The sequence below is a fragment of the Macaca mulatta genome, chromosome 10, assembly GCF_049350105.2.
Source record: "Macaca mulatta isolate MMU2019108-1 chromosome 10, T2T-MMU8v2.0, whole genome shotgun sequence".
NCBI lineage: Eukaryota > Metazoa > Chordata > Mammalia > Primates > Cercopithecidae > Macaca > Macaca mulatta.
This window is the reverse complement of record NC_133415.1, coordinates 86,224,332-86,742,882: the sequence shown is the minus strand read 5'-3', so window position 1 is coordinate 86,742,882 and position 518,551 is coordinate 86,224,332. Positions and strand designations below refer to the sequence as shown.

Below are 518,551 nucleotides of genomic sequence, written 5' to 3'. Positions count from 1 at the left end.
TTTACAGTGATTTAAACCGTAAGAACCCAATGTAATTATCTCATATAATTGAAAGTCTGCATGTTATGTTCCAGTTATCTATTGTGTATAACAAACCATCTCACTTAGTGATGTAAAACAAAAACAACTTTATTCTGGTCATAGATAATGAGGATCAGGAATTCACACAGGGCACCGTAGGGATAATTTATTTCTGCTCCATGATGTTTAGGGGCTTATTGAGGAAGACTCCTAGGGTTGAGGACTAGAATCATCTGAAGACTTCTGTGCTCACCTATCTGGTGCCTGGGCTGGGATGACTCAAAGGCTGGGCAGAGTGGGGACTGCAGATCACAATACCTACACATAGCTCCTCCATGTGGCTTGGGCTTCCTCCTAGCATGGCAGCCACAGGGTAGTTAAACTTACACAGTGGCTCAGGAACCTGTGAGTAAGTACTCCAGTGAACAAGGCAGCAGCTGCATGGTATTTTATGACTCAGCCTCTGAAATCACACTGCATCATTTCTGCTGTACTCTTTCTTGTTGTTGTTGCTGTACTCTTTCTTGTTGTTGTTGTTAATGAAGAAAATATTTATTTAGTAATTACTACCTGCCCAGAAATTGTTCTGTGAATTTCACATACAACTCATCTAATCTTCACAATGATCCTATGAGGTATTTATGATTATCCTCATTTTACAGAGGTGGAAAAGGAGGTATAGAGCCGTAAAGTTCATATTGTGCCACAGGTCACAATTAGCAAGTGGTAGAGAAAGGGTGCGAATATTAGGTAGGTGGGACTTCTGTTGTACTCTGTTGGTCAAAACAGAAGCCCATCCAGGTTCAAAAGGAGGGTACATGACACCACCCTTTTATGGGAAGTACATCAAAAAATTCACTGGGCTAGCAAAAACTTAAATTTCCAAAAGACCTGCAGGTGGTGGCTTTAAATATATCTTTTTTTTTGCCTCCACCCCCTGAGTAGCTGAGATTACAGGCACATGCCACCACACCAGGCAAATTTTTGTGTTTTTAGTAGAGATGGGGTTTCACCATGTTGGCCAGGCTGGTCTCAAACTCCTGACCTCAGGTGATCTGCCCTCCTCGGCCTCCCAAAGTGCTGGGATTACAGGTACGTGCTGCGCTCAGCTTTAAACACATCATTTTGAAAAAAAAGAAAGTAGAGATTTCTATACTTAAGATGCTCCCTGCTACCCTCACAAGTGTTCAGTAAACTTGCTTGTTATTATTACTTGACCCAAGTTTTTTTTTCTTACATATATACCAAACCTAGAGAGAGACACAAGTATCATTGCACACAGATGCAATATCATACATACAACGCTGTTTCTTTTAAAAATTACAACGTGGCTGTCTCTTCATATCTGTGTCTATAAAATTACTTCCTTTTAAAATATTTTTATTATGGAAAATTTCGAGTATATACAAAAGCAGAGCAAATAATATATCAAATTCCCATTTGCCCATCATCCAACTTCAGTGTTTATCAATTTATGGCTAGTCTGGTTTCTCTCTACCTACACCCATTTCTTTCTTCCCACATTATTTTGAAGTAGATCTCAGAAATTACATTGTTTCATTCATAAACATTTTAGTATGTGTAGAGCTATCTTTCTTTTTTTAATGACAAAAGCAATATCTGGTTGTTACTATAAAACACCAATGTTACAGACACAGATAACATGGAAAATAAATATTCCTTGCTATGGCTTGAATGTCCCTTCCAAAACTCATGTTGAAATTTATTTACCAATGTGATGGTATTGGGTAGTGAGGGCTTTAAGAGATGACTAGGTCATGAGGGCTTGAGGGAGTGGGTTAATTATCACGGGAGTGGGCTCCTGATAAAAGAAAGAGTTTAGCCCAATGTCCCCTCTCTGTCTTGTGCACTAGCTTCCACTTTCTGCCCTTCCACCATGGGAAGACCCTCACCAGATGCTAATGCAATGTTCTTGGACTTCCCAGTCTCCAGAACCATGAGCCAAATAAACTTCTGTTCTTTATATATTATCTAGCCTGTGGTGTTCTGCTATAGTAGCAGAAAGCAGACTAAGACATCTTTCATAGCCACAATCTCTAGACATTACTGCTTCCTTTCTTTCTCTTTTGAGACAGGATCTTGCTCTGTCACCTAGGCTGGAGTGCAGTAGTGTGATCAGGGCTTACTGCAGCCTCACCTGCCTGGACTCAAGCAATTCTCCCTCATCAGCCTCCCAAGTAGCTGAGATTGCAGGCACACACCACCATGCCCAGTTAATGTTTTTAAAAATTTTTTGTAGAGATAGAGTCTTTCTACATTGCCCAGGCTAGTCTCAGACTACTGAACTCAAGAAGTCCTCCCACTTTGGCCTCCCAAAATGCTGGGATTACAGGTGTGAGCCACTGCACCTGGCTCATAACTGCTTTTGACATCATCTTAACTAATATTCCTCTAGATCTCTTTTTCTATGCATGTACCAGCATATATTCATACTTTTCAAAACGTATTTTATTTTGAAATAAAAATAAAATAGTATTTAAAATAAAGTATTTTTATTCAAAATAAAAATACTTTTTTTTAAAAAAAAGTATTACTATAAGCCTATTTGGTACATTGTTTTGTAACAGGAATGTGTTATTTAGTGATATATCTTGGTCATAGATCTGTTGCACAAAGGGTCTGGATCTTTCTGGTAGATTCTCCCATTCCTGAGACCATGGAAAGGTTAAGCAAGCTCTGGCATGAAGATTTTAGCCAGAAGCCACAGTGCAAACCCAAGAAAGCCAGCATTATTATTTCCACCCTTCCTCTTCTCTCCTCGCTTCTCAGATATTTTATTTCATTGGTTCAGCCCAGTCTGGAAAAATTATGGTTGGATTTTGAGAAGCAGCTCTAAGCTGGCTATTTGAGAAGCAACAGTATTGGGGGGTGAAGCAGGCAGGCCCTCACCTCTTAGGCTGCATAGAACACTGCAAATGAACTTAGACTGGGATTCCAGACACCTTCGCTTCTTGTCTTGACTCTGCCCTTTGTATCTTTATTATGGTTAATTTGTTGAGGCTTTTTTTTTTCCAGATAGACTACTAAGGTAGGGAACTGAGGTCTCTTCTTATTAGGTCATCTTATTAGGCATTGATGTGGAAAAGAGGAAATAAATCTATCAGTATTTGGGGGAAAATATTATGTAACTGAAAACACCAAGAGAACTAATTGCAAAGCTGCTGACAACAATACATGAATTCCACGGAATAATATGGTAAATAATTAATAAACATCAACTGCTTTCATGTATGCAAACAATAGTCAACCAGAAGACACAAAGGAAGAAGATATTCCATTTGCAATAGCAACAAAAAAGATGCAGGGATTCAATTTATGAAGAAATTTAAACACTTCGTTACAAAGTACCTAGGAATAAAGGTGCGAGATTTATATGAAGAAAAGTTTAAAATATTACCAAAGGACATGTTGAACAATAGGAAAATGTGTCATGTTCCGGATAAGATGACTCAATAATAAAAAAAATATATATATGTATTTCTTTTTTAATATATAAGGCATAGGGAAAAAGATATATATATATGATAATTATACACAGTCCCTATGTGCTCTCTCTCTCTCTCCCTCTCCCTCTCTCTCTTTATATGTATATATGTACATATAAATAGTCATGCATCACTTAACCATGGGGATAAATATTGAGAAATGCTTCATTAGGTGATTTCATCCTTGTGCAAAGAACATCATAGAGTGCACTTATGTAAACCTAGATGGTATACCCTACTATACACCCTATTGCTATACCATAGACATATATATGGTAAGTGTGTGTGTAATTAAACATATCTAAGTTGGCTGGGCGTGGTGGCTCACACCTGTAATCCCAACACTTTAGGAGGCCAAGGCAGGTGTATCGCCTGAGTCAGGAGTTCAAACCAGCCTGGCCAACATGGCAAAACACCGTCTCTACTAAAAATATAAAAATTAGCCAGTGTGTAGTGGCATGCACCTGTAATCCCAGCTACTCGAGAGGCTGAGGCATGACAATCACTTGAACCCGGGAGGCAGAGGTTGCAGTGAGCCGAGATTGCGCCACTGCCCTCCAGCCTGGGCGACAGAGCAAGATCCTGTCTCCCAAATAAATAAATAATAAATAAACATATCTAAGCATAGAAAAGGTACAGTAAAAATATGGTATAAAGGATCATATTGTACACCTGTATAGGACACTTACCATGAATGGAGCTTGCAAGACTGAAGTTGCTCTGAGTGCATCAGTGGGTGAGTGGTGAGTGAATGTGAAGGCCTAGGACATTACTGTACACTACTGTCGACTTTATAAACACTGGGCACCAAGGCTGCACTAAATTTATGAAAAGTATCTTTTTTTCTTAAAAAATAAATTTAGTTCACTGTAACTTTTTTACTTTATAAACTTAAAAAATGTTAAAAACCTATTGACTGTTACACAGCTTAAAACACAAACACATTGTACAGCTCTACAAAACTATTTTCCTTCTTTATACGCGTATTCCATAAGCTTTTTTGATTCTGAAGGTTTTTGTTTTTATTTTTTAAACTTTTAAATTAAAAACCAGGGCACAAACACACACATTGGCCTAGGCCCACACAGGATCAGGATCACCAATATCATCATATTCCAGGTCCACCCACATCTCGTGCCACTGGAAGGTCTTCGGCAGCAAGACATGCATAGAGCTGTCAACTCCGATGACAACAATGCCTTCTTCAGGAATACCTCCTGAAGTTCCTGCCTGAGGATGTTTTAAAGTTAACTTTAAAAATGTAAATAAGAAGGCGAGGTATGGTGGCTCACATCTGTAGTCTTAGCACATTGGGAGGCTGAAGCCGGAGGATCCCTTGAGGCCAGTTCAAGAGCAACCTGGTCAAGAAAGCAAGACCCCCATCGCTACAAAAAAATTAAAAAAGAAGGCCGGGCACAGTGGCTCACGCCTGTAATACCAGTACTTTGGGAGGCTGAGGTGGACGGATCACCTGAGGTTGGGAGTTCGAGACCAGCCTGACCAACATGGAGGAACTCGATCTCTACAAAAAATACAAAATCAGCTGGGCATGGTGGTACATGCCTGTAATCCCAGCTACTCATGAGGCTGAGGCAGGAGAATCGCTTGAACCCGGGATTCGGAGGTTGTGGTGAACCGAGATGGTGCCATTACTCCAGCCTGGGCAACAAGAGTGAAACTGTGTCTCAAAAAAAGAGAAAGAAATAATAAAATAAATAAATAAGAAGAGAATGAGAGAGGACTACTGCTATCAAATATTCAATCTTTATAAATAATAATTACAGCAGTATAGTGTTGTTGTATGAATAGATAGACAACTAGCTGGATAGACTAGAAAGCCCAGAATACATCCAAAATACACACAAGAATTAAGTATATGATAATAGTGGCATCTTACACCAGAGGAGATAAGATAGACTATTCCAAGAGAGTTGATGGGAAAACTGGGTACCCATATGATAGAAAACAACAGCAACAAGTTAGATCTATTTCTCCCTCTCATCACCAGGTCATTTTTTTCTTTTTTAGTCTCTAGTTCCTGGTAATAAGATACGGGAACTTTTAAAAGATAGACAGGACTCTGGTGAAGCTGCCTGGCTAGATTCCAACTCCTGGGTTTAAGCAATCCTCTTGACTCAGCCTCCTTAGTAGCTGAAACTACAGGTACATGCCACCACATACAGCTCAGGATAATTTCTACCTGGATCAAAGATTCAAGTAAAAAAGTAAAGATGTTGGCTGGGCACAGTGGCTCATATCTGTAATCCCCGTACTTTGGGAGGCCCAAGCAGGCGGATCACCTGAGGTCAGGAGTTCGAGACCAGCCTGGCCAACATGGTGAAACCCCGTCTCTACTAAAAATATAAAAATTAGCCAGGCATGGTGGCATATGCCTGTAGCCCCAGTTACTCAGGAGGCTGAGGCAGGAGAATCGCTTGAACTTGGAAGTTGGAGGTTGCAGTCAGCCGAGATCACGCCACTGCATTCCAGCCTTGGCAACAGAGCAAAACTGTCTCAAAAAATAAAAAGTAAAGATACCAAAAGAAAACATAGGAAAATCCCTTTATTTTGAGGGTATGGAAAAGGCCTACCTATGACTCAAAACTCAGATAAACTTGACTTTTTTTTTACTATCAGATTAGCAAGACCCTAACATGATATCCATTGGCAGAGGGTCAGTGGAGGGGGCATGGCAGTCTCATGAAAATTGGGAATATAAGTTGGTGCAATGCCTATAGAAGACAATTTGGAAACATCAAAATTAAAAATACATGTGCTGTTTGTCCCAACAATTCCATTTCTGAGAATTTATAATGGCATCTTTACCTTTAAATATGAAATGACAAATGCATGAACTTATTAATTGTGGCATTGTTCACAATGACAAATAATTAGAAAGAATCTAAGTGTTAATCAGGAAATTGGTTTAATCCATTGCAGCACATCCATATAATAGTACATATGTTTAAAAAAAGAATGTGTGGGATTTCCAGTTCCACCAACATGGAATAGCTCCATTTCTCCCAGGACCTCTCTCTAACAACTAAAAATCCCTGGACATAACACAGCAAGCCTAGGAAGATTCTCAAGGGTGGAAAGAAGAAGGCACACTACAAACCAACAGCTCTCATGAACTTGGATGTAAAAGTCCTCAACAAAATATTAGCTAATCAAATCTAGCAACAGATAAAAAGAATTATACACCATGATCAAGTGAGATTTTGTTCAGGTATGCAAGGCTGGTTCAATATTCAAAATTCTTTTTTTTTTTTTTTTTTGAGACAGGGTCTCGCTCCATCGCCCAAGCTGGAATGCAGTGGCACCATCTCAGCTCACTGCAACCTCCGCCTCCTAGGCTCAAGTGATTCTCGTGCCTCAGCCTCTCAAGTGGCTGGGATTACAGGTGTGTGCCAACATGCCCAGTTAATTTTTGTATTTTCAGTAGGGACAGGGTTTCACCATTTTGCCCAGGCTGCTCTCGAACTCCTGGCTTCAAGTGATCCACCAGCCTTGGCCTCCCAAAGTGTTGGGATTCCAGGCGTGAGCCTCCGTGCCCGGCCTGACTATTTAAATTTAAGTTAATTAACATTAAATTAAATTAAAAATTCACATCTTTAGTCAAGCTAGCCATATTTCAATGTTAAATAGTCATCTGTGGCTAGTGGCTCGTGTATTGGACAGCACAGAATTACAAAACATTTACATCACAGAAAGTTCCATTGGACATCACTGACCTAGAGAGTTCCCCTTTACTGTGTGCTTACTATAAAATATAGCAGTCTGTTGAAGCATCTCAGTGGGTGTTCTCTGGGGCCAGATTGTCTAGGTATGAACCCCAGCTCTGCCAGTCACTAGCTGTGTGACCCCGAGCAAGTTACTTCACCTCTCTGTGCTTCATTTCTTCAACTGTAAATTAGGCATCACAATAGTATCTACATGAGGTTACTGTGAGGATTCAATGAGATAATACATGTCAAACACTTGTAACACTACGTTGACCCATAGTAAATGCTCAGCACCTGTTACTTTTATTTAAACCTCACAACAGCCCGGTTAGGTAGGCTCTATTATGGTTTTCATTGACGGAAGCAGAAATTGAGGCTCAGAGAGCTGGAATAACTTACTCAAAGTCACATGGCAATGAAGTGGCAGAGCTGGCTTTGAACTCCACAGCCCACAGTTTTCTAGACTTTAAGTTACTTCTGTCTCTGAGGGGTAGGATGCCTCTGCTTCTAGCCTCAGCTGGCACTTGGTCTAGCTCCACGATCTTCTTTGCCAAACGAGCTCCTGCCAACCCTACCAGGGGCTCCAAGTACTCATCCACGTCCCTATCGCCATCAGCAGGGGCCTCCACCATCCACTGGCACCTATGAGAAAGCCTTCCCCTTCCTGCTGCCCTAGGCGAGACGCTGGGCCCAGAGCACTGCACAAATAGAACATGAATTCTGCTGACAGAGTAATAATAAGGCCCCTAAATCAGCACTTGGACTTTTTGCTTTACATATATTACTCAAGTTACATGTCAGGAATTAATACACATTATAAACCAGATATGCCAGTTACATATTTCTCTCTGGAACATCTCTTGGATGCCTCCTGAAACTGCTACCCGTGTTAGTCACACATTCTTTCCACCGTACTCTGCCCTTTGTGGGACTGCACTGACAGCAGGAGGGTCAGGGAAGGGTCAGGAAGGATGGGTGGCCTAGAGGATCTGTAAGGAGCCAAAGCGCTGATTTTCTCACTTTGGAACCCGGCCCAGCTGTGTTGGGTTCCACAACAACTTCTGTATCTCTCTCTTTTTTTTTTGAGACAGAGTTCTGCTCATGTTGCCCAGGCTGGAGCGCAATGGTGCGATCTCGGCTCACCATAGTCTCCACCTCCTGGGTTCAAGTGATTCTCCTGCCTCAGCCTCTCGAGTAGCTGGGACCACAGGTGCAGACCACCATGCCTGGCTAATTTTTTGTATTTTTAGTAAAGACAGGGTTTCGCCATGTTGGACAGGCTGGTCTCAAACTCTTGGCCTCAGGTGATCTGCCTGCTTTGGCTTCCCAAAGTGCTGGGATTATAGGCTTGAGCCACTGCACCTGGCCCACTTCTGTGTCTTTCTGCTGTGCAGACTTTACTGTCAGCCTGGTATCTCAGTACTCGGCTGGGGTCTGGCACATGGTGCATATCCAGAGGAGGTGGCAGAGGCTGCTGATTTCCTACTCAAGGTCTATTCTCTCCTTGTTTCCAAAACAGGGTTTTAAAAAACCCTGATGTTCTTTGGGGCTGCAATGTACCAAGCTAAAAATACTCACCTTCATAATTTCCTTTGTCACTAGGTATGGGTATGGGAACTAGCTCTGGCCAATAAGATGAAAATATATACATATGCTGGGAATTTCTGAAAAGTCCTGACATAAGGGCCATTACTTACTCCTTCTCATTTCCTCTCCTTCTGCCTGGAATATAGTTGTGATGGTCAAAATTGCAGCCATCTTGCAACCATGAGGTGACAAGTATGAGGACAAAGGCCTACATGCCAGGACAGAGGTGTGAAAAGGTGGAAGTAGTCTGGAATCACATGGATATATCTGAGCCTTTGTGCTAGCCCTGTTATGCCCTACCACCAGACACATTGTTATTTAAATAAATAACAAGATAAACAAGCCCCTATCTTAACCTTGCAGTTATTGGGACTTACTGCATTCCTGATGCATTTGTTTTCAGTGCGCTGGCATTCATAGGAAAGCAACTCTCGGGGCACCCCTTTGGTCCTTGCCTCCTTCTCTAAAGTATGCCTGTCACTACATTCCTGCCCACACCCCATTGTCAGAGAGTGTCCACCACATTCCCCACTGGGTGAGTGGTGGACCATGGCCATACCTGATTGAGCCAATGAAATTAACCTGACCTAACCACTTTCCCTCCCTGACAATTTCAACTCAATCCAGAAATTTGCATTAGAACATAGAAATTAGTGTTTGCAGCCTGCTGTGGCCCCAGGGAGCTTTCCTTTGGCCAGGATAGTGCTTTTTTAGATTTTTGAAAAACATCAAGCTTCCCCCAGATAGCTGGATATCTGACCTCTCTTGAAATAGTGGAAAATCTGGCATCACTGGGCTCATATTCCACACGGCAATAAATGGCTGTTGCTGGCAAGTGGCTGCTCCCTCTAGACAGGCACATACTCACACACTTTCCATAGTCCCTTGGGAGAGCTTCCCTTGGGACTATGGAAAATGTGTGTGCCTGTGTTCATATACATGGCTCCTTTTCATCATCCCTGTTGGCTCCTGTAAGCATTTAAAGTTTAAGATGCCTGCTCTACGTAGTCTCTATAAGTCCCCAAACCATGCTGATAATAACGCTGATAATGAAGATAACAATAGCAACAATCACTGATGGTTCCCTAAGTAGTTTGGTGAGGGCTTTACACATGTTGTGTGATTTCATCCTCAAAACAGAAAAACCCTACTACTGTCCTCATTGTACAGATGAGGAAACGGAGCCCAAAGGGGATCAGTAACTTGACCAAAACCTTGTGGTTGGTGAACTGCACATCTGAGATTTGAATCTAGGCATTCTGACCTCCAAGTGGGTGCTTCCTAAACAATAAGCTATAATGTCTTTCCATGAATTAAGACAAAACCACAGCTGGAAAGAAGAATGTGGGAGTTGTATTGAGAGAGACAGAGAAAGAGATAGATAGGTAGAGAGAAATTAAGGCACCAAAGTGGGAGGCAGAGTGAGTAGCTGCATTGGCCCCAGTTTTCTATTTCCCTGTGAAGCCTAGTTGCAATCCACATTCGGGTTGCAGGCAAACCACCAGTTGGGATTCATAATGCAAGCAACAGAAACTGACTGTGGTAGATTTAAGCAGGAGAGGAATCCATAGAAAAGATACCAGAGAGTTTTTGGCATTGCTGGGAAGGCTGAAGAACCAGACCTGGACACCGCAATGGCAGAAACACAGGGCCCGTGAGGACCCTGCTGTCCCCAGTGCAGAGTACCAGACCCTTCCACTTGCCTCTCTGATTCTGCTAAAGCTCCACATCTGGATGCTAGGAACAGTCACTGGCCCTACTGCCTGGGCTGCCCCAGAGACAGGATATTGCTGCTTCTATGGCCACCACCACCAGACTTGGCCTCTCCACTGTCTCTATGTCTTTTTTTTTTTTTTTTTTTTTTTTTTTTTTTTAAGATTTAGGTGGAAGTTTTTGTTTTTTTGGTTTGGTCTGGGTTGGGTTGTTATTGTTGTGTTGTGTTGTGTGTTTTCTTTTGTTTAGAGACAGAGTCTTGGCAGGGCACAGTGGCTCACGCCTGTAATCCCAGCACTTTGGGAGGCCGAGGCGGGCGGATCACTTGAAGTCAGGAGTTCAAGACCAGCCTGGCCAACATGGAGAAACCTCGTCTCAACTAAAAATACAAAAAGTACCCAGGCATGGTGGTGTGTGCCTATAATCCCAGCTACTTAGGAGGCTGAGGCAGGAGAATTGCTTGAACCCAGGAGGCAGAGGTTGCAGTGAGCCAAGATTGTGCCACTGCACTCCAGCCTGGGTGACAGAGCAACACTCCATCACAAAAATAAATAAATAAATAAAATTTAAAAAATAAAAAAATAGAATCTTGCTCTGTTGCCCAGGCTGGAGTGCAGTAGCATTATCTTGGCTCACTGCAACCTCCACCTCCCAGGTTCAGGTGATTCTCCTGCCTCAGCTTCCCAAGTAGCTGGGACTATAGGGCGTGCCACCACACCTGGCTAGTTTTTTTTGTATTTTTTAGTAGAGATGGGATTTCGCTATATTGGCCAGGGTAGTCTCAAACTCCTGGCCTCAAGAAATCCACCTGCCTCAGCCTCCCAAAGTGCCAGGATTACAGGCACGAGCCACCATGCCCGATACTGTCCTTATGTCTTTACATCACCAACTTCTCATTCAAAGTTTAGTTTATGCCTCTGACTGGCTGAGCCTAGGTCACATGCCCAAGCCTTAGCTGCAAGGGAGGCTGAAAAGCAAATAGTTAGCACTTCCACATTCTATGTGGGGAAGTGAGCTCTACTTCCCACCAAGACTTATATGATGGGAAATTCTCCAGACGTGAGTATGCATTTCTGAGGCTGGACAGCCAAAAGGGACAATTATCCATAAAAATCCACGGTGTCTCCTTTTCAATAAGCTAGCTCCAGTGATTAGCATTTAGAATTGCATCAAAAAAGAGAGAACACTCAAGTGGAGTGATCAAGGAAAGTATTTGTTTATTTATTTTATTTTTTGAGACAAGGTCTCACTCTGTTTCCCAGGCTGGAGTGCAGTGGTGTGATCACAGCTCACTGCAGCCTTGACCTCCCAGACTCAAGCGATCCTCCTGCTTCAGCCTCCCAAAGTTCTGGGATTACAGGTGTGAGCCACCCTGCCTGGCCAGGAAAGTATTTATAAAGTTGTAAGAATGGTTAAGGGAAGCCAACAGGAATGGGGGAAGCACCCCATAGACTGCGACTGTTGAGGAGGGTACATTATGGGGCAGGGAGAAGGAGTGCTTCCATGAATGTGGAAAGAGCTGGAGTTGCGAAAAGGATCTTCCATGATGGTTCCAGTCCTTGGCCCCAGTGGAGGGGGATCTGGGTAAATAAATACCCTCATTTCTCTCTTCTTCCATCCTCTAGTATCCTCCATGTGTCTCCCATTGGGAAAACCCAATAGAAAGTCAGGGAGTAAAGAATCCTTTTGATATATTCCGTTAAAGTGAATATCTGGGGCACAGCACCACTGGTGGAGAAGGTGAAGGGTAGATCTAGAGGACTAAACAGAATAGCTAACAACACATGGCATGATCCTTGTCTTTCCATTGAGTCACTGTAAACTGGTTTTTCCACTTTAATTGAAAGACTCTGGCATTTTGTGGTTCTCCCAGAACTTTCCAACTGGCCACCTCTGTCATCTCCTCCTTTTTGGTCTGACCTGTTAGTTTGTTCCTATCTATAAGCCTGCATTTGAAGGTCACAGCCTTTGGTTTCTAAAAAGCAGAGGCTTTTCTATGTGGTCATAGGGAGTCTCCTTTGTTGCAGGTGAAATCAATTCTCCACCCAGGTCCCCAAATTCTGATTTGACAGCTCTCCTGGAATTTTGCCAAAACAACTTGCCTCTATAAGGCATAAAATGTCTTCCCACGTTTCAAGAGCTGCCCTCGTGGGGTTCTTTCTTTCTTGGAGACGGAGTCTCACTCGTCGCCCAGGCTGGAGTGCAATGGTGTGATCTCGGCTCATTGCAATCTCCCCCTCCCGGGTTCAAGAGATTCTCCTGCCTCAGCCTCCTGAGTAGCTGGGATTACAGGCACCTGCCACCACACCTGACTAATTTTTTTGTATTTTTAGTAGAGACAGGGTTTCACCCTGCTGGCCAGCCTGGTCTCGAACTCCTGACTTCAGGCGATCTGCCCGCCTCAGCCTCTGAAAATGCTGGGATTACAGGCATGAGCCACCACGCCCAGTCTGTTTCTTTATCTTTCAATGCCTCACTTGGTCTCTTTTTTCTCTCACGACCTGATTTGCCAGCCAAATTTTATCCTAGCTTTCCGCATTCCCTGTTGAGTGATCATCTCTCCATGACCCAGATCTCAGTCTTTCTCTCTCCAAAGAACTACAAAGAACATTGTGTCTATAACTTAACTGCAGTTTGGTGACTCTGTTGCCAGCATGGCTTGAAATGGTTCTTGCTTAGACTTTTTTTTTTTATGGTAATGCAATATTTTATTTATTCTGTTCATTAACAATACATGAGAGCACTTACAATATTCATTGAACATAATCTAAGAGAAGATCAACTTACATTTTTTACATCTCTATTAATAAGAAACGGTTGAATTAATTTATGGTCAAAATTATGATGGCAAAAACTTATAAATAAATAAATGCTTGGTGTCAGTGTGTCTGGAATTTATTTCTTCTAGTGGGTGCTTGGTCTCACTGACTTCAAGAATGAAGCCGAGGACCTTCACGGTGAATGTTACAGCTCTTAAGATCTTAAAGACGGTGTGTCCAGAGTTTGTTCCTTCAGATGTTCAGATGTGTCCAGAGTTTCTTCCTTCTGGTGGGTTCCCAGTCTCACTGACTTTAGGAGTGAAGCCGCAGACCTTCACAGTAAGTGTCACAGCTCATAAAGGTGGCGCATCTGGAGTTGTTTCTTTCTTCCCGTGGGTTCCTGGTCTGGCTGACTTCAGGAATGAAGCCGCAGAGCACAGCCTCATGGTGAGTGTTACAGCTCATAAAGGCAGTGCAGACCCAAACAGTGAGCAGCAGCAAGATTTATTGTGAAGGGCGAAAGAACTAAGCTTCCACAGTGTGGGAATGGGACCCCAGCGGGTTGCCACTTCTGCCTTCGGTGGCCAGCTTTTACTCCCTTATTTGGCCCCGTCCACATCCTGCTGATTGGTCCATTTTACAGAGTGCTGATTGGTCTGTTTTTACAGAGTGCTGATTGGTGCATTTTCAAACCTTTAGCTAGACACAGAGTGCTGATTGGTGTGTTTACAATCCTTTAGCTAGACAGAAAATTCTCCAAGTCCCCCCCGGACCCAGAAGCCCAGCCAGCTTCACCTCTCATTAGCATGGCCACATACATTTCAGTTTTTGGTGTAAAGGTCTTTGGCTGCAAGAAATAACATTTGGTTTACTTCACTAGCAGAAATAACTCTTAATGCTGGAATGGCCACCTCTTGGTATTTCTTCTGCTGTTGATTTTTAGCATAGTTGTCTGTGATTGTATGAATGGAGTTGAGTGAAGGGGTACTCATCATGTTAATCCCAAACAAGAGCACATAGCCAATTACTACAGTAATAAGGAGGTAGAGAGATAATGCAACTGTCCAATGTTTTTGAGGCCAATAGGTTAAACCTAAGGAGTTTAGCCAAGATTCAGGAATAAAAGCCCACACAAGGTAAAGTATGAAGCCAAATTGGGAGCTTAAGAGAATCACAAAGTCATAAATCGCTCTTCCTGGCAGCAGTGAATTTTCCACCATTTTTCCTGGGGCTTTAGACAGTCTCAGCGCTGAGTTCCCTGCAAAAGCGCCGACCAGGAAGCCCCAGTGCGGGAGTGGGGTGGGGGAGGGGTGGGTGAGGGGAAGAAGAAAAATTGAGGGAAAGGCCTAGGCGCGAAGGCTCCTCCCACTCAGGCACAGGCGCACGATGACCCTCCCCCTGGGTGGGAGCCAGCCAGCGGCTCTTCCCTAGGTTTCTGATGGAGAAGCTGTTTCTCCTCATCCCTTAAAGTTTCGAGTGGATGACCTAGATAAATGAGCAATGAAACTATGACGACTAAGTTCAAAGGAGTGACATTTAGCATTGTGATCTTCTAAAATCTGTACAAGTTAGGCGATGCATTTAGTAAGTGATTATAAATATTTAATGTATACATATATAGCAAGTGACAAGCGTTTTATCATAAGCATTAGCATTCTTAGGGAGAGGTGGCAGTCGAGTGGACTGTGATGTTTGGCACAGGCACCCCTCCTCCCCCACTGAGGAATGAAGGATTTATTCCACCAGCTACTGGGAGAAGTGTTGGCAGATGATTCTTGGCTGTAAGCCCTCTTTGGGAATTTCCTTGGCTGCTGCCTTTTCAGGGCAGTCTGCATAAATGATTGATCAGCTTGGGAGCTTAGAGGCCTGGTCCCCTTACCTCTACTCAGGACAACTTGGAAGACCTATTCCAGTTTCAGAGGTCTCCATGAGGTCAGTGGAAGTCTTTGTTCTGACATTGCACTTCAATTTCTCCCTCTGCTCCATCCTGCTTCCTTCTCTGCTCTTCTTCTGCTGTTGATCCCAAGAGTGCTCCCTGAGTAACTTCCTGCATGTTAATCTCAATCTCAGAGTCTGCTTCCCAGAGAATCCAACCCACAGTCCTCCCATCCTCCTTGTTTCCAGGCCCCTTGGAATGTGACTTTGCAGCTTCTCCAATCAAGAGATGGAGTTTATTTTTTGACATCTTGAATCTAAGCTGGCCTGTGACTTGCTCTGGTCAATAGAATGAGGCAGAGGTGACATCGTGCCAGTTCTGAGCCTGAACCTCCAGAAGCCTTGCATGCTGCTTCTGTCGCTCTTGGAGTCCTGCTGCTACTGTGAGAACAGGCCCTGGCTAGCCTGCAGGAGCAGGAGAGACGAGTGGTCAAGTCACTGCTGTTGTCCCAACTGACAGTCAACCAATCCCTGAAGCAGAGTCACCTGGCTAACCACAGTGCCTGAATGAACCTAGCCAAGACCAGAAATAATACCTAGCTGAGCCCAGCCGAAACTGCTGACCCAGAGATTCATGAGCTAATAAGTAGTATTGTTTTAAGACAGTTAAGTTTTGGGGTGGGCTTGCTACGTTGCAATCCTTAACTGACACAGGAAGGAACTGTGTTTGAGGAACCACAAACTGGAGGCAGGAGCACCAGGCCCCTAGTAACAGAAGATGTGATTAAGAGCTTTCCATGAGAAAATGGGAGGAATTTATTTTTTGCCCCTGCGAAGAAGGTAGAGAGAACAGAATGGAGGTAGGAGCATTAAAAGTAGGTAAGGAGGAGAAGGTTGCCAGCCAGAAGGTAAACGACTGGGAATAATACGAGTTGAAGCAGCAGGTGGAATTGCTTGGTGGGTCTATGTCCATGTAGTGAGGGCGGCAGAGAGACTTGTTTGTATTTCTTAGATATAATCTCTTCTCTGTTTATTTGCATCTCATTTCAATCTCCTTACAAAAACAGGAACCAGGCCAGGCACGGTGGCTCACACCTGTAATCCCAGCACTTTGGGAGGCTGAGGAGAGCAGATTGCCTGAGCTCAGGAGCTCAAGACCAACCCGGGCAACATGGTGAAACCTCGTTTCTACTAAAAATACAAAAAATTAGCGGGGTCATGGTGGCACATGCCTGTAATCCCAGCTACTTGGGAGGTTGAGGCAATAAAGTGAGACTCTTGTCTCAAAAACAAACAAACAAACAAAACCCACACATTATTGCATAAAAAAGCAACTTGCAGAAAATGGAATATAATAGCATTATAAAAGCACATAAGGCAAACATTTATGGATACATTTTATGTGTAAAAGTATAAAAACAAGATTTGGAAAGACAGACACCAAATTCCCTACGGTGGATTCCTCTGGGAAGGAAGACGTATGTAAGATAGGTCACTTTTAATCCTATTAGATTAAAAAAATCAAAAGCCAATCTTGTAAAATAATAACATTAAATTCAAAGAGTTGGAGGGCGTGGGTATTTGTTAGACAGCTCTCTGTTTCTTCTGTATTTAAGATTTTTACCAACTGAGAAAAAATCCAATTATACCCATGAATGCTTTTGGTTATTTGTCTGAGTGTGTGTGGCTGAGTTTCACAACTGGGTCATAGAGATTCATGCCAGAATCAGGACCCCAGAGGCAATGTTACCAAGCATGTGAGTCCCCTAGGGTCTCCAGACTCTTGGGAACGGCTCTGTGGACATATAGGCCATGGAAATGGAATCTGAGTCCATGTTACTGAGCTTACCTATGGTGAGAGACCCTGGGGAACATCTGGGTTACATGTATAATTGTTACAGGCACTGACACCACGGGTAAGCAGATACATATGTTAAACAAATGGTAAACAAAACAAAACAGAACCTCTTCTCTCTTTGCTAATTTCCCAGTGTCTATAATCAGGCTTGCGATGGATAGTTTTCCCTGATACTATATATGATCCCACACACAATTAAAGGAAAGTGTCTGGAAATGAGAGAGCTGTGAGTATTAGTTGATGAAAGAGGCAGATCTGAGCAGAGGAGCTGCTGATAAGAATGAAGAAAAGACCCACACTAAGAGGGTTCACTGATTCTCCCGGGTCTCAGCTCAGGACCCAAGCTCACTTTGGGTGCCTAATTCACACTCACCTACTGTCCCTCTGGCTACATGTTCTCTCCAAAAACTCTAAATGTAGCCATGCTTCCCTTAGATTCCTGTGCTAGGCACCATCTAGCCTAGACAAAGCTGACTTTGAGTCTCAAACTAGCTGTGTGATCTCTTTTTGAGATGCACTCTCACTCTGTGGCACAGGCTGGAGGGCAGTGGCACCATCTCTGCTCACTGCAACCTCTGCCCCCGGGTTCAAGCGATTCTCATGCCTCAGCCTCTCAAGTAGCTGGGACTACAGGCCTGTGCCACCACACTCAGCTAATTTTTTATATTTTTAGTAGAGATGGGGTTTCATCGTGTTGTCAAGGCTACTCTTGAATGGTCTTGAACTCCTAACCTCAAGTGTTCCACCAGCCTCGACCTCCCAAAGTGCTGAGGTTACAGGCATGAGCCACCACACCTGGCCTAGCTGTGTCATCTTGAACAAGTCACTGAACTCTGTTGAACCTCAGTTTTCTCACCCATAAAATACTGATTCTAATCCTTGCCTTCCCTCATAGGACTGTTTTAAAAGCATTCAATAAAATAATGGACATTACAGGGGACTTGCAACCTGTAAGTGTGTATATGGAACAGTTGTAAACTATTCCTCAACTGTAGATAGCAACTGCTATAGATTGTTTTATTTATTTATTTATTTATTTATTTTATTTATTTTGAGGTGGAGTCTCACTCTGTCACCAAGGCTGGAGCGCAGTGGCGTGATCTCAGCTCACTGCAACCTCTGCCTTTTGGGTTCAAGCAATTCTCCTGCCTCAGCCTTCCAAGTAGTTGGGATTACAGGCCCATGCCACCAAGGCCAGCCTTTTTTTTTTTTTTTTTTTACTAGAGATGGAGTTTTACCATGTTGGCCAAGCTGGTCTCAAACTCTTGACCTCAGGTGATCCACCCACCTTGGCCTCCCAAAGTGTTAGGATTACAGGCGTGAGCCACTGAGCCCAGCCATATTCTATTATTATTATTATTATTATTATTATTTTAATTCTATTTTTTGGAGACAGAGGCTCCCTCTCTCTCCAGCCCAGGCCAGGGTGCAGTGGCGCAATCTCAGCTCACTACAACCTCTGCCTCCTGAGGTTCAAGTGATTCTCGTGCCTCAGCCTCTCAGGGTAGCTGGGACTACAGGTGTGCACCACCACTCCCAGCTAATTTTTTATATTTTTAGTAAAGACAGGATTTCACCATGTTGCCCAGGATGGTCTCGAACTCCCCAGCTCAGGCAATCTGCCCACCTCAGCCTCCCAAAGTGCTAGGATCGCAGGCATGAGTCACCGCATCTGGCCCTCTTTTATTTCTTTAAATTAAATCCTAAAGCCATGGGAGCAACATTGGAGAGTCCAGGAGTGCTATTGTTGCCGAGTCACTTCCCGTCCAGTAGAAGCTGCTGTCACATGATGACCCTCCTACCTCCTTGAGTACTGCTGGTCTAGGCTGCAGCAATGTTTCCCTATTTCCAGGTCCCAGCATGGACCATTGTGGTCCTTTGACAGAGTTCCGCCACTGCTCTGGGGCCATGTTTAACACTAGGTGCAAGGCACAGCTCTTGTACCCTATCAGCCATTCTCTTCTGGAGTACAGATGCCCAGGAAGTTTTGTGCCAAAGCTATTTAGATATCTTTCCCTTATGAAAACCACAATTATTTTTTCCCTGTTTCCAGCCTAAAGGTTGGGTCAGTTTCCTCTGGGGATGGTGGGGGTAGCAATTTTAAAAATACAGAATAATGTGAAGAAAAAAATAATCTGTATTTCACCATGGCCTGTCTTGGCATGTTTTCTTCCAGTCATTTAGAACCTGAACTCTGTTGTTACAGGGAACTGATACAACATTATTATGAAGAATTCAAATAATAAAGGAAAGGGTGAAGGTGATAGTTGAAAAAAAATCATATTTTGTGGTCTAGAAATTACAAGAGATGTGCATTATTTGAAACGTCTTTGTGCCAATATAAAATTAGGAGGATGAGGCCGGGCGCGGTGGCTCAAGCCTGTAATCCCAGCACTTTGGGAGGCCGAGGCGGGCGGATCACGAGGTGAGGAGATCGAGACCATCCTGGCTAACACGGTGAAACCCCGTCTCTACTAAAAATACAAAAAGAAATTAGCCGGGCGTGGTGGCGGGCGCCTGTAGTCCCAGCTACTCCAGAGGCTGAGGCAGGAGAATGGCGTGAACCCGGGAGGCGGAGCTTGCAGTGAGCCGAGATCGTGCCACTGCACTCCAGTCTGGGCGACAGAGCGAGACTCCGTCTCAAAAAAAAAAAAAAAAAAAAAAAAATTAGGAGGATGAGATAGAAATATTTTATTAAAAGGAGATTATATTATAGGTTCAAATTTTAATTAAGAAATGTTACATTTTATTATAATTTACTAGACAAAAAAAGAACTGGAGGGAAACTAAAGGAATTGTTGAAAGTCAAACAAATATTTCTGTACTTCAAGAGATAACTTTTTGAAATATCCCTCTAAATTTATAAAGGAGAGATTACAAATACATTAAAGTTGTGGTCACTGTGCTTTTATTTTAAACCATGTGTTGCAGTTTTGTCTGTCTCCCCATTTTGAAAATGATGGCACTAGTACTCTCACCTCTCTTTTTACATCCCAGTTTTTGTTATTTATATATTTTTTTACATTTTTAAATTTTTCTCTGTTTTCTAATGAAGTATCATGGATTTTTTGCATGCATTTATTTTCATTGAGATACAATCTATATACCATAAAATTCACCACTTTAGATTGTACAATTGAGTAGCTTTAGTATATTCATAAGATTGTGTAACTATCACTATTATTTATTTGTTTGTTTGTTTGTTTGTTTACTCATTTTTGATATGGATTATCGCTCTGTCACCCAGGCTGGAGTGCAGTGGCACAATCTCAACTCACTGCAACCTCTGCTTCCCAGATTCAAGTGATTCTCCTGTATCTGCCTCCCCGGTAGCTGGGATTACAGGTGTGCACCACCATGTCCAGCTAATTTTTGTATTTTTAGTAGAGACGGGGTTTCACCATGTTGGCCAGCATGGCCTGGAACTTCTGACCTCAAGTGACCCGCCTGCCTCGGCCTCCCAGAGTGCTAGGATTACAGGCGTGAGCTACCGCGCCTGGCCTCTCAGAACTATTTTTTTTTAAGACAGGGTCACTCTGCCACCCAGGCTGGAGTGCGGTGGGCGATCTTGGCTCACTGCAACCTCTGCCTCCTGGGCTGAAGTGTTCTTTCCACCTCAGCTTCCCAGGTAGCTGGGACTACAGGCGCGCACCAACATGCCCAGGTAAGTTTTGTGTTCTTTGTAGAGACAAGGGAAGGGGAGAATGTCCCCCTATGTTGCCCAGGCTGGTCTCCAACTCCTGGACTCAAGTAATCCACCTGTCTCAGCCTCCCAAAGTGCTGGGATTATAGGTGTGAGCCACCTTGCCTGGCACATACAACGTTTTGTTTATGCATTCATCAGTTGGTGGACATTTGGGTCGTTTTCACTTTTTGGCTATTATGAATCATGTTGCCATAAACATTGGTGTATGAGTTTTACTATGAACATGTTTAACCTTTTGAGGAATTAACACACTGTTTTCTAAAGTGGCTATACCATTTTACCTTCACATCAGCAATGTATGTGGGTCCCAGTTTCTCCACATCCTCCCCAACGTTGTTGTTAGTTGATTTTTTTCTGTTTTGTTTTAATTTGCATTTCCCTAATGACTAATGATATTAAGAACCTTTTCATGTAGTTCTTGACTATTTTTTTTTTCTTTTCTTTTCTTTTTTGAGATGGAGTCTTGCTCTGTCGCCCAGACTGGAGTGCAGTGGCACCATCTCACTCACTGCAACCTCTACCTCCCAGGTTCAGGCGATTCTCTTGCCTCCGCCTGCCGGGTAGCTGGGACTAAAGATGTGTGCCACCCAGTCCTGATAATTTTTGTATTTTTAGTAGAGATGGGATTTCGCCATGTTGGCCAGGCTGGTCTTGAACTCCTGATCTCAGGTGATCTGCCTGCCTTGGCCTCCCAAAGTGCTGGGATTAGTAGGTGTGAACTACCACACCAGGCCTTCTTGGTAATTTTTATAGCCAATGTCTATTCAAATCATTGCCTATTTAAAAATTGGGTTATTTGTCTTTCTATTGTTGAGTTGTAAGAGATCTTTATATATTCTAGATACTAGACTCTTGCCAGATACATGATTTGGAGGCCAGGCACGGTGGTGGCTCATGCCCACAATCCCAGCACTTTGGGAGACTGAGACAGGAGGATCACTTGAGGCCAGGAGTTCAAGACCGGCCTGGGCAACATAGTGAGAAACCCCAACCTCTACCAAAACATATATTAAAAAATTAGCCAGGCATGGTGGTGTAAGCCCGTAGTCCCAACTACTTGGGAGGCTGAGGTGGGAGGATCTCTTGAGCTTAGAAGTTCAAGGCTGCAATGAGCTATGATCATTCCACTGCCCTGCAACCTGGGTTACAAAGTGAGACACTGTCTCTTTAAAAAAAAAAAAAAAAGGGGGGGGTATATGGTTTGGAAATATTTTCTTCCATTCTGTGGGTTATCTTTTCCCTATTGTAGCACAAAGGTTTTAAATTTTGGTAAAGTCCAATTTATCTGTTTTTTGGTTCATTTGTGCTTTTGATGTCATGTCTAAGAAACCATTGCCTAATCCAAAGTCACAAAGATTTTCACGTCTTTTTTTTTTTTTCTTTTTTGAGACTGAGTCTCACTCTGTTGCCTAGGCTGGAGTGCAATGGCATGATCTCGGTTCACTGCAACTTCTGCCTCCCAAGTTCAAGTGATTCTCCTGCCTCTGCCTCCCTAGTAGCTGGAATTACAGGCATGCACCACCACACCAGGCTAATTTTCGTATTTTTAGTAGAGACGAGGTTTCACCATGTTGACCAGGCTGGTCTCGAACTCCTGACCTCGTGATCCACCCTCCTCGGCCTCCCAAAGTAGTGGGATTACAGGTGTGAGCCACCACACCCGGCTGATTTTCACATCTTTTCCTTCTAAGAGTTTTATAGTTTTAGCTCTTACATTTAAGTGTTTGATTCTTTTTGAGTTAATTTTTAGGGTGCAAATAGGAATCCAACTTTATGTTACGTGTGGATAGTCAATTGTCCTAGTGCCATTTGTTTAAACTAAAATTCCTTCCTTTATTGAGTTATCTTGGCACTATTGTGGTAGATTATGTCTCTTTTTTGAGATAGGGTCTCACTCTGTCATCCAGGCTGGAGTGCAGTGGCTCCATCTCCACTCACTGCAACCTCTGCTTCCTGCGTTCAAGGAATTCTAGTGCCTCCGCCTCCTGAGTAGCTGGGACTACAGGTGTGCGCTACCACGCTCAGCTAATTTTTGTATCTTTTGTAGAGACAGGTTTCGCCATGTTGGCCAGGCTGGTCTCAAACTTCTGACCTCAGGTGATCCACCCGCCTCAGCCTTCCAAAGTGCTGGGATTACAGACATGAGCCACCGCGCCCACCTCAGTTGGCTTTCTTCACCTAGAACTCTCTTCAGTTTCCTTTGTGGCCCTTGAATCACAAAGGGTTTATTCTGTTTCTTTGGCTTCACTGTCTGTAGGAAGGACTCTACCTGCATGCTCCAGTTTGTAGCACTAGCCACACATGGCTATCGAGCATTCGAAATGTGGCTCATGTGAATGGAGATGTGCTGTAAGTTAAAATACATGGTGGGCTGCTCAAAAGGCTGAGATGCGAAGATCACTTGAGCCAAGGAGTTCGAGGTTGCAGTGAGCTGATGACTCCACTGCATTCTAGCCTGGGCAACACAGTGAGATCTGATCTCTTAAAAAAATGCACACTGGACTTCAAAGACTTAGTATAAGAAATAATGTATTTAGTACAAGAATTAGTGTATTCCAGAGGCCTGAAACAGATCCTTCTCTTATAGCCCTCAAATAATAAGAAATCATGTAAATAATATAAACAAAAAATTTTCAAATAATGTAAATTCTTTTACATTACATACATCGCATTTTACATTTGTTTACGTCCCATTAACAATGTTTATACTGATAACATGTTGAAATGATATTTTTGATATATTGGGTTAAATAAAATATAAAGTTTTTGTTTTTGTTTTGAGATGGGGCCTCACTCTGTCACTCAGGCCTGAGTGCAGTGGCTCTGTCACGTCTCACTGCAGCCTCAACCCCCTGGGCTCAGGTATCTTCCCACCTCAGCCTCCAGAGTAGCTGGAACTACAGGCATGCACCACCATACCCAGCTAATTTGTGTGTGTGTGTGTGTGTGTGTGTGCGTGCGTGTGTTTTGTGGAGATGCGGCCTCACTGTGTTGCCCAAGCCAGTCTTGAACTCCTGGGCTCAAGAGATCCACCCACCTTGGCCTCCCAAAGTGCTAGGATTACAGGCATGAGCCACTGTGCCTAGCCTATTATGAAGTTAATATCATCTTTTTGGTACGTTTTAAATATGGCTACCGGAAAATTTAAAATTACATATGTAACTTGCATTTGTGGCTCGTATTATATTTCCATCTATTTGATATATTTCTAGAAATATATTCTATATTTTCAGCGCTGACTTGGATTTTAAAAACCTAAAAGGTCTGATGCCTATCCTGGTAGTGGCAGTGGTTGGGGGTTACCCTGCACGTCCAGCCCAAGGACAGTGATTTACTAGTAACTATTTTATTGAGACAGAAAACACACAAGTTAAGTCTTTAACCATTAGAGACTTAAGTAACCATTTGGGTCATGGTGCTAGTCAAATCTTCAGGGGGCATCTCAGTATAAAGCTACCTGTTCGAGGTATTAATTATCATCACGACTTGGTGTGTTTCTTGCCTCTCTGGGTCTCACCTATCAGAACTCATTTCGGAGCCAAGCTCCCAAGCACTAGTACCTACCAGCTGGGTCTGCACCTTCATTCTGGGGTAGCCGGCATTTGAGTAATAATTTATTCTCTGAATTGGCCCTTCCCCAACCTTTGCAAAGAATCTAGCAAATTGCATCTCGAGATGAGGAGAGGCCCCTGCCCCCTTCTTCTTTCCCTTCTATCATTTTAGAATTTGTAAGACGGTATAAATTCCTCTTCATCTTGTCCAAGATAGAAGTGTGAATGAGTAATGCCTACCAAAAAATATAAACCTTGAGGAGCCCAAGCCATTTACATGAGGAAAACCTCAAATATCCATCCCAGATCACATGCAGGCCACCCAGAGGGAGGCATCCATTGTGAAATTCAATTACCAGACCTCATTCAGCTGCTCCCTGGAAGACCAATTAATTTCCCCCCTTTTCTGCATGTGGGACCTCTTTATAAAGCCGCAATTAAGGGGCTTCCAGAAGCAGAGCCTATTTTATACTTTAGGTGAATATAATGAGCAGGAAACAGACCCTTATTCTTCTTAGTTATGTATAGGGTGCCCAGGGGTTGGAGGGCAGCCCATGTCCCATGGACAGAGCCCTGTTCCAAGTCTATACCCTTTAGACTCCTGGGTCAGCCTGGGGCACATGGAAATCCAATGTAATTTCCTCTTCCACAGTTGTGGAGGATCTCTTCTGGGCCAGATGCTGGGGAAATCTGGGAGAACAAAGTCCCTGCTCGACCTGTGTCCAGTGGCCGCCAAACAAGAGCTGACAATGTAGCATCGTGAGGTGCTGGAAGGGACAGGGATAGGCTGTGCACAGCAATAGACACCACGTCTGATTGTCACTTTTTTGGAGCCTTATGTTATGTTATTTTATTTATGATGATGATGATGATTAGCTACAAAACCCTCTTAGTGAAACAGATCTCATGAGAGAGAAGCACAATATATACAACAGATAGAGGCCGGGCGTGGTGGCTCATGCCTGTAATTCCAGCATTTTGGCAGGCCAAGGTGGGCAGATCACTTGAGGTCAGGAGTTCGAGACCAGCCTGGCCAACTTGATGAGACCCTTGTCTCTACTAAAAATGTAAAAATTAGCCGGGCATGGTGGTGTGTGCCTGTAATCCCAGCTAATCAGGAGGCTGAGGCAGGAGAATCGCTGGAACCCAGGAGGTGGAAGTTGCAGTGACCTGAGATTGCGCCACCACACTCTAGCCTAGGTGACAGAGTGAGACTCCATCTCAAAAAAAAAAAGAATAAATAAATAAATAAATAATAAAACAGATATAAGTGAAACCGCTTCAGTTGAAGAGGGGGTGGAACAATGCCTCAAATAGAAGACCTTCCCTTTGCTACCTAAGGCAGCCCCTGACCTTCCATGAGGCACAGTTTAAAAGCCACCGGGTTGAAAAAGTATCCTCTTAATTCTACTAAAGCTCCCCGCCAGGCTGGAGCCAGTAGACAACCACTTTCCCATCCTGACATTGTCCAAATCTACAAGGTCAGCTTCGCAGTGACAATGTCAGTAGTAGCATCTACTGCATCAGGAGAATTCAGTGACATACTTAGCGTGTGACACACAGTGAGTGCACAATAAATGGCCATCGTTATTCTTGTTCTTATGATTCAATCTTGTGCTCTGAGACTCATCATCAAATTTGCCCCAATCTTGTGCCTACACTGTGATAAATGGTCTTGTGCTCTGCCCGTGTGTCTGGATTCCTGACCTTGTCATCTGCTCTGTCCTCAGCCTGTAAGGCCCAGGCCTGGCCTGGAGAACTTCTGGTCCCCATTTCACGGGGAAGAGTCCTTCCAGGCTCCAGCTTGGATTTGAATGGGTCTTTGTTCCCAATCACTGTTTCACGGAGCCCCAGGGCCACATCTCCTGACCTGCATGGGTATTAAAACCCTTGTCCTTTGTCCCTAAAGTCCAAGGATGTGCCCTGGGAGCTGCCACAACAGCAGGTGAGAGTTGACTGCTCTTGCTTGAAGATCACTCCTATTTTCAGGCTCTTGGAGATTTCGCTTTCCTCCTTCTCAACTCAGCTCTGTATTAAAAATATATGTTTTAGACCCAGCATGGCATCTCATGCCTGTAATCCCAGCACTTTGGGAGGCCAAGGCGGGAGGATCACTTGAGCGCAGGAGTTTGAGATCAACCTGGGCAACATGGCAAGACTCCACCTCTACAAAAAAATTTTTAAAAATTAGGCGGGGTTGGTGTCATGCGCCTGTAGTCCCAGGTACTTGGGAAGCTGAGGCAGGAGGATCCCTTTAGCCCAGGAGTTGGAGGTTGCAGTGAGCTATGATCCTGCCACTGCACTCTAGCCTGGGCAACAGAGTGAGACCCCAGCTCTGTTTCAAGACTTTTATTGAACATTTCCCTATGTTTGTAGCTGAAACAAGTATCCACATAAGCATGGTAGATCTCGTTGCCAAAATCAGAATTTTCTCTTTCAAATAACTGTGCAAAGATTTCATGTTCACTTTTACTCTCTTGCTCTGTTAGAAGCCTAATTTTCTTTTTTCTAAGAAGACCATCAACACTTTTTGAGCTATAGATGCCCATCTCATGTGGGGGTTATGTCCTAACTTCAACACTGTAAAGCGAAAATTACTGATTGTCAAAATTGTCCTAAGATTCTGTGTGAACTGCCTTTTAATCAGCAGGACCCGGATATTTGGAAATTAACTTCCTTGGTTTCTCTCCCTATTCTGCCGTGGCTCCCTTTCCCTGGAACAGTGAGAGCTGAGGTCTAGTGAGGAAGGGGGTGAGAAGGTAAAGGGGTAAATATAATATAATACATGTATATTTTAGCTAATAGTTGAACCTGTGTAATTTATACTCTATCTATGATAGTCTTTACACACCTGTAACAAGAGGTTACATGTATTTTTTGAGACAGGGTCTTGCTCTGTCACCCAGGCTGGAGTGCAGTGGTGTGATCTTAGCTCACTGCAGCCTTGACTTCCTTGGCTCAAGCAATCTTCCTGCCTCAGCCTCCCACGTAACTGGGGCTACAGGTATACTCCACTGTACCCAGCTAATTTTTTAATTTTTTTGTAGAAGCAGGGTCTCACTGTGTTGCCCAGGCTAGTCTTGAACTTCTAGACTCAAGCAATCCCACCTCAGCCTGGCCAAAGTGCTGGGACTATAGGCGTGAGCCGCTGTGCCCAGCCTCATTTCTTTTTATAACTCAAACTGCCTTCCAAGGAGGGTAGGGCCAGTTTAAATGGAAGGTCTTTCTTTCTATTTGTCCATTCTCACACTGCTATAAAGACGTACCTGAGACTGGGTCATTTATGAGGAAAAGTGGTTTAATTGACACAGTTCTGCAGGCTGTATAGGAAGCATGACTGGGGAGGCCTCAGGAACTTACAATCATGGCAGAAGAGTGAAGGGGAATCAAGCACCTTCTTCTTTTTCTTTCTTTTTTTTTCTTTTTTTGAGACGGAATCTCTGTCACCAGGCTAGAGTTCAGTGGTGCAATCTCGGCTCACTGCAAGCTCTGCCTCCCGGGTTCAAGCGATTCTCCTGCCTCAGTCTCCTAAGTAGCTGGGACTATAGGCATGTACCACCATGCCCAGCTAATTTTTGTATTTTTAGTAGAGACAGGGTTTCGCCATGTTGACCAGGCTCGTCTCGATCTCTTGACCTTGTGATCCACCTGCCTCGGCCTCCCAACATGCTAGGATTACAGACATGAGCCACCACGCCTGGCAGTGCCACACACATTCAAACAACCAGATCTCATGAGAGCTCACTTACTATCCCAAGAACAACAGTCACCCTCCATGATCCAGTTACCTCCCACAAGGCCCCACCTCCAACACTGAAGATCATAATTCAACATGAGATTTGGGTGGGAAAACAAAGCCAAACCATATCAGTCGTTGTGTTCTGCTGAGCACATGGGAGGTGGGGGTGGGTGTTGCACGTGCTTGTGCAGAAAGTTAGGGCTGGGGAGAGAAGAATTGCTTGGCATACTCAAGGGAGAAGAATTTGGATGGGATGATAAGAATGATCCAGGGTGGAGAGTTGAGGAGAAGAGATGGAGGTGGAGGGAGGGAGAAGCAAGGAACCATTGAGAAGGTGAGAGGATGGGGACCACATGGGGTGACATGGTGAGGGGCTGCCACAGATGGAGGCATGGCTGGAGTTTATGAATGGTCTACATTTCAACTTGAAGCAGTGTGTGAAACAAGCAGTAAATCCCTCCTTTACCCATTGCACGAACCCAAAGGTTTCTGTAAGCTCTAATATACTCACACACAAAAAAAATGTTTTTGAATTAGAGTTTGTGGGAATTAAGGAAGGGATGGAATTTCACATCTGGATCAACATTATGCAGGATAACTTTTATATAGTGCTATGTCTGTGCTGGGTACTTCACATACAGTGACTTATTTAATCTATATCACAGCCTTAAGAAGTTAAGTGTTACTAGCCAGGCATAGTAGCTCATGTCTGTAATCTCAGCACTTTGGGAGGCTGAAGAGGGAGGATTGCTTGAGCCCAGGAGTTCAAGACCAGCCCTAGCAACATAGCAAGATCCTATATGTCCACAAGAAAAAGAAGAAAGAAAATTAGCCAGGAGTGGTGGTGCACATCTGTAGTCCCGTCTACTTGGGAGGCTGAGGTGGGAGGATCACTTGAGCATGGGACGTCAAAGCTGCAGTGAGCCATGGTCGTTGTGTCGCTGCATTACAGCCTGGGTGACAGAACTGGACCCTGTCTCAAAAAAAAAAAAAAAAAAAAAGTAGGTATTACTATCATTTCCACTTTACAGATGAGGAAGCTGCAGCCCAGAGAGGTTCACTTGCCCGAGATCACATAAATAGTATTTATTAAATTACTGGGTCTAGAATCCACACTTTTTACCACTCAAGACGGACATTCCAGGCCAAGTGTGGTGGCTCACACCTGTCATACCAGCACTTTGGGAGGCTGAGGCAGGAGAATCATTTGAGTCCAGGAGTTCGAGACCAGACTAGGCAACATAGTAGGATCCCATCTCTAAAAAAGAAAAATAATTATGATCAAAGGCAAACATTCCAGAAGCCTGGAGTTGAAGACACACAAAAGTGATACATAAAATTCATAGGACTTTCTCTAGTGCTTTCTTTCTTTCTTTCTTTCTTTCTTTCTTTTTTTTTTTTTGAGACAAGGTCTTGCTCTGTCTGCCAGGCTGGAGTGCAGTGGCACAATCATAGCTCCCTGCAGCTTCGACCTCCTAGGATTAAGTGATCCGCCAGCCTAAACCTCCCAAAGTGCTGGTATGACAAGCGTGAATCATCATGCCCGGCTTCTCTAGTGCTTCCTAACAGGTACTATTTTGAGCCCTAACAAGCACTAACTTGCTTACAAGGGCAAGTGGGAGATTTGAACTCATGTTGTGCTGATCTCAAGGGGCTAACAGGCCCACTAAGCTATGAGTTGTGCACCTTGTCTCACTGACTCCTCATAGCAGCTTTCTGAAAAATGTAGAACTCCAGGATCAAGGAGATATTTCCTGCCCAAGATCACAAGAACATGAGAGATTCGCACCATAAATCTGGAAGTTGAATTCACCTCTGTCTACCTCCAAAGGCAGGCTCCACTGGCCTCCTAAAATTCAAAGTGTCCCAGAGGTGAGGAAGCTGCTGGTGCCTAATGTCAGAAAGAGGGAAGGAAGCAAGTTGTTTCCAACATTTGTCAGATTAATGAGGCAGTCACTGGCTCATCCAAGCGGCTAAATGGCATCTAAACATGTTTGAGAACCACTTAGCAGAGGCTCTGAAGATGGTCCCCCTGAGTCTAGGGCGTCTGCCTCCGTGAGGAGTAACAGGGAGTGACAGGGGGCAGTGAATCGGACATGGCACACAGCTTCCCAAACAGCGCACAAGGGCGAGTCCTCTGCTAAGTGTTGACAAATACAGGCATGGAAATGAAAGGGATGGGAGCTAGCTCAAAATGACACCCGCAGTTCCTTCCTAAGCTCAAAAGCTGCAGCCTATCATGAAATATTCAGGCTCTCAGCATGGGCTGCTGGAGAGACCAAGTGGGTGGTGGCCGCAGGCTATGCAATCCCCCTACACGACTGGCAATATAGGGAGCAGAATAAGCTCCTATCCCATTCAATGGGTGGGATAGGATGTAAGCTTCCTCTCAAAGCCACAGGCCCAGAAGGGGACCTGGCATGTGTAGCTGGGGAAACTGAGACAGAAGGACTGAGCCATGGTAGGAGAGTTGAGGCTGAAGTTTGGTGAGTGTCCCAGTTACTACTGCTGCATAACAAAACACTCTAAACTTAGTGGCATAAGACAGAGACCATTTATTTTCTCATGAGACTGCAGTCTGGGCAGGGTTCAGTGGGGACAGGTCATCTTTGTTAATGTAATGTCACCAGGGATGTCTCTACTGAAGCTGGAGGCTCTGATGCCAAGGTGGCTCACTCACATGGCTGGCAAGCTGGCACTGGCTGCTGTTTTCTCTCAGGTGGGCCTCTTCTCAAAGCAGCTTGGGCTTCCTCACAGAATGGCAGCTAGGTTTCAAGATGAATGTTTAAAGAGACAGAAAGAGGAAGTCGCCAGGTTCTTAAGGCCTGTTCCTGGAATCTGATAGAACATCATTTCTGCTGTTGTCTATTGGTCAAGCATTCGCAGAGCCCAGATTCAAGGGCAAGGGTCAGGGATCCCACCATTAAATAAGAGGAATGTCAAAGAATTTGGGCGCTATGTATTAAAACTGCCACAGTGAGAACCTTCCCTTGCATCCTGTTACCACAAAAGATTCCACTGTTGTTTGCCTCCTCCAATTCATTACAAGAGATGGCTGGACTTCTGCACTGAGGATTTAGAAACTGTCTCCAACCTCAGCAAGAAAGAACGATGTGATTGATTAGTGACCCTATGGACAAAGAAGTGGAGAGTAGAAGCATTTGTGTAACAAATATTGCCATCTCCCTCTCAAGAGGTGGGCTGAGATTCTGTCTCTGGAAACCACTTTCTCTGTCTTGTCTCCCCATTGCTTCAGACACTTTACTTCATTTATCATGCAGGCATGCATGCATTTCTTCATTCATTGATTTCAGCAATATTTATAAAGTACCTATTCTGGTACAAATTCAGTAGTGCTGAATAAAGCATACATAGGAACTGCACCCATGGAACTTACATCCTATAAGGGAGTCAGACAATAAGCAGGAAAACAAATATGTGATTGAATTTGGAATAAATGCTAAGACCAAGAGGGGGCACTACTGTGACTTGTGCAGGAACCCAGCAAGGACATCTGGCAGCAATGGACAAGCAACCATGAGACTATGCAGAATCAGTCTTCAACAGCGACACCCTGTGGCAGTGAGGAGAAATGACTATTGGTGGTGGACTGATAGACTAGTTCTCTCTGTAGGTGGCATTGGAACCATACTGATACCCTAAGCCCAAGTTATCCCCTAGACTTTGAAAATCCAGGGATCAGGGGATGCCTAAAGAGGGTGTTTTGGGACCTTGCATTAATAAAAGTATGTGAGAACTTGAATGAGTGGAAAATTGAAATAAAGGTGGCTATATTTGTACCCTCAAACTGGCAAGGTGCGCCATTCTGATTATTCTATTTTTAAGATCTTAGACACCATGACTTGAACTTAGACCTTAGAGTTTGGTGAGTGGGGAATACAGTTATAAATTGGAAAGGCTGGACAGGCTACGAAATGAGAGAGAAGGTCTCAACTGAGTCTGTACTGGGGCTGGAGTTATTGACTCCTCCAATTTAGGGCAGGATTTTTCCATGGTAATTGGAAAAGGGCTGAGTCTGCAGCAGATGTCAAGAGGCCTCAGTTGTGGGGCAGGGAGGAGGCAGAAATAGGAACCAGGGCCGGGTGCGGTGCCTCATGCCTGTAATCCTAACCCTTTGGGAGGCCAACGTGGGCAAATCACCTGAGGTCAGGAGTTTGAAGCCAGCCCAGCCAACACGGTGGTGAAATCCCATCTTTACTAAAAATACAAAAAAAATTAGCCGGGCGTGGTGGGGGGTGCCTGTAATCCCAGCTACTTGGGAGGCTGAGGCAGGAGGATTGTCTGAACCTGGGAGGTGGATGTTGCAGTGAGCCGAGGTCACGCCACTGCACTCCAGCCTGGATGACAGAGCAAGACTCCATCAAAAAAAGAAAGAAAGAAGGGAAGGGAAGGGAAGGGAAGGGAGGGGAGGGGAGGGGAGGGGAAGGGAGGGGAGGGGAGGGGAGGGGGAGGGGGAGGGGAGGGGAGGGGGAGGGGGAGGGGGAGGGGAGGGGGAGGGGGGAGGGGAGGGGGAGGGGGGAGGGGGGGAGGGGGAGGGGAGGGGGGAGGGGGAGGGGAGGGGGGGAGGGGGAGGGGAGGGGGAGGGGGAGGGAAAAAACCAGGCAGAGGTTAATGCATACTTCAGGACATCATTCTGTTAGACAGCCAAAAAAATCAGAATTGAGAAGGCATTCGTATATGGACGACAAAAGCATCTACACTCAGACATGATAATCCATTTGATTTAATCTGGTTGCACATAAGAAGAAATCCAACCAAAACTGATTCCGCATAAGGGGATGTTATTGGCTTATAGTCCACAGATGTCCTGGCTCCAGGTGCAGCTTGATCAGGAACACAGATGAGCTCACCAGATCCTAGCTCCCTTATCATGTCCCCACTTGCTTCTTCAGCTGCTGTTTGAGTTCTAGGCCTCATGTGACAACAAGATGGCAGGAACAGACCCAGCTCTTATGTGCTCTTAGGTTTCAGGTACAGCAGGAAAGAGAGTGTCCCTTTCCCAGAATCTCAAATAAAAGTTTCATTGCCTCTCATTGACTTTGATGGGGTCATATGCCCATTCCTGAACCAAGTGTTAGAACCAGAGGATGAGATATGCTGACTGGCTTAGGGCTAAGTCAGGACTTTTATCCCCAGAGTTGGTCAATTCTGCTTCATCAGATTCCATGCGGGCTGACTATGGGGTAGGGAGTGTTTTTTTCAGAGGAAAATGGGGGTATGGATACTGGAAGGAGGATAAATGGATGTGGGGCCCATGTGTGAGCTTCTGGAAGACATTGCATCTGACAGTGAAAACAGGGCTGTCCCTAAGGTGCATAGGACCCTGGAAAATATATTTTTGGAAGCCCTGCCTATATAAACAATTTGATTTTAAAATGTATTACAAAATTATTGAGCCCATGTGAGGAATGATGAGGTATTGATGAACATTGAGAGTTGTGAATACGGAAGAAGTACTTAGGTATTTGAGTATTTTTCAATTAGTGCATGTGAAGATTCTTTGCAGTATCTAGGCACCATCTCCTCCTGTTCTTTACTGTCAAATGTGCAGCCCTGGGCTAATGTCATATGTCCCACAACAAGGAAAAAGCACAAGAAAAAAAGCAGCAACATTGTTATTGCTCACAATGCCAGGCTCCTCAGGCTCCGTTTATATCGAAACAATAGAGATCTTCTTGCCTCTGCATTTCCCTGACAACATTTATTGAATGCTGGTTACTCATTAGGTTGCATCATCCGTTGTGCTACTGGGGAGTACTGGGCTTCCAATGACTTAAAGACAGTGCTTCATTGATGATGCCCACAAGGGAAGTCTTCCCCAGAGTCTGGAGAATATATGAACGATCATTTGTCTTGTGGTCATATTAAATTTACCATTTGGAATTTTACAGTGTGATATGGTTTGGATGTTTGTCCCCTCCAAAGTTCACGTTGAAGCATAATTCCCAGTATTGGAGGTGGGGCCTGGTGGGAGGTGATTGTATCACGGAGACGGGTCCCTCAGGAATGGCTTGGTGCCATCCCCATGGTAATGAGTGAGTTCTGGCTCTGATGGTTCATGCAAGAGCTGATTGTTTAGAGAGCCTGGCACATCTCCCCAGCTGTCTCTCACTCCGCTCTCACCACATGATGCACCTGCTCCTTTTGCCTTCCACCAGGACTGTAAGCTTCCTGAGGTCCACCCCAGGAGCAGATCCCAGCACCATACTTCCTGTACAGCCTGCAGAACCAGGAGCCAATTAAACCTCTCTTCTTTATACATTACCCAGTCTCAGGTATACCGTAACACAAAAGGACGAACACACCATGTAAATGTAGAACAGCGCTTTTCCCAACCATCTCTTCTCTTCAACTCTTTGTGCCACAATCACTGCATTCCTAAAACGCAATCTGTTTCAATGCTGACCTCACCCCCTGCCTTCCACACACCACTACCAGTGGGGAGCATAAGTGAGGGGCTAACAAATAGAGCAAGAACCGTACCATTCATGTGAGGAATGTTTGTTCCAATCCAGCACAGCTTAAGGCCAACCCAGAACAGCAGGACTTGTCATATCAATCAGAGGCAAGAAAGGGCATTGGTAGAAAGAGCCCATGGGTGCTGCAGAACAATGAGTGGTCCTAGCTGCACCAGAGGACTGTCTGACACATGGCTTGAAGCCTACAGAGGGGTGGGGCCCCAGCAGCAGAGAGTGCACAGAGTAAGGATGCCTGTTGCCACCCTGCAGCCATGAGTGCCACAGACCAGAGGTGGCATCACAGTCTGAATGCAAATGGGTGAGACCCAGTGCATAGGCCCTACCCAGGAGAGAAAAACTCAAGGGTCAGTGGTAGGCCAGGCCATTGATAGCCCAGAGCTCTGAACTATTCCTGGGTCTGATCCAAGAGTCACCCAAAATGTGTGTGTTGGGAGCATTCTAGAGACTCATTCATTCTGGCATGATCATATATACATGGACAACAGAGCAACTGAGACTCCATCTCTCTCAAAAAAAAAAAAAGAATAATGAATCTAATAGGATAGAAAAATATTCGCATGCCATGCCAAGGTTTCTTTTCTTTTTTTTTTTTTTCTTTTTTTTTTTTTGAGACAGAGTCTCACTCTGTTGCCCAGGCCGAAGTGCAGTGGTGCGATCTCTGCTCACTGCAACCTCCAAATCCTGGGTTCAAGCGATTCTCCCACCTCAGTCTCCTGAGTAGCTAGGATTAGAGATGTGCACCACCATGCCCAGCTAAATCTTGTATTTTTGATAGAGACAGAGTTTTGTCATGTTGCCCAGGCTGCTCTCGAACTCCTGGACTCAAGTGATTCTCCTACCTCAGCCTCCAAAGTGCTGAGATTGGGGGTATGAGCCACCATGCCCAGCCTCGGAGACCATTTCAAAGAGGAGAAATAGGAAAAGGAGCCCCTCTGGAGCCTAGTTCAGGTTCAGGGGACTCTGCCCACATGGCACTGCCAGTCCCAGCCCCCAGAGGGGTTTTTAGAAATTTTTGATGTAGGTGTTTCTGGCGACCTTGACTGAATACCTCATAGGGTACCAGGCTGGAATAGCATTGCCCACTCCACCCGGTCCCAGACACCAGAAAAAGACTTCCTTTGAGGAAGGCACTCCAAAGCATGGGCCCCCTGAGACCTGGGGCAGGGGTCCCCACTTGCCTGGGTCTCAGGACAGTACTGAGCGTGCGTGGCATGCCAGATTCACAGTTCAGCCTGACACATTTACTGAGCACCTGCTGAATGCCAGGTGCTGGGTCGAGACAAATGAGAAATCGGTGAGGCCACAGAACATTGCATATTGAGGTGTGGCCAGGGCAGTTACCTGCTGGTCACATCCCATCATCACTCCACTCCTCCAGTCCTTTCCAACAGATTCGAAATCCATTTTATGAAATGGAGAGCTACTCCATACATCCAGGGATCAGTTTACAAACCCTGCATCCACTATTTCATTCCATTCCAATAAATATTAAATAACGAGAAACACCAAGGTGTATTCTATGTATTGCAGGCATTTGTTAAGACCTGAGTTTCTGGACAGGGCTAGGAGGTGGAGGCTGGGGAGTGTGGAGAAAGTGAGAAGCCCAGAGAGCTACGTCCTAAGGAGCCTAACCCAGAGCTGGGGTTGTCAGTCTCAGTCAGGCGTGGTGTTTCCTGCCTATAATCCCAGCACTTTGCAAGGCTGAAGCAGGAGGATCACTTGGGCCCAGGAGTTTGAGACCAGCCTGGGCAACACTGCAAGCCCTCATCTCTACAAAAATAAAAAATAAAAAATTAGCTGGTGTGGTGGTGCACAACTGTGGTCCTAGCTACTTGAGGGGCTGGGGCAGAAAGATCGCTTGAACCTAGGAGTGTGAGGTTGCAGCAAGCCACGATCATGCCACTACACTCTAGCCTGGGTGATAGAGCCAGACCTTGTCTCAAAAAATTAAATAAGAAAAAGGAAACAATTCTGGTTCTATCCTCCTTCCACTTGGACTCCTTTCACCTCTCATGCCTTAGTAAAGAGTCTGCTGGTTAGAAGAAAAAAATACTCCAAAAATGAGGGTAGGCCAGGCACGGTGGCTAACTCCTGTAATACCAGCATTTTGGGAAGCCAAGGCAGGTGAATCACCTGAGGTCAGGAGTTTGAGACCAGTCTGGGCAACACGGTGAAACTCCATCTCTACTAAAAATACAAAAATGAGCTGGGCATGGTGACGGGTGCCTGTAATCTCAGTTACTTGGGAGGCTGAAGCAGGAGAATTGCTTGAACCCAGGAGGCAGAGGTTGTAGTGAGCTGAGATCGCGTCATTGCACTCCAGCCTGGGGAACAAAGGGAAACTCTGTCTCAAAAAAAAAAAAAAAAAATGAGGGTTCACATGAGAGGGTCAGAGATCATCACCAGCCAGGTGACCATGGGACTCTCATTCAGCCAAGAGGAGTAAGCAAGCTGAGGGCAGGGCCAAAGAGCTTGGAAAACAGGCGGACTTCAAAGAACTCCCAAGGGAGAAGAGAAAGAAAGACAGGGGAGCAGTGTGGGAGGTCCCTGGCATGTGCTGTGTATAACAGGCAACCCACCTTCTGTTTCCCATGAAATCTTCAGTAAAATGTATTTCTCACTAATGTCCATGGCAGCCTTCACCCAGCCTATTCCTGCACTCCCAAGGCTCCACTCACAGAAGGCCATCAGGGAGTGGATTAGTTTCCTAGGGCTGTCATATAGTTGGTGGCTTAAAATAACAGAAATGTGTTCTCTAACAGATCCCAGGCCAGAAGTCCCAAGTCAAGGTGTCGGCAGAGCCACGTTTCCTCCAAGGCTCCATAGGAGGATCATTCCTTGCCTCTTCCTGCTTCCAGTGACTCCGGGCATTCCTGGGCTTGTGGCTGTGTCACTCCAGTCTCTGCCTCCTCCTTCACATGGCCTTCTCCTTTTCTGTTTCTGATCCATATATATATCTATAGAAACAGGGTCTCACCAGGCTGAGCACAGTGGCTCAAGCCTATAATCCCAGCACTTTGGGAGGCTGAGGCAGGCAGATCACTTGAGGTCGGGAGTTCGAGACCAGCCTGGCCAACACTGTGAAACCCGTCTCTACTAAAAATACAAAAATTAGCCAGGTGTGGTGGCACACACCTGTGGTCCCAGCTACTCAGGAGGTTGAGGCAGGAGAATCGCTTGAACCTGGGAGGCAGAGGTTGCAGTGAGCTGATATCATGCCACTGCACTCCAGCCTGGGCAACAGAGTGAGACTGCATCTCAAAAAAAAAAAAAAAAAAGAAAGAAAGAAAAGAAAAGAAACAGGGTCTCACCATGTTGCCCAGTCTGGTCTAGAACTCCTGTACTCAAGTTATCCGCCTGCCTCAGCTTCCCAAAGTGCTGGGATTACAGCCATGAGCCACCGCACCCAGCCTCTTCTGTTGTTTATAAGGATGCTTGTCATTAGACTTAGGGCTCACCCAGATAATCCAGAATGATTTCATCTCAAGATCCTTAATTATACCCGTGAAAGTCTTTTTTTTTTTCCAGAAAAAAAGTCATATTCGCAGCTTCTGTGGATTTAGATGTGAACATATCTTTTTGGACCCACAATTCAACCCACCCCTAGAGTTACAACTGATCCTGAAGATTCGAGAACAAACACAAGGAGGTGTCACCACAGAATAAATCATCTCTTGAACTGAGTGTTAGACACTGCTGTAGCCAACATCCCCCACCTAGGAATGTCACTCCTTTCACCGTGGCCTGTTGCCAATCTCCCCTCTCTATGCATTTACAAAAATCAGTTAAAACAAAGTGCTAAATAAAGGTTAACAATAAAAAAAAAGAGCAAAGATACATGAGGCAAATGCCATAGACAGTACTTAAGTACTTAGGGAGAGCTGAAAATCCCGGTTCTTTAATCAAGCGCAGCAACACTGGCCCCCCTAGCAGGTGTCTCACCTGCTCCCCAGGCATTTCTTTGCATAATCAATAGGTCTCTTGAAATATTTTCCCAAGCCCAAGAGGAGTTCTTTCTCAAGGAAGAATTCTAACATCTGCCTATAGACAGTATTATGCGCACACTGCATATAAAATAACATGTTTTGGGCCAGGCGCGGTGGCTCAAGCCTATGTAATCCCAGCACTTTGGGAGGCCGAGACGGGCGGATCACGAGGTCAGGAGATCGAGACCATCCTGACTAACACGGTGAAACCCCGTCTCTACTAAAAAATACAAAAAATTAGCCAGGTGAGGCGGCGGGCGCCTGTAGTCCCAGCTGCTTAGGAGGCTGAGGCAGGAGAATGGCGTAAACCTGGGAGGCGGAGCTTGCAGTGAGCTGAGATCCGGCCACTACACTCCAGCCTGGGTGACAGAGGGAGACTCCGTCTCAAAAAATAATAATAATAAAAATAACATGTTTTGGCTGGGTGCAATGGCTCACGCCTGTAATCCCAGCACTTTGGGAGGCCGATGTGAGAGGATCGCTTGAACCCAGGAGTTTGAGAACAGCCTGGGCAACACAATGAAACTCCATCTCTACTAAAAATACAAAACTTAGCCCGGTGTGGTGGCAATCCTGCAGCTCCAGCGACTCAGGAGGCTGAAGTGGGAGCATCGCTTGAGCACAGGAAGTCGGGGCTGCAACCTGTGATTGTGCCACTGCACTCCAACCTGGGTAACAGTGAGAGAACTTGTCTCAAAAAATAAATAAATAAATAAATAAATAAATAAATAAATAAATAAATAAATAATAAATTAATAGGCCAGGTGCGGTGGCTCACACCTGTAATCCCAGCACTTTGGGAGGCTGAGGTGGGTGGACCACTTGAGGTCAGGAGTTTGAGACCAGCCTGGCCAACATGGTGAAACTCCGTCTCTACTAAAAATACAAAAATTAGCTGGGCATGGTGGCACACTCCTCTAATCCCAGTTACTCAGGAGCTGAAGCATGAGAATAGCTTGAACCTGGCAGGTGGAGGCTGCAGTGAGCCGAGATTGTGCCACTGTACTCCAGGCTGGGCAACCGAGCAGAACTCCATCTCAATAAATAAATAAATAAACAAAATTAAAAAATTAGCCAGGCACGGTGGCACGCACCTGTTGTCCCAGCTACTAGGGAGGCTGAGACATGAGAATCGCTTGAATCGGGGAGGCAGAGATCACAGTGAGCCAATATTGCACCACTGCACTTCAGCCTGGGCAATAGAGCAAGACTCCTTCTCAATAATAATAATAATAATAATAATAAATTTTAAAATTAAAATGAAATAACAAGTTTTCTCCTAGCATCAGTAAACTGATCCCTCTGGTTTCCTATGAATCTAGTTCAGTGTAGAGAACTTGGGCTTTCCTGTTCAGGAAAGGATTTTGCAGATACTGGGAGAATTCTCAGCCCAGGGAACATTCATTTAGGCTGTGCTCATTCTTGTTTTCTTTTTAGGCCTTCAAGTAAGACTTTCAAGCAGAAAAAGCAACTCTCGCCTATTTATATCTGTGATTTTTGAGGGTAGAGTTATGTGGGAAAGTGACATCCCCTCTCTGGGCAATTTTTCTGTCACCAGCATAGGAGAGGGTATATCCAGGACACCTGCAGAGAGGCCTCAGCTGTTGCTCTCTTTTATCTGTTTCAACATGGGGCTTCCACGTCAGATTTCATTGGTAATACACCTAAAGACTGGCAAACTCAATGACTTCCAAGAGCTCCATCTAGTTCTGCCCTTTGTTCAAGGTATTCAGTAAATATTTACCAAGCACCTGCTAGGGGCCATGTACTGTTCAAGGCACTGAGGACCCATCAGTGAACAAACAGGCCAAAAAAATCTCTTCCCCCAATGAGACCACATTCCTTTTAAAGTAAATTGCACATTCATCAGAAGGTGATGAGTGGTCTGGAGAAGACTCAAAGAGACAGGGGAGCTGCAATGTTTAAAAGGGTGATCAGGGGTCCAGGCGCGGTGGCTCACACCTGTAATCCCAGCACTTCGGGAGGCCAAGGTGGGAGGATCGCTTGAGCTCACGAGCTTGAGACCAGCCTGGAAAACATAGCAAGACCTCCTTTCTACTAAAAATCAAAAATTTAGTTTGGCATGGTGCTGCATGCCTGTAGTCCCAGCTACCTGAGAGGTTTGAGATGGGAGGATGGTTTGAGATGGAGACTGCAGTGATCTGTGATTATACCACTGCACTCCAGCCTGGATGCTAGAGCAAGACCCCAACTGAAAACAAACAAATTTAATTAGACAAGAAAATTAAAAAATGATCAGGGAAGGGTTCTGTGAGGGCGGCGTTTGAGCGCTCACAAGGAAAGCGAGGATCGAGCCAAGAGCCATCTCAGGGAGGAGCTTTGTAGCAAGTACTGCTCATGGGCACTCCGGATCCTCCCGGCCTCCCCTGGCTCCACAGATTTGGCCACTGGTTCCAGCTTAGTTGCCGCTACTCTGTGGCCAGCTCTGTGCGAGCTCTCACTGATCTCATGCCTGGGCCACCTGCCCTCGCCTCCTGCTCTGGAGATTCCCTATTGACGCTGAGGTTGGAGATGACATGGGACCTGCTGGGAGCCCGTGCCTGAGCTACTGGGAAAGTGAGGGGGTTAATACCAGTGTTAGTCTGTTTTCACACTGCTATAAAGAACTACCTAAGAATTTCTTCGTAATTCACTAAGAAAAGAGGTTTAATTGACTCACAATTCCACAGGCTTAACAGAAAGCATGACTGGAAGGCCTCAGGAAACTTACAATCATGGTGGAAGGGCGAAGGAGAAGCAAGGACCTTCCTCACATGGTGGCAGGAGACAGACAGTGAAGGGGGAAGCGTCACACATTTTTAAACCATCAGTTCTCACAGCGTCACACACTTAAATCATCAAATCTCACAATAACTCACTCTCATCATAACCATGATGAGAACAGCAAGGGAGAAATCTGCCCCCACAATCCAATCACCTCCCACCAGGTCCCTCCTCCAATTCAACATGAGGTTTGGGTGGGGACACAAATCCAAGCCATTATCAATGCTAGTGAACCTTTACCTAGTGGGAACAGAAGCAGGTGGATGAATTCCTTTCCCTTTGTTCCCTTGGGTGGATTGTCCTGAGCTGGCTTTATTCATGTGGTCTCACGGAAGACGTTTCCAGAAGATCGAGCAATCAGTCATGCTTGATACCAAGTGGTGACCTGGTTGGTGGTGCACCCTTGTATTGGCTCTTCCTCCTTCCTTGGGATTGCACTCCGAGTAAACACAGACATAATAAACATAAGCCGTCCCAGCGCAGTGGTTCATGCCTGTAATCCCGGCACTTCAGGAGGCTGAGGCAGGTGGATCACTTGACGTCAGGAGTTCAAGATCAGCCTGGCCAACATGGAGAAACCTTGTCTCTACTAAAAATACAGAAAGTACCCAGGCATGGTGGCATGCGCCTATAATCCCAGCTACTCAGGAGGCTGAGGCAGGAGAATTGCTTGAACCCACCCAGGAGGCAGAGGTTGCAGTGAGCCAAGATCACACCACTGCACTCCAGCCTGGGCAACACAGTGAGGCGCCATCTCAGAAAAAAAGAAAAAAGAAGAAACAAACCTTGAGCTTTCTTCTGGCTCTGCTTTCTGGGGAACCCAGGCTCTGGCAAGTGTTCTAGGCAGGGAAACAGGAAGTGCAAAAGCCCTGAGGTAGGAGCAAGATCGGTGTGGTAGAGGAACAGCAAGGTGGCTGAGGCAGAGAGAGAAGGACTGTGGTAGGTGAGGGGACCACTAAGGTGCCTCTGAAACTTTAATGTGTATTATGAATCACCCGGGGATCTTGTTAAAATGCAGGCTGTGATTCAGGTCTGGGGTGGGATCTGAGATTCTGCTTTTTTTTTTTTTTTTTTTTTAGAGATGGATCTCACCCTGTCACCCGGGCTGGGGTGCAGTGGTGCAATCATAGCTCACTGAAGCCTTGAACTCCTGGGCTCAGGCAATCCTCCTGCCTTAGCCTCCCAAGTAGCTGGGACTACAGGTGCATGCCACCATGCCCGGATACCGCATTCCTAACCAGGTCTCAGATGATATTGATACTGCTGGCCAATGGACCGCACTTTGAGTAGAAAACGTATCAGCTATAGTAGGTTCTATGGCTTTTACCCTGAATGAGATGAGAGCCAATGGAGGGTTTGGATGGAGAAATTACATGATCTGATGTACATTTTTAAAGGATACCAGGCCCGACGTTGTGGCAGACGTCTGTAATCCCAGCACTTTGGGAGGCTGAGGTGGGTGGATCACCTGAGGTCAGGAGTTCAAGACCAGGCTGACTAACATGGTGAAACCCCATCTCTACTAAATACAAAAAATTAGCCAGGTGTGGTGGCGCATGCCTGTAATCCCAGTGACTTGGGAGGTTGAGGCAGGAAAATTGCTTGAACCCAGGAGGTGGGGAGGTTGCAATGAGCCAAGATTGCGCCATTGCACTCCAGCCTGGGCAACAAGAGCAAAACTCCGTCTCAAAAAGAAAAAAAAAAAAAAAAAAAAAAGGGATACCATTGGCTGGGAGAAAAATAGGTGGGGAATCTGGGTGGTGAGCTTAGAAACAGGAAGGTCAGTTAGGAGGATCTGGCAATAATCCAGGTGAGAGATGCCCTAGGAGTCATTAAGATTTTATCTAAAAGTTTCAGTCTTTTCAATTTAGTATTTAGAACTATTTCCCAAAATACAGGACATACATCAGTGGTGGTATATGAGCTCATTTTAGGTAGGACACCAAGTAACCATGTTTTGTTTTTATGGTTATGTGTTTATTACAAGTATTTTTGCTTTTCTTTTTTAGCAATGATACACAGTTATCTTTTAAAATAAAGATTTTTAAGTTTATGAAATATATGTTGATTTGGAGTGAAATACTAAGTAAATGAACAGTGGTGATACAAACATGGCAAATGTGAAGGTGTCTCCCAAATGCCTGAGGTCTAGGAAACGCTGACTTTAAAATAAATAAAATTAGGCTGGGCGTGGTGGCTCACACCTGTAATCCCAGCACTTTGGGATGCTGAGGCAGGCAGATCACTTGAGGTCAGGAGTTCAAGACCAGCCTGACCAACATGGTGAAACCCCGTCTCTACTAAAATATGAAAATTAGCCAGGCATGGTGGTGTGCATCTGTAATCCCAGCTACTTGGGAGGCTCAGGCAGGAGAATCGATTGAACCCGGGAGGCAGAGGTTGCAGTGAGCCGAGATCTACAGCGGGGGTTGTAGTCCACTGCACTCCATCTTGGTCAACAGAGCAAGACTAACTCTCAAATAAATAAATAAAATAAAATACATAAAATTATTACTGGTTATTTATTAATTTCTTTTTTAAAAATTCATGATTCTGCTCCTTCTCTAAGGTGTTTATTTATTTTTTATTTATTTATTTTTTTTTTTTTTGAGACGGAGTCTGGCGCTGTCACCCAGGCTGGAGTGCAGTGGCCGGATCTCAGCTCACTGCAAGCTCCGCCTCCCGGGTTTACGCCATTCTCCGGCCTCAGCCTCCCGAGTAGCTGGGACTACAGGCGCCCGCCACCTCGCCCGGCTAGTTTTTTGTATTTCTTTTTTTTTTTTTTTTTTTTTTTGAGACGGAGTCTCGCTCTGTCGCCCAGGCTGGAGTGCAGTGGCGCGATCTCGGCTCACTGCAAGCTCCGCCTCCCGGGTTCACGCCATTCTCCTGCCTCAGCCTCCTGAGTAGCTGGGACTACAGGCGCCCGCCACCGCGCCCGGCTAATTTTTTGTATTTTTAGTAGAGACGGGGTTTCACCGTGGTCTCGATCTCCTGACCTTGTGATCCGCCCGCCTCGGCCTCCCAAAGTGCTGGGATTACAGGCGTGAGCCACCGCGCCCGGCCTAGTTTTTTGTATTTCTTAATAGAGACGGGGTTTCCCCGTGTTAGCCAGGATGGTCTCGATCTCCTGACCTCGTGATCCGCCCGTCTCGGCCTCCCAAAGTGCTGGGATTACAGGCTTGAGCCACCGCGCCCGGCCGGTGTTTATTTATTTCTTAGGGTAATTTTTTTTTTTTTTTTTGAAGAACCCATCTCGCATTCTCTAATAAAAAAGCACTGAGAAAATGGGAACTCAAATCTGAGACAGGGTTTGTGAGCCACCTTTTAAAAATGCACCCAAGTGTAATAAACACTTACTTCTCACAAAGTCATTGTCCAAAAGGATAGCCCTTCAGTAATGGGAGGCATGGTTGAAAGAGTCACCCCGTGGTGGTTGATCTGAGAGGAATGAGTTGGACTCCAGTTAAGGCAGTTGTCCTCAAGCCTGGCAGGGCACCACTTTAAAAAAAGAAAAAAAAAAAAAGCCCAGGCCCCACCCCAGGTCAATCATATCAGCATCTCTGAGGGCAGGATCTGGCACCTGTGTGCTTTGAAAGCTCCCAGGTGATTCCATGCCTGTCTGTCCTCTTGTTCCTCCTTGGTACAGGGGAAAGGGCATGGCTTTTGGGACAATACAGACCTGGGTTCAAATCTTTCCACTTGCATGCTGGGTGATCTTGAACTATTTATTTGACTGAATTTCTGAAATGTATGCAGCTCATCTGTACAATAAGAATCGTCATACCCCCCCCGCCTTAGGGTAGCTGTGACAATTCAATGACACAAGATTTGTCATGGGCCCACAAACAACATGCCAAACAACAGGGGTTCAGTACACTCTCGTCCCTTCCTTTCCTCAGTGACACTCCCGCCACCCAGACACTGGCACAGAATGAGTGCCTGGTAGTAGGACCTCAGCTTCCGCAAGGAATCAGAGGGTGAAGGTCTGAGCTGATTATTTTGGGGGATTAACAGTACCTACCTATGAGTCAAACCTTAATTCATTGTTTTCTATTTTTAATTAATATTTAATTACGTCAGTAAAATGGAACCATTCTTTAAAAAACGTTATAAATGGAGCACAAGTCTTCTTTGCCCACCTCCTGCAATCCTGGTCCACGGCCCTTTCCAAATATTGAACTTGGCAAGTGCCTTCCAGATCTTTCAAAAATATATTCACGCATTTTATAGGAACCCATAGAAAAAATATAATATTGTTTCGTATATTTTAGTAAATAAGTGGATTTTTTTTACCGTATATATCATTATGCAGCTTTTCTTTACGCAACAGTGTATTTGCAAGACTTACCCATGTGGTTACATACACCTGAGTTCATTCCTTTTAGCTCCTTGATAATGTTCTATTGTAAGAATTACCATAATTTATGTAATTATTTTCCTCTCGATAGATTCTTTCCAACTTCTTAACATCACAATCACAGCTCCCGAGGACATCCTTGTATTCACCGCTACATACTCATCTGTATTTTTAACCTTTAAAATTACTCTTTATTCGCTCGACAGTGGAATGAGCACTGGATTGGGAGTCCACACACTTTGACCTGGTTGCCAGGCTCCTCTGAATCCTAGGCTCTCCATTCTCAGCACAGATCTTTGCCCCTTTTCCACCATGATTCTCTTACCTTAACCACTGCACCTGCCTTGTCACCGAGCTCCCCATCTCTGGCCAAGTCTCTGGTTCCTCCCAATCCTCACCTAACATCAACCACCATGTCATTCTGCTTAAAATCCTCCATTGGCTGCAGAGCTTGGCTCCAGCGAGGGCAAAACCTGCCTGGGTAAAGCACAGAGGCCCAGGGCTGGGGAGCAGGGGGTCAGAGGGCAGGCAACGGCATTGAGAAGGGCCACAGGGGACAGCACAAAATCAGCCTGCCTGGAGAACTCCCTGCTGATCACTCAAATAACCCACCCCATGAAGCCTACTGGGGCATAGCTGCCACTCCCACCTCCTGAACTCGCCTGGGACTGTGTCCTGCTACTATTTCACGCTCTGCACGCTGACTTTTAGCATGTTATCTTCCTGCCTGACTCCCCTCGGGCCTGTGACCTCCTCAGAGGCCAGGAGTGTCTCTGAATCCTCAGCGGCCAATACTGGGCTTGGCTTAACTAGCAGGTGCAACTCCATGTTTGTTGAACAATGGCATGAGCTTCCGCTTGAAGCTTGGTGGGCAGAGCAGCCCTGACAGGTGGTCAGCAGCAGGAGACCCCACGTGACTGTCAATTGGGGATCCTGAAGTTGGCCAAGTATAGTTTGCAGCATGCAAAATGGCAGGGGGGAGCCAGACTCTAGTCCTAGCAGGGCTGGAGTCTCAGTTACTTATTGCTATTTAATATGCTACTCCACTGCAGACCTCAGTGGCTTAAAATGATGATGTGTTATTGTATTAGGGTTCTCTAGAGGGTCGGAATAAATGGGATATATATATATATATATATATATATATATAAAGGAGAGTTTATTAAGTATTAACTCACATGATCACAAGGTCCCACAATAGGCCGTCTGTAAGCTGGGGAGCAAGGAGAGCCAGTCCGAGTCCCAAAACTGAAGAATTTGGATGCTCAAGGGCAGGAAGCATCCAGCAGAGGAGAAAGGTGTAGGCTAGGAGGCTAGGCCCATCTCACTTTTTCGCATTTTTCTGCCTGCTTTATATTCTAGCCAAGCTGGCAGCTGATTAGATGTTATTCACCCAGATTGAGGGTGGGTCTGCCTTTCCCAGCCCACTGACTCAAATGTTAATCTCCTTTGGCAACACCCTCACAGGTACACTCAGGATAAATACTTTGTATCCTTCAATCCAACCGAGTTGACTCTCACTATTAACCACTGCACTTCCTTCCTTCCTTCCTTTCTTCTTTTTTTTTGCCCAGGCTGTAGGGCAATGGCGTGACCTCGGCTCACAGCAACCTCCGCCTCCCAGGTTCAAGCGATTCTCCCGCCTCAGGCTCCTGAGTAGCCAGGAAGCATGAGCCACCATATCCAGCTAATTTTGTATTTTTAATAGAGACTGGGTTTCTCCGTGTTGGTCAGGCTGGTCTCAACATCTCAACCTCAGGTGATCCACCTGCCTTGGCCTCCCAAAGTGCTGGGATTACAGGCATGAGCCACCATGCCCAGCCTCCGTTAGAGTTATTTTTTATGGTTCTAAGGGATGTCCAGACACAGATGGAAAGTTCTGCTCCACAAGATATTTTTGGGGATCACTCCCACATTCAGCTGGGGCTGGAACACTCAAGATACACATAGAAAGGTTCTGGCCCCTTCCCTATCCAGGGGCTCATCCCTGAACCTCAGCCTTAAACGGCTCTTCCCATTGTCCTGTCTCTGTGTTCCTTCCTCTACCCTGTCTTCGTGGCAGCCTTGGTTGTCAAGGGGTGGTTGGACCGGCTGGGCCCTGGCTGGGCCTCTCTCCAGAAGGTTAGTTGGATTTCCTTCTCAGTGGCTCAGGGCTTCAAGAGAACGGAAGCTGCTAGGCCTCTTACAAGCCAGGCATGGAACCAACACAAGTGAAAGCAGGTCACAAGGCCAGCCCAGATTCTAGGGAGGAGAAATAGTGCCACCTCTTGACGGGAGCCTGCGTGTCCAGGGACAGGAGGCATTTCGCTCAACAAGATGGAGTTTCGCTCTTGTTATCCAGGCTGGAGTGCAATGGCAGGATCTCGGCTCACGGCAACCTCTGCCTCCCGGGTTCAAGCGATTCTCTTGCCTCAGCCTTTGAAGTAGCTGGGATTACAGGCATGCACCACTACACCCGGCATTGTTGGTGGCCATCTTTGGAGGCATCTCCCTCAGCTGGGAAAGGAAGCCTGAACACTTGTTTTCCAGGTGCCAGCCTTTATCATCACCTTTATTTAAGTCTTAGGTGGGGTACTGGTAGGAGGAGGACAGGTGGTTGTTAATCCTGTGGGAGTGGCCCAGCATTTTTAGGGAAAAATCCAGAATGGTTAAGAATTGCCTAGGCCAATTGCGGTGGCTCACACCTGTAATCCCAACACTTTGGGAGGCCGAGGTGGGCGGATCACTTCAGGTCAGGAGTTTGAGACAAGCCTGGCCAACATGGTGAAATCCCATCTCTACTAAAAATACCAAAAAAAAAAAAAAAAATTAGCTGGGCGTGGTGGTGGGCGCCTGTAATCCCAGCTACTCGATTCTCTAGCTGATGCAGGAGAATCACTTGAACCCGGGAGGTGGAGGTTGCAGTGAGCCCAGGTTGCACCACTGCACTCCAGCCTGGACTACAGAATAAGACTCCAATCTCAAAAAAAAAAAAAAAGAATTGCCAAGGCCATCAAAAAGAGGAGGTAGATGAAGGGAACATAGAGGCAGGACAATGGTAGGTCAAGGCTGGGGTTCAGGGCTAAGCCTCTGGCTGGGGCAGGGGCCAGAATTCTCCTGCCGGTGTCGATGACCATCATGTCAGGCTGAACAACCGTAATCTGATTTCATCAAGAAGAGGGGAGAACCATCATCCAGATGTTGCCCACCTCTCTAATATGTCAGAGACCACAGGTCTTACCCCTCCCCACCCACCTGGGCTGGCACTGAACCCCTTACCCACTGGAATCATTCCTAAGCCCACCCCATCTCCACGCCCAGTTAAGGACCCGACAGTTTCCTTGTATTTCTTCTTTTTTTTATTATTATTATTATTTTTGAAACGGAGTTTCACTCTTGTTACCCAGACTGGAGTGCAATGGCAGGATCTCGGCTCACCACAACCTCTGCCTCCTGGGTTCAAGCTATTCTCCTGCCTCAGCCTCCTGAAGTAGCTGGGATTACAGGCGTGTACCACCACACCCAGCTAATTTTGCATTTTTGTAGAGACGGGGTTTCTCCATGTTGGTCAGGCTGGTCTTGAACTCCCGACCTCAGGCAATCCACCTGCCTTGGCCTCCCAAAGTGCTGGGACTACAGGCGTGAGCCACCGCGCCCAGCCCAGTTTCCTTGTATTTCAATTGCCCCCAGTAATAGACTAAGAATATCTGTCCAGTCTCTCCTGCTAATAAATATTTGAATAGCGGTTTGTTAATTTTTCTTACCCTTCAAGATGGAGATTAATTGCTATTTTACATTACACTCAACTTCTATTAGTTTGGGATTTACTTCTTCAGTGATACCATAAGCATTGGGCTTGAATAAAACATTTTAACCTAGACAAGCTCATTAAATTCTTGAAGGTGAATGGACAGAAACGGGGGAGAACTGGCCCTAGTTTTGCAGTTTTGAGGGCATCAATTTAAATGTATCAGGCAAGTGTCAAACAGGTTTGGAGTTGGGACATGCTCGGTGAGGAAGGATGGAGGTTACTGGAAGGACAGTCCTGTTTAGTCCTGCTGCGCCTCAGGCCACCAGAACCAGCCCTTCCCCAGAGCCAGCCCCACCCTACCTGGCTTCACCCTCAAGGTGTCCACAGCCTTGTGGCCAAAGAGTTCACCCTGACCCAAATAGGACTGTTGAATCCTCTTTTTTAGGGTCCAATTTTACTCCTTGGACCTGACAGTCCTGCTGAGAGGAATAAAGTTTTCTCACCTGTAAACAGGAGTGGTCATGCCCATTATCATGTTCACCATCATTATTGTCATAAATATCATGCTACCCCTAGACCCAAGGGTTGGACCCTGCTAATACCTGGGGTACACCCCCACTTTTGCCTATAGCACCCTATATTATTAAGAACCCCTCTAGTCTTGAAGCCAGCAAACCCAACCACTCCTCTCTGACTCCAGACTCGGCTGGCTCCATTGCTTTCTCTCTCTTGCCTACAGGGATTATGAGCGTACTGCAATACTTTTTTTTTTTTTTTTTTGAGGCAGAGTCTTGTTCTGTCACCCAGGCTGCAGTGCAGTGGCATGATCTCGACTCATTGTAACCTCCGCCTCCCGGGTTCAAGTGATTCTCATGCCTCAGCCTCCTGAGTAACTGGGATTACAGGCACCTGCCACCACGCCTGGCTAATTTTTGTATTTTTACTAGAGATGGGGTTTCGCCATGTTGGCCAGGCTGCTCTCAAACTCCTGACCTCAGGTAATCCACCCGCCTCACCCTCCCAAAATGCTGGAATTACAGGCGTGAGCCACTGCGCCTGGGCCAATCTATTTTAAGACCAAAAAATCTAAGAAGTTTCATAGAGTTATAGAATCAGGTGTCTATAAGTTGTTCTCAGCTTCCTGAAAGGCTCTTAACTTCTAGATCGGGGTGTCCAATCTTTTGGCTTCCCTGGGTCACATTGGAAGAATAAGAATTGTCTTGGGCCACACGTAAAATACACTAATGGTAGCTGAAGAGCTTATATAATATATATATATTTATATATTTATTTATATATTTATATATATCACAAAAAAAAGTCTCATAACATCTTAAGAAAGTTGGACCACATTCAAAGCTGTCCTGGGGTGCCTGCAGCCCACAGGTTGCACAAAATTGTTCTAGATATTAACCTCTGGTGTTAATCATTTGACGACTTTCAATTATGCTGGGAATGAGAAACATACTTGAAGTCACTACCAGAAGCAGCTCTGGAAGAGGTTCGTATTTAACCCTGGTCATTAGTGCAGACTCCCACAGGCATGGTTCTTTTCCCTGTGGGTCTTTACGTCATTTTTCCCTCCAGGGGCCTCGGTCGGGCTCATCACAATTAACCAGAAAGGTTGTGATCATGTTTTACCTCAAAAGAAAAGGGCATGTGGCCTCGATTCCTAACCTTCCAGGTAGCTCCTGGCCTGTATGCAAATTTGCCAATTTTCGCGCTACAAACCGTGGATTTATTTTGGGGGGCGTATTTACATAGCCACAGAATGTCTTTGGGGGTACCTTTCCCCCAGAGCAAGAGGCACCAACTTGCCTGATAATTCCATATTTGAGGGAAGAATCTGGAAGAGTCCGAGAGAATTTGCTGCATCTAGATAGAGAAGAGGTTAAACTATCTTAGGTTCCAGAACACGTAACATCCCACTTATGTAACTACTTGGAGAGCCACGAGGGAGAGGCACAGGGCAGTGCTCACAGGGACCAGGAACCCAGAAACCCTTTCACTCTCTTGGAGTCCACGTTTCCCTCTCTCCCCTCCCCCACCAGCGTCCTCTGCCCGTGCCCCCACATCATGTCCACATGCCACCTGTTTGGGTTCCCCCAGAAGCCAACCTTGAGACAGAGGTTCAAGGGCAAGTTATTTACTTGGGAGGTGATCCCAGGAAGTACCAGTAGGGGAGGGGCAAAGTGAGACAGAGAAAAGAAAGGTACATGATCAAGCCAGTTACCCCGTGGGCAGTGGGAGCTCAATCCCGCCAGGGGATGCTGGAGACAGTGTAGATCATGGAGGCAGAGTTGCCCCACAACAGGCAAGGGAGCTGTGTCTGTATCCCATCGGTCATTGGTGGAGGGCTCCTGGCCATTAACCCTCTAGCAGATTGGCTTTCCCTGCACGCAGGTGGACATGCCCTCAGCAGAAAGCAGCCAGATAAAAGCCCGCAGGTGGGAGGTGGCAGGTGTTTGTGATTATACCTTCAGGGGGTAGGGCTGAGGGTCTTGCAGACATAAGCAGGGCAGCAGCCATGGTGGCTCCCTTGCCCCAGCTCAGATGCCATGTGAATTTTCATCTCAAACCCTTTGTTATGGGCTGAATCGTGTCCCCTAAAATTCATATATTGAAGCCTTAATCCCCAGTACCTCCATATCCAAAGACAATATTTGGAGATAGAGCCTTTAAAGAGGGGATTGTATTAGCCAGGCATGGTGGCACCCACCTGTAATCCCAGCCACTCAGGAAGCTGAGGCAGGAGAATCGCTTGAACCTGGGAGGCGGAGGTTGCAGTCAGTGAGCTGAGATCGCACCACTGCACTCCAGCCTGGGCGACAAGAATGAAACTCCATCTCAAATAAAAAAATAAAAATAAAAAAAATAAGGGGCGGGGGGATTGAGTAAAATGAGGTCGTTAGGGTCAGCCATAATCAGAGCTTACTCCCCTTGTGAGAAGAGAAAATTTGGACACACGAGAGACACCAGGGATGTGCACCCAGAGGAAAGACCCCATGAGGACGCAGTGAGAAGGTGGCCATTTGCAAGCCAAGGAGGGATGCCTCAAGAGAGGCCATCCCTGGGCACAGTGGCTCACGCCTGTCTTCCCACCACTTTGGGAGGCCGAGGCGAGAGGATCGCTTGAGCCCAGGAGTTTGAGACAAGCCCAGGCAATACAGGGAGACCTCCGTCTCTACAAAACTAAAAAAATTAGCTGGGGCTGGGTGCAGTGGCTCATGCCTGTAGTCCCAGCACTTTGGGAGGCTGAGGCAGGTGGATCACTTGAGGTCAGGAGTTCAAGATCAGCCTGGTCAATACAGTGAAACCCCCATCTCTACTAAAAATACAAAAAAAAAAAATTAGCCAGGCCTGGTGGCAGGCACCTGTAATCCCAGCTACTCAGGAGGCTGAGGCAGGAGAATTGCTTGAACCCAGGAGGTGGAGGTTGTAGTGAGCCGAGATCATGCCACTGCACTCTAGCCTGGACAACAGAGCGAGACTCAGTCTCAAAAAAAAAAAAGAAAGAAAAATTAGCTGGGCATGGTGGCACATGCCTGTAGCCCCAGCTGCTTAGGAAGCTGAAGTGGGAGGATCACTTGAGCCCGACAAGGTTGAGTGGTGACAGAGCAGGACCCTACCTAAAAAAAAAGAGAGAAAAGGAGAGAGAAGCCAACCTTGCTGGCACTGTGATCTCAGACTTCTAGTGTCCAGAACTGCGAGAAATCCATTTCTATAGTTTAAGCCACCCGGTCTGTGGTATGTTGTGATGGCAGCCCTCATAAACGAAGACACTCTTTCCCAGTTCGAGTTCTCCATCTCCACTCCTGCCTCCGGTTGGCCCAGCCCCTCTTTCAAGCCAGGCTACAGGTCAGAGGTGACTGAGTCTTCTTTGGGTCAGGTGTCCATTTCAGTCCAATCAGCTGCTGTGGGAGAGCAGGGTGCCAGGGCCAGGGTTGTAAATGAGGACAGAGCTCTGGAAAGGGAGCCTTACTGGGGAAGGTCACCCAAAAGTGTCTGCACCGTGGCCTGGGAGCGTCCTGAGCTGAGGCATCCATGTAATCTGGGCTATTTCCAAGCCATCATGTCTTTGTTCTAGAAATAGATCATCCTGGGATATAAATCGGCACGACACTGAGCATCTAGACAGCGCTTCAGCAACCCACACCTTGGGCCTGTGTGAGCTGCTTTCCTGGCTCAGAGATTGTGACGATGACAGCCCCAAGCCTTGTCCACTGGGGCTGAATCGGAAGCTGAAAGGCACAGCTCGCTTCATCTGGAAACCAGCAGGATGTGAGGCTGACAGTTAATTAGATTAATAAGGAAGCCATGCCTTAAAATGTAATGCTGTTTTCATGAGCCTTTAAAGCCTATCAAAATGTTTGCCGAGCTTTATGGCTGGTAATTAACAACCTTGTAAAAATATACAAGGAAACAAGGAGATATCAGGGAGCTAATGAATGTGGCAGCTGCCAGACTCACAGACAGAGCCTGGCTCTGGCTTTCACATCACTGGGGTTTGGGTCCAGCTCTGCCTCTACTTGCTCAGACAAGTCCCTCACCCTCTATGATCTGTTTCCTCATCTGTCCCGTGGAAAGGCTGGATGACTGCTGAGCCCTGGACCAGCTGCATTTCTCAGTCTTCCACTTTCTTGTGCTTCAGAGCTCAATTCACCTGCAGGTTCCCCTGCTCGGAGGGCCATTCCATCATTAAGACTGACGTTTCCCCACAATAGGTAGGAATCCAGTATCTCAGTGAGATCCTCAACATCCCACTCCATGAAAGTGGACATAAGCAGCTTTTGTGGCCAAAGGACCATTCACCCTTTTTTTTTTTGAGACGGAATCTCGCTTTGTCACCCAGGCTGGAGTGCAGTGGCACAATCTCAGCTTACTGCAACTTCCACCTCCCAGGTTCAAGTGATTCTTCTGCCTCAGCCTCCCGAGTAACTGGGATTACAGGCGCACGCCACCATGCCCAGCTAATTTTTTGTATTTTTAGTAGAGATGGGGTTTCACCATGTTGGTCAGGCTGGTCTTGAACTCCTGACCTCAGGTGACCCACCCGCCTCGGCCTCCCAAAGTACTGGGATTACAGGTGTGAGCCACCGCACCTGGCCTTCTTTTTTACTTTTTTTGAGACAGGATCTTGCTCTGTTGCCAGGCTGGAGTGTAGTGGCACAATCAGCTCGCTGCAGCCTCAACCTCCTGGGCTCAAGCCATCCTCCCATCTCAGCCTCCCTAGTAGCTGGGACTACAGGCACACACCACTATGCCTGGCTAATTTTTAATTTTTTTTGTAGAAACAGGGTCTCCCTTTGTTGCCCAGCCTGGTCTTGAACTGCTGGCCTCAAGTGATCCTTCTGCTCAGCCTCCCAAAGTGCCGAGATTACAGGCATAAACCATGCACTTGGCCTCATCCTTCTTCAATAACAAATTTTTCCTTCAGCAGATCACTCTCTTCCAGTTCTCAATCCCTAGCTTTAGACAGAGGTGACTGTACCCCTGCTGGTAGGGGTTGGCACGTATCTCAGCTGTAACCCGTGAGAGCATCGCAAGAATGATCACCTGACCTAGTCAGAGCCAATGGGACACAATGGAGAGCGAGTCTCTCCATTCATTTCCATTGAGATGAAGACGACTTAGACCTGGAGTAGCCGGCAGCCATCCTGGCACCATGTGGAGTGTGAACGCTCATCCAGCACACAGCAAGGCCAAGCCAGATGGTGGAGAAAGATCAGGTCATGGTACTATTGTTTGGGCCCCTGAGTTTAGCCACATCTTAAATTTACCCTTGAACTTTGCAATTGCATGAGCCAATAAATTCCCTTTGTTGATTTAAGATATTTTTGAGGTGAGTTTTCTGTCACTTGCAAACAAGAATTCTAACAGTTACATGGTGTGTCTGTTAATGGGTGTAAGAGAGAGAGAGAGGAAAAGAAACAAAGTCATAAAAACAGAGAAAAAAGAAAAATTTTGTTTTACTGAAAGCACATGCTAGAGTTTGTACATGCTATTAATATTTCTCATTTGTAAAATGCCATTTGCTCTCTTTTTTCTCTCTGGAGATTCCTAGTCGTCTTCTCAAAGCCCATCTCAGTGGCTCCTCTTTCCCAGCTCTCCAGGCAAAGTGAGTCACTTCTTCTTCCTAGAAAGTCAGTCCTTCAAGACTTTTGACTTATGGCAGAAGTCATGTATATATTACTAAAAATAAACTACAGAGCGTTATAAGTGATACATCTATGTGTAAACTAAACATGTTAACAATTACAATTGTTGTCATTCATTGTTATGGTCATTATTGTGGGTTGACATGTGAGCTTGACTGATAGACTTTTTTCCACGTACCCTTTAACCCCAGGACCCTCCACATTATGACTGGAATGGATACATAGGGCTGACACGTGTACCGGGGTCACATGGTCAGAAAGGGACCCACGGAAAGAATCTTCAAATTTTCAACCTCTTTCTTTCCTTTTTCCTTTCCTTCCCTTCCCTTCCTTCTTTCCTTCCTTCCTTCCTTCCCTTGCTTTCTCACTCTTTCTTTCCTTTCTTTTCTTGTTAGAGACAGGTTCTCACTCTGTCATCCAGGCTGGAGTACAGTGGTGCAATCACAGCCCACTACAACCTCAAACTCCTGTGCTCAAGTGATTCTCTCGCCTCAGCCTTCTGAGTAGCTGGGACCACAGGTATGTGCCACCAAGCCTGGCTAATTTTTTAAGGTTATTTTGGAGAGATGGGTTCTCACTTTGTTGCCCAGGTTCATCTCAAACTCCTGGCCTCAAGCAATCCTCCTGCCTCGGCCTTCTGAAGTGCTGGGATTACAGGCGTGAATCACTGCACCCGGCCCAAATTTTCCATTTCTAAATTTGAGAGATAAAAATGCTTAGAAAAGAGATGAAAGTGGCCAGGCACAGTCGGGAGGCCAAGGCGGGCGGATTACGAGGTCAGGAGATTGAGACCATCCTGGCTAACACAGTGAAACCCCGTCTCTACTAAAAAAGACAAAAATATTAGCTGGGCGTGGTGGCGGGCGCCTGTAGTCCCAGCTACTCGGGAGGCTGAGGCACGAGAATGGCGTGAACCCAGGAGGCAGAGCTTGCAGTGAGCCGAGATCGCGCCACTGTACTCCAGCCTGGGCAACAGAGTGAGACTCCATCTCAAAAAAAAAAAAAAGAAAGAAAGAAAAAGAAAAGAGATGAAAGCAAAAAGAACCAGTTTTTGCCAGTTACTTACTTTAACCCATTCTGAATTTCCTCCATAGTAATAGAATTTAAACTGAACAAATGCTGATTCTCCAGCTAGTGACAACACATCCCAGGCTTCTTTGTGGCCATGTGACCACATGGCTAAGTTGTCACCAAGGGCATATGAACAGAAGGGATGGGGCACCTTTTTCCTAACATTCTTTCTCCTTCCCTGAACATAGATGTGCTGTGACCAAGTTCTGACAATGGAGATGAAGATAACACCATGAAGGATACAGAGAAACAAGATGAAAGGATCTTTAATACCTGAGTGATCATATGGAACAGAGCCATCTCCCCACCCTGCAATACTTACCTTGAGGCTGTTACATGAGAGTGGATAAACTTCTATTTTCTTCAAGCCACTGTATTTTGTGCCCTCTTTATTACAGCAGCTTAGGCTTGCTCAAATTAATGTATTCCCAAACACCTCTCCTCCAATGACTAGAAAATTCCTCCCAGTTAGGAATTTTGGAGAGAAAGAAGAGAGAAGGGTAGAGGCTATATAACCCCATGCCCCAACACAAACACACACACACACACATACCTTGCCCTTCCCCTAAGACAAGTCACAGATTTGATGGCAGGAAGAAAACAATAAAATTCTTTTGAAGTTTGGGAGATTAAAGAATAAAGACAGCGTGTAGCTTATTTCCATCTGGAATTTGTCCTTCGCGTTAGGATGTGAGCATCTTTTGTTTTGCCTTCCATCACTTACTTTCCCTTTTTCGGACAACAGTGTCCCAATATCCCTCTGGGAGTTCTGGGGATACCCTTAGCTGCCTCTTGTCACATCAGGCCTGTTTCGTACAGCCGCACAGTTTGTGCACTGCACAACACCAGGAAACTCATTTCACATAGACCATGACATAGATGTGTCGCCTGGAGTTGTGTAACAGGGCAGCCTTGTGGCCCTCCACATAGGCCACTAACTCTTGGTCTCCACGAGAGTGGCACCTGGCTGCTGTCGCTTCTCCAGGAGGCAGAGCCCAGTCTCAAACTGGATGGAATACTCCATGTATCAAAGGAGTGATAAATAATCAACATGACAATCTCCCCCACTCCATGCTTCCCACAGCACCGCTTATATCCTGGGAGTATAATGTTGACCTATGGCTTTGCTATAAAACTCTTACTGACAATATTCATTATGCAGTTGTCCCTCAGTATACACAGGAAATTGGTTCCAGGATACCTTCCCTCCCTTGTGCACAGCAAAATCCACACAATCTCATGTCCTGAAGTCAACCCTGAGGAACCCGCATAGGAAAAGTCAGCCCTGCATATATGCCTATTTGTCATCCTGCGAATACTGTATTTTCAATCTGCATTTGGTAGAAAAAAAATCCACATATAAGAGGCCCCATGCAGTTCAAACCTGTGTTGTTCAAGGGTCAGCTGTATTATTCAATACCTCCTTTGAAGAACTCACATGACAAGCTCCCAGGACGAGTTGGGGTGTCTTGAACAATTGGCAGATTTCCTTCAGGACAATAGTGAGAGTTATGGAATCCACTGACTTTCCCTTTTACTTTCACCATCAAGTGGCCCAAAGTGAGGTTAAATGTCCTCGTCAAGATCACCAATGACCTCCATGTTGCTAGAACCAATGGTCGGTCCTCAGTCCTCACCTTATTTAACCCATTTTCCGTACTTGACATATATAATGACATTCCCCCTCTTGAAACTCTTTCTTCATTTGGCTTCTAGGATCCTTTACTTTCTTGGTTTTACTCCTAGCTCACTGGCCTCTTCACATTCTTCTTCGTTGATTCTTCCTCATCTCTCTGAACTTTAAGCATAGGAACATCATGAGTCCAGTCCTTTTTCATGCTCTTCTCTGCCATACACTTCCACTGGCAATCTTATCTAGCTTCATGACTTTAAATACAGCATCTTTGATGATGATGCCTAAATTTATACCTCTAACCTGGGCCTTTCTCCTGAGCTCTAGACCTGTATGTCCAATTGCCAATTTGATGTCTCTTCTTAGATGTCCAACAGGTATCTCAGACAACACACATCCAAGACTCAACTCCTTATCATCAAAGCTTCTCTACCAGAGGCTCCTCATCTCAGAAAATGAAAACACTCATCTTTAGTTGCTCAAAACCCCGGAGACATCCACAACTCCTTTCCCTTTTTTTTTCACACCCCACTCCAATCCATCAGCAAATCCTATCACCTCAACCTTTAAAATATATCCTGGAGCTGGGGACGGTGGCACATGCCTGTAGTCCCAACTACTGGGGAGGCTGAAGTGGGAGGATAACTTGACCCCAGGAGTTTGAGGCTGCAGTGAGCCATGATCGTGCCACTGCACTCCAGCCTGAGTGATAGAGTGAGATTCTGTCTCTATTAAAATTTTAAAAAATAAAGTATATCCTGTCTCCAACCTCAGCTCCTCACTGCTTCCACTCTATTCCAAACTACCATCATCTCTTGTCCGGATTATAGCAATATTCTCCTAACTGGTTTTCCTAATTCTGCCCTTGTCACCCTTTAGTCTATTTTAATCACAGCCTCCAAAGAGATTTGTTTCATGCCATCCTCTGCGCCTCCAGTGGCACCAGGATTCTTGGAGTAAAAGCCACAGTTCATCCTGGCCTATAAGGCCCCAGAGGGTCTGACCCCCTGTTTACCGCTCTGACCATCTCTCCTACTGAGTGACTTCCCTCATGCAAAAGATATGACTGGTGGTCACAGGAGTGAGCGACAGCGTAAGGGAGCTGAGTGGAAAGGGAAGGGGAGGGGAAGGGAGAGAAGGGGAGTGGAGGTGAGGGAACCCAGGATAGAGTTAGACCAAAACATGAGGAGCCTGAGAAAGACAACCAGAGGTCAAGGAGAAGGACCAGCAGAAGGTGGGCCCACCAAAACCAAAGAGAGAGAATGTCTCGAGAAGACACAACCTCTCCTCACCGAGGGCCCACAGGCTGAACAAGCCATCTTCAATTTCCCTTTCATGCAGTTAAACTTTTTAAACCTTTTTAAATGATGAGCCATTTGTCAGGGATGCAGCATCTTGGCAGCCAAACTGGGTAAGGAGAAAAAATATGAGCATCTTTTGACTGGTCATTTTTTTCTCCCTTTCAGCCTAAGCAGGCCAGAACCAGTATTCATTATTAATAGACGCATGTTTTATTAAAGGTATAAAGACCAAAGATTTGTAACTTTAATAATCCAGATTTTTATTTTAAATTCTCCAACATTATTATTTATTGATCGGCTGGGGGATGTTTCTTTTGCAATCCCTGACCTGCCAGTTCCTGGAGGGGAAATAGAAATGGTGAAATTAGAGGAGTTAGCACTGACACTGATTTACTCCAAGGTGTACAAAACAACTCCCACAAAACGAGCACCTGCTTTGTGGCAGTCCCGGGGCCAGGCATGGCGCATCAGAGCCAGGAGGGCTAACGCACAACCCTCCCCTAATTGGGCAGGCAGAAAAACAAATAATTATACAGACAAGGCAATTATTCAGGTGTGTCGGGGAGCAGAACTGAGTAGTCAGAAGCTTTTCTCTAGAATTAGGAAGATTTAAGTCTCAGTGCCACAATTTACTAGCTGTGTGATCTCGGGCACGACACATTCCCTATCTGGACCTCTGTTTTCTCGTCTGTAAGATGGGGATGGTGTTGGTTTTCATGAAGATTAACTGAGCCACTGATGCATACAGCTTGTTTGGCATGGGACTCAGCATGTAGAAAGCCCCCATTCAACAGCGGTGGTGGTGGTGGTGGTGAGGTGAAAAGTTATAGGGGCTGGGCGCGGTGGCTCATGCCTGTAATCCCAGCACTTTGGGAGGCCAAGGTGGGTGGATCATGAGGTCAAGAGATCAAGACCATCCTGGCCAACATGGGAAACCCTTTCTCTACTAAAAATACAAAAATTAGCTGGGTGTGGTGGTACACACCTGTAGTCCCAGCTACTCGGGGGGCTGAGGCAGAAGAATCACTTGAACTCAGGAGTCAGAGGTTGCAGTGAGCCGAGATCGCACCACTGCATTCCAGCCTGGTGACACAGCAAGACTCTGTCTCCAAAAAAAAAAAAAAAAAAAAAAAAGTTATCGGGGGCTGGGCATGGTGGCTCATATCTATAACCAACACTTTGGGAGCCCGAAGTGGACAGATCTCTTCAGCCCAGGAGTTCGAGACCAGCCTGGACACCATGACAAAACCCCATCTATACTTAAAAATTTACAAAAATGTGCCGGGCATGATGATGCGTGCCTGTAGTCCCAGCTACTGGGGAGGCTGAGGTGGGAGAATCACTTGAGCCCTGGAGGTTGAGGCTGCAGTGAACCGTGATCACACCACTGCATTCCAGCCTGGGCAACGGAGTGAGACCCTGTCTCAAAAAGAAAAAAAAAGGAGGGGGCACACACTCTGGGCCTTAATTCTTCCTGAAGGAGAGGGTTAAGAGAAGGTGTTGGCCGGGCGCGGTGGCTCAAGCCTGTAATCCTAGCACTTTGGGAGGCCAAGACGGGCGGATCACAAGGTCAGCAGATCGAGACCATCCTGGTTAACACGGTGAAACCCCGTCTCTACTAAAAAATACAAAAAACTAGCCGGGCGAGGTGGCAGGCGCCTGTAGTCCCAGCTACTCGGGAGGCTGAGCCAGGAGAATGGCGTAAACCCGGGAGGCGGAGCTTGCAGTGAGCTGAGATCTGGCCACTGCACTCCAGCCTGGGCGACACAGCTAGACTCCGACTCAAAAAAAAAAAAAAAAAAAGAGAAGGTGTCACGGAGGAGAATACATTTGAACCGGTTCTTGAAGGATGATGAGAATTTCAAAAGGTTGACAAGTTGAGGGAAGCACATTCCAGATGGAAAGCTGCCACGGAGAAATTCACTGGTGAGTAAATGTGAGTCGTGTCAGGGAAAAGTTGAAGAGCTCCATGGGCTGAGGACATGGCAGCTTGAGGGGCCTGGTGGGAGGGTGGCAACAGTGCAGAGGGTCTCCAAGGCCAGGCAAGGGATCTGGGTTCGCCCTAAAGGCAATGGGGAGACTTTGAAGGTTTTTGGTTTTTTTTTTTTTTTTTAATTGTGGTAAAAAACATATAACAGGCTAGACACAGTGGCTCATGCCTGTAATCCCAGCACTTTGGGAGGCTGAGGCAGGTGGATCACCTGAGGTCAGGAGTTTGAGACCAGTTTGGCCAACATGGCGAAGCCCCATGTCTACCAAAAACATAAAAAATTAGCCAGGCGTGGTGGCACACGCCTGTAATACCAGCTACTAGGGAGGCTGAGGCATGAGAATCACTTGAACCTGGGAGGCAGAGTTTGCAGTGAGCCAAGATCCTGTGACTGCACTCCAGCCTGGGTGACAGAGCCAGACTCTGTCTCAAAAAACAAACAAACAAACAAACAAACAGGCTGGGCATGATGGCTTACATCTGTAATCCCAGCACTTTGGAAGGCCAAGGCAGGTGGATCACCTGAGGTCAGGAGTTCGAGACCAGGCTGACCAACATGGTGAAACCTCATCTCTGCTAAAAATACAAAAAAAAAGAAAGAAAGAAAAAAACATATAACATAAAATTTACCATCTTAACCATTCTTTAGTGTACGGTTCAGTAGCGTTAAGTATATTTACCTTTTTGCACAACAGATCTCTACAACTTTTTCATTTTGCAAAACTGAAACTCTCCCCCTTGAACAACTTCCCATTTCCCCCGTGCTGGGCAGCCACCACTCCGTTTTCTGTTTCTAGGAATTCGACTACTTTAGGTCCCTCATGTAGGTGGCTGGCTTATTCACTTAGCATGATGTCTTCAAGGTTCATCCACCTTGTGGCATAAGACAGGATCTCTTTCTTTTTAAAGGCTGAATAGTCAGGCATGGTGGCTCACACCTATGATCCTAGCACTTTGGGAAGCTGAGGCAGGAGGATCATTTGAGGCCAGGAGCTTGAGACAAGCCTGGGCAACATAGTGACACCCCCATCTCTACAAAAAAGTAAAAAATTAGCTGGGAGTGGTGGTGTGCACCTGTGGTGCCAGTCACTTGGGAGGCTGAGGTGGGGGGATCATTTGAACCCAGGAGGTCGAGGCTGCAGTGAACTATGATTGCACCACTACACACCAGCCTGGGTGCCAGAGTGAGACCCCGCCTCAAAGGAAAAGAAAAAAAGTAGGCCAGGTGTGGGGGCTCATGCCTATAATCCCAGTACTTTGGGAAGTCAGGGCAGGAGGATCACTTGAGCCCAGGAGTTCAAGACCAGCCTGAGCAATAGGTAAAAAACTGTCTCTACAAAAAAAATACAAAAACAAAAAATTAGTTGGGTTTGGTGGTGCATGCCTGTAGTCCCTACTACTCGGGAGGCTGAAGTGGGAGGATCACCTCAGCCCAGGAGGTCGAGGCTATAATGAGCTGGGATCATGCCACTGCACTCCAGCTTGGGTGTCAGAGGAAGACCGTGTCTCAAACTAAACTAAACTAAAATAAAATAAAAAAGACTGAATAATGTTCCATTTTATTTAGATATCACATTTTTATCCACTCATACATGAGGATTTTTTTTTTTTCTGAGACGGAGTCCTGCTCTGTCACCTAGGCTGGAGTGCAGTGGCATGATCTTGGCTCACCGCAAGCTCTGCCTCCCGGGTTCACACCATTCTCCTGCCTCAGCCTCCCAAGCAGCTGGGACTACAGGCGCCCGTCACCTCGCCCGGCTAATTTTTTTTTTTTTTTTTTTTTTTTTTGTATTTTTTAGTAGAGACGGGGTTTCATCGTGTTAGCCAGGATGTCTCGATCTCCTGACCTCATGATCCGCCCACCTTGGCCTCCAAAAGTGCTGGGATTACAGGCGTGAGCCACCGTGCCCGGCCCATGGGGGTGGTTTAAAAAACCTCTCCAAGGGGTGGTGAGGAGGGTGGTATGTAGAGTGAAGTGAAGCAGCCAGACTGGCAGCAGGGAGGCCAGGGAGGGGCTGGTGCAGCTGCCCAGGTGCACACGATGATGGTGGCCTGGCCGCAGGTATGGCAGAGGGCTTGGATACAAAAGACATTGTGGAGGTAGAATTGGTGGGATTTGATCATTGGCGACATGACATTTGTCCTAACCTCAGAAATCTAGAGGTGACTCAGGTCATTCCCGTCCTCCTACTCCAAAAGTGGGAAAGAGGACCTGGCTGGTCCCTTCAAGGGTGAGGAGGGGGATAGAGAATTGCTATGGTGGGCGAAAGGCAAATGCCAACACTTCCAGTTCTATTAGGTTGGTGCAAAAGTAATCACGGTTTTTGTTTTTGCCGTTACTTTTAATGACAAAAACCGTGATTACTTTTGCACCAACCTAATATAATCTTTCAGAAAGCCCCCACTCTGTAGACTATCTTCCCCACTCTGTCCTCCAGCATGTGACTGGGACGTTGGGCAGGATGGCTAGCCAGCCACACGGGTGAGAGAACACAGTCCCAAGGGGAGAGGGAGCTGGCCTTCTGGTCCCTGTGCCACCTGTGTCTTGCTGGGTGACTCTGGTTATGTCCACACGCGTCTGTGGTTCTCAGTTTCTGTGTGTAAAGCAGAAGTGTTGGTGAAGCATTAGCGCTGCCGGGGCTGACGATGCTGATGATGGCGGCGGTGGCCAACTCTCTTTGAGTGCTTACTCTGTGCCAGGTACTCTTCTAAGTGCTTTTCAAGCATAAATGCATTGATTCATTTTATTCTTCCAACACGATTATAATGCCCATTGTACAAATAAAGAAATGAAGGCAAGAGAAGCAAAGTTACTTGGCTGAGGTCACAGTGATAACAGGCAGAGCTGGAATTCAAATGCAAGCAGCCTGGCTCCAGGCCACTCCCTGGAATTACTTGGTGAGTTTGAAAATATCAGATTCCTGGATCCACCCCAGACCTGCTGGATCAGAGCCTCTTGCTAACAAGCTCTCAGGGCTGAAGGCCAGGATTGGAGCTGAGGGTTCCATGGGGACAGACATTGCCTAGGTCTAGCCCAAGAGACCGTGGACCCTGACTCTTCCCCCACCTGCCCCAGCACTGATGTTCCCTGGGTTTGGGGGTGACTGACCCTTTTGGAGACAACCTGCAGGGTGTACCCAGATTATTCCCACCCTCTCACACATGACCTGGAGGGAGCAGCCTCCAACTTCCTCACGCCCTCCCTGGAGAAAGGGTCCCAGCAGGACCTACCTGTTACACAGGTAACAAACAACCCTAAGAAAAGATACTAAACCTCTCTAGTAACCCAGTGTCAGTTCGTTTTCTCTTGCTTATCGCAGAGTACCTGAAACAGAGTAATTTGCAAAGGAAAGGGATTGACTTCTTATGGTTATGGAAGTTGAGTAGCCCAAGGTTAAGGGCTGCATCTACTGAGAACCTTCTTGCTGGTGGAGTGTCCCAAGGCAGTGCAGGGCATCACACATGGCGAGGGGGGAGTGAGCGTGCTAGCTTAAGTCTCTCTTCCTCTTCTTCTTCTTCTTTTTAAAAAAAATTAGAGATGAAGTCTCACTATGTTGCCCAGGCTGGTCTCAAACTCCTGGGCTCAAGCAATCCTCTATCCTCGGCGTCTTGAAGTGCTGGGATTATAGATGCAAGCCACCACACTCAACCCTCTCTTCCTCTTCTTATAAAGCCACCAGTCTTTCCCCCCTGATAACCCAGTAATCCACTAACCCATGAATCCAGGAATTATTCCAGATTAATCCATTCATAAGGGCAGAGCCCTCATGACCCAATCACCTCTTGAAGGCCCTACCTCTCAATATTGCCACACTGGAGATTAAATTTCAACATGAGTTTTGCAGGGGACAAATATTCAAATCACAGCACTCAGCAAATGGGAAGTAAAGCAATAAGAAAATGCCCTGGAAGGTTCTCAAGATGGGAGGGCTGTAGTCAGACACCTTCCTAATCAAATTCATCCCTGCTCCATTTGGAATTTGAAGGCACTCGAGTGCTCGCAGGAACTAAATTACTCTTTTTGTACATATGGTAATGACAGTATTAGACCCACAGATATCTTGGCATGTGGTTATTTTTTAAAAGGACAACATACTGTCAAGCTAGATACCAACAACCAGTAATCGCTCGAGTAATCGCTTTTTAAAACTTCAGTCTAAAAAGGAGTTCAAGAATTACTGCTATCTGCAACAAGAATGAATCTCATAGACTCAGTGAATGAGCAAAACAAGCCGGACACAGAAAGCTAGATACCAGATTATTCCATTTATATGAAATGCAAGAACAGACAAAATCAATCTATAGTGATAGAAGTCAGGATAATGGTTATTTTTGAGGAGTGCTGACTGGAAGGGAACCTTTTAGGGAGGTGGAATGACCTGTGTCTTGCCATGGGTTGGAATTACACGGGTGTACACAAAGTAAAGATTCACTGAGTTGTACATGTATAACTTATGCACTTTACTATGTGCAATTCATGCCTTAAAAATGTTTTTAAAGAGTTGGATTGTTTCTTTCTAGTTATCTATGTCCTTCATTAAGATCCAGATAGTGACTCAGAACTGACTGAGCGCTTACAATGTACACACCCACTCAAGGGGGGCAAGTGGCAGAAACAAGGGAAGGTTAGGCCTTGGCTTAGCCTGGCACTAGACTCTGGACTTACAAGGCTTACAGCTGGAGGGGCTACCAAGGGCAACTATGCCTGACGCCATTGAGACCCCACTCCCACACATAGCCCAGAAGAGCCAAGGGCAGGCCTGGGCTCCACTGGGGGAGTGGACCAATCAGAAGGCAGCTGGACGGACTGGGAAAAGGATAAGCTATTAGTCAGCAGCTATCCTGGCCACGGGGCTCTGCAGGATCAAAGATAAGAATTGATCGGACCCACAGGGCAAGGGGGAGGCCAGAGCCAGCAGGAAGGATAATTAGGAAAGACATCAGGCCAGGCTGGACAATGAAGGCTCAGAGATGTCAGGATTCTCACTCCCTGCTGGGATCACATGCCAGGAGGCGAGTGCGCCCCCAAGGGGCCAGGCAGGTAACAGACAATGGTCCCCAGATAAGAGACGAGAGACGTCCAGTTCTTGCCCAACATTACGCAGCAAGTCAGGGACTCAGCCAGGCCAAGACCCCATATATCCTGCACTCTACAGGCTTCTCCCCACCACCCCCGCAACACCCCAAGGTGATGTTTATTTCCTACCCTAAATGTTCCACATTCTACATTCCCTTCATTTTCAGGTTTTTTTTTTAAGACTTAATTCTTGATTATTTTGACAGCTTACATCATCCTGAAAGTAAAGTGAAAAAGCCACACCACACTACCCACTTTTAATACAGATCTTTGTAGATTGGGAAGCATAAACAAACCAAAAGAGTGATAATTAGTTCTGAATTCAAGCGAGGTTTATGGAATGTGAACCATTTGGGTAATCGGCTGGGGTGGTGCCATGAAGTGGTAATTAATTTGTTTTTTCCCTAAAATGTTTTACTTAATTAAGGGAGGTGTTGATTTATGTACACCCGTCCCCTGGGGATGGTTTGTAAGGCATGAGAAAATTCCAACTGTCTCCCTGCCACGTTTCTCATCGAATTATTTCATTACATTCAGATACACTTTTGCAACACTGATTGTGACAGATCCTGGAGTTATGAGCTCATAAATACTGGGGGGTTGGGGGGAAGCTGGAGATGCACACTTAATGGGAAATGTTCTCATAATCAAAAGAATATTTCAAGCTGTGACAATGCAGGCCAAGAGAGGGAGGGGGAGCCACTTCAAAGAATAACAGGATGCTGAATAACCCGGCACCTGCGGCTCTGCCTCCTTCTGAGTCAGCTGGGCTCTCAAATATCAGCTTGCGAAGGGCGAATGTCAGGAGGATTTGTAGCTAGTCCTGGGTTCTTTGTCACAACTTACTTGGAGCTGATAGTAGCTTAAGTTTGTTCATTTACTTAAATATTTATTAAGCAGCTACTATGTGCTGGACACTGTGCTATGCACTGGGAATACAATAGTGAACAAGACAAGCTTGTTTCCTACCTTCATGGAACTTATAGTCCAGGAGGAGAAAAAGAATATAAACAAGTAAAAGAAAAAATAGCCGATAAACATATGCCTACTCAATGATCTAGCAATTCTATTCTCAGGCATATATCCAAAATAAATGAGTGCATCTCTCCATGGAAAGACGTGTAAAAATGTTCACAGCAGCATTATTCAACAGCAACCAGTTAGGAGCAACCCACGGTCTGCCAGCAGAAGAATGAATAAACGAATTGTGTTATACTGACACAATTGAACACTGCTATGCAATGGAGTATTGCTATGCAGTACTCCATGGAACAGCAATACAAAAAGAACAAACTGCTGTTGCATTTATCCACACGCAAAAATGTGTCTGTATCTCACAGACAATGATGAAAGAAAGAATTTGGGCAAAAAGTGTCCAGATTATACGATTCCACTTACATGAAGCTCAAAGGCAGGCAAAACTCATCTATGATAGAAACCAAATAGAAAGTAGAATAGTGGCTACCTTTGGGAAGAGGAGGCATGAGTGAGCTTTCTAGGGTGTCTGGGAACCTTCTATGTCCAGATATGCGAAACGGTTACAAGCACATATATGTAAAAAGTCATCGAGGCCAGGTGCGGTGGCTCATGCCTGTAATCTCAGCACTTTGGGAGGCTGAGGCAGGTGGATCACCTGAGGTCAGGAGTTTGAAACCAGCCTGACCAACATGGTGAAACCCTATCTCTACTAAATACAAAAAATTAGCCTGGCATGGTGGCACATGTCTGTAATTCCAGCTACTTGGGAGGCTGAGGCAGGATGATCACTTGAACCTGGGAGGCAGAGACTGCAGTGAGCCAAGATTGCACCATTGCAGCCCAGCCTGGGCAACAAGAGCGAGACTTTCTCTCTCTCTCTCAAACAAAAAGTCATTGAGCTATATACTTAATATTATACTTCAATTAAAGCAAACGTTTTAATGAGATAAGAAAAAATTTTAAAATAATAAAGAGCTAAGGTAATTTCACATGGTGATGAAAGACATGAAGAAAATAAAACCATGCCACAGGATGGGGAGTTCCTTGCAGGTGGGGGTGGGGGTGCAGGCGGTATTAGATGGAGAAGCCAGCAAAGACCCTTCTGCAGAGATAGCTTTGAGATGCCACCTTTTCCGGAGGTGGCCCATGGGAAAACCTGAGGAATGAGCATTCCAGATAAGGAAGCTGCAAGGCCACTGGCTGCAAGGTGGGGCATCTGGGCATGTCTGAGCAACAGCATGGAGACCAGGATGGCTGGAGTGGGAGAGTAGAAGAGGCCAGTGGGGCTGTCAGGAGCTAGTCAACCCTATGGGCCACATAAGGATTCGGGTTTTATTCTAAGCATGATATAAGTCATTGGAAAGTGGAAGCAAAGAAGTGGCATGACCCAACTGACCTGATTTTTTTTTTTTTTTTTTTTTTTGAGATGGAGTCTTGCTCTGTCGCCCAGGCTGGAGTGCAGTGGCGCCATCTCGGCTCACTGCAAGCTCTGCCTCCCGGGTTCACGCCATTCTCCTGCCTCAGCCTCCCAAGTAGCTGGGACTACAGGCGCCCGCCACCACGCCCGGCTAATTTTTTGTATTTTTAGTAGAGACAGGGTTTCACCATGTTAGCCAGGATGGTCTCGATCTCCTGACCTCGTGATCCGCCCGCCTCGGCCTCCCAAAGTGCTGGGATTACAGGCGTGAGCCACCACGCCCGGCCCTGACCTGATTTTTTAAAACTGAGGACACCTATTGGAATACGGGGGGAAAAATTGACAGTAGGAGAAATGGCTACAGTGCTGAGTGGAGAGGCAGGACCTGGAGCACAAGCAGGGGCTGGGTGGGCACCGTGACTGGGATCGCCACCATTGAGGCAGTGAAGCGTAAGAGCCAGGTTCAGCAGCAGCAGGCAGATGATGCAGAGGAGAGAGCTGAGCACCTCCAGCAGGGAGTAGAGGGAGCAAGGCAGGCCTGGAACAAGCTGAGGCCAAGGTGGCCTCCTTGAACTGTAGGATCCAGCTGGTTGAAAAGGGGCTGGACTGTGCTCAGGCGCGCCTGGCCACTGCCCTGCAAAAGCTGGAAGAAGTGGTAAAAGCTGCTGATGAGAGTGGGAGAGGTAGGAAGGTTATTGAAAATCGAGCCTTAAAAGATGAAGAAAAGGCTGGACACAGTGGCTCACGCCTGTAATCCTAGCACTTTGGGAGGCTGAAGTGGGTGGATCACCTGAGGTCAGGAGTTCAAGACCAGCCTGGCCAACATGGTAAAACTCTACTAAAAATATAAAAATTAGCTGGATGTGGTGGTACACACCTGTAATCCCAGCTACCTGGCAGGCTGAGGCAGGAGAATCACTCAAACCCAAGAGGTGGAGGTTGCAGTGAGCTGAGATCACGCCACTGAACTCCAGCCTGGGTGACAGAGGGAGACTCTGTCTCAAAAAAAAAAAAAAAAAAAAAAAAAAAAAAAAGATGAAGGAAAGATGAAACTCAAGGAAATCCAACTCAAAGAAGCTAAGCACATTGCAGAAAACAGGCAGGAAGCATGAAGATGGGGCTCGGCTCATAAGTTGGTGGTTGTTGAAGGAAACTTGGGATGCAGAGAGGAACGAGCTGAGCTGGCAGAGTCCTGTGGCCGAGAGATGGATAAGCAGATCAGATCGATGGACCAGAACCTGAAGTGGCTGAGTGCTGCTGAAGGAAAGGACTCTCACAAAGAAGACAGATATGAAGAAGCAACCGAGATTCTTACTGATAAGTGCAAGGAGGCAGAGACCTGGGCTGAGTTTGCCAAGAGATCAGTAATCAAGCTGGAAGAGATGATTGATGACTTGGAAGATAAACTGAAATGCACCACAGAGGAGCACCTCTGCACACAAAGGATGCCGGACCAGACCTGCTTGACTGAATGAGATGCAGAGCACCCCAGTCCCACCTTGCCACTGCTCCTGCCTCTGACCCCAACTCCACCTAGGCCAGCCTGCCCAAAGCTGCCCTTACACTGAGAGCTGATCTTTAACTGGAAGGCTGCTTTCTCCTTTCACCGCCCCCACCTCCCCGATGTGTCTTTTTTGCCAAACTGTCTCTGCCTCTTCCCAGAGATTCCAGCTGGGCTAGAGGCTGAGCACCTTCGGGAACAACATTTAAGCGAATGTGAGTGCAACACATAATGTTTTTAAAAGCATGTTGTGTTGTACACATTTTGTAATTACCTTTTTTGTTATTTTGTAGCAACCATTTATAACACAGTCCAAATAGCTCCACAGCTCTGGAGCGGCAATCTAATCCCTTTCTCCCTTTTGGAAGGTGACTGTTCAGCTTACTGCATATTACTTCCTCTAGAGAAGAGGGAAAAAGGTATGAGCCTGCCTTACTGAGAACCAGACAGAGCCCAGGGAAGGACTCCACTCTGAGACATCACAGCTTTGCACAAAGTACCAGCCAAACCAGAAAGGTGATTCCAGGAGTTAGCCCAAAAACAACAGCAACAAAAAATGTGCTGTTCAGGTTTTCAGCTTTAAGATATCTTCGGACAAAGTTATTTTTATTTTTATTTTTTTCCCGCTAGAAGTGACCACATTAAGCCAGGCACGGTGGCTCACACCTGCAATCCCAGCACTTTGGGAGGCCGAGGGAGGCAGATCACTTAAGGTCAGGACTGCAAGACCAGCCTGGCCAACATGGTGAAACTCTGTCTCTACTAAACATACAAAAATTAGCCAGACATGGTGGTGTGCGTCTGTAGGCCCAGCTATTCGGGAGGCTGAGGCAGGGGAATCGCTTGAACCTGGGAGGCGGAGGTTGCAGTGAGCCAAGATCGCGCCACTGCACTCCAGGCTGGGCGACAGAGCGAGACTCCATTTTGGGGGGAAAAAAAAAAAAAAAGAAGTGACCAAATTAAGATGGTGAGACCTCTGAGACCAAATTTTTGTCCCATCTCCACCCCACTCCCAGCCGCTTACAGAGTGGCTAATGTGCCCCTTACATTGAGGTGACCACTTGATTGCTCTCCTGCCTCCTTGAAAGAAAGAAGATTATGTTTTTGCCACTGATTTAGCCACATGAAACTCATCTCATTACCCTTTTCTGGGTTTGAAGCTGTTGTCTCTAAAAGTGCCATCTCATTGTGCTTTGTATCAGTCAGTGAGAAATCTTGAATAGCTTGTGTACAAAACTTTTAAAATGTCGTATTATTTTGAAACTCTGCTTCTTTGGGTTTCTGGCACCCTGGCTACCCGCTCTGGCTGTGAGAGCTCTCTACAGTCTGTGGGCTGGCAGATTGCTGATCTTTTAAAGTTTCTTTCCCTACCTAATCCCCACTTTTTGGTAAACTCCCTAGGAGGTCTGTTAGGCGTACACACTGTAGCTTATTGGCTTACAATGTACTCTCCTTTGATGCCTCTTTGACGACAATTGGGATAAAGAGAAATCAATAATGCAACTGTTTTGATACTAAAGACTGATGAGTGTCTTTTTGAAATAAAGAACCAGGCCACGCATGGTCGCTCACGCCTGTAATCTCTGCACTTTGGGAGGCCAAGGCAGGTGGATCACTTGAGGCCAGGAGTTTGAGACCAGCCTGGCCAACATGGTGAAACCCCATCTCTACTAACCAAAATATAAAGAAATTGGCCAGGCATGGTGGCACATACCTGTAATCCCAGCTACTCAGGAGGCTGAGGCAGGAGAATTGCTTAAACCCAGGAGGCAGAGGTTACAGTGAGCCAAGACTGCACCACTGCCCTCCAGCCTGGGCGACAGAGCAAGACCCTGTCTCAAACCAAAAAAAAAAAAAAAAAGAAAGGAAGAAAAAGAAAGAAATAAAGAACCAGTCCCTCCAAAAAAAGACCCAAACAAACAAGCAAACAAACCCTGACTGTACAGCGCTGGTGAGGATGTTAAGCAATAGGAACTCTCACACGTTGCTGGTGGGAAGGCCAAATGGTTCAACTTCTCTGGAAAACACTTTGGCAGTTCCTTACAAAGATAAACATCCACTTAACAAACTACCCAGAAACCTCTTTGGCATTTATTCAAGTGAAACAAAACCCTATGCTGAACCAAAAAAAACATATTAAAATGTTCATATCAGCTTTAATTATAATAATGAAAAACTGGAAACCCCAAATATTTCCACACTGAGGAAGGATAAACTGTAGTTGAGCTGTTCAGTGGAACCCCATTCGGCAATAAAAAAAACGATGTCTACCTAAAGTAAACAGGAGACGTGCTCTCCAGAACAATTGCTCTCCAGGACAAGCAACTGATACATGTAAAAACTTGGATAAACTTCAAATACATTGTGTTACCTAAAACAGTTTATTTGGGAATAACAGGAGGGATATGCATGCTATAGTGAACCACAGGCATATGAGGTGCAACAGAGGGGTTTCGTTTTACAGTCAAAAGGAAAAGTTCACAAAAGCTGCTTTGAAACAAGGACCATTGGTTATAGGGGCCTGTTGCGATAGTTGGCGTCCACTCATTGGTGAAGGCAGCCATCGTTAGTCAAATGTTCTTGTGCAAGAGGCTTATCTGAAATTTTTGAAATTGTTGTGGTTTTCAGAGAGTCCTTACAATCATTCCAATCATAGGCATATGTGCATGAGAGCCCTTCCTTCATGGCCCATGGGCTCCATTTTGTTAGGGGTTAACATAAGTGACTCCATTTTGATTATTGAAGACGTCCACAGGGACAAGCAATGGATACATGCAAAAATGTGGCTGACTCTCAAAGATATTGTGTTACCTAAAAGAAGCCAAAGATACTGTGTGATTTCATTTATATGGCACTCTGGAAAAGGCAAAACTACAGTGATGAAGAACAGATCAGTGGTTGCCAGGGGATCAGGGTGAAGGGAAGGTTTGGCTTCAGAGGGCCCTGGCCACATGACAGAACTGGCTCTATATCTTTTTTTTTTTTTTTTTTTGAGACGGAGTGTCGCTCTGTCGCCCAGGCTGGAGTGCAGTGGCCCGATCTCAGCTCACTGCAAGCTCCGCCTCCCGGGTTTACACCATCCTCCTGCCTCAGCCTCCCGAGTAGCTGGGACTACAGGCGCCCGCCACCTCGCCCGGCTAGTTTTTTGTATTTTTTTTTAGTAGAGACGGAGTTTCACCATGTTAGCCAGGATGGTCTCGATCTCCTGACCTCGTGATCCACCCGTCTCGGCCTCCCAAAGTGCTGGGATTACAGGTTTGAGCCACCGCGCCCGGCCTGGCTCTATATCTTGACTGTGGTTGTGGTTTCTGATTCTACACATTTTTCAAAACTCACAGAACTACACACCAAAAAGAGTGACTCTCAGCTGCACGAGGTGGCACATGCCTGTATTCCCAACATTTTGGAAGGCTGAGGTGGGAGGATCGGGAGGATCTCTAGAGCCCAGGAGTTCGAGACCAGCCTGGGCGAAATAATGAGACTGCCTCGCTACAAAAAAATAAATTAGTCAGCCATGGTGGTGTGCGTCGGTAGTCCTAGCTACTCAGGAGGCTAAGGTGGGAGGATTGCTTAAGGCTGCAGTGAGCTGTGATCACGCCATTGCACTCCAGCCTGGGCAACAGAGCAAGACCCTGTCTCAAAAAAAAAAAAAAAAGTGACTCTGTCTCCAAGTAAGTTTAAAAATAATTTTTAAATGTAAAAAATAAAAAATAGGTTATCCTTTCCTACTGAAAATCAGACCACCTGCAAGGCTGGAGCATTGTTGATTTAGGGCATGCAAGGGTGCTGGTCCAGGCCCTCCCAAGCATGAGCTAGGGAAAGTGCCACTCACAGCCTGCTTTTCCTCTGGGCATTACTTTTGCAATAGCCTACTGATCCCCATCACAGGGGGACAGGCTTAGTAGCAACCCCAGAGACAAGGATTCCTGGGCAAGTGGTTTATCAAGTGCTCCTACGAGAAACTGGCAGGAGTGGGGAAGAAGATAGGAAAGAGAAAATGCCTAGCAAGGGTGCACTAGCAGAGAGCGTCCCAGCCTCAGTCTGATCCCACTGGGAGCAGAGGAATGTAAATTACAGCTCAGAGTTCACGCCTGGAGGTAAAGAAGCTAGACTCATACTTTTGTATATCTGTCCATCTATGGCCAAGGGCCACCCGGCGGGGAAATAAACTCACAGGCACTTCCAGGTCCTTGTGCTGTGCAGCGAGTGGCACTAGGAGCCCAAGGGCAATCCTCTGAAGAAAAATCTCACATGGAAGCTGTCAGATGAAAGCACCTGGAACCTGATCACACAGAAATGCTAAGAGGATCCGAAGGCAGCTGGGTAGAGCTCCAACAGTGTCCACTCCACCAACTGTGCCTCATCCGCTGGACATTTACTCCCAAAGCTCCTCCATGAGTCAAACCCAAGGGGCTGGGAAAGGTGGGCCCCTGCCCCAGCTCCTGCAGGAAACAGGAGATCAAGGGCATGAAGTCTTATCAGTAGTTGGATCCAAAGGGATGAAGTGGGAATTAGGTTAGAGGGTCTAAAGTATTTTCTGGAGACAGGCTTGGGGATCCCAGGAGCTTATCCTAACCTAACGCTGACCTCTCGGCCACATGAGGTTACACCGAATGGAACAGAGTTCCAGGTGGCAGCATGTCGCTCTTTGCCCCAGACATGAAGGCAGTTAACTTGGGACCATAGCCCCCTGTTTATCTTCTAAAAGTTGCATTCGTGGAAAGAGTGTACCCATGGGAGCAGGCAAAAGAAGAAGGTTTGAATCCCACGTATTGGTTCGTGGACTGGTGCCTGTGCCCATGGTCGCCAGCAAGGATGTCCTGAGGTGGCCAATTATCCGTCACAAGGAAGGCTGTCCTTTACTTTGGGATTATCTCTAACCTTTAGGTTTGAGGTGCAAGTTCCCTATGGTTTCTGAAATGGTGGTGATACTAAATGGGGATTATGTTGTTTGTTTGCTTAATATTATCTTGTTTTGGCAAAATAAAACAATAGCACCTCTGCTTTGGAACATTAAATATGGGATGAAGGAAATTCAACCACCCGTGGAATACAGAATTGGGTACCTCTGATGAGACAGGGATGTCAGTTTCTCTGCCTCACCTCAAGCTCCAGAGAGGGGCGTCCTGAGAACCACGTGACCTCCCACAGCCACCACCATTACAGTTGATAGAGCCGGAGATGATCACCTGACCAGACACAGTGAATTCATTGGTTGATCAACAACCAATTAGAGCTAGGCACGGTGGCTCATACCTGCAATCCCAGAACTTTGGGAGGTGGAGGTGGGCCGATCACTTGAGGTCAGGAGTTCAAGACCAGCCTGGCCAACCAGTTGAAACCACGTCTCTACTAAAAATACAAAAATTAGCCAGGTATGGTGGCACGCACCTGTTATCCCAGCTACTCAGGAGGCTGAGGCAGGAGAATCACTTGAACCCGGGAGGCAGAGGTTGCAGTGAGCCGAGATTGCACCACTGCACTCCAGCCCTGGTGACAGAGTAAGACTCCGTCTCAAAAAACAAACAAACAAAAACAAAAACAAAATAACCAATTGGATACTCTCAAAAAAAATTTTTTTAAGGTGAGGAGTATTCAAGTTGCAAAATCATAGAGACTGGCAGTTCCCCCAAATCCGGTAAGCACACTACTCCCAAATCTGTGTTTTGTACGTTTGTATGCAAACTAAGGGGCTGACATCCTGTGGGACCCTATGAAGCAGCCTAGCCTGTAGTCTGGAGAGAAAGGCAAGACAGTGACTTCCAGGGGCACTGAAGGGCCGGGCTGGCATTGGTCCTAAAGCCCCATGAACTGTGTTTTTCTATTTTGGTTTCTTCCTTTCCTTTCCTTTCTTTTCTTTTCTTTTTCTTTCTTTCTTTTTTTTTTTTTTTTTTTTTTTTTTCTGAGACAGGGTCTTGCTCTGTCACCCAAGCTGGAGTGCAATGGTGTGATCATAGTTCACTGCAGCCTCGAACTCTTGGGCTCAAGTGATCCTCTTGCCTCACCCTCTTGAGTATTTGAGAGTATAGTCACGCACCACCACACCCAGCTAATTTTTTAAAAACAATTTTTTGTAGAGACAGGGTCTTGCTATGCTGCCTAGGCTGGTCTTGAACTCCTGGCCACCAGTAATCCTCCTGCCTCAGCCTTCCAAAGTGCTGAGATTATAGGCATGAGTCACCACATCTGGCTCCACCCTGGTTTCCTTGACCTTAGTAAGCCCCTTCGTTTTAACCACTGAGTGGGAATGTGTACCTTGCAACAAGAAAACAAAACAAACCAGCCTAACCAAATTCATCCTAAAGGAAACCGGAGATGTGAAGATTGTTGCAACACCCAAAATATTTTCAGTGAAAATGTAAGATTTTGCTAACTTAAGAAAAACAAATTTGGCTGGGTGCGGTGGCTCACACCTGTAATCCCAGCACTTTGGGAGGCCAAGACGGGCAGAACACCTGAGGTCGGGAGTTCAAGACCAGCCTGGTCAACATGGTGAAACCCCGTCACTACTAAAAATACAAAAATTAGCCGGGCGTGGTGGTGGGCACCTGTCATCCCAGCTACTTGGGAGGCTGAGGCAGGAGAATTGCTTGAACCCAGGAGGTGAAGTTGCAACAAGCCGAGATCACACCACTGCACTCCAGCCTGGGCAACAGAGCCAGACTCTGTCTCAAAAATAAATAAATAAATAAAAACAAATTCACCAACTGGTTTGGCAGGTGTTTCCTCTGGGCTCAGGTTCCCAAGCCATTCTCTAGTGGCTGGGCTCTGGATGCTCCTCTCCCAGTAGAGAAGTCAGGTCGCTCTTCTGTAAAGAGAACCCAGAGCTAAATCAACTTGAAACCAATTCTAAATGCTGAGGCCCTGGGATATAGGATATAGTAATCAAACAATGTAGGTTCTAATTCCAGATCAGACTAGCTGTGTTACCTCGGGAAAGTTACTTTACATCTCTGAGCCTCAGCTTTCTCATCCATAAATGGGACTGACAGTCAATCTCCTTCTCAGGGTTGTTATAGGAAGGCTGAAACGAATCTAGCTTAGGCTTTCATTTAATTTTTTAAGAATTATTTATTCCTGTTCTGTTCCCCACACTTTAGGAAGGACGTGAAAGAATGAGAGCTTTTTCCATGGGTGATGAGGCTGGTGGGAGCACCCAAAACTATTTCGTGCATAATTGATTTACTATTTGGGGAAAGAAAAAAGAAGATCCACATAGATCCTCCCCTCAAAATGTATACAAAAATAAACTCCAGATGGAATCCAGTTAAATGTAAGCAAACATTTAAAACCTAGAAGAAAATAGTAACAGATATTCATCAAGTTGGGGAAGACTTCCTAAATTCCAAAGCAATGGAGAAGGCAGGGTGCAGTGGCTTACACCTGTAATCTCAGCACTTTGGGAGGCCAAGGCAGGCAAATCACTTGAGTCCAGGATTTCAAGACCAGCCTGGGCAACATGGCAAAACCCTGTCTCTACCAAAAATACAAAAAATCAGCCAGGGGTGGTGCTATGTACCTGTAGTCCTAGCTACTCAGGAGGCTGAGGTGGGAGAATCACCCGAGCCCAGGAAGTTGAGGCTGCAGTGAGCCATGAATGCACCATTGCACTCCAGCCTCAGCAATGGGAGTGAGATCCTGTCTTAAAAAAAAAAAAAAAAAGGAAAGGAGAAAAAAGAATCACAAAATAAAAGACTGATAGACAAAATTTAAATGATCTCTACAGAAACAACTCACAAATGAAACATACAGGCAAACAAGTTGAGATAATAGTTGGTTTCCAAAACATCCTTAATATGTAGAGAGTTCTTACAAATCAAAAAGTATAACACCTAGTAAGACTCCTAGCAGATAAAGAGACAAGTGACCTTGGCAGTTTGCACAAGAAGAAATACAAATGACCAATAAATATTAAAGTATTCCATATTACTAAAATTTAAAACATTTGAAGAAAATGAAAAATGTATTCATTTTTACCTATCAAATTAGCAAATATTGAAAAACAGTATTCAATGTTGGAAAAAGTACATATAATGGACACTCACATGATTTTAGCATGAGTAAAAATTGGTTTTAAAGTAATGAATTTGGCTGGGTGTAGTAGCTCACGTCTGTAACCCCAGCACTTTGGGAGGGGAGGAGTTTAAGAGCAGCCTGGTCGACATAGTGAGACCCTATCTCTACAAAAACTAAAACAAATTAGCCAGGCGTAGGGGCACACGCCTGTAGTCCTATCTGTTCAGGAGGCTGAAGTAGGAGAATCGCTTGAGCCCTCAAAGTGGAGGCTATAGTAAGCTGTGATGGAGCCACTGCCCTCTAGCCTGGGCCACAGAGTGAGACTCCGTCATGAAAAAAAAAATTTTTAATAATAATTTTAAAAAATTTTAATAATAATTTTTAAAAATTTTAATAATAAAATAAAATAATAAATTGCTCCTACAAGTCTTTTCTCAGCAGAATGCCATGGCTTTGCCTCTGTCCTCCTTGGAGCACCTCAGTCCCAGGCACTGTCCCTGGCATCTGTACTGCTGGTGTGTGAATGATAAGATGCAAATGACCAGTACAGTCAGACATCTTTATAAAATTGAAAACAAATGATAAAACTTTATAAAAGGATGTTGTGCACATTTTTACAGTCTGGCTATTGGTGTGACATCTTGTCACACAATATGTTTCCCAAGCTGTATTTATCGTCCCATTAAAGCTGTTAAAGACAAAACAGTTGGGAGAATGTCATCTTTAAAATACCTACAACCCTTGGGCCTAGTGGTAACACTTCTAGGATGTAAGTCTAAGGAAATAATTTGAAAGCGGTAAAATACTTTATATACAACTTTTTTTTTTAACTACAGCATTGTGACGTAATAGTTAAAAATTAAATATAACCCAAATGTCTAACAATTGGGAGCGATCAGTAAATTGTCTAGACAATGGTGTACTACATAATCATTAAAAATAAAAATCATGTTTGCAAAGAAATTTTAATGGTACAGTGAAATATTCCTGTAATAATGTCATGTGGAAAAAAGCAGAGCACCAAATTGTCTATGTACTATGCACTCAATTATGGGAAAAACGAACAGGAAGACAGAAGTAAAAGTTAATAGTGGTTGTTTCTGGGAGTTGGAATTATGGGTAATTTTAATCTTTCTACTTTGACATAAATTTCCCATATTTTCCACAATGCACATGGATTACTTTTCCACTTAAAAAAAGAAAGGCATATATTTAAAGAGAGAGGTGTTTTATTTTCTTAAAGAAATGATGGCTCGGCCATGGTGGCTCACACCTGCAATCCCAGTCATTTAGGAGGCCAAGGCGGGCAGATCACCTGAGGTCAGGAGTTTGAGACCAGCCTGGCCAACAAGGTGAAATCCTGTCTCTACTAAAAATACAAAAATAAGACAGGTGTGGTGGCACGTGCCTGTAGCCCCAGCTACTCCGGAGGCTGAGGCAGGAGAATCGCTTGAACCCAGGAGGTGAAGCTTGCAGTTAGCCGAGACTGCACCACTGCACTCCAGCCTGGGCGATAAAGTGAGACTCTGTCTGAGAAAAAAAAAAAAGAAATGATGGATTGATGGATAAACCTTGTCCTATAAGGAACATTTCATCCTTGTGGGGATGGGGATGTAGGCGGAGCAGACCACTTCTGGGTGGCCCCAGGGACAGACCTAGGACTGAGCGTGGGGGCCTGGGAGAGGCAGGCAGGAGCTGAATATAAGGAAGAACTGCACAGGAGATAGCTGGACTCTGCTGAAGGAGGCTGTCTCTGGAGGGAGGGAGATCCTCACTGCTAGGAGCATTCAAGTAGAGAGTGGACAACTCCTAGTTAATGGTATCATAGGAGAGAAACGGTGTCTGAAGGAAGATTAAAATAGATGAGGAATGTGCCAGCCTGAGATGCCAGGAAAGCATGAGTGACAATGGTGGTATCTTGGTCCATACAGCAAGGTGGTAGAGGAGAAGTTTTTGGTCAGAGATGAAACTTGGTTGCAGGATTGGGGTCTATAAGAGATAAGTGGGCCAGGCCTGGTGGCTCACACCTCTAATCCCAGCACTTTGGGAGGCCGAGGTGGGCAGATCACAAGGTCAGGAGTTCGAGACCAGCCTTGCCAACACGGTGAAACCCCATCTCTACTAAAAATACAAAAATTAGCCAGGCGTAGTGGCGCTTGCCTGTAATCCCAGCTACTCAGGAGGCTGAGGCAGAAGAATTACTTCAACCTGGGAGGCGGAGCTTGCAGTGAGCCGAGATCACACCATTGCACTCCGGCCTGGGTGACAGAGCGAGACTCCGTCTCAAAAAAAAAAAAAAAAAAAAAAAAGAGGTAAGTGGAGGCCGGGTTCAGTGGCTCACACATGTAATCCCAACCCTTTGGGAGGCTGAGGTGGGTAATTGCTTGACCTCAGGAGTTCATTGCAAAATCCTGTCTTTACAAAAAAAAAAATTAACCAGGCATGGTGGCATGTGCCTGTAGTCCCAGCTACTCAGGAGACTGAGGTGGGAGGATGGCTGGAGGCTGGGAGATAGAGGCTGCAGTGAGCCGAGATCGAGCCACTGCACTCCAGCCTGGGTGACAGAGCCAGACCCTGTCTCCAAAAAAAAAAAAAAAAAGAGAGAGAGAGGGAAAGAGGTAAGTGGAAAAAATCTTCTTCAACTTTCACACACCACACAACACAACACTTCTGACACCAGATGTGTGAGTGACAGGTTTTCCCCACACACCAAGCAGTTCTCCAGCAGACACCAACGGGGTGTCCTCTAATTCAATTCAATTCAGATGCATTCTGATGCTCTCTACCTGAAGACAGCGTCAGATCACACAGAGTCCCACAACTCTGCCCCCACTTCAGAGGCTAGTGGCAAGTAATAGGTCGTCACCACTGACTGATAGGCTGCAAACTAGGAATCCCACAACTCCCTCCTCGAGTCAGGTTAACTTGCTAGGACAGCTCACAGAACTCATGGAAGCACTTAATGTTTACAGGTTTGTTGCAAAGCATATTACACAGGACAGATGAACAGCCAGGTGAAGAAATGAACAGGGCAAGGCACATGGGAGTGAGGGAGCACAGAGCTTCCCCGCCCTCCGGGAGCACCACCCTCCAGCCACCTTCACGTGTTCTGTTACCCAGAAGCTCCCTGAACCCAATCCTTTTGGGTTTTGATGGAGGTTTCATTTCATAGGCTTGACTGATCACATCAGTGGCCACTGGTTACCCACTCAACCTGCGGCCCCCTCCCCTTCCTGGATATAGGGGGTGGGGCTGAAAGTTCCAGCTATCTAATCACATGGTTGGTTCCCTTGGCAACCAACCCCCATTCTGAGGCTGTCCAGGAGCCCCCCACCAAGAGTCACCTCGTAAGAACAAAAGAAGCTCCTGTCACCCGGGGAATCCTGAGGGATTCAGGAGCTGTGCCACGTGCTCCCGTTACTCAGGCAATTAAAAAGGTTTTTGGAGCTTTGTGTCAGGAACTGGGGTCAAAGACCAAATATCAGAACAAAAGATTCTCCTCACTCCCCTATTGCTCAGGAAATTACAAGGTCTTAGGAGCTCTATCTCAGGAACCATAGTCAGAGGCCAAATACGTATATATTCACTGTCGCCCAGGCTGGAGTGCAGTGGTATGACCTCAGCTCACTGCAGCCTCTACCTCCCGGGCTCAAGCAATCCTCCTGCCTCAGCCTCCCAAGTAACTGGGACTACAGGTGTGTGCCACCATGCCCAGCTAATTTTTTTTTTTTTTTTTTTGTAGAAACAGGATTTTGCCATGCTGCCCAGGCTGATCTCGAACTCTTGAGTTCAAGCAATCCGCTTGCCTCAGCCTCCCAAAGTGCCAGGATTACAGGCATGTATTTCTGATAATATTGCTTCACAGTGTCCTTCCAGTCTGGAGGCAGGAACGATCTGAGACGCCTGTGGTACTTCAGGTGTTTGTTTGTTTGTTTTTCTGAGATGGAGTTTCACTCTGTCGCCCAGGCTGGAGTGCAAAGGCACGATCTTGGCTCAATGCAACCTCCGCCTCCCAGGTTCAAGAGATTCTCCTACCTCAGCCCCCCAAGTAGCTGTGTTACAGGTGCCCGCCACCTCGCCCGGCTAATTTTTGTATTTTTAGTAGAGATGGGATTTCACCATGTTGGCCAGGCTGGTCTCGAACTCCTGACCTCAGGTGATCCTCCCGCCTCGGCCTCCCAAAGTGCTAGGATTACAGGCGTGAGCCACCATACCCGGCTGTACTTCAGATTTGTAATCCTGGAGTCTCAGCAGGTAGGGACAGGCTCTGCGTGTGGGCTCTTACACTTACACTACCTTCACCATCTTTAGGAGTGGGCCACTGGGCAATATGCCTCCATGTCAGCCCCCAGCCAGGCTTCTCCTTTGGCCAGGCAGAAGTTCTGTTTTAAAATTGAGCATCTACCATGCGCCAAGCACTTTACCTTCACGATCTTTTAGTCCTACAATAAGCCCAAGAGATCAGTAATACAGACAAGAAGCTGGGCCTCAGAGAGGTGGTGAGACTCACCCATGCTGGCAGAGCGAGGACTGCTACCCAGGTCCTCCTGCCTACCTGGGATGAGGAGCTACCTCCTACCTCACCTCAAGTGTCCCAACAACCAGAGATGAACCAAAGCCCGGCAGACAGACAGACAGATGAGACTGCATTGCCATTGCCATTGGCCTCAGCCTACGCTGTGAGAGCTGCACCTGGCGGCATGCAGGCTGACACAGGGCACACCCACTTCACCATACCGAGTTCATTTTGTCCTTATGAAACTGTATGAGAGTTGGGCACAGTGGCTCACACCTGTAATCCCAGCACTTTGGGCGGTCAAGGTGGGAGGTTCCCTTGAGCCCAGGAGTTTGAGACCATCCTAAGCATTTAGACACACCAAAGTTTTTTTAATTAGCTGTAGTCCCAGCTACTCAGGAGGCTGAGGTGGGAAGATTGCTTGAGCCCAGGAGTTCAAGGCTGCAGTGAGCTGTGATTGTGCCACTGCACTCCAGCCTGAGTGACAGAGCAAGACTCTCTCTTTAAAAAAAGAGAAAAAAAAACCCTCTATTTTGTACCCTTTTCACAGAAAAGGAAACTGAGAAAGAGGGGTTGGAAATGACTTGCCCCATTTACATGGTGTACAAGAACTTCCAAAGAAGCTTCAGGTGACCCTCAGGGTAGACTGAGGGGATACAAGCTGGGTGAGACCCTGGGCATCCCATGCTGGTCTTATCCATCCTCCTGTGAGATAGATACTTTTCCATCTTTCAGCAAGTCTACCATGGCATTAATTATAATATGCGCCATGATTTTATCAACACCAAGAAAGAAAAAATGCTACTGATTAGAAATACAGCATACCAGCAATTGTAAGATATAGCCTAATTTCAGAGATGTGACAGTGAAAAACTGTGCATCTTAGAATCAATACAATATGGGCTGGATGCGGTGGCTCACGCCTATAATCCCAGCACTTTGGGACACCGAGGCAGGTGGATCACCTGAGGTCAGGAGTTCGAGACCAGCTTGGCCAACATGGTGAAACTCCGTCTCTACTAAAAATACAAAAATTAGCCAGGCATGGTGGAGTGCACCTGTAATCCCAGCTACCCAGGGGGCTGAGGCAGGAGAATCGCTGGAACCTGGGAGGCAGAGGCTGCAGTGAGCCGAGATCACATCACTGTACTCCAGCCTGGCTGACAGAGCGAGACTCTGTCTCAAAAAAAACAAAACAAAACAAAACAAAAGAATCAATATGATATGGTGTACCCTCATTTTGCAGATGAAAACACCAAGGAAACAAGAATTAATGTTTTCTCTAAAGCTACATAGCTAATAAGCAGCAGAACCAGGATTCATATCTGGGTCCTTTTGACCCAAAGCCTGGCTCTCAACTTCCTGTAGCATAATTTGCAAAGTGATGCTGGACAGGTTGATTGCTGAACTGGGAATGGTGCCCCCTGGGATTTGTGCAGGGATCATCCTGAGCAACTGTCATTGTCAGTCCTGTATATTTGTTCCTCTGAGTCCAGCAAAGGTGGTAGAGTTAGGATGGTGAGGAACATTCCAGGAGGACTGGGGATATACCACAAACTAAGGCACTACAGTAGGAACAGTCATGGATTATTTGGCTAGAAACCAGCCTGACTGTGGCAGAGCTGTGTTCACACCACTCTCACTCAGAGAATGAGCAGGAACATCTTGATAAAGAGAGACTGCGCTGGGTGCAGTCATTCACGCCTGTAATCCCAACACTCTGGGAGGCCAAGGCGGGCAGATCACGAGGTCAGGAGATCGAGACCATCCTGGCTAATACAGTGAAACCCCATCTCTACTAAAAATATAAAAAATTAGCTGGGTGTGGTGGCCTTCATTTCTGTCTCAGTCCATTTATGCTGCTGGAACAAAAAACCTGAGACTAAGTAATTTATAAAAGACAAAAATATACTGTATTCCCAGCTACTCAGGAGGCTGAAACAGAAGAATCGCTTGAACCCAGGAGGCAGAGGTTGCAGTGAGCCAAGATCATGCCACTGCACTCCAGCCTGGTGACAGAGTGAGACTCCATCTCCAAAAAAAAAAAAAAAAAAAAGAGAGAGAGGCTGGGGGAACCACATTTCAGTTAGAGGAAACAGCAGAAACAAATTCTTGGTAAGAAATCTGGGGGCTGTCACAAGCTGGGTTCCCCGGGAAGCAGCCTTAGATGGAAATGAGTGTGCAGGATGTTTACGGGGTGTGCTGTTGGGCTCACACCTGTGGATGGGAGGGGACGGAGGCAGGATTGGGCAGAGGGAGCGGTGGGGCTGCAGTGTCTCATTGAAGGTTCAGCTGACTCTGGGAGGGGCTCTCCAGTTGGGATGGTCCTTTGGAGTTGACCTGAACTAGAGCAACTGGACCAGGTCTCTGTACCCCAGCTTTGGTCAGTCGCTGGATGAAGGCTGCCTCTGGAAGGAGGCCTGACCTTGGGATGAGACCGCTTTCTTCTCTTGAGACAATCTCCAAAGAAGGCTAATAGCTGAGGGCTGTCTTCTGGCAGCATTCCCAGAAGCCATGGGAATAAATCCTTCATTTCTGTCTCAGTCCATTTATGCTGCTGGAACAAAAAACCTGAGACTAAGTAATTTATAAAAGACAAAAATATACTTCTCATGTTCTGGAGGCTGAGAAGTCCAAGATCAAGGTGCCAGCAGATGCAGTGTCTGGTGAGGGCTGCTCTCTGCTTCCGAGATGGCACCTTGAATGTTGCATCCCCCAGAGGGGACAAACACCTTGTCCTCACATGGCAGAAGGAATGAATGGGGTGAACACACACGTCAAGCCTTTTTATAAAGCACTAATCCCATCCATGCAGGCAGAGCCCTCGTGGCCTAACCACCTCTTAAAGGCTCACCTCTTAATACTGTTGCATTGGTGATTAAGTTTCAACATAAATTTTGGAGGGGACGTGAACATTCAAACCATAGCGATTCCTAAAGGGGCCCTGGGGAGCACATTACAATGTCTGTCACAAAAGCGGTGATGGACTTGTAGATAAAAGGGCAGACTCTGAAATTGAGGACAATGATCTGGGTTCAATTTTGGGTTCTACCTCTGACTAGCTGTATGACCTTGGGCAAGTTATCTACCCATCTGAGTGTTGGTTCTTCCGCTGCACAATGAGGAGAGTCATGCTACTCAGGTGTGCTTGTACTTGACAGGTGCCTGGCACAAAGTAATTACCCAACACATATCCCTTCCATTCATGCCTACCCTGTAGTCCTGAATGACATCACAATTTCTTCCACGGTCCCTTCTCCTCCTTTGAACACCCCCATATCCTTGCCATCCCTCCCCTATAAAACCGTGCCTCCAGCTGTCTGTGACGTATCCCACAGAATTTCCATCAACTTATCCACAGCCCATCAGAAGAATGATGGTCTTGATCCCAAAAGCACTGGGGAGCCACTGAGGAGTTTTAAGAGAGTGACAAGATCAGATTTGCATTTAAATAATCACTCTGTCTGCAGTGTGGAGTTAGACTTGTAGAGAGAAAAGAGGGTGCAACCGGCACTTTGGGAGACCAAGGCGGGCAGATCACAAGGTCAGGAGATCGAGACCATACTGGCCAACATGGTGAAACCTCGTCTCTACTAAAAATACAAAAAACTAGCCAGGCGTGGCGGCGGGCACCTGTAGTCCCAGCTACTCAGGAGAGTGAGGCAGGAGAATTGCTTGAACCCAGGAGGCAGAGGTTGCAGTGAGCTGAGATTGCACCACTGCACTCCAGCCTAGTGACAGAGTGAGACTCCATCTAAAAAAAAAAAGAAAAGAAAAGAAAAGAAAAAGAAGGTACAAAAGGACCCAACAAGAGGCTCTTGGGAGAGACAGCATGGAAGTCCCCACCCTGTGTTTTCATTTAAGGTTTGAATTCCCAGGAGATGACATCTGATTGATTTATCTTGGGTAACAGTGCCTGCCCCGTTGGCCTGGGGCTGTGGGTCTGTGATTGACAGCCCTCTAGGATTATGTGGAGTATGGAAGGTGCATTTCTCTGGTGCAAACTATGCTAGGAAAACAAAAATAAGAAATGTTTCCAGGAGACCTGATGTCCTATCCTCAAGCCATTCCCATATTTCATGGCTCACAGAACTCAGTTGGTATGCAGGCAGCCATGTACTCTTTCAATTGTGTTCCTATGAAGGGAACTGCTTCAGTTAGGAAGGGTTCCACTGCAATAGCAGAATGCCTGACTAAAGTGCTTAAATTATGAGGCTTTGTTAATTTCACATGCCAAGGAAGCTGCTGGTGAGAGGTATCAGGATTGGTGCAATGGTTCAGTGAGGTCACCCAGACTCAGGCCCTTCACTCTGACTTCCATGGTGTGTGGGAAATGTCTCCTTCCTGCTCTCAAAATAGCTGCTGAAACTCCAAGCTTCACATCCCAACAAAGAAAGGAGAGGAGAAAGTGTTCCTTCTAATGTCTCCCTTATCAAGAAGGAGAATCTTTATTGGAGCCCCTAGTATACTTGCCCTTAAATGTCATTGACGGAATGAGGTCACACGCCCACCTCTAGACTGGTCACTAGCAAGGAGGAATGGAATAGTCATAATAATTTGGATCACCCATCATTCATCCCTTGCAGCTGGGCACATGATTGCCTGGACAAAAAAGGACCTAATTCCCCCAACTTTCAGGAGTGTTGGTTGTATCAATGGCTGGTTCATGCCTGGCCTCAATGGAAGACAACTCCAGAGAAGCCCGTAGGATTGACTGAGGAGGCCTCTGTTGCCCAACCTGGCTTTCTCACTCTCACAAATGTTCCTGAATGCACTCCGCAATACACTTCCTGCATGCAAATCCCCACCTCAGAGTCTGCTTCCCTGGAACCGACCTAAGACAGCTTACAAATATGGAGCAAATATGCCTCTTCCACTCCCTGCCTCCGTGGGGTACATCACGAATTGATCACAGAGCTCTTTCCTGCTGAACCTGGACAGAACCTCAGAATGCTTCTCAGCACGGCACTCCAGACTGCCATTCATCACAGGAGATGAAACCACCCAGCTACACCTTGGACCCAAAAGCAGTATCAGAGGAAGGGATCTTCTAGCTCACTCCAATCTCCTTTGAATCCACCAAAAGAACAGCAACTTTACAAAGGACCTTGTAGATAGATGACCAAATAATTTGTGACAAGGATTCCAGGATTTCCTCAAGTCCCTGAGGTTTTCCTCCCAGCCCTCAAACAAAGCTTGTACCCATCAGCTGTTCTCTGTCACAGGCTAGTTAATGATCACATCATGCACTAGATGGCTGCTGCCCTGGTGACGAGAGTTGGGCCCCACTGAGCAATCTTAGGATAGTCTGCATTCCCCTGTTGTGTGGGGGAATTGGAATGACTATTTGATGTGCCAGAACAGTTAAACAAAACTGTCATCACCTCCATTTGCTCACAACTGTCTTTGTCTGGGCCGTGACTGAGTGGGATGAAACTCCCTTCATTTTTCCAGAGAGGCACTGTGCTTCTCTGAATGTCTCTGTTATTATTATTGATCTCCCTGGATTTCTTAATGGCCAGAAATACAAAATCCGATTTGATTAGGAGCTGATTTGAACTCCAAGATAAGGTGTGTCAATACGCCAGCTAAGAATCAGCTTCCTCACAGCATGGCTATCTCGGAGTGACTGAACCTTTGACATAGTAGCTCAGAACTCCAGTGAGCACAGTGGAAGCTGCCTCGCCCTCTATGACACAACCTCAGAAGCGATGCAGAGTCACCTCCACTGCATTCAAGGAATGTGCGTGCGTGTTGCACACTGTCCCAGTTTCCTCCCCAGCCTCCTCTTAGGATGGAGAAAGCTGAAAAGAGTATCACATCCACTCTCACATCGAGAAAGGCCAGATAATCTACAATTTTATACCTTTTCTTATTTATTTATTTATTTTTATTTTATTTATTTATTTATTTATTTTTTGAGACAGGGTCTTGCTCTGTCACCCAGGCTGGAGTACAGTGGCACAATCACAGCTCACTACAGCTTCGACCTCCCTGGGTTCAGGTGATTCTCCCACCTCAGCCTGCCAAGTAGCTAGGACCACAGGTGCACACCACCATGCCTGGCTAATTTTTGTATTTTTTTGTAGAGAGGGGCTTTGCCGTGTTTCCCAGGCTCGTCTTGAACTCCTGGGCTAAGGCAAACCACCCGCCTCTGCCTCCCAAATTGCTAGGATTACAGGCATGAGCCACCGCACCCGGCCTTGTTTGTTGATTTCTTTGTCTCTTGACAGTCTGTTATTTTACCTTGCTTCTTTGTATGTCTTCTAATTTTTTGTTTACAGACATCTTGCATAGGATGGTAGAGATGAGGTAAATGGTATTTATGACTGGAAATGCGTATGCCTTTTCTTTTGCTAGGCCTTAAGTGTAGGGGACAAGAATGGAGCTGGGTTTGGCCTCTGTTGTTACTGGCTTACCATCAGTGCACTGTGGGCTTCAAATTCTTCTAGCATTCTTTTGTGTTTAAGGTAGAACCAGGTGCGTTTTTTACTCAATGATCTTATTCCACCCTCAGCTCCAGACTTTGTCTATGATCCTGCACCTCAGAGATCCTGCATCTCTATGTCTCGCAGGCTGGTCTTGAACTCCTGGGCTCAAGTGATCTGCATGCCTCAACCTTCCGAGTAGCTGGGACTGCAGGCATGTGCCGCCATGCCTGGCTTCTCTATGTGCTCTTGATCCTTCTCCAGCAGCAGACTACTACTTGTTACTTGATACTTGCTAGCCTGGGGCTGGAAGGTGTGCATGTACACTGTGTGGAGATTGTTCTCTGCTGTCTTGGTACTTCTTCAGTTTTAGGCAGGCACTGTGTCTCTGGGTGTTGTGGGTGGGGCCTTCTCACCCTTGCCCCTTGCCCACTGGGACAGGAATTTTCTTTTCACTTCTCCCGGCTGCAATGGGCACTGAGGGTAACAGGATTTGCCAACCTTTCCCAGTGTCTTATGGTTGCCGTAAACCAAGATCGCATCATTGCACTCCAGCCTGGAAGACAGAGCAAGACTCTGTCTCAAAAACAAAACAAAACAAAACAAAACAAACAAACAAAAGGATACCACTCAGATTGGATTAGGACCCAGCCCTACTGGCCTCATTTTAACTTATTCACCTCTTTAAAGACCTTATCTCCAAACACAGTGACATTCTGAGGTACTGGGGGTTAGGGCTTCAACCTATAAACTTTGGGAAGGACACAATTCAGCCCATAACTGCTAGGAAAGTTGGGGGGGGGCGCGGTTTTTTTAAGAAATGGGATCTCACTATGTTGCCCAGGCTGGTCTTGAACTCCTGGCCTCAACCTATCTTCCTGTCTTGGCTTCCCAAAGTTGGCAGGAGTGAGTAGGATATTTTAGTCAAGGTGGTCAGGGAAGGCCTCTCGGAGGAGGTGTAATTTGAGCTGAGGTCTATTCAGGAGATCTGGGGAAAAGAGAGTTCAAGCAGAAGAAAGTGTAAGAACAAAAGCCCCGAGGCGGGATCGAGTTTGAGGTATTTGAGGAACAAGAAGGCCACGCTGGCTGGACCGGAGGTTGGGGACGATGGCAGGGACAGGGTCAGCAGGGCTTTGTAGGCCACAGGAAGGAGTTTGGATTTTATACAATCCTTCTCCTGCTTCACTAGAGGCCATGGGATGTGACAAGAGGTGCTGGGACGTAGTGATGAGTCTGATGCCTCTTCCCCATTGCCCCCACCCCCAACAGCTCTGACCCCTGCCCAGCGCTCCCAGTCAGGCAGGCAGGTAAGGAGAGGATTGAATCCACTGTGATCATTCCTGATGCAGAGGAGGTATGGGAGACCCTGGGGCCCAAAGCGCCAGCCCTGTCTGAACTAGTTAGGTCAGTGTCTCTGGCCGCGCTGCTGGACTCTTGATTTGAGATGAAGAAGCAGAAGCATACGCCAGGCAGAGAGACCTGTATAGGCTAAAGCCTGGAGAAATGAAAGGGCTGCTGGTGAGCTCGGGTAGGTGGGAGATATGGGACAGGGCATCGCAGCACCTGCCACACAAACATCCACCCCCTGGGAGCTGGCTAAGGAAATGACGCTCAAGCTGTACCATAGAATGAAGCAGCCTTCTCTCTGCAGATTCGAAAAGATCTCCAAGATGTATTAAGTGCAAAAATCAAAATACAGAACCACGTTCCTGATAAGCTACCCTTTGTATAAAAAGCATGTGTAGGGATGGTAATAAGACTATGTTTTTGTCTTACTTATATTTGCATAAAGAAACTGGAAGGATACGCAAGGAACTAAGGCATGTGGCGGGTCATGGGGACTAGGCAGGTGAGGAAGATGCAGGAGTTAGACTTGTTTCACTGCGTGCCTTTTGAATGTTCTTTTGTTTTTGTTTTTGTTTTTTGAGACGGAGTCTTACTCTGTCACCCAGGCTGGAGTGCAGTGGCATGATCTTGGCTCACTGCAACCTCCGCCTCCCAAGTTCAAGTGATTCTCCTGCCTCAACCTCCTGAGTAGCTGGGATTACAGGTGTGCACCACCACGCCCTGCTAAGTTTTGTATTTTTAGTAGAGATGGAGTTTCACCATGTGGGCCAGACTGGTCTCGAACTCCTGACCTCAAGTGATCCACCCACCTCGGCCTCCCAAAGTACTGGGATTACAGGCATGAGCCACCACACGCAGTCCTTAATGTAATCTTTGAAACCCATAATCATGAAACTCATTCTTAAAAATTGAAGAGCAAGAGTACAGAGGATGCGGCGTGGGAGCTGAGGTCACCAGGGCTGAGGTTGCTTTCACCGTATAAAAAGAGACATACTGCCAACTATGAGATTAACAAGAGCCATAGGACCCACTTAAGCATCTCACAGGCCGGACACCAGGTGTCACTTAACAGTTAATGCAGACTGGCCCCAGGATTTCCAACCCTGGCCAGGGGATTTCCAGGAAACAAGACCACCCCAGCACAGATGCAACTTTCATAAACCTTGAAACAAAGCTTCCCCTTACAAGAATAGCTTGAACTTCTTTTTTGAAAGAAACACCTGGCAACGAACCTAGACTGAACCTAGGTCTAGGAAAGGGAGAAGGATCCCCCAAACTCTGAGGATGGTCTCTACACAGAGACCCTCCTGGTCAGCTGGTCCTCTGACCCCTTAAGTGTATCTGGCCCATGTCATTGATGTCTGTCTCGTAATAGCACAGCCAAAATAAATCACTTGAGGCCGGGCACAGTGGTTCGTGCCTGTAACTCAGAACTTTGGGAGGCCAAGGGAGGAAGATGGGTTGAGGTCAGGAGTTCAAGACCAGCCTGGGTAACATAGCATGATCCCATCTCTTTTAAAAAAAAAAAAAAAAAGGGGAAACCACTTAAGCATCAGGCAGTGTCTAAGACTCATCTTTGACACAAATCAAACCAAAGGGGAGAAATTGCCCCTGGGGAAGCTGGTCACCTAGGACCACCAAAAAACAACAGCTGCTTATGATTAGGGCAGTAGGGAGCCATGGAAGGATTTAAAGGTGGGGAGGATGTGTGTGATGTGATCAGACTTGTGAGCAGCCAGTGCGGAGAGTGGTTCAAGGGGGCAGCGTGGAGGAGGCAGGTGTGACCATCCAGCTAGTGCCTGGCCTCTGATCCAGGGCAGAGACAAGGAGGTGGGGCAGGGAGCAGAGCGTTGGAGGGGGAAGGGACAGTAGAAAGCAGAGCTAACGAGGCTCCACTGCCAGGCGGGGATGCCAACCGGCTCCTTCCCCTCGGAAGAGAGGTGGATGTCAAACCTCAAGCCTTGCCCAGCCACGCTGGCCCCTGATAAATCCCCGCCGGCCAGTCATTACTCTTTCTGCGTGCAGCCCCCTAATTGCCCAGAGATGAAGTGTCTGAGTCTGCCCTCTTGCCATGGCAGACAAATGCCTGTCTGAGCAAAAGCCGGAGGGAACAGGACAGATGGGGCCCTGTTCAGCTTCCCTGCTCCCAGATCCCGGGCCTCGCGGCTCCTGTGGGCTTTGGGAAACCAACAAGGGCTTGTGTTTAATGAGGTTGCCTGTTCATCCATCATGCAAGGCCAGTGCGCTGTGACGACAGCAACCGCCAAAGATGAGAGCCAGGCCAGGGTCCCTGAATCAGAGCAGGGTGAGGGTGGGGCAGGCTCAGTGCAATCGAATCCAGGCTGTGTAAATCACCACACCTCTCCAGGCTGTGATTTCCTCACCAAAATGGGGATCATGTTTTATGTGGCAGGCATTGCATGTTAACAGCTCCACACACACTTGCTCTACTTCTTTACGAGGAAAATCACATTTGTTTTCAGGATGGGGAGGAAAGGTACTCCCGAAAAAACTCACTCCTCCCGCTTCCTGTGGAGCAGGGGCCACTATGTGACAAGAGATAAGACGTAAGGCCAGGCGCGGTGGCTCATGTCTGTAATTTCAACACTTTGGTAGGCTGAGGCAGGAGAATTGCTTGAGCCCAGGAGTTTGAGACCAGCCTGGGCAACATAGTGTGACCTGTCTCTACAAAAGAAGAAGAAGAAAAAATCTCCGGGCGCGGTGGCTCATGCCTATAATCCCAGCACTTTGGGAGGCCGAGGTCAGCAAATAACCTGAGGTCAGGAGTTCAAGACCAGTCTGACCAACATGGTGAAACCCTGTCTTTACTAAAAATATAAAATTAGCTGGGCGTGCTGGTGCATGCCTGTAATCCCAGCTACTCGGGAGGCTGAGGCAGGAGAATCGCTTGAACCCAAGAGGCAGAGGTTGCAGCGAGCTGAGATTTCACCATTGTACTCCAGCCTGGACAACAAGAGTGAAACTCTGTCTCAAAAAAAAAAAAAGTGTTAAGTTAGCCAGGCGTGGTGGTGCACACCTGTAGTCCCAGCTACTCAGGAGGAAAGGTAGGAGGATCACTTGAGCCTGGGAGGTTGAGGCGGCAGTGAGCCGTAATCACACCACTGCACTCCAGCCTGGGTGATGGAGTGAGACCCCATCTCAAAACAAAGAAGCAAACAAAAGACAGAAGACATGGGACATTTGGAGATGAGACGCCTGGAAGTGCAATAAGAGGGTCAAAGCCGCACCCCAAGGGTGGTGAAATGTGAAGATCAAAGGTGTCCAAGTCCCTGGCAGCTTCATGGAGCCACTAAGTCACCTGGGCTGCCATATCCAGACTTCTGAATAGCGCTGGGGTCTGAATGCCTCTGTGAGGATGAAAGACAAGGCTCCCGGCCCTGTGAGAGCCCTCCAGCTGACACTAGGCTCCCTACATCAGGAAAAAGCTGGAAATCAGCTGTTTCTTCTTGGGACTGGAAAAACCGCCCAATAACCTTGGGCTGCAGCCTAGAAGTGGGTGTCTTGCCCTGGGCCATAGAAAGAAAAAAGTCACCAAAGATAAACTGAAAAAACAAAACAAACCAAAAAGAAAGACAGAAACTCAATAGGTGGGTTTGACAGTAGTCTGTCATATTCATTTACTGGCCCTGTCATAATAAAACACAGTAGAGTGGCTTAAGCAACAGCAATCTATTAACTCGCAGTTCTGGAGGCTGGAAGTCTCAGATCAAGATGCCGGTGTTTGGTTTTTTTGGAGATCTGGCTCTGTGGCTTTCAGATGGCCACCTCCTCACTGTGTCCTCACATGGTCTCCCCTGCGCATGCTCATCCTTCCTGCCCCTTGGTGCATCCACATTTCCTCCTATAGGGCCATGGGTCAGATTGCATTAGGGGCCACCGTGACAGCCTCATTTTAACTTAATCACCTCTTCAAAAGCCCTATCTCCAACATAATCATACTCAGAAGTATTGGGGGCTACAGAACACCTATCAGGGGTGTTCACCCAGAATACATCACACAGAGAGATAAAGAAATGTGAAACATAAAGGGGAAGTTAAGACGGAGGATGAAATGAAACAATCCATTATATGTCTAATAGGACGTACAACAGGAATAGGAATTCCAATAAGAGACAGTAAAGAGGATATGGAAAAAGCAATATATGAAACTATAATAGGGGCCAGGCACGGCCCAGAACTTTGGGAGGCTGAGACAGGCAGATCACTTGAGGTCAGGAGTTTGAGACCAGCCTGGTCAACATGGTGAAACCCAGTCTCTACTAAAAAATACAAAAATTAGCCAGGCATGGTGGCAGGCACCTGTAATCCCAGCTACTTGGGAGGCTGAGACAGGAGGCGGAGGGTGCAGTGAGCTGAGATTGCACCACTGCACTCCAGCCTGGGTGACAGAGTGAGACCCTGTCTCAAAAATAAATAAATAAATAAAATATAATATAGTTTAATATGATATATAAAAATTTTTCAGGCCGGGCGCGGTGGCTCACGCCTGTAATTCCAGCACTTTGGGAGGCCAAGGCGGGTGGATCACAAGGTCAGGAGATCGAGACCATCCTGGCTAACACGGTGAAACCCCGTCTCTAATAAAAAATAGAAAAAATCAGCCAGGTGTGGTGGCAGGCGCCTGCAGTCCCAGCTAGTCGGGAGGCTGAGGCAGGAGAATGGCATGAACCTGGGAGGCGAAGCTTGCAGTGAGCCGAGATCATGTCACTGCACTCCAGCCTGGGCAACAGAGCGAGACTCTGTCTCAAAAAAAAAAACAATTTTCCAGAATTGAAGAAAGCTCTGTCTTCACAGAGAAAAGCCATAGTTCAGAGTGGGATAAAAATAAATCTAGGCTGGGTGCAGTGCAGTGGCTCAAACACGTAATCTCAATGCCTTGGGAGGCCAAGGCAGGGGGATCCCTTGAATCCAGGAGCTCAAGACCAGCCTGACAATATAGGGAGACCCTGTCTCTACAAATAATTTTAAAATTAGCCGGGTGTGGTGGCGTGTGCCTGTGGTCCCAGCTACTTTGGAGGCTGAGGCAGGAGGATTACCCGAGTTCAGGAGGTAGAGGCTGCAGTGAACTATGATCATGCCACTGCAATCCAGTCTAGGTAACAGAGCCAGATCCTGTCTCAAAAACAAACAAATAAAATCTACGCTTAGGCATGTTTAATTGCAGTTGGACAAGTTTAAGGGTAAAGAGAAAACTTTTGAAGCTGCCAGACTGGTGGGAAAGACGGATTCCCTTCAAAGAAACAATTAGACTAAAAAATAGACTTCTAATTAGCAACAATAGGAGCCAGAAAAGAGTAGAATAATATCTCCAAACACAGTGAAAAAATACTTGTCAGCCTAGAATTCTACACCTAGCTAAACTGTCACTGAAGAGTGAGATCAAAACATATTTCCAGGCCGGGCGTGGTGGCTCACGCCTGTAATCTCAGCACTTTGGGAGGCTGAGGTGGGAGGATTACTTGAGGCCAGGAGTTCAAGACCAGCCTGGCCAATATGTTGAGACCCCATCTACACTAAAAATACAAAAATTAGCTGAGTGTGGTGGCGCACACCTGTAGTCCCAGCTACTCAGGAGGCTGAGGCACGAGAATAGCTTGAACCCAGGAGGTAGAGGTTGCAGTGAGCTGAGATTGCACCACTGCACTCCAGCCTGGACAACAAGGCAAGATTCTGTCTCAAAATATTTCCAGACATACATGATTTAGAGTTTACTACCCATAGGCCCTCACTGAAAGATTAAAGGATGCACTTCAACAAGAAGGAAAATGATTAAAGAGATGGAGAAGTGAATCCCATCTTGGTCATGTTATTTGAGCCTTTGATCAAGTTCAACCTGAAGATATTCCTGGACTTTTCAGTTTCAGGTGCCCACAAAGTTAGAATGTTCTCTCACTTTCAACCAAAAGAGCCCTCATTGACACCACAGCTTTCCCATGGATGCTAACTAAACCAATAAGATTGGTTCCCCCAGCTTGTTGTTTAGCAGAGGTAAATAAATATGTATTAAATAAACGAAACATGGTCCCTGTCTTTGTGAATCATGGAATCTCATAACTATTGACCAGGAGAGTTCTGAAGACATTGAATCCTGGAATCTGTCCCCACCTGTGGCATCCTAGTTTATCTGGTCTTTGGACCAAGACCCAGCCCATCTAATGAGATTACCTTCCTGTTTGTAATCCCCACACCACCACCACCACCACACACGCAAGCACGCATGCACGCACGCGCTCCTCCTATTAAGCTCACTCTCCCTGCCGAGGCTTGTGCCCACAACACCTTCACAACCCCTTCTCTGTTCCCTACCACCACCTTGAACACTTGCCAGGATACGGCTCGCAGCACTGCAGTGTGGTTGGTGAGCAGCAGCAGATCACCCACATGGCTTTTATTCCTTGAGCATCCCACTGATATGTGCCATTTAGTGTCAGATTTGGGGGTGATCTTAGGCAGGTGGAAGCCAGCTGGGAAAATGAGGTGGCTGAACTTGATCTCTATAAGGGTCTTACAGCCACAGAGAAGGGAGCCATCAAACAGCTGGATCTCCCAGTTCCCCGCCTCTAATAGAGTAGGTTCCTCATGATTTCTCTTATATACCTGGCTTTGATGTAAGATTTTCCTTGGAGAAGGGCTCTGTAACAAGTTTGGTTTTGGTTTTGTTTTTCTGAGACACGGTCTCACTCTGTCACCCAAGCTGGAGTACAGTGGTGCAATCACGGCTCACTGCAGCCTCAACCTCCCAGGCTCAAATGATCATGCCGCCCCAGCCTCCCGAGTAGCTGGGACTACAGGCGCCCACCACCATACCCAGCTAATGTTAGTTATTATTATTATTTTTTTTTTTTTTTTTGAAGAGACAGCGTTTTGCCATGTTGCCCAGGCTGGTCTCAAATTCCAGGGCTTAAACAATCTATCCACCTCGGCCTCCCAAAGCTCTGGGATTACAGGCATAAGTCATGGTGCCTGGCCTGTAACAGTTTAAACGTAAGTTTGGAGCCGGGTGTGGTGGCTCCAAAACTCATTCCCCCTCCCTCACTGAAGTGGGACTTTGTGGGCTTGTGAAACCGAAAAGTCCAGGAGTATCTTCAGGTTGAATTTGATCAAAGGCTCACACCTGTAGTCCCAGCTACTTGGGAGGCTGAGACAAGAGGATTATTTGAGACCAGGAGGTCCAGGCTGCAGTGAGCTATGATCAAACCACAGTGCTCCAGCCTGGTCAACAAGTGAGACCCATATCTTAAAAAAAAAAAAAAAAAAAAAAAAAAAGTTTTGAAAACTCCCAGAGCTGATGAAATATTAAGATCCCATCCAACTCAATGCTCTACAATACCTCTGAAAGCGTAGAGACCAGAGGGTGATGGCAGAGACCTTGGGCATCCCAGAGGCCCACCGCTCCCCGCGGAAGACTTCTTAGGAAGACCTCTTCTGCCCGCCTTGCTCCAAGCAGATTCACCCTGCGCCTTTGCAAGGGAAGAAGTCAGTGTAGCGTCCCGCTGCCTTCCCCACTGCGCTTCACGCTTCACGGGAGCATTCGGGCCCCGTCTTGGTGAGATGGCCTGGGACAGCTCATCGTGCCTGGGAGCCTCCATTTCCCCTAACGGGCTCATCGGCACAGGCTCCAGCACCATGTATCCTGTTGGCTGAATCAGGCAGTCAGTGTCCAGAGCCCTGAGCTCAGCAGTGGGTGGGGGCTGCGAATTAGGAGTCTAACCCAGAGGAGGTTGATGGACTCGTCGCCATTTGTAAGCCAGAGCACAGGGTGTTTGGTCCTTCCAGCGCCCCCACAACTGCCACTCCTGCGCTCAGACAGACGTCTTCTGGGAGGCAAGTCCAGCTGGTCCCTCGGTGAGAGTGCAGGAGAAGTAGACAGGCTCCTCCCTGGGAGAATGCCAGAGAAAGCCCGCAGGCATTTAAAGTCCCCACCTCTGCCGGGCACAGTGGCTCACGCCTGTAATCCCAGCACCTTTGGGAGGCCGAGGCGGGCTGATCACGAGGTCAGGAGATCGAGACCATCCTGGCTAACAAGGTGAAATCCCGTCTCTAATTTAAAAAATTAGCCAGGCGAGGTGGCGGGCGCCTGTAGTCCCAGCTACTCAGGAGGCTGAGGCAGGAGAATGGCGTGAACCCGGGAGACAGAGCTTGCAGTGAGCTGAGATCACACCACTGCACTCCAGCCTGGGTGACAGAGTGAGACTCTGTCTCAAAAAAAAAAAAAAAAAAAGAAGAAAAAAGAAAGTCCCCACCTCAAAGGCATGGCCCAAGGGCAAGTGGGCAGGGCCGTGGCAGTGTCCACCCAGTGATGGACAGATGAGGTGGTGGCCTCCCACTGTCAGGATCCCCTCTCCTCCCTCTTCTTTCTTTCCTCTGTATATTAGTGAGGGTTCTCCAGAGAAACAGAATCAATAGAAAACACAGAGAGGAGACAGCTAGATTTCTCTTAAGGAATTGGCTCACACAGTTGTGGGGTTTGCAAGTCTGAAATCGGAAGGGCAGGCCCCGGGCTGGAAACTCAGGCAGGATTTTATGCTGCAATCTTGAGGCAGAATTTCTTCTCTGGGGAAGCTGAATTGCTCTTGAGGCCTTTGAGTGATTGGATGAGGCCCACCTACATTACCGGGGATGATCTCCTTCACTTTAAGTCAATTGATTGCAGATGTTGAGCACAGCTACAAAACACCTGCACAGCAACACTGAGATTTGCGTTTAATTGAGTTATAGCCTCGCCAGGCTGATGGGATAGGAGCCTCACGCTCTGCCTCTCTTCATGTCCCTAGCCCTCCTCTCTTTGCACAGAAAGGCTTCTCCAGCGGGTGCGCGTGGGGGGCGTGGTGACCAGTAGCTCTGGGCTCCTGTCCTTCCGGCTACATGACCAGAGAGGAAGGGGTTCCTCTTCCCTGTCTCCAGTTTAAAAATTCCCAGCAAGGAGGGACCCAGGCGTCTGGGTATGAAACAAGATGATGGCATCGTCTGGATCCTAAAGCGGGTGAGCGGGTAGTAGGGGGTGGCCAGGGACAGTACCCCCAGAAGAGAGGAGTAACACACACTCCTGAAAGGAGGAAATGCCAGTGGCAAAGCAGGACCTGCCCCCACAGGTCTCCTCCTGCAGGCAGGTGAGGTTGCGCCTAGCCTTCCCCTAACTCTCTGCCTGCACCTGCCAGCCTAGACCCAGCTCCTCCCGGCCCCACCACAACCCCATCAAGGAACATGAAGAAGCCTGAAGGCTTCTCACTTCCTTTTTTTTTTTTTTTTTTTTTTTACAGACAGGGTCTCTGTCACCCAGGCTGTAGTGCAGTGGCACAATTATAATCACTGCAGCCTTGACTCCTGAACTCAAGCGATCCTCCCACCTCAGCCTCCCAAATTGTTAGGACTACAGGGGTGCACTACCATGCCCAGTTAATTTTTTTTTTTTATTTTGTAGGCCAGGCACAGTGGCTCACACCTGTAATCCCAGCAGTTTGGGAGGGCTAGGTGAATGGATCAACTTGAACTCAGGAGTTCAAGACCAGCCTGGGCAACGTGACAAAATCCCATCTCTACAAAAAAATAGAAAAAATTAGCCAGATGTGGTACATACGTGTGGTCCCTGCTACTTGAGAGGCTGAGGTGGGAGGATCGCTTGAGCATGGGAGGTGGAGATTGCAGTGAGCTGAGATCACATCATTGCACTCCAGCCTGGATGACAGAGTAAGGCCCTGTCTCCAAAAAAAAAAAAAAAAAAAAATTAGAGTAGGATTTCACTATGTTGCCCAGGCTGGTCTATGAACTCCTGGCCTCAAGTGATCCTCCTGACTCAGCCTCCCAGAGCACTAGAATTATAGGCATAAGTCACCGTGCTGGCCCTTTCCCGCCTCTTAAACACACTCCCCCATCATCATTATTTCCAGGGTATCTACTATGGCCTAGATGGTTGACGCCTATTTCTCCTTTAATCAATATCGCCTTAGTCAACAACCCTGGGGGCTTTTACAGAGGAGAAACCCAGAGAGGGGAAGGGACTTGCTCAAAGTCCCTCAGCTACTAAGTTGAGGATCCAAGACTTAGACCCGGAGACCCAGAGGAGGAATTTCTCACGTCTGTGCGAAGCCAAAGCCCAGGACAGAAACTTCTCGCAGAAGCGTGCTACTTCTTGCAAACAGCCTTTCTGGAAAAGCAATGAAGATTGGGGGGTTTTTATGATTTGGGCCAGACCTTGGCCCTCCCGGTTGGCTCAGAGGCGAGGCCTGACAGTGGGGAAGGTATTTGAGAGTGAAGGTGTTCGTGTCCTTCCTCTGCCGCGTCCTGGGCTCCCAGCTGCCGGCCACAGCTCCGACAGCAGAGTGGCCTAAACCCTCTCATCTAATTAAAAAATAAAATCAAAGAAAGAAAACTTTTTATTACACTCTCCTAATGGTAGAAAATAGTTTCAGGCATAAAAAGGCATTCACTGGCTACTTCCCAGGCGTCAAAAATTAACAGCCACTACATTTTATTCCGAGGAATTAATGGAAAATTTTACATGGTGGTGTAAAATGCAGGGGACAAGATGAAGGACATGATTCTTCATTGAACAGCTCAGTCCCTCGCTTGCAGCAAAGACACTGCTTTGGCCGCCTGCTCTGAGCAGGAACCATGGGTTCACAGGGGCCAAGTAGGTTATGTGAGGGATGGAAGGAAGAGGTGGGGGGAATTGGCTGCAGCCTCCAGGGAAGCTTCTGAACCCCCCAGTTGCACACACTTCTGAACCCTGGCCCCATCCAGTTGTCATCTTTCCTGCAAGATCCCTTCACCCTGAATGATTGCTGACGGTGAAAACTTCAGACTCAGGGGCAGTAGAACTCGGTTCTAGTCCTAATTCTGCCTCAGTCTCTCCATCTGTCAAATGGTCTCTAGAGCTCCGGATCCTGAATCTCTGAATCCTGATGTAAAACAAACTTGGTCTGTGTCTTCTCCTAAAAATATGAGCAAGAGCCTGGGCGAAGCTGGGCACACCTGGGTTTGAATCCAAGCTCGGCCACTCATCAGTGTCATGACCTTAGGAGAGTCACCTCTCTGAGCCTCAGTCGCCAACTCTGTAAAATGGGGACAATGGGACACCCCTCTGAGGAGGGCTGTGTGATGTAGACATCAGTTTGTCCCACCTTGTCTAGCTCCAGGGGCCCCCAAGTGAACTCCCAGTGACACAGGCCCAAGCTCCTTTTCTCCTTTTCTTGTTTCCACAAAAGAGTTTATCCTGAAACATGCCAGTGAGCAGTGAACACTACTGACACCTCCTGGGACTAGTGGAGGGGAGGGTTTACATCACTCACTTGACAGCAAACCCCTGACAAGCCCTTTGGACCACGCTGGAAAGAGAAATCAGTTACTCCCTGGGGAGTGGGATGGAGTGGGCAAGGAGCAGAGGGAACTTTTCAGAACATAATGTGAGCATATTTGGGAAAGGCAATGTGCAATTCACTGTTACGTCTGTGTTTTCTCTTTTACTTGCTTTTTTTTTTTTTTTTTTTTTTTTGAGACAGTCTTGCTGCATTGCCCAGGCTGGAGTGCAGTGACCCGATCTTGGCTCACTGCAAGCTCCGCCTCCCAGGTTCATGCCATTCTCTTGCCTCAACCTCCCGTTAGCTGGGACTACAGGTGCCCGCCACCTCACCCAGCTAATTTTTTGTATTTTTAGCAGAGATGGGGTTTCACCATGTTAGCCAAGATGGTCTCGATCTCCTGACTTCGTGATCCACCTGTCTCGGCCTCCCAAAGTGCTGGGATTACAGGCGTGAGCCACCACGCCTGGCCATCTGTGCTTTTTCTTTAAAATGTCTCTGAATCCAAACTTTAAGTTTTTAAATACATTTATTTTTAAATAAACATTTACATGTTTAATCATATTGGCAATTAAGTTATGCAAGGAGCTGTAAGCTTGGGGTGAAGTCCCCCTCCTCCTTGGCTTCTGTCCACTCCACGGGCTTGGGCGCCCCCTTGCCAGCCGTGTCCTTGCTCCTTCTCCAGCCTGGACCTTTCTCCAGATCACAGGGCCTCCTGGGCATCTCCCCCGATGCCCCATGTCCCACTCAGAGGGTCCAACATTGAGCACAGCTGCTCCCCACCCCCAACCCCACCCCCAACTCCTCCACTGTCTCCACCAGCTGCCCAGTTGTGAGCCAGGGTACTGGTCTCCATCCCGGCCACCCTCCTACTCCAATAATTGTCCCCATGGATTCCACCTCTAGGACCTCAGTTGAGTCTGTCACCTACTCTCCAGATCTGCCACGCCAACCCTAGTTACCATCTCTTGGCTTCCCGCCCCATGCCTGGAGCTTGGGCTCAGCCAGCAGTCTCACTGTTTGAGAGCCCCGAACACCAAGCTGTGTCCTGCCGCGGTGCCTCTGCTCACACCACACCCTCTCCCTAGCCTGCCCTTCCCTCTGTTTATTTATCCAGCTCGTGTGCCCTGCCTCATCTCAACCTCACACCTAACTCATTTCTAGACACTCTGTATATCACCTTCTAGCCTGGTTCAAGCAATCAACTGCCTTCAAAAGCACGTGATGAGCACCTTATGTGTGCTGGGGACACAGCGCCGAGTCCCTGCCCTCAGGGAGTGCCCGGTCTAATGAAAAAGACACAGACAACTAAAATCCTGTTTTGATGATGTGGGATGAAGGGTTCTTATAGGACTAGATAGAAGAACTCCCTGACACAGCTGGGAGATGAAGAACAGCTTCCTGGCCGGGCACGATGGCTCACACCTGTAATCCCAGCACTTTGGGAGGCTGAGGCAGGTGGATCACGAGGTCAGGAGATCGAGACCATCCTGGCTGACATGGTGAAACCCCGTCTCTACTAAAAAAGTACAAAAAATTAGCCAGGTGTGGTGGCGGGCACCTGTAGTCCCAGCGACTTGGGAGGCTGAGGCAGGAGAATGGCATGAACCCAGGAGGCGGAGCTTGCAGTGAGCGGAGATCGCGCCACTGCACTCCAGCCTGGGCGACAGAACGAGACTCCGTCTGAAAAAAAATTAATTAATTAAAATTAAAATTAAATTTTTAAAAAAAAGCTTCCTAGGGGAGATGGGGTTTCGGTCAGGCCTCATCAGAGGAGGATGTATTCAGCCCACACAGCTGGCAGAGAGCACAGCATTGGTAAAGGCCTGGGGTCACCTAACCAGCCTCAAGAAGTCCCCTCCTGGTGGCTCCTTTGCCATAAACCTAGCCTGGGAGCATTTCCAGTTCTTCGGAGCACTGCCCAGAGGAAAACTCTCTATGAGGATGAAGATGTATTTATTTGGTTGTAAAGTGAAAGCCAGACCAAGGCAGGGCATAAAGAGGAGGGATAATAAAGAGCTGGCAGAGGACGGCGCCCTGCAGCCCAGGGACCCTGAGCCCGCCCTCCCCTCCACAGAGGACAGTATTCTGCAGCCGGGGGACCCTGAGCCGACCTTCCCCTCAGCTCAGTGCTCCTCCAACAAAGGTCCTGTCACAAACACATAGCAAGCGCCTGCTGCTTACCAGCCCTGTGCCAGGCACGGGGGATACAGCAGCCAACGAGACAAAGCCCCTGCTATCAGCCAGAGATGGACATGGACCTGGCAGTGACAGGCCAGGGCTATGCTGAGGCAGCAGGAACCCTGGGGCCTCAAGAACCCAGAGGCAGCCCCTGGCCTGGCCTGGCAGGTGTAGAGGGTAAGAGAGGGTAGACAGAGACAGCATCCAGGAGCCAGGGCCAAGTGAAGGAGGAGGGTATGCAGATGCCCCCCAGCTGTGGTCTAGGGCCTCTGTGTCTGCAGGGGCCCTGACATGGGACCACCACCATGGCCCTGCTTCTCCCACCCCCTAACTCGCACCCCACGCAGCCACCCAGACCTCCTGCTGCCCTCCTCTTTTTTATTTTTTTGAGACAAAGTCTCACTTTGTCGTCCAGGCTGGAGTGTAGTGGTGCCATCTCGGCTCACTGCAACCTCCACCTCCTGGGTTCAAGCGATTCTGCTGCCTCAGCCTCCCAAGTAGATGGGATCACAGGCCATGCCACCATGCCAAGCTAGTTTCTGTATGTTTAGTAGAGACGGGGTTTCACTATGTTGGCCAGTCTGGCCTCGAACACCTGACCCATTGGCCCGCCTCAGCCTCCCAAAGTGCTGGAATTACAGGCATGAGGCACCATACCCAGCCTTCTGCTGCCCCTTGAGTCCTTGCCCTGGTAAACAGTCCCAGCCAGCCTTGTTCTCTGGGGTCGACTTGGCCACAGCCTCCTCCATGCATCCCCTGCCTGCCCACCCATACCTAGTCCAACCCCACAGAGGTCCCAGGGCAGAGGCTGGGCCACTGTCTAAGCAGACACACACCTTCCAACATGGCCCGAGATGCCTGTCTGCCCATCTAGTGGACACCTCCCATCTCTGCAAGGGGTCCCTTTAGAGAGCCCCTTTCCTCTCCCACAGGGAGGGGACAATAACTGACCCCCTCCCAGGGGTGACAACTTACTATCCAATAATTCCCCTCTCTCCGTCTCTTGTCAGTTTACTGCTTATGGAGCAGAACAAGGTGAGGAGCCAGGGGAGCCAGGAGACGCTGGGGATAACCGAACTGGCTAGACTGTATAAGCCGTGAAGGATGTGTCTGGGGGACTTGGCCAAGTGCGGTGGCTCACTCCTGTAATTCCAGCACTTTGGGAGGCAGGTAGGTCACTTGAGGTCAGGAGTTCGAGACCAGCCTGGCCAACATGGTGAAACCCCATGGCTGCTTAAAAAAAAAAAAAATTAGCCAGGCATGGTGGCACACACCTGTAATCCCAGCTACGCGGGAGGCTGAGGCAGGAGAATCACTTGAATCTGGGAGGTGGAGGTTGCAGTGAGCTGAGATGGAGCCACTGCGCTCCAACCTGAGTGACAAAGCAAGACTCTGTCTCAAAATACAATTAAATTAAAAAATAACGTGGCGTATTTGATGCCTTTGTCTGTAGCTTGGCCTCAGGCACCATTTCTGGGGCAACAGAAAACTTCATTCCATGCCTCACCTGGTATGCGTGCAAAAATGTTCATTGACTCATTACCTGCAACCATGAAAAACTGGAAACGACCCTCAGGCCTAATAGTAGGGGAGGATTATAAACTCTGCAAGAGCAGAAACAACATCTGCCTTGTTCGTTGTTAGGTCTGCAGTGCCCAGCGTGGTGCCCGGTACACAGTAGGTGCTCAGGAAACATCTGTGGAAGGAAGAGAATAAAGGAGGGAGGAAGGAAGGGAGGGGAAGAAAGGAAGAAGAAACTTCAAAAGTTCTTCCGGAATCCCAGAAAGCAAACCTTCCCTGCTCCCGCCGAGCTGGAGAGGACGCACCTTTTGGAGGGCTGTGACTGTTCATTTTTAAAACTTCCATCCAATGCCCCTAAAAACTTCATTTCATCTTGAGTGTTTTTCGTTTTTGATTTTCATCCTCCACCGTTTTTTTAATGCTCACAGTTGAATTTCTCGTTTGGAGAAGCTGATTGAATTGTGGCTCGGGGGACTCGAGACAGTCACTTTAGACATTTAGAGTTCCAATCATGCTGTCACCACCCCAATCCCCCACCCTTGGCACCAAGGAAACCATCTCTTATGAGAGCCGATTATCTTTACAGCCTAGAACGTCACACTCTAAAACACAGGCTCTGCAAATCAGAATTCTCCGTGACTAATGTACGTCCAGTGAAAATATCAAAATGCCTATTTAACAGGAGAGGGCTGATTGGAAAGCCCATCTGACCTGCTGGTGAAGTTCCGTGGCTGATGTCATTTGAGAGTCACCGTCTCCAAGCCTGGGGAAGGTTGTGAGATCACCTGTCTGGGGGCCACTCTGTCTCATCCCTCAGGGCCCAGGCAGTGCCCACAGTCCTCCCTCCAGAGACAGCGGCAGGAAGGGGAGGCCAGCGGATAGGGAGGCACGCACGTCAAGTGAGCGCCTACTGTGTGCCGAGCACTGTGCCAGGAAGGATCTCATGCAGTCTGAGAACAACCCTGCTGGCTGAGATTTATCACTCTTTTGCAGAGGGAGCTTCCTATGGGATCTCACAGGATAAAGAGGAGTTAGTTGGGGGAAGTGGAGAGGCCTGGAAAGGCATTCTATGAAGAGGGGACGTCATTGCAAAGGCAAGAGGCAATAAATAGAACAAAAGCAGTCTGGTGTTGCTGAAGCTTAAAGTGCCAGCAGGGAGAGAGAAGGACAAGGCTGGAGAGGTGGACAGGGAAGGAGCAGGGAGGCACAACTAGAAGCCTGGAGAAGCTGGAGTAGGCTGCCACTGTCATTCAGGGGAGAGATGGCGGAGGCTGTAGAGATGTGTGCTGGAGGCAAAGCCAGTAGGACTGTGTGACTGATTCAATGCCCATGGAGGCTGAGGGGCAGTGAGGACCCAAGGATGACACCCAGATTCCAGTCTCCAGAGCTGATGGCGGGGCTGCCTGTGATTCGGGGACTCAAGGGAGGCACCGATGGTGGAAAGATGCGGCATTGCCTCATGGGCATGCTGGGTTCATGGTGCTCGTGAGACATGGGCCCAGGATGACAGGGTCTGACTCATAGTGGGTCTAGACCCAAAATTGAGGCACAGATGTTGGTTGTGAGCTTGACAATGATCTCTACAGCCACAGATCAGAGGGGTGCACATGGAGCGTGGGGTAGGCTGCAGATGAGCACCCTGTTCATTCATCCTGCACACAAGTTCCATTTGGCCTGCAGTGTTTCAAAAATCTTTGAGCCAATGTTTAAAAATCAAGCATGCTCTCTTAAAAATACAAATCTTTGGTTTTTCTTAGAACTCAGAAGACCTGGCAACAGAGACTGGAAATCCCTCAAAGCAACCATCACCGAGGAGTGGTTGTCCCTTAGACAGGGGCACGCGATCTCCTGTTCACCACAGCCCCCACCCTTGTCTATTGCCTCCCAGAACCTGAGGCTAAGTAGTTCTTGTTGGTGATCACAGCACTTGTAATGATTCTTTGTCCCCTGTCTCTATCAAATGCAGGGAAACAGAGCAGTCTCAGAGAGTCAGATCCACGCGTTTAGGTAAAATAGGAGAGCATATATGTTTGCAGAGCCCAAGACAATTCCTTTGCCTTTGCCACACACAATGAGTCTGCATCAAAGGCCTAGCCCAGGCCAGACCTTCTTCTCTCATTCACGTGATCTACTGGTGTCCCCTGGTCTAGAGAGAGAAGAGAAGACACACAGGGAAGAGAAAGAGATCAAAGAAAGAGGATGACGTGGGAAATTGCCAGGGAAGAGACTCTCAGAGATGTTCAAGACTGCCTGGAAGTCAGATCGGGTAGGGCAGGAAGGATCTGTCCCAGGCAAGTGCACACAAGGCCACACATGCATCCACACACAAAGAAGAATTGCACAGACATGCACACAAACACGCATGTGCACACGCATATACCAGGACATCTCTAGGCCCGCTTACACTCATGTGTGCATGCCCCTCTACACACAGAGGCACATGTGTGCACACACAGAGAGCAGACCAATAAAGGGTACGCACACGCATAGGCAGGCAAACACCCACATGTAGGCACATGGTCACATATGCTCAGGCAAAAAGATATACGTGTCTGCACAGACACGGACATGCCCCTGTGCACAGAGCCACCCAAGCCTGTGCCCTCCCAGGGATCTGCGCTCCCACCTCACAAAGCCCTGCCAGTTCCAAACCAGCAACTTGTAACTAAATAAATATGATAAACAACTCCCCTCCAGATGGCTCCGCACACACCCCCACTCCTCTTGCTTAGAGGGATGGCACATTCTATGCCAATAAATCCTCCTGTTTGAAAACATTTGCCTTCTTAATTGGCCCGTTTATGGGTAAAATATGTTTCTGGGTAGTGCTCTGCCAGAATGGGATGCCGAGACGCAAGGCTGGCGGTGTGTGCTGCCGCCCCGGCCTGGAGGGGTCAGACTTGGCCCACCCCCAGAGACAAGGCCCAAAGCGGGGGTGAAGGGGTCTCAGCACTGCCAGGGCAAGCTCCCCCATGATCTTTTCCTCCCTGTGCTTGCATGTCTTTCTTGGGGTTCACATTTGTTGACTTTACTGTATGTGGCACTGTCCAAGGTCCTTAGAGGAATCCACTGGTCCTGACTTGCCTTTCTCTGAGAGCAAGCCTGTGAGGTGCAGCTGACTGTCATAGCCCCCAAAGATATGTCCACATCCAAATCCCTGGAACCTGTGAATATGACCTTATTTAGGGAAAGAGTCTTTGCAGATATAATTAAGTTAGGGATCTTAAGATGATATCATCCTGGATTACCCGAGTGGGCCCTAAATCCAATGACAAGTGTCGTTAGACAGGAGAAGACACACAGAGGAGACGTGAAGACAGAGCAGAGATTGGAGACCACAAGCCCAGGAACGCCAGGGATCGCCACATCTTTTCCAGAGAAGGCAGGGCAGGGTTCTCCCCCGGAGTGTCTGCGGGAGCGTGGCCCTGCTGACACCTTGATAAGAGACTGCCGGCCTGAGCTGTGAGCGAATGCGTGTCTTGTTTTCAGTCACTCAGTTCATGGTCATTTGTCACGGCAATACCAGGAGACTGATCCACCCCGTCGCGTATGGGAGGTGCCCCGACCACACACAGCCAGGCTCAAATCCATCCTCTGCTGCCTCACGGGCTCTGCAGGAGACCCATGCTGGAGGTGGGGAAACTGAGGCCCAGAGAGGGTCGAGGCACCAGTCAGTGGCCAGGCAAGGACTAGAACGCAGCACCTTGGCCCTCCTCATGTGGCACCCACCCCGGCAGTTTCCACATCAGGAGCAGGGAGGGGAGGATGCCCAGCCCAGGACAGCCCCAAGCGGAGGGTCCCCTTAGGGTCCCACTCCGAGATGCTCTGAGGAAGGACAGGAAAGAGACCTCCTTGGGGGATCAATTTTCCTTCATTCTAAGATGGCCCAAGGTGGGTAAAGCGTGAAGACCCCCCACAGCCACTCCAGCGAGTGTTCAGATACGCCATGTGCCAAGACAACCTCTCCTTCACGTGCCCCCACCCCACCCCCAACTGGGGAGGCAGTTTCTGACATCTCTGCTTCCCTTGCTCCAGGCAGGAGAGTGACGCTGGTGAGACCCCACATAGCTGGGTTACCAAACTGGTCGGCAACAGAGCCGGGATTCTAGCTCAGGCCCCTCTGCTTCCAGTGCCGCCTGCTATGCTGCCTCCCAGGTAAGAGTCAGGAGCACGTCCCAGGGTCGGGGGATGCAGCCAGGCCACCAGAAACAGCATGAGGCCCTGGTTCCTCTTTCCCCCTCATCTATAAACTACTGGTCTCTGGCTCCGCTGCCCATTGTGGGCCAGGGTGGGTCGGAAGTTTGGATCATCCACTGTGTGGCCTTGGTCAAGTCCTCTCCCTCTGTGGGCCTCCATTTTCTCATCTGTACAATGGGGAACATGGTAATAGCCATTCCTAAGAGTTGTAGTGAGGACCCATGGAAATAAAACCCCGGGAGCCCTTGGCAACATGCTGGCACCCAGCAAGCGCTCAATAAATGCTGGCGGGTGTTCAAGCAAGGTTAGAGGGCAGTGAGAGGGAGCACCTCACCCCCAGCCACAGAAGGTCACTTGACCAAAGTGGAGGGGAGTAGGGGAGGCTGGTTGTGCTGGCAGTGGGCGGGACTGCAGCCCTGCCTCTGTGCTCACCATTAGCACCCCTCCCCAAAGGACACCAAATCCTCTGCCCATGGCTCAGCCCAGCCGCTGTTCTCAGAGCCAAGCGATGGCCGAGTGATCCGCAGAAGGGGAGAGAGGAGCATCATCCTGTACGACAATGTGGCAGCTGAAGTTCCCAGTCCGGCTAATACGAACAGAAACCGGATCGTCAACGTCACCCAGGAGGGGTCGGCTAAGATTAAATGCAGGAAGAACAAAGGAAAGTGGCAATGTTGGCGCTGCCAAACCAGGTTCTGCAGAGGCAGTGGCTGCGTGGCCTCCGGAGTCAGGTGTCTGGTCCCTCCTCCCATCGCAGGCAAAGCAGCGGCCCTTTTCTGTTTCATGTCGTGGGCTTCCCTGTAAGATCTCATTTGATGAAATGAGTCTGTTGCCAGAAAACATTTGGAACAGCCCTATCCTGATCCAATTGTCTTTTTCATCAATTAATTCATTTGGTTCAACTTAGCACGTACTGAGTATCTACTAAGTGCAGGCCTGCAGTGGCGCTGAGCGCAGGACTATGCTGCTGATGGTATAAAGGGAGAGATCATACAAGGAAATGTAGTTTCCACAGGGAAGAGAGCCAGGCAGCATGTGTGCGGAGCTATAAGGATATGTAACTGGGGAGCCCAGGGTCTCAGAACCAGGCCAGGCAGTGGAGCTTTGCCCTTGCTCTCAAGGACAAGCGGCAGGTGTGGGAGTGACAAGATCCAGCCCAGAGACTAAGAGGTACCCCTGGCTGCTGAGTGGAGAATGGTTTGTAGGAGGTCAGGGAGACAGCAGGAAGGCCAGTGAGGAGGTCCTGGCAGGCAAGCCATCCTGGTGGTCTGGAACAGAGCCGGGGCAGGTTTCATGGATGTGCAACCTGAGCAACTACACAGGGCCCTCACTCAGAAGGGCTCCACACTTGGTTTAATAGTCTATTGTTGCTGTCTTGAAATTCTTAATAATTTTTGAGCAAGGGGCCCTGTATTTTCACTTTGCACTGGGCCCCTCAGTGATGTAGCCCATCCTGACCAAAGCAGGGCAGGGATCTTTCTGTAACAAGCAGAGTCCTAAACAGACCTTTCCCACTGTTGTGCTGGAGCTGGCTTGTACCAGGTCTGAGACCCTATGGTTCAACTTTTTCCCCCCACATATTCCAGGGAGCACAGGAATGGCCGAATGTGAAGGAACTTTTTGTCACGTTGGTAGCTTGAAGCTGGCCATGGTAAGAGAATTTACACGATGGAAATCAGCAAAGATTACAAATCAGGGTCTTTTTTTCTGAAGGCATTTCTTCCTCAGCGCTTCCCCAAGTGCATCCAAGGCCCTCCTTGGCAGTATGATAAAAACATGTCTTCTGGGCACCCCTCCCCAGGCCTCGCTAGGCACTGTGCAAGGTGAGGCTCAGCCCCATGAGATCCCCTCAGCCCCGAGGCCACACTGGGCCCACAAACCTCGCAGAAGGAGGAGGAGGCAGAGGAAACTGGTGGAGTGGGGTTGGAAAAGGAAATTTGCCTAAGGTATGGGGGTGGGGAGCTCACCAGGGAAGTAGAGGGCAGCGGTTTGGGTCTGTGCTCTTGAGAACCAGCTCCAGGGCAACAACTGAAGTCCCCAGCCTGGGACCCACTCCCACCCTCCCAGGAGCGGGTTGCCTTCCGGCTACACCAGATGCAGGACCTGAGGTGGGGGACACACATGTACCCATGTCCACAGAGCTGTCCTGCTTTGCTGGACTCCTGGGGCCAGCACAGGGACCTGGAACAGGGAGACCGCCTAGAAGATGAGCGAGCAGCTAGCAACTGCGGCCCCCCACCCCAGCACCGCAGAGTGGGCCTCCGTGCACAGTGACTATTGCTGTGATTGTTGTTACAATGGCCCCACCTCCTGGCTGGCTTGGCCCCCTTCTTCTACACGAGGGCTCTCGGCCTCCAGACCCTGGCAGGAGCTAGGACACAGCCCTCTCCCTACCCATGGGGGTGTCCCTGCGGGCAGGTGGGGGACGAAGGAGTGAGGGGGGGAGTGGGGACCTGAGAAGCATGGAGAGAGGGGAAAGCGAGGTAGGGCAAGGGAACAGCCCCCGATGCTAAGCAGACACCGCTCCCCGCCCCACTCCACCACCTCCTCTAGGCCCCTCCCTGCGCCCGGCGTAGACCAGCCGGGAGGAGCTCACTGTCTCCTCTCCCCTCAGTTTGGCGGGAGCGGGGTCTCACAGCCTGGGACATGGCGCCACCTGCAGGCCCCTGGGCGCGCTGCCACGTCGGCCCCTCAAATCCAGGAAGAGGGATGGGGAGGACCCCACACGCTCTAGGGCTCCCCCCACAGCGTTTCCCAAAAGATATTCGGCGGAACTCACACCCTGGTCAGGTAGTTTGGGAGATGTCCCTTGGAGATTCCCAATGCACATTTGACCCTGAAGTCTGGCTTGAGTGAACGCTTCCATTCCCTAAATAAACACAAGCCTCAGGGAAGTGAGCCTTTCTAGGCCTCAGTTTCCTCATCTGCAGAATGGGGATGACGGTGTTGCACTAGAAAAGATTATCTCACAGACCAGGTGGGATTTTCAAACTTGCTGCTTGGGACAATGCGGCAGCAGGCCAAGGGGCACCCAAGAATGCCAGGAGATACCAGAAGCCACAAGGGCCAAGGAGGATCCTTCTCCACCAGACACTCTGCTGATACCTAGATTTTGGAGTTCTGATCCCTTGAACTGTGAGAGAATATATTTCTGTTGTTTTAACTGAAGTTGGTGTGTCCATGTTACAGGCTGCTGATGTGGCCTGGCCACACGCCTGCCCAGTGTCGTCTCTACTTGGAGCAGTGGGGTTTGACTGTACAGGATCACAGCTGCTGCAAAGCTGTCTCCACATCACTGAGGGAAATGGAAGGCAACCTTAGAAGCTTCATCTCTATCCTCTCCTGGCCCCAAATTATTGCCTGAGAACCTAATTTTCTTTCTCCCTTTCTTCCTGTTTTCTGTTCCTTCTTTCCTTCCTCCTTGCCTTTCCTTCCATCCTTTCCTGCCTGCCTGCACTTGCCTTAGTCTCATGCCCTCCATCCCATCTAGCTCCAGCCTCCCTCTCCAGTTCTACCTCCCACTCACTCCAAGCAAGCCCCTTTCCCCAGCCAACTCCTCCTGAGGCAGCCCCTGGCCTCCCTGCCGTGTCTCCCTCATCAGGTTCCCTTGGTCTACAGTGTTCCACCCCTCACAGGCACACGTGGAAAATCTGCTCCTTCACGTGCAAGCTCAGATCCTGTCTCCTCCTGGCACACTCTGGCGACAGTACTTCCCTCTGACTTTCCACCACACCGGTGTTCACATAAACGTCTTTGTACCTGATCAGTACCAGGTGGACCTAGGGGCCAGGAAGTACAGCAACCTCAGCATCTGGTAAGGGAGTGGGAAATGATGAAGAGACAGCGTGGAGGGGTGGGCAGCAGAGGAGGAAGCCGAAGCTCCTGCAGGACAGGGAGGGCTGTATCCAGGAGGGGAGGGCCACAGGGCCAGAACACATGCTCCAGGAGACAGGGAAGTCTGGGTAACAGGATTTGGGGTTCAAAGGGAGATGAAAATGGGGGCCAGGTCATGACGCCAAGTTAGCCATTCTGAGGACTTGATCCTGTCGATCTTGAGTATTCAAGTGTGGGCTCCAGCCCACCTACATTAGAACTACCTCAGGAGTTTGTGAAAATGCAATTTTTTTTTTTGAGACAAGAGTCTCACTCTGTTGCCCAGGCTGGAGTGCAGTGGTGCAATCTCAGCTCACTGCAACCTCTGCTTCCGGGGTTCAAGCAATCCTCCTGCCTCAGCCTCCCAAGTAGCTGGGATTAGAGGCATGTACCACCACACCCAGCTAATTTTTGTATTGTTAGTAGAGACGAGGTTTCACCATGTTGGCCAGGCTGGTCTCAAACTCCTGGCCTCAAGTGATCCACCTGCGTCGGCCTCCCGAAGTGCTAGGATTACAGGCGTGAGCCACTGCACACCCAGCAGTGAAATCCAATTCTTGAGTCTCCACCCAGCTCTGGGGATTTTTCACAAGTTCCTTGGATAATGGTGACGCACCTTTAGTCTGCCCAGAACAGGAGAGGATAGAGGCAGACTGAGGGATTCGAAAGGACCAAGTGTCACGATCAGATCCACTTTTTGGAAGAAACTGGTAGCACCAACCACATATCTATCTTATGTTCTTGGTTCTGCCTCCATGGTGGATACTGTCGTTCCACCTACTCAGCAACTATCCCTCCTTCTTCCTTGCTGACAGAAGCCTAATTCCAGCCAGTATCAAGTAAGTGGGCAGTAATATATTCAGGGAAGGGAGGCTCCAGCCCTAGCCCTACGGGAGAGCCCTATTGGTCCCTTTCATCCGGTACAAACATTCCAGACTCCCTTGCAGCAAGAAGTGGCGATGTGACAGTTATGGTCCATGAGGCATAAGGGACAAGTTGTGAGATGACTCGGGAAGCCTGGCCTGTTAACGTAGGCTCAGGTGAAGGAAAAGCTGGCGGGTGCTGGGTCTGCTGCTTCCTGACACTGGGCATGTGAGGAAGGGCCATCTCACAACCAAGAGACGGCAAGCCTTCCAGCCAGGTGCGGTGGCTCACTCCTGTAAACCCAGCACCTTGGGAGGCCGAGGTGGGAGCATCGCTTGAGCCCAGGAGTCCAAGATCAGCCTGGGCAACATTGTGAGACTCCCTCTCTACAGAAAATTTAAAAATTAGCTAGGAGTTGTGGCGTGTGCCAGCTACTCAGGAGGCTGAGGTGGGAGGACTGCTTGAGCCCAGAAGTTTGAGGCTGCAGTAAGCCATGATTACAGCACTGTATCCAAGCCTGGGTGACAAAGTGAGACCCTGTCTCAAAAAAAAAAAAAAAAGGAAAAAGCCTCTATGTGTGCAGGGTGCCAGAGCAGAAGGATGCAAAGAATCTGGTTCTTGAGGACATGGTTGAGCCACTACCCCAAACCCAGAACCCCCGCCTCGCCCCACCACCAAGACTTCTTGTCCTAAAATTTTTAGACTGTAACCACCTTGAGGGCAGGGACTCTGATGCCTGTACTCCTGGCCCCTTGAACAGTACTTAGCACAGAGTAGGTGCTCAATAAATATTTGTTGAGTAAGTTTTCATAAGTAAGTAAATGTCTTCATTGCTTATACCAGTGGGTTGAGGCTTCTGTTGCTTGTAGCCAAGGAATCCTGACTCAGTAACTTCTCTGTGGCCCCAAGAACCTCCTGAGAACAGGAGAGTGGCTGGGTATTACTGAACACTGTACCCCACAGGCCCTGGCACAAGACCCACACCTAGTAGAAATAAGCAGCTATTGCTCAGAGGAGTCACAGGCCCTGCCCCGGACCTGGCTCCTGGATTCACGAGCTAGAGGACTGAGTCTGCAAGTTCCCCCCAAACAGGCCTAGGGCAAGACGCCCTGTAATAGCTGATGAGAATAGCCTAAGAAAGTCCACTGCGGGGCCAGGCGCGGTGGCTCACGCCTGTAATCCCAGCACTTTGGGAGGCTGAGGTGGGTGGATCATGAGGTGAGGAAATCGAGACCATCCTGACTAACAGAGTGAAACCCCATCTCTACTAAAAATACAAAAAATTAGCCGGGCCTGGTGGCAGGCGCCTGTGGTCCCAGCTACTCGGGAGGCTGAGGCAGGAGAATGGCGTGAACCCGGGAGGCGGAGCTTGCAGTCAGCCGAGATCGCGTCACTGCACTCCAGCCTGGGCAAGAGAGCGAGACTCCGTCTCAAAAAAAAAAAAAGTCCACTGGGTCTCCCACACCAGTGATACCCAGAGGCCACACCAACTGCAGGCTGAGGGGGTGGAAGCTGGCAGCAAGCACTGCCACTAGATTTGTTTTGAGGTGAAAGAACTTCTGAGACTAGCCAGACCCAACCTCCACAGAAGTCAGGAATTTTTAAGCCACTGTCTTCAAGTCCCAGTTCTAAGTGTGGCAGCCCTGGGATGATGCAATGAGGGGTGAGGGACAGGGCATGAGCCGCTCCACACAGGCAGGACCTCAGGACTGATCTGCTGCCATCCCCTTGCTTTCCAGGTGAGAACAGGAGCCCCAGGGAGGGTAGGCAACTTGCCCCAGGGCACCCGGTGAGCAATCATGGTGTCTCGTTATGAACTCAGGTTGGTTTTACTTTAAAAGGTTTGGGAGTGAGCACGGGGGATGGGGGTGTCCTCTCAATACTGCAAATTTGCATGCAAAATTAAGGATGAATATGTAGAGATCCACCTTTCAGAAGAGGTTCCACAGCATGCATCACATTCTCAAGGGGATACAAGACCAAAAGAAAAGGGGACAGAGTGGAAGGGGCTGGGCCAGAGTCGTATGTTGAGTCTCAGCAGTCCTGAGGTGACCTCTGTGTCCTAGATTCTCAGTCACTGCCCTACACTTCCTCCCCATGGGAAAGGCCATTTCTTCAATGTTCCCGATGAGCCTTGTCTGATGGGAGCATCATGGCTTCCAACAGGTAAGGCTCCTGCTGGCACCGCCCATGGACACTGGCAGAGAAGAAATAGGGAAGACCCTGGAGTGCCCAAGAACCAACTCACCCTGAACTGTACCCAGAGAGTCACCAGGCAAGGTGAGGGCCAATCTAGAACTTGAACAGACTTCCAGTGAGACAAGCTCTGCTCTTTGATTCAAACTGTTGATACATGTCATGGTTAAGTCTTCCATGTTTCCAGATTCCACTGTATACCCTGCTGGTCTGGAAAGGGTCAGATCCCGAGGCAAATGATAGATTAAACACAACAGCAAAGTATGAAAATTAATCGAGATATTTAATAGACAGTGCAAACCATAATTTCATCTGAATATAAATGTATGCACATGTTTCCAATGAGTTATCTATCAGTTATCACAAACAGCAACAAGGACCTTATAGCTATGTTAGAAAACTGTATAGCTGGAACTTAATTCTAACAATCTCACTTGCTCTCAAGAGAACACCATCCATTTCAAATCAATGTCACAAACTCCAAAAGACCAGGGGAGCAAGGGGGTGAGGGGTGGGCCAGAGTGGTAAACACAGGGCCAATACACAGGTGATGGACAGAAACACAGCTCTGGAGGAAATCAAAATCGGATGCATTATTACAGCTAAGGGCAAGGAAAAGCCTATGGCTTTTGAAAAATGACTTTTCTGCCAGTACCGTACAAGTACACAAAGAGATGTGCAGCAAGTCAACTGACTTACAAGGACAGAGGCTACATTTCAGGTCATTTCAACTGCAATCGGTCGACCCTTTCCATTGAGGATTCAGCAGTGGAGTCAGCGTAGTCCAGAAGCTCAATGTTGGATTTGCAAATACAGTTTATTTTACAGAAATTCAACAATATAAACAGCAGGCACTTCCCACCCCGCCCACCCCCCTCCCCCCGCCCGTCCCCCCAGGTGCAGACCATGCTATGCAGAGAGTGAGCAGCAACGCGGCCCTACTGCTTTGGAGTGAGTCGAGAGCGATGGAACCTGCCTGCACCACATCCTGCCTGCCCCGCACACGCACACGCCTGCTCGCTGCGCAGGTCACCACAGTCTGTCTGGGCCCAGCCCGCGCTGGACCCGTTACATGGATCCAGCCCAGTTCTCCAATTCCTTCATGTCGTCGTCTTCCTCTTCTTTCTTCTTGGCTGTGTGAAGACAGAAAAGGCTATTTAGGATGGCTGGTGCGTTCAACATGTTCTGGCCGGAAACGAGTGCTGCCTGTGCTCCATGGTGTCTGTCAAACAGCCCTGCCCTGTGGCCAGCCTCCTCTCCAGGCTGTAGGCAGACTGCTCCTTGGTGCCTAAAAGCTGCAACATACAACTCTGGAAAACCAAGCACACTTTGGCAGCACCCACCCTCCACCTCCAGCAGGCCCAGACAAAACAAGAGGGATTCTACACAGAGGCCCTCAGGATTCCCACGAGGCTTCGGTCCCAGAGCCTGCAAGGTGGGAGGAGAATGGGAAGAACCACACAAGAGATCAAATCCTTGCCAACCCCCAACTCCACCTCAAGTGGCTTGACCCATGGCCACACAGCTCCAGGAGGCTCGCTGGACAGCCTCTGCCCACACAGCTCCAGGAGGCTCGCTGGACAGCCTCTGCCCACACAGGACTCCAGGAGGCTCGCTGGACAGCCTCTGCCCACACAGGACTCCAGGAGGCTCGCTGGACAGCCTCTGCCCACACAGGACTCCAGGAGGCTCGCTGGACAGCCTCTGCCCGCACAGGACTCCAGGAGGCTCGCTGGACAGCCTCTGCCTACACAGGACTCCAGGCAGCTGACTCTACTTGAGGGGGCCGTTTCCTCTTTCTACACAGGAAAGGGAGGTGACCACAGCTGGTCAGGCACTGCCCCCAGGGCGCTCTCTCTCATGCCATATCAAATTGCCTCACTTTTTCTAGAAGTTCTGTGTGGATTACTTCTACCTGGGGGTGAAATATTGTGCAAGGGCATGGGGGAAGGGAAGAAGGAGGAAATGAAGGTTTTATAGAATCAGGTCTCCAAAGGAATCAAAGCTGTTTCCTTCCCCCAGGGGCGGCCTCTAGGGGCCAGGGCTTTTGCAGGTGTGCACAGCACAGGATACTAGAGAGGGGGCAAGAGCTGTCCTGGACTCATGTTCTCATACCTTCTCACAGTGCCTGGAACTTTCTCTTTAGTGAAATAGGAAAGATCATTCTAGAAAAGAGGCTCTCAACTGGGGGTGATCCAACCCCTACAAAGGGACATTTGGCCATGTGTGAAGACAGTTTTGGTTGACATAACTCAGGGCGGTTGCTACTGGCATCTAGTAGGCAGAGGCCAGGGATGGTGCTGAACACCCACAGTGCACCAGACAACCCCGCCCTCCATTCTCTCGACCCAGAGAGGTATCTGGCCATGTCCGTAGCGTCAAGATTAAGAAACCCTGTTCCAGAGAGAAACCAGAAAAAGCCAGGTGACATGGCCTCTGTAGCCACTACAATGGATCCTGTCTGGTTCTCAATCTTGGGCAAGCTCAGGACACAAACCAAAGCCAACCGACCACAAGATCACCCGCCACATGACCTCGTGGGTGTACCATGACTCTGGAAGCACTCACCGGGTTTTGATGGTAGGGCTATAGAGGGAACATTTGGTAGAGGGACTGTTTCGGGTCCACTGATTTCCAGCAAATTCTTGTCTAGTTCCTCCTGTTCTAGTTCTTCTAATTCTGCCATGAGCTCATCCTAGTAAAAGGAAACACAAAGTGAGTGCCCTCCCTGGGAATCCCAGCCCCCGCAGTCATGCCTCCTACCTAATTAATGCTCATGGAGACACACACCCCTCTGAGAAGGTCTGCGGGGAGGTGAACTCCAGGTTCCACACCCTGTGATTCAAATATCCTAAAGCAGCTTCTACTGGGGAACATATCACTGCTGCACATCACTGATGTAGACCTCGGTGTCCTGCACTACACTGTGAGCATCTGGGAGAGGGGATCGTATCTTTGCCTTCCTATTTCTTTGGCTCAGAGCTGGGCACACGAGTGAATGCTCAGAAATGTTTGCTGATTTGAAATGAATGAGATTCTTCCATCAAACTCCAGTGTGAAAACATGAAAACCCTGGTTTTGAGAGCCAAAGGTAAGAGCTGCAGGCTGTTTTCTCAGTTATACAGTGAGGGTCAGAAAGCACAAAGAAAGGTCGAGCAGAAAGGATCTGACCTTTAGGAGATTCAAATCTAACACAGTGGAGTACCTTCAACAGGGGCTGGCACCATTATTTTAAAAACCTAAGAGACTCAAGGTCCCAAATTGCTCAGCAGAAATTGGCAGGTGGCTCAGATCCAGACACATCCCCCGGGTCAGGGGTAAGTGCCCCCCACTCCTTGCTCTACCTTTCCCTCATGCTGGAGCTGTCTCAGGGCAAATCCTGTGAACTTCTCCAGGGCATGGTCATCTCTGCTGCCCAGCTCTGTGCCAGGGCCCACCCTGGAAAGGTGCAGGCTAGCTACTTGTTCAAATCAGTTAGTGACCTGAAGCCTGCTAAAGGGTTGTGATGAATGTTCCTTTACTCTACCTAAGCTTCTACCCCAAATAGGGAAAGTGTCCCTCAAAATGTAGAATTCAGGGAGGGTTAACACCATGTCCTGTCTCTGTCCAAGTCCAAATGCTCCCTGCCTGAGAGCCTTCAAGAGCACATCAAGGGGCAGCCTCAGGGTGTCATTTGTGAAGCTTATGGGATCTGTACAAAACTACTCACCTCGTCAAACTCTTCTCCAAACCCTACAGGTTTTGAAATTGCTGTTGAAATCTCCTCCGCAAGTTCTTGCTGGTCAGCAATGTCCTGCATTAACTCATCAACTTTATCGATATCCCTTCAAATGCAATGGACAGGTATCATATCAATTCGTTAGGCTGTGTAAAGAGGGCCTGCAAGGCAAGGCAGGAGCAGAAACTGGGCCCCACACAATCAACTTCCCAGCCACACCCCCTGCAATGACTCCCTGTTACTTGTTACTTGGCATTATTGCCTGCCTCCTCCCCTTTAAAATAGAGAAGCACAGACTCAAGGGGACAGGAATGTCTTCAAGACACTACCCAGTCCAACACCCTACAGGTGGCACTATCAAGGTCCTACATGCAAATTAGCAAAGGTGTCAGATAAGACCGCAGGGCTTTAACTCCTGGGCCAATAGCTCTTTTTCAAGTCCAAGGGTAACTCTGCACGGGGGAAGTAAAAGCACAATCACAGAAGACAGCCATGCCGTCTAATGGGCCTTCCATCTACTCAGTCCACCTATGGATCCTCTAGGACCCCAAAGGAAAGGCAAATTCTGAAAATATGCAGAATTTTCTTCTACACACTGACAATCATATAAACCTGTCTTTCCTCAAGCCAATATATGTACATATATGTCAACATTTGCACCGTATTTAATGAGCTGCACTCTGCTAGGTTTTTAGGAGAGCACAGAAATGAGGCATATATGGTTCTCATTCAAGCAGCTCAGTCCAATGAACATCTACCCTCAGACAAAACCTCACTTATTTGAAGGCTACTTCTCCTGTAACCTTACATTCCTACAGCAAGATCAGCGATCAGCAAGCTTTTTCTGCAAAGGACCAGATAGTAAATACTTTAGAATTTATGGCCAGACAGTCTCTATTGCAAATACTTAACCCTGCTGCGTAGCACAAAAGCTGCCACAGACAATATGTAAATTAAGGGGCATGACTGTATTTCAATAAAACTTTTAAGGCCAGGTACAGTGACTCACACCTGTAATCCCAAAACTTTGAGAGGCCCAGGAGAGAGGATCACTTGAGGCCAGGAGTTCGAGACCAGTCTGGGCAACACAGTGAGACCCCATCCCTACAAAAAATTTTAAAAATTAGCCAGGCATGATGTCACACACCTGTAGTCCTAGCTACTCAGGAGGCTGAAGTGGGAGGATGGTTTGAGCCAGGATTTTGAGAGTGCAGTGAGCTAGGATTGGGCCACAGTATTCCAGCCCAGGTGACGGGATACAGCAAAACCCTGTCTCAAATAATAAAAAAACTTTATTTACAAAAATAGATGGCAAGCCCATAGGGTGCATTTTCCCCACCCATTGGACAGCACAGCTGAGTACCCAAAAGGAAGCAAAAAAGGCTCCTGGCACCCCCAAATATATGCTGCCAAATCTAAGCACTACAACAAATGCAGATTTTTTATTTTTATTTTTATTTTTTTTTTAATTGAAATGGAGTCTCGCTCTGTCGCCCAGGTTGGAGTACAGTGGCACAATTTTGGCTCACTGCAACTTCCAATTCCTGGGTTCAAATAATTCTCCTGCCTCAGCCTCTAGTAGCTGGGATTACAGGCGCATGCCACGATACCCAGCTAATTTTTGTATTTTTAGTAGAGATGGGGTTTCAACCATGGTGGCCAGGCTGGTCTCGAACTCCTGACCTCAGGTGATCTGCCTGCCTCAGCCTCCCAAAGTGCTGGAATTATGGTGTGAGCCATCTCGTCCAGCCCAAATGAAGTTTTATTCATGAGAGAGGTCTTCATTTGGAGCCTCCTTACCTTGGCCTTTACCTTGGCTAGTTACAACTGTAACAAGCTTGGTTATCTAGTTTCTTAGGCCACTGCCATGAGAGGTAGCCATATAGGGGAAGAAGGAGTGCTGAGGGCAAGATCACTGTCAGTACGACAGCTACAGCTGGAGAGCAAGGGAGGAGGCAGAAAACGCCATCAAAAGCAGACACAGGAACAGAGAGATCCAAAGCTCTTGGATGAACCATACATTTCAGGGCCCCTGACAGCATCAGAAAAAATCATGGGCACCGATTCTAATCCCAGTTCTATCCAAGCTCCCATGTGACACAGGGCAAATCAGTTTCCCTCTCTGGGACACAGCTTCCCCACCTTCACATTCACAGGTCTGGACAACAGGACCTTCTAAAGGCCTTTCCACCTTGAAACTATGCTCATCACAATAACCCTGAATTACTCAGAAAGTATTTTTGCATGCCATGAGATCTGCTTCCAAAGGCACATCATCCATTTTCGGAGTTCCAAAAAAGAATGAGAATTCAAACAAACTCAGGTGCTCGAATAGGTAAGTCAAGGGATCCGTCTGCCCAAGGCCATGGCCTGGGTACGAGGCATTCCGGGACTGGCACTGCCCTGTGGCGCAGGGGCGGGTGGACACGTACATGTTGTCATGGGCCGCCTTCATGGCCTTGGCGGCATAGCCCATGTTCTTGAGCACCTCGGTGTTGGTGTTGGCATTCTCCAGGGCCTCCCGCTGGAACTCGATGGTTGATAATGTGCCGTCGATCTGCGCCAGCTGCTTCTCATACCTCTTCTTACGCTTCAGTGCCTGGAGGGCTGCTGCATTGGGGAGAAAACAGGGTTTTAGAGAGCCCAGGCACAGGGCGAGGTCTTAGTGTTCACTGAGTTCTTTCCCGAACTCTACTGGAAGCACCTCTGTTGTTGCTTCCACTATAGCAGAGGGTTCATAAATTCTACACAAAGAGCACGTTCAATTTTCTATAAAAACATAAAATTCACATACCTCAAAACACAGCCAGTAAACAAGCACACAAGCCAAAGTTCAACCCTCGGGTAATCACGCACACACACAAATCAAAGCATGGACAGCCACCTGAAGAAAAGGATGCTCTGGGGTCAAACTCCTTTAGGGTCAAAGTCCAGCTCACAGACTCAGGTGAGCTACTTGGCTTCCCAGATGGTGTCAGTGTGAGCAGCAAATGACATACTGTATGTGAACACCTGGCACATTCATCAGTGTGTACGCCCCTCAAAAAAAGCAGTTCTCATTATTATAAAGCAATTTAAAAGTACCATTTTATGCCAACTAAACTACAGAAATCATAAATATAATGACTATACCAAATACTAGATCCATTTGGGTTAAAAATGCTATTTTACTCATAGCCAACAACTCTGTAAATTGTTACAATGCTTCCGAAAAGTAACATGGCAACACACAGCAACAACCACCATGATGTTTTTACCCTCTGACCCAGTAATTTCCTTCTGGAAATGTATTCAAAAGCAAAAAGCCCCATGCCTGAAGATGGTTACTACAGCATCCTCCATCATCGAAAACACGACTAAACTAAAAAGCCAGACAGAACTCCCTGCCACGGCCAAACCTAGAGTCTGGCCATTTAGTTGGGTCAGTGGCATCATCTACCTTAGCATGCTGAGACTGTGGAGATCATCGCATGTTAAGGTCCAGTCATGGCAAGCAATCTGACCAAGGTGAATCTGTGGCAGAACTGGGACCAAAACCACATCTCCCAACTTGAAACCCAGATTTCCTTCCCCCTCACGGTCTCAGTTCCACTCTTCACACTGAAAAAATATCTTTAGCACACATCTTAGATGACGTTGGGGGTCAGGACACACCACCCCAAAATATGACTGTAGGAGACCAGAATATACCACCCCAAAAATATATTTCTTTGGCATATTTTGAGCTGGTTATTCTAAGAAACTAGAGTAGCTCAAAAAGCTGTCCTTTTGTTTAAAAAAAAAAAAAAAAAACAAAGTACATCTAAGAAGAAGATCTACATTACTAAAAGTATCTGTGTCAGGAAGGGGGCTGCTCTGAAAACTTTCATTACCTAAGAGACCTTCTGCATAACAACACATCCTTTACTCACCATACAGTAATTCTTCCCTCACCCTCCCGTAAGCTGTGTCCCCCCACAACAACCCCCAAGTCTTCACCATACAGTAATTCTTCCCTCACCCTCCGGTAAGCTGTGTCCCCCACCACAACCCCCAAGCCCCTATTCTTTTCTGTAGCTCAGGATACTATATAAGCTTCAAGCATCTGACTCTTCTTCAAGTCTCATATTTTGTGGGATTTCCACATGTACATATGTAACTAAATACGGTTTTTCTCTTGTTAATCTGTCTTATATCAATTTAGTTTGTAGCCCAGCCAAAGAACCTAGAAGGGAAGCTATTTTTTGCTCCCCTGCAATGGGCATCAAAACCCAGGAAGGAGGCTTAGCAGAGACTCCGTCAGAAGAAATGGCTGAGCTGGAGTGGGCTGGGTCGGGAGCACTAGCCTCACACACACGTGTACTCAGCGCTCTGCCATGTCCTGGAGTTCTGGACCACGGCCACCTCCTGCAGACTGGAGGTCAAAACCCCCTCCCCCATGGGGCTGTGGGTTCTCCATATGTCACATGAATAGGTCCCATGCTCCTTCCACTCACACCCCCTGCTGGCGTGGGATTCCGTCCTAAGGACCATTTGCCAAGGGAAAACAGCTTGGCCTTCGTATAGCACACAGTTCCTCCAAAAGCAGCAGAAAAATTCTCCCAGCCAGTCTTTCCAACCAATGCTGACCAAAATACATACATACGCACATAAAGAGAACTCGTAAAACATCTGAAAAACAATGAAATGTGCCCCATTAAATCTGAAAAGTCACTGAATCCGTAATCTCCCTTGATTCTGATGTAGGCCGGAATGGCCCAAGACTTCAAGAAACCCATCCTGCAGTCACGCCAGGGGATCCTCGAGACCCTTCACTCTCACCTTCTGGTAGCATAAGTCATGCTCACTTCATAAGGGCCTCAAAACAGCAACCCTTTAAGGTTAGAACGACCACCCCTTTTCGTTGATGAGGAAACTGAGGTTCAGAGACGTCCTGTGACAGCCCAGGTAACTGGCAGAGGGGACTTAAACCAGGTGTGGAACCCCAAAGTCCCTGCCCTGCCACTATGTTATGCCCCCCACTTAATGAAAAAGGTAGGATACTGCCCTGGAGGGATCGTCCAGTCCTGCAGGGAGTGACATGGGGACCATGGGAACACAGAAGAGGGAATGCAAATCCAACCATTCCTTTGCTGAAAAATCCTCAGTAGCTCCCTTTACCATATGGTTTGATATGGCCTGCAGCGTCCCGCAGAGGCAAGGCGTTAGAATTCTCTCCGCAAGCCCAAGACCTGGGAGCCCTAGCACAAGGTCTACAGAACCACCTTTCCCATGAGTAATGTCAGAGGGAAGAGGTCCTGGGGGAGTCCTGTAAGTGCCCCAGGGCTGGGATGGCTGGATTGCTTCCTGTGACTTCCTTGGTGTTGTGTTCCTTTTCCACAAAAGGCATACCCCAGACATACTCTAATCACCAAGTGACTGTGAATCCTTCCAAGATCAAGTGCCAATGGCCCACAGGTACCCCTTTCCCAAGTCCCCTCCAGTCAGCTCCATCACCCACAGGACAGCCCATCATTCAAGATTCACCAAGGCCTTCCAGAACGGGCGCAATGGCTCATGCCTGTAATCCCACCACTTTGGGAGGCCGAGGTGGGTGGATCACCTGAAGTCAGGAGTTCAAGACCAGCCTGGCCACCATGGTGAAACCCCACCTCTACTAAAAATACAAAAATTAGCTGGACATGGTGGCACACACCTGTAGTCCCAGCTACTCGAGAGGCTGAGGCAGGATAATTTCTTGAACCCAGGAGGTGGAGGCTGCAGTGAGCCAGGACTGTGCTACTGAACTCTAGCCTGGGCAACAGAGCAAGACTCCATCTCAGTGGGGGAAAAGAAAAGATTCACCAAGGCCTTCCAAGAGCCTGCTGTGTGATGGTGAACAAGCAACGGCAGTCTCATCCGCCTCCTATTTCATTTAATCATCCAGAGATCCCAAAGGAACAAGGAGACTGGGGATCAGAAAGGTGATGCAGCTCACCCAAGTCATCCTGCTGCCAAGTGAGGAGGGGAGTAGTCTGTGTAACTCCCAGCTCTATGCTCTTCCTCATGGACTCAGAACAACAGCAAGTGACTCTGAGACCGTTCATAAGAGCAAACACTCTTTGACAGAGCTGCCTTGCTTTTCAGTGTCCTGAGTGTAGCAGGAGCTTGGTAAAATGCTTATGAAACTGATTTTATACAGTCAGCTACATTCTTATATTTAAAACCAAAGTTACTTCCCTATTAACATCATAGATTTAGAACTGCTTTTTCTCCAATACATTTTCCATTGGCAGTGACTCCTTGTATGCCAATCCTAACTTCCTCTGACTTCCACCTCCCACTTCTAAAATCTCCCAAACAGTAAATTATCTGGAAGCAAAACCCAAATATACCAGGGAGGAAACCAACAGCCCATCCCCACCCCGAATGAAATAATGCTGATATTATTCATCTTTGTAGATCAGCAATCCAGCAAAATAACTGATACACAGTAAGTGCTTAGTATCTACTAAATTGAACCTCCAATTTCATTTGTCTTACAAGGTTTTCATGTATTCTATCCAGGGTTCTTCATGGGGGATCCACCCATATTTTATCTCCCATGCACCTCTGACCCAGAGAATTGACGTCTTACTGAAACACAGGCTAGAACAATCACTTGGCAGCATCCTTCCACTGCATTCCTCCTGGCCCACAAACAGGGACTTCCCGCAAGCACCTGGCTGTAAGGTGTGCTATCTCATACTGGGGATAGGACCTGAGCAAACAGTATGAGGGACAGTCCCGGGGAATCCCCCCAGGACTCCCCTTCCTGCCTGCAGGGTTCACACAGCCTCTTCCCCTCTAAGCAGTGAACTCTCCAGGAGGTTGATTTTTCTTATCTAGATCTATCTGCTGTCTGTGTTTCTCAGCTAGTTGAGAACTCCAAAGGGAAAGGCTACATTATTAATTTTCCCCCACAGAAACCCCCAAACATGCTTCATGAGTAAAGTAACCTTGAAAATTGACATGGGGTCAGCATCTGGGCTGCAGAAACAGACGTAGACAAATATTCACAGCACTTGAACCACCTCCTGTATCTTACAAATGCATGGCATCGGTGGTGAGGTGTAACAGGGCAAACTAAAGGCTCAGAGGTATTAGAGTGCTTCCACAAGTAAAATGCCAGTCTTCTTGAATACTATTACACTTAGTAAAACTTCCTCCATGCCAACCTTATTTCTGACTACAGAAATTCTATCTGTAACCAACCCAATGTTTTCATAAATATTAAATATATACTGGTTCTTAATGTCTTGCCTTAACTTCTCCAGATTCCTGATGGTTAGATTTAAAAACAAGTACTGAGTTAAAAAGAAGCTGTTCATCTAAATCAAATATTCAAGAAATCCATTTTCTGCCAGAGAACCCCCAGCGTCATTTATAAACACAATGGCTTTAACAATTGAAATCTAACCCAGGTCAATAGAAGTTTAAGAGGTTGCTTTTAGATGGGAAAAAAAACAGTCCTTGGAATCTCCATATTTAATTATGCCTTTGCCAGTTCCAAGAGAGTAATTACAGCAGCAATTACAGAATCTAATAACCAGCTTTATTGGCTCTGAAAGCTGAAGCAAAAACAACTCCAACCATGTTGAAATAAACATTGGTCTCCAGACAGTTGCTTCATTAGACCCTCCAAACAGCTATTTAGAGGAAAGATACAGAACAGATACCCTAAGAAGCAGAGACCAGTCAAAAAGACGTTTGCCCAGGATGGAAAACCTTCCTGCGAGGCAACAGTTAGTGATTACAGAAACCATTTTTAGAGAACACATCAGTTCGACACAACCAGACAGGACGTTCCTTTCTCCTAGTCAAACACCACTTCTCTGAAAAGCTGCTGAGGAGAGCAAGTTTGCCTGTCCCAGATCTAGGGGTGTTCAGTATAGGGGCAAATAGCCCAGGGCATCTCAATAGATGCCAAGAAGTCATAACTATACACTCATTACTAGTATAGAGAAATTCAGGCATGGAGGGAAAAACGGACCAATAATATGCTCTCACTAAATGAATGGCAGTGTCTACAGTCCTTTCGAAGACCCCAGAGTCTACATTTGAAGTCATCTAACAGAAGGTACGGGGCTGGGAGGGAAGAGGGCTGCTGCTTTCCCACTCTCAGTGTGAACGACGAAGCAAATGAACACACTCCTGAGGACACTTACACACAAATGCAACACCAGGACTCCAGCCTAAGTGGGTGTTCTGAAGAACCCTCAGCAGCCTGGTCCCAGTAGGACTACCGGCAAGCGGGGAGCCGAGGAGGGCTAAGGGAGCCCCACTCTGCCTGCCAGCAATCACTCAGATAGAGCCTCCTGGTTATTCTGCCAGTGAATAAACTCAGATATTCAGGGTGCCTTAGCCAGGAGAAGCATGCCTGGCCCTCAAGCCACTGGTTGCTTTGCTGGACAGAGGAAGTGATGGGTGTGTCATCTGTGATCTGTCATCTGCCCTGTGAGTATGGGCAAGAAAAGACCCAAAGTTAAGTCTACAGCCATGCCACCCTGAATATGCCCAATCTCGTCTGATCTCGGATGACCCAAAGTCAAAATAACACAGTTAACCACCAATGTCAAAGAAACCCATTCACCCGTAAACATGGTTATTAGTGACCATCCTTGCACCACACGGCATTAGAGATCCCACCAAACTTTGACTAAATAAGAGTTATAATCATGGCATCAAGAATAGAGGGAGCTTGAGGAGCTCTTGGAGATAATGAAGACCAACCCCTCATTAGATAACTGAGAAAAATGATGTCCAGAACAGGTGGCACAGCTTGCCAGGACCCCGCAGTGAGTCAGAGGAAGAACCAGGACTAGAACCCAGGTCTCCAGCCCAGGACTCTTTCCACCACCTCAAGTCTGTTGTTTCCAAATTTAGTTGCTACAAATAAATCAGCAGTTCCCTGTGCCATAAGGAAAACAGTCTGCCTAATGTTCTTTCATCCAGTTTCCAAACCCTGCCCTTGATAAACTCCATTTTAAAGCTCATGCTGACACATGAAAACCAAAAAGCTACCTAGTTTGCTCTCCTAGGTCCCTAGACAGCAGGGGGGGGGGGGGGAAAGAGGTGCTAATCAGGCTAGTTCAACAGTACCTTCCCCTAGTAAGTACTGTTGATGCACCTACAGTTTCAGAAGGCAGGGCAGGGTTAGGCTCTCATTTCTCTACCCTGGGTGAGGGTGCCTGGGACGGCATGGGCAAACAGAAAGTTATCAGAAACCAAAATGCACAAAATGCACCTTGGAAGCCCAGACAGAGGCTGTTTCATGTCGATTGTTGCTGAGACAGTGTTGCAGGCTCACCTGCAGGACGAGGGCCTCACCCTGCAAAAGCCTTGGAACGCTGTCCCTGACACTGCTGTATTTATTCCCACACAGCTGGAGAGTTCAGGCGAGAAGTGCAGACAGCTTTTTCCAGAGCAGCCTCCTTCCCTGTGATATATCTCCCTGTTCCTCTAATTTGCTCTCTGTGGCCTGGAGCTAATGCACTCCATTTAGAGATGGTAAAATAAGTACTTGTGTATGACCAGGAAATCGGAGTCTGAAGCCCTGCTGACTTCATCAGCAAACACATAGGGAGTACAGTACTCACTGCAAGGGAAAATTCTAGACAGAAAGAAAGAAGCCCCTTATCTGTTTGAAAGGGACAAAGATGAAAGAAATAAGCCCCACAACTAACAGCCTAACAGAATATCAAACGCTCTGAATCATTTAAACAGTACATACAAAGTGTGTTCCGTAAAAGGCATGATAAAACACACTCTGCCGTCAAACAACCTTAGGAAATGCTGGGTCACATCAAGTTACAATGGTCATTTAGGGAGTCCAGTTGTCCAGCTTCAAGTTTCACCTCCACCATCAAGTAAATTACTTAATCTCACTAATAACCCTCATGATAATAACACGCACCTCATAGGGTTATTGTGAGGATTAAAATGAAGTACATATGTAAAGCACCTGGCACAGGGCATGACAGGTAAATGTTGGTCACTGGTATTATTTACTGCAGGACTTCCCAGATCCTATTTTGATAGGAAGAAAACACTGACACCTAACTGGCTCACCAAAAAAAGAGAAAGACAAGAAAAACCAACAAGACACACACCGACATCTGTAAGACACGGCTTGGGAGAAACCAATTTAAAACCACCTGACCATTTGGCCAATGCCAGCTTCATCAACCCCTGCCCTTGGTTGATGCCGGCCAGCACTGGGGCACAAAGGAAAAAGAATATGAGGCTTGGTACCAGTAGACCAGGTCAGAATCCCAGCCCTGAAGGTGGCTGTCAGGTAAGTTATTTCACATCTCTGAGCATGTTTGTCAGATGCAAGATGGGGGTGAAACCACTACCCTAAGGACAGACGAGGACAGTCACTATGCAAACACTTGCTGAATGTAGGCATTCTCTCCGTCTTGCCTCTTTCCCCGCTGCCTCTCTTTCCTTGCCTGTGTCCAACATTGTCTCTGGGGATCTCTGCATCTTCCTGTCCCTGTCCCGTCTCCCACACATTTTTATTTTTATTTTTATTTTTTTGAGATGGAGTTTCACACTGTCACCCAGGCTAGAGTGCAAGAGGGTGATCTCCGCTCACTGCAACCTCCGCCTCCCAGGTTCCCTGCCTCAGCATCCCAAGGAGCTGAGATTACAGGAGCCGGCCACCATGCAGTGGTGTCCTATCCCCTTTCCCAGCCCAGTGTGTCTAAGAAAGAGTAGACAATTGCGGTATAGTGGAGAAAAAGATAATATATAACAATAGCTAACATTTATGAGAGGTTTCCTGGGTGCCATGATTGGTGCTTTCATGGGAATGAAAAATTGATACTATCCATGCTCACTAGTTCTTCCAGACAACCTATCTATGAGGTAGATACTGTTACTGTCCCACTTCAAAGATCAGGGTTTTGAGGCTCAAAGAGTTTATCACCTGCCCAAGTCATACAGTTAGGTAGTGACAGGCCTGGGATCAAAGTCAAGCTGCCTATCTGCAAAGGGCATGTTCTTTCTCTGCAGAAGAGCATCTACCCTGCACCAAGCAGGCAGCTGGGCCTGCTTCTGCCTGAGCCTGGGGATCTGAAAGCCCTGAAGGCCTTCCCCTCCCCATGGATCCCACAAGCTAGCAACAGTCTGGCACCAAGGGCATCCAGTGGGCTGCCTGTTCTGCCCACAAACTGTCCACTAGCGACAGTCCAGAGGGTATGCAGTAAAAACCTCTACCTGGAAAAAAAAATTTTTCTAGTAGATTTTAAATTGGTTAAAAGCACACAGGATAAAAACCCAACCATTATCATCCTCTCTACACTTAGGCCGATGACTCTACATAGCTGGAAAGTTTGCTGTGAGCTTTTTTTGTGTTTTAAAGAATAAATGTCTTCTTCCCTCATGTCTACCCTAAACCATAAGCTCCTCCAGGGTGGAACCTCCATCTTTGTGCCCCTAACAGCACTGAGACAGGGAGAAGGGAAGGGCACTCCATAATAGCCAATGTGACCCCGCCATTTCTTTACCCGTCAGTGCCCTCTGTCCTCTCACCCTACAATGGCTTCCAGATCTTTTCCCAGGTCCTAATATGGCCTTCCCTCCACATTCTGGAGGGCCCAGGGACCAAAGCTACAAGAACCTCTGTCACTTGTCCACTTTTTTCCTGTGTCAACCCACACTGGAATTGCTAGAACCCTAAAACAAAAGGGGTCAGAGGCTTATTATTAGGGGCAATGAGCCTAGGACCTCCCCTGTGACTATACCTGGAGGGAAGTAGCAGAGACCCAAAGTGAGCAGCGGATTATTCCAGACTGGGTCAGCAGGCATGGCCCAGGCCATAAGGAAGGAGAGAAATGGCCACGGCAGTCAGGGTCACCAAAGGAAACGGTTCAAGGCCTATCTGAGCTGCCTCCTCCTGCTCCCCAAAGGGCAGCTGATCAGGAAGAGAAGGGGTTTCACTTCCTAGATCCTGCAGGCAGCCCTGGAGTAGCTCTTGGTGATGAAGATAACTCAGGGCCAGGGTGGGGAAACCAGGATACTGGGAAGGAAGGTGACCTCCCCCTGGTTAGTGAGGGCCATAGTCATTCAGCCTGTGCCCTGGAATCCAAGGCCAAAGTTCTTTCCTATACACCAGCCAGGCTGCAGAACTGCTACCAGAGGCTAAAACTAAGCGCCCATGCAGTCCACAGATATGTCTTCATTTGTCCCATGTCTTAATTAAGTCGTATCTTAATACATAAATTTGAATATTACATATTTCACATAAAAATCCAGATTTTGGCTTCCTCTTGTAAAGACAGAGTATCTGGCAACACTGAGCCCACACTGCCACCTAGCAACAATCCACTAGAGCAGAGCAGCAGCCATCCCTTTTAGAAGGGACACATACTTTCCAGTCCATCTCAGAGCCCACCACTGCCCACCAACTTCTACCTGGACACATTACTCATTTACATGTCCTGACCGACAGTCCCTGTAACACCTGACACTAATCTTACACCCAGAGGAAACTGCTAGGAGTTATCTGATACAATCCCTTGCCTTCAGGCAGTTAAGGTTGTGTTCAAGTTAAAGATAGGCAACTGATGTCATAAAGGTTCAACAAGGTGCTCAAAGTAACAAAGGTAAAGGTACTTGACAAGGAGGAATCCAAGCCAGGTGCCCCGAACAGGAGACCTGTATCTAGACACAACCTGCAACACACGTCCTATGATCCTGAATCTGGCTTCTAGTTCCAACTCTGCCATGACTAAAGTATGTCACTGAGCAAGTCCCCTCATTCCTTAGTGCCTCACACTCCTCATCAAGGACACAAGAAGGGTGGATTAGGTGCTCTCTCCAGGTCTTCCTCCAGCTCTAACAATAGGTGAACCCATATAGTTCTGAGATTTCCAATAACAGGATTGAAACAAACACAAAAGCCTCTTTCTGGTTGATCTTGCGTGATCCAGAATATGTAATTAACATCCATATGCTCCAATTCCCGACTGCTTCACATAATCAAGTATTTCCTGCCCAATGAGCAGTCTTTCTTATTTTAACTGGCTTCACAAACTGAGTTAGAAAAATCAGAGACTCCCTTTAGCCTCTGAATTAAGCTGCTTCAACTGGGCAGAGGAAGTCAGCACTCAGATCCAATGTGAGCCACAAATGTCACTCAGGAAGCAAAGGTAACTATAGTTAGAATGTGAACACAGACATCTTCACCCTCCATCTCCTTACAAGTTCTGGCACTGCCTCCCTCCTCTCTCTGAAATTCCTCTCTCCTGTCAGCCTTGGGGGATCCCCTAGCCTGGTTCCCTTGCCCCAGAGGCCATTCCTTCTTGAGTTTTTGTTTTGTTTTGTTTTTCCTAGATCCTTTCCTCTTCTCAATTCCTAATGGTTGAAGCTCAAATCTTAAAAATCTTGATCCTGGGTTCTTCTGTTTTTTTGTTTTTGTGACAGAGGGTCTTGCTCTATTGCCCAGGCTGGAGTGCAGTGGCACAATCTTGGTGCACTGCAACCTCCACCTCCCAGGCTCAAGTGATCCTCCCACCTCAGCCTCCCAAATAGCTGTAGCCCAGGCTGGTCTCCAACTCCTGAGCTCAAGCAATCCAATCCACCTTGGCTTCCTAAAGTGCTGGGATAACAGAAGTGAGACACCATGCCCAGGCAGTTCTTCCTTTCTCACATGAAGTATCACCTATTCTGAGCCTCGTATTTTATTGTATTTAATCCTGACAATAAGGAATTCGTCTTACTAGCCAATTTTACAAAGAGATTTGAGGCCTGGAGAGATTATCTCAAAGCTTGTGAATAACAAACCAGCAGAGTCAGGATTCAAATCCAGACTCTTCCTTCTGCTTCTAGCCGAGACAGGATGGCAGGGACTAGATTTACCCCTAGCCCAAGAGAAATGAATCAACAGTTTTTGAGACACTGGACATCAAGCAAAAAAGGACAGTGATCCTTGAGAGCTCGGAAGTAAGCTGAACCTACGGTCACACCCAGTTGATCGCTGAGAGTTTCCAGGCCAAGGTGCAGGCAAGGAAAACCCAGACAGAGTCCAGCAACTTCCTGAATTAATGAGATAGAGCTGAGTGTCTGGGGAGACCAATGCAGCTGGAGTTCATGAGAGTATCTGAGGAGAGAGTTGCACGGAGAGAGAAAACCCCAGAGAGCCATGGAGGGTCCCCCTCAAGTATTCAGCAGAATACTGATCAGCACCCATGTGTGAAAAAGCTATCTAAGGCCAGGGAAAGAACCACTCAAAAGGATGACAGAGAATAAATAATATTAAGTACTCACATGGGGCCAGTCATATTGCCTCTTCCTCAGTTAGATTGGAAAAGCCTCATAATTCTTCTTGGAGGGCCTTCAGGAGGGCCTTGTCTTAATAGTAGGGATTAACTAGCCCTATACTAGATAAACACTGCTCTGAGCCTGTCTCACAATTCGTACACCTAAGACCTAAAAGGCAAACTGTTACCAAAAAATTCTGCCCCCAAAACATAAAGAATATTTATGGGAATACAGAAAGATTCAGTACCCAACAAGGCAAAATTTACATTTGACATCTAATCAAAATCTACAATTTATGCAAAGAAATGGGTAAATAACACCCATGATGCAGAGTAAAATCGACAAATTGCAAGTAACCCAAACTAACACAGATGTCAAAATTAGCAGAGATTAAAATAGTTATAACTATAGTCTATATGCTTAAAAAGCGAAGGAGAAACAGGGAAGGTATTTGCTATGGTTTGGATACTGTTTGGCCCGCCAAGTCTCATGTTGCTAACTGATCCCCCGTGTTGGGGGTGGGGCCTAGTGAGAGGCGTCTGGGTCATGGGGGCGGATCCCTCAGGAATGGCTTAAGGCCATTATCCAGGAGTGAGTGAGTTCTTAGTCAATTCTGGAAAGAGCTGGTTGTTAAAAAGAGCCTGGCACCTCCTCCTCTCTCACTCTCGCTGTGTGACCTGCACACATAAGCTCCCCTTCGCCTTCCACCATGAGAGGATGCAGCCTGAGTCCTCGTGAGCAGCAGATGCTGGCACCGTGCTTCTTTCTTTTTTTTTTTTTTTTTTTTTTGAGACGGAGTCTGGAGTCTCACTCTGTCGCCCGGGCTGGAGTGCAGTGGACGGATCTCAGCTCACTGCAAGCTCCGCCTCCCGGGTTTACGCCATTCTCCTGCCTCAGCCTCCCGAGTAGCTGGGACTACAGGCGCCTGCCACCTCGCCCGGCTAGTTTTTTGTATTTTTTAGTAGAGACAGGGTTTCACCGTGTTAGCCAGGATGGTCTCGATCTCCTGACAGCGTGATCCGCCTGTCTCGGCCTCCCAAAGTGCTGGGATTACAGGCTTGAGCCACCGCACCTGGCTGGCACCATGCTTCTTGTACAGCCTGCAGAACTGTGAGACAAATAAACCTCTTTTCTTTATACATATCCCAGCCTCTGGTATTTCTTTAATAGCAACACAAATAGACTAAGATAATTTTTTTTTTTTTTTTTTTGAGACGGAGTCTCGCTCTGCCGCCCAGGCTGGAGTGCAGTGGCCGGATCTCAGCTCACTGCAAGCTCCGCCTCCCGGGTTCACGCCATTCTCCTGCCTCAGCCTCCGGAGTAGCTGGGACTACAGGCGCCCGCCACCGCGCCCGGCTAGTTTTTTGTATTTTTTAGTAGAGACGGGGTTTCACCGTGTTAGCCAGGATGGTCTCGATCTCCTGACCTCGTGATCCGCCCATCTCGGCCTCCCACAGTGCTGGGATTACAGGCTTGAGCCACCGCGCCCGGCCTAAGATAATTTTTTTAAAAACCTAAATCGAGCTTCTAGAAATTAAAATTATTACATGGATTAACAACAGATCAGACATTTCATTGATGAAAAGATTTGTAAACTTAAATAGCAATAAAAACTATCCAAAATGAAATACAGAGAGAAAAAAGAATTTTAAACATCAGCAGAGCAGCAGTGAGGTGTGGGATAACTTCAGGTAACCTATATACATGTAACTGGAGTCCCCAAAGGAGGAGGGCAGGTGAATAAATATGTCAAGAAATAATGGCCAAAAAATTTCCACTTTGGGCCGGGCGCGGTGGCTCAAGCTTGTAATCCCAGCACTTTGGGAGGCCAAGACGGGCGGATCACGAGGTCAGGAGATCAAGACCATCCTGGCTAACACGGTGAAACCCCGTCTCTACCAAAAAAAGACAAAAAACTAGCCGGGCGAGGTGGCGGGCGCCTGTAGTCCCAGCTACTCGGGAGGCTGAGGCAGGAGAATGGCCGGAACCCAAGAGGCGGAGCTTGCAGTGAGCTGAGATCCGGCCACCACACTCCAGCCTGGGCGACAGAGCGAGACTCCGTCTCAAAAAAAAAAAAAAAAAATTTCCACTTTGACGAAAACTATAAACCCACAGATACAAGAAGCTCAATGACCCTGGAGCTTAAGAAACATGAAGAAGACCACATATACCAAAGCACATCATATTAAAAGTGCTCAAAATCAGTAATAAAAAGAAAATCTTAAGAGCAGCCAAATAAAAAAATACACATTACATATACTGAAATAAAGATGACAGAGATTTCTCATAGAAAACAATGCTAGCAAGGAGATGGTAGAGCAATATTTTTAAAGGATCTCATTAATTCTATCACCTGGCATGGAATTAAATTAGGAATTATAGGCCAGGTGCAATGGCTCACGCCTGTAATCCCAGCACTTTGCGAGGCCGAGGTTGGCAGATCCCTTGAGGTCAGGATGTCAAGACCAGTCTGGCCAACATGGTGAAACCTCATCTCTACTACAAAAATTAGCTGGGCGTCGTGGCAGGCGCCTGCAGTCCTAGCTACTCGGGAGGCTGAGGCAGGAGAATTGTTTGAACCCAGGAGGAGGTTGCAGTGAGCTGGGATCACGTCACTGCACCCCAGCTTAGGCAATAGAACAAGACTCCATCTCAAAAATAAAATGGAAATGGAAAAGGAAAGGGAACAAAAAAAACTGTTAATCTGGAATTCTAAACCCAGTGAAATATTTCAAAAACAAAGGCAAGGCCAGGTGTGGTGGCTCACGCCTGTAATCCCACCACTTTGGGAGGCCAAGCCAGGCGGATCATGAGGTCAAGAGATAGAGACCATTCTGGCCAACATGGTGAAACCCCATCTCTACTAAAAGTACAAAAAAAAATTAGCTGGGCATGGTGGCACTCGCCTGTAGTCCCAGCTACTTGGGAGGCTGAGGCAGAAGAATTGCTTGAACCTGGAAGGCAGAGGTTGCAGTGAGCCGAGATGGCGCCACTGCACTCCAGCCTGGCAACAGAGCAAGACTCTGTCTCAAAAAAAAAAAAAAAAAAAAAAAAGGCAAAATAAAGACTGTCAGACAAAGAAAAGCTGAAAGAATTTATCACCAGAAAATCTTCACTATAAAATTTTTTTTAAAGTCCCTCAGGCAGAAGGAAAATGATACCAGATACAAATATAGATCTACGCAGAGCTATGACAAGTACCAGAAAGGATAAACACATGGGTAAATACATAAGGCTTTAAAATTATTTAAATCTCGCCAGGTGTGGCTGCTCATGCCCAGGATCTCAGTACTTTGGGAGGCCAACGTGGGAAAATCCCAAGCCCAGGATGTCAAGGCTGCAGTGAGCTATGATTGCACCACTGCACTCCAGCCTAGGTGACAGAGTGAGACCTTATCTCTAAAAAAAAATAAATAAAATGTAAGTTATTTAAATATCTTTAAACAAAAACACAGTAATAGTGTAGTGTGGGGATTTATATGTAAAAGTAAAACATGGTAATTGCACACAGGCCAGGAAAAGCAAATGAGACTATACATACATGAGGTGTACTATACATGAGGTGATATTGTATATATCACTTGGGATGGAATTAAATTAGGAATCATAGGCCGGGTGCAGTGGCATGTAATCCCTGTAATCCCAGCACTTTGTGAGGGCCGAGGTGGGCAGATCCCTTGAGGTCAGGAATTCAAGACCAGCCTGGCCAACATGGTGAAACCTCGTCTCTACTACAAAATTTAGCCGGGCGTGGTGGTGTGTGCCTGTAGTCCCAGCTACACATGAGGCTAAGGCAGGAGAATCGCTTGAACCCAGGAGGTGGAGGTTGTTGCAGTGAGCTAAGATCACGTCACTGCACCCCAGCTTGGGCAACACAGTGAGACTCCATCTCAAAAAAATAAATAAATAAATAAATTAGGAATCACAAACAGAAAATCTGTTAAATCCCCACATCTTTAGAAACTAAATAATATACTTCTAAATAAGTCACAGGTCAAAGAAGAAATGAAATGGGAAATCCGAAAGTATTTTGAACTGAATGAAAATAAAAACACAACATATCAAAATATGTGGGATGCCACTAACGTGGTACCTTAAAGGAACTAAAAGCCTATACTAGAAAAGAACAATCTCAAATGGACCTCAGCTTCCACCTTAACAAGCTAGAAAAAGACCAGCTTGGGACTGAGCAACATGGCAAGACCTTATTTCTATTAAAAATTTTTTTCAAAAATTAGCTGGTGGCAGGCACCTGTACTGTCCCAGCCACTTGGGAAGCTGAGGCAAGGAGGATCGCTTGAGCCTAGGAGTTTGAGGCTTCAATGAGCTATGATTGTGCCGCTGTACTCCAGCCCAGGTGAGAGAGTGATAACCTGTCTCCAAAAAAAAATAAAAATAAAAATAAAGGGCAAACAAAATCCAAAGCAAGCAGAAGAAAGGGAATAAAGATTAAAATGAAAAATCAATAAAAGACAAAAAAGAAACAAAAGAGAAAGAAGGTCAATGAAATAAAATTCTGGCTCTTTGAGAAGTTCAACAAAATTGAACTTCTAGCCAGACTGAACAGGAAAAAAAGATTAGCGGTATCGAGAATGGCAGATGTGGTATCACTACAGACTCCACGAACATTAAAAGGATAAAAAGGGGATATTATGAACAACTTCATGACAATACTAGAAAAACTGAAGCAACGTCATACCAATACAAAAGATGCAACAGTTTAGATGAAACAGGCAATTCCTTTGCTCATTCTACTGTACCAGAATTACACTTTGCTCATGAAACCCTGCTAGGGAACTAGGGACACAAATTATACAGTCCCAAGGCTGAAGGAATTCACAGGCCAGCAGATATGGACAATGTAGTATGATGACAGAGGTCAGCACAGGACACTTACTGTGGATGCCTAAGGCAGGGAAACTAACTTTTGGGGTTATCATGCATTTTAAAGGATGGCAGGAGACAGCCCGGAGGAATGTATCCAAGCAGCAGGAAAAGAGAGGCATGAGAAAATAGGGGAGGGAGCAAGTAAAGATAAAAGTTAAAGAGAGAAACTCAAGGACAGACTTGGATGTCTTGTTAAGGAGCTGCTGGAATCTATCCCAGGGTTAGCAGGAAGCCATTGAAAGATTCAAAGCAGGACAGGAACGTGATCAGATTTACATTTCAGAAAGATCCCTCTAGCTGCTGTGGGGAGAAGGGGCTGGCAACCACTGCTGTAATCCAGAGGGTGTAGATTTCAAGGTCCTGAACTGAGGCCACAGCAGAGGGGCTACCCAGGAGAGGGTGAACTTGAGAGACACCAAGGGGGAGAACCATGGGCCTGTATCACCTGTTTGAATGTACAAGAGAAGGAAATGGAGACTGAGTCAGGAATAAGTTCCAAGTTCCTGGCTGGGGCAACCAGGTGGTGGAGATGCCATTTCTCAGAGAGACTAGTAACTCAGGGAAGAGAAGATAAGGCAGGGAGGGAGAAACCATTCTCCCAGGTGTTTCTGTGGGGCCATGGGCTTCAAAATTCAAGTTAGCACCTGACGTTTGAATTAACATTCTCTAAATCCATATGAGAAAGATGGAGTTCAGGGACTGCATGGTAGGTCAAATCGAAATCATTTCTGGCCGGCCGTGGTGGCTTACACCTACAATCCCAGCACTTTGGGAGGCCAAAGCAGGAGGTTCGATTGAGGCCAGGAGTTTGAGAACAGCCTAGGCAACATAGTAAGACCCCGTCTCTACAAAAAAAAAAAATTTTTTTAATTATCCGGGCATGGTGGTGCACACCTGTAGTCATAGCTATTTGGGAGGCTGAGGCGAGAGGATGCTTGAGCCCAGGAGTTTGAGGCTACAGTGAGCTATGATTGCTCCAATGCACTCCAGCCTGGGCAACAGAACGAGACCCTGTCTCTTTAAAAAAAAAAAAAAAAAAAAAGAAAAATCATTTATTGTAAAACTATAAAGAGCACAGGATTCAAAGGTAACCTAATTACTATCATTCATACATGGGCGTGTCTCAGGAGAATATACAGGTATAGTATATGCTTGTAATTGCAGAGACTATCTCAGGGCCTTGAAATTGGTCATTTCTGGGAAGGGCACACAGTGACTGAGGCAATGAAGGCACTTTTAAAATTATGTACAATTTACATGACTACCTAATCAAAACAAACAAAAACAACAGCCCATTTCTTCCTCATCCCCAGACATGGAAAGGCAGTTACATTTAAAGAAGCAAATCATTTACTAAGAACAACCTAACTATGACTGGCACTGGCGCTTTGGTCTGGCCCTCCGGGTGGAATGAAGGCACTGATTGAGCTCCTCCCCCACCCGCCAGGTCCTAGGCTGGATGCTCTTAGCCAGGCTTGCTCGAGGTGACCAGGTTCTTGGCTGGGACAGAGGGGAAACAGCCTGTTTTGGTTTTCCGTTCCCAGGCTGGGATGCACTCTTTCTTTTCCGACTGGCTTTTCTTCCTCTGCTTCCAGCTGAATCCATGCCAACAAGGGCCCCCTTCTGCCTGAGCAAGCATGAGAGCACCCTGGCAACCCAGATGACAGCGGAGGTCTGGGGGCTGGGGACATTTGTGGGGAAGTGGGGAAGAGAGTGAAATGCCGGCAGAAAAATACTTCCAATGTGCACGCTTGTTAGAAAAGCAAGGCAAGAGGGAAAACCCAACCAGCCTTTTATGCTTTTGGAATCAAAAGAGACATGATGAAGGGGTTGCAGACAAATGATTTTCCTTGCCCAAAGGCAGCAAGGGGCGAAGGGCACAGGAAGCTGATTCTCTTTTGGGAAAAGGTAGTCTTGCCTTGGTCCTTAAAAAATGGGGCACAGGTCAGACACGGTGGCTCACACCTGTAACATTATGTATACTTTACCACAATTAAAAAACAAAAACAGTCTGGTTCATGGGTTTGCTATCCGATCCCTGCTGAACACTGTCGCTTACAACTGTATATGTGAAAATAACAAAATTGGCCGGGCGCGGTGGCTCAAGCCTGTAATCCCAGCACTTTGGGAGGCCGAGACGGGCGGATCACGAGGTCAGGAGTTCGAGACCATCCTGGCTAACACGGTGAAACCCCGTCTCTACTAAAAAAATACAAAAAACTAGCCGGGCGAGGTGGTGGGCGCCTGTAGTCCCGGCTACTTGGGAGGCTGAGGCAGGAGAATGGCGTAAAAACCCGGGAGGCGGAGCTTGCAGTGAGCTGAGATCCGGCCACTGCACTCCACCCTGGGCGACATAGCGAGACTCCGTCTCAAAAAAAAAAAAGAAAATAACAAAATTAAAGAATGAACTCCAAACTGCACAGAATTACCAGACACTGAAACACTGACAGAACATAATCTCTGAGGCCAGGTGCAGTGGCTCATGCCTGTAATCCTAGCACTTTGGGAGGCCAAGGCAGGAGGATCACTTGAGGCCAGGAGTTCAAGACCAGCCTGGGCAACACAGCAAAACCTCATCTCCACAAAAATTTTTAAAACTTAGCTGAGAGGCTGGGCATGGTGGCTAACACCTGTAATCCCAGCACTTTGGGAGGCCAAGGCGGGTAGATCACAGGAGTTTAAGACCAGTCTGGCCAACATAGTGAAACCTCATCTCCACAGAAACTTTTAAAACTTAGCAGGGCGGCCAGGCACAGTGGCTCATGCCTGTAATCCTAGCACTTTGGTAGGCCGAGGTGGGCGGATCACTTAAGGTCAGGAGTTCGAGACCAGTCTGGCCAACATGGTGAAAACCCATCTCTACTAAAATTAGCCAGGCATGGTGGTACATGCCTGTAATCCCAGCTACTCGGGAGGTGAGGCAGGAGAATCACTTGAACCCAGGAGGCGGAGGTTGCAGTGAGCCAAGATTGCGCCACTGCACTCCAGCCTGGGCGACAGACGAAGACTCTGTCTGGAAAAAAAAAAAAAAAAAAAATGAGCTGGGCATAGGTAGTCTCAGCTACTTGGGAGGCTGAGGTGGGAGGATCCCTTGAGCTGTGGAGGTCCAGGCTGCAATGAGCCATTTTCATGCCAGTGTATTCCAGCCTGAGTGACACAGCAAGACCCTGTCTCAAAAAAATTTTAAAAAAATTAAAAAAAAAAAACAAACCTCTGTTCCTTTGAACAATTAATTCACAGTGCTAGATTATAATCTGATTGTTTAGAAAATAATATAAAGAAAGGAATGTCAGAAAGCAGCCTCCCTACCAAGAAAAACAATACCTCAAGGGTCCTAAAGTAGTCAATCAGAAAACAAAAAGCTAAGGAGTGCTATGGACTGACCTATATCCCCCAGAATTCATATGTTGAAGCCCTTGGCCCCAGTGTGGCTGCACTTGGAGATGGGGCCTCTTGGAGGTCATTAAGGCTAACTGATATCATAAGGATGGGACCCTAATCTGACAGGACTGTTAGCCTTATAGGAAGAGAGACACCCCCACTCCCTATCCACTCCCCGCGATGCACAACACATACTCTACGGGAAGGCCATGTGAGGCCAGAGCAAGTAGGCAGCTGTCTGCCAGTCAGGAAGAGAGCTCTCACCAGAAACAGAATTACCCAGCACCTTGACCACGGACTCTGAGTCTCCAGAACTGAGAAAATAAAGTTTTGTTGCTTAAACCACCCAGTCTATGGTATTTTGTTATGGCAGTCCAAGCTAACTAATACAAGGAAGATAAGCACTATAGATGCCCAAGCCATTCAAAATCTTTCAGCCTGGCCACGGTATCCCCCATACCCTCTTGCTGTAGGGCTCCCAGGTCCCTCCCCTGAGATGATTAACAACCTCAGTGTCTCTCCCACCTCGGCGCCTTGCTTTTCCTGGCTCCATATGCTGAGGGAACCATCAAATGCTTCTGCCACTCCTTTCATCCTCCTCTTCACCACCACCCTCTCCCAGCCAAGCTTCCTTCCACATCCTGCTGAGCACTCCACCAGAACGTCTTCATTCTCCACCACATGTGAGACCTGGTTATGGTTCCAGCTCTGCTGCCAGTCAGTTCTGGTCAAATCAAAGTCTGTTTCCTCATTTGTAAAATGGGAGTGCAGAAATGGGCCCAGATGATCTCTCAAGTCATTTCCAAGACCGACAACTCATCAGACCCTGAACAAGGTTCAGCCAGGCGGAGCCATCTGCCCTTCTTCCTTTCCTATCTACTGTCTACACATGTACCAAGATGTGGCTCTATAATGCTCAGATGTTCTATGGTGTTATCTCTTCAGGCTGACCCTACATTAGGCACTGGTCTTAAACCATCTCCGGAGACTCTCTCTAAAGAAAGGGGTCACCATGTGTCTACTCTGGATACAGCCTCCTCCTTTCTTCCAACCACAGAGCTATACGTGTGTATATCAGCCAGCAAGAAAATCTAAAACTTATTTCTCATATATGAAAATGATCAGGAAAGTCTTTCTGGGGTCTGGTTTCACATAAGAAATTGAAATTTTTAATTACTCAACCAAAGAGGGCAAAGAAAGAAATTCAGGCCAAAATTAATTCACAGATTTGTGGCCTTATAACCTTAAGACCCAAGACAGAAGGGAAATCAGTTCCTTAGAGCCTAGGGGCCAAAGAAAGGGAGGGAAGTGTCTCTTGTTCTTGCCTGAGTTTGTTTCTGCTTCCCAAGGGAAAGGCAAAGCTGAGCAAACACCACAGATGGGCATTCTCGGCTGGGCCTGCACCTCTCCAAGTACCCAACATGGTCTGAGAATGCAAAGAACTGACCGAGAAGGGGCTAAAGTTCATAATCTGGTCCCTTTCCTATGTTTACAAACAGAGAGAACTGGGGAAAATTCTGTGTCTACATAAATACCACACACCCTCCTCTCTCCCAGCAAGCAGCAGCCTCTCTCCTCCAAGCTTCCTCTCACAGCTCTTCTCGCTTTCTCCCTTGGATTCAAGTCATAATCCCTAATGGGCTGTGAGCCCAAGACAGAGGCCAACAATTCTTCATTTCTGTTCTCCCAGCAATACCTAGCACCGTGCCCAGTACTACAAGGTGTTTGGGAAACATGTTGAATGAGTAACAGAAGGATAAATGGCCTCTGAAATTCTAAAAGGGGCCAGAATAAACAAATATTGCTCTATTCTCAAGTCCTAAACTGCTATAAACCCTCCAGACTGCTGAGTGCTGGAATGTTCTCATACCTTGATCTGTGTGGTTGTTACATAAGTGTATACATTTTAAAAATTCATTCAGCTGTCACCTAAGACTTCTCTGCTTTACTATAAATAAATTATACCTCAACGAAAAAAAAAAAAACAAGCAGCACCAAAAATTACTATTTATATATCAACTTTTTCTTAGGTCTCTTTACAGACTTCCTAACCCTCCCCAGAGTCCTGTAAAACGAGCTGAAGGTAGAAATTATTCTGATGGCTTGCATGGAGGAAACTGATGCAGGGAGAGACTTGTTCAGCCTGGTCACACAGAGAGTCAGAAATGTAGGTGCAACAAGATCCTGTAGTTTATGATCCTCCACCACGGCTGTGCCCGCCCGCCTAACCACCGACCGCTAGTTATAACTCAAAAGAAAACAACCCCCTAAAATAGTAACTGTTTACTCCATCTCTCCTGTCAGCTGGCTTTCTGCATGGCACTTTAACTTTATTTTCAAAACTATTCTGGCAGGGTTGGCCACATTTACCACAGCGTCTGTTGAGAAGCAGATGAGGCCACAGCAGAATTCACTGGAATGAGGAGATAAGAGCCATGAGTTCCAGTCTCAGCTTTCCCTTCAATGAGCTGTATTACTCTTAATAGGTCACCTCACCTCTCTGGGCCTGGGATTTCCCTCTGTATGGACAAGATGAGCACTAAAGTTTGATCTTCCAGAACTGCTTAGGAGACAGCAATGTACTGGGCAGGTTAATAAAAGGGAGAGGGCTGTTTTAATGTCACTAGTGGAGACTTGAGGTTTTAAAGGGCCTAATTTAGAACCAGGTGGGTAAATGTTTACCATATTCCTAAGAGGCTTAGCTGCTCACGATGGAGCCAGGACTTACGCTAAGCACATGAGGCCTTTGCAGAAAAGCCCGTTGTTCCTTTTTTTTTTTTTTTTTCTTTTTTGAGACGGAGTCTCGCTCTGTCGCCCGGGCTGGAGTGCAGTGGCTGGATCTCGGCTCACTGCAAGCTCCGCCTCCCGGGTTCACGCCATTCTCCTGCCTCAGCCTCCTGTGTAGCTGGGACTACAGGCGCCCGCCACCTCGCCCGGCTAGTTTTTTGTATTTTTTAGTAGAGACAGGGTTTCACCGTGTTAGCCAGGATGGTCTTGATCTCCTGACCTCGTGATCCGCCCGTCTCGGCCTCCCAAAGTGCTGGGATTACAGGCTTGAGCCACCGCACCCGGCCCCGCTGTTCTTTCTGACACCGCCAGGATCACTGATTTTCTCTTCGATCGCCATCCTAAAAAGCAGATTGAATTAAAATGACTCAAGTCAGGCCAGCCCTTAGCAACTGGTTCCTTTCTTCACTATCCTTACACAGGAGACAAATCCCCTACATCCTGTGGCCCCAAAGGTGGGCAGGTGAGGAAGTCAAGTCCTATCACAAGTCTTACCCCAGTGTGCTTAACTGGTCACTGCTGGGGGTTTGTCCAGTAGGGCGTGAACCTGCCGAGCCCCAACAGAAATTTGTGCCTCTGATTTGCCAAAACACTGGCAGTAAAGTCAGAGGCAGGCTACTGATCCAAACAAGGCTCAGGTACCAGAAGAGATGCCCTCCAGCATCTGTGCTGCTTGCCTGGATGCAAGATCAGGGGAGCAGCTAAAAACCATTATTCAGTTCTGGCCTCTGATCGAAGGAATCAAAATAGAAAAATGTCCAGTACCTTCTACAAAAAAGCCTATGGCTGACCTCAACTTTTACAATAAGCAGGCATGTACCTAAGCTGTTAGTAGATAAGATGAAGGCTGAGTTACTCCATCTTTTTATGCAGTGAAACTGCTTAGAGCAACACCTGGCTGTCTGGAGGGTAAGGTTACTGTAATGTGGCACTTGTTGAATGTTACAGCAGAGAAATCTTAGCACTCATTTAATCCAGTTTCCCATTCTGTTGTTGACAAAACAAAGGCCCAGAGGTAGGAAGGCCCTTACCTGTCCAAAGTGTGCAGTGTCTCGAAGTCTTAGGTGTCTGCCAGACCAATCTGGGCAATGGAGGGAACACCCAGGGATAGGACAGCTAACAGGAGGCCAGGAACTCCGGAAACGGGGAAGAGGGGAAGAGTTCATTCTCAGAGTTTTGGGAATGGGATAGATCAAGCCTGGGCTGAACTGTATGGCCTGAAATGTATGGCCTCAGAAATACAGGTCACTGTCATCAACCAAAAAGAATAACTAGCTTTCTTTTGAACCAAAGATAAACATGAAAGGAAGATTAAACAATCCCAAAGATCACAACTAATTGAGTTAGCCAGCGAGCCAGCTGGGAGTGAAATGCGCAATATTAGCCAAGGACCTGATTAATAAATGAGGCTGGGTCAAGCTAGTTTAAGCAAAGAGGATTTGCCTGCTTACCTTTGGCATGCAACCTGAGATACTCTGAAAACAGAAAAATTGCTGTTCTGCCTCTACCAAGCTGCCCAGAATGGCTGGACTTCAAATAAAGCAGAAGGGGAACAGGGAGAACAAACAAGAGAAACGGTAGTGACTGATGGACTTCCTTATAAGGGAATAGCCCCCAGACACACCTTGTTCCCTCAGACAGTAATAGACAGACAGCCTACCAATGGGAAACTTCACCTGAGTGCTGTAGGGAGATGGCTGCTGGTCCCAGCAAACTGCTCTCTACAGACAGAAAGTGTCCATTTGGCATGTGCCTCACTAAATTCAGACTAACACAGATTCCTCAGCTTGGCATCCAGGGCTCCTCAGGGAGGCTGCAACCCACACTCTCACTCCACCTGAGCCACCACCAACCCTCATCTATACTCCATAACCCCTCAACCCTCCCACACACAAACACAGCACATGCTAATCTCTGTACCTTGGGTCCCACAGTCCCCTCTGCCTCAAATGGTCCTGCCGGCCTCCTCCTTCCCAAATCCCATTCATCAAGTCCCAGCTCAGAACCCCTGCCATCCCCCTGGCGCTACCCTAGAGTCTCCCAGCTGGAATTCACTTCTTCCTCCTTCCTTCTCCTACCATACTTTGACTAAATAGCAATGGTAGGCGTGCCTTATTTTACAGAGAGTTATGCACTGTCTTTCTCTACAGCCCTCACCAGATCGGGAGCTCCTAGAGGGTAAGAACTATGACCCACACCATCCCTTCAAATTGAGTCTTTCACAGTAAACACTCAAAATGTTTGCCAAACTGGGTGGAACTTAACAACCTTTCTTCCTTTTCCCACCATCACCTGATAAAAACAAACAGCTCCACCCTGTGATGCCAACCACCGGTCCATCTCCTAAACCTGGGAGGAGCTGGCTCTTTTTCAGGGACCCTTTGTGTGGCCTTGGCCTCTCTGCTTCTTACTTCTGAAATAAGAATAAAGGTTCTTGTCAGAGAAGCTCAGTGCTTTGAGATGAGAGGGTTTGCAAACACAGATTCCCAAGTTAAAGGCCATTATTTTAAACTCCCCTTAGACCCATGCACCATTTACCAACTAATGCTAGAAACTTAAAGCTTGTTTCCAGCCAAATGCCTCTTCTTTTATCACAAATGCCCTAGTGTATAGCTGCTGAGAGAGCAGCACTGAGCACTCTGGGTAGCCTGTCGGCTTTTCATTTCCAGAGTGTGGAGATTTCCATCTCAAGTGTGAAGACAGCTCATGGTTTCAGGAAAAGCCGAGTTTCAGGTCTGCTGTTCTCTCAAGTCTCCTAGTATAATACGTCAATAAGTTCCCAACCTATGGGTTGTGAGCTCATGGGGTTCACAGTGGTCACTCCAGCGCTCTGTGAATGTGCCCACCTGTGCCCTGCCTGAAACGAAATGATGAATGTATCACACAATAATAAAAACAACTACCATGTGTGTAAATTTACCACTTACACAGACACAGACATAGGGAAGAAAGACAGTGGCTATATACTGAATATCGGATGAAGGGAATTTTGTATTAATATCTGATCTTCGGAATTAACAGGTATTAAAAGTACAACCATTATCATACACCCATTCTCGATATTTTTTGAAACTAGAAAAGGGTTATTCAACCTGAAAAGACTAGGGACTATGGGTTGATCAAAGAGTCCTGGGTGGGAGGGATTCCCAGCCCTAGCCAGACTTCCAGAAAGCAGAGCCAGGTGGTCCTTGGCTAAGTTTCTAGATCTTGGTTTCCCGAGCAGAATAACAAAATGGTAGGGTGAAAAGTACCTAGTAGACTTCCCCCGGCCCTGCTCTTTATGACCCCTTATCCTTAGACCAGCCTCTGATACTCTAGAGCTCTATTTGCAGTGGCTTGACAAGCCCTAGAGCAATGGTTCTCAACCTAGGAGCTTCTGCCACCCTCCCCCCACCCTTTCGGGGACATTCAGCAATATTTGGAGACATTTTTATTGTCACAACTGGATAGGGAGGTATTAAGAACATCTAGTAGGTAGAGGCCAAAGCTACTGCTAAACATCCTACAATACACAAGACAGTCCCACACAACAAAAAAATTATCCAGTCCAAAATGTCAATAGTCAAGGTTGAGAAACCCTACTCTAGAGGCCACAGAGAAAATGAGCTTATTGTGGGAAAAGACGGAAACCTGACAGGGAAATGCACAATGTTGATGTTGTAGCAAACTGAATGAATGAAGACGAGTGAATAAAGGCTCTCAAACCATTCCAGAATGTAACAACAGTCTCCTCTTGGTCTTCTCCTTGGCACTAGTCCCGCTGTGTATAACACGGTCCAGTCACTCTTGAGGCCCCCACACCGCAACCCCAACCTTGTCCTCCTCAACCTGACTGACCACACCCACTACTGACACAGCCCTGCTGAAGCTGGGGGGAATCTGAAATGCAGCATTAACAGGAAGGAGCCAGGGTGGATGCACAGAGTGGCAGAAAGGCACTAGCCTTGGAGCCTCAAGAAGGGCTCTAGCCTTGACTCTGCCTCTAGGAACACCATTTAATTGTTTTGAGCCTTAGTTTCTTCCTTTCTTTAAAAGGAAAAAAAACGGGGCTAAAAATCATAATCTGCCCTACAGAAGGCTTCTCTGAGTTTCAAAACCAGATTATGTATGTGAAAGTTCTTTGGAAGCCATAAAACACTGTGAAGTACTCCTCTGCAGAATAAGGATAGGTGCTCACATTGTACAGGAAATATTATAAAAATTGATTTCCAATGACAAGATTCTGTCTATTGATAAATTACAAGCACTCAAGGATTATAGCAATCTGGGGTGGGTGTGGTTACTCATCCCTGTAATCCCAACTCTTTGGGAGGCCAAGGTGGGAAGATGCTTGAGCCCAGGAGTTCAAGAACAGCCTGGGCAATATAGTGAGACTCCCCTCTCTATAAAAAATAAAAAATTAGGCCGGGTGCAGTGGCTCACATCTGTAATCCCAGCACTTTAGGAAGCCGAGGCGGGTGGATCACCTGAGGTCAGCAGTTTGAGACCAGCCTGACCAATATGGTGAAACCCTGTCTCTACTAAAAATACAAAAATTAGCCGGGTGTGTTGGCACGCGCCTATAATCCCAGATACTCAGGAGGCTGAGATAAACGAATTGCTTGAATCTGGGAGGCGGAGGTTGCAATGAGCCTAGATCGTTCCACTGCACTCCAGCCTGGGCTACAGAGTGAGACCCTGTCAGAAAAATAAAATAAAATATAATATTAGCCAAGCTTGGTGGTGCATGCCTATAGTACCAGCTACTCAGGAGGCCGAGGTGGGAGGATCACTTGAGCTCAGGATGTCCAGGCTGCAGTGAGCCATGATCACGCCACTGCACTCCAACCTGGGCGACAGAGCTGAGATCCTACGGAATACCAAACACACCAGAAAATCCACTGTGATACAGCCCACCTCAGGATCCCCAAGTCACAGAGCTAGATCTGCCCAGTGACTCATATAATCTGAACCTCGACTTTCTCATCTCTAAAATGGAACAATACCACTCACACACGATGAAGTTTGTAAAGTACACGGCATTTCCCAGAGTTGGGGGAAATGTTTTCATTTCCTGAGGATACCTTTTCTGAAAAAAATTTTTTTTCTTTGAAATACAATGTTTTTAAGCACAATGAAAATTACTTAACTGGGCCGGGCGTGGTGGCTCACGCCTGTAATCCCAGCACTTTGGGAGGCCGAGGCGGGTGGATCATGAGGTCAGGAGATCGAGACCATCCTGGCTAACACAGTGAAACCCGTCTCTACTAAAAATACAAAAAATTAGCTGGGCATGGTGGTGGGCGCCTGTAGTCCCAGCTACTCAGGAGGCTGAGGCAGGAGAATGGCGTGAACCTGGGAGGTGGAGCTTGCAGTGAGCCCAGATTGCACTGCTGCACTCCAGCCTGGGTGACAGAGCGAGACTGCATCTCAAAAAAAAAGAAAAGAAAAAAGAAAGAAAATTACTTAACTGGGCCTATATTGCTGTGTCCTTTACACCTCCAAAATTACCTCTAAAATCTAACCATGAGGGCTGTCCGCAGCTGTAAGCCCTGCAGCCCTGTCAGCTAGGAGAAGCAAGCTGAATGCCAGGCTGATATCAGTTCCCTCCTTAGACAAGGCCACAGAAGGCTATCGGAGTCCATTACAAGTTGACGCCCAAAGTCCTAACTCCAGACTTGCCAAGCATCTGCAATGACACACTGCCTATGTGCAAAATTCTGAGAACATGCTTTGGAGAGATGAAAGCAACTAGTTTACCTGATAGAGAATTAAGAGAGTAGGCTGGGGGCGGTGGCTCACGCCTATAATCCCAGTATTTTGGGAGGCCAAGGTGGGTGGATCACCTGAGGTCAGGAGTTCGAGACCAGCCTGGCCAACATGGTGAAATCTCCGTCTCTACTAAAAATACAAAAATTAGCTGGGTGTGGTGGTATGTGCCTGCAACGCCAGCTACTCATGAGGTTGAGGCAGGAGAATCATTTCAACTCGGGAGGTGGAGGTTGCAGTGAGTCAAGATCACACCACTGCACTCCAGCCTGGGCAACAGGGCGAGACTCCGTCTCCAAAAAAATAAATAAATAAAATAGCAATAGGCCGCGTGCAGTGGCTCACGCCTGTAATCCCAAAACCTTAGAAGGCCAAAGTGGGTGGACACCTTGGGCTCAGCAGTTTGAGACCAGCCTGGGCAACACGGCAAAACCCCGTCTCTACAAAAAAGAAAAAATACAAAAATTTAGTTGGGCATGGTGGTGCACACTTGCTGTCCCAGCTACTCAGGAGGTTGAGGTGGGAGGATGGCTTCAGACCGAAAGGCAGAAGTTACAGTGAGCCAAGATCTTGCCACCATACTCCCCGCCTGGGCGACAGCAAGACTGGAAGAAAGAAAGAAAAGGAAGGGAAGGAAGGGAGGGAGAAGGAAGGGAGGGAGGGAGGGAGGGAGGGAGGGAGGAGGGAGGGAGGAAGGAAGGAAGGAAGGAAGGAAGGAAGGAAGGAAGGAAGGAAGGAAGGAAGGAAGGAAAGAAAGAGAAAGAAAGAAAGAAAAGAAAGGAAAGAAAGAAAGAAACTAGCAATAATCTGGGCTTTATTTTAACTTTTTTTAAAAAATAGAGATGGGGTCTCGCTCTGATGCCCATGTTGGTCTCAAACTCCTGGCCTCAAGTTATCTTTCCACCTCACCTTCCAAAGTGCTGGGATTACAGGTGTGAGTCACCATGCCCAGCCTAATCTGGGTTTTAAATGTCAGCCTTGTCAGTCAATGTCTCCAAGTCCAGGGAACTCTGGGACACACCATGTTGATCAAATTCCTCACCCTAATGGGGGAGTCACAGAGTAAATCCTAGTCTGGGTAGCAACTCGTCTCCAAACCTCTGCAGGGAATAGTGGCTGGGCTACACACATGTAAAGTCTTATTTTTATTTATACAACTATTAGATCTTATAAAGATTACAAACCAGGAATTTATAATGATTGCTTATGCAGACAGTAGAGAATCCACTACTCAGGTTTCTTAGTTCCTACTTCCTTTCTTAGGAAGACAATTTTAACTGAATCATTAACTGAATAATTAAGCAAATTAATTATCAGAATAAACTATACTTTAAATTTAGTATTCCAAAGCTAATTATTTTATGACCAACTTAAACACTGACCCATTCTCATGTCCCCACCAAGGGGCTTCTGATTCAAATAAAGTACTTTTTAAAAGTACTGCAAATAGTTCCACATTCCTGGTTTTTCTTTCTCAAAAAACTTTTCCTATTAATCTAAAGTTTCAAGCACTCATACATTTTGAGTTCCTTTCTGCTCTAACATTTCATTACTCCCCAAAATAACTACTCAATAAAACATAAATTGAAGTCCCCCAGCCCCCACAATGAAGTTGTTCCAGTTCCCCTCTGGTGCATGTCACAAACTGAATCCTGAATATGCTTCGAGAACAAATCGCACTGTATCCTGGTTATCTGTTTACTTGTGTCACTTGGCTAGATTATAAGCACCTCAGAGGCAATGACCTGTCTTCATCTGCGTTTACCCAGCAACTAGGACAGTATCTGGCACACAGTTCAAATTACTACATACTTACCTATCAACTAGATTCATGAGTGAAGCAAAAGTTTCCAGCCACCATCTTTGAAAATGGATCAACTGAAATTAAACACAAATGTGTACCTATACAGCATTAAGATCAAAGATTTGGGATCTCAACATCAGAGTCCCCAAACTGCAAAATATCCAAATCTGTTTCAAAATCTCTCAAACTTTGATGGGCATACAAACCACCTGAGCACCTCATAAAATGCAGGTTCTGCTTCAGTAGGTCAGGATGGGGCCTAAGAGTCCACATTTCTAACAATGTCCCAGATGTTTCCATAGACCACACTTTGAGTAGAAAGCTTGTGTAGTCAATTCTGTATTCCTTTTTGTAGCTAAAGAAGCTGTTGTTTAGAGATATGAGGAGGCTTACCCTGGATTACTAAACTAGCAAGTGGCAGAGGTGGAATGTGAAGTCAGGCCTTCTCACCCCAAAGCTAGCACCTTTTCCACTATACCATATCACTGGCCTTTTGAGCTAAACAACCACAACCAGAGGGATGTATAGCTTTACTTTATCACTCAAAAAAACCCTCCAAGCCAGCTTTGCCCTTTAAGGAAGAGGGAGGAGGTAGAGCTAGAAATATCAGCTGTTGGGGAATCAAGCCAGCCAGATGCTCTTGTTAAGAAGTTAAATCATTCAATCCTTCAGCTAAGACTCCTTAAGAAGGACCAAACAAACTTTAGGGGTTCCTAGATGCTCATCCCTTTACTACTGAATAAGCCACAGGAAAATACGATCACTTTTCCCTGTCTCAGTGATACCGGAAGTATCAGGGCTCAAGAGCACACGTAACCAAACTAGTTCCTAAACAAATGGCTTGGCCCTGCATGTTCTGGGGTTGTCCTGCTCAGACTTTGGCTAGAATATTCAGATTATTCAGCTCTGTCCACTCCACACCTTAAGAGCAACATTGGCCGGGCACGGTGGCTCACACCCGTAATCCCAGCACTTTGGGAGGCCAAGGCGGGCGAATTAGTTGAGGTCGGGAGTTCAAGACCAGTCTGGCTAACATGGTGAAACCTCATTTCTACTGAAAGTACAAAAAAATTAGCTGGGCTTGGTGGTGCATGCCTGTAGTTTCAGCTACTCAGGAGGCTGAGGCAGTAGAATCACTTGAACCCGAGAGGCGCAGGTTGCAGTGAGCTCAGATGGCGCCACTGCACCACTGCACTCCAGCCCCGGCAACAGAGCAAAACTCCGTCTCAAAAAAAAAAAAAGAGCAACACTGGTAAACAGCAGCATATCCAAAAGAGGGTAAAAAGGAAGGAACAGAAGCACCAGAAAATGGACAGTCAATGAAATGTAGAAGGGCTGTCCTAGAGAAGTGCAGGCTTAGACATAAGCACAATCGTCCTTGATCTGTCATGTAGAGAAGGGGAATCAGACCTGTTCTCTGTGGCCCCAAGAGGCAGAAATCACGACCCATTTTCTAGTTCACAAATGTCTAGTGTCAAAGCTGGGATTTGCCCCAACCCTTCTGTCCCCAAATCCCACATTCTTTTCACCAGCCCAGGCTGCTTCCCTATGAAGCTACCATCCCAACCTGTAGCAGAGGTAGGTACTACAGAACGACAGATATCAATCCCAAATAAGAAAGGTGATTTTACAGTCGGAGCTATCCGGAGACAGACTAGGCTGTAGTGTGGGGGGATAGGGCACCTAATACAAATCCTGTCAACAGAGGGGTTCAATCAGAGGTTAATCACTTGGCAGGAATGCCACAAAGGGAATCTGGGCATTGGATGGGTAGCTGGGTGAGATGAACCTGCAACCTCAGAGATGAATTAAACTCTTCCTGCTGTATTTTCCTCTAACATTTCATTTGTAAACTTAGGGGTTTGCCTTTTCTCATAGTTACTTTTACCTTTGTGTCTTCCTCAATGAACTGTGTGGGCCCTTGTGGGGAGAAGGCAGTGTCTCATCTATCTTTAAACCCTTACTGTCCCTAAGACTATCCCTGGGAAGCCAAGGAAACAGTTTCATCTCGCCTATTTGCCAGGCATTCTACATACATCAACTTATTCCATATCCTCACAAGAGCCCTAACAAGTAAGCATTGGTAGTATTTCCCTTTTCACACACGGGGGAATTGAGACTGAGAGAAACTAAGTAACTGCCAAGGTACTACTGGTGAGAGGGAAAGCTGCATTCAAACTGGGAATCTTTTGCCCACATCACCACACTGCCTTCCTCCGAGAAGACACGTAATAAATGATGGCTGACTTGAGCCAAACAGCTTAAAAACAGACCAGTACTATAACCAGCTAGATCTGTAGTTTCCCATTGCTATGCTCAGATTTTCCCCTTCTAAATATAATCATCCATCTGCAAAATGACCAACTACAGTTGTTTTCTAACATCCTCTGTCTCACACACTCTTAAAGACAGTGACACAACACAAAATAATTCTGAGCAAGAAGACTAAGTTTTCATAAGAAAATCCTCAAGGCCCCAATAGCTCTGCCCCTCCTCCTGGTGGGCCCTGGCTCCATGCCAAGGCTCTAGACCACTGTAAACAAATTAGGTCCTGGTTCTATGCCTCAGAAATGGCTGGCTTGCACACATCTTCATAGGATGGTCTCCAAGACCTCCCTCCACACTGAAACCCAACTCTGGACAACTCAAGGTTTCTCCAAGCAAAACAGTCCTGCTCAAAGGTCTTCACGTTTAGTTAAACTTCCAAACAAAATCTATCTTGAGTTACAAATCACATTATAAACCTACTCTGGCAGGCACTTAAAAATATCTAATCTACCTGCCAAATGGGGCAAAATAAGGATTTTGTCATTTGAATCAAAGGCACCAGCATGTTTGGATAGTCAACACATAGGGCCTCTGGTACTCCATCTGTCTTAAGAAGTAAACCAAACTCAACCTAGCCAACCATTTTTCCAAACAAGAAACTTAAGCATCACTGAGGGAAATTCCCACTGCTCAGTTCCCTGGGTGGATTTCGAGTTTTCTATCCCTGGGCCTCTAGGATAAGAGATCCTGCTGGCACATGCCCCATTGAGACACTGTGCTTTTCAACCTGAGATCTTGATTCCAGAGAACCATAGTTAAGTTCACTATAAATTTAACTTATTACGGTGTCTTCACACATGCTTATGTTTTAGAGAGACTTTATTAAACAGGAGAAAACCACTCTCACTCCAGCAATGAGCACAACTTAATGAAGAAATATCTCTTGTGAGCTCCTGGCCTCTATGCATCCATCAGACATTCTCAGCTACACCTAAATTAACCTGTAAATGAACTGATTTGCATCCATAAATCCACAGAAATGTACCAATGTAGGGTGTTTTAGATGCCAGTCTCCATTTCCAAATCTTATACAATTCTCTTGTTAAATTATGATCTTGCCGGGCGCGGTGGCTCAAGCCTGTAATCCCAGCACTTTGGGAGGCCGAGACGGGCGGATCACGAGGTCAGGAGTTCGAGACCATCCTGGCTAACACGGTGAAACCCTGTCTCTACTAAATAATACAAAAAACTAGCCGGGAGAGGTGGCGGGCGCCTGTAGTCCCAGCTACTCGGGAGGCTGAGGCAGGAGAATGGCGTAAAAACCCGGGAGGCGGAGCTTGCAGTGAGCTGAGATCTGGCCACTGCACTCCACCCTGGGCGACACAGCGGGACTCCGTCTCAAAAAAAAAAAAAGAATTATGATCTTGTCTACAACTGTTTTCATCTTTACTAAAACAGGAAAAAAAGGACAATCTGGGCCGGGCGCGGTGGCTCAAGCCTGTAATCCCAGCACTTTGGGAGGCCGAGACGGGCGGATCACGAGGTCAGGAGATCGAGACCATCCTGGCTAACACAGTGAAACCCCGTCTCTACTAAAAAATACAAAAAACTAGCGGGGCGAGGTGGCGGGCGCCTGTAGTCCCAGCTATTCGGGAGGCTGAGGCAGGAGAATGGCGTAGACCCGGGAGGCAGAGCTTGCAGTGAGCTGAGATCTGGCCACTGCACTCCAGCCTGGGCAACAGAGCGAGACTCCGTCTCAAAAAAAAAAAAAAAAAAAAAACAAAAGGACAATCTGAACCATCTAGAGTAGATATTTCCTTAGCTAGTTATCAGACTTAAAAATAAAAGAATCTTTGATATTTGATCATCTTCCATTTTTTTATTTTCTTTTTTTCCCCACATGTTCTCCAGAAAAGTATGATCACCTTTCTTAGGGAAAAAAACTAATGGGCATTGTTTAGAAAGGTACCAAAAAAGACCTAGTTTTGGGTGATTTTTGTCACTTCACCTAAACTCTGATCTTGGTTTCCATCCAGCTCTCAATGAAAGAACTTTTCCATTTGACAACTAAACCAAAGAAGTCTGACCAACAATAACTTTATCAGAAAAGTACACTTACTCAATATCCACAATTTGCCACACTCTTTCATATATTATCTTAGCTGATCCTCACCATAGCCATGTGAGATGAATATTATTTCATAAATGATATTTAAGTCCCTTGAATGGCAGAGACCACATCTGGTTCACATCTACATTCTCAGCACCAAGAATGGGGCCGAGGACACAGTAAGGGCCTGCTATGTGCTTAAGAATGAATATATGACTAGGCCGGGCGCAGTGGCTCACGCCTGTAATCCCAGCACTTTGGGAGGCCGAGGCGGGCGGATCACGAGGTCAGGAGATCGAGACCATCCTGGCTAATACTATGAAACCCCGTCTCTACTAAAAAATGCAAAAATTAGCCGGGCGTGCTGGCAGGCGCCTGTAGTCCCAGCCACTCTGGAGGGTGAGGCAGGAGAATGGCATGAACCCGGGAGGCGGAGCTTGCAGTGAGCCGAGATCGCACCACTGCCCTCTGGCCTGGGCAACAGAGGGAGACTCTTGTCTCAAAAAAAAAAAAAAAAAAAAAAAAAAAGAATGAATATGTGACTAAAGAAAAAGAAATGAAATTTGGAAAAAACATGCAATCCAAATTTTGCTCTAGGCCCCTCACTGGAACCACTACCTGGGACACACCTACACACTGCAAATACTCTACCGAAGCTTCTGAGGTCTGTTTCAAAGCTTCTAAAGTTTGTTTCATCTTTCCAAAGTGTATGCCTCAAAGATAGCATCCACATTTGGCTACACACCTAGCAGGGAATGGCCTGTTTCTCCTTCACTTCTTTTTCCCCTACTCAGCACCACACCTTGCACAGGTGGGTGTTTAATGAACTGAGTGTTTAATGAACATGATGATGGCCATGATGACACCCTTGGTCATCATGGGAGTAAACAACACAAGATGCCCACAGTCAACAGAAGAACTGGTCTCTGAGTTGAATTCGTCCCCTCGTGAGCCTCATTTTCCTCTCTTGTACAATGGGAATAACAGAACTTATCCACAAGATTGTTTTTTTTCATTTAACAAATGCTGACCATTAACCACGTGCAAAGCACTGTGCCAGGTGGTGGGGACACAGTGATGAATGTGACCATCACATCTTACCTCGTGGACCTCACAGTCTCAGTGGATGCTGAGGGGTTTTCCAAACTTACAGGGACTATACAATTATGAAGTACCCACTCCTTCTCCTGTTTCCCAACTTCATTAATGCCATCACCATCCAACCAGCTGCCCAACCTATAAACTGGGGAATCATCTTCCACTCCCCTCTCTCCTTCGTCCTGCCCACTCCCACAATTACAACAAATCACCAAGTCCTTTTGATTCTCCTTCAGAAAAGTCTCAGACATGTATTATTTCTCTTCCAGTTTCCCATGCTTCTATACTAGGCCCTTTGTTCTCACCTGAAGAATTGCAAGTCTCCTTGTAATAATGATAATGACAAGCATTTATCTGTCACTTACCATATGGCAGTCATTGTCCTAAGAGCTTTGCATGTATAATATATTTTCATCCAATCAGGCAGATGCTAGTACCCCGATTTGTAGAGGAGGAATCTGAGGTGCAGAGTAACCTGCCCCCCAGGTACACAGCTAGTAAATGATGAAGCTGTGGCTCAAACCCAGGTCCGAAAGATGCTAACCTTGCCCCGTATGGGATTCTTGCCTCCAGTCCTTTCCTGGTCAGTCTACACTTCTTCCTTTAAGTTGCTGCTGGAGTGCTCTTTCAAAATTCCAAGCAGATATGATGACTCTCTGCTTCCAACACTTTGGGAGGCTAATACGGGACGATCGCTTGAGGCCAGGAGTTTGAGACCAGCCTGGACAACACAGCGAGACCTTGTCCCGACAAAAAAAAAAATGTTTTGAATTAGCTAGGTATATGCCTGAAGTCCTAGTTACTCAGGAGGCTAAAGTAAGAGGATCATTTGAGCCCAGGAGTTGCAGGCTGCAGTGAGCTATGATTGCACCACTGCACTTCGGCCTGGGCTCAGAGCGAGACCCTGTTGCTTAAAATGAATAAATAAATAACAATAAAGGACAGCTAAGGGCTCCTCACCACTTCCAGGTCAAGGTCCAAAGACTACAGGCTCAGTGTTATCTCCTGTCCCACCCACAGACTCCAGAGGTGACACTGTCCCTGCTTCCCAATCACACCCAACTCCTTGCTGACCCACCTCACATTCTCCTTCCTCTGCCAAGTCTTCTTTATCCTTTCCCCCAAAACAGATGCCTCCTCCTCTGCAGCCTCAGCCCATGTACACACTCACGTTTCTGCACTGTTATAATCATTTCCTGCTCTCTCTCTCTCACGCACACACACTCCCACCCTACACTTGCAATTCTGAGTTCCTGAAGGGCTGGCACAGTGTATTTTCATCTCTGACTCTCAAGGTCCCAGCATACTGGCAGGTGAATAAGTAGACTAACTGAATGTGGTAGTGTTCACCTCCCCACACTAAGACCTTCCTCCCAGAGGATGCTAAAAAGAAGGGTAGGTTACAGTAGCTCCCATTCTCTCAAGCAAACTCAGGAAGACAGCCTGTTTTCAGCAAGTCTGACAACTGAGATTGGTCCTCTGCAGTCGGCTGACGAGCTCTCCCACAGCCCCTTGAAAGTCAATTCAATCACCAAAACTGCAGAAATGGCTGGGCGCAATGGCTCACGCCCATAATCCCAGCACTTTGGGAGGCCGAGGCAGGCAGATCACGAGGTCAGGTGTTCGAGACCAGCCTGACCAATATGGTGAAACCCTATCTCTACTAAAAATACAAAAATTAGCCAGGCATGGTGGCGCGCACCTGTAATCCCAGCTACTCAGGAGGCTGAGGCAGGAGAATCACTTGAACCCAGGAGGCAGAGGTTGCAGTGAGCTGAGATCGTGCCACTGTACTCCAGCCTGGGTGACAGAGCAAGACTCCGTCTCAAAAGAAAAAACAAAACTGCGGAAACTAAGCGAGCTCCAGACCAAAAGATCAGAGGCGAATGGTAAACTGACACCTTCCTCCTGCATTCCAAAATGCAGAAAGGTAAAAACACTGACTCTGATGACCACAGAGGATCTGGACTAAGGGAGAGTCATCAGAGGAAAAAGCTAGAGACAGCAAAATATAACCCTGTTCCCATCTCCACAACTAAGCTGGAGTCCAGGCCACAAATGGACCCTGCAGCTGCCTCCTCACTGTTCTCCCTGCTCCCACCCTCATCCCCCACCCACTCTCCAAACAGCAGCCAGATGATGTTTTTAAAACCCTGTCAATAAGGACACGTTCCAGCAAAATACCCTTCAAAAGCTTTTCATCCACTTGGAATAAAATCCAAACTCCTCACCAACAAGTTCAAAGTCCAACCCCCGCCCCCTTTATTTCATACCACTCTCCCTCCAAGCACTACATTCCGGACACAGGGGTCTCCCTCTTCTGTTTCTTACAACCTGCCAACCTCTGAGCCTTTTCCCATGCTGCTTTCCATGCCTGAAAGACTCCTCCCCCAGATTTTTACAGAGCTGGTTCCTTCTCCAGACTCAGTTCAAACTTTACCTTTTCAAAGAAGCCTTCCCTGACCATTCTACCTCAAGTGGCATCCCTCCCACTCCACCACTCCCTATCAGACCATCTTTTTGTGTGTTTAGTACTTATCACCCCCGGACAGTATTTTCTTCATTTATTTTCCTGTTTCGGTCTTCTCTCCCATTAGGGTTGAGGCTGTGTTTTGTTCACCCCTATGAATACAGCGCATGCACCAGGCACTAAAAAGAATTTCCAGAATATTTGTTGACTATCAGCAGAGAAGCATCCTCAAGATAGGCTATTTTGTTCTCCTATTAGAATGCAGAAAACATCGATTTAGCCCCTACTATGTGCTGAGCACTGTAAATCCATGATTTTCCTTTCAGAAGGGTAAATTAGCTCAAGGTCACACTGTTAGTCACTAGCAGACTTCTGAGTGAATTACTTCACTTCTAAACCCCTCTCAAGGGGAAGGGATGTCGTTCTGTGTTTCACTCTCACACGGCCATAACAAGAAAAAGCAAACATTTCTAAACAGCTTTACAGTTTTAAAGCATTTTCACATTCATCTCACTTAAGAAAAACACAAAGCACTTAGAATGCCCAGAAAGCTATACAACAACAGGAAGTAAAGTAAGCAGTGCTTCAAGATTCGATGCCGGGGCCCTGAATCCCAGTAGTGGGGACTGGGGAGGAGTCGGGAGTCTCTATTTCTGGTTCAGAGGGATGGGGAAGCGGTGAGTCACGGGGTGAAGGCTTGCGCCACGGGAAACTTTGGTAAGGCCAAGCTATGAGGCAACAAAAAGTGAATCACAACGCTAGAAGACACCTTAGGCCTCAACTGAGGCCAAACCCTGGCTGACGGATGGGGAAACTGAGGCCTCAAAGGGACAGCAACTTGCTCAAGTTCACTTAGCAAGTGAACAAGCAGGAATCAGGGGATCTCCTCTCCCCCAGTCCCCTTTTCTCTCCACCAAGGAGGCTTTTCAACGAGAATTCTGAGTTAAGAGGATGGCGGAGACGCCAAGGGCAGCTCACAGATTCCTCCGAGGAGCCGGGAGAGGGCACAGGTAGGACCAGGAAGCACAGAAATGCTGGGATGGGGGCAGAAATGAGCCGAGGAGCAGGCAGGGGCAGTAGCTAGGCAGGTGGGTGAGGCCAAAGGGAGCAGAAAAAGGCGGAAGAGAAAGGGACAGTGTGAGGACGGAGGAAAGTGCTGTGAGATTGGGTCTGAAGGGGCCTCGCGGGGTGGAGAGAGGGTGAGAGGAGAGAGCAGAATAAGTCTGACGATGGAAAAGTCCAGGGATCGCGAAGACATTGAAGGGAGTCGGAGAGGGGGTCCCAGACCCGGCAAGAAGTCTGACCCGGAGAGTTCCAGGGTCAGACCAGACCCCGAGGTGAGTCACGAAGGGGGAAGTCCGGGCCCAGGGATCCTGGGGGGAGCCCGTGGGAAGTCTGAAGGGGCCGGGCCGCCTCACCGCGCTTGTTTTTGGTGCCGTGCTTCTTGGCGGCCGTCAGCTCCTGCTCGATTTTCTTCTCTAGGAACTCCTGTTTCTTGCTTAACATCTCCTCCGTGTCCCGCAGCCGCTGGATGGCCTCCTGGGGGGTCGGGCCGCCCTTGCCGGCCTTACCCCCTCCAGCCCCGAACAGCTTCCCGAACACCGACATGGTTGCTGCTCGCCGCGCCGGCCTTCGCCGCCCGCTCCGGCTCGGCTCGGCTCGGCTCGGCTCCGGCGCCCGCTCCCAGCCCCGCCGCTCCCTGCCGCCGCAGGCCTCTCCTCCGCCTCCGCCTCCGCCCCGCAGCTGGGCCCGGCCGCGCCACCTCCCACAGGCCCCCACGCCCGGTCCGGCCGGCGTCAGGGCAACGCGCCGCTGACTACAACTCCCGGTGGGCAACGCGCCGGCCGCACCTCAAATCTAATGGAGGGAAGCGCGCTGCATGCCGGGAGGCTATAGTCTTCCGGCTTCAGGCGCTCCGCGGCGCGTCTTTTTGGTCTAGCTGGGGTCAAAGGGCGTGTGGCATGGTGGGAAATGTAGTCTTCTTGGCCTGTGCTCTGTAGGAGTAGTATAACAGTAAGACAAATAACAGTAAGTGTGCAACACTGCTCAAAAATGTATTGCTAGAATGGGATACCGGTATGCTTGAACTTTACATTATGTGAAGTTGTCTTAAAAGCGTGAAGGCAATAGTTGTTTTCAATTTCAACCTGTCAGTTCTGTGGTCACAGAAGCAAAGCAGTATCTTCTCCAGTTAAGTACGGTTGTCTGCGATTTTACTTTCAGCAGTTTCACTTGTCCAACTAAGGTCTGACAGTATTAAATAGAAAATTCCAGAAATAAAGAATTCATAAGTTTTTAATTTCCATTGACCTAATGAAATCTCATGCTATCCTGTTCCATCCCACCTGCGATGTGAATCATCCCTTTGTCCAACATACCTCTACCACCTGTTAGTCACTTACCAGCTTAGGAGTTATCAGATGGATTGTCACGGTGTTTCAGTGCTTTCGTTCGAGTAACCCTCATTTTACTAAATAATGGCCTAAAGTGCAAGAGTAGTAACGCTGGCAGTTTGGATATGCCAAACTGAAGCTGTAAAGTGCTTCTTTTAAATGTAAGGATGGAAGTTCTCAGCTTAAGAAAAAAAAATCATATGCTGAGCTTACTGGGATCTGCAGTAAGAACGAATCATCTAGCCCTGGAATTGCGAAAGACATACCCAAGACTGGGCAATCTACAAAGGAAAGAGGTTTAATTGGACTTATAGTTCCAAATGGCAGGGGAAGCCTCACAATCATGGCAGAAGGCAAGGAGGAGCAAGTACCGTCTTACATGGATGGCAGCAGGCAAAGAGACAACGAGAGCCAAGCAAAAGGGGTGTCTCCTCATAAAATCATCAGATCTCATGAGACTTATTCACTACCACAAGAACAGTATGGGAGAAACTGCTGCCATGATTTAATTATCTCCTACCAGGTCCCTCCCACAACAGTGGGAATTATGGGAGATATGATTCAAGATGAGATTTGAGTGGGGACACAGCCAAACTATATCAAGTACCAACTACAAGCAATTAGTGTTAGTCACCTGGACCTCTGGGTTGAAAAGAATTTTGAGGCTGCATCAGAAATTCTTGTAAAAAAGTGCCAAGATTGGCCTGGCATGGCGGCTTGCACCTGTAATCTCAGCATTTTGGGAGGCCAAGATGGGAAGACTGCTTGAACCCAGGAGTTTGAGACCAGCCTGGGCAACATAGGGAGACCCAGTCTCAAGAAATAATTAAAAATTACCTGGACATGGTGGCACACACCTATGGTCCCAGCTATTCAAGAGGCTGAGGCAGGAGGATCACTTGAGCCCGGGAAGTTGAGGCTGCAGTGAGCTGTGAACATGCAACTGCACTCCAGCCTGGGTGACAGAGTGAGATGCTGTCTCAAAAAAAAAAAGAAAAAAAAAAGTGCTCAAGATGGATTTGTGATGTCTACCCAGGGTATGGGATGGGGAGTGGTGACACGTGGGCACAGTAGCTGCCATCTTGGCTGAGAATTCAGCTGCCACGATAGAGATTCACAGAGTGGACTGGCTCAGTACTGGAGAGCCCTGGGCTTTGCTGGTCTTTATTTTTCTGGTCTCTCAGACAAATGCACAGCCATTTCAAACTCTGACCAACTCGTATTAACTTCTTCAAAACTGTGTGAAAAAGAATGAGCCACTGGTACATGCAAGAATTTGGATGACTCACAGATATTATGCTGAGTGAAAGAAACCAGATACAAAAGCCTGTATGATTCCACATATACGAAGCTCAAAAACAGGCAAAACTAATCTGTGGTGTTAGGAATCAGAATAATGGTTACCTCCAGGGAGGTACAGACCAGGAAGAGGACCTTACGAGGTGCTAACAGGTTCAATAGCAGGATCCAGAGGTGTTCACATGGCTGTATACAAATTCATCAGTGTTTATACTTAAGATTAGTGCCCTTTACATATCTTATGTACTTTATTAAACATGTTACATTGGCCAGGCGCGGTGGCTCAAGCCTTTAGTCCCAGCACCTTGGGAGGCCGAGACAGGCGGATCACGAAGTCAGGAGATCGAGACCATCCTGGCTAACACGGTGAAATCCCGTCTCTACTAAAAAATACAAAAAACTAGCTGGGCGAGGTGGCGGGCGCCTGTAGTCCCAGCTACTCGGGAGGCTGAGGCAGAAGAATGGCGTAAACCCGGGAGGCGGAGCTTGCAGTGAGCTGAGATCCGGCCACTGCACTCCAGCCTGGGCCACCGAGCGAGACTCTGGCTCAAAAAAAAAAAATGTTACATTACAATTTAATAAAACATCTCTAGGCCAGGCATGGTGGCTCATGCCTGTAATCCCAGCACTTTGAGAGGCCAAGGTGGGTGGATCACTTGAGGTCAGGAGTTTGAGACCAGCCTGGCCAACATGGTGAAACCCTGAGTCTACTTAAAAAATGCAAAAATGAGCTGAGCATGGTGGCGCGCACCTGTATTCCCAGCCACTCGGGAGGCTGAGGTAGGAGAATGGCTTGAACCCAGGAGGTGGAGGTTGCAGTGAGCCGAGATCATGCCACTGCACTCCAGCCTGGGCGACATAGCAAGACTCCATCTCAAAAATAAGTAAATAAGTAAATAAATAACATCTCTAGCTGGGCATGGTGGCTCATGCCTGTAATCTCAGCACTTTGGGAAACCAAGGTGGGAGGATTGCTTGAGGCCACAGTTCAACACCATCCCAGGCAACATAGTGAGATCTCTTCTCTAGAAAAAAATTTTAAAATTAGCCGGGCATAGTGGTGCAAGCCTGTAGTCTGGGCTAGTTGGGAAGCTGAGGTGGAAAAATTGCTTGGGCCCAGGAGTTCAAAGCTACAGTGAGCTATGATGACACCACTGCACTCCAGCCTGGGCAACAGAGGGAGACCCTGTCTCAAAAAAAACGAACAACAACAAAAACACACACACACACAAAAAAATATCTCTAATAAGAGGAGCAACAGAAGAATGGTTTTTATTTATTTTGCACACAAAAATCCCATCTCATCTCCATCATCCCTCTTAGCCCCATGAAATAAGCATTACTATCCACTTCCATTTTACAGTTGAGGAAACTGAGGCCCAAAGAAGTAGGTCACATGGTTAAAGATACCCAGCCATATATTTGTAAACTTCCTTGAAAGCATTAATTATGAAATAAAACCTTAATTATGAAACTTGGTCTCACATAATTACACCAAGTTAAATACAGAGGACTTTGCTGATTTTTAGTTGTAAAAAAGAGTTCATCCAACATCCTCTCCTGATTAAACAAAAAAACAAACCTGAAACACTCAGCCAACTAGGAAGAGGAGAGAACATCTCAACCTGGTAAGAGGCATCTGTGCAAAACCCACAGCTAACATCATATTTAATGGTGAAGACAAAGGCCGAAAGCTTTCCCCCTAAGATCAGGAATAAGATAAGGATGCCTACTCTCATCACTTCCAATCAACATTGTACTGAAAGTTCTTGCCAGGGCAATTAAGCAAGAAAAATAAATAAAAAGGCATCCAGATTGGAAAACCAGAGGTAAAACTATTTATATTTGCAGATGACGTGATCTCATATAGCGAAAAACCTAAAGAATACACAGAAAGCTATTAGAACTAAAAATGAGTTCAGCACAGTTCAACAATATCAATACACAAAAATCAGTTGTATTTCTGTACATTAGCAATGAGCAATATGAAAATGATATTAAGAATCTTTTCCATTTACAATAGCCTCAAAAATAATAAAACATTTAGCAATAAATTTAACCACGGAAAGGAAAGGCTTGTCCTCTGAAAAGTACCAAACCTTGTTGAAAGAAATTAAGGAAGACCTAAATAAATGGAAAGACATTCCATCTGCATGGATTAGAGGACTTCATTGTTAAGATAGCAACACTCTCCAAATTGCTCAACAGATTCAATACAAGCCTTTCAAAATCTGAGCTGCATTTTTTGCAGAAATGGACAAGTTTATCCCACACCTCATATGGAATTGCAAGAGACCCTGAATAGTCAAAACAGTATTCAAAAAGAAAAATAAAGTTGGCAGATTCACATGTCCTGATTTCAAAACTTACTACAAAGCTACAATAATCAAAGATGTTTATCGATCAGTTGAATAGAATTGAGAGTACAGGCCGGGCGCGGTGGCTCAAGCCTGTAATCCCAGCACTTTGGGAGGCCGAGACGGGCGGATCACGAGGTCAGGAGATCAAGACCATCCTGGCTAACCCGGTGAAACCCCGTCTCTACCAAAAAATACAAAAACTAGCCGGGCAAGGTGGCGGGCGCCTGTAGTACCAGCTACTCGGGAGGCTGAGGCAGGAGAATGGCGTAAACCCGGGAGGCGGAACTTGCAGTGAGCTGAGATCCGGCCACTGCACTCCAGCCTGGGCGACAGAGCGAGACTCCGTCTCAAAAAAAAAGAAAAAAAAAAAAAAAAAAAGAATTGAGAGTACAAAAATAAACCTATACATCTATAGTCAATTTATTTTCAACAAGTGTGCTAAGACCATTAAATGGGGGATGCATAGTCTTTTCAACAAGTGGTGCTAGGACAGCTGGGTATCCAAATGCAAAGGAATGAGGCCAGGTCCTGTGGCTCATGCCTGTAATCCCAGCACTTTGGGAGGCCAAGGCAGGAGGATTGCAGGAGCCCAAGAGTTTAAGACCAGCCTAGGTAACATAGTAACACCCAAGTTCTGAAAAAAAAAAAAAGAATAATAAATAAAATTAGCCAGGCATGGTGGTGTGTGCCTGCAGTCTCAGTTACTCAGGAGGCTAAGGTGGAACAATCACTTGAGCCCAGGAGTTCAAGGCTGCAGTGAGCTGTGATTTCATCACTCCACTGCAGCCTGGGTGACAAAGTGAGACCCTGTCACCCAGGCTGACCCTATATGAAATGTTCAAAATAGTCAAATGCATAGAGATAGAAAGCAGATTAGTGGTTGCCAGGATCCAGGGAGGGGGGAAAAGGAGAATGACTGCTTAATGGGTACAGGGTTTCTTTTTGGGATGATGAAAATGTTATGTAACTAGATTATGATGATGGTTACACAATATTGTGAATGTACTAAAAAGTGCTGAGTTGTATACTTTAATTAAAATGGTGATTTTTATTTATTTATTTTATTTTTATTTATTTTTTTTTTTTTTGTAGCTGGAGTCTCACTCTATTGCCCAGGCTAGAGTGGAGTGGTGCAATCCTGGCTCACTGCAACCTCTGCCTCACAGGCTCAAGCAATTATCCTGCCTCAGCCTCCTGAGTAGCTGAGATTACAGGCACTGCCATCATACCTGGCTAATTTTTTGCATTTTTAGTAGAGATGGGGTTTCACTATGTTGGCCAGGGAGGTCTCGAACTCCTGACCTCAGGTGATCCACCCGCCTCAGCCTCCCAAAGTGCTGGGATTACAGGCATCAGCCACCACACCCGGCCAAAATTGTCAATTTTATGTCATGTGAATTTTATCTCAATTTCTATTTTTATTGTTTGAGACAGAGTCTCGCTTTGTTGCCCAGACTGGAGTGCAGTGGCGCAGTCTCAGCTCACTGCAACCTCCACCACCCAGTTTCAAGCACCCACCACTATACCCAGCTAATTTTTGTATTTTCAGTGGAGACAGGGTTTCACCATTTTGGCCAGGCTGGTCTCAAACTCTCAAACTCCTGACCTCAGGTGATCTGCCTACATCGGCCTCCCAAAGTTTTGGATTACAGGCTACAACCACCACGCCTGGCCTTATCTCAATTTTTTTTTTTTTTTTTTTTTTTTTTTGAGACAGTTTCACTCTTGTCACCTAGGCTGGAGTGCAATGGTGCGATCTCGGCTCACCACAACCTCCGCCTCCCGGGTCCCGGTTCAAGCAGTTCTCCTGCCTCAGCCTCCAGAGTAGCTGGGATTACAGGCATGTGCCACCACACCCAGCTAATTTTTGTATTTTTAGTAGAGACGGGGTTTCACCATGTTGGCCAGGCTGGTCTCAAACTCCTGACCTCGTGATCCGCCCGCCTCAGCCTCCCAAAGTGTTGGGATTACAGGCGTGAGCCACCGCACCCGGCCCCTTATCTCAATTTTTAAAAGTGCATTGAAGTAATGAAGAGGGACCATGTTTTGATGCCTACCACACAAACCTAGATTAGAAGTGGGGCTTTGCCATTCAGCCATGTGCTTTACCTGCCTTGGTTTTCCTATCCGAGAAACAGAAATAACACTATATTCCTCACCAGGCCATTCTGATGACTCAGTGACAACACAGACAAAGGCCTTAGCACAGAATATGTATTCAACCAATATTTATGAAATAATAACCACAGGAATAATAATCATTAACATCCATGGAACCCTCACTCCGACAGACAGCTTACATAGAATATCTCATTTTTTTTTTATTGTTATTTTATTTTATTTTTTGAGACAGGGTCTCACTCTGTCACCCAGGCTGGAGTGCAGTGGCACGATCATGGCTCACTGCAACCTCTGCCTCCCAGGCTCAAGCAATCCTCCCACCTCAGCCTCCCGAGTAGCTGTGACCACAGGTGTGTGCCACCACACCCAGCTAATTTTTGTATCTTTTATAGAGACAGGGTCTCCCTATGTTGCCCAGGCTGGTCCCAAACCCCTGGGCTCAAGTGATTCTCCCACCTTGGCCTCTCAAAGTGCTGGGATTACAGGTGTAAGCCATCACGCCCAGTCAGATTATTTCATTTAATCATCCAACTATATTTCTATGAGGCAGGTACAGATTACAGCTGAGGAAACAGAAGCTTGGAGAGGTTGAATAACTTGCCGAAGATCACACCATTATTGAGTGGTCTGGTTGGCACTTGAACCGTGAGAAAATAACAGAGAATCTTCACTCAGCACTTTATGCTAAGCCAGATACTGAGTCGAGGATTTTACATGCATTACCTCATTTAGCCCACACAACAACTATATGAGGTAGGCTTTATTGTTCCCATTTTATACGTTAACAGAGGTTGGACAGCTTGCCTAAGATCACACACTTGTAGGAGGCAGAGCTGGGATTCTTACTGTAAATGCAACCCATTTAGCCACTGTACTATTCTGCCTACATGCCAATGAATGAATGAACAGACATTCACACATACAAACAGGTAAATAAATAAAGTGTGGTGGGCCTGGGAGCAGGTCTGACCTCCCAGGGGAGTGGGGCAAAGTAAGCAATGGGGGCAGGAAAGGCCTGGCCCAGCAGAACTTGAGGGGTTAAGGGAGGAGTGAGGGGGAGGCGGGTGAGATTGTTGACCCTGAAAGGACCCTACACTCATGCTAATGGTGGGTTACAGGGCCTACTCCATACCTATATGTCTGACCACATGCAGGCCATGCAGCAGGCCCTAGATGGCCACACAGGCTCTAGTCAATGACTGTGACTCCTGGACTTTACCCCAGGGAAACCCACATCCTCACCCAGGCCCAGGCCCAAGGCATAGGTAGACTAGAAGTCTCCCTGCACGAGGATGGAAAAGTACACATCCAATCCCTTAGAATGTCCTGTTGGCTCTACCCTCAAAATATATCCAGAACCCTATCATTTCTTACCATCTTCATTGCTGTCACTCTGGTCAAAAGTACCTGCACTATTGCAGTAGCCTCCTGGTGGGCAGGATAATGGTCCTTCAAAGACGTCCGTGTCCTCATCCCCAGAATCTCCTTAAATGGACTTTGCAGAAGTGTTAAGGAGCTTGAAATGGTCGGGCACAGTGGCTCACACCTGTAATCCCAGCACTTTGGGAGGCCGAGGTGGGCAGATCACGAGGTCAGGAGATCGAGACCATCCTGGCCAACATGGCAAAACCCCGTCTTTACTAAAATTACAAAAAATTAGCCAGGCATGGTGGTGTGTGCCTGTAGTCCCAGCTACTCAGGAGGCTGAGGCAGGAGAATGGGGTGAACCCAGGAGGCAGAGCTTGCAGTGAGCCAAGATAGTGCCACTGCACTCCAACCTGGGCGACCGAGCGAGACTCCATCTCAAAAAAAAAAAAGGAGCTTGAAATGATGAGATTATTCTGGATTATCCAGCTGGCCTCAACGTAATCACAAAACAGAAGCAAAAGGTTTCAGAGTCAGAGACTGGTAGGATGCTGCCCTTCTGACTTTGAATGGAGAAAGGGGCCACAAGCCAAGGAATGCAGGTGGTTTCTAGAAATCGGAAAAGACAATGGAACAGATTCTCCCCTAGAGCTTCCAGAAGGACCCAGCCCTGCCAACCACTTGATTTTAGTCCAGTGAGAACCATATCAGACTTCTGACCTCCAGAGTGGTAAGATCTGTGTTGGTTTAAACCACTAAGTTTCTGGTTTTTTATTACAGAAGCAAGAGGAACCTAATACTCTTCCCCATTGGCCTTCCTGTCTCCATCTTTATTCCTTCCAGTTCATTCTCTACATGGTAAGCAGAGGTATCCTTTAAAAAATATGTGTTTGACCGGGCACAGTGGCTCATCCCTATAATCCCAGCACGTTGGGAGGCCAAGGCAGGTGGATCACTTGAGGCCAGGAGTTCAAGACCAGCCTGGGTAACATGGTGAAACCCCTCTCTACTAAAAATACAAAAATTAGCCAGGCATGGTGGTACACACCTGTAGTCTCAGGAGGCAGAGGCACGAGAATCGCTTGAACCTGGGAGTTGGAGGTTGCAGTGAGCCGAGATCATGCCACTGCACTCCAGCCTGGGTAACAGAGACAGACTCTGTCTCAGGAAAAAAAACCAAAACATATATATATATATTTTTTTTTGACATCTGACATATATATACACACACACACATACATATATATACACACACATATACACATATATACATATGTTTTGACATTGGACATATATACGTATGTCAGATCCAGTCACTGAATGCTCACAATCCTCCAATGGTTTCCACGTCCCTCAAGTAAAACCCAAAGTCCTTTCAATGTCCCTCAAGTCCCTACATGATGTCATGGTTTTCCCGTCACCTCCTTGCCCTCCTCCTTTCCAGTGCCTCACTCCAACCACACTGGCCTCTCTACTCTTCCTCAAACACACCAGCAACCCCCAAACTCTCAAAACCTCTACTCACCTCTACTTTTTTTCCTTCTCTGTAATACTCGTCACCTCCTAACATCTATAACTTACTTATTTACTTTATTGTTTATCTTCTGCTTCCTTCACAAAGGATCTCCACAAATAATTGTTTTGCATGATGTATCATTGAAGAACTATGCCTGGCACATAGTAGGTACTTAAGAAATATTTGTTCCATGAATAAATAAGTGGACTGAGGAAGCAGTGACCTGGGAAGCAGCCTTGCCTTGATGAGACTTTGGACAAGACCTTTTCCCTCCCTGGGACTGTTTATTCTCTGTGATTCTTCAAAGGAACCAAGGCCCTAAAAGTTCGGCCTTGGCCTCCTGCCTCTGGGTTCTGTGCCTAAGCCTACCCGAGGCACCCTCAGATAGTAAGAGGTCACTCCCAGTCCTTAGGTGAAACCTGCTCACCTCCCTGATCACCACCCTTCAGGCCCTGAAAGCTTTGTGTGTGGGGGGTCACTTGCTGGCAGCCTTGGGGGTTGGGAGCACCAGTAGCTGCCACCTCCACTCCTTCTTCCCCAAGGGAGACAAAACTAGTCCAGCCAGTTCTCCTGGGTCACAGAGACACCTGCTCTGTTGCCGGAGACTTCCAAGCCACCTGCATTAGTCATCTGGCCCAGATATTCTCTGCTCCGTCTTTGAACAAAGGAAAATATCCTTTTATATCAGACATTACTTCCCTGGAGTCTGGGCCAGTCCTATCTCAGCCTACATGACAGATTCCCCCTTGGCCTCCCTGGGGTGAGAGGAGGGGGTGGGTAAAGTGGGCCTTCTTCTCTCAAAGTGCTGTTGTTTATTCACTCGACAAATATTGATCGAACAATTCCTGGGAAGGTCTAAGCACTGTAGATATATCAGGAACAAAACAGACAAAAGTCGATGCCTTTGTGGACCTTTTGTTTCTAATGAGGACAACAGACAATAAACAAATGTCTAATATAATGTCAAGGGTGATGAATAAAAATAAAATAGGGTAAGGAATTCGAGAATGATGGAGGTGGGGCTATGTTAGACAGATTGGCCAAGGAAAACTATCAGAGGAAATGAGTGTTTTTGGTTTTTGATTTTTTTTTTTTTTTTTTTTTTGAGATGGAGTCTCACTCTGTTGCCTGGGCTAGAGTGCAGTGGCATGATCTCAGCTCACTGCAACCTTTACCTCCCTGGTTCAACTGGTTCTCCAGCCTCAGCCTCCCGAGTAGCTGGGATTACACACACGCACCAGCATGCCCGGCTAATTTTTTGTATTTCTTAGTAGACGGGGTTTTGCCACGTTGGCCAGGTTGGTCTCGATCTCCTGACCTTGTGATCCGCCCACCTCGGCCTCCCAAAGTGCTGGGATTACAGGTGTGAGCCACCACGCCTGGCCCAAATGTCCCAATTTTTTACATTTTCTAATTGCTTCTGGAGTAGAGGAGCATAGTCGATTTGTATATATTGATCTTGCTACTATTTCAGCACCCTTGCTATTATCTCACCCTTTCCAATCCTGATACTATTTCTTTCTTTTTCTTGCTCTATTATTCTGGCCAGGCCGCTAATGTAATATTGGAGTCATAACAGCATAACATCCTTGTGTCATTCCTGACGCGTAGCATCTCACATTTCACCACTGCAGTATATTTTAAATTTGTTGTCAAATGTTGGCTCACTTTTTCAGACACTATGAATGCCAAACTGTCTGGAGGCTGCCATGAGCGGCAATTTGTGATCTCTGCTTTACCTGAATTATTTCCCTGAATTGTGACATCAACCTCGCCACGTAGGTACTACTATTCTCCACACTGACAAGAGGAAACTGAGGTTCAGAGAAGTGAAGTGACTTGCCATAGTCACACAGCTAGGAGGGGGCAGAGCCAGAATTCAAACCCAGCTCTGCTTGATACCAAAGACTCTAATCTTTCTCTTTTTCTTTTTTTTTTTGAGATGGACTTATATTTATTTATTTATTTATTTTTTTTTGATACAGAGTTTACTCTTACTCTGACACTCACATGTCCAGGAGTTTACTCTGTCACCCCGGCTGAAGTGCAATGGTGAGATCTTGGCTCACTGCAATCTCCGTCTCCTGGGTTCTAGAGATTCTCCTGCCTCGGCTTCCCAAGTAGCTGGGATTACAGGCAAGCGCAACCACGAATGGCTAATTTTTTGTATTTTTAGTAGAGATGGGGTTTTGCCATGTTGGCCAGGCTGGTCTCAAACTCCTGACCTCAGGTGATCCGCCCGTCTTGGCCTCCCAAAGGGCTAGGATTACAGGAGTCAGCCACCGCGCCGGGTCAAAGACTGTCATCTTTCTGGGGATAGAGTGAGACCCTGGATGCCTAGGCCAGCCCCTTTTTATGCTCCACTCTGTCCAGCATCTTGGAGTTCGGTGGCGGACCCTGGGGTCCTGGAGCAGCTATCACCAACTTTCTTATTTATTTATTTATTTATTTATTTATTTTGAGAAAGAGTCTTGCTCTGTCCCCCAAGCTGGAGTGTGGTGGCATGAACTCAGCTCACTTCAACCTCCGCCTCACGGATTCAAGAGATTCTCCTGCCTCAACCTCCCGAGTAGCTAGGACTACAGGTACGTGCCATCACGCCTGGCTAATTTTTTGTGTTTTTAGTAGAGATGGAGGTTCACCATGTTAGCCAGGATGGTCTCAATCTCCTGTCCTTGTGATCTGCCCACCTCGGCCTCTCAAAGTGCTGGGATTTGTCACCAACTTTCTGTTAAACATTATAGCTGATCTTGGTATGTCCTTATCTGTGGCCTGGCTCTGCTACCTCCCTGCTGTGTAACTTCGGGTTGCTTAGCCTTAATGTTCCTGTTGCCTCATCTTAGCTGCAAAATGGGCTTAAAAGTAGCGCCTCCATTGAAGTGCTGGGGATGGTGCCAGGCATTTGATAACTAATAAATGTAAGTTCTTGTGATTACCAGTAGACATGTATGCCTGTGTACACTGACAGGAAGAAGCAATAGAAAAACCACTTAAATAGGAAGAAGTTGTCATTTTTTTTTTTGAGACGGAGTTTCATTCTTGTCACCCAGGCTGGAGTGCAATGGCATGATCTCAGTTCACTGCAACCTCCGCCTCCCAGGTTCAAGTGATTCTCCTGCCTCAGCTTCCTCAGTAGCTGAGATTACAGACATGTGCCACCACGCCCAGCTAATTTTTTTGTATTATTAGTAGAGACGGGGTTTCACCATGTTGGCCAGGCTAGTCTCGAACTCCTGACCTCGGGTAATCTATCTGCCCCGGCCTCCCAAAGTGCTGGGATTATAGGTGTGAACCACCACACCCGGCTGAAGATGTCATTCTTCACATTTCTTTCAATGCCATTGTACAATTTTTTTAAATGTTCACTGTCTCCCACGACTCCTTCATTACGTGGAGAATAAAGTCCAGATTCCTTAACCCATATCTAAGTCCCTCTCTGATTCATCAACCCACACTTCAATCGCAGAAAGTGGCTAAGAACCCATGGAGGCAGGCTGCCCCAGCTTGAGTCCCAGCTCTGCAGCTTTCCTGGCTGTGTGAGCTTGGGTAAGGAAGTTTGCCCCTCTGGGCCTGGGTTTTCTCAGCTGTAAAATACGGAAAGTAACAGCACTCACATGACAGGCTGAGGCGATGTGACTGTAAATAGCCTGGCACAGTGTTCCTCGTGTGGAGAAGCTGGAAGCATCAGCCATGATCATTACCCACCTACTCCTCCGAGACCTCTGGTCATCCTGGAACATCCGCCGGCCCCAGAACATAGCAGGCCCGGCGCTGTCCCACCCCAAGGTGTTTGTGCACGCCCTGCTCTCACACGGCACACCTTCCCCTATCCATCCACCCATCAAAGCACCCCAGGCCAAGGCCCAGCTCCAGGGGCATCCCCTCTGACTTCCTGTCCCCACCAGTCCCCCTTGGGCTTTTGTGCAGGCCGGTACACTTTCACACCTCACCCCCATCAACTCTGTCCCTCCTGCCGCCTCACATCCTTCCTGAGGACGTGGGAAGCTGGGCCTGGCTCTGGGCTCCAGCCCTGAGTTCCAACACAGATGACTGAGGGACCTGCCAGCCTTCAAAACAATTCAGTCATCAAATGGAGTTGACAGCCCAGAAGGGTGGCTGTGAAGATAAACAGAAAACACTAGTCAAAGGCCCTTTTCTCTTCCCGCCTCCTCATGAGCCCAATCCACCTCCCACCTGGACCAGCTGAGGGGGAGGAGGAAGCACTGGACTTGGGGACACTGACGGCCTCCAGATGCCCATGCGAGAGGAATTTCTGATCTTGATTACAACGGATTTGGAGGTGGCTAACAATCCCGAATTCCCACAAGTAAGTACAAACCCTGACCCCGTGGGGTGTTGTCCTGGACCGTTTTCTGTGGATGGGTGTTCCCAATTTCCTTTTTTTTTTTAATCTTTGAGACAGGGTCTTGCTCAGTTGCCCAGGCTGGAATGCAGTGGCACAACCTCAGCTCACTGCAGCCTCGACCTGCTGGGCTCAAGTGATCCTCCCACATCAGCCTCCTGCATATCTGGGACTACAGGCACCGGCCACCACGCCTAGCTAATTTTTTTTTTTTTTTTTTTGAGACAGGGTCTCACGCTATCTCCCAGGCTGGAGTACAGTGGCACGATCTCAGCTCACTGTAACCTCTGTCTCCTGGGTTCAAGTGATTCTCCTGCCTCAGCCCCTCAAGTAGCTGGGAATATAGGCGTGCGCCACCACACCTGGCTAATTTTTGTATTTTTAGTAGAGACAGGGTTTCGCCATGTTGGCCAGGCTGGTCTCAAACTCCTGACCTCAGGTGATCCGCCCATCTTGGCCTCCCAAAGTGCTGGGATTACAGGCATGAGCTGCTGTGCCCAGCCTTGCTTCCCTCATCACCTCTCCAGGGCTCCCTGTGTGAGGGGCCCAGGACCCCTCAGCCACCACAAGCTGCAGATGGGAGTGCTGCCACCTAGGGGCAAAGAACGAAACTGCCACAGCTTGGCCCATGCCACCCGGACACATATTATGACAAAAACATTTATTGAGCACTTTCTGCGTGCCAGGCACCATGCCGAGCCCCTGGCGAACTTCATCACACTGGATCCCCAGGACAACCCTATGAGGTAGTAGTATCGTAAGCCCCATTGTACAGATGAGGAACATGGGGCTCAGAGAGGTGAAGTGACTTGCCCAAGGTCACACAGCAAATGCATGGCAACTCTTGGATTTGAAGCCAGATCGGTCTCATAGCTGCAGTCTAACTGTCACACCTGAGTGCCTCCTAAAAGCTACATCACAGAGCTGTCTGAGGACACTGTGGGGAACTGTCTGTGAAAAGGTCCAACACATAAACTCCGAAGAGTTTATGGCAGGCCTCCTGAAGAACAGCGGACTAGAGGCCACCCAGAGGCAGCCTGGAGGCAGAGTGGGGAGGAACGCCCAGTCTTCTCTCCCAGGGGCCCCAACCACCAGCCTAGACTAGCGAGACTCTGGGCTGCTCAGGTTTCAGCCATTTCTCTCCTGCCGCTGTGGCTCTGCCCAGAAACCGTAGGCAGCCCTGCCCCCGACCCTAGAATGTTGCAGGGTTTTCCAGCAGGAGAAGGGACACAGGAGGGCGACCATGGGCCAGGGTTTCTGAATGACATTCAGCAGGATTTCTGCCAATGGCTCAATGGCTCGCTTCCACTGGTAAGGATCAGCAGTCTGCCCCCAGGGCCCTGGACCCAAACAGGAGCATCAGGCCTGCCCAGGAAACACACCTGAGGTTCGTCACTCCGAGGCCTGGATGTAGACAGGCACAGCGAGCATGGCACATGGGCCCTCGGCCCCAGCCTGCAGCTCCGCCAGAGCCAGGTTGGAGCCCAGCCCCTCAGCATGTCCAGGTACCACCAGCTCAGGTTCCGCGCCCACCGCACCACCCACAACGATGGACAGCACGGCGTCCGGCTCTGCGAAGGGCGGCTTGCCAGGGACAGCCTCGGGCACCAGCCCAGCCCCTGCATCCTTCAGCTCCTCCAACCCCAGCGGGTCAGGCAAGGGGGTCACCACCTTGCGCCCACCACTGCCGCCACTGCGGGGGGCTGCCCTCCTCTGGGGGGGGCGCCGGGTTTGCAGGTCCTTGTCCTTTTGGGGGCCGAGACGACAGCGGTGATCTTTGAGGTATTTGTGGCGGGAAAAGCCCTTGGCGCAGCCAGCACAGCGGAACTTGTAGTTGCCCGTGTGGGCACGCTGGTGCTCGGCAAGGTGGGCACGGCGGCTGAAGGACTTGCTGCACAGGGCGCATTTGTGGAGCTTCATGCCTGGAGGGCAAGGGAAAGTCAGTGAGAAGCATCCGGACTTTCACCCTGCAACGGTGCCTTGCACTGGGAATAAAATCCAGGCTCTTACCCCACCAGTGCCTGTGTGATCTGGCCCCAGCTCTTTCCACCCTCGTCGTCTGCCTTCTCCCAGCCACTCTCTGTGCCAGCCACACTCGCTCTCCTCAGAGATGCCACGCTGGCTCCTGCCTCTGCGCCTTTGTACTTGCCATTCTCCTCTGCCTGGAACAGCCGCTCACTCCCTGCACCTTGGCTTGCTTTGCCAGGTCATCTCAGGCTCAGGGAGGGGCAGTGACGCCTGAGGCCACCCACAGGAACGTGGCAGCACCAAGACTCCAACCCATTCTATGTGTCCAAGTCATTGACCTACTCTCCCAGTTTTCGCACTTTCTTTAGTGACTGACTTCTTTCTGGAAATCTTCTCAAACAGGGGAGGCTTTACCCCCTAGGGGACTCAGCAATGCCTAGAGACATTTTTGATTGTCACAGCTGCGGGGGGGATGCCACTGACACCCAGTGGATAGAGGCCAGGGATGCTGCTAAACATCCTACAGGACACAGGACAGCCCCCAGGACAAAATTATCTAGCTCAGACCAGGCGCCGGTGGTCGCACCTGTAATCCCAGCACTTTGGGAGGCTGAGGTGGGCAGATCACTTGAGGTCAGGAGTTCAAGACCAGCCTGGCCAACATGGTGAAACCCCATCTCTACTAAAAATACAAAAATTAGCTGGGCGTGGTGGCGGGCACCTGTAATCCCAGCTACTCGGGAGGCTGAGGCAAGAGAATCACTTGAACCTTGGAGGCAGAGGTTGCAATGAGCTGAGATCACACCACTGCACTCCACCTGGGTGCCGGAGTGAGGCTCTGTCTCAAAAACAAAACAAAACAAAAAAAAATTATCTGGCCCAAAATGTCAGTGGTGCCAGGGTTGAAGAACTTTGTTCTAGACCTCGGCTGGCATGTGGAAAGCCAGCCAGTCTGCTCTGAGGAGCTGCTGAGAAACTGAGGAGTGACTTGAAGACCCCTGCCCCGCCTTATCAAGGAAGCTTCCTGGCCATATCTTGGACCCGCCTAGAATCTGATTCCCTCCACACCTGGTCCACACCTCTGTCACACTGGGCACTGCTCTGACTGAGTCATCTCTGCTCAGGTCAGCTTCCTCCTTGGACTGGGGGACTGTGTCTGATTCATCTCTGTTCATCCTAAAGTCCCTAATACAGGCCTGGCTCATAGCCCACATAAGTGCAAGTGCTGGCTGGAATGTGCCAGGCAGGGAAAACAAGCCTCACGGGATATGTCTGCTCTTTCTCCTCCTGGCGGGTCTATCCCAGTGAACTAGAGCTGAACCAGACCCTCCTGGCAGGCCCAAGAGCCACTTACCAGAGTGGGAGAGGATGTGGGCCTTCAGCTTGTCTGGCCGGTTGAACTCCTTACTGCAGCCTGTGTGTGTCCTAAAACCCAAAGCCACCGGTCAGGGGGAGTTCACTAAGCTTAGGATGCTCTTGCTGGCCCCTCCGCTAGCCCTGGGCACAAGGGACAGCCTTGTCTACCCTAAGGGCTGGGCAAGGAGGTAGGGTGGGGAGTGAGGTAGACGGGGCCCAGGACAGGATAAAAGGAGAGAGGCTTGGCAGGGCACAGTGGCTCATGCCTGTAATCCCAGCACTTTTGGAGGCCAAGGTGGATGGATCACTTGTGGTCAGGAGCTCAAGACTAGCCTGGGCAACATGACGAAACTCCATCTCTACTAAAAATACAAAAATTAGCCAGGTGTGGTAGCAGGCGCCTGTAATCCCAGCTACTTGGGAAGCTGAGGCAAGAGAATCGCTTAAACCCAGGAGGCAGAGGTTGCAGTGAGCCAAGATCATACCACTGCACTCCAGCCTGGGTGACAGAGTGAGACTCTGTCTCAAAAAAAAAAAAAAAAAAAAAAAAAAAAAAAAGGCCAGGCACAGTGGCTCACGCCTGTAATCCCCACACTTTGGGAGGCCAAGGCGGCGGATCACAAGGTCAGGAGATCGAGACCACGGTGAAACCCCATCTCTACTAAAAATACAAAAAATTAGCTGGCGCGGTGGCGGGCGTCTGTAGTCCCAGCTACTCAGGAGGCTGAGGCTGGAGAATGGCGTGAACCCGGGAGGCGGAGCTTCCAGTGAGCTGAGATCGCGCCACTGCACTCCAGCCTGGGCGACAGAGCGAGACTCCGTCTCAAAAAAAAAAAAAAAAAAAGGAGAGGCCTGCCCTCAGGCCTCACTTCTGTCCCACCCTCCCGGGCAGCGCCCCTGGAGAATCTGCCCCGCTACCCGCCCCTGCATGGCAGTCTCTACTCACGAGAAAGGGCATTTGTATTTCTTGAAGGGCTCGTGGATCAACATGTGTCTCTTCAGTTTGTCCTTGCGGTTGAACGCAGACTCGCACACTGAGCATTTGTAGGGCTTCTCGCCTGCAGCAGACACAGACAGGGAGAGCCAGCACTCGCCAGGAGTCGGAATCCAGGGCACAAGGGTCCCCGCTGGGCCCCTCAGGGGAGCAGCTCCTCTAGGGAGGTGGCCAGGGGAGAAAATAGCCTCTCTCATTCTACGGTGGCTTTGTTTTGCCAGGGACAAGACAGGGCTATTTTGATAGGATGCTCAGGAGAGGCCTCTCTGATGAGGCCATGCATGAGGAGAGACCTCAGGTCATCAGGGAGATGGTCCAGGCAGCAGGGAAAGCAGGTACAAAGGCCCTGAGGCAGGAGCGCATTTGGCGGTGCTGATGAACAACAGTTCTGGTGTGGCCAGAGAACAAGGCAGAAGGTGAGGGCAGCAAGCCAGCCAGGCCCACAAGGGAGGACCTGGGAGGCGGAGCTAAGGACTTGTTTTTTTTTTTTTTGTTTTGTTTGTTTTTTTTTTGTTTTTTTTTTTTGTTTTTTTGAGACAGAGTCTCGCTCTGTCACCCAGGCTGGAGTGCAGTGGCGCGATCTCGGCTCACTGCAAGCTCCGCCTCCCGGGTTCACGCCATTCTCCTGCCTCAGCCTCCCGAGTAGCTGGGACTACAGGCGCCCGCCACCTCGCCCGGCTAGTTTTTTTTTTTTTTTGTAATTTTTAGTAGAGATGGGGTTTCACCGTGTTAGCCAGGATGGTCTCGATCTCCTGACCTTGTGATCCGCCCGTCTCGGCCTCCTAAAGTGCTGGGATTACAGGCTCTGTCTCAAAAAAAAAAAAAAAAAAACTGGCCGGGCGCAGTGGCTCAAGCCTGTTTTTTTTTTTTTTTTGAGACAGAGCCTTGCTCTGTCACCCAGGCTGGAGTGCAGTGGCGAGATTTCAGATGAGTCACTGCAACCTCTGCCTCCTGGCTTCAAGCAATCCTCCCAACTCAGCCTCCTGAGTAGATGGGATTACAGGTGTGTGCCACCACACCCAGCTAATTATTGTATTTTTAATAGAGATGGGGTTTCACCATGTCGGCCAGGCTGGTCTCAAACTCCTGACCTCAAGTGATCCACTCGCCTCAGCCTCCCAAAGTGCTGGGATTACAGGCATGAGCCAACGCGCCCTGCCAGGACTTTGGCTTTTACTCTGAGGCAGAAGAGAAGCCACCAGAAGGTCTGAGCAGCGCAGGGATGGGCTTTGATGTAAGCTTTTAACCGGCTCCCTCTGGCTGCGTGTGGAGAGCAGACTGAGGGGGTGAGGGTGGAGGTGAGGATAACCAGGAAGTGGCCCAGGACAGCCATGTTGGGAAGGCAGAATCGGCAGCCCTTGCCACTGGATTGGCTGTGGCTGTGAGAGGAGGAGGGGAGTCAAGGATGAATCTGAGGCGTGGCCTGAGTAGCAAGGTGGCCTCATGGCATTTATGGCAATGGGGTCCACCCTGGGGGATGAGGAATCACACCTTATCTAACTGAATCCTTCCAACAAATCAGGAGGCACCGACTCCCATCATCCTCATTTCACAGATGAGAAAGAAGACTGAAGTTCAGAGAGGTGAAGGGACTGGCTCAGGGGCTACCCCTATGGTTGGGGGAGCCAAGATTCCAGCCCAGCAGTGTGATCCAGAGCCCATCTGAGCTACCCCAGATCTTCCTGCTGTTAAACCTGTCCTGGGGCAGCTTTCGCCTGATGGGCTACCTGAGGAACCCACAGGAAATCAAGGGAGGTGCCTGCAAAGTTGCCGTGGGGTCACAGCCTGCCCTTTAGAAGGAGCTGTTTCTGGGCTGCTGTGACTTCCTGCCATTATTTCCTCTCTGTTCTCCCTCTGGAATGAATAACGTACTTCTGAAAAAACATCAACCCAGTTGATACGGAAATGCTGGTCCCTACAATGGAATGCTCTGTGGTCATTAAAAAGATTAAAAAGGTCAATCTGTGTTTCCTGATCTGGAAAGATCTCCTGGACATATTGCTAGTGGGAAAAGAAAGCAGTAGAATAGCTTAACACAATCTCATCTTTCATAGAAAAAAATATAATCCTTACTGGATATGTAAGCTCCAACAAAAAAAAAAAAGAAAGAAAGAAAGAAAAAATACAACCCGCATACACCAAAAAAAGCCCTAGCCATGTGTCTCTGTAAATAAACTGAAGATGCAGGGAGAAAGATGGGGAGGTATAGGGAGAGGACAGACCAAAGTGTCAGTGGCAATTACAACTTGAAGGGGAAATGTAACATTTTACTTTATGTATTCCTATATTGCTTCCATTTTTATAATAACCATGTATTTGTGTGTGTGTGTGTGTGTGTGTGTGTGTGTGTGTGTGTGTGTGTTTGGTTTTGGTTTTTTTTGGTTTTTTTTTTTTTTGAGACAGAGTCTTGCTCTGTCGCCCAGGCTGGAGTGCAGTGGTTCGATCTTGGCTCACTGCAACCTCCACCTCCTGGGTTCAGGCAATTCTCCTGCCTCAGCCTCCCGAGTAGCTGGGATCGCAGGTGTGCACCACCACACTAGGCTAATTTTTGTATTTTTAGTAGAGATAGGGTTTCACCATGTTGGCCAGGCTGGTCTCGAACTCTTGATCTCAGGTGATCCACTCACCTTGGCCTTCCAAAGTGCTGGGATTACAGGTGTGAGTCACTGCACCTGGCAGCATGTATTACTTTTGAATAATAATTGTTAAAAGCCATAAAGTGCAACTTGGTAATATCAAACTTACAATGCATTACTTATTTTCCCTTCTTCTTTTTTTTTTTTTTTTTTTTGAGACGGAGTCTCACGCTGTTGCCCAGGCTGGAGTGCAGTGGCGCGATCTCGGCTCACTGCAAGCTCCGCCTCCCGGGTTCCCGCTATTCTCCTGCCTCAGCCTCCTGAGTAGCTGGGACTACAGGCGCCCGCCACCGCGCCCGGCTAATTTTTTGTATTTTTAGTAGAGACGGGGTTTCACTGTGGTCTCGATCTCCTGACCTTGTGATCCGCCCGCCTCGGCCTCCCAAAGTGCTGGGATTACAGGCTTGAGCCACCGCGCCCGGCCTATTTTCCCTTCTTTATTGTGGAGAAATATACATAACAGAAAATTGACTATCTTAAGCTTCTTTTAAGTGTATAATTCAGTGGCACTAAGTACATTTGCACCATCATGCAACCATCACCACCATCTGTCTCTAGAATTTTTTCATCATCCCAAACTGAAACTCAGTATTACACATGCACTTTAACCTAGCATTTCCACTCCTAAGGATATACACTACAGATACACTTCCAAAAGGTTGCCAAGGGACCAACATAGCATTGTGTGTACAAACTAATAGCTGAAATGTAATTTAAGGGTTCATACATAGGCTGGGCACGATGGCTCACACCTGTAATCCCAGCACTTTGGGAGGCTGGGGCAGGGGAATCACCTGAGGTCAGGAGTTTGAGACCAGCCTGGCCAACATGGTGAAACCACATCTCTACTAAAAATACAAAAATTAGCTGGGTGTGATGGTGGGCACCTGTAATCCCAGCTACTTGGAAGGCTGAGGCAGGAGAATTCCTTGAACCCAGGTGGTAGAGGTTGTGGTGAACTAAGATCGTGCCATTGGATTCCAGCCTGGGTGACAGAGCAAGACTCAGTCTCAAAAAAAAAATAAAAAAAGAAAAAAGTTCATACATAGAGAACTGGCTAAATACAAGATGAAAAATTAATTGAGGAAGACTACCCAGATGTGAAAAAGAAGGTGCTGTTGGTAACATCTTTCTGGGGGGGGCCTGGGGGAGGGGGACCCACAGAATTTAGCCTCCAGGGAAACTGTAAGCACACACTCCTCGGGGAACATCGCCAAGGTATACGATCAGAAAAAAGGGCATATCAGTTATAGTATGTGCTCACTTTTGCAAACGTAAGCAAGCGTTTTATATACGTGTAAAATAAAACTAGAAGAATGCAGACTAGACCGCTAACAGTTATCTTTGGGGAAGAGAATTAGGAGTATTTTGCAAACTGCAAACTACAAGTCACACCCTGTTGGTGGTTATTTTAAGAATTAAACATAGGCTGGGCGTGGTGGCTCACATCTGTAATCCCAGAATTTTGGGAGGCTAAGGTGGGTGGATCACCTGAGGCCAAAAGTTTGAGACCATCTTGGCCTACATGGTGAAACCCCGTCTCTACAAAAAATACAAAAATTAGCCAGGCATGGTGGCGGGCGCCTGTAATCCCAGCTACTCGGGAGGCTGAGGCACAAGAATGGCTTGAACCCAGGAAGCGGAGGTTGTAGTGAGATCACACCATTGCACTCCAGCCTGGGTGATAGAGTGAGACCCTGTCTCAAAAAAAAATTAAAATAAAAAATAAAAGAACTAAAATTGAACAGGACAAAATAGAAAACCCTGTTTTGTAAAACTTTTGTTGCAATATATCCTATGTGTATATATGTGCTTCTTGGGTTGCAATATGAAATGTATTTTTTACCATAGGTCATAGGAAAGGAAAAAAAAAGAAAAAACATTGGATTGTTCATCTGAAGTGAGAGGGAGTTTATTTGTACTATATATGCTTTTGTCCTGTCAAGGATTTTCCCTCAGGTTTTCTCAATCTTTAGATCCTTTTCAATTAAAAAACAATTTTTAAAATATAATTTAAAAATCTAAAGATTAACAGAAAAGAAAATGTCAGTGTGTTTCAACTGGGGAACAAGGAGCCGGCGTTTTGTCCAGGTTTGAGTGGGAACATACAGTGAGAGCAGTGTCCCCACCACAGGGGGCAGAGTCAAGAGTCCCTCACACAGGCTGGGTGCAGTGCCTCACGCCTGTCATCCCAGCACTTTGGGAGGCCGAGGCAGGTAGATGACCTGAGGTCAGGAGTTCGAAACCAGCCTGGCCAACATGGCGAAACCCTGTCTCTACTAAAAATACAAAAAACTAGCTGGGTGTGGTGGTGGGAGCCTGTAATCCCAGCTACTCAGGAGGCTGAGGCAGGAGAATCACTTGAACCCGGGAGGCAGAGGTTGCAGTGAGCCAAGATCTACCACTACACTCCAGCCTGGGCAACAAGAGCAAGACTGTCTCAAAGAAAAAAAAAAAAAGTCCCTTCCACACAACCTCCAGGGGCTCTTCTCTGCTCTAGTGGTGGTAGGAACCCCTTGTTCATCAGTTAAGGCAGGTGGGTCAGGGGCCAGGAAGGAGAGAGGAAGGAGGAGCAAGGGAAGAGGCAGGAGGGTGGCAGGAAGGCTGGAGGGAGATAGAGAGCAACAGAGAGAAGGAGGGGTAGGGGGCTGGAGGGAGAGGGGAGAGGACAGCGGAGGGAGGCTGGAGGGGGCTAGAAGGAGATGGGGAGAGGGAAGGGAAGGGAGGCTGAAGGGAGATGGGGAGGAGGAGGGAGAAGGGGGCTGGAGGGAGATGGGGAGGAGGAGGGAGAAGGGGGCTGGAGGGAGATGGGGAGAAGGAGGGAGATGGGGAGGAGGAGGAAGAGGGGGAGGAGGGGGGAGAGGAGGAGGAAGAGGGAGACAGGGACTGAGAGGGATGGGAGAGAGATGGGGAGGGGGAAAGGGGCTAGAGGGAGATGCAGGGAGAGGGGCTGGAGGGAGATAGGGAGGGGGAGGGGAGACAGGCTGAGTGAGATGGGGAGGGAGATGGGGAAGCAGAGGGAAAAGGGGCTGACGGAGACAGGGAGAAGAGCCAGATGGGGATGGGAAGAGAGAGAAAGGGATGAGGAGAGGGTGAGGAGGAGGGGAGGGGCTGGGCTGGAGTTCTCAGGGGCAGGGTACCCACCTGAGTGGATGTGAGCGTGCAGTTTGAGGTAATGCTCCCGCCGGAAGAACTTCTTGCACACCTGGCACTTGAATCTGCCACCACTACCGTGGGTGGGCAGATGACGCCGCAGGTAGCGTTCACAAGGAAACACCTGGCAGAGAAGAGGGGCCTTCAGGTCTGACTCACCGGGCCCCCCTCCCCTGGCCATCTTCTGAGCTCAAAGGTCCCTTGTTTCCAGCCCCCATAGAGACACCTTCCTTTCTGGCTACCTGGGGCCAGGACCCAGACTGTCAGACTCAGCCCTTAGAACTTCATGGCTCCCCACAAGCCCGGACAGAACATGCCTGCCCTGAGCTTTTGCCCAGATGTTCTTCCCACCCAGAGGGCCTTTCTCTCGTTACTGACAAACTCTTACACATCCTTCAAGACCCAACTCAGGTGTCACTGCTTCTGTCAAGCCTTCCCTAGCTCCCTGGTGCTATGCCCGGCAAAGTCAATTCTGCCTTTGAACGTCCACCCACACTTTTAAGTCAGCATTTAACCCACTGAATGACAGCCTTTTGCTTACAGGAGCTCCAAGTGGGCAGAGAGGGGCTTTCATTCCCCAGTACAGGGTCTGGGTCAAATGACTGACAAGTAAAAGAATTAATGGAAAATGAGCAAATTACTAAAGAAATCAATGGAAAGGTAATTTTTAACTTTTATTTATTTTATTTTATTTTATTTTATTTTATTTTATTTTATTTTATTTGAGATGGAGTTTTGCTCTTGTTGCCCAGGCTGGAGTGCAATGGTGCGATCTCGGCTCACTGCAACCTCTACCTCCCAGGTTCAAGCGATTCTCCTGCCTCAGCCTCCCAAGTAGCTAGGATTACAGGAGCCAGCCACCACTCCCGGCTAATTTTTATTTTTGGTAGAGATGAGGTTTCTCCATGTTGGTTAGGCTAGTCTCGGACTCCTGACCTCAGGTGATCCACCCACCTCAGCCTCCCAAAGTGCTGGGATTACAGGCGCCCAACACACACCCAGCTAATTTTTGTATGAAAGGTAATTTTTTTAAAGCCAGAAAACACAGAAGTGAAAATCTTTTTCCAATCCAGGCAAAGGAAGGGCATGTATTCACACATTCTTTCATTTTGGTGGAGCATTGGTCAGGGGCACAGACCCAGCTGCCCCACTGCTTATTAGCCCCATCATTTCCTAGGTAGGTGGCCTTTCTGCCTTGGTTTCCCCTCCTGTAAAGGGAGATAGTACTAGTACACCTAGGCCGGGCGCGGTGGCTCAAGCCTGTAATCCCAGCACTTTGGGAGGCTGAGATGGGCGGATCACGAGGTCAGGAGATCGAGACCATCCTGGCTAACACCGTGAAACCCCGTCTCTACTAAAAATACAAAAAACTAGCCGGGCGAGGTGGCGGGCGCCTGTAGTCCCAGCTACTCCGGAGGCTGAGGCAGGAGAATGGCCTAAACCCGGGAGGTGGAGCTTGCAGTGAGCTGAGATCTGGCCACTGCACTCCAGCCCGGGCTACAGAGCAAGACTCCATCTCAAAAAAAAAAAAAAAAAAAAAAAAAAAAAAGTAGTAGTACACCTATCTCCTAGTAAATTCCGATGAAATGCTCAGAACAGCATCTGGCATGTGGTTCTTACTCAATTCATAATATCTTTTACTTGGACCACAACTTCTAAAGCTTAAAATTAGGCTAGATAATTAGAAACATCTAGAATGAGGCCAAAGTGAAACCAGGGCTGTCCTGGAAAATCTGCCACATATGATTGTAAGAAAATGAGTAGAGTGGGGCTGGGTGCGGTGGCTCACGCCTGTAATCCCAGCACTTTGGGAGGCCGAGGCAGGCAGATCACGGGGTCAGGCGATCGAGACCATCCTGGCTAACACAGCGAAACCCCGTCTCTACTAAAAATACAAAAAATTAGCCAGGCGTGGCGGCAGGCGCCTGTAGTCCCAGCTACTCGGGGAGGCTGAGGCAGGAGAATGGCGTGAACCCGGGAGGCGGAGCTTGCAGTGAGCCGAGATCGCACCACTGCACTCCAGCCTGGGAGACAGAGCGAGACTCTGCCTCAAAAAAAAAAGGATCTGGCCGGGCGCAGTGGCTCATGCCTGTAATCCCAGCACTTTGGGAGGCCGAGACGGGCGGATCACGAGGTCAGGAGATCGAGACCATCCTGGCTAACACGGTGAAACCCCGTCTCTACTAAAAAATACAAAAAACTAGCCGGGCGAGGTGGCGGGCGCCTATAGTCCCAGCTACTCGGGAGGCTGAGGCAGGAGAATGGCGTGAACCTGGGAGGCGGAGCTTGCAGTGAGCCGAGATCCGGCCACTGCACTCCAGCCTGGGTGACAGAGCGAAACTCCGTCTCAAAAAAAAAAAAAAAAAAAAAAAAAAAAAAGGAAAATGAGTAGAGTGAAGTAGCAAGTTAAACACACCAGGGAGACGTAATCAGCAAAATCCAGACTGCGGGGAACACCGCTGGACCAAATGGCCCAGTTTCTTTAACAAATAAATTCAGAGGAAAGAAAATATGGAGCAGTGGTGGGGGGCAGGCAGGGCTGTAGATTAATAGAGACTTTTCTTGTATCAATCAATTGCAATCCATGGAACTGATTCAAATAAACTTTACAAAATGATGAAGCTTTGAGACAACTAGAAATTGGAGCACTTCCTGGATGTTTGATGTTATTAGGAACAGGCTTTAGTGAGGCTTCCAGAGTCACTGAAAAGAATCCAGGCTGGGCATGGTGGCTCATACCTGTAATCCCAGCACTCTGGGAGTCTGAGGTGGGAGGATCACTTGAGGCCAAGAGTTTGAGACCAGCCTGGGCAACATAGTGAGCCCCATCTCTACAAAAAATTTAGGCTGGGTGCAGTGGCTCATGCCTGTAATCCCAGCATTTTGGGAGGTCAAGGTGGACAGGTCCCTGAAGCCCAGGAGTTCGAGACCAGCCTGGGCAACATGGTGAAACCCCATCTCTACAAAAAATACAAAAATTAGCTGGGCATGGTGGCACATGCCTATAGTCCCAGCTACTCAGGAGGCTGAGCCCAGGAGGTTGAGACTGCGGTGAGCCATGATCAAACCACTGCACACTAGCCTGGTGACAGAGTAAGACTCTGTCTCAAAAAAAAAAAAAAATTAAAAAGAAGAGCCAATTGTAATAAGGATAATCTTACATCAGGAAGCTGGGAGGCTGCTGCTCAGACACTAGGCCTGGGACCAGGACAGCCTGCCCTGCCTGGCTCCAGCAGCAGCCCAGACAGGGCCACATCTGGAATGTGATGGATGAGATGGCCAGACAGAGACACTGTGTCATCTGTGGAGCAGCCCCTGAGCCCTGCCTGTGCGTCCTGTGGTGAGAGAGGAGAAGGAAAGGGTGAGGTGTGCACCCCACCCCACCACCTCCTTGCCCCTATTATGGCGTGGGGCCCCAGAAAAGAGGACAGTGGCACCCACCTTCTGGCAGTGTGGGCAGGGGAAGTTGTGAGTGGCGGTCTGCAGGTGGTGCTCCAGGGCCTCGGGAGTGGAGTATTTGTTGACACATTTGACACACCTAAGTGGAAGGAGCAGGAGAGGTGAGGGAGGAAACACAGCAGGCATAGGAAGCAGCCCATGGCCACCCCAGGGCCAACGTCAGGAGGCAACATCCTCCAGTTAATCCATTCCAAATCCATCCACTCTTCTCAATTGCCACTGCCCGTCCTCATCTGAGCGCCGTCGTCTCTTGCTCGGACTTGTGCAGCAGCCTCCTCGCTGGCCGCCCTCTCCCTGCCTTGCCTCCTGTAGTCCATTCTCCACAGGGCGGCCAGGGGCACCTTTAAAAATGAAACTTAGGCTGAGCACAGTGGCTCACACCTGCAATCCCAACGCTTCGGGAGGCCAAGGTGAGAGGATCGTTTGAGCCTAGGAGTTCAAGATCAGCCTGGGCAACATGGCAAGACCCCTATCCCTATAAAAATTTAAACATTAGCTAGATGTGGTGGCTTCCCAGCTACTCAAGAGGCTAAGGCAGGAGGATCGCTTAAGCCCAGGGGTTTGAGGTTACAGTGAGCCATGATTATGCCACTACACTCCAGCCTGGGTAACAGAAAGAGAACCTGTCTCTATTTAAAAAAGAAAAAAAAAAAAAAAAAAAAAAAAAGGCCTGGTGTGATGGCTCATACCTGTAATCCCAGTACTTTGGGAGGCCGAGGGAGGCGGATCACCTGAAGTCAGAAGTTTGAGACCAGCCTGGCCAACATGATGAAACCCCGTCTCTCTACTAAAAATACAAAAATTAGCCAGGCATGGTAGCATGGACCTGTAATCCCAGCTACTCAGGAGACTGAGGCAGGAGAATCGCTTAAACCCAGGAGGCAGAGGTTGCAGTGAGCCTTGATCGCACCACTGCACTCCAGCCTGGGTGGCAGAGTGAGACTGTGTCTCAAAACAAAACAAAACAAAACAAAAAAGTAAGTCAGACTGTGCCACACCATTGCTTAACCCACCTCCCACCTTGGCCTACAAGGCCCTGTGGTCTGACCCACTCCCACCTCTCAGACCTCATCCTTCTCCTCTCTCCACCTCACTCACTCTGCTCTGGCCACCCTGGCCTCCTTGACCTACCTTGAACACACCAGGCTCATTCCTACCTCAGGGCCTTGGCACTGGCTGTTCCTGTTCCCTGGAACACTCTTCCCCAAGTCTTCCCCAGGCAGTGCCTTCTCATCCTTCATGTCTCAGCTCAAATGTCACCTCCCCAAAAAGACCCTCCTGGCCACCCTGTCTCAAGCTGCCCCCGACCATGCACCCTCAGCCACTCCCTATTACGTCACTCACTTTTATTTTCTTCTTACCACTTCTTAACTGGAATTATTTATTATTGGCTTACTTGGTTATTATCTGTCTCCTCCACTAGCAAGTGGTCCCTGTTCCAGATACCACATCTTGCCCATTCACAAGCTGCTCCCAGCACCAGTGAGAACTTGTTACGTGAAAGAGTCAGACAGACAGGGATCCAAGCCCAAAGCCTTCCCATTTCTGACCCTCTGGGCCTCCTCATTCAAAAAATGGGGTGTGAGTCCCAAACAGACCTGCCTGTCACTCATTCTTACGACTGTCACATTGCTGGGTGCAGTGGCTCACACCTGTAATCCCAGCACTTTGGGAGGCCGAGGTGGGCAGATCACCTGAGGTCAGGAGTTCAAGAACAGCCTGGCCAATATGGTGAAACCCTATCTCTACTAAAAATACAAACATTAGCCAGGCGTGGTGGCACCTGCCTGTAGCCCCAGCTACTCAGGAGGCTGAGGCAGGAGAATCACTTAAACCTGGGAGATGCAGGTTGCAGTGAGCTCAGATCATGCTACTTGCACTCCAGCCTGGGCGACAGAGTGAGACTCCATCTCAAAAAAAAAAAAAAGAAATTGTCATAGAGTCTGACATAGTTTGTATCTATGTCCTCACCCAAATCTCATGTTGAACTATAATCCCCAGTGCTGGTAAGGGAGGAGACCACCCCTCATATCATCTTATGCCCAATTTCTGCCTCCAAAGAAAGAAGTAAAAACTAAAAGGCAGAAATGAAATCCATAGGCAGACAGCCCAGTGCCGCACCCTGGGCCTGGTAGTTAAAGATCGACCCCTACCTAATTGGTTCTGTTATCTATAGGTTACAGACATTGTAGAGAAATGCACTGTGAAAATCCCTATCCTGTTTTGTTCCAATCTAATTACCGGTGCATGCAGCCCCCAGTCACGTACCCCCTGCTTGCTCAATCAATCACGACCCTCTCACAGGCACCCCCTTAGAGTTGTGAGCCCTTAAAAGGGACAGGAATTGCTCACTCAGGGGCTCGGCTCTTGAGACAGGAGCTTGCCGATGCCCCTGGCAGAATAAACCCCTTCCTTCTTTAACTCAGCGTCTGAGGAGTTTTGTCTGCAGCTCGTCCTGCTACACTGGAGGTGAGGTCTGGTGGGAGGTGATTGGTTCATAGGGGTGGATTTCTCATGAATGGTTTAGGACCATCCCCTTGGTGCAGTCCTCAGGATAGTGAGTGAGTTTCGTGAGATCTAGCTGTTTACAAGTGTATGGCGCCTCCCTCTCGCTCTATCTGGCTCCTGCTCTGGCCATGTGACATGTCTACTCCCCCTTCTCCTCCTGTCATAAGTAAAAGCCTCCTGAGGCCTCCCCAGAGGCAGATCCGCTAGCTCAGACACTATGCTTCCTGTACAGCCTGCTGAACCATGAGTCAAATAAGCCTCTTTTCTTAAAAACTACCCAGTCTTGGCCGGGCGCGATGGCTCACGCCTGTAATCCCAGCACTTTGGGAGGCCGAGGCGGGCGGATCATGAGGTCAGGAGATCAAGACCATCCTGGCTAACACAGTGAAACCCCGTCTCTACTAAAAACACAAAAAATTAGCTGGGCGTGGTGGCGGGTGCCCATAGTCCCAGCTACTTGGGAGGCTGAGGCAGGAGAATGGCATGAACCGGAGGGGCGGAGCTTGCAGTGAGCTGAGATTGTGCCACTGCACTCCAGCCTGGGCAACACAGCGAGACTCCATCTTAAAAAAAAAAAACAAACTACCCAGTCTCAGGTATTTCTTTATAGCAGCGCAAGAACGGCCTAACACAGTCAAAAAACACAACTGTGCCAAACAGCTTATAAACATGTCCTCACAACAGCAGTCTGAGGCCACAAACCACTCTGAAGGGAGAAAAGACACCGCCATCTCCCCATCATGAAAACACGTGCCAGCTAAGGAAGAAAGGGGATTATCAGACAAAAAAAGAAAACATTTGTCAGCAAACTGGCCTATTTACAATGAGTTATCAGTGAGGAATGTCACAGGTAGGGGAAAAATTCAAACCAAAAACAAAAAGGCAGGCTGTGTAGAGTACTGCCTGTGGGAAACCCCAGGCAGGCTGCACCTGCGAGGGGCCCAGGGGAGCCCCACAGACTGTACTCTGAAACCACACACTAGCCAGGCGGGTGGCTCACACCTGTAATCCCAACACTTTGGGAGGCCAGCGTGGGCAGATCACTCAAGGTCAGGAGTTCGAGACCAACCTGGCCAACATGGAGAAATGCCATCTCTACTAAAAATACAAAAATTAGACAGGCGTGGTGGCTCACACCTGTAATACCAGCCACTCGGGAGGCTGAGGCACAAGAATCACTTGAACCCAGGAAGGCAGAGGTTGTGGTGAGCCAAGATTACGCCACTGCACTTCAGCCTGGGTGACGGAGAGAGGCTTTGTCTCAAAAAAAAAGAAAAAGAAAAAGAAAGAAACCACATATTAAATGCCTCCAGGTAGCAAGAAAGGGAAGGTGGGGTGGGAGTAGAGGTACCAGGAGGGCAGAGACTTAACTAGCTAGTGAGATGGGAAAGAACAGAATCTCACAGGCTTCAGGGGCTGGGTTTGGGGGAGACATAGGTTTGTGTGGGAGATAATTTACCAATAGCCAGGAAAATTAAAATCTCCTGCCAGAAACAGCGCCTGAAATAAGTCATCCAAGGTAACATCACCAGTAATGGAGCAAATCAACATCACATGCCTCCTGATATGACACACAGAGGAGGACACAGAATTTGTTGTGACATTCCTGACAAAAGTGCATACCCTGAATTTAATCATGGGGTAAAATCAGGCAAACCCGAACTGAGACATTCTACAGAATACCCTGTCTATACTCTTCAGAAATATCAAGGTCACGAAAGACAAAGGCAGAAGGAGGAACTGTTCCAGCTTACAGGACATGAGAGAGATGAGAGAGACATCATCATTGAATTCAACATGTGATTCTGGGCCAAAAGAAGCCTTTTTGTTTTTCTTTTTCTCTAAAGCATGTTATTGGAACAACTGGAAAATTCCGAATAAGGCCTGTAATTAGATAATAGAATTGTACTGATATTAACTTCCTGATTTCTTTTTTTTTTTCTTTTTTTTTTTCTTTTGAGACAGAGTCTCACTCCGTCACCCAGGCTGGAGTGCAGTGGCCCGATCTCAGCTCACTGAAACTTTCATCTCCCAGGTTCAAGGGATTCTCCTGCCTCAGCCTCCCAAGTAACTGGGAATACAGGTGCCCGCCACCATACCCAGCTAATTTTTGTATTTTTAGTAGATACGGCATTTTGCCATGTTAGCCAGGCTGGTCTCGAAATCCTGACTTTAGGTGATCTGCCCACTTCAGCCTCCCAAGGCATGAACCACCATGCCTGGCCTGATTTTTTTTTTTTTTTTTTTTTTGAGATAGCATCTCACTCTGTCCCTCAGGCGGGAGTGCAATGGTGCGATCTCAGCTCACGGCAACGTGTACCTCCTGGACTCAAGCAATTCTTGTGCCTCAGGCTCCTGAGCAGCTGAGATCACAGGCATATGCCACCATGCCCAGCTCTTTTTTTTTTTTGTAAAGATGGCGTTTTGCCATGTAGTCCAGGTTGGTCTCAAACTTCTGGGCTCGAGCCGTTTGTCAACCTCAGCCTGCTAAAGTGCTGGGATTACAGGCATGAGCCACCGCACGGAGCCCAACTTCTTGATTTTGATAACTATAATATACTGCGCTTATGGAAGAGGTTATCCTTGTTTTTAGGAAATACATGTCAGGTGTGATGGCTCACGACTGTAATCCCAGCACTTTAGGAAGGCCAGGCAGGAGAATCACTTGAGGCCAGGAGTTCAAGACCAGTCTGCGCAACATAGTAAGACTCTGTCTCTACAAACAAACAAACAAACAAATTTAGCCAGGAGTGGTGGTGCCTGCCTGTAGTCCTAGCTACTGGGAAGGCTGAGGCAAGGGGACCACACCTGTGAATAGCTGATGCACTCTAGCCTGGACAACACAGTGAGACTCTGTCTCTAAAAAAATAAAAATTGGCCAGGTGTGTGGCTCATGCCTATAATCCCAGACCTTTGGGAGAACAAGGCAGGTGGATCGCTTGAGCCCAGGAGTTCCAGACCAGTCTGGTCAATATAGTGAAACCCCCTCTTTATAAAAAATAAAAAATTGGCTGGGCGCGGTGGCTCAAGCCTGGAATCCCAGCACTTTGGGAGGCCGAGACGGGCGGATCACGAGGTCAGGAGATCGAGACCATCCTGGCTAACCCGGTGAAACCCCGTCTCTACTAAAAAAAAACCAAAAAATTAGCCGGGCGAGGTGGCGGGCGCCTGTAGTCCCAGCTACTCGGGAGGCTGAGGCGGGAGAATGGCGTAAACCCAGGAGGCGGAGCTTGCAGTGAGCTGAGATCCGGCCACTGCACTCCAGGCTGGGCGACAGAGTGAGACTCCGTCTCAAAAAAAATAAAAAAATAAAAAATAAAATAAAAAATAAAATAAAAGATTAGCCAGGCCTGGTGGCATGGCACCTGTGGTCCCAGCTACTGGGGAGGCTGAGGTGGGGGATTGCTTGAGCCCAGGAGGCGAAGACTGCAGTGAGCTGTGATCATGCCACTGCACTCTAGCCTGGGTGACAGAGTGAGACACTATCTCAAAAAAAAAAAAAAAAAAAAAAAGGCCAGGTACAGTGGCTCATGCCTGTAATCCTAGCACTTTGGGAGGCCAAGGCAGGAGGATCATTTGAGCCCAGGAGTTCGAGACAAGCCTCGGCAACATGGCAAAACCCTGTTTCTACAAAAAAATTTTTTTAAAAATTAGATGGGCATGGTGGTGTACACTTGTAGTCCCAGCTACTCAGGAGGCTGAGATGGGAGAATCACCTGAACTTGGGGAGGTCAAGGGTCAAGGCTGCAGTGAGCCATGATCATGCCACTGCGTTCCAGTCTTGGTGACAGAGTGAGACCTTGTCTCTAAACAAAAAATTAATTAATTATATTAAAATTAAAATAAATACGTAAGTTAAATTCATGAAACAAAGGACAGCTTTAAAACACATATATTGAAGGCCAGGCATGGTGGCTCGTGCCTGTAATCCTAGTACTTTGGGAGGCTGAGGAGAGTGGATTGCCTGAGCCTCGGAGTTCTATGCCAGCCTAGGCAATATAGCAAGACCTTGTCGCTACAAAAAATACCAAAATTAGCTGGCAGTGGTGGCACACACCTGTAGTCCCAGCTACTCAGGAGGCTGAGGGGGACGGATTGTTTGAGCCAGGGAGGTCAAGCCTACAGTGAACCATGATTGTGCTACTGTACTCCAGCCTGGGTGAGACAGCAAGATCCTGTCTCAAAAATCAATCAATCCATAATCAAATTATGACAAAATAAAACGTTTAAAAAGAATATTTTTTGAACACGATTGTCTGTGATATGGGGAAGTGGGTCACAGTGGATGGAGAATTCCTATTCACTCTATGCCCTATGATAGTTTTAAAATATTGCACTGTATACACATAATTAGTTTTTGAAGTAGATAATTAATCTTTAATAAAAAAAAAAAGGCCAGGCGCAGTGGCTCACGCCTGTAATCCTAGCACTTTGGGACACCAAGGCGGGTGGATCACAAGGTCAGGAGATTGAGACCATCCTGGCTAACACGGTGAAACCTTGTCTCTACTAAAAATACAAAAAATTAGCTGGGCGTGGTGGCAGGCACTTGTAGTCCCAGCTATTAGAAAGGCTGAGGGAGGACAATCGCTTGAACCTGGGAGGTGGAGGTTGCAGTGAGCCAAGATCGCGCCACTGTACTCCAGCCTGGGCGACAGACGGAGACTCCGTCTCAAAAAAAAAAAAAAAACCAAACCAAAACAAAAAAACCTTTGAACTCTGACCTGCAAAATCACTTCTAGGAACTTACGAAAGAGCAAAGATGTACTTCTGAAGTTGTTCCCTGTATCTTTATTATACTAATGACAAACTGAATATAACCTCACTAACCAACAATGGGAGATGACGTAAGTAAATCACAGAACATCCATGCACAACAGAATACTAAGTAACTGTTTAAAGAATGTGGCAGGTCTATTGTTGCTGAAATGCAAAGACGGTCCATATTACTGGTGTTTTTGTTTTTTCCCTGACACAGGGTCTCACTAGTGTAGTGGCATGATCATGGCTCACTGCAGCCTTGAACTCCTGGGCTCAAACAATCCAGTTCAGCCTCCCAAGTAACTGGGACTACAGGCACATGCCACCATGCCTGGCTAATTTTTGTATTTTTTATACAGGCAAGGTTTCACCATGTTGCTCAGGCTGGTTTTGAACTCCTGGCCTCAAGTGATCTGCCTGCCTTGGCCTCCCACAGTGCTAGGATTACAGGCATAAGCCACCGTGCCCAGCTATAATTACTGTTTTAAGTGAAAAAGTTTTAAGTGATAAAACTACATGTACAGTGGTCCCATTAAATCAGTCTGTTTGTTGGACATTGCGCTACAGGAAGACAGTGTGATGAATTTTCACCAAATTCAGTGACTGTATTTGGGATCACCTGACTCAAATATAGTCTGTGATGTTTATATCCGTATCCGTATCTGTAAACATATTTATTACACACATATGCCAAAGGATATCTACCAAGAGGTTAATGGTGCAGTGGCAATCCCTGGGTGACAGTTTTGTTTTTTTGTTTTTGCATGGGTTTTTACAAAATTCTTTTCTCTGCATTGAACATTTGCATTGAACATTGACTTTTGCAATTAGGGGGAAAAATCAATAAATCTTATTTTTCTTTTTTTTCTTTTTTGAGATGGAATCTCTCTCTCTGTCGCCCAGGCTGGAGTGCAGTGGCACGATCTTGGCTCACTGCAACCTCCACCTCCCAGGTTCAAGCGATTCTCCTGCCTCAGCCTACGGAGTAGCTGGGACTACAGGAGTGTGTCACCACATCCGGCTAATTTTTGTTTTTTTTGTTTTTTGTTTTTTGTTTTAGTAGAGACAGGGTTTCACCATGTTGTCCAGGCTGGTCTCGAACTCCTGACCTCAAGTGATCCGCCCTCCTTGGCCTCCCAAAATGCTGGGATTATAAGAGTGAGCCACCACACCTGGCCAAATCTTATTTTTTAAAAGAAAATATTAAACATGGGCCGGGCGCGGTGGCTCAAGCCTGTAATCCCAGCACTTTGGGAGGCCGAGACGGGCGGATCACGAGGTCAGGAGATCGAGACCATCCTGGCTAACCCGGTGAAACCCCGTCTCTACTAAAAAATACAAAAAAAAAAACTAGCCGGGCGAGGTGGCGGGCGCCTGTAGTCCCAGCTACTCGGGAGGCTGAGGCAGGAGAATGGCGTAAACCCGGGAGGCGGAGCTTGCAGTGAGCTGAGATCCGGCCACTGCACTCCAGCCTGGGCGACAGAGCGAGACTCCGTCTCAAAAAAAAAAAAAAAAAAAAAAAAGAAAATATTAAACATATAGTAAACATATAGTGACATGACTAAAATTCATTTGAGAGATTTGGGGAAAGTAGACATAGGCAGGCCAAGGCAATGTGGCTGACAGGGAACAGAAACCAGAATGACAGGGCTTGGACCTCTAAAAATATGATGAAGCCACCACAGCCACTCAAATGTCACTATGAGATAGAATCAACTCTCATGGTGTATAAGCCACTGTTATTTTAGGTCTCTACTGCATGCAGCCAAACCTCTACTTAAATACCATGAATAATAATAATTGCAGCAATAACATTTATTGAGTACCTACTATGTTCTAGGTACCATGTCTAAGAGCCTCAGCCTTGTCTTACTTGATCCTTATAAATAACCCAATAGGGCAGGCACTACTGTGATCCCCATTTCATTGAGGAGAAAACCGAGGCTCAGAGTGGCTGAATACCTTGCCCAAAGTCATCCACTGGATTTGCAGTCAAGACAGGATTTAAGCACAGGCCAATGGCTCCAGAACCCTTACCATTACCCATGATACCATTCCACCTTCAGGCCATTCAGATGGGGGCCTGGCTCATTGGGCCTTACTTTTGGGACAGGACAACAGCTCCAATGTCTAAAAAGGGCCACTGGCACTATGACCCTACAAGGGGACTGCACAGGGTCATCAGCACTGCAAACTCCAAGACCAGGGCTGTGAGGCTTCCAAGATCTCACACTAGGGTTCGAATCTAAACTCTGCTGATGTTGTTACTCTGGTGGGCAGGCCACTTCTCTTTGAACCTCAATGTCTTCATCTTCAAAATGGGGAGAATACCACCTTCCTCCCAGGACTGCAGGGATTCATGTCACTAAGGGCAAAGCTTGGCACAGAGCAGGTGCTTCCTTCCCTTTACTTGGCATCTCACTCCAGAGTCACACAGCCACAGGAACTCACAGATAACCCACAAATCGGAAGGGCAAGAGCCAAAGAAAATTTCTCGAGTGCAAATGGGAATAAGTCATCACTGCCAGAAATCTCTGCCCCTTGGCTGACCAAAGCTTTGCCCGGCTTCCCTGCCTCTCTTGCCCCATTTCCCAGAGTCTTGGAGGCAAGTTACCCTACACTGCATTTCTTGAGTTCTAGCTCCTCCGCCAACTTCTCAAAGCTCTTGTGATTTCTACGCGGCCCTTCATGCCTTGGCCCCACTTTTTCCCACAGGCCCCATCTAAACATCTCCCTCCCACTTCCACTCTACATAACAGTCATTCTTTTTTTTTTTTTTTTTTTTTTTGAGACGGAGTCTCGCTCTGTCGCCCAGGCTGGAGTGCAGTGGCACGGTCTCAGCTCACTGCAAGCTCCGCCTCCCGGGTTCACGCCATTCTCCTGCCTCAGCCTCCCAAGTAGCTGGGACTACAGGCACCCGCCACCACACCTGGCTAATTTTTTGTATTTTTTAGTAGAGACAGGGTTTCACCATGTTAGCCAGGATGGTCTCGATCTCCTGACCCACCCGCCTCGGCCTCCCAAAGTGCTGGGATTACAGGCATGAGCCACCGCACCAGCCTAACAGTCATTCTATTAATAAACCACTTGCTATTGTATTTTAAACTTGTGGTTCCTCCTGCTAAGAACACACTCCACCCCATCCATTGTCTACCTGGCAAACTCCTATTCATCCTTCAAAACCCAGTTCAGATGTCACTGCTCCTGGGACAGCTTCTCTAGCCTGCCTCCCCCTGTGGTACCTCTATACCTTATAAACATATATGATAGCATTTTATCAAGTGACAGGGTGCTTTTGTTTACACACCTGTCACCCTGAGCAGCCCACGCATTTTAAGCTCAAGGTATTTACTTATCTCTGAACCCAGAAGCTTCACCCAGGAGTTACAGGGCCTCATTAACAGAATCACCAAATCTCTGCAGGTACAAGTTTGTACAGAGAAGCAAAAACCATTGTAACAGTAAAATATTTGGTAATGAACTGGAAGGAGGCCCCAGACAAACACCACTCCTGGCCTTTTGCTACTATCTACCCCCATGAGCTTTGTGAGGCAGCTGCTCCCAGATGATGCAGGCAAATGTACAGCAAAATGACTGCAGATGGGGGATTTCACGACATCATCAAAGTGATGTTAGACATCTGCAAATAACACCATCAACAAAGGAAGATCCGGCAAACAGACCAGAAAACAACTGAGGCAGAGAAACTCAACAAGGATGATCAGAGGTAAGTAGCTCCAAAGACTACAGGTGCGTGCCACCACACCTGGCTAATTTTTCTATTTTTGTTGAGACAAGGTCTTGCTATGTTGCCCAGGCTGGTTTCAAACTCCTGGGCTCAAGCCATCCTCCCACCTCAGCCTCCCCGAGTGCTAGGATTACAGGCGTGAGCCACTATACCCGGCTTTAACGTGAAGATCTAAGGATAAAAAGCACATTGCAAAACTGAGGGAGCTTTTCATCATTTCTGCCAAAGGAACCCTCTTCACGACCACAATGGAAGACTGAAGTGATATAAATGATTATCAGAATAAATTACCCCAAATAAAATCCATACTTGATCCATTACTTGTTCATTCTAAGAATCAGCATATAGGCTGGGCACAGTGGCTCACATCTGTAAACCTAGCATTTTGGGAGGCTAAGGTGGGAGGATCACTTGAATCCAGGAATTTAAGACCAGCCTGAGCAACATGGTGAAACCCCGTCTCTACAAAAAATACAAAAATTAGCTGGGTGGTGGTGCATGCCTGTTAGTCCCAGCTATTCAGGTGGCTGACGTGGGAGGATCACCTGAGCCTGGGGAGGCTGCAGAGAGCTGTGATGGTGCCACTGGACTCCAACCTGGACAACAGAGCAAAATCCTGTCTCAAAGAAAAAAATCAAATAAAAATAGGAATCAGCATATAGCTTCAACTTTAACCTAGATCTTACAGATTATAAAACAAATGAATATTATTTTTATGATTTTTGCTTTTAAACATGTTACTGTTCATTTTAAAATGTATTTTATTTTGTAGAGATGGGGTCTCATTATGTTGCCAGGCTGGTCTCGAACTCCTGGCCTCCTCCTGCCTTGGGCTCCCAAAGTACTGGGGTTACAGATGTGGGCCACCACACCCTGCTCATTCTTTTTTCACTGTGAGAACTGGTGTACCACTTCGATTGTAAGCTAAATTTTGTAGATTATGAGACAAAATAATACTGTCATAATTGTTTAGTTTGGAATAAAATGCTCAAACCTTTTTCCACTATGAACAAGGAAATATAGGTTCCTCTTTTTAAGGATTTTTTTTTGGGAAAAATGTCTGCCAAGACATAAGAATGATATAAGGAGAGCCAGCATCCTTTCTTCCACCAGTGCCAAAGCCAGAACCCACTCTGCCAGGCTGGACCCCAGCCAGGAGCCTCGGTTTCTCCTTTCAAGTATCTCACTGGTCCTGAGCAGTCAGAACTACCAAGGCCACAGGCCCTGGGCTCCCTGCCCACCCACCCGTCCACCCAGGGAGAGGGAAGCGGGAGGGCACATACTTGTAGACGGCGCTGTCCTTCTTGGGGCTGTGCTGTGGCAGGAGGCTATGGGAGTACTGGTGCACGCCCAGGTCGTACAGCGAGGGGAAGTCCTTGCCACAGAGGTGGCAGCGGTAGCTCAGCTCCTCCTGGTGGCTCTTGATGTGCTCCAGAAATGTGTCGAGCTTTGGGAACGTCTGGGCACAGCTTTTGACCACACACTTGTACACCTTGAGGGAAGATGCTGGGCAGGTGACAGGAGGCAGGAGAGCTTCCTCCACCGCAGCCCCTGGCCTGTGGCATTGGCCCTGGACTGCTGGTAGATGACTTGACCACTGCTCCCTCGGCTCCCCTGCTGCTACTGGATCCCAGGGTTTTTATTCATTCATTCATTCATTCATTCATTCATTCATTTTTGAGACAGAGTCTCACCCTGTCACCCAGGCTGGAGTGCAGTAGCGCAATCTTGGCTCACTGCAACCTCCACTTCCCAGGTTCAAGCAATTCTCTTGCCTCAGCCTCCCCAGTAGCTGGGATTACAGGCACGCACCACCATGCCCAGCTAATTTTTGTATTTGTAGTAGAGACGGGGTTTCACCATGTTGGCCAGGCTGGTCTCGAACTCCTGACCTCAAGTGATCCACCCGCCTTGGCCTCCCAAAGTGGTGGGACTACAGGTGTGAGCCACTGGGCCCAGCCCCTGGTTTTACTTTGATTAGAGCGTTCCCTCCTCTCAGCCAGTCATGATGTCCCTACTACCCTTCCCTCAGGTTCTGTGTGGCATGGGTATATTTAGAAAAATTATTCAAGACCTGGATATACAGTGAAAAGATGATAGTGTACCCTTTCAATGTCATACTGGAATAGCGGCTCTCAAACTGATGCGGGCCTCAGAATTACAGGTTGCTGAAGGCTGCACTCCCGCCGCCCCCGCCATTCCCACCACCCCCGCCACCCTGAGAAATCTGACTCAGCGGGACTGAATACGTGCATCACTAACGAGGAATCCTCAGGGGATGCTGGCGCTGCCACCCGGGAAGCTTACTTTGAGAACTGCTGTCTAAGGAGCCCATCTATAGCCTGCCCACAGTCATCTCACTCTACGGGATGTGGCTACTTCTGACTACTTCCCATTGATTAGGACTCTACAGTTAAATGTTAATTTGTTAATTTGTAAAAAACTGATCCAATGTCATTGATTTGTGTCAGGTAAAGAAGATAACCCCAAAGGTCACAGGTTTTGTTGTCTTGCAGGACATTAACCAGATTTGTATGTAATTTGGCAATCTGACTTCAGTATCTCTTTTTTTCATTGACAGTTATTAGGCATAGCTATCCGTGTCTCACGGCCTCTGTTGAACAGGCTTTGTCTTCCTTCGGGTTCCCTCGCTAATGAGTTAAGTAAAATTCTGACTCACTTTTGGGTCTCATTTGTATGAGAAGTATGTTTTTAACAACTTGAAAATTATACTTTGATAAATAGCACATAAGTCCTGGTTGCCTACACAATATCATGCACTCCTTCTACTTAACAACGTGAACCCTGATTTGCTCAGGATAGCAACATACCTAGTTAAAACACTCGATCCAGGCCGGGCGCAGTGGCTCATGCCTGTAATCCTAACACATTGGGAGGCCAAGGCAGGCAGATCAATTGAGCCCAGGAGTTCGAGACCAGCCTGGCCAACATGGTGAAACCCCATCTCTACTGAAAGCACAAAAATTAGCCAGGTGTAGTGGTGCATGCATGTAATCCCAGCTACTCGAGAGGCTGAGGCAGGAGAATCCCTTGAACCCGGGAGGTGGCGACTGCAGTGAGCTGAGATCAAGCCACTGCACTCCAGCCTGGGTGACAGAGTGAGATCCTGTCTAAAAAAAACAAAAACACGGGCTGGGCGCGGTGGCTCATACCTGTAATCGCAACACACTATGAAGCCGAGGCAGGTGGATCACTTGAGGTAAGGAGTTCAGGACCAGCCTGGCCAACGTGGTGAAACCCCATCTCTACTAAAAATACAAAAATTAGCTGGGTGTGGTGGGGAGGCACCTGTAATCCCAGCTACTTGGGAAGCTGAGGCAGGAGAATCGCTTGAATGCAGGAGGTGGAGGTTGCAGTGAGCCGAGATCGTGCCATTGCACTACAGCCTGGGTGACCAGAGTGAGACTCCGTCTCAGAAAAAAGAAAAAAAAAAAAAAAAAAACCACTTGATTCTGGTTCCCTTGCATCTAGTGTCAGCCATGTGACTCCTTCCTAACCAATGATATACAATCAGTAGTCTTTGAGGACAGCATCACTTCCAGAACACAAAGGCAAAAGCTTCCCAGGAGAAATCCCCTCTGCTTTCTGTGTTTGTCTTGACTGGAATACACATGTGATGGATGGAGACATAGCAGCCATCCTGCAACCTTGGGGATGAAGTCCATAAGCTAAGAATGGCAGATCAGACAGCTGAGTCTACGGTGATATAGAGTCTGCTCTATATAAGCCCAACACTGCCTACTTAGGGACTTCTTCTTTGAATTTATTTGATGTGAGAGAAATAAAACCCTATGAAGCCAGTTTTCTATCATTTGTAGCATAATAATGCATTCTTAAATGATAGAGCACATGTACTGGGTTTGACCAAAAAGAGATCTACAAAGTGCTTCTAGGAAAAGCTTTCTTGCTGCTATAAAAGATACAGAAGAGATAACCCCTTTTGGTTCATAGATAACAGTGGGTCTGGATTGGTGCCCAGAAAGAGTGACCACCGGCCAGATGCAGCAGCTCATGCCTATAATCCTAGCACTTTGGAAGGCCAAGCAGGCAGATCACTTGAGGTCAGGAGTTCAAGACCAGCCTGGCCAACACGGAGGTGGAGGTTGCAGTGAGCTGAGATCACACCACCGCACTACAGCCTGGGCGGAAGAGTAAAACCATCTCAAAAAAAAAAAAAAGTGATCACCATCCCAGGACAGGAGGACAAGGTGAGCCATCAGGAGAGGTCAAGGCCATACCCTGAGATGGCAGAGACCAGAGCTGGAAAGACACAGGGTCCTTACGCTGGGTGGAGTCAGCTGTCTCAGTTCTGGAGGTGAGTCAAAGTTTTCTGTGATTTGCCCCAAGGGTAACCTTACTTAACTCCATCAATCCCCTGCTCGGAATCTAACTGGGGGGGATAGAGCCGTGGAAGGTCTGACTCACTGGTTCCTACCCCTTCCTAGGCAGCATTCAAGACCCTAGCACCAGTGAAAGGTGGGGACTGGTGTCCTATGGGCCCCTGCTGCCACCACCCACCTACCTGCTCGTTCTTATGCTGGGTCATGTGAGACTTGAGCTGGAAGTAGGTGCTGAATTTGCTGGGGCAGAATTGGCACAGGTAGGAGCTGTCGATGAGGACCACCTGCTTGGGCTCCGGCTTGTCCCCCTCTTCCTCACCGGCTATGGCCAAGGCCTGGGGCTGTGGTGCACCCGGCAGGGGCTGGCCCAACCCTATGGAGAAAGCCAGGGAAGTCAGGACAAGGAGCCAGCCCATTCAGGAAGGACGCACAGAACCCCTACCCTGTGTTCCTCTGTGTTCACCCAGCACCTGCTACCCGCTTTGGGTCGGACTCTGTGCTTAAGGTGCTGCACTCACACTCAGCCGGTGTGCACTGATACGGCCAACCCCAGGCTCAAATACAGAAATGCTTCCTTTCTGAGTGCGAAACAGCTGCTGCCTCAGGCCTCCCCTCTCTGGCCTTCCCCTCAGACATTGCAGACCTCTCCATGGTTGTTAAAAATTCTGAACACCATCCTAGTTGTACTCATAATGCCTCCCCAGTCCCTTCTAATTGTAATCATCTGTCCGGGTGTGATGGCTCACACGTGTAATCCCAGCACTTTGGGAGGTCAAGGCGGATAGATCACTTGAGGTCAGAAGTTCGAGATCAGCCTGCCCAACATGGCGAAAGCCCGTCTCTACGAACAATACAAAAATTAGCCAGGCGTGGTGGAGGGTGCCTGTAATCCCAGCTACATGGGAGGCTGAGGCAGGAGAATTGCTCGAACCTGGGAGGCAGAAGTTGCAGTGAGCAGAGATTGTGCCACTGTACTCCAGCCTGGGTGACAGAGTGTGATTCTGTCTCAAAGAATAATAATAATAATTGTAATTATCAGCCGGGTGCAGTGGCTCACGCCTGTAATCCCAACACTTTGGGAGGCCAAGGCAGGTGGATCACCTGAGTTCAGGAGTTTGAGACCAACCTGGCCAACATGGTGAAATCCCATCTCTACTAAAAATACAAAAAAAGTAGCTGGGCGTGGTGGCGCACACCTGTAATCCCAGCTACTTGTGAGGCTGAGGCAGGAGAATTGCTTGAACTTGGGAGGCAGAGGTTGTAGTGAACCAAGATTGCGCTATTGCACTCCAGCCTCAGCCATAAGAATAGACTCCATTTTGCCGGGCGCGGTGGCTCAAGCCTGTAATCCCAGCACTTTGGGAGGCCGAGACGGGCGGATCACGAGGTCAGGAGATCGAGACCATCCTGGGTAACACAGTGAAACCCCGTCTCTACTAAAAATACAAAAACTTAGCCGGGCGAGGTGGCAGGCGCCTGTAGTCCCAGCTACTCGGGAGGCTGAGGCAGGAGAATGGCGTGAACCCGGGAGGCGGAGCTTGCAGTGAGCTGAGATCCGGCCACTGCACTCCAGCCTGGGTGACAGAGCGAGACTCCATCTCAAAAAAAAAAAAAAAAAAAAAAAGAATAGACTCCATTTCAAACAAACAAACAAACAAAATTGTAATCATCTGTTTCATCATCCTTCCCTCACTACACTGTTCCTCACTTCCCTTGATATCAGGGACCTCTGGCCTCATCCCTGCAGGTCCAGTGGCCGGGCACATAGTAGGCCTCTATAAATGTTTGCTAAATAGTTAAACCTTTGATGCTAGGCACTAAAGGAGCTTCAAAAGAAATGGAAGAAATGATTTATTCTATAGGGCCGTGTGGTGGCTCATTCCTATAATCCCAGCACTTTAGGAGGCCAAGGAAGGAGGATCCCTTGAACCCAGGAGTTCAAGACCAGCCTAGGCAACATAATGAGACCCAATCTCTACAAAAAATAAACAAAATTAGCTGGGCATGGTTGCATGTGCCGGTGGTCCCACCTACCCAGGAAGCTCAGGTGGGAGGATCACTTGAGCCCAGGAGGTTGAGGTTGCAGGGAGCCACCACCGTGCCACTGGTCTCCAGCCTGGGTGACAGAGCAAGATCTTGTCTCGAAAGAAAATTTTTTTAAAGAAAAAAAAAAAGGAGTTCACAAGAACTCAGAGGGCACACAGTAGGGCTAGTTCCAACAGGAAGCCTGAAAGAAGGTCAGATAAAAGTGGCTACACATTGTTTTCCCAGCAAAACACTCCCTTCATTACCTAGCACATGGCTGGCATTGCTCACCCTTGGGGCTACATGGGAATGGCTTAGACTCTGGCCTTACACTGTCCAATAAAGTGGTCCTGAGCCACACGTGGCTACTGAGAACTTGAAATGTGGCGCCAGGCATGATGGTTCACACTTATAATTCCGGCACTTTGGGAGGCTGAGGTGAGAGGATCACTTGAGCCCAGGAGTTTGAGACCAGGCTAGGCAACAAAGCAAGACCCTGTCTCTACAAAAAAAAATTTTTTTTAACAATTAGCCAGGCACAGTGGTGCACCCCTGTCCCAGCTACTTAGGAGGCTGAGGAGAGAGGATCACTTGAGTTCAGGAGTTCGAGGCTACAATGAGTTATGATTGCACCACTGCACTCCAGTCTGGGGTGACAGAATGAGACCCTAACTGGAAAAAAAAAAAAAAACAGAAAGAAATGTATCCAGTCCATATCCAAATGTGCTATACATGTATTTACCTGCTGGATTTCAAAAATTTAGTAAAAAAAAGAATATAAAGTATATTTAATCTTTATATTATATGTTAAAATAATAATGTTAATATATTAGGTTAAATACCAGGAGATGGAGGTTGCATTGAGCTGAGATCATGCCACTGCACTCCAGCCTGGGCAACAGAGCAAGAATCCATCTCAAAAAAATATATATATATGTATATATACACACACACACACACATATATATATTTAAATATATATAAATATATATGGTTATATATTATATATGGTTAAATATATATGGTTAAATAAGATATATAATTAAAATTAATTTGATCTTTTAAAAAATTGTTTTTAATGTAGCTACTAGAAAATTTTATTTCATTTATTTAAGATTATTTTTGCCACTAAAGACAGAACTTATAAATTTTTTTTTAAAATAGAGATGGGGTTTTACCATATTGCCCAGGCTGATCTTGAACTCCTGAGCTCAAAAGATCCTCTCACTTCAACTTCCCAAACTGCTGGGATTACAGGCGTGAGCCACCATGCCCAGCTGAACATTTTAAATTATGTATGTTGTTCATATTCTATTTCTGTTGGGCAGCAATGCTCTAAACCTAGTCAAGTTCTCAGTCTTCATGAAAGAAAGAAACTCAACCAATATCAGGGGTAGGAACATTAGCTCAGGGACAAATGATGAGAATCTCACATGTATAAAGAGCTTTGGAGACCAACTAACCATGGAGGTCAAACAGCTTTCAACTTCTGATCAACTACACTGACTGCCTGGAGCAACACATAGAAAACAAATTCCGAGCAGGGATGGTGAGGGAAGGCAAGGGTTGAAAAACTACCTGTTGGCCAGGCATGGTGGCTCATGTCTGTAATCCCAGCACTTTGGGAGGCCAAGGTGGGAGGATCACTTGAGGTCAGGAGTTCGAGACCAGCCTGGCCAACATGGTGAAGCCCTGTCTCTACTAAAAATACAAAATTAGCCAGCTGTGGTAACGGATGCCTGTAATCCCAGCTACTCGTGAGGCTAAGGCAGGAGGATCACTTGAGCCTGGCAGGCAGAGGTTGCAGTGAGCTGAGATAGCACCACTACACTCCAGCCTAGGTGGCAGAGACGCTGTCTCAAAAAAAGAAAAAAGAAAAACTACCTGTTGGTACAATGTCTAGTATTTGGGTGATGGGTACACTAGAAGCCCAGCCACCATTATACATCTAATACCCATGTAACAAACAAGCACATGTACCCCCTAAACCTAAAATTTTAAAAATAAACATAACTAAACATAGAAAAGGTAATGCAGTGTGCTATGATTTTACAAGGGCAACAATGCTACTAGATGACAGACATTTCCAGCCCCATTATTATAATCTTATGGGACCACTGTCACATATGCCATCTGTTACTCATGGAAACATCCTTACATAGCATGTGACTGTATTACTATGGTGGTTGTCAAATCGTTATTTTCTAATTTAATCATTATTTCTACTTTTATCAGTTCACATTTTACTATAAGAAAGGGCTTTCTTTAAATGTGGCACATACATACCACAGAATACTATGCAGCCATAAAAAAAAATGAGTTCATGTCTTTTGCAGGGACATGGATGAAGCAGCTGGAAACCATCATTCTCAGCAAGTTAACACAGGAACAGAAAACCAAACACCATATGTGCTCACTCACAGGTGGGAGTTGAACGATGAGAACATATGGACACAGGGAGGGGAACATCACACACGGGGGCCTGTCGGGGGGTGGGGGACAAGGGGAGGGAGAGCATTAGGACAAATATCTAATGCATGTGGGGCCTAAAACCCAGATGACGGGTTGATAGGTGCAGCAAACCACCATGGCACACGTATACCTATGTAACCAACCTGCACGTTCTGCACATGTATCTCAAAACTTAAAGCACAAGTTAAAAAAAAAGGCCTTTCTTTTATCCCCTATTTATTTATTCATTCATTTTAACAGTATGGGCTCATAAATTTTTATTTTATAGTAGTCTCCCCTTATTTGCAGTTTTGCTTTCCATGATTTCAATTACCCTAACTCAACCATGGTCTGAAAATATTAAATGGAAAATACCAGAAATAAACAATTCATAAGTTAAAAAAAAAAAAAAGATTCTGAGGTGAGATCCAGGCTCAACAAAAAATGGGTAGGTGATTGAATAGTGATATCTGCCATGGGTACAGTATTAGAGTAATGCCACACATGTTGTATGTTTGTCATCCTTCCTTTCATCTTATGCCACATTTTATAGATAAAGGTAGATTGAAGCCTAGAGAGGTCATGGGGGTTGCCCAAGGTCACACAGCTTGCAAAAAAATCTGTGAAGCAGCAGAAGAGAGGTGTGGGGAGCACGGAGTTCCCTACTTCCACCCACCTGTGTTTTCCTCGTCCTCCTGCCTGCTGGGGTTCAGGGCCATGACCTGTACGGTCACAGAGTTTCGAGACACGGTGCCACCACTGTGTCCCGGAGGCCACACCTTGTGGGTCTGCATGTGTTTCTTAACATTAGACTTCTGGGCAAAGGCACGGCCACACGCAATGCACTGGAAGGGCTTCTCACCGGTGTGGCTGTGGAAGACAAGCTTGTCAGTGCCCTCCTGCAGGAACGGGGATGAGGCCTCAGCCCAGGAGCTCACAGCCACCAGGAGGGCCCAGAAAGAATATCCAGATGCCGCTGGCCACCATTCTGACACCACAGGGACAAGCCCCCTCACTGAGGCAGGCAGACCAGAGATGGAAAGACCCTGGGTTCTGGGTCACATTACTGAGCTGCTCATCAACAAACCCTGGAGCCGCCCTCCTCTGGCCATCTCATACTGTGAGAGAACATTTCCTAATTGTTCAGGCCCATTTAAATGAGGACTCCTGGCCTGGCACAGTAGTTCACACCTGTAATCCCAGCACTTTGGGAGGCTGAGGCAGGTGGATCACTTGAGGTCAGGAGTTTGAGACCAGCCTGGGCAACATGATGAAACCCTGTTTCTACAAAAAATACAAAAATTAGCTAGGTGTGGTGGTGCAAGCCTGTGGTCTCAGCTACTCAGAAGGCTGAGGTAGGAGGATAGCTTGAGCCTGGGAGGTTGAGGCTGCAATGAGCCGAGATTGCACCATTGCATTCCAGCCTGGGCAACAGAGCAAGGCCCTGTCTCAAAAAAGAGAAAAAAAATTAAATTCATTAAAATAAAACAAAACACAAAATTCAGTTTCTCAGTCTCACTATCCACATTCCAAGTGCTCAACAGCCATGTATTGTCAGTAGCTACCATATTGGACAGTGCCAATTTGAGCATTTCTTCTTTTTTTTTTTTTTTTTGAGACAGAGTCTCACTCTGTCACCCAGGCTGGAGTGCACTGGCGTGATCTCGGCTCACTGCAACCTCCGCCTCCTTGGTTCAAGGGATTCTCCTGTCTCAGCCTCTGGAGTAGCTGGGTCTACAAGCACCTGCCACCATGCCCAGCTAATTTTTTATTTTTAGTAGAGACAGGGTTTCACCATGTTGGCCAGGCTGGTCTCAAACCCCTGACCTCGAGTGATCCACCCACCTCAAGATTCCCAAAGTGCTGGGATTACAGGTGAGCCACCGTGCCTGGCCCAATTTGAGCATTTCTATAGCTACAGAGAGTTCTATTGGACAGTGACAGCACTCGTGTAGACCAGTTCTCAACTGAGGCCAGTTTTGCCCTCCAGGGGACATCTGCCATTTTTGATTGTCACAGCTGTAGCTGCAGTACTACTAGCATCTAATAGTTAGAGGCCAGGGATGCTCCTAAACATTCCAAGATGTGCAGGTCAGCTCCCTACAGGAAAGAATGATATGATCCAAGACCCAAAATGTCAGTAGTGCCAAGACTGAAAAACCCTTGTCTAGACAGAAGCTGTTGCCGGCCATGGCTGGAATCTGAGGTTTGTTCTCTCTCTGTTTCTCTCTCTCTCCCTCTCTCTCTCTCCCCTTCTGTTATAAGAGATGAGCATGTATACCAAAGGTGTTAAAGACCAAATTATACCAAACTGAGGTTTTCTCTATGACTCCCTAAGGACTGAAATTGCAAAGGGAATAACTTTCCCACTACATCTTTCAGAACTTTTCAACCCCATATTCATGAACCACCAAAAACCATCTCATCGGCCGGGCGTGGTGGCTCACTCCTGTAGTTCCAGCACTTTGAGAGGCCGAGGCAGGCAGATCACCTGAGGTTGGGAGTTCGAGACCAGGCTGACCAACATGGAGAAACCCCCATCTCTACTAAAAATACAAAATTAGCCGGGCGTGGTGGCGCATGCCTGTAATCCCAGCTACTTGGGAGGCTAAGGCAGGGGTATCACATGAACCCAGGAGTCGGAGGTTGCAGTGAGCCGAGATCGCACCTTGCACTCCGGCCTGGGCAACAAGAGCAGCACTCAGTCTCAAAAAGAAAAAAAAAAAACCATCTCATGTACCAGTGCATCTCACTGTGTAAGAAACGCTGAACAAGCCCACCCTCCCCTTCCACAGATGGAAAAACCAAGGTCCAGAAGGGATCCCCGCATGGTTAGTCTGGAGTGAGCACAGAGTCCACAGAGTCCTATTTGCAAAGTACAGTAGCCCTGGCAGGCCAGTCTGTTCTGCAGAGGGGAGACCTGAGACAGCCCTAACACATCTGGGAAGCCCCTCTGGGTTCAGTGCTTTTCTTCCCCTACACGGCCCATCCCTGACCTTCCCAGTCTCTATGGGCAGGCCCCACAGCTTTCACAGGTCCCTCCCACAGCTCCTGAGATAGAAGAGGAAAACCACTCAACCTGGACTACAGCCTGAACATGCAAGTGCAGCCTGGGTCACCCTACAGGCTAGGGGCTGAGAAGGGAGTCTCGCTTCCAGCGCAGATGGTCCCAGCCACACCTGCCCAGGAGCCACCTGCCTCACCGCGCATGTGTACCTTCGGATGTGCTGCTGCAGGTCAAAGTTTTTGGTGAATGACTTGTCACAGTATGAGCACTTGAGTTTCTGAGCCTTTGGCTTCCCTGCAGCTGAAAGACAAGTGGAAGGAGGGGACAATGAGGCTGGGGGTGCAGCCCAGGGCGCCAAGAGTAGCCTCTGGCTACTGTACCTGAGCCGGACAATGCATATCCCAGGGAAGTCTACGCCCATGCACAGGCCAGGGAGGAGACATGGGAGAGCTTCACAGGGCCTGGGGAGGAAAGCCTAGGATATGTTCCAGCTGGGAAAGCAAGACAAAACCTTCAAAGGCTCCCCTCTGCCCTACAATCAAATCCGCCCTCTTTGCCATGGCCCACAGCACTCTGCATCCCCTCACTCCTGACAACCTCATCATTCTGTCCATCCAGCTGCAGTGAACTCCCAGCTAATCTTGCTAACCTTAAAAGACCTCAAGCATGTTCCTGCCTCCGGGCCTTTGCACCTGCTGTTCCCCCTTGCCTGGAATGCTTGCCCCACAGATACCCACAAGGCTGCTTCCTTCTCCTCCCCACATGAATAGTTAGAAGCATTTTCCAGCCTCTCCCTAGTTGTTCTCAATCGTAAGACCCATTAACCTCCTTTCTGGAGCAACCCAGAAATATTTACTTATTTATTCCCTGTCTCTTCCATTAAACTGAAAGCAGAAGGAATCACAGACCAAGAGACTAGATTCCAGTGCCTGACACAGGGCCTGGCACAAAGATGCTCAGTACATCATTGCGGAAGGAAGGAAGGGAAGGAGTAGTTGACTGGAAAGCTGCTGAAAAATTCTCAATTTCTATCCTCTCCATCTGCTGCCTGCTCTGACACCACCTCCCACCCCATACTTACCACCTGCATTAGGATGGCAGATACTACTGCTTGCCTAATAGCCACTCTCTCCTTCACTCCTCACAAATCCCATAATAGGAGTATCAATGTCCCCAGCCAAAAGAGACACTTCCCAGCTTCTCTTGCAGCTAGGTATGGCCACGTGACTAAGTTTTCAGAAATGAGATATAAGCAAAAATATCAAACAGAACTTCTAGAAGCTGGGAGAAGCCCCTTTTATCCTTCCCTTTCCCTTCTTCTTACTGCCTGGAATATTAAAGTGATGACCGGAGCTCCAGCAGCTATCTTAGACAACGAGGCACCAGGATAACTGATACCATGTTTGGAGGTGGTGGAAACAGAAAGACAGAAGAAATGAGGGTGCCTGGTGCCCATGCAGTCACATGATCCCCAGATTGTCTGGCTTCTGGCCTTGACTTATACAGGAGAGAAACAAAATTCTATCATTTTGAAGTCATTGCTGTTTTGAATTTTCTATTACATGCAACCAAAGTTGAACTACCATAAAAGGGAAGACCAGAACCAAGCAGCTTGTGGATTGGCCAATGCTGAGGAAAGATGCCCATGGCAGGCTGGGGGCCCACCTTCCGGGAGTCCCCTGGCACCTTTAGCCCGTCGGGTCTTCAGCGTTGGTGGAGAGTCAAAGGTGGCCACCGTGCCCCCGGTGGCGCTGGTCATGGGGGCAGCGGGGTTTGGTCCTTTGGGTTTGAATCCCTGTTTGCCAGGGCTGTACACTGCGGGGGTGGGGTATACTGGAGCCTCCACACACTGATTTGGCACCTAGAAGGACAACACAGTCAAAGAAAAAGCCCTGCCAGGGGAGGGGAAGAGCTCCCAGCCAGGCACACTCTCCCTGCCTCCCTGGCTGACCTCAGCCACTCTCCCCTACATCACCATCACAGCCCCTCCACCTGGCCCGGTCACCCAAGTCACTCCCAAGCCCCCTTAGAACTTCATGAAGCCAGGAGGCCAGAACAGCTATGGAGCCAGGCTGCCTGGGTTCAAATCTTGACTCTTCCACTTAGCACCTAGGTGACCTTAGGCATCTTTTTAATTTCTCTGTCTCAGTTTCCACATCTGTAAAATGGGACTCATCATAGTACCCCTCTCACGCGGTTACTGTGAAGATTAAATGAAGCAACACATAAAGGGCTTAGAACAGTGACTGGCACAGAGTGAGCATGCAATACACATTAGCTGTTATTATTGCCATGCCTATTCTTATCAGTGGTACTTTCCTAGCATAAGAGAACTAGGTGGCTGGGCACAGTGGCTCACACCTGTAATCCCAGCACTTTGGGAGACCAAGGTGGGCAGATCACCTGAGGTCAGGAGTTTGAGACCAGCCTGGCCCACATGGTGAGACCCCGTCTCTACCAAAAATACAAAAATTAGCCAGGTATGGTGTTGTGTGCCTGTAATCCCAGCTACTCAGGAGGCTAAGGCAGGAGAATCGCTTGAGCCTGGGAGGCAGAGGTTGCAGTGGGCCAAGATCGCGCCACTGCACTCCAGCCTGGGCAATGGAGTGAGACTCTGTCTCAAAAAAAAAAAGAGAACCAGGAAGTCAGAGGGGTCTGTGCTCCCCCAGCTGCTCCAATTCCTGACTGACACTACCCAATGCCAAAGTAGCAGGCTTCCCTTCACTGAGAACTGAAACCACAAGAAATTACCAAATGAATTCTGAGGCATTCAGATTTAGTTAACACTAAGCTTACATCCCCATACTGTGACATTGTAAAGAATTCATTTATTCAGCCTTTTTTTTTTTTTTTTTTTTTTTGCTTGCTCTGTTGCCCAGGCTGGAATACAATGATGTGATCTCAGCTCACTGCAGCCTTGACCTCCAGGCTCAAGCAACCCTCCCGCCTCACCCCACTAAATAGCTGGGATAACAGGCACACACCACCACACCCAGCTAATTTTTGTGTATTTTGTAGAGACGAGATTTCACCATGTTGCCCAAGCTAGTCTCAAACTCCTGAGCTTAAGTGATCCACCGACCTCGGGCTCCCAAAGTGCAGGGATTACAGGTGTGAGCCACTGTGCCTGGCCTATTCATCATTCATTGGTCTTCCTGAGGTGTCCTATCCAAGATTTCTGGTCAGGTACGATGACTCATGCCTGCAATTCCAGCACTTGGGGAGGCCAAGGAAGGAGGATCGCTTGAGCACAAGAGCTTGAGACTAGCCTGGGCAACATAGGGAGAGCTGATCTCCACAAAACATTTAAAAAATTAGATGGGCATGGTGGCGCATGCCTGTAGTCCCAGTTACTCAGGAGGCTGAGATGGGAGAATCACCTGAGCCTGGGAGATCAAGACTGTGGTAAGCCGTGATGGCGCCACTGCATTCCAGCCTGGGTGACAGAGCAAGACTCTGCCTCAAAAAAAAAAAAAAAAAAAAAAAAAAAAGAATTCAACTCAGCAAAATACCCAAAGTTGAAAAAATATTTCAGACAAATACAAAGAAATAGAAAGCTACAGTTGGAATAATAAAATCAGACAAAGCTGAAAAAAGGGTAAAAAAATAATAATAACAATTATAAAATCTGGCCAGGTGTGGTGGCTCATGCCTGTAATCCCAGCACTCTGGGAGGCTGAGGTGAGAGGATCACTTGAGGCCAGGAGATGGAGACCAACCTGGGCTAAAGTGAGACCCCCATCTCTAATTTAAAAAAAAAAAAAACCTTCTGTAGAAATACCTTGCCTGGTTTCTATTTTCCTGACCAAACCCTGACCAATACAGCACTCAAATATTTGTTGGGCCAGGTGCGGTGGCTCATACCTGTAATCCCAACACTTTGGGAGGCCGAGGCAGGCAGATCACCTGAGGCCAGGAGTTCGAGACCAGCCTGGTCATCATGGCGAAACCCATTTCTACTAAAAATACAAAAAAATTTAGCTGGGTGTGGTAGCTCACGCCTGTAATACCAGCTACTTGAGAGGTTGAGGTACGAGAATCACTTGAATCTGAGTGGTGGAGGCTTCAGTGAGCCAAGATCGCACCACTGCACTCCATCCTGGGCGACAGAGTGAGACTCTGTCTCAAATAAATAAATAAATACTTGTCACGTGAATAAATTCAGCCATCACTCAAGGCATTACTGAGTAATTAATGTGACTGCCACTGGCATAGGCTCTTACTATCCTCAACAGCTCTTCAGGGAGAGTTCCCATTTTAGAGGAGTGCAAACTGCGGTCAGACAGTCCAGTGTAAGGTATCTACTCTAGGAGTGCTCTGCTAGGTGCTAAGGATGCAAAGTCTAGTAAGACTCAGGCCCTGCCCTCAAATATCACCCTCATCTATATGGAAAATCAATAGCAGCAGCTCCCGCTGTGCTGGTCCTCTCTGGGCTGGTCCCCTCTGACTACCACAAGCCACCAGCATTATCTCAGCATCCCGCTAACTTAACTTTTTCTCAACGCAATAAATTCCCTAGAGAAGCTTGCTCTATTCTCCCAGGAGAGGGCAAATCCCCTTGCAGCCCCTCAGAACATCACATGAATGCCTTGTGGTGGGATCTTCCCACTGGTCTGGGCTCTCTTTATACAGAGACTACCTGACAGGGGATGTCCGTGGCTGGATTCTATGGTGAGTCTGAGTTAGTGTGATTTCTAGTGCAGTGAGTTGTTTCTGTCATAACCATACCTTCCAGCACTGGTGTCTTGGAAGGTTCTGTGAACTCAGTGCATTTCGAGTAGACGGCCTGTAGCTTAGAGTTCATCATCAGGGAATTACTATGGTACATTGATTGTATTACAGACCCAGTTCTTCACCCCTCCCCATACCCATGCCTTTGCAGTGTGACTTTGCAGCTCTTCCCATCAAGAGGTGGTATCTATTTCCCTACCTGCACTATCTAAGCTGGCCTTGTGATCTGCTTTGGCCAGTAGAAGTGATTCTGTGTTACTTACAAGCCTAAACCTCAAAAGGCCCTGGGCATTTCTGCCTGCATTTTTGTACTTCCACCATGGCCATGAGAACCTAGTGGAGGCTGAGTCACGCAGAACAGAGCTGAGTCACACCACTTGTCCCAGCCCAGGCTATCCTAGAGCAGCTGACAGCCAGCCAACCTTCAGACATGAGTGAGCCCAGCCAAGACCCACAGTTGTCTAGCTGACCACTGCAAACACGTGAACAATAAACACTTTTGCTATATGCCACTGATGCCTGATGGATATTTCTTACCCAGCAATAGCTAACTGATACACCTAGCTTATTAAAAACTGTAAGAGACACTTAGACAGATAATTTTTTTGAATCTTTTTTCATTTTTTGCCCAAAACGGTACGCATTCTCTGACTGTTCTGAGCATTACCTACAGACAGCTTATATTTCTGCTACAACCTGCACTCCATTCCACCTTCTCATGGCTTGCATCTTACATCTGTGGGTGTGATGCTTTGATTAAAGTCCTTCTCCCCCGTGATGTGGCCGGGACTGGATCTGGTTTTCATGGTATCCCCGGCACAGTGCCTGGCACACAGCCGGTGCTCAGGATGGGTCCAGGTTGGCCATGATGTCCATGACCAGTGTCCTCTTCCACCCTGCCCCCTCTGCTCACCTCCAGGGGTGGGTAGGGCTGCATCCCCAGCGCCTGGATCTCCACCGTTCCACTCCCAGCCAGGGGCGCAGCAGCACTGTACACCTCCACCACACCGTTCCCACCAGGGTTGGGACGCCCGGGGGGGCCCAGGCTCTGGGGTGGAGGTGGCTGGGGCTGAGGTGGTGGCGGTGGGGGCAGTGGTGGAGGAGGTGGAGGAGGGGGTGGAGGCTGAGTGAGGTAGCTGGGCACGGAATGCATGTTCAGGCTGCTCTGAAATCAGAAAAGAAAAAGTGTTACAGCCTCTTGATACTAGTTGTCTTATTTATTGGGGAGGAAGGACATTTGCTTTAGCCAGCCAGGTGGAAAGAACAGCTACTCACCAGGCAGCTCAGGGGAGGGGCTAAGAGAGGATGGGGAAACAAAGTCATGGGAGAATTCGAAGGAAGCCTCAGCTTGGTGCTGCTATCCCTTTTCCCTATGAAAGTTGGCAAAAATGACCTCACTGATACACAAAAGAGTTAATATAGCAGCCTAATGTTGCTATCTTAAGAAGGGCTTCCCGCCGGGCACGGTGGCTCAAGCCTGTAATCCCAGCACTTTGGGAGGCCGAGACGGGCGGATCACGAGGTCAGGAGATCGGGACCATCCTGGCTAACACGGTGAAACCCCGTCTCTACTAAAAATACAAAAAAATAGCTGGGCGAGGTGGCGGGCGCCTGTAGTCCCAGCTACTCCGGAGGCTGAGGCAGGAGAATGGCGTAAACCCGGGAGGCGGAACTTGCAGTGAGCTGAGATCCGGCCACTGCACTCCAGCCCGGGCGACAGAGCAAGACTCCGTCTCAAAAAAAAAAAAAAAAAAAAAAAAAAGAAGGGCTTCCCTTTCCAACTTGGAGCTGGCAGAACGGCTCCCACAAAGAAGGGTGGCGAGAAGAAAAAAGGCCATTCTGCCATCAACGAGGTGGTGACCCAAGAATATACCAAAAACATTGACAAGCGCATCCATGGAGTGGGCTTCAAGAAGCGTGCCCCTCAGGGACTCAAAGAGATTCGGAAATTTGCCATAAAGGAGATGGGAACTCCAGATGTGCGCATTGATACCAGGCTCAACAAAGCTGTCTGGGCCAAAGGAATAAGGAACGTCCGATACCGGATCCGTGCGCGGTTGTCCAGAAAACGTAATGAGGATGAAGATTCGCCAAATAAGCTCTATACTTTGGTTACCTATGTACCTGTTACCACTTTCAAAAATCTACAGACAGTCAAAGTGGAAGAGAACTAATCGCTGATCGTCAAATACCTCAAATAAAGTGATAAAATTGCAAAAAATAAAAATAAAAAAGGGCTTGCTTGCAGCACTAGCTCATGACTGGGACCTGAGAACCAGGCTTGTGGGACGCCTCCTTTGTTGACAAGGCTTGTTTTGCCACCTGGGGCACTGTTCTATGGTACCAGCTTACATAGAGTGTTTAGACAAAATATGTGATTCATGGCGAACACTTCCTTCTCTTCTGGGAGTCCGGAATTTTGGTCATGGTGGCTGGTCACCTACATGACCAATCCCTAACAGAAACCCTGGCCTTGGGCCTGGCGCAGTGGCTAACGCCTGTAATTTCAGCACTTTGGGAGGCCGAGGCAGGTGGAGTCCAGGAATTCGAGACCAGCCTGGGCAACATGGCGAAACCCCATCTCTACTAAAAACACAAAAACATTAGCCAGGCATAGTGGTGCACACCTGTAGTCCCAGCTACTTGGGAGGCTGTGGGAGAATCACCTGAGCCCAGGGAGGTGGAGGTTGCAGTGAGCTGAAATCGCACCACTGCACTCCAGCCAGGGCAGTTGAAGTGAGACCCTGTCTCAGAAAAAAGAAAAAAAAAAAAACCCTGGCTTTGGAGTCTTAAGTGTGTTTCCCTGTGTAGCAACCCAGCACACATGTTTCTAGACTTCACTGCTGCAGGAAGAAGTGTGCTCTGTGCAACCTCTCCCCTCCTCCCAAGACAAAGAACTCTGGATTCCTCCAGATTCCAAAGTGTCTTTCTCCCTTGCTGATCTTGCTGTGTATTCCTTTGCTGTAATAAACCACAGCCATGAGTACAACCACCTCTGAGTCCCGTGAGTCTTTCGAGAGAATCATGAATGTGTGGGTAGTCGTGAAACGCAGCCAGTAACTTCTAGAAATTTATGCTACAAAAAAAAACCAAGCAGGTGGGCAAAGACTTCTGTACATGGATGGTGACTCCAGCCATTTTTATAACAGCAAAAAACAACAATGACCTATATGTCTATACATAGAAACTTGGCTAAACAGAAGATGTCCTATCCATATGGTGGAATCCTTTGCAGTTGTTAAAATGATGGTACTGCTGGGTGCAGTGGCTCATACCTGTAATCCCAGCACTTTGGGAGGCAGAGGGAGGAGGATCGCTTGAGCCCAGGAGTTCAAGACCAGCCTGGCAACATAGTGAGACTCTGTCTCTAAAAAAAAAATTTTTTTTAGGCCAGGCACGGTGCGGTGGCTCACACCTGTAATCCCAGCACTTTGGGAGGCCAAGGCAGGCAGATCACTTGAGGTCATGAGTTTGAGACCAGCCTGACCAACACAGTGAAACCCCATCTCTACTAAAAATACAAAAATCAGCTGGGTGTGGTGGCGCATACCTGTAATCCCAACTACTCAGGAGGCTGAGGTAGGAGAATCACTTGAACCTGGGAGGCAGAAGTTGCAGGGAGCCAAGATCACACCACTGCACTCCAGTCTGGGCAACAGAGCAAGACTCTGTCTCAAAAAAAAAAAAGAAAAAAAAAAAGAACAAAAACAAAACTCAGGCTGGGGCAGTGGCTCACGTCTGTAATCCCAGCACTTCGGGAGACCAAGGTGGGAGGATCACTTGAGGTCAGGAGTTTGAGACCAGCCTGGCCAACATAGTGAAACCCCAACTCTACTAAAAATACAAAAATTGGTTGGGCACAGTGGCTCAGCTCATGCTTGTAATCCCAGCATTTTGGGAGGCCGAGGTAGGGAGGTCCCCTGAGGTCGGGAGTTCGTGACCAGCTGGACAACATGGAGAAAACCTGTCTCTACTAAAAATACAAAAAAAAAAAAAAATAGCTGGCTGTGGTGGCACATGCCTGTAATCCCAGCTATCGGGAGGCTGAGGCAGAAGAATCACTTGAACCCAGGAGGCAGAGGTTGCAGTGAGCCAAGATCGCACCACTGCACTCCAGCCTGGGAAACACAGTAAGATTCCATCTCAAAAAAACAAAAAAAAACAAAAAAAAAAAACAAAAAAAGTCAAAATAGCTGCACTGTATTGACAAAGCCCCACATGTTCTGGATCCCCACCTAGATGTAGCAGCTTCCCACCTATAGCAGAGCTGAACAAGGGGAAGCTGATAGCCTCCCTCAGCATCAGGGAGAGCTGGGGCCAGGCCCCCTTTATTCTACAAGATTCTGAATCTGCAGGAGTTAATGTACAGGTCTGGAATCAAGACCCTGTGAGAAGCCCACACCTTCTTACCTGCACAGGTGGGGGGCCCTGGGGCATGGGCTGGTCCAGGGATGTGAAGGCTGACATGGCAGACATGAGCACATCATCGCTCACCAAGATGTTCCCCTGCACCAGGGTCTGGATCAGTGGGGACGGGGGCACTGTGATGTATGTGGAGATCTGGACAGTGGGAGAGACAGAATGAGTGAGACAGAAACAGAGAGAGAGAGACAGAGAGAGAGACAGAGTGTGTGTGTGCACATGTGTGCGTGTGTGCATGTGTGGACATGTCTGAGGCTCTGTAAGTAAGCCGAGGGTATGGCACAAAAGATCCCGGTTCTGGAATCCCACAGACCTGGATTCCATTTCTACCTCTGCTGCTCCCTGCTGTGTGACCCTGGGCAAGTCACTTTACCTCTCTGTACCTCCATTTAATCATCTACCGAATGAGGAGGATAAGGCTGGGCATGGTGGCTCACAACTGTAATCCCAGCATTTTGAGAGGCTGAGGCAGTTGAATCATTTGAACCCATTTTGGGAGGCTGAGGCAGGTGAATCACTTGAACCCAGGAGTTCAAGACCAGCCTGGGCAACACGGTGAAACCCTGTCTCTACAAGAAAAATACAAAAATTAGCCAGTGTGGTTTTGTGCACAGCTGGTGTGGTTTTAGAGACTCTTGTCTCTAAAAATAAACAAAAACAGAAAGAAAAAACAATGAGGAGAATAACTCACATCTCTCTGCAAAGTACATACCCTATGACTCAGTAATAATACTTCCTTGTATCAGCCGGGCACGGTGGCTCACGCCTGTAATCCCAGCACTTAGGGAGGCTGAGGTGGGCAGATCACGAAGTCAAGAGATCAAGACCATCCTGGCCAACGTGGTGAAACCCCATCTCTACTAAAAATACAAAAACTAGCCAGGCATGGTGGTGCATGCCTGTAGTCCCAGCTACTCAGGAGGCTGAGGCAGGAGAACCGCCTGAACCTGGGAGGTGGAGGTTGCAGTGAGCTGAGATCGCGTCACTGCACTCCAGCCTGGCGACAGAGTGAGACTCCATCTCAAGAGAAAAAAAAAATACTTCCTTGTATCTATCCTAAAGAAACACTGAACACATGTCCACAGAAGTCCACAAGTATCTTAGGTCAAGAAGAATATCCGGTCTGGCGCGGTGGCTCATGCCTGTAATTCCAGCATTTTGGGAGGCCAAGGCAGGCGGATCACTTGAGGTCAGGAGTTCGAGACCAGCCTGGCCAACAGAGTGAAACCCCGTCTCCACTAAAAATACAAAAATTAGCTGGGCGTGTTGGCAGGTGTCTGTAGTCCCAGCTACACGGGAGGCTGAGGCAGGAGAATCACTTGAACCTCAGAGATGGAGGTTGCAGTGAGCCAAGACCAGCCTGAGCTACAGAGTAAGACTTTATCTCAAAAAAAAAAGATAACAGAGGGTGAGGGGAATATTTTCTACTAGCAAAACTCATAGTCAAGCAGTGAGAAAAATGACTATGTTTTATGCCAGAAGATGCCTGTTTCAGTCTCTATGTCCTATAGGTCTGGGGTGAAGGCTTTCATTGTGATGACAGAAATGATACCTGTACAATGAATGAAGATAATGTTCTAAAGAGATAAGGAAAGAAAAGGAAGTCAGTTGAAACTCTGACCCCTTGACCTGGCATCCTGAGATATGCCCAGCCTCCTTTATGAGGGATCCTTTAATCTCTCTATGAGCCCGCCACCCAGGGTGTCTTTGCTCCAGAACCATGTTTTTGGCTGAGGACTCTGGAAGCTTCCCCAGATGCCTCCAGCCTGGTCCTCTGCTCTGGCCTCCAGACTTGGAAATCTACATTGTCTACTTCCTCACTGCCTCCGCTTAAAGGTCGCAGGCATCTCAGCTTCAACGGGCCCAGTTGAACTCCTGACATCCCCTCAAAACCTTCTCCTCACAGCCTCCTCCTTTCAGTCAGTGGCAACTCTAAATCAGGAGTCCCCCGTGACCCTTCCTGATCTCACACTCCTCACCCAGTCAATTCACAAGTTCTGTCAGCAACACCTTCAAAGTGTTTCTAAAATCTCATTTTCTTACCACTTCCACTGCCAACACGCTGGTCAAGCTACCTGCATCCACTGCCTGGATTTGTGCCACAGCCCCTCAACGGGTCTCCTGGCCTTCTCTCTTGCCTTCCCTCAAAACCTATTCTCTGTCCAGCAGCCAGAGTGACCTGATTAAAGTCACCATGTCCCTCCTCTTCTTAACAGCCTCCAATGGCTCCCATCTCATTCTCAGTAAAAGCCGCAGTGGCTGGGCATGGTGGCTCACACCTGTTATCCCAGCACTTTGGGAGGCCGAGGCGAGGGGACCACAAGGTCAGGAGATCAAGAGTATCTTGGTCAACATGGTAAAACCCCATCTCTACTAAAAATACAAAAATCAGCCGGGTGTGGTGGCGCGCACCTGTAGTCCCAGCTACTCTGGAGGCTGAGGCAGGAGAATCGCTTGAACCCGGGAGGCGGAGGTTGCAGTGAGCTGAGATCACTCCGCTGTACTACAGTCTGGGCAACAAGAGCGAAACTCCATCTCAAAAAAACAAAAAAACAAAACAAAAAAAAGCCCCAGACCCTACATGATCTGCCAAGACCCTCCTGCTGCCTCTCCTATCACCTCCCACCTTCCTACTTACTCACTCATTCCCAGCCACTCTCACCTCCTCGTAGTTGCTGGAACAAACCCGGCACACTCCCGCCTCAAGGCCTCTGCATCTGCTGATCCCTGCACCTGGCTCCCACTTCCCCAAACCAGCTGCATGACTCATCCCCACACCTCCTTAGGTCTATCTGGTATGTTCTTCCTACTGATTTAAGTCACTGCAGAAATTATATAGTACTATTGTTTTAGATTTTAAAAATAATAATATATTATCTACTATTATTCTACAATTTGATTTTTCATACAAAACCTTTTATCTGCTATATAGTATTCTTCCCGGTCACCTCTTCACAGAGCCCTTCCCCAAGCACCATAGACAATATGGCAAAACCTCCCACCCCCGTCTGGCATCCCCTATCTCTCTGCATTTAACGTGCTGAAAACAGTACGTGTGCACCATCCATCTCGCCCCATTCCACAAGGGCAGTGACTTGGTCTGTCTTATCCATTGCTACAGCCCCAGTGCCCGGCACAGTGCCTGAGCACGACAGGCCCTCAAAAAAGACACGTTGAATGAATGAATGAACAAATACCTGGCGATTGGCAGGAGGCAGGGCCTGCTGGACTGCTGCGGGTGCTGCCGAAGGTGTGTAGATGCTGTTGGTGGCCAGGGAGACTGTTGCCAAGGCGGGGGCATTCCCCTGGCACTGTTCCCGCTTGTGGGTCATAAACGCTGGCAGCGAGTTGAATTGCTTCTTACACTTCCCGCAGAGAAAGACATCCTCATCATCTGGGGTCACACCCACAGGGTAGTGGGAAGAGGCCACAGAGAAAGGTCAAGTAATGAATAAAAAGCAAGAATATGTCAAGGGGCATCACAGTATGAAGCAGGAGCACTGCAGCTGACCACAAGCAGCAATCTGGGAGGAATGCCGCGACTCGACATGCAGGTGTCAGTCATCAACTATGTGCTTCCTAGGAGTTTTCTAAACCACACAGGTGGCCAGGTGCAGTGGCTCATGCCTGTAATCCCAGCACTTTGTGAGGCCGTGAAGGGTGGATCACCTGAGGTCAGGAGTTCAACACTAGCCTGGTCAACATGGCGAAACCCCATCTCCACTAAAAATACAAAAATTAGTTGGGCGTGGTGGTGCACGCCTGTAGTCCCAGTTACTTGGGAGGCTGAGGCAGGAGAATTGCTTGAACCCGAGAGGCAGAGGTTGCAGTGAGCCCAGATAGTGCCACTGCACTCCAGCCTGGGCAACAGAGCGAGACTCCATCTTAAAAAAAAAGAAAAAAAAAACAAGTTCCTGCAGGGATAGCCGTATGCGGCCAGGTATCAATTAATTAGAAATCAAAAAACAGTAAAGTGTGTTCACTACAAAGTTGAGAACTTCAGAATCTTTATCCTGTCTGAATTTATTCATCAGTCCCCAAATGCACCACCTGATCATACTCCTCCATGCCTTTGCATCCACCGTTCGCCCTGCCAGGCTGCCTCTCTGTGGACAACTTGTTCTGCAAGGCTCACCTTGACTATCACCTCTTCCAAAAAGTCTTTTTTTCTTTTCTTTTTTTCTTCTTTTTTTTGAGAGAGAGTTTCACTCTTGTTGCCCAGGCTGGAGTGCAGTGGCACAATATCAGCTCTCTGCAACCTCTGCCTCCCAGATTCATGCGATTCTCCTGCCTCAGCCACCCCAGAAGCTGGGATTATAGGCGTGCACCACCATGCCCTGCTAATTTTTGTATTTTGAGTAGAGACGGGGTTTCACCATATTGGCCAGGCTGGTCTTGAACTTCCTGACCTGAAGTGATCCACCCACCTTGGCCTCCCAAAGTGCTGGGATTACAGGCATGAGCCACTGCACCGGCCTCTCCAGGAAGACTTTCATCAAAAGCCAGCGGCTATAGTTCCTTCCTCTGGCACACCTATCATATAACAGTTTTCTTATCAATACCAGACTGTGAGTTCCCTAAGGGAAGGAAATGTGTCTTATTTATCACCATAACTATAATATCTCCTGGAAACAGAGGAGGTTCTCAATGGATGTTTGTTGAATGAATGAAAAACTAAATGAATGATGAGCTACAGTTAACATCATCCATTGCTGAGGGTCTACCACAGCTATGCAGTCACTGGGTCAAGCACCCAACATGTGGTAGCAGAAATGTCTAATTGTTATTCAATTCTAATTGTACTCTTTTTTATTTATTTATTTTTTTAAGAGACGGGTTGCCAGGCAAGGTGGCTCACACCTGTAATCCTAGCACTTTGGGAGGCCAACGTGGGTGGATCACTTGAGGTCAGGAATTCATGACCAGCCTGGCCAATATGGTGAAACCCCAGCTCCACTAAAAATACAAAATTAGCTGGGCATGGTGGCGCATGCCTGTAATCTCAGCTACTCAGGAAGCTGAGGCAGGAGAATCACTTAAACCCAGGAGGTGGAGGTTGCAGTGAGCCGAGATCACACCACTGCACTCCAGCCTGGGCAACAGAGCAAGACTCTGTCTCAAAAAAATAAATAAATAAAAGGGCAGGGCATGGTAGCTCACGCCTATAATCCCAGCACTTTGTGAGGCCAAGGCAGGCGAATCACCTGAGGTCAGGAGTTCGAGACCAGCCTAGCCAACATGGCAAAACCCTGTCTCTACTAAAAATACAAAAATTAGCCAGGTGTGGTGGCAGGTGCCTGTAGTCCCAGCTACTCAGGAGGCTGACACAGGAGAATCACTTGAACCCGGGAGACGGAGGTTGCAGTGAGCCAAGATCGTGCCATTGCACTCCAGCCTGGGCAACATGAGCGAAACTCCATCTCAACAAAAAGAGAGACACGGTCCTGTTGTGTTGCCCAAGCTGCAGCACAGGGGCTATTCACAGGCATGATCATAGTGCACACCACTCTCAACTTGTATCCTTCTTATATAATAATACAAATTTCAGTGGGAAACATGGCTTCCTAGTTAAGTAATATATTTCCCAGGCTTCTTTGCAGCTAGGAATGTCATGTGACAGAATTCTGACCAATGGGACAACAACAGAACTGTACGGTATCTGCAACTTCCCCAAAAAAGGAAAAGAAAAGGGTATGGACAGGGCACTGTGGTTCATGCCTGTAATCCCAGTACTTTGGGAGGCTGAGGCGGGAGGATTGCTTGAGCTCAGTAGTTCGAGACCAGCCTGGGCAGCACGGTGAGACCCTGTCTCTATTTTTTTTTTTTTTTATTAAAGAGAAGTTTTTTGGACAGGCATGGTGGCTCACGCCTGTAATCTCTGCACTTTGGGAGGCTGAAGTGGGTGGATCACCTGAGGTTAGGAGTTTGAGACCAATCAGGCCAATATGATGAAATCCTGTCTACTTGTCCAGGTGCAGTGGCTCATACCTGTAATCCCAGAACTTTGAGAGGACGAGGCAGGTGGATCACAAGGTCAGGGGTTCAAGACCAGCCTGACCAACGTGGTGAAATCCTGTCTCTACTAAAAATACAAAAATTAGCTGGGCGTGGTGGCGGCGCCTGTAATCCCAGCTACTCAGGAGGCTGAGGCAGGAGAATTGCTTGAACCCGGGAGGCAGAAGTTGCAGTGAGCCGAGATCGCACCACTGCACTCCAGCCTGGGTGACAGAGCAAGACTCCATCTCAAAAAACAAAACAAAACAAAACACAGCACAAGGGTATGACTTCCACTTTCCTCTTTCTTCCCTTCATGTTTGTTGGAATGTGCAAATCAAAGTGGGAGCTAGAGCAACCATCCTGGGCTGCAGCTTGAGGGCAGTAGAGCCATGGGAAAGAAGGAGTCTGAGTCTCACCATGCCCACCTCAAATGCCCAAATGCCCATCAGGACTTCACATAACACAGAAACAACCTTTAATCTTGTAGAAACCATGGTAAACTTCAATAGCTAGAACCAAATCCCAAGTACTCTCATAAGATTCTTATGAGGCAGAACAATTGTCCCCATTTTACAGACATAGGAACTGAACCACAGAGAAATTAACTCACTTGCCCAGGGTCACAGAGCTAAGAACTATAAGAACAATAATTAAAACCCAGCTGTTTAGCTCCCTGTCCCTAGTGTGATTCCCAAGTACACAGAAATGTTTGTGGAATGAATAAATGAACAGTCTCACATAGAAACTTCCAAAAGAAAGTTCTTACAGGCTGGGTGCAGTGGCTCATGCAGGTAATCCCAGCACTTTAGGAGGCTGAGGTGAGTGGATCACCTTAGGTCAGGTGTTTGAGACCAGCCTGGCCAACACAGTGAAACCCCATCTCTATTAAAAATACAAAAATACAAAAAATTAGCCAGGAGTGGTGGCACACGCCTGTAATCCCAGCTACACGGGAGGCTGAGGTATGAGAATTGCTTGAATCTGGGAGGTGGAGGTTGCAGTAAGCCAAGATCGTACCCTGCACTCCAGCCTGGAGGACAGAGTAACACTCTGTCTCAAAAAAAAAAAAAGAAAAAAAAAGGCCCTTACAGTCCTGGCCCATAAACAGGAGAAATTCATTCTCAGCCTATTCTTTCCACAGAAGGGAAGTTGAATAATCACTTCTAGGGCAAAGGCACAGGCATTGTTGTCAGGCATTGGGGCCCTTAGCCATTCCCTGCATCACGATCCCATCTCCCCACATTTACTAAGCAATTGAGAGTGGCGTCCTCAGAGCTAAGCAGAGAAAGGCATGAGCCCAAAGATCCAGGCTGGGAGGTGGGGGAGAAGTTTAGGCACCAGAGCATGTCCTGGGGACCACAGCAGGCATTTCACTCCCACAGCCCAGCACGAGCTCCACCTACTCTTCGCAGGGAGCCATTCACTCTCCCACTGGTAAACCTGAGCAGATACTCACCCAATGGCTGGATAGCAGGCGGCGCGTTGACACTCTGGCCTGTCGGATCAGGGACTGCTCCTTGGCCATCCAATAATGACTGGACAGCCAGAACGGTCTGATTGTCCATTCCTGAAAAAAGAAATGCAGCCTCTTTGGAAGGTAGGCCCAGCGTCATGCTCTGACACCACCCTTACAAGCCAGACCCACGGCAAAACCCCTGTGGCGGCTGGGTACGGTGGCTCACACCTGTAATCCCAGCACTGTGGGAGGCTAAGGCGGGAGGTCGCTTGAGCCCACGAGTTTAAGACCAGTCTAGGCAACATAGTGAGACTCCACCTCTACAAAACAATACAAAATTTAGGTAGGCGTGGTGGTGCATGCCTGTGGTCCCAGCTACTAGGGAGGCTGAAGTAGGAGGACTGCTTGAGCCTAGAAGGTCAAGGGTACCGTGAGCCATGATCATATCACTGCACTGCACTGTACTTGCTCTTGACAGAGCAAGACCCTGTCTCAAACAAAACAAAACCCTGTGGCAAGGATGGCTCCTATGCCCCAATATACATTCTCTCCTGTTTCCACTGTGAGAGAGCCCAAGATTTTGGGCTGGAAAGATGGCCCCCAAATAAAGGTTACACTTCCCAGGCTCTCTTACAGTTAGGGAATGACTAAGTTCTGGTCAAAGGAATATAAATGTGCTATGTGGCAGCTTCTGGAAAGTTTTCTTAAAACTGCCTGATATGTTGGCCGGGCGCGGTGGCTCAAGCCTGTAATCCCAGCACTTTGGGAGGCCGAGACGGGCGGATCACGAGGTCAGGAGATCGAGACCATCCTGGCTAACATGGTGAAACCCCGTCTCTACTAAAAATACAAAAAAACTAGCCGGGCGAGGTGGCGGGCGCCTGTAGTCCCAGCTACTCGGGAGGCTGAGGCAGGAGAATAGCGTAAACCCGGGAGGCGGAGCTTGCAGTGAGCTGAGATCCAGCCACTGCACTCCAGCCTGGGCGACAGAGCGAGACTCCGTCTCAAAAAAAAAAAAAAAAAAAAAACTGCCTGATATGTGACCCTCTTCTTTGTCCCATCCTCCTTTCCACTTTCCAGAATAAGAATATGGTGGTAGCAACTCAATCCACCATCCTGGATCATAAGGACAAACCTTAGGATCATAGGATAAAAAGCTGGATGAAGCCAAGCACGGTGGCTCACGCCTGTAATCCCAACACTCTGGGTGGCCAACGCGGGCAGATCACCTGAGGTCAGAAGTTCGAGACCATCCTGGCCAACATGGTGAGACCCTATCTCCACTAAAAATATAAAATTAGCTGGGCATGGTGGTGTGTGATTATAATCCCAACTACTTGGGAGACTGAGGCAGGAGAATTGCTTGGACCCAGGAGGCAGAGGTTGCAGTGAGCCGAGATCGTGCCACTGCACTCCAGCCTGGGTGACAAGAGCGAAACTCTGTCTCAAAAAAAAAAAAAAGCTGGATAAATCCTGGGCCTCTGAGAACCTTGTAGAACATAGCCATCCTCCTATCCTAGACTGCCTTCCTCTGGAATTTCATGTGAAAGAAATAACCTTCCAGCCTGTTGAAGCCACTGCGACGTGGGGCCTGTCTTACTCATGGCTGACTCTCATCCTATGTGACAAAGTCCCTCCAGAAATCATGTTAGCCAGTCGTCCTCATGCACACCCCGCAAACCCCACAAATCTGTGTGCACGCGGGCATCCTTGTCTTCCTTATTTCTCAATGTGTGCTTGTCTTTTTTGTTCCGCAATAAACAATAGACTCTGAATTTGTGGCTGGGGGGTCGAGAAACTGATTTCTTCCATGTTTTCTAATCAGTTATCACAGTTAAAGTTCACAGTAGTACACTGCCTGGCCATGTCACTAGCCGGATGAGAGGCCTCCTCACATCTCAGTGGCCACCAAGGCACACTGCACCCCTCCCAAAAGACCCAGATGGTGCCTCCTCTCTATGACCCCACAGCCAATGCTCTGCCTCCAACCTCTCAGCTCTTACTGGGATGTCTGCCCCAGCTTCTAACTACAATACAAATTGAAAGCATCAGACCAGCTATCTCTGGCCAGGTGTGGTGGCTCACGCCTGTAATCCCAGCACTTTGGGAGGCAGGGGCGGGTGAATCAAGAGGTTAGGAGTTCAAGACTAGCCTGGCCAAGATGGTGAAACCACATCTCTACTAAAAATACAAAAATTAGCTGGGCATGGTGGTGGGCGCCTGTAATCCCAGCTACTAGGGAGGCTGAGGCAGAGAACTGCTTGAACCCGGGAGGCGGAGCTTGCAGTGAGCCGAGATCACGCCACTGCACTCCAGCCTGGGTGACAGAGTGAGACTCCATCTCAAAAAAAAAAAAAGTTGAAACCATCAGCTCCTGCAGCCAAACTGAATCCATGCTTTCCCTTGTCACAATGCAGGCTGTGTCCCTCCTGACGCCAGCCCTCCCCCTCATCTCCTCCTGCTCCTCAGAAGCCGCTCTCCACCAGCTCTCACCACACTGTGCCTGGGAACCATCCACAGCCTCTCCAGAGTGCCTTCCTGAGAACTCACCTTTCCATCTCTCCTCCCTTCAACAGCAAGGATCCCATGAGGGTCACCTACACCTTCTATCTCTTCTACCACCTTCCAGTTCTCCTCCCCCACTCTAGTGGGACTTAAGCCCTCCACCATCTGGAACCACCTCTGAAAAAACGACAAAGTGAGAAAATCATGACAGTGAAAGACACCTGACCTAACCAACCCCTATCTTGCCTTTAACCTCCAAACTGCCCTTAGTCATCCCTGGGCTTGGGCCAAGATAACTATCAGAGAAATTTAGTTCACAGTTCATTTTTTATTTTATTTCATTTTTGAGACGGAGTCTCGCTCTGTCGCCTAGGCTGGAGAGCAGTGGTGCAATCTCGGCTCACTGCAAGCTCCGCCTTCCGGGTTCACACCATTCTCCTGCCTCAGCCTCCCGAGTAGCTGGGACTATAGGTACCCGCCATCACGCCTGGCTAATTTTTTTGTATTTTTAGTAGAGACAGGGTTTCACCGTGTTAGCCAGGATGGTCTAGATCTCCTGACCTCACAATCTGCCAGCCTCAGCCTCCCAAAGTACTGGGATTACATGCAGGAGCCACCACGCCCGCCCTCCCGGCCTAGTTTACAGTTTAAATGATAATAGCCTTTCCCCAAAACTAGCCCTCCTTTGTAAAGCTAATGAAAGACCACCAGGTTAGGAGGATAAGAGGATCCTAAATTCTGCTAAATTGTAGACATAAATATTACCAGCCATTATTCCAGAGGTCACAAGATTTGCAACTTCCCCAATTATTCCTGCAGATAATATCATTATCATTATTATTATTTTGAGATAGATCTCCCTATGTTGCCCAGGATGGTCTCAAACTGTTGTGCTCTAGGGATCCTCCCACCTCGGCCTCCCAAAGTGCTGGGAATACAGGTATGAGCCACCATGCTTGGCCAACTTTTTTTTTTTTTTTTTGAGACAGAATTTCACTCTTGTTGTCCAGGCTGGAATGCAATGGCGCAATCTCGGCTCACTGCAATCTCCGCCTCCCAGATTCAAGTGATTCTCCTTCCTCAGCCTCCCAAGTAGCTGGGATTACAGGCATGTGCCCCCACGCCTGGCTAATTTTGTATTTTTAATAGAGACAGGGTTTCTCCATGTTGGTCAGGCTGGTCTCGAACTCCCGACCTCAGGTGATCCACCCACCTCAGCCTCCCAAAGTGCTGGGATTACAGGTGTGAGCCACCACGTCTGGCCCCAACATCATTATTATAGAACCTAAGATTGGCCTTTTGAGACATCTTTTCAGATTTTTGCATTTCTGACAACCAATGGCTCCACCCAGACCCGCCAATGAGTCCTGCAGCCCCACCCGGAAGCAGACTCTGCATGTAGGAGGGCCATTTTCCACAACCCTATGATTGCACCCCCAACCAATCAGCAGCACCCATTCCTTTGCCCCCCAAACTATCCTTGAAAAAAACCTAGTCTCTGGCCAGGTGCAGTGGCTCACACTTGTAATCCCAGCACTTTGGGAGGGCGAGGTGGGTGGATCACAAGGTCAGGTGATCGAGACCATTCTGGCTAACACAGTGAAACCCCATCTCTACTAAAAATATAAAAAATTAGCCAGGCGAGGCCGGGCGCAGTGGCTCAAGCCTGTAATCCCAGCACTTTGGGAGGCTGAGACGGGCGGATCACAAGGTCAGGAGATCGAGACCATCCTGGCTGACACGGTGAAACCCCGTCTCTACTAAAAAATACAAAAAACTAGCCGGGCGAGGTGGCGGGCGCCTGTAATCCCAGCTACTCGGGAGGCTGAGGCGGGAGAATGGCGTGAACCCGGGAGGCGGAGCTTGCAGTGAGCTGAGATCCGGCCACTGCACTCCAGCCTGGGCGGCAGAGCGAGACTCCGTCTCAAAAAAAAAAAAAAAAAAAATTAGCCAGGCGTGGTGGTGGGTACCTGTAGTCCCAGCTACTCGGGAGGCTGAGGCAGGAGAATGGAGTGAACCCTGGAGGCGGAGCTTGCGGTGAGCTGAGATCGCGCCACTGCACTCCCGAGTAGCTGGGACTTTAGGTGCGTGCCACCACACCCAGCTAATTTTTTCTATTTTTAATAGGGATGGCGTTTCACCATGTTGCCTGGGCAACAGAGCGAGACTCCATCTCAAAAAATAAATAAATAAAAATAAAAAACCTAGTCTCTGAATTTTCTAGGAGGCAGATTTGAGCAATAACAAAATTCCAGTCTCCTGTTCAGTCGACTGTGTGAATTTAACTTTTTCTCTATTGCAATTCCCCCGTCTTAATAAATTGGCTGTATCTGGGCAGCAGGCAAAATGAACCCATTGGACCCATAGTTCCACCAAAACACTTTCCCCATCATCACCAAAGACCATCATCACCAAAGACCCATGATCACCAAAGACCATCTGGCAGTATCTGCCACTCCCTGAAACACTCTGTTCTTGGCTCCAGGGCACAGCCTCCCTGGGTCTTCTCTACCTCTCTGTGCCTCCTTTACTCTCTTCTCCTGGCTACCCCCTAAGTGTTTCCATTTTGAGGAAACACTTTGTCCTTTGTTCCTTTGTCTGGACTCTCTCCTTTGCCTCTTGTGCTGTCCCTGGGCAGTCTCACTCACCCCGTTTACTTCCTTCCAATATCTCGAGTTTCAAGCCTGGGGTTCAAGCTCCCCTGAACAAGCTTCAGTGAATCTTCTACCATTTTATGTAAAAGTGTGAGTGCTTTAGCATTTGTATGCAAATCTGTACACAAATATTAAAAGCACTTTTAGGTATAATAGTAAAAAATTTAGCCTGGGCAACATGGTGAAACCCCGTCCCTACTAAAAATAGAAAAAATTAGCTGGGTGTGGTGGCACGCACCTGTAGTCCCAGCTACTCAGGAGGCTGAGGCAGGAGAACCGCTTGAACTTGGGAAGTCGAGGTTGCAGTGAGCCAAGATGATGCCACTGCACTCCAGCCTGGGCAACAGTGAACTTTTGACATGGAATCTCCCCAGGTTGCCCAGGTGAAAACCTGGTGGTCTTTCAATAGCTTTACAAAGGCAGTTTAGTTTTGGGGAAGGGCTATTATCATTTAAACTGTAAATTAAATTTCTGCCAAAGTTAGCTTGGTCTAAGCCCAGGGATGACTAAGGGTGGTTTGGAGGTTAAAGGCAAGGTGGGGATTGGTTAGGTCAGGCGTCTTTCTCTGTCATGATTTTCTCACTCTTACAATTTTTGCAGAGGCAGTTTCAGAATGGTGGGGGGCTTAAGCCCCATTAGAGTAGGGGAGGAAGACCAGAAGGTAGTAGAGGAGATAGAGGGTGTAGGAAATGGTTCAGAAGAACATCTGAACTGTTTCCAGTTTTTACTTTTTTTTTTTTGAGACAGGGTCTAAAAAAAATAGTAAAAACTGGAAACAGTTCAGATGTTCTTCAGTGAGTGAATGGTTAAATGGTGGAATAGCCATACTATGGAATACTACTAAGCAATAAAAAGGAACAAACTATTGCTATACACAACTTGGATGAATCGCTAGGGAATTATGATGGGTGAAAAAAGCCCATCTCGGTGGTATATACTTTATGATTTCATTTACATAGCATTCTTGAAATCACAAAACTTTACAAATGGAGACAGATTAGTGGTTGCAGGCATCAAGGATGGTGGGAGAAGGGGAGGATTTAGGGTGTGGCTATAAAAGGGCAACCCCGCCGGGCGCGGTGGCTCAAGCCTGTAATCCCAGCACTTTGGGAGGCCGAGGCGGGCGGATCACGAGGTCAGGAGATCGAGACCATCCTGGCTAACACGGTGAAACCCCGTCTCTACTAAAAATACAAAAAACTAGCCGGGCGCGGTGGCGGGCGCCTGTAGTCCCAGCTACTCGGGAGGCTGAGGCAGGAGAATGGCGTAAACCCGGGAGGCGGAGCTTGCAGTGAGCTGAGATCCGGCCACTTCACTCCAGCCTGGGTGACAGAGCAAGACTCCGTCTCAAAAAAAAAAAAAAAAAAAAAAAAAAGGGCAACCCCTTGGAGTGATGTCCTGTTCTGCATATTGACTGGTGGTAATATACTGTAGTTTTGCAAAATGTTACACCAGGGGAAATGGGGTAAAGGACACGAGGGATCTCTCTTTATTATTTCCCACAATAGCATGTGAATCTACAGAAAAAGTGATTTCAAAATAAAAAAATTTAAACAAATGCAGGGTGGGTACAGTGCCTCATGCCTGTAATCCTAACACTTTGGGAAATCAATGTGGGAGGATTGCTTGATGCTAGCAGTTCAAGACCAACCTGGGCAACATAGCAAGACCTCATCTCTAGAAAATTTTAAAAATTGGCTGGGTGTGCTGGCATGCACCTATAGCTACCTGGGAGGCTGAGGTGGGAGGATCACTTGAGCGCATGAATTTGAGGCTGCAGTGAGCTATGAATGCACTACTGCACTCCAGCTTTGGAGACAGAGTGGGATCCTGTCTCTACAAATAAAAATACAAAAGGCTGGCTGGACACAGTGCCTCACGCCTGTAATCCCATCACTTTGGAGGCCGAGGCGGGTGGATCACTTGAGATCAAGAGTTCAAGCAGCCTGGCCAACATGGTAAAACCCCGTCTCTACTAAAAATACAAAATTAGTCAGGCGTGGTGGTAAATGCCTTGTAATCCCAGCTACTCGAGAGGCTGAGGCAGGAGAACCACTTGAACCCGGGAGGCAGAGGTTGCAGTGAGCCAAGAGCGCACCACTCCAGTCCAGCTTGGGTGACACAGTGAGACTGTCACAAAAAAAAAAAAAAAAATTAAGTTAAATTTAAAAGGCAGCCTGGGCCAGGCTCAGTGGCTCATGCCTGTAATCCCAGCACTTTGGGAGGCAGAGATGGATCACTTGAGGTCAGGAGTTCGAGACCAGCCTGGCCAACATGGTGAAACCCCCTTCTCTATTAAACATACAAAAATTAGCCGGACGTGGTGGCATGCGCCTGTAGTCTCAGCTACTCGGGAGACTGAGGTACAAGAATCACTCGAACCCAGGAGGTGGAGGTCTCACTGAGCCGAGATTGCACCACCGTACTTCAGCCTGGGAGACAGTGTGAGACTGTCTCAAAAACAAAAACAGGCAGCCTGTGTAAAACTGAACTCGAATTAAATGTCATCCTCCACCCCAAAGTTTGTTCTCACAGTAATCCTCATCAAGGAGAACAGGGCACCACTGTCCACCCATCTACAGCCTCTGGGGCACCCCTTGGGTCTTCCCTCAACCCACTGCTCCCACTCCCCATTTCTGGTTCTTCAGCAAGTCTAGCTTATTCTGCCTCCCCAGTACATCTCAAATAAACTTTCTTTCCATCCCCACAGTTGTTCCCCAGCCCAGTTCTCTGCTGTACAACCTCCACCCCGACCCCCCACTGCCACTCTGGCCCCCTCCAGTCTGTTCCAGAGCAGCTTCGGTGAACTTTATAAAACACACATCACATTGTACTGCTCCCCTGCTGAAAATCTTTTGTTAGGTCCACACTGATCCCAAGATAAAGTTCAGCTGCTCCATCAAACCCCATCTCTAGCAGCTCACCCACACCGAGCTTCTGTGAATCCCAGGAGACTTCTCTCCCCATGGCTGTGAAAATGCAGTTCCCACTGCCTGGGCCATTCTCGTGCCCCCCCTCCCCGAGATCTCCACAGTCCTGCTGCCCTTTCTTCACCCAACATGCATCCCACTGTCCTAGGAATGGATTTCTCTTTAACTGTCTTCATTACTCAAAACACAAACACATTCTTGCAGTAAAAATTCCAACAATGAGGAAGTCCAAACAGCCTAAAGAGAAAGTAAGCCTCACCCCATTCTACTGGCCTCTGGGAGGGAACTACCACTGACCCTGGCCTTCCTGATCCACCACCCCCCAGCTTATGTTATTCACCGTAGGAATGGCCAGCTGAGGTCATCTTATTTTACATGACCTTTTCAATAATTCTGTCATTTCTCTAATTGCTTGTTTTATAACTTCTCTCCTCCACCAGACTGCAGGGCAGAGACTACGGGGAGTGTCTGGCTCAGTGAGTCTTCTGAATCGGAACCCCACTAGATGGAGGCAGGCCATCTCCCTTCCCCCCCATTTCCTGGTGCGAATTGTGATCCTTCAAGAAGAGAAGGGAGTCCTGGAGCAGTGGCTCACGCCTGTAATCCCAGCACTTTGGGAGACTGAGGTGGGCAGATCACTTGAGGCCAGGAGTTCAAGACCAATCTGGCCAACATGGTGAAACCCCATCTCTAAAAAAAAAAAAGGGACAGGCGCGGTGGCTCATGGTGGCAATCCCAGCACTTTGGGAGGCCGAGGAGGGCGATCAGGAGGTCAGGAGATCGAGACCATCCCGGTTAACACGGTGAAACCCCATCTCTACTAAAAATACAAAAAAAAAAAAAAACTAGCCGGGCGTTGGAGCGGACGCCTGTAGTCCCAGCTGCTCGGGAGGCTGACGCAAGTGAATGGCGTGAACCCGGGAGGCGGAACTTGCAGTGAGCCGAGATCGCGCCACTACACTCCAGCCTGGGCGACAGAGCGAGACTCGTTTCCAAAAAAAAAAAGAAAGAAAGAAATTAGCCAGGTGTGGTGGCACACGCCTGTAGTCCCAGCTACTTGGGAGGCGGAGGCACGAGAATCGCTCGAACCCGGGAGGAGCAGGTTGCAGTGAGCCGAGATCGCGCCACTGCACTCCAGCCTGGGCGACAGAGTGAGACTCTGTCTCAAAAAAATAAAAAAGTGCAGGGAGTGGCTGAGGATCTCCTAGGAAGCTGCAGGACTCAAAGCTTCAGCTTCATCTCTCCAGTCCAGCACTTCGAGTTTGTATCCTATCTGTATACTCATCTCATCCCACTCCTCCAAGACCAAACTTGGTCTGTATTTCCCACAATGTCTATTCTATGTCATGGCCCCGAGTCGCTAAGGCTGCCCTTCCTCCCCGACTCCCAGCAGGTGTACACATGGAGGTGCTCAGTGTTTGCTGTCTCCAAAGCCCACAATTTTGAGCCTGAGCACCAACCCCATCCTAGGTTCTTGCAGAGCACGGGACAGTCCGTCGGCACCCAGCGTTGGCTGGCGTGGGTCTGGGAGCACCACGTCCCGGCCGGGCACACCGCCGGCACCCACAGTGTCGGCTGAATTTGTAAAACTGCACCGGCCACGGTGCACACTTCAGGCGCCAGGTGTTTGCTGGCTTAGGTCTCTAAGCTCTGAGTCCAGACTGTGCACACAGGTGGCGCCTCTGCTGCTGTGGTCTGATTTTGAGACTACGTCCTAGCACGAGGCATACAGTCCAATCTGCAGAAGTTCTTCGCGGTCAGGCCGCCGAGGCCCTCCGGCCCGCAGCTGCGGCCGCACCCCCGTCCCGGGCCCCGCGCGCCGTCTAGCCGCCTCCCTGGCCGCGGCTGTTCCAGATCGCCCCGCCGTCGCCTCCCGCGCGGTTCCCTGCAGGGAGCCCCTCCCGCGCCCGCCCGAGGCCGCTAAGGCTGGCGCTGTTCCGGGCCCGGGCCCTCTCCCCGCCGGCCCGGCTCTCTCCGGCTGTTCCGGCCCCGGAGCTCCCCCGCCGGCCCTCAGCTCCCGCGCTGTTCCCGCCCGCGCCCCTCCCGCCCCGCGGCTGTTCCGGCCCCGGCGCCCTCCGCCCCGCGGCCGCCGCGCGCCCTACGCCGGGCGCTGCGAGGGCGCGGCGGGAGGGAGCGGCAGCGCGGAACAGCCGCCTCCCCTGGCCCCGCTGCCCCTCACCCTCCAGGGCCTCAAAGATCGCCTGCGCCATCTTGGAGCCGCCGCCGTCGCCGCCACCGGAGCCGAAGCCCGGCTACGCGAGCATTGTGGGAGCCGCGGCGGCTGAGTCAGGGCCGCCAGGGGGCGCCCAGGAGCCGCTGCCTAGGCCCCGGCCATGGAAACCCAACCTCGGCTCGCGGGAGCCCAGCATCCTTAGGCTGCCCTGGCTCCACTCGATAACCCAGTCACCGGGCCACCGAGTGTGGACCCCGCCTCACTTGAACGTCCAAGTCTACGCCGACCTTATATCCACCGCACACGCGGAACTTCCCATCCGTATTATCTAAACCCACATCCCCATCTCACCGGACCGGACCCCCTAACTCTGACACAGAACCCCCCATTCCCACTGCGCGTGGGTCTGCAGCACGGACCCCGTTTCCACTAAGCACGGTATACCCCGACTCTGCAACAAACCGTGACCTCTATCCCACCTCACCCAGACCACCCAACTGTCACAGGGATCCCCAAACTGCAACATAGATTCCCATCCCTCATCCCCTGTTGGAAGCGTACCGCCCTACTACCCAGCTCAATTCTGCCTGTTGGGAGCCCGCCTCCGCCCCCAGAGTAGCGGGGACTACCGGCACATGCCACCATCTCCTGCTAATTTTTATTTTTATTTTTTGTAGCGATCAGGGTTTCACTATGTTTCCCAGGCTGGTGTCAACTTCTGGCCTCCAGTGATCCTCACGTCTCGGCCTCCCAAAGCACTGGGATCACAGGCGTGAGTCTCCGTGCTGGGGATCGCATTATCTCTTAAGTAACTCCATCTCTTCACCCTCCATCCCTGCTTGTCAGGACCCCATTTCTGTCACATAAACCCCCAATACCCACCCCCAGCCACTCCTAGCCCAGCCTCCGAGGGGTCCTATCCTGGTCACACAGAATGAGAGGTGCTCCTCACTGGGACTTCTCTCACACACACAGACCCCTCTCATCTTCATTCACCCTCCATCAACTGCTTATTAACGGCCTGTTGTGCACCAAGTCCCTAATATTGCCAGAGACACGGTAGTCCTTTCCCATGGAGTTAGAGGTGGGAATTTTTTCTCCAAGACATTACACCCTACCTCCCTTCCTGGGAATCTTGAAGGGCACACCCCAAGCTGTAAGCGTCCCCTTCCATTGCCTCGCTGGCAGGGTAAAGTCAGGGTTCCTTCCTCCCTTTCTCTAATATGCTCACTGATCCAATGGCCTCAGATTCTCCCCTCTTCCCTGCAAGTTTCTCAATATTCTTTGTTTGTTTGCATCACCAAAGCCTGCCAAGTATACCTATTATTTGCTTTTGTTTGTTTGTTTATTTATTATTTTTTGGTTTTTGAGACAGAGTCATGTTGTGTTGCCAGGCTGGAATGCAGTTGCCAATCTCCGCTCACCGAAACCTCCACCTCCCGGGTTCAAGAGATTCTCGTGCCTCAACCTCCTGAGTAGCTTGGACTACAGGCGCCTGCCACCATGCCCGGCTAATTTTTGTATTTTTTGCAGAGACAGTGTTTCGCCATGTTGGCCAGGCCGGTCTCAAACTCCTGACCTCAGGCAATTGCCCGCTTCAGCTTCCCAAAGTGCTGGGATTACAGGCGTGACCACCACACCCAGCCTGTTTTAGTTTTATTATTCAAATAAGAAATGAATATGTTCACATTTATTTGATTACTTTCAAAATATTTGTTGAGCACCTACTGTGTACTAGACACCATTCTAGATGCTGGGGATGCAGGCATTAACCAAAAGACAAAAATCCTCGCCTTCATGGAGTCTCAGTCTAGCTAAGTAAGATGGGCTGTAAACAAGGGAAAAAAGAGAGAGAGAGAGAAAGAGAAATTTTCTATGACTTTAAATACTTTTTTTCCGGAAGGAGGGGAAGCTACTTTTAGACAGAATGGTCAAGGGGAGCCTGTCTGAGGAAGTGGACCTGAGAAATGAGCTGGAGTCAGCAATGTGAAAAGCGAACAGAAAGGCAGACAGACCAACAAGTGCAAAGGCCCTGAGGCCAAAATGAAAGGAAGCCAAGAACTGTAAAGGGGCAGCCAAGGGTAACAAGTGATGTATGGGTAGAGGGAGATGTGGATAGAGAGATGGACTGCGCCACAGGAGGGTGGAGGTTTTATTCTGAGGGTGATGAGAGGCACTGGACAGTAAAAGAGTCACTAACTTAAGCCTTGGCAGCTTCCCACATATTTCCATACCACCAGGTGCATATGCAGAGTAGATTTTCATCTTCTCTGCAGGCCTTTGCACATGCTGTTCTCTCTTGCTAAAATGCCTAGAACAACAGGAGCTTGGCCAGGCACCATGGCTCATGCCTGTAATCCCAGCACTTTGGGAGGCCCAGGTAGGCAGATCACCTGAGGTCAGGAGTTCAAGACCAGCCTGGCCAACATGGTGAAACCCTGTCTCTACTAAAAATACAAAAATTAGCCAGGCATGATGGTGCGTGCCTGTAATCCCAGCAACTTGGGAGGCTGGGGCAGGAGATTCGCTTGAACCCGAGAGGCAGAGGCTGCAGCAAGCCGAGATATGAGCTACATATGCCTGTAGTATACCTGTTGTCTCAGCTACTTGTAGCCAAGATCTGGGCTACAGAGCAAGACTTCATCTCAAAAAAGAACCCCAACACACACAAATTGGACCCCAAGGCTTAGCACAGAGGCAACTTGGGAAATGCTTGACTGAAAGCTTGACCGATGGAACAACTGAATGAGTTTCAGGGACATAGAGCCCCACCTCTGGCAGGCTCCCCAGTCAGGCTCCCCCCACTCCAAACTTTCCACCCCTAACTGGCATCTCTTCATCCAGCAAACACTTATCAGTCACATGTCCAGTTCCCTTGGGGCTACCTGATTGGTGCTGAACAGAATCCAATCACAGCTTAGAGACTCCTGGGGTAAGTAATGTAATAATTCCAGGCAAAGGGTCAAGCAGGGAGGAGGGAGAGTGGGAAATGTCCAATGTCCCACTCCACAATGAGTGCTCCAGCCAGCCTAGAAAAGTTAACTTCTCTATGGGGAGGGAAGAATCTCAAGGTGAAATCAGACTCCTAGCTGAGTCCCCACAAGGGGAAGAACGTGCTGACACACAAGGCAATGCTGGGTCCTGACATCTTGTTAGGTTGGTTGGTGTTGATAGTAAGCAGCAAAGCATGTGACTGTTATGGATTGAATTGTGTCTTTCCTGTAAAATTCATATGTTGACATCCTAGTCCCTAGTACCTCAGAATGTAACTGTAACCTGAGTCTTTAAAGAGCTAATTAAGGGGCCAGGTGCGATGGCTCACATTTGTAATCCCAGCACTTTGGGAGGCTGAGGCAGGCGGATTAGCTGAGGTCAGGAGTTCGAGACCAGCCTGGCCAACATAGTGAAATCCCGTTTCGACTAAAAGTACAAAAATTAGCCAGGCATGGTGGCGCGCACCTGTAATCCCAGTTACTCAAGAGGTTGAGGCAGGAGAATCACTTGAACCTGGAAGGCAGATGCACCACTGCACTCCAGCCTGGGTGGCAGAGCAAGATTCTGTCTCAAATAATAATAATAAACAAATAAATAAAGAGCTAATTAAGGTTAAATGAGGTCCAGCCGGGCACGGTGGCTCACGCTTGTAATCCCAGCACTTTGGGAGGCCGAGGTGGGCCTTGGAGTTCAGCCAGGTCAGGAGTTCAAGACCAGCCAGGCTAGCACATTGAAACCCTGTCTCTACTAAAAATAAAAAAAATAAAATAAATAAAAAAATTAGCTGGGCGTGGTGGCGGGCACCTGTAATCCAGCTACTCAGGAGGCTGAGGCAGGAGACTCACTTGAACCCGGGAGGCGGAGGTTGCAGTGAGCCGAGATCATGCCACTGCACTCCAGCCTGGGCGACAAAGCAAGACTCTGTCTAAAAAAAAAAAAAAAAAAAAGGTTAGGGCCGGGTGCCGTGGCTCACGCCTGTAATCCCAGCACTTTAGGAGGTCCAGGTGTGAGGGATCACTTGAGGTCAGGAGTTCAAGACCAGCCTGACCAACATGGTGAAACCTCATTTCTACTAAAAATACAAAAATTAGCTGGGCGTGGTGGTGGGTGCCTGTAATCCCAGCTACTCAGGAGGCTGAGGCAGGAGAATGGCTTGAACATGGGAGGCGGAGGTTGCAGTGAGCCAAGATCACACCACAGTGCACTTCAGCCTGGATGACAGAGCAAGACTCTGTCTCAAAAAAAAAAAAAAGAAAAGAAAGAAAGAAAGAAAAGAAAGCACTCAGGAAACAATCCCTGGCACACAGGCAGTACTCAGTACTCTACTCTCTCTAAGTGCTCACTGGGCAAAGGTGAACAAACAGGCCCTGCCCTGAGGAACTCAGAGTTACGTAAAATTAAAATAGTCACCAGACAATAAGTGTCCCCATTATTGCAACTCTTTACCCTTAGCACTGTGCGGGGCCCTTGAGGGCAGAAACTTATTTATCTACGTGAGAAAGGGCTTAGCAAAAGAGAGCACCCAGGAAGAACTCGCAAAACCAGATAGTTTCCAAACACCTTCTGATGCCGGGCCATGTGTCAGGACTTAGTGACTGACTCTTCATGGGACCAGAAGTAGATTTCTAGAAGTTCTGTTGGGTTCCTTTTCAAATCTGCCGTTAAATAAATAGCTTTTTGCTCCCAATATTGATTTTTTAAGTTTTAAATTTTGTAAGCACAATTTTTTTTTTTTGAGATGGAGTCTTGCTCCGTCGCCCAGGCTGGAGTACAGTGGTGTGATCTCGGCTCACTGCAACCTCCGTCTCCTGGGTTCAAGCGATTCTCCTGCCTCAGCCTCCTGTGTAGCTGGGACTACAGGCGTGCGCCACCACGCCCAGCTAATTTTTGTATTTTTAGTAGAGACAGGGTTTCACCATGTTGACCAGGCTGGTCTCGAACTCCTGACCTCAGGTGATCCACCTGCCTCAGCTTCCAAAAGTGCTGGGATTACAGGCGTGAGCCACTGCGCCCGGCCTGTATTTCCTTTTTGCCAAGGGTTTGGGGAGCACATCTATTTGGTTATCATCTCAAACCAGGTTCCCAGTTCGTAGCTTGAGCTTTCTTGATCTATTATATCAGGCTCTACTCCCTGGGGTACAAAAAAACTCATCAACGATCACAACTTCCTAAGGAAGAGCTTTAAAAAAAAATCCTGTTTCCTTCTCCTTCAACTGTTCTGCTTAGCCCCAAGGCAGCCTTTTCTGTAGTTCCTTGGGGCTGATGGTGAGGGTTTTACAGTGGATTCATTTCACATTAGACTTGAGGGTGGCACCCTTTGGGGGTTCAGCTTAATGTGAGGAGATCTGCTATCTGGCTGCCCACCTTGGGAGGCCCTGGATTTTCACTTGTGTCCCCCTTGCCCTGTGTGGTTGACAAGCTGAAACTTGCAGGTTTAATATTGGTAAATGCCCTCATGTCATAAGTAGCCTTGGTGCTCCAATATCCCTCTCTTCCTGTTAACCATCTGGTTGCCAGCTTTCACTCCATAATTGGCCTGAGCATTCCTCATATATATATATATTTTTTTTTCCCTAAGATGGAGTTTCGCTCTTCTTGCCCAGGCTGGAGTGCAATGGCATGATCTCGGCTCACTGCAACCTCCACCTCCTGGGTTCAAGCGATTCTCCTGCTTCGGCCTCCTGAGTAGCTGGCATTACAAGCACATGCCACCACACCCAGCTAATTTTGTATTTTTAGTAGAGACAGGATTTCTCCGTGTCGGTCTGGCTGGTCTTGAACTCTGACCCCAGGTGATCCACCCGCCTCACCCTCCCAAAGTGCTGGGATTACAGGCGTGAACCACCGTGCCCGGCCACATTCCTCATACTTTTAAGCACTTCAGTTTGATACGGGGTCTCACTCAGTCACCCAGGATGGAGTACAGTGGCATGATCACTGCTCACTGTAGCCTTGATCTCTCCAGGCTCAGGTGATCCTCCTACGCCTGTAGTTGGGACTACAGGTGTGTGCCACCAGGCCTGGCTAATTTTTGTATTTTTAGTAGAGATGGGTTTTCGCCATGTTGCCCAGGCTGGTCTCGAACTCCTGGGCTCAAGAGATCCACCCACCTTGGCTTCCCAAAGTGCTGGGATTACAGGCGTGAGCTACCTACTGCACCTGGCAGAGCTTCAGCATTTTGTTTTGTTTTTGTTTTGTTTTTTGTGTGTGTGTTGTTGTTTGTTTTTTAATTTTTTAGAGACGGGGGTTTCACCATGTGGGCCAGGGTGGTCTTGAACTCCTGGCCTCAAGTGATCCGCCCGCTTTGGCCTCCCAAAGTGCTGGGATTACAGGCATGAGCCAGTGCGCCCAGTCATGGAACTTCAGTATTTTTAAGAGAATATTTTAATATATTGTCTAACATAGTCATTATCTTCAGAGGAAGGATTAACTGAATAAAGTAGCCTACCATTACAAAAGAAAAATCCCAGAAAACCCAGTTTCAGTGACAAAATAGGCCCAGCACAACTCCCTCCTTTATTGACCTCTGAAATTGTCCCCTGACACCGAGGCAATAATATCACTGGCAAATACCATATGGCCCAAGTCCCAGGGGACACCCTCACAAGTCACAGCCACCACTCAATGTGTAGCTGTTATTCAGTGACAACTCCACACAGTGAGTGACATCATATGTTAATGTCACCCATCAATGCTCTGGGAGATGACAACCCAAAACTATGTGTTGCTTCAACAAGCAAGTGTTGAGTACCCACCATGTGCCCAGTGCTGGGGTTATAGCAGAAATTGAGACATTATTCCTTCATAGAATTTACAGTTTGGTAAGGGCAATGGACAATGAACACGTAGTAAACAAGTAAGTCCAAAGTGTCAAAAGTTTTGTGAAAGAAAAAAAACACATAAGAACCAGGGTTGCCGGGCACAGTGGCTCATGTCTGTAACTCCAGCACTTTGGGAGGCTGAGGCGGGTGGATCACAAAGTCGGGAGTTTGAGACTAGCCTGGCCAATATGGTGAAACCCCATCTTTACTAAAAATACAAAAATTAGCCAGGCATGTTGGTGTGCGCCTGTAGTCCCAGCTCCTCGGGAGGCTGAAGCAGAAGAATCCCTCGAACCTGGGAGGCAGGAGTTGCAATGAGCTGAGATCACACTACTGCACTCCAACCTGAGCGATAGATTGAGTCTCAAAAAAAAAAAAAAAAAAAAAAAAAAAAAGAGCCAGGGTAATGAGTCAGAGTGAACAATGCTACTTCAAATTGGATGTCTCAGAAAGTCTCTCTGATGAGGTGGCATTTGAGCTGAAACCTGAAGGATGAGAAGAAGCTCATCATGGGGAGAGCCCAGGATGGCGAATACCAGGCGGGGAAACAGCCAGTGCAAAGGCTCTGAGGTAGAAGGGTTCTTGGCCCAAGGAACAGAAGGGAGGCCATTTGGCTGCGGAGCAGTGAGGTGGCAAGTGCTGGAACGTGGGGTCATAGGGAGAGGCAGGGACCAGATCACAGGACGTCTTCTCTCCTGGGCCTTGGGGAGGAGTTTGGATTCTAAGAATAAGTGGAAGCCGGCTGGGCTCACGCCTGTAATCCCAGCACTTTGGAAGGCCAAGGCAGGTGGATCACCTGAGGTCAGGAGTTCGAGACTAGCCTGGCCAACATGGTGAAACCCCATCTCTACTAAAAATACAAAAATTAGCTGGACATGGTGGCGGGCACCTGTAATCTACTAAAAATACAAAAAATTAGCCGAGCATGGTGGTGGGTGCCTGTAGTCCCACCTACTCAGGAGGCTGAGGCAGGAGAATTGCTTGAACCCTGGGGGAGGGAGGATGCAGTGAGCCCAGATGGCGCCACTGCACTCCAGCCTGGGTGACAGAGCAAGGCTGTATCTCAAAACATACATACGTACATTGAAGCCATTGAGGGGCCATGTGACTGACACTCTGAGAAGATCGCTATGGTAAAGGATACCCCAGTCGGATGGGGACCTGCTCCTCCCTGTATCATCACCTGTCGCCCATCTCAGCTCTAAGCAGGGCGACTCCTCCTTCTGGAGCCCTCCTTCCAAGTACACGCCTCCTTCCAAACCCACTAGTGAACCGAACATAGCCCAAGGGAAAATGCCTTCTGATTGGACAAATCGTGTGTGTGTGTGTGTGTGTGTGTGTGTGTGTGTGTGTGTGTGTGTGTGTGTGTGTGTGTGTGTCCTTGGGCGGACCCCACTGTGATTGGTTACAGGCTTTCCTTTCTCTTCCAGTCAGACAACTATCTCGATGAGTGCTATTGCCCCATGACACAAGTACGCTCTCTGATTGGCCTTCCATGCATGAGTGACGGCAGAAACAGCTTATAGACGCCACGACTTGGCGGCGCTACCGAGGGGCTGTGGGCGCTGCAGCTGGACCCTCGGGCTGTCAGTGCGCTTCCAGCTCCGCACCCCGAGCCGGTGCGCCGCCCGCACTATGGCAGCCCCGCCGCAGCTGCGGGCTCTGCTCGTAGCCGTCAACGCACTGCTGCGCAAGCGCCGCTACCACGCTGCGTTGGCCGTGCTTAAGGGCTTCCGGAACGGGGCTGTGTGAGTGGGGCCATCGGGCCGGGCTGGGGCTGAGGGATGTCCTGGCTGGGGTCGGAGGCGCGAGTTCAAAGTCCGACGCCGCAGTGCTGTGTGCCCTGGAGCAGTCCTCTTTTGTCTCTAAGTCTCGGAGGTCACTATCTATGCAATGGGAGCTGGATTTTGGGTTTCGCGCCTTCCCAGCCCTGAACTGGGTTTCCCACTGCACATTTTCTGGGTCTTCCAACCTTTGCAGCCTGGCCCTCTTGCTTTGACCTCCTCCCATGCCAGCTCCTGTATCCCCTTATTTGGGTTCAGTTCACCTCGCCTCGCGGTGTGCCTTTGGGCCTGACTGGCCTCAACGGCCCTATTTGCACAATGGGGAACTAGGCTCTGGCCTCTAGCTGGCAGGCAGAAGTCTCCTGTTTATACTGTCCCCATGAAGCTGCCCATGGACTTGCATCCTGCTTCTCACTCCTCACCTGTGGGACTCCAGCGCCAAGTCCCATTTGGCTAAGGGGGCTCCTGGGACTGACAATGAATGTAAAAGAAGCTGCAACTATCCTGGCATTTTACCTGCAAGAGAGGAGGTCTTGGGGTCATTGCCCTGGCTGGTGCCTAGAGGGGAGCTCAGCCTCCTTTAAACCTAGTGCATAACAGCCACCATTTATTTTTATTTTTATTTTTAAATTTTATTTATTTATTTTTTGAGACAGAGTTTCGCTCTGTCGCCCAGGCTGGAGTGCAGTCGCACAATCTCGGCTCACTGCAAACTCTGCCTCCTGGGTTCACACCATTCTCCTGCCTCAGCTTCCGGAGTAGCTGGGACTACAGGCGCCTGTCCCCACGCCGGGCTAATTTTTTGTATTTTTTAGTAGAGACGGTGTTTCACCGTGTTAGCTGGGATGGTCTCTATCTCCTAACCTCGTGATCCGCCCACCTCGGCCTCCCAAAGTGCTGGGATTATAGGCGTGAGCCACCGCGCCCGGCCGCCACCATTTATTGAGGTCCTATAGTGCCAGAACCAGGGACAAATTAGAGAACAAGCCAGAGAAAGTGGTTTGTGCCCCCCGGAATTGGCATCCTAGTGGCAACGTGGGATGGTGGGGAGGATATGGATGCCTTGGCTTGAACCCTGGTCCCACCTGCTCTGTGATCTGGAGGAAGTCATTTAGCCTCTCTAAGCCTCAATTTCTGTAAAATGGGCATGGTACTAGTACTTATACTATCAAGATTGAGTCAATATGTGTGAAATGCTTAGCACAGGCTGGCCACGGTGGCTCACACCTGTAATCCTAGCACTTTGGGAGGCCGAGGCAGGCGGATTATCTGAGATCAGGAGTTCGAGACCAGCCTGGCCAACATGGCAAAACCCCATCTCTACCAAAAATTAGCTGGGTGTAGTAGCATGTGCCTGTAGTCCCAGCTACATGGGAGGCTGAGGGGCAGGAGAACTGTTTGAACCCAGGAGGTGGAGGTTGCAGTGAGCCGAGATTGGGCCACTCTACTCCAGCCTGGGAGACAGAGTGAAACTCCGTCTCAAAAGAAAAAAAAAAAAGAAAGTAAGTTTCATGAGGCCATAACTTATCTATTTTGTTCCTTGGTGTATTACTAGCACCTGGTATTTAGTAGTTTCTCAAATATTTATTGAATGAATGAATAAGTGTGCAAGATCAGAATTGCCATTGTCCCCATTTTCCAGATGAAAAGGCTATAGCTCAGAGGTAGACCCATTGCTCATGGCCACAGCACTTGGTCAGGGTTGGAGCCAGGATTCAAACCCAAGGATGCCTGGCCCCAGTGCCAGGCTCTTGGCTCCCATGGACACTCAAGAGTCAGGTAGAACTGGTTCCCACTGGTTCTGGCCAGATTATGTCAGCTATTGCTTGATCATCAGTGACCCTTTTGCCAAGTTTTTTTCTTTTTTGAGACGGAGTCTTGCTCTGTTGCCCAGGCTGGAGTGCAGTGGCATGATCTCGGCTCACTGCAAGCTCCATCTCTTGGGTTCAAGCCATTCTCCTGCCTCAGCCTCCTGAGTAGCTGGGACTACAGGTGCCCGCCACCACGCCCGGCTAACTTTTTGTATTTTTTAGTAGAGACTGGGTTTCACCATGTCAGCCAGGATGGTCTCGATCTCCTGACCTCGTCACCTGCCCGCCTCGGCCTCCCAGAGTGCTGGGATTACAGGTGTGAGCCACCGCGCCCGGCCCTTTTTGTTTTTTTGTTTTTTTAGACAGGATCTCGCTCTGTCACCCAGGCTGGAGTGCAGTGGTGTGATCTTGCTCGGTTCACTGCAACCTCCGCCTCCCGGGTTCAAGCAATTCTCCTGCTTCAGCCTCCCAAGTAGCGGGACTACAGGTACGCGCTATCATGCTTGGCTAATTTTTTTGTATTTTTAGTAGAGACGGTTTTCACCATGCTGGCCAGGCTGGTCTCGAATTCCTTATCTCGTGACCACCTGCCTGGGCCTTCCAAAATGCTGGGATTACAGGTGTGAGCCACTGCACCCGGCACCCCCACACATCTTTTTAAAAAGTTTTATGTTGAAATAATTTTGGATTTATAATTTCCTCATTTTACACAGTTATTGCTGTGCTGCACACACATCTGTACACCTTGCTCTAATAAGTTGTATGTCCATATCAGTGTGCATAAAGTTGCCTCATTCTTTTTTTTTTTTTTTTTTTTTTTTTTTTTTTGAGACGGAGTCTCGCTCTGTCGCCCAGGCTGGAGTGCAGTGGCCGGATCTCAGCTCACTGCAAGCTCCGCCTCCCGGGTTCGGGCCATTCTCCTGTCTCAGCCTCCTGAGTAGCTGGGACTACAGGCACCCGCCACCTCGCCCGGCTAGTTTTTTGTATTTTTTAGTAGAGACGGGGTTTCACCGTGTTAACCAGGATGGTCTCGATCTCCTGACCTAGTGATCCGCCCGTCTCGGCCTCCCAAAGTGCTGGGATTACAGGCTTGAGCCACCGCGCCCGGCCTTTTTTTTTTTTTTGAGATGGAGTGTTGCTCTGTTGCCCAGACTGGAGTGCAATGGCACTATCTCGGCTCACTGCAACCTGCACCTCCCGGGTTCAAGCGATTCTCCTGCCTCAGCCTCCTGAATAGCTGGGATTACAGGTGTGCACCACCACATCCAGCTAATTTTTGTATTTTTAGTAGAGATGGGATTTCGGTACATTGGCCAGGCTGGTCTTGAACTCCTGACCTCAGGTGATCCACCTGCCCCAACCTCCCAAAGTGCTGGGATTACAGGCGTGAACGACCGTGCTGGGCCTTTTTTTTTTTTTTTTTTTTTTAATTTAAAGATGGGGTCTTGCTCTGTCACCCAGGCTGGAGTGCAGTGGTGTGATCATAGCTCACTGTAGCCTTGAACTCTTGGGCTCCAGGAATCCTCGCACCTCAGCCTCCCATGTAGCTAGGACTATAGGTGCACAACACCAGTTAATTTTTCATACTTTTTATAAAGACAGAGTATCACTACATTGCCCAGGCTGGTCTCAAGCTCCCGGCTCAAGCGATCCACCCACTTCAGCCTCCTAAAGTGCTGGAATTACAGACGTGAGTCACTGCACCTGGCCAAATTTTTTATTTTTTGTAGAGATGGGGTCTCACCATGTTGCCCAGGCAGGTCTTGAACTCCTGGCCTTAAGCAGTCCTCCTACCTTGGCCTCCCAGAGTGCTAGGATTACAGGCATGAGCCACTGCACCCAGCCTTGGACACAGATTTGATTCCAGTCTTTTGTTTTTTCAAACAAGCCTACAGTGAACATTCATGTATATTTGGGGAGACAATAGTATGTGGCTCATGACCATTGTCTCAAGGGGGCTGTCCAGGATTTTTAGACCTTGTAGCCTGGTAAGACCAGGGTCGGTACCTGGAGAACTTAGTCAGGGATAGGGGTAGGGGTGGAGTTGTCCAATAAAGAATAAAAAAAGAAGAGATACTAATATTGACTGAGCTAGGAACTTCTACATGTGCGTAACTGCCAAAAGCCATTCTGTAAAATGGAGAATACCTTTTGTTGATGGGAAAAGGGAGGTTCAGAGAGGTTAACTGATTTATCCAAGTTCACACAGCAAAACATGGCAGGGCTTTGGCACCAAATACCACTGTCTTTCTACTATTCATTTGAGTATAGTTAAAACAATGAAAGTAAACATGGTCACATCATTCCTAGATCCCTAAATGAGGAGGAGAAAGGAGGGGTGGGAGAAGAGGTTTGAATCTTAAAAAGAGGCAATTATGTAACATTTAAAATATTTAATAATTTTAAAAGCAATGCTTAATCACAGATAATTTTGGAAGTATAGAAAAGTTTAAAAAGCAAGCAAAAATAAATTTTATATTCCTCCAGTGCAGTGGGCATTGCTAATAACAGTGGCATATTTCCTTCCAGTTTTTTAAATTTTATTTTTGTTTTTGAGACAGAGTCTTAGTCTGCTGCCCAGGCTGGAGTGCAGTGGCACAATCTCGACTTGCTGCAGCCTCCGCCTCTGGGGTTGAAGAGATTCTCCTGCCTCAGCCTCCCGAGTAGCTGGGAATATAGGTGCCCGCCACCATAGCCAGCCAATTTTTGTAGTATTTTTAGTAGAGACAGGGTTTCACTATGTTGTCCAGGCTGGTCTCAAACTCCTGACCTCAAATGATCTGCCCACTTCAGCCTTCCAAAGTACCAGCCTTTTTATAAATGCATTTTTACAAAGTTGAGGTCCTCCTTTGTATAATAGTTAGAAAGAGGTATAGTGTTACCTAACAGCTGTTTTAGGGAATTTGTTAACTTTAAGATGAGCCAAGCTGAAGATAGAACCTTCTAGATGGCCGGGCGCGGTGGCTCAAGCCTGTAATCCCAGCACTTTGGGAGGCCGAGGCGGGCGGATCACAAGGTCAGGAGATCGAGACCACAGTGAAACCCCGTCTCTACTAAAAATACAAAAAATTAGCCGGGCGCGGTGGCGGGCGCCTGTAGTCCCAGCTACTCAGGAGGCTGAGGCAGGAGAATGGCAGGAACCCGGGAGGCGGAGCTTGCAGTGAGCCGAGATCACGCCACTGCACTCCAGCCTGGGCAACAGCGTGAGACTCCGTCTCAAAAAAAAAAAAAAAAAAGAACCTTCTAGAAATGACATTGTCATGGGTAAGGGCTGTTCTGGCATCGGTCAGTCAACAGTTATTTATCAAGCACATGTTATTTGTCAGGTACCATGTGGGGTGCTAGGGACTATGCAGATGACAAGCCAGACACATTCCCTGTCTTCACAGAGCCCACAGTCTAGCACAGGAAAGCGATCATTATAATAGAATAAATAGTTAATAGCTGAGTCATTAAACTGGGAAGATGAAGTGCTGGAGAGAAGTTTTGGGATCTGTGGCAATGAAAAATTGCGCAAACCTAGGCTGGAGTAACAGAAGGCCTTTACAGAGGGCCCAGCTGAGACTGGAAGGCTGAGGGAAGGTGACTGGGGAGGAGCACGCCAGGTAGTGGGAACTGCCAGGACAAAGCCAGGAGCAGAGAAGGACCTGATGTGTCAGACGCAGTCCAGGAAGGACAGTGTGGCTGGAGCAGCAGAGGAGGGCTCTGGGGTGAGGTGGGAGCATTGACCAGGGGCCAAGCCTGTAGCACTTTCAAGGCTGCAGGGAGGAGCTTGGAATTTGTTCTGTGAGTAGTGGAAAGATGTTAGAGGATTTTAAGCTGGGAGTGATGTGATGAGATTGATGTTTTTAAAAGATGAGACTGGGCCGGGCGCGGTGGCTCAAGCCTGTAATCCCAGCACTTTGGGAGGCCGAGGCGGGCGGATCACAAGGTCAGGAGATCGAGACCACAGTGAAACCCCGTCTCTACTAAAAATACAAAAAAAAAATTAGCCGGGCTCGGTGGCGGGCGCCTGTAGTCCCAGCTACTCAGGAGGCTGAGGCAGGAGAATGGCGGGAACCCGGGAGGCGGAGCTTGCAGTGAGCCGAGATCGCGCCACTGCACTCCAGCCTGGGCAACAGCGTGAGACTCCGTCTCAAAAAAAAAAAAAAAAAAAAAAGATGAGACTGGCTAGGACGGGCAGGGTGGCTCACGCTTATAATCCCAGCACTTTGGGAGGCTGAGGCGGGCGGATCACCTGAGGTTGGGAGTTCGAGACCAGCCTGACCAACAGGGAGAAACCCCATCTCTACTAAAAATACAAAATTAGCCGGGCATGGTGGCACATGCCTGTAATTCCAGCTACTTGGGAGACTGAGGCAGGAGAATTGCTGGAACCTGGGAGGCGGAGGTTGCAGTGAGCCGAGATCACGCCATTGCACTCCAGGCTGAGCAATAAGAGCAAAACTCCGTCTCAAAAAAAAAAAAAAAAAAAAGATGAGACTGGCTGCAGTGAGAATGTCAGGATGGAGCAGAGGGAGCAATTCCACAAAGCCAGTTGAGCAAGGATGGTGGACCTTTTACATGTACCATCTCCTTCCATCAAAATTATAGGGCCGGGCATGGTGGCTCACACCTGTAATCCCAGCACTTTGGGAGGCCGAGGCAGGTGGATCACCTGAAGTCAGGAGTTCGAAACCAGCCTGAGCAACGTGGAGAAACCTTGTCTCTACTAAAAATACAAAAATTACCCGGGCGTGGTGGCGTGTACCTGTAATCCCAGCTACTCAGGAGGCTGAGGCAAGATAATTGCCTGAACCAGGGAGGCGGAGGTTGCAGTAAGCCAAGATCATACCACTGCACTCCAGCCTGGGCGACAGAGAGAGACTCTGTCTCGGAAAAGAAAAAAGAAATTACAACGAGCCCTCTGACGTTTAACATCCCTTTTTAAGGTTGGCGGATCACCTGAGGTCAGGAGTTCCAGACCAGCCTGGGCAACATGGTAAAACCCCATCTCTACTAAAAATACAAAACTTAGCCTGGCATGGTGGCTGGCGCCTGTAATCCCAGCTACTCGGGAGGCTGAGGCAGGAGAATTGCTTGAACCCAGGAGGCGGAGGCTACAGTGAGCCAAGATTGCACCACTGTACTCCAGCCTGGGTGACGAAGCGAGACTCCATCTCAAAAAACAAACAAAAAACAACCCTTTTTATGCTGATCATGATGGCACACACTTGTAGTCTCAGCTACTCAGGGAGCTGAGGCTGGAGGATCGCTGGAGCCTAGGAGTTCAGGGCTGCAGTGAGCTGTGATCGTACCACTGCACACCAGCCTGGGAGACAGAATGAGGCTCTGTTGTTGAATAATTAAAAATAACATCCCTTTTTATGGTGCGGAAACTGAGGTTCAGAGAAGTTAAAGGACATGCCTGAGATCATACTACCAGGAAGTATCAGAGCCAGGATTTGCATCCAGCATGATTTCCCCTCCCAAAGTGGTGTCAGAATTTGGGATGGGGAGAGAGAACAAGCGGTCAAAAGGAGAGCCCAAAAAGAAAGTGCAACACAGTGACGTTATAGTAACTGTTTTCTTCTGTTTCTACAGCTATGGAGCCAAAATCCGGGCCCCTCATGCACTGGTCATGACCTTTCTCTTCCGGAATGGCAGGTACACATCCCTCAAACTGGGAGAGAAGGTGGTCAGCCCTCAGTGCCAGGACAGTCGTAATAGCTTCTTAGCTGGGTCTACCCTGTCCCTGCCATCACCCTCCTACAGTTCAACTCTTTTTTTCTTTTGTTTTTTGTTGTTGTTGAGATGGAGTCTCTCTCTGTTGCCCAGGCTGGAGTGCAGTGATGATCTTGGTTCACTGCAACCTCCGCCTCTGGGAATCAAGCGATTCTCCTGCTTCAGTCTCCTGAGTAGCTGGGACTACAGGCACCCGCCACCAGGCCTAGCTAATTTTTGCATTTTTAGTAGAGATGGGGTTTCACCATATTGGCCAGGCTGGTCTTGAACTCACGACTTCAGATGATCAGCTGCCTGGGCCTCCCACAGTGCTGGGATTACAGGTGTGAGTCACCGTGCCTGGCCCTAAAGTCCAACTGTGATTCCATTATCCCTGCTTGAAAACTCCCTGTGCCCTCCAAGAAAGCCCAGCTTCCAGGCCTGGCCTTCAGTGCCTTCTGCAGTCTGGCTTCAGCTGACCCCCTGTTGTGTCCACCCTGGGGTGCCTTTGGCACACAGAACTCACTGCCATTCCATGCACGTGCCATGTGTAGCTCCACCTGCACACGTCTGCTCATGCAGCACTCACGCCAGGAGAGCCTTTGGCTCGCACTCCACCTTTACTTCCCTCCTAGCAATCCAGACCAGTTCTCTGAGGATCACTTCCTCCTCAAAGCTCCCTGATCTCTCGTCTCTTGCTCAAGCCTCTTCACCTTCCTCTCATTTCCCGTAGCTCTTCCCTGAAGGCATTTCTCAGAAAACGGGTTGCAGTCTAGTGTTTAATGCATACAGGCTCACGTAGAATGTACAGGAATCATGCACTGCTAGCCTCCAGGCCAACTCCAACTTGCAAGATGTGCTCATTTTGTATTTTTATCTTATTTATTTGTTTGTTTTGTTTTTGTTGTCCTCCAAGTCATTTTTTAAAAAACTGAACTCATGCGTATTCAGCAGGTGTTTATTGAGCATCTGCTATGTGCCAGACACTGTTCTAGGTACTGGGGATACAGCAGTGAACAAAACAGGCAGTGACTCCTGCTGACATTCTAGCAGGGGGTGGCAGAAAATAAACCTAGTAAGGAGAGTCTGTGGTTTGTTAGAAGGTGATATGGTTATGGAAAAGTGAAATTAGAGCAGGGAAAAAGGGAAAGGGCATCAGAAGTGCTGAGGGGACAGGTTGCAGAATTAAATAGGGAAGGCCTCTATGAGCAAGTGACATTGGAGGAAAGACTTGAAGGAGACAGAGTTGTCCAGGTGGATATGAGGGGAAAGAGTGTTCCAGGCCACGGGCATAGCCAGTGCAAAGGCCTTGAGGTAGGATCCTGCCTGATAAGTGTGAGGAGGCTGGAGCAGAGGGACTGAAGGGGAGAGAGGACAGAGAGGCGGGTCACAGCTTGACCTGGGTCAGTCCTCTCCAGCTTTGGGTCATAGAGAGGAATTTGGCTTTTCCTTTAAGTGCAATGGGAAATTGTTGTAAGATTTTGAGCAGGGCTGCACCATTATTTGACTTATGTGTTAACAGCGTGAGGGTTAAGAATCTGCTACCAGGCTAGGCGCAGTGGCTCATGCCTGTAATCCCAACACTTTGGGAGGCCGAGGTGGGTGGTACACTTGAGGTCAGGAGTTCGAGACCAGCCAGGCCAACATGGCAAAACCTTGTCTCTACCAAAAAATACAAAGATTAGGTTGGGCACAATGGCTCACGCCTGTAATCCCAGCAGTTTGGGAAGCTGAGGCAGGCAAATCGTGAGGTCAGGAGATCAAGACCATCCTGGCCAACACGGTGAAACCCTGTCTCTACTAAAAATACAAAAATTAGCTGGGGCCGGGCGCGGTGGCTCAAGCCTGTAATCCCAGCACTTTGGGAGGCCGAGACGGGCGGATCACGAGGTCAGGAGATCGAGACCATCCTGGCTAACATGGTGAAACCCCGTCTCTACTAAGAAATGCAAAAAAAAAAAAAACTAGCCGGGCGAGGTGGCGGGTGCCTGTAGTCCCAGCTACTCGGGAGGCTGAGGCCGGAGAATGGCGTAAACCCGGGAGGCGGAGCTTGCAGTGAGCTGAGATCCGGCCACTGCACTCCAGCCTGGGCTACAGAGCGAGACTCCGTCTCAAAAAAAAAAAAAAAAAAAAATTAGCTGGGCATGGCAGCACACGCCTGTGGTCCCAGCTACTCAGAAAGCCGAGGCAGGAGAATTGCTTGAACCTGAGAGGCAGAGGTTGCAGTGAGCCGAGATCACGATACTGCACTCCAGCTTGGGCCACAGAGTGAGACTCCGTCTCAAAATAAATAAACAGATTAGTCGTATGTGATGGTGCACACCTGTAGTCCCAGCTACTCGGGAGGCTGAGGCAAGAGAATCGCTCAAACCCAGGAGGAGAGGTTGCAGTGAGCCCAGATCATGCCACTGGACTCCAGCTTGGGCAACAGAGCTAGACCCCATCTCAGAGAAGAAAAAAAAAAAATTGCTGCCAGGTTAAGAACAGATTGGTGTGGGGGGAGGGGAGCGGGGCCACCCAAGGGCAGAAGCAGGTTCCCTCCAGGAGGCTGTGGCAGTGATGCAAGTGAGCCAATGTCGGGCTTGGACCTCAGTGGTGCTGGTGCAGGTGAGAAGAGTGGTCAGTCTCTAGACACATTTTGAAGGCAGGGTTAGTGCCAACATTTAAAAACTGGTGGATTCCACATGGAAATCGAGCTTTCCTGCCTTAGGACTGGCAACACTGGGGCCTGTGTTTGCATGGGGTGACAGCCAGCTGCTCCCGGCTGTCCCCAGCCACCTGGAAGATTTCCCCGTGGACTCTCTCACTCATTCAGGGTCCTCGTTGAGCTTTAAGAGCACCTGAGTTTGCCATTCCTGAATTGGGAGGAGTAGACTCTGCTCTTTCTCTGTGTTGTCCTTCCTGCCCCCTAGTGATTTTTTTTTTTTTTTTTTTTTTTAATTTTTAGAGACAGGGAATCTGTTACCCAGACTGGAGTGCTGTTGCACAATCGTGGTTCACTGCAGACTCAAGCAAACCTCCTTCCTCAGCCTCCCGAGTAGCGGGAACTACAGGCATGTGCCACCACACCAGGCTAATTTTTTCTTTATTTTTTTTTGTAGAGACAAGGTCTCATTATGTTGCCCAAGCTGGTCTGGAACTCCTGGGCTCAAGGAATCTGCCCATGTTGGCCTCTCAAAGTGCTGGGATGACAGGTGTGAGCCACAAGTGTGAGCTACTATGTCTGGCCTCCTAGTAACTTTTTTTTTTTTTTTTTAAGGTAGAGTCTCTCTCTGTTGCCCAGGCTGGAATGCAGTGGCGCCTACTCAGCACAGCCTCCCAAAGTGTTGGGGTTATAGGCGTGAGCCACTGCACTGCACCTGACCTCTAGTGATTTTTAAGGGATAAAAAGAATAGCCTCCTCTATTTAAATGTTCACTTCTCAGGATAAAGACCAAACTCAGCATGGACCCACTGCCTCTGCCCTGCACCCTCCCCACAAACTCTCTGGTTCTCTCCCCATGGCCACTGTGGCTTCTCTCTGCTCCTTTCCTCATACTCTCTGCCCCTCCTCTGGGCCTGGCACGTGCTGAGCCCTCTGCCTGGGATGCAGCTCCCCTCCCCTCTTGACCTCCTTGACTCCTCCTCATCAGGAAGATCCCAGCACCATCTCTTGTCAAGGTCAAAGTTCTTTTTGTGATTATTTATTTCACATTTTCCTCTCCCAGCAGATCTCAAGCCCCTGAGGGCAGCGAGCAGATCTGTTTCTTCTCAGAATTGTATTCCCAGATCCAACACATGGCAGACACTCACTCCTTCACTTCTTCACATTTTTACTCAAAAAAACATTTATTAAGCACCTACTATGTGCCAGGCCCTGCAGATGAACAAGCCAGATCCAGACACCACCCTCCTGTAGCTGCTACTGGGGTGGGGGAAGATAATAAACAAGCATATAAATGTCGGGTGGTGATCATAGCTAGGAAGGAAAAGAAAATTAGGGTCAGGACAGGATGTGATGGGTATTCTATTCTGTAGGGTGATCAGGGAAGGTCTCCTTGGGGAAGTGGCACTGAGTCAAGGCCTGAATCAGGGGAGAGAGCATGAAGGGTAGAGGCCGGTGACTGAATGAGCATTACTCTGAGCGCTTTGGCAGGTTGTTAGGCATGCCCAGTGCTCAGTGGGGCTGCCGAGCCTGCACTCATGGCAGGGGCGCCTGTGTTTGTGCAGCCTCCAGGAGAAGCTGTGGGCCATCCTGCAGGCCACGTATATGCACTCCTGGAACCTGGCATGGTTTGTGTTCACCTACAAGGGTCTCCGTGCCCTGCAGTCCCGCATACAAGGCAAGACCTACCCAGCGCACGCATTCCTGGCGGCCTTCCTCGGGGGTATCCTGGTGTTTGGAGAAAACAATAACATCAACAGCCAGGTAAAGATCCTCCCGAGGTGGGGGTGGTGAGGGGGGCGTGGTTCAGCACAGAGGTGGGGGTGACAAAATGGGGAGTGGTTCAGTACAGAGGTGGAGTGACAGAAGGGGGCGTGATTCAGTACAAAGGTAGGGGTGATGGAAGGGGGAGTGGTTCAGTACAGAGGTGGGGGTGACGGAAGAGGGCGTGGTTCAGTGTAGAGGTGGGGGTGGGGGAAGAGGGCATGGTTCAGTATAGAGGTAGGAGTGGGGGGAACGGGCGTGATTCAGTGTAGAGGTGGGAGTGGGGGAAGGGGTGTGGTTCAGTGTAGAGGTGGGAGTGGGGGGAAGGGCGTGGTTCAGTGTAGAGGTAGGAGTGGGGGAAGGGGCGTGGTTCTGTATAGAGGTAGAGGTAGGGGAAGGGGCGTGGTTCAGTGTAGAGGTGGGAGTGGGGGAAGAGGTGTGGTTCTCTATAGAGGTGGGGGGAAGGGCGTGGTTGTGGATTAGGGTGGGAGTGTGGGAAAGGGCATGGTTCTGGATAAGAGGTAGGAGGCGGGGAAGGGATGTGGTTCAGTGTAGAGTTATGAGTGGGGGAAGGGGCATGGTTCTGTATAGAGGTAGGAGTGGGGGATAGGGTGTGGTTCAGTGTAGAGTTAGGAGGTGGGAAAGGAGTGTGGTTCAGTGTGGAGGTGGGAGTTGGGGAAGGGGCCTGGTTCCGTGTAGAGGTAGGGGTGGGGGAAGGGGACGTGGTTCAGTGTAGAGGTATGGGTGGGGGAAGGGGCATGGTTCAGTGTAGAGGTGGGGATGGGGGGAAGGGCGTGGTTCAGTGTAGGGGTGGGGGGATGGGCGTGGTTCTGTATAGAGGTAGGCGTAGGGGAAGGGGCGTGGCTCAGTGTAGACGTAGGAGTGGGGGAAGAGGTATGGTTCTATATAGAGGTGGGGGGGAAGGGCGTGGTTGTGGATTAGGGTGGGAGTGGGGGAAAGGGTATGGTTCTGGATAGAGGTAGGAGTGGGGGAAGGGATGTGGTTCAGTGTAGAGTTATGAGTTGGGGAAGGGGCGTGGTTCTGTATAGAGGTAAGAGTGGGGGATAGGGCGTGGTTCAGTGTAGAGTTAGGAGCCGGGAAAGTAGTGTGGTTCAGTGTGGAGGTGGGAGTTGGGGAAGGGGCCTGGTTCCGTGTAGAGGTAGGGGTGGGGGAAGGGGACGTGGTTCAGTGTAGAGGTGTGGGTGGGGGAAGGGGCGTGGTTCAGTGGGGAGGTGGGAGTTGGGGAAGGGGCGTGGTTCAGTGTAGAGGTGTGGGTGGGGGGAAGGGGCGTGGTTCAGTGTAGAGGTGGGGAAGGGGCGTGGTTCAGTGTAGAGGTGTGGGTGGGGGGAAGGGGTGTGGTTCAGTGTAGAGGTGTGGGTGGGGGAAGGGGCGTGGCTCAGTGTAGAGGTGTGGGTGGGGGAAGGGGCGTGGTTTAGTGTAGAGGTGGAGGTGGGGGAAGGGCGTGGTTCAGTGTAGAGGTGGTGGAAGAAGGCGTGGTTCAGTATAGAGGTGGGGGTGGGGAAGGGGCATGGTTTCATATAGAGGTAAGCATAGGAGAAGGGGCCTGGTTCGGTGTAGAGATGGGAGTGGGGAGGGGGCGTGGTTCAGTGTAGAAGTGGGGGTGGGGGTAGCGGGCATGGTTCTGTATAGAGGTGGGGCTGGGGAGGGGGCCCTGGTTCTGTATAGAGGTTGGGGTGGAGGTGATGAAGATGATAAGCTCTTAGCTCTTTTACATGTCTGAGGTCTGTGACTCACCAGTCCCTCTGTGACTTTGGAAGGTCACTTCCCTCTCAGTTTTTCCATCTGTAATTTCATGGTTCCCAAAAATCAATGCATGTGCTGCTCTCTGGGGCAGAGATTGTTTTTGAAAACCACTCTGTAGTGAAATGAGGGGAAAAAATGACCCTGAAGTAAGGTTTTCACAAAAGAAAACTTAATACACTCTTAAAAACTCTCTCTCATTCTGTGACTTGTCCTTTTTCTGGGTTAAAATTCCCTTTTGCTATGAGATGATGATGAATAAGAGACTAAATGCTAGTTGTTGGGTTTTTGTTCTGTTTTGTTTTTATTGAGACAGTCTTGCTCTGTTGCCCAGGCTGGAGTGCAGTGGCACGATCTAGGCTCATTGCAACAACCTCCATTTCCCAGGTTCAAGCATTTGTCGTATCTCAGCCCCCCGAGTAGCTGGGGGGACTACAAGTGCCTGCCACCATACCAGCTAATTTTTGTATTTTTAGTAGAGATGGGGTTTCACCATATTGGTCAGACTGGTCTCAAACTCCTGACCTCAGGTGGTGCCCCCCTTGGTCTCCCAAAGTGTAGCGTGAGCCACCGCACCTGGCGGAATGCTAGTTGTTTTTTAATGTTCTTTGGCATCCTGCAAAGTTGGCAGCCTCTCTCTACTTGCCTCCCTCAAATTTCTTAAATATTTTTAAATTGTAAAAATATTTTTTAGGACAGGCATGGTGGCTCATGCTGGTAATCCCATCTCCATTAAAAATGCAAAAAAATGGCCGGGCGTGGTGGCTCAAGCCTGTAATCCCAGCACTTTGGGAGGCCGAGACGGGCAGATCACGAGGTCAGGAGATCGAGACCATCCTGGCTAACACGGTGAAACCCCGTCTCTACTAAAAAAATACAAAAAATTAGCCGGGCAAGGTGGCAGGCGCCTGTAGTCCCAGCTACTCCGGAGGCTGAGCCAGGAGAATGGCGTGAACCTGGGAGGCGGAGCTTGCAGTGAGCTAAGATAGCGCCACTGCACTCCGGCCTGGGCAACAGAACGAGACTCCTTCTCAAAAAAAAAAAAAAAAAAAAAAAAAAAACTGCAAAAAAATTAGGCATGGTGGCACACACCTGTAGTCTCAGCTGCTTGGGAGGCTGAGGCAAGAGAATCGCTTGAACCAGGGAGGTAGAGGTTGCAGTGAGCCAAGATCGTGCCACTGTACTCCAGCCAGGGTGACAGAGCAAGACTCTGTCTCAAAAAAAAAAAAAAGAAAAAAAAATTTAAACATTTTTTTTTTTTAACTGTAATTTTTATTGGCTGTCACATATAATCCCAACACTTTGGCATGCTGAGGCGGGAGGACTGCTTGAGGCCAGGAGTTTGAGACAGCTGGGGCAACAGAGCAAGACCCCATCTCTAAAGTTTTATTTTTTTTATTATTATTATTTTTTAACTACCTCCAAAGTAAGCTGAAGAAAAGAAGCAATAAAAATTAGTGCAGAAAATGGGCTGGCGCTGTGGCTTACACCTGTAATCCCAGCACTTTGGAAGGCTGAGGTGGGCGGATTATCTGAGGTCAGGAGTTCAGGACCATCCTGGCCAACGCAGTGAAACCCTATCTCTACTAAAAATACAAAAATTAGCTGGGCGTAGTGGACGACACCTGTAATCCCAGCTACTCTGGAGGCTGAGGCAGTAGAATCGCTTGAACCTAGGAGGCAGAGGTTGCAGTGAGCCGAGATCCAGTAAGCCCACTCCAGCCTGGGCGATAGGGCCAGATTCCATCTCAGAAAAAAAATTAAAAATTTAGTGCAGAAATCAACGAAACTGAAAACACGAAATCAATAGAGAAAAGGAACTAAACCAAAAGTTGATTCTTTGAAGAGATAAATAAAATAAACCCTTAGCCAGGCTCATTCTTTGAAGAGATAAATAAAATAAACCCTTAGCCAGGAAAAAAGAGAAATGAAACAAATTATTAATATCAAAAACAAAAGAGGGACATCACTACTGATCACCAGTAATTCCCATCATTCCCTCTTTGCAGATCAACATGTACCTGTTGTCACGTGTCCTGTTTGCCCTGGGCCGCCTGGCTGTAGAGAAGGGCTACATCCCTGAACCCAGGTGGGACCCGTTCCCGCTGCTCACCGCAGTGGTGTGGGGGCTGGTGCTGTGGCTCTTTGAGTATCACCGATCCACCCTGCAGCCCTCACTGCAGTCCTCCATGACCTACCTCTATGAGGACAGCAATGTATGGCATGGCATCTCAGACTTCCTCATCTATAACAAGAGCCGCCCCTCCAATTAATGCAGCCCTGAGGTGTCTGGCTGTGGCTCAAGATGTGGCTCCATGCAGACCCTCCCAAAGGATCCTGCCTTCTCAAGATCATGGAGCTCAGACTCTAACTGGTGTTATCCAGGTTCCATTTGCTGAAGTAAAAACACTGATTTTCAAATCCCAGTGGGTACCTTTGTATGGTGGCACGAGTGGCCGAATCAGGCTGAGGAATCTAGGGCTTGGTTCCAGCTGTGCAGCTGACTTCTGTGAGACTGGGGCCAGCCACACCACTCTCTAGGCCTCAGGGGTCATGGAGCTCAGAGGAGGGCCCTGAGGTCTCTTTCTGGTGGGAATGTTCATTCTTCAACTGTTCTTATATCACAGAGGGCTCCTTGCTGGTGGGCAGTGGGTTGTAAATACTTTTTAAAAAACACTTAAGTTCCTCATCTCAGATGTTGTTCTGTTGGAGAAGTTCTAGAGTCCCACTGTCCAATAGAAACATGTGAGCCATATATGTAATTAAAATGTTTATTTTTTTGTTTGTTTGTTTTTTTTTTTTTTGAGACGGAGTCTCGCTCTGTTGCCCAGGCTGGAGTGCAGTGGCACCATCTCGGCTCACTGCAAGCTCCGCCTCCTGGGTTCACGCCATTCTCCTGCCTCAGCCTCCCAAGTAGCTGGGACTACAGGCGCCCGCCACCTCGCCCGGCTAGTTTTTTGTATTTTTTAGTAGAGACGGGGTTTCACCGTGTTAGCCAGGATGGTCTTGATCTCCTGACCTCGTGATCCGCCCGCCTCGGCCTCCCAAAGTGCTGGGATTACAGGCTTGAGCCACCGCGCCCGGCCAAAAAAGACTAATCTTAACTATATACTTTAACACAAATTTCTAGAAGCTATTTCAACATATAATTAATTAGATATTTTATACTCTTTTTTGTATTAAGTATTCAAAGTTGGGTGTATGTTTTGCCACCCACATTTTCAGGGCCTAGTAGCCACATGTGGCTAGTGGATGCTATGACAGCCAACACAGATATAGAACACTTGTATCCTCACAGAAGATTCTAGTGGACAGTGCAGATCTAGAGCTAGAGGACATGGGTTTGAGTCCCCACTCCCCCACTGTGTAACCTTGGGGAAGGTTCTGGACCTCTCAGAGCCTCAATTTATCATAAAATGAGGATAATCATAATGCCCTGGTCCTCACTGGACTTGTGCAACTACCACTGCTCCGCTACTTCTAATTACTTTCATTTAGTGCATTCATACTCCCACTTGAGTGTTTTCCACATATTATTATTATTATTATTATTATTATTATTATTTGAAGTAGTGACAGGGTCTCGCTCTGTCACCAGGGCTAGTCTCGACCTCCTAGCCTCAAGCAATCTTCCTGCCTCAGCCTCCCAAAGTGCTATGATTACAGGCATGAGCCACTGCCCCAGCCTGCACATATTTTTAAACCATACAGTGGCCTTGCAAATATGTGTTTTGGTCCCCATTTTACAGATGTAGAAACTGAGGGTCAGGCCGGGTGTGGTGACTCATGCCTGTAATCCCAGCACTTTGGGAGGCTGAAGCAGGCAGATCACCTGAGGTCAGGAGTTCCTGACCAGCCTGGCCAACATGGTGAAACCCCATCTCTACTAAAAGTACAAAAATTAGTCAGGCATGGTGGCACATCCCTGTAATCCCAGCTACTTGGGATGCTGAGGCAGGAGAATCGCTTGAACCTGGGAGGCAGAGGCTGCAGTGAGCTGAGATCATGCCACTGCACTCCAGCTTGGGGCACAGAGCGAGACTGTGTCAGAAAAGAAAAGAAAAAGGAAAGGAAAGGAAAAAGGAAAAGAAACTGAGAATCAGAAAGAGGAGTAACTTGCCCAAGGTGATATAACTAGTGTAACAGTCAAATCAAGATTTGAACTCAGATTCATCTGATTTCAAAGCCCATGTTTTTTTCAGTGCCTTGTTTCAAATTTAGAAACCTAAGCCATGCTATGCAAATGTTAGCTTATCATAGGATATGGGCCAGAAAGGGGTACAAATTCAAATGCCCACAGGGGCCTACAATGACATAGTGCTATGCAATGGGGAGTGATGGGGACATAGGGGAACTGGAGACTTGTATGCCAGTCTGATTTTTTCTTTTTTTTTTTTTTGAGACTGAGTCTTGTTCTGTCACCCAGGCTGGAGTTCAGTGGCGCGATCTCGGCTTACTGCAAGCTCTGCCTCCCGGGTTTACCTACACTGTTCTCCTGCCTCAGCCTCCTGAGTAGCTGGGACTACAGGTGCCTGCCATCACGCCCGGCTAATTTTTTGTATTTTTAGTAGAGACGGGGTTTTACCGTGTTAGCCAGGATGGTCTTGATCTCCTGATCTTGTGATCCGAGGGCCTCAGCCTCCCAAAGTGCTGGGATTACAGGCTTGAGCCACTGTGCCTGGCCAAGTCTGATTTTTTCAAAACCACGATCCTGGACCAGGCACAGTGGCTCACACCTGTAATCCCAGCACTTTGGGAGGCTGAGGCCGGAGGATCACCTGAGGTCAGGAGTTGGAGACCAGCCTGGCCAACGTGATGAAACCCGATCTCTACTAAAAATACAAAAATTAGCTGGACATGGTGGCGGGCACCTGTAATCCCAGCTACTCAGGAGGCTGAGGTGGGAGAATCTCTTGGACCCGGGAGGCTGCTGTGAGCCGAGATCAGGCCATTGCTCTTCAGCCTGGGTGACAGAGTAAGACTCTGTCTCGGAAAAAAAAAAAAAAAACACACCAAAAAAACCACACAATCCTGGACAAATCAAACAAGTCTCCAGGAAAATTTGGTCCATGGGCTACCAATTTGAGACCACTGGTCTGGGTAGATATACTTTTATTAATATACTTACTCCATCAGTCTTTTTCTATCTTTCAGAAGTTACTAGTAGAAATGTACACGGGAGTCACTGGAGACCTTATTAAAATGCAGCTTCTGATTCAGTGAGCTGGGGTGGGGCCTGAGAGTCTGCATTTCTCCCAGGCTCCCCCGGTGCTGCCAGTGATGCTGGTCTGAGTAACAAGGGGGTGGGGAATGATATGGAGCCATCCATTGTTATCCCATCTGACAAATGAGTCACAGAGCCCTAAGGTAATTGAGGTGGGATCAGTCTGATTCTGTAAGCTGTGTTTTCAGCCACAACATTTATTGCAAACTTGGAGCAGGTGATTTTGAAGCTCTAACTTGCCGTAGAGGTTGAATGAGCTCTAGAGCAAGGAGTCCGCAACCCTGGTACTGGTCCATGGCCTGTTCTGAACCAGGCCGCACAGCAGGAGTTGAAAGGTGGGCGAGCCAGCGAAGCTTCATCTGTATTTACAGCCACTCCCCACTGCTCACATTACCACCTGAGTTCTGCCTTCTGTCAGATCAGTGGTGGCGTTAGATGCTCATAGGAGCGCAAACCCTATTGTGAACTGCACATGCGAGGGATCTAGGTTGTGCACTCCTTATGAGAATCTAATGCCTAATGATCTGTCACTGTCTCCCGTCACCCCTGGCTGGGACCATCTAGTTGCTGGAAAACAAACTCAGGGCTCCTACTGATTCTACATTATGGTGAGTTGTATAACTATTTCATTATATATTACAAGGTAATAATAATAGAAATAAAGTCCACAGTAAATGCAATGTGCTTGAATCATCTTGAAACCATGTCCCCTCCCCACTGGTCCATGGAAAAATTGTCTTCCCCAAAACTGGTCTCTGGTGCCAGAACGGTTGGGGACCGCTGCTCTAGGGATTGGGGAGGGCAGAGGGCTTGGGCCATCACCAAGCAGGTTTTATAGCAGATGGTGGGGGTGCCCTGCCTATAGCCCCTCTAACTGACCACTCTCGTGCACACCAGCCAGCTTTGCCAGTGGTTACTCCTCTGTCTTTCTGCCTGAGGACTCTAGCTTGTCACTGGTGCCTCCTTTGCCAGCCTTTGGCAGGCCTGGAGGACTGGGGAATGAACACATCCCTGGAGCAACCCTCAACCAATGACTGATAAGTAACCCCACTCCCACAGCCCGCAGCCCTCAGCCCTCGGGTGGCATACCTCAGAAGCGTGTGCTCCACACGGACTCCCAGCCAAGCAGGGCTGAGCCTCAAACACCCTCCCTGTCTCCCTTCCTCATGCCCCTACGAGTGCTTCCTGGGACCACTTCCCATATGAACCACTTGCACTCAAATCCTTATCTTAGAGTCTGCTACTGGGGGAACCCAAACTAGAATTGGCCTCTGGACAGTAGGTTGAGAGGCAGTATAGCATGGTGGTCAGGGACATCGGCTTTGGAGCCAGAGTGCCTAGGCTCAAGCCCTGGCTCCACAGTTTCCTTGGGCAAGTGACTGAGCCATTCTGTGCCTCTGTTTCCTCATTGATAAACTAGGCGTTGTAGCACACACCTCATCGAGTGGTCTGGAAGGTTAAAGACTATGACACAGTTAAAGCGAGTCCTCAATAAATGCTGTTATTTCCAATAGAGCATCCAAATGTAGAGGAAGGGTGCCCCTGAGGACTGAGCACACCCTGCTTTTAGCCTGTCCTGCCCCCAGCTGAAGGTGAAACCTTGGCCGCCTGCCCTCCTGAAGTCCCCCCACTGCTGCTGGGGGTTGGCCAGCTCCGCCACCGACTGTCTCTGCTCTCTAAGAATAGGTTTCCCTCCCAGATGGCATCTCTCTGGATGCTGCTAGAGCATCTGGTGCTTCCAACTGCACACTCCAGGGAGGAAGGCGGTGTGGTCCGCGCCGGGGAACAGGGCTTTGGCTTCCAGCAGATCTGAGAGGAGTCCCGTTTGGCTCCTTCCTAGCTGCGCTCCATTCTCTAAGACCTGTAAAACAGGGATGGCCAGAGGGCTCTTGTCACACAGTAAGCACTATGCTTCCTAAACTCTAGTTCCTGAAATAGAATGGTTTAACCTCTACTTACTAAACACCTGCTACAATCCTGTTAATTCTTTTGATGTGTAAGACTAAATATATATATATATACACACACACATATATACACATATATATGTATATATATATTTTTTGAGACAAGAGTCTCACACTGTCGCCCAGGCTGAAGTGCAGTGGCATGATCTCGGCACACTGCAAGCTTCTCCTCCCAGGTTCACACCATTCTCCTGCCTCAGCCTCCCGAGTAGCTGGGACTACAGACACCTGCCACCGTGCCTGGCTAATTTTTTGTATTTTTTTTAGTAGAGATGGAGTTTCACCATGTTGGCCAGGATGGTCTCGATCTCCTGACCTTGTGATCCATCCGCCTCAGCCTCCCAAAGTGCTGGGATTACAGGCGTGAGCCACCATACCCGACCTAAAAAATATATTTTTAAATCAATACTACACATAGTACAAAATTCAAAGTTATAAAAAGTCTGTAGCCAAGCATAGTGGCTCATGCTATAATCCTAACACTGGGAGCCTGAAGCAGGCTCATTGCTAGAGCCCAGGAGTTCAAGACCAGCCTGGGCAACATAGGGAGACCCTGTCTCTATAAAAATTACAATCAGCCTGGTGTGGTGGCATGCACATATAGTCCCAGCTACTGGGGAGGCTGAGGTGGGGGGATCACCTGAACCCAGGAGGTTAAGGCTGCAGTGAGCTGTGATCATGCCACTGCACTCTAGTCTGGGTGACACTGAGTGAGACCCCTTTCCCCTCCCCCTGCAAAAAAAAGGGGCCGGGCATGGTGGCTCTCACCTGTAATCCCAGCACTTTGGGAGGCCGAGCCAGGTGGATCACTTTAGGTCAGGAGTTCAAGACCAACCTGGCCAACATGGCGAAACCCCGTCTCTACTAAAAATACAAAGATGAACTGGGTATGGTGGCACGTGCCTGTAATCCCAGCTACTTGGGAGGCAGAGGCGGGAGCATCGCTTGAACCCGGGAGGCGGAGGTAGCAGTGAGCCGAGACCACACCCCTGCACTCTAGCCTGGGTGACAGAGCAAAACTCTGTCTCAAAAAGAAAAAAAAAAAATAGGCCGGGCGCGGTGGCTCAAGCCTGTAATCCCAGCACTTTGGGAGGCCGAGATGGGCGGATCACAAGGTCAGGAGATCGAGACCATCCTGGCTAACACGGAGAAACTCCGTCTCTACTAAAAAATACAAAAAACTAGCCGGGCGAGGTGGCGGGCGCCTGTAGTCCCAGCTACTCGGGAGGCTGAGGCAGGAGAATGGCGTGAACCCGGGAGGCAGAGCTTGCAGTGAGCTGAGATCCGGCCACTGCACTCCAGTCTGGGTGACAGAGCGGGACTCCGTCTCAAAAAAAATAAAATAAATAAATAAATAAATAAATAAAAAGTATAACAGGGAAAAGTCAGATTCCTTCCTACACCTGTGCTGCACCCCCAGGCCCTTCCTTTGCGGTGGCACCCACTGTTAGCACTTTCTCATACAGCCTTCCTGAAATATTCTATGCACAGCCATGTATTTTTGTCTTAAACTTACGTTGCAGTGTCGTCTCAACTCTTTGGCATTTCTTCCTTGTCCTCTGTGTGTCTGGTTTCTCTTTGATCAAGAATCCGATATAAAAGTGAGTCTTTTCTTTGAGCCTGTTTCCCCCTACACCCCTGACAACTTCCCCTCCCAGATATCTTGGGCAGATCCTTGCCATGATCAGTGTGAAGATGATGGTCCCAGGTGTCCTGAGCCTTACAGTAGATGACACCAAGCATTCAGGCCCACGGAACTCCAAGTAAAAGAGGAAGGACAAAACTCAAGTTAATTTGGGCCTCTTCTGCTGCTCTGCTCCCAAATTAGAGATGCTAAGTGAACCCATGTGAGCGCGGTGACTCACAGGCCCAGACGCCAAGAAGCTGCCTTGTGTGATGCTCGCCACTGCAGTCTTCCACATTGAGGCTCCAGAAGGGATTCTGGTGACAGTGTTTCCTTCCACATTGTTCACTTTTCCCTTCCCATGAGTGCATTTGGGGTGTATAAGAATCAGACTTTGAACGTGGCTCTCTCCTAAACCAGAATGCCATACTGTACTCAACCTCTCAAAACGAAGCCCACGTCACCACAATTTGTGACTTCAGATGGGTTGCTTTCTATGACAAATTTGAGGATCTTTATAAAAAGAAATGTTTTTTTTTTCTTCCCCTTCCTTGTCTTGTTCCAGATTCACAGGGGGAGAGTCTGTCTTAGTTCAGCCTTGAAGGGCATTTGGGGTGAGCAAGTTTTGATTTTCAGCAGAGGGTGCCCTGTAGAGTGGGACCCATGCTGGTCTCAGCCACCCAGATAGAAGACAGAGGGAGATAATGATCATGTAGTCCTTCAGATAAAAACTAAAAGTGAAATAAATTAATTAAAAAATAAAGAAGACAGAGGGAGAGCTGAGCTCTCCTGAGTTTTGTTCTGAGAAATGGTTTCTGAACAGAGGCGCCCTGTTTTCTGTGCTGGGACTCTCAAAACTGCTGCAGATGTCATAATTTAATAAAGAAGACAGAAGCCAGGCGGAATGGAAGTGTGGGTCCCAGTGTCTGTGTCAGAAGCCTCATTCTCATTGCTTTTCCGGCCTCTCCCTCCAGCTTCTCCTCATGGGCTGGATGTCAGCTGGAAGAAGGATCAGGGCCAGACCACATCAGCTCCTTTAGGACACTCCTTTTTTTTTTTTTTTAAATTTATTTTTGAGATGGAGTCTCACTCTGTTGCCAGGCTGGAGTGGAGTGGTGTAATTGAGGCTCACTGCAACCTCTGCCTCCCAGGTTCAAGCGATTCTCCTGCCTCAACCTTTCAAGTAGCTGGGACTACAGGCATGTGCCAACACGCCCAGCTAATTTTTGTATTTTTAGTAGAGACGGAGTTTCACCATGTTGGTCAGGCTGGTCTTGATCTCTTGCCCTCGTGATCCGCCTGCCTCGGCCTCCCAAAGTTCTGGGATTACAAGCATGAGCCACAGTGCCTCGCCATGTTCTTTCTTTAACACACTAAATAACAAGATCTGGCCAGTTGCAGTGGCTCACGCTTGTAATCCCAGGACTTTGGGAGGCTGAGGCAGGTGGATCACCTGAGGTAAGGAGTTGAGACCAGCCTAACCAACGTGGTGAAACCCCATCTCTACTGAAACTACAAAAATTAGCCAGGCATGGTGGCACATGCCTGTAGTCCCAGCTACTCGGGAGGCTGAGGCAGGAGAATCACTTGAACTTGGGAGGCGGAGGTTGCAGTGAGCCAAGATCGCGCTATTGCACTCCAGCCTGGGGACGAGAGCGAGACTTCGTCTCAAAATAAATAAATAAAATAAAAGGATCTAGCATGAGGTTCAAAATGGCCATGATTTCAAAGGTAGGATAAGCATGAGCATATCCCAGGGTACCCGCAGCACTGGGAGGGGAGATGGAAACAGCTGTGATTTCTATTGGGTACAAAGTCCCACATGCTGCCAACAGCCCTCTGGTTCGTTGCCTACATTCAAAATGGAAGGAAATGTTCCATTGCAGTTAGAGGCTAGTGAAAATAAAAATGTAATTTTTTTTTCTGTCTAAGTTCATGGAACTTGGGGTCCATGGGTCCCAGATTCTGAGTCTGTGCTCAAGAGTAGCCTTCCCTGGCCGGGCACAGTGGCTCATGCCTGTAATCCCAGCACTTTGGGAGGCCAAGGTGGGCAGATCACCTGAGGTCGGCAGTTCGAGACCAGCCTGACCAACATGGAGAAACCCCGTCTCTACTAAAAATACAAAATTAGCCAGGCGTGGTGGCACATGCCTGTAATCCCAGCTACTAGGGAGGCTGAGGCAGGAGAATCGCTTGAACCTGGGAGGAGGCAGAGGTTGTGGTGAGCCGAGATCACGCCATTGCATTCCAACCTGGGCAACAAGAGTGAAACTCCGTCTCCAAAAAAAAAAAAAAAAAGTCATCCCCACCTGACCGCATAGCAGCTGGCATTGTGTCTTTTTGTTGTTGTTGTTATTTATTTATTTATTTTGAGAAGAAGCCTCATTCTCTTTCCCAGGCTGGAGTGTAGTGGTTTGATCTCGGCTCAGTGCAACCTTTGTCTCTTGCGTTCAAGTGATCCTCCTGCCTCAGCCTCCTGCCTAGCTGGGATTACAGATGAGTGCCACCACGCCCAGCTAAGTTTTGTATTTGTAGTACAGACGGGTTTTCACCATGTTGGCCAGGCTGGTCTTTTTTTTTTTTTTTTTTTTTGAGACGGAGTCTTGCTCTGTCGCCCAGGCTGGAGTGCAGTGGCACGATCTTGGCTCACTGCAAGCTCCACCTCCTGGGTTCACGCCATTCTCCTGCCTCAGCCTCCCGAGAAGCTGGGACTACAGGCACCTGCCACCACGCCCGGCTAATTTTTTGTATTTTACCGTGTTAGCCAGGATGGTCTCGATCTCCTGACCTTGTGATCCGCCCGTCTCGGCCTCCCAAAGTGCTGGGATTACAGGCATGAACCACCGCGCCTGGCCGGCCAGGCTGGTCTTGAACTCCTGGCCTCAAGTGATCCGCCCGCCTTGGCCTCCCAAAGTGCTGGGATTACAGACATGAGCCACCGTACCCAGCCGCAGCTGGCATGGTTTACCGAGCCTTGAGCACAGGAATCATACGAATACTGGCTAATGTTGGCTGAATTCTTAGAAAGTGCCAGGTGATGGTGGAGGCCAGGATTCAGTGACAAAAGAAGGCAGTTACCACGTGGGGCTCATAGCCTAAGGAGGGAAGACTGACCAGTGATGTGATATTCCAGAACTTTGGAGAGTGGTGGGTGCCATGAAGTCATACAGGGCAGTGTGATAGAGGGGCTTGGGAGGAGAGAATGGGAGGCTGTTTTCTGGGGAAGGCCTCTCTGAGGAGGTGATGTTTGCTCTGAGCCCTGAATACTGAGGAGGGAGCTCTGCAAGGCTAGAGGAAGGTCGTTCCAATCAAGGGTTCTGCAAGTGCACAGGCCCTGAGGAGGGAGCAGCCCAAGGCATTCCAAGGCCAGGAAGGGGCCAGCGTGACTGACTGAGTGCAGGGGTGGGGCTCGCTGGAGGTGAAGCCGGGAGGCCAGCTGGATCCACCAGGCAGGCTTCATGGGCCAGGGCAAGGGGTCTGGGTTTTCTTCTAAGTGTGGCGGGCAGCCTGTGGCAGGTTTTGTTTTTGTTTTGTTTTTTTTTTTGAGACGGAGTCTCGCTCGGTCACCCAGGCTGGAGTGCAGTGGCCGGGTCTCGGCTCACTGCAAGCTCCGCCTCCCGGGTTCACGCCATTCTCCTGCCTCAGCCTCCCGAGTAGCTGGGACTACAGACGCTCGCCACCTCGCCCGGCTATTTTTTTTTTTTGTATTTTTTACTAGAGACGGGGTTTCACCGGGTTAGCCAGGATGGTCTTGATCTCCTGACCTCGTGATCCGCCCGTCTCGGCCTCCCAAAGTGCTGGGATTACAGGCTTGAGCCACCGCGCCCGGCCTGTGGCAGGTTTAGGCTGGGGAGTGACGTGATGATGGTTATGTTTGGGGAAGATGCTTCTAGTTAGTGTATAGAACAGAGTGTAGGGGCCAGGCCGGCGGCATACATCCCAGTGAGGAAGCCACATGGTGGTCCTGGAGGGAGACCAGGGTGGGCGACGACAGAGGTAGAGAAGAGTGGGCACATCTGGGGTGCACTTTGGAGAGAGACACAGTGGCCCAGGGCTTTGGTGGGGGGTGAGGGAGAGGGGTGTAGTGAAGGATGCCCATAGTTCCCCTCCTAGGCCTTGCCTCCCAGCTAAGAAACAGACCCTGACCTTCCTTCCCTCGCACCCCACCTCCTCAGCCCCCTCAGTGCCCTCTATGGCCCCTCGGGGACCTGCCTCCTGCCCACTGGGCCCCTGGCATCCCCGGCTTCCCAGCTGGCCCGATTGTTGTTACTCCCCAGGGAGTCATGGGAACACACTCCCCCTTCCCCCGCCACCCCCCTCTTCCCAGACAGGGCCAGGCCCTAACAATGTCCCTCAGCCAGCCAGTGGCCTGGACACAATACCCGTGTTTCGGTTTGCTGCCAGCTCCGGGAGGCCTGCTGGGTTTCCTGGTCTGTGTGGCATATATATAACTCTGGCTTCCAGCAGGGATTTTTTTGTTTGTTTGTTTGAAAAAAAAAAAAAAAAAAAAAGAATCTCTGGCTCCTCCTCTTTGAATATCTTAATATATTATAAAAAGTCTTTCTCTTCCCATCCTGAGCCCTCCCCATACGCCTCCCTGACTGCCTTTGCCATGTGCCTGTCAAGCCGGGGACCAAATGCAGGTCAGCAGGTGTCAGTGAGAAAATGACAAAAAGAAAGAAAAGCTGATCGCTCCACCATGACCAGCCTCGAATGTGCTGGGGATGCTGAAGGTCATGAGGACAACCTGAGGGCCTGTGACGCGGCAGGCCCTGAGCCTGGCACTTTTTGTACACCACAGCTTGTCACTTCTAAGATGCCATCCAATATGAGATATGCCATTTTGAGCCCCTAAGAAAAATAGTTACTGACTACAAATGGATATTCCACGGATCCTAGGATGCACCTCAATTTCAGAGAGGTTAAAATATGAAAGAAAAGGTCTCAGAATCAATGGATTATGGTATTATTTCATTTTACACGCTTCATTGCCCTCCAAACATAGAGGTTTTTTTTTTTTCCTCCTTGTGGCTAATAGAATGTGGGAGGCAGTGCAGGAATTGCTTCATGAAAATTCTCCTATTCTGCAGCCTAACAAGAAGTTTTTCTTTTTTCTTTTTTTTTTTCTTTTTTTGAGACAGTCTCATTCTGTCACCAAGGCTGGAGTGCAGTGGCGCGATCTCAGCTCACTGCAATCTCCATTTCCGGGGTTCAAGCAACTCTCCTGCCTCAGCCTCCCAAGTAGCTGGGATTACAGGCGTGTGCCACCACACCTGGCTAATTTTTTTATTGTTTTGTTTTTTTATGAGACGGAGTTTTGCTCTGTCACCCAGGCTGGAGTATAGTTGGTGTGATCTTGGCTCACTGCAACCTCCGCCTCCCAGGCTCAAGTGATTCTCCTGCCTCAGCCTCCTGAGTAGCTGGGATTACAGGCATCTGCCACCACGCCCGGATAATTTTTGTACTTTTAGTAGAAACGGGGTTTCACCATGTTGGCCAGGCTGGTCTCGAACTCCTGACCTCAGGTGATCCGCCCGCCTTGGCCTCCCAAAGTGCTGGGATTATAGGTGTGAACCATTGCGCCCAGCAAGAAGCATTTCTTCAGAGGAAAAATCGAGAGAGGAATGTAGGCAAGCTGCTTCAGGGAGTCATTCTGCACTCTTCACAACAGCCGACATTCACATTGACCACTCCCTATGTGCCAGGCATGTTAATAACTCAATGTCCCAACAACTCCATCAGGTAAACACTATGATTATTATCATCACCATTTTACAGATGAAAAAACTGAGCCCCTCAACTGTAAAGGCCTCCTACTCCCACCTTCACTGTGGCCCCAGTCAGGGGAGGCAATAGTAATATGTCCAGTTTTGCCCCACTCCTTGGAAAAGCATGACCCCTCCTGAGAGGCTTGGGTGATGAAGAGAAAGGAAGTTGCCCCGTGTGAGGCTTGGAGAGAAGGGAGTTCCCCAGAGCCTGCACTCAGGGAGTGACCAGTGCTGGGGGGAGACTCGAGAGTCGACTGAGACCTATGCAGTTACCTTGGACCTCAGACCCTCTGGCTCTGGCCCATACCCACGGAACATATGGACCGACTGATGGTGAAGGACTTGGCCAAGGCCACACAGCCAGGCTGTTGGCTGGCACCAAACCCCCTGTCTGCTGTTTGATCACAAATATCCACTTTTTTTTTTTTTTTTTTTTGAGATGGAGTCTCAATCTGTTGCCCAGGTTGGAGTGCAATGGCTTGATGTCAGCTCACTGCAACCTCCACCTCCCGGGTTCAAGTGATTCTTCTACCTCAGCCTCCCAAGTAGCTGAGATTACAGTCGCCTGCCACCACACCCAGCTAATTTTTGTATTTTTAATAGAGATGGGGTTTCACTAGGTTGGTCAGGCTACTCTCGAACTCCTGACCCACCTGATCCACCCACCTCGGCTTCCCAAAGTGCTGGAATTACAGGCGTGAACCACCACGCCCAGCCACGAATACCCACTTTTCCCTCTCTTCTATGTCCATGTTTTGTTGTTGTTGTTGTTTGTTTGTTTTTAGATGGAGTTTCACTCTTGTCGCCCAGGCTGGAATGCAATGGTGTAGTCTTGGCTCACTGCAACCTCTGCCTCCCAGGTTCAAGCAATTCTCCTGCCTCAGCCTCCTGTGTAGCTGGGATTACAGGTGCCTGCCACCATGCCCGGCTAATTTTTGTATTTTTAGTAGAACTCCTGACCTCAGGTGATCCACCTGTCTCAACATCCCAAAGTGCTGGAATTACAGGCATGAGCCACCACACCCAGCCTGTCCATATATTATCTTTAGTTACTTACAAGGCAGAGAAGCTGTGCTGGTACCAGTCAGTTCCTTGGCAGTAGTAAGATTAACAGTAGCTCATAGTTTTTGGGTGCTCACTCTGTGCCAGGCACTGTACATGAAGGGTGGCCGCTCATCCCTGGAATGGCAGGGCAAGAACTGAGTGAGGCATGCCAGGGAAGGACTCTGGTGGCCTGGAGGGTAAGGCCCTGGCTAGCTGGGGGACAGCAACTGTTTAGCACTGTGATGGCCTGGCCAGTATAGCCAGATACTGCTGTTTGAAAAGAAAGCCAGAGGCCGAGTGCAGTGGCTCATGCCTGTAATCCCAGTGCTTTGGGAGGCCAAGGCGAGTGGATCACCTGATGTCAGGAGTTCCAGACCAGCCTGGCCAACATGGTGACACCCCATCTCTACTAAAAATACAAAAATTAGCCCGGTGTGGTGGTGCACGCCTGTAATCCCAGCTACTTGGCAGGCTGAGGCAGGAGAATTGCCTGAACCTGGGAGATGGAGGTTGCAGTGAGCTGAGATCACGCCACGGCACTTCAGCCTGGGTGGCAGAAGGAGGCTCCATTTCAAAAAAAAGAAAAAAAGGAAAAAAAAAAAAAAAAAGGCCAGGCATAGTGGCTTACACCTATAAATCCCAGCACTTTAGGAGCCCGAGGCGGGCAGATCACCTGAGGTCAGGAGTTTGAGACCAGACTGACCAACATGGAGAAACCCCATCTTTACTAAAAATACAAAATTAGCCAGGCATGGTGGAGGGCGCCTGTAATCCCAGCTACTTGGGAGGCTGAGGCAGGAGAATCACTTGAACCCGGGAGGCGGAAGTTGTGGTGAGCTGAGATCACGCCACTGCACTCCAGCCTGGGCAACAATAGCGAAACTCCGTCTCAAAAAAAAAAAAAAAAAAAGAAAGAAAAGAAAAGAGAAAGAAAGAAAAGCCAGACATTTTAATTTTTATATGGTATTTTCTAATTTCCTCAAATCTTAAAATGAATTCATACTTTAAGAAAAATCTTCTATGGGCAAATGTTATATCTGGGGGCCAGTTTGCAAACTCTGCTTGTTTTGTTTTCTTACACTTTGACACTCATCCTGTAAAGAAGCTGTTATCTGTTGTTCTGCAGATGAGGCAAGCGAAGCTCTTCAAGAGGGTGAATCACTTCCTCAAGATCACACGGGCGGGCGGGAAGCCACAGGGTTGGGGGCCACCCGACTCCAAAGGCTTGTTTCTCTGTTAGACCACCTTTTGGATGGGCAAGAGGTCTGTTCAGACATAGCCAGAACTGGCACAGTGACAGGATATCTCCAGGGACAGTAAACTGTCAGTCAGGGTAGCACCGAGGGATCGTTGCAGATGCGAAACCCCCCACCTCCCTCTGCCAGAACTCAACAATGGACATCTCTGTGCCCTTCATAAAATTAAGTCATCAGAGAATCATTTCTCCCAATTATGCATTCCTTATCATGATTGGATATTCGTGTTTGGTGACTTTTTTTTTTTTGTAAGCTAAAATGTATGCTTAGGGGAGGTGCTGTTTGTGGAATAAATAGGTTTGAATTGTTTGTGTCACTTGTCAAACTTCTTAACAAGCATATTGTGCAGGGACAGAGAAATAATTCCTAACTTTCCCACTGGACTGTGAATTCCAGGGGTCTGTTTTACTTATAACTGTGTCCCCAGCACCTAGCACAATGTCTGACACATAATAGGTGCTCAGTAAATATCTGTGGATTGAATGGAGTGAATTGACTTGTCCAAAGTCATGTTGACCAAGATTTCTGATTACACCCACCTGATTTAGAAGCCCATGCTATCACCTCTACACCACTCTGCCTCTTGCAAAGAACCAAGGGAAAGAGGTCTCCAGGCACAGGATTGTGGGCCCAAGATATTGCATCCCCTTGAACTCCTCTAGTTTGGTTGGTGAAGGTGGTGATGGGAAAAAGCACCTAGGAACCAAGCCATGATCCACCATAATACCCTTTGGAAACTACACGTTATAATCTTGACAGCCCTGAGGCTGGCTTTTGGGGTATTTACAGAGGGTAGCGAGGGCAGGTCCTGGGTTTTGCAGTGGGACAAGTGAAGTTCTCATCTCAGTTCTGCTGTGTGACCTTGAGCTATGAGTGCCCCTCTCTGAGCCTCCTCCTTCTTGCACCATGTGGATAAACAAGCTTATGGGGTTGAAAGGAGATCATCAATGGAAGTGGCTGCCCAGTGACTGTGGATTTTTTGAAAACTGTTGACATTGAGAACAGCCTTATCGGGAGCTGCCAGGCTTAGGGCCAAGGGGCCTCATCTATCAGGCTCTTCTGCTTTCAAGTACGTATTAATAGGTACAGAAGGCCCTTATCTCTTCCTTGGTTTCATGCTGGGAATGCTGGTCTTCACTCCTTTCTGCTTTAGCAGGACCTGAGGGATTGTGGGAAGGAGGGTGCCTACTTCTACCTAGATTTGTACTTGAATATTCTGGGGAGGGCAGGACTTTGGAAGACCCCCCAAACTCAGCCTCACCAAGCCGGAAAAATAACCTTTTCATCTACTTGGTAAACTCAGGCCCTTTGGGCCTCAAATTTCCTCATCATAAAATGGAGCAATAATAATAGCCATCTCTCCTTGCCAGCCACCACAGTTACACCAGCACAATGCTCGGTCTATAACAGGTGCTCAATAAGTGTTTGTTGAATGAGTTGGGTTGGAGAGGGCTTTACACAAATGAATGTTAGTTTTACTGGGCCCCTGTGGGAAGGTGCAGGGAAAGGACATTCTTTCCATCTGTAATGGGAATGTGCCGGTTTCTCCTGCCCTCTGCCAGTGCCCAGGTTGGTTGTTTAGAATGGGACCTAGCCCTCAGCTTCTTTATGGAGTGGGGGCGGGAGGATCTCTTGAGCCCAGGGGTTTGAGACTAGCCTGCGCAGCATAGTGAGACCTCCTCTATATAAAATAAGTAGGAAAAAAAAATAAGATACTGGCTTTTCTAATTCCCTAAGTGTCGGGGGAAAAAAAGAAAGAAAGAAATAAAAGAAAGAAAGAGAAAAACATCACCTGGAATGGCGACACGACATTGTTAAAATGCAGATTCCTGGGCACCTAGAGATTTCAAATTGGCAAGGCCAGGGTGGGCCCAAAATTAGCAAGTGACCACGTGGTTCTGAAGCCAGTGGCCTAAGGACCACCCTTGCAGAACCATAGTCTCCTTGTCACAGTCTAAGCAGCCTCTGGCTTAGCGTCTGTTTCTTTCATAACCTTTCTCAGCGCCTGCTCTCGGTCAGACCAGTGATGGGAGGAGTCGCTACTGAGCTCCTAGATTGGTAGGGGAGGCAGATGGAGAAAAGGAGTGTGTGGTCAGCATTGGAACAGAGGCAGCAGTGGGCAATAGAGGAAGCGAGTAAATCCTTGGGAGGGCTCCCCAGAAGTGATGTGTTTTGTTTTTGCGACAGGATCTCGCTCTGTCACCCAAGCTGGAGTGCAGTAGCATGATCATAGCTCACTGCAGACTCGACTTCTCGGGCTCAAGCAATCCTCCCAGCTCAGCCTCCCAAGTAGCTGGGACTACAGGCACGCGCCACCATGCCTGGCTAATTTTTGTATTTTTTGTAGAGACGGGTTTTCACCATGTTGCTCAGGCTGGTCTCAAACTCCTGGACTCAAGCGATCCACCCCGCCCTCTGATTACAGGGATTCCAGGCGTGAACCACCGCGCCCAGACGACGCTTCATGTTATTGTAAACGTTTGTTACCTTTCTGTTCCCGTCTACTAGACTGTGAGCTCCTCAGGGCCACGAGTTAAGGATGGGGCAGATTTAAGGATGAGGCACAGAGCAGGCTCTTCAAACGTTTGTTGAATGAGTGAGGGAATGAATGAGTTCAGGCCGACGCTTTACGTTGGCTGTTGGAGATTTTGGCTAAAATGGGACTTGCAGGAAAGCTTGACGTCCCCCCGCCATTTCTAGCCACCGCTCTTCAGCTTGGGCTCTGGGTGAGCGGGATAGGGCCGGGTGCAGGATTAGGATAATGTCATGGGTGAGGCAAGTTGAGGATGGAAGAGGTGGCTGATGGCTGGGCTGTGGAACTGATGATCCCGAAAAAAAGAGGGGGCAGTCTCTGGAAATCTAAGCTGAGGCTGTGGAAGGCTACAGGTTGAGGGTCACGTGCAGAACAGAGGCTCTGTTCTGAACCTGCACTATAGAAAGGGCAGTGGGATGCGGGAGCATCGGGGCGGGGCAGGGCGGGGCCCGTGTTCCCGTGTCCCCACGCCTCCAACAGGGGACGCCCGGGCTGGGGGCGGAGAGTCAGACCGCGCCTGGCACCATCCGGACAAAGCCTGCGCGCGCCCCGCCCCGTCATTGGCCGTACCGCCCCGCGCCGCCGCCCCATCCCGCCCCTCGCCGCCGGGTCCGGCGCGCTAAAGCCAATAGGAGCCGCCGCCGTCGTTCTCGTCACGGCCCGGGCAGCCAATTGTGGCGGCGCTCGGCGGCTCGTGGCTCTTTCGCGGCAAAAAGGATTTGGCGCGTAAAAGTGGCCGGGACTTTGCAGGCAGCGGCGGCCGGGGGCGGAGCGGGATCGAGCCCTCGCCGGGGCCTGCCGCCATGGGCCCGCGCCGCCGCCGCCGCCTGTCACCTGGGCCGCGCGGGCCGTGAGCGTCATGGCCTTGGCCGGGGCCCCTGCGGGCGGCCCATGCGCGCCGGCGCTGGAGGCCCTGCTCGGGGCCGGCGCGCTGCGGCTGCTCGACTCCTCGCAGATCGTCATCATCTCTGCCGCGCAGGACGCCAGCGCCCCGCCGGCTCCCACCGGCCCCGCGGCGCCAGCCGCCGGCCCCTGCGACCCTGACCTGCTGCTCTTCGCCACACCGCAGGCGCCCCGGCCCACACCCAGTGCGCCGCGCCCCGCGCTCGGCCGCCCGCCGGTACGGACCCCAGGGACGACGCGCCGACAGCGCCTCCTGTGCCCCCCGCGCAGACCCGGGAGGGCGCCGTGTTTGGCCTGAAGGCGGCAGGGGGCGGGGGAGGGGTTGACTGAGGCGCCCAGGCTGGGCGGTGCAGAGCCGGGGTTGGGCCTGCGGGCCCCGCCCTGGGGTGCGGGGTGACCTCGGGCCGGTCCCTGTTTGCTCCTCTGTGCTCTGGGCCTCAGCTTCCTCACTGGAGGCTCCGCAGCGTCAGACTCAGTGATAATAATAACCCACGTGTATTCAACTGGCGTTTACTGCATGCCAGGCCTTCGGCCGACTTCAAGTCAGCTAAAACTCACAACCCCGCTGTGAGCTGTGTTGTCACTGTGCCCATCTGACGGAGGAAGAACTGAGGCCCAGAGAGGGGAAGTGACTTGCCCCTGGTCATACGGCTGCAGGTGGTGGGGCTGGGATTTGAACTGAGGCCTGCTGGCTTCAGCTCAGAATTTGCATCTCGGTAGTGAGCACAGCTGCTAGGGGAAGTGAAGGCGGGGCGGAGGAAGGTCCTGGGGCCTAACCGTTGGTGAGCCATTGAGGAGACCCTCCTTCTGCCTCGATGCTGACTGCCAGGTGCAGGCCTGGCTGGCCAGGCCTCTGGGGACAGCCCTCCTGGCTGGGAGGCCTTCTCTGCAGGGGCGGGGCAGCTGGACCAGCTGCAGGTCCCCTCCCTCTGCCTGTCCTTCCATCTGCCACCCTCCACCCTCCCAGGCCCTGGTTGCCATGGAACCTCATTAATCAGGCAGGCCGACCCCTGAGTCTCTGTAGAAGGACTAGGTGGGCTGGGCCTCTGGGAGCTGGAGAGGCCCCCAGTGCCAGGAGAGAAAATGTCCCAGGGAGATCCTTTAATAAAGTCCTCCCTGATCGCTGAGCTCAAGACCTGTTCAGACTGGGGGGCCCAGAAGAGGCGGCTGAATTACAGTGGGAGAAGGGATTGGAGGTGTAGAGCTGGGACCTGTGGGGCGCAGGGCAGGGTGTGGAGACCAGTTTGACTGGCGCAGCCTATGGGTGAAGGTGGGGCTCTGGTGTGCAGGCGGGGCCTGGCCAGGCTGGATGGGGTCTCAGCAGGGAGCTTGAAGCAAGTGGGAGGGGTGAGGCAGGACTCAGGACAAGGAGGTAGAAGCTGCCTAACTGCTGATGGGGGTGTGGGTGGCAGCTGGTCCCTGAGGCATCCTGAGGAGGCTCCCCCAACCCCCTTGGCCCCATGCCCAATGCTGCCTTCCGGAATCACCACAATGCTAATAATAATAACAATAGCAGCCACCATTGTTTTGAGGATGTCTTGTGTGCCAGGCTCTGTGCCAAGCACTTTACCTAATTAACTCATTTAACCCTATCAGCAGCAGTCCCTTTTTACAGATTGGGAAGCTGAGGCCTAGAGATGTTAGAATCTTCCCATGTCATTCTGCTCTTGAGTGGGGAGACCAGTCTGCATTTTCTGTGAGGTTGACCTCTGGGACGCCTTGCTTCCTAGAGATGCTGATAGAGGTTGGAGAAAGGGCAGGAAGGGCTTTTAGGGGCCCTTCCTCTTAATGAGTGGGTGGGAGGGGTTTGTACCAGGGGTGGACCAGGTGGCCTGTCTCCTGTACTCCAGGGACCTGTCCCTGTGGGTACCGCTTGGGACCTGGGCAAGCATCTTCCATTCAGTTGTGTGACAAGCATATAGCAGGCTCAGGTCTGCAGAAACCTAACAGAACCCGAGGGTCTTGTCCTCAAGTAACTGAACAGGATTATGGGTTCTAGGATCAAAGGGAGGGACAGGGGCAAAGAAAAATGCCCTCCGCGCCACCTGTCAGGGGCAGGCTCATTGGCTTGGGCACTGCATTCATTCAACGGTTGTTGAATTAGTGAATGCCCAGGAGGCACTAGGCACAGAGACAAGGAGCCCCGGCTCCCAGAATACGTAAGGGCCAGGAGGCTAGCACCATTCTGGAGCTGAAGTCCAGAAAGTCCACAGGTTCGGCTTTTGGCCTCTCTGCACTGGCATTTGTCTGGGGCAGTCCTTGAAATAAGCTACAGGCTTAGCTTCTATACTAGCAGGCATTCGTTGAACACCTGTATATAACGCTCTGTGCGATTTGGCCATTCCTCTTGGCCCTGCCTGTCCACTTCCACAAACTCAAGTATTATAACTATAATACGTGTTTACTATGGAAAACTTAACTTTTTTTTTTTTTTTTTCGGAGACAGGGTCTCATTCTGTTACCTAGGCTGGAGTGAAGTGGCGTGATTGTGGCTCACTGCAACCTCCGCCTCCCAGGTTCAAGCTATTCTGTGCCTCAGCCTCCCAAGTAGCTGGGATTACAGGCGCGTACCACCACGCCCAGCTAATTTTTGTATTTTTAGTAGAGATAGGGTCTTGCCATGTTGCCCAGGCTGGTCTTGAATTCCTGAGTTCAAGCAATCTGACTGTCTCAGCCTCTCAAAGTGCTGGGATTATAGGTGTGAGTCACCATGCCCAGCTGAAAACTTAACTCTTTTTGTTTTTTGTTTTTTTGAGATGGAGACTCGCACTGTTGCCTAGGGCAGTGTCGTGATCTCGGCTCACTGCAACCTCCGCCTCCTGAATTCAAGCGATTCTCCTGCTTCAGCCTCCGGAGTAGCTGGGACTACAGGCATGCACCACCATGTCCGGCTAATTTTTGTATTTTTGGTAGAGATGGGGTTTCACCATATTGGTCAGGCTGGTCTTGAACTCCTGACCTCAAGTGATCCGCCCACCTCACCCTCCCAAAGTGCTGGGATGACAGGCGTGAGCCATTGCGCCTGGCCGAAAGCTTAACTCTTTTTTTTTTTTTTTGAGACGGAGTCTCACTCTCTCGCCCAGGCTGGAGTGCAGTGGCCGGATCTCAGCTCACTGCAAGCTCCGCCTCCCGGGTTCACGCCATTCTCCTGCCTCAGCCTCCCGAGTAGCTGGGACTACAGGCACCCGCCACCTTGCCCGGCTAGATTTTTGTATTTTTCAGTAGAGACGGGGTTTCACCGTGTTAGCCAGGATGGTCTTGATCTCCTGACCTCGTGATCCGCCCGTCTCGGCCTCCCAAAGTGCTGGGATTACAGACTTGAGCCACCGCGCCCGGCCTGCTTAACTCTTAAGAACCTAGAAAGTTGGGCCGGGCGCGGTGGCTCAAGCCTGTAATCCCAGCACTGTGGGAGGCGGAGACGGGTGGATCACGAGGTCAGGAGATCAAGACCATCCTGGCTAACATGGTGAAACCCCGTCTCTACTAAAAAAAATACAAAAAACTAGCCGGGCGAGGTGGCGGGCGCCTATAGTCCCAGCTACTCAGGAGGCTGAGGCAGGAGAATGGCGTAAACCCGGGAGGCGGAGCTTGCAGTGAGCTGAGATCCAGCCACTGCACTCCAGCCTGGGCGACAGAGCGAGACTCCGTCCCAAAAAAAAAAAAAAAAACTAGAAAGTTGATGGCAGGATCCCAGCTCTATTCATTTTTTTTCTTTTTTTTTTTTCCCCCTAAGGCTGTGTTTGTTTGTGGTGGTTGTGACAGTTTTTGTTTTTTAAAGTTTTAAAAATTGTAGTTTTCCCTGTATCATTCCCACCATTCAAATATGGCACTGGTCTCCCACGGTCCTCCCAGAGGCTGCCCCGAAATGTATTCTATAATAATAGAAACCGTACCAGAGAAAAGTTTCATGAACTTTTTAATCCAAAAGGGATCATATAAATATATTGCCCTGTGATAGTGTTTTGCTTGTCTGTATGTGTGAGGGGATTCTTGTCAACCTGCCTCGGTCCTTGACAGCTGTGTGGTGTTCAAGGGGCTAAACAAACACAGCTTTCATGACCCCCTTCATGGTTGGGTGTTCGAGTCATCCAGATTTTTTCACCAGGGAATGTCTTCACCCCTGCGTTTCAGGGCCCCTGTGCCAGTGTTTAGGGAGAAGTGGCAGAAATGGCATCCACTTAAGCCTTTGTTTTAGGGCGTGGCACTGACCTGCCTTCAGGGGTGGCCAAGGGCGGGGATCCCAGGGAGAAGGCAAGGGGTGCAGATGGCAGGAGCATGCTAGGGTTTGGGCCCCAGGGGCAAGTATGGAGGGGGGTGCATTCTGACTGGGCTCTGGGGAAGTGGGGCACATGGTGGGTATGAATGTGGGCTCTGTACCAGCCTGCTAGGGTGTAAGTCCTGGGTCCACCTCGCACTCTGGCCTCTCTGAGGTGGAGGCCATCATAGTACCTGCCAAAAGGTGGCGGAAGGGTTGCAGGGGAAGCAGTTGAGTACACAGTGCTCAGAGCACAGTAGCTCTTCTTTCCCCTTCAAAAGTCGGTGAATGTGCACAAGAGGTAGTGGTTCGTCAGCATGGAGGGAGTTCATTCAGCAAACATTTGTTGATGCCAGGCTCCATGGCAGACGCTATGGATTCTGAGGTGATTCAGATGCCTCTGAGGGTGAGACAGATACATCTGCAGAAATGTGTAGGGAGAGACAGAATGTGGCAAAAGGTCGGGTTTGAGGCAGTTCAGAGGGAGAAGAGGTGACGTCTCCTAGCTGATGGGTAAGGTTTCTGCCCACAGAGGTAGAGGGATCAGGCGCGAAGTGGGGCGGGTGGGAGGGATGCAAGGACAGTCTAGATTTCTGGGAAAACGTGACTTGGGTTCCTCTAGAGAAGCAGTGGCAGATGAGAGTATGAAGGCAATGGGGAGCTGGAGGAAGGCCTTAAGCAGGGGCGGAAGCATGGTAAGGTTTGTAGGAGGACTGGCTGCAGCAGAGGCAGGGAGACCAGTGTGGAGACTGCTCAGCAGCCCACGGGGGAGGTGGTGATCGCCGTGGTGATGAGGAGTTCTTGGCAGCTGCATGTGAGGAGGGTGACAGGTGGGGCTGAATACAACTGTAGCTCAGGAAACCCTGTGGATGGTGGAGGGGAAGATCAATCTGGTTTTGGTCTGGGTGCTTTTGAGCAGCCTGTGATACCTCCAGGACCGTCCCAATCCTGGAGTGTCTGAACTAAGCCAGAGTGCTTAGAGCTTGGGTTCTTCCTTAGACCGTCTTGGGTACAAATCCTGGCTCTACCACTTCCTGGGCCTCCCTGGGCTTCAGTTGCCTTATCTGGAAAATGGGGCCATTTTTATGCTGCTAGTCCATTGAATGGAATGAACTAATGGATGCAAGGAACTTGATGAGCACCAGCTGCTATAGATTAGTCATGCGTATAGATTAGTCAAAAACCAGAGAGAAGGTGATTTGGCCAAGGGACCTATGGTAATCAGTGGCTTAGTTGGGCATGGTGGCTGACTCATCCCAGCACAACTACAGTGAAGACTGAGGTGGGAGAATGGCTTGAGCCCAGGAGTTTCATACCAGTCTGGGCAACACAGGGAGACCCCATCTCTACAAAAAATACAAAAATGAGCTGGTCGTGGTGGCGTCCTCCTGTGGTCCCAGCTGTTTGCAAGGCTGAGATGGGAGGATTGCTTGAGCCCAGGAAGTCCAGGCTGCAGAGAGTTGTGATCACACCACTGTACTCCAACATAGGCAACAGAGTGAGACCTGTCTAAAAAAGAAAAAAAAATAGTGGCTTAAAACAACAAACATTTCTTTCTTTTTTTTTTTTTTTTTTTTTTTTTTTTGAGATGGAGTCTCGCTCTGTCGCTCAGGCTGGAGTGCAGTGGCACGATCTCAGCTCACTGCAAGCTCCGCCTCCCAGGTTCACGCCATTCTCCTGCCTCAGCCTCCCCAGTAGCTGGGACTACAGGCGCCCGTCACCACGCCCGGCTAATTTTTTTGTGTTTTTAGTAGAGACGGGGTTTCACTGTGTTAGCCAGGATGGTCTCTATCTCCTGACCTCGTGATCTGCCCGCCTCGGCCTCCCAAAGTGCTGGGATTACAGGCGTGAGCCACCACGCCCGGCCTAAACATTTCTTATATAGTTTTTGTGGGTCAGGAATTCAGGGAAGACTTATCCAGCTCTCGCTTGGGGTTTCTGGAGGTTCAGCCAGTGTTTGGGGTCTGGCTGCTAACAGAAGTTGTGACTAAGTGTTGCTGTTGGGAAGAAGCTACAGTTTCTTGCCTATCATTGGGGCTACTTGAATGTCCATATGACATGGCAAAGTGACCTAATACAGAGCAAGGAGGAAGCTCCAGTGCCTCTGACCCGGTCTCAAAAGTGACACGCCATCCCTTCCACCACATTCCATTCATCAGAAGCAAGTTACCAGATCTAGCTCATAAAGGGGAGGAGAATTAGGCTTCATCTTTTGAAGGAGAAGGATCAAAAAGTTTGCAGATGTGTTTTAAATCCACCACTAGACCCCAGAGAAGTGAAAATTGAGTGTCCTGTGTAGTAGGACTGTGACTTTCAGGCTGTGTCTTCTCTGATCTCCCTCAGTCACACACTCAGGCATCCTGCTAGAGAAACTGAGGCGGGGGTAGTCCAGAGGCACCCAGCCTTCAGCCAGGTCTCTTCTGGCCTCACTTCTGGTTACTGGGCATCCTCCCATTGTTTTCGCCACAGGTGAAGCGGAGGCTGGACCTGGAAACTGACCATCAGTACCTGGCGGAGAGCAGTGGGCCAGCTCGGGGCAGAGGCCGCCATCCAGGAAAAGGTAACTATGAAGCTTGGGCTGGGCAGGCCCCCTGTGACCAGGCCCAGGTTAGGGGTGTGAACAGACAAACAAGTTTGCAAGCTAACATCTGGCTTGTCGGGCTTGAGCCAGGCCTCTGAGGACCCTGATGGGCAGTGGGAGTGGCCACCTGGCTTGGTTTCTCCAGGCCCTGAGGGGTGAGGAGTTCCCCGGCCAGAAGAAGAATGCTGTGGTTGGCCTCGCCAAGGGGAAGGAGCTGGCTGTCCCCCAGCCCCTATCATCCTGCGGCCCTGCCCTGCCAGAGTAGCAGGCCTGGCTGGAGGTGGGGGTGGATGCTGAAGGGCCCTGTCTTGCCTGACCACACCCCCGCAGGTGTGAAATCCCCGGGGGAGAAGTCACGCTATGAGACCTCACTGAATCTGACCACCAAGCGCTTCCTGGAGCTGCTGAGCCGCTCGGCCGACGGTGTTGTCGACCTGAACTGGGCTGCTGAGGTGCTGAAAGTGCAGAAACGGCGCATCTATGACATCACCAACGTCCTCGAGGGCATCCAGCTCATTGCCAAGAAGTCCAAGAACCACATCCAGTGGCTGTAGGTACCGGCCACACAGGAGGGCAGGCACACCTGCCCATGCCAGCCTGGAGGAGCTGGTAGTAATACCCACTGTGGCTGCCTGCATCCCCATCTTACAGCTAGGGAAATGGGCTCAGAGAGGAGAGGTAGCTTCCCTGAGATGATAGATGGTAAAAAGCACACAAATGTTACATATCCACCTCACTTGTAGCTTTACTTTTTTCTTTTTTCTTTTTTTTTTTCTTTGAGAAGGAGTCTCGTTCTGTTGCCCAGGCTGGAGTGCAGTGGCGCGATCTTGGCTCACTGCAAGCTCCGCCTCCCAGGTTCACGCCATCCTCCTGGCTCAGCCTCCGGAGTAGCTGGGACTACAGGTGCCCGCCACCACGCCTGGCTAATTTTTTGTATTTTTTTAGTAGAGACGGGGTTTCACCGTGTTAGCCAGGATGGTCTCGATCTCCTGACCTTGTGATCTGCCGATCTCGGCCTCCCAAAGTGCTGGGATTACAGGCTTGAGCCACCGCGCCCGGCCTCTACTTTTTTCTTTTTAGATGAAGTTTCACTCTGTCACCCAGGCTGGAGTGCAGTGGTGCGATCTCAGCTCACTAAGATCACCTGAACCTCCACCTCCCAGGTTCAGGTGATTTTCCTGCCTCAGCCTCCCTAGTAGCTGGGGATCCAGGCGCCTGCCACCACGCCCAACTAATTTTTGTATTTTGTAGTAGAGATGGGTTTCACCACGTTGGCCAGTCTGGTCTCGAACTCCTGATCTCAGATGATCTGCCTGCCTCAACCTCCCAAAGTGCTGGGATTACAGGCGTGAGCCACCACGCCTGGCGCAGCTTTACATATTTATTCATCTGGGTTGCCACCATTCAGATCAAGATAGGAGCATTTTCAACACCCTAGAAGGTTCTCTTGTGCCCCTTTCCAGTCATTGCCAAGCCTTCATACCGCCAGGTCACCACTATCCTGGTTCTCATGCCCTCATGAGGTCTGTCTGGCATAGATGTTTTATTTTATTTATTTATTTTTTTTGAGACTGAGTCTGGCTCTTTCGCCCAGGCTGGAGTGCAGTGGCCGGATCTCAGCTCACTGCAAGCTCCGCCTTCCCGGGTTTACGCCATTCTCCTGCCTCAGCCTCCGGAGTAGCTGGGACCACAGGCGCCCGCCACCTCGCCCGGCTAGTTTTTTGTATTTTTTAGTAGAGACGGGGTTTCACCGTGTTAGCCAGGATGGTCTCGATCTCCTGACCTTGTGATCCGCCCGTCTCAGCCTCCCAAAGTGCTGGGATTACAGGCTTGAGCCACCGCGCCCGGCAGATGTTTTATTCTTTTACTTGTTTTATTTTCCCCCTCCCGCCTTCGCCCCAGTCATCCTGCTACTACCCTTTCTTTGATACAAACACCTGCCTTTTCATTTTTTGGTAGATTGTTCCATTCTGCATCTTTTGTGTTTTTTTTGGTGGGGTGGGGGTGCGGTTTGAGACAGGGTGTTGCTCTGTTGCCCAGGCTGGAGTATGGAGGCACAAATACAGTTTACTGCAGCCTCAACCTCCTGGGCTCAAGCCCTGTACCTGTAGCTAGGACTACAAGTACATGCCACCATGTCTGGCTAATTTCTTTAATTTGGTGTAGAGGCAGGGTCTCACTGTGTTGCTCAGGCTGGTCTCAAACTCCTGAGGCTCAAGCAGTCCTCTGGCCTCAGCCTCCCAAAGTGCTGGGATTATAGTTATAAGCCACCAAGCCCAGCCTTTTCTTTTTTTTCATTTGACAGCATGTCTTGGAAATGCTTGTGTGTGTGTGTAATATTTCGTGGCATGTCAGTTCCATCATTTATCCCACCCTGGTTGAGGGACATGAAGGTGTTTATATTTGGGCCAGACTTCAAGCCCATGACACTCTGATTTGGAGCCCAGCTGAGGAACCAGACCCAGAGAGAAGCAAGGGCTTGCCTGGGCCTCACAGAACAGAGGTGGCAGCAGACTCTGTCCTGAGGGCCAGGGCTCCTGGCCAGAGGGGCCAAGTGCTGCTAACCCTACCCTCCCTGGTGCCTCCCCACAGGGGTAGCCACACCACAGTGGGCGTCAGCGGGCGGCTTGAGGGGTTGACCGAGGACCTCCGGCAGCTGCAGGAGAGCGAGCAGCAGCTGGACCACCTGATGAATATCTGTACTACGCAGCTGCGCCTGCTCTCCGAGGATACTGACAGCCAGCGATATCCTTGGATTGGCCGTAGGGTGTGGAAGGCAGGCTTAGCAGGCAGGGGCTCCACCCAAGTGGGACTAGAGAGGCTTGGATTCAGGAGAGGGCTCTGGTTGTTTTGGTTGCAAGTCCTGGCTCAGCATTTTCTCACTGTTGTGACGCTGGATAAATTGCTTAACCTCTCTGGGCCTCAGTGTTATTTATAAAAGTGAAATAATAATATCCAATTCTGAAATTGTACAGATTAAAAAAGAAAAGTGGCTAGGTGCAGTGGCTCATGCCTGTAATCCTAGTGCTTCAGAAGGCTGAGGTGGGAGGATCACTTGAGCCCAGGAGTTTGAGGCTGCAGTGAGCTCTGGTTGAGCTACATCACTCCAGCCTCGGTGACATAGCGAGACCCTGCCTCTAAAAAAATGAATTCCCAGCACCAGGCCTGGAGTTGTGTTGAACATTTTACATGGAATCGTTCCCGGTAGCTATTATCATTACCTTGGGATTCAATGGGTAGAGTGATTCCATTATATAGATGTGGAACTTGAAACTCAGGAATGAGGTAGGTTTTGAACGGGTAGGAGGTTGGGAGGATAGGAGTGACTAGGCAGGTGTGAGCCCTGCCTTGTAAGCTGTTGGAGTGAGTGACCCCCTAGAAGTCAAAGGTCATGTGGTCCTTGACTCTGCCAACCCTGGCCTATGTGACGTGTCAGGACCTTCGTAGCATTGCAGACCCTGCAGAGCAGATGGTTATGGTGATCAAAGCCCCTCCCGAGACCCAGCTCCAAGCCGTGGACTCTTCGGAGGTGAGATCTGGGAACTCCAGGCCCAACTGGGCTGGGCTGGGCTGTGCTGGTAGTCACCTGGGCCTCAGTTTACCCTGCCTGCTGTTTCCACCCAGACCTTTCAGATCTCCCTTAAGAGCAAACAAGGCCCCATCGATGTTTTCCTGTGCCCTGAGGAGACCGTGGGTGGGATCAGCCCTGGGAAGACCCCGTCCCAGGAGGCCACTTCTGAGGAGGAGAACAGGGCCACTGACTCTGCCACCATAGTGTCACCACCACCATCATCTCCCCCCTCATCCCTCACCACAGATCCCAGCCAGTCTCTACTCAGCCTGGAGCAAGGTGGGTGATGGGTAGGTGGGTGGGGTGGGGCAGGGCCCCTCTTCTGGGGGTGGGCAGGCACGACAGCCCCTGCCTTCCTTCCTGCTGGGGCATCCCCGGCCTGTGATGCTCCCCGTCTCTCCAGAACCGCTGTTGTCCCGGATGGGCAGCCTGCGGGCTCCCGTGGACGAGGACCGCCTGTCCCCGCTGGTGGCGGCCGACTCGCTCCTGGAGCATGTGCGGGAGGACTTCTCCGGCCTCCTCCCTGAGGAGTTCATCAGCCTTTCCCCACCCCACGAGGCCCTCGACTACCACTTCGGCCTCGAGGAGGGCGAGGGCATCAGAGACCTCTTCGACTGTGACTTTGGGGACCTCACCCCCCTGGATTTCTGACAGGGCTTGGAGGGACCAGGGTTTCCAGAGATGCTCACCTTGTCTCTGCAGCCCTGGAGCCCCCTGTCCCTGGCCGTCCTCCCAGCCTGATTGGAAACATTTAATTTATACCCCTCTCTCCTATCTCCAGAAGCTTCTAGCTCTGGGGTCTGGCTACCGCTAGGAGGCTGAGCAAGCCAGGAAGGGAAGGAGTCTGTGTTTGTGGTGTGTATGTGCATGCAGCCTACACCCACACGTGTGTACCCGGGGTGAATGTGTGTGAGCATGTGTGTGTGCATGTACCGGGGAATGAAGGTGAACATACACCTGTGTGTGCACTGCAGACACGCCCCAGTGTGTCCACATGTGTGTGCATGAGTCCATGTGTGCGCGTGGGGGGGCTCTAACTGCACTTTCGGCCCTTTTGCTCTGGGGGTCCCACAAGGCCCAGGGCAGTGCCTGCTCCCAGAATCTGGTGCTCTGACCAGGCCAGGTGGGGAGGCTTTGGCTGGCTGGGCTTGTAGGACGGTGAGAGCACTTCTGTCTTAAAGGTTTTTTTCTGATTGAAGCTTTAATGGAGCGTTATTTATTTATCGAGGCCTCTTTGGCAAGCCTGGGGAATCAGCAAAGGGGAGGAGGGGTGTGGGGTTGATACCCCAACTCCCTCTACCCTTGAGCAAGGACAGGGGTCCCTGAGCTGTTCTGCCCCACACCGAAGGAGCTGAGGCCTAGGTGATTTATTTATTGGGAAAGTGAGGGAGGGAGACAGACTGACTGACAGCCATGGGTGGACGGATGGTGGGGTGGGGCCTCTCCAGGGGGCCAGTTCAGGGCTCCAGCTGCCCCCCAGGATGGATATGAGATGGGAGAGGTGAGTGGGGGACCTTCACTGATGTGGTGGGCAGGAGGGGTGGTGAAGGCCTCCCCCAGCCCAGACCCTGTGGTCCCTCCTGCGGTGTCTGAAGCGCCTGCCTCCCCACTGCTCTGCCCCACCCTCCAATCTGCACTTTGATTTGCTTCCTAACAGCTCTGTTCCCTCCTGCTTTGGTTTTAATAAATATTTTGATGACGTTTGGGTCGGGTTTTGGGACTCTGTTGGGAACAGTTCGGGGCGGGAGAGGCCAAGGTTGCTGGGGAAATGCCCATTCTCCGCTTCCCTTCTCTCCGTCCCTGCTCGATTTGATTTGAGTCTCAGAACTCGAAGAAAGGTCAGCTTCATCGCTATTTTGGTCCTAACTCAAAAGCCGATCCAGTAAAGGTTTTTGTGGAAAGCCAAGAATGCTACTCAGTGCTGCCCGAAGTGCAGCGTAATGAGTGGCCTCTCCTTTTCCCAGCCCCAGAGGCCACTGTGCTCAGTTTGCTGTCTTCCAGACGTTTCTGGACATTAGTAAACATGCAACAAATGACAGTGGACTGGTTCTGTGTCAGGTATTTAGCAGTTCTGGGGACACGAGTGTTACCTCCCTTCTTGGTGCTCTCAGGGTCTGAAGGAGATCTACTTAAATGAGAAAATCAGGAAGTGCTTGAGTTCAGCGCTGTAGAATAGGTAGGAGTTAACCAGAGGAAGAAAACAAGCGAACACGACGGGCAAAGGCCGTGGGCAGGAGGGAGAGGGATAGAGGACCGGAGAAAGTAGTGGCTGCGGTCCTGAGGTGAGGGTCAGAGTGGTGCTCCTGGAGCGGGGCGTTCAGTCTTAAGCTTTATTCGGGGGCCAAGGAGTCACTGGAGACCGAAGTGGTACCTCTTTCGCATCTTAAAAGCTCCCCCTGGCTGCTGTGTGGAGAACGGGTTGAAGGGAGGGCCAAAGCCACCGAGGGGAGGGGAAAGGGCCGCGCTGAGTGCCAGAGAGGGCGGGCGTCGGGATGCCTGGGAGTCGGCCACACGGACCTGTGGGCTTCCTCTGCGCCAGCCCCCGTTGTAAGCACTTGACACTGAATGAGTCCCAACAATCCCATAGGGTGTCTACCGGTACCATTTTTGCAAATGAGGATACAGACGCCCCGAAAGGTGAAGTCCTGGTGGGTTTTACCCACTCGTATCACCCTGACTCTTCGGCACTGGCTTGGTCACCCTGTCCCTCCGGGTGGGCGCGCAGCCCCTAGGTTCTGCTCCCGGCAGGCCGTCGCCGGACCGGAACCCTCGGGCACCTCCCCCTCCGCCGTGGCCGCGGAAGCGCGGAGGCCCGCGACGCTGGAGTTGGACCTTGAGGCGAGGGAACCCGGCGCTCAATCTCCAGACCCGGAACCCGGCGTCCGCGGGGGCGGGGCGGGGGCGGGGCCTGAGCCCGCGCGTCGGCGCCGGCGCCAAGGGGCGGCCCCCAGCCCCACAGAGTCCGCCGCGGCGTCCAGGGTCGGGAGCAACCGCAGCCGAGCCCCAGCGAGCGGGCGGCGTTGCCATGGCGTGCGTGGGGCTGCTCACCGTGTGCCTGCTCCGGCCGCCCGCGCCCCAGCCCCAGCCCCAGTCCCCGCCCCAGCCCCCGCGGCACCCGCAGCTCGCGCCAGACCCCGGGCCCGCCGGACACGCGCTCTTCCAGGACGTGAGTGGGCGCGGGCTGTGCTCGCGGTGTCTCCCCGCCCGAGTCTCTGTTAGTCTCACCCTCTGGGGTTGTTCGGGCCCCGCCGCTGTCTCTGGGTCTCTGCCTCTCTCTCTGGCCCTGCTGTCTGTTTTCTCTTGACCTCTCTGCCTTTGTGTCCCCTGTTCTGTCTCTCTGTCTCGTCTATGTCTCCGCTTGTCCCTGCTCCAGTGTCACTACCCCTGCTGCCCCCCACCCCTCAGCCCACCCTACTTGTGTGTCTGGTGTTGGGGGGGAGCTGTCGACAATCACAGCAGCCGTCACCCCACTCTGTAGCAGCCGCAGGCTGGGCTGACTGGGGAAGAGGAGCCTGGAAGCACAAGGGTCCCCTCACTTCTGACTCTAGTGCCGCCCCCAGAGTCCTTCAGGCCCCACTCCAGGGCAGCAGAGTCCTACAGTTGGTAAGGATTGCACAGAGTCACCCTCCCATGGGACCACGGGTGGCCCTGCAGCCCCCATGGGCACCAGCCACGGCCCTGAGCCCTTTCTCCACCTGTGCTACGCTCTGTCCTGGCCCCCTCATGCCCCAACTCCAGAGGGAGGCAAAGCTGTCTCCCGCCCCCTTCCCACTGCCCCTAGTGACTCAGCACCTTGACCACATCCCTGGCTGGAAGGGACCTGACCCTCCCTCTTCCCAGGTAGGAAAACCAAGGCCTGAGGGGATATGTCCCAGGTCAGTCATGGAGGCAGGGGAACAACAGGGTGACCCCAGGTGTCCCCATTCCCAGCTTAGCACCCCTCCCCGCTCCCAAGATCTCCATCTACCCCACCTGGGCCTCCCTGGCTTGCTGTGTGTCCCTCAGCCAGTGGCAGAGCTTCTCTGAGTTAGGCTAGAGGTTAGAGTCTTTCTGAGCCCTGCTGACGCTGAAAAAACAGGATCTTGGAGGGGGTTGGCGTTCAGGACCTGGAGTTCCTGGGGGCTCTCAGCCCAGGCTTGGCCCACCCCTGCTTGCCAGGCCTGCCAGTCTCCCCTTTGCTGGGCTGCTTTGGGTGACCTGGGAGCAGGTCACTAAGAGAGATGGGGACCTGTCTTGACTCTGCTCCTCTTTGCCTCTGTTGCTCTTCATCTTCACTTCATAAATGAAATCTGCTGACCTTGCCTTCTGCCACCCCCACTCCCCCTTGGACTTGTGTGTGTACACACACGCCTGCCAAAGGTCCTCACTGTCAGCCCCATAGGAAGCCCCAGCCCTGAAAGAGTTAACCCCAGCTGCTCCTGATCTATTTGCTAGTGGGTAACTCAGACACCTGCAGAGACAGAGTAGCCACTGCCTGCTGTCTTCAACAGCATGCAAGGAAACAACTCAGAGAGGGCAGCTGGGATAGACCATGGCCACACAGCAGAGCTCGGGGCTCAGGTCTAGGACGGCTGTGCAGGATTCCTGGGCCGCAAGCCGGCCCATTTCCTCAACCTTCCTCATGCTGGAACCGTGCCAGGGGCTGAGGTATTAGATAGAACTTGGGCTGCACTCTGGGTGTGGGAGGTGGGGACGCAGGGAACTGGCCAGGAGCACCCCCAACGAGGCCAGGCCCTGCAGGAGAAGTGAGTGGAGGTGGCACCCGCTGCGTGCTCTTCCTGCGCCCTGCTTGCCGGAAAAGCTCCTGCAGGGCTGAGCTGGGCAGGGGGTTTGGGACCAGGCTGGGCAGGAGGAAAGGCAAGGCAGGGGGTAGGCCAGCCAGCTGGGACCCTGTCGGGTTGAGTGGGGGCCTCTGGCTTCCTGGGTAGCACTCACAGTTCCCCCCATGTCCCTTTGTCCTCTAGGTTTTCCGCAGAGCAGACAAGAATGGTGAGTGTGGCTTCCCCTGGGTCCCACAGTGGGGCAGGGTGGGAAGCATCCAGAAGGCCCAGGGAGACTTGGAAGGTTGGGTGGGAAGTCAAGAGTCGAGACAAATCTTGGAGGCCCAAAACAGGAGAATCAATCAAGGCGTCCTTCCCAGAGGAGGTGCTGTTCTCAGCCAAGTTTGGCAGGATGGAGAGTGGCGGGAATGTGGTTTGGCCAGGGGCTAGAGGTAGGGGCTGACTTTCACACAGCACCCTGGCACGGTGATGGGCACTTCCTTTTCATGGCCTCCTGTTGTCCTCACAACCACCAGCTAGATTGGAATTCACCCTGTTTCATAAAGGAGCAGAGGCCTAGAGAGGTGAAGCAGGTTGCCTAAGGTCACACAGCCTTTAATTGATAGGCTTGAACTTGGGTCTTTGCAGTGTTTAGTCCCAGGCTCCTTGTGTGAGGCACTTGGAAGAGTGAGGTAATGGAGGTGAGACCTTTTTGGAGATTTTACTCAGGTTTTTAGAGGGCTCAGTAACTTGTCACGTGACCAACCATCTGGACCAGGGAGGTCTTGGAGGACGCAACTAAACCCACGCCTTGGGCAAGGATAAAGCTGGGTCCAGTGCCAAAGGAGTCGGCTCCTCCTGCCTTGGGTCCCGGGCAGTCTCAGACCCTGGTCTAGGAGAACCTTGGAAGCTAAAGCACGAGCCCTAGGGGACCCATCCAGCAACAGGCTGCTCCTCCTAGGTGACCTGGAGCAGCCCACTGTACCCTGTGTGGCCGGTGGAGGGTCTGAGCGCTGCAGTCAGCCTGGGACGCCTTTCATCTGGGTCTTCATGCCCTCTTGTGTTTCATCCTCCTAGAGACGGGGTCCTGTCCCCACTCCTTGCCCTTCTCCGTGGGTCTCTTCACATTGATGGGGGTTGTTTGTCCCAACCCATTGATCAGGACACATGCCCTCACTTGGACCAGGGCATTCTGTCTGTGAAGGTTCAGATTCTCCTCCGGCTCAGCTCGCCACATCCATCTGCTCAGAGACCTCACGTATCATTCAGACCACATCCCATGTCTTTGTGCCACATAAGTGCTCCCAGCCTTTGCTCACATGCGCCTGTGATGGGGAGCTCCTTCCCTTCTGAGCCAGCCTGCTGCTGCCTACAGAGGCTCCAGCTAGTAGAAGGTTCCATCTGCCTCCCCGTGGCTTCTCTGTGAAGGTCCTGGGTCCACAGAGTGGAGGTTCCTTGTGCCCTGTAGTGAGGCTGGTCCCCAAATCCTTCCAGGTGACGTCTAGGCCCTGCCACACTGTGGCCATGTCACAGCCTGTTGCTTGTTTTTTCGTTTGGCAAACGTTTACTGAGTTCCTACCCAATGCTGTGTACTGCCCTGTCCCTTTGGTGCCTGCAAAGTAGGTTCTGTTGCCTTCATTGGACACCTTTGAGGACCCCAGTCCTTTTGTCCCAAACAGGCTCCCCACTGAGCTCAGAATCCCATCCCACCTGGTTAGGTGGTTGTCAGATGCTACAAGGCCTTTGGGGCCCTGGACCTGGTGGCAGGGGTGCAGTCAGGGTCAGGGATACCTCCTCTGCTCCCTGTCCTCCCCCTGCCACCAGATGATGGGAAGCTCTCATTTGAGGAATTCCAGAATTACTTTGCTGATGGGGTTCTCAGCCCGGGGGAGCTGCAGGAACTGTTCAGCGGCATTGATGGGCATCTTACCGAGTGAGTACGAGAAGGGGCCGTGGGTAGATGCCAGGCCGGGTTGTCTTTACCCCACTGTGTCCCCTGCTGCCTTGGTTCCTTTTGTAGGACGAGGAAGAGGGGGCAGGGAGGAAGGTACCAGGGCTCGGTTCCAGCTTTACCCGCCTGCCTACCCCCTCTCCAGCTACAGCCTTGCCCACTACACTGCTTCCAGCTGGGACCCCGAAATAGCCAAGTCTGAGTCACCCACCCATGGCTCAGCTCCCCATTCCCGCTTCCCACAGCGACCCGAGGATGCCTGGGGACAGCTGGGCCCCGCCTGCTTCCACCCAAGAATGCAGTGCACGAACATGCACACCATCTACCCCTTGTGTGCTCCCACATCTACGCGTCTTGGCAGGAGTGTGCATGCTCCTCCCCGTGCCTGCTCCCAGAGGTGCACATGCACGAACCGCTGTACCTCCCTCTACTTCCCTTCTCCCATTTCCTGAGGGTCAGTCTCAGGTTCCTGAGACTTGGGCTGGAACCTTCGTCTACAGTACTCCCCCTCCCCTCCTGGCCAGACTCCCCAGCCAGTTCCTTGTCCTTCAGGGCCTCACTTAGGCAGCTCCTCCTCTAGGAAACCCTCCCTAACCTATCAACTAAATACCCCATGCTGTCCCTGGATTTCCCTGCACCTGGCTTCCCCTTCGCAGCTCTGACCACTTCTCGCTGGCCTGTGTCCACATCCGTCTTCCCCTGGCCTGAGATCCTCTTGGAAGCCAAGAATGGGTCTGAATCTTTGCCCTCAGAGTGATTAGTTGGGGCAGTAGAACCCATTCTCCGACCCTGCAAGGACTCTGTCCGCAGAAGCAACTTAATCTGGGGCGGAGCAGAAGTGGCGGCCTTGTTAGACTGAGCTGGGAGTTGGTGGGTGGGAGGTGGGGCATTGGCCCCAGTAGTCCCAGTTTACCAGGCCCAGGTCTGAAGCGTGCCTTCTCTTTTCCCTGCAGCAATTTAGAAACGGAAAAACTGTGTGGTGAGTAGGCCCACGGGAGCTCTTGTCTCCTGGGGCCCCTGGGCCCCAGGGTAGGTGTGGCAAGGGACTGTTGCTGGTCTCCTGATGGGACAGGTTGGGCTGAGCTCAGGATATAAGGCCTGCTTGGCTGCTGAGGAATTCCAGGGGGCCAGAATCCCAGGGTGGGTAGATGGGTGGGGGTCCAGGAACCCTCAAGCACCTCTTCTGCCTGCAGACTACTTCGCAGAGCACCTGGGTGTCTACCGGCCGGTGCTGGCTGCATTGGAATCGCTGAACCGTGCAGTGCTCGCTGCCATGGATGCCACCAAGCTGGTGAGTGGAGTGGCTGATGGTGGGGGGCCCACTGTGAGGCAGCGGGCATCTGCTGTGCTGTGGGATCCTCCACAGTCTTGACTCAGGGTTATAGAGCTAGGGGCTTGGGTTCAAATCCTGGCTCCCACTTTGTAGCTGTGCCCCTTGACCTCTCTGGGCCTGTTTCCTCATCTGTAAACCATCGTAACAATAGAGCTGCTCTCCATACATCACTGTGACAAGTGAGAATGAAGGCAGGGATTTTTGTCGTTTTGTTCTGTCTCCAGCACCCAGAATAATATCTGGCAAACAGTAGGTGCTTCATACTAGGGGCTGCTGGTGCTTTTGTTGCTGGCCTGTCACAACTGCCGTGGGATATCATTCAGGGCTGGGCTAGGTGTGGAAGGCTGTGCTCACAGGTTCACAGGGCAGGGCCTGGCCCGAGGACATACGTGAGTAGGCAGGTACGTGAGCACCCATGTGTTTGTGTGCACATGTGGACCCGTGTATGCACAAGCACAAACAGTGCTGATAGGGCTTGAGGCCCTTGAGTGGTGACTTCCAAAAAATAAGCCGCCCATCCCTTTGTGTGTTCAAGAAATATCACCACCTCCCTTTGCTCCATGGCTCTTGTAAGGGGGAGTGAGCAGGCCCGGGACCCCACTTTTTACAGAAGGGGAAGCAGGCACTCATCGTCAGCTGACCTGAGCACACGGCTAGGCACAGGTCTCCTCCTGCTGGTGACTTTCACATGAGATTTAGTAGCTTTTCAAAGGATTGCCCCTTGGGGCCTGGCATGACGAGGGGTTGGAGGAACTCCCATATCTGTGGCATGGACACAAGTGGGGCATCACCTTTATTGCCATAAAGTAGGGCCCTGGGGGTAGGCAGCTGGACTGGCATTCTCTGAACTGGCAGAGGTTGAGGAGATTCAAATTGCAGTTGAAAATGAGGGTCCCATGCGTCCCAAATACCTCCTCCTGGCCCAGAAAGGGTTTGGGGGTGACTCATCCAGTCAGCTCCAACCTCCAGGAGGACCCTGCCAGCTCCAAACACCTGACTCTTTAGATAGAGAGCTGTCCCCCACCGCATTGCCACCCCCCAGTCCAGCCTGACTCAGTTGAACACATCGTACAGCAGCCTGGAGCCACACTCCTGGTACATGGCCCGGGTTATCCAGCGGCGCTGGAAGGAGTGAAGGGAGGCCACCATGGAGCCACCGGTCCACACAGCCATGTCACGCCCAGGCTTGGCCACCAGGTGGGGCCGCAGGGCCGCGTAGCCGTGCCGCCGGCACTGCGCCTCCAGCTCCTTGTCCAGGCGCTCGGCGAAGCCAGGAAACAGCGTGGAGCCGCCGGCCAGCACCACGGTGTCTGCTAGTCGTGTCCGCAGCGTTTCGGGCATCTTCTGCAGCGCCCGGAAGGCCAGCGCGGGCAGCCCCGGCCCAGCCTGGCCCAGCAGGCCTGGCTGGAAGATGGGTTCGGGGCAGCGGAATCGCTCGCTGCTAAGGCAGACGCAGCACCCGTTACCCATGCTGAAACTGGCCGGATGGTGGCGGGCGGGGTCGCGGAGGTCGCCCTCGAAGTCCAGGGACACGTAGCAGCTGCGCTTCTTGAGATGTGTGATGGCCTTGCGGGGCAGGGCGTGCTGCGAGAGGTCAGGGTTCGCCGCCACCAGCAGATCCCGCAGGTAGCGCGACAGGGTGCTGCCTGCCACGTTCAGCCGGAAGGTGGCCTGGTGCCACGAGTGACCCGCGTAGATGGGCGTGGCGTGGCACACGCCCGCGCCCGCCTCTACGGCCAGCCCGCTGAACGCGCCAGTGGAGCAGAGCGCCAACAACGCGGTGCTAGCCATGTGGCACGCGGGCACTGCCAGGGTCTCGAACAGCAGCTCCGCCACCCTCTCGCGGCCTGCGGGTGGCGCCGACGGGGAGTCGCTCACCAGCACAGGCCACTGCTCTGGGCACACCCGCAGGCCGCCCACCAGCAGGCGCTCCCAGAGCCCTTCCAGCGCCTCCCAGTCCGCCACCACGCCGTGCTTGATGGGGTGCGCCCGCGCCACGCCGCCTGCCAGCTCACAGCCCAGCGCGCCGGGCAGCACCGGCCGGTCCCAGCTGGGCACCAGGCTGGAGCTCTTCAGCACTATTCGCGGCTGGTTCTCGCCCGCGAAGCCCGCCTTGGTGAAACCCGAGCCCTGGTCCACCACCACCGCGATGCGGCCCAGGGAGGGCGGTCGGTGCACACGGTGGCTCCCCAACAGCGACGCCACCTTCGGGCTCCGTTCAGCCCCGGGGCTGAAAGCTCCGCTCCTTCGTGCCACTCGGCTTAGTCGGCCCGAGGCCTCTCGGCCTCTGTGCTAGGGAGTGGTCCCTTTGAGCCCTTGGCTCTGCCTCCGGGGCCTAAATTCCTCCTCTTCTGGACCACATCACCACCCCTCTCAGCTCTTGGCTCCGCCCTCTGGTCTGAAAGGCCCGCCTCTTGTTCCGGGCCGTCCGCCGCCTCTTCAGCTGGTGCCTGGTCCCTAGGCCTGAGGCCCGGCCCCTAGTTCAGGCTTCAGTCTCTGCTCTGGCTGGGTTCCAGCCGCATCTCACCCTCTTGGTCTTCCTCCGGCGCCGGGCTCCAGGCTCCACGCCTTGCACCGGGCCCCCACACTCTCAGGACTCGCCTCTCCTTTGCTGTTCCTCCCCGTCAGCGCTTGCTGAGATGGCTGACGAGATGGCTAGGACTGAGCCTTTTAGATCCTAAGAAGCCCCCAGGAGGAGCAGAACTTTGAAGGCGAAGGGGCCTTGTGGTAAGGCTGTTTGGACATATATCCCCCTTGGGGACCCAGGCAGCCTCCTGGCACCTCTCACCTGGGCTTGACGGAAGTTCCCGGTTGTGGAGGGAGGAGGAGCTGGTCAGAAGGCAGAAAAGAACTTGGATTGGTCTCATTGTGACCTCACTCCCCAGCAGCTGCCCTTCCACAGCCCCCTACCCTATGACAACTCCCTGGACCCATCCTCTCTCCTGGACAGAGCCAAGGGCAGTGATTTTGGCATCCAGGGGTCTGGCTTCAGCAGCCCAGCACAATCAATCTGATTCCTTTCTCAGACCACTTAGAGTTATCTGATGTACTCTGGCCAGATGCGTGGCCCTTACCTTCCCAGTGCTGAAGAAAAAGCTTTTAGTCACAGATCTACAGCTTCCCTGAAGAGCCCCGACAGGCTCTGGCCCTACCTTTAGGGGCTTCCATGGATGGATTCACGTGGGCCTGAATTTGAGACTCAGTTTTTATTTTTTTGAGACAGAGTCTCCGTCTCCCAGGCTGGGAGTGCAGTGTTGCAATCTCAGCTCAGTGCAGCCTCTGCCTTCCGAGTTCAAGCTATTCTGCTTCAGCCTCCTGAGTAGCTGGGACTACAGGCGCGCACCATCATACCCGGCTAATTTTTGTATTTTTAGTAGAGACAGGATTTCACCACGTTGGCCAGGCTGGTCTTGAACTCCTGACCTCAGGTGATCCACCTGCCTTGGACTCCTAAAGTGCTGGGATTACAGATGTGAGCCACCGCACCCAGCAAGACTCAGTTCTGAAGCTGACTCACTGTGCGGTCCTAACCTAGTCTTGATCTTTCTCTGGGTTTGGTTTTCTCCAAAAGGTAGTCATAATCCCACCACACAGGAAAGAGGCCACGTCTTGTCTCGGCAAAGCCTCATCCTCTTCAGGACCGATTTGGTTGCAGGTAGAAGACTCGGGTGAATGTAAGCCAAAATAAGGACTTTATTACAAGGATCTTATATGTTATGGATACCAAGAGCAAGGGTGAAATCAGGTTTCAGGAACAGAATCTGACTGCAGGGCTGTAGGGAACCCAGGATGTGCACTGCATTGTGGTGGTGGTGGTGTTCGTTTGTTTTTTTTTTTTTTTTTGAGACAGTCTCGCTCTGTCACCCAGGTTGGAGTGCAGTGGCATGATCTCAGCTCACTGCAACCTCTGCCTTCCAGGTTCAAGCGATTTTCCTGCCTCAGTCTCCGGAGTAGCTGGGATTATAGGCGCCCACCACCATGCCCAGCTAATTTTTTGTATTTTTAGTAGAGAAGGGATTTCACCGTGTTAGCCAGGATGGTCTTGATCTCCTGACCTCGTGATCTGCCCGTCTCAGCCTCCCAAAGCGCTGGGTTTACAGGCGTGAGCCACTGTGCCTGGCCTGCATTGTGTTTTTATTCTGAAGATTGACTTAGCCTGTGCATGTTCAAGTAGAGAGCATGGTCTCCTACAGTTCCTGAACTACAGTCCTAGGGGGAGGGGCTGACAGGACCAGCTTGGGCCAATCACTGTATGGGCAGGAGGTGCGGCCCCATGGAAGAAGGTGGTTACCCTGATTGTTACCACATGGATGGTAGGGAAGAGTCAGTTCTCACAATTAGCAGGAGTGATGTTATGCAGCCTCCAGCCTGGTGCAGGCAAGGTGGAGGAGATGTTCATCATGGTGACGGTGACAAAAGTATATCTTCAGCAGAAGCTGGGCTGGTGGCTCTAGTGAGCTGGGACTTCAGTCCTGCTGCATCTGCCCCCAAAAGAGGGCATCCTGAGGTTGGTCACCAGGGTGTGACAGGAAGGTAGGCTGCAGGTTCAGCAGGCCAGGAGTGGCATTGGGTGTGGAGCTGGATTTGGGACCTGGGAGAGTGAGAAGCAGCAGCAGGATCCCACACAGAAAGTGTGGCAGGGCTGCTTCTAAGTGATTTGGGGAGTGAGACTGAGGCTGTGGGCTTTTTCCCTGTTGGTAATGGAGACCTATTGAAAGCTTATGAGCAGGGGAGTGAGCTGCTCTAGACAGGTGAGTGGTTTGGAAGAAGTCTTTGTCATGTGGGGAAGGAGATACAGGGTAGGTTGGGAGACAGAGGTACCTTGGGGAAGACTGGAGGGCCTGAGTGCTTTGGGGTTACCAAGTACAATGTGTAGGAGTGAGGTGCCAGAGGGCTTCCAGCTTCTCCTGGGTGCGTCCACAGGCAGAATCCACGTTTCAGGCCTTGCCCCAGCTGACTGCCGCCCTGGCTGTTCTTACCCAGGATGGTGCCTGTTGGCCTGGGACCCTCCCTCATGCCTAAGAGGGATTACTGTGGGGGGATGTCAGGCTTTGCCGGAAGCAGGTCCCCCTCACTAGCGTGGCCACGCCTGGGTTTGCCCAAGCCCACCTCCCTTGAGCCTGCAGACTGAGCGGGATGTGACCTGGGTTTGGAGTGTTGGGGGAGGGAAACTGCCTCCCGCCACTGTAGCAAGGTGTGGGGTTCTGTTCTGACCCTTGGCACATGTAAGGAGAAAGCAAAAGACAGCCCTGGCTACAGACGTGGCGGTGGCTCTGCCTTCAATACGCCCCGTTCACCCCTGTGCGGCTCCTAGGCTCAGCTTTGCCCAGCCCGACTCCACCTCCCAGACACCTCCGACAGGGCTCGCAGGCTCCAGGGTTGCCACGCACTCTTTATTGGGCGGGGTCTGGGCCGAGCGCTTAGAGCCGCGGGCGAGGGCAGCGGCACCGTTTGCGCGGCTGCTGCTTGGCAGGCCCGGCTTCGCTGGGAGCCTTTCCCGGGGATCGCAGGCGCGAGCGCAGCCGCGGCCAGCTCCGCGCTGCCCTGGCCCCGCCCTCTTCCGGCTGCCGCGCCTCCTGCCGCAGGAGCAGCAGCAGCACCGGCATCTTCAGCTCGCGGTCGCCGCTTTCTCCCGCTCCGCGCAACCTGGGTGCCGCCGGGGAGCCCAGCCCGGCGCCTGACGCGTAGTCAATCGTTCGCCCAGCCTTGGCCAGTGGCTGTCGCTTGTCCAGGGGAAGGATCAGCACGATCCTGGTCTGGGGGTGGAACAAGGGCGTGAAGGTGGAACAAGGCTCGCGCCAGGGCCGAGCCCACGACCCGGGGCCTCCCCGCCCTCCTCCTGGGACCCTCATCCACCGGGTCCTGTCATCCTCCCATGCACAGGGCTGGAGGGGGGACCCCTGTCCAATTCAGGCCTCGGGGAAGCTCTCCCTTCCCTGCGTGGCGCCCTGGACTCCGCCTCCCTTCTGGAAACCCTCATCCATCCCAGGCTGACTTCCTGAGACCAGCTCCGTCTAAGTTTATGAGATCCCTTCCAGGCCCTGGGATGTCGGGGGCTCTCAGCACCCCCAACCCCCGCCTGGTCCAGGGCCTCTGCTCATTTGAGAGGGAGGCAGGGAAGTTCTGAGCCTAGGAGCTGGGGAGAGGACACAGGGGAATCCCACCTGCCCTTAGCTTCAGTAGTACCAACTAGGACTGATTCTCCGTGCTGGGACCTCCACCCGTTTGTCCAGGGTTGGGAGAGAATCCCACTCGTGCTCACCTCACTGGGCTCTCGAGTCTCATCCACTTTCTGGTTCTGAAATCTCTGCCCTCCCTTCTGGGCTTTTTTTTTTTTTTTTTTTTTTTAAAGACTGAGTCAAATAGGGTCTTGTCCTACAGGTTGGAGTGCAGTGGTGCTGTCAACGGCTCACTGCATGCCTGACCTGAGCTCACGCAGTCCACCTCAGTCTTCTGAGTAGCTGGGACTATGGGCATTCGCCACCACAAACACCTAATTTTTTATTTTTGTAGAGATGGGACCTCCCTATGTTGCCCAGGATGATTTCGAACTCCTGGGCTCAAGTGATCCACCCACCTTGGCCTCCCAAAGTGTTGGGATTACAGGCGTGAGCCACCTTGAAAAGACCCCCATCCACACCCATATGGGCCCCTGGGATCCTCATCCTTGGGAGAGATTTTCGAATTCCTCCCTCACCCCCTAGGACTTCGCACACAAGGCCTAGACTCCCACCCACCTATCCAGCTTTCCCTGACCCCCATCTGCCTCCCCAGCCCTGTTCCCCATCCCCCACACTCACAGTCGGCTTCTTCCGAGTGAGGTGGTTGAGGAACTGTTTCCACCAGGCCTTGTCCATGTCAGCTGGCCTCTCCTTGTGGGCCTGCTTGGGTGCTTTGGTCCTTTTGTGGGAACTATTGTTTCCCATGGCAGGGCTGGTCACCACTGGGGACCATGGCCCACACTCCGTCTGCTCTGCCCCCTGGGCCCTGGCAACATTGTGACCTCACGGGCTGACCTCACCAATTGCAGGCTCTGAGCACCGCCTCCCAGGGCCTAAAGGTGAATCTGGGCTCCACTCACTTTGTCACTTTTGGTTTCTCAGCTGTAAAACTGGGCTAATGATCATAAATGAGGCAATGCATGTAAGGTGCTTAGTGGCCAATAGAGGGGGATTTCTGTGGTTTGGGTATGAATTTTGGCCCTGCCACTAACTTACTATGTGACCTTAGCCCAGGTAATAAATCTCTCTGGGCCTGTTTTCTCATCTGCAAAATGGGGTCAATTATGGTTCCTATAAATTGTTACAAAGGTTAAATGAGGCCCGGCATGGTGGCTAATGCCTATTGTCTCAGTACTTTGGGAGGCGGAGGTGGGTGGATCACCTGAGGTCAGGAGTTCGAGTCCAGCCTGGACAACATAGTGAAACCCTGTCTGTACTAAAAATACAAACATTAGCCAGGTGTGGCAGCACGGGCCTGTAATCCCAGTTACTTAAGAGGCTGAGGCAGGAGAATTGCTTGAACCTGGGAGGCAGAGATTGCAGTGAGCCAAGATCATGCCATGTCACTCCAGCTTGGGTGATAGAGTGAGACTCTGTCTCAGAAAAACAAAAGACTAAATGAAATTCTTCTTGTAGCAGTGCCTGGCTCTGAGTGGGTGCTTCTATCTCTTCTCTGGTTGCAAGCAACAGAAACTAATCATCTCAAATACCCAAAAAGGAATTTTTTGGAAAGATTTCATGGAGAGAGAAACCCTGGCCTGTCTGAGAATGAAAAGACCCACCTTCCTCTCTGTCCTTGTCTCCTAACTCATAAGCCTGGCCCAGGAGGTCCCATCTGATGGCTGAGCTGAGGCAGGTTGTGGCAGGAGATGAAATCTCTGATGGATGGGACCTCTGGAGTCCCCTCGGAGAGGGCAGGCACCTGGACCACAGCTCCCCAGGACTCCCACTCTGGTGCGCACGCGTGTGTGTTTGCGTGTGTGTGTGTGTGTGGTGGGGGTTAGGCAATTCTCAGGACGTCTGTGACTCTTGGGTGTGTAAGTGGGCAGGCCTTGACAATAGACGGCTGGCAGGTCTAGCATTGAGAGCTTATGTGTCAGACCCTGTGCTGAGTCCTGTGCAGGAATTAACTTCTGGGAGCTTCTCGCAGCTCCATATGCTGAGTTTCATCTTTCCTGTTTGATAGATGAGGAAATGGAAGCCCCAGGAAGTGAAGGTAGTTGAGAAGCCTCAGAATCCCATGCTGGGCCACGCCGGGCCTAACATGTGGGCAGCCTCCCTGCCTCTCTGCCGCCCTGAGAGGGGCTGAGAGGAGGCTGGCGGTGGCGGTTGGGGTCAGTGCCAGCGGGTGTGTGTGTGTGTGTCTGTGTGAGTGAGGACGGTGACCTGATTGTCTTTATCAGCAGCTCTTAGTAAAAAGCATCCAGTGTTGTGTGCATGAGTGAATGAATGAGGGAGTGAACACGTAGATTGTGAGTCTGGGGCCACACCAGGCCATCATTTTGCCTCGTGTCAACATTGGCCCTTTGATACCTTGTGATAGCCCCACCCAGCCTAGCTGTGCCTGGGACTCACTGGCTATGACAATGCTGAAGGTGGTAGCCCCATCGGGGAAGGGGCCGTGAAGTCCAGAAAAGCCAGGCACGTCGGCAGGCAGATGCCTGCTGTGAGTTGGCTCCACACCTCCGGGGAGGGAGGCCAGGCCCGGACAAGGAGGGATCCAGACCCTCCCTGCCCATCGGGTCTCAGTACCCTCCTGCCTGTGCCGGGTTTACGTGCCCCTGCTCTTGGCACCGCCACTGCTGCTCTGATGGGCAAGAGGCAGAGGACCCACTCAGAGATCACTGCCCAGGCTGGGAGATGCTGACCGTCCCCCCTTGGCCCGCAGGCGTACGAGAGGGCCTCCAAGGTGGACCAGTTTGTGACGCGCTTCCTGCTGCGGGAGACGGTGAGCCAGCTGCAAGCCCTGCAGAGCTCGCTGGAGGGGGCGTCAGATACTCTGGAGGCCCAGGCCCGTGGCTGGCGGTATGTAAGGGCGCTGCCGACCTGCAGGGCTAGTGCACAAGTGCCCACTGTACCCCCATTCCAAATCCCCACAGTCTCAGCATCCTAGAGGCTGTATTTTTGGGCAGGGAAGCCATGGTGGGGTGAGATGAGACTGGCTTTGGGGCTAGGCCTCAGAGTCCCAGGAGGCCTGTCTTCCTCACCCAGGCCTGTCCCGTCCTGGGGCCCCAGTCCTCGGCCCTGTGAGCCTCACTTTCTCTAGGTCAGATGCAGAGAGCATGGAGGCGCAGAGTAGGCCCTGCGGCAGCCGGCGGACAGGACGCCGGGCCCTGAGGAGCGTCAGCCGGTCATCCACCTGGTCCCCTGGCTCTTCTGACACAGGTGCGCCTGGGGCGGGGTGGGAGGCCTGGCCAAGGCGGGCACCGCATCCCTCCTTCCCCCAGGCCCCGCTCTTTCACTGCCCCTTACTTCATTCTGAGAACCTGCCAGGCCTGAGAGGCCCCTGCCTGACCCTGCACGGGCCCCACCCACAGGGCACAGCTCAGAGGCTGAGATGCAGTGGCAGCTCCAGGTGAACCGCCTCCAGGAGCTCATCGACCAGCTCGAGTGCAAGGTGAGGGCCATGGGGCCAGGGCCCCACGAGGGAGGACCCTCCTGGTATCCACCCGAGCCAGGCCCATGCTGGAGGCGCGGCCCATACTCTGTGCCCTCACAGGCCCCCCGGCTGGAACCCCTGCATGAAGAGGACATGGCCAAGGGGCCTGATTCGGTGAGCCCAGGAGAGGGGCAAGTGGCTGGATGGCCATGTCTGGGGGTGCTCATGAATTGGGGGTTCATGGGGCCAGCTGCGCCCACCCTCTGCAATGCACATGTGCCCCGCCCCCAGGCCTGGCAGGCAGGTGCCGGGTTCTGAGAACCTGCAGGAACCGCCACCCTTCTCTGGGCTTTGGTTCCCCATCAGCATTTTTGAAAGCCAGGTCTGGGGCAGTGTGGACGGACGCTGGAGGGAGGAAGGAAGTGGTGGCATACTGCAGGAGGGACAGTGGCTGGATCAAGCAGCACCCTTGGAGACAGGGAGACAATGGAGACAGGGAGGTTGGGGGGCAGGTTGGCAGCAGGAACCCAGCTAAAGGGTAGGTTGGATCTGGCATCAGTCAAGAAGGCTGGCGGCCAGGTGTAGGTGGCTCATGCCTGTAATTCCAGCACCTTGGGAGGCCAAGATGGGAGGATCACTTGAGCCTGGCAGGTAGAGGCTGCAGTGAGCCATGATCCCACACACCACTGCACTCCAGCCTGGGTGAGAATAAGATCCTGTCTTAAAAACAAACAAACAAAAAAACAGCTGGGAACCTCCTAGAGGCCACGGCCAGTCCCTCCCCTGCGCCCAGCCCCACACTGGCTGACCGACTGCCTCTCCCACCAGCACATCCTCGTGGCCCAGAGGCAGGTCCAGGTGGCAGAGGAAGGCCTGCAGGACTTCCACCGAGCCCTGCGCTGCTACGTGGACTTCACAGGGGCCCAGAGCCATTGTCTGCAGTGAGTCCCCAGCTGGCAGGTGGGATGGCTGAGGGGGGGAGAGGTGCTGGGGCAGAGAGGGGTGCTGGGGCTGGACGTCCTGGGCCAGGGCTCCCATGAGACCCCAGGCCAGGGAGGCAGAGGTGGTGGCAGCCCTGGCCTGGCCTGCCCATCTCTTTGGCCCCGCAGTGTGTCTGCCCAGAAGATGCCGGACGGTGCCTCCTTCACCCTGTATGAGTTCTGGCAGGATGAGGCCTCCTGGAGAAGGTATGAGTGCCAGTCTGGCCGCTAACACCATGGACTGTGACCCTGGAGTGAGTCAGGCCAGGGTTCTAATCCTGCTCTCCCACTCACTGGCTCTGTGACCTCAGATGAGTGACCCCACCTGCCCGACCCCCGAGTCCTTTCCAAAATGGAAGTGATAACAGTTCCAACTCCTGTGGGCTAAAGGAGGTGACTGGGAAGAGCTGAATACAGCACAGGGACACAGGAGGCACTTAGTGAACACACACTTGTCACCATGCATGTGACAATGCCGAGCACTGTGTGCGGTGCCCTTCGTTCTACCTGCACAGCGTCCTCGTGTCAAAGGGGAGAGGACTGAGGCTTCAGAGGCAGCGTGAGAAGGGCTGGGGTCTGATCCTGGCAGCAGGGTGGGGCAGGAGTAGGGAGACCGAGGTCATGGCAGCCTGCGTCTCTCCGCAGGCACCAGCAGTCGCCCTGCAGCAAGGCCTTCCAGCGCGTCCTCATCGACCACCTGCGGGCTCCGGACACCCTCACCACTGTGTTCTTCCCAGGTGTGCGGCAGACCCCCACTCACTGTCGCCTGGGAGGGGCAGTGGGCTCCTGAGGGCTCCTGACCCCCCAACCTCTGACCCCCAGCCTCCTGGTGGATAATGAATAACAACTGAGCCAGACCTTCACACGCCGAGGACCCCGGGACCCTGCCTCCCTCCCTCTGGAGCCTTCTGCCCTGGCCAGCCCACCCAGCGCAAAGACCAGGGCCTGCCTGCTCCTGGACCTGGGCCTGGTGGAAGGGCTCTCAGCCCAGGGATCAGGGACTGGGCTGCTTGCTTTCTATTTATTATTGATTTATTTATCCATGTATTTTATTGTTTGTCACTTCAGCCTCCAAGCTACTTTGGCTTCTGCCTGGCTCAGGAGACCTGGATTCTGGTCTCTCCTGGCTGAGCGACCCAGGGCAGGTTCTGTCCCTGTGTGGGTGGGCCTTGGGCCATCTGGCTGCCTAGCAAGGGTCCTGGTTTCTTCCCGCTGTCTTGGGGCCAGGCTTCTGCTCCTTCCCAGCTAGCAGCAGAAGCAGGGCTGATGCTCAGGGACCCAACCCCTCAAACCTTGCCCCTGAGGCTGGGCTGGACCTGGGTGCCCCTGTTGCCCTCCCAGGCCACTAGGCTCTGACTCTTCCAGCACCCATGGATGTGCCAGAGGCCTCTGGGTTGGTTTGCATGCCATTTTCTTATCATTTGCATGCCCTCACCCCACCCATTCTCAGGGCACTATGGGAAGCCCCAAGGTGACCTGGCCGAGTAGCAATAATTTGGGCCCAGGGTCACCTATTGCCCCCAGAGGCCTCTGAAGCCCAGGCTGGGACCCCAGCACAGAGGCAATAAAGGCAGTGGTCCCTTCCAGTGTCGCCTCCTGTCTCTCGCAGGTCTGGGCTGCGGGGCCTGTGTACCTCCCAGGCCAAAAGCTCCGGGGGGGCACCTCTCTTGGGAAGCCCCCTGGTTCCCACCTCATGCCCTTACGCTTGCAGAGTGGATGCTCACAAGAGCTGACACAAGTCTTCCCACTTCAGGGTCCCCGGCCCTGACACCCTGGTGGTGGGTCCTGCCTGAGGGAGGGGTGATATGTCTCTGCAGGTTTTACAGGGGTTCTAGTGTCACCCACACAGAGCCTCCTGCGGGCCCAGATTGCTCGACCACGCTCCTGTGGGAAGACTTGGCCTTCTCACCAAGCTGGACTTGTCACCGCCACCCCACATAGAGTGGTTCCAGGAGGACAAAGGCCAAGCCAGTCCTACTAGCCCCTGGGGGTGTCCTCCTGTCCCCTCCATTACTGGGGGCATGGAGGGGAGGTGACCCGGCCAAGAGGGACATCTAACATCTAAGCAGCTGCTCTGAAGAGGAAGCCCCTGGCACCGCAGGGGCACAGGATGGCATTTGACCTGGCCCGGGGGTGTTGGCATCAGTTTTCCAGACAGAGGAGACGGGCCCTGAGGAGGAGGAGGGTTTGCCTGGTTGAACCAAGGGCGACCCAGTAGCAGGGCTGAGCTGAGGGTGCAGGGGAGGGGGCTGGGCGAGGCGGGGCTCTGAGGTGCTACATCACGAGGAGGCCATAGGAGGCTTTAAGTCGTGAGGGGTGGCCGGTGGGGTGAGTGCTGTTTCCATGTTCCCGAATGCCCTGATGGCGCCAGGTCCTGACTGGGCTGGGGCCTGGCTAGAAAGGTAACTCAGATGGCACCAGCTCAGGGTGGGCATCCCCATCTGGGACTCCAGGCAAGGCCTTCCCTGCGATTTCTCCCCGGCAGCCCCTGCGGGAGAGTTTCTTCCACCAGCCTGGCTGCCTGGGCCACCTGCACAGAGGTCCCTGGTGGCATCCTGGCCAGTCCAGTGCCAGGCCATCCTCCTGCCACCCCACTTCACAGATCCCTGGGAGCTCCTAGAAAGTGCCGCCACCATCTGAACCACATGGGGCTCTGAGCAGGCTTGAGGCTTGTTCGGGTGTAGTTGTGTGTGCCTGTAATTCCAGCTACTTGGGAGGCTGAGGCAGGAGAATCGCTTGAGCCCAGGAGGCGGAGGTTGCAGTGCGCCAAGGACTATGGGTGCACACCACCACGCCCAGCTAATTTTTGTAGAGATGGGGGTTTCGTCATGTTGCCCAGGCTGGGCAGTGTGTCTTCTTGTTAGAGAAGACAGCTGAGGAGGAAGTTGCCCTGCTTTCCATCCTGTGTTGTAAAGGCTTCTTTTGTCCTCCACAAAAACTGTAGCAACAAATCCTCAAAACTAAAAAAAATTCCCACTGCCATCTTTTTTTTTTTTTTTTTTTTTTTTTATGTTTTGAGACAGAGTTGCTCTGTCACCCAGTCTGGAATGCAGTGGTGTGATCTTGGCTCACTGTAACCTCTGCCTGCTGAGTTCAAGTGATTCTCCTGCCTTAGCCTCCTAAGTAGCTGGAATTAAAGGTGCACACAACTACACCCACTAATTTTTTTGTATTTTTAGTAGAGATGGGGTTTCACCATGTTGGCCAGGCTGATCTCGAACTGCTGCCCTCAAGTGATCCGCACACCTTGGCCTCCCAAAGTGCCGGGATTACAGGCATGAGCCACCGTGCCCAGCCCACTGCCATCTTTAAACATGCCCAAACCCTCAGGCTGATTTATCTGTGGTGGGTGTCTCCTTAGTTTTTGTGCCCTGGGCACCATGCCTGCCTCCCTCTGCAGTGCAGTTCTGAAGGTGGACACCTCTTTATTATGATTTTTAATAGAGGCTGTGTCCTCCTTCCCTCCCGAAGGCTGGAGCTGCAGGGGAGGGCACGCAGGCGGGGATGTCCAGCAGGGTCAGGGGGCCACTTAGGAGAGCATTTGGTTTGAGCTGTGAAAGTTGAGCAGAGGTCTCTGGGCAGGTGCGAGGACAGAAGGGAGCCTTGGAGTGTGAGGGCTGGGGCCAGCTGAGGAGGCCGGGTGCATGGGAGTGGAATGTTGTCTTGCAGGTGACAGGGAGACAGGAGGGTGCCAGACAGGGAGTGGGTGGGAGTGGAGCTGAGCGCAGACGGGGCTGGAGCCGCAGCCACAGAACAAACGTCGGAGCTGGGCTGGGGCTGTGGGGACCCGGAGGAAGCCCTTAAGCCTGTGCCTCATCTGTCAATCTCACGAGCCCACCTCACCTGTAGCCTGCCATCCCCACCATTGTGCTTTGCCCCAGCCCCCAAGTCAGGGCCACTGTTCTCTCTGGCCTGGAAGACTGCAGCAACTTCTTCACCTGGCTCCTACCCCATCCGTTCCCTATAAAGACACAGCCAGAGGGTTTTCAAAATGTTGCCATTTTGAAAACGCACCTTTCTGGCCAAGACCCTTCAGTGGCACCCACTGCCTTCAGCATCAAGGTCATAATTTCATGTCCTGGCAGTCAAGGCGCTTTCCAGCTGAGCTGGGCCATTTGCAACCCCAGTTACCCTGTCTGTGGCCTTTGTCCCAAGCCACCCCTGTCCACCACAGCCACGCTTCCACTGTGAGAAGTAGGGAGTGCCATTGCACTGGGGCGCCTTTCCCAATCCTGCTCTTGGTGGGTCTTCAGCTCCTTTTGACAACCATTGGGCACCTGCTTTGTGGCAGGTGCTGGGGATTATCAGATGTCCTGGGCTGGTGACAGCACTCGGTCAAGGGCAGGCAGAGCCCTGAAGTCAGGAGAGCTCCAGGCTCCTTAGCCAGGTGCCACCCCCACCCTTCCACCCACTCCCTGCACCTGCCCTCTCCCGTTCCTCACACCTGCACCTGTATATATTCAAACCTGTCCTGGGGATTGGCCCAGTGCCAGGCCAGGCTGCAGCCAGCAACAGTCTAGACGGTGGCCAATGCCCTACAGCTCTCCTAACAAGTCCCCTTAACACAGCCTCTGATGGGCCGAAAGGGACTGAGAACTAGGTGGTCTTCAAAAAATTATTCTTGAAACATACTACTCGTGCAGGACACCAGGCTCCACATAGAGTGCTGGATACAAACACCAATCCTCAAGGAAACCACAGATTGGCAGGGAGAGAAACAGGTATGGCAGCAACCAGTTTACAGGGACACCTTGGGTGCCAAGCTCTGTGCTAGAGGCTATACCCATGTTGTTGATTGCATCTTACCCTCACAACACCCCAGAGGCGTACACATTGTTAGCATCCCCAGCTTACGGAGGAAAAAGCTCAGTGAGTAGGTCATGCAGGGGGGATCCACTCCCTGGCACCAACAGCTGGTAGCCGTCGGGAGTGAACAGCACTGGGACAGGGCACCCTCTGGTAGCAGAAACCAGCCCCGGCTGGAGGAGGCAGAGGCAGCTACACCAAAAAGAGGAACAATGGCCTTGGGACCTGCAAAAGGCAGACAGGGCGCAAGGACGAGCCCAGTGCGAGGGGGCGGGTTAGCCAGCCCTCAGAAGGTGGGGAGACTGAGCCCCGATAGCTTCTGGAACTCCCTAGGAGGAACCTAGAGAATGTTAACTCATGGGGTGGAAAGGCAGCCTGAGAAAACGCTAATGCGAAGGGGAAGGAAAAGCTGCTGGTGTGTACTCTGGAAAGGAATCTGGCTCAGGGATGGTGGCAACCCAGGGGGAAAGCCCAGCTCTGTCCACAAGAGGGCTCCTGGCAGCAGGCAACGAAGTCACCTGAGGAGTGGGGACGGTTGGTCGCCGGTTCCTCCAAGCCTCTTTGGGAGGAAGGCTAAGAAGAGGACATGCCTAATCGTGACCCTGACCCTGAAATACCAGCAGTCAGAAAGAAGCAGAGATGGGCAAGAGACATGATTGCTTCCCAAGATCCTACCCCCACCTCAGGACAGTCCCCTTTCTGCTGAGAAACACCAGTCAGCAGGCTCCTGGATGCTGCCCTTGGTAACACATGAGAAGGCTTTCCCCTCCTAACCTTCCAGAGGGACAGATCTTTCATAGTTCCCAATTCTTTGTCTTTTTTTTTTTTTTTTTTGAGACGGTGTCGCCCAGGCTGGAGTGCAGTGGTGCTATCTCGGCTCACTGCAAGCTCCGCCTCCCGGGTTCACACCATTCTCCTGCCTCAGCCTCCCGAGTAGCTGGGACCACAGGCGCCCACCACCACGCCTGGCTAATTTTTTGTATTTTTAGTAAAGATGGGGTTTCACCGTGTTAGCCAGGATGGTCTTAATCTCCTGACCTCGTGATCCGCCCGCCTCGGCCTCCCAAAGTGCTGGGATTCCAGGTATGAGCCACCGTGCCCGGCCTGCCTCTTTCTGACAAAGGTAACGCACCACTAATTTTCTTTTTCAGGTTGGTGTAATCTATTGTTGAATAATGCATTATTTCAATGATTGTCATTTCCAGAATTCTATTTTCAAATCTGCCTAGTCATTTTCAGACTCTTTTTGCTCTTTTTCAGTGCCATCTTTAGAGGTTTCATATTTTGTTTTCTGTTTCTGGTGCCCTTTTTTTTTTTTTTTTTTTTGAGTCTTTCTGTCGCCCAGGCTGGAGTGCAGTGGCGCGATCTTGGCTCACTGCAACCTCCGCCTCCCAGGTTCAAGGATTCTCCTGCCTCAGCCTCCTGAGTAGCTGGGATTACAGGCATGTGCCACCATGCTTGGCTAATTTTTGTATTTTTAGTAGAGATGTGTTTCACCATGTTGGTCAGGCTGGTTTCAAACTCCTGACCTTGTGATCTGCCTGCCTCAGCCTCCCAAAGTGCTGAGATTACAGGCGTGAGCTGCTATGCCCAGCCTGTATCTGGTGATTGTAATATCTGAAGTCCCAGGCGTCTAAATCAATTATTGTTCCTGATGACTTTGCTAACGATGGCTCATTTCCTTGAAGGTTCAGTGTCGTTTCCGGACAGCGTATAATTGGTTGACACACAATATTGATCCTGAAGGTCCTTAATTATCTTAATTTCTTAGCACCAGGATTCCCTGACCTTCCTTAAGTATAAATCTGACATGCGCAGCTAAGTTTTTTTGTTGAGACGGGGGTCTCACTATGTTGCCCAGGTTGGTCTCAAACTCCTGGGCTCAAGTGATCTCAGCCTCCCAAAGTTCTGGGATTATAGGTGTGAGCCACCATGCCCGTCCCAGTTCTTTTTTCCTTTTTCTCAAGCAGGGACAGAGCTGTTTCCAATTCAGTTTCCACTGCAGGTGGGCAGATCTTCCCTGCCGCCTTTTCACGGTGCCAAAGGTACTGAGCTATCTGCCTTTGGGGAAAGGCCCCAGTTTTGTTTCTGCACTTTGTATATGCTCAAAACCAAGTCTCACGTTGTGCCTAGAGGAAGTCTCCCTCCAACTCTTGAGTTCTTGGAATGTCCTATCTGTGACCTCAGCAATGCAGTTAAAAGTACATTCATTATAATTTATCTGGCATCTGGGTGTTTTGCAGTCACGAAAAGATTTTCAGCCTGCCATTTCTATGGCACATACCCTTTCCACCAACATAGTGCTCTTGTGCAGGGCTGACAGTCCCATGGCTGAGATCTTGTCATTGTTCTAGGTGGGCAGATTGCAGTGCAGCCCAGAAAGGTTTGCAGTTGGCACCACCTGCATTAAAGATCATACAGCCAAGCCCTAGGCCACAGGCCAGCCCTTTTCCCTGTTTCCAGACCTAGTAACCAGTCCGTCTCCCCTTGCATTCTAGGGGACTGTGAAGCTGGTGGTGGCAACGAGCCTCTTGGGCAAGGCTGTTCAGGAGAGGCGGGTCTCAGGGAGAGAGCACAGATGGGTATTCAAGTGACAGAACTGAGGCCTCAGCTCACCGGCTGGTAAACCAGACTGGCAGCCTGAAATTCCACACAAAGGTGTGCCTGCACCAGCCTTTGGGCCACAGAAAGTACCACCCAGGGGCTGCTGGAGGCAATGCAAGCTGTTGGGCTTTTAGGGAGAGTAGTTTGTACAGATTTCAAGGATCCAAGAAATGTTCAGTATCAAAAATTCCACTTTGGAAAATTATCCTAAGGAAATAAATAATGCAAAGGACGCATAGATGTATGCTGCACCAGAAAACGCGAAAGCGATCCAACTGCCCAACAGGAGGTGAAGAGTTAAAAAAATTATGGCCTCAATTAAATGATGCAACCATTAAGCAAATAAATTGGAAGGCAACAGTAAAATTACCTGTGATTTAACATCAGTGTCATAAGGACATAAGTGAATATTGACAAGTCTAGGTCTGTTGACATTTGTGTTAAAATTTTACAAGAAAATACGTAAGTCACTAGAAAATATATCCACAAGTCCACCACCCTGTTCATGCAGGACAGATGGTCAGACTCTCCGTGGTTCATTTTTCCTTATTACAAGATAACTTAGCCGGGTGCAGTGGCTCATGCCTGTAATCCCAGGACTTTGACGGGGGTGAGGCAGGCAGATCGCTTGAGCCCAGGAGTTTGAGACCAGCCTGGGCAACATGGTGAAACCCTGTCTCTACAGAAAATACAAAAAATCAGCCAGGCGTGGTGGCCCATGCCTGTAGTTCCAGTTACTTAGGAGGCTGAGGTGGGAGGACTGCCTGAGTCCGGGAGGTGGAGGCTGCATTGATCTATAATTGCGCCACTGCACTCCGGCCTGGGCAACAGAGACCCTGCCCGCCTCCACCCCCAAAAACAAAACAAAAAAACCACTTAAGAGAGAAGTAATGGGGAGTGTCTGGAAGCTGTTGTTGGCCCCTGACCGCAAGGCCAACTGGTGGGCTCCAGCAGCCAGCCTGGTTGGGTCTGGTCCCCACAGGGCACTGACCAGTTGGTGCAGCTGGTTTTCCAGAGAGGCCAGCTCCAGGCACATGGGGTGCAGGCACCCCCTGCTTCATGCCCTTGGGCACTCTTCAGGCCATGACTAGAACCAGTTGGGGCCCCTCTCTCCCCCTTCCTCAAGGATTTGGGAATAAGGATGAGGGGACACCTTGTAGTGTAGGGACCACCTTTCCTCCTGGTCCCATTCCAGCTTGAGGCAGAAAAGGAATATAGCCTTTTTATTGACTACTTTAAGTAGAACAAACTAAATACATATTTAACAGTTTTGGTTCATTTATACAGTACATTAAATAAGTTATGCACAGAGTTAGGTAACAAAAGTTCCTATCAGAGTAAAATGACAAAGCACAGGAAAACCAGACTCTAACGCATTCTGTGGGTGGTTTCACATTCATCATCCCCCTTAAAAATCACGCGTGGAGGCTTCGTTCTTAATTTATTTACACTATTGGCTTTCTTTTATGAGTGGAGCCTTTGTAGCCTCATCAGGAACTTGGAAAGCCACGTAAGGGGACTGAAGGCCTCTCAGCCCAGCAGTCCTTTCAATCATTCGCCTAATGCTTATTGCTGCTTCTCTGCAATTCTCCAAGGTAGGGATGGGGCTGTCCCCAACAGACACCAGCACACATGCCCTATTTGGTATAAGCATCACTGAGTGTACACTGGGCAGCCGTAGGCTCGACCAGATGGGGTCTGTGAGGGAAGCTCCACCTCGGGGGCTATGGAGGGGGAGGAGGGGACGCAACGCCTGCCCCTCAGGCCTCCTAACCTTCTCCTGGCTCACGATGGAAAAGGTCACCTGCACCATCATCTTTGGAAATGAGCACGTCGATGCCCGAGGGAAGAGGCAGGTAGTCAACGTTTTGGTTTCACAAGAACTACAGACACTCCAGAGTTGGAAGGGCCCTGCGGAGCTGCTGGCACAGCCCCCACTGCAGTCTGGGCAGGGCTGCTCTCGACAGTTGGCCATGTGGCCCGAGCTGGAACAGTGCATGCTCCGCTGGCTCTTCTTCCATTTGGTTCAGACATGCTACCACCCAGTTTTCTGCAAACAGCTTTAAAAAGAAAAAAAATCTAAGGAAGTTGGTTTGGTCTACTGACCTGGGAGCCTGGAAAACTTACTTCTAGTTCACTTCTGAAGAAAACCTCCACGAAGCGTTCTATTTTCAGCGATTTATTCAACTCTTCAGTTTCCAGGACAGACGGCCATCCGGTCATTCTGTTTTCACTCTGAAGAGCTCACTACCATACAGTTCCAGCTGTGCTGAACCTTCAAATGCACTTGCTGAGATATCCTCTAGAACTACCCAGGACGACATCTATACCCTTTGCAAGCAGGTGACAAGCTGAGGGTCACTAACTCTGGGACAGGGCTGTACAAAGTAAAGTGTAGATTTTGTCTGGAAGCTGAAGATGTCAAGTTGACACCAAGCAGTGATGATGAACTCCTGGTGACCTTCTGGCCCAAATGGGCAAAGGAAGTCCACGTTGCAGAGAGCGGGCAGCAGCCGAGGCCAGGTGTGGACTTGTGGTGGGAAGATGTGTCCTGTTTCCAGACAGACCCACTGGCAGACATTTCTAACCCAGCACTGCCCTAGAAATAATCTACCCAATCGGTGACCCCCCCAGTCACCCAACCGTGCCTGAGTGGATCTGCTAGAGCACCAGCCCTGGAGCTGCAGGCCCCCCAGGGTGGAGTGCCCCCACCTCCCGAGGTGGACTGCCTAGGCCTGGGCTTAAACAACTTCTTGAGTCACCTTCCCCACAAGATGGAGTCAGGCACGGTGCAGGCAGGTGGGGACAAAAAAGGACAATCAGAGATGTGAAACCCAGCCCTCAAGAAACTCTTGGGACATGTGGCATCTTTGGTCTTCTCTGGTCCCTGCAGTCATTCCTCACTTGGCAGATCATTATGTCCCACAACTCATCAGCGTCCTTTGGCAGGTGGTGCTGAGCACTGGTCTCACCCTAGACATGTCTGGCTGATGGCCAGTCACATATCGCATCTGCTTTTTGGTTTCTAGGTTTCTGAGGAGCCTGCGCTTGACTGATACCTTCTGTACCACCATGCCAGCCCCTCTTTGCCTTTTATGTCACTGCAGATATTAACTGTAGAGGTCAGTCCTCTAAGCAGCCTGAATTTCCACTCCCCACCTGGTAGCTGAGGTGCTGTCAGCAGAGGCTGGAAACCACACAAGGAACCTGGATTCGCTCCTGCCCCTCTAGCCGCTGCCCACCCTACCCCACTGGTGCTCCTCCTCCTGACCAGAGACTTGGATAATTTCAGAAAGGGATTCTTGAAATGTGAATAGGAGGTCCTGGGCAGAGGCCCTCGTGACTTCTGTGTGAAACCGACCAGAATTAACACAGCAAAAGGTCTGCAAACTGAGCTTCAGTGTGGAATACTGCGCAGGTTTGCAGATCAGCCTCTGGGCAGCACGTGGAAAAGCATTACAAAGATTCAGAAAACGAAACTGTCACAGGAACCACAGCTCACAAAAGTAGGCCAGGTTCTGCACACCAAACCTAAGCCTTAGCCATAGAAATGGGCATTGAGCCCTAATAAATATTATTTTGTTGGTTTTGGCTCCTTATTCCAACCAGTAAAAGCATGAGCTACCCTGGCTTGTTTTATGGCCACTGGAGATTTTAAAAACCTGCTTAAGGCCGGACACAGTGGTTCATGCCTGTAATCCTGGCACTTTGGGAGGCTGAGGCGGGCAGATCACCTGAGGTCGGGAGTTTGAGACCAGCCTGACCAACATGGAGAAACCCCATCTCTACTAAAAATACAAAATTAGCTGGGCGTGGTGGCGGGTGCCTGTAATCCCAGCTACTCGAGAGGCTGAGGCAGGAGACTCGCTTGAACCTGGGAGGCAGAGGTTGAAGTGAGCTGAGATCGTGCCATTACACTCCAGCCTGGGCGACAAGAGAGAAACTCCATCTCAAAACAAACAAACAAAACAACGAAAACAAAACCTGCTTACAGTGTTAATCCAACAAATCCATGAAAAACCAGTAAGCTGGCGTAGAGGCTCTGTGACCTCCTTGTGAGACAGCTGTGTCTCATGCAAATGTGGCCCTGTCCGGGGTACTGACTCCATCCCCCTTAGTTAGGGTTCCCCACTAAGGACTGAGGCTTAAGGAGGCAGATGGGGGTGGGGGATACCCATGTATTAGGCTGACTGGAAAACTGTGGGGCTTACGTGTTCCACAGCAAAGGAACATGATTCCCTGCTGTTCTTTCCCTGGCCACACCTTACTTTAGGCAATGGAAATCTAGGCATTTTAAAGGTGTCGTGCACTAGGTTTCTTTGTAGACTGAAAATGTTTGGTTAGAGTGAATTAGGGACTTGAAATTCTCAAATTTTGCCTTTTTTTTTTTCTTTCTAAGACGGAGTCTTGCTGTATTGCCCAGGTTGGAGTACGGTGGCAGAATCTCGGCTCATCGCAACCTCTGGCTTGTGGGTTCAAGTGCTTCTGTCTCAGCCTCCTGAGTAGCTAGGATTATAGTTGAGTGCCACCACACCCGGCTAATTTTTGTATTTTTTTTAGTAGAGACAGGGTTTCACCCTGTTGGCCAGGCTGGTCTTGAACTCCTGACCTCAAGTGATCTGCCTGCCTCGGTCTCCGAAAGTGCTGGGATTACAGGAGTGAGCCACTGAGCCCGGCCAGCACTTGAAATTCTAAAGTAAGATGTACCTGTAGGCAATGACAAGGCTACCTGTGTGGATCCCTTTTCCTTTATGGTACTGACAGCTTTTATTTTAGACTCTGGTCAGTGCACAGAAGGTGGAGATTCAAACTTGTGCTTCAAAGGCCAGCTGGAGCAGGGCCAATCAGACTTACTCCAACTGATTTCTGGGTGTGAGAGGATGCTAGAAGCTCAAAGATGGAGAGCCGGAGCAGTCGGGGTCCTCAGACTTCCATCAAAACCAAAAGGACAAGCCGGGTGTGGTGGCTCACGCTTGTAATCCCTGCACTTTGGGAGGCCAAGGCAGGTGGATCACTTGAAGTCAGGAGTTCAAGATCAGCCTGGCCAATATGGTGAAACCCTGTCTCTACTAAAAATACAAAAATTAGCTGGGCATGGTGGGTGGTGGGCGCCTGTAATCCCAGCTACTCAGGAGGCTGAAGCAGGAGAATTGCTTGAATCTGGAAGGCAGAGGTTGCAGTGAGCCAAGTTCGTGCCACTGCACTCCAGCCTGGCTGACAGAGCGAGACTTTGTGTTAAAAAACAACAACAATAACAACAAAAAACAAAACCCAAAAAGACAGGGAAGAATGTGGGAGGCAGTTCCTAACATTCTGAAAGGGATATAGGTGATGTCCCGTTTGAAAATGGGAAGCTAGGAAGAAAAATTGATCAACTTTTCCCAAAATGGTTCTCACATCTCATAAAACCTTTCTGATGAGCTCAAGGAGAGAAGCTATCAGATAACACAAGAGAAGGAAACAGAAGTTGTGTGCCTGATGATAAATCAACATAGTAGATATAATGACCTGTAACTATGAGGTCCGAAGAATTCTTTGAGGTCCAGGAGGGCTTTTCAGACAAGACCAGGCCTTGACAGTGGGGGCAAGTCCTACCAACCTGCCACAGCACGTCCAGCAGGACAACTGTGGCTCAGCAGGTGCCAAATAGAGCCCATGGGCAGAAGATGCCCACAGCGTTCCAGATGTGTGTGGTCTGAGAGATAAAAGGACACAGAACAAGACGACTGTGCAAATAGCCAAGTGGTGGCAGAAGTTCTGCATTTCCAAGAGATGATCCACTCAATAATTTGACGATACTAGTTTGGCCAACATGCTCAGAGAGAACAGACTATCCACAACTGAGTCTCATTCTCTCTCAGACCAATCCATGTGCTGGAAACTATTTTCTGCACAAGCAAAATCAAATGAGAAAAAAAATGGGTCCCAAACTAAAGTAGCCAGCAAGGTTGGAAAATCTTGTCCAAAATCATCTGTGATGTGGGGGAAGTTTTATTTGTTTATGTTTTTGCTACTACGGGTGCTTTTATTGCAACAGTGACTTCTTTCCTGTGGACTCTGAGATCTTAACAAGTCTGAACAGCAAGGTTGAGAAGAGAGTCCTGAGTGCCGCCTGTTGCTTACCCAAGTCCCCGTGAGGCCAATCAGTGTCATCTGCTGAGGGTGGAGATGGGGCCGAAAGAGCTGTTCAGGGGTGAGGCAGGCTGCTCCCTGTCCGAGGGGCCTCCTCCACAGCCTGCTGCCTGCTGCCTCCAGCCTGGCTGAGCACATTGGACAGTCTGCTGACTCAAGGAGACGGGGAGGGGAGCTGGTGGTCTACACTGAAAAGGGGCTGGCTAAGTCAGCTTCAGTGGGGAGGAACAAACCAGGAAAGCCATGGAGGAGGCAGGTTGGGCCGGCCGCCCACGTGCAGAGAATGGCACACTGGCTCCGCAGACAGCAAGTGTCCAGAGAGGCTGTGGGGCGCTATTATTCAGGCTTGGACTCTTCCTGCCTCCAATTCATTTCTTGTTAATGACCCAGCAGAGCTACATGCACGGGTTCCAACAGCCAGTCCCACAGCCCAAGCACTCTGTGGTGCTGAGCAGCCATCAGGGTAAGTAGAGTCCGGGGCTCAGAGTCCGTTGGTGTCGATAGCTGTCACCGAAGCAGGTGTGGAGGAACGCGATGTGGTTGCCGAGGTCTTGTCGAGGGCTGGGCTGGGCACGCTGCAGTCGGCAGACCTGGCCGAGGAGCCCCTGCCTACAGGAAGCAGCGGCCGACCCTGGCTGTGGGGACTCTGGCCATGCAGGTTCTGACCACAGAGGCGGTGGTGCCGCTCCCAGTCCTTGTGCTGGCAGAAAGAGCCGCAGTATCGCGCGATATTGCAGCCACTGCATGTCTCGCTGGCTTTGCGGCCACAGTTCCAGCAGTTCTGCAAGACACAGGCATCAGTTAGTGGTTGCTGGGATCGAGGGGCAGGCTTGCCATTCATTCCCTGCACATTAAAGCAAGGGGCTGCATGTAGAGAACCCCAGCTATGGAGCTACATACACCTGTGGTCAAGTCCTCCCTCTACTGCTGTTTAACTATGAGAAATACACACTGCCTTTCTGAGTTTCCTTCCCCTGTGAAACAAGAAAACTACTTCCCTGCAGGATGACAACAGTGAAATGAGGAGTGTGTGTGAAAATACTTTACACAGCACCAGCCTAGGGCAGGTGGCCATCTCTTCTGCTTAAGGCATGGACTCATCTTTTGACTCATATTTTAATAGAAACCAAACCAAACTCTGTGCAAGAATCTCCCCCAATAGCCATCTATCCTAAGACCACGTGTTAAGACGAACATTTATCCTACTCCTTTCTGCATGTGCCACCACGCCTGGCTAATTTTCGTAATTATACATATATATATAGTAGATGTGGGGTTTTGCCATGTTGGCCAGGCTGGTCTTGAACTCCTATGCTCAAGTGATCTGCCTGTCTCAGCCTCCCAAAGTGTCGGGATTACAAGCACCCGGCTGATATTGCTTCCCTCACTAGAGAAATAATCTTCATTGTTTTTACTAATAATCTGACTTAACCAAGGCTGCTGCTGGTGTTTTGTTTTCCTTTTTGGAGACAGGGTCTTGCTATGTTGCCCAGGCTGGACTTGACCTCCTAGGCTCCAGGGATCCTCCCACACTCCTACCTTAGCCTCCTGAGTAGCTGGGACTATAGGCATGTGCTACCATGCCTGGCTGATTCTTTAATTTTTTGTAGAGACAGAGTCTCCTTATATTGCCCAGGCTGGTCTTGAACTCCCAGCCTCAAAGGACCCTCCCACCTTGGCCTCCTAAAAAGCTGGAATTACAGGCATGGGCCACTGTGCCTGTTCCCTAATAACTATCAGACCAATAGGATAGGAGCTGCTATACTCACTGAACAGAGATGCAGACTGACTCCTTCAAGGGTATACTGCCAGTGTGAGACGGAACTGTGACTAGAAGTCAGGACTCCTAATCTCCAGTCATGGCCTCCTTCCTCCCCCATACCAAACCACCTTTCACAAGATGAACAAGAAACTCCAGGGATACCTGCTAAATTTTAACAAGAATATTCTAGGTGAATATTCTTGATGGGCAAGAATCAGCCATTTTGGTCCAATGCAAACTCATCCAAAAGATGGGCCCTCTATCCTTTCCCTGCTTTGGAAAGTGATTTTGCAGGGATACGTGCTGGTGTACACCTCACCTGGAGGCTACATTGTGGCTTGTTTAAAATTACAATTCCTTAAAAGCACAATTCTCAAAATGGAGAGCTGGGATTTAAACCTACGCAGTCCAGATCCAGGATCTATGCTCTAAGCCAAAAGCTATACTCTTTCTTTGGAGACAGACATAGTTAAAGATAAACACAGAGATAAAAGTAGATAGATAAGGACAAATACAGATACTGATATGGATGGCTACAGATACACAATTAAACATACAGAACAGAAACAGATATATCACTCTCAAAAATAATTCTCTTTTCTTTCCCCCTCATCTTGCCATCGTCATCATCTATTTTCTTTTTTTTTTTAAAGAGATGGGGTCTTGCTGTCCCACCCAGGCTAGAGTGCAGTGTTACAATCATGGTCAGGCTTGAACCTCCTGGGCTCAAGCGATCCTCCTACCTCAGCCTCCAAAATAACTACTGGACTACAGGTGCGTGACACCATGCCTAGCTAATTTTTAATTTTTTTTTTTTCCCCCCAGAAATGGTGTCTCACCATCTAGCCCAAGTTGGTCTTGAACTCCTGAGCTCAAGTGTTCATACTACCTTGGCCTCCCAAAGTGCTGAGATTACAGGCATTGGCCACTGGCCCAGCCTCAAAAACAATTCTAAAGAAAAAGGAGGAGAGGCTGGATGTGGTGGCTCATGCTTGTAATCCCAGCTCTTAGGGAGGCAGAGGCGGGAGGATAGCTTGAACCCAGGAGTTCGAGACCTGCCTGGGCAATATAGCGAGACCCTGTTCTCCACAAAAAAAAAAAAAAGGAGGAGAGAATGAAAAGGGAGAGGGATTAAAGAAACTATTTTCTCACAATCCATAATATCTGTATTGAAGAGCTATAATAAGGAATTTCACCACATCCTCTGTGATAGCAACATGATATTTAGGCATTTTCATCTGCACATTGGTCAAGGTGGGTGAATCACTTGAGGCTAGGAGTTCGAGATTAGCCTGGCCAACATGGCAAAAACCCATCTCTACTAAAAATACAAAAATTAGCCAGGAGTGCTGGCACGCACCTGTAGTCCAAGCTACTTGGGAGGCTGAGGTGGGAGAATCGCTTGAACCTGGAGGTGGAGGCTGCAGTGAGCTGAGACTGCACCATTGCACTCCAGCCTCGGTGACAGAGTGAGTGCTGAACTTCAAGAGAATGTCCCAAAGACAGCTGGTCTCCCATCCAGTAGATGAGATCTACCTACTTACAGAAAGAAACTGGTTTCTTGTTTTAAAGCTGAAAAATGACTGAAATGAAAGTTACAGAAAAACTGCATTAAATCCAAAAGGGCTGCTCTCATGTTGTCACAGGTTGTTTACTTTTTCAGTTTGTTCATTTTTCTCCTTACTGTAGTACCCAAGCGTCCTGTATAGAACCATCACCAAGTCCTGGGCCCTGGGCAATCAGGCAGATATATCCAACCTGTTACCTCAGTCCACAAACCAGCTATCCTTTTTGTAAAAAGTCTAGGTGCTATAGGACCCTGCACTTTCTTACTCCTGTATCCTGACTTCAGCACCAAGGAGTATAACAGTTGCATTCCCTGAGCCACAGTCTCCTCATCTGCAAATTAGGGATTCAACGTTATCCACCTCACAGGGCCACTGTGAGACTCAAAAAGAAAATATACAACTTTGCTGGTGTCTGGCACACAGTAAGCCTACTCTGTCAATGCTGGTCATTATCATCATCATACAATTACACAAACTCTGTCTTTAGGGTGAATTCTCAAAATTTAAACCAATACACTGAGCCTCTCTCTATATATATATGTGTATGTATGTAAAAATACAATGTAACAATTCACTATCTTGGCATGTAAAAAAGTTTTAGCGTGAGAACCAAAACTCTTCTGGCACTGGATAAAAATTATCCTCGTCGAGCTCAAGGGTGGACTGCCTATGTCTTCCTGCCCAGTGTATGAGAGGAAGGCAGTGGGCGTGGTCACTCCAGCCACCCACCCCGGCCCCCAGGGCGCAGAGCTCTGACCTCCGTGGACTCCTCTTGCTCGTTGATGACGAGGAAAGCGTCCTCCGCGGCCTGCCGCTTGACGTCCGCTATGGTTTGCTCCATTCGTGCTCTCTCTGTTGCAATTACTTCAAAGGCTTTCTGCTCTGCCTCAGCGACAGCCTTCTGTACTTCTGACATGGCCTGAATTTTCACCTTATTCACAGCTTCTTCTAGAAGAAAGTGACAGTAAAATCAACTGGCCGAGAAATCTTTTCCCTCCCACCCCACTGCAATTCTAAGTAAGGACAGAGCTGACACAAAATGATCTTTTCTAAAACTCCACAGGGAGAAACACATGATCTTCACACTCATGTGTCCATCACACAGGTGCTGGCTGGTACCGAGATGGAGGTGGTCACTGAGCTAGGGCTGTGGACACAAGTGACTAGACACAGACCACACTCTCCTGACTGCTTGTGACCAAGTATGAAAGTGTTTCAGGTGCCATCGTGTATGTCACTATAAGAAACTAGAGTTCCAAGGAGAAAAGTGATCAGCTCTTCAGTGGGCAGGGGAAATCAAGACAACGTGTTGTGCTTGAGATGGTAGATGGAAATGAGTTTTTGCAAAGTCTTGCATGCCTAACTAAGAAATTTGACTTTTTCTTTTTTTCTGAGACAGGGCCTTGCTCAACTGTTGCCCAGGCTGGAGTGCACTGGTGCGGTCACAGCACACTGCAGCCTTGACCTCTCTGAATCATGATCCTCCCACCTCAGCCTTCTGAGGAGCTAGGACTGCAGGCGTGTCCCACCACACTCGGCTAATTTTTAAATTTTTTTTGTAAAGACGATGTCTTACTATGTTGCTGAGGCTTGTCTCAAACTCCTGGGCTCAAGTGATCCTCCTACTTCAGCCTCCCAAAGTGCTGGTGTTAAAGTGTTACACGGGTGAGACACCACTCCCCGCTTGACTTTATTTTCTTTTTTTTTTTTTTTTTGAGACGGAGTCTCGCTCTGTCACCCAGGCTGGAGTGCAGTGGCCGGATCTCAGCTCACTGCAAGCTCCGCCTCCTGGGTTTACGCCATTCTCCTGCCTCAGCCTCCCGAGTAGCTGGGACTACAGGCGCCGCCACCTCGCCCGGCTAGTTTTTTGTATTTTTTAGTAGAGACGGGGTTTCACCGGGTTAGCCAGGATGGTCTCGATCTCCTGACCTCGTGATCCGCCCGTCTCGGCCTCCCAAAGTGCTGGGATTACAGGCTTGAGCCACCGCGCCCGGCCTTGACTTTATTTTCTTTTCTTTTTTTTTTTTTTTTTTTGAGACGGAGTCTCACTCTGTCGCCCAGGCTGGAATGCAGTGGCGCTATCTCAGCTCACTGCAAGCTCCGCCTCCCGGGTTCATGCCATTCTCCTGCCTCAGCCTCCCGAGTAGCTGGGACTACAGGTGCCTACCACCACGCCCGGCTAATTTTTTTTGTATTTTTAGTAGAGACGGGGTTTCACTGTGTTAGCCAGGATGGTCTCAATCTCCTGACCTTGTGATCTGCCTGCCTTGGCCTCCCAAAGTGCTGTGATTACAGGCATGAACCACCATGCCCGGCTGGCTTGACCTTATTTTCAAAGGAAACTCCATAAAGGTTTCTATGCAAGGGGAAGATTAAAGACAGAGATAGCAACCGGGAGACTGGTGCAATGATTGAACTGATATAAGAGGCTGAAGTTAGGCAGAAGTAAGTGGCACTGAGGAAGGGATGAGACAGAAAAAGGTGGGGAGCACCGAAGGGCCTGGAAGTGGGGGTGAAAGAGGAGAATGGTAGTGCTAGGCAATGAAATGGACAGTCCACACAAAGCCAGCATGGAGGCAAGAGAGAAGGCAGAGGTGCCTCTGGGGCATCCAGGTATAAATGGCCAGGAGGCAATTAAATAAGACTAGGTGGAGAAACATGGGCTAAAGACAGATTTGGGCAGACGGCCAAAAGCCCTGGGTTTTTAAACCCTGTCCACTTACCATCATGCTACCTGGTTCTTGATCACTTCCTCCCATCACCAATGCCCTGCTTGATTTCCCTAGTGTAGACACCGCAAAGTAACACATTGCATGTGTTTGAGCCTCAGTCCTATGAGAATGTGAATGTGGAGTCCCAATATACATAGCTCCCTACATAAGTCCACAGGACCAAACAATCCAGAAGCCTAAGGACAGTCACTCACAGTTTACCTCTTGCACACGGCACGGGCTCAAGGGAGGTTCAAACACAGAGTTCTAGGCTGCAATGAAACAACTTTCCATCATCTTATGGCTCTGACCTTAAGAAAAGAAAGTCTTCACCCCAGAGGTCAAGAACCTTTCAAAAGTCTCTTCTCAGATGCCTCTTATTGAGCCAGCGTAACAATGCTCTCAGGTACATTTTATCCCTTCAGCTTAACCATGAATTAGTAATTATCTTGGTTTGGCTAGCTATCTTACTGGAGGTCATCTAAGGTCACAGATGGCACCATAGCAGAGCAAGGACTCAAAACGAGCTGTCCCAACACCAAAGTTGGGCTCTTAACTATAGTTAACCAAAGGGGTCTCCCAAGTAATCAAAGTCACTAGTTTTAAAGATACCTTGTGGCTGGGCACATTACAGGCTCATGCCTGTAATCCTAGCACTTTGGGAGGCCAAGGCGGGTGGATCACCTGAAGTCAGGAGTTTGAAACCAGCCTGGCCAATATGGTGAAACCCCATCTCTACTAAAAATACAAAAATTAGTCGGGCATCATGGTCGAGGGGGCCTGTAATCCCAGGTACTTGGAAGGCTAAGGCAGGAGAGTTGCTTGAACCTGAGAAGTGGAGACTGCGGTGAGCTGAGATTGTGCCACTGCACTCCAGCCTGGGCAACAGAGCAAGACTCCATCTCAAAAACAAACAAACAAACAAACAAACAAACAAACAAACAAACAAACAAGGCCGGGTGCAGTAGCTCACGCCTGTAATCCCAGCATTTTGGGAGGCCGAGGCAGGTGGATCACCTGAGGTCAGGAGTTACAGACCAGCCTCAACATGGAGAAACCCCGTCCCCACTAAAACTACAAAATTAGCAGGGCATGATGATGCATGCCTGTAATCCCAGCTACTCGGGAGGCTGAGGCAGTAGAACTGCTTGAACCTGGGAGGCGGAAGTTGCGGTGAGCCAAGATCGTGCCATTGCACTCCAGCCTGGGCAACAAGAGTGAAATTCCATCTCAAAAAAAAAAAAAAAAAAAAAAAAAAAGACAGAGATCTTGTATACAGTAATTATTCTCTCACCTTATGATTATCTTCATTTCCCAAAATTCTATTCCACCTTTTATTAACATAATATACATTTTCCCATTTTCAGCTGCAAGGATTTTTACAAATTAATGTAGTTTTCCAAATTGTTTTTAATGGTGAAATAATACTTTATCGTACAGTGGCACAGGGGCTCACTGCAGCCTTAACTTCCCGTGGTCAAGCGATCCTTCCCCCTCAGCCCCCTAGGTAGCTGGGTCTGTCCACCCTGGCCTCCGAAAGTGCTGGGACTACAGGTGTGAGACACCCCACCCCACCCATACTGTTTCTTGTTTAGTAATCTGTATAATTTGTATTTAAGTCTGGACCATTTGCTTTTGAAAGGAAACATTCAAAGGCATGAAAGTGAGAAATGAGGCTGGGCGCTGTGGCTCACACCTGTAATCCCAGCTCTTTGGGAGTTGAGGCGGGCGGAGAAACCCTGTCTATACCACAAATACAAAATTAGCCAGGCGTGGTGGTGCATGCCTATAATCTCAGCTACTCGGGAGGCTGAGGCAGGAGAATAGCTTGAACCAGGGAGGCGGAGGTTGCAGTGAGCTGAGATCATACCACTGCACTCCAGCCTGGGCAACAAGAGCGAAACTCCATCTCAAAAAAAAAAAAAAAAAAAAAAAAAGGAAAAGTAAGGAATGATTCCAAGAATCTGCAGGTACTCGCTTAATTTCTTATATAAGCCTCTGATCAGTTATTGAGTGTCATCAACAAGGTCTTTTAAAATTGTCAACAACGGAGGGTTAAAGACAAGGGGTTAATTTATCAGAGATGCTTTATCTTACATTATCCTGACTACTAATAAGGAAAAATATTTTGCAATATGTTTATTTGTATTTCTCATAGCATAATGTGTCTGTTCATATCTTTTGTTTATTTGCTTACTACTGTCTAGATGCTCTTGAAAGAGTCTTTATGAATGTAGGTATTACATTTTTGTAGAAATAAATTTTATCTTAGTAAGAAAACCAAAAGTTGTATTGGACTTAAAAAATGAAACTGGGATGGGGAGGCAAGAAGGGAAAGAATGCCAATATTTGGATAAGGTTGACATTAGTGATGTGACGTTCATTCCCGAACTTACAAAATAGGCAGTCCCCACCATCCTTTATTCTTGTAAAAAAGAAGGCCTAGCAAGAACAGTCTTCACTATAGTAGGCACAGTGAAGGTGAAAGAAAGCACAGACGGATAACAGAGCTGTGTCTAGAGCAGAATTTGGGCACAAATGTGGCAGTAGTGTGAACACAGTGTACTGCAGACACCAGTGAAGAGATTAGGCAAAACGAACTCTGCTGCAGGCCCAGAAACGGGGCAAGTCAAGAGGTACTTATTGCCTCAGCGTGACCCAGTGGAAGAGTGTGAAAGGGACTAGAGGGAGCTATTCCAAACTCCTGACTAGCAAAGTAACAAGACAGGTATCAGGAGACATGCAGGACAAGCCAGAGTGGGAGACGCAAGAGCCTAGAGTTCTATGAGGAGCAAGTTTTATACAACCAAAGGACCCAGTTACCAACCATTCGCCCAGTTATCTGTTCTCTGCTCCCACAAATTAGTGAGTCTGCATGACCTGTGAGTAGTCAGACACATACCTGTTTTCTTCCAAAACTCCACAGGTACGTATCCTGTACCTGGCCTGCTGTTGAACTCTCTCTGAGAATCTGCACAAGAGACATAAAAAGCATAGGGTCAGAAGCTGTCTATGATCATCAGTTTTATTTTTGATCAGATTTCTCATTCACCAGTTAGACTCAAACATTTATTTCATTTAGTATAAAAAATTCTCATATAAGGGCTAAAAATCAGATTATAAAATAGTACACAGTAAATATTTAGTTTTAAAACACACATCCCCATCAAATGAACAAATTAACAGTATTTCAAAGTGGTGAGATTAAAAGTGATATTCACTTTCTTCTTTTTACTTACCTATTATGTCCTAATTTTTTCCCCTATCAACATGGGTTTTTAAGGTACAGTACTCCCTAAAATACAAACATAAGTGCACACAGATTTTTTTTTTTTTTTTTTGAGACGGAGTCTCACTCTGTCACCTAGGCTGGAGTGCAATAGTGCAATCTTGGCTCACTGCAACCTCTGCCTCCCAGGTTCAAGCAATTTTCCTACCTCAGTCTCCCGAGCGGTAGCTGGGAGTACAGGTGTACACCACCCTACCTGGCTATTCTTTTTGTATTTTTAGTTCAGTTGGGGTTTCACCATGTTGGCCATGGTCTCTTTCAAAATTTCTATGTGTTTCAAAAATTTCAAAATAAAACATTAGGAAACATTATCTTTAAATATGTACATAGAAAGTTCCATAAGAATACATTAATTGTTAACCATTGAGCCTATGGAAAAATGTAGGGGGAGGAGAGGCAGCATTTTTACAAATTACTTTTTGTGTGTGTGACAGGATGTTGTTCTGTCCCCCAGGCTGGAGTGCAGTGGTGCAGCTGATCATAGCTCACTGCAGCCTCGAACTCCTGGGCCCAGGTCATCCTGCGTCAGCCTCTCGAGTAGCTAGGACTTTAGGCATGTACCACCATGACCGCCTAATTTCCTTTCTAAATTTTTTGCACAGACAGGGTTTCACTATCTCAGGGTTTCCAGGCAGGTCTTGGATTCCTGGCCTCAAGCAATTTTCCTGTCTCAGTCTCCCAAAGAGCTAGGATTACAGTTGTAAGCCTTTGTGCCAGGCTGCTATGTAATTACTTCCAGTTCAATCTCAAACTCTCCTCCTGTTGTGTAAATCTTTTATAAATTTCATTCTTTTTTTTTTTTTTTGAGACGGAGTCTCACTCTGTCGCCCAGGCTGGAGTGCAGTGGCCGGATCTCAGCTCACTGCAAGCTCCGCTTCCCGGGTTCACGCCATTCTCCTGCCTCAGCCTCCTGAGTAGCTGGGACTACAGGCGCCCGCCGCCTCGCTCGGCTAGTTTTTTGTATTTTTTAGTAGAGACGGGGTTTCACCGGGTTAGCCAGGATGGTCTCGATCTCCTGACCTCGTGATCCACCTATCTCGGCCTCCCAAAGTGCTGGGATTACAGGCTTGAGCCACCGCGCCCGGCCATAAATTTCATTCTTAAGGAAATCTCCAGCAAGGTTCGGGGCTGTTCCAGCATGGACTGGGTGCTTTCTAGGCCTGCTTTGCCACTAATGCTTGGGGCTCTCCTTCACCAGCCTAGGGATTCCTTTCCTTCCTTTCTTGTGTTGGATCCTCTTTCAGCAATTCAGTGTCTCCCATTTTCTCATTTACTTGCACGTATTGAGGCATATCCTATAGTAGATACCATGGAGAAAGGGTAGGCAGGAGGCGCATTTTTTGAAAAATTGTAGATTACTAATCTAACACATAATTGTTTTGGTAGAATTCTAAATTAAAATCATTTTCCTTCAGAATTGTCTTCTAACTTTCGATGATGCTAAATGACTAAGTCTATTTTCCTGTGTTGTCTACTTGGTAGACTGATTCAACCTGGAACTGTCTTGCAGGTCTTGGTAGTTTTTTGGAATTATTTCAAAAACTATTCCATCCTCTCTACTTGTTCTGCTCACTCTTTTTGAAATTCATGATTTGGATATATGAGTTGGATAGATTTCTAATGTTCTTCTCTTTTTCTTACCAGAGATATTAACAATACTACATTATTGGTAGTTTTCTTTTCCCTGAAGAGCTACTATTAATTCTCATTTCTGTTTATGTCCGTCTCCAATATTAGAGGCTTACCTTGAGAGAGTGGTCACCCTTAACTGTGCACACATGCCACTAAAAAGCTGCCTGGAAGCCCTGTGACAGTGGATGAAGTCCATCTGCTGTGGACTTAACTAGAGGCACTTTTCCCAAATTTGCCTGCTTATTGAACTCATTAAACATATGTATTCAGATTCTTTTTTTTTTTTTTTGGAGATAGGGTCTTGCTCTGTTGCCTAGGCTGGAGTGCAGTGGCACAATCTCAGCTCACTGCAAGTTCTGCCTCCTGGGCTCAAGCCATCCTCCAACCTCAGCCTCCCAAGTAGCTGGACTATAGGCACACACCACCACAATCAGCTAATTTTCATATTTTTTTGGAGAGACAGGGTTTCACCATGTTGCCCAGGCTGGTCTTGAACTCCTGAGTTTAAGCGATCTGCTAGCCTTCGCCTCTCAAAGTGCTTGGATTACTGGCGTCAGCCACCACAGGTGGACTATATTCAGATTTTTGAGTCTCAGAATCATAACATCCAGAAGGGCCTGGATCTTGACTGTCATTCTGAGGAAAAACTGATAGCTGAATAAGTATTTTTTTCTTTGTTTAAAAATTTGGCCAGACGCAGTGGCTCAGGCGTGTAATCTCAGCACTTTGGGAGGTGGAGGCAGGCGGATCACCAGAGGTCAGGAGTTCAAGACCAGCCTAGCCAACATGGTGAAACCCTGTCTTTACTAAAATACAAAAATTAGCCGGGTGTGGTGGCGGGTGCCTGTGGTCCCAGCTACTTGGGAGGCTAAGGTTGCAGTGAGGCGAGATCGTGCCACTGCACTCCAGCCTGGGCGACGGAGCACACCTCCATCTCACAAAAAAAAAAAAAAAAATTGGCTGGGTACGGTGGCTCATGCCTGTGATCTCAGAACTTTTGGAGGCAGAGGTGGGTGGATCACTTGAGGCCAGGAGTTCGAGACCAGCCTGGGCAACATAGCGAAACCCCATCTCTACAAAAAATATAAAAATTATCCAGGCGTGGTGGCCTGCATGCCTGTAATCCCAACTACTCATGAGGCTGAGGCATGAGAATTATTTGAACCGAGGAGGCGAAGGCTGCAGTGAGGCGAGATCGTGCCACTGCACTCTAGCCTGGGTGACGGAGTGAGACCTTGTCTCAAGAGAAAAAAAAAAAGAAGTAAAACAATTTTACTTGCGGCTGGGTGCAGTGGCTCACACCTGTAATCTCACCACTTTGGGAGGCCAAGGTGGGTGGATCATGAGGTCAGGAGTTCGAGACCAGCCTGACCAACATGGTGAAACCCCATCTCTACTAAAAATACAAAAATTAGCTGGGCATGGTGGCACGCACCTGTAATCCCAGCTACTTGGGAGGCTGAGGCTGAGGCAGGATAATCACTTGAAGCCAGAGGCGGAGGTTACAGTGAGCTGATATTGCACCACTGTACATCAGCCTACTAGGTGACTCCATCTCAAAAAAAAAAATTTTTTTTTCTTTACTTGCGAAATTAGATGGCTGACCAGTCCATAAAATATTAACATGCAATAATGAAAATATTAATATACAATTTAATATCATAAGCCTGAGTTCAGGAAAGTGAACAGTACCAGCAACCCCAAATTCCTAAGAGGTCAGTCATGGCCATAGTAATATTTAAATAATGCTAGCCAGACTGACAATCCTGTCCTAAGAATAGACGTAGCTAGAACTCACTAACTCTGCACCCTCCACCCACACAGCCAGAGGAAACCATTCTCCTGATCTCTGTGATAAGCATTTTCTTCTTTTCCTTATGGTTTTTGCACTTATTTATGCATCCTTTAATAACACCTAAATACATTCCTTGCGGCCTGGACAAAATCTGTTTGTGAAAACATTGTGAATCACAAATTTTCAGGTAGGAAAACTTAAAATGCATTAATTTAAATGGGAAAAGTAATAATGCCATCTAAAGCCTCTAGTCAATTTATCTCCAAATAACCATGGTTTTAACCATCCACACCATGGATTTCCGCATAACCCAATACTTTTATTTATTTATTTAGTTATTTATTTAGCAACAGGGTCTCACTCTGTTGCCCAGGCTGGAGTGCGGGACGTGATCTCAGCTCACCGCAACCTCCGCCTCCCAGGTTCCAGTGATTCTCGTGCCTCAGCCTCCCGAGCAGGTAGGAGTACAAGCACGTGCTAACATGCCTGGCTAACTTTTTTGTATTTGTAGTAGAGACAGGGTTTTGACATGTTGGCCAGGCTGGTCTAGAACTCCTGGCCTCACGTGATCCACCTGGTTCAGCATCCCAAAGTGCTGGCATTACAGGCATGAGACACTGTACCTAGCTAACTCAAGACTTTAAAAACACTATTTATGCTGGGCACGGTGGCTCACGCCTGTAATCCCAGCACTTTGGGAGGCCGAGACGGGCGGATCACGAGGTCAGGAGATCGAGACCATCCTGGCTAACACAGTGAAACCCCGTCTCTACTAAAAATACAAAAAAATTAGCTGGGCATAGTGGTGGGCGCCTGTAGTCCCAGCTACTCGGGAGGCTGAGGCAGGAGAATGGCGTGAACCCGGGAGGCGGAGCTTGCAGTGAGCCGAGATTGCGCCACTGCACTCCAGCCTGGGCGACTGAGCAAGACTCCGTCTCTCAAAAAAACAAAAAAACCCCCCAAAAAAACACTAATTACTTGGTCAGGCATGGTAGCTTATGCCTGTAAATCCCAGCACTTTGGGAGGCCAAGGAGGGCAGATGACTTGAGGTTGGGAGTTCGAGACCAGCCTGGCCAACATGGTAAAACCTCATCTCTACTAAAAACACAAAAATTAGCTGGCTGTGGTAGGACACACCTGTAAACTCAGCTACTCGGGAGGCAAAGGCAGGAGAATTGCTCAAACCTGGGGAGCAGTGAGCCAAGATTATGCCACTGCATTCCAGCCTGGGTGACAGACTAAGACTCCATCTCAAACAAAAACACTAATTACTTATTTAAAAGTCATTGGTGAGGCCAGGCGCGGTAGCTCATGCTTGTAATTCCAGCACTTTGGGAGGGCGAAGCAGGTGGATCACAAGGTTAGGAACTGGAGACCAGCCTGGCCAACACAGTGAAACCCCATCTCTACTTAAAAAAAAAAAAAAAAAATTAGCTGGGCACGGTGGCAGGCGCCTGTAATCCCAGTTACCCAGGAAGCTGAGGCAGGAGAATCGCTTGAACCCAGGAGGCAGAGGTTGCAGTGAGCTGAGATCATGTCATTGGACTCTAGCCTGGGAGATAAGAGCTAGACTCTGTTTCCAAAAAAAAAAAAAAAGGTCATTGGTGAAATTCTTTTGAAATGTCTATTATTGGTATAAAAATATGCCAGAATGTAAAACAACTATGTATCTAAGAACTCATTTCAGGCCGGGCATGGTGGCTTACGTCTGTAATCCCAGCACTTTGGGAGGCCAAGGTGGGTGGATCATCTGAGGTCAGGAGTTCAAGAGCAGCCTGGCCAACATGGTGAAACCCCATCTCTACTAAAAATACAGAAGCAGCCAGGTGTGGTGGCGGGTGCCTGTAATCCCAGCTACCCAGGAGACTGAGGCAAGAGAACTGCTTGAACCCAGGAGGTTGCAATGAGCCAAGATCGTGCCACTGCATTCCAGCCTGGGCAACAGAGCAAGACTGTTTCAAAAAAAAAAAAAAAAGAACTCATTTCACAGTTAGACTTTCTTGATGAAGCTAACTGTACCCAAGCTCCTCATATGTCATCACAGACCAGTAGCACTTTTTGGAGTTATTATAGTTCACATTTTGCATATTACATTTATTTAGGATATGAATTATACTGCCATTCTATACTAAAATGGACAATAAACATAGAAATAAACATGAAATAAACACATAAATGACACTAAAATATACTATTTAAATCAGGTTGATAGTGCTCTCAGAAACCTGATAGAAGAAAACATGTATCCATGAAGAGCTAAACCTAGAATGACAATATAACTTATCATCCAGATTGCCTTCATTGTTAGAATGAGGGAAGTGCTAGTAACAACTGTAACAGGATACAGGCATAAACTGGACTGTCTCAGGCAAATCAAAAAATATGGTCCCTAGAGCTAATCCATGATACAAAAGGTGGGAAAGGTGAGTAGTGGTCATGCACAGCCATGTTTAAATGACTCCAGCAAGATCTGTATCTTGGCTCAGCAACCTCTGGCTCACAACTGCAGTTCCCTCTGTACTCTATGCTTCTCGCCTGCACATGTGTAGACTCACTAACGGATGAGGTATGGCTTGGGTGTAAACTTTAGCTAAGACTCCAAAAGTCTTTCTCCCTGTCTGAAAGTCACACAGGGACTATCTGCAAATGTTCAGAAAGTGAGGGAGACCAGAAGGTTAGCTTTGTCTGTTTTTGGAGGTTGTTTTTTTTTTTTCTTTTTCTTTTTTTGAGAGGGAGTCTCTGTCGCCCAGGCTGGAGTGCAGTGGTGCAATCTTGGCTCACTGCAAGCTCCGCCTCCCAGGTTCAAGCCATTCTCCTGCCTCAGGCTCCTGAGTAGCTGGGACTACAGGCACTCGCCACCACACCTGGCTAATTTTTTGTATTTTTAGTAGAGATGGAGTTTCACCGTGTTAATCAGGATGGTTTCGATCTCTTGACCTTGTGATCCGCCCACTTCAGCCTCCCAAAGTGCTGGGATTACAGGCGTGAGTCACTGCGTCTGGCCTGTTTTTGGAGTTTTTACAAAAGGAATCATACTAATACTATAACTCTACGTACGTGTTGATGCCTTGTTGTGCTAGATATTCCACCTAATGGTGGTATTCCATGGTTGGCTCCAGAGCTGCTGCTGTGGGTGGGGTAGGGAAAGGGGAGCCTTTAGCTCCCACTGTCTGGACATACTGTATTAATTCTGGCTTTGCCTCGAGTTTTCCTTACAGTTTTTTAGAGACTAATAGCTGCCTTCAATGGAACATGCTAGGTCTGTCGTAAGAGACTTGTTCTCCGTGGTGAACATTTGGGAACTCAGAGTGCGTGGGAAAAGAGTCTGATCACAGATGGCTTGTCACTCAGCTATGCCTTTGGATAGGGCACCTTCTCAGTTACTGGGTGAATGTGCTGGAACATTTTGAGGGGAATAACTGAGGCTTGCTGGATGTACTCTGGATTGCTGCTGCTTTGGACTTGGAAAGGCAAGGGGGGGCAACCTAGTGTGGTACAGTAAATCCTTTTGTAGGAGGCCACCAGACCACGGAGGATTGAGTGGTATTGTTCTGAATGGTGGGCTGGGGACAGGAAGAAGGAAGGTAAGGTAAACACTTTCAAGGCTACTGTGAGAAACAAAAGTGATGACACAAGAGTGCCTAGTACATACATCCAGCCAGGCTGAATTTGACAACCAAACACTCTTTGACCAACACCTAGCACACACATATGTAGAGAATCAAAGACAGAACAAAATCACAAATATTCTCATTCTCCACGAAGAAGAATTAACATTTTTTGAACGTGCCTGGTACCAGTCTGGGCACAGTGGCTCAGGCCTGAAGTCCTGGTGTTTTGGGAAGCTGAGGCAGGAAGATCGCTTGAGGCCAGGAGTCCAAGGCCAGCCTGGGCAACACAGCAAGACCCTGTCTATATAAAACAAACCCCACCCTCCACCCCCACCCCCCGCCACCCACCAAAACATGCCAGGGGCTTCATATATTTTCTCACTTCCTCTTCATAATCACCTGAGTCTCCCCAAATCCACAATCAAACACCACCTTTCTTTTTTTTTCTTCTTCTTTTTTTTTGAGATGGAGTCTTGCTCAGTAGCCCAGGCTGGAGTGCAGTGGTGTGATCTCGGCTCACTGCAAGCTCCGCCTCCTGGGTTCATTCATGCCGTTCTCCTGCCTCAGCCTCCCGAGTAGCTGGGACTACAGGTGCCCACTACCACGCCCAGCTATCTTTTTTTGTATTTTTAGTGGAGAGGGGTTTCACCATTTTAGCCAGGATGGTCTCGATCTCCTGACCTCATGATCTGCCCACCTTGGCCTCCCAAAGTGCTGGGATTACAGGTGTGAGCCACCACGCCTGGCCGAGCACCACCTTTCTTTAAAGTCAAGTAGAAAAAGCCTTCTGTGACATATTGGTGGGCTCTAAAGGCTGACATTTACTCTGGGTTCCCCGCAGACTCTCCCCTTACCATTGCTGAGAGAATCTGTACTCCCAGGGCTGTGTTGCCTGGAGACCAACTCAGTCCCTGTTTTCCTCAGCTCTGTGTTTTCATTGTACCGTCTTTTCCAATAGTTGAGTTCTTCACGATCTGATTCCTGACAGCGCCGCAGAACTGCCATGGAGCGCCTTGTTTTCTCTACCATTTCCATAATGCAATTCAGCGCCTGAGTCAGAGAGGGGGCCAGGCAAAGATGAGATGAGAACATCCAAACAACCATAAATCAGCCCAACGCAGTATGAGGAATTCAGGTTCCTTAAAGTACAGGTTTAGGAATATCAAGTTTACATTTAAAACCCTTTATTGCTATCTGTTTCTCCATCAGCCAGGAAGGACGTTGGTGTTGAGGCTGACAAACCTATTGAGGACAGTAACTACCAGGGCTTCCAGTGTTTGGACAGAACCTCAGATGCATGGCCTTCTGGCCAACTGTCTACGATTTCATGTTACTGCAGCATTTGTTGTATCCCTGGGGTCTGCAGCACTCTGTAAGTTTGCTGTGGCTGAACCATAAAATAAGGTATACACAGATTTCTAACAGAAATTATGAATTTTGATAAGATGAGGAAGGTTGCTATCTTTCAGAATGCAAAATAATTTTGGAATATAAACAATTTTGGGGGGTTGAATTACCTAGAAGTTTGTTACTGACCTGTGTTCTAAAACTACGAAACATGAATATGTGGGCTAAAAAACAATTCTCTTTACTACAGAAGGAGCAGAATTGAAAAAAATAAAAAGAAAGTTTCTTTCGATAAAAATTTAACAAATAACAAACGAATTCTGTCTTGCTATGTTGCCCAGACTAGACTTGAAGTCTTGGCTCCTGGGCTTAAGAGATACTCCTGCCTTAGCTTCCCGAGTAGCTGGGACTACAGGGATGTGCCACTGCGCCTGGCTACAAACCTTTGTTTTTAACCATTATACTACATGACTTTATTTGGTTTCTGACCTGAAGTGATCATCCCATCACAAAGATTAGGGAGTGACTGTAATTCTTTAGCTGAGGGAGTAGTAGCTAAACCAACTTTTATTAAAAGCAAAGGATGCCATGGCTGTGGTTATGTTCACTTCAAACATTCATGTTCCTTTAATTATTGGTAGCATTAAGAATCAAAAGTAGGCTGAGTGCAGTGGCTCACACCTGTAATCTCAGCACTCTGGGAGGCTGAGGTGGGGAGATCACTTGAGGTCCGGAGTTTGAGACGAGCCTGGCCAACATGGCAAAACCCTGTCTCTACTAAAAATACAAAAATTAGCCGGGCGTGGTGGCATACACCTGTAATCCCAGCTACTCTGGAGGCTGAGGCAGGAGAATTGCTTGAACCCGGGAGAGGTGGAAGTTGCAATGAGCTGGGAGCACACCACTGTACTCCATCCTGGGCAACAGAGCGAGACTCCTGTTTCAAAAAAAGGTAATAAAGAATTAGGGACATTACACACTACAAGATTCTTACATGGTCAAGATGTTTCCATTCATCAGCCCATTCCCTTTCTGTCAAACGATGATCTACCAACTCATCTTGATAGCCTCCATTTAGACCTATTAGAAATCAGAGATTAAATTCAAAGACAGCAAGAAAAACACAATAGAAGCAAATTCTACCAAGTAAATACACACATATTCATCATTACTTTGAACACACTATTAAGGCAATGATTCACAACGGGGTGGGGGACCCACAAAATGACAATATAACAAACAAAGGATCACTATTCAGATTATATTAAGAAAACCCCAACAAATCAATTGTAAAACACAAAATAGCCCTAAAGAAAAAGAGGTAAAAGAAATAAACAGGTATGTTATACATAGCATTTAACACCTAACATATTGGAAAAAATTAAAATGTCAGATAATACCAAGTGTTGGCAAGGATGTGGTGCAATGTGAGTAATTAACCACCAAAACCAGAGTGTCTACTGGTACAAACACTTGGAAACCGCTTAACATTATCAGTAACTTAAAAAAAATTTTTTTGGTGGGGGGATAGTTTTGATATATACTGAAATTTCCAGGAATGGAATAACTGTGTGAATTAAAGGTATACCAATAAGAATTGTCTACTATTTTGAAGAACTCAAATCATAAACAGCAACAGTGCTTAGTCTTTGAGTCATTAACACAACACCCCTGTTACCAGTCTGAATTTATAGGCATAATATTCATAGTGACTATGTATCAGTGTGAGAATCTGTTTATTTCAGTATATATTGAGTTCCTCATGATCTGTACAATCTGTCAAAAAATGTAGTAATAAGAGCCAGGTGTGGTGGGGCGTGCCTATAGTCCCAGCCACTCAGGAGGTTGACACAGGCAGATCACTTGAGCCCAGGAGTCCAGCCTGGGCAATATAGTGAGACCCCATACCTAGTTTTTGGCATACTTTTTTCTCAAGTCAAACTGGCAAAAAATGTGCAGAAGAAACCATTAGCAAGTCAGCTTTTTTTCCCTGCACTGTGCTATTTCCAATCAAAGGAAGTCAGTTTTCCCTTAACAGAGTCTTATTCTGTCACCAGGCTGGAGTGCAGCAGCGTGATCTTGGCTCACTGCAACCGCTGCCTCCTGGGTTCACGCCCTTCTCCTGCCTCAGCCTCCCGAGTAGCTGGGACTATAGGCGCCTGCCACCATGCCCGGCTAATTTTTTGTATTTTTAGTAGAGACGAGATTTCACCATGTTAGCCAAGATGGTCTCGATCTCATGACCTCATGATCCGCCTGCCTAGGCCTCCCAAAGTGCTGGGATTACAGGTGTGAACCACCATGCCCAATCCCCACAAGCAGTTTTTAATAGATAAAAGAGAGGCATAGGAGTAACGTGTTGAACACTAGGATTGGTATCCTAACATACTGCTAGTACATCTAAGCCTTGGGCATAAGACAATTGGGTTCTGAATTTTGTCTCTGCCAATTATCAGCTATGTGATTTTGGCCATAGTTCTTTCATCTTTCATCTGTAAAAAGGGGATAACAATTGCCTGGGACTCCTGTGAGGATTAAATGAGACAATGTACGTACAACACAATCTAAGTGGTAGCTATGACTCAGTAAATGTTGGCTCTGAGAACACCATAGCTGCTACAGCCTTCCCTATTCAGCTACTATCCCACTACATGATGCCAGGGGCCCCAATGTGGCCAAGCATCTGAAAGATGCTAGTGAGCCTAAATAAGAGGAAGTCAGGGCAAATGTGTTGCAATTTCTTACTTAACAAGGTACAAACGGAAATTTAGGGAAACCCTGGAAGCTGATAGCCCTTTAGTTCCCTGCTCTGACAGATGCTCAGCAGTTATACTCCAAAAAACCTTATACTGAAAATGTGTACGAGTACATGACAAAATACTCTGTCCAAAACTAGAAGAGGTTTGTTAAGGTTTCTTTTCTGTTTCTTCCTAAATTTAATGGTTTCTGAGCACCCAGGTACCAGGCACTCCAAATGGAACAACAACCCAGCACAGGGGGTGGTGTTATTTCCATTTAGAAATTACTCTTCTGAGGCTCAGAGAGCCCAAGCAACTTGCATGAGATCACACAGCTAGTTAGGATGCAGAGCTGAGATTTCGAGATGCCTCACCTCCTGACCTAAATGTCCATGCACTTTCACCTCCAAGGTGAAATCTTGCATCTTTCTCGCTTAATTTTAAAAACTTTGTTTTTTTTGTTGTGTTGAGGCAGGGTCTCATTCTGTTGCCCAGGAGGGGAGTGTAGTGGCACCATCATGGCTCATTGCAGTCTTGACCTCTTGGGCTCGTGCACTTCTCCTGACTCATTTTTTTGCTTTGTTTTTTATTTTTTGTTTTTGTTTTTTTTGGAGACAGAGTCTTGCTCTGTCGCCCAGGCTGGAGTGCAGTGGCATGATCTTGGCTCACTGCAAGCTCTGCCTCCCGGGTTCACACCATTCTCCTGCCTCAGCCTCCTGAGTAGCTGGGACTACAGGCGCCTGCCACCTCGCCTGGCTAATTTTTGTATTTTTAGTAGAGACAGGGTTTCACCGTGTTAGCCAGGATGGTCTCGATCTCCTGACCTCATGATCCACCTGCCTCGGCCTCCCAAAGTGCTAGGATTACAGTCGTGAGCCACCACGCCCAGCCCCTCCTGCCTCATTTTTAATTTTTGTTGTTGTAGAGATGAGCTCTCCCTATGTTGCCCAGGCTGGTATCAAACTTCTGGCCTCAAGTGATCCTCCTGCCTTGGCCTCCCAAAGTGCTGGGATTATAGGCATGAGCCACTGAGCTTGGCCTAATTTTTTTTGTTGTTGTTGAGACGGAGTCTCGCTCTGTCGCCCAGGCTGGAGTGCAGTGGCCGGATCTCAGCTTACTGCAAGCTCTGCCTCCCGGGTTTATGCCATTCTCCTGCCTCAGCCTCCGGAGTAGCTGGGACTACAGGTGCCCGCCACCCTGCCCGGCTAGTTTTTTTAGTAGAGACGGGGTTTCACCGTGTTAGCCAGGATGGTCTCGATCTCCTGACCTTGTGATCTGCCCGTCTCGGCCTCCCAAAGTGCTGGGATTACAGGCTTGAGCCACCGCACCCGGCCGCTTGGCCTAATTTTAAAAAGATTTATAGAAGAACTGCAAAAGGAGCACAGAGAATTCTCACATATCTTCAAACAGTTTTCAAATGTTAACATTTTATCTTGTTTGCTTTTTCATTCTCTTTTTCTGAATCATTTGAGAATAGGCGATACCCCTTTATTCTTTTTTAGACAGGTCTCACTCTGTCACCCAGACTGAATGCAGTGGCAAGATCATGGCTCAATGTAGCTTTGACTTCCTGGACTCAAGTGACCCTCCTTCCTCAGCCTCCCTGGCAGCTGCGACCACAGGCGCATGCCACCAAACCTGGCTAGTTTTTAAAAGTTTTTTTGTAGAGACAGGGTCTTACCATGTTGCCCAGACTGGCTTCAAGTGATCCTTCCACCTCAACTGGGATTACAGACAGCAGTCACCACACCCAGCTGTACTTCTATCATATCATAGCAACAAGGTATCAAATAAGATTAATACCAAATAAGATCAACTACGATTCTAATAGTCTACGTATAATATTGTTTTATCCAATCAGTGGGAAAAAGCAATCATGATATTATTTGACTTTATCATTGAGTTGGAAAGAAATCCAAGAATCCAGTCTGAATTTACCATGCTACTTAGGTTGCTTACCGAGACTGTGGTGTCTATCACGAACTTCTCGATGCTCTAGCATCTTGTTGGGTTCCCGATACAGGTGAGAAGTTGCAATATCCTCTAAGGTGTAATGCTGAAGAGGCGGAGGGGTAGGATGGAACTGGCCCCCAGGATTCATTAGGGGCACAGTGAGAGCAGGACTGTGCCGAGGAGCAGGGCTGATGGTACATACTCTCTTGGCAGGAGGCTCAGGAGCGATTGTATCTCTATCAAAACTATTCTCTTCTCTCCTATAGAAGAAGCAGAAGTGCGTATTTGATCCTGTCAACAAGTTTTCATGCAGACATTTCCCTAGAACCTAGTGTGTGTTAGCTATTTTGCTATACACTGGCATAAACAGGAAGACTCTAAGGAAAGGTGTGACATGAGGCATGAACTGAACTGTCTTCAGGGGCCAGGCACCTCATGTAAATTGCTGACTTATACCAGCATGAAAAAGGAGGTCAAATCCATCCATAACCAGACAGAAACATTAACCCTCATAATGCAAAGGAGAGACTAAGGAGATGACAGCCTTTTTCTAAGTTATAGGTTCAACAATACTTAGGAAAGTATTAAGGTCAAATTTGTTACCATGGAGGTGAATTACCGGAAAGAAACTACATGGGAGGAAAAAGGCTCATATAACAAATCCAATTGTATCTTTTTTTTTTTTTTTTTTTTAAAGCCAGTCAAATTAACCCTGGGTCTAATTGTGTAGTGGCAGGGTTTTTAGTCACTTAGATCCAACTGTAACAAGTTTTCTACCTTTATTTATTTTTTTACTTAAAAAAAAAATGTCATTAAAGACTATCCACTATTGTTAAAATACTGCCTTCTTTGATAACCCATAGAATATTTTGATAGCCACTCATAGGGAGTTTTCTAAAATAAATTTATATTAATTTCAATCTCAGTAAAGGTGAGCCATTGGCAAATATTAATAATTAATTGCTATACTTTTTCAAAACTTCTCATATCAGAAAAAAATGCACTTGACACAAAAGGCATTTGGCAGATTGTATTGCTTTCTTTCTTTCTTTTCTTTTTTTTTCTTTTTCAATTCTTTCTACAAACAGCATCCAAGAAAAGGCAGAAGTATATTCCTGAGGCTTCTGGAACAGTCGATCCCATAAATTCTCTAGAGTAGAGTTTCTTACTGGGTGTGCAGGCATCTGAGGAGTTTCTGAAAAATACTCATGCCTGGAAGCTACTCCCATAGATTTTACATGTATTCTGCAGCGAGGTATTGGAATAAAGCAAAAATAACCATAGAAAGTCTGAGACATTCGGCTGGGCATGGTGGCTCACACCTGTAATCTCAGCACTTTGGGAGGTCGAGGCGGGCAGATCTCTTGAGCTCACAAATTTGAGACCAGCCTGGGCAACATGGTAAAACCCCATCTCTCCAAAAACAAACAAACAAACAAACAAATAAAAATTAGCTGGTCATGGTGGCATGTGCCTGTAGTCCCAGATACTCGGGACGCCTCTGAGGTGGGAGGATCGCTTGAGCCCAGGAGGCGGAGGCTTCAGTGAGCAAAGATTGTGCCACTGTGCTCCAGTCTGGGCAATAGAGCCAGACCTTGTCTCAAAAAAAGGTTGAGACATTACAACCACAGCAATCAAATTCTCTTTATTTTATAAGCAAAAGGGAAGGCCAGTGTGGTTCCAGGAAGGCAAGGACAGCAAAGCTTATCTGCTCACCTCTCCGGACTGGGCCTCTTCCCATTTCCGTGTACCTCCATGAGCAGCTCTGACGAATCAGCAGGCGATGCAATGCTTGTGTTGAGCAGAAGGTGTTCATGCTGAGCGAGGTACTGGGATGGGGTCTGCTTGGCTGCCCGAGCGCAGTGCAGCAGTTCTCGCTGTAGCAGGGGAAGGTTGGCCTTGAAAGGAAGAGGCAGTTTTTCCAGTGTTGGGCCCTACACAAGAGGGCTCAGCACCTCAAAGGGCTTTCACAAAGCAGATGATACAAGATAAAAGTTTTTCTCTCCTTGGCAGTCTGATTTTCATATACTTCTGTGAGTCAATGATATCTCTTATATTGCACCTGAATTACTGGTTCAGTTGTCTCTTGCCCAAATCAGATGTAAATCTGCCTAAGGAAGAGACTGCACCTTATTTACCTTTGCAGCCTAGTATACAGGCAAAGCTCAATAAAGGGTTGTTAAACATAGTAATTTTAAAACATATACTTCTGAAGACTTTAGTCAGTGAGAGAATTACTACCGCCTCTGTGGGAGTCATTCCAAGCCCTGGTTTCTCTCTTCTGAACCCCAACTCATCTCTGATAGCACTACTCAACCTTCCTTCATGTTCTCTATAAAAGCTGCCACGGAATTCTGCAAACTGTGATTATTCTAAAACATGGGAGTTTGAAAAGGAGCACTGGGAGTGATATAAAATGTAAAAAGATAATTCACGGCCGGGTGGGGTGGCTCACACCTGTAATCCCAGCACTTTGGGAGGCCAAGGCGGGCGGATCATGAGGTCTGGAGATGGAGACCATTCTGGCTAACACGGTGAAACCCCGTCTCTAGTAAAGACACAAAAAATTAGCCAGGTGTGGTAGCGGGTGCCTGTAGTCCCAGCTACTCAGAAGGCTGAGGCAGGAAAAGGGCATGAACCCGGGAGGTGGAGCTTGCAGTGAGCTGAGATTGCACCACTGCAGTCCAGCCTGGGCGACAGAGCAAGACTCCGTCTCAAAAAAAAAAAAAAAAAAAAAAAAGATAATTCATTAAGTAGATATTTTTCTCTCTCATACTTAGAAAACCTGTAATAGGAACAAATCACATTTTAAAACCCTATACATCTTTTAAAGCTGAGAACTTGATTTCCTTCATACACAGAATTTACTTTTCCCATTTTTATCAAAAAAACCATAAAGCAGAAATTATATTTTTCTCACCAAATTTAAAAGCAATGCAGGCTGAGCTCATAAGCAAAGGCTTAATCCCAAGGGACAGATGAGCAAGTGAAAGGAGAGTTTTAATACATGCAAGTAGCCATCCCTTCACTGAGGGTTAATTTAGCAGGCACCATAATTAGTGACTGTTTTAAAGCAGAAATAAATTGACAAAACCCTAAATGCTAGCCAAAAAGCTGCCATAACAACCTACCTCATGCTGTTTTCCAAAATAACAGAGTTAAGAATAGGGAATTTGACTAAATAAAACTCTTTTAAAGTCTGTTCTATAACCTCAATCTTGTTGCAACTGTAAAAACTTAATTGAAAAAAACACCATGTCAGATCTTTACACTGGTGACATGTGTCCCATGATGAATAAAAAACATGCTAATTATTTCCTATTAACACAAATTTCACAAATCTTTCTTGATTCTAGAGTCTTGGGGAAATAATTGTCTACCAGCTCTGACATACATAAAGAAGACCAAGATAGAACCAGCACAGCTGTTTCAGGGCTCAAAAAGGCACCACAGGCTGCTCAGAGCAGCCGAGGCTTCAATGCCATTAGAACTGAGCAATGATACAGGCTGTGCACCCTAGACCGATGCATTTTCCTGTGCTCCAATATAAGGTTTTAAAAAACTGGTATCAGTACTTTAGTAAGATAACCCATCTGTCTGATGCTATTACATTTTCTTAGGAAATGAAAATAAGGTAAAAGAAAGCAAAAGAGGCATATTTATTTGACCAGACAGTAAATATTACAGGCTTTGTTAAACAGCAAAATTAGATGCCGGGCACAGTGGCTCACACCTGTAATCCCAGCACTTTGGGAGGCCAAGGCGGGTGGATCACAAGGTCAGGAGTTTGAGACCAGCCTGGCCAATGTGGTGAAACCCATCTCTACTATAAATACAAAAATTAGCCAGGTGTGGTGGCGCATGCCTGTAGTCCCAGCTACTCAGGAGGCTGACGCAGAAGAATTGCTTGAACTCGGGAGGCGGAGGTTGTAGAGCCGAGATCGCGCCACTGCACTCCACCCTTGACAACAGAGCAAGATTTTGTCTCCAAAAAAAAAAAAAAAGGCAAAATTAAAGGTATTATAGAAATACTCATAAAAGAAAACAAATTTCCATAAATATTGACAAAATTCAAAATACAGTGACAACTGAATAGTTTTTCTGTAAAATGATTCTAATCAAATCAACACCAGAGAAAACCAAATCCAGGTGCACAGACATTAGTGGGACATGTGGTGAAATATGAATAAAGTCTATAGATAACAGTGTTGTATGAATGTTACTTTCCTGATTTGATATCTGTATTCAAGTATTTAGATGTATAATGTCTGCAGCTTACTTTTCTTTTTTGAGATAGAGTCTTGTTCTGCCACCCAGGCTGGAGTGCAGTGGCACAATCTTGGCTTACTGCAACCTCCACCTCCCAGGTTCAAGCAATTCTCCTGCCTCTGCCTCCTGAGTAGTTGGGACTACAGGCATGTGCTAATTTTTTCTATTTTTAGTAAAGACGGGGTTTCATCATGTTAGTCAGGCTGGTCTCTAACTCCTGACCTCAAGTAATCTGCCTGCCTCGGCCTCCCAATGTGCTCGGATTACAGGCGTGAGCCACCACACCCAGCCTTGCAGCTTACTCTTAAATATTTCTTTTTTTATTCTTTTTTTTTTTTTAATTTTATTTTTGAGGGTGTCTCACTCTGTCACCCAGGCTGGGGTACAGTGGCAGAGCTCACTGCATCCTCTGCCTCTCAGGTTCAAGCGATTCTCCTGCCTCAGCCTCCCAACTAGCTGGGACTACAAGCGTATGCCACCACACCTGGCTAATTGTTTTTCTATTTTTTTGTAGAGATGGGGGTTTCGCCATGTTGGCCATTCTGGTCTTGAACTCCTGAGTTCACGCAATCCATCTGCCTTGGCCTCCCAAAGTGCTGGGGTTACAGGTGTGCACCACCGTTTGAAAGGATTATGTTCCATGTAAATATAACACGGCCTCATTTCATTTATCATGTAAACATGATAATGCAGAACAATCTCTCCAAACGTTATGCTCCATAGAACATTATTGCAGAAGACATCTTTAGAAACTAGACTGTCTGGGGCTTGGGGAGACATAGTGTCTTCCTATATCCTCTCCTGACCTTACAGTAAATCTAAACTGCAAAAGCCTTGCCTTTTGTCCGACAGCCTCTTCTCAGATAACAGTCTCCACACTCTGACTATACCCAAAAGATTAGTGACCAGTTATTTCTTCTGCTAGGAGCTCAGCCTCCCTTCCACCCTGACACTTCCAGCCCAAGCACCTCCTATTCTCTCCTATGCTAGCTACTTCTGTGTGTTACCAGCAGTGTCTTGCATACAGACTACAACTTAAGGCTTTTGCAATTCTCATCTCATTAAAACTGAGGTTTATCTGTTGACTACACTCAGACCTCTCTACCAGCCCAAAATAAAGATCTAAAAACGTGGCAAGTGGCTCTGATTTAAATCACATAACAGGGATGAGCAGAATTTGCGGAAATACTGAAGATAAATTATATTCAGTAATTATCTTATCAAATTACCTTGAGAAATGGAATCACAAAAGGACGAAGGGGAAAGTTTGTGGCTTCTTGGAGCTTACAGTGGAATTCCTCGATTGTCACTGTTGAGTTCTGAAAAGATAAATAACCTTGTTCAACTTCCAAAACTGGACTTCCAAAACTTACAGTGCCAAACTCTTTTTTTTTTTTAATGTTATTTATGTATTTATTTATTTATTTGAGATGGAATCTCGCTCTGTTGCCCAGGCCGGAGTGCAGTGGCGCGGTCTTGGCTCACGGTAACCTCCACCTCCTGTGATCTCCTGATGGTGAACTCCTGACTTTGTGATCTGCCTGCCTCGGCCTCCTAAAGTGGTGGGATTACAAGGGAGAGCCACCGCGCCCCGCCTTTTTATTTTTGTTTTTTAAATGTTTAGTAGAGACGTGGTCTCGCTATGTTGTCCAGGCTGGTCCTGAACTCCTGAGCTCAAGCTATCTTCCTGCCTCAGCCTCCCAAAGTGTTGGGATTACAGGGGTGAGCCACCGTGCTCAGCTGCTGAAGTCTTTTAAATCGTAAGAAAAAGGATAACTGCAGAAACATTATCAGGAACTCAGATGCCTGGCAAAGGTAAACCACACTGGTTTCTTATGACAGAAATTCACCCTCCTTGATTCCCTTCACCACCACCCCAAATCCAAATTCTCCCCTTTGCCAAGCAGCCTAGGCTGCAGAATAGGGCACTGCCTTTCTCACTACCCATGAAGAGAGGCACTCAGGTCCCTGATATTGAGAGGTTCATTGCAAGTCACTTCAGGGACAGGGTATCAAGCTTACAATGTTTCCTGTTATACAGATACTGATTCGGCCTAGGATGTCAACTTTAAGACATTTTGGACTCAATAACCCAGTGTCACATTTTTATAAAAGTTCATTTCTTTTTTTTTTTTTTTTTTTTTTTTTTTTTTTTTTTTTTTTGAGACGGAGTCTCGCTCTGTCGCCCAGGCTGGATCTCAGCTCACTGCAAGCTCCGCCTCCCGGGTTTACGCCATTCTCCTGCCTCAGCCTCCTGAGTAGCTGGGACTACAGGCGCCCGCCACCTCGCCCGGCTAGTGTTTTTTTTGTATTTTTTAGTAGAGACGGGGTTTCACCGTGTTAGCCAGGATAGTCTCGATCTCCTGACCTCGTGATCCACCCGTCTCGGCCTCCCAAAGTGCTGGGATTACAGGCTTGAGCCACCGCGCCCGGCCAAAAGTTCATTTCTTTTTTAAGTTGTGCTCCCTACCTCCTGGCATAACTTCCCCCAAATCTTCAAAATAGAAAAACAACAACAACAACAACAACAACAAAAAAAAACCCAAAAAAAACAACAGATGCAAAAGCAAAAGAAAAAAAATAGTTGCCTTCTAAGACTTCAAGTGGCCTGTATGTGTTATGCATACAAATAACTCCCAACAGGCAAACCTCCATTGGTAAGTTATTACTGTTCTCTAAAAGAGTGCACGTCCTCTGTGTTTTCTCAAAAGTCTAGGCTTCATATTAGGAATGAGACTCAGCAACTCTGAGAAGGGGAATGAACAAATAAAAATATTTTCTTCAAAGTTCACACAATATTTGTATTCCAATTCCTAATAACACTATATGATAGCAAATTAAAACAAACGAATAAAACAAAATGTGGGGATTATTCTGAATCCCTGCCTGTTCCCCTGCAAGAGCTATTACCATTTCTAGGAATTTACTTTTAGAAACTTTACAAGTGTTCAAAAACATAGTATGTAACTATGTAACATGCAACTTACCCCCACACTATCTCAATATATTTTCCTAACCAAAAAAAAAAAAAAAAAGGAAAATACATAGATCTACCAATAGGAAGCTACATTAAAATTACAAGAGTCATGTATGCTTATGCAGGGAGGGGGGAGAGCAGATTTGTATGCATTAAGGCAGAAAAGGTATCCACAATACTGCTAAGTGAAAAACCAGAAACAGAACATTATATTTTCTAAGAATCCACTTACAAAAATAACACACATACATATTATATCATATATTTAATGCCTGGAAGAATAATCACAACAACAGTTATTTCTGAGTATGCAATTATGTTGGATTTTCCAAATATATCATATTTATTATTCGGTAAACATTAAGATATTTTCCTTCAGGGAAAAGGGGTATGTGTAATTTAAACATATTAAAGGAAAATGTTTGAACATTTTCCCACATTTCATACCAAAAAAAATTATTTTAAAGTTAACTGTGTATCTGTTTTAAGTATATGACATTTGCACAATACAGCCAAAGAAACCTGTAATTCTGGTAATCAGGAATAAAAACTAAGTGTAAGAGAACGATACTCTTTTATACCTACTGCAAGGGAAGCAATCAGGTCTTGAAAAGCAAACACAAATAGATTAAACGTATGGAAGCCCTACATGAATGATTTCAAGTATACTTGTGGGTAGACAAGGGGAAAGGATGGATTGTGTGACACAAGGAAATCGTGAGTTAGGCCAAAGAAATGGACTCAGGGCTACATACATAGTATATCTACTGCGTAGGGCAGTCCTGCATGACAGGGATAAACACATCCCTCCTTCAGCTAGTTTATTAAACCTTATTTTATATTAAGAGCATAATTGTTTGTTTCTTCCCCTCAAAGATCTCATAGTCTAGTGGGAAAAGAGGCAACTAAGCTATTCATTATAGTATGATGGAGGCACACATGTACAGGACACTACTGACTCACAGAGAAGATATATTTGCTTAAATTTTTTTTTTTCCCCAGAGATACGGTCTAGCTCTGTCACTTAGGCTGGAGTGCAGTGGCATAATTATAGCTCACTGCAACCTTGAACTCCTGGCCTCAAAGAATCTTCCCACGTTGGTCTCCAGAACAGCTAAACCAGCTAATTTTTTTTTTTTTTTTTTTTTTTTTTTTTTTTTTTTTGAGACGGAGTCTCACTCTGTCGCCCAGGCTGGAGTGCAGTGGGCTCACTGAAAGCTCCGCCTCCCGAGTTCACACCATTCTCCTGCCTCAGCCTCCTGAGTAGCTTTGACTACAGGCACCTGCCACCATGTCCGGCTAATTTTTTGTATTTTTAGTAGAGACCAGGTTTCACCGTGTTAGGCAGGATGATCTCCATCTCCTGACCTCCTGATCTGCCTGCCTTGGCCTCCCAAAGTGCTGGGATTACAGGCACGGGCCACTGCGCCCAGCCAATTTTTAAATTTTTTTTTGTAGAGGAAGGAATCATACTACGTTCCCCAGGCTGGTCTTAAGCTCCTGGTCTCAAGTCGGCCTGGGCTTTCCAAATTCTGGGATTATGGGTGTTACCCACACCTGGCCAGAGAAGATATATTTGAATCAAACTTAGGGGGTCAAGGAATTCTGTACAGCAGTTTGTCCTTGAGGAAATCGAAATGCAGCTTTGGGAAAGATGTGTCAGAGCAGAGAGAAGAATGTTGAGAGGTAAGATGTTGGGGGAACCTGGTCTCTGGACTTCATGGGCAACATTTATACTCCAATGTATCCTCTATTCTGCTTCCTCCAATGCTTACATCTTTTTTTTTTTTTTTTTTTTTTTGAGACAGAGTCTTGTTTTGTTACCCATGCTGGAGTGCAGTGGTGGGATCTCAGCTCACTGCAACCTCAGCTTCCCGGGTTCAAGTGATTCTTGTGCCTCAGCCTTCCAAGTAGCTGGGATTACAGGTGTGCACTGCCACTCCTGGCTAATCTTTGTATTTTCAGTAGAGACAGGATTTCACTATGTTGGCCAGGCTGATCTCGAACTCTTGACCTCAAGTGATCCTCCCAACTTGGCCTCCCAAAGGGTTACAATCTCAAAAGTAGGAAACTAACATTGGTACAACGTACTTATAGTTCTATACCATTTTGCCATATGTGTATTTTCATGTAACCACCACTGACCAAAATATAGAAATATAGAAACCTTGTCTATCTTTATCCTCCTGGTTTATAATAAAAATTGGCAATTATTTCCTCTACATATACTGACAACCATATCAGGCAAAGTAATTTTTGCTGCCAATGCCAAACATAATTTAGAAAACTCAGGAGAAGGAAAGTTAGTTAGCTAGTTGCCTATGTATGTATGTATGCATGTATGTATGTATCTACCTACCTACCTACCTACCTACAGAGGTGGAGTATTGCTCTGTCACCCAGGCAGGAGTACAGTGGTGTGATCATGGCTCACAGCAGCCTCGAACTCCTGGGCTTAAGTGATCCTACTGCCTCAACTTCCTGAGTAGCTGAGACTATAGGCATACTCCACTGTGCCAGCTAAGGAAAGTTTATTTATTTATCTATATTTTCACTCTTAAACTCTTAACATTTTCTGCATACCCTGGTCTGGTATATATCAGAAAAACAGAAAACCTCGGGAACTCACTGCTTATGTAGTCCCTTAGGTCCCACGAGTGAATCTGCTGTCTTCTCTCTACCTTTAAGAGTCTTTTTTTTTTTTTTTTTTTTTTTTTTTTTTTTTTTTAAAAAAGGCCTGCTTGTAAGGTTGGGCCATTTAAACAAAAACAAAAAAAAGATGGGTCTTGCTCTGTCCCCCAGGCTCACAATCCACCTGCCTCAGCCTCCTAAGTAGCTGGGACTACAGACGCATTCCACCACACTTGGCGAAGAGTCTAATTATTTTTGTTTTATATGTAATGCCCATGGCTTTTTGCTATTTATCAGGGGGAATAGGAAGAAGTTTGTCTTTCTACCTTCCCTCTGAACCAGAATGAGACTTGATTATGATAATGATAATATCCTATTCCATAACAGATAAATTGTACTTTACTCAGGGTTTTACAGACCTTTTAGTTAGCTTCAATGGGGGAGGGGGTACTTAATGTTGAACTGATTATCTTGGTGTATATTGTTTACTATTTTCTTAGGATGAATGGTACCAGAAACATTGCCAAACTATCCTCCAGAAAGTACATTCTCCAAATAAGTAAGTGAAGCACAAAACATTTACCATTACCTTGAAGTGGAAATTGCCCGTGCTTGCTTCCTGGTATAGTTAGGGACTCTCAGTACTTTACTTCTTATACACCATGGACACAGAATGCAGACAGGTGAACTCCAGCTACTAAATTATGTGGCCCTTATTTTTAGAGATGGGGATCTGGCTATGTTACCCAGGCTGGCCTCAAACTCCTGGGCCCAAGTGATCCTCCTGCCTCAGCCTCCTGAGTAGCTGTGACTACAGGAACACACCACCACACATATGAAACCACAATTCCACTGTTGCATGCGATGCTTCCACACGTGTAAGAATGTTCATAGGGGCCAGGCGCGGTGGCTCAAGCCTGTAATCCCAGCACTTTGGGAGGCCGAGACGGGCGGATCATGAGGTCAGAAGATCGAGACCATCCTGGCTAACACGGTGAAACCCCGTCTCTACTAAAAAATACAAAAAACTAGCCGGGCGAGGTGGCGGGCGCCTGTAGTCCCAGCTACTCGGGAGGCTGAGGCAGGAGAATGGCGTGAACCCGGGAGGCGGAGCTTGCAGTGAGCTGAGATCTGGCCACTGCACTCCAGCCTGGGCAACAGCGCAAGACTCCGTCTCAAAAAAAAAAAAAAAAAAAAAAAAAAGAATGTTCATAGGAACATTATTTGTAATGGCCCTAAAATGTACTAAATGAGTTAACCTAGTAGGCCTAAAACTGCTAGCCTTAGAAAGGCCTGCTTATAAGGTTGGACCATTGGCTGGCATCGAGGACCCCGGATGGTAAACAGTTTCCTACACTGATATAAAACTTTTCTTAACTCAAGAGGTGGCAGCAACCCAAATGTCCATTGAGGGATTAACAGATCAATAAAATGTGATATAGACATAAAATGAAATATTATTTAGCCTTAAAAAGGAAGGAAATTCTGACATATGCTATGACATGGATAAACCCTGAGGACATTAAGCTAAGTGAAATAGGCTAGTCATAAAAAGACAAATACTGTATGATTCTACTTTTATGAGGTACTTAGAGTAGTTAAATCCGTAGAGACAGAAAGTAGACTGGTAATTGCCAGGGTCTAGGGACAGAGGGGAATGGGGTGTTATTGTTTAATTGGTGCAATTTTGCAAGATGAAAAGTTTTGGAAATGGATGGTGATGATGGTTGTATAATAATATGAATATACTTATTGTCACTAAACTGTAAACCTAAAAATAGTTAATATAGTAAATTTCATCATAATTCAAAAAAAGCAATTGTATAAATTCCTTAACCCTGTGATGCTCATAGGCTCTAAGTACACAATGGCGAACAGGGACACATGGTGAACAGGAAAAACAATATGAATGTACTTAAGACCACTGAACTGTGTACTTCTATAATGTATATTTTACTATGGAAAAAAACAGTTAACCCAAGTGTGGCCATTTAAAATAAATAATTGGACACACCTACATATACTTTTCATAACTAAAAAAAATTCAATTTTTTTTGGCAAATGATTTCTTTTCTTTCTTTCTTTTTTTTTTTTTTTTTTTTTTGAGATGGAGTCTTGCTCTGTAGCCCAGGCTGGAATGCAGTGGTGCAATCTCGGCTCCCTGCAAGCTCTGCTTCCCGGGTTCACGCCATTCTCCTGCCTCAGCCTCCCTCCTGAGTAGCTGGGACTACAGCCTAATTTTTTGTAATTTTAACAGAGATGGGGTTTCACCGTGTTAGCCAGGATGATCTCGATCTCCTGACCTCGTGATACGCCCACCACAAATGAATTTTTGACATTTTTACTTTTAGGCTTGAAATTATTTTTAAGAATAGATAATACTTAAAAGTAATTTGCTGCTGGAATCATCATAACATTTTGATGTCTGCTTTGTTTCCAATTATGTTCAAGCTCATTTTGACATTTAACTCCAATGACCTTATTCTGGATCCAGTAAGATTTTTCTATAGTAGTCTAAAATTTGAGGAATAAACAGGTTTAAAATAAAAAAGAACTAAACTTCCCTAACTGATAAGGGTGACCATGTGTAGAGTGGTTCTGAGAACAGTATGGTTCATGCTAAACATGAGTTTTCCTTCTAAGAGGGTAAAATTTGGCAGGTGCTAGGCAAGAGTGCCTATGTGACCAGGCCCCAACAAAAACCTTGGCGTTGAGTCTGTAATAGGCTTCCCTTGACAGAAACATTGCATGTATGTTGCTGTATTTTCGTTGCTAAGGAAAGGGAGCTCTGTTACCATTCAGGAGAGGGAGAAAGCATAAGGAAACCTGCAGATGGGTTCCTCCAGACTCCACCTGTGTCTCTGTTCTATGATCTCACTATGTTCTCCTTACTATGCCTCCGTAATAGAGCTTAGCTGTGAGCAGAACTGTATGTGAAGTCCTGTGACTCCTTCTGGCAAATCTCCAAACATGGGGTTGATGCTGGAGACCCCAAAACTGGCCCAAATTACAAATGACTTATATGTAAAGGTATAAATTGTGGGGGTATTCCTATGATATGACACTATATAGCAATGAAAATAAACTATAGTCAAACGTAATAAGGACTAAACCTCACAAATGACGAAAAAGTCATTTATTGCATTTTGCCTTGTATGAAAGTTGTTCCTTTCATAATAGACTGAGAAATTTTTTTAATTCATGTTTTGAGATAGGGTCTCACTCTGTCACCTAGGCTGGAAATGCAGTGGTGCAAACACAGTTTTCCTGGGCCCAAGGAATCCTCCCACCTCAGCCTACTGAGTAGCTAGGACCATAGGCATGTGCCACTATACTCAGCTAACTTTTAAAAAATCGTTTTGTAGAGACAGTCTCACTATGTACCCAGGCTGGTCTTGAACTCCTGCATCCAAGCAATCCTCACCTTGGCTTCCCAAAGTGCTAGAATTGCAGGCATGAGCCACCACACCCAGCCTTAGACTAATAAATTTTTTAAGGCAGTAATTGTTAAACTGTTTGGTCTCAGAATTGCTCTGATTTATATGGATTACATTTATTGACATTACCATATCAGAAATTAAAGTTGAGAATTTAATTAAAATAAAAAATAACTATACTGGTTCAGACTGAGGTGTGATTTTTTTTTTTTTTTTTTTTTTTTTTTTTTGAGACGGAGTCTCGCTCTGTTGCCAGGGCTGGAGTGCAGTGGCCGGATCTCAGCTCACTGCAAGCTCCGCCTCCCGGGTTTACGCCATTCTCCTGCCTCAGCCTCCCGAATAGCTGGGACTACAGGCGCCCGCCACCTCGCCCGGCTAGTTTTTTGTATTTTTTTTAGTAGAGACGGGGTTTCACCGTGTTAGCCAGGATGGTCTCGATCTCCTGACCTCGTGATCCGCCCGCCTCGGCCTCCCAGAGTGCTGGGATTACAGGCTTGAGCCACCGCGCCCGGCCTGAGGTGTGATTTTTAATATCTGTAATTTTCCAAAAGAAATGCAGTAAGAAGAATAGCACTGTTTTATCATTTTGTCAGTCTCTTTAATATGTAGCATAACAGAAAGTCTCTTTAATATCTAGCGTAATAGAAGCCAGTTGTATTCTGTCTACTTTTGCATTTAGTCTACTGCTATATTATGAAAATAGTTTTCACCTTCTGGATCTCCAGAAAGGATCCTGGAGAATCTTCGGGGTCCCTAGATTTACAGTTAGAGAGCTGCAGCTTCAAGGATTAGTGCTGTGATTCATCTTTCTATCCCATATAAAGGGGTTAACATATACAAAGGAGCACAGAATGCTTTTACTGGAGGTAAATCTTAAAGAATTCAATTAGAAACATTGGGAACTGGCAGTACTTCCCCTATAAACACTGAGAATAAAACCCCACCCAGTTGTCGATATCAGAAAATCACTCCTTTATGCCACAGGTTCACCACGTGCAGTATAGAAAGAAAGAAAAACTGCGTGTACCTTGCAAATTCTTAAGCAAGTTTATATGCACAAGGAGCTGAACAATGCAATCCCTTTGATACTATTTATTTAGGCCATGTAACTTGTAATTTTAGAAATCATTGTTTTGAGGCCGGGCGCGGTGGCTCAAGCCTGTAATCCTAGCACTTTGGGAGGCCGAGATGGGCGGATCACAAGGTCAGGAGATCGAGACCATCCTGTCTAACCTGGTGAAACCCCGTCTCTACTAAAAAATACAAAAAACTAGCCGGGCGAGGTGGCGGGCGCCTGTAGTCCCAGCTACTCGGGAGGCTGAGGCAGGAGAACGGCGTGAACCCAAAAGGCGGAGCTTGCAGTGAGCTGAGATCCGGCCACTGCACTCCAGCCTGGGCGACAAAGCGAGACTCCGTCTCAAAAAAAAAAAAAAAAAAAAAAAAGAAATCATTGTTTTGAAAATTAAACTTGTTACTTCTCTACTCTCCTTGGTTTGGAAACAATGCACTAAGCACTGAATATATTAAATTACAAAACCTTGTTGTTTTTAACTTGATTGGACACCAGTGGGCCTGTTGAGACCAGTTTTAAGAAAAATCCAAAGTTGCTTATTGGAATTAAATCAACATCTTAAATAACAAGTAAACATTATCGATTGTTTATCTGATAAGCATTGATATAAAATCTACAATTAAACATCACATCTGTAATCCCAGCACTTTGGGAAGCTGAGGCAGGCAGACTGCTTGAGGCTAGGAGTTTGAGACCAGCCTGACAAGATAGGGAGATTCCGTCTCTACAAAAATATAAAAATTAGCTGGGCATGGTGGCATGCACATGTAGTCCCAACTACTCAGGAGACTGCGGCAAGACAATTGCTTAAACCTGGAAGGTCAAGGCTGAAGTGAGCTGTGTTCGTACCATCTTCCTCCAGGCTAGGTGACAGAGTGAGACCCTGTCTCAAAAAGAAAGAAAGAAGGAAAAAAACCTATATTTAAACAGTTTTATACAAGTTATTCAATAACTAGTCTAGTCTGTAGCGTTTGCCATCTTACTATGGGTTTGAAAATGAGCAGAAATATCTAGAACTTCTCTGCTGGCTTTGGACCTGAACCACATACTCGGGCAGCTGAGAACAACAGTGAGGTTGTACTTACCACCAGTGCAAGAACAAGAGTCCGCACCTTCTCCCCAATCTCAGGGGAGATGTCATTTCCAAACTGTTGCAGAGTGGTAAGAAAGCGTTTCAACTTGCTGAGCTGTCGAGCACCACAGGTGGCTGGCAACTGCTGATTTGTGAGTGCAGATGATGTGGAGGAGGCAGGACCATTGCTGAATCTCTGTGGTGGTGATGGGGCGCCATTCAGGGTAGGAGGAGAATGGTTGATTCCATTGCTTACTAAAAGAAAGCCAAAATGAAAGACTCAGGTTACGTGCAAAACAAGGGGACGTTTGTTCATTTTTTCTTGTTTGTGTTCTCCTTCATTTGTTCATTTGAATTTTGTAAAGTACATGTTATAAAAGTATGCAAAACTGGTTCTGTCCTCAATGAGATTGCTGTCAGATAAAAATGGTAACAGAGTAACAGTGGAGTGTTAAAAAGAAAGCAGAGTGCTCCGAGAGCAATAAGAAGCGACATCTAACTCTACAGGTGCCATGGGCAGGGGTGGGTAGTTTTAAGAAAGACTTCCTGCAACAGGTAGTGCTTGAGATGGGTCTGGACCAATAGATCTTTCCAGTGACGGGATGCTCATGCCCATCTTTTACATCGCATCTCCTTCCCAATTTCAAGGGCCCCAAAACACTAGGCAGTCAATCAGAAGGTAGTATGTGAGCAAGACACCAGAAGAAAGTTATGATAATATGAGGGATATTTTTTAGGCCTACTGATTTAAGGACTTATTCCTACAATAAGGTACCTATTTCTTTGGCCATCCAGAATACTCATGTCCATTAGAGCCAGTTACTGTCTGCCTTAACGGTGCTAGATTAATACTGCCAAACCCTTGGCCATTCAATAAAGCATCTTCCTGATTCCATGCAGGACACTCCCATCCTACATTTTTGCTGAAATTATACTACGTGATTAATTACAGTTTTCCTATTTAGTTCTTAATAGTCATTTCTTGAAAATTTTAATTTGGAAAACAACCCTAGAGCTACGGTTTTGTTTTTTTGAGGCAGGGTCTCATTCTGTCATCCAAGCCGGAGCGCAGTGGCACTATCTTGGCCCATTGCAGCCTCAACCTCCTGGACTCAGGTGTCCTCCCACCTCAGCCTCCTGAGTTGCTGGGACTACAGTCACATGCCACCATGCACAGTTAATTTCTTTTTTTTTTTTTTTTTTTTTTTTTTGAGGCGGAGTCTCGCTCTGTCGCCCAGGCTGGAGTGCAGTGGCCGGATCTCAGCTCACTGCAAGCTCCGCCTCCCGGGTTCCCGCCATTCTCCTGCCTCAGCCTCCCGTGTAGCTGGGACTACAGGCGCCGCCACCACGCCCGGCTAATTTTTTGTATTTTTAGTAGAGACGGGGTTTCACTGTGTTAGCCAGGATGGTCTCGATCTCCTGACCTCGTGATCCGCCCGTCTCGGCCTCCCAAAGTGCTGGGATTACAGGCTTGAGCCACCGCGCCCGGCCAGTTAATTTCTTTATAAAAATTTTTTGTAGATAAGGGAGTCTCATTATATTGCCCAGGCTAGTCTCAAACTTCTGGGCTCAAGCGATCCTCCTGCCTTGGCCTCCCAAAGGCTGGGATTACAGGCATGAGCCACTGTGCCTGGCATTGAGCTACGTTCATGTTGGCATTAAGTAAAAATCTAAATTATCTAGTACCTAAGTGTCATTCTGCTTTCACTTAATCATATCCAGCCTTAAAAAACTAAAATAGTGAAACTGTATCTAAAAACATAAGAAACAATTTAAGACATAAGCAATGTTTAAAGAGCCAATCATTTTAATCTTTACCTAGCTTAGAAAAATGACATTTAATCATATTTTGCCAAAAACAAACTTATTATCATAAAAAATCTTCCACTTCCCTTTTACTTCCTCTAGGCCAGTCACAGTCAGTTAACTATCTCTGTTCCCTCTTCTTACACTGAACCTTATTCAAATTTGACCGGGCAAGCTCTTCTTCATCCCACACAGTTCAGGTATCATCTCTGTTAAGGAGCATTCCTTGACACATGCTGCTGCTGCTGCTCCACTTGAAGGTAACCTTAGTGGATTCACTACATCTCTGTGCTGCCTATGTGCATATGCATGCTTCCACTATTTTACTTTGAGACAGAGTCTTGCTCTGCTGCCCAGGCTGGAGTGCAGTGGTGTGGTCTTGGCTCACTGCAACCTCCGTCTCCTGGGTTCAAGCGATTCTCCTTCCTCAGCCTCCTGAGTAGTTGGGATTATAGGTGTGCGCTACCACACCCAGCTAATTTTTTGGATTTTTAGTAGAGACAGGGTTTCACCATGTTGGCCAGGCTGGTCTCAAACTCCTGACCTCAAGTGATCTGCCCTCCTTGGCCTCCCAAAGTGTTAGGATTACAGGAGTGAGCCACTGCGCCTGGCCTGTGCTTGTTTATTTCTGTATTTGTGTTGCCTTAATAGATGTTCACTTATTAATAATACAATACACAAAACATACGTGCACACTTAAGTTTTATAAGCTGTGTAAACAGTGTATATTTTTGCTTTGTTCATTTGCTAGCAAAGGGTTAAGTGTTTAGGAAAATGCTACTGAATGATTCACGCATAAAAGACTAACGGCCTGAGAAAAGGGGTGAATTTTCTTGTGTCTTCCACTAGAGGAAATTAGTAAAGCTACAGAAAGGAAAGTTGAACACTCAACCTCAGCAATCCAGAAAATTAGTTGCAATAGTCTGCCATTTCTTTGTTTTCACAGAAAGGTCAACTGCCATAGGAAAGTTGCTCCCTTTTGAAGGAACCAATAAAAATAACACATTACCATGCATTTGGCTACTCTGATGTATAGAAAGGCTTTTTCTTAGTCTCTTCAGTAAAAAATGTATGATCACATTTTCTGAAATGAAACACAACCACCGCCAAGCAGCCAAATATGGAAGCAAAAAGGGCTGAATTTATATATACATATATCTATTGGTGTATCCTGAAATCTGATTGATGGCTGAGGTTTAAATCTGTTTCTTTTCAAGATAGTATATATGTCTTGGGCTGTTTAACAGATATTAGAATTTAAGAAAAGGGATATCATACTTCTTTTTATTCACTCTGGCTCAAACTGAATGCTGCAGTTAACAGCTACTCAATTCAAATGTTTTGGGAAAATAATAAACTTCCAATTAAAGCTGTACATCTTACATTCTCTTCTCTTGCCTTTTAAAACAATAAACACCCAAACCAAAAAATTTTGAGCAAGGACAGTGTGCAAGCTTGTATAATGGTATTTAAATGAAACAATACATACAGCATCTAGCTCAGTGCTCTGACACTCTTTGGGCATTCCAAAAATAGCAGTACATTTTGGTTTACAGGCAAAAGATGTGCAGAGTGTCAAAGTGAACTGGGGGTGGCAGCATGTGCATGGAAAGGCAGAACTCAAATGAAGATCAACACACTTGTGTGCATGTATGCACAAGTTTATTTGGGGTTCTTTTGGTGATTATAGATACACAGGACTGAAATTGTTGAGTTACAGGGCACGTGGAAATTCAGCATTAGTGCAAACTGCCAAACAATTTCCAAAAGATGTATTAAATTACACTCCAACCAGCATTGTATGAGTATTCAAGTTACATCCTCATCAAAACTTGGTATCATTCTGAACATCCTGGTGGGTGAATAATGGTACTGTATTGGGTGCTAGTTTGCATTTCCTTGATGGTTAGTGAAGTTGAATATCTTGTTACATATATTATTAGCTAACATAATGGCTATGGACTGAATTCTGCCTGAGCCTTGGCCAAATTCATACATTTAAGTCTTACCCCCTTGTACCTCAGAATATGACTATATTTGTAGATAGAGACTTTGAAGAATTCATTAAGGTTAAAAGAGGTATTACAAATAGTCCCTAATCCAATACGATTATTATCCTTAAAGGCAGGGGAAGAGACACCAGGGACGCACACAAATGGAGGAATGGCCATGTGAGGGTATCGCAAGCAAGAAGGCAACCTTCTACAAGGCCCAGGTAAAACCAAACCTGCCAACACCTTGATCTTTACATTCTTGACTCCAGAACTGTAAAAAAGTTAATAAAAATAAAAAGTTAATTAAAAGTTAATAAAAATAAATAAAAAGTTAATAAAAATAAATCCAGTCTGTGGTGTTTCATTATGGTAGCCCTAGAAAACGAATACAAAAATATTCTCTTTTGTAAAAAGTCTTACCATGACAGCATTGGAACATTTTTCAAATTCCATAATTTTAGAAAACTTACTTTGAATCTCATATGGCAATATAATAATTTAAATTCACTATTGTTAGAGTCAAAGAAATAAAAATAGTTACCAGCCAAAGAATATGAAAACAAAATATTTAAAAAACTAAATATCCAAATAAACTAAGTATTATTCTCAGAGGGTATAAGTAATTTAGAAAAGAAACAAACAAAACTATATATCTGTGTCTATATTTTCATAGCACTTTGAAAATATTGAGTAATATATGTGGAAGGCTTCATGCAAGTCAGTCACTTAGATCCAAATGTCACTCTAAACTACAAACATAAGTAACTAAGAGGTCTCACATGCAGTAGGAGTGAAGGACACTGGTCTCGGTCCTCCAGGATTTATTGGTGGGAGGGGTGGCATGGTGGGAGGTGAGGATCTGGACTGTATCTTCACTTCCACAGGCGATCCAGGCATTGCTGGCACCCTTTTCTCAGGACCAACTGCAGAGAATCAGAGAAATGGAGGTTAGGGTTTTCTAAAAGGTTGCAGAAACAGACAACAATTTGAAATACCAACATATTTCCCTAGAGGACTGCTTAGTATAATAGGCTGAATAGTGACCCCCTAAAAGATAGGCCCACGTCCTAATATCTGGAACTGTGAATGTTACCTGATTTGGCAAAAGGGTCTTTGAAGATATCATTAAGTTAAAATTCTTGAGAGGAGGAGATCATCCTAGATTGTCTGAGTGGGCTCTAAATCCAATCTGAATGGTGTCCCTAAAGAAGGGACGTGACACAGACACAGAGACATACACAGAGGGAAGCCGATGTGAGGACAGTCACGCCAAGTGGCGACAGAGGCAGGGACTGGAGTGACACATCTATACACCGAGGAGTGCCAAGGAGTGCCAGTAACCAGCAAGCCAGGAGGGAGCAGGAGACACATTTGTCCTCTGAAACCCCGGGAAGGAATCAACCTTTCTGATACCTCAATTTTGGGCTTCTGGCTTTCTGAACTGTGAGAGAATAAATTTCTATTGTCTTAAGCCACTCAGTTTGTGGCACTTTGTTACTTCAATTCTAGGAACTAAAACGAGGAAACAATGTCAAGAGGTGACATGAACTGAAAGTTAGCAGTCTCTAGATAGTGGCTGAGAAAGGAAGAAACCAGGTTACAAATATAGTTTACCTCAAATGCATTTTTTTTAAATTTCTCCTTATAAATGAATTAAATTATGAGGGGGAAAAAGCTAACATAGGAACTATCTAGACTTAGGCCTCAACTGCATGACATGAAAAGAAAATCACAATCAGTTGTATATAAATCAATATTAATAGGCTTGGTGCAGTGACTCATGCATGTAATCCTATCACTTTGGGAGGCTGAGGTGGGTGGATCACCTAAGGTCAGGAGTTTGAGATCAGCCTGGCCAACGTGGTGAAACCGTGTCTTTACTAAAAATATAAAAATTAGCTGGGTGTAGTGGTGGGTGCCTGTAATCCCAGTTACTGGGGAGGTTGAGGCAGGAGAATCGCTTGAACCTGGGAGGCAGAGGTTGCAGTAAGCCAAAATCATGGCACTGTACTCTAGCCTGGGCGACAGAGCAAGACTCCGTCTTAAAAAAAAAAAACCACCATTAATAATGATGTACTAAATTATATATATATACACATATCAACTACATCAAGTAGGATAAAAGAGGGAGTCAACCTCTCTGACCTCAAACATGTAAATGTCATTCATGCTATATATTGTTCAAAAAGACGAAAAGTAGAGCTGATCTACATTAAGCAGAGGCTACTTCATCTATGGGAACAATTAATAATAGGCAGCTGTTTGTTAATACTAAATGGCAACAAAATTCCAGAAAGATAAATTAGGTAAACTTCATGATGCTACAATTAGGTAGGTCTGAGCTAACAGGAATCAGACTCGATACCAACGAGTAATATTCTAACATATCTAAGAAGTTATTTTTCCCTATCAAAGAGAACTTGCTACACACTTGGTTAATAGGACCAGAGTTACCATAATCACCTTTAAATTGAGCTATGTTCCTCACAGTAATTCTAAGCTTTTCACTTAAGTACCAGGCATTCATTCTCCAATAACTGCTGAATTCAAATTCAAGTGCAAAAAATGGGCAGCAAAGGCTCAAATGAGAAGGTTAAGTCCAAGTTTTCTTTCTGTGATAGCACAGCTATAAAGACAATACCTATAAGAGTGTTCACGATCCTGGCAACAAGGAACATTTTTGTGCATTGATGGGACACTTTTTAATAAGAAAAGTATCTCCAAATACTATTTTTTATGCTTCAGTTTGCAGTGGCCACACTTTGGAAAGGGATATAATAAAGTCAATCAAGAAAGCAATGCCCCCAAGTTACAAATCCCCTGACAAAAATGTGCAGTTCTCAGAACCATGTGGGCAACATTGTGCCAGCCCTTCCCATCTCTCTGTTCAGGACATTTTCTTTGTGAAATTGATGGTCGTCCTGTCTGATTAGTGGACTAATGAGCTGTTGCGCTTGCCTTTTCCTCCTGACAGTATTTTCTCAATGCCCTTCAGAGAACAGCTGACACATTTCCAGCTCTTCCATCTGGGCCCCAGCTTTCTGGAAGGGTAGGGAGAAGGAAAGGAAGGAACTGACAGTTGTCTCGCACTGTAATGTGTTGTGTACAGTGTGCAACAACCTAGAGGGAGCCTTTCTTCAGACCACCTGGCTCTATAGCAAGGGTGCCAAAGGCTTGAGGAAGGCTTAGCAGTGAGATGAGTTTTAACATTCAGCACTTGGCAGAATAAAAAAGTTAGAGCAGTCCAACTGCAGAATGCTGAACTCTGTGCTCTAACCAACCAAAAGCTTCGATAGTGGGCCAAACCCAGCCACTAAAGAACTGTTTACAGATTGATACTTTTCATTTCACCACCCAAAATCTACAACACTAGTGTTTTCTTCATGTTTCAAGTGAATGAAGCAGAAAAAGCACAGGTATGAAAAGACTGAGAGATTCGGTTTGAATTCTCATTCTGTTACAACGCAATTGAATTTCCAATTCATTTCACCTTTCTAGGCCTCATTTTCAACATATGTAAAATGAATGACAGTAAGACCTTCCTGTCAAGAAACATGTAATGATTAAAGATGATGCCTAAATCACTGCAAGGGATAAAGAAGGTGCTTAATAAACAGGAATGATGATTAGAAGACAGAAATCCTCGTGTCAAATTCTGGACATACTATTAACTAGGTATGTGACCTTGACCAAGTTAATATTAACAACTGTTTTCTGTGGAAAATAGGTATACTATCAACAATTTATCCATGTAACCTCAGAGATATTATATGGAATGATCCAAGAATTAACAGCTGCAAAATCACCAAGCACAATGTAAAGTGGTATTTTTGTTGGAAGCTGGGTGGCATGAACGCCCTTCATGTAATAAGATCTATCCAAGTGGTTTACAAGGTGACAAATTCAGCAGTTGCTCAGATGATGGGAAAGGGCATGTTCCAAAGTAGGCATTTTAACCCTCTGCTTGGGGTCACAGTAGGATCATAGTAAGTTCCTGTAGGAAGAAGGCTATTACATGCCTTTATGTCATCCTAGTAATGGTGACTTCCTTTTTGAATTTTTATGAAACTGATAGTTATGTGTTACATTCTAACTGGATCCCATGAAAGAATCAACCATATATTGAACTCTTTTCAATCTTGGAGAACCTTAGATACAGTTCAAGAAGAAGAAAATTATTTTCCCTCAATTGTGGCTTGAGTCCATAAACACTATTGCTTAAAATACCAAACAGCCATAAAGATTTAGTCCCAGGAAGTCAAAATAAACCTTGGTTTTGCCATAAGGGTCCAACTCAATTATAATTTCAAAGTAACTGACAATTTAGTCACCCCATGAGTTTGTCTTTTGATTATTCTGAATATATTTGTACATGTGTGTGTATTACAAATAAATGCATGTGTGCATATATATGTGTGTATATATTAAAAAATAAAACCCAGATATTACAACATGTACCTCCAAAATGACTTATGGTTCAACACCTAAACCATGGGAAGCCAAAGAATTTGATGAGTCAAAACAGGAAAGTACGTCTGAATAATTTCTTCACTGTGCGCGACTTGCTAAGGATATCGTGAAAACAGAAAACAGATGAAAGAATAAAGTAATAAACAGTTATCTGTGTGATGGCAGTGATATTTTTTCCTACATAGGAATTTAAAGAATCAAAGATTAAACTAAAGAGTAGAACTATTCTGTAGCTCCCCAGGAAAGTAACATAGAACACCCAGCACTCTCCCTCTTATCTGCAGTTTCAGTTTCCACAGTTTCAATTACCTACTGTCAACCAAGGTCCAAAAATATTAAATGGAAAACTTCAGAAATAAACAATTCATAAGTTTTAAATTGAGCACCGCACTGAATACTGTGATGAAATCTCACACCATCCCACCTAGGATGTGAATTATCCCTTTGTCCGGAGTATACACTATCCGACCATAAGTCACTTAGTAGCCGTCTTGGTTACCATCAGATGAACTGTCATGGTGTTGCAGTGCTTGTGGCCAAGTAACCCTGGTATTACTTAATAATGGCCCCAAAGTAAAAGAGGAGTGATGTTGACAATTTGGATATACCAAAGTGAAGCTATAAAGTACTAAGTGAAAAGGTGGAAGTTCTTGACTTCATAAGGAAAGAAAAAATTCCTATGCTGAGGTTGCTGACATCTACTCTAAGAAGGAAAAAGACGTTTGTGCTCGTTTTGCTGCTGCATCTCAAACAGCAAACGTTACAGCCATAGTGCATGATATGGGTTCAGTTACAGTTCAAAAAGAATGTATGTAGGGTTCAATACTTCCCATGGTTTCAGGCATCCGCTCGGGGTCTTGGAATGTATTCCCTGTGGGTAAGGGGGAACCACTGTATTACTGAGACATCTCAGAAACATGCTATTTGAGAAGAATCTTCTATGATAAATTGTCCACAAACAAGGGCATTTACAAATCATTATAAACTGCTTTTTAATTTTTTTTTAAATTAGAGATTGGCAAAGAGCAGAGGTATAAATACAAGATAAAATATAATGAGGTTATCTGAAGAGAAAGGCTACTCCTAAGTGACTGGAAAGAATAAAAACTTATAGGTCTCAAGGAGAAAGCATGTTGAGGCAAAAGGTGAGCCTGATGTGAAGAATGCTCCATCACTCACTAGTTATGTGACAGTGATTTTCTTTATCTGTCCCTGGGGATAATTCAACACAGGGTTATATGAAGGGTACCATAATGGATATAACGATGATAGGTATACAGCAGATACTCTCACATGTTTTACTTGAATCAGATTTTAAAATATATTAGAATGATGGTTGGGCACAATGGCTCAGGCCTGTAATCCACACCACCTTGAGACAGGAGAATTGCAGGACATGAGGATTGCTTGAGCCCAGGAGTTTAAGAACAGGCTGGCCAACACAGGGAGACCTCATCTCTCCAAAAAAAAAAAAAAAACTAGCTGGATGTGGTGGCGCACACCTGTGGTCCCAGCTACTCATGAGGTTGGGATGGGAGGATCAACTGAGTCCAGGAAGTCGAGGCTCCAGTGAGCTGTGATCACACCACTGTACCCCAGCCTGGGTGACAGGGTAAGACTCTGTCTCAAAAATAAAATAAAATAATAATAATCTATTAGAATAACAGTTTACCGAACTTTTGAGATGTTATCTGCACTGTGTGGGGTAGATTTGGTCAAGTGTTCCTGTTTATTATCACTGAGAAAATGTGCAGAATATAGATCTTTCTATATTAGATCTATCAATCAAAATCCATATAGAGATCTTTCCTATAATGACAGGAACACTGATCATTCCAAAGAAGCTGGCCAAGGAAGCCATTAAATCCATTGCTTTATAAAAAGAAAGTCAGACTCCAGGCCGAGCGCGGTGTCTCACGCCTGTAATCCCAGCGCTTTGGGAGGCTGAGGTGTGCGGATCACCTGAGGCCAAGAGCTCAAGATCGGCCTGGCCAACAGGGTGAAACCCTGTCTCTACTAAAAATACAAAAATTAGTTGAGCGTGGTGGCACACACCTGTAATCCCAGCTACTCAGGAGGCTGAGGCAGAAGAACTGCTTGAACACAAGAGGCAGAGGTTGCAGTGAGCAACGAGACCGTGCCACTGCACTCCAGTCTGGGTGACAGAGCAAGACTTTGTCTAAAAACAAACAAGCAAAAACAAAAACAAAACAAAAAAACAAAAAAAACACCAAAAATCAGACTCTCAGGCTGGGCATGGTGGCTCGTGCCTGTAATCCCAACACTTTGGGAGGCTGAGGTGGGCGGATCAGACTAAGAGAAAGGAGAGGGGAGGCTTATCATTTTAGGCCATGAAGTTTTGCCATGGTTTGTTATGTACGAATAGACAACTAATCTACACCACATACAAATTATAATGTTCCTTATTTTTTTTGTTCTATTATTGTGTTTTATAACATCACAATATGTCTTGGAATTCTTAATTTCACAATTTTTAAAAATAGTATTATAATACACTTTGAAGAAGTACCATAGTTCATTTAAACAATCCCTTGTCAATGAACAATTGGATTATTTCCAATAATTTGGTCCTGAATTTTGAGGATCCCAGATCCCAATCTACTTGACTGTCCTGGATTTGCCAGGCCTTAGGGAAGTTCAGAGATGAAGGCAGGGAGGGACCTCACTTATGGGAAAGACAGACATACAGTACTGGGAAAATAAAGAAATAAAAACATTACCATGTATGATGGCCAAGCAAGTCTTAACACAATGTTAAGGTGTTTGTTAGAAAGGCTACATGGGCTCTCCAGGTAGCACATGGGATATAGTTTGAATAGTGCCCCCAAAGGTGGTATCACAGCAGAAGGAAAAATCAGGGAAAAGATTTCCTGGACCATAGTCTGTCTTCAGTCTCTGCCAAGGACAGGTAAATGTTCTGAATGTGTAATTGTCATATGATAAGAATTTCCAGGCCGGGTGCAGTGGCTCACACCTGTAATCCCAGCACATTGGGAGGCCAAGGTAGGCGGATCACCTGAGGTCAGGAGTTCAAGACCAGCCTGGCCAATATGGTGAAACCCCATCTCTACTAAACAAAAATTAGCTGGGCATGGTGGCGGGCACCTGTAATCCCAGCTACTCAGGAGGCTGAGGCAGAAGAACTGCTTGAACCCGGAAGGTGGAGGTTGCAGTGAGTTGAAATGGTGCCACTGCGCTTCAGCCTGGACAACAGCAAGACTCCATCACCAAAAAAAAAAAAAAAAAGACTTTCCAAAACTGATAATTCTAACCTGCTAAAGATGGAGGAAGGAACATCAAAATTACTGTTACATTTATAGCCTTATAAAGTTGGCTAAACTGATTATGGACACAGTACATGCTTAATGATGAGCATTTACCATCTTTGTAACTAACTCTGCCACAAACCTGACAACACATCCAACTTCCTAATGACATGCAGCCTTCATATGCCGAGATGGCCAGGAACAACTGTTTATAACGACAAACAAAAATGGAGACATAAGGATTCAAAGGAAAGAAATTACCAGAGGTCAGGCACAGTGGCTCACGCCTGTAATCCCAGCACTTTGGGAGGTTGAGGTGGGTGGATCACCCAAGGTCAGGCGTTGAAGACCAACCTGGCCAACATGGTGAAACCCTTTCCCTACTAAAAATAAAAAAAATTAGCCAGGCGTGGTGGTGGGCACCTGTAAACCCAGCTACTCGGGAGGCTGTGGCAGGAGAATTGCTTGAACGTGGGAGGTGGAGGTTGCAGTGAGCCAAGATCACACCATTGCACTCCAGCCTCGGCAACAGAGTAAGGCTCTGTCTCAAAAAAAAAAAAAGGGGGGGGGGGAGGAATTACCAGAAAGTATTTTATAAGGACCTTTTACATTCAATGTTTATATATTTATACTGGAAAATTAATTTATCATTATTATAGCTCAGGAATCAGGAAACTTTCCTGCCAAAGGCAAGACAGTAAATATTTTTTTGCTCTGCTGTAGCACACTATAGACAATATATAAATAAATGGGCTTGGCTGTGTTCTAATCAATCTTTATTTACAAAAATGGACAGTGGGCCATAGTTTTTGTTTGTTTGCTTGTTTTTTTTTTTTTTGAGACACAGTCCCACTCTGTCGCCCAGGCTGGATTACAGTGGTGCAATCTCTGCTCGCTGCAACCTCTACCTCCCAGGTTCAAGCAATTCTCCTGCCTCAGCTTCCCAAGTAGCTGGGACTACAGTCACATGCCACTGAGCCTAGCTAATTTTTTTGTATTTTAGTAGAGACAGAGTTTCACCCTGTTGCCCAGGCTGGTCTCAAACTCCTGAGCTCAGGCTATCCACCTGCCTAGGCCTCCCAAAGTGCTGGGATTACAGTCATGAGCCACCATGCCTGGTCGACAGTGGGCCACAGTTTACTGACTTCTGCTATAACTGATTTAAAAAGCTGGAAAACCAGCCTGGGCAATAAAGTGAGACCCTGTCTTATCAAAAAATAAAAGAATTAGCTGGGCACAATGGCACGCACCTGTGGTCCCAGCTACTTGGGAGGCCGAGTACCTACCAAAGAACTAAAAAAGGAAGTCGCAGTGAGCCGAAATCGTGCCATTGCACTCCAGCCTGGGTGACAAGAGGGAAACTCCATCTCAAAAAAAACCAAAAAACAAAAAACTGACATCTATGACTTTCATTATGTCCTTCACTTCTCCAACAGAGTCTCAACTCTTGGTTAGTCTTATTTTTATCCATCCCAGTTCAGTAAATTAAAGTAAGGTCCCAATTACATAAAGGAACTACAGAATAACATGAACACACACACACTTGTAGAAGCCAGAAAGGATATACAACAAATTGGTAGAAGTACATATCTTGGGAGGTGGGACTAAGACAGTTGTAGGCTTGTTTAGTTTCTAACTAAAATAACTTTCTATGTTGTTCAGGGTGCTTTTTTTCCTTCCTTTTACAACAATAAAAAAGATATCTTCATTTTTTTGGGGGAAAAGCATGTAACACTTGTAAAAGTCAGGGAGAGTACCTAAACCAAATTAGGGACATGCCAATTACAGAAACAAAATATCAGAACAAAAGAAGAATACAGGGAGATAATACTGTAATTCTACCTTCATTAAAAAAGGGGCAGATAATTAAGTGTCTGGAGAATAAAACATTCTTTTTTCACTCAGTTTTTTAACACACACACACATACACAAACTCACTCTCTCTAAATGTCATAGCTAGTGATCTCAACCATACAAGCATAAAACTCCTGGGAACCTACAGAGCTTTTGGCACATCTCTTAGGTCTACCTGGTTTTTGGAAGAACCTCAAAGATGACTAACATACCTACGAAGGATCACTTGGTTCATGAATACACTAACTTCCTCCCTATGACCTCTCTGTCTTCTATCACTGCCATGAAACCTCAGACACGGAAATACACAGAATATATAAATATCTCTTACAACTTGATAACAACCACCCAATTTTAAGAATGAGCAAAAAAAGACTTGAAGAGATAACTCCTAAAATAATTATTTACAAATGGCTAAGATGCTCAACATACTAGTCATCAACAAACCACAAATTTTAACACATCAACAAATGAACAAACTACTGGTACATAAGCCAGGCAACATAGATAAATGTCAAAAGCGTTAGAGTAAATAAAAGATGCCAAATGTTAAGAAAACTACCTACTGTATTATCCCATGCATGTGAAACTTCAGACATGAAAAACTAGTTACAGAAAGCAGATTAGTGGTTGCCTCGAACCGATGGGAAGAAACCGAATATAAAAAGGCAGGGATATTAGAGGGCACAATCTATCTTAATATTTTTTTTTCCTTCGGACCAGGTCTCACTCTGTAGCCCAGGATGGAGTCCAGTGATGCAATCATGGCTCATTACAGCCTTGAGTTCTGGGCTCAAATGTTTCTCCCATCTTAGCCTCTCAAGTAGCTGGGACTACAGGCACGCACCATCACGTACAGCTTTTTTTTTTTTCCAAATTTTCTGTAGAGACAGGGTCTTGCTGTGTTGCCTAGTTTATATTTTTTATACTGATAGAAATGTTCTATATATAATGATTCTAATGTTGGTACACAGTGAAATACAACAATGGTGGGGGGAAAAATAGACCAATTCCTTAACCTGATAAATGGTCTTTTCCAAAAACCTATATACAATGTCACACTTTTTTTATTTTTTGGGGGGAATGAAGTTTCACTCTTTTGACCAGGCTGAATTGCAGTGGCACAATCTTGGCTCACTGCAACCTCTGACCCCCAGGTTCAAGCGATTCTCCTGCCTCAGCCTCCAGAGTAGCTGGGATTATAGGTGCCCACCACCATTCCTGGGATTACAGGAATTTTTGCCCAGCTAATTTTTGTATATTTAGTAGAAGACAAGGTTTCGCCATGTTGTCAAGGCTGGTCTCAAACTCCTGACCTCGGGTGATCCACGTGCCTCGGTCTCCCAAAGTGCTAGGATTACAGGCATGAGCCACCACGCCCAGCCGATCACATTTTTTATCACACTTTTTTTTTTTGGGGGGGGGATACAGAATTTCACCCTTGTTACTCAGGCTGGAATGCAATGGCACAATCTTGGCTCATCACAACTTTCACCTCCTGGGTTCAAGCAATTCTCCTGTCTCAGCCTCCCGAGTAGCTGAGATTACAGGCATGCGCCACCACATCCGGCTAATTTTGTATTTTTAATAGAAAAGGGGTTTCTCCATGTTGGTCTGGCTGGTCTCAAACTCCCAGGTGATCTGTCCACCTGGGCCTCCCACCCAAAGTGTTGGGATTACAGGTGTGAGCCGTCGCGCCCAGCCAAATATCATACTTATTGATGAAATATTACAAACATTTCCTTTCAACTCAGAAAGAAGAAGATAAAGATGTCCACTATCAATGCTTCTTTTTTTTTTTTTTTTTTTTTTTTAGATGGAGTCTCGCTCTGTCACCCAGGCTGGAGTGCAGTGGCACGATCTTGGCTCACTGCAAGCTCTGCCTCCCGGGATCACGCCATTCTCCTACCTCAGCCTCCCAAGTAGCTGGGAAAGACAAAAAAGGAGACTTCCAATTCTGGAAGCTAGAAGTCTAAGATCACGGTGTAGGCAAGGTCGGTTTCTTCTGAAGCTTCTCTCCTTTGCTTATAGTTGTCTGTCTTCTCCCTGTGTCTTCACATGGTATTCCTATGTACCTAACTGTGTCTAAATTTCCTCTTCTTACTAGGACAGCAGTTATAATGGATTAGGATCCACCCTAATGACCTTATTTTAACTCAATAATCTCTTCAAAGACACTATCTCCAAATAAGGTCATATTCTGAGGTATCAGGGATCAGGACTTCCAACACATGAATTTTGGCAGGACATGATTCAGTGAGTGTGGGAAGGGAAAGAATGCAGGAGACTTAATAATTAGAAAATCTATTGTACTTACGGATGAAAAGACTTCTATTATAAATATTTTATTTCTCTTTCATGGAAGATAATTTTTCCACTAATCGGGGGTGGGGTAGGGAGTGGTTTCAGGATGAAAGTGTTCCACCTCAGATCATCAGGCATTAGATTCTCATAAGGAGTGTGCAACCTAGATCCCTCGCATGTCCAGTTAACAATAGGGATTGCACTCCTAATGAGAATCTAATGCCATGGCTGATCTGGCAGAAGGCAGAGGTCAGGCAATAATGCGCTGGCTCACCACTTGCTGTGCCGCACAGTTCCTAACAGGTCACAGATCCATACCAGTATGCAGCCTGGGAGTTGGGGACCCCTGTCTTAACCTAGCCCCCGGTTAGTGGAATGCAGTTAAATAAGGAATTTGAGTAACTTTTCCTAAATTGAATCTTATAATTTTTTCATCTATTTATTCAAAAATGTTCGAGTAACTACTAAGTCTCCTACTACTGAGGTGACAGCAGTAAATAAATCAAAAATAAATACAAAATAGAGGTCAAAAGGCCGGGTACAGAGGCTCACATCCATAATCTCAGCACTTTGTGAGGCTGAGAGTGGGAGGATGGCTTGAGTCCAGAGTTTGAGACCAGCCTGGACAAGATGGCAAGACCCTGACTCCACAAAATTAAAACTAAAAAAAATTAGCCAGGTGTGAGAGTGCTTGCCTATAATTCCAGCTGATTGGGAGGCTCAGACAGGAGGACTCCTTCAGACCAGGAGTTTCAGGCTGCAGTGAGCTGTGATTGTACCACTGTACTCTAGCCTGGTTGACAGAGTGAGACTGAAAAAAAACAGAGGTCAAGAAACAATTTTGAGGTTTTTAGCCTAAGCAACTGGAAGGATAAAGTTACCATTTACTGAGAAGAGGGAACTGGTAAAGGAAAATGGGTGAAGAGCAACTGAAGATCAGGATTACCTTTAAAATGCTCAGTAGATATTCTAACAGAAATGCTGGATAAGCAGCTGGATATAAAAGTATGGAGCTGAGGCCTACGGTGGGAAAGTCTGAGGTTGTGATGAAATATTTTCAATTAATGGCATATAGATTCTATAGAAAGCCTGAGAACAGGTATCTTAGAGGAAGTGGGTACAGATCTCCAGGTATTTCAATTCTTAGAGATCATGAAAGACAAGAAACTAAAAAAGGAGACTTAAAAAGAAAAGCCAAGGAAATAAGGGGGAAAACCAGAAGCCAAGTAAAGAGTATAATCTACTGGGCTGTAAGCACTTTGGATTTCAAGACTAAATATACAAATAACATAGGAATACATGCTAGCTGTTTAGGTTATTATAATGATTAGACCCATGATTAATAAAATACCTTTTTAAACTTACTTATTTGAAAACTTGCTTTCATCAAAGTATCATTAAGAATACAGGTATAATGAAGGTGAGAACAAGTATATTATGTGTAACAAATGATATATTAACATTTAAGAGACTGCACACAGATCTTGACCCAGAACTTAACTGGGACAGATACAGTGGCTACAGTACCTTAAGTCAGCACAGAGTTAATATAAAATTTTCATTACTCAATGTCTCGTAGCTGAAACAGAATATACAGTAAATATAAAAAGCTGTATACAACAAAAGATGAGATGAAAAGGTCAGTTTGGCAAAACAGCCAAATTCCAGACTAGCTAGAAATTTATATTCTTGAATAGTCAAAGGTAGGCTATTGTGGAAGAAAGAAAACTGGGCATGAAACTGTGACTGTGAATCCTGATTTTTCTGCCAATTTATCAGCTACTGCGGAACCCTGGACAAGTCACGCCAGAGCCTTGGTTTCTTCATCTGTAAAACAGAGGAAGGGAGGTGTTAAAAGGCAAATAAAGTAACAGATTAAAAAGTGCTGTAGGCCAGGCACCGTGCCATGAGTAGATCATGGCATTCAAGCCAAGGTAAAGAGTTTATATTTTATTGTAAGAGCAATAGGAAGCCATTAGAAGAGTTTAGGTCTGTGGCAAGAGTTTAGGTCTGTTTTAGGCTTTTAAATCAGCACTTTGGATACTATGTAAAGAATCGACTGAAGGGGCTAAAAGCAGAAGCAGAAAGAATAGTTAGGAGGTAGATGCAGCAGTTCAGGAAGAGAGAGAGACAACAGGGGCTAAATTCTAGCAGTAGAGAAGGGAGATCTGACATATTGTGATATATTTAAAAGCTGGACTGTCAGGATTTACTGCTACGATATTTCTTTCTTGTTTTTTGTTTTGTTTTGTTTTGTTTTTGAGACAGAGTCTCGCTCTGTTGCCCAGGCTAGAGTGCAGTGGCGCGACCTTGCCTCACTGCAACCTCTGCCTCCTGGGTTGGAGGAATTCTCCTGCCTCAGCCTCCTGAGTAGCTGGGACTACAGGCGCCCACCACACCTGGCTAATTTTTGTATTTTTAGTATGGACAGGGTTTCACTGTGTTAGCTGGAATGGTCTTGATCTCTTGACCTCGTGATCCTCCCGCCTCGGCCTCCCAAAGTGCTGGGATTACAGGCATGAGCCACCGCACCCGGCCTACTGCTAGATTTCTTCTAGAAGGTCCTGTGTTCCAGAGATATTTAGCACAGATGTATCAAATGCTGGAACCCAAGAGACCTGGCTTTTTGAACCATTGGAAAGCCATTGCCGAGCTGTGTGAGAAATTGATAGCGTTTTTACGTCTTCAGAAAAAAAATGTGAGGGTTATGTTTGGCCAAGAAGACTAGAGTTAGCTGATTCTCCATCAGTCTCAGATTCTATGAGTTCTCTGACTTTGGCTGCAATATGTGTGGCCCAGGCAGTAATGTGACACACCGTTAAGAGGCTGGGATTCAGTCGATCTTGACTGTGGTAGGGGTGGCTTCCATACAAAGGCAAGATGCGAATCAAATTTAATTTAAGTCTTTTCTGTTCATGTGAGAAATATTAAGTTGGTGGAGACCTGAAACAGATGGTGTGCAGTTGGAGTAGATAACTATATTATTCTAAATAAACATTTGCTGGAGCTGGGAAGCAACAATCCATATTTCACTTTTCCCTATTTACATTTTCAGGTCAGCTGTGTTGCTACTGTTTTTAACTTGCATTAATGTTATCAACAGAGTTGGCAAATACAATACATCTTTAATGTTGAAATCATTATCTTTGGAAGAGACCCTCAGCACATAGTGGTATAATGATTCTTAATGCGTTTCTGGTGGATAGCTGTCTAATAATATCTTATACTTGAAATGTTTTTTTTTTGAGATGGAGTCTCGCTCTGTCACCCAGGCTGGAGTGCAGTGGCCCGATCTCAACTCACTGCAACCTCCGCCTCCTGGGTTCAGGTGATTCTCCAGCCTCAGCCTCCTGAGTAGCTGGGACTACAGGTGCACACCACCACGCCCAGCTAATTTTTGTATTTTTAGTAGAGACAGGGTTTCACCACATCGGCCAGGATGGTCTCGATCTCTTGACCTTGTGATCTGCCCACCTCGGCCCCCCAAAGTGTTAGTATTGCAGGCATGAGCCATTGCATCTTTTTTTTTTTTTTTTTTTTTGAGATAGGGTCACAAAGGGTCTTATTCTGTCTCCCAGGCTGGAGTTCAGTGGCATGATCACAGCTCACTGCAGCCTTGACCCCCTGGGCTCAGGTGATCCTCCTACTTCAATTATCTGCCTCCTGGGTTCAAGCGATTCTCCTGATTCTCCTGCCTCAGTCTCCCAAGTAGCCGGGATCATAGGCACCTGCTACCACACCCGACTAATTTTTGTATTTTTAGTAGAGATGGGGTTTCACCATGTTGGTCAGACTGGTCTCAAACTCCTGACATCAGGTGATCTGCCCGCCTCAGCCTCCCAAAGTGCTGGGATTACAGGCAAAAGCCACTGTGCCCGGCCTTTGTCATTTTTTTCATGTTCATCAACTGACACTTGTTATCAATCCACTACTCGTTTGCTGTGCCCTAGGCATGGTGACAGACAATGAAAATAAAAGCAACATGTTGGACCAAGTGTGTTGGTGAAGATTTAAATGTATCTAGAGATTTTGGAGGGTTTTTGGAAATAGAGACAGCATGAACACAGAATGACCATGAGATTTACAGGAGACCCCACCGACTGGGATGTAACTGTTCGTGAGAATGGATATGGGAGAGTATCAGATTTTAGAAACCTGAAGACTAAGAAGACTACTCTGAGGAGCAAAACAGAGCAGAGAGTCTCTGTCTCAAAGAAAACTATTAAACTTTAAAATGCTATTAACTTTTGCATTTTAATTATATTCTATTAAGTAAAAATAAGTTTGTCCAATGAAATGGTGTATGTGGCCAGTCTCGTCTTTCAAGTAGTAAGGTAACCACAAAGCTAACTGTGACTTCAAAACATTCTTTTTAATTATAATGCCACCCTCCATGTTGGCCACCCACCATGTTGGCCAGGCTGGTCTCGAACACCTGGCATCAAGTGATCCACCTGTCTTGGCCTCCCAAAGCACTGGAATTATAGGTGTGATCCACTGTGCCCAGCTATTCATCAACCCTTTTTTTTTTTTTTTTTTTTTTTTTTGAGATGAGAGTTTCACTCTTGCTGTCCAGGCTGGAGTGCAATGGTGTGATCTCAGCTCACTGCAACCTCTGCCTCCTGGGTTCAGGCGATTCTCCTACCTTAGCCTCCTGAGTAGCTGGGATTAACAGGTACCTACCACCACACCCAGCTAATTTTTATTTTATTTTATTTTTAGTAGAGATGGGGTTTCACCACGTTGGCCAGGCTGGTCTTGAACTTCTGGCCTCAAGTGATCTGCCTGCCTCAGCCTCCCAAAGTGCTGGGATTACAAGCATGAGCCACTGCACCCGCCCTCATCAATCTTTAAAACAACCTGGGTTCCACCTGGCTCAATGTACCTTAATATTTGAAAACCTGAGTTTTTATATTCCTCCAACGTAAAGAATGGCCCACTCAGCCCACTGGCTTTTGTTTTGAGATGGGAGAACCACAATAATCAAAACTGCATGCTCAGGAGTAGCAGGAACCAAAGATCTAACTTTCTTCTATTATGGGAAGCCACAGCACAATATCCATGACTGACTGACACCTAGGTTCTGTGAAGGAACTTCTAGCACCCAGGGCTTTGCCTTGCTGCAGAGATGAAATATGCCACTGCTAGATAAATAAGATCTTGGCACTGGCCATCAGTTGGTAAGAGTTCTTCTGGGGTCCTACCACTCTCAAATATTTGAAGAAAGCCATCTTACTGTGCCTAATGAAAGAACAAGTATATTCCTGGGGCATGTGCATAGCCTTTGGGGGGGCCAAGAAAAAAAACAAAGCTAGATGTGTTTAACTCAATCTGATTTCTAAGAGTTTTCACTAATTAAGCCCTCTGTTTGGGCCAACAGGTACTTTTAAAAAATTACCTTAGGGTTTCACGGTTTCTTTTAACTATTTTCTGGAAGCTTTTTGTGCACAGGAGGAAAGTATTACAGACTTTTTTTTTTTTTTTTTTTGAGGGGGGGTAAAAAAAAGACGAGACAGCATCATCCAGGCTGGAAGAGCAGTCGCATAACCTAGGCTCACTGCAGCCTGAACCTCTTGGGTTCAAGAGATTCTCCCACCTCAGCCTCCTAAGTAGCTGGAACTACAGGTGTATGTCAACACATCCAGCTAATTTTTCTATATTATTTTTCTTTTTAGAGACAGGGTCTCACTATGTTGCCTAGGCTGGTCTCAAACTCCTGGCCTCAAGTGATCCTGCCACCTCGGCCTCACAAAGCCCTGGGATTACAAGTGTGAGCCACCATGCCAGATTCCAAGTTTCAAACACTAAGGAAAGGAATGTCAACAAGCTCATTAATAATTTTATAATGATTATATATTGAAATTTCTTAGTATATTAAATTAAACATATTATCAAAGGGAATGTCACCTGTTTCTTTTTTAAAAAATAAGGTTACAAGAATATTTAAAATTACATATGTGGCCTCTATTTGTTGCTTACATTATATTTCAATTGAACAGCTCTGATGTGGGTATGAGGCAGTGATAGAAAAAACATGGGCTCTGGATTCAGACAGATCAGGATTGAAATTGAGGCTCTGTTAGCTCTTTGATAGTGGGGATATTTCCTCCTCAAAGTCTGTTTCCTTGTTTACAACAATCATTCAATATTGTCCAGCTGCCAGGGTTGTTGTTTACAATCAAATGAAATAAAAAGAGAACAACCTATAGTACAGACCTATGACAAAGAATCGAATTCATCTTTACTTGTTTCCAGAGAAATCTTGGCAACTATGACCTCACACTGTTCAGGCTGAGAAATTAAGAATTGAGTTTGGGTTTATTCTTCCTTTTCTGCAAGTAAACAAAATAAAGGTAATTCTCTTAACTGATCATTTTTGGGGCCTAAATCATTGAGGACTATAAGATGCATATACAAATGGAGTGCTCTATTACAATGCATTGGGGGTATGGGACTATCAAACAACTCCACAACAGATAAAGACAAAGGGAGGTGTCCCCTCAGCAACTGGCTGCTCTCTGTGCCTGGCTGGGCTTCTAGTGTTTGATTTCCAACCCTGAAGCTCCATGCCAGAGGCATTCATTTGTGCATCTCCCACAGCTCCAACTGTCCTCTGCCGTTCTTCACCACTTTTATGTTGCAGCTCTAATTTAAGCCACATTTTGCATGTATAACCTTGAAGTTTTTACTTACCAAAAACTTGTTTTTTACTTGTTTTTATTAGAAATAGGTCTTCAGCTTAATCAAATGCATTTTTTTTAGCGGAAGGGATGTATTTTTATGGAAATGGGTTTGCTTTTTATCCTCCTTTCAGCTTTCGTTTTTTATTTTTTATTTATTTTTTATTTTTGGAGGGGGAGTCTCACTCTGTCCTCCAGGTTGGAGTGCAGTGGCGGCATCTCGGCTCACTGCAACCTCTGCCTACTGGATTCAAGTGATTCTCCGCCTCAGCGAGTAACTGGCATTATAGGCACTTGCCACTATGCCTGGCTAATTTTTCCATTTTTAGTAGAGACAGGGTTTCATCGTGTTAGTCAGGCTGGTCTCGAACTCCTTACCTCAAGTGATCCGCCTGCCTCAGCCTCCCAAAGTGCTATGATTACAGGCGTGAGCCACCACACCCAGCCCTTTTCAGCTTCTTTTTTTTTTTTTTTTTTGAGACGGAGTCTCGCTCTGTCGCCCAGGCTGGAGTGCAGTGGCGCGATCTCGGCTCACTGCAAGCTCCGCCTCCCGGGTTCACGACATTCTCCTGCCTCAGCCTCCCGAGTAGCTGGGACTACAGGCGCCCACAACCGCGCCCAGCTAATTTTTTGTATTTTTAGTAGAGACGGGGTTTCACTGTGGTCTTGATCTCCTGACCTTGTGATCCGCCCGCCTCGGCCTCCCAAAGCGCTGGGATTACAGGCGTGAGCCACCGCGCCCGGCCCTTCAGCTTCTTAATGTTGAACTCTCCTTGCCATTGTGTGATCAACTTTACTTGGTTAGGCTGTACTGCTCTTAAATATAGTGTTGTTCTTTACACTAATCTAAGGAATAAAGGAAAATATAATGTAGCATAAATCTTCAAACAGGCCAAAAATAAAGGTTAAAGAAATATATATCATAAGCTGAATGGCCATGGTACTTTTGTGGTTAACATACATATTAATATATGTTACATTAACATATATATTTGTTCATTATTCATTTGTTCATCTCTATATATTTATATACATGTGTTCATTTGCACCTAAGTTTCTATTCTATTTATAAAAAAGTTTAAAATGTTCACTTTTTCTTCTGCAAATTCATCACTTTAACACTTGAACAAAGTTAAAACAAAGACTAACAATACTTTAAAATAGCTACATACCATACACAAAAAAATAATGATAATAAAGGGGTCAAGAGGAAACTTTGGTGTTGATGGCTTCACAAGGGTGTACTTATTCCCAAATGCATGGAGTTGTATATGTTAAATATGTACAGCTTTTTAACATGTCAATCATACCTTGGTAATGTTAAGAAAAATCAACAAAAAATAATAGTTCTCTCAGTCTATAGTTCTACACTAAGTTTGGAGGTTTTGATCTTCCCTTTCAATGGGAGGATTCAATGATTCATTCTAAATTCTTGACTTCATCACTATCAAAATTTTCTAATGCAATTTCAACTATTTCAATGAAACAAATGGTCCAGATGTGAACATCTGACTCTCATTTTTCTTGGGACAGAAATCATGAGTTGAGATTAATGGCTTTCAATGCCAAAACAGCCCAGACATAACAAGTTAAAAGGAAATACATGTGAAATAATTTAATTTTTGTCTTGGATGCATACAACCTCTTTTCCACACAGGTCCAGTTAAGAAAATGTAATTAAACCTGGGTATGGGGCTGGGAGTGGCTCACGCCTGTAATCCCAGCACTTTGGGAGGCTGAGGTGGGCAGATCACGAGGTGAGGAGATTGAGACCATCCTGGCCAACATGGTAAAACCCCGTCTCTAATAAAAGTACAAAAATTAGCTGGGCGTGGTGGTGCACGCCTGTCGTCCCAGCTACTCAGGAGGGTGAGGCAGGAGAATTGCTTGAACCCAGGAGGAACAGGTTGCAGTGAGCCGAGATCATGCCACTGCACTTCAGCCTGGCAACAGAGCAAGACTCCATCTCAAAAAAACAAAAACAAAAACAAAACAAAACAAAAAAAACCTGGGGGCAGTGGCTCACGCCTGTAATCCCAACACTTTGGGAGGCCAAGGCAGGAAGATCGCTTGAGCTCAGGAGTTTGAGAACAGCCTGCACAACACATGGAGACCCCATCTCTAAAAAAGATGCCAACAAATTCACCAGGCATGATGGTGGGTGCCTGTAGTCCCAGTTACTCAGGAAGTTGAGGTTGCAGAATCACTGGAGCCTGGGTGGTTGAGGCTGCAGTGAGCCGTGATCGCACTATTGCACTCCAGCCTGGGTGACAGAGTAAGACCCTGTCTCAAAAGTAAAATAAAATAAGATAAAATAAAATAAATAATGAAGTTCAGAGTTAGGTAGAGACAATTCTATGAAACTCTCTAATATACTTTGAGAACGCTATCACTCAAGTTCATAGCTTCCAAACTATGACGATTCTGAATTTCTGTGCCTTAATTATGAACCTTCAAGGAAAAGAGAAATTAAGGGTCAAAATACATACCTCTGTGGAATTACATGACTTTTCCCTAATTCAGACCCTTCTATCTATACTTTCCAAACATGTCACCTTGGCCCTTTATGCTTTAACCAAGAAGTATTTTTGATTATTTAGAATCTCTTGACTTTGAAGCAATCTTAAAATTTTTATCTATTTTGAACTCACAGCCCATGCAAAAATCTGCTATAGAATATAAATGGCTCACATATATCCAGGTTCTGCTTAAAACCTCAGAGAAAGATAGAATGAGATCAAGAGCATTGTTTTGGCAAAATAATATCAACGGGCACCTCAGTTTTCCTATGTCTATAACCGAAATAACAATAATAATAGGCCGGGTGCGGCGGCTCACCCCTGTAATCCCAGCACTTTGCGAGCCTGAGGCAGGCGGATCATGAGGTCAGGAGTTAAGACCAGCCTGAACAACATGGTGAAACCCCGTCCCTACTAAAAATACAAAAATTAGCTGGGCATGGTGGCACGCGCCTGTAATCCCAACTACTCAGGAGACTGAAGCACAAGAGTCACTTGAACCTGGGAGGCGGAAGTTGCAGTGAGCCGATATTGTGCCACTGCACTCCAGCCTGGGTGACAGAGGAAGACTCCGTCTCAAAAAAAACAAAACAAGGCTGGGTGCGGTGGCTCACGCCTGTAATCCCAGTACTTTGGGAGGCCGAGGCGGGCGGATCACGAGGTCAAGAGATCGAGACCATCCTGGCCAACACGGTGAAACCCCGGCTCTACTAAAACTATAAAAATTAGCTGGGCGTGGTGGCGTGCGCCTGTAGTCCCAGCTACTTGGGAGGCTGAGGCAGGAGAATCAATACTGGGAGGGGGTGGTTGCAGTAAACTGAGATTGTTCCACTGTACTCCATGCACTCCAGACTGGCAACAGAGTGAGACTCCATCACAAAAAAAAAAAAAAAACCCAGTGATAATAACGATAATAATCACAATGTTGATCAGATCACATCAGCACTGGCAGTCCTTTTGCATACTGTAAATTACCATAACACATTAATTAGCTACCTTTTTAGAGACAGATACATGCAAAGAAGGACAAAAGAATAAAACCTAGAATTCAGCAACAACCATGAGAAATAAACATATTTTTCTTCTACAGTTAAGCTTTGCTTCAAAAGTTAACTTTCAATTTACCACGGCTAAGGTTTTAATATCAATTTCCCCGCATTTCCTCAACCATCACTCTGCCACAGTTCTAGATTGCTCTGCCAAAGCGTAACAAAATGGGATGGTGAATTTTGAGAGAAAATAATTATGTATTTCCAGTAAAGACTGTAAGGCTTTCTAGATTATCTATATGCTTGTTCACTTCCATTAGTTCCAGTATCCAATTACTAATGTACTAGGAAGAAAAAGCACAGAAATAAATGTATTTCAAAGTACCAACATTCAATTAGTGAGGTTAAAAAATCATTTCTCTGCTAAAAAAGTTTCATAATATTTGACTGTGTGACCTCACTCCTGGAAATCTGTCCTTAAGAAAATAACTCAAGGGAAAAAGCAATTTATACCACAGGGGAATGGTTAATTAAATGGTAGAACAGCATGTCAATGTGAACTGTGAAGGCATTAAAAATTATAATTATGAAGGTTCATTCAACACTTGGCGAAATGCATATAATACAACGCCAAATGGGGGGACCGTCCTATATAGAGTATGATTACAATTATTTATATAAAAAAAAAAAGACACATGCTCACAGTATTCAAAGAACATGAAAATGGAATTGATGACACAGTGGGGATAAGAGGTAAATACCAATTTCCTTGAATCATTTTTGAAACATTGCTTATAAAATATTTTCATTTGCTTTTTGACTAAATTTGCTTTTCTCCAGAAGAACTCTTAGACACCTACTGGAATGCCAAGCATTCCTAACATGTTAGTCTTTCTTCACACACAGGCAGCATGATCCAGCTATAGGGACCTCATTTTCAAAACCAAAATTTTGGCAGGTAGTTTGGGTTGAGGGAACAATGGGACAGGGTATTTAAAATTCAGGTCAGAAGCCCTAAACCCCAGTCCTTCTGCTCCCAAATTAGAAACATGCTCCTAAATTAGACCAAAGGCCCTGGGTTACAATCCCAGCAACTTGGTAGTATGATAAAAGGCATCACAGTTACCCTGTCAAAATCTCACTGGAAGTTTAAAGGATATCATGTTTTGGTATATAGGAAATGCTTAAACACACCAAAACAGTGGCTCAAGCTCTATAAAATAAGCAATTAAGTCTGCCTCTCTCTCCAACCTGCTCTGTAATCAGGAAATGATGCTAGCAATCCTGTTCTAAACTGCACACCATTTTACAGAATATATTATTGTTATAATTGTCATCACGACCATCATCATCTATATTATTATTGTTATTATTTCTACTAAGTCAGCTAAAGAAGCTGACTAGAGTTTACCTAATGGGCTGAGGGAAACATGTTATACTCTTAAAAATGTCACTTAAGGCCAGGCACAGTGGCTCACGCCTGTAATCCCAGCACTTTGGGAGGCCGAGGAGGGCGAACCACGAGGTCAGGAGATCGAGACCATCCTGGCTAACACATGGTGAAACCCCGTCTCTACTAAAAATACCAAAAAAATTAGGCAAGCGCCTATAGTCCCAGCTACTCGGGAGGCTGAGGTAGGAGAATGGAGTGAGCCTGGGAAGTGGAGCTTGCAGTGAGCCAAGATCGTGCCACTGCATTCCAGCCTGGGCAACAGAGCGAGACTCTGTCTCAAAAAAAAAAAAAAAAGTAACTTAATCCGGCTGGTTATGGTGGCTCACGCCTGTAATCCCAGCACTTTGAGAGGCCGAGGCAAGTGGATCACCTGAGGTCAGGAGTTCAAGACCAGCCTGGACAACATGGCGAAACCTTATCTCTATTAAAAATACAAAAAGTTAGCTGAGTGTAGTGGCAGGCACCTGTAGTCCCAGCTACGCTGAGGCAGGAGAATCACTTGAACCCAGGAGGTGGAGGTCACAGTGAGCCAAGATCATACCACTGCACTCCAGCCTAGGGAACAAAGCAAGACTCTGTCTCAAAAAAAAAAAAAAAAAAAGTCACTTAAACCAAATGACAAGGGTGAAGGTATGCAATCAAGAAGGAAAAATACACAGCAAGTTCACAGCGTGGTATGGTTGGTATGAGAAGGGGTACAGGAAAGTACTTCCAGGATTTTGAGACACTTGGTCTCCCAGAGGACAGTCAAGTACTGAGGATGAATGCATAATATAACAGCTCGCCCCGTAGACAGCATCTGTCTAATGAAACGGTTACTAAATGCAGTGCTGGTAGACATGGGTCACCATCTAAATCCAAACAAGTTGACTTAAGAACTTAAATATATCCAATTCAACAAATAATTCATTTTCAATTATATGTAATTATCTGTTTTTGGAAACAAGATAATTTTTTAAAATTTTACTAAATTATTTAATTTAAAGGGGAAAAAAGCCCCAAACATCATACATTATATTCAAATTACTGGTTCATAAAAATCATTTCATCTCCCCAAACGAGGTTAACAATTAGTCAAAGAACTTTAAACTAGAAAGCCATATACTCAGTCTACCTAGATAAAGAAAATGAAATCCAGGCAAGGTTATGGCTTGGGACTTGGCCTTTGGCCCTGGGGAAAGGTCAATTATCATGTACCTACAACAACTTTGTAGTAGTGACTAAACTAAAACAACTGATTTTTCAAATCAATACAACAGTGTTCTTGTACAAAGGATAGTTAGATGGTAACACAACCTAAAGAAAACAATGGCATGTGATATTAATGAAAAGAATGCACATTCTGGGTCTACTTCTCCACTGAAATAATGACAGATAAATATATAGCAACACAGAAAAGGTCTTGATATAATGTAAAAGGAAAGAGCAGGATATAATGTACATTCACGAAAATAAAATGGAAAGAGTATGCACATGTATAAGCAAAAACTAGAAGGGAATATGGGGAAAGTAAGAAGTTGGCTTTAATAAAAGGTAGTGCTATCTTTCCGACTTTTTTTTTTTTTTTTTAAAGACTGTCTTGCTCTGTCTTCTGGGCTGGAGTGCAGTGGTGCGATCCTGGTTCACTGCAACATCCGCCTCCTAGGTTCAAGTGATTCTCTTGCCTCAGCCTCCTGAGTAGCTGGGATTACAGGTGCGTGCCACCACACCTGGCTAATGTCTATATTTTTAGCAGAGACAAGGTTTTGCCATGTTGGCCAGGCTGGTCTCGAACTCCTGACCTCATGTGATCCACCTGCCTTGGCTTCCTAAAATGCTGGGATTACAGGCGTGAGTCACTGCACCTGGCATAGCAGAAATGGGGTTTTGCCATGTTGACCAAGCTGGTCTTGAACTCCTGACCTCATGTGATCCGCCTGCCTTGGCTTCCTAAAATGCTGAGACTACACGTGTGAGCCACCGCGCCCGGCCTGTGCTGTCACTCCTAATGCAAGAAGTTACCCTGCTGATTCATTTTGTTTTTTTTTTTTTTGAGATGGAGTTTCGCTCTTGTTGCCCAGGATGGAGTGCAACGGCGTGATCTCGGCTCACCGCAACCTCTGCCTCCTGGTCCAAGTGATTCTCCTGCCTTAGCCTCCCAAGTAGCTGGGATTACAGGAATGTGCCACCACGCCCAGCTAATTTTGTATTTTTAGTAGAGATGGGGTTTCACCATGTTGGCCAGGCTGGTCTTGAACTCCTGACCTCAGGTGATTCACTCACCTCAGCCTCCCAAAGTGCTGAGATTACAGGTGTGAGCCACCGAGCCTGGCCGCTGATTCATTTTATCAACATCATCAAAAGGCTAACATGACCCAAACACTGTACGAAGTGTTTGTGACACAAACATGAAGCTGATATTCCAACCTGCAAGGAGTTCATGATGTAGCTGCGTGATAAGGGTTCAAGGAGGGTACACCTCAAGTAGACTGGGACAAAAAAGGGAAGATTTAGCTGAATCTTATAAGTAAAATCAAATCACAGATGATTATTGTATCTCAGATTCTGGTTGGGGTCATGTCCACCACTGAAAATCAGCTGAAAACTAAGATTCCTTTCCACTAATGAAGAGTTTATCCACACACACTTATGCTTCTGCCAGCAGTGCCCACATACAGGTCCCAACTTAGCTCCAGAGACTTCAGTTAGCCCATCTTCCTATTATAACATACCTCTTAGTTCACTGACTTGCAAATTCTAAGGCTAACTTTTCATTCTGGGTTTGAGAATAGGGAACAGATGGCCTACACAGCATAGAATCTCACAAGAACTAATTTTTACCAATCACATGTGGTTAAAATACAGATTTATACCTACAGATTAGTGAGCAACAGAAACCCTTATAATGACATGACAATTATTCAGTGTGACAGCTGTTGATACCACTGCCAAATGTGAGTTTTAAAACATAGGCTAACACCTCTGGTTCCCCAGGATTCAAACAAAACAAAACAACAAAGACGACCAAAACACACACACACACAGAACAAAAAACCTTGAATTACAGTAAAAATCACAGGTATGAAACAAGTTACTGCAAAGAATATTTTAAAAGATGAGTAATCTTCAGAAATTAGGTAACAAAGAAAATGACACACATGACTGGGCGTAGTGGCTCATGCCTGTAATCCCAGCACTTTGAGAGGCCAAGGCAGGTGGATCACGAGATCATGAGTTTGAGACCCACCTGACCAACATGGTGAAACCCCACCTCTACTAACAATACAAAAATTAGCCAGGTGTGGGGGCGTGAGCCTGTAATCCCAGTTACTCAGGAGGCAGAGGCAGGAGAATCACTTGAACCTGGGAGGTGGAGGTTGCAGTGCACTGAGATCGCGCCACTGCACTCCAGCCTGGGCAACAAAGCAAGACTGCCTCTCAGAAAAAAAGGCGGCTCCATGGTGCTTCCAACAAAAATTTTTTTAAAAAAGAGAGAGAAAAAAATTAGCCAGGCATGGTGATGTGCACTTGTATTCCCAGCTACTCAGGAGGCTGAGGTGGGAGGCTCTCTTGAGCCTGGGAGGCGGAGGTTGTGGAGAGCTGCGATAGTGCACTCCAGCCTGGGCAACACAGTGAGACCTTGTCTCAAAAACAAAACAAAAACAAAAACAAAACAATCCAGTCATACAAAGGAAAGAACTACAGATGTACTAGTAATATAGATGAATCTCAAAAACACTATGCTAAGTGGGAGAAGTGGGACACAAAAGGCTACATAATGGGCTGGGTGCGGCGGCTCACGCCTATAATCCCAGCACCTTGAGAGTCTGAGGCAAGTGGATTGATTACTTGAGGTCAGGAATTTGAGACTAGACTGGCCAACATGGGGAAACCCCATCTCTACTAAAAATGCAAAAATTAGTCGGGCATACTCGGGAGGCTGAGGCAGGAGAATGGTGTGAACTCGGAAGGCGGAGCTTGCAGTGAGCTGAGATCACACCACTGCACTCTAGCCTGGGCGACAGAGTGAGACTCCGTCTCAAAAAGGAAAAAAAAAAAAAATTAGCCAGGCATGGGCATGATGGTGCACACCTGTGGTCCCAGCTGCTGAGGAGGCTGAGGCAGGAGGAGAATCACTTGAACCTGGGACATGGAGGTTGCAGTGCACCGAGATCTCACCACTGCACTCCAGCCTGGGTGACAGAGCGAAACTTGTCTCAAGACAGGAGAGAGGCCGGGCGCGGTGGCTCAAGCCTGTAATCCCAGCACTTTGGGAGGCCGAGACGGGCGGATCACGAGGTCAGGAGATCGAGACCATCCTGGCTAACACGGTGAAACCCCGTCTCTACTAAAAAATACAAAAAACTAGCCGGGCGCGGTGGCGGGCGCCTGTAGTCCCAACTACTCGGGAGGCTGAGGCAGGAGAATGGTGTGAACCCGGGAGGCGGAGCTTGCAGTGAGCTGAGATCCGGCCACTGCACTCCAGCCTGGGCGGCAGAGCGAGACTCCGTCTCAAAAAAAAAAAAAAAAAAAAAAAAAAGACAGGAGAGAAAGAAGGAAAGAAAGAAGAAAAGAAAGAAGGAAAGGAGGAGGGATGGGACAGGACGGGACAGAACCAGGCTGGGGAGGGGACAGGGCAGGGAGAGGAGAGGAGGGGAGGGGAAGGGATAGGAGGGCAGGGCAGGGAAGACATATATACTCATTCCAATATTCATGATTCATGCTGTATGCTATGGCTTCAGGAAACTTTTTCATTAAAAAACAAACAGCAATGTTATCTGTACACTGCATATACGTCCTACCCAAATGGAGTCTAGGGGCTCCATTCCATTACCCAGGCTGGAATACAGTGGTGTGATCTCCACTCACTGTAGCCTTAACCTCTTGGGCTCAGGGTGATTCTCCCACTTTGGCCTCCTAGGTAGCTTGGGACTACAGGCACACACCACTACGCCTGGCTAATTTTTTGTGTATTTTGTAGAGACAGGGTATTGCCACACTGTACGGGCTGGTCTTGAACTGCTGGGCCCAAGTGATTCACCCATCTGGGCCTCCCAAAGTGCTGGAATTACAGGCATGAACCACCATGCCTGGTCCCTATCAAATTGTGATGCTGCTGCTATCAGCAGCTGTGTAATGAAGAATATCAAAAAATTTCTGTTCACATCACAAGGCCTGAAAAGCATCATTTGTCTATTTTTGTTTCAGAATAAGCCAACTTCGGCCACTTAGGTTGTAAGTCTCCTGAGAGTGGGGGCCATGTTCATCTTGATCACCACCATATTCCAAGTGCCAAGTCCAGTGGCCAGAACATAGTACATAGTACATATTGGCTTTATTTAGTAAGTTTATTAAGTAAAACCAACTATTAGATATTTCTTACTGAGTTACACAGAATGACCATGTTTTCATAATAATAGGCTACCAAAGTTAAAATACAGTTAGGACTTAACATTTAAAAATTTACATGCCTAAAATGTGTATTCCCAATTTTGTAAAAGCTTTTAAAATTCAAGAATATCTCTGCATTAGATTAAAAAAAGAAAAAAAGAGGCCGGGCGTGGTGGTTCATGCCCGTAATCCCAGCACTTTGGGAGGCCGAGGTGGGCAGATCAACTGAGGTCAGGAGTTCAAGACCAGCCTGACCAACATGGAGAAACCCCATCTCTACCAAAAAAACACAAAATTAGCCATACATGGTGGTGATGCCTGTAACCCCAGCTACGTGGGAGGCTGAGGCAGGAGAATCGCTTGAACCTGGGAGGCAGAGGTTGCAGTGAGCCGAGATCATGCCATTGCACTCCAGGCTGGGCAACAAGAGTAAAACTCCATCTCAAATAAAAAATATAAAAATAAAAACTTTTTTAAAAAAAAGGTGAGACTGGCTGCAGTGAGAATGTCAGGATGGAGCAGAGGGAGCAATTCCACAAAGCCAGCTGAGCAAGGATGGTGGATCTTTTTTACATGTACCATTTCCTTCCATCAAAATTATAGGGCCGGGCATGGTGGCTCACACCTGTAATCCCAGCACTTTGGGAGGCAGACGCGGGCGGGCAGATCACCTGAGGTCAGGAGTTCGAGACCAGCCTGGCCAATATGGAGAAACCTTGTCTCTACTAAAAATATAAAAATTAGCTGGGTGTGGTGGTGTGTGTCTGTAATCCCAGCGGTGAGCTGAGACCATGCCATTGCACTCCAGCCTGGGCAACAAGAGAGAAACTCCATCTCAAAAAAAAAAAAAAAAAGAGAGAGAGAGAGAGAGACAGACAGACACCAAGATGTCTGTATAATAATGTTCAGGATACCGAAGAGCTAAAGCAATCTCAAAAAAGAAGAACAGGGCTGGAGGACGAACTACCAAACATAAAGTGATTTTTAATAAAGGTGTCAACTCAACTCAAATGGGAAAGAAAAGTCTATTTAGCAAATATTGCTGGAACTGGATGTCCAAATAGATACAAACTAACCTCAATCCTCTCACTCCATACAAAAAAATGGAGTGATGGGTTGTAAACTAATACCCCGGATCATAAAATTTCTACAAAAAGGAGAATATCCTTATGAGCTGGTGGTAAGCAAAAAAGCACAAACCATAAAATTTTTAAGACTGCTAAGTCAGACTTCATGAAAATTAAAGTTTTCTGCTCATCAAAAGACACCATGAAGAAAATGAACAGGCTGGGTGCAGTGGCTTATGTATGCATTCCCAATGCTTTGGGAGGCTGAGATGGGAGGACTGCTTGAGCCCAGAAGTTTGAGACCAGCCTGGGCAATACAGTGAGACCCCCATCTCCGAATTAAAAAAAAAAAATTGAATAAAAATTAAAAAATGAACAGACCAGACATGGTGGTTTATGCCTATAATCAGAGCACTCCAGCCTGAGTGACAGAGAGAGACTCTTTTTTTTTTTTTTTTTTTTTTTAAAGGCACTCAGTGGGTTGAACACTTAGTATCTGTGCGTGTTTATTATATATTTTTTAAATCATTGCAAAAGGATTCCACCACCCATTCCACTGCTCCCCTCTAAGAACAGATCCTACATGTAGATGTTATGGCATATTCTTAACATGTAGACATCACTCAGGCTATTTGTGTACACCATGTCTTTGTACAATAGCTTATGAAAGGATCTTTTTAAAGACTGTGAAGAGCCAGTTTATGCCATCTTTCAGATTTCCTGCAGTATTTCATCCTGAAGGTTGAGCTTGATAATCGGACCAGCACTCTTGCATCCTGACTGACCAGCATTCACTTCTAATCAATAACAGATGTGGGAATGGTGCCAGAGTGGGCCTTATGCCAAAGTAACAATTTTTCTCCTATTCAAGAGAAAATACCCTTCTTAAGCTCCCAAGTCATCCAAACAGAGAGAATGACATCTGGAAATACACTGCCATGTCATGTGGTTGGCCCCTTTGGATGACAGCTGTATGCACCACAAGCAGAGGGCTGTTGTGCTAGCTTTGTGGGACATCTCAGAGTATGGCAACTCTATACCTTATGACAGGGAGAAAGTGTTAAAAGCTCTAAGAGAAAAATAGTAGCAAATGGGTGCAAATGTAAGTTTACTTAAGAAAATTCCCTTAATTATGGTTCTTTCTACAAATCAATTGAAATCATTTTCTCATTTCCATATTAAACTTTAGGCCCAAATTCTCTATTTGCTCACAGCCTTAACTTATCAACTCCTTACCATTTTGGGGGGATCTATTCTTAAAAACCAAGGAAACTAATACTCAATGTAAATTAATTCAATCATATATAAATTGCCCTAGAAAAAATTTTAGAGGTGGAAAAATTTTAATTAGGTGTACCAATACTAAAGTAGTCAGCTGTAAAGGAAAAAATAAATATAAATATTAACAATTGATATTTTGATGTTATTTGTGACCAACTGACCACAAAGGAAAGCTGATTTAAGCCTTTCTTCAGGCTGGGTGCGGTGGCTCAAGCCTGTAATCCCAGCACTTTGGGAGGCCAAGACAGGCGGATCACAAGGTCAGGAGACCAAGACCATCCTGGCTAACACGGTGAAACCCCGTCTCTACTAAAAAATACAAAAACACTAGCCGGGCGAGGTGGCAGGCGCCTGTAGTCCCAGCTACTCTGGGAGGCTGAGGCAGGAGAATGGCGTAAACCCGGGAGGCGGAGCTTGCAGCGAGCAAGCTGTGAGCAAATAGAGAGTCTGGGCCTAAAATTTAATAAGATCCGGCCACTGTACTCCAACCTGGGCGACAGAGCGAGACTCTGTCTCAAAATAAATAAATAAATAAATAAATGCCTTTCTTCAGATGCCCAGGAACACCTTGTACACGTTCTCAATCCACATTGATAATGAAACAAGTTTTATATTTACCCAAGATTTGAGTAGGACAAGACTTTCTTGCTGGGAAGGATAAACACAAGTCAGGAAAGAATTATACTAGTAATAGCTACCATTATTCTCCATCTTTATGTATTCATTTAGAAATAACAAAATACTTATTACACGCAAATAATGGTGCTAAAATATTTTCTTATTTAAATGACACTAAGACAATGGAAGTTACCATCGCCACTACCACTTTATTTAACCAGAAGTAACTCAGAGAAGTAAAAAAATTATGTCCCAAGTTATATGGCTAAGAAATGGCAGCTCCGCTGAGCTCCAGAGACCATACTATAACAAAATAAATAATGCAAAAAGAATTATTGTAGGACTCAATGAAGTCTGCACATTGTGACCAAGAATTTAATAAGACACATTGACTACAGTTCAAAGAGACTTCACATTCTACTACATAGTTCCTGTCTTTCTTCACAAATATATGAACATAAATACACAGTGTATAGCCCAAGCACACCCTGGAGAAGTTAGAAAACTGAAGCATAGGAGCTGCTATGTAGGAGCCCATTTAAGTCAGAGAGGCTTCTGACAAAAAGCCCCACTGTCAAATAAATGAGCTTAAGGAGTGGCAATGGGGTACCTTAAGGAGTAAGAACAAACAAGCCACGATTTCAAAAATGTTGGCTCCACACCAAGATCACCCTTCTCTTCTTGGTATACCTCATCAAAATCAACAATCCAGAAAGTTCATTCCATCACTATTTTTAAAAATCCAGCTATATTAGAAAAATGGATAAATACTTAGTATAGGCACAAGTATAAAATGGTCAACAGCCGTCACTGCTTACTGAAATGATTAACAATGACACTCTGAAAGATAACCAGGTACTCTGTGTTTTCCAAATAGACTGAAAGATGGAGGCAGAACAAAATCAACTAGAAAAACAATTTCTTTGGCAAACATTTCAGTGACACAATTAGCACCCACTCAATTCATCTATTATGGAGCACTCCATCTTTTTTTGGCATTAAACTAAAATTGGGACAGGGAAGATGGACTAAATATGGCAATAAATAACAGAGAAAAGTAGCAGCTATAAGATCTCATAGACCACCCAGTACAGAATAAAACTCTCAGAGATGGAGCACACTTATACGCTTGGAATGGTTTAACTCATATTCTTCCAAACACTGTGATTCTTCACAAGTGTGAGCAGAAATACGGATGTGCTGTAACAAAAATGTACAGCTGCATCCTGCAGATGTCGAGCTGTCAGCTCTGTGATCAGCAGCCATGCTGTCTGCCTTGCCGGCGCCCTCCTGGTGGCCGCCTCAGTCAGCACTCTGGGCTGTGCCCAGAAAATTGGGGGAGGTTATTCCTGTTGGGCAGCACCCTTTGCAATCAAGAGATGATTATCTGGGAACTGAAATGCTGATATGATGGTGATGTCTCAGTTTTCTCCTCTATAAAAATAAAAACACTACCAGCTGGCTTTTATTTCCTATCCCCGAGGGGCTGTTATTTGGATAAAAAGCTTTGAAAATTAAAAGCACCATGCAAATATAAGGCTATAGTATAGTGGAGACCAAATCCAAACAACATAAATGGAAGGTAGATGGGCACTCTGGCAGGGCAAGTATCCATCTCTGCCATCAGAGCAAACTCCTAAGTTCCAGTGTCTACTTTTATATTAAGATGAGACCTCTGCTAGACATTAAGCAGGCAGAAAGTCTACAAAACAGGCTGTGCTCTCCACCTGCAATGCCCTGCTTTCCCTGTCTCTAGCACTTTAGAAACTCCTACTTTAAGGTCTAACTCCAAGTCCTACCTGATACTCAAGTGCACCTTGACAGAAATAAATCCTCCCACATTTGGACTCTTAACAGCTCCTTATAAACATCTCTGTGATTTCATTTGTCATATTGTGCCACAGGTGATTTGTTTCTGTGCCTGTCTCTCTGTGAGTTCCTTGAGCTCTTCACTCTTACAACCATAGCTCCTAGTATAACACCTGGTAATTTGGTGAGATTTAGGCTTTTAGTGAAAGAGGAAAAAAAAAACCCTATTAAGAAAGACTCTATAACTCTTTCCTAATTCCTCTTAACTAACTACAATACAGTACAGAAAGGTTTCTATACCTTTTCTAGTAAGGCAGAACTTCCCAAGCTGTGTGTCAGCGACCAATGCCAGAGAGTTGTGAAGAATGATTATGAGTTTACTGAGATACTGATTTCCTCAGCCTGGGACAGCCAATCAGAACTTAACACTTTCTATGTAAGCTATGATGTGAAAAGAGGTTTGGAAGCATTATATAAATGTGAAGATTTAATCTTTTAAAATATTAGACTAATTTTAAAAAGCAGGATAAAGCACTTCACAAATTGTGACATTAATTAAGGCATCAAGAAAAAAAAATGACTAGAAATAATTGCTTCACCTACTGTTGACTAGAAAATAAGTGTTTCAGAACACTGGCATCAGGTAAAACAGCATATCCTGAAAGAGAAAAATAACACAGCTACCTCGCATAGCAGTCAGTCTGCGCAAACACCATATGGTTTGCTAATTTAATCAACAATACCCAAATTTACTTTTTCATCCTGCAGATAAAATGAAAATGAAGTTGCTAGAAATATTTTAGAAATTATTTTGCCACTCCAAATGTCTAATAAAATACATACAGTACCGAAGCTTATTCATCCAGGCTCCCTTTGAAAGCACAAAAACGCTTTATCAGCCACATTTTTTTAAAGCACAAAAAACATTGGTCAGTTTAATCTTTTCATTTTAAATCTGTATTTTAAGACCAATCATTCTTCACATCACACAACCCAAATTCAAACCCTTTGCCCTTCTCCATTCCATCTACAAGAAACAAAGCTCAGACCTTCCCCATCTCTTGACTAGACTGATCATACTCATCTCAAAATACCCCCATGAAATTCTTTTGCCCAGAAGCCTCCATCTCAAAAAGCCAATGAAGTCACACTTCCCTGCTTAAAAAGAACACAACTTTATAAGAGTTTTTGTTTGTTTGCTTGGAGATGGAGTTTCATTCTTGTTTCCCAGGCTGGAGTGCAATGGCATGATTTCGGCTCACCGCAACCTCCGCCTCCCAGGTTCAAGCCATTCTCCTGCCTCAGCCACCGGAGTAGCTGGGATTACACGCATGTGCCACCACGCCCGGCTAATTTTGTATTTTTAGTAGAGACGGGGTTTCTCCATGTTGGTCAGGCTGGTCTGGAACTCCCAATCTCAGGTGATCCACCCGCCTCAGCCTTCCAAAGCGCTGGGATTACAGGCGTGAGCCACCGCGCTCGGCCTTTAAAGCAAATTGTTTCTAGGGAAGAGTATATTTCTCTGTTATTAAATTAGACCTCTATTAGAAATGAATGTTTCACACGCACCTTTCCATTTCCTTGCCAGGACCTGTATTTCTTTCAACCTTATTCCAGATTCACCTGGTAATTCACCTGGTGATCTGCTTATGCTTCAAAAGATGAATGCAACATCACAGGTACAGTCAGGATTGTGCTCCACAAAAACTACCATCCTCAATCTTCATCATAATATCTAGACAGGAACTGGTATGGTGGCTCTTGCCTGTAATCCCAGCACTTTGGGCAGCCAACATGGGAAGACTGCTTTAGCCTAGGAGTTTCAGACCCACCGGGCAACATGGCAAAACTCCACCTCTACAAAAAAAATAAGAAAAATTAGCCAGGTATGGTGGCAAACACCTCTAGTCCTAACTACTCGGGAGGCTGAGGTGGGACAACTACCTGAGCCCATGAAGTCAAGTCTGCTGTGAGCCATGATGGTACCACTGCACTCCAGCCTCGGTGAAGAGTTAAGACCCTGTCTCAAAATAATAATAATAGGGCGGGGTGTGGTGGCTCACACGTATAATCCTAGCACTTTGGGAGGGTGAGGTGGGGGGATCACGAGGTCAGGAGTTTGAGGCCAGCCTGGCCAATATGGTAGCGTGGTAGCTACCATAAAAAGCGTGGAGATTAAATTCTAGTAGAAAACACAGGCAGTAAAGATGATTAATAACTAATATATATGCAGCCTAAAATGTATGTTTATGTATATTTAAGATGTTTTATAATGTTACAAAAAATGAAAGTGCTAAGGAGAAAGGGAAAGAGTTTAAGGAGATCCAGGTTAGTTTGAGGAGGGTAGTTAAGGAGGGTCCCAACTGAAAGGTGATTATTTTAAGAATGTGAAGAGATGATGGATGTTGAGTACTGTATGTGACACATTGCTTCTCACTTTCTGAGTTGTTCTTCTTCTCCTTCTCCTTCTTCTTTTCTTTTGAGATGGAGTCTCTCTCTGTCGCCCAGGCTGAAGTGCAGTGGCATGATCTTGGCTCACTGCAACCTCTGCCTCCCGGGTTCAAGCGATTCTTTTGCCTCAACCTCACAGCTAGCTGGGACTACAGGCACCCATCACCACGCCCGGCTAATTTTTTTTATATATGTTTAGTAGACACGGGGTTTCACCGTGTTAGCCAGGATGGTCTCGATCTCCTGACCTTGTGATCCACCCGCCTGGGCCTCCCAAAGTGCTGGGATTACAGGCGTGAGCCACTGCGCCCAACCATCTACCTATATTTTTATCTAAAACACTTGAGAGCAAGCTGGAAACATTACACTCTCTTATGCTTAAATATTTCAGTGTGTAATTGCTAAGAGTTAGGACATTTACTTACACAAGCACAGTATAATTACCAAAATTATTAACATTAATACCCTACCACCATCTAATTTACAGATATTATTCTAAAATTTATGGGGGGTTTCCTCATATAAATGAGATTGGCAGATCACCTGAAGTCAGGAGTTCGGGACCAGCCGGGCCAACATGGCAAAACCCTGTCTCTACTAACAATGCAAAAATTAGCCAGGCATGGTGGTGGGCGCCTGTAGTCCCAGTTACTCTGGAGGCTGAGGCGGCAGAATCGCTTGAACCTGGGAGGCGGAGGTTACGGTGAGCCGGCATCGTGCCATTGCACTCCAGCCTGGGCAACAGAGCAAGACTCCATCTCCAAAAAAAAAAAGGAAAAGAAAAGAAAAGAAATCACCACTCCCAAGTGCTAATGGAAAATAACTGTCAACCTTTACACTCTAACCACATTTAACTATCATTCAAGTAAAGGTGAAATAAAGATATCTTCAGATCAGCAAAGAGTATACTACTTACAGATTCTCCAAGAATTATTAACAGACACACTTGGTAGAAAGGGAAATTAACCCAGAAGGGAAATTGTGATAAATATGCAATGTGACCAGATAATTCAATAAATATATTGGTAAACCTAAATTAATATCAGCTTTGAAAATAATGGTAACTATTATTTTGGCTGGGAGAGTAACACCCAAAATGGAAACAAAATCCTAGACAGCAGTAATATATTGAAAAAGTTACTCAATTTGAAGTGTTCTAAGACTTCTGTTAAAGAAAAAAATGGATATGTGTATTGACATTTTAGACTTTATGTCAAGTACACGTTAAAATTTTAAAAGCAATCATCAAAATAAGGAAAATGAAATATCTGTCTTTAACCCACTATTTTCACTTATCCAATTAAGAGTATCTATTGATTTGTGCATATGAAACGTGAGAAAATAGAATGAAGTTGTACATTAAAAAGAAACAAACCAAAAAAGTCAAAGAGCCTTAACATTTTTACTGAAGTGTTTGAAACTGACTCCGAAAAACAACAGAATTCACAAGACAAATCACCAATTCTCTGTCCCTCCTCCAGACCCACTTAAAAGCTTTGTTCCCTTGGTTCCCTTGGATGGAAAGGCAGGGAAACACTTTCATTCATTCTCCAAGATAAAGGTGGAAATTAACATTTCTAGAAGGTCAATCACATACACACCAAGTCTGTTGTCCTCCCCTACTTTAGACATGAAGAACAGAGCCAGGACTGGGGAAAGGCAAGTGAGAAGCCTAGGGCCCAGACAAAGCACTTGTGGTTATTTGCCATGCTTCTCTCCTTGGGGAGACAGAAGCACAGTTTGCTTGTGGAAACCTCAGTTCACATTCACAGTGCAAGAAAACTTAGGGCTGGAATGAGAGAGGACAACTTAATAAAGCTTAAAGAGATAGACTGCAAACTCCTTTTACTATTCAACTTTGTTTCTCAGTATGTACAATGACAGAACGAAACAATCAGTAAGGCCACAGAAGGAAACCTCCATTCTTCCTAAGTACCAAAAAGAAGGGTTAACAGCACATGTACTCACCTCAAGACAATAACATCTATAGCAATACTGGTCAACATTCCTAACATGTACTAGCTCCAAACTTCAAATCAAAGTACACTTAATTTGGAGTCAGAGAAGGCTGTTTCAAATCTCAACTCTTCCCCTTTACTGACTTCTCTACCTTTCAATTTCTCCACTGCTTAAAACGAAGGAGCAGATTAAAAAGCTCCGAAAAAAACTCTTCAAATACTACAAATCCTAACCTATTCTAAATATAATCACACTGCTCTACCTGGAGGCTTGCCTTCATAGGAACTGTCAGGTAAAATGTTGGCTGCCGGGGCTTTTCAAATTCTAGTATTTTTTGTTTGTTTGTTTGTTTGTTTGTTTGTTTTTGAGATGGAGTCTCGCTCTTGTCACCCAGGCTGGAGTACAGTGGCATGATCTCGGCTCACTGCAAACTCTGCCTCCTGGGTTCAAGCAATTCTCCTGCCTCAGCCTCCCCAGTAGCTGGGATTACAGGCATGCACCACCACACCTGGCTAGATTTTTTTGTATTTTTAGTAGAGATGGGGCTTCACCATTTTGGCCAGGCCAGTCTCAAACTCCTGACTTCAGGTGATCCGCCCGCCTTGGCCTCCCAAACTGCTGGGATTACAGGTGTGAGCCACTGTGCCCAGCCATTTGTTTTTGAGATGAGGTCTGGCCATGTCGCCCAGGCTTGTCTTGAATGACTGGGCTCAAGTAATTCTCTTGCCTCAGCCTTCTGAGTACTTGAGACGACAGGCACACAACACAGGGCCTGGCTCTAGTACCTTTTTATACTCCAAAAGAAATAGAATATAAAGAAGAAAGACAAAAAGACATTTATTCCAACAGAAATGGCCCTATGTTCCACAATTATGACAAAAGCTCTATGCAGCTAAGTTTAAAACATTGAAATTGTTACTTTAAATGTGCGAATTATTAAATAATTTAATTTAAAATGCTGTAGACTCAAGATTTTACTTTAAAACTGGGTTACACTGCTAAACTCTCAACAGGCAAAAGTCAGTGACCTCCCCCGTGATTTCCTGGGCTACTGACTTATAAAGGCCACCAAATACCCTTCACTGATGGGGTAGTGACTTTGTCAAGGTCACAATACAATTCATCAGGAGTCAGTAACAACTTTGGATTGTCCTTAAAATTCTATCTAGGGTTTGAAGCTGATAATTTATTACCTGTTTGAGATTACAATCTTGATTTAGAACAATAACCAAAATGGAACACTTAAGTTTGTTTACTGATGAAGGAAGAAAGAAGTCTAAAACATCGACCTTCTCATTGTGGTATTTATTTTAATGAGTAAACTAGAACAATTATTTGTGTAAACACCGAGAACAAACAACAAAATAATGCAAAATTAAAGCATTTAACAATGACTGCATGTTGTTTTCTCCCACAAAACATATTATCCTTCTAAACTAGGCCCCTTTCCTAACATACTGCCCACTGGATTAAATTTAACAAACCAAAAAGCAAGTGATGAAAATTTTTGTGTGCCCTACCCCCACCCTAGGGGCCTACTGGGCCATGATTTGCTTGAAAATTATGGGTGTGGCATGAAATATTAAAGCAGTGACTAAAATTTTCCATAAAATCCCATCCAAAGTCTAAAAGCTTTACTACTCAGAAACAGATTCATTTCCAGACATTTAAAAGATTTACTATTCCACTTATGATACTCTGGTGTTTCTACATTTAATATTTAGGGAGGAGGTGATGGGGGTAGGGAAAAGGGTGTAATTAGTTTTGCTTGTAAAACGTTCATCACAGTTGTAGCGCCAACTGAGCTATATAGCCCATTGGGGGTCTAATAGATTTCAGGGTATTATAGTTTGAGTAATAGAGGTTGGGGTTGTGGTGGAAATCAATAAATGGCTACTACTTCTTTGCACAGACCCATATGGAAGTAATCAAGCGCAAGGGTGGCAGCTGGGGCCAATAACAGTCACCTGCAGTTGAGGGACATGGGGGTTTCAGATGGGTTTTTAATGCTAATTTCCTACAGAAACAATGAGCTAGAAAGAGCAGAGTAACAGACGAGGCCGGATGAAGACAGACCAGCCAGAACAATGGCTGCACCTGGTGCTGGGAGCGGAGGGACAGAGCCGGCACGCGCCCGCCAGCAGCAGAGGACACATCTGTCACCCTCAAAGCAGCCCATCCCCCAGCTCTTCCAGCAGGGTAACTGATGAAAGGTCCCTAAACGCTAACAGCTTGCCACGCAGCAACAGGTTTGAGTTTTTAAAGACTGCCACATTCTCTACACGCACCCTTCTCTCATGACTAAGAATTAGTTCAGGAAGTGGGTTCCCTGTCAGTCTCAAGTGAGACAGTAAAAATATCCAAGACACTCATTTTAAGTAAATCTTTCAGTTATTGTGACTTCAATGTTTTGGGGGGACATGGAAAGAGAAATCTTATTGAGTGCTGATGCAGGAAGTATCATGCTAGTTTCTTTCTAATTAAATCCTTAGAACTCATTTTTTTCCCATTTTACAGTTGAGAAAACTGAGGCTTAGAGGTGAAGGTTAAATTAGCTTATGGTTACACAGCCTAACGTCAAAACCCACACACAATCTTTCACCGTCTTCTCTCCATCTTTCCAAACTACCACAATCAAATGAAAATACAACAGTCCCCGCCTTGTCTGCAGGAGATGTGTTCCAAGACCCCCAGTAGATGCCTGAAACCCCAGACAGTACCAAACCCTATATATACTATGTTTTCTCCTATACATATATACCTATGATAAAGTTTAATTTACAGGCTGGACGTGGTGGCTCATTCCTGTAATCCCAGCACTTTGGGAGGCCCAAGCAGGTAGATCACCTGAGGTCAGGCGTTTGAAACCAGCCAGGCCAACATGGTGAAACCCCATCTCTACTAAAAATACAAAACATTAGCGGGGCGTGGTGGCACATGACTGTAATCCCAGCTACTGGGGAGGCTGAGGCAGAAGAATTGCTGGAACCTGGGAGGCGGAGGTTGCTATGAGCTGAAATCACGCCATTGCACTCCAGCCTGGGCAACAAGAGTGAAGCTCCATTTCAAATTAAAAAAAAAAAAAAAAGTTTAATTTACAAATTAGGCACAGTAAGAGATTAACAACAATAAATTATTATAACGATTATAATATACTATAATAAAAGTTATGTGAATGTGGTCTCTCTCTCAGAGTGTCTTACTGTACTGTAACACAAGTAACTGAAACCCTGGAAAGTGAAACTTCGACTAAGGGGAGACTACTGTACATACTCCATTTACTGCAGAGCTCCAACTATGAGAGACAACTGCAGATAGGATGTATACATATACAGAACTGCATCCCACCTTGCCAGGCATCTCTAACAAGCTGGTGAGGATTGAACAGTAACAGGATTTCCACGAGCTGTTGCTTTAAACAAAACACAAAGAGTTGCTTTTTCAGGTTTTGGCATGCTTTAGGAAAATTAAATCCATATGCATTTTAAATTTCCCAGCATCAATCTGTGTCATCATAAAGTTCTTAAAAGTCAAACACTGTTTGGAAAGTCCATCAGCCAGTGAAAATACAACCACCAGTTATAATACGTTGTTTTTCTGCGAGATACAACCACCACTAATTCCTTTATTTACTGACTTGAACTTGGAGGGAAAATTAAACAAACCACAGAGGCCATCATGGTAGAAACCTTTTAAATCACAGCTTCCTGGTATATAAATCACACATATAAAAGAGAAGATGGCTATGTATGCATAAAGGTAAGTATCTTAGAAGTAAACAACTGATCTTGGATTTGGAAAGACAGCAACAGCTAGACATACTTCAAAACATGGTAGAAATGAATACTATGTAATTATGCATTTAATAAAGTTTAATTTAAGGCTCCAGAAGAAAGGGAACGTTTCCATCCTGCCACTATGCTCCTTCCAAACATGAGAAGTCCACATCCTTCCTGTCCTTCTAAATTGTGATCAAATGCTACCTCCTTTAGGAAGGGTCTCTGATTCCCACAGTTGGTGTTAATTTTCAGGACTTACTACTTTTGTACTTTTTTTTTTTTTTTCTGAGACTGAGTCTTGCTCTGTCGCCCAAGATGGAGTGCAGTGGCTCGATCTTAGCTCACTGCAACTTCTGCCTCTTGGGTTCAGTTGATTCTTGTGCCTCAGCCTCCCGAGTAGCTGGGATTACAGGTGCATGTCACCACACCCAGCAAGGGTTTTGTCATGTTGGCCAGGCTGGTCTCGAACTCCTGACTTCAAGTGATCCACTCACCTCGGCCTCCCAAAGTGCTGGGATTACAGGTGTAAGCCACTGCGCCCAGCCACTTTTTGAACATTTTATCTCCTCTGTGAGATTTCACCTTTTTAAAAAAATCCCTTACCATATTATCACATACAACAGGCAATTCAAAATAACATTTGTCAAATGGGTGTCCTGGAAACGCAACACAATTCTAGTCTGAGCTCAGCCAGCAACCAGGAGGATATTGAACTCTGGGCTGGGGAAACTATTTGTCATCCCATTATCCTTCCCTCAACTTTCCTATTTTATCTATAAAATAATGTGTTTGACTAAATTACCCAAAGGATCCTTTCCAATCCTAATATTGTCCATAGGTCATCTCTGGGGACTTATGAGCACTTCTAACACTGAGTAGCCTTACAATAACCATCAATGAACTGACCCAACCAATCTTTCGGATCCACTTGAATTTTTCCAGTTGTGTATTAAATATATTTGTTCACTCAAAAGTACTTTTTGATGTTCCCGCAAAGCCACTTAAATGTCATTATCCTCATCTCCAGTTTATTGGCATTACTGTATTATGTGCCTCCAGTCCAGCAAGGACCCTCACTATGAAAAATCCTTGGGTCATTACTGGAAACCAATTTAGGAGAATTTCCTCATTTCATAGTAGTAAGCTTCTCATGATGTTTTCATAATCTTCGGAAAGAACCATGATTTTCTCCAGTATTCAACTCAAATGTATCTTGGTTATAACCTAAGTAGCAAGCAATACTCTCCTGAACTATCTGGTCCTAGCAGGACTTTTAATCACTCAACTTTATTTACAGTGAGTCAATCTTCACATACTAAAATACACATTATTTCTTATTATGTTTCTTGAAACTCTAGCATCCAAAGTATTCCTAGCATGGACATAGTCATATGAAATCCCCTTTTCAGGTCCTCTATAGTAGGCCCTATCCTACAGAAAAGCATTAAGTCCTTTTCTCCCCACTCATGTCTCCTAGGCTACAATGGAAAGTGTTTTCTCACTGAAGGAGTACCATGTGAATTCAGCATAAACACTATATCCTCTCAAGTATTCAGAAAAGTGCCAAAGATGCTTGCTGAACAATGCACCTATCAAAAGAGATGCCCCCAAATTTTTATGAAATCATTTTAGTCAATTTGGTATAAAAGAAAACTTGGAGCCAGGTGCGGTGGGCCACGCCTATAATCCCAGCACTCTAGGAGGCGGGCAGATCACGAGGTCAGGAGATCAAGACCATCCTGACTAACATGGTGAAACCCCGTCTCTACTAAAAATACAAAAAATTAGCCAGGTGTGGTGGTGGGTACCTGTAGTCCCAGCTACTAGGAAGGCTAAGGCAGAAGAATGGCATGAACCTGGGAGGCGGAGCTTGTAGTGAGCTGAGATTGCTGCACTGCAACAGTGCGAGACCCCGTCTCAAAAAAAAAAAAGAAAGAAAAAAAAAGAAACAAAGAAAAAGAAAAGAAAACTTCGGAAAACTTCCATTTTCAAAGTCTCCTTCAAGTCAGTGTGGTGGCTCATGCCTGTAATCCATCACTTTGGGAGGTCAAGGAGGCCCTACTGCTTGAAGCCAGGAGTCTGAGACAAGCCTGGGAAACACGGCAAAACCCCACCTGTATAAAAAATACCAAAATTAGCTGGGCATGGTGGTGCATGCGTGTGGTCCCAGCTACTCACGAGGCTGAGGTGGGAGGATCACTGGAGCCTGGAAGAGTCAAGGCTGCAGTGAGCCATGATCATGCTTCTGCATGCCAGACTGATCTCAAAAAAAGAAGAAAAGAGAAAAGAAAAGAAAAAAAGAGGGCCAGGTGCGATGGCTCATGCCTGTAATCCCAGCACTTTGGGAGGCTGAGGGGGGTGGATCACGAGTTCAGGAGTTCAAGACCAGCCTGACCAACATGTTAAAACCCATCTCTATTAAAAATACAAAAATTAGCCGGGCATGGTGACACACCTGTAATCCCAGCTACTCGGGAGGCTGAGGCAGGAGAATAGCTTGAACCTGGGAGGTGGAGGCTGCAGTGAGCCGAGATAGCGCCACTGCACTCTAGCCTGCACGACAGAGCAAGACTCTATTTCGGGGGAAAAAAAAAAAAAAAAGAAAGAAAGAAAAAGAAAAAAGTCCCCTCCACCTCAATAAATCTGACTGTAAAAATTGGAAGGAAGAAATTGAACAGTACTATACTGTCCACTTAATTACTCAATTAATATAAATAAAGGCTGAAGAACTTTAAGGAATAAAAATATTTTTTAAAGTTTCTATTTGAGAAATAGTAGAATTTTTGCATGACTTGTAATATACAGGAGAAAAAAAAAACAGATTTTTCCAGCGAGAGGTCTCAGAGTGAGGGGAACAATTTAAACAGTGTTGTCACAAAACAGTACAATTCAGTACCTCACTCCTGCTTGTTGACTTTTTCAAAGTTCTTCTGTTCTGGTATAGTTTGGCAAAGATAGCACAGAACATTTAGAATAGATGCAGACAATCTGAGAGATGAGTACAGCAAGAGGGAGGGTGCCCTGAAAACAAGCACTGCAGGCCAGACCCATTCTTGCCCAAGAGTTGAAGTTAAAAATGCAAGGGGTTTAGGAACCTATCACAGCAAAAAAAGTGAACATCTAGAACTCTTGAAACTAACTTGTATGTTTTCTATGTGCCAGACAAATTTCCCCAATAATGAGTCAGGAATTACACAAAATAGAGATTCAAAGAGAATAGTGGCTTGCTTGGGATTACAGAACTAGTGAATAATGGCTATACAGTTTGTCTAACTCCCAAACTCATGTTCTTTCCATAGAATATGGAAAGGAGGCCTGGATTCAGAGGCCTCAAAAACATGAAGACAACGTATGGAAACAATAAGAAGCGGTGCAGTGGCTCATGCCTGTAATCCCAACACTTTGGGAGGCTGAGGCAGAAGGATCACTTGAGCCTAGGAGTTTAAGAGACTAGTCTGGGCAACACAGTGAGACCCATCTCTATTTCTTGTATATAAGAAATAGCAAAAATCTAAAACAGGCATCACAAACTAACAAGGACTACAGAACACAGTACGTAGTTATATGCACATGAATTTATTGCATCACAAAACTACCCCAAAATCACAATTCAAGTCAGATTCGTTGATGTTATTTATTTTATAGGTAGCAAGGAAATAGAAGAAAACAGCATAGGAGCAAAATCTAAATGAAAAACTGTTAGATATATCTAAAATGAAGAGATGCTGCTAGTTTTGATTCAATCTCTTTTAGCTGTAATTTGCCTGCATATACTGAAATAAAATCTGACAATAGAAAAGAGTGTTTTATGAGCCATCTTTTTAACATGGCCTATTTGTATTATGCATACTAAAGGGGAAAAAAAATTTCCTCTAAACATCACAGAACAATCCAAAGTGGAAAACCTTACAGAAATATTTGTGGGACTACTTTTCTAGCTGTAGAATTCATATATTACATCTAATTATTAAGTAAACCTTGTGTTCAAAAAAGCATGACATTCAAATATAAAGTTGGCAACAGAAAAATAGAAGCATAAATAAAATGAAGCATTGAAACAAAACTGAGTAGAAAGGCTGAACTCTTGTATCAGATATCAAGAAACATTCATACCATTGTAATCTGAAAGAAGTAAAAAGCTTTCAAAGGCAGAGAATTGTGCACTTTAACCCCCAGAACTAAATTAAAATGTACTTACGCCAAATGCCCAGATTATAAACAATCCAGATTCTTAAATACACCAAATTTATTTGAAATGATATTCAAAAGCTCCTCTTTTTCTCCTCCTAATCTTCAAAGCTCAATCGGAGACCAGCCTTCCTCCTCCTTTCATTAGCTGGACATGTGTCAGCTCTCTCACATCTGCGATTTCTCACTGACTAGAGCTGCCTGTCCCATTCCAGGGAAACACAGATGGATCCCAGATGGGAAGGTCCTGCCAAACAGACCAGCTCTTCACCTTGCCAGAATCCCCAGATACAGTCAGTCTCTCTCTTTTTCTCCCTTCCTCCTGCTTCCTCTCTCTCCACTCCCCTTCCAACCCTCCCTGTTACCAGGGCTCTTTGCCAGCTGATGTCACTAAGTACACACCTCCCAGTGGCTCCTGGCCAATCTGACATTAACTTGTTAAATACGTATAATTTGTTTATGGCTGACAATAACAGCAAGGATATTGTGAAAAACCTATCTGTGCAAGTCCCTAGTGGAATAACATGTAGAGACACACATAGACACACAGACTCACATTTGTGGGAACATTCAAATGTTTAGCAATTACCATTTAAAGTCCTATATACTGTCTGGTTTCTGCTATTGTTTAATAGCTTCTGCTTTTTGAGCCAGTTTTTAAATCCTACATATAACAAATTCCTTCTTAAAATAAATTATTAAAAATCTGTTTTGAACATGTAATTGGATGAAAAATATAAAGTTGCAAATTAATTTAGGGAATATAAACAGAAATGTATGTAAATGATTCACACAAGCTGCCTCTCAGATCCAGACTTGGTAGCACTGCAAAACTGGCACGTGATTAAAATAAGACAATGCAGGCAACATGGTTCTGATGCTGTAAAGATTATAAATGGAAGATGGGGACACAATGCAAAATTGTTTTAAAACAGAGCAAATATAAATGTCAGAAATAACATAGTATTTAACATTAAAATAACTGCTAATAAAAGTGTCAACAACGAGTAGCCAAAATAAAAAATATTTTAAGAACAATAACAATGAAAATCCAGACAGATGACAGAAACCTATAAGGTCAGAGTTTAATCCTTTATACCTCAAAGAGCTAGCATATAATAGCTGCTCAATTTCTGCTAAATAAAAATCAATGGCTGACAATTGATACCATACTATAGTTACACAAAATGTTACCACTGGGGCAAACTGGGTGAAGGGTCCAATGGACCTCCCTGTACATTTTTCATTATAACTTCCTGTGAATCTATATTTTAAAATAAAAAGTTAAAAGATTGTGGGTGGTGGTAGCCGAGTGCAGTGACTCACACCTGTAATCCCAACACTTTAGGAGACCAAGGCGGGCAGGTCGCTTGAGCTCAGGAGTTTGAGATCAGCCTGGGCAACATAGAGAGACCCCATCTTTAAAAAATAAAAGAAAAAGAAAGGCCAGGCACTGTGGCTCATGCCAGTAATCCCAGCACTTTTGGAGGCTGAGGCAGGCGGACCACAAGCTCAAGAGATCAAGACCATCCTGGCCAACACAGTGAAACCCTGTTTCTACTAAAAATATAAAAATTAGCCTGGCGTGGTGTGCGCCTGTAATCCCAGCTATTTGGGAGGCTGAGGCAGGAGAATCGCTTGAACCCGGGAGGCGGAAGGTGCAGTGAGCTGAGATCATGCCACCGTACTCAAGCCTAGCAACAGAACGAGAGACTCAGTCTCGGGGGGGGGAAGCAAAAGCAAAAAAAAGATGGTCGGGGAAGTCGGGGGTCTCGGCTTCTTCCTGGGTCACATTACATGACACATATCCTATACTAAAATCTACATGAACACAGATTCAGCATGAAAGAGTCCCTGCATATATATATATAGTCAAACAGGTGTGGTTATAATTCTCTAACCCTTAACCTTCTACCATACTTGGGATGTATCTGCAATCTGTAAACAATATTTCTGTCATGACAATTTTTGACAAATAGGAAGGAAGGCTATTTCTGTCAAGGGCAACTTAATTACTAGGTTTTAGGGTTTCAGTTCATACCAGTGGTGGTGGTAATAATAGTAACAGCAGCAGGTTCAGTGTTTGTCATGTGTACTCACTAAGTGTCAGAGACTATTCTAATCCCCTGCATTGCCACCAAGGTCCTATATTAAAGGGCCGATAAGGTAGGTATTATTGTCTCAAAGTTATAGCTAAGGAAAGTTATATTCAAACAAGTCAATGCCACATAGCTTGTGTCAGCATCAGGTTGTCTGAATCCACAGCTAGAGCACTACACCCCACTGCTGACAAGAAAACCAATCCAAAGATGCTGCTGGCTGTCTTGGATCACTTGTTCTCAAGGAAGCCAGCTACCATATTGTGAAGACACTCAAGCAGTCCTAAGAGCCTTCCACATGGGGAGAGACTAAGATATCTTGCCAATAGCCGGTATCAAATTGCCCACAATGTAAGTAAGCCATCTTGACAGCAGACACCAAGCCACTACCATCGAACTAAGGCACCTCAGAATTATGACCCATACAAACCACATGAGATGATAAACACCGCTATTTAAAAAGGAAAAAAAGGTAGGTCTTTCACTTCCAGCACCCAGATTATGGATCCTAAATAGCATTTTCCAATAAAAGGAAGCAGAGCTCTTCAGGAAAACAGTCAACTCCAGGTATAGAGCAGAAAATGTACCAAACTTGTCATAACATAAAGCAATCAGGCTATCAATCACTTCTGGAGTTATGTCCCAAGGATGTAGAGACCGTTAATGTGAAGAGGCTCCCACTAAGAAAGATGGGGTAATTTGAGGAGCAATAAAAAATGACCACAATTGGGTCAGGAGCGTTGCATCACACCTGTAATCCCAGCACTTTGGGAGGCCGAGGCTGGTAGATCGCCTCAGGTCAGGAGTTCCAGACCAGCCTGGCCAACATAGTGAAACTCTATCTCTACTAAAAATACAAAAATTAGCCAGGCGTGCTGGCACACGCCTGTAGTTCCAGCTACTCAGGAGGCTGAGGCAGGAGAATCACTTGAGCCAGGGAGGCAGAGGTTGGAGTGAGCCAAGATTGAGCCATTATACTCCAGCCTGGGTGACACAGTGACACTACATCTCAAAAAAAAAAAAAAAAAAAAAAAGGGAAAAAAAGAGCTGCAATTGATTAAAACACAACAAAATGTTTAAATCATGAGTTCATAATAATACCTATTAAAAAAACTAATTAATTACTTATCTTTTGGAGAATACTAAAGAACCAAACTCATTCTAAAATCTGGTGAATCAAGCATTTCATCTGTCTTTCCTATATGAACTGTACCTCTAGTTAAACAAATAGTTGGAGAAAACTGTTGGGTTCAATGTTCGTTATTTCAATGATGGGCTAACTAGGAGCACAAACCTCACCATTATGCAATATATCCATGTAACAAAGCTGCACATGTACCCAAATCTAAAATAAAATAAAATCAACTATTTCACCCCCACCAAATTGTTGGCGAAAATTGATCTCTATTGAAATAATCCAACTGATAAATGACAAAATAATATACCTGGAATATCATCATTTTGCAAATCCCTAATGAAAAAATGAATCTAATGATCATCAATTGCCACTATTTTAAAATGAGAGACCCCTGGAAATTAATATGCCTCCCAATGAAGCATGCTTGACGAAAAAAAAAGTCAAACAATATGATTGAGCAAATTTATAAAACATTGAGGGGACATAGGAACATGTTAAGGGCAAGATGATGATGCAATTAGCAAAGTCTAGAATGTGGAAAACTTTATAGTCCAAGCAATCCAGATTCTTAGGGGAAAAAAAGGGAGATGGAGGGAGTTAGGAGCAGAACCTATACATTAAAAGAGAAATAAGGGCCTGGCACGGCAGCTCACACCAATAATCCTTGCGCTTCGGGAGATTGAGGAGGATGTCTCACTTGAGGCTAGAAATTTTGAGACCAGCCTGGCCAACATGGTAAAACCTCATCTCTACCAAAACCACAAAAATAAGCTGGGCAAGATGGTGCACTCCTGTAATCCCAGCTACTCCAGGATAATCGCTTGAACTTCGGAGGCAGAGGTTGCAGTGAGCCACGATCGCGCGACTGCACTCCAACCTGAGCGACAGAGTGAGACAGAGTACCCCCCAAAAAAGAAAGAGAGATTGAGGCCGGATGTGGTGACTCACACTTCTAATCCCAGCACTTTGGGAGGCTGAGGTGAGTGGATCACGAGGTCAGGAACTCGAGACCAGCCTGGCCAACATGGTGAAACCCCATCTCTACTAAAAATACAAAACTTAGCCAGGCATAGGGGCAGGCAACTGAAATCCCAGCTACTTGCGAGGCTGAGGCAGGAGAATCGCTTGAACCCAGCCAGGCGGAGGTTGCAGTGAGCCGAGATCATGCCACTACACTTCAGCTTGGGTGACAGAGCAAGCCTTTGTCTCAAAAAAGAAAAAAAAAAAAAAAAGAGAGAGAGAGAGAGAGAGAGAGAAAAGACCTAAATGCAGCAGGGCACAGTGGTTCATGCCTGTAATCCCAACAATTTGAGAGGCCAAGATGGAAGGATCACATGAGGCCAGGAGTTTGAGACCAGCTTGGGCAACATACCAAGATCCCATCTCTATAAAAAAAAAATCACAAAATTAGCCAGGCGTGTTGGGGCATGCCTGCAGTCCTAGCTACCTGAGAGGCTGAGGTGGGAGTACTGCTTGAGACCAGGAGTTTGAGGCTGCAGTGAACTATGATCCCATCACTGCACTTCAGCCTGGGTGACAGAGTGAGACCCTGTCTCTACTAAAAATACAAAAATTAGCCGGGAGTGGTGGCAGGCGCCTGTAATCCGGGCTACTCAGGAGGCTAACTCAGGAGAATCGCTTGAACCCAGCAGGCGGAGGTTGCAGTGAGCCAAGACCGTGCCATTGCACTCCTGCCTGGGCAACAGAGCAAGGCTCCACCTCAAAAAAAAAAAAAAACAAAAACAAAACACAAAAGATTAAGCATGCCACACCTTGTGCAAGAAAGTAAGAGACTGCTCAAAAATGACAGGGGTATGTCAAAACAACACTAAAGCCAGTTAGAAGGAACTACCACTGGAATTGTGCAACAATTTAACCATCAAAATAAATAACGATAGTAATGGATTAGAGCATAATCCACATTTTTTTTTAATAAATCAAGTAAGAAAGGAAAGCATTCCTTCATTAGAATGCCAATGTGTAAATACAGAAACAATGATGGAATTGGAAAATTACCACTAGTAGGGTGCAGTTGCTCATGCCTATAATGCCAGCACTATGGGAGGCCAAGGTGGAAGAATCACTTGACACCAGGAGCTCAAAATCTGCTTGGGCAACATAGTGAGACCTTGTCTCTACAAAACAAAATTAAAAATTAAAAAAAAGAAAATCACCACTAGATGCTGAGACTACTAGTGAATAGAAAACTAATGAAACACAGGACAACTTCATCATCTCTAAATATACCCAACAAATTACTTATTAATCACGAAGAGGAAGGTAGTAATTTTGCAGTGGAGTAACCTGGCAGACGTGACCTTAATAAAATGACTAACCCATCACTAATATTGAGACACGATGATCATGTGCCTCCTTAAATGAAACACTAAGGAGAATACATCCGTTCTATAGTATTCCAGCCCAAAATTCATAACATTAATGTAATCATAAGGTAACAGCAACGAAACCCAAACTAAGTACCAAAACAACTGGTCTGTATTCAAAATTGGAATGGTCAAGAAAAGGAAAATATCAGGAGGGGAGAAGAGGAGGAAGACAGGCTGAGGAACTGTTTTAGAATAAGAAAAATTAAAGAGCTGCAGTGGCTCACACTTGTAATCCCAAAACTTCAGGAGGCCAAGGAAGGTGGCTTACTTAAAGTAAGGAGTTCGAGACCAGCCAGAGCAACATAGTGAGACTTCATCTCTACAAAAAGTAAAAAAATTAGCCAGGCATGATGGCATGCACCTATAGTCCCAAGTATTCAGGACGCTGAGGCTGGGGGATCGCCTGAGCCCAGGAGGTCAACACTGCAGTGAGCCATTATCGCACCACTGCATTCTAGCCTGAGCACCACAATGAGACTCTGTCTCTAAGAAAGAAGAAAAAATGAAAGGGGAAAGGCAAGGAAAAAAGAGACATGCCAGTTAAATTCAGTGTGTGATGACAGACTGAATTGGATTGAGGTATAACAGCTATAAAAGACATTACTGAAATAATTCATAAAATCTGAATACAGTCTGTGAATTAGGTTAACAGTATGGTATCATTATTACATTTTCTGATTTTGATAACTGCACTGTGGTTATGTAAGAGAATGCCTTTGATTTAAGGAAATATGTATTTAAATATTTAGGGATAAAAGGGCATATTTCCACTTTCAGAGTGGTTCAAGAAAAAAATTATACCTCCAAAATATACACAATGATAAAGCAATTGGAGCAAAATGTAAACAACTTACAGAAAGTTGCAAGAACTCCTAAGTATTTTACTGTATCCAAAAAGAAAAAAAACAAGAAGAAAAAGAAAAAAGTCCCCATCCATGACAAGAAAGTGTGAAGACACCCTTGTGGGTATTAAGTGAACGTGTGTGTCAGTCCATGATCTAATGATCACATTCATGACAGTCTCTTCTTTGGTTTCTTACTCTGATGATGACAACTATATGCCATTTTGTTTTTTTTAATTGGGCAGTCATTAGGCTGAGACAGTTGGCTCCAGTGCCTAGTAAGCAAACTGAAGCCCAATGTAAACATAAAATGAAACTTAAGCTTAACCAATCAAAAACAAACCTCTAACTAGGAACTTTCCACTGGATCACATCCAAATAAGGCAAATGCCTAGCTGTAGCCAATCAAGTAACTCCTTTACTTTGCTACCGTGTTCAGCCTATAAAAGCCTGCTGCTAACGTAGAGCTCTCTGAACTACTTCTAGTTTTGAATGCTGCCTGAATCCTTTAATGCTCACCTTTAATTCTGCTAAATTTCTGTCTAAAGTTTTTATTTAAACAATTCTGAACATTATTTTAAGTTATTTTCTTCTGTAATATTCATTTTATACCTATAATGGGTTACTGCTTAAAGAGAAATATAAAAAACTCTGACATTCAATCTAAATTAATAGAAAACATAAAAATAATTCTACAAATACACTTGAGATGCAGACATCTGAGTGTGATTCATCAGATCAAATCTCTCATCTAGCACATAAAAATGATTCTAGACTTTCAAACAATGTTAAAAAAGAAAAACAGCCGGGTACAGTGGCTCACGCCTGTAACCCCAGCAATTTGGGAGACTGAAGTCACTCCACCTCACTCCAACCTGGACAACAAAAGCGAAACAGGGAGGGAAGAGAGGGAAGGAGGAAGGGAGGAAGGGAGGAAGGGAGGAAGGAAGGAAGGAGAAAAAGAAAAAGAAAAGAAAAAAGAAAAATTGGCCGAGTGCAGTGGCTCACTCCTGTAACCCCAGCAATTTGGCAGGCCGAGGTGGGCAGATCACTTGAGGTCAGGAGTTCAAGAACAGCCTGGTCAACATGGTGAAACCCCGTCTCTCCTAAAAATACAAAACCTAGCCGGGCCAGGTGGCACAAGCCTATAATACCACTCAGGAGATTGAGGCAGGAAAATCACTTGAAGCCAGGAGGCGGAGGCTGCAGTGAGCTGAGATCATGCCTCTGCACTCCAGCTTGGGCGAAAGAGCAACACTGTCTGAAAAAATAAAAGAAAAGAAAAAAATAAGAAAAATAAACAATGGTGGTTATAGTGAACTTGCTTTTCATTGTAATAACTCCTTACTTGGACAGAAGTTCTGCAAACAGCAAACTGGAATGTTTCTTAATTTGTCGCTTAAAAACAAAATAATATTATATGGTATTTTAAGCGTCAGGTTGCAAAAATAGTCTTTTTTGAAAATGAAACACATTGTAAAATTTCAATCTACATTTTAATCTATCCCAAAACCAAACCAATCTTTTTATTTTAAAATCAATATCATGTTTTACTTTAATAGAAATGTAAAGTTAACAAAAGTATATGTCTACTAGTTAACTGGAGAAATTAAAAATATATAATTAATATATTTAAGATTGTATTTTACATTACTTTAAGATCAGACTTTTTAAAAATCACGTCTTTAACATCTACCACACAAAAATAAAATCATTTTTCAAAAAACCCTAAGAGAGGATTTGTAAGATTGCATAACAAGGGGTTTCAAGTCCAACAAAATTAGGGGATGATGATTTATAGTAGAAGTCAGCAAACTTATAGCCTGCTTAGCATTTTAGTAAACAAAGTTTCACTGGAAAAGGACCATGCCCATTCCTTTACATATGGTCTATCTATGGCTGCTTTCCTGCTGCAATAGCAGGGTTGGGACACAGATCATGTAGCCTACAAAGCCAAAAATGGTCACTATATGACCCTTTACAAAAAACTAACCTCTGGCTGGTCATGGTGGCTCACACCTGTAATCCCAGCACTTTGGGGGGCTGAGGCTGGTAGATCACTTGAGGTCAGGAGTTCAAGACCAGCCTGACCAATATGGTGAAACCGTGTTTCTACTAGAAATACACACACACACAAAATTAGCCGGGCATGGTGGCGTGCACCTATAGTCCCAGCTACTTGGGAGGCTGAGACAGGAGAATTGCTTGAACCCGGGAGGTGGAGGTTGCAGTGAGCTAAGACTGCGCCACTGCACTCCCGCCTGAGTAACAGAGTGAAACTTCCTCTATAACAAAAACCATAAACTAAACTCTAATTTATAGCAACAAAGTAACTTTACAAAAAAAAAGTTCTAATACTCAAACACCTACTGGAGGTTACACTAAGTGCAGGAGACATAGTAAAGAAAAACAGTCTCTGCTCTTAGAAAGCTTACAGTCTATTGAGAAAAATAATGTAATTATCATACAAACAAACATAATAATATAAACTAAGTGCTATAAAGAAAAAAACCACAACTATGAGCTTCACAGCAGGGGCTAGAGTAAGGGGTGTGCTATACAGACATAATCTCTGATGAAATGAAATTTAAAAGAGGAAAAGTAGATCAGGTTAAAAAAGGGGATGGGGTGGAGATGAAGAATATTCATAAGTATTTCAGGCAGAGGGAACAGAATAATATAGGAACCCTGAGATGGCAAAAGGTATGACTAGCATAAAGAACCAGTAGGAAGTCACATGTCTAGACAGCATTAAACCTGCAGAAGGACAATGAAGTGGAGTGACAAGCAAGGGGACATTTCACACAGAGCTTTGCTGGGGTACAGGGGTCAGCATGAGCCCATTTGTCTCACTTCCTAAATGTTAGATAATCTTGCAAACTCCTGTGACAACAAAGGCTATCTTATTCACTGTTCTGTCTTATTCACCTTCACATCCACAGGGCTTGACAGTGTTTAACAATGCTCAAAAAAATGTTTAGAATTTGAAATGTGCAACTGATCAGAAAATAGTGTCTTCCTTTTTTTTACAGCAAACATTTCAAGAGACACTGGTTTCCCCTTACAATTCAGCAGAAAGACCCTGCAGTAGCTGTTTCACTGATTCAATTACTAAGTCAATTATCTAAATCCCTAAAATTCTCATCTGTCAAAATCAGAAGACAGGACCAGGTGTCACCTGAGGTCCTCTGAAGCTTTGTTTCTTTCTATTTAGCACATGTTTAAACAACTCAAGATGCAGTTATTCTTCCACGTAGTCTCATAACATCGTTGTTAAGTCAAATAACCTGAAAATAAAACAGGTTTTGGGTTTTCCACAAAGATATTCTAACTTTCCAATTTATATGACAATGTGTAGATTCCAGTTTTATTACTTATTAAAGACTTCATAAATGGCTGTGTATTTGCTTTACACACACTGAGCATTACAAAGCTTGGAAAAAATTTTGTCAACTTAAAAAAAAAAAAAACAGGGAAGCAATCAAACTCAAAAGTGATCTTGAAAAACTAAAAACTGAACAACAATTCTGATGTTTGAGTCATCAGCCCTTATGGGACACAAGGCAGACTACAGCAGCTGTGGACCATCATTTAAAATCAAGAATTTTACGTAAGCAAGGGGGAAAAAAAAAAAAAAAAAAAAAAAAAGCAGGGAGGGCAAGAAGAGAAAGGGGGGAAAAATATCAAGAATTCAACTTAATTGTGATAGAAGATTTTTAAGTTGATGGAACAGGCCAGGAGAAGTGACTCACGCCTGTAATCCCAGCACTTTGGGAAACCAAGGTGGGCGTATTTCTTGAGGCCAGGAGTTCAAGACCAGCCTGGCTAATATGGCAAAACCCCGTCTCTACTAAAAGTACAAAAATTAGCCAGGGGTGGTGATATGCACCTGTAATCCCAGCTACAATGGGAGACTGAGGAACGAGAATTGTTTTAACCCAGGAGGTGGAGGTTGCAATGAGCTGAGATCACACCACTTCACTCCAGCCTGGGCGACAGAGTGAGAATCAGTCAACAACAACAAAAATTGATGGAACAAAAGCACAGAGCTGGGTGAGCTGGCTCATGCCTGTAATCCCAGCACTATGGGAGGCCGAGGCGGGCAGATCACCTGAGGTCGGGAGTTTGAGACCAGCCTGACCAACATGGAGAAACCCCGTCTCTATTAAAAATACAAAATTAGCCGGGCGTAGTGGTGCATCCCTGTAATCCCAGCTACTCGGGAGGCCGAGGCAGAAGAATCGCTTGAACCCAGGAGAGGCTGAGGTTGCAGTGAGTCAAGATTACGCCATTGCACTCCAGCCTGGGGAACAACAGTGAAACTCTGTCTCAAAAAAAAAAAAAAAAAAAAAAGCATAGAAAATAAATGGAAGTCAAAAACTTCACTTGCTGGAATAAACCAACAGTTAATCCTATATTTTAAGTAAGGGATATACAGTTATTCTACTCAAATCAGACCACCAACTGATTTCCTTCTTTAACTATGAACACTTCCATCGAACGAGCTCTTCTTTTGGCTTTGTAAGGACTTATGGCTCCCCTTTAGGAGCAATGATTCCTGAAACAGGGTTGACAACTCTCCACCCCAACCCATGTAGCTTCCAACTCATGTAGCTTGACAGCAGATAAGACCACATTAAGGCTGAGTGCAGTGACTCATGCCTGTAATCCCAGCACTTTGGGAAGCCAAGAGGGGACGGATCACCTGAGGTCAGTAGTTGGAGACCAGCCTGGGCAACGTGGTGAAACTCCGTCTCTACTAAAAACACAAAAATCAGCCCAGGTGTGGTGGTACAAACCACACTGGTACCACACTGGTAGCTAGTAATCCCAGCTACTAGGGAGGCTGAGGCAGAAGAACTGCTTGAACCCGGGGGCGGAGGTTGCAGTGAGCTAACAGTGCACCACTTCACTCCAGCCTGGGCAAAAACAGCAAAACTCTATCTCTAAATAAATAAATAAATAACCACATTAGTACTTAAGACTTTAAGTTATTTGTTGACCAAATGTACCTATTACTGTTCTCTGAGGACAGGTGGTATATCTTGATTAACATATTTAATGCTTATTTGTTGGGTAAACAAATTGAAATATGCTGTTTGTTTAAAAAATAAATTTAACAGGATCAAACCACAAAGCATTAGCTTAGAAAGAATGTAAGCCAATCCCTCCATTTAATTAAAATAGGGGGAGGGGAGTTAAGGTCTGAAAGGTTGAATTAAATTTCTATTAAATCTGATGTATTCAAATTATGCTCTCTTCAATAATTTTTTAATGGGAGGATTTTGGCAAAAATTAATAATTTCAAGACTATTTTGCTAGTAAGTATTAAAAATTACTGCCCCCGAAGTGTTTTTTTCCAAACATCATGGCCATTTTCACCATCCTGTCCCATCCAAAATAAGGTATCATTCATACTTGAAGTATATACCTATTTGCAAGGACAATGTAGAACATTATTACATTGTTAAGTTATTCAAATCTATAGCTCTTAATATCTTCTGGAAGGCTTTATGTGGAAAAACTGTCCAAAATCCTATAAGACAGGTATTTATTGAACCCTATTTTATAAACTTAAAACAAAGAAGGATGCTGTCTTTGATGTGCCTGAAACCCTAACATGAACCCCAACTGCCAGTGTTCTATCTCCCTGTTGGCCCCAATCTCTCAGGACACCTGATTTGAAAAAAAAAAAAAGAAAAAAGAAAAAAAAGCAGCAGCCATCTATTATACATAAATGCCATCTGCAGACATGTGCTGTACTTGGACTACTCCTTTGCAGCAGGGGGAAAAACCTGTTGTCCCCCTGCCCCTGCCAACATTTTAAATAAGTTTTATTGAGGTATAATATACAGGCCATAAAATTTGCCTATTTTCAGTGTACAAGTCAATGATTTTTAGAAAATTTAGAGTTGTACAATCATCACAATTCCATTTTAGAACATTTTCATCACCCCCAAAAGATCCCTCATGTCCCTTTACAGCCCTAGACAGCCATTACTAATCTTGCTTTCACTGTCCCTACAAATTTGCTATTCCTGGACATTCCACATAAATGAAAAGATATGTCATCTTTTGTGGCTTCTTTAATTTAGCAAAATGTTTCTGAGCTTCATGCTTTAGCATGTATCAAGATTCATTCCTTTTTACTGCTGAGTAGTATTCTACTGATGATATACACATTATGTTTATTCACCAATTAATGGGCATTTGGATAGTTTCCAATTTTTGGCTATTGAGTAATGCTGCTGGGAACAATCTACACAAGTTCAAAATGGTTGGTTTGGTTTTCTTTCTTTCTTTCTTTTTTTTTTAAATTTGTCCAGTTTTATCTGTTTTACCTGCTTTATGGAGGGAGGATTTCCCAAGCACCTGAATCTACCATTCCAGAAATTCTGCCCTAACCAAATAGTTGTTTTTTTGTTTTTTTTTTTTTTGTTGAGACAGAGTCTCACTTTGTCGCCCAGACTGGAGTGCAGTGGCCGGATCTCAGCTCACTGCAAGCTCCGCCTCCCGGGTTCACGCCATTCTCCTGCCTCAGCCTCCTGAGTAGCTGGGACTACAGACGCCCGCCACCTCGCCCGGCTGGGTTTTTGTATTTTTTAGTAGAGACGGGGTTTCACCGTGTTAGCCAGGATGGTCTCGATCTCCTGACCTTGTGATCCGCCCGTCTCGGCCTCCCAAAGTGCTGGGATTACAGGCTTGAGCCATCGCGCCCGGCCCACCGAATAGTTTTTAATAATTTTTCGATTATTCTGATAACATTATGCTGTCATCAGTAGTTTGTCATCTAATATTAATATCATGTTTAGAAAGATTTTCCCTGTCCCAGATTATAAGAATATGCACCTATATGTTCTTCTAGAACTCTCATGGTTTCACTTTTATATAGTTCATTCTTAAGTACAATGAATGAATACTGATGGATGGATGGGAACTCCTGGACTCAAGCAATCTCCCCATTTTGGCCTCCCAAAGTGCTGGGATTACAGGTGTGAGCCACTGCCCCCAGTCCAGAATTTATTTTGATATATGCAGAAAATCTGAGGTTGAAAAGCCTAAAATACTAGTTTTATTAAGATAACTATACTTATTGCTGAACCCAGAGGAAACTAAGTCCAAAGACTATAGAACGAATTAAAAAATCAGGCCAGGCATGGTGACTCATGCCTGTAATCCCAGCACTTTGGGAGGCCGAGGCAGGCAGATCACCTGAGGTCAGGAGTTCGAGACCAGCCTGGCCAACATGGTGAAACCCCATCTCTACTAAAATTACAAAAATCAGCCAGGTGTGGTGGCGGGCACCTGTAATCCTAGCTACTTGGGAGGCTGAGGGAGAACCACTTGAACCCAGGAGGCGGAGGTTGCAGTGAGCCGATTGCACGATTGCACTCCAGTCTGGGCGATAGAGCTACAGCCCCTCTCTTAAAACAAACAAACAAACAAACAAACAAAAAACCTCCCAGTACTCAAAAGGAAACCTACAGGTGAAGACAAGCAGAATAATCCAGAGATCTTGCCCTCTCTGTACAATTTCCAACTTTATATACTGAAATTATTTTTTCTTCCTACACCTCAGGCCGGGTATTGTCCAGTGGCTCATATCTGTAATCCCAGCACTTAAGGAGGCAGAGGTGGAAGGATCGCCTGAGCCCAGGAGTTCGAAACCTGCAATATAGCAAGACCTCATTCTCCACAAAAAGAAAAAAAGACAAAAAACAAAACAAAACAAAAAACAAGTGTAACTCCCTTACCCCTCAGTGAAGTATTTCTGGTTTTATAAATAAAAATTAGTAAAGAAATAAAGTTCACTTCACAGAGAAGTTTTTACATCTAGTTTCGTCGACGTGCCTTCATTTCAAATACTGGGAGTGCCTATACAGATTTTTACGTATTACACCTAATTTTCTGCCAAGCAGACTTTTAATTTTACTTACACACACACACACACACACACACACACACACACACACACACACACACTCTCTCTCTCTCTCTCTCTTCTTTGAGACAGGGTCTCGCTCTGTTGCCCAGGCTGGAGTGCAGTGGTGCAATCATAGCTCACTGCAGTCTTGACCTCCTCACCTCAAGGGATCCTCCCACCTCAGCCTCCTGAGTAGCAGGACTACAGGTGCATGTCACCATGCCTGGTTAACGTTTTGTAGTTTTTCGTAGAGATGGGGTCTCAAACTCCTAGACTCAAGCTATCCACCTGCCTAAGCCTCCCAAAGTGCTGGGATTACAGACATGAGCAATAGCACTGGCCATTTTATTATATTTTTATTTTTACATGTTTTATTTCTCAGAGATGTGTCACCCAGGCTGGAGGGCTGTGACACAATCATATTTCATTGCAGCCTTGAACTCCTGGGTCCAAGTCATCCTCCTGCCTCAGCTTCAAATGTATAGCTGGGATTACAGGCATAATCTTCCATGCCTGGCCCCAAGCAGACTTATTTCCGGTCTTTTTCTTTTTTTTTTTTTTGAGACAGAGTCTCACCCTGTTGCCCAAGCTGGAGTGCAATTGCAGAATCTTGGCTCACTGCAAGCTCTGCCTCCTGGGTTCAAGCAATTCTCCTGCCCCAGCCTCCAAAGTAGCTAAGATTACAGGTGTGCATCAACACGCCAGGCTCATATTTTGTATCTTTAGTAGAGACGGGGTTTCACCATGTTGGCCAGGCTGGTCTTGAACTCCTGACTTCAAAATCCGCCCGCCTCAGCCTCCCAACGTGCTGGCATTACGCGTGTGAGCCACCGGGCCCAGCCTTCATTTCCGGTCTTTCAACAAAAGATATATGGGACATAAAAAAAATTAAACCATTCAGTACTTCAAGTACAGTCAACATCTCTGTTGGAAACATAAGACATTAAGGTTAATAATGGGTCTTCCACTTTTCTAAAACGACTGACTATACAGTCTACACACATATGTATCATTAATATGTCCTGTTGGAAAATCCTATAAATTCTTCAATTAACTATAATTATTACTTAAGGCCTGATATTTCACACTTTTTTTTTTCCCGATGGAGTTTCGCTCTTGTCACCCAGGCTGGAATACAATGGCGTGATCTCGGCTCAGTGCAACCTTTGCCTCCTGGGTTCAAGCAATTCTCCTGCCTCAGCCTCCTGAGTAGCTGGGACTACAGATGTGTACCCAATGATTGGCTAATTTTTGTATTTTTAATAGAGATGGGGTTTCACCATGTTGGTCAGGCTGGTCTCAAACTCCTGACCTCAGATGATTTCCCCCGCCTCGGCCTCCCAAAGTGCTGGGATTACAGGCGTGAGCCACTGAGCCTGGAACGGTATTTCACACTTTTAACAAACTCTGGCTCCGAAATGAAACTAAACAGAGAGGTAATGTGGAGTTATTTTTCTTTTCCTTTGCTGCTACGAATGGTAAACTCAATTGCAAAGAAAACATATCCAGGCCAGGCACAGTGGCTCACGCCTGTAATCCCAACACTTTAGGAGGCTGAGGCAGGTGGATCACTTGAGCCCAGGAGCTCAAGACTAGCCTGGGCAACAGAGGGACACCTCTACAAAAAATTACAAAAAATAAATCTCTACAAAAAATAAAAATTTTATCCAATACAAAAATTAAAAAAAAAAAAAAAAACTAGCCAGGGATGGTGGCAGGTGCCTGTGGAACATATGCCTGTGGAGTACTTGGGAGGCTGAGGAGGGAGGATTGCTCGCGCTGAGCAGGTCAAGGTTGCAATGAGCCGTGATCCTGGCTGCTACTACACTCCAGCCTGGGTGACAGAGCGAGACTGTCTCCAAGAAAAAAAAAAAAGAAAAGAAAAGAAATACAGATAGGCCATGCTGAGCTAAATTAATTTTTCAGACCAAAAATAACAAAACAAAACAAACAAAAAAAAAAACACAAGAAGAAATTCAAAATTTACACCAAAAAACAAACTTTACACCAACTGAAAATGTCCTTTTATTTAGTCTTTACAGTGCAGCTGCTAAGGCCTGGTTTTATAAGCTTCATTATTTATCCTGTATAAAAACAATCACAAAAATGTTTATTCTATTATTAAATCATTGCAAATCTTCAGGAAAAAGTAAAGAAAAAATGTCAGTTACTAACGGATAAATTAGCAGTTTATGTACAAATAAGTACCTCTTCCCTCAGATAAACAAATTTAAGAGGCAGATAATTCAGCACTATTATCATCAACTATTATTAAGTGTCTACCACATGGTAGGCTTGCATAGAAAGATACAGGCCTTGTAGGACATTTAACAAAACATCCTACTACAGTAATGCTTTCATTATTTAAACTGGCACATGACAGATTATGTTAACAGCTTTATTTATTGACTAAGTCTAATCATATTTCCACAGTTGGCATCAATATAATATCTACTATTTACGTTTGCTTCAACACTGGATATTTGTTCAAAAGTCTTCCATATTTGATTTTCTACCACAGAATTTTAAATGAACAGAAATGAAATTCTGTGTTTTTCTATGGTAGACTGCAAAAGCTGGGTATGTTGGCTCACGCCTGTAATCCCAGCATTTTGGGAGGCGAAGAGGGGACAGATCACCTGAGTTGAGGCCAGGAGTTCAAGACCAGCCTGGCCAACATAGCGAAACCCCATCTCCAGTGAAATACAAAAAATTAGTCGGGCATGGTGGCATGTGCCTGTACTCCCAGCTACTCTGGAGGCTGAGACAGGAGAATCCCTTGAACCCGGAGGCAGAGGTTGCAGTGAGCCAAGATCGTGCCACTGCACTCCAGCCTAGACAACAGAGCAGAACTCTGTCTCCAAAAAAAAAAAAAAAAAAGAAAGAAAGAAAAAGAAAAAAGTCTTAATGACAGCTAAAAATCATTTCATTTGGGAATCCCACTAACAGGCCACATAACTTGCTTTTTATTTCAAGGAAACAGAATTTTATTTCAAGGAAATTTTGTAGTAAGTGTTCCACAGCAATGAATCAAGATCCAAAATGGGCCGGGCGCAGTGGCTCACGCCTATAATTCCAGCACTTTGGGAGGCCAAGGCGGGCGGATCACAAAGTCAGGAGATCGAGATCATCATGACTCGATCTGTACTAAAGAAACCCCGGGCCGGGCGCGGTGGCTCAAGCCTGTAATCCCAGCACTTTGGGAGGCCGAGACGGGCGGATCACGAGGTCGGGAGATCGAGACCATCCTGGCTAACACGGTGAAAGCCCGTCTCTACTAAAAATACAAAAAACTAGCCGGGCGAGGTGGCGGCGCCTGTAGTCCCAGCTACTCGGGAGGCTGAGGCAGGAGAATGGCGGGAACCCGGGGGGCGGAGCTTGCAGTGAGCTGAGATCCGGCCACTGCACTCCAGCCTGGGCCACAGAGCGAGACTCCGTCTCAAAAAAAAAAAAAAAAAAAAAAAAAAAAAAAAAAGAAACCCCGGCCTGTACTAAAAATATAAAAAATTAGCCGGGTGTGGTGGCAGGCGCATGTAGTCCCGCCTGTAGTCCCAGCTATTCGGGAGGCTGAGGCAGGAGAATGGCGTGAACCCAGGAGGCAGAGCTTGCAGTGAGCCGAGATCATGCCACTGCACTCCAGCCTGGGAGACAGAGCGAGACTCTGTCTCAAAAAAAAAAAAAAAAAAAAAAAAATCACATTCTTTTTAAGAAACACTTCTTCCCAAAGTTTAAATGCTTATTATTTCACAAAGGTTTTGAATTACACATACCAAAAAATGTGAAAAACATGGTTAATGTCATTTGGAGTAAAGAAACCACAAACTTGGCCAGGCACGGTGGCTCATGCCTGTAATCCCAGCACTTTGGGAGGCCGAGGCGGGCAGATCACGAGGTCAGGGGATTGAGACCATCCTGGCTAACTCAGTGAAACCCCCCGTCTCCACTTAAAATACAAAAAATCAGCAGGGCGTGGTGGCAGGTGCCTGTAGTCCCAGCTACTTGGGAGGCTGAGGCAGGGGAATGGCGTGAACTCAGGGGGTGGAGCTTGCAGTGAGCCAAGATTGCCACTGCACTCCAGCCTGGGAGACAGAGCAAGACTCCACCTCAAAAAAAAAAAAAAAGAAACCACAAACTGTAAGCTTCATGAGCGTCAGGACTGCCTGTCTACCTTGCTTACCATTCTATTCTATTCACTCATGCATGCAACAAATATTTATTGTGTATCTATCAGATGCCTGACCATGTTTGAGGAAATGGAGATACATCAATAAACCAAATAGATCGTGCGCAGTGGCTCATGCCTGTAATCCCAACACTTCGGGAGGCCAAGGTGGGTGGATCAGGAGGTCAGGAGTTCATGACCAGCCTGCCTAATATGGTGAAACCCCATCTCTACTAAAAATACAAAAATTAGCCAGGCGTGGTGGCAGGTGCCTGTAATCCCAGCTACTCAGGAGGCTGAGGCAGGGAACTGCTTGAACCCAGGAGGTGAAGGTTGCAGTGAGTGGAGACTGCGCCACTATACTCCAGCCTGGGCGACAGAGCAAGACTCCGTCTCAAAAAATCAATTAATTAATTAATTAAAAATAAATCAAATAGACAAGATGCCCTGTCTTCTCTGAAACAAGCAAGAGGAGACAAAGAACAAACAAAATTAATAAGTAACATATACAGTGTATCAGAAGGTAATAAGCTGGTAAAGTGGGATAGGGCATGCAGGGCACAGTTTTAAATAAGGTAATCTGGTTGGCCTTGCAGAGAAGGGAAGAAATGAGCCGCAGGACAGGTGAAAAAAGAATTGTCTAGGTAAAGGTCATGACGCAAGACTAGGCCTACAATCTTCAAGGAACTGCCAGAAGTTAGTGTGGCTGAAGCTGAAAAGTAGTAGGATATGAGTTGAGAGGTCAAGTGGTGGGCAGGGAGAGGGAAGCAGATCACATAGCTTCCAGTCCCTGGAAAAACTTTGGTCTCACTTTCAGTAAAATGGGAGTCATTAACAGGGGTCTGAGCAGAGAACTGACATGACCTGACTAAATTGAATCACTCTGGCTGCTATGTTCAAAACAGATGGTGGGGCAACAATGGAAACAGGGAAAACAACTAGGAAGCAACTCCAATAATCCAGGCCAGAGATGCTAGTGATTTGGACAACTTGGATTCTGGATTTTGGATATATTCTCAAGGTAGAACAAACAGGATTGCACTCTAGCCTGGGAGACAAAGTGAGACTCCGCCTCTAAATAAATAAATAAATAAATAAATAAAATTTAATTATCAGTGCTTTGAAATACGGTTATCATAACGTTGCCAGTCTTCTACTTGGCAACAATGAAAAACCTCCAAATACTGCACAAAGCAGAGCAGTGGTCAGGAGACTGGCACCTCATCACACACTAACTTTACCTTTCTAAGCCTCCGTTTTTTTTCAACTGTAAAATGAATCTTTGTATGTTCTTCCCCATAAGAACGCTCTTTTCCTCTGACTGAAATCTAAAACACCTTCAAGTTCAGCTCCTGTTGCCTTCTCCTTGGAGGTTTTCCAGGTTCTCTAGTCCATGTTCATCTCCCCTGCTTCTTTGAACTCTAATAACTATTTACTTTTATTGATGCAGACCATTCATTTGGTCCTACGTTGCGAACTGCCTTGAATGTTCTCTTAACTATTTAACGTGTTTGTCTTCAGCACTCCACTGCACCAGAGAATCTAAGTACATACTTATTCTGGTTTTCCCTACAATATCTAATACAACAGTATACCACTATAAAATAATAATTTTTCGCCAGGCATGGTGGCTCACGCCTGTAATCCCAGCACTTTGGGAGGCCGAGGCAGGCAGATCACGAGGTCAGGAGTTAAGACCAGCCTGACCAATGTGGTGAAACCCTGTCTCTACTACAAATACAAAAGTTAGCTGGGCATGGTGACATGTACCTGTAATCCCAGCTACTCAGGGGGCTGAGGCAGGAGAACTGCCTGAACTCGGGAGGCAGAGGTTGCAGTGATCCAATATCACGCCACTGCACTCCAGCCTCGGCGACAGGGCAAGACTCTGTCTCAATAAATAAATAAATAAATAAATAAATAAAAATAGTAATAATAATTTTTCTTACTAATACTTCATACAAATTAAGTATTAGTAAGAAATAGCCGGGCATGGTGGTTCAGGCCTATAATCCCAGCCAAGGAGGCCAAGGCAGGCAGATTGTTTGAGACCAGGAGACCAGCCTGAACAACATGGGGAGACCCTGTCTCTACCAAAACTACACAAAATTAGTCAGGTGTGGCTGCGTATGCCTGTAGTCCCAGCTTCCCAGGAGGTTGAGATGGGAGGATTGCTTGAGTCTGGAAGGAGGAGGTTGCAATGAGTCAAGATGGTGCCACCACACTCTAGCCTGGATGGCAGAGCGAGACCCTGTTCCCAACCCCCCTGCCAAAAAAAGACTTAGTAAGAAAGACCTCTTCTCTTCTGCTAGTTCCTACAAAGACTGAACATAGCAATTTCTGTAAAGTTTATTTTAATAAGACATATAAGTTCAAAGGCAAAACAAAAAACAAAAAAACTCAAATGCCTATGTCCACAGTATATATACATTGATAATTGAGAGAGTATTCAGAAGCTTTAAAATTAAAATCATCCTAAAATGGAAGAGGCTTAGTGAAAAAAATTATAATAATAAAAAATTAAAAACTAAAATCAAAGGGCATCTTAAACTGAGGGTACAAAAAGTTCATGTAAACACAAAAACCTATAAAATACTAGGTAGCCAGGAACAAAATAAATCTAGTTCCTGACAGGTGTTAAGACTGGTTCTTCTAGCAGACCTACCAATGATTATTGGGTTTAACTGATCACTGACTTAATCACTCAGGCAACAGAAGAGCAAAACGAGGTACTAGGCTAGATGCTGTAAACCACATGTTCCTCTAGCCCACATACTTAAGCTCATCTGAGGAACCTGTTAAAATATAGGTTCCCAGGCCTAAATCAGAACCAAGTAATCAGAATGGGGGGGGTCTAGTAATCCAAACTTCAATAAGTTCTTCAGGTGACTCCTCTATACACTGAAGTTTGATAAAATTGCTAGGTATAGTGGCTCATGCCTATAATCCCAGCACTTTGGGAGGCTGAGGCAGGAGGATCACTTGAGTCTAGAAGATGGGAGGCTGCAGTGAGCTATGATGATGCCACTGCACTCCAGCCTGGGTGACAGAGTGAGACCCTGTCTCAAATTTAAAAAACAACAACAACAACAAAAAACCTGTAGCACTAAGACAAAGTCCCTGCTTTCAGTAATATAGTAGGGGATAAATGTATGCATAGCACAAGATATAATAAAAAGTAACAAGTAAAAAGTGCCAAAAATTATAGAAAAAGTATCTTCTAGCTAGGCAAAGAAAAATAAAGGCTTCATGGAAAAGTTAGGAGAATTTTGAGTTCAGATGATTTGGCAAAATGTACCTGTAACTGACAGAAAGAGAAAGAACTAAAAACAAACAAACAAAAAAACCAGGAACATAACGGTGGCAAGGCATCAGCCTAGGCTAAAATGCGCAGGTCGTAAGTGTCTACCACAATCAAGCCACGGCCTGAGTAACAGGGCAGGAGCAAGAACTCATCTTAAGCACTAGAAAGGCCTAGACCTAATGGAAAAATAAAGCCCTGTTTCTCTGTCCTTACTCAGTTATGTGACTTGTCAATTTCAAATCCCTTCCATACACCCATATACAATTTAAGAAAGATGACCTGCTAGTCTCCAACCAATGGAGATGGGCGGGTATATGGATTTCCATTCACAATCCCCACTAAAATCATGACTCTTTAGCTTAACCTGCTTCTAATCACTTGACCTCTGAACAAACCGCTTCTAATCACTTGACCCTTGACCTCTGGACTACATGACAACCACCTTTCAGTGCCCTCAATGCTAGATCTAGTTCCTGACTCCAATCCATCACCTAAATGCAAAACATCAGCAATGGAAGAGACATCTAATCAAAGTTTCCACGGTACTATGGGGAAAGTGAGGTGCCACTTGACTGGTTCCAGAACCCAGATTTCCCAGCTGCTTGCAAATTACTTTCTAGTGTCCCACAGTGCATCTTAAACTTTACCTCTCAAGGAATGTTCAAATTACTTTATTAACTTATTAGAGCCAAATGCATTAAGCCAGTACCTTCTACTTGCACAACTCTAGGGTTACCTTTCACATGATATTCTATGTGAATAGCACCACTGTAGAGCACAACTCCAGAATACAATGAGAACGGTGATTCAGGAGTTATAGGCTATGCCAGTTAGGGTTTCAACAAGTACTCTAGATAACCAGATTTATTAACATACTCTATATACACAGTACTAAGGAAGCGTCCAACAGCTTAGAATGATCACTATGGCTTTTACTATGGCTTTTTAACACAATGAATAAAAGTACCCTTGCATCATCTTCTGGTTTCCATTCCCTTTACTTTAAAATGTTAACTAGCCCAATAAATCATTCTCTAGTCAGCATGATGTTACCATGTAACTTCTTAATGAAATCTGAAAAGTCTTAAGCTGTTTTTGAAAAAGCATGTTATAAGGGCTGCACTGCATATTAATCAGGCTTATCATTTTTAGCTGACATTTCAGTCAATAAAGGTGGTACACCATAAGATTACTGTATTTTCACTGTACAGTTTCTATGTTTAGATACAGAAACACCATTGTTAATACTGCCTACAGCCTTCAGTACAGTAACATGCTGTTAGCTACTATTACAAGTTTACATATATCCTAGGTGTGTAGTAGGCTACATTATGTAGGTTTGTGTAAGTACACTCTATAATGTTTGTACATCACCTAACGATGCATTCCTCAGAACATATTTCTGTTGTTTTTTTTTTTTGTTTTGTTTTTTTTGAGACGGAGTCTGGCTCTGTCGCCCGGGCTAGAGTGCAGTGGCCGGATCTCAGCTCACTGCAAGCTCCGCCCCCCGGGTTTACGCCATTCTCCTGCCTCAGCCTCCCGAGTAGCTGGGACTACAGGCGCCCGCCGCCTCGCCCGGCTAGTTTTTTGTATTTTTTAGTAGAGACGGGGTTTCACCGTGTTCGCCAGGATGGTCTCGATCTCCTGACCTAGTGATCCGCCCGTCTCGGCCTCCCAAAGTGCTGGGATTACAGGCTTGAGCCACCGCGCCCGGCATTTCTGTTGTTAAAAGACATAAGACTGGCCGGGCACGGTGGCTCATGCCTGTAATCCCAGCACTTTGGGAGGTCGAGGTGGGTGGATCACAAGGTCAGGAAATCCAGACCATCCTAGCTAACATGGTGAAACGCCGTCTCTACTAAAAATACAAAAACATTAGCCAGGCGTGGTGGCGGGCGCCTGTAGTCCCAGCTTCTCAGAAGGCTGAGGCAGGAGGATGGTGTGAACCCGGGAGGCAGAGCTTGCAGTGAGCCGAGATAGCGCCACTGCACTCCAGCCTGGGCGTCAGAGTGAGACTCCATCTCAAAAAAAAAAAAAAAAAAAAAAAAAAGATATAAGACTATACATGTAACTCTAAAGGAAATACTAAATGTTCTACCACATTCAATGTTAAAACAATGTGATTTTTAAAAAAAACATTTAAGAAATGGTTTAGTTACCAAACTCCCATTCTGTTTCATAAGCGACCCGCCTTGTTTGATGGCCAAAATTAAAAAGTTAATTACTATTCTCTTAAAGCTACCTTTAATCAAACAAAAATATTTCTGCCACTTCCGTTGTAGCATATAAAAGTCAACTTACTTCACCCCTAAAACCTAAATCTGACCAAAAAACGAACAGGCCAGACATAGTGGCGCACACCAATAATCCCAGCACTTGGGGAGGCCTTTGGGAAACCAGCCCAGGCAGCAAGACTGCATCTCTACAATAAATAAAAACTTAAAAAGGCCGGGCGCGGTGGCTCAAGCCTGTAATCCCAGCACTTTGGGAGGCGGGCGGATCACGAGGTCAGGAGTTCGAGACCATCCTGGCTAACACGGTGAAACCCTGTCTCTACTAAAAAATACAAAAAACTAGCCGGGCGAGGTGGCGGGCGCCTGTAGTCCCGGCTACTCGGGAGGCTGAGGCAGGAGAATGGCGTAAAAACCCGGGAGGCAGAGCTTGCAGTGAGCTGAGATCCGGCCACTGCACTCCAACCTGGGCGACACAGCGAGACTCCGTCTCAAAAAAAAAAAAAAACTTAAAAAAAATAATTATCCAGGCATGGTGGTACACACCTACAGTCCCAGCTGCTCAGGAGGCTGAGGTGGAAGGATTGCTTAAGCCTAGGAGTTTGAGGCTGCAGTAAGCTGTGATCATGCCACTGCACTCCAGCCTGAGTGACAGACTGTCCTCTACCAAAAAAAAAAAAAAAAAAAGATCTTACTTGGCTGTCACCCTACAAAGCATTTTGATGCACTGCTTCCAAATTCACTATACAATCAACCAATTAGGCCGGGCGCGGTGGCTCAAGCCTGTAATCCCAGCACTTTGGGAGGCCGAGACGGGTGGATCACGAGGTCAGGAGATCGAGACCATCCTGGCTAACACGGTGAAACCCCGTCTCTACTAAAAAATACAAAAAACTAGCCGGGCGAGATGGCGGGCGCCTGTAGTCCCAGCTACTCGGGAGGATGAGGCAGGAGAATGGCGTAAACCCCGGAGGCGGAGCTTGCAGTGAGCTGAGATCCGGCCACTGCACTCCAGCCCGGGCGAAACAGCAAGACTCCGTCTCAAAAAAAAAAAAAAAAAAAAAATCAACCAATTATTTTAGGGATCTATGATACATCTATGGTAGGCATTTTGAGGAATACAAATATTTTCCAAGATATACCCCCAGTCCCTAAGTTTAGTAAGATATCAACTCAACAGGGATGTAAACAATGATAGGAAATAAGTAATAAAGATGGGCTTCATTGACCATGAAAGAGGAGGAAGACGCAGAGGGCCTGAAAAGAGATGGGAGAACAGCATAAGCAACTGTGCAGAAACAGGATATGCAAATAAGCATTCATTCCTTCACTTGGTGCTCACACTAGTGCCAGACTAAATATTTACATACTACCTACACTGTGTTGCAGGCACATGGCTATGATTTCTATGTTCTCTCTTCAATTCACATGACATATTGTAAAGATCTTCTTGTGTTACTCTCTTCCTACAGATGAGCAAACAGGCCCAATAGTTTAAAAACTTCCCCAGGATTATACAGACACTAAGCAGCAAAATGGGAATTCAAACCAAATTTCCCAACCTCAACTCTGATGCTCTCTCCCCATCTATTATTTTAAGTGGGACCTAGGCTGGAATAAGTTTTACTGGTTAACAGAAATGCTAATTATTAACGGGAAGAAATCTTTGGTCCCAATGTGGAGGAATAAATAAGTTGGAACTTCGTGTAATTGGTAGCTAGGAATTATGATATGGCCCTAAACAAAATGAAACCAGTGTTTTCTGAAGACAACATAGACTGAGAGAACACCTCATAGAAAGTCATTAACTAATTAAAAGCAAAACGAAACAAAACAAAAAACAATATAACCTCTAAGACCAAGAAGATAACAAAAGAAAATTGAAAAGGACAGAATCTCTGAAGCAGTGACAACACAGAAAATACTGATAATAAGTAAATAAGTAAAGTGAGTGATAATTGTAAAGAAGTAAAATTGTCCTTATTTGCAAATGATGTACAGAAAATCCAGCGGATGCCGGGCACAGTGGCTCATGCCTGTAATCCCAGCACTTTGGAAGGCCGAGGTGGGTGGATCCCCTGAGGTCAGGAGTTCAAGACTAGCCTAGGCAACATAGTAAAACCCTGTCTCTACTAAAAATACAATTAGCCGGGCCTGGTGGCAGGCACCTGCAATCCCAGCTACTCAGGAGGCTGAGGCAGTAGAATCGCTTGAACCTAGGAGGCAGAGGTTGCAGTGAGCTGAGATTGGGCCACTGCACTCCAGCCTGGGTGACAGAGCGGGACTCCACTTCAAAAAAAAAGAAAAAAGAAAATCTTGGCCGGGCGTGGTGGCTCACACCTGTAATCCCAGCACTTTGGGAGGCCGAGACGGGCGGATCATGAGGTCAGTAGATCGAGACCATCCTGACTAACACGGTGAAACGCCGTCTCTACTAAAAATACAAAAATTAGCCGGGCGCGGTGGCGGGCGCCTGTAGTCCCAGCCACACAGGAGGCTGAGGCAGGAGAATGGCGTGAACCCGGGAGACGGAGCTTGCAGTGAGTGGAGATCGCGCCACTGCACTCCAGCCTGGGCGACAGAGCGAGACTCCGTCTCAAAAAAAAAAAAAAAGAAAAAAGAAAATCCAATGGAATCTCCCCAAAAAGCTATTAAAATAAGTGAATTTAGCCAAGTTGCAGGATACAAGATTGATATACAAAAATCAACTGCATGGCTACATAGTAGCAATGATCAAACATTGAAATTTTGAAAAAATTAAAACAGTATCAAAAATTGTGAAATACTAAGAGAAAAATTTGACAAAAGACATAAAACCTGTACAGGAAAAACACAAAAATACTACTGAGAAAAGTTAATTAAGATAAAATCACTAAATTAACTTAATTTGTTAATTTGTATCTCTCCTAAACTGTTAAGATGTCAGCTCTTCCCTCAAACAGATTCAATGTAGTCCCAATCAAAATCCCAACGTGCTGTTTTTTTTTTTTTTTTTTTTTAAAGAAACTGAGAAGCTAATTCTAGAATTTATTTGGAAATGCAAAGAACCTAGATTACCTAAAACAACTTTGAAAACGAATATAGCTAGAGGACTAACACTACCTCATTTCAAGTTATAGTAAAACAGTGTGGTACAGGCATAAAGATAAGGTAAACATATAAATGGAACAGAGTCCAGAAACAGACCCACAGATATATAAACAACCGATTTTTGACAAAGGTACAAGGACAATCCAGTAGAGAAATTAGTCCTTTCAACAACTGGTAGTAAAACAACTGGATATTCGTATGTAAAAAACTGAACTTGGATCCTTAATATATCATACCATGTATTAAAATATTAGATCTACATGTAAATCTAAAAACTATAGAAATTCCAGAAAAAAGCATACAAGAAAATCTTTGTGAACTTGGGTTAGGCAGATTCCTGAGATCCAACAAAAGCTACAAAAGCTAAAAAGATACAAAAAATCTTTTAAGCTCTATTCTTTAAAAGAAACTGTTAAGAAAATAGAAAGACAAGTACTACATTGGGAGAAAATATTTGCAAAGCATAAACCTGATTTTAAAAAACCTTAACCTCAAATGCAGGAAGGCTGGGGGCAGTGGATCATGCCTATAATCTCAGAACTTTTGGGAGGCCAAGGTGGACGGATCACTTGAGGCCAGGAGTTCAAGACCAGCCTGGCCAAGATGGTGAAAACTCATCTCTAGTAAAAATACAAAAATGAGCTGGGTGTGGTGGCACATCCCTGTGGTCCCAGCTACTCAGGAGGCTGAGGATCACTTGAACCCAGGAGGTGGAGGCTGCAGCAAGCCAGGATCATGCAACTGTACTCCAGCCTGCGCAACAGAGTGAGACTCTGTCTCAAAAAAAAAAAAAAAAAAAAAAAAACCTCAACAGCAAGAAAATAAACAACATAATTTTTTTAAATGGGTAAAAGATTTAAACAGATGTTTCACCAAAGAAGATATATAGATGGTAAGTACCTGAAAACACTTTAGAAAAAGTTTGGCAATTTCTTAAATAGTTAAAACATATGATGCAACCACACCATTCCTATGTATTTACAAAGGAAAACATATGATGCAGCCACACCATTCCTATGTATTTACAAAAGAAAAAGAGGCCGGGCACAGTGGTTTAACACCTGTAATCCCAACACTTTGGGAGGCTAAGGCAGGAGGATCACTTGAGCCCAGGAGTTCGAGACCAGCCTGGGCTCAAACCCCATCTCTATTTGTTGTTGCTGTTTCTGAGATGGAGTCGCGCGCTGTCGCCCAGGCTGGAGTGCAGTGGCATGATCTTGGCTCACTGCAACCTTGGCTTAATGCGACCTCAGCCTCTAGGGTTCAAGTGATTCTCCAGCCTCACCCTCCTGAGTAGCTGAGATTACAGGCACACATCACCACAGAAGGCTAATTGTATTTTTAGTAGAGATGGGTTTTCACCATGTTGGCCAAGCTGGTCTTGAACTCCTGACATTCAGGTGATCTGCCCGCCTCGGCCTTGCAAAGTGCTGGGATTATAAGCATGAGCTACCATGCCCGGTCCCCATCTTTTTTTTTTTTTAAAAAGAAAAGACAAAAGCAAGCATATGTCCATATAAACATTTATATATGAATGTTCAAAGAAGCTTTATTTGTAATAGCCAAAGACTGGAAACAACTCAAACATCTATCCACAGGCAAATAAACAAATGTGATATATCCATACAACAGAATACTACTCAACAATAAAATGGAATAAACTACTGATACATACATCTTAAAATAATTATGCTGGATGAAAGAAACCAGACCAAAAAAGGAAGAAAGGATGGAAGGAGTGCATACTGTATGATTTCATCTATATAAAACATATATGTGTAAAATTATATAAAATGAGCACTAATCTATAGCGACTAAAAGCAGATCAGTGTTTGCTTGGAGACAGGGCAGGGGGCGCATGGGAGGGAGAGATTACCAAGGGGCACAAGGATACTTCATGGAGTGAACGATACGTTGACTATCTTGATTGCAGTGATCATTTCACAGGTATACCTGCCAAAACTGAGCAAACCGTACACTTTATGTATATGTAGTTTATTGTAAGTCAGTTATACCTCATTTTTTTTTTAATGAAAGAATAAAACAAAAGTATATGTAAAGGGGGGAAAGGGATAAAAGTTTAAGAAGAAAATGCAGGAAGCACTGTTTGTTCAGGAAGGGGAGTGTAGTTCTCTGAGGATTCCACGCAGTTTGAAACAGCTGTGTATGAAATGACAGTGAAATCAACCAAATGGACATCATCTGTAGGCAGTGAGAAACATCATTCTAAAACACAAAGAGGAATCACTCCTTGAGAAACAGCACAAGACAGCACAAGGCAGAAGATGGTGCCAGGCAGCACAATAGCTAATTAATCTATAACACCATGCCATATACAAAATATACTATTTTGTGGAGCATTCCGCTAGGCCTGTTAGCTTTTTAAACTGCAAGTCAGAATATTCCCCTGACGTATTTCACTGATAAATACAACTGAAACACAAGATGCAGACAAGATACATCCTCTCACAGTGTTAAACGAGACATTCAAACTTAGTTTAGGTTGCTCTGAAACGTTAAAAGGATCTAACACACCTTGTATAATTCACCTTGATAGTGAACATTCAAAGAGATACACGGTTTAGCAGAAAATATCTGAAATTGACTTACATGTCTCAGTTGCTTAAAGCAAAAAGAAAAACCACACTTAAAATATACCTTTTTATAAATGTAACATAAATGTCAAACTCTGAATAGCCTGGTGAAAAAGAGCTAGTAGATCAGGTATGCTGCCATCTCAGAGATCATTCCTTAACCCTTGCCCAACGTTTCTGCTGTAAACTCAAACGTCAACTTCTCAATAATGCCTTCCTAGGTCCCCTCTTCATTGTGCACCTTTGACAGAATTACACTTTTCTGCTCTCAAAACCATACTTGAACAGTAACAGTTATTTCCTTAATCTATTAGAGGTTAAGTACTGTCATACTCATCACAAGCCTAAACGCAGTGTTCTGTGCACACTAGGTGCTAAAAATAGGGAAAAGAGGTGTTTGATGGGATAAGGCCAAAAGTGACAAGGCCTAGAGAGGTCTGGAAACCAAACCTAAGCCTCATCCCACAGTTCTGGTTTCCCTTCATTAAGTCTGGTAACTGCAGCTTATTGGGGCTGGGGTGATAGGTTCATGGGAGGTCACTACATTATTCCATCTACTTTGTGTATGTTCAAAATTCCCCACAATAAATTGTTAAAAAATAAAGAGTAGGTGAAGATACGATTAAACCCTTTTTTTTCTTACTTTCCTACCTTTGAACTTTTCTTTTTCCTTTTAACTTGATCTTTGCCAGCTTTCCCTCCTTTGTTGTCAACAGGTCCACTGGGTCATTAGCCAGTTAACAAATGGTGGTTTGGAGGATAAAAGACAGACCCTTTGCACAGGCAGTGGAATTCCAAATGCTAGACTCCTGGCTCCACAATGTCTGATTCAGAAAAACTGCTGGGAGCTATTAGTTTAGCTCGCCCACCCAGGCATATTAAGACTCTGAGTTCCTTTTACACCACTCCCATATGCCTCTCATTTATGTCTACACAGTTTTGTGATTGTGTGCTTTCGTTTAGCACAGGAAGAGATCAGGCCCAGTGTGACCACGGAAATTATTAGGAAGGTCCAAGAATAAGGACTCCAGAATGAAAGTAGTTTCAAATGTGAAACTGCAACAGATCTGAACTGTTTTATCCAGTGGGGCAATAATCCAACAAAAATGCATTTCAAAATCCTAAACACATATGAAGAGGATATACAGTTAACAGTGTGTGAGTCAGATTCCGGCCTAAATGACAGCATTTGCCATTTTGTAAGCACCCTGTGCTTTCCCCGCTCTGAACTTTAGTTAACGCTCCCCTCTATACCTGAAACTGTGGTCTAGATCAGTCTGCTTACAGTTTCCTTCATGTTTCCACCTTGGACTGAAAAAGCATACTCTTCCCCTTCAACAAATATTTCCTGAGCACTGCACGCTGACACTGACACTGTACTGCACCCTGCATTTAGTCCTTAAACCCTTGCTCTCAATTCTTCCCTGCTACTGCAACTAGAAGCCTTATTTATTTGTTTGTTTGTTTATTTAGAGACGGAGTCTTGCTCTGTCACCCAGGCTGGAGTGCAATTGCGCGATCTCGGCTCACTGTAACCTCCGCCTCCTAAATTCAAGCGATTCTCCTGCCTCAACCTGGATTACAGGAGCTGGGATTACAGGCACTCGCCTCCACACCCGGCTAATTTTTGTATTTTACTAAAGATGGGGTTTCACTATGTAGGTGAAGCTGATCTCCAACTCCTGACCTCAAATGATCCGCCCGCCTCGGCCTCCCAAAGTGCTAGGATTACAGGTGCGAGCCACCGCGCCCGGCTCCATCTTTATTTTCATGGAACACCCACTGCACTTTGTTCATGCGCTTTTACAGTGCTTCCCACAAGTAGGTCAAGAACGGGCATGTGGCCGGAAGCAGTGGCTCACGCCTGTAATCCCGGCACTCTGGGAGGCGGAGGCGGGCGGATCACTTAAGGTCAGGAGTTCGAGACCAGCCTGGTCAACATGGTGAAACCCCGTCTTTACATAAAATACAAAAATTAGCCGGCGTGGTTGCACATGGCTGTAATCCCAGCTACCTGGGGGGCTGAAGCAGGAGAAGCACATGAACCCAGGAGGCAGAGGTTGCAGTGAGCCGAGATTGTGCCACTGCACTCCAGCCTGGGCAACAGAGTGAGACTCTGTTTCAAAAAAAATAATGGGCATGAGATCTAAAAGCTGGTTCAATCAGGCTATTTGGCTGGACTCCTACGTGGAAAGCCAAGCATTGCCTCTCATGCTCTCGTTATGACAGTGAGGTATAAGGACATGTAGCTTTAGTCATTTTGCCACCAGAGGTGAAGCTAGCCTTAAGGAGATTCAGAGACTGAACAAGATACAAAAGAGAAACAAAGAGGCTGGGTGTGATAGCTCGTGCCTATAATCCCAGAACTTTCAGAGGCCACTTTCCTGAGTCCAAAAGTTCGAGACTAGCCTGGACAACATAGGGAGACCCGATCTCTATAAAAAATAAGGTAAAATAGGCCGGACGAGGTGGCTCAAGCCTGTAATCCCAGCACTTTGGAAGGCCGAGGCGGGTGGATCACCTGAGGTCAGGACTTTTGAGACCAGCCTGGCCAACATGGTGAAACACCGTCTCCACTAAAAATACAGAAAATTATCCAGGCGTGATGGCGCACACCTATAATCCCAGCTACTTGGGAGGCTGAGGCAGGAGAATTCCTTGAACTCAGGAGAGGAAGGTTGTAGTGAGCCTAGATTGCACCATTGCACTCCAGCCTGTGCAACAAGAGTAAAACTCCATCTCATAAAAAAAAATATATATATATATATTACTGCTTTCTTCTTTCTTGATACAAGACACTAGAAGTAATCTTATGCCTAGTTTTTTTTTCTTTAAAGACAGGGTCTCAAGCAATCCTCCCATCTCAGCCTCCCGAGGTGTGGCATGTCACCAGGCCCAGCTAACGTTTTGTATTTGTTGTAAAGACAACAAGGTTTCGCTGTGTTGCCCAGGCTGGTCTCAAACTCCTGGGCTCAAGAGATTCACCTGCCTCAGCCTCCAAAAGTGCAGGGATTGTAGGCGTGAGCCACCCTGCCTGGCTTGTCTTTTTTATAACTTACAAAGAGAACAAAGTAAAGAAAAGAGATGGAAAGAGCTCCTGCACTAATTAAACCAGAGTTGAAAGAGGCTTGATGGAAGGTTACCAAAGGAGAACACGAATGTGCGAGAAAATGTCATAAGGTAAAAATAACTAGTCCATGGGTAGTGCAAACTCCCAAAAGGAAAAGAAAAAGGTTAAACACTTCCTCACACCAGCCAATTGGTAGCACCATGAGCCCAGAACTTGGTACTGGCTGGAACAGATGGATTAAGTTGGTTCTTGGGCAAATTAGCCTTCATTCTCAACCAAGAGTTGACATTTTAGGCCTGGCGCAGTGGCTTACACCTGTAATCCCAACACTTTGGGAGACCAAAGTGGGCAGATTGCTTGAGCCCAGGAGTTCAAGACCAGCCTGGACAACATGGTGAGACCCCATCTCTACACAATACACACACACACACACACACACACACACACACACACACACACACGAGTGGACATTTTAAGGCAGGTTAACATAGTTTTTTATATATACATAACTAGCAAAAAGGTACAGAGCAGCTTAAAAGGGCACTTAAGCCATATCCCTGATTCCACACGCAAGGGCTGGGAACGGGAATATAAATGAGACTTGAGTCAAAGGCTGATAATAAAGCCCTCATCTGGGATCCTCTGATTCAAAAAAGAGAGAAAAATAGCCTACCACATAATCAAGCCAGTCAAAAGGTCTGGATTTCGGTCATGATCTGCTCTTCTCTATATCACATTGAAGGCAATTCTTCAAGGAATGATTCAGACAACATTTTCCACATGCAACCTTTACTGATCACTTTCTTATTTTACTCATATGTCCTCATCTTCATCTGTCTTTCTGTTTGGATTAGTTACCTGAGTTCACAGGCCTTACCTCTCTTACTAGCTATCAAGTTTCTTAAGACATGGGAAACTTGTCTTATACATATCACAGTCTCCAGATCTGAGAGAAATAAACTCTGAAGAATCAGAAAACAAACCCTTAAGCCAGGTATAGAGGCGAGAGCCTGTACTCCCAGTTACTGGGGAGGCTGAGGTGGGAGGACTGCTTGAACCCAGGAGTTTGAGACCAGCCTGGACAACAGAGTGAGGCCCTGTCTCTACAAAAAGAAAAGAAAAACCAACACTTCAGCCAGATATAGTGGCATAAGCCTGCAATCCCAACTGTTCAGCTGACTGAGGTGGGAAGACTGCTTGAGCCCAGAAGTTGGAGACCAGCCTTGACAACATAGCAAGACCCCATCTCAAAATAATAATAATAATACAGCAAAGAAAAAAGAGAAAACAAAACAACATAAAATATATACAAATCAGGATGGGAGAGGAGGCTGACACCTCTAATCCCAGCGTTTTGGGAGGCTGAGACAGGCAAATCACCTGAGGTCAGGCATTTGAGACTAAACTGGTTAACAAGGCAAAACCCTGTCTCTACTAAAATATAAAAACAAAACAAAAAAACACTTAGGGCCAGGAGAGGTGGCTCACTCCTGCAATCCCAGCATTTTGGGAGCCTGAGACAGGCAGGTCATCTGAGGTCAGGAGTTTGAGACTAGCCTGGCCAACATGGTGAAACGCCGTCTCTACTAAAAATACAAAAATCAGTTGGACGTGGTAGCACGCATCTGTGACACCAGCTACTTGGGGGGCTGAGGCAGGAGAGTCGCTTGAATCCGAAAAGCAGTGGTTGCAGTGAGCCAAGATCACACCACTGCACTCCAACCTGGGCAACAGAACAAGACTCCATCTCAAAAAAAAAAAAAAATCAGTCAGGCCTGGTGGCACAGCCCTGTAATCTCAGCTACTCAGGAGGTTGAGGCAGGAGAATCACTTGAACTTGGGAGATGGAGGTTGGAGTGAGCCGGAACCACACCACTGCACTCCAGCCTGGGTGACAGAGTGAGACTCCATCCCAAAAAACAAACAAACAAACAAAAATACACACAAACAAAATTAAGTGATATGTGATTTTAAAAAACTTTAATTAAGAGATTAAGAAGAACAATGCTTTTTTAAAAGGCTTCTGGGTTTACAAAACTTTAAACATACTTACAGGTGGCTATTTCAACATAGTCTTGTCTTGTATTTGTAATGCAGCTGAGGATTGGAACAAAAGTCACTTACTGCCAATTCAGCCTATAAACTTAGGAAACACTGGAATGATCACAAACCCAGATAATGACAGGTGTAGAGATCTGCTTAGACCATCATTCAAATGCACCCGAGTATGTCTGTGACTCTTACCCTAAATATTGCAATGCAAGCCAGGTGAGGAAGAGATAGAAGTAAGAGATCTTTCTGAGGCTTCCAATCACACCAACTGCTAACTTCCTCTCTTCATAGAGCACATGGAAATATAGCTTAAGATATATACTTCCCGGCCGGGCGCGGTGGCTCAAGCCTGTAATCCCAGCACTTTGGGAGGCCGAGACGGGCGGATCACGAGGTCAGGAGATCGAGACCATCCTGGCTAACACGGTGAAACCCCGTCTCTACTAAAAAATACAAAAAACTAGCCGGGCGAGGTGGCGGGCGCCTGTAGTCCCAGCTACTCGGAAGGCTGAGGCAGGAGAATGGCGTAAACCCGGGAGGCGGAGCTTGCAGTGAGCCGAGATCGCGCCACTGCACTCCAGCCTGGGTGACAGAGCCAGACTCCGTCTCAAAAAAAATAAATAAATAAAAAAGATATATACTTCCCTTATTGTAATAAATCTAAATTTTCTTTTTGAAAATTTGGCCTTGCTGAACAAGGTTGGAATACCCACAATAACCTATCAGTATCCTATAAAAAGCTAACTTATCATACTGAATTTGGGTGTTCAACAAACTTTCAGTTTTGCTGTAAAATAAATGTATTCATCAAACAGATGTTTTGGTGTCTTTAAAAGCTATCTCCGGCCAGGCGTGCTAGCTCAAGCCTGTAATCCCAGCAATTAGGGAGGCTGAGGGGGGCAGATCACCTGAGGTCGGGAGTTCAAGACCAGCCTAACCAACATGGAGAAACCTCGTCTCTACTAAAAATACAAAATTAGCCGGGCATGGTGGCCCATGTCTGTAATCCCAGCTATTCAGGAAGCTGAGGCTGGAGAATCGCTTGAATCCAGGAGGCAGAGGTTGCAGTGAGCCGAGATCGAGCCATTGCACTCCAGCCCGGGCAACAAGAGCAAAACTCCGTCTCAAAAAATAAATAAATAAAATAAAAGCTATCTCTAGGGCAAGTAATTTGAATAGACATTTCTCCAAAGATATACAAATGGCCAATAAGCACATGAAAAATGTTCAACATCATTAGCCATTAGGGAAATACAAACCAAAACCACCACAAGATACCACTTCACACTTACTAGATGGCAATAATGAAAAAGACAGAGCCAGCACGGCTATAATCTCAGCATTTTGGGAGGCTCGAGAGCAGCCTCTACTAAAAACCAAAAGCATTAGCTGGGCGTGGTGGTATGTGCCTGTAGTCCCAGTTACGCAGGAAGCTGAGGTGGTAAGATCACTTGAGCCCAAGAGGTGAAAGCTGCAGTGAGCTGAAATCCCGCTCCTGCACTCCAGTCTGGGTGACAAAGCGAGACCTTGTCTCAAAAAAAAATAAAAAGGGGCCAGGCGCGGTGGCTCAAGCCTGTAATTCCAGCACTTTGGGAGGCCGAGGTGGGCGGATCTTGAGGTCAGGAGATCGAGACCATCCTGGCTAACACGGTGAAACCCCGTGTCTACTAAAAAATACAAAAAACTAGCCGGGCGAGGTGGCGGGCACCTGTAGTCCCAACTACTCGGGAGGCTGAGGCAGGAGAATGGCGTAAACCCGGGAGGCGGAGCTTGCAGTGAGCCGAGATCCGGCCACTGCACTCCAGCCTGGGCGACAGAGCGAGACTCCGTCTCAAAACAATAAATAAATAAATAAAAATAAAAATAAAAAGGATTGGCAGAGGGAGTGGGAAAACTGGAACCCTTATACAATGCTGGTGAGAATCTAAAATGGTGTGGTCACTTTGAAAAACAGCCTAGCCATTACTCAAAAGGTTAAACATAGAATTACCATTTGACCTAGCCAATTCCACTCCCGGGTATATACCCAAGAGAAATGAAAACACGTGTCCACATAAAAACCAGTAAACAAATATTTATAGCAACTTTATTTATAATAGCCAAAAAATGAAAACAGGTCACAAATCTAGCAACTCATGAATGATTAAACAAAATGTGTTATAGTAGATTCTTTTTATTGCCACAAACGTTGAACTGGCAAATCCTGAACCTTTGTTCCTGGAGGAAAACACACGTTAGGTTTCTATGAGCCTCTAGTCACATTTTTGTCAATACATCATCTGTACATACCTTCTTTTCTATGTGTTTCTGAAGAAAGACACCTTATTTATTTACTTATTTTAAATTTCAATAGCCTTAGGGATACAGTGCTTTTGGGTTACACAGATGAATTACATAGTGTAACACCTTATTTAAAATATATGTAAGGCCAGGCACTCACGCCTGTAATCCCAGCACTTTGGGAGGCCAAGGCAGGAGGATTCATTAACATGTCAAACAGCTTGAACAAAGCTTATTTAATATATTTTCCTCTAAAGTACAGCACAGCTTTCTAGCTCTTGGAAACAGGAGACAGCACTTCAGCTTGGAGGTCAATCACCAATAAAAATCACCAATAAAAAACACAAAGCCAAATCCATAGACAGAAAGTAGACTACGTGGCCAGGCGCAGTGGCTCACGCCTGTAATCCCAACACTTTGGGAGACCAAGGCAGGAGGATCACTTGAGCTCACGAGTTTGAGTCCAGCCTGGGCAACAAAGTGAGACTTCGTCTCTACAAATAATTTAAAAACTGGCCACAGGCATGGTGGCATGTGCCAGTGGTTCCAGCTACTTGGGAGGCTGTGGTGGGAGAACTGCTTGAGCCCAGGTGGTCGAAGCTGCAATGAGCTGTGACCATACCACTGTGCTCCAGTATGGGTGACAAAGTAAGACTCCAGGAGATTAAGGACTGGGAAAAGGAAAAATAGACAGTAATTGTTAATGGGTATGGGGTTTCTTTTCAGAGTGATATAAATATTCACTGCACCATGTGCAGTGATGGTTATAAAACCTTGTCAACATACTAAAAACTATTAAATTGTATACCTTAAAGAAGCAGGGTAAGGCCGGGCGCAGTGGATCACACCTGTAACCCCAGCACTTTGGGAGGCCGAGGCAGGTGGATCACCTCAGGTCAGGAGTTCGAGACCAGCCTGACCAACATGGAGAAACCCCATCTCTACAAATTATACAAAATTAGCCGGGTATGGTGGCACACGCCTAGTAATCCCAGCTACTCAGGAGGCTGAGGCAGGAGAATCACTTGAATCCAGGAGGCGGAGGTTGTGGTGAGCCAAGATTGAGCCATTGCACTCCAGCCTGGGCAACAAGAGTGAAACTCTCTCTCTTTAAAAAAAAAAAAAAAAGAGGTAGGGTATATGAATTATATCTCAACAAAGCCATTTACAAAAAAAGTGGCCAGATGAGGTAGCTCATGCCTGTAATCCCAGCACTCTGAGAGGCCAAGGCAGGTGGATCACTTGAGGTCAGGAGTTCAAGACCAGCCTGGACAACATGGTGAAATCCCTTCTCCACTAAAAAATACAAAAATTAGCCAGGCATGGTGCCACACACCTGTAAGCCCAGTTACTCTCCTGCTGAGGCAGGAGAATTGCTTGAACCCAGGAGGCAAGGGTTGCAGTGAGCCAACATCATGCCACTGTACTCCAGCCTGGGCGACAGAGTGAGGCTCCATCTCAAAAAAAAAAAAAAGAAACAATTTGTCACATTTTCTGACATATACAGCAGTCATACATATACACATTTTCTTTTCATATTAACCAAAAAAATATACCTTACCATACTATTACCTGAGTGCAAATCAACCAGCTCATTTCATAGCAAGCACAAAGTTAACTCCCCTCTACATGTATACCTCTCTCCTATTAAGATTGATCCTGGTTTGTCTTCTTATGTATGTAAGTGAACATCTGGATTTTTTTTTTTTAATCCTAAAAATAAATTGCAACAAAATTATTTTATTTGAAAATGAGAACAACCTTAGCAAGTTCATGGCATGCCCATCTAGGCAAGTTCCAAGAAAAACAACTACAAAGAAGGAGACATGTTACAAATCACTCAAGAACCCACAGTCTGAAAGCCCCTTCATTATTCCAAAACCATACCCATCTGGTATGCTACAAAGTATGGGAACCACTTCTCTGTTCAAACTCTGATTCTGGAATCCACAGAATCAAAAAATCATAATAATATGAAAAAGAGAACAAAAGATTGGAGTTTTAGTTCTTTCTTTCCTGCCTAGCCAGAAAATCTCAGCCCACGTGACTTGTGACAGGTAACAATCAGTGTTGATTTTCTTAAGCTCTTACTTAAGATTTATTACGAAACACTCCTAGTTAAATGTCAACTATGTGCCAGGCACTGAGTTACAGATAATTATTTTAATAATAATAATTTTAAAACCTGTACATAAATAATAATTTTAAAACCTGTACATATTTTTATCCTGAAAACTGAAGTCTAAAAACATGAGAAAACAAAAAAAGAGGAAAAAAAAAACAACCGAAGTCTGCTCTAAAACCCACCTACAAGTGATAACTATTAAAAACTAAAAAAACCAAAACCAAAACCAAACAAAACAAAAAAAACACACTGGCCGGGCATGGTGGCTCATGCCTGTAATCCCAGCACTTTGGGAGGCTAAGGCGGGCAGATCACCTCAGGTCAGGAGTTCAAGACAAGTCTGACCAACATGGAGAAACCCTGTTTCTACTAAAAATACAAAATTAGCCAGGCGTGGTAGTGCATGCCTATAATAGCAGCTACTCTGGAGGCTGAGGCAGGAGAATTGCTTGAACCTGGGAGGTAGAGGTTGCAGTGAGCCGAGATCGTGCCACTGCACTCCAGCCTGGGCGACAAGAGTGAAATTCCGTCTCTGGGAAAAAAAGAAAACAAAACAAAAAACACAACACATAGGGAATAAACTAGCTCTTAAACTGAAAAGACTCTCCAATCTTAGCTTATTTTTCTTAAAAGTATTTATCCCCACCTGGGGTTTTAGTACACATTTGTTTGCTTATTGGCTACGTCCTCACTAGACTGTGATCCCTATGGAGTAAAACCTCTCTCATCTAGATAAGAACCCCATTTTTTAAAATGCTTTTGAAAAATAAGAATGATCTTAATTATTATTTAATTAAGATAGACTTTGAAATTAAAATCTAATTGAGTAAGGCTGTAAACATATATGGGAGGCCGAGGCAGGAGAACTGCTTGAACCCAGGAAGCAGAGGCTGCAGTGAGCTGAGATCATACCACTGCACTCTAGCCTGGGCAACAGAGCAAGATTATCTCAAAATATTTAAAAAAATAAAATAAAAATAAGGCCTATGATTTACCCCAATATGACTCAAATTTTTTTTTTTTTTTTTTTTTTTTTTTTTTTTGAGACGGAGTCTCACGCTGTTGCCCATGCTGGAGTGCAGTGGCGCGATCTCGGCTCACTGCAAGCTCCGCCTCCCGGGTTCCCGCCATTCTCCTGCCTCAGCCTCCTGAGTAGCTGGGACTACAGGCGCCCGCCACCGCGCCCGGCTAATTTTTTGTATTTTTAGTAGAGACGGGGTTTCACTGTGGTCTCGATCTCCTGACCTTGTGATCCGCCCGCCTCGGCCTCCCAAAGTGCTGGGATTACAGGCTTGAGCCACCGCGCCCGGCCGATATGACTCAAATTTTAACGTTCATACAAATCACCTGGGAAATCTTACTAAAATGCAAATTCAGTAGGTCTGGGCCAGAGCCCAGATTCTGCATTTTTAACAAGCTCCCAGGTGGCACTGCTGCTGCTCATACCCAGAATCTACAATGCATACCTATATTCCCCATGGCTAAGGTAAATTTGCCCCTTCCTGTCCGGTTCTAAAGGGAGAAGTATACAACTAGCCAACTTCTACAAAACAATCCTTAAAGGCTTATCAAACCTCTATGTTTTCTCTTCATCAGATACAAGTTTTTGAACCTTTCCATTGGATTTTCTTTTTTTAGGGATCTTTTAAATCCTCTCAAAAGCTGCTCTCATATATCTCTTAAGCTGAAGAGGTTAACCTTAAGTATGATAGGCAAAACTACTAGCTCTCTTCACGCATCCTAATGGTATAATTGTTTCTAAAATAACACTGTAATACAGGTTCTGCTTTATTTATTTACTTATTTATTAGTTTTGTGAGACAGGGTCTCACTCAGTTGCCTAGGCTGCAGTGCAGTGGTGCAATCATGGCTCACTGCAGCCTTGAACTCCTGGGTTCAAATGATCCTCCCGCCTCAGCCTCCCAAGTAGGTTGGGACTACAGGCACAGATCACCAAGCCCGGCTAAATTTTTATTTTTTTAATTTTTTTTTTTTAACAAACAGGGTCTTGCTATGTTGACCAGGATGGTCTCGAATTCCTGGCTTCAAACAATCCTCCCGCCTTGGCCTCCCAAAGCACTGAGAGTACAGGCATGAGCCACTGTGGCTGGCCTAGGTTCATTTTTACTTGTTAGTACCAGATGAGCTGAGATCATGTACACTAGTGGTTGCTCCCTACATTAAATTGGCCTGCTAATCTATGCTACTGTTTCTCTGTTAACTATCACTGAATTTGATCCACAGGCTTTCACTACTCATTTCTGAAAGAATTTTTGAGAAGGTTATTTTGAATTTTAACCCAATTCTCCAAGGAACCAGGCCCTGGTACTGAGGAATAACTTATTTTCTGTAGCTCTTGGTTTTCTCACCTGTGAAGTAATTAAGGATGAGGGTCATGAATGCACTCTAGTCTTCCTTCCAAGAGTCTATGACTCTGGAGCCTCTATTTCCATTCCATTCTTCAGTATTCTTCAGTGCATGGAACCTGTGACCTCTATTTTGTTCTATGTTGCCTTACTGAAGGCTCTTTTTGCTTACTTCCCAGATCTTCCCTGCCATAACATAAAACTATATATATATATATATATGACTATTTATAAGTAACCTTACAAGGAACTCTCTCAGAGAAGTTAATGAGCTGGAAATATCTTCAAGTAACTAAAAACAAAACTAAAAACTAAAAAAAAAAAAAAAAAACACCCTTAAATTATCTTTCCCAATGCCAACCAAGAAACACACACACAAACAGACACACACGCAGCCCAAATTTACATCTTGTTTTTGTTCAATTTTGCTGTTATTATCCAGACCAAAGGCAACACCTGTGCCAAGGTAAATGCTATCCTTAGGTATATATGACTGGAGCAAGCTGGAAAAGCAATCAATTAGCTCTTCTCCTTAGTCTCACCAGCTGTGTTTTCCTGATGACACAGTATCTGTCCACCTGCTCCCACAGATGGTACAACTGCAGTTAAAGTAAAACACCTGGACTCCATGCAGTTTATTAGAACAATGTTAGCTGTAGATCAGACAAGCCCAGGTCAGCATTTCCATCTTATCACCCAGATTATTAGAACAATGTTAGCTGTAGATCAGGCAAGCCCAGGTCAGCATTTCCATCTTATCACCCAGATTAAAACCAACACCATTTTAAACTATAGGATTCTAAAATATGCCTTTTATCCCCAAAACACAAATACAACAATTTTAAGTTACAATAATAATGTCAGAGAGTTATTATTATATCAAGATAAATGTCAGGAAAAAATTTAAAAAGAATTGATTAGAGTGTAACAATCCTAGATTACAAATTTGGTTGTTATTAACCACTTCCCCAACTACTTAATTTAGAACATTTATAGAAGATAACACTAGCAAAACAAGCTCATTACTCCCTAGCCATCACAGCTTCATAAGCATGGTAGTGTCAATACCAGTAAATATGCTAAATGAATGGATAATGCTAAATAAACAGAATATGAAAAATAAGAATTTCTTCCTAGTTGTATACTTTATAATTGAGAAATGTTTCCTTGTCCCCCTAGAGCCTTAAATTGACTTAACCTATACTTAAATCCTTGGAGAAGTGTCTCCCCATTAAGAAAGACTCATCAATATTGGTAAACTACCTGGGATGGCAGGTGAAAATTGTGTGTGTGTGTGTGTGTGTGTGTGTGTGTGTGTGAGATGGCAGGTGAAAGTGTGTCTGTGTGTGTGATGGCAGGTGAAAATTGTGTGTGTGTAAAGTAAAAACAGTGATTATTTCCTGAACAAATAAACGAAAACACTCGTGAGGTAATAAATGATTTTATGCCATAGTCCAGAAGTTAGTTTCAATGTTGAAAAGTTACTTAGGATATTTCTCTTTTTTTGTTTTTGAGACAGAGTCTTGCTCTGTCGCCAAGGCTGGAGTGCAGTGGCATGATCTCAGCTCACTGCAAACTCTGCCTCCCAGGTCCAAGCACTTCTTCTGGCTCAGCCTCCCAAGTAGCTTGGAATACAGGTGCGTGCCACCACACCCAGCTAATTTTTGTATTTTTAGTAGAGACCAGGTTTCACTATGTTGGCCAGGCTGGTTTTGAACTCCTGACCTCCAGTGATCCACCTGTCTTGGCCTCCCAAAGTGCTGGGATTACAGGTGTGAACCACCAAACCTGGCCAATTCAGGACAGTTCAATGGCTTATCAAAAAAGTAGTATGATATGTTGGAAATTAGAGATGCCCCAGGACTGCAGTAAATATACAGATATGAGAGCTTGGTTACCAAGACAATATAGCATTATGAGGTATCTAAAACAAAAGGCAATCAAATGAAAGATATATTCCTCAAGTTTAACATAAAATCAGACATCTGCCTCTTCTCCCTACCTCAGTGAGTGTTAACTAATCTCTTTCCTTAATACTTTCTCAGTTATCTCCATTTATCACTTTTATCACAAACTGTGCTATATCAAAATAGTTTTTCCTTGCCATAACTCTTCAGCCAACTAGAATTTTATTTATTTATTTATTTTTGAGACAGAGTTTTGCTCTTGTTGCCCAGGCTGAAGTGCAATGGCGTGATCTCGGCTTACCACAACCTCTGCCTCCCACGTTCAAGCGATTCTCCTGCCTCAGCCTCCCGAGTAGCTAGGATTACAGTGACGAGCCACCATGCCCGGCTTTTTTATTTTTAGCAGAGATGGGGTTTCTTCCGTGTTGGTCAGGCTGGTCTCAAACTCCCGACCTCAGGTGATCCGCTTACCACAGCCTCCCAAAGTGCTGGGATTACAGGTGTGTGCCACCGCGCCTGGCTCAGCCAACTAGATTTAGATGATCTTTGTCAGGTTTAGACACCCTCTGAGACACCAATGCTCCTCAAAGGAGTCTTCAGGTTACCTCTAAGAGAATTATTTAGGAACCCTGCTGCTGAAAATGAAGATTCCTGGACCCTACCCCAGACCTTCCAGGATTTAAATATCCAGGGGGTGAACCTACATTTCACAAGCTTACCAGATGATTAGAATACACACCAAGGTGTATACCGTACACACAGTTGTCCCTGAGTATCTACTGTGGGTTGGTGCGAGAAATCTGTGTGGATATCAAAATCTGCCAATGCTCAAGTCTCTTACATAAAATGGTATAATATTTGCATATAACTTGCCCATACCTCTAATATTGTTTATTTAAATCATTTATTTTCTGAGACAGAGTCTCGCTGCTCTGTCGCCCAGATTGGAGTGCAGTTGAGCAATCTCGACTCATTGCAACCTCTACCTCCCAGGCTCAAGCAACTCTCCCACCTTAGCCTCCTGAATAGCTGGAATTACAGGCGCATGCCATCACACTGGGTTAATTTTTGCATTTTTAGTAGAAACGGGGTTTCACCTTGTAGGCCGGGCTGGTCTTGAACTCCTGACCTCAGGTGATCTGCCCACCTTCGCCTCCCAAAGCTCTGGGATTACAAGCATGAACCATGGTGCCCAGCCACAATCTATACATATTTTTTCCTGAATAGTTTCAATCCATGGTTGGCTGAATTCATGGATGCAAAACCCACAGAAACAGAGGGCCAAATGTTATTTTTTCTTTCCTTAATCATTATTTAATATAAAGCTACATTTACCAGTTGAATTCACCTTCATTACTTGAAAACTGAGACACAGGCCAGGCGCAGTGACTCACGCCTGTTATCCCAGTACTTTGGGAGGCTGAGGCGGGCAGATCACAAGGTTAAGAGATCACAAGGTATTTTTAATATATATTTTTAGTAGAGAGAGAGTTTCTCCATGTTCATTCAGCCTGGTCTCAAACTCCTGACCTCAGGAGATCCGCCCGCCTCGGCCTACCAAAGTGCAGTGACGTGCCTGGCCTGACAAATTCATTTTCGGTTTGGTTTGGTCTGCTCTGTCTCCAACAAGAGCCTACTTCATTATCTCCCAACTTATCTACCTAGTCCATAGACTGGCTTAGAGCAGTGTTTAATTTTGTTTGACAATGTTTAATTTTGTTCCACAATGGCATTTCAATTCCTTTGTCATTCTGAGAAAAATACTAACAGCATGGGAATTCGGTGCATGATCATTAACAGTAAGACATTAAAATCAAAATGCAGGCGGGGTGCGGTGGCTCACGCCTGTAATCCCAGCACTTTGGGAGGACAAGGCAGGCGGATCACGAGGTCAGGAGATTGAGACCATCCTGGCTAATACAGTGAAACCCAGTCTCTACTAAAAATACAAAAAAATTAGCCAGGCATGGTGGCATGCGCCTGTAGTCCCAACTACTTGGGAGGTTGAGGCAGGAGAATTGCTTGAACCTGGGAGGCAAAGGTTGCAGTGAGCTGAGATTGCACCACTGCACTCCAGTCTGGGTGACAAAGTGAGACTCTGTCTCAAAAAAAATAAAAGCAAAATGTAAGCCGGGCATGGTGGCTCACTCCTGTAATCCTAGCACTTTAGGAGGCCGAGGCAGGTGGATCACAAGGTCAGGAGTTTGAGACCAACCTGGCCCACACAGTGAAACCCCATCTCTACTAGAAATACAAAAAATTAGCCGGGTATGGTGGCACACACCTGTAGTCCCAGCTACTCAGGAGGCTGAGGCAGGAGAATTGCTTGAAACCAGGAGGCGGAGGTTGCAGTGAGCCAAGATCATGCCACTGCACTCCAGCCTGGGCAATAGAGCAAAACTGTCTCAAAAAAAGAGAAAAAAACGCAAAATGTAAAAATCTGTCCTATGAATTAGTTTACAATAGTGGAATAATCACCAAAATACCTTGATGGCAATAATGAGCTGAAAATTGGCAAGGCTTCTATGGATTTAGGCCTGGAGAGCTTGATCTACCTGAAGCTTTTCTTCCTGTACATCATAAATAACAGAAAGAACTTATTTTCATTTCCAGCACAGCTCTGTCTAGTTACAGAACTGAACTTCGGCAGGTTCATGAATTCCTTTTTCCACTGTCAGAGAGAGAAACATCATCTCCTATAACCACAGGTAACTGGTAGATCTGCAAGAACTAACTGCTCCAAAATGGATGACTCTGCACTTTCTGAGAAAGGGAAAAGGATTTGAATGGTGCCTGGGAAAATCATGAAGCAGTCAATCACATATCTGCTTTTTTTTTTTTACAGAGCATGTAGAAAGTTCTCTGAAAGGTGTGATCTCACTATTAAAGGCATCTCACTACTAACACTGAGCAAATCAATACTGAATGTTGCTGTTGTTCATAAAATCTGTTCCAAGGCACTTAAAACAAAAGAAGAGATAAATGTCTTTACTACTGTTTAAAGCAAAGATCTTCTAGAATAGTTTTGTGGCCTTCCCATCTGACTGGAAATTATAAAAACTGCAAAGTATTATGTACAGTATCATTCCATTTAGAAAAAGACTGCATTTAAGTATTATAGATGTGTATAAAGGTATACCAAAAAGCGTGAAAATATACACAAACTTTCAGTGATGAGGTGAAAGAGAATTTTTACTTTTTACTATATTTGCTAGGCATTTTTAAAGAATGTCTTGGCAAGGCGCGGTGGTTCACGCCTGTAATCCCAGCACACGGTTTCCCCATGTTGGTCAGGCTGGTCTCGAACTCTGGACCTCATGATCTACCCGCCTCGGCCTCCCGAAGTCTGGGATTATAGGCGTGAGCCACTGCGCCTGGCTATAGTTTTTTATTTTTATATTTTGAGATGGAGTCTCACTCTGTCACTCAGGCAGGAGTGCAGTGGCGCAGTCTCAGTTCATTGCAACCTCCGCCTTCTGGGTTCAAGCAATTCTCCTGCCCCAGCCTCCTGAGTAGCTGGGATTACAGGCATGCACTATCATGCCCAGCTAATTTTTGTATTTTTAGTAGAGACGGGGTTTCACCGTGTTGGTCAGGCTGGTCTCGAACCCCTAACCTTGTGATCCACCCACCTCCGCCTCCCAAAGTGCTGGGATTACAGGTGTGAGCCACCACGCCCAGCTATAGTTTTTTATTTTTTATTTATTTATTTATTTATTTATTTATTTATTTATTATTTTTTTAGATGGAGTCTCCCTCTTGTCGCCCAGGTAGGAGTGCAGTGGCACGATCTCGGCTCACTACAACGTCCGCCTCCCAGGTTCAAGCAATTCTCGTTACTTAGCCTCCCAAGTAGCTGGGATTACAGGTGCCCACAACCATGCCCAGCTGATACTTGTATTTTTAGTAGAGACGGGGTGTCCCCAGGTTGGCCAGGCTGGTCTCGAACACCCTACCTCAGGTGATCCACCTGCCTCGGCCTCCCAAAGTGCTAGGATTACAGGAGTGAGCCACCGCAACTGGCCAGTTTTTTATTTTTATATTTTGAGATGGAGTCTCACTCTGTTGCTCAGGCTGGAGTGCAGTGGCGCGCTCTCAGCTCACTGCAACCTCCGCCTGCTAGGTTCAAGGGATTCTCCTGCCTCAGTCTCCTGAGTAGCTGGAATTACAGGCATGCACCACCACACACCCAGCTAATTTTTGTATTTTTAGTAGAGATGGGGTTTCACCACGTTGGCCAGGCTGGTCTCCAACTCCTGACCTCAGGTGATCTGCCTGCCTTGGCCTCTCAAAGTGCTGGGACTACAAGTGTGAGCCACCATGCCCGTCTCACACTGTAGTTTTTAAATTGTTGTTCATTTTTTGAATTTATTTTTATATTTTTGAGGCTGGGTCTTGCTCTGTCTCAGGCTGCAGGGCAGTGACATGATCACAGGTCACTCCAGCCTCAACCTCCTGGGCTTAGCTTCCTGCCTCAGCCTCCTGAGTAACTGGGATACAGGTGCGCTACTGGCTAATTTTTTTTAATGTTTTGTAGAGACGAATTCTTGCTGCTTTGCCCAGGATGGTCTCAAACTATCCTCCTGTGTTGTCCTCCCAAAGGGCTGGCATTACAGGCATGAGCCTTCTCGACACTGTAATTTTTGAAAGATATTTTAGGAAAGTAATGATAAGACATTCCCTTTTTTTTTTTTGACATGGATTTTCGCGCTTGTGGCCCAGGATGGAGTGGAATGGCGCAATCTTGGCTCACTGCAACCTCTGCCTCCTGAGTTCAAGTGATTCTCCTGCCTCAGCCTCCCAATTAGCTGGGATTACAGGCACATGCCACCATGCCTGACTAATTTTGTATTTTTAGTAAAGACAGGGTTTTGCCATGTTTGTCAGGCTGGCCTTGAACTTGTTGAGGTCTCTGACCCACCTGCCTCAGCCTTGCTGGATGACAGAGTGAGACTGCATCTCAAATTAAAAATAAAAAACTATAGTGTCAATGCAGAACACTATAGAATAAATAATAGATATTATAGCATAAATAACATTATCCTTCATTGAGCAGGATACCACTATTTGGCCAAGGACACGTGTTTTCCGTCACCTAGGCTGGTGTCGGTGGCACACTTTTTTTTGTTTTTTTGAGACAGAGACTTGCTGTGTCACCCAGGCTGGAGTGCAGTGATGTGATCTCAGCTCACTGCAACCACCACCTCCCAGTTTCAAGCAATTCTTCTGCCTCAGCCTCCCAAGTAGCTGGGACTACAGGCACCCACCACCACGCCCAGCTAATTTTTCTATTTTTAGTAGAGACGGGGTTTCACCATGTTGGCTAGGCTAGTCTCAAACTCCTGACCTCAGGCGATCCACCCGCCTCAGCCTCCCAAAGTGCTGGGATTACAGGCATAAGCCACCAAACCCGGCCAACAGTAACTTCTTAATTCACATTCCGACCTCCTCCCTTGATTCACTAGGTGTTTTCTCTAAAAGTAATCTCTTAGACCGGGTGCCGTGGCTCACGCCTATAATCCCAGCACTTTGGGAGGCCGAGGCGGGTGGATCATCAGGCTAGGAGTTCAAGACCAGCCTGGCCAACACAGTGAAACCCCATCTCTAATAAAAATTAAAAAATCAGTCGGGTGTGGTGGCAGGCACCAGTAGTCCCAGCTACTCGGGAGGCTGAGGCAGGAGAGTCACTTGAACCTAGCAGGCAGAGGGTGCAGTGAGCCAAGACCCCGCCATTGCACTCCAGCCTGTACGACAGAGCGAGACTTTGTCTTAAACAAAAAAAAAAATAAATAAATAAAAGCAATCTCTTTAAAAGGTAAAGGGGATATCCTGCTCAAAACTCTGATTTCATTCAGAAAATCCAAAATCCTTACCATGACCCCAAATGCTCTGTGTGCTCTGGCCCCCATCTACCTCCCTGACATCAGCTTTTCACTCCATCCCCTGCTCCAGCCATGCTAGCCTCCTTGGTGCTCTGTAAACTTATCAAGCATGTTCCTACCTCAGGGCCTTGATACCCACTATTCCCTTTGCCTGGACTGCTCCTCTGCAGACATGGCGAAACCCCGTTTCTACTAAACATACAAAAATTAGCTCGGCGTGGTAGCACACAACTGTAATCCCAGCTACTGGGGAGGCACAGGCAGGAGAATCGTTTGAACCTGAGAGGTGGAGGTCATAGTGAGCTGAGATCGCACCACTGCACTCCAGCCTGGGTGACAGAGTGAGACTCTGACTCAAAAAAAAAAAAAAAAACCCAAAGGCAGGGCACAGTGGCTTACGCCTGTAATCTTAGCACTGTCGGAGGCCAAAGCAGGCAGATCACCTGAGGTCAAGAGTTTGAGACCCGCCTGACCAACATGGTAAAATCCTCTCTCTACTAAAAATACAAAAAAATTAGCTGGGCATGGTGGCTGGAGCCTGCAATCCCAGCTACTCAGGAGACTGAGGCAGGAGAATTGCTGGAATCTGGGAGGCAGAGGCCACAGTGAGCCGAGATCAATCGCACCACTGCCCTCCAGCCTGGGCAACAGACCCCCTCTCGAAACAACAACAAAAACCGAAAAATAGCAAGTACTTATCAACACCTAAATATATTAAACAGGTACAACATTCTTCTTCTTTTTTTTTTTTTTTCTGGGACGGAGTGTTGCTCTGTCACCCAGGCTGTAGTGCAGTGGCGCGATCTCAGCTCACTGCAAGCTCCGCCTTCTGGGTTCAAGCGATTCTCCTGCCTCAGCCTCCCAAGTAGCTGGGATTACAGACGCCCGCCACCATGCCCCGCCTAATCTGGCCAGGCGCGGTGGCTCACACCTGTAATCCCGGCACTTTGGGAGGCCAAGGTGGGCAGATCACAAGGTCAGGAGTTCGAGACCAGCCTGGCCAACATGGTGAAATCCCATCTCTAATAAAAAATACAAAAATTAGACAGGCGTGATGGTGGGTGCCTGTAATCCCAGCTGTAATTGGGAGGCTGAGGCAGGAGAATCGCTTGAACCTGAGAGGTGAAGGTTGTAGTGAGCTGAGACCGCGCCACTGCACTCCAGCCTGGGAGACAGAGTGAGACTCTGTCTCAAAAAAAAAAAAAAAAAAAAATTTAAGGTCTACAAAGCAGCACTGTTTTCTTCACGACTGTATGCCTTATACCTATCTCATGAAGCAGAGGCTCTTCAAAAAGGTTAAATACTAACAACAACAAGTTGTTAGTCTGGAGAGGATGCATAATAAATGGAACTCTCACAGGCTGCTGATGCAAGCGTTGGCTGATACAACTCTAGAAAACTTTTTGACAGTAGCAACATCTACTAAAGCTGAACATATTTATACTGTATGTCCCTCCAATCCCACTCCTAAACATACACCCAACAAAAAGACATACATACATGGCCGGGCACAGGGGCTCACGCCTGTAATCCCAGCACTTTGGGAGGCCGAAGCGGGTGGATCATGAAGTCAGGAGATCGAGACCATCCTGGCTAACACAGTAAAACCCTGTCTCTACTAAAAATACAAAAAATTAGCCGGGGCGGTGGCAGGCACCTGTAGTCCCAACTACTCGGGAGGCTGAGGCAGGAGAAAGGCGTGAACCCGGGAGGCAAAGCTTGCAGTGATCGTGCCACTGCACTTCAGCCTGGGCAACACAGCGAGACTCTGTCTCAAAAAAAAAAAAAAAAAGACATACATATGTACATACAAGAATGTTCCTTGCAGCTTTATTCCTAATAGTCAAAAACTGAAACAATTAGAATATACATCAACAGCAGAATGGACCAACTGTGGTATATCATTGTAATAAAACTCTAGACAGAAATGAGAATGGACTATTACTACTAACACAAGAACATGTATCATTACTGTTGAGCAAAAGAAGCCAGATATGGAAGAATGCACATTATATGACTCTATATAAAGTTCAAAAAGAACAGAGCAAAACTAATGAATGGTAATAGAGGTTAGGATAGTGGTTACCCCTGGAAGAAGGAGGGACAGTGACTTGCAAATAAGGAGGTGGGCTTCCGAAATAGTTGCTGTTAACATATTCTTTTACTTTCTTTTTTTGTTGAGAAGGAGTCTCACTCTGTCGCCCAGGCTGGAGTGCAGTGGCCCGATCTTGGTTTGCTGCAACATTTGCCTCCCAGGTTCAAAGGGTTCTCCTGCCTCAGCCTCCCGAGAGGCTGGGATTAACAGGTGCACACCACCATGCCCAGCTAATTTTTGTTTTTTGAGACGGAGTCCCGCTCTGTCGCTGGGCTGGAGTGCAGTGGCGTGATCTCAGCTCACTGCAACCTCCCCCTCCTGGGTTCAAGCGATTCTCCCGCCTCAGTCTCCCAAGTAGCTGGAACTACAGGTGCACTCCACCACACCCAGCTAATCTTTGTATTTTTAGTAGAGACAGGGTTTCACATGTTGGCCTGGCTGGTCTCAAACTCCTGACCTCAAGTGATCTGCCTGCCTTGGCCTCCCAAAGTGCTGGGATTACAGGCATAAGCCACTGTGCCCAGCCTTCTTTTTCTTGAGACAGGGTCTTGCTCTGTAGCCCAAACTGGAGTGCAGTGGCATGATCATGGCTCACTGCATCCTCAGAACTCCTGGGCTCAAGTGATCTTCCTACCTCAGCCTCCTGAGTAGCTGGGACTACAGGCATGCACCACCATGCCCTAATGTTTTATTTCTTGAACTGTATACATAATAGCTACAAAGATATGATCACTTCGTGAAAATTCACTGAAATGTACATTTATGATTTATGCATTTTGTCTGTTTAATAGAAAGTTTATGGCCGGGCGTGATGGCTCACACCTGTAATCCTTTTTGAAAGACAGTCTTTTTTCTGTTACTTTTCTCTTTACATAAACCTTTTTCTTTTTTTTTAAGAGTTTTGTTCAAACAGTGTGGTACTGGTACCAAAACAGATATATAGGCCAATGGAAAAGAACAGAGGCCTCAGAAACAACACCACACATCTACAACCACCTGATCTTTGACAAAACTGACAAAAACAAGAAATGGGTAAAGGATTCCCTATTTAATAAATGGTGCTGGGAAAACCGGCTACCAATATGTAGAAAGCTGAAACTGGATCCCTTCCTTACACCTTACACAAAAACTAATTCAAGACGAATTAAAGACTTAAATGTTAGACCTAAAACCATAAAAACCCTAGAAGAAAACCTAGGCAATACCATTCAGGACATAGGTATGGGCAAGGACTTCATGACTAAAACACCAAAAGCAATGGCAACAAAAGCCAAAATTGACAAATGGGATCTAATTAAACTAAAGAGCTTCTGCAGAGCAAAAGAAACTACCATCAGAGTGAACAGGCAACCTACAGAATGGGAGAAAATTTCTGTAATCTACCCATCTGACAAAGGGCTAATATATCCAGAATCTGTTACAAAGAACGTAAACAAATTTATAAGAAAAAAAACAACCCCATCAAAACGTGGGCAAAGGATGTGAACAGACACTTTTTCAAAAGAAGACATTTATGCAGCCGACAGATACATGAAAAAATGCTCATCATCACTGGTCATTAGAGAAATGCAAATCAAAACCACAATGAGATATCATCTCACACCAGTTAGAACAGCGATCATTAAAAAGTCAGGAAATGACAGATGCTGGAGAGGATGTGGAGAAACAGGAACGCTTTTACACTGTTGGTGGGAGTGTAAACTAGTTCAACCTTGTGGAAGACAGTGTGGCGATTCCTCAAGGATCTAGAACTAGAAATACCATTTGACCCAGTGATTCCATTACTGGGTATATACCCAAAGGATTATATATCATCCAACTATAAAGACATATGCACAGGTATGTTTATTGCAGCACTATTCACAATAGCAAAGACTTGGAACCAACCCATATGTCCATCAATGATAGACTAAATTAAGAAAATGTGGCCGGGAGCGGTGGCTCACACCTGTAATCCCAGCACTTTGGGAGGCTGAGGCAGGCGGATCACGAGATCAACAGATCAAGACCATCCTGGCTAACACGTGAAACCTCGTCTCTACTAAAAATACAAAAAGAATTAGCTGGGCATGGTGGTGGGCACCTGTAGTCCCTGCTACAGGAGAATGGCATGAATCCGGGAGGCAGAGCTTACAGTGAGCTGAGATCATGGCACTGCATTCCAGCCTGGGCAGCAGAGCGAGACTCTGTCTCAAAAAAAAAAGAAAGAAAAAGAAAATGTGGCACATATACACCCTGGAATATTATGCAGCCATAAAAAAGGATGAGTCCATGTCCTTTGCAGGGACATGGATGCAGCTGGAAACCATCATTCTGAGCAAACTATCACAAGGACACAAAACTAAACACTGCATGTTCTCACTCACAGGTGGGAGCTGAACAATGAGAACACTTGGACACAGGGCGGGGAACATCACACCCCAAGGCCTGTCGTGGGGTGGGGGACAGGGGGCAAGATAGCATTAGGAGAAATACCTAATGTAAATAAGTTAATGGGTACAGCAAACCAACATGATACATGTATACCTATGTAACAAACCTACACATTGTGCACATGTACCCTAGAACTTACATTTAAAAAAAAAAAAAAAAAAAAGAGTTAAAGAGTTTTGCTCTGTCACCCAGGCTGGACTGCAGTGGTGCAATCTCAGATCACTGCAAGCTCTGCCTCCCAGGTTCAAGGGATTCTCTTGCCCTAACCTCCCAAGTAGCTGGGATTACAGGCGCCCACCACCATGCTCAGCTAATTTTTGTATTTTTGGTAGAGGCGAGGTTTGACCCTGTTGGGCCAGGCTGGTCTCAAACTCCTGACCTCAAATGATCCACCCACCTCAGCCTCCCAAAGGGCTGGGATTACAGGCGTGAGCCACTGCGCCCGGCCAGGGCCTTTTCAAATATGGAAAATTTTAGACATCTGTTACTGACAGATTATTTCTCCAAAGGTTTTCTTTTAAAAACATCATTATTGGCTGGGCGCGGTGGCTCACGCCTGTAATCCCAGCACTTTGGGAGGCAGAGACGGGCGGATCACGAGGTCAGGAGATCGAGACCATCCTGGCTAGCACAGTGAAACCCCGTCTCTACTAAAAATGCAAAAAATTAGCCGGGCGTGGCGGCGGGCACCTGTAGTCCCAGCTACTCGGGAGGCTGAGGCAGGAGAATGGCGTGAACCTGGGAGGCGGAGCTTGCAGTGAGCTGAGATCCGGCCACTGTACTCCAGCCTGGGCGACAGAGCGAGACTCCGTCTCAAAAAAAAAAAAAAAAAAAAAAAAAATCATTATTTAGGATAAGTTTAATAAAACCTGAAGCCTTGTTTTCCCCCTTAATCTTGGGATCTCAATCAGTCTGTCGTGTTCTTTTTATTTTTTGAGAGGGAGTCTCATTCTGTCGCCTAGGCTGGAGTGCAGTGGTGCAATCATGACTCACTGCAACTTCCACCTCCAGAGTTCAAGTGATTCTCCTACCTCAGCCTCCCAAGAAGCTAGGACTACAGGTGCACACCACCACGCCCAGCTAATTTTTGTAATTTTAGTAAATAAGGGATTTCACCATGTTGGCCAGGCTGGTCTCGAACTCCTGACATCAGGTGATCTGCCCACCTCAGCCTCCCAAAATCCTGGGATTACAGGTGTGAGCCACCGCACCCAGCCAAGTCTGGCACATTCTAATATTTAACTATAACTGTGAAGAGGCTTCACACGTAAATGACTGATCTGGCAAATGAATAAATGTACAAAGAGATCCTTTCTTTAAAACAAGTAAGTCTGGCCGGGCGCGGTGGCTCACACCTGTAATCCCAGCACTTTGGGAGGCCGAGGTGGGTGGATCACGAGGTCAGGAGATCGAGACCATCCTGGCTAACATGGTGAAACGCCGTCTCTACTAAAAATACAAAAAATTAGCCAAGCATGGCGGCGGGCACCTGTAGTCCCAGCTACTCAGGAGGCTGAGGCAGGAGAATGGCGTGAACCCGGGAGGCAGAGCTTACACTGAGCCGAGATCATGCCACTGCACTCCAGCCTGGGCGACAGAGTGAGACTCCATCTCAAAATAAATTAATTAATTAATGAATTAAAAAAAAAAAAAAGTAAGTTTGTGCTCCACATACGGCCAAACTCTCATACAATAAATTAACTCTTCAGCAGCCTCCAAGCTAAAAAGCTGAAGTCAAACCAATTAAGCCCTAATAGGATCCCAATTTCCTACTTCTGATAGCAGAAGTTTAAATAAACCCCTCTTGTCTTATAAATGCAGCCATAAAAAAGAAAAAGATCACGTCCTTTGCAGCAGGGACATGGATGGAGCTGGAGGCCATTATCCTCAGCAAACTAACATGGGAAAAGAAAAGCAAGTACTGCATGTTTTCACTTACAAGTAGGAGCTAAATGATGAGAATACATAGACATATAAGAGGGGAACAAAACACACCAGAGCGGAGCCTATGGGAAGGTGGAGGGTGGGAGGAGGGAGAGGATCAGGAAAAATAACTAACAGGAACTAGGCTAATACCTGGGTGAGGAAATAATCTGTACAACAAACCCCCATGACACAAGTTTACCTATGTAACAAATCTGCACATGTAGCCCTCAACTTAAAAGCTAAAAAAAAAAAAAAAAAATCCAAGTATAAAAACAAAGGCGGCCAGGGCGCAGTGGCTCACGCCTGTAGTCCCAGCACTTTGGGAGGCCAAAGTGGGTGAATCACTTGAGCCCAGGAGTTCGACACCAGCCTGAGCAACATGGTGAAATTCCGTCTCTACCAAAAACACAAAAATTAGCCAGGTGTGGTGTCGCATGCCTGTACTCGGGAGGCTGACGCAGGAGAATTGCTTGAACCCAGGAGGCGGAGGTTGCAGTGGGCTGAGATTGCGCCACTCCAGCCTGGGCGACAGTGTGAGAGGCTATCAAACAAACAAAAACAACACAAAGGCAAAGGGACCTGGCCCCTGTCTCCTTCCTACTCTCATCTCCTGCTACTCTTTACCCAGCACTTCACACTTCAATAATACATAACTACTTTTAGTCCCCCTCATACTCATAAACCTGATCCAACCTCAACTTCACCCATCTCCTACCCATTCTTCACTTGGGTCACACTTTGCTGATAGGAGTACAAAAGCTGATATACCTCTCCAGAGGGTATTCTGGCAACATCTACCAAAATTACACAAATATGCAAACCCCTTAACCACAGCAATTCTACTTCTAGGAATTTATTCCACAGATCTATGAAAAGACAATTTCTACAAGGTTATGCAGCATTGTTTGCAATAGCAAAGGATTGAAAGGTAAATGTACATCAGCAATAGGGGGAAAAATATGGTGCATTCATACAATGAAATACAATGCAAACTGAGGAAGTTCTTTATGTACTGACATTATATGGCCTACAGGAATGTATCAAAAGGGTCCAGAAAAAAATGGTAATGGTAGTTGCTTCCAGGAAGGGGAAAAGACTGGCTGGCGCAGAGGTGAGAGAAACTTCAATAAATATTATTTGTTCATTTCAAATGTTAAATTAGGTAAATACACAGCCAGTCCAAAAATTATTTTTTTAAGTTGTTAGGAAAAACAGATTGGCTCAAAACAGATATCTTTTTCTCTAAGAAGCCTTTTTTGAAACACAGCCACACATGCATACTTACACATAGGTCAGATGCCCATCCTTGGTGGGATGTTACTTGCCATTAACACTGCTTAGCATTTGGTACTGAAGCTATCAATCTATCTCCCTTACTGGACTACATAGTCCTCCAGGACCTTAGAACTCTCTTTATGTCCCCCAGGATCTGATACAAGGAATTCAATAAATGTTTGTCAAAGTAAATATTTGGCCGGGCGCGGTGGCTCACGCCTGTAATCCCAGCACTTTGGGAGGCTGAGGCGGGCGGATCACAAGGTCAGGAGATCGAGACCACGGTGAAACCCCGTCTCTACTAAAAATACAAAAAATTAGCCGGGCGCGGTGGCGGGCGCCTGTAGTCCCAGCTACTCAGGAGGCTGAGGCAGGAGAATGGCGTGAACCCGGGAGGCGGAGCTTGCAGTGAGCCGAGATCGCGCCACTGCACTCCAGCCTGGGCGACAGAGCGAGACTCCGTCTCAAAAAAAAAAAAAAAGTAAATATTTGAAATCAAGAATATCCTAGAAAATCAATAAATTTGCCGGGCACGGTGGCTCAAGCCTGTAATCCCAGCACTTTGGGAGGCCAAGATGGGTGGATCACGAGGTCAGGAGATCGAGACCATCCTGGCTAACAAGGTGAAACCCCGTCTCTACTAAAAATACAAAAAACTAGCTGGGCAAGGTGGCGGGCGCCTGTAGTCCCAGCTACTCGGGAGGCTGAGGCAGGAGAATGGAGTAAACCCGGGAGGCGGAGCTTGCAGTGAGCTGAGATCTGGCCACTGCACTCCAGCCTGGGCTACAGAGCAAGACTCCGTCACAAAAAAAAAAAAAGGAAAATCAATAAATTTTAGTCACCGTAATGAGAATTCATTACAGCCCACCTTCTAGTATAATCAGCTGTTTGTCCTTCTAATAGAATACAAATATCAGGCCCTTAAATAAATGAAATATTGAATTTAACTAACAGGGTATAACACCAAGAAACTCAACTGGCAAGTAAGCTAAAATAATCCACAAAAAAGGGACATTCATATAATCAGAAATTGATTTTAGTACTCCAAATGGCTACTTACTAGTTAACAGTTTTTATGGACATTCTCCCCATCGACCACATCATTCCTCAGAGTCCAACATCCACAAAATTAGCATGAACTATTTAGAGACCTACAGAAAACTCACAGCCAGCCAAGCATTGCTGTCCACAGCTGCAGCTAAGTGCTCAGTGGCTCTGAGGCATGGATGGCATCCCATCTCCTTCCTCAGAAATTCCCTGCCTCCATTGATTGAATCAGAATCCTTGTTTCACTATTTCCCAACAGAACTCTCACTCAATGGCATCAACTACAAGAGGAAAAGATGGTTAATCACTATCTAAACTTAAAACATCTGTTTAAAAGTTTTATTACAAGAGCTATCAACAAGCTGTTAGGGCACAGAAGGAAAACTGGAAAATCATTGAGGACAGGGACTGAATCTTACATACCTTGGCAGGCCTATGGCACTTAGTGCAATCCCTGCATCTAACAGCTCCACAACACAGTTGTTAATGAATGGTTTCTCTTAGCGTAGGAAGGGGATTTTTATTTTATCTGCATTAATTTTTTTCAATATGTTCATGTATCACTCACATAAAACAAAGTAAATATGAAAAAAGAGGGGCCCTGGCCAGGTGCAGTGGCCCAAGCCTGTAATCCCTGCACTTTGGAAGGCCGAGGTGGATCACCTGAGGTCAGGAGTTCGAGACCAGCCTGGCCAACATGGTGAAACCCAGTCTCAACTAAAAAATACAAAAATTAGCTGGGCATGGCGGTATGCATCTGTAATCCCAGCTACGTGGGAGGCTGAGGTAGGAGAATCACTTGAACCCGGGAGGTAGAGGATGCAGTGAGCCGAGATCACGCCATTGCACTCCAGTCTGGGCGACAATGAGACTGTCTCAAAAAAAAAAAAAGAAAAGAGAAAAGAGGGATCCTGTGTCTCTGTGTGTACTGCAGTAGCACTGGCCATTTTGCTATTCAGCTCTTGTATTAAATTGTTTCTCTTCTTTTTTGTATTAATTTATATTATTATTACTATTATTATTATCTTGTAGAGACAGGGTCTGTGTTGGCCCAGCATGGTCTCAAACTCCTGGACTCAAGCAATTTTCCCACCTTGGCCTCTACAAATGCTGGGATTATAGGCTTGAGCCACCACAGCCCCTTCTATTTCTTTCTTTCTTTCTTTTTTTTTTTTTTTTTTTTTTTTTTGAGACAGTCTCACTTTGTCCCCTAGGTTGGAGCGCAGTGATGCAATTTCAGCTCACCACAACCTCCACCTTCGGGGTTCAAGCAATTCTCCTGCCTTAGCCTCCCTAGTAGCTAGGATTACAGGCATATGCAACCAGTCTGGCTAATTTTCTTTTTTTTTTTTTCTTTTTTTGAGACGGAGTCTCACTCTGTCACCCAGGCTGGAGGGCAGTGGCGCATCTCAGCTCACTGCAAGCTCCACCTCCCGGGTTCACACCATTCTCCTGCCTCAGCCTCCCAAGTAGCTGGGACTACAGGCACCTGCCACCATGCCCAGCTAATTTTTTGTACTTTTAGTAGAGACGGGATTTCACCATTTTAGCCATAATGGTCTCAATCTCCTGACCTCGTGATCCGCCGGCCTCGGCCTCCCAAAGTGCTGGGATTACAGGCGTGAGCCACTGCGCCCGGCCAGTCTGGCTAATTTTCATAGTTATAGTAGAGACAGGGTTTCCCCATGCTGGCCAGGCTGGTCTTGAACTCCTGATCTCAAGTGATCCATGCGCCTCAGCCTCCCGAAGTGTTGGGATTACAAACCTAAGCCACCACACCCGACCTCTTCCATTTCTTTCTTTCTTTTTTTTTTTTTTTTTGAGACAGAGTTTCGCTCTTGTTGCCCAGACTAGAGTGCAATGGCGCAATCTTGGCTCACCCCAACCTCCATCTCCCAGGTTCAAGCAATTTCTCCTGCCTCAGTCTCCCGAGTAGCTGGGATTACAAGCATGCACCACCACGCCTGGCTAGTTTTGTATTTTTAGTAGAGACAGGGTTTCTCCATGTTGAGGCTAGTCTCGAACTCCTGACCTCAGGTGATTTGCCCACCTCGGCCTCCCAAAGTGCTGGGATTACAGGCGTGAGCCACGGTGCCTGGCCAACCCCTTCTATTTCTCTTTTTTTTTTTTTTTTTTTTTTTTGAGACGGAGTCTCTCTCTGTCGCCCAGGCTGGAGTGCAGTGGCCGGATCTCAGCTCACTGCAAGCTCCGCCTCCCGGGTTCACGCCATTCTCCTGCCTCAGCCTCCAAAGTAGCTGGGACTACAGGCGCCCGCCACCTCGCCCGGCTAGTTTTTTGTATTTTTTAGTAGAGACGGGGTTTCGCCGTGTCAGCCAGGATGGTCTTGATCTCCTGACCTGGTGATCCGCCCGACTCGGCCTCCCAAAGTGCTGGGATTACAGGCTTGAGCCACCGCGCCCGGCCTAACCCCTTCTATTTCTATTCAACCTTTTTTTTTCTGCAAACTTGTTCCCATAAACAACTATGGAAACCACTACAAATGGAGAGTACTATAAAATTAATTATGAGGTAACATACAGTGTTCAAAACATCCTTTAACAGTCCCTCAACTGATTCTCACCTTTTCAAGTACACAGGTGAGGGATGGCTATCCCATTTCACAAAAGATGAAATTAACTCAAAATCCAAATATGAATTGTTCAAGACTGCACTGCTTATGAATTGGATATAAAAGAAACGATTAGAATGACACCCATATCTTCCTCTATTACACCTCTACTTAAAACAGAGACAGAATGTCCCCTCACAGCTCCAAATCCAAAAAGCCATACTCTCACATTCTAGCCGTGTGACAGAGAGTAAATCACCTGATTACTGGAACCAATCTCCTTATACAAGTTAAGAGGATGAAGACACTACTAGATACCTTACTTAATTGCTATAAAAATTAGATATGTGGGCCGGGCGCGGTGGCTTCCGCCTGTAATCTCAGCACTTTGGGAGGCAGAGATGGGCGGATCACGAGGTCAGGAGATCGAGACCATTCTGGCTAACATGGTGAAACCCCGTCTCTACTAAAAATACAAAAAAATTAGCCAGGCATAGTGGCAGGAGCCTGTAGTCCCAGCTACTCGGGAGGCTGAGGCAGAAGAATGGCGTGAACCCAGGAGGCGGAGCTTGCAGTGAGCCGAGATGGCGCCACCGCACTCTAGCCTGGGCGACTGAGCAAGACTCTGTCTCAAAAAAAAAAAAAAAAATTAGATACGTGAAAATTGTTCTGATACACAAACGGTAGTTACTATTATTTCTGCAAATGATGTGTAAATAAGAACTGCACTAACCCCAACAGAGTATAAATAGCAAGGGACCCTACATTCTTCTAAAGCAAGTAACAGAGAGTATTCCTTTCATTGCAGAAATGAGATGACCAAAGTTGATTTCGCCCAGATACAGTGCTTCCTTAATAATTAATTCTGAAACAAAACAAAACAAAAATAACCAACAAGAAAGTGAAACTGTCATACATTACTGATGGAAATGCAAAATGATATGGTATAGCCATTTTGGAAAACACTTTGGCAGTTTCTAAAAAAGTTAAGTATAGGTCGGGCGTGGTGGCTCACACCGTTAATCCCAGCACTTTTGGAGGCCAAGGTGGGTGGATCACCTGAGGTCAGGAGTTCGAGACCAGACTGACCAATATGGTGAAACCCCATCTCTACTAAAAATACAAAAATTAGCCACAGGTGGTGGTGCACACCTGTAATCCCAGCTACTCAGTAGGCTGAGGCAGGAGAATTTGCTCAGGAGGCAGAGGTTGCCGTGAGCCATGCCACTGCATTCCAGCCTAAGTGACAGAGCAAGACTCCATCTTAAAAAAAAAAAAAGTTAAATATGAAATTACCATAGAACCCAGCAATCCCATGCCTAGGTATTTATCCAAGAGAGATAAAAACATATGTCCACATGCAGAACTGTGTATGAATATTTAAAGCTTTATTCATAATCATCAAAATGGGAAAAAATTCAAATGTCCATAACATAATGTGACTCAGCAATAAAAAGGAATAAACTACAGATACATGACACAACGTGGATGAATCTCAAAAGCATTATGGTAAGTGAAACACATCAGACACAAAGGTTACATACTGTATGATTCTATGTATATGACATTACAGAAAAGAAAAAGTAGAGAAACAAGCAAACAAAAACCCCCAAAAAACTATGAGTGACAAAATCCAGTATAAACTAGTAGCTTCCAAGGACTAGGTAAGAAGAGGTGTGAGAAAACTTATGGAAAGAATGAAAATTATCTCTCTCTGGATTGATTATCACAACTGCATACTAATAATATAAAACTAATAGAACTATGCCCTGAGAAAGAGCAAGTTTTTTTCTCTACCCAGTGACAAAAAAAAAAGTAAATTTGATTGTATATAAATTACACTCAGCCACTCACAGTGGCATATGTCTGAATCCCAGTACTTTGCAAGATCGAGGCAGGAGGTTCGCTTGGGCCAGGAGTTCGAGACCAGCCTGGGCAACATAGTAAGACCCTGTCACAAACAAAAAATTTAAAAAGAATTTCAAGTTATTGTGAGACTCTGCCAAGACAGAAGCATCAAGAGATAAATAAATAAATCATACAAAATGAATATTTTTCACTGTATCTAGTTTTATACAATAAATTTTTTCCTAAAAATACATACAAAATGGCCAGATGCGGTGGCTCACGCATCTGGGAGGCCGAGGCCAGATGCGGTGGCTCACGCACTTTGGGAGGCCGAGGAAGGCGGATCACGAGGTCAGGAGTTCAAGACCAGCCTGGCCAATGTGGCTAAACTCCGTCTCTACTAAAAACACAAAAATTAGCCAGACGTGGTGGCGGGTGCCTCAAGTCCCAGCTATTCGGGAGGCTGAGGCAGGAGAATCGCTTAAACCCAGGAGGTGGATGTTGCAGTGAGCCGAGATCAAGCCACTGCACTCCAGCCTGGGTGACAGAGAGAGACTCCGTCTCAAAAAAAAAAAAAAAAAGAAAGAAATTTAGATATATATATTTTGATATGTGTGTATATGTACGTGTGTGTATGTATTTCCTAGCTCTGTCCATTAAGAGGTTCTAAAAAACAATACTCCAATAGCAATGAGCACACACAGCACCCAAATTTTGATTTCTAAATAATTTTCTCCACTGAAAGGAATTAGGAGAGAAACAGTTTGGAGAAATGGCCGATTCCAAGAAGAGGGTAAGAAGAGCAGAAGCTAAGCCTACAACACCTTTTTTGTGTGTCAAAAAAAGCAGTTAAAAAATGTGGAAACGTGGCCGGGCGCGGTGGCTCAAGCCTGTAATCCCAGCACTTTGGGAGGCCGAGACGGGTGGATCACGAGGTCAGGAGATCGAGACTATCCTGGCTAACACGGTGAAACCCCGTCTCTACTAAAAAATACAGAAAACTAGCCGGGCGAGGTGGCGGGCGCCTGTAGTCCCAGCTACTCGGGAGGCTGAGGCAGGAGAATGGCGTGAACCCGGGAGGCAGAGCTTGCAGTGAGCTGAGATCCGGCCACTGCACTCCAGCCTGGGCGACAGAGCGAGACTCCGTCTCAAAAAAAAAAAAAAAAATGTGGAAACGTGTCAAATCGACACAAAAGCCAGCTTGAAGGGGATCTCACTGGCCAAATCTGAACAATGTGAACACAACAAATAATGACAGTAACAGATTATTAAAATAAGAATCCATAAATCCATATTAACATATATAAAGATAAGAAAATGTTCTGCAGAAGAATATTAACTAATAAGTAAGGAAGGATTGATAGAAACAACAACAAAAATTAGCTGACATGTGTCTATAATCCCAGCTACTGCCTCATAAGGTGGCTCCCGCCTGTGATCCCAGTACTTTTGGAGCTTGAGGTAGGAGAATAATTTGAGCCCAGGAGTTTGAGATCAGCCTGGGCAACAAAGTGAGACCCATCTCTACAAAATAAAAAATTAAATAAAATTTTATAATTAGGTCAGGCACAGTGGCTCATGCCTGTAATCCCAGCACTTTGTGAGGCTGATGCAGGCAAATCACCTGAGGTCAGGAGTTCCAGACTAGCCTGGCCAACATGGTGAAACCCCATCTCTACTAAAAATACTAAAAATTAGCCGGGTGTGGTGGTACATGCCTGTAATCCGAGCTACTAGGGAGGCTGCAGCAATAGAATCGCTTGAACCTGAGAGGCAGAGGTTGCAGTGAACTGTGATTGTGCCACTGTATTCCAGCCTGGGTGACAGAGTGAAACTCCGTCTCAAAAAAAAAACCAAACAGGCCAGGCGCGGTGGCTCACACCTATAATCCCAGCACTTTGGGAGGCTGAGGCGGGCAGATCACGAGGTCAGGAGATCGAGACCGTCCTGGCTAACATGGTGAAACCCCATCTTTACTAAAAATACAAAAAATTAGCCGGGCGCGGTAGCGCGCGCCTGTAGTCCCAGCTACTTGGGAGGCTGAGGCAGGAGAATAACTTTAATCTGGGAGGTGGAGGTTGCAGTGAGCCGAGATAGTGCCACTGCACTACAGCCTGGGTGACAGAGCGAGACTCCGTCTCAAAAAAAAAACAAAAACAAAAACCAAACAAACAAACAAAAAAAACTTTATGTTTAGTAGAGCATGGTGGCACGTACCTCTGGTCCCATCTACTTGGGAGGCTGAGGCAGAAGGATCCTTGAATATGTTTGTTTTTCTAAAGCACCTTGTAGTATTATATTTATAGATGTCATATATTTAAGGGCTGGCCGGCCGCAGTGGCTCACGCCTGTAATTCAAACACTTTGGGAAGCTGAGGCAGGCACATCACAAGGTCAGGAAATCAAGACCATCCTGGCCAACACAGTGAAACCCGTCTCTACTAAAAATACAAAAATTAGCTGAGTGTGGTGGCACATGTCTGTAATCCCAGGTACTGAGGAGGCTGCAGGAGGAGAATCACTTAAACCAGGGAGGCGGAGGTTGTAGTGAGCCGAGATCACACCACTGCACTCCAGCCTGGTGACAGAGTGAGACTCCGTCTCAAAAAAAGAGAAGGGCTAAGAATATAGCTTCAATTACTTAGCCAGACCAACTTAACAAGGGAAAATTAATGGGGAGCTTAATTTAAGCAATTGGCTGGGGAATGCAAGAGCTAAAACCATCACCTCTCCCAGTACTTTTCCCTCACCATTCTGAATTTCCCTCATCTCAGCTACTTCTACCTTTAGTCCCAGACATAAAGATAGTTTAGCTCTAGGGATATAAGGCCAAAATGAATAAATCTGTGTTGTTTAAAAGTCTGTTCTCATGTGGCTTTGAAAAATTAAAAGCAGGCATGACCTCTGCATGGAGATGGCTAAATTAACAAAGAAATAAGGGAAACATTTGTAAGAGAGGAAAAGGTCAAAGTAGTGTATCAAGGGGGCTGTGCTATGCCTGATATTAACATTTCACTGGAGCTGCTACAGAGGTCAGATTACATATTTGTCACCATCAGCTAATTTGATTGAAAGGTCTAGCCAACTCCAAAGCTATAAATTCAGACAGAAGGAAACCAAGCTCTGGGTTGTTCTGAATTTGTATTTCGATTTCTGCATTTAATTACAACACAAAATAGGAGGGTAAAATCAAATCTTAAAGAGCCACATTGCAAAGTAAAGCTTCATTGCATAGTCTATACTATATTTGATGATCCATATTTGACAGCTCCTCATCGAGCCATGCAAAATTAGCATGGACATTTCTTGGGCTTTTGATGTTCACTGCCATCATCTGCTTCACTGCTAAGATCAGGAAACATATGGGATGAATTGTTTAAGACTGCTGAGAGTTTCTGTTGCCTTTTTTAATTCATCTCTAAGGCCAACTTAGGATACCCCTGAACAAGGTCTCGTATAGCTGTCTTTAAATCATATCCCACTTATTTGGACTTTCTTTGAGACAGAGTCTTGCTCTGTCGCCCAGGCTGGAGTGTAGTGGCACGATCTTGGCTCACTATAACCTCTGCCTCCCAGGTTCAAGTGATTCTCCCACCTCAGCCTCCCAAGTAGCTGGGATTACACGCATGCGCCACCATGGCTGGCTAATTTTGTATTTTTATTTTTATTTTTTATTTATTTATTTTTTTTTTTTGACGGAGTCTCGCTCTGTCGCCCGGGCTGGAGTGCCGGACTGGAGTGCAGTGGCCGGATCTCAGCTCACTGCAAGCTCCGCCTCCCGGGTTTACGCCATTCTCCTGCCTCAGCCTCCCGAGGAGCTGGGACTACAGGCGCCCACCACCTCGCCCGGCTAGTTTTTTGTATTTTTTAGTAGAGACGGGGTTTCTCCGTGTTAGCCAGGATGGTCTCGATCTCCTGACCTCATGATCCACCCGTCTTGGCCTCCCAAAGTGCTGGGATTACAGGCTTGAGCCACCGCGCCCGGCCAGAATTTTGTATTTTTATTAGAGACAGGGTTTCTCCATGTTGGTCAGGCTGGTCTCGAGCTCCCGACCTCAGCTGATCCGCCATCCTCAGCCTCCCAGAGTGCTTGAATTACAGACGTGAGCCATCGCACCCAACCTGGACTTTTTTAAAATAAGAGTTGTGGCCGGGCGCGGTGGCTCAAGCCTGTAATCCCAGCACTTTGGGAGGCCGAGACGTGCGGATCATGAGGTCAGGAGATCGAGACCATCCTGGCTAATACGGTGAAACCCCGTCTCTACTAAAAAATACAAAAAACTAGCCGGGCGAAGTGGCGGGTGCCTGTAGTCCCAGCTACTCGGGAGGCTGAGGCAGGAGAATGGCGTGAACCCGAGAGGAGGAGCTTGCAGTGAGCTGAGATCCGGCCACTGCACTCCAGCCTGGGTGACAGAGCAAGACTCCGTCTCAAAAAAAAAAAAAAAAAAAAAAAAAAAGAGTTGTTAAGGAAAGAAAGTTGAAGAAAGATTATGGGAAATCAATTATCTTCAGGAAGGTCTGGGCTCCTCTAGAACACATGTCTAAAAACCCCTAGTCTAGCAAAAAGAAGCCATGAGATAGAGGGTTTAAAAAAAAGTGGGTTTTTAACTGGGTGTGGTGGCTCACGCCTATAATCCCAGCACTTTGGGAGGCAGAGGCAGGTAGATCACAAGGTCAGGAGTTCAAGACCAGCCTGGCCAAGATGGTGAAACCCCATCTTTACTAAAAATGCAAAAATTAGCCAGGCATGGTGGCGGGCGCCTGTAGTCCCAGTTGCTCGAGAGGCTGAGGCAGAGAACTGCTTGAACCCGGGAGGTGGAGGTTTCAGTGAGCAGAGATCACACCACTGTACTCAGCCTGGGAAACAGAGACTGTCTCAAAAAAAAAGAAAAAAAAGGGTTTTTGGACACTCAATGTATAATGAATGAACTTGACACCAAGATTAAACTAGTTAGGAAGAGTGAATCTACTACTTATTAACTCTGTGATCTTGGACAATTAAATTCTCTCTTATTTCTTTTTCATTTTTATTTTTTTTCTGAGATGGAGTCTCGCTCTGTCGCCCAGGATTTATCAGTAAAACAGAGATACTCTCTTCTAAGTTTGATCTATAATTAAATGAGATGATTGATATACATAAAAAATGCCCAGCAGAAAATCTAGCTAAGACTTTTTCCTAAAAGAATTCAACTATACTTAAAGTCATACTCAGCTGACATATCTGCTTATTGACTCATTTCAAAAGTTCAAGTTATGGTACCCCAGCCCCTAAAATTTCAGATAGCCTCAGGGCCCTCAAGGGGCCAGAGACAGAAACCAGAGACAGAAGCAAAAAGCTACTTAACCAGCCTTAATAAAATCCAGAAACAGGGTCTGTCACATGTACAAACACTAGTCCATGTCACACATGTAAACTATTAGTACAGCATTATGAGATCCCTTCCTTGGTAATCTTACCAAAGCGTAAACAATAACTAGAGTGATTCTTCCTCATTAGCCTTCAAGCTTTCAGGAATTTGAAGTAAATCTTTACAAAAGAATGGTCACTTTCTATGAGATTCAAAACAATACTCTAAAACTAAGGAATGAGAACAAAACTGGCAGGTGAGAAACCTTACTTCCCCACCTCTTCCTCCTATTTTCATTACCCCGGAAGAGGTGTGAACTTAGTGAATTAACTCACCTTGATCTCAGTGCTGCACTCATTCATTAAGCACTATCATTTAAATCATTCTTCCTGCCTAAAAGTCTAGACTCACATAACCTATACAACATTTAACACTTGAGAACAAGCTTAAAGTCAATCTCTCTGCTTATCTGCTTATTATTTTTTCTTTCTAGACGGAATTTTACTCTTTTGCCCAGGCTGGAATGAAGTGGCGTGATCTCAGCTCACTGTAACTTTCCGCCCCCTGGGTTCAAGCGATTCTCCTGCCTCAGCCTCCTGAGTAGCTGGGATGATAGGCACCCGCCACCACACCTGGCTAATTTTTGTATTTTTAGAAGAGACGAGGTTTTGCCATGTTGGCCAGGCTGGCCTTGAACTCCTGACCTGAGGTGATCCACCCGCCTTAGCCTCCCAAAGTGCTGGGGTTACAGGTGTGAGCCACTGCGCCTGGCCATCATTATTTTTTATTATTTTGAGACAGGGTCTCTCTCTGTCACCCAGGCTGGAGTGCAGTGGCACTATCACTGCAGCTTCCACTACTTGGGCTCAAGTGATCCTCCCACCTCAGCCTTCTGAGTAACTGGGACTACAGCTGAGTGGCACCACCATCACTGCCGACCTCTCTGCTGTCTGAATCTGTATATAAGAAAACTAGGCCGGGGTGGGCGCGGTGGCTCACGCCTGTACTCCCAGCACTTTGGGAGGCCGAGGAAGGTGGATCACCTGAGGTCAGGAGTTCGAGACCAGACTGGCCAACACGGTGAAATCCCATCTCCACTAAAAATACAAAAATTAGGCCGGGCGCAGTGGCTCACACTTGTAATCCTAGCACTTTGGGAGGCTGAGGCAGGCAGATCACAAGGTCAGGAGACCGAGACCACAGTGAAACCCTGTCTCTACTAAAAATACAAAAAATTAGCTGGGCGTGATGGCGGGTGCCTGTAGTCCCAGCTACTTGGAAGAGGCTGAGGCAGGAGAATGGCATGAACCCAGGAAGCGGAGCTTGCAGTGAGCCTAGATCATGCCACTGCACTCCAGCTTGGGCGACAAAGCGAAACTCCGTCTCAAAAAAAAAAAAAAACACTTCAAAAATTAGCCAGGCGTGGTGGCACACACCTGTAAACCCAGCGACTTGGGAAGCTGAGGCAGGAGAATCTCTAGAACCTGGGAGGCGGCGGTTGCAGTGAGCCGAGATTGCGCCACTGCACTCCAGCCTGGGAAACAAAAGGAAAACTCCATCTCAAAAAAAAAAAAAAGAAAGTTAACTAGGCCAGGCGCGGTGGCTCATGCCTATAATCCCAGCATGCTGGGAGGCCGAGGCACGTGGATCACTTGAGCCCAGGAGTTCTAGACCAGCCTGGGCAACATGAAGAAACCCTGCCTCTACCAAAAATGCAAAAGTTGGTCTCATAACCTGGTCTCAAAATTAATATATAAACAAAAATTTTAAAACTACAATAAGATAAAAAGAAAACTAACTGGTTCCAAACTAGGATAAACTTACTCAAAAGTCAAAAAAGGACTGGACTCAATGGCTCACGTCTGCAATCCCAGCATTTTGGAAGGCCAAGGCAGAAGAATCGTTGGAACCCAGTAATTAGAGACCAGCATGGGAAATACAGCAAGATCCTGTCTCTATAAAAAAATAAAAATAAGCTGGGTGTGGTAGTTCACGCCTGTAATCCCAGCACTTTGGGAGGCCAAGGTGGACAGATCACGAGGTCAAGTGATCGAGACCAGCCTGGCCAACATGGTGAAACCCCATGTCTACTAAAAATACAAAAATTAGCTGGGCATGGTGGCATACGCCTGTAGTCCCAGCTACTCAGGAGGCTAAGGCAGGAGAATCGCTTGAACCTGTGAGGCAGAGTTTGTAGTGAGCCCAGATCACACCACTGCACTCCAGCCTAGCAACAAGAGTGAAACCCTGTCTCCAAAAAAAAAAAAAAATATATATATATATATATATATACACACACAAACATACACACATACATACACGCTTCAAACACAGTCATGGTCCCAGCAGGAAACATGGCATACTCCAGTAAGGTTAATTCAAGGAGGGTTTTATAATGGAACTAGAAAAATATGTAGGCCGGGCACGGTGGCTCAAGCCTGTAATCCCAGCACTTTGGGAGGCCGAGACGGGCGGATCACTAGGTCAGGAGATCGAGACCATCCTGGCGAACACGGTGAAACCCCGTCTCTACTAAAAAAAAAAATACAAAAAACTAGCCGGGCGAGGCGGCGGGCGCCTATAGTCCCAGCTACTCGCGAGGCTGAGGCAGGAGAATGGCGTAAACCCGGGGGGCGGAGCTTGCAGTGAGCTGAGATCCGGCCACTGCACTCCAGCCCGGGCGACAGAGCCAGACTCCGTCTCAAAAAAAAAAAAAAAAAAAAAAAGAAAAATATGTGAGCAGGGTTCAAGATAATCACAAGGGATAGCTGTAATACCCTGGGACTAATGAGAGCATCTCTAGATCTCTAGGCCCAACGAACAAAGGGAACAAAAACTTTCCAAACCTACATGGACAGCGTCACATACAGAGGACCACATTCTTTTTTTTTTTTGGAGACAGGGTTTCGCTCTTGTCACCCAGGCTGGAGTGCAATGGCGCAAAATCTGCTCACCGTAACCTCCGCCTCCCAGGTTCAAGCAATTCTCCTGCCTCAGCCTCCTGAGTAGCTGGGACTACAGGCGTATGCCACCATGCCCAGCTAATTTTGTATTTTTAGTAGAGACGTGGTTTCTCCACTTTGGTCAGGCTGGTCTTAAACTACCGACCTCAGGTGATCTGCCCAACTCGGCCTCCCAAAGTGCTGGGATTACAGGCATGAGCCACCGAACCCGGCCGAGAGGACCACATTTAGAGGAGTAGTGACCTTCAATCTAGGGACAGAGTCAGCTAAGGGCAACACCCACAAGACCGGGGCAGGAAAATAAATGTCATAACCTCAAAGGGGAAGGAAGCTCATTGATGTAGTCCATGTAGGTAAGTCAGCTTCCCAGGGCACGGGATAGGGTGAGAAAGGATGTAAAGTAGACCCAGAAGAGCAAACGAAATGTACCTACTCAACGTCAGACAAGTCTTTCTGGTGCACTTTCCGATCTCTTCTGTAATCCTAATGGATAAGTGCCAGATAAGGAAAGGGAAATGTAACCGAGTTTTTCACTAGTAAATATGGTCATTTACCATTCCACTTGTAACTGTAACTGTTTAGACTTTCTTGAAGGTCCAATACACCTTTCTCAACACTAGTGAACTTCCCACTTACCTTGCTAGGCAAAATAAAATTACAAAAATGCAAACATTGTCATAACACTCAAGGAGTTTATATTTCAGAAGCTTATATTCTTAGATAACTAAGAAGGCAGAATGAGGTACATGCCACAGAGAGAAGGAAAGGCCTGTGGTACTGTGAAAAGTTCTGGAACAGGCTTCTTTGCCATCTGGCCCCTGTCAGGAACAACTCCAGCCAGAATTCACTATTAACAAGGTATAAGCCGGGCGCGGTGGCTCAAGCCTGTAATCCCAGCACTTTGGGAGGCCGAGACGGGCGGATCACGAGGTCAGGAGATCGAGACCATCCTGGCTAACACGGTGAAACCCCGTCTCTACTAAAAATACAAAAAAACTAGCCGGGCGAGGTGGTGGGCGTCTGTAGTCCCAGCTACTTGGGAGGCTGAGGCAGGAGAATGGCGTGAACCCGGGAGGTAGAGCTTGCAGTGAGCTGAGATCCGGCCACTGCACTCCAGCCTGGGTGACAGAGCAAGACTCCGTCTCAAAAAAAAAACAAAAAAAAAAACAAAAAAAAAAACAAGGTATACAAGTTTCAATCAGGTTCCCTGTACCTTCAGCCAGTAGAGTTCACCCTTCCTCCTCCTGGGAAAAGCCTCCCTTCTCCTTTAAAGCTTGGTTCAAATGTCACCCCCGAAGCTGGACCTTACCTGGACTCTCAAGGAACAATTAGTTATGTCTCCTCTGCCTTCCCAAAGGCCTTATGCTTAAAGCACTTAAAGCATTTTATCATTACCTGTTGACTTGTGCAGGGCCCTCCTAGACTGAGACCTTAAGTCAGATGGTATACCCTCAGCCACTAACAACCACCAGAACAGAATGTGTCAAGCACAGTTTTAAGTAATTTACATATATTAACATATATTAAGCATCATAATAAACCTGCAAATGGGGTAGAAATTTTATCTCCGTTTTTCAGATGAGGAAAATGACGTGCACAAGAAGGTTAAGTAATGAGCCTAAAGTCTCAAAACTTGTTAGGATTGGTCCCCAGGATTTTAACCTCAACACAACTCTAGAATTAAATTTCAAAAGTTTAGAATTTCAATTTTAACCATTACATTTTATTTTATTTTTTTTGAGACAGAGTCTCGCTGCGTTACCCAGGCTGGAGTGCAGTGGCGTGATCTCGGTGCACTGCAACCTCCGCCGTTTCTTTCAAGCAATTCTCCTGCCTCAGCCTCCCAAGTAGCTGGGACTACAGGAACACACCACCACGCCTGGCTAATTTTTTTGTATTTCTAGTAGAGATGGGGTTTCACAATGTTGGCCAGCCTGGTCTTGAACTCCTGACCTCGTGATCCGCCTACCTCAGCCTCCCAAAGTGCTGGGATTACAGACATGAGCCACCATGGCCGGGGGTTTTTGTTTTTTGTTTTTGAGATGGAGTTTTGCTCTTGTTGCCCAGGCTGGAGTGCAATGGTGGGATCTCAGCTCACGGCCACCTCTGCCTCCTGGCTTCAAGCTATTCTCCTACCTCAGCTTCCTGAGTAGCTGGTACTACAGGCCCCTGCCACCACAGCCAGCTTCCTTTTGTATTTGTAGTAGAGATGGGGTTTCACCATGTTGGCCAGGCTGGTCTCAAACTCCTAACCTCAGACAATCTGCCCACCTCAGCCTTCCAAATGCTGGGATTACAGGCGTGAGTCACCGTGCCCAGCCATTACATTTTACTTCTACCAAATAAGCTAGATTTTCATCAGAGCAATAAACCTAATGGATTGAGAAGGTACTACTACAAGATCAATGATCTCCACCCCAAGAGGTATTGTTAAATTTCACCACTGGGTGTGGAAAGACAATATTGGAACTGCAACTTTCATTTAGTTTAGCTCATCCTTCTGTAAAATGTCTATTTTTGTATGTTATAAAACATACCTAGGACGGGCGTGGTGGCTCACACCTGTAGTCCCAGCTACTTGGGAGGCTGAGACAGAAGAATAGCTTGAACCCAGGAGGCGGAGGTTGCAGTGAGCCGAGATCACGTCCCTGCACTCCAGTCTGGGCGATAGAGCAAGATTCCGTCTCAAAAAAAAAAAAAAAAAAAAGTCCTTTCATTTTACAGAGACACTGCACCTTTGCAGGCCTAGAAGTGTAATCACTATCTGCCTCTTTAGTTGGAAATTTCATGAGGAATGGATCAAACCATCAAAAGCAGTAACTGTAAGCTGGGTGTATCTACTTTTTCTATCTTCAATCCAACATTTAATGGATGCAAAAAAAAAAAAGGCTTAAAGCCTCCCTTTCACGTGTTTAAGGACATCAGCTCTGAGACTAGTACTCAGAGTACCTTCTGTTACTCAGTTTCATCCTCTGCAAAATGGGCATCCTCAAATAATGTCTTACTTAGGATGTCACCAAGATTAAACAATAAAAAAACATGCAAAATATGTTTATCTGTTTCCTCATTTACTATGTCTCTCCCCTCTCCTAACTAAACTCAAAACCCCAGTTCAGTCTATCTTGTTTATTGTTGTATTCCCAGGGCCTGGAATGGTATTTTTAAACTTACTATAATAGATGATTTAATAAATATTAAGTGAATAGAATGCAAAATGGTGCTCAAAAAAATGTTGGCTATTATAATTACAGTAATGACAAACAATTAAAATTTTATTGTTCTTATTCAGAGAAGCCACCTTTCCCCCAAGGATCTCACACATCGAGGAACACTAAATAAATGCTGGAATGGCTAAATGGAAGTAAGAATAACAATTAGATCATGGAACAGGACTAACAGACAACAAAATAAAATCTTAAATACACGGCTGGAGCCTAATTTCAGACTTCTCCGAGTGCGGTGCACACTGGATCAGATTAATAAAAGATGATTACAATAATGACAGTTTTCACAATTGTGCGTGCGCCAGGGTCGGTGTCAAGCGTTTTACTGGCCTCACGAAACCCAAGAACCCTGGGGGAGGGAGGGAACCCGCTCCACACTCCCATTTTGCAGATGGGGGAACTGAGGCACTGGGAGAGAGAGCCAAGGTCACTACTACCTGTAAATGGGGAAGCCTGGATGTAAACCCAGGCAGCCAACCCCTGAGCCTGCGCTCAAACAGGCCCTCTGAGGGGCCATTCTCGTCTACTCCAACCCTCAACATCGGGCGGGTGTAGTATTTCCCTCAAGAGCCGGACTTCGCGGCCCCAGCGCCGGGAGAACAAAATGATTCTGGTCTGCAGGCAAGTCCCATGGACGCCGGCCCGGCCTAGGCTCCGAGGCCGAGGGCCCCAGTTTCCCTCACACCGTGAACCCCGAGCTCTTCGGGCGGCGCAGGAAGCGACGGGGTGGCCTCAGGAGCCCGAGAAGGCCCGCCCCGCTGCATGACCTTGGATCCGCCGCCCCGCTTCAGGCCTCAGTTTCCACTCCCCGCCTCGCGCCCGAGGCACTCGGAATCACCGCGCTTCTGGAGCCGCAGGCCCTCACACGCCCCCCTCGGCCGCCCGCATTCACGCCCCACTTACGCTGGAAGGCGGCCGCTCCAGGGACGCCTACCATCGCCGAGTGCCGCCACCGCGCGCCGCCCGCCTCGACCCGCGACACGGGTCCCTTGCAGGCACCGCCCGCCTCGACCCGCGGCCGGGGTCCCTCGCAGGCGTCGCCGCGAGATCTGCAGCCGCCGAGCTAACCAGACACTACCACCGCTGCTGTCGCCGCCGCCGCCGCCGTTAGGCCGCGCGCCGCCCCGCCCCCGACTGGCCCCGCCCCGCCCGCCGGGCACGCCCCCGCCGCGCGCTCTCGCCGCCAGGCCAACGCACGCGGAAGCCCGGCCCTAAGACCAGCTCCCATTAAGCCCCGCCCCCTAACCTGACCCGCCCCTTCCGCGGGAACCGACCGCCGAATCCCGACGCAGCCTGCTTCTCAGACCTGCCCCCTCGGCGTCACGCGCGCCCGTCACGCGCACGGCCCACTTTCTAGCTCCAGGCTTCTCGGTGTGGGCAGGGTAGCGGCCCAGGCTCGGGGGCGGAGTCCTAGAGGGAGGGATTACAATGAGTGGCAACGTCTCACCTGAGTTCTCCAGGTACAGGCCTGATGGCTTTTGCGCATGCCTTTGAGAGAGCCAAAGTGTTTTTGGCCTAAAGTGTTCTAAGTGCCTAAAATTTCATCATCATAATATTAATAACTGTTGGCCGGGCGCGGTGGCCCACGCCTGTTATCCTAGCATTTTGGGAGGCTAAGAAAGGAGAATCACTTGAGCTCGGGAATTTGAGACTAGCGTCTCTATTAAAATAAATAAATAAATAAAAATAAAAAATAGGCCGGGCACGGTGGCTCAGGCCTATAATCCTAACACTTTGGGAGGCCGAGAAGGGTGGATTACCTGAGGTCAGAACTTCAAGACTAGCCTGGCCAAACGCTGTCTCTACTAAAAATACAAAAATTAGGGCCGGGCGCGGTGGCTCAAGCCTGTAATCTTAGCACTTTGGGAGGATCACGAGGTTAGGAGTTTGAAGACCAGTATGGCCGATAAGGTGAAACCCCGTCTCTACTAAAAAAAAAAAAAAAAAATTAGCTGGGCGTGGTGGCGCGTGCCTTTAGTCCCAGCTACTCCGGCGGCTGAGGCAGGAGAATCGCTTGAACCGGGAGACAGAGGTTGTGGTAAGTCGAGATCTATGCCACTACACTCCAGCCTAGCGAAAGAGCGAGACTCTGTCTCAAAAATAAATTATTATTATTATTTTTCAAACAGTTTAAAAAAACACGAGGTTCTTATGCAAAGTAGAATAAACACATATCAATGATTTTACTTATTAGTTAAGAAGGGAACCAATGAGATGAAAAAACTGGTTCAAAGGAGAATTAGAGGAAGGGGATTTACATAATCAGTCTGTAAAATCATGTACTTTCTCTTAATGGTATATCTCCCATTTGCCATTTTGCATTTACTTCCCTCATTCTTGGATTGCTGTCTGTCTGCTTCTACGGACCTCAAATTTCATAAAATTTTTTGTTGTTTGTTCACTATTCTATCTCCAGTGTCTGCGACAGAGTTGGTACCCCATAAATATCTGTTAAATACTCTTTTGTTGGCCAGGCCCAGTGACTCACACCTGTAATCCCAGCACTTTGGGAGGCGGAGGTGGGTGGATCACCTGAGGTCAGGAGTTCAAGACCAGCCTGGACAACATGGTGACACCCTGTCTCTACAAAAAAATACAAAAAAAATTACCCAGACATGGTGGTGTGTGCCTATAATCCCAGCACTTTGGGAGGCCACGGCGGGTGGATCACCTGAGGTCAGGAGTTCAAGACCAGTCTGGCAAACATGACAAAACCCTGTCTGTACTAAAAAATACAAAAATTAAGCCAGGCGTGGTGGCAAGCACCTGTACTCCCAGCTACTCAGGAAGATGAGGCAGGGAAGATTACTTGAACCCAGGAGGCAGAGGTTGCAGTGAGCTGAGATCATGCCACTGGACTCCACACTAGGCAACAGAGTGAGACCTTGCCTCAAAAAAAAAAACAATTGGAGTGCAGTGTAGTGATCACAGCTCAATGTAGCCTCAAATTCCTGGCCTCAAGCAATCTTCCCAACCTTAGCCTCCTGAGTAGCTGGGACTACAGACAAACGCCACCACAGTTGGCTAATTTTTTTTTTTTTTTTTTGAGACAGAGTCTCGCTGTGTCGGTGAGGCTGGAGTACAATGGAGCGATCTCGGCTCACTGCAACCTCTGCCTCCTTGAACCTTGAACTCCTGGGTTCAATAAATTCTCCTACCTCAGCCTCCCCAGTAGCTGGGATTACAGACGCCTGCCACCACACCAGCTAATTGTTGTATTTTTCATAGAGATGGGTTTCACTATGTTGGCCAGGCTGTGCTGGTCTTGAACTTCTGACCTCAGGTGATCCTCCTGCCTCGGCCTACCAAAGTGTTGGGATCACAGATGTGAGCCACCGCGCCTGACCGGCTAGTTTTTTTTTTTTCTTTTTTTTTGAGACGTAGTTTTGCTCTTGTTGCCCAGGCTAGAGTGCAGTGGTGTGATCTTGGCTCTCTGTAACCTTCGCCTCCTGGGTTCAAGAGATTCTCCTGCCTCAGCCTCCTGAGTAGCTGGGATTACAGGCGGCACTGCCACCACGCCCGGCTAATTTTTGTATTTTTAGTAGAGACGGGGTTTCACCATATGTGCCAGGCAGGTCTCGAACTCAGGTCTCAAACTCCTGACCTCAAGTGATCCTCCCACCTCGGCCTCCCAAAGTGCTGGGATTACAGGCTTAAGCACCGCACCCGGCCTCCGCCCAGCCTAATTTTGTATTTTTAGTAGAGACGAGGTTTTGCCATGTTGGCCAGGCTGGTTTCAAACCCCTGACCTCAGGTGATCTGCCTGCCTCGGCCTCCCAAAGTACTGGGATTACAGTTGTGAACCATGGCGTCCAGCCCTGACCAGCTAATTATTCTTATTCTTATTCTTATTAATTTTTTTTTTGAGGTGGAGTCTCGCTCTGTCTCCCAGGCTGGAGTGCAGTGGCACGATCTCAGCTCACTGCAAGTTCCGCCTTCCGAGTTCACGCCATTCTCCTGCCTCAGCCTCCCGAGTAGCTGGAACTACAGGTGCCCGCCACCACGCCCGGCTAATTTTTTTTGTATTTTTAGTAGAGATGGGGTTTCACCATGTTAGCTAGAATAGTCTTGATCGCTTGACCTCGTGATCCGCCCGCCTCGGCCTCCCAAAGTGCTGGGATTACAGGCGTGAGCCACTGCGTCCGGCTCATATTCTTATTATTTTTAGTAGAGGTGGCGTCTCTTTATATTAACCAGGCTGGTCTTGAACTCCAGAGCTCAAGCAATCCTCCAGCCTGAGCCTCTCAAAGTTCTAGGATTGTAAGCATGAGCTACCACACCCAGCCTTCAAACTTTTTAAGATTCAAGTAAGAAAGACTAGTCCCAGTGGCTCACGCCGGTAATCCCAGCACTTTGGGAGGCTGAGGCGGGCTGATCATGAGTTCAGGAATTTGAGACCAGCCTGGCCAATATGATGAAACCTTGTCTCTACAAAAAGTACAAAAATTAGCCAGGTGTGGTGGTACGCACCTGTAATCCCAGCTACTCAGGAGGCTGAAGAATGAGAATCTCTTGAACCCGGGAGGCAGAGGTTGCAGTGAGCTGAGATTGTGCACTCCAGCCTGGGTGACAGAGTGAGACTCCATTTCAAAAAAAAAAAAAAAAAAAAAGAACTATTATGAACAATTTTATGCCCTCAAGTTTGACATTTTAGATAAAATCAATAATTTCCTTGAAAGATACAAACTACTAAAGCTCACTTAATAAGCTGATCATCTGAATATCCCTTATATATTAAGAAAATTAGGCCAGGTATGGTGGTTCATACCTGTAATCTCAGCACTTTAGGAGGCCAAGGTGGGAGAATTCCTTAAACCTAGGAATTCAAGATCAGACTGGGCAACATAATGAGACCCTGTTTCTACAAAAACTAAATTTTAAGTGTTAGCAGGCATGCTGGCGCAAGACCATGGTCCTAGCTACTTAGTAGGTTGAGGTGGGAAAATCACTTGAACCTGAGGGGTCAAGACTGCAGTGAGCCGAGATCACATCACTGCACTCCAGCCTAGGCAACAGAGCAAGACTCTGTCTCAAAAAAAAAATTACATTTATGGTTAGGCCAAGCATGGCAGCTCACACCTGTAATCCCAGCATTTTGGGAGGCCTAGGCAGGTGGATTGCTTGAGCCCAGGAGTTCAAGACCAGCCTGGGTAACATGGCAAAACTCCAGCTCTACAAAAAATACAAACATTTGCCATTCATAGTGCTGCATCCCTTTAGTCCCAGCTACTTGGGAGGCTGAGGTGGGAGGGTCACTGAAGCCCAGGAGGTTGAGGCTGAAGTAAGCGGTGATCATGTCACTACACTCCAGCCAGGGTGACAGAGTGAGACCCTGTCTCAAAAAAAATTGTAGTTAAAAATCTTCCGGCCGGGCGCGGTGGCTCAAGCCTGTAATCCCAGCACTTTGGGAGGCTGAGGCGGGCGGATCACAAGGTCAGGAGATCGAGACCACAGTGAAACCCCGTCTCTACTAAAAATACAAAAAATTAGCCGGGCGCGGTGGCGGGCGCCTGTAGTCCCAGCTACTCAGGAGGCTGAGGCAGGAGAATGGCGGGAACCCGGGAGGCGGAGCTTGCAGTGAGCCGAGATCGCGCCACTGCACTCCAGCCTGGGCAACAGCGTGAGACTCCGTCTCAAAAAAAAAAAAAAAAAAAAAAAAATCTTCCAAAAATGGACTCCTTACTTGCTAATTTTACCAAATATTTAAGAAGATGTAATACCAATTCTACATAATCTCTTCCAGAAAATAGAGAGAAACATTTCCAACTCATTTTGTTAGGTCAGCATTAGCCTAATACCAAAAAACACACAAGAAAATACTACAAAAGATACTACAAGAAAACTACAGGCCGGGTGTGGTGGCTTATGCCTATAATCCCAACAATTTGGGAGGCCAAGGCAGGTGGATCACTTGAGGTCAGGAGTTTGAGACCAGCCTAGACAACATGGTGACACCCCGTCTCTACTAAAAATACATAATTAGCCAGGTGTAGTGGCACATGCCTGTAATCCCAGCTACTGGGGAGGCTGAGGCAGGAGAAGTGCTTGAACTCAGGAGGTGGAGCTTGCAGTGAGCCGAGATCGCGCCATGACACTCCAGCCAGGTGACAGAGTGAGACTCTGTCTCAAAAATAAATAAATAGGCTCAAGCCTGTAATCCCAGCACTTTGGGAGGCCAAGACGGGCGGATCACGAGGTCAGGAGATCGAGACCATCCTGGCTAACACAATGAAACCCCGTCTCCACTAAAAATACAAAAAAATTAGCCGGGCGCGGTGGCGGCGCCTGTAGTCCCAGCTACTGGGGAGGCTGAGGCAGGAGAATGGCGGGAACCCGGGAGGCGGAGCTTGCAGTGAGCCGAGATCGCGCCACTGCACTCCAGCCTGGGCGACAGAGCGAGACTCCACCTCAAAAAAAAATAATAATAATAAATAAATAAATAAATAAATAAAAATACAAATACAAAAATTGGCCAGGCAAGGTGGCTCACGCCTGTAATCCCAGCACTTTGGGAGGTGGAGACAGAAACAGGCAGATCATCTGAGGTCAGGAGTTGGAGACCAGCCTGGCCAACATGGTAAAATCCCGTCTCTACTAAAGATACAAAAAAAAATTAGCTGGACGTGGTGGCAGGTGCTTGTAATCCCAGCTACCCGAGGGGCTGAGACAGGAGAATCACTTGAGCCCAGGAGGCGGAGGTTGCAATGAGCCAAGATCATGCCATTGCACTCCAGCCTGGGGAACAAGAGCGAGACTTTGTCTCAAAAAAAAAAAAAAAAAAAAAGGCCGGGCGCGGTGGCTCAAGCCTGTAATCCCAGCACTTTGGGAGGCCGAGGCGGGTGGATCACGAGGTCAGGAGATCGAGACCATCCTGGCGAACACGGTGAAACCCCGTCTCTACTAAAAAAATACAAAAAACTAGCCGGGTGAGTTGGCGGGCGCCTGTAATCCCAGTTACTCGGGAGGCTGAGGCAGGAGAATGGCGTAAACCCCGGAGGCGGAGCTTGCAGTGAGCTGAGATCCGGCCACTGCACTCCAGCCTGGGCAACAGCGCGAGACTCCGTCTCAAAAAAAAAAAAAAAATTAGCTGGGCGTGGTAGCACGAGCCTGTAGTCCCAGCTACTCAGGAGGCTGAGGCAGGAGAATCCCTTGAACCCAGGAGGTGGAGGTTGTGGTGAGCCAAGATCGAGCCATTGCACTCAGCCTGGGCAACAAGAGAGAGTTAAACTCCATCTCCAAAACAAAAAAGAAACAAAGAAAATATTAGGAAATGGAATCCAAAAATATATGAAAAGGATAATACATTATGAACAAATTAGGGTTACCCAGGGAACACAAAACTGGCTCAAAAACTTTTTTTTTTTTTGAGATGGAGTCTCGCTCTGTCACCCAGGCTGGAGTGTGCAGTACAGTGGTGCGATCTTGGCTCACTGCAACCTCTGCCTCCCAAGTTCAAGCGATTCTCATACCTCAGCCTCCAAGTAGCTGGGATTACAAGCATGCACCATGACGCCCAGCTATTTTTGTGTGTGTGTGTATTTTTAGTGGAGAGTGTTTCATCATGTTGACAAGGTTGGTCTCGAACTCCCGACCTCAGGTGATCCACCTGCCTTGTCCTCCCAAAGTGCTAGGATTACAAGCATGAACCACCATGCCTGGTCACTTTTTTTTTTTTTTTTTGAGATGGATTCTCTCTCTGTCACCCAGGTTGGAGTGCAGTGGCACAATCTTGCTTCAGTGCAACCTCCGCCTCCTTGGTTCAAGCAATTCTCCTGCCTCTGCCTCAGCTTCCTGAGTACCTGGGACTACAGGCATGTGCCACTACGCATGGCTAATTTTTTGTATTTTTAGTAGAGACAGAGTTTCACCATGTTGGCCAGGCTGGTCTCGAACTCAAATGATCTGCCCGCCTCGGCCTCCCAAAGTGCTGGGATTATAGGCGTGAGCCACCACACTTGGTCTCATTCTACTGTTATTGAAGATAAAACTTTGTTGCTAAGGGCCTGGACAAGGCCTGGTTTCAAAGATAGAGATTTCTCAAGTTCTGTGTGGTTTCAAACATAGAGACGATAAATTATTCGACACAAGTCACCAACCTTTTCTATTTAGTTGTTATTCTTGCATAGTTCATGGTGGAGTGTGTTTATGTTTTGGGGTGGGGGATAGGCCGCCTGGGAGCACATCAGAGCCACAAACCATTAACATTTACAAGTCAAGGGACAGGGCTAGGTACCTTATAAACTGAATTTGACTTCAACCTTGCAATAACTCCATTTTCCAGCGCCAGGGAAGTTAAGAGATATTATAAGGTCAGCCTGAGTCTGAAAGTTACTCAGGTGATAGAATTTAATTCTGACATTCTTTTCACAGCCTTCTGGAAGCCTTGTAGACTTAGATAGACCTAAGGAAATGCTTGAGGCCCTGGCTCTTTCTTGTCCAAGTCCAGTGACTGTTTTTCTTTAACTAGTGACGAGAAGGATAAAGATGGGCGTTAGGGAGAAGTGTGTGCTGCCTGCCATCTGCCCTGGCCATGCCCGTTCCTCTAATGAAGGATAAACACAAGGCCAGGCCAGATGACAGTCAGTGAGGGGAAGCGACTTAGAGGTGTTGGTCCTTCTTGGGTAAACAGAAGCCTGAAATACCCGTGGCACTTTAAAAAATATCTTTGTGTGCAGCACAGCAACATGGCCCAAGTATACATATGTAACAAACCTGCACGTTATGCACATGTACCCTACAACTTAAAGTATAATAATAATAAATAAATTTTTAAAAAAAAATCTTTGTGTGCCAGAAAAATATTTGACAGTGCTGGGGCTTTTCTTTTCTTTTCTTTTTTTTTTTTTGAGACACAGTTTCACTCTTGTTGCCCAGGCTGGAGTGCAATGCATGGCAACCTCCGCCTCACAGGTTCAAGCGATTTCCCTGCCTCATCTCACCCTCCCGAGTAGCTGGGATTACAGGCATGCGCCACCACACCTGGCTAATTTTGTATTTTTAGTAGAGACAGGGTTTCTCCATGTTGGCCAGGCTGGTCTCAAACTCTGGACCTCAGGTGATCCACCCACCTTGGCCTCCCAAAGTGCTGGGATTACAGGTGTCAGCCACCAGGCCCAGCAGCTGGGGCTTTTCTAATAAGCAAGGCTTTTTCTCCCAAGAAGGCTGAAGAGCCCAAAACTCCCAGAAGGAGAGAAGAACAAGTTCCTCGGCTGCTGGTTCTATGACTAAAATTAATTATTGTTTGTGCTTATGAGAGGAATGTGAGCATAGTCATGGCAAAGAATTTGTACACTACATAAGAAGATTGTGAGGGCCAGGCGCGGTGGCTCAAGCTTGTAATCCCAGCACTTTGGGAGGCCGAGACAGGCGGATCACGAGGTCAGGAGATCGAGACCATCCTGGCTAACACGGTGAAACCCCGTCTCCACTAAAAAATACAAAAAACTAGCCGGGCGAGGTGGCGGGCGCCTGTAGTCCCAGCTACTCGGGAGGCTGAGGCAGGAGAATGGCGTAAACCCAGGAGGCAGAGCTTGCAGTGAGCTGAGATCCAGCCACTGCACTCCAGCCTGGGTGACAGAGCGAGACTCTGTCTCAAAAAAAAAAAAAAAAAAAAAAGAAGATTGTGACTAAGCAGTGAAAGCAGTGAATTCTTTTTTTCCTTAACTCTAATCTCGTGACAGATTATCTTAATTCTTCTTCTTTTTTTTTTTTTTTTTTTTTTGAGACGGAGTCTCCCTCTGTTGCCCAGGCTGGAGTGCAGTGGCGCCATTCTCCTGCCTCAGCCTCCAGAGTAGCTGTGGCTACAGGTGCCCACCACCACGCCTGGCTAATTTTTTGTATTTTTAGTAGAGATGGGGTTTCACTGTGTTAACCAGAATGGTCTCGATCTCCTGACCTTGTGATTCGCCCACCTCGGGCTCCCAAAGTGCTGGGATTACAGGCATGAGCCACTGCGCCCGGCCAGATTGTCTTAGTTCTTAACATTGAGAAATAGGCCAAGGGAGTGGTGGCTCATGTCTGAATCTCAGCACTTTGTGAGGCCGAGATGGGAGGATCACTTGAGGCCAGGAGTTCAAGACCAGTCCGGGCAACATAGCAAAACCCCACTGGCCAGCTGCAATGAGCAGTGATTGTGCCACTACACTTCAGCCCGAACAATAGAGCAAGACTGTCTCAAAAAGTAAAAAGAAAAAAGAAAGAAATTGTCACCATTTTACTGTATAGTATTCCCAACTTTTTTCTATTCATGGACCTATTTACATAATTGAGATCGCACTATTAGCACATTTCTGCATCCTGCCTTTTTTTAAAAAAAAATTTTTATTTATTTATTTATTTTGAGACGGACTCTTACCTGTTGCCCAGGATGGAGAGCAATGGCATGATCTAGGATCACTGCAACCTTCGCCTCCTGAGCAGCCTGGGATTACAGGCATGTGCCAGCACACCCAGTTAATTTTTGTATTTTTAGTAGAGATGTGGGTTTCACCACATTGGCCTGGCTGGTCTCGAACTCGTGACCTCAAGTGATCTACCCGCCTTAGCCTCCCAGAGTGTTGGGATTACAGCAACGAGCCACTGTGCCTGGCCTGCATCCTGCCTTTTAAAAAACTATTCTAAGGCCGGGCGCGGTGGCTCAAGCCTGTAATCCCAGCACTTTGGGAGGCCGAGGCGGGCGGATCACAAGGTCAGGAGATCGAGACCACAGTGAAACCCCGTCTCTACTAAAAATACAAAAAATTAGCCGGGCGCGGTGGCGGGCGCCTGTAGTCCTAGCTACTCAGGAGGCTGAGGCAGGAGAATGGCGTGAACCCAGGAGGCGGAGCTTGCAGTGAGCCGAGATCGCGCCACTGCACTCCAGCCTGGGCAACAGCGTGAGACTCCGTCTCAAAAAAAAAAAAAAAAAAAAACTATTCTAGGCCTGATGCAGTGGCTCGCGCCTGTAATCCCAGCACTTTGGGTGGCTGAGGCGGGCAGTTCACTTGAGGTCAGGAGTTGAGACCAGATTGGCCAACATGGTGAAACCTCGTCTCTACTAAAAATACAAAAATTAGCCAGGCGTGCTGTAGTCCCAGCTACTCAGGAGACTGAGGCAGGAGAGTCGCTTGAACCCGGGAGGCAAATGTTGCAGTGAGCCAAGTTTGTGCCACTGCACTCCAGCCTGGGCAACAGAGCGGACTCTGTCTCAAAAACAAAAACAAAAAAGCTGGCCGCGGTGGCTCACACCTGTAATCCCAGCACTTTAGGAGGCCGAGACAGGCAGATCGCTTGGGGTCAGGAGCTCAAGACTAGCCTGGCCAATGCAGGCCAATGCAGTGAAACCCCATCTCCACTAAAAATACAAAATTAGCCAGGTATGGTGGCAAACGGTTGTTATCCCAGCTACTTGGGAGGCTGAGGCGGGAGGATTGCTTGAACCCAGGAGGCGGAAGTTGCAGTGAGCCGAGATCGGGCCACTGCACTCCAGCCTGGCAATAGAGCGAGACTCCATCATAAATAAATAAATAAAGTAAATAGAAGTTAAACAAACGATACCTCCAAGACTCTTCAATGTCCTTAAAGACTCCTCAATGCCCACCATGATCTACAAAGTTCTACATTGTTTGGCCCCAGCCTATTGCTTCCCTCACCTCTTTTTTTTTTTTCTTTTTTTTTTTGAGACAGAGTTCTACTCTTGTTGCCCAGGCTACTGGAGTGCAATGGGGCACCATCTCAACTCACTGCAACCTCCACCTCCCGGGTTCAAATGATTCTCCTTCCTCAGCCTCCCGAGTAGCTGAGATTACAGGCGCCTGCCACCACACCCGGCTAAGTTTTGTATTTTTAGTAGAGACAAAGTTTCACCATGTTGGTCAGATTGGTCTCGAACTTCTGGCCTCAGGTGACCCACCCGCCTTGGCCTCCCAAAGTGCTGGGATTACAGGCGTGAGCTACCGAGCCTGGCCCCATCACCTCTCCTTTACCTTCCATGCTGGCAGAGCTTTTCATTCCCTCCATCCCACCCCTTGTCCAAGTTGTTCAGGCTGGAGGGACAGAGAGACCTCTAGGCAGTGGGCAGGGCTGCAGGCTGCAATCTTGGAGACCAGGGAAGGGATGTTTAAGCCTGAGGCCAAGGAAGGCATATACAAGGTTTCATGAATGCCCTGGAGGACTCTGATTTGCTTTTTAAATTTTTCCTCTAAACAAATGTCCCTAGACAGGCTAAAAGAGAGGAGAAATCTAGAGATTTGAAGCCTTCTTTGAGAATGTTAAAGACTTACCTATTCAGAGTTGCCCACCCTTAGAGCAGAAGGTCCCAGATCTCATTCCTATGCATAGGAATCCCTAGGGGCCCTCAGAATTTGGTCTCAAACAGCAACCTGGCTATCAAGTCTGACTGTCTATGGGGGAATGGTGCAAGAGACACACTTTGAATAGGTCTGTTACTAAGTTGTGGTAAATCTTAGTCTCTGTGTGGCATTTCCCCATCTGTAAGAACAGCACCTGCCTTAGGGGCTGTGGGTAGTGGGTGAGAAAACCGCATTAGGTGCTGTGCATGTCACCAGGCACAGAGCTTGTGCGTCCTTCCCTCCATCACCAAACACATACCATGTGCCAGGCACTGTCCTGAGCACCAGGGCTACAACTGTGCACAAGACAGACTAAATTCCCACCCCACGGAGGAGGCATTCTGTGAGGGGACCGTGACCATGAACTGACAATGAGCATAGTCAGTATACACTGTGCTAGGTACTCCAAGGAAAAACAAGGCAGGAGAAAGGCAAGAGGGGCAACCCAAGTTCTTTTTTTTTTGAGACAGAGTCTCACTGTGTCACCCAGGCTGGAGTGCAGTGGCACGATCTCAGCTGACTGCAACCTTGGCCTCCCTGGTTCAAGTGATTCTCCTGCCTCAGCCTCCTGAGTAGCTGGCATTATAGGCATGTGCCACCATGTCTGGCTAACTTTGTATTTTTAGTAGAGACAGGGTTTTGCCATGTTGGCCTGGCTGGTCTCGAACTCCTGACCTCAAGTAAGCCGCCTGCCTTGGCCTCCCAAAGTTCTGGGATTACAGGTGTGAGCCACCGCACCCAGCCAAGTACTATTTTATATAAGGAAGCAGAGAGAGTGTTCTCTAAGGAGGTATTAATTAAACTCTTGAAACCTGGAGAAGGTAAGAGAGCCACCAGGCTGAGTGAGGGTAGCAGGAACAGAGGCCCAGAGGCAGAAAGATAGCTGCACAGAAAGGACATCAGGATACAGCAGAGACTGAGAAAGGGGACTGTGGCCAGATAACATGGGGCCTGGTAGGCCATAGTAAGGAATCTGGCTTTATTTTTTATTTCTAATTTAATTTAATGTATTTATTTGAGACTGGGTCTCACTCTGTCACTCAGGCTATAATGCAGTGGAACCATCATGGCTCACTGCAGCTTTGACTTCCTGGGCTCAAGTGATCCTCCCATCTCAACCTCCTGAGTAGCTGAGACCACAGACACACGCCACCACACCTGGCTAATTAAAAAAAAATTTTATTTTTTTTCTGAGACAGAGTCTCGCTGTGTTGCCCAGCCTGGAGTGCAGTGGTGTGATCTCGGCTCACCACAACCTCCACCTCCTGGATTCAAGTGATTCTCCTGCCTCAGCCTCCTGAGTAGCTGAGACTACAGGCGCCCGCCACCATGCCCAGCTAATTTTTGTATTTTTAGTAGAGACAGGGTTTCACTATTTTGGCCAGGCTGGTCTTGAACTCCTGTCCTTGTGATCCACCCGCCTTGGCCTCTCAAAGTGCTGGGATTACAGGTGTGCGCCACCATACCCGGCTAAAATTTTTTGTAGAGACAGGGTCTTGTTGTGTTGCCCAGGCTGGTCTAGAACTCCTGGGCTCAAGCAATACTTCTATCTCAGCTTCCCAAAGTGCTGGGTTTACAGGCTTGAGCCACTGTGCTCTGCCAGGAATTTGACTTTGTTCTCTACAAATTTCGGAGCCTCTAGATGGTTTTAAGCAAAAGAGCGACATGATCATCCCTCCAGAGAGAAGGGTATGCAAGGGGAGGCAACGGCGGAAAACCACTGGGTGATTCTGGGGGGAGACCATGGTGGCTTGGAACAGGGTAGTGGCAGTGGAGATGGTGAGTAGGGGTTGGAGGTGTGTTCAGTTCGAAGGTGGAGATGGTGGAGTTTGCTGATGGCTTGTTTGTGGGGTATGGAAAAGAGCAGGATGAAGGATGACTCCAAAGTTCTGGGCCTGAGCAGCTGAAAGGATGGAGCAGTCACACGCTGAGGTGGTGACAGCTGTGGAATGACCAAACACATGCCAAGGGCAAAAGCTCAGGTCTGGGGGTGTTAACTTTGGGATGTCTACATGAGGTCATAGATAGGATTGGTGTTTCTCCATTCTTGCTTTTTCCTGCTGGTGGTGTTGGGGCCACAGTGGATGTGGAATGTGTATAGGCTGAAATAATCTGAATGTGATTTATTCGCACCTTCCACAGCCTCTGGCGCAGCTGAGCCTTGGCCTTTGTGAGGTTGCCAAGCCTTTCCTCCCCCTGCACTCTGGGCCTCCCATCTGGAGCACCTGCCCCAGGTGTCAGCTGTGCTGGAAACTGTTCATTCCAGGCCCAGACTTGTTATATGATCTTAAACTGCCTCTGGGAGGTGGTGGGGACAGGGCCCACAATTCCCCGGGGCTTCCTTCCCTCGTCCACCTCCGCAGGTGGAGGCTCCTGCTGGCGCCTGGGACAGAGTTGGGTGCAGTTGTTTGCTTTACAACACCAACAATTGAGCCTATCCCCTCGGTGCCCCAGGGCACAGCTCCACACCTGTTCTCCACCCTCCATCCCAGGTGCAGGCCTTGCAGAGAACAAAAGAACACCTTCGCACCAAGGTCATTCCAAGTACAAACTAGCTAGGGTTAGGAACTATCTGCAGTTTCAGCCACCCACTGGGGGTTTTGGAATCTATGCCCGGAGGATACAAGGGGATTACTGTGCCTCGATGGGCCTTGTCGGGGGCGAGGGGAAGAAAGGCTGCAGAGAAGACAGCCCTATTCTAAAAAGGGAGAAAAACTGGAGAATTAGAGGGTTTGAATCAGCACTATCCCAGAGAACATTCTGCAGTGATCTGTGCAGCTCAGTAGGATGGCCACCGCATGTGGTTGTCAAGCATTTCAAATTTGGCTGATGCAGCTGAGGAACTAAAGTACCAATTGTATTTAATTTTAATTAATTGAAATTTAAATAGCCTAGTGGCCACCCAATGGACAGCACGTTTCATTTTATTTTATTTATTTTATTTCACTCTGTAGACCAGGCGGGAGTGTAGTGGCTTGATCTCGGCTCACCACAACCTCCGCCTCCCGGGTACGAACAATTCTTCTGCCTCAGCCTCCCTAGTAGCTGGGACTACAGGCTCATGCTACCATGCCCGGCTAACTTTTGTTTGTTTGGTTTTCTTTTTTTTTTTTTTTTTTTTGAGACGGAGTCTCGCTCTGTCACCCAGGCTGGAGTGCGGTGGCCGGATCTCAGCTCACTGCAAGCTCCGCCTCCCGGGTTCACGCCATTCTCCTGCCTCAGCCTCCCGAGTAGCTGGGACTATAGGCGCCCGCCACCTCGCCCGGCTAGTTTTTTGTATTTTTAGTAGAGACGGGGTTTCACCGTGTTAGCCAGGATGGTCTCGATCTCCTGACCTCGTGATCCACCCGTCTCGGCCTCCCAAAGTGCTGGGATTACAGGCGTGAGCCACCGCGCCCGGCCGTTTGTTTGGTTTTCTTTTATTTGAGACCGAGTTTCACTCTTGTCGCCCAGACTGGAGCGCAATGGCACAATCTCAGCTCACTGCAACCTCTGCCTCCCAGGTTCAAGCGATTCTCCTGCCTCAGCCTCCCAAGTAGCTGGAATTACAGGCGCCCGCCACCACGTCCGACTAATTTTTTATATTTTTAGTGTAGCAGGACGAGCTGCAGACAAAACCCCTCAAACACTGAGACAGTGAAAGGAGTGGCTTTAATCACTTGGGAGCATCAGCAGGCTAGCGCCTTAAAATATGAGCTCATCAGGTGCTCAACTTCTGTCCCTTTTAAGGGCTCACAACTGTAAGGGGGTCTGCGTGAGAGGGTCATGATGGATTGAGCAAGCCAGGGGGTACATGACAGGGGCTGTAAGCACCGGTGGTCAGAGTGAAACAGAACAGAACGGGAGGTTTCACAATGTCCTTCCATACCTAGAATCTATAGATAACAAGAGTTGCTAAGTCAGGGGTCGAATTTTAACTACTAGGCTTAGGTCAGGCAGGCCCAGGCCTGGTTTCAGGTCTGGTTCCTAGGCGCCGAGCTACCTGCCTTTAATTTCACTTTTCTTTCCTTTTCTGAGTACAAAACAATTTAAAACAATATGAGAGGGTCTCTCTCTTCCCTCATTAGTAGAGATGGAGTTTCACTGTATTGGACAGGCTGGTCTCGAACTCCTGACCTCGTGATCCACCCGCCTCACCCTTCCAAAGTTCTGGGATTATAGGTGTCAGCCACCAAAATTGGCCAAATTTTGTATTTTTAGTAGAGATGGGGTTTCACTATGTTGGCCAGGCTGATCTCGAACTCCTGACCCCATCATCCGCCCACCTCGGCCTCCCTAAATGCTAGGGTTACAGGCCTGAGCCACTGCGCCTGGCCAGCACAGGTTTTAACAGTTAACTCCGGAGGATGTTTAGATAATAACAGCTCTTGTTTGTTGAACACCCACTTTATTCCAGGCACATCACACACATCTCACTCCTCGCAACCATTGTATAGGAAAGTGTTGCCTCCATTTTACAGACGACGAACAGTGTGGTGACACCACTGAGCAAAGTCCCAGAATGAGGAAGTGCTGAAGGCTGAAAGGGAACACCCAAAATCCCATTTTATAACCCCACTCAAATAAATAAGCCCCAAGGACCAGGCTGGCTTTGTGGCAGTCTAGCTCTATACAAATGAATGGGGTGTGCAAATTGCTAAAAGATGCAAATCGGCCTCCGATTTGGGGGACAAAAGCTCAGATCCTCTGGTCACACCCTGAATCTTTCTGGGCTGTGGGCGGATGGGGGCAGAGGCTGAGTGACAGGGAGGGACCTGGGAGGAGGGGGTGTTGGGGTGGGGGTGGGGCTGACCAGCTGGTGTCGGAGACCCAGGACATCAGCTGGCTGGCGGGCTGGCAGGCTCAGACAATGGGCGGGGGGCCTGGTTGGAACCCTCCTCCCTCTGTGCCTGGCCCTCTCTGCACCCTGGCCAGCTGCCGTGGGCACCTTCTCTGGTCTGAGCCAGGGATCGTGGGGAGGAGGAGAGCATTGAGGGGGTTGAGGGGAGAGTGAAGGATGCTAGGGTAGATGGTCTGGAATGACCTAGGGTGGGAATGGGTTTGGAGAACACGGGAGGTTAGGAAGGTCTCCTTAGTGCCAGACATTGCACAAGAGGATTTGCATACGTCCTTCCGTTTGCTCCTCCCAAAGTCCCCCTGGTAATAGTAATAATAATTATTACCAACAATAGCAATCCGGTAGCTCATGCTGAGCCTGCCTGGCTGGAGCTCAAGGCGTTATCTCAGTTAATCCTCACGACCGCCTTGGGAGCCAAGGACTTTTATTAGGCCCTTTACCAAACCAGGCGCTCCAGGCTCAGAGCAGTTAAGGGACTTGTCTAACATCTCAGGGTGGGAAAAAAAGGGTCTCTCCTCCACCTGAGGCTCTCACACTTACTTTAAACTGAATGCTTAATCTCTGGGACTGGGAGACTTTTCCCCAACCGATAAAGATACATGAAATTCAAACTTTAGCATAATTAGGAGAGTTTTATTGAAACACAACCACCCGTGTTGTGTCGTTATGTATTGTCTGTTTGCTCAAATTGTGCACGGCTGATTGCTGTGACAGCAGATAGAAGAGCCACAGGTCACAGCGCCTGGATGGTGTATGGTTTAGTCTGTTTCTCTTTTTTTTTTTTTTTTTTTTTTGTTGAGATAGGGTCTCGCCCTGTCACCCAGGTTGGAGTGCAGTGGCATGATCTTGACTCACTGCAACCTCCGCCTCCCAGCTTCAAGCAATTCTCCGCTTCAGCCTCCTGAATAGCTGGGCTTACAGGTGCGATCACCATGCTTGGCCCCATTTTTTAAATTTTTGGTAGAGACGGGATTTCACTATGTTGGCCAGGCTGGTCTGGAACTCCTGACCTCAGGTGATCTGCCCACGTCAGCCTCCCAAAGTGCTGGGATTACAGGCTTGAACCACCATGCACAGCCTGTCTACCCCTTCTCTACTTGGCCTCTTACCCAGGAGCTGGCTCTAGAGGGGCAGTGGGAATCCAAACTCTCAGGTCCCCGAAGGTCCTCCTCCCTCTGGCATCTCCTGATCCTTGGCAGCTCTTATGCCCAGCAGGTCTTTTTGCATCCTGCTTGCAAGAATGTGATGTGGTATTCATGCGTTCATTCTACATGTATGCACTGTGTGCCAGGCACTGGTCTAGGCAGGAGGTACAAACTAGATATGGTCCTTGTCTGCAGACATCAATCAGAGTCATCCAGCACATCTCTAAATACAAACAGTACAAGGCCACGTGTGATGCCTCATGCTTCTAATTCCTGCAGTTTGAGAGGCTGAGGTGGGAGGATTGCTTGAGCCCAAGAGTTTGAGCCCAGCCTGGGCAACATAGTGGCACCCTGTCTCTACAAAAGGTAAAAAAATTAGCTGGACATGGTGGTGAATGCCTGTGGTCCCAGCTACTCAAGAGACTGAAGTGGGAGGATTGCTTGGGCCTGGGAGGTGGAGGCTGTGGTGAAATGAGATTGCACCACTTCACTCCAGCCCGGGAGACAGAGAGAGATGTTGTCTCAAATAAATACATAATTAAATGCAAACAGGACAGAGTCCTGTGAACAGAGTGTGGAGAGCTTGAAGAGCATTTGACAGGGGAGCCAAGTTAACCTGGCAGGCAGGGAGAGCTTTCTGGAGCAGGTGATGGTAACCTTCAAGATCTGAAACATGAGTAGGTTCCAGGTGCTAGGACATCCCTTTCTGGACTCATGCATCCCCATCATTTCAATTACTTTCCCTGTCCTAGGAGTGTAGATCTCATCTCAGGTGAGACCTATTTTTTAGGGAGACAGGCACAGTGACTCCCCTCTCCACCCATTTTTTAGGGAGACAGGCACAGTGACTCCCCTCTCCACCCATGAATTGAAACATTGAGTGGGGGTGGGGCATGCTAGAGAAGGCAGGTGGACAACTTAACAGTCACGACATTTTTTTTTTTTTTTTTTTTGAGACTGAGGCTTGCTCTGTTGACCAGGATGAAGTGCAGTGGTGCAATCTCGGCTCACTGCAACCTCTGCCTCCCTGGTTAAAGCAATTCTCATGCCTCGGCCTCCCGCATAACTAGAATTACAGGCGCCTGCCACCGCACCTGGCCAATTTTTGTATGTTTAGTAGAGATTGGGGTTTTGCTATGTTGGCCAGGCTGGTCTCAAACTCTTGACCTCAGGTGATCCACCTGCCTCGGCCTCCCAAAGTGCTGGGATTAGAGGTGTGAGCCGCTGTGCCCGGCCCAGTTTATATAATTATTTTTAAAAGAGTAACTGCATGCTTGTAGTCCCAACTACTCAGGAGGATGAGGTTGGGAGGATCACCTGAGCCCAGGAGATGGAGGCTACAGTGAGCTATGGTTGTGCCACTGCACTCCAGCCTGGGTGACAGGCTGAAACCCTGTCTCAAAAAAAAAAAAAAAAAACACACAAAAAAGAAATTTAAACAATCTCTGTCTTGTTAGAGCTTCTTACATTCTAGCAGAGGAGGAGTAAGTAATGTATGTGACATATTGTTAAGTGGTGATAAACACCATGGAAAAAAATAAAGCAGGTGGCAGACAGACAATTTGCAATAAGGAGGTCAGGGAAGGCCTCCCTGGGAAAACGACAGTTTGAGCAGAGATATGAGCAATTTATGTGGGTATCTGGGGAAGCCTGCATTGCTGGAACACTGAGATGCCATGAAATTCAAATCAATAGCACTCTCAAGTCATGAAATTCTGAGTAATAGGATTGTATGGCCATGAAATGCTAATCAATATTTCTGTGGTGCCATACAATTCTAATCAGTAGAATTCTCTGGTTGTGAAATTCTAACTAATAGAACTCAGAGGCCTGGAAATTCTAATCAATCAGGAAACTTCCAGATGAAGGAAAGCTTCTGGGGTGCAAAAGTTTCAGTGATCAGTGGGGCATGGTGGTGCATACCTGCAGTCCCAGGTACTATGGAGGCTGAGGCAGGATGATCACTAGGAGTTTGAGGCTGCAATGAGCTATAATTGTGCCTGTGAGTAGCTGCTGCACTCCAGCCTGGGCCACAGAGTGAGACCCAGTCTGTTTTTTTGTTTGTTTGTTTTTGAGATGGAGTTTCCCTCTGTTGCCCAGGCTGGAGGGCAGTAGCACGATCTCAGCTTACTGCAACCTCTGCCTCCTGGGTTCAAGCAGTTCTCCTGTCTCAGCCTCCCAGGTAGCTGGGACTACAGGCACATGTCACCACGCCTGACTAATTTTTGTATTTTTAGTAGAGACAGGGTTTCACCATATTGGTCAAGCTGGTCTTGAACTCGTGACCTCAGGTGACACCCGCCTTGGCCTCCCAAAGTGCTGGGATTACAGGCATAAGCTACTACGCCTGGCTTCTTTGCTACTGTTTTATTCCCTCTGCCTTTTCCTACTTTGTGCATCTGGGCAAACTGAGGCTCCAAGAGGATTTATCTTTTCCACAGTCCCCCAAGAAGTATAAGGGGGGTCTCCACTTATAGAGACCTTATACTGGATAAGGTATCCACTCTTCAGGCTCCACTAGTTAGTTATCTGGCACCTGTGTGACCTTGGGCAAGTTCACTAACCTCTCTGAGCTTGTTTTTCACTTCCTGGAAATGGAAAAAGATGACTCTTACCTCCCAGCATTCTTGAGAGAAGTGATTAACTGAGACAATGTATACTTAGCACACTGATAAGCTCTCAAGGCCAGCTATTATTATTGTTCTCTGATTATTATTATTTAACTACAGTATAATCCTAATTATTCCTACTTATTCCAGCCCAGGGCTCTTTACCTTGCCTTAAAAAACTGTGCCCTGAGGCCTGATTTTAAGACCCAAACAGGCCCCCATTCTCCTCTCTGAGGACCTGGAGTGTGAGCTGATTACAGAAAGAAGTAATGAACTGGGGCAGGGGACAGGCACAATTACAGCTCACAGCAGTCTCCAACTCTCTAGCATCCTCCTGCCACAGCCTTCCAAGTAGCTGGGACTGCAGGCAGGCACCACCACGCCCCACAGCTCTCTGAGATTTTTGCACCCCAGCAGCTTCCCTTCATCTGGAAGTTTTCCTGATTGATTAGAACTTCAAGGCTTCTGAGTTCCATTAGTTAGAATTTCACAGCCAGAGAATTCTTTTTTTTTTTTTTTTTGAGACGGAGTCTCGCTCTGTCGCCCAGGCTGGAGTGCAGTGGCGCAATCTCGGCTCACTGCAAGCTCCGACTCCCGGGTTCACGCCATTCTCCTGCCTCAGCCTCCCGAGTAGCTGGGACTACAGGCGCCCGCCACTGCGCCCGGCTAATTTTTTCTATTTTTAGTAGAGACGGGGTTTCACCATGGTCTCGATCTCCTGACCTTGTGATCCGCCCGCCTCGGCCTCCCAAAGTGCTGGGATTACAGGCGTGAGCCACCGCGCCTGGCCTCACAGCCAGAGAATTCTACTGTTTGGAATGTTATAGCAGCACAGATGCTGGGAGTCTGGGGGCTGGGGATTCCCCTTGCTGCCTGCTGGTGTTGTGTGTGGCAGGGGACACTTGCCTCTTTCTGGGTCCCAGTCAGGCTCCTGGTACCCCAACAAGACCCTATTTGGTTTGGAGTTGGTTGGTACTGGGAGGAGGTTTTGGGGGCCCAGGAAACCAAGGTGAAGGTCACATAGCATCTGCAGACTGGGAAGGTACCACTGATGAAGCTCAGAAATGGTCTGGAAGTCATGGCCCTGAGGATCCCCCACGAGGCACCCAAGAACAGGGCAGTTACGGTTCTGCAGCCAAACAGACTGGCGCTAATACTGTGTGACTTTCAGCAAATCTCTCGACCCATTTGAGACTCTATTTCCAAATCAGACAGCCAAATGATGTGGGCTCAGGCCAGGCTCAGTGCCTCATACCTGTAATGTCAGCACTTCGGGAGGCCAAGTCAGGTGGATTGCTTGAGCCCAGGAGTTTGAGACCAGCCTGGACAACATGGTGAAACCCCATCTATACTAAAAAATACAAAAATTAGCTGGGTGTGGTGGTGCACAACTATAGTCCCAGCTACCTGGGAGGCTGAGGTGGGATGAGGAGCTATGATTGTGCCACTGCACTCCAGCCTGGCTGACAGCAAGACTCTGTCTCAAAAAAACAAAAACAAAAACAAAAACCTGCTCACTAGGTTTGTGAGGATTCAGAGCTTAGCAAGGGGCCTGGTGCATGGCAAGTGCTCATTAAATATAAGTTATTACTACCACTAAGTTACTTAAACTTCCTGATGTGTAGGACCCTCTACTGAACTCCTGAGATCAGGATAAGGTTCCATGGAAGGCAGCGAATTATAAAGGGTAAGAATTTCAGTGCTAAGTTCAGATCCTACTTCTGCCATATGTGGCTGTGGGTGGCTCCCTGGACCCTCTGAGCCTCCTCCACTTCGTCTTCTGCACAATGGGGAGTTTTTTGTTTTGTTTTGTTTTGTTTTTGTTTTTGTAATTTGAGACGGAGTTTCACTCTTGTTGCCCAGGCTGAAGTGCAATGGCACTATCTCAGCCCACTGCAGCCTCCGCCTCCCAGGTTCAAGCCATTCTCCTGCCTCAGTCTCCCGAGTAGCTGGGATTACAGGTGCGCACCACCATGCCCGGCTAATTTTTTGTATTTTTATTGGAGATGGGGTTTCACCATGACCAGGCTGGTCTTAATCTCCTGACCTCAGGTGTTCCATCTGCCTTAGCCTCCCAGAGTGCTAGGATTACAAGCGTGAGCCACCGTGCCCAGGCTTTTTTTTTTTTTTTTTTTTTTTTTTGAGACAGAATCTCTCTCTGTTGCCCAGGCTAAAGTGCAATGGTGTGATCTCGGCTCATTGCAACCTCTGCCTCCCAGGTTCAAGCGATTCTCCTGCCTCAGCCTCCCAAGTAGTTGGGATTACAGGCACTCACCACCATGTCTGGCTGTTTGATATTTTTAGTAGAGATAGGGTTTCCCCATGTTGGCCAGGTTGGTCTTGAACTTCTGGCCTCAAGTGATCCACCCGCCTCGAATTACAGGGTTGAGCCACCACATCCATCCATATATATATATATATGTAGATGCACCATCTCGGTTCACTGTAACCTCCGCCTCCGGGGTTCAAGCAATTCTCTTGTCTCAGCCCTCCCAGTAGCTGGGATTACAGGCATGCGCCACTAGGCCAGGCTACTTTTTGTTTTTTAGTAGAGACAGGGTTTCACCATGTTGGCCAGGCTGGTCTCAAATTCCTGACCTCAGGTGATCCGCCTGCTTCGGACTCCCAAAATGTTGGGATTACAGGTGTAAGCCAAGGTCCATCTGTATTTTTTTATTTTTTGAGACATGGTGTTGCTCTGTCACCCACACTGGAGTGCAATGGTACGATTTAGGCTCACTGCAACCTGCGCCTCCCAAGTTCAAGCAATTCTCCTACCTCAGCCTCCCAAGTAGCTGAGATTACAGGCGCGTGCTACCATGCCCAGCTAATTTTGTACTTTTAGTAGAGACAGGGTTTCACCATGTTGGCCAGGCTGGTCTCGAACTCCTAACCTCAAGTGATCTACCCATCTCGGCCTCCCAAATTGTTGGGATTACAGGTGTGAGCCACTGCACTGGCTCACCCCATTTTTTTTTTTTTTTAGACGGAGTCTTGGCTCACTGCAACCTCTGCCTCCCAGGTTCAAGGGTTTCTCTTGCCTCAGCCTCCCAAGTAGCTGGGATTACAGGCACATGCTACCATGCCTGGCTAATTTTTGTGTTTTTAACAGAGATGGGGTTTCGTCATGTTGGCCAGGCTGGTCTTGAACTCCTGAGCTCAGGTAATCCACCCCCCTCAGCCTCCTAAAGTGCTGGGATTAAAGGCGTGAGCCACCACATCTGGCCCATATTTTTTTTAAAGCCCACTTTAAACATCCATTGGATGGCTATATAAAAACAGCCATGGCCAGACATGGTGCCTCACGCCTGTAATTCCAGCACTTTGGGAGGCCAAGACGGGTGGATTATCTGAGGTCAGGAGTTCGAGACCAGCCTGGCCAACATGGTGAAACCCCCTCTCTACTAAAAATACAAAAATTAGCCAGGCGTGGTGGCACATGCCTGTAATCCCAGCTCCTTGGGGAGTGGCTGAGGCAGGAGAATAGCTTGAACCCAGAAGGCTGAGGTTGTAGTGAGCCGAGATCGCAGCACTGCACTCCAGCCTGGGCAAAAGAGTGAAACTCCGTCTCAAAAAAAAAAAAAAAGAAATTGTGCCATTTGTTTGTGGCTGGGAGCAGTGGCTCACATCTGGATTCCCACCACTTTGGGAAGCTGAGGCTAGAGGATCACCTGAGGCTGGGAGTTCAAGACCAGCTTGATCAACATGGAGAAACCCTGCCTCTACTAAAAAATTTGCCAGGGGTGGTGGCACATGCCTGTAATCTCAGCTACTCGGGAGGCTGTGGCAGGAGAATCACTGGAACCCAGGAGGCAAAGTTTATGGTGAACCGAGGTAGTCCCATTGCACTCCAGCCTGGGCAATAAGAGTAAAACAAAAACAAAAACAAAAACAAAACAAACAAAAACAAACAAATAAAAAAAAAAACAGCCCATGAGCCTAGTCAACATAGTGAGACCCCATCTCTACAAAAAGTTTAAACATTAGCCAGGTGTGGTGGCACACACCTGTAAGTCCCAGCTACTTGAGAGGCTGAGGTGGGAGGAATGCTTGAGACCAAGAGTTCAAGGCTCTAGGGAGTTATGGTCATGCCACTGCACTCCAGCCTGGGCATCAAAGGAAGATGCTGTCCCTTAAAAAAAAAAAGAAAAAGAAAAAGGCTTGGTGCGGTGGCTCACACCTGTAATCCCAGCACTTTGGGAGGCCGAGGCGGGTGTACCACCTGAGGCCAGGAGTTTGAGGCCAGCCTGACCAACATGGCAAAACCCCATCTCTACTAAAAGTACAAAAATTAGTCGGGCATGGTGGTGGGCACCTGTAATCCCAGCTACTTGGGAGGCTGAGATAGGAGAATGGCTTGAACCCAGGAGGGGGAAGCTGCAGTGAGCTGATATTGTACCATTGCCACTTCAGCCTGGGTGACAGCGAGACACCGTCTGGAAAAAAAGAAAAAAGAGCTTAGGAATGGTCACCATTTGAGAAGAAGCCCTTAATACATTGATACACTGATAAGTAAAGTGTTGTCTGAAAAAGGGAAGTATTTGCCAGGGTGAACCAACTTCTTGCAAAAAAAAGAAAAAGACTGGTTTGCAAGAGTTTCCCGAGGCAAACGGTGAGGCTATTTATTGATTTACAGTCTTATCTTTCCAGGTCAGAATTTCTTGGAACAGTCAAATCTTGTTGACATAGGGGACCTCAGTTCTCAGACCTAATAATTGGATATGATTGTCTCCATTTTTATATTTATCCTGTTCCCTATCGATGGGCACTTATGTTTTTTTCCCAGTATTTCACTATCACATGCTATGCTTCAATGACACCTTGTGCACAGGGGTGAGTTTCACTAGGGCCCCCACCTAGAAGTGGAATTGCTGGGCAGTGAGATGTGAGCATCTTCAATTTTCCTAGAGTCCTAGATTCTTTCTAATTCATCTCCCTGCCTCCCAGAAGAGGAAGCCTCTCTCCACAGCCACCACAGCAGACGGCAAGAACTGCCAGGGCTTTGCCCACACCGGCTGCTTGCCCACCCACCTGCCCTCCCTTGTTCTGGCAGATTAATGGTGACCTGTGACCCTGACAGGCTGGCCACACTCCCGGCCAATTTCAGCCTGTCGAGAGGAGTCCCAGGGGTGGTCAGGGTCTGGGGATGCGTTAGCCAGATGGGCCTGGGAGGTCTGGGTTTGGCTTATCCCAGGAGGCAGAGCAGGTGGGCAGCCCTCAGCAACCCCCCACACATTCTCCTCATCATGCATCATTGGGCTGGAGCTGGAGCCAGATGGTGGGGATGGGGCGGCTTGCAGCTTCTGCCCTGACAAAGGATCCTCTATACTGCACCCCCACCCTGACGCTGACCAGCTTGGCTAGTCTAGTCTCTGGCTGTCCAATTACTCTCAGCCCTGGCCTGTCCTGCCCCGGGGTGCCTTTCTGCTGATCCTGTTTGTGGAGGAAGTCTGCAATGTTCCTGGAGACTCTTGGACTTGGAAAGTCACTTACCATTAACTTGAGAGTGAGCAGGTAAAACCAAGACAGCATGGCCCTGTGGTTATAACAGGTGACAGATTCAAATGCAGTAATAGGATTAAGTGCAATGGGCCAGGTGGCAAACTGGTGCCTGGCTTTCAGTGAGCTCTCATCAACAGCCTCTGTGACTGCTATGAATGGGGAAACTGAGGCCTAGAGGGGAGGACGGTTGCAGAAGAGCCCCATAGTTAGGAGGTTAGGCTTGGGAGTCAGGCCTACCTGTGTTAACCCAGATCTGCTACTGAGAGTGAGTCCTTGGGCAGATCACCTAAGCTCTCAGTTTCACCAGCTGAAATGCGGCCCTCTGAGGCCTCATCATAGAGAACCATCCTGAGGATGAGGAAAGATAACGCAAGGAAGGCGTCTGGTAGATAGTAAGGACTCAGTACATGAGTCCTAAACCTCATCATCCTTGATTTTCTCTTTCATTTTCTTTCTTTCTTTCCTTCCTTCCTTCTTCCTTTTTTTTTTTTTTTTTTTTGAGTTGGAGTCTTGCTCTGTCACCCAGGCTGGAGTGCAGTGGCACGATCTCAGCTCACTGCAACCTCTGCCTCCCACGTTCAAGTGATTCTCCTGCCTCAGCCTCCTGAGTAGCTGGGACTACAGGCATGCGCCACCATGCCTGGCTAATTTTTGTATTTTTAGTAGAGACAGGGTTTCACTGTGTTAGCCAGTATGGTCTCAATCTCCTGACCTCGTGATCCGCCTGCCTCAGACTCCCGAAGTGCTTGGATTACAGGCATGAGCCACCGCACCCGGCCTCTTTCTCTCTCTTTCTTTCCTTTCCCCTCCCCTCCCCTCCCCTCCTCTCCTCTCCTCTCCTCCCCTCTCCTCTCCTCCCCTCTCCTTTCTCACTCACTCTGTCGCCCAGGCTGGAGTGCAGTGGCACTATCTCAGCTCACTGCAACCACCACCTCCCGGGTTCAAGTGATTCTCCTGCCCCAGCCTCCCATACAGCTGGGATTACAGGCACTTGCCACCACGCCAGGCTAATTTTTTTTTTTTTTTTGAGACAGAGTCTCGCTCTGTCACCCAGGCTGGAGTGCAGTGGCCGGATTTCAGCTCACTGCAAGCTCCGCCTCCCGGGTTCACACCATTCTCCTGCCTCAGCCTCCGGAGTAGCTGGGACTACAGGCGCCCGCCACCTCGCCCGGCTAGTTTTTTGTATTTTTTAGTAGAGACGGGGTTTCACCGGGTTAGCCAGGATGGTCTCGATCTCCTGACCTTGTGATCCGCCCGTCTCGGCCTCCCAAAGTGCTGGGATTACAGGCTTGAGCCACCGCGCCCGGCCATGCCAGGCTAATTTTTTGTATTTTTAGTAGAGATGGGGTTTCACCATGTCAGCCAGGATGGTCTCGATCTCCTGACTTCATGATCCGCCTGCCTTGGCCTCCGAAAGGGCTGGGATTACAGGCATGAGCCATAGTACCCAGCCTTCCTTCCTTCTTTCTTTCTTTCGAGACGAAGTCTCTGTTGCCCAGACTGGAGTGCAGTGGCATGATCTTGGCTCACTGCAACCTCTGCCTCTTGGGTTCAAGTGATTCTCCTGCCTCAGCCTCTCATGTACTGGGATTACAGATGCCTGCCACCATGCCCAGCTAACTTTTGTATTTTTGGTAGAGATGGGGTTTTGCCATGTTGATCAGGCTGATCTTGAACCCCTGACCACAAGTGATCTGCCTGGCTCAGTCTCCCAAAGTGCGGGGATTACAGGTATGCGGGTATGAGCAACCATGCCCAGCCTTTTTTTTTTTTTTTTTGAGACAGAGTCTCTTGCTGTCACCCAGTCTGGAGTGCAGTGATGCAATCTTGGCTCACTGCAACCTCTGCCTCCTGGGGGTCAAGAGATCCTCCCACTTCAGCCTCCTGAGTAGCTGAGACTACAGGTGTGCACCAGCAGGCCCAGCTAATTTTTGATTTTTTATAGAGACAGGGTTTCACTGTGTTACCCAGGCTGGTCTCGAAGTCCAGAGCTCAAGCGATCCTCCCACCTTGGCCTGCCAAAGTGCTGGATTACAGGGGTGAGCCACTGCTCCTGGCCCCTTTCCTGTTTCTTTCATTTCTTCCTTCCTTCTCTCTTTCACCATTTCTCAGAAGTGGGTGGTTCAAAGGTTTTCTCTGACTTGGGGAAGAGCATGTGAGAGCCCAGTGGGGCTGGGGAGGCAGGCAGGCCAGGGCGAGCCACAGGGCTGCAGCCCGGCCAGCACTCACGCAGGGCTGCCTCCAGGAATCCCTCCCCACACACGGGGCCTGGGCACCTTTCAATTGGCTCCTTGCTGCCAAATGAAGTCTATTAATATCAAAGTAATGAGGTAATTACTGTGATTTAGAAAAATTACTAGTGAATGCTTTTGAGGGAATTTCAGAGCAGGGAAGAGGGTAAGTGAAACATCTGTGAGGAAAGGGATACAGTGCTGTCAGGGATGAATCCTGAGGGTGGGTGAACTCTGGCCTGCGTGGGGCAGGGTAGGGGTGGTTGGAGGGGACCACCCCAGTGTCATGCATGCGCATGGGACTTTTGAAGTAAATAATAGGGGAGGAGCGTGTGTGCATGTGTGTGTGTGTCACCAGGGTGTAGGATTTTCAGGCCCTAGGAGCACCCCGACTTGGGTTGGTACAAAGCAGCAGATTCCAGGGTGAAGAACAACCCCTGGAGCCAGAGGCCAGCCCCTTTTCACAATCCCAGCCTCTGACTGCCCTTGACTGATCTCCACCCACAGAATCCCCCCAGCCCTACCATCCTGGTTAACACGGTGAAACCCCGTCTCTACTAAAAAATACAAAAAACTAGCCGGCCGAGGTGGCGGACACCTGTAGTCCCAGCTACTCGGGAGGCTGAGGCAGGAGAATGGCGTGAACCCGGGAGGCGGAGCTTGCAGTGAGCTGAGATCCGGCCACTGCACTCCAGCCTGGGTGACAGCGCGAGACTCCGTCTCAAAAAAAAAAAAAAAAGAATCCCCCCAGCCCTGAGGCCACCGGCCTGGAGAAGGGTTAGATGAGTAAAGAGCTCTCTGCATGAGAGAAGTTGGGCAGAGCTCAGAAGCAGCGGTTGTCAAAGTGTGACTCTTGGACTGGCAGCATGGTCACCACCTGGGAACTTGCTAAAAATGCACATTTTCAGGCTGCTGCAGAGCCACTGAATCAGTAACTCTGGGGTGGGGACTAGTGATCTGATTTGTTGTTCTTTTTGAGACGGAGCCTCGCTCCATTGCCCAGGCTGGAGTGCAGTGGTGTGAACTCACCTCCGCCTCCCAGGTTCAAGCCATTCTCTTTTTTTTTTTTTTGAGACGGAGTCTCGCTCTGTCACCCAGGCTGGAGTGCAGTGGCCGGATCTCAGCTCACTGCAAGCTCCGCCTCCCGGGTTCACGCCATTCTCCTGCCTCAGCCTCCCGAGTAGCTGGGACTACAGGCGCCTGCCACCTCGCCCGGCTAAGTTTTTGTATTTTTAGTAGAGAGGGGGTTTCACTGTGTTAGCCAGGATGGTCTCGATCTCCTGACCTCGTGATCCGCCAGTCTCGGCCTCCCAAAGTGCTGGGATTACAGGCTTGAGCCACCGCGCCCGGCCGTAAGCCATTCTCTTGTCTCAGCCTCCTGAGTAGCTGGGATCACAGGCTCAGGCCACCGCACCCGACCTGACAATCTGTTTTAAGGAGCCCCTAATAGAGGCATGAAATGACAGGAAGGGTCAGGCCTGGGAAATGGAGGCCGGAGACTGCTTTGAGAGGCTTTTAGGAGGTTGAATCTGTAGGAATTGGTACCAGGGTGGGTGTGGAAGATAGTACGGCAGTAGTAGTTGTAGTAATAATAATAACAGTAATAATGACTTGAACATGTATTGTGCACTTTCTGTTCTCTTATTTAATCCTCACAATAAGCCTAAGAGGCAGCTACTATTCTGATCCCAATTTTTCACATAGGAAACTAAAGAACAGAGAGGCTGAATGCTCAAGGCCACACAACTGGTAGCTGGTGGAGCTGGGATGCAATTTCAGTCTTCAGATGCTGGGTTTTTGCCTCCTCTCTAATACCAGGCTGCTTTGGTAATCTGAAGAGGGTTGTTGGTGACCTGAGTGAGCAGTAAGGGCTGCCAGGGGAGAAGTAACTTCCAGGGAAGCAGGCCGGGCGCGGTGGCTCAGTCCTGTAATCCCAGCACTTTGGGAGGCTGAGGCGGGTGGATCACGAGGTCAGGAGATCGAGACCATCCTGGCTAACTCGGTGAAACCCCGTCTCTACTAAAAATACAAAAAATTACTGGGCATAGTGGCAGGCGCCTGTAGTCCCAGCTACTTGGGAGGCTGAGTCAGGAGAATGGTGTGACCCCGGGAGGCAGAGCTTGCAGTGAGCAGAGATCACGCCACTGCACTCCAGCCTGGGCAACAGAGGAAGACTCCGTCTCAAAAAAAAAAAAAAAAACTTCCAGGGAAGCTAACACTGTTTTTGAATTTACTGAGCACTTACTATGTGCTAGGCATGACGCAAAGCATTTACTGGTACACTGTCATATTTATTTATTTATTAATTATTATTATTATTATTACTTTTTGAGATGGAGTCTTACTCTGTCACCCAGGCTGGAGTACAATGGCACGATCTCGGCTCACTGCAACCTCCGCCTGCCAGCTTCAAGCAATTTTCTTGCCTTAGCCTCCTGAGTAGCTGGGATTACAGGCACCCGCCACTATGCCCAGCTAGTTTTTGTATTTTTAGTAGAGAGGGGGTTTCACCATGTTGGCCAGGCTGGTGTCAAACTCCTGACCTTGTGATCCGTCTGCCTCGGCCTCCCAA

The 518,551-nt window shown here is 47.1% G+C and overlaps 10 protein-coding genes, 10 long non-coding RNA genes and 2 pseudogenes across 69 annotated transcripts; 10 read left to right on the top strand and 12 right to left on the bottom strand.

Annotated features, from left to right (window-relative positions):
- Nucleotides 1-14,132: 14,132 nt before the first annotated feature.
- Nucleotides 14,133-19,488, bottom strand: LOC100429200 (phosphatidylinositol N-acetylglucosaminyltransferase subunit P-like). Its single transcript, XM_028828767.2, has 3 exons — nt 19,467-19,488; nt 14,797-14,817; nt 14,133-14,560 (listed from the first exon to the last, which is right to left on the bottom strand). The coding sequence occupies exons 1-3, from the start codon at nt 19,486-19,488 to the stop codon at nt 14,133-14,135; spliced, it is 471 nt and encodes a 156-aa protein (XP_028684600.2).
- Nucleotides 19,489-69,502: 50,014 nt separating this feature from the next.
- LOC713518 (tropomyosin-like) lies at nt 69,503-70,506 on the top strand (annotated as a pseudogene).
- A 46,738-nt stretch (nt 70,507-117,244) lies between these two features.
- Nucleotides 117,245-163,235, bottom strand: CHMP4B (charged multivesicular body protein 4B). Of its 2 annotated transcripts, none has more exons than XM_001105255.5 (5): nt 162,935-163,235; nt 123,131-123,308; nt 120,690-120,804; nt 119,549-119,675; nt 117,245-118,113 (listed from the first exon to the last, which is right to left on the bottom strand). In XM_001105255.5, the coding sequence occupies exons 1-5, from the start codon at nt 163,122-163,124 to the stop codon at nt 118,049-118,051; spliced, it is 675 nt and encodes a 224-aa protein (XP_001105255.2). In that variant the 5' UTR covers nt 163,125-163,235; the 3' UTR covers nt 117,245-118,048. The 2 variants fall into 2 exon arrangements, 1 of the variants encoding a protein (XP_001105255.2); XR_013399795.1 differs by having other exon boundaries at nt 117,779-118,113; nt 120,690-121,776; nt 122,627-123,308.
- On the top strand, nt 131,212-135,773 carry LOC144332092 (uncharacterized). Its single transcript, XR_013399843.1, has 2 exons — nt 131,212-134,148; nt 134,334-135,773. It is a non-coding gene; the product is annotated as an uncharacterized LOC144332092 (long non-coding RNA).
- On the bottom strand, nt 135,724-144,570 carry LOC144332091 (uncharacterized). Its single transcript, XR_013399842.1, has 2 exons — nt 143,175-144,570; nt 135,724-135,855 (listed from the first exon to the last, which is right to left on the bottom strand). It is a non-coding gene; the product is annotated as an uncharacterized LOC144332091 (long non-coding RNA).
- LOC144332064 (uncharacterized) lies at nt 162,223-183,212 on the top strand. 13 transcript variants are annotated; one of them, XR_013399812.1, is made up of 6 exons: nt 162,223-162,526; nt 171,835-171,912; nt 174,247-174,348; nt 175,038-175,155; nt 176,192-176,897; nt 177,461-178,947. It is a non-coding gene; the product is annotated as an uncharacterized LOC144332064 (long non-coding RNA). The 13 variants fall into 13 exon arrangements; XR_013399803.1 differs by having other exon boundaries at nt 175,621-176,897; XR_013399814.1 differs by lacking the exons at nt 174,247-174,348; nt 177,461-178,947 and adding an exon at nt 182,807-183,212 and having other exon boundaries at nt 176,155-176,897.
- Nucleotides 177,580-240,292, bottom strand: ZNF341 (zinc finger protein 341). Of its 16 annotated transcripts, none has more exons than XM_077951514.1 (16): nt 240,235-240,292; nt 229,967-230,077; nt 225,711-225,907; nt 222,502-222,651; nt 219,005-219,256; nt 215,026-215,221; nt 213,570-213,660; nt 211,030-211,223; nt 206,060-206,250; nt 204,690-204,782; nt 202,800-203,008; nt 190,482-190,578; nt 187,032-187,164; nt 181,204-181,315; nt 180,256-180,326; nt 177,580-178,855 (listed from the first exon to the last, which is right to left on the bottom strand). In XM_077951514.1, the coding sequence occupies exons 1-16, from the start codon at nt 240,263-240,265 to the stop codon at nt 178,326-178,328; spliced, it is 2,658 nt and encodes an 885-aa protein (XP_077807640.1). In that variant the 5' UTR covers nt 240,266-240,292; the 3' UTR covers nt 177,580-178,325. The 16 variants fall into 16 exon arrangements, 15 of the variants coding, with proteins under 15 accessions (XP_077807640.1, XP_077807641.1, XP_028684158.2 ...); XM_077951515.1 differs by having other exon boundaries at nt 215,047-215,221; XM_028828325.2 differs by lacking the exon at nt 204,690-204,782.
- On the top strand, nt 198,622-200,595 carry LOC144332083 (uncharacterized). Its single transcript, XR_013399834.1, has 2 exons — nt 198,622-198,838; nt 199,770-200,595. It is a non-coding gene; the product is annotated as an uncharacterized LOC144332083 (long non-coding RNA).
- LOC144332077 (uncharacterized) lies at nt 203,341-217,290 on the top strand. Its single transcript, XR_013399828.1, has 3 exons — nt 203,341-203,455; nt 214,867-215,710; nt 216,997-217,290. It is a non-coding gene; the product is annotated as an uncharacterized LOC144332077 (long non-coding RNA).
- LOC107000427 (large ribosomal subunit protein eL31 pseudogene) lies at nt 219,740-220,265 on the top strand (annotated as a pseudogene).
- An 8,301-nt stretch (nt 240,293-248,593) lies between the features above and the next one.
- PXMP4 (peroxisomal membrane protein 4) lies at nt 248,594-268,414 on the top strand. Of its 4 annotated transcripts, none has more exons than XM_077951587.1 (4): nt 248,594-248,791; nt 256,222-256,284; nt 260,551-260,775; nt 267,473-268,414. In XM_077951587.1, the coding sequence occupies exons 1-4, from the start codon at nt 248,679-248,681 to the stop codon at nt 267,594-267,596; spliced, it is 525 nt and encodes a 174-aa protein (XP_077807713.1). In that variant the 5' UTR covers nt 248,594-248,678; the 3' UTR covers nt 267,597-268,414. The 4 variants fall into 4 exon arrangements, with proteins under 4 accessions (XP_077807713.1, XP_015004674.1, XP_077807712.1 ...); XM_015149188.3 differs by lacking the exon at nt 267,473-268,414 and adding an exon at nt 264,520-264,931 and having other exon boundaries at nt 260,551-260,749; XM_077951586.1 differs by lacking the exons at nt 256,222-256,284; nt 267,473-268,414 and adding an exon at nt 264,520-264,931 and having other exon boundaries at nt 260,551-260,749.
- Nucleotides 268,415-274,847: 6,433 nt separating this feature from the next.
- LOC144332084 (uncharacterized) lies at nt 274,848-275,845 on the bottom strand. The gene is made up of 2 exons (XR_013399835.1): nt 275,146-275,845; nt 274,848-275,005 (listed from the first exon to the last, which is right to left on the bottom strand). It is a non-coding gene; the product is annotated as an uncharacterized LOC144332084 (long non-coding RNA).
- A 6,566-nt stretch (nt 275,846-282,411) lies between these two features.
- Nucleotides 282,412-294,940, top strand: E2F1 (E2F transcription factor 1). The gene is made up of 7 exons (XM_001103717.5): nt 282,412-283,046; nt 289,554-289,644; nt 289,996-290,215; nt 292,258-292,410; nt 293,080-293,194; nt 293,290-293,515; nt 293,640-294,940. Exons 1-7 carry the CDS (start codon nt 282,786-282,788, stop codon nt 293,885-293,887), a joined length of 1,314 nt encoding a protein of 437 aa, XP_001103717.2. The 5' UTR covers nt 282,412-282,785; the 3' UTR covers nt 293,888-294,940.
- Nucleotides 294,941-295,706: 766 nt separating this feature from the next.
- NECAB3 (N-terminal EF-hand calcium binding protein 3) lies at nt 295,707-313,446 on the top strand. Of its 8 annotated transcripts, XM_015149190.3 has the most exons (13): nt 296,192-296,402; nt 298,201-298,225; nt 299,821-299,929; nt 300,901-300,926; nt 301,141-301,238; nt 310,170-310,306; nt 310,548-310,666; nt 310,819-310,898; nt 311,001-311,054; nt 311,709-311,821; nt 311,990-312,067; nt 312,506-312,597; nt 312,683-313,446. In XM_015149190.3, the coding sequence occupies exons 1-13, from the start codon at nt 296,262-296,264 to the stop codon at nt 312,709-312,711; spliced, it is 1,101 nt and encodes a 366-aa protein (XP_015004676.3). In that variant the 5' UTR covers nt 296,192-296,261; the 3' UTR covers nt 312,712-313,446. The 8 variants fall into 8 exon arrangements, 7 of the variants coding, with proteins under 7 accessions (XP_015004676.3, XP_028684157.1, XP_028684156.2 ...); XM_028828324.2 differs by lacking the exon at nt 311,001-311,054; XM_028828323.2 differs by having other exon boundaries at nt 310,819-311,054.
- Nucleotides 302,046-303,836, bottom strand: ACTL10 (actin like 10). The gene has a single exon (XM_015149191.3). The coding sequence runs from the start codon at nt 303,069-303,071 to the stop codon at nt 302,334-302,336; it is 738 nt and encodes a 245-aa protein (XP_015004677.2). The 5' UTR covers nt 303,072-303,836; the 3' UTR covers nt 302,046-302,333.
- On the bottom strand, nt 306,660-308,345 carry C10H20orf144 (chromosome 10 C20orf144 homolog). Its single transcript, XM_001105397.5, has 2 exons — nt 308,081-308,345; nt 306,660-307,036 (listed from the first exon to the last, which is right to left on the bottom strand). Exons 1-2 carry the CDS (start codon nt 308,204-308,206, stop codon nt 306,701-306,703), a joined length of 462 nt encoding a protein of 153 aa, XP_001105397.1. The 5' UTR covers nt 308,207-308,345; the 3' UTR covers nt 306,660-306,700.
- Nucleotides 313,447-320,478: 7,032 nt separating the features above from the next.
- LOC709738 (uncharacterized) lies at nt 320,479-321,409 on the bottom strand. The gene has a single exon (XM_015149193.3). The coding sequence runs from the start codon at nt 321,267-321,269 to the stop codon at nt 320,721-320,723; it is 549 nt and encodes a 182-aa protein (XP_015004679.1). The 5' UTR covers nt 321,270-321,409; the 3' UTR covers nt 320,479-320,720.
- A 3,590-nt stretch (nt 321,410-324,999) lies between these two features.
- Nucleotides 325,000-488,405, bottom strand: CBFA2T2 (CBFA2/RUNX1 partner transcriptional co-repressor 2). Of its 12 annotated transcripts, XM_077951526.1 has the most exons (12): nt 413,156-413,487; nt 402,338-402,625; nt 367,847-367,990; nt 363,281-363,522; nt 353,308-353,397; nt 349,526-349,707; nt 347,816-348,069; nt 344,113-344,198; nt 342,626-342,821; nt 334,346-334,414; nt 329,490-329,680; nt 325,000-326,183 (listed from the first exon to the last, which is right to left on the bottom strand). In XM_077951526.1, the coding sequence occupies exons 3-12, from the start codon at nt 367,962-367,964 to the stop codon at nt 325,884-325,886; spliced, it is 1,728 nt and encodes a 575-aa protein (XP_077807652.1). In that variant the 5' UTR covers nt 367,965-367,990; nt 402,338-402,625; nt 413,156-413,487; the 3' UTR covers nt 325,000-325,883. The 12 variants fall into 12 exon arrangements, 8 of the variants coding, with proteins under 8 accessions (XP_077807652.1, XP_028684153.1, XP_028684154.1 ...); XR_013399790.1 differs by lacking the exons at nt 402,338-402,625; nt 413,156-413,487 and adding an exon at nt 488,230-488,405 and having other exon boundaries at nt 328,525-329,680; XR_013399793.1 differs by lacking the exon at nt 402,338-402,625 and having other exon boundaries at nt 328,525-329,680; nt 413,156-413,505.
- LOC144332082 (uncharacterized) lies at nt 332,262-339,993 on the top strand. The gene is made up of 4 exons (XR_013399833.1): nt 332,262-332,325; nt 335,936-336,692; nt 337,657-339,014; nt 339,648-339,993. It is a non-coding gene; the product is annotated as an uncharacterized LOC144332082 (long non-coding RNA).
- LOC144332085 (uncharacterized) lies at nt 416,967-425,325 on the bottom strand. Its single transcript, XR_013399836.1, has 2 exons — nt 423,364-425,325; nt 416,967-417,334 (listed from the first exon to the last, which is right to left on the bottom strand). It is a non-coding gene; the product is annotated as an uncharacterized LOC144332085 (long non-coding RNA).
- LOC144332097 (uncharacterized) lies at nt 440,211-455,140 on the bottom strand. Its single transcript, XR_013399848.1, has 3 exons — nt 453,764-455,140; nt 453,356-453,448; nt 440,211-441,771 (listed from the first exon to the last, which is right to left on the bottom strand). It is a non-coding gene; the product is annotated as an uncharacterized LOC144332097 (long non-coding RNA).
- On the bottom strand, nt 480,816-486,809 carry LOC144332080 (uncharacterized). The gene is made up of 4 exons (XR_013399831.1): nt 486,413-486,809; nt 484,316-484,987; nt 482,576-483,149; nt 480,816-481,771 (listed from the first exon to the last, which is right to left on the bottom strand). It is a non-coding gene; the product is annotated as an uncharacterized LOC144332080 (long non-coding RNA).
- Nucleotides 488,406-518,551: the final 30,146 nt, after the last annotated feature.

Excerpts from the sequence above, each read along its gene's own strand:
- ACTL10 (XM_015149191.3), bottom strand. The coding sequence starts at position 303,071 with ATGGCTAGCACCGCGTTGTTGGCGCTCTGCTCCACTGGCGCGTTCAGC.
- C10H20orf144 (XM_001105397.5), bottom strand. The coding sequence starts at position 308,206 with ATGGGAAACAATAGTTCCCACAAAAGGACCAAAGCACCCAAGCAGGCC. Across the intron at positions 307,037-308,080 it reads TCACTCGGAAGAAGCCGACT|ACCAGGATCGTGCTGATCCT; the intron begins GTGAGTGTGGGG and ends TTCCACCCCCAG.
- CHMP4B (XM_001105255.5), bottom strand. The coding sequence starts at position 163,124 with ATGTCGGTGTTCGGGAAGCTGTTCGGGGCTGGAGGGGGTAAGGCCGGC. Across the intron at positions 123,309-162,934 it reads CGGCACCAAAAACAAGCGCG|CAGCCCTCCAGGCACTGAAG; the intron begins GTGAGGCGGCCC and ends TCCCCAATGCAG. Across the intron at positions 120,805-123,130 it reads AAGGCGGCCCATGACAACAT|GGATATCGATAAAGTTGATG; the intron begins GTACGTGTCCAC and ends TTGCATTTGAAG.
- CBFA2T2 (XM_028828320.2), bottom strand. The coding sequence starts at position 488,263 with ATGGTAGGCGTCCCTGGAGCGGCCGCCTTCCAGC. Across the intron at positions 329,681-334,345 it reads GGAGTTTTGGAAGAAAACAG|AAGAAGCTGTGAATAAGGTG; the intron begins GTATGTGTCTGA and ends ACTTTCTTCTAG. Across the intron at positions 326,184-329,489 it reads AGCAAGAGGAGTCCACGGAG|AACTGCTGGAACTGTGGCCG; the intron begins GTCAGAGCTCTG and ends TGTGTCTTGCAG.
- E2F1 (XM_001103717.5), top strand. The coding sequence starts at position 282,786 with ATGGCCTTGGCCGGGGCCCCTGCGGGCGGCCCATGCGCGCCGGCGCTG. Across the intron at positions 290,216-292,257 it reads AAGAACCACATCCAGTGGCT|GGGTAGCCACACCACAGTGG; the intron begins GTAGGTACCGGC and ends GCCTCCCCACAG. Across the intron at positions 293,195-293,289 it reads AAGCCGTGGACTCTTCGGAG|ACCTTTCAGATCTCCCTTAA; the intron begins GTGAGATCTGGG and ends GTTTCCACCCAG.
- PXMP4 (XM_015149188.3), top strand. The coding sequence starts at position 248,679 with ATGGCAGCCCCGCCGCAGCTGCGGGCTCTGCTCGTAGCCGTCAACGCA. Across the intron at positions 248,792-256,221 it reads GGCTTCCGGAACGGGGCTGT|CTATGGAGCCAAAATCCGGG; the intron begins GTGAGTGGGGCC and ends CTGTTTCTACAG. Across the intron at positions 260,750-264,519 it reads ACAATAACATCAACAGCCAG|ATCAACATGTACCTGTTGTC; the intron begins GTAAAGATCCTC and ends CCCTCTTTGCAG.
- LOC709738 (XM_015149193.3), bottom strand. The coding sequence starts at position 321,269 with ATGCACTGTTCCAGCTCGGGCCACATGGCCAACTGTCGAGAGCAGCCC.
- NECAB3 (XM_028828323.2), top strand. The coding sequence starts at position 296,262 with ATGGCGTGCGTGGGGCTGCTCACCGTGTGCCTGCTCCGGCCGCCCGCG. Across the intron at positions 311,055-311,708 it reads TGGCCAAGGGGCCTGATTCG|CACATCCTCGTGGCCCAGAG; the intron begins GTGAGCCCAGGA and ends CTCTCCCACCAG. Across the intron at positions 312,068-312,505 it reads GATGAGGCCTCCTGGAGAAG|GCACCAGCAGTCGCCCTGCA; the intron begins GTATGAGTGCCA and ends GTCTCTCCGCAG.
- ZNF341 (XM_077951514.1), bottom strand. The coding sequence starts at position 240,265 with ATGGCGCAGGCGATCTTTGAGGCCCTGGAGG. Across the intron at positions 204,783-206,059 it reads CCCAGCATAAGAACGAGCAG|AGATGGGGTTTCACCACGTT; the intron begins GTAGGTGGGTGG and ends TATTTTTAGTAG. Across the intron at positions 203,009-204,689 it reads ATAGTGTGTTGCGATTACAG|GTGTACAAGTGTGTGGTCAA; the intron begins GTATGAGCCACC and ends TCTTCCCTCAAG.
- LOC100429200 (XM_028828767.2), bottom strand. The coding sequence starts at position 19,488 with ATGGTCTCGATCTCCTCACCTC. Across the intron at positions 14,818-19,466 it reads GGTCTCGATCTCCTCACCTC|TTTCATTGCTCATTTATCTA; the intron begins GTGATCCGCCCG and ends TAGTCGTCATAG. Across the intron at positions 14,561-14,796 it reads TTCATTGCTCATTTATCTAG|CGCTGAGACTGTCTAAAGCC; the intron begins GTCATCCACTCG and ends CAGGGAACTCAG.